The sequence below is a fragment of the Capra hircus genome, chromosome 23 (genome assembly GCF_001704415.2).
Source record: "Capra hircus breed San Clemente chromosome 23, ASM170441v1, whole genome shotgun sequence".
NCBI lineage: Eukaryota > Metazoa > Chordata > Mammalia > Artiodactyla > Bovidae > Capra > Capra hircus.
In genome coordinates this window covers 789,328-1,359,772 of record NC_030830.1, presented here as the reverse complement: position 1 = coordinate 1,359,772, position 570,445 = coordinate 789,328, and the positions used below count along the sequence as shown (strand labels likewise).

Below are 570,445 nucleotides of genomic sequence, written 5' to 3'. Positions count from 1 at the left end.
CGCCTTAAATCACATCGACGGTGCGATTATCTCTCGGCAAAGATCCTCGGAGCTGGAGTTCAAGCTGGGGGTCAGGAGGATGGCTGGGGGAAACAGGGTCCCCCTTGTTAAAATAAAGCAATTAGTTTAATATATGCTATCGGGGAAGGAGAGCAGGGAGGGAAATTCCCCTTGTCAAATGCTGAACAGTCAGAGCATCGCTTAGAGCAGAAGTAATAAGGCGCTCTTCATGAAAAAATTGGCCCTATACCATGCCTAAATGCAAACATGTGCGCTCTTTCTTGCTTTAATTCATTTAAACTTCTTTAACTGGGAGTATTTTTATGTGCATTCTGTCGTTCCCTTGCTCACTTGAACAAAAATGTGTCAGGGGACAGGAATGGTGCCCAGGGTTGCAAACGCATTCAGACACCATAAAATATTTAACAGCTCTTTCTGGTACGGTTAAGCCCCACCGACTGGCTAAACAAACTTTAATTTACAGTTCAAGGGCTGAAGCATTCAAAGGGCCATAAGATCTTGCTGCTGCTAATTTATATCTCTCAGAGACAAGAAATCTAAAATGAGTCATTTCAGAGTTCCCAAACCCACATTCCTTCTTATGAAATAAAGATCTTTATTTCCAAGAGATTGCATTCTTTGCCACAGAGAAGGGTAGCATTGCTCTGATAGCTCTAAAGTTCTGTGCTGTCTATAGAGATTCCAGAAAAAGGATTCTTGTTTCTTCTTCATCAGATAGTGACCTCTAAGCAAGCTGACTTCTCCCCTGGCATACTCCAACCTGATTGGACAAAGGAAACCCTGTGGCCTGGAAGAGGGACTTTTCTAAAACTATTCTTTAAAACAAAAATGATTTTTTCCCCATAAATATTATTTTTTAATTTAGAGGACTAGAACCAGTTTGTTTTTGGCCTTTCTGCTGAAAATTTGTCTCATTTAAGAGGCAGTTAGGATCTTTACCATATGTATGAATTTGTGTAATTTCATTTTGGATAGGGATAAGCTTCTGCTTCTGATAAAAGCCCAGAGTTTCATCTGGCTCCTCAGGAAGAAAAAAAAAAAAAAAGAAGAATAAATAACCCTCAAAAATATGATAGGTTATTTGAACCCAACTGGGATCCAGAGTTTGTTTTGGTCTCATACAATGAGTGAAATAAATTAGCTTTTGCAATGATACACCTGGGTGATTCTCAAAAATATCATCCTGAGTTTTCATTTACCCAAAAGAAGATCTACGGTGTGACTCCACTTATCTGAAGCCCTTGAACAGGCCAAGTCAAAAGCTGGAAGAGAAGCTGTCTGCCTGTGAAGGGGGAAATCAGGGACTTTCCTGTTTTACGTCTTGATGGGGTTTTGACGGGTGGAGAGATGAGAAGACACCTGCAGGAGTCTGTTAATAGTAGGCTCAAGGTCCCGGCTAGGCAGGTGTTCTGGTTAAACCCTTCTGACTCGTTCATAGTGACGATTTGGGGGAACAAGAGACACTACAGCGTCAGGCCAGGGACACAGTTTAGGCTGCCGCTGTCCCGGCTCAGAGCAGCTCACACGGGGTCACCGTGCTCACACGAGATCCCAACTCTCAACTTACCACTTACATGCTGGAATCAAGGTATGTGTTTCCTATGGATCATCTTGAACAGCGTGAAAGTCCTCACAAAGCTACTCAGAAGTCTTCCTGGTCCCCTTCCTCTAACACAGAAGCTACAGAGTTTATGCGGCGAAGGGTAGATACAAGAGCCGGTTCTGGGCGGTGAGATGTCAGTAGGCCTCTAAGGACAGAGTGCCCCGCAAAGCTTTTTAAAGAGGAAAGATCCGGCAGGTCTGGCTGTTTCAGGGTTCCGCCCTTTCCCCTTCACTCACCTTTCTTCCTGCCTGGAATGCAGGGCCTGGAGGTGCAGCAGCTATCTCGCCACCGTGAGGACGAAGCGCACCTGCAGAGAAGGCACCAGAGCAGGAAGGCAGATGGAGCCTGGGGAGTAGCCTGGATTCGGCCACACTGAGATTCCTCATTAACTGACACAGCTGATGCCCTTAGTTTTTAAACATCTTCAGGTTTTGTATTGCACTGAGTCAAACACATGCCTAACTAATACTCATGGCATCTTAGATCTTAATTTCCGCCGACTTCAGCAAGGAGCACAGCAAGTTGAACACAACTAGGTTGGAGGAAGGGCCAAACACCCCCAGCCAGCACACAGAGAGACGCAGACTGCGAGGGTCAGGAAGGCCTGGGGAGGGGGGTGGGGCGGGGTGGGGCCTGCACGCAGCCACCTCGTCTCCCTCCTCCTCTACCTCCTGCCATTATTGTACTTAAGCTGGTTAAAAAAAGCACACGTGCAGGCTTGAGTGAAGAGGGGCTGCCAGAGAGCTTGAGGCCACGGCCCTGGAGACATCCCAGAACGGACAGGGGACTCTGTTGCCAAACAGAGAGGCCTGAAGCTCTGGAGACATCGCAGGACGGAGAGGGGACTCTGTTGCCAAACAGAAAGGTCTGAAGCTCTGCGGACCATGTCTGATTGTGTCTAGGGACCCCAGGGGTCTCCACGTCCGTGTGTCTGCGGCCAACCCTCCACTCCCAGCAGAGCCTCCTCCTCATAGCCAAGGTCTTGGGGCCTCCAGATGCCAGGGGCCCGGGGGCAGCTTCCGGGAAGGGCAGCCCGGCACGTCTTGGTGATGGCGGTTGGGTGTGAGCGGCAGCCGCTTTGGGGCTGGGGGTCACCAGGCTGCAGGAAACTGGAGTGACTGAGTCTTTCTACAGACCTGGCTGCTCCTTGCCAACCCGGGTTCCCGGACCAACTTCAAACAGAATAATCTGAGCAGGGTGAATTCACACTCCATGAAAACAGACAGGAGATATAGGTCTATAGCTTTTCCTCATATTTCCAGAAACGGTGGGCTTCCTGCCCACGGCGCATGCACACGTTTAACCTGCTAGAGCTTGAGAAAGGATGGGTTCTCAGCATAGGGATGCAGACCCTCCAGACGACGGCTGTCCACAGCTTCTAGCTCAGCACTGCCACGCCCCTTGGATACTCTCTCTCGGGCTGGCAGGGCAGCCCCCGACGCCAGGAACACAGAGTAAGACTGCCAGGCTGCCCCCTTCCTGCTGTCCACATGGTGAGGTTCACTGGACACTCGCTTATTACAAAACTTGAAAAATATTGTAAACATCTCTGAAAGCCAAACCTCGTCCCGGCTCAACAGCCAACGCGATGTGAGTGGCCTTGGAGCTTATAAACCTGGAAGGCGCGTTCAGTCGCTGGCAGGAAGCAGAGTTTACTTCCGTGGCCAAATCTGTTTTCTGCTTATGACAGGATTTTTAAAATTGCTGGTGAAAATCGTTGTGGCACAGATGGAAGATTACCAGGCAGACGCTGACCGTTTCACTTCTAGCTGACAGCTTTGCTCTCTCTTGTTTTTGAAAATAGTGGTATTAAAAAAAAGAAAGAAAGAAAGAAAAAGGAAAATTGTCTTTTCTACTGTTAAAGTCCTTGTCCTGTCCTGATTACACGAAAGTTTTGAAACAAGCCTTCTTACTCGAAACAGTGCACCGGTCAGGCACGAGGGACCGTGGTGATGTTCAGAGCCCCTGGTTTGAGGCAGTGTTGCTGGAGCGCTGACCCACGTTCTTGGTCCAATGGGCGTTGCAGCTGGACCCTGGGTGTCTCCACGGCTGACGCATCAGACTTGCGGATTCGCTCAGCATAGCCGGACACAGACCCCGGGGTGTTTGGGTCTCCATGCAGGTGCCCCTGAGCGCTGATGCCCAGCACCCTGTGGGCAGGGCTTTTGTTTTGTCCTGCATCACCCACGCAAGCCCGACATTCCGCCAGCCATTCTTGGCAAGATGCTAAATGCAAAGGAACACCGTCTGACATCCCAGGTTCCTTCATTATAAAAGCAATTTAAATAGATTTTCCTGGGGTCTCTGTGAAACGCAAGAGGGGACTCTATTAATTAAAAAGAAGCAAACAGAAATAAAAGCAAAGGACTCCAGAAAGTCTTCTTCCCAATCGCTCTTTCTCTCTCTTTCATGTCTTTTCACGGCTCCATGTCAGCTTTTCCAAAAACTCTCTCCAAGCTCATCAAAAAGACCCCTTCAGTCAGTCTCCCTGTCCACCCACCCCTTTCCCCCCAGAAACTCTGGAAGGCAGCCCAGCCCAGCCTCTCTGGATCCTCTGCCTCTGCCATGGGCTCACTGCTGTCACCCTGCCCAGCAGAGCTTTGGAAGTTAAGACGACATTTTCCTCGCTGTGTAGGGCAGTGCGGGGCAGGTACTGGTGCAGAGACAGAAGTTCCAACAGTTTTGGAGAAAATGAAAATGCTCAAATTGCTGCCTTGGCCAAATGCCAACCTCTTTTTTAGGTGATCAGAACTTATAGGAAGTCCCAGGATGGATGGACTGAAGTCCATTCCTTCATCCAGCACCACAGGGGTGTGTCTGCAGGAAGGTCCAGGGGAAACGTCCCCACCCTTCTAGATCCGACTCAGAGCTTCACACAACTGCCCTTGACAGCCAGGAAGAACCCAGAACCGCCACCACCAAGGCCTGTCATCCGGACCATTCACACGTCTTAACTGCCCATTTTCTCAGCTAGACTGAAATAGCTTATTTATAGCCCTGTATAGAACTCAGCAAAGATGGAACTTTTCTGGGAGGTAATCCATAGCCTGCAGAAAACCCACAGCAGGCTGAATCTGTGTGTGTGTGTGTGTGTGTGTGTGTGTGTGTGTGTTTGCCCCTGGAATATAGCAGACCCCCGCCCCCTGCCCAAGAAGGTTCGTCCAGCAAATGACCTGGGCAGTTGCTTGCTTGTTTTATGTCTCAGTTTTCTCCAAAGTCTGACACAGTTTAGAGGCACGATAAGCAAAAAAACAGAGTTAGAAACACACCCGGAGCTTGTGATTTCAGCTTCTTAAGGAAGAGACAAGTCGCCGCTCGTCACGTGGGAGGCGGACGCCGGGTCCCAGGTCCTCCCCGTGAGGATCCCTGGGGGTTAACTGCCCTCCGCTGACCCCGCCTTCTGCCTCATTCTGTGCATTTGTGCGCCCGGCAGATCTGTGCTCTCCTAATCTTTCTGTCATCAGTGATCGGCCTTCCTTCTGGCAGCTTTTTGGCTTGAAACTGAACACTTTTGACAAGTTCTACAAAGACAAGCATTTAGCCAAGGGGCTCTTTTGTCAATTAAGACCTTTCATCCCTCAATTGCCATCAGGGGCTCACGGGGTCCCCGTGCTGTCTGGCTTTCAGGAATGAAGAGGAAAAATGTCAGACCTTCTAAAGTCACTCCCTCAACACAGGAAAGGCAAGTTCTTAGCAGCGCAGATTTAAACACCTGCCCACAGAGGAGGCGTACGTGCACGACGGGCCTTTCCCCCGTCCTCCACCGGCGATCGTCCACTGCCTTGGAAATACGCAGAAAGCCAAAGCGGACGCACCAGACCCGAGACACCACCCTGGGGCCCAGATTGTCCAAACTGGCCGTCTCACCAAGCTGCTGGTTCAGAATGATTCTAATACACAAGAAAATTGCCAGAGCTTATGCTTCAGCTGTTGAAAGCTGGCCTCAAGTTTCTAATACTGCATTGTGTGGACATCGTACAGACGTGTTCCTTATTATTCATACTCATAGTATACATATAAGTACACGGCCATTAGAATGTGACTCAACCCCACAGAAGCTTGAAACAGTTCTCTGGGCTTCTTGCAGCCAAAATCACCATTAATTGTACAGTTTAAAACACCAGGCTTTGTTCTGATGGCCATTTTTTTAAAAAACTTACTTGTTTTACTCGGGTCATATTTCCCCTTTTGAGATGATTTAAGAACTTTAATAAACTGTGATCCGAAAACTCTCAGGATGCCTTTCCTGGTCTTCTGGGAAGAAGACACGTAGATGAACCCGAGCTGAGACTGAATTATGTTCCGAAAATCCAAAGGCCAAGAGGTCCGGTTGGCCCTGAGAGCTAGAACGGCTGATTTATAGTATCACCGAAGTCCCCACGGAGGGCGAGCACGTCTTGTCTCCACTGTCTTTGTAAATTTTGTGTAATTTAAGAATGTTAATGCAGATAGGGTTGGAAGCGCCAACAAATACTCGCAAAGCAAGCAGATTTACCCCAAGCTCAAACTTCCACTTGCTGAATGCCTCTCAATGGAGATTAACTTTCATCTCTAGCAAACTGGGAAAATGAAAGGTTCACCAACCCGTTGTTCAACTTACTGCTTCTTCACTAGCCTTCCGCTGTGTAACTTGAAATACTTTGGTGAAAACCAACACAAACCGTGAAGAACTGTGAGATGGGTGTGGCATTGTCCAGTTGCCTTGGATCCCAAGATATTTCAAAGTTTTCCTCCAACCCGGGTCCTCCAAACTTGTGAGGATGTTTCATCTTGGAGCGGAGCCAAGGAAAACTCAGTCGTGCAGAGATAGCCACCACCAACGGGATAGTAGAAAAAGTAAGAAAGGAGACGGGTCACTAGAAGATCAGGAAATTAATGTATGCACCAGGCACTAGGTCTGTCCTCTCCTAAAACTGATGGAAAGGGGGAAAGTAAGAGGTCTGATGAAACAGTTTCTAAGTTAATTTCTGCAGAATCAAATTTGATTAATGATATTACAGATTCATTTGCCAGAAACTTTGGAGCATAATCTTTAAGGTTTGCGATCTTCAGGAAGTTCTTGGCACAGCCCTCTCCCTATGTATTCTCTTATTTTAAGGAGAGCCAACAGCAGAGAGTGGGCAGTGGTGACCTGGTTCCACCCTGGCCTAAGCCATCGGGCCTCTTATAGAAGTGGTGGCCATTTCTTGCTCAATTAGGATTCACTTCAAATCAAAAGAGTAAAACCAGCAGCGGTCCCTGCCTGTTCTGGGTGGAGACAGACAAGCAGCGATCACACGACCATCTGTTCAATTGCACTTTGCAGGAACCTTCAGACAGAGCTCGGCGGTCCTCCTGCGGAGCTGGGGCCCAGTGGGGATGGGAGGAAAGGGCTCCTGAAGAAGCCTGGGCCTGGCAAGGTGTGAAGGATGTAGGGGGCGGTCACCAGGCAGAGCAGGGAGGAAAGAGCACACAGGCAGAGACGAAGGGGCTTCCCTGGTAGCACAGCCGAGAATGAATCCGCCTGCAATCCAGGAGACTGGCGTTCAGTCCCTGGGTTGGGACGACCCCCTGGAGAAGGGAGCGGCTGCCCACTCCAGTGTTCTTGCCTGGAGAATTTCATGGACAGAGGAGGCTGGCCGGCTACCATCCACGGGGTCAAGAGTTGGACACGACTGAGTGGCTTTCACTTTCACAGAGAGACTGAGGCAGAACAGGAGCCCGGTCAGGGTGCGGCAGCTGGGTCTGTCATGGCGGGCACGGGCACCTGTTGGGGGGCCAGAGCACAAGGCTTGGGCAGAAGACTGGCGTGCTGAGGACGTCTGGCTCAGCCATGCTGGGGTCTGGGAGATCACATGGCCCGCACGCTCCCCTAAGGCAGAGGGAAGCCAGTGATGTGGTTTTCACCTCATTTTGAACAAGGCTGTTTCAGCTACAGGTGGGAACTCACCCCAAACAGACAGCAGGGATGCAGGCAGAACAGTGATTGCATTGGCCCGAGGGGGGATCTCGGGGGCCTGGATGCGGGTGCAGAGGGTGTAGGGGGAAGGCAGGGGAGGACTGGAGGTGACCCCAGGCTGCTCACATGCACCCCAGTGTCTGGCTGGTGGTACCTGTCATCGGGATAATGAGCCAAGCAAGCACCAGGCTTTCAAGGGAAAAATCGACTTTGGTTTCGGACCCGTCAGAAATGAGCTGCTCTGGAACATCTCAGAGGAAATGTCAAGCGGGCAGTGGGATACACGGGCCTGGGTCTCAGAGGGAGGTCCAGGCCAGAGGTAGGCACGATGAGTTATACAGCGGGTTAAAGGTTAAGCACGAGCATAACTGGCATTACTAATCTGTTTGCAAACACGATGCTGGAAGCAAAATTTAAAGTAATAAAAACATCTGGACCCCTCTAACTGTTATCCGTCACTCCTAACGTGGCCCTCCCCCCATCACTCCTAACGTGGCCCTCCCCCCCATCACTCCTAACGTGGCCCTCCCCGCCTGCCCTCCCCTGCAGCCTTGGCACTCCACTGCTGTCCCTCGGGCCCTCCGTCTGACACCGGGGCCTCCTGGGAAGCCTGTCTGGCGCTGGCTGTCACACACTAGAGTCATTGTCCTGGCACTCAGCTCGGAGGACTGGGGCTCCTGTTCAGCAAAGTTCCCGGATGCCCACCCCTCCCACCGCCGATCACCAAGTTCCCCCAGGCACGTAAGCAGCACTCCACCCAGAGAAGCGCTCCATCCAGAGAGTTCCTCCTGCCCCTCAGGGGACTGCAGGCTCGCTGAACGAAGATACACAGCATCCCTCAGACAGTATGAAGCCGAGTCATACTCTTTGTCCAATAAAATGACAGTTTTCTAGTCTCTTGCCTCACTTTTTCAAACTTCTCAACCATTTTCCCCCTCCTTGGCAGTCCACAGCTAAAATCCATGTTAGGCATTATATGCTTGAGATTGCAAAAATTATTCAGAGCATCTGAGGCTCACACAGACTTTATTCTGGAAAGAGTTTGACATTTTAAAATCTAAGTACACCAAGCAATGCATTTCCCTGGTGGCTCAGATGGTAAAGAATCTGCCTGCAATGCAGGAGACCTGGGTTTGAATCCTGGGTTGGGAAGATACCTTGGAGAAGAGAATGGCAACTCACTCCAGGATTCTTTAGCCTGGAGAATCCCATGGACAGAGGAGCCCGGCAGGCTATATAGTCCACGGGGTCTCAAAGAGTCAGACACAACTGAGCGGCTAACACTTTCACTTTCACACCAAGTAGCAACTTAAAAAAATTTTGATTTAAAATTTTTTCAAGGTTTTTAGACTAACAGAACGTTGATTTAGCTACTGATGGTTACCTTCTGGATCCATCTGAATTTAAAATGCATCAGCCGAGTCTTCTCAGAAGCAGTCGTTATTACAGAAAGGACTGAACTGTCAGATGACGGGGTGTTCTGGGGCTACTTCTTCCTCGCCCTTCATTTATGACCTTACGGAAGCCACTCATTCTCTTTGGACCTCAGCATCTCCATCTGCTAAATGGGAATTTAGTGCTTGACCTCGAAACTACGTATCTACGTAAAGTCTCTCAGGATTGCATATAAAGTTTATCATTTTATTTTTATGCAGATGTAAAATATCATTGCTAAAACTTTCAAACTGCATTTTCCTGTAACTTTCTCCATGTCTGTGTCTTCTTGAGGTGACAGAGGACGAGATGGTGGGATGGCAGCATCTACTCAAGGGGCATGAGTTTGAGCGAGCTCTGGGAGATGGTGAAGGACAGGGAAGCCTGGGGTGCTGCAGTCCGTGGGGTCACAAAGAGTCGGACACGACTGAGCGACTGAACACGTTTCTCCTGGAAATGATTTATCTAAAATTCTTTTACAATCAGTACTCTGATTTTTGTATTAACTTGTCTGGGCCACCAAGTGTCCAGATATTTGGTCATATGTGATTCTGGGTGTGTCTGCTAGAGTGTTTGAGGATGAGATCGATATTTGATTCAGTAGGCTGAGTAAAGGAGATTGCCCCACCCCCCAGTGTGGGTGGGCCTCATAAAATCAGTCTGGATTAATCCATACAGAAAGTCTGGATTAGAGAGAATTCACTCTCTGCCTGTGGCCCTGGTCTTTTCCTGTCTTCAGCTTTGCCTTGGGTGAGAATTTACTCCGCCAGCTTTCCTGGCTCTCATGCTTTCTGACTTGGACCTGCGGCCTCACCATCAGCTCTCCTGGGTCTCCCCTCATCCACTGGGGTCCTGGCTGCCAGCCTCCAAGATTGTGTGAGCCAGTTCCTTATAGTAAACCCCTCTCTCGTGGACATAGATGGACGATGAATGCATGATCAGTGAGTAGATAGATGGTGAACAGATGGCTGATAGACAGGTAACAGATGCATGACAGATATAGACGGATAACAGATGGATGATAGATGCATGAAGACCGATAGGTAACATGCATGACAGATATAGACGGATAACAGATGGATGATAGACAGTTAGTAGGTCATGACAGAGGACAGATGATGAGAGACGACGGAGAGATGCATGTCCGTCCTTCCGGTTCGGATCCTTTGGAGAACTCTGACTATCGCAGCATCCTTCTTCCAGAAGGAAGCAGTCAGAGGGCCTGGACTGTCTTAGCAGCTGCAGGAGGTTTGAGACTGTGGTCTGCGGAGTCTGGAGGAAGGGCCTTGACAGACTCAGCCGTGTGTCCTTGCACGAGTCATCTCAGCTCCAGGAACCTGACCTCTTGAGGCCTCAGCAAGAGAGCGAGGTGGCCGCCCCCCGCAGACCTCCCTGTCGCTCTCTGCCCCTCTTCCCCTGCACCGCGCCTGCCCCTTGGGGACAGCTGTTCCCAGCGCCAGGGCCGTGGGCACGCTGCTGCGCCAGCGCTCTGGCTGCCAACCGCAATGTCTGCACGTGGTCCTCGCGCCTCCCCAGGGGTTCACTGACCCTAAAGGCTCCCGAGGCAATTCTAGATCATAAAAACAGGAAACACTGGAGTTATGCTTCAGAAAATAATTTCTAAATGTTTTCCTCCCCAGACATAACCCGCCCTCGCTGCATGCTGCCTCCTTCCCTGAGAAGCAGGGCCTGTGGCATCCGGGCTGCCAGCAAGCCCACCCAGTCCAGGCCCAGACCACCGGCCGGCCCCTCCCCTCGTGCCAGCCTCGGTCCGGACAGGTGTCCCCTCTCAACTCCAGAGGCTCCATCCTTCCTCCTGGAGGCTTTTCCAGAGGGCACACAGGAAAGGCCCTCTGCGGGCACAGTCGGCATGGCTCCTGGCTCTTCACAGCTCTGGCTGAGTGTAAATACCTCTGACCCAGTGCAAAGAGGGGCTATTTTTGGAAGGATGCTGCTGTTTACTCTGGAGAAATGTCAGCACACCAGGAGTGACAAATACTTTTCCCTTTGCTCAGAGATAATTTCTCCGGGCAATTTGGCAATAGCCACACTTGTAGATGAGTTTTTCAAGTACCAACCGTGGGCCATGAGTGACAATGTGTCCCCACCCAAGAGAGGTGGGGAAGTGGGTCTGCTTGGAGGACCAGAAAGGAAGACACGAGTGACACGCAGGGTCCTCCTCCTCCATGTGGTCCCTGCAGGATGTGCCGAGACCCAGCGATGAGCCGGCGCAGCTCCCGGTGCGGGAGGTCGGTCTGCGAGCCCGTCCTCTCGGCCTGAAGCCCGCCTGCCTGCCCTGAGGGCTGACCTCCCACGAGGCACGGCTCCAGATGTTTCCATGTGTCACCATGATGTCATCTCAGTGTTCTACCAGCTTTTCAAAACCACGAAGATGCTTCATGAGGACAGAGTTACAGTTTAGGAAAAGGAAAGTTCTGGAGGCTGTTGGGGTTGGTGGCTCGGCAGCGTAAATGCAGGGAACGCTCCTGCCCCGCGCGCTGGAAGACAGTGGAAATGGCACATCTTGTTGTATGTGTTGTGATGAGGAATGGAGGAAGGAAGGAAGAGAGAAAAGAAGGAAGGAGGAGGAGGAGGAAGCTCCATGATCAGAGTTGCCAGATTATAGCTCATCTTTGTGCCTTTGATTCAGCTCAGTTCAGTTGCTCAGTCGAGTACAACTCTGCCACCCCAGGCCTCCCAGACTGCAGGACCCCAGGCCTCCCTGTCCATTACCAGCTCCCAGATCTTGCTCACACTCACATCCATCGAGTCGGTGATGCCATCCAATCATCTCATCCCCTGTCGTCCCCTTCTCCTCCCACCTTTAATCTTTCCCAGCATCAGGGTCTTTTCAAATGAGTCAGCTCTTCACATCAGGTGGCCAAAGGATTGGAGTTTCAGCTTCAACATCAGTCCTTCCAAAGAACACTCAGTACTGATTTCCTTTAGGATGGACTGGTTTGATTTCCTTGCAGTCTAAGGGACGACTCTGAAGAGTCATCTCCAACACCACAGTTCAAGAGCATCAATTCATCAGCGCTCAGCTTTCTTAATAGTCCAACTCTTATATCCATACATGACCACTAGAAATGTCAAACTGAAAATACTTTAGCATAAGAACATAACTTTAGTTAACAACCTTGTGTATCCACACTGACACATCTCTGACACGTTTCCCTGCACTCCACCCTCATCTGATGGAAAGAGTTTTCTCTACCAAATCTCCATCCATGAAGTCAGTCTGTGGATTTAGCTTATCTTGTTCCTACGTGTGGAGGTGCCTTCACAACTCAGTGCACGTTGGAAATAAACACAAGACTCAGCCACGCAGATGAGAGAAGTGAGGGGCTGACCACACACGCGGAGGCCTGGGGCCAGCATGTGTCCCAGCAAATCCGTGAGTCCTAGGTTCCTGTGGATAGGGATGTGGCGCTCAGGTGCTCTGGAGCGCGTGTGTCATTCAACCTTTTCAGGAGGCTGCTGAAACTTAGTATCTGCTGCTCAAAATCCTCCAGAATCCATTAGCTTATATTAAATGTGAGGCCATGAAATTCTTTCCTAATGACTGTCATTCCACGTGGCAAGTTTGAAAGATATAACTCCCCACCAGGGAGGTGTTACAGAAAAACTAGCCCTGGGCAGTGCCTTCCCGAAGGCTCCCCTCGACTGGCCCGACAGGAGTCGTCTCAGCCACCGGGAAAGACCATGACGCCAGTAGAAGCCGGCCTTTGTGTCTGTCCTCGGCTCCAGGGCTCTCAATAGCCTCCCGGGGCTGGCTGTCCTGCTTGCGAGTTGTGGCTGCTTAAGTCTGCCAATCACCAGAGAGGACAGTGGTCATACATTTATATTTATAACCCACGTTCATCCCTGAATGCTGGGTGGTCACTGGGAAACTCTGTCAGCCACTTTTCCTGCACGCGGCTCGGGACGTCCTTGGAGAAACCACCACTTCTCACAGGACAGGACCAGGCGGGGAATGAAGGCAGGAGTCGTTTTCCCCTGTGGCCCGGGTGGCGCTTGTGCCGGGAATTTCGATTAGGTGTAGCCATCTGACCTGCGCAGAGCAAATCTTACCAATCGGAGAGGTGAGGATCCGTGAACGACGGGATGACGACCGGAGTTGCCCGCTCTTAACTCCGTGTCTCTATTTCTTTGCATTGATCGCTAAAGAAGGCTTTCTTGTCTCTTCCTGCTATTCTCTGGAACTCTGCATTCAGATGCTTATATCTTTCCTTTTCTCCTTTGCTTTTCGCCTCTCTTCTTTTCACAGCTATTTGTAAGGCCTCTTCAGACAGCCATTTTGCTTTTTTGCATTTCTTTTCCATGGGGATGGTCTTGATCCCTGTCTCCTGTACAGTGTCACGAACCTCATTCCATAGTTCATCAGGCAGTCTATCTATCAGATCAAGACCCTTAAATCTGTTTCTCACTTCCACTGTATAATCATAAGGGATTTGATTTAGGTCATACCTGAATGGTCTAGCGGTTTTCCCTACTTTCTTCAATTTGAGTCTGACTTTGGTAATAAGGAGTTCATGATCTGAGCCACAGTCAGCTCCTGGTCTTGTTTTTGCTGACTGTATAGAGCTTCTCCATCTTTGGCTGCAAAGAATATAATCAATCTGATTTCGGTGTTGACCATCTGGTGATGTCCATGTGTAGAGTCTTCTCTTGTGTTGTTGGAAGAGGGTGTTTGCTATGACCAGTGCATTTTCTTGGCAAAATTCTATTAGCCTTTGCCCTGCTTTGTTCTGCATTCCAAGGCCAAATTTGCCTGTTACTGCAGGTGTTTCTTGACTTCCTACTTTTGCATTCCAGTCCCCTGTAATGAAAAGGACATCTTTTTTGGGTGTTAGTTCTAAAAGGTCTTGTAGGTCTTCATGAAACGGTTCAACTTCAGTTTCTTCAGCGTTACTGGTTGGGACATAGACTAGGATAACTGTGATATTGAATGGTTTGCCTTGGAAACGAACAGTGATCATTCTGTCGTTTTTGAGTTTGCATCCAAGTACTGCATTTTGGACTCTCTTGTTGACCATGATGGCTACTCCATTTCTTCTGAGGGATTCCTGCCCGCAGTAGTAGAGGTACTGGTCATCTGAGTTAAATTCACCCATTCCAGTCCATTTTAGTTCGCTGATTCCTAGAATGTCGACGTTCACCCTTGCCATCTCTTGTTTGACCACTTCCAATTTGCCTTGATTCATGGACCTGACATTCCAGGTTCCTATGCAATATTGCTCTTTACAGCATCAGATCTTGCTTCTATCACCAGTCACATCCACAGCTGGGTACTGTTTTTGCTTTGGCTCCATCCCTTCATTCTTTCTGAAGTTATTTCTCCACTGATCTCCAGTAGCATATTGGGCACCTAATGACCTGGGGAGTTCCTCTTTCAGTATCCTATCATTTTGCCTTTTCATACTATTCATGGGGTTCTCAAGGCAAGAATACTGAAGTGGCTTGCCATTCCCTTCTCCAGTGGACCACGCTCTGTCAGACTTCTCCACCATGACCCGCCCGTCTTGGGTTGCCCCGCAGGCATGGCTTGGTTTCACTGAGTTAGACAAGGCTGTGGTCCTAGTGTGATTAGATTGCCTAGTTTTCTGTGAGTATAGTTTCAGTGTGTCTGTCCTCTGATTCCCTCTTGCAACACCTACCATCTTTCTTGGGTTTCTCTTATCTTGGGCATGGGGTATCTCTTTACGGCTGCTCCAGCAAAGCACAGCTGCTGCGCCTTACCTTGGACAAGGGGTATCTCCTTACTGCCACCGTTCCTGACTTTCAGTGTGGGATAGCTCCCACAGAATGGGAAAGACTAGAGATCTCTTCAAGAAAATTAGAGATACCAAGGGACCATTTCATGCAAAGATGGGCTCAATAAAGGACAGAAATGGTATGGACCTAACAAAAACAGAAGATATTAAGAAGAGGTGGCAAGAATACACAGAAGAACTGTACAAAAAAGATCTTCATGACCAAGATAATCATGATGATGTGATCACTAATCTAGAGCCAGACATCTTGGAATCTGAAGTCAAGTGGGCCTTAGGAAGCATCACTGCGAACAAAGCTAGTGGAGGTGATGGAATTCCAGTGGAGCTGTTTCAAATCCTGAAGGATGATGCTGTGAAAGTGCTGCACTCAATATGCCAGCAAATTTGGAAAACTCAGCAGTGGCCACAGGACTGCAAAAGGTCAGTTTTCATTCCAATTCCAAAGAAAGGCAATGCCAAAGAATGCTCAAACTACCGCACAATTGCACTCATCTCACATGCTAGTAAAGTAATGCTCAAAATTCTCCAAGCCAGGCTTCAGCAATGCTTGAACCATGAATTCCCTGATGTTCAAGCTGGGTTTAGAAAAGGCAGAGGAACCAGAGATCAAATTGCCGACATCCACTGGATCATGGAAAAAGCAAGAGAGTTCCAGAAAAACATCTATTTCTGCTTTATTGACTATGCCAAAGCCTTTGACTGTGTGGATCACAATAAAATGTGGAAAATTCTGAAAGAGATGGGAATACCAGACCACCTGACCTGCCTCTTGAGAAATCTGTATGCAGGTCAGGAAGCAACAGTTAGAACTGGACATGGAACAACAGACTGGTTCCAAATACGAAAAGGAGTACGTCAAGGCTGTATATTGTCACCCTGCTTATTTAACTTCTATGCAGAGGACATCATGAGAAACGCTGGGCTGGAAGAAACACAAGCTGGAATCAAGATTGCCGGGAGAAATATCAGTAACCTCAGATATGCAGATGACACCACCCTTATGGCAGAAAGTGAAGAGGAGCTAAAAAGCCTCTTGATGAAAGTGAAAGAGGAGAGTGAAAAAGTTGGCTTAAAGCTCAACATTCAGAAAACAAAGATCATGGCATCTGGTCCCATCACTTCATGGGAAATAGATGGGGAAACAGTGGAAACAGTGTCAGACTTTATTTTTGGGCTCCAAAATCACTGCAGATGGTGACTGCAGCCATGAAATTAAAAGACGCTTACTCCTTGGAAGAAAAGTTATGACCAACCTAGATAGCATATTCAAAAGCAGAGACATTACTTTGCCAACTAAGGTCTGTCTAGTCAAGGCTATGGTTTTTCCTGTGGTCATGTATGGATGTGAGAGTTGGACTGTGAAGAAGGCTGAGTGCCAAAGAATTGATGCTTTTAAATTGCGGTGTTGGAGAAGACTCTTGAGAGTCCCTTGGACTGCAAGGAGATCCAACTAGTCCATTCTGAAGGAGATCAGCCCTGGGATTTCTTTGGAAGGAACTGATGCTGAAACTCCAGTACTTTGGCCACCTCATGTGAAGAGCTGACTCATTGGAAAAGACTCAGATGCTGGGAGGGATTGGGGGCAGGAGGAGAAGGGGACGACAGAGGATGAGATGGCTGGAGGGCAACACTGACTCAGTGGACGCGAGTCTGAGTGAACTCCGGGAGATGGTGATGGACAGGGAGGCCTGGCGTGCTGCGATTCATGGGGTGCTGCAAAGAGTTGGACACGACTGAGCGACTGAACTGAACTGAGCTGTCCAGACGGCTGCTCCCGACACCATCAAGACCCCTTCGTGGAGCTGGTGGAGCACCTCCTATTCATGGCCTACCCTGGCCTCACTCTCTGTGAGCAAGGAGATGAAATACACGCACACACACACACGTGTACACACACCCGGCGTCTGGGAGGATGAAGAAAGGGTGCTTTGTGTTTGCATGTGTGTGCCTGCGCGCATGCGGGTCTCTCCATGTGCCAGCAGGGCACACACCTGTATCCCTGTCACTCTACAGGTTATTTTACTTTCTGGGATGTCTATGCTGTGGTCAGCAGAGTTGAGGGGACCCTCAGGGGCTGTGACTCGTCAGCCCGGCATCCACCGCTGTCCCCTCCTGACCTGGCGAGCACCAGCCTTTCCTCTGGGGCCCACCCCAACACACACACAAGTCGGCATGTTGGCAGAGAATTCACAGCAAAGAGAGAGTCCCAGACGAGCAGGCAGTTGGTCTAATGTGAGAAGTCAGTCCCGGGGGAGGCCACGCCCATTGTCCTCCTGCCCCTGACGCCTCGGGCCTTCAGTGTCAGCAGTGCGAGGAGGGACAGACGCGTGGCGGACGTGGCTGTGCTGCCAGGCGGCATCACACATCTGCAGTGCTGTGTCTCCAGGGACATTAAGACCCCGGGTTTCTTCGTCCTTTGTGCCGAGTTTTGGCCAGAGGAGTGCAGGGTGGATGTTGTGTAACTCAGGGGTCAGCGGGGCACACCAGGTCCTCTAGGACTCACCAGAACTGGCTGAGCCTCCTGCCCACATCCTGTGGGACGGCTGGACCTCCCCAGCATTCCTGTAAGCGCTGGGGGATGACTGTCCCTCGGTCACTTCAGGTCCAGTTTCCTGTCCCCTGACCTCGAGACGCCCTTCCCAGCTCACCTCCAGGGGCAGCCTCTGTCCCACACCTGGCAGCAGCCTTCCCCCTGATTCCCCAGCTGCCATCCTCAAGCACTGGGGGCCTGCTCTCAGAAGGAGTTGGGGGCCTGGGCCGGGGCATCCACAGCACAGCAGGGGGTTCAGGCGGGAGGCCAGCGCCCTGCCTACCTGCCCCGGGGACAGCTCAACTGCAGACCTCCCCCTCTCAACTGCCCAGACACCATTGTTTGCCAAACCCACATCTCAAGTCCCCCTTGAACTTCCGATTTTCATTTAGCATCAGCTTGTCTCACAGTGAGTTGCGCTCCTGCCCCAGCTGCTGCTGCTGCTAAGTCGCTTCAGCCGTGTCTGACTCTGTGCGACCCCATAGACGGCAGTCCACCAGGCTCCCCCATCCCAGGGATTCTCCAGGCCGGTAGACCCTGATTTATCTTGGGTGATCGCAATACCCATTCTCCCAGAGAGGGAAACCAGCAGAGGGGCCATCTCTGTGTCTCTCTCAGCAGCCCCCATGTCTGGACAAGAGCCCAGACCATTGCCCTGTGTCAGCCACACGGTGTCAGGACGGGCAGCAGGAAGGGAAGGGGCGATTTACCTCTGAACGCACAATTGAGTACAATCGTGCACACCTGTACACACGTGTCCATACCCATACACACTTACAGTGTGTGTGTGTACATGTGTGTACAAGTATTTACATGAGTTCACAGGTGTTCAAAAGTGCACAATTGTGCACACATGTGTACATATGTGTACAAGCATGCACGTATGTGTAGACGTGTTCGCAAGTCTGTACATATGTGTACAATTCTGTGCACCTATGTGTGAGTGTGTACTTGTGTGCACGAGCTTGATATCATGTGTGCACACGTGTGCCTGGGGGTGCATTTGTGCTTACACGCGTGTGCATGTCTGCGTGTATGTGTGCATATGTACATGCATGCGCCTGACTGTCTGAGAGCTGGCTGGAAATCAACGCTGATAAGCCTCAGCTCCTGCCCACGGGCCTCATGGGAAGGGTATGATGCTGACGTCCGTTCGCGTCTCTGGCTGGTGAGGCTGCCTTTCGATTGGCACTGGGAGCGCCGGGAGAAATGGCCGAGGAGCTCCCAGCCGAGCAGACTGCAGTGAGCATGCTCCGCCTAGACGCCTTCCGGGCCATTTCGGTGGACACCGGCAGTGTCCAGGGCTCAGTGGGAAGCGGGTGGGCGAGTCAGGGCTGGCGGCCACGCTGCAGCTGGGCTGGACTCCACAGCCTCGAGCTGCAGCCCTGGATGCAATGCCAGCGCACTGTCCCAGGGCTGGGCCCTCCCAGGGCCCCGTCACGGCCAGACACTGCGTGTCCTTCGTGTCCTGCAGTCCAGGGGCAGGTGCGGGAGCCTTCCAGACCTGCAGGCTGTCCCGGGTCCAGGGACAGCCGCCCTCACGCACCAGGGCCCCTACTCTCCTCTGCCCTCACCCCACAGGCAGAGGCTTCCTGCCAAACCCAGGACAACGCGATCTTAAAAAAGGGCTGAATCTCAGCTGTTTCTTCCCCCCGCCTCGCTGGGTCGTGTCCATTCAGAGGAGATGCCCCTCCAGTCTCCACTGAGCTATGAGGATCCCGACTCTGCAAGTCACCTCCTGGGAGCGTCCGACCTCCGGGACCCCAGCCGGGTTGAGCTCTGCTTCCTCTGCCTGGCAGTGGGGTTGACACTGTGAGGAATTTTCTGGTAAATTTGTGGATACAGTCATTCGGCTCCAGACAAAACCGACCACCGTCTGCATTTGATTTCAGTCCATCATGAGCTTGTCTTTTTCTGAGTGGTTAGGGTTGGCTGTGGGTGGGTGGGGGGATGGCTACTGGGGGGTGTGTTTCATGAGAAAGATTCTGGGGGCATTAAGAGAGAAAACAGAAAAATTCATGACTAGTTGGAAGTTAGAAAGAGCAGTCACACTCTTCACGCAGCGTGCTTGAGGGGTCAGTGACTCGGGGAGCCGTGGGCGGATCAGCTGAAAATGCCACCTGTGCCCCTGGGGACACACATTCATTCGCACAGCCCTTGAGACGGGAGTTGTTTCATCCTGATTTTAAGAAAATATCTGGAGAAGCACATGTTGGTGTTTGCCTTGCATCTTACAGATCACTGCCACGTCATGATGGAAAAATCGTGGCCCCTGAGCTGGCCATTTACTGAGCAAAAATGAAATCCCCATAAATTCCCCACACAGAAATCACACAGGTAAGGTTTTTCTCTAATGAAAAATTGTTTTTTCATTATTATTTTAATGTTTAAAAGGTAAAAATCGTCATTACTAGAGGGAAAATACAAAGTGAGCACATCGGAGATTTCACGTCCACCATCAGCCAGTGAGGAGACCAGTAAGACGTTAATGCCCATGAGCTCAAAAGAGAGTCACACACAAATACACACATACAGAAGTGACTAGAAATGTTGACTTTACAGATGGATCAAAATCGGTCAATACCCACAAGGCAGTAGTTATCTGAATCTCCAATAATTCAGACATAACATATTCATATTCCTGTGGTCAAGAGTCATTCGCACTATCACACAGCTTCTTCAGTTTACAGGTGGTAAAATAGCTCCAGCCAGAGATGGCGTGGGACAGTGTGTTCCTGTTATAAGGGGCGCCTAATAGTCTCTGCCCATTTCAAGCTTTCCCCAAGTTTTCGTGTGAGTGTGTGTGTGTATAATTTTTAATTGAATTTGTGGGGTACTTATTGTTAGAATAAGAAATGAGTTGGCAATAATTATTTTTACTGATTTTTTTATAAAGAAGTCCTGTTCATAAGTAATAAGTAAACGATTTGTCAAGGTGATGTCACTCAGTTCTTTTAACTTGTTCTGAGTTATATGCCAAAAATCACACAATGATCAATCACCAAAATTATTTTTAATGATCCACCAGCTGATAATTAGGTTTTGCTTCAACTGTACTGAAAGTGAGGAATTTGGGACAGCCTGACTTGCTACCAGCGCTACAGCCCTTTGGTCTCTCAGCGCAAATCGTGACCTGCTCCTTGGTGGCCTCCGAGGCCGTTACAGGCTAGACCAGCGCCCCGGGACAGCTGAGTGTGAGCGTGCCCTTTGCAGGGTGGGCAGGGTTCGGGGGCTGCAGACGACAAGCCAGCATCACTTCTGCCCCTCGTGGAGCTCTCGATGTGTTTGGCACAGAGCAGACCCTTTTAAAATTAACAGCAACAAAATCCGGAATGAATAAATAGATGTCTAAGACAGATTTGCCATGAAACAACAGAGCTCAAGCTTCAGGACCTTCATTACTGGGGCTCCTGCCGGGGGCCAGGAGGAAGCCTCAGGAAATGGGCCACAGGAACGCGCGTTTCTTGAGTGACCTTCACGATGTGCAATGAAGAGTTGCAAACATAAGACCATCTGAGGAAGATGGACTAACGGCTTCTCCCGTTTTTATTTCCTGTCAATCACACCTTCCCTTGGGAGGGTGAGCTGGAGTGGCTGCAGGGAAGGGAACAATGGGATAAAGGGATGTGACTCCCAGGCCCTCTCCTCTGCCGACTTACTGCTGCACACCCTGAGGGAGCTGGCTTCCAGGAGTGTCTCTACCACACGCTGTGTCTACTGGCCCAGCCCCAAGACTGCAAGACGCAGGGCCAGAGATAACAGTCAATCCCAGGGTACCCGCTGTGGGTAGGGAGGAGAAGTAGGTCTCACGTGCACAGGTTCAGAAGCTAGTCTGCAGGAGGCTCCTCCAGCCGTCACTGTGTAAAACTGTGCACAGAGGATCATCAATATTGGTCAAACGTTCATTCTGCTTTCTTCTTTCTTTCTGGATGGGGTTGGAATATCTGATAAAAAAGGAAGCTTTTTTTTTTTTTTTACTGGATTTAGAAAGACGAAACATTTTAATAAAGCAAATGAGAAATCGTAGAGACTTGATTTGGATGTATGTAAATGTACATCTTTTGAATGCATATGAACGTATCTCTGTGAATGTGTTTGGGTGTGTATCTTCTTTTGGCAAGCCTAAATTCTTTAAAGAATGAAGAGATAATTAATATTAAATTTAAGAGAGTACAAACAAAAGTGAAAAGTTGTGCAATGGAATCCATAAGAAATATTCTGATATAGAGTACTAAATTTTGACCAAAAGAATGTTCAGATTGCTTCAAAGCCAGTAATTCATCAACAGGAAGAGATAAATTCTGACTAGAAATTATGAATAGGATTGAATTATTGGAAAATCTAATCAGTGAGGATGCCAGAACTGTCTGAACACTTTGGGGAAAAGATTTCAAGCGAGTTAATCAACCCTGCAAGTGACTGTGTGCCCATGAGAAACGGCTCCCACGTGATGGGAAAATGAGGCTCCCCGGTAGAAGGAAGCCCCCAGACAGGGTCAAATGGGGACCACAGGCAGGTCCCAGTACATCATCACTTCTGTGTGGCCTTCATTTACGAAGAGACATTTCCTCATTAGGACACGCTTTCCAGAACAGCCCATCCTCACGGTCCTGCTCGCATGGGAAGGAGCTGGGAGGCTTTTTCTCCCCTGGAGATGACTGCCTGGGTGAAGCCTCCATGCGTCCTTGAGCGCTGAGCCTGGGCAGTCCTTCCTGCCGGTCCCAAGCGGTCGGCTCCCAGCTGGCCCGGGTTCCCACGCACCCCCAAGGCCAGCCCTGTCCCTGTGGTCACTCTGGTTGATTGCGACTTCCTCTTAGGCTGAGACCAAGCTCAGCTCAGGACACGGCAGAGATGAGGGTGGTCCCGGCAGCGGAGTCCCTGGACCGTCATCTCGGTTAGATTGCTCTCACATCACCAAAAGACTCCCTCACCCTGGAGAACTTTTAGATGAACACATGGCCAAATATGGGGGCCTCTGTATTGGAGCTGATGAGCAGGCCACACTGGGATCCTCGGCCAGTGTCCCCTGAAGTGCAGTGTCCGACACGGAGACCTGACTGGACAGGGACCCCAAGTGACGCAGGCTCACGCCCTCTGCTCCCTGGCAGTGGGGCAGCGGGTCTCGATTTAGCTGCACCGGTCACCGCTGCACAACCATCCTCTCCACCCTGCCTTCTGTCTTTCAAGCTCGATAATCCGACGCTCCATCCATCCCGCCTCGAGGAGGAGTCTGCGTTCAGGCTTCGCCTCCCTGGCTGATGCTCCCCTTTGGCGTCAGTGTGGGTCCTTGCTCTGAAACGACGGAGACTGGTGCTCCCGACTGGAGTGGAGGCGCCCCCCACCCGCCGCAGCAGTGTCTGTCCTGCCGTGAAGAGTTGGGGGGAAGCACCTGGGGCGGGGTCGTGCAGCTCAGCCCCTAGCCCGGCCGCCCCGCACCATCCTGCCGACTCAACCCTGCCAGCCCTGCTCTGCTCACAGACGTCTTCCGGTTCTTCGTCCAGAGTCAAATCTCTGCCTCAGCATTTTCCTCCGGCTCAGGAGGGAGAAGCAGAGGGTGGAGAGCGCTGCCCGCCTGGCCCCGCCGACCTCCGGGGGCGTCCTGCTGGCTGGCAGGGGGGTGATGGACGGCGCCCCTTCTCGAGGGGGCGGGTGGGACAGGGCGCCTTGGTCTGAATCTGTCCAGTTAGCAAAACAGGGGGAGCTGCCAAGACAAACAGCTGAGGTATGAGGGCTCGCAGCTCACAGTCGCTGCAGGGTGACAGGCCCCGGGGAGCGGGACGTCAAGGATGCCGCTTGGAATAGCTGGGATGGCGAGCATTCTTTCCCAGAGGAGTGCTGGACCTGGCGCGGGGGGCAGGCACGCACGACCCCGGCACCCAGGAGCAGGGGGCTCACTGCTGCTGCACCACCTCCAGGGGTCGGGGGCTGGGCAGCACCCACTGCTCAGCGTCTCCCACGCAGGGGCCCCGCCCCCCCACCTCCTGGCCGCGTCCAACGCCAGCCTGGCCCTGAATCGGTTATATCAAAACAGCCCTTGTAGCGCATAATCATTTTCATCTGGTTTGGGGGAAAAGCGGCCGTAAAATGTCTGCTGGGCCGTGGCTTGGGCCAGCCGGGCAGGCCTGCAGAGCTGGTGCTCGGCCGGGGGAGCAGCTGACAGGCCAGCCAGGCCTGCTTTACGGCCTCCAAAGCCTGTGCTGACACGGAGGATCGGGGTAGGATTTATGGTCAGCTCAGGCCATCACCCAGCACCGAGAGTTGGTCATTACAAGCTGCATGACAGCTGGAATGCAGTCGTCACTTGGAGGAATATTTATTTGGTTTTTAAGTTTTTGGATGAATCTGGTTTTCAGAAAGCAAGGGCCCCCTAGGAAGTCAGACCATGCCATTATTGCATCCAAGCCGTTATGCAGTTGCTGGCCAATTATGTAATCCTATATGGAAAACACAGCCGAAGGCAGGGCAGGCCCCGGGACACAAGGACTTGTGTCACCAGCCTCGCCCCGCGGCTCCGCAGCGTTGCCCGCACCTCGGTGTCACTAAGGCACCCGAGAAGCCAGCGCTTGTACCGTCTGCCCAGCCCTCCACCTCCCCAGACTGTGGTGACAGTGACCTTGATGGAGCAGTGACATCCATTAGCACGGTTCCCTCTGACTCCCTGCTGAATTCCAGGTGATAAACAGGGCAGTGCGGACAGAGCTGGACACTCTTAGTAAGCCCCCGTCAGCCTGAAGCTTTCCGTTAAGCTTCTATCACATCCCCTTTTCACCACTGAATCATCCCAAATGTTAACATTTCTGCTCTCAAGCAAGTCACAGCTTGGAATTAACGATGCTCGCGCGTGACTTCTTTGGACTGTCCTCGCGTTGTCCAGATAAGAACCCTGACGTGCATCGATGGACACACCGCCGCTTCCTTAAAACACTGCCCACCACTTCTGGTATCTTCTTCAGCTCATCCCGCCCCACTTAACCATCCTAATTTTCTTTCCAGAATTCGAGTCTTGCCCTGACAGCGCTTCTCCTCAGGAAGACCCATCCTTTTCCGAGGACCCAGGCAAGAAGGCGGGTCGCCCTTGAGGCCGTGTCCAGCCTCTCGCTGTCAAGCAGTCTCACGGGTCAGCCGAGGGTCCCCAAGCCCGACCCCTGCCCCCTGGCAGGCAGTGCCTGGTGTGGAAATCCTCCGAGCTGTTCGCTTCTGCGGGCAGCTTCTGCGTGACCATCACGCTCCCCGGCGTATTTCACGGTTTGCCATGGACACCCCTTGAAAATTCTTGAACGCCAGGGGCTGCGCAGAGGTTCCTGTGCGAGTCGCGTGTGTGACAGAACTGATTCGTTTTCTGTGCCGGGAGCAGCACACGCCTGGCTGCTGCCCTGACCGCGCGGAGGCTGGTCGGCCCGTGGACTCTGCTCTGAGTGTTCACACGGCAGCGTCTTCACCCTGGGATTCCTCCGAGTGAGATGGGCACGTGCTTGGTGCAGGTCAAAGTTCAGAAGAGAGGCAGAAACATCGCAGAAGCAGTCTTCAGGAGGAGCCCAACCAGGAGCTCAGATTGCGCTGAAAACACCCCAGGCCCTGGTCGTGCCGGTGCGGTGTCTCCCCGGCCGCGAGCTCCTGAGGTCGGCACGGAGGAGAGAAGCAGGCGTCCCCCGGAAGCCCCTCAGAAGGGCCTGCGTTGCAGAAGGGCTGATTGCTTCTTCAGGCACCGTGAAGCATTCACACAGGTGTGCAGGGACCTCCCTTCCAGACCTAGAGTTGTGCTCAGCTCACAGGCTCCTTACACCAGGGGCACCTCTGGCGGTCTGACGTGACCCAGGGCACTGGGCATCCAGGACCAGCCACCTTGGTTCACCCCAGGGTCTCATACGGCCATGACTGGGTGTTGCCGACCAGGGTTTAATATCTGTTTATTTTTGCTGAGCTCACAGAGTCAAACTCATAAACGTGAAATGTAATTTTCACACAATTCTGGCCTATTTCAGACCAACATTCTCTTCTGAGGGCTGCCTGCACACAGGAGCGCCGGGTCTGTGGATTTCATCAAAAATGAACGAACAGATCCATTGACGGTTACTGGTTTAATAACCCATTTTAGTGCCACAAAAGTCTAGAATTAAAACTAATGAACTTAAACAAATCATTGGTTTTGTGAGGCTTTAAATCTATGGGCTGTAAACTATAAACTTAAAGGTATGTTTTACTAAAGGTTATGTCACAGCAAGTTGGAGGGAAGGAAGAGCTAAATAAATGTGTCATCGATCTGAAATAATAGAACTAATCAAGTGTTGGACAGAGAGGGATAAATAGGCAGGTAGGTAGCTAGGTAGACACAGAGAAATGATGGACACACACACATATACACGTAACAGTAGATAGATAAACACGTGCATAATAGACGGAAACTGATTTTTGTTAGTGGATACCAGGCTATAAAATAAACTGGAATATAATTTATTTTTAGCAAGAATTATTTTCACCCACCAAGTAAAGAATAATAAATTATGATCACTGGAGAAATCCAGCAATGTTTTCTAGCAAATATGAATTTAAATTATGTTGATAACTACATGGTGCCTTATTTTAACACATTTGTTAACACACTTTTTAACACATCTTGAAGCAAGGTATTACTGAATTATGTATGATTTTGAATAAATTCTCGTGGAAACAGGTAGAGCGCATTGGCAAGCCTCATGATGTCTATGGAATTCTGTGCCCCCGAAGGGCCGTGGGAGAACCAAACGCCCACGTGGACATCTCACTGGATCTAACAATCCTCACTTCCTGCTTGCCAGAGTCGGCGAGCACATCAGTTTCACAGGAATCCCAAGAGCTGGTCAGGAAGACCTGTGAGAGCCAGTGGCTCCAGGTGGAGAGAAAAAAACAAAAGATTGAAAGGGCTTCCTCGAATGTACAGAATCGGACTTCAGTTCTGGAGGAAGAGAAACAAGCGAGCTTCACGTTGTAGGACAATAGCAAGTATGTGGGCCGCGTCCTCCCCAACCCAGGGCAGGCCCCAGGGAACCAGCCACCTCGTCCCAGGCCTGAGCCAACACGGCCCGAGCAGGAGCCGAGTCTGGGCACCTGGGCTGTGGACACAAAGGGCCGTGTCTACTGGGTCATTTGTTTAGGGACAAGGAAAGGAAACGCACTTCCCCAGGAATAGAGCGTCCGGGAGCAAACTCAGTCTCAGAAAGACAGCTGTCAGATACACAGGAGCAGCTGTGACCCCGTCACGGAGCCCGCGGCCCCCACAGGACCACCCCCCCAGGCCCATCACATGTGCGTGCGTGCACACACACACACACACTCACACCCATGTTCCCCAGGCTCCCTGGCACGTGAACCGCAGGGCATGGGTGAGACGCACTGGACCACAGCTCCCGTGTGCCCGGCCATGCTAATGCCCACGTGCACGGCCTGCCTGGGTGTGACTCGGGGCCCGACACCAGTGCCCACCGGATGCACGGGATTTGCTGCAGGCTGAAGGCTCCTCCAGCACCCCCCAGGCAGCACTTCCTCCCACTGCCCTGGGACCCCCTGGAAGCGGCCGTCAGCCCCCCAGAGTGCTGTGTGTCAGTCACGTGGACAGAGGTCATAGGGTCACAGCCACAGCCTTCTCCCTCTGAGCTAAACTGGGATTTGAATCCGGGTCCCCAGGGGCAGAGCTGGCCTGGCCTCCCCTGTAATAACAAGTGCTGCACCCACGGGGGCCAGGGGTTCCGGGAACAGGGAAAAGCCAGGAGCAGAGAGCTGGCCTCCGCTGTCCCTGCAGCCCGGCCGGCTGGCCTGACGCTCCGGCGGGTCCCTGGATGGACACTGGTCTCCTCATTTGTTTGTGTCCCTTCTTCCCTGTGTTTACCCCAAGCCAGAGAGAGGGACAAAGAGACTGGAAGTAATGCTACATTCCTGCCATTTTTCTCATCCATTCAGATCTGGGAAGCACCAGAAATCTGTGGGAAAGCCACTCCTCAGGAGGTTTCTAACCCGATTTCTCAACAGCAGTGGTCTGGAGTTTTTGCCTAAATTCTAGATAAGGTCCTAATTCCTGGTTACTTGGCTGCTCAAATTTCAAATCTTAGGTTCACATCAATCATTCCAAAAGACAAGCAAAACATTTCACAGAACGAAATTTGTTGGTTGTTTTTTTGTTTTTTTTTTAACATGTCTCTGGTCTGAGTTTATAAGACTTCTACGTCTTTGAGGAAACACACACAGCTCCTGACAAAAGTCTCTCTCTCTGTCTCTGCTTCTCTGTCTCGCTAGTAACCCGAAGCCTGCTCTCTCCACCACCGCAGACTCCAATACTGAGCTGCTAAACTGTGTGCTCTAAACAAAACGTATCAGGAAACCACAGAAATGAAGACAATTAGGGTAAATAAGATCCAGTGATCAAATATAGCTAATTTGTATCCATAATATTTGGGAGTTACACAGTCTGCTTCAATTTGAAAGATACCTTCCAGACCACACTGCTTCCTTCCCAAGGGGACTGCCTTTTGCTTTTAATTATTGAACCTTAAGAATTCTTGCTACAATTTGGGGTTAGCTTGTAATTCTTTGAGAAGAAAAAGAAATCCAGCCCATAAATCCTGCTGTATCCCATCACTTCCAATAACAGGCTTCTGTGGCCCAATCCACCGTCAATTAACTGCATTTTTGAGAAGGGGGGTGCGGCGGTGGGCCAGCTCACAGCGAGCACGGCCTCAAATAGCAGAGGGTAAGTGGACACCCCTTGGCACAGAGCCTTGGCTAAATCGGATGTGCAAGAATGTCTCCAAAGCAGAGCATGTCGTGAGAAGGAAGGGAGCTGTAGAGAAGGAGCCGTGGCCCTCCTGCTCTAAGGGATCTTGAGCACCCTTCCGGCAAACAGGTGGGCCTTCCAGGTGGTGCTAGCGGTAAAGAACCCGCCTGCCGACACAGGAGACGTAAGGGACGCAGGCTCAGTCCCTGGGTCGGCAGGATCCCCTGGAGGAGGGCATGGTGACCTCGCCAGTGATCTTGCCTGCAGAATCCCATGGACGGGGGAGGCTGGCGGGGTCTGTAGGGTCACACAGAGTCAGACGACTGGAGTGCCTGAGCACAGCGCGGTGACAGGGTCTGAGCACCATCCACACTCTGAGAGATGCATTCCGAGGCGCCATCTTATTGTGGCTGCGGTCCTTGTGGCAGGAGGGGTCTTGCCCTCGGTCCCACCCTGGGGTGCAGCCGTGCTCAGGGGTGCCCCACGGGGAGCTGCCATTCACTCCGCAGCCTGGGCCTCACTCTCCCGGATGGTAAGAAGGGGGCTCACAGCCACCCCACTGGTCTCCAAGCGGTCCTCACACCACGCTCTCTCAGCACACATCCTCCGTGAGCTGGTGACGGGGTGTCAACCTCACCTTTCAAAGTCTGGACCTGATTGGTCACCATCTTGGGGCCTGGCTGACCCTGCGGGGACTGCCCCTCCCAGGACCGGCCAGTTCCCAGGCGTGGTGAAGGACGCGCCTGCAGGAGAGGCTTTTATGCACAAACGAACCGTCCAGAGTCCACACCCCCCTGCTTCCTTCACGAGGTTCTGGGCACTGCCCGCCTGCCCTCCTCACCGAGTACCGGCCGACCAGGACAGCCCCTGCATCCACTGCGGTGTCTCCGTCCCGCCAATCCTGAGCCCACGCCTCCTGCCTCACCTGCTCCTTCCCGGGAACTGCAATCGAGGCTCTAGCCACGTCTCCCGCCTCAACACGCCACATCCTCGCTGCGTACCTTAGAGTTAGTTGTCAGCAACAGGCCCGGGGTGCCTGGCAGAGGCAGACAGAGGTCCCCACAGACCTCCCAGATCTCCTCGGGGCTGCGCCTGTGGTGCTTCCATGGAGCAGGGCTGCCTGAGCCGGCAGCTGGAGCAGGGCCATCCCAGCCGTGGAGCTGGAGCCTGTGGGTGCCTACTCCAGAGGCTCGCCACTCTCGAGGGCTCGCACGGAGCGCCCCTGAGCCCCATGAGACCTAGTATCACTTTCCCACAGCGCTCCACCCTTTCCAACACCCGCCCTTGTGTTTTCCTCAGCTAAATTCAGCAGCTGCCAGTGGTGGGTGGACGCAGGGTCTGCCCTGAGTGGGTCTGGCTGGGCACAGAGGCCTCCACAGCCATCCAGGAGGGGAGAAAGGCCAGGAGGAGAGAGGTCAAAAGGAGCAAATAGACAAGGCAAGGCCGGAGTCTTCAGGGTGCAGCAGAATTAACATTGGGTCTGCTGACGGACACCAAAGGGAAACGGGGGTCCACGGGGCAGACAGAGAGGTAGGGAGGGCCTGAGAAGCCGGAGGTGCAGCTTGGCAGCTGGAGCGAGCCTGCATCCCCGCTAAGGGTGTGGCGTGGAGACCTGGAGGGTCTTTGCCTGAGTGCAAGCTTCCCAGAATCCCGCACAGAGATGGCCTAGCCCCAGGCTCCGGGGGACCCATGCAGGGACCTGGCCACCTCATGGTCCTCCCTCCTCATGGGGCCAAAGGGCAGAGCGTCCCTGTCGGTGGGGGATGGACAGGCTGTTCGGCCCCAGACGGCCTGTGCTTGGGGTGTCGGCCATTCACAGGATTGAACACAGTCCCCGAATGTCAGCCGCCTGACCTGGGCCAGGAGGGGCCGTGAAAGATGCAGTGTCCATGAACAGGGAGGACTCAGCCCCGGCTCCAAGGGAAGCAGGCCTGGGGTGGTCTCCCCTGCTAGAACAACCAGGGTCCCTGGTACCAGAGCGCTCATCCCTCAGGCCACAGAGCCAGCCCCCACGAGACCCTTGAGACACCAGCTCAACGCTGCACAGAGAAGCCAAAAGAACCGAACAACACTCGTGACAAGGGGCCCTGGGGTAGGTGCAGGACGGAGGTCAGGGCGGTTCAGATGGCGGAGAGAGGCCCTCAGCGAGGGAGCTTGCGAGGCCACGCTCCGTGGAAGGCCGTGAGCCTGACCACGGCCTGCAGGGGTGGGTGTGGCTTGGTGGTGGACGCAGGCGCCGAGGCGTGATGACTCACAGAGAGCAGCGCGGAGAGCCGGGCACATCCGCCAGGCCCCGGGGGCTGTCCACGCTCACCCACCCCACACTAGCATCTCACGTAACCAAAGTGCCGGAACCGCTTCCCCTTAGAACTTCAGGACGGAACCGAGACACACCCTCAGAGCAGGTGGCTGTGGGCCCTGGATTTAGGCGCGGCGAGTGCTCGCTGCTGTCCGCTTTGCTTTCTCAAACTTGGTCTTTTGTTCCATTGGAAGCCAACATAATTTTTTGGCTTTTCCTTATTCTACTCGAATGTTGCTACTTAGCATAGAAATCCCACAATGGAATTCTTTCTTCTTTCCAAATGCTCTTTTCCCTTCAGCTCAATTCAGATGTTTTAATTTGGAACGTGTCTTGCTGTTTTGGGGGCAGGCCTGGTTTGAGATATCTCAGGATAAAGAACTTTTGGAACAAAACCTCGCTTTCTAAATCCTGGCAAGGAGCATCTAACGAGAGCGCTTTCTGCATCGGGAGGGGGCGTTGGGGGCGCGGAGGCCTGAGCCACCCGCCCCCTCCACATCCCAGTGCTCGGCTGTCCCATGGCCATCGGAGCTGTGACGTCAGTCCTTCCAAGTGACCATAAGATGTTTTCTTTATATTGTTTGTCCTGAGGTAGATGAGGGTTAAAGATAAGCCAGGTTTGGGACCAGGTTGGAACCAAAAGTGGCTGATCACTGGCCACGGGTGCAGGGAACACCTCCCCCCAAACTCTCACCCCCCACTCGTGCAAGGAGCACCTCCCCCAGGCTCTCACCCCCCACTCGTGCAAGGAGCACCTCCGCTCACACTCTCACAGCTCAGGTTGGGTCACGTCCTGCTCTCCCTCCCCCATCCACCTCCAAGAAAGGGCCTCCGGTGGACAGGAAGCTCAGCAGGAGCCAAACACCCTCTCTGAGAACAGGATGGACGTTGCACGGCCGGGCCACCTGTGTGCCTCGCCGCCTGCCCCTGTCCACAGGTGAACACACGGTCCTGCTCCAAGCTCTGCAGGCAGCTCACGGGACTTCCTGTAAGTCTGTGGATTCTGGGTGGATGAGTCCTCATCCTCAGAGAAAGGAGGTCGGCTAGAAAGAGGCACTGCCTCCCCCTGCAACATCTGTGTCCGCAGCAGACATGTGCTAATTCGCTTCAGTTGTGTCTGCCGGTGTGACCCCATGGACTGTGGCCCACAAGGCTCCTCTGTCCACAGCATCTCCAGGCGAGAGTACTGGAGTGGGTTGCCATTTCCTCCTCCAGGGGATCTTCCCGACCCAGGGATCACACTCTTGTCCCTTATATCTCCTGCGTTGGCAAGCAGGTTCTTTACCACTGAGCCGCCTGGAAAGCCAGTAGTACAGCTCAGAGCACTGATTCCCAGTTGGATCTGCCAAGCCACTTTCTTCTTCCCAGGTGTGCGTTTTGCAAGACTTGGAGCAATCAGATACGGACAAATAACTAGTGACAAGTCTTTCTTTAGTGAACTCACACATAAGACAGGAGAACACAATCCCAGGTGTCAGAAACCATCAGGTCTAAGTGTAGGAACTTGAGCCTGAGCTCTCGGAGCCTGAGGGCGGGAGCACCCTGGTTTCCCGGCTCTCATGCTCCTCCCTCTGTAGCCTGTAAGCTCCCCAAGGACGCGGACGCTGCTTTATCCGTCTCTAAATCCCAGGAGGCTGGGACATCAACCCGCCAGCTGTGGAGAGACAGTCATGGGTGAATCTCCCCATGACTCAGGCCTTCAAGGAGCAGATTTGAAGACGCGTGGCGATTTAGAAGGCAGTCTGTGCATAGACGTGTCCCTCGCAGGCAGGGTCCCAAGAATCCTTTCTTTCTCAGAACACTTCTTGGAAGAGGGAGCAGGAATATTGCTTCCAGGCTCGACCAGGCTTTCGATCACACTGATCCAATTTGCGGCTGCTCCAGTGGGCACTCACTATCCAGGGGTGAGGAGGGGGCGTCTTTGAAGAATCAGTGGCAGATGCTGGGAACGTCCCAGTCTTTGGCCCCTGGGGCGAATCACATGAGCTTGAAATGACAAAACCCCCGAGAAAGTTCATGAGAACATCTGGGCACCTTATCAGGGATTTATCGAGCTGATCCCAGAGTTGATCCCAGCCCTGTTTTAATGAAAATCGCCTGCCCATGAGCAACGGATGCCAAAGGTCTTCCTTTTCTCCTCCTCCTGTTCCTTCAGCTCCTCTTTCTTCTTCTCTCCCCTCTCCTCCGGCTCTTATTGCTGTAAAGTGAATCCTGAGACGGTGAACAAGCCTCACGTCTCCAGGCCTGCTACGTACTCTGTGGTTATCAAACACTTGAACTTGGGTTAACCACTCTGTGTCAAAATAAAACGAGTGCAGTTGACATCCAGCATCGCAGCTTGAGGGGGGATTGTGTGAGGCTGAATCACCCTCCACTCGTGCAGCTGGGTCCTTGGCCAAGACAACGTAGCCTTTCAGTCCTGATCTGTGTGAATGAGAGAGATCTTCAAATGTTTTACTGATTTTTAAACTGGTAATTTTATACCAGGCACATATTTCAATTAACTAATTGTTATTCCTCTGTACTTGTGCCTTGAGATGACTAAACTTAAGAAGTGAAATTAAAATAAATAACTATATCCCACTAGAGCCCTGCCCATCTACCCAAATCAACAAGCTTTGTTCCCAGCCATGGGGAAAACAGCATTCTTTGAACTGAGTCAAAATGTTAAACTGTGAACTCCTCCTTTATTTCTGGGCTCTGCCCTGATTTAGCTGGTGTGTTTTCTCTCCTGACTCCTTCATTTACGTGAATAAATTAACTGAGTGGCAGGCAATGAGACAAGGGAAGAGAGCAGCTGAAGGCCCAGCGAGGGCCACAGCGGACCCAGGACCCAGAGGGTCTCCAGGATCTGAAGATGGAACATGAGGGGCAGACCCAGGACCCAGAGGGTCTCCAGGATCTGAAGATGGAACAGGAGGGGTTCCAGGGCTGGGCAGAGAGTCAACACCCAGGGGCCTGAGAAATCAGCTGGCTAGGAAATAAGAACATCCTCTGAGTTGGGAAGATGAGAACTGAGGCTCAGCGGACAAACAGATCTTAGGAAAGCCGTGGGGTGACCGAGGAGCCCCAACTGAAAAAGGGGGTGAGCTTTGTGCTAACCCCTCTTCCAGCCTGTGATGGATTCAGAGTTCAAGGACAAGGTGGGATCAACAGACAGACATGGATATATTCTGGTTTTGTTTCCAACTGTATTTGCAAAATCATGAAGTGTGGTTTTAATGCTTTGAAACAATGCTAGCCATCACGGTATGGGATTTTTCCATTTTTGATTTTTCAGCGCTGCTCACACTTGGTTTAAAGAAAGACTTGGGAAGCCCCTCTAACTATGACCATGTGACCAGACTTCCTTCATTTAAAACAGGAGTGCCTGGTGTCCCGAGAGGTGACTGACAGGGCAGCGGGGCCCCTGGGCGCCCCGACGTCCTCAGGTGGGACAGCCCTGCCCCCGGCCTCCAGGCGCTCCGCCTCGGGGACTGCTGACGGAGTGTGCGCGGGGCCACGTCCACAGCGCGGTAGACGGAGCCGACCGCAGGAGGCCAGGCCCCCAGCCTCCTGTCTGTGGGGACGGCCTGGGAGAGGCGGCAGCTGACCGGGTCAGGACCCCACGCCGGGCTTTCCAGGAGCTTCCTGGTTGCTCTGCCCACAGTCCTCATGCTGCTGCGCGAGCCTCCGGGCTCCCTCTGAGGCCCTTCCTGTTCGTCCCGCTGGACCCCAGGCACAGGCTGTGCGGGTCTCGTTGCCATTGTTTAGTCGCTTAGTCGTGTCCGACTCTTTGCAACCCCGTGGACTGTAGCCCACCAGGTTCCTCTGTCCATGGGATTCTCCAGGCAAGAATACTGGAGTGGGTTGCCATGTCCTCCTCCAGGGGATCTTCCCAACCCAGGGGTCGAACCCGCGTCTCCCGCATTGGCAGGTGGGTTCTTTGCCACTAGCGCCTCCAAGAAGCCTTATATAACCAGGTGGGCATTAGTGCGGGGTGAGGCCAGGCAGGCATTTAGAAGACCTGGTTTCTCCACTGAGGCCTTGGGCAGGGGAGGGGTTCCTGCTCAGCCAAGTGATGTGTGAGTAGAGAAGCTCCTTAGAGGCACATTTACTCCTGGCTCCACAGGTTTTCCTGGAGGGGATGGAATTTCCACTTTGTTCCTCTAGAGGTTGAAAGGTGGGAAGACTTTCTTAGCTTCTCTTCGCCCGTCTCCTCTCCCCGCAGAAGGGGGACGTTTGTGTGAATTGACTTCTTCAGGCGAAGGAGACACGGCTGCTGCTCCTGCCCCTCCTGGGCTCCTGCCTTTGTGTCGGGTTGGTGGGGTCCTGCTCCTGTCTCTCCCTGCAGGGAGCTGGGGGGGAAGCTTAGGCATTTCCAGGGTTGTTTTTTGAAGTACTGTCGCTAAAGCTCAAGCTGCAGGTTCCAACAGAGCTGATGTATCTCACGCCCTCCAGACCCCCGTGTCCTGGGTCGTCTCTGCTTCCTCTCATGGGTGAGATCCGGGGACCGCCTCCCAGGACAGCGCGGGGGAGGCGAGAATTGAAGCTCTATGGGTCTGGCAGGTGGGGCTTCGTGCCCGAGGTGCCCCTGACCGCAGGATCTCTGGCTGGAGGGAGCAGTGGAGGCTCCTGGGGAGCTGCTGGGGTCCCGTCCCCAGTCGGGCCCCCAGTTCCTCTCATGCATCTTCTGCTCAGACCTCAGCCTCCAGCCCGAGTGTTGAGCATGAGCCAAACGGGCTCCCTGTCTTCATTTCCCCCTTCTTTGTAGCAGGTCACTTCACAAATCAGGTTTAAGTACATCCTTTTAAACATATCAAACGCTACAGCATGAATGTCCTTTTGAATTTCCCCTATTCCCGCAAGCCCAAACTTCTTCCCTGAGAACCAGCCCACACCCTTCCTGGGACCAGCATTAAGGCCTCAGACACAGTGAGGACCACCCCCGCCCCCGGAACCTGCTCCCTGCCGCCCTCCTCTGAGCCAGACTTGGTTTCCTGAAAACCCAGTGAAGCTGCACCTCAGGGTTCATACGGGCTGTGTACTTAACACAAATGAAGAATCCAGCACCAGTTTAGCAGAGAAATAACTTACCCACCTCGATGCAGTTAAGACTGAGGTTATGGGAACCTCCACAGGACCAACAACCCGGTTTCTCTAACAAACCCATTTGTAGGGAAAAGAGAGGTGGGGGCGAGGATCTACAGATTAAAAGGGACACCCTGAGCAAATGCTGCGTGCGAACCTTCTCTGGATCCATGATTCAAACAAACCAGTCTTGCAGTAATTAGAAAGACGTTGATGAGACAACTAGAATTGTGAGTGAGGCAGTTGTCAGACAATAAGGAGCCACTGTTAACAACACTGATGGATGATCATGGGTTTATAGCTTTACACTCACAGATCCAGGCTTCCCTGGTGGCTCAGTGGTAAAGAATCTGCCTGCGATGCTGGAGGTGCAGGTTTGATCCCTGGGTTGGGAAGGTCCCTGGAGGAGGAAATGGCACCCCACTCCAGTATTCTTGCCTGGAGAATCCCATGGACAGAGAAGCCTGTTGGGATACAGCCCATGGGGTCGCAAAGAGTCGGACACGACTTAGTGATTAAATGACAACGCACAAGTTTATATCTTTTAGAGATATAACCTGAAACCTTTGTGAATGAAGTCATATGAGGCTTGAGATCTGCTTTAAAATAATACTGGGCCAGAGAGAGTGGGTGGGTGGGTGAACCTGAAACAAGACTGGCCTGGCTTTGGGAATTGTTGGAGCTGGGCAATGAGTACCTAGAGGTTTCCTTTTGCACATGCTTAAAATTTTTCATAATGAAAGTTTAGAAAAGCACACAGCTCTGGCTAAGCTTCCCTGGCACCGTCCAGAGGAAGGGATCTCTCTTTGCTCCCCTCCAGACCTCCGAGCTGGGTGCAGCTGGGAGAGCGGCTGGCGGTAGGTGTGGGCGCAGATCAAGCTGAGAAGGGGCCTGGGAGTAAGGGTGGCCCCGACCCTGTTAATGAAACCTGACTCTTCTCTGCAGAAGGCCAAGTCCAGCCTGGGACTCAGATGGAAAACATGACGGCCTGCGTTGCAATGACCCCAGCTTGGAGGTGCCTGTCATTTTACTGCAGGATGAGGTTCCCACACCCTGGCTTAATTGGAAACACTCACGCGCATCTCCCCCACAGCCCATCCCGAGGACGGAGAGACAGTTTTGAGAGCCCCGATGGCCGGGGCGGTTGCCACAGCAGGACACGTGAGTGCTGGATGCAGACACGGCTGAGCAGCGCCAGGACTCTGCTCAGCAGTGAGGAGGTAGCCGGGATATTTACTTTGAAGAGCAGCCTCAAACGTGGGAAATGATTAATCCACCACGAGGAATGTTCTCTTCTGCCAGGTGATGCCCTCAGGAAATGGAACCCCGGTTTGAGAAGGTCGCAGTCTGTCCCTCCAGCTCCACACTTGCCAGACCACCTGCCGTCCTGGGGCAGAGGGACAGCGTGAAACCCAGGGCTGGGATGAAGAGGAACAAAACCCCTTTCACCAGCTTTGAGAAAGCTGTAAGTCATCAGAGGGTTCTATCCGGAAAGTGAAGACAACCTAGAGAATACGTTTTGAAATGTTTATATATTTATATATATACTAAATATATACTAAATATTGTTGCTGCCACTTCAGTCATGTCCGACTCTGTGTGACCCCATAGACAGCAGCCCGCCAGGCTCCCCCGTCCCTGGGATTCTCCAGGCAAGGACGCTGGAGTGGGTTGCCATTTCCTTCTCCAGTGCATGAAAGTGAAAAGTGAAAGTGAAGTTGCTTAGTCATGTCCCACTCTTAGCGACCCCATGGACTGCAGCCTACCAGGCTCCTCCATCCATGGGATTTTCCAGGCAAGAGTACTGGAGTGGGTTGCCATTGTCTTCCCCAATATAAATATATAATAATATATATGTAAGTGAAAGGGTTTCTATATATAATAAACCCTTATATATCTGATAAGGGTTTATCCATACACCTGACAAAGGTTTAATATCCGGAATGTATAAGGAGAGTGGGTGGGATAAAGTTGAAATATGCTTGGCCATGCTTTGGTAACTGCTGAAGCTGAGCCTGTTGCTCAGCTGTATAGGTAACATAACAACTTAACCAAAAGACAAACACTTCAACTTAAAAATGGGCAAAAGACTCGAACAGACATTTCTCCAAAGAATCTTTACAAATGGCACATGCGAAGCACATGCGAAGATGCTTGACATCGCTGGGCACAAGAGTAGTGCAAATCAAAACCATGGTGTGAAAGGCTTCGACACCCACTAGGACGGCTATCACAATGCTGTTTAATCGAAAACAAGTATCAAGCACGTCAAGCAACTGGAACGCTTACATTGCTGGCGGGAGTGAAAGTGAAAGTGAAGTCGCTCAGTCATGTCCGACTCTTTGCGACCCCATGGACTGCAGCCTACCAGGCTCCTCTCTCCATGGGATTCTCCAGGCAAGAGTACTGGAGTGGGGTGCCATTTAGAAAGCTGTTATGGAAATCAGTTTGGTGTTTTCCCCACAACCATGAGCACCGTATGACTCGGCAGTTCCACCCAGAAGAACTGAAAGCAGGGACTAGGACAGACGCTTAGACGCACACGTTCACAGCAGGCAAAACCCGCATGACTGTCCCTCAGCAGGTGAAGGGTAAACAGTGTGTTCATCCACACCACGGAGCCCAAAACGGGAGGGAATTCTCACGCAGGCTGTAACACGGATGAGCCTTAAAGGCATTTGTGCTCAGTGAAATAAGCCAGTCACGAACGGACAAACACTGCATGGTCAGTGTACGTGGAATATCTGCAACAGCCAAATGCGTGGATGCAGAAAGGTTAGAGGTTACCGAGGCTGGAGGAGCGGAGTGTGAAGCAACTGCTTAGGAACTGCAGCCAAAGTTTCTGGTTTTAGGCACAGCTTCTGTTTGGGGGAAGAGCAAGCTTTGGCAGCAGAGAGGTGATGTGCACACAATACTGCGCGTGTGATTGTTATTGTTCAGTCGCTCAGGCAGCTCCAACGCTTTGCAACCCGCAGACGGCGGCACACTAGGCTTCCCTGTCCTTCACCATCTCCAGAAGTTTGCTCAGATTCATGTCCATTAAGTCAATGACGGGCTTCCCTGGAGGCACAGACCGTGAAGGATCTGCCCGCAATGCAGATTACAAGCAGTCAGTCAGTGATGGTAACTAACCATCTCATCCCGAACATAATTAATGCTATTAAATCATACATTCGAATTCTTGAAATGACAAAAAATTATGTTGTGTTGGCTTTACCACAGTTTTTTAAAGTTGATAATGTAATATACCAAAAGCCACTGCACACTGTAAATGGGTGAATTGTTTGGTGTGTGAATTCTGTCTCAATGAAACCGCAAAAAATACAGGCACACCTCAGCAATGTCGTGGGTTTGGTTCCAGACAACTGCAATAAAGTAAGTTACACAAATTTTTTGCTTTTGGTTCATATTAGTTATGTTTATACCACAGCTTATTGTGTCTAAACACAATGTACTTACCTTAGGAAATACTTCATCGCTAAAAAACGCTATCCACCACGTGAACCTTCAGCAAGCGGCTGTAGTCACGTCAGTGACCGCTGATCACAGACACCATCACGGACAGAGCGACCCAGAAAGAGGCTGGGGCAGCGCAAGAGCTGCCGCCCGCACAGCCACGCCGTGAGCCCGCTGCGGGGAGCACGGGGCAAAGGGCCTGCGGTGGCTGCAGGCCTGCAGCTGCTAAAACACTCAGCATCTGCAAAGGCCCCAAAGCTCAGCGGAACAAAACCTGCCTGGGTATAGATCACACACATACAGACACAGACACAGACACACAGACACACAGACACACAGACACACACAGACAGATACACACACACACACACAGACATGCAGACACACACAGACACAGACACAGACACACACAGACGCATGGACACACAGACACACACACAGACACACACAGACATGCAGACACACACACAGACATGCAGACACACACAGACACAGACACACACACACAGACACAGACACACAGACACAGACACACAGACACACACACACAGACACACACACACAGACACAGACACACACACACAGATACAGACACACACACACACAGACGCATGGACACACAGACACACACACAGACACACACAGACATGCAGACACACACACACAGACACAGACACACAGACACAGACACACAGACACACACAGACGCACACACACATACAAACACAGACACACACACACAGAGACACAGACACACACACACATACAAACACAGACACACAAATACACACAGACACAGACACACAGATACAAACACACACATACACACATAAACACAGACACATATACACAGACACACACACACAGACACACACACACATATACACACACAGACACGCAGACACACAAACACACACAGATACACAGACACACAGACACACACAGAGACATAAAGGCACACAACCCCCCCAGACACACACACACATACAAACATAGACCCACACACACACAGACACACAGATACACAGAACCCCCCCAGACAGACACACACACACAAACACAGACCCACACACACACAGACACACAGATACACAGAACCCCCCCAAACAGACCCACATATACAAACACAGGCACACAGGACCCAGTCCCAGACACAAACACACACATGGACACACATACACAGACACACACACAGACACCCCCAGACAGACACATACATGCACACATACACACACACACACACGCCCCTCAAAAGATTCAAAACTCTCCAGCCAGGCTGATGTCCCCCCAAGATGTGGCCACGGCGGGGACAAAGCCCCTCGCCCAGCGCGGTGGTCTCCACCCAGGACAGCTGCCCACTGGCTGCGCGGCCTGGCCGGCCTGGCCTTCCCACTGGAACCCGGGGGCCGTGCGCCCAGCGCCTTTCCAGCACCCAGGGCGTGAGGGGACGGGCTCGCGAGCTGCACGCGGCCTCTGTGCGGGCCAGCACAAGCTCGGCTTGCGGCCCCCTGGAGAACCGGGACACCTAGTCCTTAAACAGGACTCAGCAACGAGGGGTGGCCGACACTTCCAGGAAACGGTGGTTCTGGAGAAGGGTGAGGCCCCCTCCTCATCAGACAGCCAGGCCGAGTGGGGACGAGCCAGAAGCCCCTGGCCAGATTCCTGGGCCAGGCGGGACCACGCCTAGCCCTCCAGCGCAGCCTTCTGCGCAGCGGCTCTCAGGACTCCCCGGGCCGTCCTCCGGCTCCAGCTCCCGTCCGCTCTCCACTGCTGCCTCATCTCTGACCTCCAAGCCCCTGGGCAGTCGGCCTTCCCCTGCTCACACCTGTGTGAGGACCCCCTTGTCCTCGGCCTCCCTTTGAAGGGCCCGCAGTGGAGGACAGGCGGCCACTCCCCGTCCCCACGCGGGGGCCCTGACTATGCACACAAGCTCCCCTGGGGTTGTTGAAGGAGCAAGTGAATGAATGAGAGTGAATGAGTGGCCCGGGCTCGGGCAAGCCCCCACTGGGAGGCTGAGAGGACCCCTCCTCCTCGGGTGTGTGTCGGGGCCTGGGTCGGGGAAGGAGCCTGGGAGGGCGGTTTCAGCTTCTCTCTCCTCCTTTATCACACCAGCCTGTTCGGATCAACTCTTCTGGGATTTCAGTCAAAACCCACAAGAATAAACTGCATTTTCTAATTTTCTGAATCCTACATTTTTCTGTGGAAAGCAGCATAAACTGGCGTGTTCCCTGAAATATCTGGATGTCATTTTACCAGCATATGGGCTGAGCATCCAGGATCCCCCAAATCAAAGACGCACGCCCACCGTGGGTTGCCGCGTGGGTTCCTACCGCACATTCCCATTCAAACCCACATTTCCCCCCAGTTCTCAGGTGCACCCCAGCGCCATTGGCTGATTCCAATCTGTGCCGCTTGGTGAGAATATGGAGACTTCGACCCACTGAGCATGTACTGTTCTCTCTTCTGTGAATGAGTGTGTGTTGGAGACTTTTTACTGCTTAAAAAAGAAACACCAACGTGAAGTGCATTTGTGCCGGGCCTCCTCAGGCACTAAGACTTCGGAGCCTCTCCAGCACCACTCTCGCTGGCGTCCTGCCTGGGCCCTAACTGGGCTGTCGGCCGGGCGGCGGCAGGCAGCCCCAGCCTCGGAGCCCTGGCCGAGCCCAAGGGCCCTGCCATCTGCCCGCTCGGGCCCCCAGTCCAGGTGAGGCTGCGCCCAGCCTGCGCACCCGGGGCTTTGCGCACAGTGGGCGCTGCTTTTATAGACTCTGGTTGTTCCTGGCCCTGCGTTTTTATTACATTCCTTTGCAATTCTAGCAGCTGTTTTTGTCAAGAGTCTTAATAAAGTTTGAACTGCTAAACGAACTTTATGGAAATTGGTCACAGAAAACCAGAGGCCCACAGCTGCCTTTCACAGAAACAGTAGTGACCAAATAAACCCAAAAGCCGGGGTAAAGGAGGATGGTCTGCAAGCAGTTCCGGACAAGGCTTCCAGACAAGATTTCCGAGAACGCCCTCCGCACGCGGCTCTCTTCTCTGGCCCCGTTTGCCGCAGTTTGCTTTACCAGTCGGGCAGTCTGGCCCAGACATGAAGGTGCCTTAAGGACGCTCCCTTTGAGGACAGTCAGCTCAAGTCTGAGTTGTTTTGGGGGCCTGTTTTCAGGTTCTCATTGTTATAAACCCAAGACTCAGAAGAATTGAACATACTCAGAGTTCTTTGATTTATGAAAGAAAATTGAAAAATCTGAGACGCTGCGAGTTGATCTATTTTGTTTAATTTTACTAAAATATTGCTCCATTTTCGAAAACATTTAAGTTCAGTTGTGAACTTAAGTTGGTCTGCCTGAGCTCGGGAAGGACTCCAGGCAGGCTCCAGAACCACCCTGAGCGTAAAGGTTTACCCTCGACTCTGCATACCAGGGTCATGGAAGAATAGCTCGCCAGCAGACCAAGACTAACCCTTCATCTGTTTGGGGTGTGACTTCATACATTTCTATGAACCAAACAGACTCCAAAAGCAATAAAACCAAGTGTCTGAGGAGGCTTGGCCAGGTACCTGGGCACCCACCTCCCAAGTCCCTCTGTGACCATCTGTCACCTGTCATATCTTTGAAACTTCCTTTTGCCACCAAACTGAGAAGTTACCCATGCTACTGGGTCATGAGCCACGCTGCAGCGGGTGGAAATAAAGCATCTGTACAGAGATGTCACTGGGACTTTAGACCAGTCACCCGAGGCTTGTAGAGTGAGGGGAGGGCCCAGACCAGGTGGTCCTGACTGGCCGCACGCCTCTGACACCGGACATCCACGGGGAGAGGAGAGACTGGCCACAGTGCCGTCGGGTGGGTGGGAGGCCTGCCGACTTCACGGGAGGGAGAAGGGGATGCTCCTACCACTCGGGGGGCTGCAGCCTCAGATCTGACCCCAAGGAGCCCGCAGCTCCCGAGCAAGCTGAGACCCGCCTGTGGCTGCAGCATCCAGCTGGGTCCAGCTCGTTTCACTCTTTGACAGCTGTGCCTGATTTCAGTTCCTTTTGTCTGCGAGCTTCTGTTCCAGCGCAACGTAGAGGGACTCCTGAGCCCCACCTGCTCTGCCAAGGTATCGCGCAGATACTCCCTATGGACGATTTGGCGCTTTGCTCCTGTTCCCCATCTGGAGTCAGCGGATGCTTTTCTAGCTCATCCTCCTGGGTTTTACGTTCCGTACCCTAGCACCTCGGACTCAAACAGCAAAGGCATCCGAGCTCTGTATGGTCAGCAGAAACAAGACCTGGAGCTGACTGTGAGTCAGATCATTGGTGCCTTACGGCAAAATTCAGGCTTAAAATGGAAGAAAGTAGGGAAAACCGCTAGACCATTTAGGTATGACCTAAATAGAATCCCTTTTGATTCTATACTGGAGGTGACAGATAGATTCAGGAGATTAGATCTGGTATACAGAGTGCCTGGAGAACTGTGGGTGGAGGTTAGTAATATTGTCCGGGAGGCGGTGACCAAAACCTTCTCAAAGGAAAAGAAATGCAAGAAGGCAAAGTGGTTTTATGAGGAGGTTTTACTAACAGCGGAGAAAAGAAGAGAAGCGAAAGGCAAGGGAGAAAGGGAAAGAAATGCCCAACTGGATGCAGAGTTTCAGAGATAGCAAGAAGTAAGGACGCCTTCTTAGAGTGAATATGCAAAGCAACAGAGGAAAACAGCAGAACAGGAAAGACTCTTCCCTAGCTCGAGAAAATTAGAAGTACCAAGGGAACATTTCATGCAAGGATGGGCACAATAAAGGGCAGAAACGGCAAGGACCTAACAGAAGCAGAAGAGATTAAGAAGAGGTGGCGAGCATGCCCAGAAGAACTGCACCACGGGTCTGGTGAGCGGCCTCTCGTAGCCGCCCAGCCTGGGCGGCGTGCACTGCCTCTAAAGGACAGCGGGGGGCGCTGTGGGACTTGCTGCGCCTCCCCAGGCAGCTCAGGGCCGCCTGCCTTTGGAAGGGAAAGGGCTCTTTCCCATGGTAATGTGAACATGATGTCCAGTAATGAGAGTAACTGCATCAACATCCTTTCCCCAGAAGTCGGGGATTTTCTTTCAGAGTGCGAATGCAGGGCTCTTGGTTACACGTGAGTGGATTTTAGAAAAGGGAGGAAGGTACTGAAAACAATTTTCGAGATGAGTACAGGCTTCCCAGACCTGGCAACTTGACGATTTGGACTGCCGTGTATTGCGGCCTTCGTTCCGGGCCATTGTTCTGCGACATGGGGATGACACGGCGGCAGCAGAAGAGGCGGCAGGGCTCACAGCTGGCCGCACTCAGCCCCGGGCCACGGAGCGCCCTCCCCGCCCGAGAGTCACGGGGCGTGAGCCTGGCAAGAGTGATAGCCACAGCTCCGAGAGTCACGGGGCGTGAGCCTGGCAAGAGTGATAGCCACAGCTTCAGACCTGGGGGTGACAGCTGCATGCTGCTCCCCACACTGCACGTCAGATCTCGGGAGGACCCTCCCCCCCGAAGCCTGAACCCCAGAGACCCGGTTCCGAACTTGCCTTTGTCTTTCCCACAGCAGATTTCTGCGTCTGCGTGGCAGCGCCTTCTGTGTGGCTCCTCGCTGCCAGGCCTCTGCGTGTCACAGAGACAACCAGTAAGTCGGCGTGGGAGGCGCAGGCCTGCCGCGGCGCGCCCAGGAGCCTCCGGAGCTGCAGGCAGGCGTAGCAGTAACTCAGGCCCGTTTCATAAGCCCCACGGAGGGTTACCCGATGCAGCACAGGACACACAGCTAAACCTGGATCTCAGATAAACAGCTCGCGTTTCGGTGTACGTCCCATGCAACACTGAGGGTGTGCTTATGGCCGCATGCCTGTTCAGTCGCTTCAGTCGTGGCCGACTCTTTGCAGCCCTACAGACTGTAGCCCGCCAGGTCTTTTGTTCTGGGGCTTCTCCAGGCAAGAATACTGCAGTGGGTTGCCATTCCCTTCTCCAGGGAGTTTTCCCGACCCAGGGATCTAACATATGTCTCTTGAATTGGCAGGAAGATTCTTTACTGCTAAGCCATGTGGGAAGCCAGTGATATAAAGAATCGTTTGTTGTTTATCTGAAATTCTGATTTAACTGTACTTACTGTGATTCTGTTTGCTAAACCCGACACCCCTTCTCCCTAGACACAGGGGTACCTACCCTGAGAAAGAGAGGGCTGCGCTCTCTCTGTCAAACTTGAGACCTTAAATCCCATTTGGCTACGTTGCAAGAAAGTATAATGAGAAGCCTGCGGATTTACAAACATTGACAAACTTGTCAGCTCCTCAGCTTCTGGAGAAGACAGAAGGTGGGTTTTCCTTCCTCTCCCGACTTCTTCTCCTGCCAGGAGCCAGATGGAGATATTAATAACTCGGGTTATTCAAAGCTCTGTTTAAGGAAAGCTCAGCTTAAGGAGTAATGTTTTGTGAAGCCAGGCTGACAGCTGACCACAGAATTTAGCTCAGGACGCACAGAAGGAGCCTCTTCTGCTGAAGCCAGGTGTACACCTGGGGTCCTCACGGCCGGCCGCCTGGTGAGTCCCCTGACTGCGCACCTGTTACTCTTTAACTCTGCTCTCTAGCCCTGGTCATCTGAGCAGAAACCCAGCTCTAGCTGCTTCCTGGTTTTTCCCAGGATCAAAGCTGAGCAGGTGATGCGGGACACTCAGAAAATAGGGGTCCCCGCCGCCCTGGAAAGAGACAGAGCCCGCTGGCACGGAGGCCACAGGGGCGAGGCCTGGAGACACTCCACCAGGCTTCCAACATCGCGGAGCAGACGACCCCTGAGAGGCTCCGCACTCCCGAGCTGCCAGAGTCGCCCTGGCGCAGAAGCTAAATCTGGTGCAGCTTCACCCAGCGAGCCACAAGAAGCTCCTGCAGCCACAGCGGTTAGCAGTCGGCGGGGGCGTGAACTGTGGAGACCAGAGCCACCTCGTCACGATGACCGCCAAGTCCCCTGAAGCACCACCCGTCTGGTGCTGCGCTTAGCCGCTTAGTCGTGTCCGACTCTTTGAGACCCCATGGACTGTAGCCCGCCAGGCTCCTCTGTCCATGGGGCTCTCCAGACAGGAGGACTGGGGTGGGCTGCCACTGCAGACTCCAGGGGGTCTCGACCCAGGGGTGGAACCTGTGTCTCTTGCGTCTCCTACACTGGCAAGCGGAGTTTTTAACCAGTAGCGTCCCCTGGGAGGTCATCACCCGTCTAGTCACTGTTAATTAAGCCAAAGTAACCTCACTTGAGCTCCCTGCAGTAGGAGGGTGCCACCACGACTGGTCTTGGCCGGGTCTCCCAGGGCGACAGCAGGGGACCCTTTAGAAGCTTCTAGGCCTAGACTCTATTCCTCGAGAGAGGCTGGTCCTCAGAAGAGGGGACTGAAGGGAACATGTGGGACTCTGGGACACGGTCGAAAAATGCGAGCTTTGATTCTGCCTAGAGCCGCGCCTTCCTTGCGACACCCCTCCGTCCCCGCCCAGAGAAGGGCACGTCGACTCTCTCAGGCGGACACTCTGACGCCATGTCCACCTGTCGGGTGGGCCCTGGGCCCAGCCTTATGCTCAGTCTGAAGAGGGGCCCCTTCTTCAGCATGGGCTTCACGGGAGCCTGAGAACCAGGGTGTTGCTTTCCCAAGGAATGAAACAGGCCGTGCACTGTGGCGACTCTTCTTCCCAGGATAATTTGTCAAAACACGGCCTAAGTCCAGATAACACTGATCCCAGATTTTCAAAGTAGGACATGAAATTATATCTCAGTGACTTCCTCGACCCAAAAGAAGAATGCATAGCGGGCCTCCCTCAGTTTATCTTTGGGTTAATCATGGTGGAGGGTGTGTTTCAAATACCACACAGAATAAGGCCCTTTTCAACCTTTTCCTCACCATGTTAGACGGTTCTTGAGCCACAGTATTTGTTTAAGGCATCAACTCCATGACCTTCCTCTCTGTATTTATTATGCTTTGGGTGAAATAATACCATAGCAGTTTCGACTTTTTAAATTCCATGCTACTAAAAGATACACACTGAATCGGTCACTATTTTATCAACCCATCTATGACTTTGAAATCATAAATGGATTCGCTTTCAAATCTTCCTTTCTGAGAAAAATAGGATAAACTCTTTCATTTATCTTGGAAAGTGCTGGCTTCTTTGTTCTAAGTACACAGCTCATATTTGTGTTTCCTTTCTAGCAGAAATTTTTGTTTTCCTTTTGCCTCACCTGGACCATCCTCTCTGGAAAACAGAACTGCTTTTGGACAAATGCTGACACCACGGATGAAAGGGAGGCCTGTGACTCTCAACATGAAAGGGAAGATTTTCCTTAGCTCTTAGCAGTAACGGCAGCAACACCACCATCTGCATAATGACTTCATTTTTAACCCATCATAAGGTGTAGGTCTAGTATTGTCTGCGACAAGTGGGGTGAGATTTGCCATTCTTTCTGTTTGCAAAAGATTGCTTTATTCTTTTTCATGAAGGAAAACTTGACTTTGCCGTAGTTCAGTCGCTAAGCGGTGTCCAGCTCTCTGCGACCCAATGAACTACAGCACACCAAGCTTCCCTGTCCTTCACTGTCTCCAGGAGTTTGCTCGAATTCATGTCCATGGAGTCAGTGATGCTGTTGCCCCATCTCATCCTCTGTCATTCCCTATTTCTCCTGCCCTCAATCTTTCCCAGCACCAGGGTCTTTTCCAGTGAGTCGGCTCTTCTCATCAGGTGGCCGAAGAATTGGATTTGCTTTCAAATCTTCCTTTTTCAGAAAAACAAGATAAACTCTTTCATTTGGCTTGGAAAGTGCTGGTTTCCCGAACACGTTCCCACACTTCCCTGAACAGTAGCTTCACCCTTGAACTTCTTTTTTCAATTTCAGCATCAGTCCTTCCAATGAATATTCAGGACTGATTTCCTTTAGGATTGACTGGTTTGATCTCCTTGCAGTCCAAGGGATTCTCAAGAGTCTTCTCTAGCACCACAGTTCAAAAGAATCAGTTCTTTGGTGCTCAGCATTCTTTATGGTCTAACTCTCATATCCCTACATGCTACCGGAAAAACCATAGCTTTGATTATATGGACCTTTGTCGGCAAAGTGATAGCTCTGCTTTTTAACATGCTGTCTAGGTTTGTCATAGCTTTCCTTCCAAGGAGCAAGTATCTTTTAATTTCACCATCTGCAATGATTTTGGAGCCGAAGAACATAAAATCTCTCACTGTTTCCACTTTGCCCCCATCTGTTTGTAGCTGATATACCAGTGTGAATGACTGGCTCATATTCCCCCACAAGATGAAGGTGTGCACGTATTATAAACCATTAGCAACACTGAAGCTAGTCTAGTTTAATTGTAATTAAAAATAGTTCTATTTTGCCCGTTAAGACTGACCAACAATTATCACACCTGATACATCTATTTCCACCCTATGCAGCCTGGAGGACCTCTTTATGACTGAATGGAGTCCTAGGTCTTGAAACTATGATTAGTGTTACAAATAGAAGTGTCATGAAAATGGGACCTCTGAGAACAGTGTTTCTGCTGTCTGACTGGACAAGGCTGCCAGACAAGCTCTATCTTATGAGGTGAAGATGCAAAGGAGGAAAAACACTGGAACTTGGTCGTCCCTCTGAGGAGACTGCAAATATTAGAAGTGCTTAAAAGAATAAGTAATTCTACGTCTTCCAAAATGCCCAGGGTGTCTAAAGGAAGACAGTGTGCGCTCTTCATGGAAGAGAGGCCCGGGGTTGCTGGCCAATGGTGAGGAGCCCCACTGTGCTGCCGACATCCTCTTGGGCAGGCGAGCAGAAAGCAAACCAACAACCTGATTTCGGTAATCCGCAAGTGTGTGAACACATCTGCCTGGAAACCAATTTGCCAACGTCTAAATTATGACGCTGAAGCGCTCGTGAAGGCGGTGGAGAGACGTGTCCCGCGGCGGGCGGCTTCTGCTCTGAATCTGGTCATCCCACCCGTGTTAGCGTAAACTCTGGTTCCCCGAGAGAGAGGCAGGCTCTCAGGGCTTCACCCCCCCAACCCCCCCAGGCACCCCCTGCTTTCAGAGGGAGCCCCCCGCCCCCTGCCCCGCACAGCGGCTTCACCCTCGCACGTCATTTGTTTCTGAAACTCCGGCAACGCTGAAAGAGGCTCCCGCTCCACCAGGGGCAACATTTTTCTTCAGGGAAATTGTCAACACGGGCGAAACAGCTGCGCGCAAATGAAGAGGAATTAGCTATCAAGCCGTCTTCCTGTAGTTCAGGATGATGTCCATGGACTTAAACATTCCAGAGTAATAATAAGTAGCGTTTCCCGAGCGAGATCCGGGGCCGCCGCCGATAGCCTACCTGTGACGGATGGTCCATCTGAGGCCCGCAGGGGAAGCCACATCATCTCTGACTTCCTGGCTCCTTCCACTCTCACTAACGAGGGCTTCAGGCGCTAACAATTAAACGGTGGGAGGAAGGTCAACACAGATGGAGATCTGAGGACAAAGCATCTGGCCCCCAGAAAGTGGACTGCTGCCCAGCGTCCTCACAAAGGCTCGCCTCGCCGAGTTTGTGAGACAGTCTCCATCTTCCCTGTGATTTAAGAGCTGCAAAGCATATGGATATTGCGAGAGACAATTTTGAGGGTGTAATTATTAAGTCTGGGGAAAGAGCAGTGGAAGAAAATGAGTATGGCCTTTCCAAAACTGTGACTGGTAAGTCCAGATTCTAAACTTGGCTGCTGTCTGTGAAGAAAGAGTGACAAGCGATTGCTTTGTGCCAAGAGATGAGTGGCAGAGGAGGGTGTAGAAAGAAGACAAGAGGAAAGTTAAAGGCCTGGGGCTGGAGGGGATGTAAGGGTTTCAAGTGGCTGCAGAGCCGGAGAGAGACGAGCACAGTGAGGGAGTAAGAGCGTCGTGGGGGCAAGCTGTTTGTTTGGGTTATGCTTACGCTCAGTTCCTCAGTCGTGTCCAACTCTGCGACGCCATGCACCTTAGCCCGCCAGGTTCCTCTGTCCATGGGATTTTCCTGGTAAGAATACTGGAGTGGGTTGCCGTTTCCTTCTCCAGGGGATCTTCCCAACCCAGGGATCGAACCCATGTCTCCCACCTGTCCTGCACTGCAGGCAGATTCTATACCACTGAGCCACAGAGCAAGCCTGGTTGTCTGGGTCAGCATTTCCCAGAGTGTACCTATTCCCTAGACCATGAGCTAGCTCTGTTTAGAAACGCACATTTGGCTACCACTTGGAGTTTCGCAGTGTTGGTCTCTGCATTAAATCCTCTAACAAGTCCTACCGTGCGGGACATTTCACTGCACATCGAAACAGAATGTTCAGAGTAGACGCCTGTGTTGTGACCTGGCCGTTTATTTTTTAGGAATTTGCAAACAGGTTTTTAGAAAGGGTCGTTGTTTTGAGGAATAAACTATATGCACATGATTAAACACATCATTGTAGAAACACTTGCAGTATCTTAATAAGCCCATCCACTGAGGTTTTCTTATTACATTTTCCAGTTCTTCCTTTCCGTTTGTTTGAAGTGTTTTCTCAACTGTTTTGTGGAACATTTTATTAATAGTTTCTTCCAATATCTTTCTCATATAATTCCAACATCTGTGTCACCTTACTGGTGTCTGTTGACTGCCTTTTGCCGTGCCAGTTGGGACTTTTCTAATTCTTTCTCTACCAGGTAATTTCGGGTCACATCCTGGATGCTTTGGCTGCTCTGTAATGAGGCTCTGGGCGAGCGGCATAGGAAACATTGGTGCTTGCGTTGCAGTAGACAATCGGCCCAAGGAGGTCCAGGCTGCAAGCTCCCACCACCGTCTCTGCGGCTTTGGGGCCGGCTCACTTTCAGAGCCTTTGCTGCGGGGTTTGGATCTGCCCCTCGCCCTTGCTGCCCAGTGGCTGGGCTGGGACCTGCGTGGTCGCTGTGTTAACTCAGTCCTTTGGTTCTTTATGTGCAGCCTGGCACGCGATTCTCCCACGTGCAGCTCGGGGCGAGCCCAGGGTTTCGTCGACGCCACCAGGTTGCTCCCCACACTGCTCTCTTCTCTTGTGCATTTGTGAGAGCTTCCCCGTGTCCTGGGCGCCCCTTTCGTCCTCCTAGAAACCCGGGGCTCCAGTCGCTCCCATTTCCAGACTCCTCTCCAGCCCACTCACTTGCCTCTGGATTTTCCCAAGCGTGTCAGTCCTTCTTACAATGACCATGGCACGGAACTGCCGCCTCCCTTGACGTGGATGCTGGAAACGCATTTCCTTCAGGCTCAGGCCAGATTCTCTGTGATCTCATGCCTTTCACACATGCCTGGTCTCCGGGCTCTGCTACGCAACGGACCTTGGTGCTTCTCACCGAAACGCGGGCTGCAGAGCCGTTAATGCTGCGCCTGACCTTGTCAGCTCTACATCCTGATTCTTGCCTATTGAAGTAATTTGGAATTCTGATACTATCATCTGCCTGTGATTTTTTTAGTTATCCATCCTACCCGTATACAGAGAGAATGCAAGGAAGTTTTGTTGTGTTCTGAGGACCCTGGCAAAGCGGAAAGGCTTCCAGAGGTCCAATTCCAGCTCTCTCTCCTGATTCCAGATGGTAACATCCTCACCCAGACTTCCCATTAGCTTTTTTCTGAGCATATCTAAACCTCCATTGTGGACAGTTTGAATTCATCCCTTTGGAGACTGCCCAGTGTCAGACAGGGGCTATATGGCAACACCTATTCCAGTCTGCTACGGGTTTAAGTAGGTGCCTTAGATGAACGCCCGATGGTGGCTGAGCACTCGCCCACCAGCTCTGGAGGGGTCTGGGTTTGAGGACAGTGGTGGGCAGACCTCCCCTCACGTCTAGGCAAGAGGGTTGAGTCGGAACTGAGAGGAAGGAAGAGCAGAACAGCGATGGGAAGAGACACGGTGGAGGGAGGCAGAGAGAAGGGGAGGACACAGAGCTGGACCCGAATGGGGGGAAGCCCCGCGTCCAAGTTCAGCCTGGGCTCCTGAGGGTGGGGACCCACTCTCTCCGACAGAATTAAAATAACACTCACTCAGACACAGCGAGTGAGAAACACTGTCTTATCAGGCTGGGATATCTTCAGGAAGACCTCCAAAAATCTCATTGTTGGAGCCGGTCAGCTGGGCAAAGTGGCACCCTTTCCAGAGAAAACGTTCACGGACTCCGGGAGGGAACCCAGAGTCCAGTGAAAGAGAAAAGTGAAGACTGGAGAGAACTGAGGAAAGTGTTTCTGTGGAAAATTTCAGACCATCCTAAAGCGAATAACGTCACAGGCTCTGAGTGCCCCACGTGCAGCTTCAAAGATGCTCAGCTCACAGCCAGCTGGTCGACCTCCACCCTCACCCACACCCCCTCCACCGCTCAGCCCCCTGCCCTGCTTGGAAGCAAATCCCAGGCTCCAGAGCATTACCTTCCTGATCCTTGGATATGTAGGGGGAAGGCACTTAAACTGAGATGAATTCTTCGCAGAGGAGGTGCCTGTAAACTCCAAGAGAAAGAGAAACTTGAACAAATACAAAAGTACAGCAGCCAGGAAAGATCTGCCGGACGGAGAAGGGGGAACAGGAATTCATTCCCAGGAATTACTCTCAGATTTTGACGACGTTTATTCTTTAAATAAGATGTAATATTCCATCACCGATCCATTCTTCCCCCTTATCAACCACAGCAGAAATCAGACAATTAAGAAACAAGACTGACATCAGGAGTGAGTCTGCCCAGCCCTGTACAGTGAAACAGGGAAGAAACGTATTCGGGCTGCATTGGTCCGTGGTGACAACACTTTTTAAAATATATGGGCCATGACCATACTTTTAAAGTTTATATTTATTTTGCTTCGTTCCATGAGATGTAAACTGGAATATTCAGTTGTAAAATAGCATTTTATTGCTTCTGGGTAATTCCCCAAGAGAGGAAAATAAAGTTTATTTCCCCCCCCAAAAAAGTGATAAATGTTTAATGAAACAGCTAGCCCTTTCCCCTTAAAGGTTAGGCATGACTTTTTAGAATATTTTTATAAGCGTCTGATTTTTTTCCACCTGAATTTGGCTGATGCATCAGAATCCAGGTGTGAGTGTGGAAAAGGGGGGAGAAACACCCAAGGCTCTAAAATCAGGATTTATTCTTCAGTGCACAGAGTCATCCAGAAAAGTGAGGGTTCTGTCCTCAGGAAGGGACAGGAATCGCCGGGGAAAGCACCCACTCGGAAACCATGGGAAAATGTTCAGGCATCAGCTTTCGCTCAGCTGCTAGCTGCTGGAAAGACGAAGTATGAGTGTCTTGTGTTTCACGCTCAGAGACACCTTTACCCACACCCTCCATAAGGGGCTTTTCAGGCATCAAGTCGTTTTTACCCCAACAAGTTTTGGGAAAGTATAAAGCGAGCCAGAAATAAGCGTGTGAAATGTTTCTTAGAATAAGGAAAGATTTCCAAGCGAAGGAGGAAAAGTCTTGACAAGGCTTGTCTGGGATTTCCCCACAGGGAAATCTCGGGATTTCCAGTGACCCCAGGGCACACCCTGCACCCCATCAGGGCACCCGCGGCCGCTTCTCCTGCCCCTTCTCTCCCTGCGCCCTTGACCTCCTGCCACGCAGTCACTTGCTGCCTCGGTCCCATTAAACAAAAGTCAGGAGCAGAAGGCTGCAGATTGCTCACGGCTGGCGTGCTGCAGGGCACCAGGCCTCATCCCCTACCTGAGGACCTGCCCCGCCAAAGCCTGCACCCCCTCCCGCCTGGGCCCTGCCCGAACCGAGGCCACTTTCTCCTTCCCGGGTTTGTTTGCTCAGCTAGTGGCCTGGTGGAAGGCGGCTTCCTCTAGAACCTAAGGGGCCGTCTTGAAGCGGTGGTTTGGAGCCGAGAGGATGGAGCCCCGTGGAGCCCCGGCCCACGGCGTGTGGCGGTAGCTGTGTGGACAGTCGGTGTTGCATACTCCACCTGCGGCGTGGCCCGAGCCAGGCTCCTCAGGCCTCCCCTCCCCAGCTGTCCGTCTTCCTACCCCCCGACTGCACACACGGCCACTGTGGCCCGCGGCCCTGGGGAAGCCTGTTTTGTAGAGTTCAGCAGAGCCGCGGGGAGGGGGCCAGTTAGAACGCTGTAACTACCCTGAATATTTAAAACTCAAACTCTTTACACGGCCAAGTTGATATGAAAACATTCCTCTATGATGAATACGAAAATAAACACAATATTCTGGAAGGGGTATAATCCTCTTTACCCAATGGCGTAATAATCGGGTAAAGAATGTGTTTGAAGTCAGGAACAGGTAGATTTTTTTTTTAGTACCTACAAGCTTGTGCATAGAGCCGTCAGCACTGATGCCCGTCTTTTTCTGTTTCGTCATGTAGCGCATGGAAAGCTTACAATACCTCCTCCATCAGCACGCCTATCCTCCCAGCCGACACCGACTCAGGACCGCCCACCCCCCGGCGCTCAGAGCCCCTTCTCCCCTCTGACCGCGCCCTGGTGACGCCAGCCTTCCCCAGCCTCATGGCAGCTCCCGGGGCAGCAGAGAGGTCACAGCTCTCAGGGGCAATCAGTTCTCCCCTGGCTGCCCCAGGCTGGGCCCCGTTCCTCCTCCGTCTGGAGCTGGTCCCTGGGCCTGGTCCCCAGACCCCTGCCCATCACATCCGGCACGGCTAGCGGACGTCCAGGGGCGACGTGTGCAGCGCTCACTGCGGCCAGAACACGCCAGTCCCCTGCCGTCGTGGCCCCAACCACCCCCGCTCAGAGGGGTGAGTGCGGCGGCCAGGAGGGGAGTCCAGGCCGAGGCCAGGCCCGCCCGCTGACCTGCACCCTGTGCCTGAGGCCACGCTCTGGGGAGGGCAGAGGGCACCAGCCCCCACCGGCAGAGGGCATCAGCCGCCACAGCCCTGACCCAGCCCCAGAGTCGGGGGGCGGCGGGGAGGACCATGCCTCTGGGCCTCGTGTTCTCGGGGGTCAGGGAAACACCGCAGGGAAGATGGGAGAAGGAGACCACCGGGGGGGCAGGGACGGGCTGGCCGCCCGGGGCCTTTAAACTGGCCTCCCGCGGGGCCTGCACACCAGTCCTTCCAATTTCCCGTCGTCAAGCCTCGTCTCCCAGAAAGTCAGAGCCGAGGAGAACTCATCACCTTCCTGAAAGGGACCCCACGGCTTCTACAGGTGGTTCAGTTTAACCTGCAGGGAGGGGACAGGCCTGGGTCGGGAGAAGCGGACCTGTCCGTTCCCTGGGAGGAGGAAGGTCAGCGAGTGGGAACAGTTTATTCGCCTCTGGAAGGATCGTGTTTCAGAGGAGGGAGCCAGGAACAAGACAGTGTTTGTTAGCTCTGCTAATCCAGTAAGTGTACGTTGGACGGCAGAGCTGTTATTCCGGACTCTGCTACGTGCCCCGTGACGAGGAAGCGGTGGCCCGCTGAGCTCAGGTGCGGGCTGTGCTAAGCCCACGAGGAGCTCTCAGCAGCTTCGGGCCGCGCTGGCCCTCGTTCCGGGAGCAGCACATGGTGGCCCTGCCCCGGGGCTGCGGGGCTCGTCGGTTTCTGGAAGCGCCCGTGGTTTACAGCGATTTTCATCAAACCGACTCCAGAATAGAGGATTTGTGTTGCTGCGTGGGGTGGCTTTTCTCCCCAGGTGAAATATCCCAGCGTCAGAGAAACGTGCTGAGATCAATTAACAGAAGTGTTTGTGTTCCTCTCCTCAGGCCCAGGGTGGGGTCAGGGCCGGCGTGAGCACCAGGTGACCCTGGGGATGGAGCCGCGGGGACAGGACCCTGGGCGATGCCCCAGCAGACCCGGAGCCCTCAGAGGAACTGGGGCAGGATGGTCGCCCCCCGCCCTGGCCCTTGGGGGCTACACCCCCTGTCGGCCTCCTTGTGGCCGGGCTGCGGGCCCGCAGCTCTGTCTTTTCTCCAAACGCCTGGTCCGTTCCTCGTCTGGGGGGCAGGGGGTGGAGTCAGGGCCCAGGCGGGCGTGAGGAGAGGCCAGGGGTGAGGCCCTGGGCCTGGCCCTCAGGAGCATCGTTCTGGGAACTGACCCGCGGTGCCGGCTGGCCGGCCTGGACCAGCGAGTGCAGGTTCCTTCCTTGTCCTCACCGCAAGGGACCCGGCAGGGCAGGTGAGGACAGGCTGAAAGGGATCCTTTCTTTGACTGCCGTTCCCCTGACAATGACCCGTCCTAGGAAGTGCGTGGCCGGCAGCAGAGACAGTGACGGGCGGGGTGACTCAGAGGCTGAACCGCAGCCCAGAGGGAAGGCTGCCCGGGGCTTGGCTCTGGGTGCTGCTGCCAACTTAGGGCGTCGCCAGCGCCTCCCTTGGGGGCTCAGCGGGGTGGCAGTGGGGCAGCCTCGGCTTAGCGCCAGCTCCCGAGGGGGGGTTGGGGACAGGCCAGCACCCCAGAGCCTCCACCCCCTAGTCACTGGTCAGTCCAGGGAGGGCCCGTGGGTCCAGTCAGGACAGAGACTCTCTGGGGAGGTTTGGTGGAGAGACACAGAGAAACCTGCCAACCACACGGTCATGGGGTGTCGGCGGCTTCCGGGATCCACCTGAGAGCAAGGCCCGCAGGTGGAAGGGCAGAGCCAGGACTCAGCTGCACCCAAGGTCAAGGCCAGCTCTTTTGTGTTGCCTCCTTTTGCTCAAGTCAGTGATTGCTGTTCTGAAACCAGGGCGAGAGAGAGAGACGGACAGATCCATCAGGGCCAGACCCGGGCACAGAACCGGAGACCAGGGCAGGAGAGAGACGGACAGACCCGTCAGGGCCAGACCCGTGGAGGAAACTGGAAAGAGACAGACCCAGATGGGCCAAGGGGAGGAGGGGATCCACTGCGAGCCACGAGGCCACATGAGCAGAGAGCGCTTCTGACCATGAAGCGGCTGGCAAAGCCAAAGGCTGCAGGGAGGTCAGAAGCAGAGCCGGGACGCGTCCTCTGGACTCGGGAGCTGGAGAGCAGGGTCGTGGATCCCACGGCTCCTCCCCGCAAACCACTCTTCTGGGGCAGCTCCAGGCCCCAGGCAGGGACACGGTCCCTTCCATGTGTCTCTCTTGCTCCCGGAGGTCAGGGGCTCCATATTGTTCATCTTTTCTTTTCAAGCTATTTCATCGCGGTATAACATACCTGTAGAAAATGCACGCATCTCACCGCACGGCTCAGCTGTGTTTCCATGTGCTCCCACAGCGTGGCTCCGGCCAGATCCGGCCAGATCAGGATGGACACATTTCTAGGGCCCCAGACGCCCACCCCTGCCTTCCCAGTCAACACCCCAGCAGTCAGCTGGCTTCTGACCTTGTCACCGTCGTTGAGTCGTGCCTGCTCTGACCTTAATATAAGTGGAACCATAGAGGGTGTGGTCTCGTGTGCCCACGTTTGCTTCCTCACGGGTCACTAGGTGGGGACGTCCAGTGTGACCTGTCCGTCCACAGTGCTGCAGGTTGCGTGGGTCCCCCAGGGCTGCACCCACCCTCCTGTCACCAGATGTTCAACAGCTGGAGCCCGGGTCGCAGCTGAAGAGTGATGCTGCCGTGGACGCTCCCGCACACACCTCCGGGGGGCACAGCACTCATTTGGGGGTGACAGGTCCAGGAGCGGAGGCCCCGGCCTGGCATTTGACCTTCCATTCTCAGCAATCCCTCCTGTGTATAAGGGCAACAGGGTAGGAATCTAGTAAGTGAAAATTGCCCCTGAAATCGTAAATAAAGTTTCAACAAATCCCTTGAAAGAAGTTAAATTGAATGCCATTTACTAGGGTCTTTATGGCCTTATCAATAAATTTTTCAGATCGACTTCCAAGTAAGTGAATCAAAATTGGAAGAACAGGCCAAAATCTCAATTAGCAGAAGACATAAGCACCTCTCCTTAAAGAATTCATATAGACGCTCAAATTGATGTTGTTGTTGTTTTAACTATGTTATTTCAGGAAAATAAGCTAAACAGCCTTAGAAATGAGTGAGAAGAACACGGAGAACTGCTCACAGAAGGCTCAGGGAGAAGACTGGGCTCCCGCTGAGAGGAGTGATGAGGCCGTTCTGGAAGGCATCTCAGTCAGGGAAGAACCACATTTCAGCAGGAATAGGGCGGCAGCAGGCACGTCAACAAGCGCCCCGGGAATTTCACGAAAGAACCTCACCGCCCAGGTACCAGATCTGTGCTTTTCTTTTGAATACCTGCTTCAGTTTCCACCGGTTAGAAGAAGAAGCCACTGGGGCCACACCAAGGGGGAGTGAGAAGCAAGCTCTCCTGGTGGAGCTGGCCCTGCCTGGCACCCCTTCCTCATCCCAGCTCTCTTGATGGGCAGAGTCTGACCACAGATTTGGCCTGAGTTTGCATGAAAGAAAGTGCAGTCTCGCCTCAAAGAAAAGATGAAAGGAACTGCCAGATACGTGCGTTTGGGTTTGGACCCAAGCCCTGGTCTTTGTTCCGTCTCCTCGCTTCCCTGGGCCCTCTCCCCAAACCACCACCCTGAGGCAGGACTCAAGTCCAAGCCTGAAGTCAAAGAATTTGGGGTGTTTTTCTAGGCCTCCTCCCATCCCCTTGGAAATCCTTACAAGAGGAAGGGAATAGCCCCTTGCCTGCCCAGCGTAAACCTTCAACACAAGAGGGTTAAATAAATAGTTGAGGCAGAGGGGAAGATGAGGGTGAACTCCGGGCCACTGCACATTGTGGCTGGCAGACACTGACGCGAAACAGGGGCTGGAAAAGCAGTGAACACACAGACAGCGGGGGCGCCTCCGGCGAGCGGGCCCAGGGGACTCGCGGGCGTGTCTCCCCCGCGGGCCGGCTCTCCCGGTCAAACACAAGGGCGAGGTCCCGCGCGCTGTGGTCTCACACGGTAACAACAAGCAGGGCTGAGAGAAGACAGCCTGGAAAAGCACAGTGTGGGGAGACAGAGCCTGTGCCCTCACCGGGGGCGCAGGGGTTGAGGAGCCGGGAGCGGGGGTCTGCTCACCCGCCGGGGGCCGCGCGCTTCCTGTAACGCCCGCCGGCCGTTCAGAAGTACTGACCAGGGTGTCTCGGGAGGCACAGAGCCACTGTGGTTACAACTCCAAGACACTGTTTACCGGGTGTCCCTGGGGGAACAGAACTGGAATAAATGCTGTCATGGACTGAAGTCCCATGTTGAGTGTTGGTCACACGCCCTGAAATACCCAGAATAACCCTTGAAACCCTTGATTCAAATACCCACTTGAATCTTAAAGGAGACACCTCGTTGTCTCAGTGAACTTAGCCAAAATGTCGGGGTCACAAGTCCTGTGTTTTGGGGGAGATGAAAACACAAAAAGACATGTACACAGTCACAAAAGGCGAGCGTCGTGGATGGAGCGGGGAGGAGGCTGAAGAAGCTGTGAGAGACGGTCCACAGAAGCATCACTGCTCATTCCTGAGCCAGCGTTGTCTAAGGGAGCAATAAGCGACATTGCAAAATCACAGCAGGGTAACATAAAGACAGACGCACTGACCAATGGAATACAGCAGAGCCCAGAAATAAGCCCGCACACACACACGGCCAACTGACCTTCTGCAAGGCACCATGGCCATTCAGCTGGGGAGGGCACAGAGTTCCCAACAAATGGTGCTCGGAAAACTGGGCATCCACGTGCAAAACTTGGGCCTTCACACTATGTGTGTATACACAAAAATTAAGTCAAAATCCATCAAAAACCTAAATGTAGGACCTAAAACTATAAAAGCCTTAGAAGAAACCATAGGGGGAAAGTGTCATGACATTGGTTTGGCAGGAACCTCGTGAACACAATACCCAAACCACAGGCAACAAAAGTAAAAATAGACTAATTGGACATATCAAAGTTAAAAACTTCTGTGCATCGAAAGGCACCATCAACAGAGTGAAAAGGAGAGCAATGAAATGAAAGAAAATACTTGCAAGTCATACAAATGAGAAGAGGTTAACAAGAAGATAAAAACTCCTGCAACTCAACAACAAAAATGAAACAACTCGATTGAAAAAATGGGCCAAGAGGAAGATATAGAAATAGTTAAAAGCACATGAAAAAAGGTTCAACATTATTAATCATTACAGCAACAAAAATTAAAACCACAGTGAGGTATTACCTCACACACGTTAAGATGGTTACTATTTAAAAGAGAAATAAAAGGGGGGAGGGGAAGAGTTGGCAAGGATGCAGAGAAATTGGAGCCCTTGTGTCCTGTTGGTGGTGGACTGTAAAATGGTGCAGCCACTGTGGGAAATAGTGAGGCGTTAAATGAGAAACAGAATTAGCATATGTTCCAATAATTCCACTTCTGGGTATCTCTCCAAAAGAACTGAGGCAGAGTCTCCAACAGATATTTGCACACCTACATGCACTGGGCCAATGTTCTCAATCGCCAAGGGACAGAAGCAACCAAAGCGTCCACTGATGGATGAACACAATGGGGTCCATCCACACAAGGCAAATGGCCAGCCTCAGAAAGGGAGGGAGGCGTGAGCACATCTACCTGATAAGAGGTTAGTCTCCAGAACACACAAAACTCCCACAACTCAACAACAAGCGACAGATGACCTGAGTTTAAAATAAGGAAAGGCTTTGAATAGACGTTTCTTCAAAGAAGGTAAACAGCGGGCCGATAAGCACGTGAGAAGACGGCCCGCTGGTCCTGCGGGAGCTATCGCCTCATACCGGCTGGGTGGCTGCTGTGATGGGTAGCCTCAAGTGTCAGCTTGAGGGGCCCAGACGTTTGGTCAAACACTGTTCTGCGTGTGTCTGTGAGCGTGTTTCTGGGTGAGATGAACATCTGAATAGGAGACTGAGTCTAAAGAGTTGTGTTCTCTGATGTGAGTGAGCCTCATCCAACGAGCTGATGGCCCAGCTAGACCAGAACAGTGAGCGAGAGCGACCCCGCCTGCCTGACGGCCTCCCCCTGAGAGAGTCTCTTCCTGGCCTCTCACTCAGACTTGAGCCTCGGCTTTTTCTGGTCTAGCTCCTGCTAGCCTTGGGTGACTGTTCAGTCACTCAGTCATGTCTGACTCTTTGAGACCCCATGGATTCCCCTCTGTCCATGGGATTCTCCAGGCAAGAATACTGGAGTGGGTTGTCATTTCCTCCTCCAGGGGATCCTCCCAACCCACAGATCAAACCCCGGACTCATGCATGGCAGGCAGACTCTTTGCCAGCTGAGCCACTATGAAGCCTGATAGCCTTAGGACTGGGGCTAAACCACCTGTTCCCCTGGGTTTCAGTTTTGGTGATGGAAGATCGGGACATTTGGTAAAACTGCCAATTCTAAGGCCAATTCCTTAGAATAAACAGATATAAGCATGTATAAACATAAACATAGATAAACATTATGTGTGTGCACACACAGATACACACACATCCTATCGGTTGTCCTTCTCTGGAGAATGGAGACCCTGGACTAATAAGTTTTCAAAAACAAAAGCTAACAAGCGTTGGTAAGATGCAGAGAAACTGGAACCCTTGTACATGCTCGGTAAGAATGTAAGATGATAGGATTGCTCTGGAAAACAGTTCCTCAAAAAATTAAAAATAGAATCACCAAACAATCCAGCAATTTCGCTTTTGATTATATAACCAAAAGAACTGAAATAAGGGTCTCAAAAAGATATTGGTCTACTCATGTTCATAGTAGCATTATTCACAGTAACCAAAAAGTGCAAGCAACCCAAGTTCATCGAAAGAGGACAGATAAGCAAAAGGCGGTCAGTTCATTCAGTGGACTATTATTCAGTCATGAAAAGGAAGGTGATGCAGACACCCGCTACTATGACATGGGCGGTCCTGGAGGACACGATGCTCAGTGAACCGAGCCGGTCACAGAAGGACACACGCAGCTTGGCTTCACTTACAGAAGGCGCCTGACGCAATCAAATGGGTGCAAACAGAAAGCAGAGTGGTGACTGTCCTCGGCGGAGGCGGGGGGTGGGCGGTGGTGTGAGGGGGCGGGGCAGGGGAGGGGCAGGGGAGGCGGGGCAGGGGAGGCGGGGCAGGGGAGGCGGGGCAGGGGAGGCGGGGCAGGGGAGGCGGGGCAGGGGAGGCGGGGCAGGGGAGGCGGGGCAGGGGAGGCGGGGCAGGGGAGGCGGGGCAGGGGAGGCGGGGCAGGGGAGGCGGGGCAGGGGAGGCGGGGCAGGGGAGGCATCCTTAAAGGAGGCAGACGCCCAGGTTTGCGCCATGAGGAGTCCTAGAGACGAGGCTGTGATGACTGCACAGCATGGGAACGGACTTAAGCCACTGAACTGCGCACTTTAAATCGCTTATGGTGGTAAATTTTATGTCATGTATATTTTACCACAGTTTAAAATAAGCAAACAAAAACCATTTATGGGTGAAAAAGATCCATTTAAAGTACAAAATTTACTAAAAGATTTTGTTAACCTGGATCCAAAAGTTGATTTTTTTTCAAAGTCTACATTACAACTAACTTTTACATATTGCAATTTAATTTCTGGAAAAACTCAAAGAAGAATAATCATACTTATCCAAAAGTCTACTAAAATTTTCTTCCTTATGCAACTACATCTTTGTGAGTCCAGGGTTTTCTCCTTGGACTTTTCCCCTTTATACATTCAAATCAAAACAAGGTATTGCAATAGATTAAATGCAAAGCAAATAAGAGAAGCCAGCAGTTTCCTCCTGAGCCAAAAACAAAGGAAATTTGCAAAAATGAAAACAATGCCACTCTACTCACTAGCTTTTATGTCTTGGAAAATACAGCCATTTTCACAAAATCATGGTTTTTATGTCGAGATGTAACAGGTTAACCATTTTTATTTTTATATGAATTAATAAGCATTTTTCAATTTGCTCAGTATTAATTTCTAATATGATGAATGCACGTGTGTGTGTATAATCTCTGTCGTGTCTGACTCTGCACCCCCGTGGACTGTATCCCACCAGGATACAGTGGGATTTCCTCTGTCCGTGGGATTTCCCAGGCATGATTACTGGAGTGGGTTTGCCATGCCCTTCTCCAGGGGGTCTTCCCAACCCAGGGGTTGAACCCATGTCTCCTGTGTCTCTTGCGTAGTAGGTGGATTCTTATCTGTAGGTGAATATCTGTAGATAGACTGTACATAAAGACAAGCTCTTTAAGGTGCTCAGTAATTTTTGAGTGGAAAGGGCCCTGCGGCCATGGCGCTCACACCCCAGGACACGCGCACACCTCTGGGAGCAGCTCTCAACAGCATCCCATGGGCGGGGAGGCCGTTCCTCTGCAGGTTGAGGCATGGCCTGTTTCTGAACATGAGCAGTATGTATTTACGGAGGATAAATGACAGTGTGCTCTCTGTGAATAGCTGCATCACTTGCACTCCACTTCCTGTTTCCACCATTTGGAGTATTTATAACGTTTTCCATTTGATCCTTTTTGGGGACAAATGGCTTGTTTCGGAAAATTGGACAGACACAACTAAGCAACGTGGAGCCCGGGCAGCTTCCCTGCAGACAGCACCCTCAGGGGCCCCCGCTCACGGGTGGGGAGGCCCTCCCAGGTAGGACCAGGAGCTGGGCCCTGAGGATGGGATGCGGGGCCTGCTGGGCCAGGTCTCACCTGCACCACGCATTCAGTCTTGATGTGTGAAACGCAGAGGTGGTTCCCAGGAGACAGGACAGGGAGCCAGGCTTGGCGCAGACTAGGGAGGGCAGCTCAGTGGTTTCTCTCCCCTAGGAATCCAGTAAAAGGCTTCAGGGCTGTCTCCAGGGCATCCCTGAAGAGAACCAGTGAGCAGAAATCAAGACCCGAGTGTGAGGGGTGGAGGAGAGACTGCAGAGTGGACACCTGGATGGGGGGAGACCGGGGCCACAGGGCGGCGCCCCTGGGGGCCCTGACCCAAGGCTCCACATCTAGCCGGCCTCTTGGGGCACCCAGGGTCCAAGAACAGATGAGTCTTGCATTTCCCAGAATGGTTTTTCACGCTGGCTTCTTCTCTGGCTTGGAGGCCCAGCCTGTCTGTCTGTCACATGCTGGCTTCAGGGCAGAGTGCAAGCCACCCAACCGTGAGCCTGGCCCAGAGCAGAGCCACAGCCCCAGGGCCGTGGCGAGCATCCTCCTTGGAGCCCTGACCCACAGAGAGGCCTCCCAGGTTTGCCAACGTGTCCGCGTGTCCCAGCACAGACACACGTCACTGTCAGGCATCACAGACATGGTGCGATGCCTTTCTTTGTTTTCACTTTAATCTGTCTGACCTTTAAGGAGACAAATGCCTCTAGACTTGGCTCCCAACCCTGTCGCCACAGAAGCCAGTGAGGGGAGCTCGTGGCCACGAGTTCTCCTCCTGGTCTGCCGGCCCAAGGCGCCACCTCTCCAGCCAGCTGGGCGAAGGGGGCAAGTCCTGGCTCAGGCTGGGCTCATGCGGGGCCAGATCGGAACCGGAGGGACGGGGCGGGTCCGCGCTGCCCAGCTCTCCACGAGGACCAGGGAATGTCCGGGAACCCCCACCAGGATGGATGCAGGGCTGGCCAGAGCGGCAGGTGCTTCGCCTGTGCTCACGTGACCCTCCGGGAAGCACCTTCAAAGCACTCGGGTGCTCCTCTTTGTAGGATTCTACTCAAAATCGAATGGCTATTATAAAAGTCATAGCGAAACATTTAGCCCTATTAAGTAACTGGGCCATTTTTCACAGTAAAGGGAAGGGAATTGGGGGCTAACGCACTTGTAAGCATTTCATTCAAGGGAGAAAGATGAGGGAAAACACGTAATATATCTTAGGCAAGGCAACGTCCTGTTATCGTTAGAAACTGCTGGGACCTCATTACAGCCTATGAAAACATCATCTGTGAGCACTGAAAGGCAATAAATCTTCCACAGCCTGAAGAGAAGGTGGGCAAGGAGGGACGAGAAAGAGAGAGAAAGAGGGGAAGGGGAGAATTACCTCCCGCTGCTGGATTTTCTCACCGAGCCCCGGGCCAGGCTGCTCTGCAGACTGGTTCCCGGAAGGGCTCAGCTTCCTGGTGCAGGCTGACGTGTAGGAGGCTCTGTTAACTACTCTGAAGTCATTATTGACAGTTAATAAAGTCAGTTTACGATAGATTCCCCCCACCCTCTTTGCAGTTTTCATACTATATATATATAAAACCTCTCAGCAGTCTTGGTTCTTCCTTGGACATGTAAATTCCTTTTCATAAACTTCATCCCAGGACTAAAATTGAGCCAACTCCGAAGAATTGAGCCGAAATGAAGCACTAATAATTAAAGTTGCTCACGTTGGACTCACTAAACATCGTCCCCGGGGCCTCTGTTATCGGCACACAGCCGAGGAGCATCCTCCAGGCCAAATGGCTTCACAAGATTGCAGGGACTTCATCTGTTCTCTTGTGGAATTGAAAAATGGTCACAGATAATAAGTAACGGGAAAAAGTGCAAGAACGAGAGCTTCAGCCGTGAGCTATGTGGGAAACAGCAGCAGAATCTGCAGACTAGCAACATCAACAAAAATGTGTCCATTGAGAAAGGAGCCTCCTGATAAATAGAAACCACAGTGTATCCCATATCCCATAAATAAGGCTCTTTTACCTATGAAGGGATTAGTTGGCTATTCAGCTGACCAATCTGCTTTATGATAAAAATTCTTCGGTGTCTGAGCCGTATTTGTATGTGAAGAGGAAAGGACACTCACCATAGCTGGTATTTTCTTGTCCATTGACCATTTCTAGACACAACACTTCTCTAGATATTTTTGCACACTCTTGTCATAGACTTAACTACTGCATCAGAAGCTAAATTATTAATAACTATTAAATATAAAATTATGAAGTTAACTAATTTGATTCAACATTTAAACAAATGGCTGATAGCAAAAGTTAATCAGACTTTTCCAAAGATTTGATGGATATAAGTTAAAGCACATTAAGAGGACACATTTTTACAATGAAAATGAAATGGGTCGGTGCGCTTACAGCCAAGCTGGTTCACTGAAGATGTCATTCTATGGATTTAATTTGCTTCTCTAGTTTCATTCACACATGCACACACACACGTGGTTGCAAACACACACAGTGACATGCTCACACGTTTGCACATGTGCACGCACACTGACACAGATGCACACACGCACACACTGACACTCAGTACCAGCAAACGCTGCTGACTGGGCTTTTTGAAAGCAGTCGCCAAGCCAGATGTGGGGTTCAGAGGCTTGTAGGATCAGCAACCCTGAAGCAGAGGGAAAGAAAGCAAGACTGAGCAGAAGGGGTTGAACCTGCTGTGGCTCTGACGCAACCCACCCTGCAAACCAACAGACAGCACCGAGAGCCGCAGTCCCCGGGAGCCGCGCTGCTCCAGCCTGACACCCTCTCGCGGCCTCCGGGTCCACAGGTGAGGCGTCAGCTCCTCCCTTGAAGAGGAATATGGGGGACATCTCGGTGTCATAGAGACAATAGACAGATAAGCGGCAGTGATAGAGAGATAACAGAGAGATAACATGATAGATGACAGAGATACAGATAATCAATAGTGATGGATAATAAAGATAAGAGGCAGCAGATAGATATAGAGGCAGATAATAGGCTGATAATGATTGATTAATGGATAGACAGACAGGTAGACTGGTAAATAATAAACAGATGATAGATACCCACAGAATAAAGATTTTAAATATACGAAGTGTTAAACAATATAAAATAAGTATCTTAATCTTTTAATAACTATCTTAATCATTTAAACTTTTCAAAATGATCAAGCATGTTTTTAAAGAGAATCAAATTTGTAGGACTTCTAGAAATAAAAATAATAATAATTAAGTTTAAAAAGGCATTAGATATCTTAAACACCAGATTAAACACAATCAACAAAAAATTACTAAACTGGAATATAAATATGAAAAAATTATTTAAAATGCAACCAAGAGACAAGAACAAATGGAAGAGAGAATGAAAGATGTCGTTCATGTAATTAGAGACCAGCAGGGGATGAGAGAGACGACGGAGAGAGGCGACATTCAAAGGAGAATGGATGAGAAATCCCCAGACTCGCCAGAAGGCTCAAGATCCCGGAGTAAGGAAGCCCAGTTAATTCCCTGTGGGACAGACAAAGAAAGCCAAAGGTAGCTATATCGTCATAAACTGAAGGATATAACAGACAAAGATTTTTAAATGCAAGTCAGGAAGAAAAGATAGAAACCTTTAAAAGAAAGGATTTATGTTAAACGCTGACTTCTTATCAGCAGTAATGAAATCCAAGAAAGAGTGACATTTTTTTCCAATATACTAAAGGAGGAATCCTCCTTAAAGTCTATACATAATCAAATTAATTTTTCAAGAATCAAGAGAAAATAATTTTTTTGGAGAGTTTGGCTCAAAGGCCCCTATAAACAGAAAATTCTAAAGAATACAAATAGTACTAGAAGTTAAAAGAAAAGAAATACCTGATAAACTTAAATTTAAAAATTTTTGTCAGATGACATCTTTAAAGGAGCAAGAAAACAAGCCAGAGAACAGCAGAAGGCGTGTGCAGGGTGTGTCGCTCACAAGCCCTGGCGCCTGTTGCGTGTAAAGTGCCCCACTAATAGCTAATAAGACAGCCAAATCGAAAAGTGGGCAACCAACTTAAGCAGCCGTTGCACACAGCAGAGACCCTAAATTGGCAATAAACATTTCAGACGCCCCAAACGGATCAGTAACCCAAGAGACGCAAACTCAGTCACAATGGGCTGCCCCCATACTGGGTTGTCAAGAACCCTGAAGTCTGATAACACCGCGGGTCAGCTTGGATGTGAGGCAACCAGCTTTCCTACTCTGCTGATGGGCCTGCAAACCAAGAGCAGGACGTATGAAGACAAAAATGAAGACCGGTCTGAGACGACCTTTCTAAAGAGCTTCAGCTGAGATTGAAGAATGAGGAGTTGGTCAGACCAAGTAACTCAAGGAGGAAAGAGCTCTTTGTGCAAAGGTCTGAATCTGAAAAGAACTCAGGGCATTTGAGGTCCCCGAAGGACAGGCAGTAGCAAGGACCCGGGGCCAGAGCAGCCCGGAACTACGCCTGAAGGTGCAGCGGGAGGCCCAGGAGCCCTCAGGCCATGCTAAGGACTCTGTTTATTATCCTGAGCTTCAGAGGTCGGAGAAGGGCTAAAGCCAAGAAATGATGTTCTCAGACCTGCATTTTTCAGAGATCTCTCTGGTCAGTACAAGGAAATGGGCTGAGTGTGTGCGTGGGCAGAAGTGGAAAACCACTGGCCGTTTACCGCCATGCAGGAGACTAGCAGTGGTGACGCAGTCTGGGGAGAAGCAATCAGGCTGTGGATGTGCAGGAAGTGAGATGAGCAGCCTTGGCGTGGGCTGGGCGTGGTGCCGAGGAGGACGTGGACGTGCAGGCTGACCGGGGGGCTGGGGGCTGACTTGCGCTTGGGGCCGTGCACGCAGAGGGGGCCCTGGCAGAGGCGGGCTGGGTGTGAGACACGACCGCTGATGCAGTCTGCACGTGCTGGGCTTGAGGTGCTTGGTCCGCCTCCAGGTACAGCTGCAAAGGATGCATCTGATGCGTAAATATAGGCCCAGCGGAGCCCAGGAGCGGGCTCACACACGCTCCGCCTCTCTTTCCAGCTACGCAACGTGATAACGTGTCGGCGCCTTGATCCTGGCCGTGAACACTTACACCATGGAAACCGGCAAACGCTCACAGGTCAATGCTGTTCCCCTCCCCCCCGCACACACGCTTTGGACCGGAGCAGAAGCTGGTCCAAGACGCAACACCTGGGGCCTCGGGGCTCTCAGCTGGACATCATTAGCAGCAGGTCATTTTCTGCCCAGAGTCCAAGCGGGAAGTTTGCTCCCCCTGTCCCCATAATACTGCCTGCTGTTGACACACGGATGGCTTCCAGACAGTTAGGACAGGTTGGGGATAGTTTTATACGAAAAGGAGTGAAAAAGAGGTGTTTGTTGATGGAACACAATTCTCCTCCTGGCTTTGGCCAGCTAGCGTGGCAAGGGCGGGAGAACAGCGTGATGGGTTTACGTGAACGCTCCCTTTCCTGCCTGGGGCCCTCTGGACCTGCTTCCTTGGGAGCCTCTGTGTCCTGGTGCTGGCCCGGTGGATGCCAGCTGCAGGTGCCGGGCCTCTGGCACACCCAGCCCACCTGAGCTCCCATCCGGGCACGAGAGCCCAGCCCATGCCTCCCGCAGAGCCTGCCCTGCTGGACGGCCCAGGGGGAAACACGGGGACCTGGGGGCTGCCAGCGGGAGCGAGGTGTGTGGCTCCAAGCAGGGCCCCCGGGCTGCAGAGCAGCGTCGGGCATGGGCCTGGGGCACCTCCGCGATGCTGCCTGAGACGCGGCCACAGCCAGCACCTGCATCTGGGCCAGGACACACCGGCTCCCCAGCCTGTTCACTTACAGTCTCTCATCTTTGTTTCCTCCAACGGCTCTGTGGAGTTGAAAGCATGGTGTCACAGCCTTCCTCTGTCTTGCAAATGAGGTAACTAAGGTTCAGAAAGTGTGGCTTTCCAGCCCCTTTAAACTGTCGAGGACCACCCAGCGACTCAGTGCTAAGACCCCGTAAAATTCGCTGCAAGCCTTCCCCACTTCTCTGCCATCCAGCGTCTTGTGGTTGTCATCCTGGCTTTCTCCACCTCCTATCTTCCTCTGATTTGAATTCCAGGTAATGGCACACATTTGTACTTACAATGGAGTGTGTAATTCTACATATAATTGTGTCAGTAACAGCACACAGTTTGCCTTCTGAAACGTCTAGACAGACTGCTTCCTATGAGGTCCGAAGAATTCCAACTAGGAGTCATCATACAGGCTTTGATATGTATACATTAAAGATGGCTTTAACAATAACCTTCTTCTAATTATGACAATAGGGCATGGGTTCATATTATAAAATTTTTAAAAATCAGGCAAGATCATCCATAATTAATGTTCTAAATAAAAATATTGATGTAATGGAAACATTAAGATAAACATCAAGATAACATACAGCCCACCAGGAGGGTGATTATCTTAAAAGTCCCCTCATTTGAGTATCCGAACAGTGGCATTTACAGTATAGCGGATCCTCGTGAGTGTGCACGCTCGCGTGTGTGCGTGTTTCGCATCTTGTCCTGCAGCCTCCCTTCAAAGGTGCACCCGGGGTGGAGGCTCCGGCAGCTCTGGACAGTGAGACATGCGGTGTGTCCAAGGGGCCAGTTGGCACCCAGGGCCGCCTGCCCGTCCTCCAGCTGTGTTCACCCGCATGGTCCCTGCCTCTCAGAGAAGCAGGGCTGACGGAACAGCCAACAGGATGCTCCAGAAATACCAGGCTGTGATTCCTAAGGCTGGATATCACACCCATCGCGGCTTCCTCTCTGCTCTTCAGGGACCACTCCCCATGGCGAGGTCCTGGAGCAGACCTGGACTGAAGCCCCTGCCAGTGGCCGTGCGAGGCACCATCTGGAAGCGGGTCCTCCATCCTCCCAATACCCCAGGCCAGTATCAGGATGATGCCGCCCCAGGGACACCTGGCCCATGACCCCATTAGAGACCCTGAGCCAGAACCACCTGCTGAGATGCTCCTGAATTCCTGACTTGCAGCGCATGTGAGTCAATCACCCTCTATTGTTGGCTTAAGCTGGCAAGTTTGCAGCAATAGATAACTAACAGGCTGGATTTAAACCAGGCAACCCGACTGAAAGGCCGACTCTGTCACTTCCCTAGATAAGAGGCCTTGGGAAACGCATTTCATCGCTTATTTACGATTTCTCTGAAACTGAAACAATCATATTTACCTCAAAGCACTGTTTTGAAAAGTAATTGTGAGCCTACGACACAGAAGTCTTGGCACAGCGTCAACATTCTTGGGGTGACTGGTCCACACAGTTCACCCCGAGCTCTCGCGGTGTGTCGCTGATAAGCTGGCGTTAGGCTCCCTCACCCCACGCTAACTGACCGCCCGTCCCTCTGGCATGGCTGGAACCTGGCTGGGGGTGAAAGGTGCCTGTGGTGAGAGCCAAGAAAGGAAGTCCAGAAGCTTCAGGTAGCCGGGCCCACACCCCCCTCGCCCACACGTAGAGAGAGATCCCGGGTGCGGGATTTCCTCACCGCATCTGTGAGACCTGGGTTCCAGGCGGCGTCTCTCAGAAGCTCGCGGTGGCCCCAGCGGCATCTGGTTGGCTGGGAGCTCTCTGCGGTCCCCGTCACTCTGGTCTCCCAGGGAGGCCCTGGGCCTGCCCTGGGCCATCTCTCTGAAGGATGGGATAGGACCTGCTCCACACCTTCAGTGAGGCCATCGAGGAAGCCTCAGGCCTCACATGCGGCTGGAGATGGCGGTTGCTGAGGAAAAGGCCACTCCTTGGATGCTAGAGGCCGCCGCTCCAGAGCCCAGGACTCAGGCCTGACATCAGAGGCCCTCAGCAGGCCAGGGCCCTGGCCAGACCTGAGTCGCCCTCCTCCGAGGCCTCGGGCATCCCCCAGGTTCCCTGGAGTTCTCTGCCTGCCTGCAGTTCTCACCGGTCATCTCCGCCGCTCGCCATTCCTGCCCACCCACCCGATGAAGGCCGGCTCCCTTCCCCTTCAGCTCTGCACTGAGGCCCCTCTCCCTCTTGGAAGGGTCCTCCGCCTCCCTGGGAGCATCTAGGGGGCCCCGCGCTCACCCCAATAAATGAGACCATTCACGTCACAGCTGTGGCTCCGCCGGCCTCTCCCTGCCTGCCCTCCGACCCCGTCTCAACACGCCAGTGCCCATCACACAACAGATGCTCAACCAAAAATTGTCGATTAAATGCACAAACACACCGATAAATGCCTTTCATTCCCCTTGGCTCCATTTTCCAAAGAGCAACATCTGGGGAGCAGAGTAGAATGCTCCTTCCTTCCCAGGAGCATCGTTGGCTGCAGCGGAGGAGCTAAGGAGGGGAGGAGGCAGAGACGGGGGGCTGGCCGCAGGCCCGACGCCCAGGTGGGCGCCCACTGATGGCCCCTCAGCTGGAGGAGCACCCCCCACCCCCGCCCAGGCTAGGCCAGGTCTGCGGGGACTGCTGCAAGCAGCCCGCTTCCTGTCCGCAGGGATCACTGCAGAAGTCAAGAAGAAAGGGAAGGCGTCTTGAGTGAACTTGCTTTCTTTTCTAAACAAAATGACACCTACCTGGGCTGGACCACTTGACAAACTCCAGCACTTTGTGGGTTCCCTGTAATGAGGAGCCCTCAGCTACCGAATGACCCACAGCAGACACCCCAGGGGAGCCGGGGAGCCCGGGGAAGCGCAGGGGTGATGAGCAGGCGCCCCGGCACAGGGCACAGCCGGCGCTGCAGACCGAGGCGGGGCGCGAGGGGCCAGGCGGGAGTGAGCCCGTGTGCGCGGCAGGGCTGGCTTCCTGCCAGGGGCGCCCCTTCACACGTCAGACGTCTCATCGGAGAGAAGCGGAATGGCTTCCAGAAACCCAGGCCCCCGACATCTGGTTTAGCGCTCTTTCCTGCAGCCTGAATAAAGGCTCTTGCAGCTTGCAAAGTCAGACCGGAGTGAACGAGGGGAAGGAAGTTTCGACAATAGGCTTCATTTACCTGGTAAATGAGAGAGAGAGAAAGGAAGTCCAGGGCAGGCCTTGAGAAGAGCAGTGATGAGCGGGCAGCCCGCAGAAGGCAGGGCAAGCAAAGACACTGGACTCCAGGCCGCAGGGCAGCACATCTGCTTGGGGGCAGCGCTGTCTCACAAGTTTGTTTTCTGAAGTTTGCTCTTGCGGGGCTGGTATTTTGGAGCCAAGCATGGCACTGTCTGTGGTTCCCCAAGACAGCGTGAAGCATCAGGGCCCGCAGGTCAGGCTGACTATAGCAGCTGTCCTGGGCAAGGGAGGGACAGGGAGCCGACACTGACTGAATGTCCTTGAAATCCCGCGTGTGTTCTTTGATGTCAGCCTTGAAGCACAGGGCAGTGTTATGACCCCAACTTTATGGGTCACATCAAGAGACTCAAGTGCTCGCAGCTAAGAAGAGGCAGCTTCCAGTCTGTCTGCGGCTGTTGTTCTGGAGTGAGCCGCCTCCTCCAGGCAGTGACTGCAGTGCTGACTGTCTGAGGGCACCTTCCGTGCCAGGGACAGAGTCCCTGGACCTACCGCCTGTTGAACCAGGGCAGGCCTCAGCCCTGTCAGGCTCCACTCTGCTCCACTCTCACAGTCCGCCTTCTGCGATATTGGAACTTAGTACATTTTCCATGAGATGGAAGAAGTATCAACGTAACTGCATAAAACTCACACTCACTTAGGCTTTTTTTTTTTTTTTTTCAAATTCGAAAATCCAAATTCCCCATCTGCTCACAGAACCTTGTCTGGAATTAACCAGACAGAGTGATACCCTTACATTACAGAGTGGGTGCAGAGTCAAGGAAATGAATTGCATTTACAGCAGTTACCCCTTTTATGCCAAGAAACTCATCTAACTGGGGTTGGAAAACCAACCCTCAAATGTGGGGTATTAATTGGCCCCTTGGCTGAAGCAGTCACTCTATCAGCCAATTAAGGTCCTTGGAGTGAGGGTGCACTGTCTCCGAAGCCAACACACGGGGCTCAGCCTGGTCACACGCCATTTCCCCGCTCCCTGGCCCCTTTATCCCCAGTCTGCCGGCGAAACCAGGGCCTTTGAAAGCTCTCCAGGCCCCAGCTACCCATGAGTATTAAACAAGAAGCCCCAGCCGGTTCCTGAGACCTGCGGAACGTCTGTGAATGTTCACGGAGGCTCCTGGAGGAGCGTGTGTTCTCCTGGAGAGAGAAGCAGCAAATCAGGAGAAGTGGGAATTCCAGGGGCAGGTGAGCGGGTCGAGACAGCACGGAGACAGTCTCCACCACGCTTCTGTCCAACGTGAAGAGGAGCGCGAGTTTGGGACCCACCCGCCTTCGGTTGTGGTGATTTTCAGATCAATGTGAACTAGCGACAAACGTGGCCAGCGCTTATGCGTGAGACGCAGAGACCTGAAGCCCAGCGTCACTGGACTCCCGCTGGGACCCACAGTCACTCTCCCGTCCGGAACCCTGGGAAGAGAACTGGAACGCTCAACTGTCTGAGCCGTCGACCTCGATGGCCCAGTGATTGCAGCGGAAACCGTCCCACACTTAACACATAGCTCGTGCTCAACACGTATTAGTCACCACTGCTCTTGTTCTCTGACGATTGTTTCCCCAAACCCTCCTGAACTCAGTCAGCCACGCTTTCCCATTAAAAACAAGTCTAAGATCGGACATGAATTGAGGCCTCAAATCTGGATGGCTGTCCCCTAAGTGGGCCAGGCCGCTCTGGTGTGCAAGTGCACATGTGTAAACCTGGTCAAGCCCTGGAGACTTTCTGGTGAGTCTCAGAGAACAGGTGTGCAGCCCCAAGGACAAGAAGCAATAAGTCAGAGGAACAGAGACCCAAAGCAACTGCGGTACAGTTTTGGACAAAGACACGGACCCACTGGAAATACTCCGATCGTTGAGGAAGAAGAGGAGGATTTTCATGGATGGGATTGTGTGGGAAATGGCCTCAGGCTCCCAGCGCCCCAATCTCCAGGGACACACAGCTCCCTGCAGCCGTCTGTGGGGCCACCCACACACGCAGGAGTGACAGGCATGGCGGGCCGAGCTGGAGAGGAGAGGGGACAATCCTGGCTGACCGTCCTCGGCTCACGGGTCTTGACGGCAAAAGAAGTTGTCACTTGGCTGAAGGGTGGCTCCTCAGGGAGCAGTGTCAGCAAGGTCTATGTCTGGAAGAAGGTCAACCTGATGCTGAAAAGTACAGAGAGATTTCTTTTTGACCTTTCTGGTGTTGTTCCTGATAGTTATTCAGGACTTGGCCCAATGGATTTTGTCCAAGAAAAATTTAGTGGCCACCACAATAACTCATGGGCCAGCCTTAGAATTCTTTGCTTCCAAGCCAAGCAAGAAGAGAGTTACTGAAAAGAACCTCCTGTGCATTCACCTGGCACCTGGACTCCCTCCTCCTCTGCCTTTGGCAGAAACAGCCCAGCGGTCCTTGGATGGACTGACGTGGGTGGTAACTAAGGAGAGACCTTGGAGCCATTCCGCCGCCCGTCCTTCTTTTGAACTGTCTCCAAGGGCAGAGGAACCTGGCAAGTTACAGTCCACGTGTTTGCAAAAGAGTCAGACACGCCTGAGCAACTAAGCACCAAGTCCTCCGTGATGCTGCCTCGGTCAGTCCTACGCAGTGTTTCGAGCACACGCGTCAATCCCTCTTGAGTGCACTGAGGTCCCTTGAGGCCTCGGAGGTCACATGTCTGCACAGACTTCACATCTTTTTCATTTCAGTTACGCTTTGCCCTCTTCCCTCACCTCTCCTACAATACGAGCCCCATGGAGGCAGCAGCTTGTGCCTGTTGGTTTGAGCCTAAGTCTCCAGGGCACAGGAAACAGGTGCTCAGTATTTCTGGCGACTGGATAAACCGGGGAGGCCTGAGGGTAGAACACCCTTTTGCTCCAGGAGCCCCCGAGAACTGAGTGAAACCGCCTGCAGGGGACGGGAGGCTGCAGGTGAGGCTGGGGTCAGAGACGGGGAAACCAGCGTGAAGGGCGGGGACCTGCCAAGGAGCGTGGGGACCAGAGGAAGGATGTCCATCAGGCCCGCGGCCAGATTCGTGCAGACAGCTTCGACTGGAAAGGATGAGATTCTCGCTCAAAGCAGCTGAAGCTGAGGGGGGCTGCAGTGGAGGGGCACGCAGCCCCGCGAGGGGCCGGCTCCACCGCAGGACCTCTGGGTCGGGGGGGGGGGATCTTCCTGCCTCCCTTTGCCTTTGGCCTGCGTCAGGGTCCAGTGGCAAAGGAGGTGCCCGGCCTTTCTCACCTTTCAGACGCGGCTCCGGGAGAAGAGTGGCTACTGCTCCCTCCCCACGGCCACCGCTTCTTCCAGAAGGTCCTTCAGGAGTCCCCCTGGGTTCGAGGCTCCTTTCAGGGGATGGCTGGTCTCTGTAACCAGGGGCCCCAGATTCACCTGAAAATATGTGCGTCCGTGTGTGCTCATGAGTGGGGCGGGTGTGCACATGTGTGATGGTGGAGGAGAGGCCAGGGAGTTGGGGGGCGCTGGGGAAGCTGGACTGAAGAAGCTGGCGCCATGAAGGCGAAGAGAGACAGGTGGGGGCATCAGAGGGGCGGGAAGAGCCCCCTGAAGGGGAACAGGGGCCTGCCGGGCGCTGATGCGGGGAGCTAGGTGGGACCCTGTGTCACTGACTGAAATAAGGGAAAATGGAAGAGAATTAGGTTTACTAGGGTAGCTTTAGTTTCCTGGTTTTGTTACTCTCTTAACACATGCTCAAAGATTTTCAATTTAAGTCAAAAGAATATACCTGAAAATTGTGATCAGTAAGAGGCAAAGGCTTGAGATCTAACACAGACAACATTAAAAATACCCAGAGGTGGCACAGATGAAAAATGAAGATTTTTACCATATATGTATAAGTTTAATATATGCATATGTGTGATAAAATGGAGTAGAGAGATAGAATACTGCCTCAAATTGAGAAGGATTAGAATTTATGAGTTTTTCAGTAAATAGGTAAACTAATTTTAGTGCTCGTGGAATAATTAAATACCGGTAATTAGGGAAACGGGGATGAGTGGACAAAAAATGAGACTATGGTGCAAGGGTGAGTGTCGATATTTAGACAGGCGTTAGGTGATACAGGTAAGTAGGTGGACAGACGGATGAATAAACTGATTCCCAGTCGCTGCCATAATAAATCATCAAACCCTGGTGGCTTAAACAATAGAAATACGCCCTCTGTCAGTTCTGGAGGCCCCGGGTCTGAGATCAGGGTGGCAGCGGCACTGTGCTCGCCCCAGGGGTCCCGGGGAGAATCTGCCCTTTGTCTCTTCTGGCTTCCGGCAGCTCTGATGTCCTTGGCTTTGGCCATAATGCTGCAGCCTCTGACCCCCGTCCCAGGGCCTCTCCTCTCCTCCTGGGTCTCCCCTTGTGTATTTCCTACGAGGACGTCCAGGAGGACCTCATATGCAGACCATTTACTTGGGCACATCTGCAAACAGCCTTTTCCCAATTAAGGTCACAATCACAGGTCTGGGAACAAAGACATGGACACATCTTTTGGAGGGGTGGCCACTTCAGCCCCTACTATGCAGATAGATAGCATCTAGGGTTTCTATGAATAAGCTCTCTTTCATCCACCCCTCCAGTGTCCACCCCTCCTGCGTCCACCACCCCTCCAGCGTCCACCCCTCCTGCGTCCACCCCTCCAGTGTCCACCCCTCCAGTGTCCACCCCTCCAGTGTCCACCCCTCCAGTGTCCACCCCTCCAGTGTCCACCTCTCCAGTGTCCATCCCTCCAGTGTCCACCCCTCCAGTGTCCACCCCTCCAGTGTCCACCTCTCCAGTGTCCACCCCTCCAGTGTCCATCCCTCCAGTGTCCACCCCTCCAGTGTCCATCCCTCCAGTGTCCATCCCTCCAGTGTCCACCCCTCCTGTGTCCACCCCTCCAGTGTCCACCCCTCCAGTGTCCCACCTCTCCAGTGTCCATCCCTCCAGTGTCCACCCCTCCAGTGTCCACCCCTCCAGTGTCCACCTCTCCAGTGTCCACCCCTCCAGTGTCCATCCCTCCAGTGTCCATCCCTCCAGTGTCCACCCCTCCTGCGTCCACCCCTCCAGTGTCCACCCCTTCTGCGTCCACCTCTCCAGTGTCCATCCCTCCTGCGTCCACCCCTCCAGTGTCCACCCCTCCTGCGTCCACCCCTCCTGCGTCCACCCCTCCAGTGTCCACCCCTCCAGTGTCCATCCCTCCAGTGTCCACCCCTCCAGTGTCCACCCCTCTAGTGTTCAATCTGATTTATTCTCTGCTCCTGGTTGCCTAACTCGAGTCTCCAGCATCAATTTTGCTGTATCATTTTGGGCCACAAGCTCACAAAAGACTACATTTTTAAAAAGATGATTGTCAAACCAGCCACCAGGAACTCTCGTGAGACACTCTGCCACTCACACCACGGGCTCCCAGGCGCTGTTTTAAGAAGGACAGTCCTGTAATAAAAATTCTGTGTGCACTCCCCTCGGCCTCCACAGGCTGACTCACACGCAAGTAAGTCACCTGCGGGCAGGCGAGCTTCTGGAGCGTGATGGGTGGGGGTACAGCAAGCGCTTGCCTGAAATCTGTCTTTTGGCCCAAACAGTCACCACGCCCACAGTCCCAGGACCAGGGTTCCAGGGACCAGCTGTCATATATAGCATATCTATGGGGGATAAAAAATTTAAAGAGTATCCCATTTCTTTAATCTTCCATTCCTTATTGCTAAACTAACTTTTCTTTAAAAAAGGAATTTGCTTGGGCCAGTGAAAGAGAAAGACTAGGGTTTGTTTCTGCTCAATTTCCAAGCTGCAAACAACCTAAAGAAAACAAGGTTTTCTCTGCATCCCAGATGGATCAGGGTGAGAGCTTCCCTCACGGCTGTCAATGAAGGCAGATTGGAGAGTGGCGGGGTGGCTGCAAGGCGGTGTGCCTGGGAGAAGGGAGGAATGAAAACAGACTGGAAACACTAAAGGAAATAAAGATAAATAAGGCTTTGTTACGGAAAGATCTAAATACACAGCAGCTGGGTAGAGCAAATGTATTTGTTCACTTTAATTGATCAAACTTCTCTCTTAATCTAGAACTCACTTTTTCTTTGTATCAGTGAAAATTCTCTGACTCACAGTATAAAATAGCTAACTGAGTTGTTTTAAATAACCTAGCCATATTTCCATCGATGTGCCAAAATGAAAGAGAGAAACTTGGTTGTTGTTTTTCAAAGAGTTAATTCTGATCACCATATAACGTCTCTGGCAACAGGAGCCCATCAGCCCCGTTACGAACACAAGCCCTCAGCGGCAGCTCCGCTTCTAAACACTGTCTCGGGTCTGGCTCATTTCTGTTCCATTCTGTCTTTCACTTTATGCAAGGGTTTCTGCTTTTTCCAACGTGCTCTTGGGTGCATATAAATATAAATAAAAAAATACCATGCGCACACATCGAATTATAGGAAGAGGTAAGGAAACGCTCTAAGTGAGAGTCACCTTTATGTCTCTGCTTTTTTCTGAATATTTCAGGCAACGAAAATTAAATTCATATAAATATTCATGAGTTTCTCCAACAATCCACATATACATCTCAACATGTATCTTCCTTTTCTCTGTGTGTTTCTGTTGAAAGCTTCTTTACTTAAAAAAAAATCTTGTAATACAGCATTCCTTTGAATAGAACCTCCATTAATAGGCCAGAATTATGTAGGAAATAAAGTGAACTAGGACTAGTATTATTCACTTATACTTACAGTTTAATACCATATTATTAAATTTTCAGTTCCTATTATTAAAATGACATTTATATCCTGTTCAACTGCCAGGATTTAAAAAAAAAAAAAATCAGCTCCTGAGAAGCATGGTGTCCAAATGTAGAATAAACTATAATGCCTCGAATTAGCTGCTTCTATTTCTCCACAAAAATAAAAGGCGTAATGCAAACGGTAAAGGTTGCAGAGAACAGCTGGAAAATATTGCCCTCCTGATGGAAGTTACCTTAATTGTGAAAGAATTCCCGAGCCAGGATATCATTATTGAAATTTGCTTTTCTGTCCCCTGGGCCACTTTTCATTATTCTGTGTCTAAGTAAGGACGTCTCCCTCTGTTGTTTACTCACAGTGACTGCTGTCAGCTGCGTGGCCAATAAAACCCACAAGCTATTATTTATCACAAGAACTACATGTGCTTTAGAGACATCTATGGAGAATTTTCAGTACTTTTTACAAGTTCTGTAACCAAGACCAAGTCTCTAAACAGCCAAGACACCTTCTGCCCTGAGGGCGGCATTTCCCAGCTGCGACGTTAAACGTCAGTCACCAGCTATTTTGTGAAATTTATAAATTAATCCATATTACGACGCCAATCTAATTAGCACTCCATTCATTCTCTTGAGCACCTACTGGATGCAGGCGCTGTGTTGGGATAAATAAGGTCTCACCAGTGAGAGAGGGCTGGGCGCCTCCTCACCGCACAGGCAGTGCAGACCTTGAGGTCTGCCAGTTCTAACCTGAGCTCCATTTTAAACAGAACTTCTTTACTGGGCAAGTAACAAGCCAACTACTAAAACTAAAATAGAATAATAATTATGACGATGATGATTATAATGATCACAATAATCACAATCAGAAGAGCACCTGAAGAATGTCAAGGACGACATTTAATAGTGAAAATGTCGGTCGCGCCATCGTGTCTGACTCTTTGAAACCCCATGGTAACCGCCAGGCTCCTCTGTCCATGGGATTTCCCAGGCAAGAATACTGGAGTGTGTTGTCATTCCCTTCTCCAAGGGATCTTCCCCACCCAGAAATCAAACCCAGGTCTCATGCATTGGAGGCAGATTCTTCACCATCTGAGCCACCAGGGAAGCGCTTTTTAAGTAAACAATGCAAAGAAATAGAGGAAAGACTAGCGATATCTTCAAGAAAATTGGGAGTTATCAAGGGAACATTTCATGTAAGGATGGGCTCAGTAAAGGACAGAACAGGTAAAGATCTAACAGAAACAGGAGAGACTAAGAAAAGGAGGCAAGAATACACAGAAGAATTATACAAAAAGGCCTCAAAGATGTGGACAACCTTGATGGTGAGGTCACTCACCTAGAGCCAGACATCCTGGAGTGTAAAGTCAAATGGGCCTTAGGAAGCATCACTTATAAACAAAGCTAGCGGAGGTGATGGAATTCCAGCTGAGCTACTTCAAATCCTAAAAGATGATGCTGTTAAAGTACTGCACTCAATATGCCAGCAAATTTGGAAAACTCAGCAGAGGCCCCAGGTCAGTTTTCATTCCAATCCCAAAGAAGTGAAAGGCTAAACAATGTTCAAACCCCATGCACAATTGCACTCATTTCACATGGTAGGAAGGTAATGCTCAAAATCCTTCAAGCTAGGCTTCAACTGTATGTGCACCAAGAGCTTCCAGATGTACAAGCTGGATTTAGTAAAGGCAGAGGAACCAGAGAGCAAATCGCCAACATTCTTTGGATCACAGAAAAAGCAAGGGGATTCCAGAGAAAACATCTGCTTCATTAACTATGCAAAACTCTTTGACTGTGTGCATCACAACAAACTATGTAAAATTCTTAAGAGATGGGGATACCAGAGCACCTTATGTGCCTCCTGAGAAGCCTGTTTGCAGATTAAGAAGCAACAATTAGAAACAGACATGGAACAACTGTTTCAAAATTGGGGAAGGAGTATGGCAAGGCTGTATGTCACCCTGCTTATTTAACTTATACACAGAGTACATCATGTGAAATGCCTGGCTGGATGAATCACAAGCTGGAATCAAGGTTGCTGAGAGAAATATCAATAACCTCAGATATGCAGAAGGCATCCACCCTAACGGCAGAAAGCAAAGAGGAACTGAAGAGCCTCTTGATGAACGTGAAAGAGGAGAGTGAAAAAGCTGGCTTAAAACTGAACATTCAGAAAACTAAGATCATGGCATCTGGTCCCATCACTTCATGGCAAATAGATGGGGAATTAATAGAAACCGTGACAAATTTTATTTTCCTGGCACTGTGGCCAGTGACTGCAGCCATGAAATTAAGATGCTTGCTCCTGGAAGAAAACCTATGACAAATCTAGACGGCGTGTTAAAAACCTGAGATGTCACTTTGCCAGCAAAGGTCTGCATAGTCAAAGCTATGGATTTTCCAGTACAGATGTGAGAGTTGGACCATGAAGAAGGCTGAGTGCCAAAGAACTGATGCTTTAGAACTGTGGTGCTGGAGAAGACTCTTGAGAGTCCCTTGGACAGCAAGGAGATCCAACCAGTCAATCTTAAAGGAAATCAACCCTGAATATTCATTGGAAGGACTGATGCTGAAGCTGAAGCTCCAATACTTTGGCCACCTGATGCAAAGAGTCGACTCATTGGAAAAGACCCTGATGCTAGGAAAGATTGAGGGCAGAAAGAGAAGGGAACAACAGAGGATGAGATGGTTGGATGTCATCACCAACTCAATGGACAAGAGTTTGCGCAAGCTGCGGGAGCTGGTGCAGGGAGACGGACACCTGGCGTGCTGCAGCCCGTGGGTCACAAAGAGCCAGCAACAAGTGAGCGACGGAACAACGTCGACAGTAACGACCGCAAACCATGCTGAATCTGCCATAACCAACAAATGGGGATGATACACATGTGTAAGAAAAGCTTCTTATTGAAAAACAAAGACATGGATTAATGGGTGAAAAGAGCATATTCGTTGAGAATGTTAACGCACGCTTCCTGTCTGTTAGTCCCGCATGCATACATGCATGCTAAGTTGTGTCTGACTCTCTGCGACCCCATGGACTGTAGCCCACTAGGCTCCTCTGTCCTTGGGATTCTCCAGGCAAGAAGACTGGCGTGGTTGCCATGCCCTCCTCCAGGGGATCTTCCTGACCCGGGGATCGAACTGGGGTCTCTTGCGTCTCCTGCATTGGCAGGCGGGCTCTTCACCGCCAGCGCCAGCTGGGAAGCCCCAGCTAGAGTCCTGCAGGAGACTAACGTTGGCAGAAGCCAGCGGCCAGGGATGAGGCCGCAGTTACCCACATTTGCACAGCATTTTGGTGTTTTCTAAACAACCTAATGCGCTAAAGAAAGCTGACCCCCAAAAGCCCGTCCAAGTAAGTGTCCTGGTTGGAAAAATCAGATGCAAACCCACATGTGGGCTATGTGTGTGTGAAATTACCGTTCTGAGGAATCTTTTAATTTTAAACAGAAACCTCTTTACCCAGAGTTTGCAATGCCAACTGCCAATGCTGAAAGAAAATTACAATAATGACGATAAAAACCAAATCGGTTAGAAAGAAGGGAAAAGAAAGCCTTCTTGTTGGACAAAGAAGTTAAGGATTCCTTTTCTCTAAGTTTCACATTCGTCTTTTTAAAAACTTTCTTCCCATAAAATGTCACAACATAGTGAGGACTCGTACCGTAAAATCTCAAGGATAATTTTTAAGCAGTTTTGTTTTCACTAACATTCCTGAAATGAATACAGAAATCGAACCGTCTGCCCCTTGCCTGTGGATTTCAGACCCTACACACGTACCTTAGCAGACTGTCAGAGACTCACTCACTGTTAACCAGACCGTTTAGACTACCTTCCCGCCCTGTTCATGCCATTCTCCGGAGCAGGAAAACGTATCGTGTATCATATCATTTGCCCAAAACCAATTTTTCCAAGTTTCATGGCCATCATCTCCGTCTTCCTGGAACAGAGCGTCTTACACGCGTTGCCAACAGTCATTCAGACTTGAACGCTGGTCACTTCCTAGACAAGGCGGCCTTGACAACCAGTACCTGGTCTCCCGACTACCAGTCTCTGTAATGAGATGTTGCTGTCCTGCCGTGTGGCTGCGTGTCTGAGTGGGATGTCAGGGAGAAAGGCTCACCCTCAGCCTCAATTACCTACCCCAGGCTGGTCAGGAAAGTCAGAAATAATTGGCATAATCCTTCTGTGGGGGGAGGGGCACAACATTTAGGAAGCCAGAAACCAAATAGGATACTGGCTACATGTTAAAAAATGTCTCTGTTAGGCCCTGGACGGGGGAGGGCAGGGAGGAGTTTCGGGAGAAGTGAGCCAGCATCAGATCAGGGTGACCGGCTCTGTCCTTCATCAGCCCAGCGCGGGCTCACTGCCTGGACCAGTCAATCTGTCTTCATTTTGCTGGCAGCTGACATTTGCCTGCAACACGGCATTCCTAAAAACGATACGATCCAAGAATGTCTTTTATTTACATTATGATATTCAGCGCAGCCCTCATTTCTTAATTCATATAAGTAAAGACATCTTAAACTTCTCATTTCAGCATAAAGCAATAGTCTGTACTCTGATCAAAGACAGTAACCCTTGGGTTCTTTCCCTCTGGTTAATTTCAATACAATATAGTCCTTCACAGAAAAAGCAGTTTTATTTCTAAAAGAAAGAATAACAGGAAAGAGCAGGCCGTGAGCCTACCACTTCAGCAAGGAGTCAAATTTAGAATAATCATTTAGAGATTAAATGTCGCTTCTGAAAGGATCAGTAATAATTGGAGAATGAGCCCTTACCCACCCAACTGGGTTATTTTCTTTAGCAACATTTTCATCTCGGTTTTGGACATTGTAGAGTGTTTGAAGAATTAATTCCTAATTAAAAAATTTTCAGTATCAACTTCTGCTTCAATTTGGGGAAATTTTTTTTCTACCAAAATTAAATAGACGTAGCTACTTATATAATTATTTGGTATTGTTGATGGTGAAAATTTAATGTAATCAGAATTTTTCTTTATCAAAGAGAAATATCATCACGACACTCCTCTGGTGACTCATCTCCTTCATGTCGCCTGGTCGTTACTTCATGAATCAAAGACAATGTGAACATCATACATTAACTGCACACCTGGGAGACCCAGCTACCACTGTTTTGGTGTGTGTGTGTGTGTATGTGTGTGTGAGAGAGGGATAGAACTTCATTTATTCCATCAGCCTTATCCTTACTGATGCCTTAGCACAACTTGGCCATTCATAGCTAGAGACATACATATGTATATTTATCATGCAGATGAAATCTGGGCTTTATCTATCTGATTTTCATGGGTCGAGGGTTCACTGGCCACAAACTAGGTTCTGTTGTTCCGTCTTCCCACTGACTGAAGCCACTGGGAAAACCACCCATACTGGCTGTGTTTGCAGAGGGGAACAAGATACTATAATTTGAGTTTAACAGAGCATGGCCAGAACGTATGTACATTACCCAGAGTGCACGGAGGGCGTTTGGCCAGGAGAGCAGATGCGTGGAGACAGGGGCTCTTTCTGCTCGCCTGGCGCTTGTCTGGACCTCCCCTCCCGCCCGCTGGCTGCAGTTAGCGCTTCCCTGGTGGAACCTGCCTGCCAGACTCCAGCTCAGCTAACGAAGAAGATGAGAGACCACTTCAAGATGCGGAGAAGGAAGTGCCTGCGCTCACCTCCTCCCCTAACACAACAGTCTGCAACCACGTATAAAGGAATTCCCTCGGACAGGGACCTAAAAGCCAGGTAAAGAGTCTCCACACGAAGGGTAAAGGAAGCTCCGGGGTGGGTAGGAGAGCTAGAGAGAGGGCCTCACGGAGGAAAAGCCCACACCCCTGCCCTGGCGATCCACCGCTGGGAGGGGTCACAGAGGGGCGAACCTTTTCCCCGAGAAGCAGGGGATTGAAACTCCGTACCAGGCACCCCAGCTCCTGGATCCTGCACACAGGAGACAGACCCACAAACGCCTGGCTTTGGAAAACAGGAGGAGAACCGTAAGACTGCAGGGAACAGGAAGCCCACTCCTAAAAGGCACACATGTGGGCTCATTCAGCCCAGAAACCACCACAGAAACTCCAGGTCAGAGAGCACGTGGGCCGTAAGTGAGGGAACCCACTTGCTAATCTTGAACCACCCCCCAAGAGAAGCAGGAACCAGCTGGGATGCTCCCCAGGGACGGAGTCGCTGCTGGAGCCATTCCTGCCGTTTCTCGCTGCCTTGTCAGCGCTGGGGCCACGGGTGCCGATTTGAGGATCCCCCTCTGATCTGTTAGCTCCGGTGGGTGCACCCTGCTGAGGACCCTCCCACCCCAGACCCCTCAGTGCTTGACTGGGGCCAACTGGCTGTTTGCTCTGCTGGCTATGACAAAATTTAACATCCCTATATGATAAAAACTCTCAACAAAGTGGGTATAAAAGGAATGTGCCAGAGCGTAATAAAGGCCATATACGACCACCCACAGCCTACGTCCTCACTGATGCAAAGCTGAAAGCTCTTCCTCTGAGATCACGAACAAGACAACAAGGTCCCCTCTAGCCACTTTTATTCAACACAGTGCTGGAAGACGCAGCCACAACAATTAGGCAATAAAAAGAAGAGAAGGCATTCTTGTTGGGAAGGAAGAAGTAAAATCGTCACTCTGTAGATGACACGATACCATACTTAGGAAAACCTAAAGACGCCACCGAAAACCATTAGAACCGACAAATGGATCCAGGCGAAGTCAGCAGGGGTTTCCCCACCGTGCTGGTCTCGTCTCTACTGCCTTGGCACATTGGGTTTTAATGGAGTGACTCATTTTCGCTCAAGTTAACCATCTTCTTCTTTTGTTTTTAATGAGACTGAGCAAGAAAAGACTGCGAAATAAACATGAAGTTGCAAACATTTAAGCACAATTTTACTTTATTTCACATCAGCTCACCTGAGAGAAGGGGCGGGGAGAAGACACTTCGCTCACGGCACGGACACCGAACACACCTCTCAGGTGCAAGCGAGTTCACATCCAACCATTTGCCCCGCTACTACTACTCCTGCTAAGTCGCTTCAGTCGCGTCCGACTCTGTGCGAGCCCACAGACAGCAGCCCATCAGGCTCCCCTGTCCTTGGGATTCTCCAGGCAAGAACACTGGGGTGGATTGCCATTTCCTTCTCCAATGCATGAAAGTGAAAAGTGAAAGGGAAGTCACTCAGTTGTGTCCGACTCTTAGCGACCCCATGGACTGTAGCCCACCAGACTCCTCCGCCCATGGGATTTTCCAGGCAAGAGTACTGGAGAGGGGTGCCATTGCCTTCTCCTATTTGCCCAACAACTCATAATAATTGAGACTCAGTTCCTGCAGCAGCTTTCTGTTTCGTCACAGCAGCCGTGGGGACGTGTGTGTGAGCCTCGTGGCACCTTCCGGCCCTGACTCCTAACTTCCATCCCCAGCGCATGTCCTGGGGCAGAAAGTCAGGTTGAGATGAAGCATGATTACCCCACGGAACATGGTCAAATTAATGTGAGTGCTGTGAGGCATGTCTGCAGAGAAATCATGTGGTTCTGGACACCTTGTACCCACGAGGTTTCATTTAGCCGCACGTCATACGTCAACAGACAGGGTTTGGCGTTGAGAACGTGTAGCTGGGAAAGCCGTCAGTCTCCTGCACACGCAGACTGTGTTTCTGATCCTCCAGCTCATCGTTCACGTCCCACAGGTTCTGTCCTGAGTGGTTCTCACTATAAACAATTCTGTGTCAGGTCACGCGTCACACGAGCGCACCTCTGGCCCACCACAAAGGGCAGCTGTGGCAGTGGAATTCTGTGTTTATATTCACCATTTCTTTTCAGTCATCAGTCCAGTTCAGTCGCTCAGTCGTGTCCAGCTCTTCGTGACCCCACGGACTGCAGCACGCCAGGCCTCCCTGTCCATCACCAACTCCTGGAGTTTGCTCAGACTTGTCCATTGAATCAGTGATGTCATCTGACCATCTCATCCTCTGCCGTCCCCTTCTCCTCCTGCCTTCAATCTTTCCCAGCATCAAGGTCTTTTCCAATGAGTCAGTTCTTGGCGTCAGTTGGCCAAAGGACTGGAGCTTCAGCTTCAGCATCAGTCCTTTCAATGAATATTCAGGGTTGATTTCCTTTAGGATGGACTGGTTTGATCTCCTTGCAGTCCAAGGGACTCTGAAGAGTCTTCTCCAACACCACAGTTCAAAAGCATCAATTCTTTGGCGCTCAGCTTTCTTTATGATCCAACTCTGAAAAACTTTTTCCAGTAGTTATCATCACCACCAGCTTATTATAACAGGCAATGATGCTTTCAGCACTGATCATTTAAAATGTTTTATAGGAGACCTTGCATGTCTTAATGATACCAACCTGTTTCAGGTTGACAAAGACTTCTAGTTTATTAAATTGCTGGTTAGTTCTCAAGTGTCTACAAAATTCCACCAAGATCTAGGGATGCCCTTGTATTTTTTTTTTTTATAACTTTGCCCACTCTGCAGGACCTACACACACGCCGTACTTTTATTAAGGTATATCTTTCCCAAATCTGCTAGCACACAGTAGACGCTCAATAAAGCCTGCAGGAAAGAATAGGCAGTCTCACACGAATCTCTCATGCACCTACTGCTGTGAAAGAAAGTATGTAAGGAACCGGCTACCTCAAAGGTGATAAGAATCCCTCGGACTAGATGCACTTGGAAAGGAGGCCTGCCTCATGAGGATGTTGTCGAAAACCCCCGCGGACGGCTCCAGTACAGACGAGACAGAGCCGGCTCTGCCAACAGCGGGCGTGAGGTCAGGTCTGGAAATGGGCCATGCTGGCCTCCTCAGAGAAACAGCTCCAGCCTTGAAAAGTCCCGCCGCGGAGCCCTGCTCAGCGGTCCTTGAACCGCCTCTTTCCACCCCCGACTCCTCCGTGTTCCTTCCTTCCCTCCCTCCCTGCCGCCCTCTCCCTTCTCTTCTTTCCTCACTCTCCTTCTGGTCTCAGAGTCCCTTGTGAGGCTCGTCCAGGGGCACTCTTTATAGAAGGCCTTTGGTCTCCCAGCATGGCTTGTGCGCAGAGAACAGAGCCCCCATCCCGGGGACAAAGTCTCCGCCTCTTCAGGGAGGGGAGAGCGCGAGGCTCCCCGGGAGGAGCTGTCCCCGAGTCAGCACCCCGGGATGCTTGCTTAGGGCAGCTGCTCGCAAGCATAAATGACCCACACATGGGCCTGCTGTTCTATTATGCCTGTTATCATGAATTGCCAAGGTTAACCATCGGGCCAGGCCAGAGTGAACCTTCTCTGAAAGGTTAACCAGCTTTTCGTTTAGAACACCCTTCTCGGTGGCAAACATTTTTGAACCAACAAATGAACTGACTGCTCCAGGACTTGCTATTTTTAACATCTTCTAAATGACCGCTTTACTGGTCCGCGGTGGGTGGGCAGCTGTTTGTAATTACGGCCATCCATGCGGCCCACAGGTAAGCCAGGCTGCGGAACCGGGCTTTTGGTGAAATGTTTTCAAGTAACCTGCTGCCACGTCGCACTTGGCAGCCAAACGACACCCAGTGGAAACGCGCTAAAAGAGATGGGCCGGGCGAGGGCTCCTGAAACCAGAGGAGTGACTCACGCTCGTAAACCGTCATCGCCATGGCGATTCTGGAAACACACAGCCGGGTCCGGGGCCGAGGGAGGCAGGGCGGGGCCTCGGGCACCCCGGGAACTGCTCACGGGCCGCTTGTTCAGAACGTCGTCCTCCGGCTTGGGCTCCTGCCGTCCTCACTGGTGTGGCCAGGAGTCAAGTTGCTGCTGGAAAGAAAGGCCTCCTCGGCCAGGTGGAGAGGAAGTCTCCCTCTGGAATGGCTGCAAACCCTGAAATACACGTGTCCATCTGCACCCCAGCCACATCGAGAGGGTGTGTGGCCTGGGGCGGGCAGTGCTTGGCTTTAAAATCAGCAGCTACTGAAACCAAGCAAAGAGCCAAATAGAAGACCTCCAGAAAATCTGCGCTCTTTCCGTCCCTGCCACGGCCACCAAGCCTGCGAACATGGAAGAGGCAGTTTGCGAGCAGCCTGCACTCCTAGACGCACCTCCGCTCGCTCTGCCCGGGTCCTGGCTGGGTCTCTCTGGACCTGCCTGATTTCTGGGCCAGCTGAGGGTGTGCGCGCCAGCACGTAGACCATGCATGTGGCGTGTGCTGGGTGGCGGGGGTTTATGCTGTGGTGTGTTGAGCCATATGGGTGTGTTAGGGACGCGGATGTGATCACGTGTGTGTATAGCAAAGTGCGGATGGTCCTAGCGTAAACAGGGAATTCTGACTCCAGACAAGAAGCCAGTGGCCAGCACCGCACGCATCTCTCAACCAGGGAGAAGGCGGCCCCGCCTGGCACCCCCAGGGGAGGGGAAGCGCAGGCGGACTGAGCGCGGCCGCCTGGTGCCTGCAGCCCCCGGGGCTGCCTCCGCCGGGGACCGTCACAACGTCAGCAGGACGTCATTGTGACCATCGATCCTTCTCTCTGGTTTGCCCATGCTTTCTGCCCTGGAACAGAGGGGAGGCCTTCGAGAAGAAAGGGTAGGGAGAGAGAAGTGGAGATGGGAGGGGAAAGAGCGGCACTTTGGACACAAGGCCGGGAGCCAGCCGAGGAGGGGACGCACTCCCTCGCCCTGCCCCTCGGAACGACGGCCTTCGCGTGTCCCCGGCCGGGGGCACTCGCGGCTCCACTCTGTGGCCGCCCTGAGCGCGTCCTTGCCTGTGTGGTGTCCCCCGGCCCGGGCGTGCAGGTTCAAAGCTGGCTTTATGCGTCCATTCCTGCAGGGAAGGTGCTGAATTTCCCCCAGTGCACACTTCCATATAATCTTTCCTGTTCTTGTTCTTGACGAGAAGAACACGATCCTGCTATGGGGAAACCAGGTGTCCTGAAACAGTCGTCTTTCAGATGAAAGCTTGGGCAGGGGGGTGACGATTGCAGGATGTTATCTGTCATCCCCCCAATTTACAGCCATCCCGCACCCCCATTTTCCTGGCAATAAAGCCAAATCAGAGCACGACCCTCACCAACAGCTGATGGGCAGAAATGACAGCAGCGAGTCACGCAGGGCTCTGTGATCAGGGTGGACGCCCCCGTAACACGTCAACTGAACAAACACCGACCTCTGTGTCCATCCGTCCAGGGGTTTCCAACATGTTCAACAGACTCACTCGCAGAACTTTACAGCCAGAAGGGGCTTCGGAAATCATCTGTGTGAACACCTCATATTGGGATGAGAGTCCAAGGCCCAGATGCATAGAAGGACCTGCCTGTGGGGCCCGGGCTGGTTGCAGAGAGCCAGACCAGGCCCTGAAGACATGCTTTCTGCCAGGGACACGGGCCTCCGTGCAGGGCAGGCAGCTCAGGGCGGCTTTACTGGCTTCATTTGAAGAGGTGTCTGCAAGGGAGCCTGGTTGCAAACACCTCTCCAGAGACGAGCACATGGTTGGTGGTGAGTGAGGCCGCACCCCGACCTCCGGGAGGGTCGCAGGGAACACGCGTCCTCTCATCCGTCTTCTGAAGAACAAGATCCCTTTGCACGCCCTCCGCGGGCATCTGTGTGTGATCGGCCTGGGTGAGGGGGGAGGAGAAAACAAGGAGCATTCTTGGACTTGAAACCAGGCACTCAGCTCCCGTGAAATATGTGTCTGCGCATTTGTCTTGCTCAGAAAGAAATATGAGAACAAAGTTTCCTTCTTCAGGGGGAGGAGAGACAGGCCAGTATATTACAAGCTCAGAGCATAAGAGACTTTGGCAAATACAAACTGGTCTGTCTGTTTTATTACTTCTGAGATGATGTGGAACCTAGGTGGGTGGCAAATATAACTTCCTCCTGGAAAGGGGGCAGGCTTGACTGCCGATCCACCGCAAGCTGCGAGCCGTCTCAGGGGCTCAGGGGCTCCTGACCGGGACCCCAGGCCGAGCAAGGGGAGACTGAGAGGCAGGGTCCGCCATGCCCCGGGGATACACGATCCGCGTGTCTGCACATGTCTTCATTTCTTCATTCCTCAGATTTTCCACGAGCATACCTGGGCTCGGGCTCCGTGCTGCAAGAGTCTTGCAGTTCTCCCGGCCTTTCTAACCCGCGCTTAGTCAAGGCCTCAGCTGAAGTCTGATGCCCCTGCCGCAGGGTCCCATGGTGTTCGGGCGTCCCTTCCACGCTCTTGTGAACCGCCAGCCCTGCCAGGCGGGGAGTCACCGGGGAGAAGCACACCTGTCCACACACACAGTGCCACACTTAGCACACGCTCGGCAAGGACTGGTTGGCTGGCAGCGGGACACGCACCCTCTCTGCCTTCGGAGGCTGCGATTCAGGTGCCTCTACAGACTGCAAAAGGAGAAGCCCTGTCTCCCCCAAGTCCCGTTTTCTTGACCCTTTTCTCCATGAATGTGCTTTTATGTGGAGCACAGACTGTGGCCCTGCCGCCGGCACTGGCCGGGAATCTAACTTGAAATTCCAACGAAACGGTTGAGAGTGGGGAATTAGGGACCCCTTGAATTCAAATCCCAAGTCTTGAAATAAAGCAGACCCCTAAACTCCATCTCCACACAGTCTTGAGTCAAGAACCTTATCTGATTCTTTTTGGGGTTCTGAGTGGGCTTTTCAGAAAAATTCTGTTGACTAATGTCCATTTTCCTCCTACACCAAGAGAACACTGTAATGTAACGTGCATGTGCAGATTAGATAAATCACCAGTGAGTCTGCCTCAGCCAATAAACGCCCCCCCTACCTGAGCACCAGCGCTGCAGACCTAGCATCTGGCAGCGTGAAGCAGTCCAGAGACGGCAAGCTGAAATGTTCTGAATGGGAAAGCAACCCTAAATATTCATTGGAAGGACTGACACTGAAGCTCAGCTCCAATAATTTGGCCGCCTGATGCAAAAAGCTAACTCACTGGAAAAGACCCTGATGCTGGGAAAGACAGAGCAGGAGGGGAGGCTGGGGACAAAGGATGAGATGGTTGGATGGCATCACCGACTCAATGGAAATGACTTTGAACAAGCTCCAGGAGACAGTGAAGGACAGGAAAGCCTGGTGTGCTGCAATCCACGGGGTCGAAAAGTCAGACTCAACTGAAGGACAGAACAGCCGCAGCCGGCCTGGCTGCCTATAGCTGGGAGCTGCCTCAATACAATGTCCACTTACACACTGGGCTTCACAAGAATGGGTGCCTTAATTCCAATGTGCTAATATAATAACCAGTTTATCTTAAAAGTCAGGGGTGGACACTTTTTCTGAAAAGGGCCAGAGAGTAAACCCCTCAGGCTCCCCAGGCCCTTTGGCTCCGCCGCAGCTGCTCAGCATGGACAGTGCGTGGAGCAGCCTGAGACAATGCCTCAGTGAGCCGCCTGGCTGGGTCCTGACGCAGTGCCACCTGCAAAATCAGGTGTGGGTCGGTTTTGCCCTGCCCCGTCCCCGACCTGAATGAGACTCTGAGGCAGGCAACACAGCGGAGAGTTCCAGGAAACCGCATAGTGGTGTGAGCAGACAGAAATCGTGGGAGAAAAGAATCATTTTGCAGAAGAGGATGAACGATGATACCAAGTTAAAAATGGAAAAAGATTTAAACCTTAATTGTCAATATCGTGTTCACCTTGCAAGCCGTGACTTGTTACAGAGTCCCTAGAGCGCTGACAAAGAGATGAATCGGCACAAAGATAAACGTCATTCAGATTGCAGAGCCCTGCAATGCACCTTCAGAATGTGTAAGTAAAGTGAGTTTAGATACGGCTTTATGACTGTACATACATACATATTAAAGCAGAGATAATTTAAACTCTGAGGGATTCTGTGATAGATTTTTTTCTCTAAAGGAGGTTCATCTGAACATCCCTAGAGGCTGAGGACCACTGGCCTGGACAGAGCTGTGTCTCCCTCTTCGACAACCAGGAACTGAGCGGGACTGAGGGGTCAAAGGCCAGACTCCAGGCCAGACTCATGTGAAGGCCTTGTGCACGCCACTCAGGGTCACAGCAGCTTCTCAGTAGGAAGGAGGTCCTGGTGGTGTGTCGGGATTCATTCTGGCCTGTTTGGTTTTGTTTCCTTAGTTGAAACATTTCAGATAGTGTTTCAATCAACACTGAACTGAGAAAACACCCAAGTGTGGGTCTTTTTGGAGAGGCAGTGTGACAAAGTCTATGAAGCTGAAACACGTGTGTGTGCACACACATGCACACACATGCATGTGTCAGGCAAACGAGATTTTGTAGGGGCTTGGCAGAAGGCAATGGCACCCCACTCCAGTACTCTTGCCTGGAAAATCCCATGGACAGAGGAGCCTAGTGGGCTGCAGTCCATGGGGTCTCTGGGAGTCGGACACGACTGAGCGACGTCACTTTCACTTTTCACTTTCATGCATTGGAGAAGGAAACGGCAACCCACTCCAGTGTTCTTGCCTGGAGAGTCCCAGGGGCGGCGGAGCCTGGTGGGCTGCTGTCTATGGGGTTGCACAGAGTCGGACACGACTGTAGTGACTTAGCAGGCATGTCCAAATTCTGCTCGGTTAAGGCTTCAACTTCCCTCCAGTTGTCAGCTCCACTGCTGAGCATGGTTTTTTTGTGTGAATATTTTTATACAATAAGGGAGGTTTCTCTTGATTTCTGATTTACTGGGAGTTTTTTTATCCTGAAGGAGTGTTGAATTTTGTCCAGGTTTTCTGCAGCACCTATCAGCATGGCCATATAATCTCCCCTTTTATTCTCTGATAATCTGATGAATTAGATTGATTGAGTTCCAAATGTTAAACCACCCTAAATTCCTGGAATAAACCACACTCAGCACAATGTATTATCCTTTTTATATATCACTGGATTCTGTTTGCTAATAATTTTGTTAGGAAATTCAGCATCTTGTAATTTTCCTTTTTTGTAATGTCTTTTTCAGGTTTTGATATTCAGGGTAGACTGGCTTCATAAAAAGAGAAAGTATTCTCTTTTTCCTACGTTCTGGAAAAGTTTGTGTAACATTATTACCATTTCATCCTTAAATGTTTGGAAGAAATGACCAGTGAAACCATCTGGACCTAATTTTATCTCATATAAAGGATCCTGGAAACCCGACTTCGTTTTTTTCACAACAGGACAAAAGTGAACGCAGACATCAGGTCAGAGGCTGGAGCCCCCGCCTACCCTGAGCCCCTCCCGGGCCCTGTCGCCCACCTCCCACTCTTACCTCGTCCCCAGGACGTGCCGGAGCGGGGCCCCAAACCACAGCCTCATCACAGAAGCCCTCCAGCACGTCTCAGCCACACAGTGCGTTACCGTAGGCCACGGGAATGGTTACTAAGATAGCCCACTTGTCATGCTTGTCTTGCTCTCTAGGGATCTGAATCTTGTCAAACTCGAAGTTCCAAGGGCCCTGAACAGCCCAGCATGAGCCACCGTCTGCTGGGGGAGCGAACAGGCCGGGACCTCTGGAGCTGTCAAGGCCTCTTCCTCGGGGACACCTTGTGTTGGCGGTGTGCGTCTGCTCCCGCTGCGCCCGAGGCTCTCTGCGCCCCCCGGATGGAGCAGCACCGGCCTGGAGCGCCCACGTCATGGACACAGTGTCCCAAAGGGCAGGGGTCACGGCACTCACATCCCCCCAACCCCAGCAGGACAGCCCGAAGGAGCCCCGAGGGGATGGACACACAGACCCATGCACACACACACAGACACACACAGACACAGACCCATGCACACACACAGAGATGCACACAGACACATGCACACAGACACACACACACAGATACACACAGACACAGACACATCACACACACACACAGATGCACAGAGACCCATGCACACACACACATAGATACACACAGACACACACACACATGCACAGATACACACACACAGACCCATGCACACAGACACGCACACACACTCAGATACACACAGACACACACACATCACACAAACACACACACACACACAGACACGCACACAGATACACACACACAGATGCACAGAGATACGCACACACACAGAGATACACACAGATACATGCACACAGACACACACACAGATACACACACACACAGATACACACACAACACACACCAGATACACACAACACACAGATAGACACAGAACAACACACACACAACACACATACCACATACACACACAGATGCACAGAGACACACACACACAACACACAGACACAAAGATACACACAGACACACACACAGATGCACAGAGACACACATGCACAGATACACACACAGACCCATGCACACAGACACACATACACACTCAGATACACACAGACACACACACATCACACAAACACACACACACACAGAGACACGCACACAGATACACACACACAGATGCACAGAGACACATAGAGACCCATGCACACACACAGAGATACACACAGATACATGCACACAGACACACACACAGATACACACACACACAGATACACACACACACACCACACACACACAGATACAGACACATGCACACACACCACATACACACACAGATGCACAGAGACACACACACACAACACACAGACACACACAGATACACACAGACACACACACATCACACACACAAGATACACACACACAGAGACATGCACACAGACACACGTGCACACAGATACACACAGACACACAATCACACACACACAGATGCACAGAGACACACACACACACACAGATACACACAGCTGCACACACACAACACACAGACACAAAGATACACACAGACACACACACAGATACACACAGACACAGACCCACGCACACACACAGATACACATACACAGATACAGACACACACAGAGACACACACACACAGACCCATGCACACACACAGAGATGCACACAGACACATGCACACAGACACACAGACACACACACAGATGCACAGAGACACATGCACACACATACACAGATACACACAGACGCATACACACAACACACAGACACAAAGATACACACAGACACACACACAGATACACACAGACACACGTGCACACACACTCCCAGATACACACAGACACATGCACACGGATACACAGACACACGTGCACACACAGAGATACACACACACATGCACACAGATGCACAGATACACAGACACGTGCACACACCACACACACACAGTTACACATGGACACACACAGACATGTATACACACAGAGATACACACAGACACGGACACACACAGTTACACATAGACACATGCACACACACACACAGACACACACAGATCCATACAAACACCACAGACATAGACACATGTACACCCACACAGAGCTACACACAGACACACAGAGAGGTGCACAGAGACACACACAGAGATACACACACACACACACAATCACACACACACACAATCACACACACACACACAGACGCTGGCCTCCACTTCTCAGTGAGGAGCCCCAGGCCTGCCTGCACGGGTTTGGGCTCTGTGAAGACGTGTCAGCCCCCCACACAGCAGCAGGCAGGGGCCGACTCCCAGGGGCCGCCACGCTGAGACAGGACATCCATTGCAGGGACACCCCGGGTGTCTTCTGGGTCGGCTAGAGGATGTTTTGCACCCCTCAGCCGTGCCGAGTCGTCCCCTCTGACGCATGTTCTGAGGGCTGGCAGTTGGAGGCCCCTTTGAAGCCCACTGTAAGGGGCACAAGGTCCAGCTGGCGCCAGGCGGCTCTTCCAGGCGAGCTGGGGAGTGGCCGGGCCACAGCCCCCAGGTGCCCGGGGCGCTTCTGTTGGGGAGCCGCTGGCGGCTGGCCTTCCTCCTCGGAGGCTGGAAGAGCGTCGTCTCTAGGAAGACGGCTCCCACTCCGAGGTTGCTCTGAATCTTTTCCGCGCTCCTTGCGCCTGCGTTGTTTCAGTCGCTTTACATTAACGCTTGTTAGACTGGAATCTACATGGAGATGACAGTCGAGACGGACTCGATCTCATTTAGATGCTTGTCCTGTTGTTCTGACTTCATTTATTATATGATCCACTCATTCCCACAGGTTCTTCATGGAATCCTTTTATCAAATACTGAGTCTCTGGAGGTGTCAGGGCCAGTGGCCCCTGCCATTTGTCTGATAAGCTTAAACCCGTGATTTATTCCTCTGGCCTACCTGCACTGACCAGTGCCCCCAGGACGAAGCTAAATACTGACGGTAACTGGGGAACCCTTGATTGTTCTCACTGTAGTGAGAATGTCTGTGTTTCTTCATGAAGCATGGCGTTGGTTTGAAGTCGAAATATTTTATTTTAAGGACGTAACCACCGATTGCTAACTACGGCAAAATCTCAGTGACTTAAATACAAGTGTTTTGCTTTGTTTTTTTTTTATCACTCAAATCACAGCCCACCCTGGATCATGGGGCAGTGGGGGTTCTGCTCTCGCAGCCTCTCGGGCCCATCCACCTACAGGTGCCTGCGGCCTCCAGCGGCCTCCTGGAGTCTCTGCCTCTGGACGGCAGGAAAGAGAAAACAGAGAGGCGATTGTTTGGGAGACGCTGCGTGGGCCGGGCCTAGAAATGGCTGACATCACCTCTTCCTACATGTCACTGGAAAGAACTCTAGCAAACCAGAGCGGCTGACCAGTGGAGCCCGCCTCTAGTCCAGGAAGGAAAGGAGACAGGTTTGCTGAGCACGCTGCTGCGCCCATTACGCCTGTTACTGTCCACCCGTCCGCGTGGCTGTCTGTACACACACTCTCAGGGTCTGAATGTATCCGTCAGAACTGGCTCCGCTGCGCTGCAGTAACAGACAACCTGACTGTCTCAGTGCATTTCACACTGAAGATCCACCTACCCAGTGCAGGTCAGAGGAGGGACTCTGCTCACCCCAGCTACTCAGGGACCAGCCCAATGATGCTTCCATGACAGCCGTAGCGTGAGAAGAACAGGCTGGAAAACCAGGCCCAGAGGATGCTGGCTGTAGCCGCGGCTGGCTGCGAGGGTAGGGGAGTGCCGGCCCCCCCGAGCCTCCTCGCAGAGGTGCGAGAGGCGGGGTGAGCTGTGGGAGGAGCTTCCCCACTTCCTGCACATAAAACTATGAACGCGTGTTCCAAAGCCCAGCTGGTGTCTGATCTAGAAATGTTTTCAAGCCCACAGACGTGTATCTCTATGGTTGGAAACGATCACCCCCTCCACGGACAGGACTGTGCTCTCAGACAGCGGAGACTGGTCAGCTTGCGCCAGGGCAACACCACTAACCCCCAAGCTCAGCAGAGCCCGTCTAGGAAGCGTGTCTGCATTTGTTTGTTGTAAAGCAGATAAACCAAATGTAACAGGTTGGACTAGGCCACTCCACAAGCCTCCGTGCCAGGGACTAACATTTATTGTGGCTAAAGCCTGTAGTTCAGCTGGAATCTGTCAAATACCACAGGGAAGCCAAAAACTGAACTCTCTGTTAGCAAAGGTCAAGAATTGTGGAAATTAAATACAAAAATAAAATCTCTTTGGCATTTCCATTTCCAATAGTCTTCTCCTTCAATTTTAGAAGCAGATGACCCCTCTTTCCTTTGTGGACGGTCAGGTACAAAGCATTACAATAAAGAATTATCTATTCCAGGGAAGTATGTCATCAACAATGTGAATTAAATTCTTATTAGGTGTAGCAGCTCTTGGAAGGTGGATTATTCATTTTTCCACGTTCAGCCATTATTCAGGTTTCTAACATGAACCTTCTTGGTGGTTGGATAGGCCAGAATAGGTCAACGTGAAACCTGAGTTTAAAATGCAGTTTGGAAGAGATGGCCTTTCCAGGTCTGTCCAAAGTAAGCACGTGGCCTTGCAGGAGGGCATCGCCCGTCCACCCCCACGTGTGGTCCCTCAGGTGGGTTTAGGAGCAGTGACTGCCCTCACCCGGGGGTTGGAGCGGAAGGTCTGGGTAAGCTGGGAACTCTTCCTGTTAAACAGAAAGAGGACGGGGGTCTTCGGGGAGCCCCCGGCATCTGGACTCAGCCTGAGCCCTTGCTTTTCTCTGCCCTGCCGGGCCCACCTGATTCTGCAGCCCCAGTTGGCCCCGAACTCCCCCTGCTGCTCACAGGACTGAGACCCGCCACGCCCTGGGTTCTGCGCCAAATCCCAGAGCCACAAAGCAGAGCAAGCCTTGGGCCCGACTCTTGCGGACGTCACATCGAGGAAGAGAACAGGTTTGGGAGCAGGGCGGGGGGCGGGGGGGCGGCCGCGCTGACGGCCCTGAGTGCCCGTGTGCAGCTGCACTCACTGCACGAGCTTGGGGTCATCAGAGCCGGGAGCCCCTCCTCCAGGCTGGCAGGACTTCTGGGAGCAGGAGGGGACTCCTCTGGGTCCTCTGGGGACCCTGGAAGCCCCCTCCACAACCTCCTTCAGAGGAAGGGGAGGCCCTCCATCAGTAGGATCCCGCTGCCCCCCGAGGTCACTCCATGCTGGCCCCTCGCTCGCCACCTTTGCTGACCGTGCTGAGTCAGGGGGTCCTCGAGACCCTTCAGGCTCGGCTTGCGATCTGTGCAGACCCCCTGGTCAGGGCTGCGGATCCCGGGCTCTGTCCTCCCGGAGCCCTTCTGCGCTCTCTCCCTGGGTCCCCCTCCCCGGGACACTGAGCCTCACCCCTCCAGGGGCCCACGACGCCCTGGGGCTCCCTGGTGTCCTGCCTGCTTTGCTTCAGCCCTGCACACCTGCTGTCTCGATCTCTCCATTTCCAGCCCCACGGCCGGGACAAGCCTGGGTCTCTGGATACTTGGCAGGCGGAAGGCCCTCCTCCCAGCTGGTCCAGCCGCCCATTCTGTGGTCTGGGGTTGGCCATGGCCCATAGTTGTGCAAGCAGCACGTTGCATGACTTCTGCTGGGTCAGAGGACAGACGCACACTCAGCCCCACGTGGAAACACACGGCTTCGCAGAATGCCGGCACGGCGTGCGCGCCCGCGACAACGCCCTGTCTCCCCACGTTCCGGCAGCGCCTGAGTCATCGGCTCTCTGACCTCGGCCGTCCTACGGGTCTGAGGTGGTTTCCTTCACTGCTGCGTCTAGAGAGGGACCATCGGGGCCCTAGGCTTGCCGTTTACATTCTGTCTTGCTCACAAACCCACATCTGAGAGGGCCATCTGGAGCAGGCTTCCTCCATGGTGTGCTTCACAGATGACACCTGATGGCCAGCCCTCCAAAATATTGACTCTGCATGACTTCCTTGGGTCCTCAGAGCCGCACGGGTGCAGTGAGGCTAACCCAGCTCCTGGCCAAACCAGGACAGGACTGGACATCCCGCGGTGGAGGGTCAGGGCCCTGGGGACACACACACAAGCCTTGTCATTGAGTTCTCAAAGCTGACGTGGTGATGGCTGTGCAGTAACGTGAATGTACTCAGCCTCACTGAACTCTCCACTTAGCCTTGATGAAATCATGAATCCTAGGTATGTTTTACAACAGCTTCTAAACCAACTTCTTTCTTCGTGGAGCAGTGTCTGGGAAGTTCGAGAGGAAGCCAGGAACACCAGCTGGAAGTGACTACGGTAGAGGGGGCAGGAGCTGGGTTCAGACGGGAGCGGAGGAGGTACAGGGGTGGATGGGGAGACTTGGGAATCCCTGCGTTTCCTTCTTAACATCACTAATTGGTTCCTGAATATCACAGATTTATGCACAAAAGCACAAAGAGCATGTTTTCTCTTGTGTGTGAATGGAAAAAAGTCACACTACACTGCAGGATGACAGATTTCCCAAAACAGAACTGGGTCACGAAACTTACACCGACTATCTAAGGGTAGGATGCGCAAAGCTTAAATAATCATTTCCTGATCTTCAAATAAGCGATGTGACTGCTACAGGTACCACATTCGCTTGGTGTGTAAACAGTAACACGCACGGGGGCCATGCTGTAACACACACACCACGATCCCTCGGTGTGCAGGCAGTAACACTCACAGGTGGTCTTGCTGTAACACACACACCATGATCCCTCGGTGTGCATGCAGTAACACTCACAGGTGGTCTTGCTGTAACACACACACCACATTCTCTCGGTGTGTAAACAGTAACACGCACAGGTGGTCATGCTGTAACACACACACCACAATCCCTCGGTGTGCAGGCAGTAACACACACAGGTGGACTTGCTGTAACACACACACCACGATCCCTCGGTGTGCAAACAGTAACACGCACGGGGGCCATGCTGTAACACACACACCACAATCCCTTGGTGTGCAGGCAGTAACACACACAGGTGGACTTGCTGTAACACACACACCACGATCCCTCGGTGTGTAAACCGTAACACGCACAGGTGGTCTTGCTGTAACACACACACCACGATCCCTTGGTGTGCAGGAAGTAACACGCACACGTGGCCTTGCTGTAACACACACACCACATTCGCTCGGTGTGCAGGCAGTTACACACATGGGTGCCATGCTGTAACACACACACCACATTCGCTCGGTGTGTAAACAGTAACACGCACGGGGGCCATGCTGTAACACACACACCACGATCCCTCGGTGTGCAGGCAGTAACACACACAGGTGGTCTCGCTGTAACACACGCATACCACGATCCCTCGGTGTGCAGGCAGTAACACGCACAGGTGGCCTTGCTGTAACATACACACCACACTACAGAAGGTGGCACATGATATGTGAACTCATTTGTTTACAAAATGCAAACATTTTAACAATCTTTTTAAGGCCTTTCCTGTGATGATCGGTCGCACACGCTGTGCACAGGTTCTCGGGTGGGGGTGGGAGTGTGCTGTTCCGTCATACCAGCTGGAGACCCCAGCGGGGGAGGACAGAACCAACCTGAGTTCTTCATGGCGATGCTGACCTGCCGACACTGAGTCTCCCACCTCTGATTCTCACTCTGTAAAAGAACAGGTTTCTGAATTGTTCAAGGGGTAAAGAGCATTTCTGTTCTTTCACTTTGGATTTTCCAACTGATATTGATGGTGATTGCAGCCACCAAATTAAAAGACACTTGGAAGAAAACCTATGACAAACCTATACAGCACATTAAAGAGCAGAGACATGACTTTGCCAACAAAGGTCCTTATAGTCATAGCTGTGGTTTTTCTAGTAATCACGTACAGATGTGAGAGATGGTTCATGAAGAAGGCTGAGTGCCGAAGAATTGATGCTTTCAAGTTGCGGTGCTAGAGAAGACTCTTGAGAGTCCCTTGGATGGCAAGGAGACCCAACCAGTTCATCCTAAAGGAAATCAACCCTAAATATTTATTGGAAGGACTGATGCTGAAGCTCTAATACTCTAGTCACCTGACACAAAGAATTGACTCATTGTAAAAGATCCTGATGCTGGGAAACATTGAGGGCAGGAGGAGAAGGGGACGACAGAGGATGAGATGGTTGGATGGCATCACCGACTCAATGGACATGAGTTTGAGCAAGCTCTGGGAGACGGTGGAGGCCAGGGAAGACCGGCGTGCTGCAGTCCACGGGATCACAGAGCCGGACACGATGGAACAACAGAAACAGATACGAGCACCATCTCAGCACCGCATGACTCTGCCTGCTGACTCTTTTCATACTAAATGTACACTCGTGAACACCAAAGTGCCAGACTAGAAGTGCAGGTGAGTTACAGGAACAAGGGGAAAGCTTGTCTTTAGGTAACCTGCCATGCTATGATTCCTACTTGTCGGATTTAAAACTAATCTTCATTATTAAAGTATTTTTTGAGAAACAAGAAAGATTTGCTATTTTATCCTTAAAGGGTTGAGGTAAAAATATAGCCAGTCCTACAGGGGCTAACCCATATTAATTTAGTATGAAAATAAAGGATGCCAGCTTTTTTCTAAATTTGCTTTTCCAAGTATGTATCTGAACTAGAGGTCTCGGAAACCCTTATTAATAAAACATGAAGGAGCCCTGGAGAACAGTGCTCAGAAGAAGGAAAATGCAAAGAAATTTCAGAGTCTGGTCTGCTTGGAGGAGGACTGAAAATACACACGAGAAGAAAACCGAGAATTAGAAAAAAATTAGCAGCACTTTTTTAAATCTCTCCTCTTTTCTCCTTCCATATATGATTCAGCAGAGGTGTAGGCTCTCAATAAACACAGCAGATACTGGATGAGTGAATAACTGAATGGTGAGTGACTGCGAGGCTCACCACCTGGGATCCTGCCTGTGGAGGGTGGAGAAGGGAGCCGGAGGGGCCGTCCTGGAGCATAAGAGTTTGCGGGAGTTTCCCGCTCCTTCCCTGCCCCCGAGAGTGTGCACCCACCCCTCTGCAAGCAAGTCTGTCTCCTGGAGCCTAGTTGTGGCCTCGTTCTCCTGATGTAAGACCCTAACTGTGAAATCACACGGACCCTCCTGGGCGTTTGTGTTGGGTATTTTATGCGTCACACACAATATAGATTAAAAAAATAAAGAACCCAAAGACTGTTTTAGAATACGGTGAAAACAAAGCGGGCCAGTGAATGTGGGAACCAGAGTCCGAGAGAATAGCTTGGTTCTGCTACACTGACCACCCTCATTCAAGTGGCAAGTCCAGTTCAAACACCCACTGCTCAGTTAAACCTACGTCGCAGTCCTGACTCAGAAACACGTTTTGACAGTGTAGACGACCTGATCTGGCCCCCAGGCCCTCTGTTTCCCAACAACACAGGGCTGGACCAGGGGGTTGCCAGGGGGCCTCTCAGTCCTTGCCGTGAGCATAGTATGAACTAACGTCTGAAGAAGCACACACGCCAAGAACTCCGACGAGACTCTGACTGCGGAGTAAGAAACCTGGGCTCTTCTCCAAGAATCTTAAAACTCACTTGAATTTTAAGTTGCCTCGTGGATACAAAACAAAATCTGTTTTTAACTGGAATATTTCATTGGTGTATTCATACATACATGCTTTTAGGCATCTACCTCAACTCCCAATATTTCAAAAGTTATTTTAAAGTCTGAATCTGTAATTAATAGGTCTTGTGGTGGGGAAGGGTACTGTTGTTCCTTAGCTCACAGTTCTAAAATCCTGCCTAGGAAAAGACTTTCCCGTCTTCAAGTTACACATGTTGGAAAATGCATCATTTTGTGTAGGTCTAGGTATTTTAGCTGATCTAAAATCATAAAATATGCAAACATTTATGCATTTATGGAGATTTCCCTAAATCAGTCCTCCTCCCCTCCACCCCCACTTGGTCTATTATAGCTGCATAAGTTTGGCTTGTATGTCTTTCTTTTACGCAGCTTCAGTGTTTCAGTGTTTGCAAAGATCCTGTTACAAAGCTAATACAAATTAAAGTCAAATACAGCCATGTAACAAAGGTAGAAGCAAGAATGATTGGTTAAATTAATTTCTGAAATCAAATGTGCACTTTCCAGCACATTTGCTGAGGAGTGACTGTTTGCAGCAGAAGGGTATATACAGATACAGACTCCAGGGACATGATGATTGAATCAGAACAACTCCATTGAAGTTATAGTGTTCTTTGTCAATGAAGAATGGATTTAAAAGACGGCGAGTCAGTAGCTGTAGACGCTCACGTGACTGGTGATTTTAAACATTCTTCCCAAACAACAGTTAATGAATGAGATGGCAACAGCTAACAATGGCACCCCACCCCAGTACTCTTGCCTGGAAAATTCCATGGATGGAGGAGCCTGGTGGACTGCAGTCCATGGGGTCGCTAAGAGTCCAACACGACTGAGCGACTTCACTTTCACTTTTCCTTTCATGCATTGGAGAAGGAAATGGCAACCCACTCCAGTGTTCTTGCCTGGAGAATCCCAGGGACGGGGGAGCCTGGTGGGCTGCCGTCTCTGGGGTCACACAGAGTTGGACACGACTGAAGCGACTTAGCAGTAACATAGTTTCAGCCTCATTTTCTTAGTTCCTCTTCACTCTGGATACATTTTCTTAATGAAAAGACAAAGACAAAAATAACAACCTGGAACTAGAACTCTGTACAAAAGGAATTGTTAGCTCCACAAAGATTTATAACCACCATCACTTCCGTAAGAATATGGAAATGTTTTGGGGGAGAATGGATACATGGGTATGTGTGGCTGAGTCCCCTTGCTGTTCACCTGAAACTACCAAGCATCGTTAATCAGCTGTACACCAATACAAAATATTTCCGGTGTTAAAAAAATTTTAAAAAAAGAATGTGAAATGGTTTGTAGCTATATATGATCCCAATACCTATCAACTCACTTAGAAAAAAAATCACACATAAAAGCACATTTCTGTGAAATCCACTGGCAAGCAGAAGGAAAGACAGACCCTTTGCTTTGTAAATAATATTTATATAAATAAACAGAGCTTTGCATTTTCGTGTCTATAAATGCGGATGTCCTTGATTGGGCCAGCAGGTGGCGGTATGGACTGTTTGCCAGAACAGCCGGAACCTGGCTGGAATTTCTCATTGTTTCAAAAGTAATTCCCAAGAAATACAAATGAGTTAATCTTATCTGTGTTTTGAAACTTTCAAAGATATTATTCCATCCTATCAGAGGCTACCGTGAACTCCCTTTGTGAAGCCTGATGATCCATCTATTTCTCTTGGCTCGGTGTGGCGCATTCAAGAGGCGGGCGTCTTTCATTTCCAAGTCTTAGCGGTGGGATACGCTTTATCTATTTCACAGCCAGACGAGCACCACTGTTTACCTTGCCGAGGACAGAGCTTTGGAACGACGGGGGAATTTTCCTATCAACACGCAGAGCAACATACCCGTGAAACGAAAACAAGCGTGTGTTTGGAGACACAAACAAGGCGAGAGTGCCGCCGGCTGATTAGCGTCTCAGCCCACTATCCAGCAGGATCTTCTGACAAGCCTCTCTTCCCTGTGTTTGTATTTGATATCACTTATCTGTGGGTGGAACCGCCTCTGACAGGAGGCCTTTGGATCCTATCAACAAGATACGAGACGCATTTATACACAGGCCGACCGGTGCATCTTCTGAACAAAATTTTCTCACTCTTTTTTTATTACCAAAGTTTCCAGGCTTGCTCTACACATTCCTTCCAGGAGGCATTGCTACAACCGCAGATGAGTTATTTACCCCTTTCAAGCAGGACGTGGGGGATGGGGGTGGTGGCCAATTCCTCTTAAAGGGCCAGATAGAAAATGTTCCAGGCTTTGAGAACCAAGAGGTAAAACTGAGGATTCGATGTAGGTGTCGCGGTAAAGAATCGCCTACCAATGCAGGAGACGCAAGGGACACAGGTTCAGTTCCTGAGTCGGGAACATCCCGTGGAGGAGGAAATGGGGACCCACTGCAGGATTCGTACAACTCCATGGACGGAGGGGCCCAGGGGGCTACAGTCCATGGGGTCCAAAGAGCCGGACACAGCTGACCACAACAAAATCACAACTCCTACAACTATTTAAAAATGCGAGCACCATTCTCAGCTCATGAGCAATACAATACCCAGCCGCAGGCCAGGCTGGACCTACCAGCTTAGTCTGACAACAGGTTTCTAGAGAATAAACTCTGTGGTGGGTTTTTCTAGCCAAGCACATAAATGCTCTCAGAAACACAGACTGTAGCCTCGTACACTGTTTAAAATGTTTTCCTGTTTAGAGCTAGATGGTAGAGTTTCATACTAATCTTATATTTTAAAATATATATTGTATTATTATCACTAAAAAATAAAAATCGCATGCCTGAGATCAGAAGATTTGCTCCAAAAGACATCTGTGATGCTGTCCAGTGGGCTGGACTTGGTGAGGGGGCACGGCGTGGTGGGGGTGAGGGAGGGGAACGCAGCCCAAACGAAGCCACCAAGCCGCGTTTACAGCGTGCGCTTTGCAGTAAAGGCTTTAGTTAGAAAGCTTCTAGGGGCTCTGTGTGCATGAGCTTTAATTTCAGTTTAAGACTGATACTTTTAAAGAGTGATCGGCACCGCAGGCCTTTAAAGAAAAGATCCCTGCTCCGGCCGGCCCTGCACAGCCAGTTCTCCTGAGCCTGCTGTCCTGGTCTGTCCCCGTGGAGATTTCAGCGGCTAATGAGCTAATCTGCAGAGCTAACGTAGAAAGAAATGTGAGTTTGGGGTTCACAGTTTCTTTCTTCCTTTTCACGAGGTCATAGACTATTTCACAAAGTAGATTAGCTGGTAGGAAAGGAACGGCATAAAATAACAGACTTGCTCAATAATTATTTTATCTTTGACTTTGCAGTTTAGTCAGAAATATTCTTGGAAGCTTGCTTTTTAGCAATGAGGAAAAGAAACCTAACCCACTCAGCCTGCATGTTCAGTCCTGGCCCCTGGGAGGGGCCTTCCAGGAAGCCCAGCGCGGCCCCTTTGTCCTGCAGGCGAGGAAGCTGGGACCCAGGGCCTGGGCGCCCTGCCCCGGAGTCACTCTGCAGGGGCGGGCTGAACACACGCCGTCTGCCTGCTGCTCAGCTGCTCAGGCCGTCTGACTCTTTTGACCCCATGGACCATAGCCCACCAGGCTCCTCTGTCCATGGGGCTTCCCAGGCAAGAATGCTAGAGTGGGTTTCCATTTCCATCTCCAGGGGGCCTTCCCAACCCAAGGAATCAAACCTGCTTCTCCTGCTTGGCAGGTGGATTCTTTACCACTGAACCACCTGGGTTGTTGAGCCGCTAAGTCCTACCCTACCCCGCGTGACCCCGCGGACTGTTGCCCACCGTTCACGGCTCCAAGGGTGGTGCTAACAGCAAGTTATCTGTCTTTCAATGAACAGTCTTTACTTAGACTCACAAGATAAGCACAAAATACACGCCACTTCGAATGCCTCCCAGCATTGCCCAGAGAGCCAGTATGAATGGGAATTCGGGGCACACATCTCTCTGCTCCAAGCTCGTTCTGTGCCCACCTTAGAGAGAGTGTCCTGGGCAGTGAATTTGCTCCCCAGCCTGTAGACACCCAGGGACCTGAGTCCTGACTGCTCTGGGTGGGGACCAGCCACCCCGCGTCTGTGGGCTGCCTGTCTGGCTCAGGGCAGCCCACATCTGCCTTAGGCCAGAGGGACCACAGTCAGGGCACCCCAAACCTGGGCCTTGCCCACAAACAACAGGCCAACCCCTTCAATGGACAAAGTCAACACAGTCACTCACACCTCTCCGTACAAACACATCAAACTGCCTGCTTATGACCAAGTCACATCAGCAAGGTTTGGTTTTAGAGTTAAGGCTTGTACTTTATGGGACATACTGTGACCCTTTAAATACATCTTTATCCAAGAGTGCTGTTTGCTCAAGGAGCTCCTGGCCATCCAGGGGGCTCGGCCAGGGGCCCCCTCGAGACAGCCTGTGCATCTGAATTCCAGACTTGGTGTTGCCGACTCAGACCTCCTCCAACCCAGCACCTCACCGCCAGCACAGCCACTCTGCTCGTCTGCCCACCCACTCCAGAGAGGAAGTGGGCTTCATCTCACTCTCTGGCTCCTTCCAGCATGACAGCGGACAAATGCCAACACAGTGCCACGCGCAACGTGCCACCCCCAGGGGAGACGACCCTGCCGGCGCTGCCCTGCCCTGCGTGCCCCCACCCAGCTCCCGCTTCTCAGAGACGTTCTTTCCAAGCTCAGGGCCCAGAGGAGCTGTTATCACGTCGCCCCCGTAGGGCCAGACCTTGTCTGGGCCAATCAAAGCCCAGCACAGGACTGGCTTTAGTTGGAGCGGTCGCCAAGAGCTTTTTCTTCTCTGGTTCTAAGGTCTTTAAAATGTGACCCTGAATCCCCACCTGGATCTGTGATGGAGCCTGTCGGGAGCAGGAGAGATGGGAGAGAGAGAGACAGAGGGAGACAGAGACAGGGGGAGACAGTGACAGGCGGAGGCCAAGGAGCAAGCCTGCAGGGCGGGCCGCCCATGGACCCAGCGCTAACTCACTGGATACAACGTGAGCTCAGAGGCGCCCCACCTGCCCCAGGGCAGGAGGAGGAGCGCCTGGCAGGGCCCCATGGCCTGCAAGAGCCTCAGAGCAAGCTGGGAAGCGCCGTGGCCCATGCGGCTGACGCACGGCCCTGGGCTGGCTTCCGCTCGCCTATGTTTCACACTATCGGCATAGTCGTGGGTTTCTCAGGCGATCAGTTGTCAGCATTTACCGAGCAACCTTTTCTGTGTAAACCTGAGTCCCGATGTCTCAGGGACAGTGTGTGGAGGACCCAGCCCTGGGCTGGTCCTCTCCCCAAGCAAGGCTGAGTGGGCTCTAACAGGTACCAGGCCCCCAGACCAGGCAGGCCAAGCGCGTGACCCAAGTGTCTGCAAGTCCTGGACCTGACCTCATGCCAACAGCCCTAAGGCCAGGAGCACAGCAGACCTGCCGGAAGCCACCCTGGCGAGGTTGCCCCGTAGCTGTCATCTGATGGGAACGTGTGTCTCTCAAAGTGTGCGATTAGGACGCATTCTCAGCTGACCGCTAGGTGCCCAGCCCAACACTTTCCTTTTAAATCACACGTCAGGATGTCAAACATTCAGGAGTATTGTTACTGAGATGCCGTACATAGCCTGTACTAGCTACTATGGAAAATAATGTTGTATCACTTTTTACCAGACTTCAAAGTGTTCTATTGAATCCTAGAGCAAATTTCCCCCAAGCTGATTCATCTTAAAAATATCATATTTATTTATTTGGCTGCTCTAGGCCTTAGTTGGGGCATGTGGGATCTTTAGTTGCAGCGTATGGGATCTGGTTCCCCGGCCAGGAATCAAACCCAAACCCCCTGCATTGAGAGCACAGTCTTAGCCCCTGGACCACCAGGGAAGTCCCGTCGCAGAGCTGATAGGACCTGTGATCTCGTCCGCTTCAGACACGCTAGAGGGAGCGCACGGCCTGGTTAAAGTAGGAAACTCCTCTGGGGCCTCGGGAAAGAGCCCCCCTGGGCTGCGTTCACCATCGCAGCTCAACTCGCAGAGGGCGTCTCTCCTTCCGTCGGCAAGCTCGGGGTCACAGGGCAGATGGGACTGCTGTTCAGCCCCGGGCCCAGGGTTGTATTTAAGGACTGGGTGACTGGCGAAATAGTGGGTTGTATGACACTCTTGCCCTCCGTGTGGTCTGTTTACTCCCAGGAAGAGGCTGAGCAGAGGCGACGTGGTGTAGACGGGGCACCGCCAGCAGCTGCCCAGCGCGGCTGTCTGCTCACGTCCGCAGGGCGCAGGGCGCGGGGCGCAGGGGGGGCTCCTTCTGCACAGCACCCTCGCTGGGGCGGGCCCCTTTGTCTTCACGTGTTGCCTCTGTGCTGGTGTGTGTGAGACGGGGTGGCCTTTCTGTATCTGCAAGCATCCCTGTCTGCAGGTGTTTGGCTGGGACCCACTGGCTGTGCTCTGCCAGCCGCAACTTTGCTCTGGGCTCTGTCTCATTTCTGTTCTAAAGCTCTTTGCAAAATCTTCTGCCAGACTTACAGTCCAGCTGAGGGGCTAGTTCCCCTTCTTGTTCTCTTTTCAAATTAGGTCTCCAGTGTGAGGCTCAGCTCCACGGACAAAATGAGACGAGAGCACTGCCTTAACTCCCAAACGTCATCCAAGGGGATGTTCTAATCTAGCCTGAAAACCTCCTATAGCTTCGTCATCTTCGATGTTTGTTGCTGTTGTTATTGAGAGATAATTAACATATAACATTATATATGTCAATATTATATTATATGTCAATATTACAATATTATAAAACATAGTTATTATAATAACGTAATGGTTGATAAGTGTGTATATTGCAAACTGATCACCAGAATAAGTGTTATTAACGTCTGTCATAATACATTGTTATCAGAAAGATTCTCTTTTGGTAAGAACTTTTACCACCGGCTCTGTTAGCGATCTTCAAACGTGCAATCCAGTATCATTAGCTATGATCCCACCATACTGCGTACCACTTGCCCGTGACTCACTTACTTCACAGCTGGAATTTGTCATTTTGGCCCCTCCCATTCATGCCACCCCACCTCTGGCAACTACCAGTCTGTTCTCTGTGTCTATAAACTCGGTTTGGGTTTTTGGTTTGTTTGTTTTAGATTCCACGAACAGGTGAAATTATGCAGCAATTCTTTTCTGTCTGCCTTATCTCACTTAGCATAAGATCGTCACCGTCCGTCTATGCTGTTTCAAACGGCCAGATTTCATTCTTTGTTACGGCGGGATGATATTCTGGTGTGTCTATATGAGGGGGTGGGGCGTGGCGTGTAGACAGAAAGGAATAGACCGATAGGCAGGTAAAGCAATTTCTTTAGCCAGTCATCCTTCAGTGAGCACTTAGGTCGTGTCCACGTCTTGGCTATCGTAGAAAAGGCTGCAATACACGCAGTGTCTTTTTCAGTCAGTGTTTCGTTCTCTTCAGGTATGTGCGCAGGAGCAGGAGTGCTGATCATATGGTAGTTCCCTTTTCAATTTCCTGAGGAGCCTCCCTGCCATTTTCCACAGTGGTTGCACAAATGTGCGTTCCCGCTAACAGTGCTCAAGAGTTCTGTTTCTGCACCTTCTCCGCAACACTCGCTATTTCTCACGTTTGTGATAGCTGCCAGTCAGGCAGGTGTGAGGTTACTTCTTGCATGACTGACTTGCATTTCCCTGATAATTAGGAACAAGGATTAAGGCTGAAGACTGTGCAGAGAAGAGGACTCAGACTCAGACAATCCCGTGAGAGCGGGCGACCGTCAGTGGAACATAGTGCTTGTGCACCCCAAGACTCGGGCCCCCCGACAGTCAGCCACCTTCAAACGGAGACCCAGAACCTGTGCTGCTGGTGGGCAGGACAGCAGCGAGAAGACTCTCTCTTGAAGCTCAGCTCTCAGGACAAAAAATTAGGACAGTGGGGAGGCTTGTGAGTTTTACTGATGACCCACAGCAACGTGTGCCCACGTGGACACGGGTCTGATAAGAGCAGCAAGTGCATGGATCTGTGAGGTCAGCTCGACACCAGGCTTCTGGAGTCTGGTCCTATCCTGCTGGCCTCCTTCTTAGAGCCTGAAGCAAAACAGTGAAGCGAAAGGCAGCAGACGGGGATGAAAGGGAGCGGCCTGACTCCACCCAGGACGCCAGGAAAATGGGGAACAACCGCAAAATCTGGGTTTCAAACTGAGAGTCAGCAGGCGAGCACCTTGGTGCAGAGCCACCAGGCCAGCACCATGAGCGGGCAGGGGTGAGGGCTCCGGTGGCCCCTGCCTGCAGGCTGGAGTCCAGGACAACAGCAGACGCAGCCCACTGCCTGGCAGGACCATCACACCAACTGGGAAGACAAAGGCCAGGCAGGAGAGCAGAGCCACTTGTTCAGAGCTTGCTCCAGCAGGGAGAGAGTGGGAAGGCTCCCCGGTGGACAAGGGGAGCTTCGGGGCGCACCCTTGCAGCCTGTGTGTGTGGGGAAGCTGTGGACAGGCCAGGCAGGGGGTGTCTGTGGGGCTCATCAGGGCTGCGTTCTCAGATCTCTCTGGTTGGTCTTGTGTTGGAAACAGCAAAAGTTAGGGAAGCCGTCCGCTAGGTCCGTCGAGTCCCAGCCACTGTGGGGCCAACTGTCCCAGAGGCTTGGCTTCCTGGGATGGGGCCGCAGAGGCTGACTGTTGGCAGCGGTGTTTGCTGGGCAGCGCAGCAGGCCGAGGTGCCCAGTCTATCAGCCTACAGCCTTCAACCCAGCAGGGTCCCTCCCTGAAATCTGTCTTTAGATGAAAAGGGCTGCATATGAGGCTACACATGGCAGGGTTCTTTCAAGAGAAGAAAGCAAAGACTGAAAGCAACCCAAACGTCTCTCCCCAGGCACAGGATGGTGAGCGGGGGTGCAGCCCGGCCTCGAATACTCACCCAAATGTCTCCCCTCCAGGCACAGGATGCATGAGCGGGGGTGCAGCCCGGCCCCAAAGACTGAGTCTACGACCCCTCCTCTGCTCCCAAGCGCCCACACAGCGTCCAACGGCACCCCTTTACCTGTCAGGCTTCTCCAATGCGTTTTTAAGGACGTGAAGCAAAATTCGGTATTATTTACCATTGTGTCCTCTCAGTAAACACTTGTCAGTTGGCAGTGAAATGCAGGGCAGCTGTTTCTCCCCAACCAGAGGCCGGGCAGTCATGAAAAGCAACAGAAAACAGACACAGTCCCACAGACCAGAGCATGGTTTCTGAGGAGCAAGTCTGCTTCGCCGCGAGCATGGCTGTTAGAGCACGTTACGGAGACAATGAGGCGTCTTAATTCCAGTCAAACAAGGTTCTGCGGACATTATCTAAGAGAGACGGCCAATGGGTGTCTTCAAGGTCCAGACAGTGAGTGTTTTAGGCTTTGAGGGCCATTCTCTATCTGTCACCTAACTTCGGTTTTGCTTATTTGTTTTTAACAACGTTCAAAACTGTGGACCTTCCTCATTTCTAGGGCTATATAGAAACATCACAGACTGGATTTAGGGCTCACAGTTCAGTTCAGTTCAGTTGCTCAGTCGTGTCCGACTCTTTGTGACCCCATGAATCGCAACACGCCAGGCCTCCCATCACCAACTCACAGAGTTCACTCAGACTCATGTCCATCGAGTCGGTGATGCCATCCAGCCATCTCATCCTCGGTGGTCCCCTTCTCCTCCTGCCCCCAATCCCTCCCAGCATCAGAGTCTTTTCCAATGAGTCAACTCTTTGCATGAGGTGGCCCAAGTATTGGAGTTTCAGCTTCAGCATCAGTCCTTCAATGAACACCCAGGACTGATCTCCTTTAGGACAGACTGGTTGGATCTCCTTGCAGTCCAAGGGACTCTCAAGAGTCTTCTCCAACACCACAGTTCAAAAGCATCAATTCTTTGGCGCTCAGCTTTCTTCACAGTCCAACTCTCACATCCATACATGACCACAGGAAAAACCATAGCCTTGACTAGACGGACCTTTGTTGGCAAAGTAATATCTCTGCTTTTCAATATGCTATCTAGGTTGGTCATAACTTTCCTCCCAAGGAGTAAGCGTCTTTTAATTTCATGGCTGCAGTCACCATCTGCAGTGATTTTGGAGCCCCCAAAAATAAAGTCTGACACTGTTTCCACTGTTTCCCCATCTATTTCCCATGAAGTGATGGGACCGGATGCCATGATCTTCATTTTCTGAATGTTGAGCTTTAAGCCAACTTTTTCACTCTCCGCTTTCACTTTCATCAAGAGGCTTTATTGTTCCTCTTCATTTTCTGCCATAAGGGTGGTGTCATCTGCATATCTGAGGTTATTGATATTTCTCCCGGCAATCTTGATTCCAGCTTGTCCTTCTTCCAGTCCAGCGATTCTCATGACGTACTCTGCATATAAGTTAAATAAGCAGGGTGACAATATACAGCCTTGATGTACTCCTTTTCCTATTTAGAACCAGTCTGTTGTTCCATGTCCAGTTCTAACTGTTGCTTCCTGACCTGCATACAGATTTCTCAAGAGACAGGTGAGGTGGTCTGGTATTCCCATCTCTTTCAGAATTTTCCACAGTTTATTGTGATCCACACAGTCAAAGGTTTTGGCATAGTCAATAAAGCAGAAATAGATGTTTTTCTGGAACTCTCTGGCTTTTTCTATGATCCAGTGGATGTTGGCAATTTGATCTCTGGTTCCTCTGCCTTTTCTAAAACCAGCTTGAACATCTGGAAGTTCACTGTTCACATATTGCTGAAGCCTGGCTTGGAGAATTTTGAGCATTACTTTACTAGCGTGTGAGATGAGTGCAATTGTGTGGTAGTTTGAACATTCTTTGGCATTGCCTTTCTTTGGGATCAGAATCAAAACTGACCTTTTGCAGTCCTATGGCCGCTGCTGAGTTTTCCAAATTTGCTGGCATATTGAGTGCAGCACTTTCACAGCATCATCTTCCAGGATTTGAAATAGCTCTACTGGAATTCTATCACCTCCACTAGCTTTGTTCATAGTGATGCTTTCTAAGGCCCACTTGACTTCACATTCCAGGATGTCTGGCTCTAGGTGAGTGATCACACCATTGTGATTATCCAGGTCGTGAAGCTCTTTTTGTACATTTCTTCTGTGTATTCTTGCCACCTCTTCTTAATATCTCCTGCTTCTGTTAGGTCCATACCATTTCTGTATGTATTTCTTTATCGAGCCCATCTTTGCATGAAATGTTCCCTTGTTATCTCTAATTTTCTTGAAGAGATCTCTAGTCTTTCCCATTCTGTTGTTTTCCTCTATTTCTTTGCAGTGATCACTGAGGAAGGCTTTCTTCTCTCTCCTTGCTATTCTTTGGAACTCTGCATTCAGATGCTTATATCTTTCCTTCTCTCCTTTGCTTTTCGCTTCTCTTCTTTTCACAGCTATTTGTAAGGCCTCCCCAGACAGCCATTTTGCTTTTTTGCATTTCTTTTCCATGGGGATGGTCTTGATCCCTGTCTCCTGTACAATGTCACGAACCTCATTCCATAGTTCATCAGGCACTCTATCTATCAGATCTAGGCCCTTAAATCTATTTCTCACTTCCACTGTATAATCATAAGGGATTTGATTTAGGTAATACCTGAATGGTCTAGTGGTTTTCCCCACTTTCTTCAATTTAAGTCTGAATTTGGCATTAAGGAGTTCATGATCTGAGCCACAGTCAGCTCCCAGTCTTGTATTTGCTGACTGTATAGAGCTCCTCCATCTTTGGCTCCAAAGAATATAATCAACCTGATTTTGGTGTTGACCATCTGGTGATGTCCATGTGTAGAGTCTTCTCTTGTGTTGTTTTTGGTATGACCAGTGTGTTCTCTTGGCAAAACTCTGTTAGCTTTGACCTGCTTCATTCCATACTCGAAGGCCAAATTTGCCTGTTACTGCAGGTGTTTCTTGACTTCCTACTTTTGCATTCCAGTCCCCTATAATGAAAAGGTCATCTTTTTTTGGGTGTTAGTTCTAAAAGGTCTTGTAGGTCTTCATAGAACCATTCAACTTCAGCTTCTTCAGCATTACTGGTTGGGGCATAGACTTGGATAACTGTGATATTGAATGGTTTGCCTTGGAAATGAACAGAGATCATTCTGTTGTTTTTGAGATTGCATCCAAGTACTGCATTTTGGACCCTTTTGTTGACCATGATGGCTACTCCATTTCTTCTGAGCGATTCCTACCCGCAGTAGTAGATATAATGGTCATCTGAGTTAAATTCACCCATTCCAGTCCATCTTAGTTCGCTGATTCCTAGAATGTCGACGTTCACTCTTGCCATCTCTTGTTTGACCACTTCCAATTTGCCTTGATTCATGGACCTAACATTCCAGGTTCCTATGCAATATTGCTCTTTATAGCATTGGATCTTGCTTCTATCACCAGTCACATCCACAACTGGGTATTGTTTTTGCTTTGGTCCATCCCTTCATTCTTTCTGGAGTTATTTCTCCACTGATCTCCAGTAGCATATTGGGCACCTACCGACCTGGAGAGTTTCCCTTTCAGCCCTGCCTAAAAGCCAAAGTTTGTGACTTCTTTTTTAAGAGAAGAAGGGAACATATTGGAGAAATGTCTGAGTCTGAATATTCAAATATGTGGGCAGGTTTCAAATGGACTCTTTGGGCAAAGAAACTCTACGACAAAAGGGACTGAGGTGGTGGCTGAAACATCAGAAGTTCCTGGAAGACTGGCTGAACCCAGCTTGCAAGGGGCCGCGGTCCCCAAAGTCGCCGCGTCTGGTGCACCGTCTGAGAACCGTGCTGCAGGGACTGAATGCCACACGCAGGTCTCCGGCTCCTCGCCTTGCGTGCTCCTGCCTTTGCTGCATCGTTGAAACTCGTCTCCCGACTGAAACGAGGCTGTGACGCATGGATTCCTCCCTCAGTGGCCAGCAAATCAGGCCCTCTGCAGGTGTCACTGAAACCCCAGTCTCAACGCACTCTGGGGACAAGGGGCAGGGGCCCAGTTCACCCAGTCTCCACGGGCCCGAGGCTCTGAGATGGGCGGGGCTTGATCCTTTTCTCCCATTTTCCGTGCATTCATTTTATCCTACTCACATCGTGCGATCGCTACGCAGCCTGTGAAAAGTGCCAACGCCGAGTCCGCTTTCCAGCGCTGGGTCACAGCTAAGGGTGAGAAGGGAAAACGGTGAGGGAAGCCCAGGTGGAGCTGAGGGTGTGCCGGAGGCTGGCTGCCTGGCGCCTGACGCGTGGCACCATCGCTGTGGCCCCGATTCCTGCCAGGAGGCCTCCTGAGGTCCCTGCGTCTTTTCTCTGGGGCACAGGACCAGGACAGCAGACAGGCCTGACCCAGATGGCTTCCACTCCTTCCGGGTAAAGTCCACTGGGCATTTGCAACAGAGCTGTTTGAAAGAAACCTGATTTTTTCTAGAAACACTCCATACAGAAGCTCTGGGCCACCTGCTCTTATAATATTTACAGTGAAAACAGCCCTATTTTTGGATCCAAAACTGGCAGTTGGGCTTCCTGAGCCGACCTGTGGCCTGTCTTTTCCCCAAGACGCTTGGGGTTTATCAATAAACATCTTGCCTGTCACCTTTCACCTTGACCTTGGTTATAGTGTGCATGGACTGTGAGAACTAGGCAAATAAGCCCTTCACAGAAGCACACATGCCTTGCAGTTTCACTGAAATGCGGGATCTGGGGCTGTCGGACTCACGAGCGCAGGCAGTAGAAGCGTGCTGGCTGCCCGGGGCTGGGACAGGGGGCAGCGGGCGTGGCTGCTCGGGGCCCCGGAGCCTCAGTTCTGAAAGGAGGCAGAGTTCCGGGGTCTGCTCCAGAGCAACGCGCACATGTGATGTTCTCAATGCCCAGTCTACGCGTGTAAGAATTTGTTAACTACATCTCACTGTATGCGTTTTTTACCACAATAAAAAATAATTTAGCTATTCCAATGGCGACCACCCAAAAGGTGGACAAGAAACCACTGACAAGGTTGTGTGTGGGGTCACAGGCCCCTCACTCCAGCTGACAGGAGGGCGAAGCCATACAACCTTTAAGGAGGGAGGGCGTTGCTTGATGATATCGCAGGTGCGGGCCTGCCACACGTCCTTTGACCCGGCAGTCACGCTTCTAGGAGTCTGTCCCACAGACGCACCAGCAAGGGTGCAGGAAAACAGCTGCGCAAAGCCAGGGCCAAAGTGCGACGGAGCAACTCCACAGTGTGGAAAAGGAGTGAAGGGGAGCATCTCAGCTGTTGTGAACCAAACATTTGTGTTCCCCCCAAAATTCTTACAGTGATGAGCCGACCCTCACTGTGATGGTGGGGCCTCTGGGAGGTGATTTGATTCGGAGGAAGTCCTGTGATGGGGTTAGTGGACATAGAAGAAGAGGAGGGGTGTGTATGTTGTTCAGTTCAGTTCAGTTCAGTCGCTCAGTCGTGTCCGGCTCTTTGTGACCCCATGAACCGCAGCACGCCAGGCCTCCCTGTCCATCATCAGCTCCCAGAGTTCACTCAAACTCATGTCCATTGAGTCAGTGATGCCATCCAACCACCTCATCCTCTGTCGTCCCCTTCTCCTCCTGCCTTCAATCTTTCCCAGCATCAGGGTCTTTTCAAATGAATCAGCTCTTCACATCAGGTGGCCAAAAAGTATTGGAGTTTCAGCTTCAGCATCAGTCCTTCCAATGAACATTCAGGACTGATCTCCTTTAGGCTGGACTGGTTGGGTGTCCTTGAAGTCCAAGGGGCTCTCAAGAGTCTTCTCCAACACTGTTCAAAAGTCTCAATTCTTCAGCGCTCAGCTTTCTTTATAGTCCAACTCTCACATCCATAGATGACCACTGGAAAAACCATAGCCTTGACCAGACAGACATTTGTCGGCATACAACTAAAATGTTTATGAATGCAATGATAGAATTTCTTGAGTTTTCTCCAAAAAGAACAGAGGGGAGGGAATAAGTGAGGGTCCAGAGGAAATGAGAGTAGTCCTGGGTGATGTGCTGAGCCTGAGTGCTGGGCCCACAGCGGTTCGCTGGGGTCATCCCACCATTCTACTTGTCTTTGCATGTAGTGGAAGCCTGGCCAACTCATCCTTCCAAAAAGCACGTCAGTCCTGTATTTCAGCTCCCTTGGTGTTGTAGGCACAAAAAGGAAGCACCCTTTTCCTCTTCCCTCTCAGCTCCAGTGATCTGTGAATCAAACTTGTAAAAGGCATATTAATAGGAGAAAAATGTTCACTCTATGTGCAGAGTGGAGGAGCTCACAGAAGGGTGCAAATCCCGAAGTGGTGATCAGACCCAGAGGCGGACACTCTGCTTTCACACAGGGTGATAAGTCCGTGCAGAAACGGCAAGACCAAGGGAAGGAGCTGGGCTTCGGGGGCTGTGTATTTGAGAAGGTACATGTTTGGGAGAAGCCGATGGAAGATAAGGGTATTCACAGGGTTTGTCTGTGCCTCTCGGTGGGGCCTCCATCCCCTGTGATAAAGGCCGTTTTCCCCTCCTGGTATTGGGAGGCAGGCGGGGGCACCACACAGGGTAAATGCGCACCCTGCTTTTAGGCAGACGGGACGGGCAGGAAGCTCTGCTGCTGGCCGCTCTTCCTCAGCTGCTCTCAGTTCAAAATAACCCTTGTGCCCAAGTGGCATATTTGGGAGCGGCCTACTCTAATCCCCTTCAGTGTCTCCCTCAAGACGAGAGCCAGGCTGGGCCGCTGGGAGCCAGACTCCTCCCGCCTCGTCGCTCTGCTGCCTTCGGGCGGGGCCTCCTCCAGGCTCTCTCGCTGGCTCCTCACCCTCTAGCTGCAGCGTCTGCATTCTGGCTGGCCGGGAGAGGGAGGGCAAGGGGCAGCGTGTCCTTCTCTTGGGACGGTAACTAGGTGCGGAGCTCTAAGACTCCGTCTCCTGTCTCAGTGGAGCCAAGAGGCGTGATACACTGGACTCCTCTTGCAAAGTGGGAGGTTTCCCACACTTCCACCTTATGGCTACTATTTTCTGGTCGCAATAAAATAAGATTTCACACCCTTTTCTCCCCCCAATCACCTTTGCCAGCGTCTGAACTGAAACACACCCTGGTATTCAAATAGAGTAACTTCTGGTATGAGCTTATGCCATAAAACTTCAAAACCAATCTAAAATTGGTAGAAGAACTCCTAAAGAGCCCTAACATCATTAAAAACAGAGTGAAGATATTAAAATTGAATTTTCAAAGGCCAAAGATATGCGATAGTTTTGCACAGATGTCAGTGAGATGTTCCGTTGATACCACCTTGAGACGGATAAAACTGGGCTGATGTTGGTATGTACACTCATGTGTGCTTTTTTCCTGGATTCTCACCATCTTTAATTTTCTTATTCCTGGAAAAGGCTTACTCAACCCTGAGGCTTTTTTCGTAATAAGACCTTTCCAAAGGCCTCTGGTTCAGTGGCACTCAATAAATCTTTCAAAGTAGTAAAATTGAAAGCAACATTTTTTAAATGCCCCAGGACAATATCCTGTCTCACAAACATGAGGGTCAGTTCTCAAGGAAGAGAGTTTTTGTGAAACTCTGATAGAGCTCAGCACGGCACCCTTCCCAGCCGCTGGGAGGAGAGCTCTAAGAGCTCGCTGTCTAGTGAGAAAAGCCGAAATCTTCCGAACAGGACGGTGATGAGATTATTAAGGATAATCTGGTCCCTGAGCCAGCAGTGACTCTCCACCATCAACAAGCGGGTGATGAATCGGCTACAAGGGGCCGTAAAGAGAGCAGAAGGGCCTGCCAACCCCTCCTGTGATACAGACCCCGGCATTCCGGGCAGAGACGAGATCTCCAGCTGTTAAACAGTTTTTTCTGAGTTTCAGAAAAGCAATAAAATGTATGGTTATGAAGAATGGAGTATCATAGCTATTTGAGGAAAATATATCCTAGAGAGACATTAAAGGAAATACTCTTATTTCCCTAAAACCTTGATGTTGTAGGTCCTGAGGTGTGACTAAGCCACACACTTTGCTATGGTGGGGACCCACTGGGCCCCATAGTTTGTGTAGACAGAAAGTAGTTGCTCAGTCCTGTCGGACTCTTTGCGACCCCATGGACTGTGGTCCCCAGGCTCTTCTGTCCACAGGATTCTACAGTCAAGAACACTGGAGTGGGTAGCTGTTCTCTCCTCCAGGGGACCTTCCTGCCCCAGGGATTGAACCTGGGTCTCCTGCACTGCAGGCGGGTTCCTTACCATCTGAGCCACCAGGGAAGTCCAGGAACACTGGGATGGGTAGCCGTTCCCTCCTCCAGGGGACCTTCCTGATCAGGGATTGAACCTGGGTCTCCAGCACTGCAGCTGGGTTCTTCACCATCTGAGATTATTTTAAAGTGAAAACATTTGGTCTCGACAGGGCTCAGGACAGGCCACCCCAAAATATGCCATGTTGGTTGGTATACTGATTACTTTTGATTTAAGTTACTCTAGAAACAGCCAATGTGTGAAGGACAACCTCATCTTCCTTGGTCCCCATGAAAGTGCAATAAATCTTCCCTAGGAAGTGCCCTTCCTGCACCAGGAGGCAGAGAGACAGCTCATCAGCAGAGACGGAGAATTTAAGGCAGAGAAGTCTGTGTAGACGGCCTGGTTACTCTTCACTAGTTCACGGCCGCCGAGCCCAGGCCTCTTTGTCTTGTCAAATTTTCACAGATTTGTTGCTTCTTTGTCTGGAAAGTATAAACGCTGTCTGCTTTGCTCAGTTGTTTGAGTCTCACTTCTATGAGTTCCTGAATACAGGACTCATGTTTGGTTTCCTCCTATTAGTCCGTCTTACATCAGTCTAAAGAGTGCTGGTGTGACAGCAGACAATTGCTTCTTAGTTTCCAGTAGAAATAAGGGTTTCTATGGGTCAACGTTTCTAATATGTAATTAAAACTCCTAGAAATACTAAGGGAAACGTATGCAGCAAACGCAGGATATGTGTTTCTGGTGAGAAAAAGCATGAGCAATGGGCCTCTAATAATTCCCTTCTCATTAGAGAACTTGTTTTAAGACAGTTTGTACACAAGATGTAAAAATGGCCAACAAGTGCATGAAAAGATACTCAGTCTCACTAATCAGCGGGGAAATGAAAATCAAAACCATGGTGAGACGTCACCTCACACTTGTTACACGGGCGTGAACAGAGCTGCAGGAAATCACAAGCGTTGCTGAGGATGTGGAGAGAGGGGACACGTGAGCACAATCGGTGAGGACTGTAAGTCGGTGCAGTCGCTGTGGAAAACATTACAGAAGCTCCTCAAAAAATTAAAAGTAGGCCACTCTGTGACCCAGCAGTTCCACTTCTGGGTATTTGTCCAACAGAAAGAAGATCGTCACCTTGAGAAGATGTCTGCACCCTCGTGCTGACTGCAACATGCTTCACAACACACGGAGACAACCTGTGCTCACCAGCAGATGAGTGGATCACACACACGCACACACACACACACACACACACACACGTGATGTGCCATGGAGTATTATTTAGCCGTAGAAAAAGGGCATCCGTGGGAATCCTCTGGTGGTCCAGTGCCTCGGGTTCAGCGCTTTCACTCCTGGGGCCTGGCTCAATTCCTGGTTGGAGAACTAAGATCCTGCCAGCCATGTGGTATGGCCAAAATAAAGAAAGGGAAAAAGGAAATCCTGTCATTTGTGACAACAGGGATAAACCTCTGAGGGCATTATGCTGAGACAAATCACACAAAGATAGACAAATACTGAATAATCTCACTTGTATGCGAAATATTTTTAAAATATTGAGCTGGAGAGGGTGGCGGGCAGCTCCACCTCCTTACAGAATGTAAGCTGATGTAAGGTGACATGAGGTTGAAACTGAGCTCTTTCTAAATTAGTTGTTGTCAAGGAAAGGCTGTGTCTCTAGTCTCAGATGTGAAGCGAAGAGGATCTCAACCTTGCCTGCAAACCAGAAGCACCAGTGGGGCTGTCAGAATCTCCGAGGCCGACTCCCCCCTCTGCGACTCCGAGCCCATCTGTCTGGGTTCGGCCCAGGCATCGCTCTGTTTTTAAGGCTCTCCAGGTGATCTGATTGTGCCCTCATCCTGCCGGACGCATGGGTTCTTATGCAGAGCTCAGTCTCGCAGCCGGTGATACACAGGCAAAGCCACTGCAGTGTCCTCCCTACAGAGGAACGAAGGAGAAAGCCTGGAGCCAGGGAGAATGAGGGGCCTTAGCTTCTCACCACTCCTGGCATAGGAGGGGCACGTGCGCACCGCGGAAGAGAGGACTGGCTTTTCCCACCTGCTGCAGGTTCTCGGACACCTGGGCCCTTGCCCTCAGGGCTGGGCGAAGCGCAGGTCAGCTGCTGCCAGGCAGGATCGCATCCCCCGTGAGGCTCCCACAAGCCCCACGCTTCAGGCTGTCCCAGCGAGAGGCCCCAGGTGGGACGGCCCGGGAGGGCAGGGCCCAGGGTCTGCAGGAAAACAGTCATCCGACCTTGAAAACCACACGGTGGGAAGACAGCCATGTGTTGCATGTCCAAAGCAGAGCTGTGTGTTAGTCGCTCAGTCGTGTCCAACTCTGTGCCACCCCGTGAACTGCCAGGCTTTTTGCCCATGGGATCTCCCAGGCAAGATGACCAGAGTGGGTTGCCATTTTGTTCTCCAGGGGATCTTTCCAACCCAGGGATCGAACCCGCCTCTGTGTCTCTTGCATTGGCAGGCGGATTCTTTACTGCTGAGCCGCCAGAGGGGAGGAGGCGTTGAATGGATGTGGTGAAACCACCACCACATTTTCTCAGCACCGTGTGATGAAAAGAAAGAAAAATGGTAAAAGCATTCAGAGAAGTGCTGAATACTGGATCTGCCTAAAATGTCCAAGCAAAATCCGGTCAAACATTTTAAAAGGAAAATTGAACTTGGTTTGACACCAGGCAGGGCTCTGAGGGGCCTTCCCGGGTACAACGGCCCTTTGTGTCCCCCGATTCTGTCTCTTTCTCTCTTTCTCTGTCTTTCTAAGTTAACTTGTTTGGCTGCACCAGGACGTTTAGCTGCAGCGTGCGGGTTTTGTGCTGCGGCAGGCGGCATCTGTGAGGCGTGGCAGGCCGGCCCTTAGCTGAGGCGTGTGGGATCTAGCTCCCTGAGCACGGACTGAGCCCAGGCCCCTGCGCTGGGAGCACTGAGCCTTATCTTATTTGTGGGAGAAAGGCTTCATCTCCTAGGTATTCCCCGTTTCCGAAGAGCAGACTCAAGAGTAACAGGACAGCAGAGTCACAGGATCCCTAGTCCCTCCTGAAGGGACACAGATAATCTGGCGCATAGCCTTGAGCCATTTTGCAGAAACTAAGACCCCCCCACCCCCCATCTGAGGAGGATGGTGACCACATGCCGCCCACAGGCACACAGACCCCAGACTGGCTGAAGCCTGAAGGTCGATGACTGAGATTCTTGACACGTGCACCCTGTTCCCTCTCCACCAACCAGTCAGAAGCAGGTCCATGCGCTGATCAGGCCCCTGCGACCTTCATTCCTAACGTTGTTGCTAAAACCCTAAGCTGAATGCCCCAGGGATGAACAGTCTTTCGCAAAATGTCAGAAGCTATCTGGCTCCTTGTAAATAAGACCCATCACCTGGGACTTCCCTGGAGGTTCAGTGCTTGAGCCTCCAGGTTCCCAGTGCAGGGGGCCTGGATTTGATTCCTGGTCAGGGAAGTAGGTCCCACATGTTGGAACCAGGACCTGGCACAGCCAAAATAAAAATAATAGTGAAAAAAAAAAGGCCCACCGCTGCCTGTTCTCAGCCTCGCAGCTTCGCTCCAGCCTGCCACGCGAGGGCCCTCCCTTGCTTTACCTCTGGATGCCATTTTGCTTGCTTGCTTTTAGATCCTAATTCTGTCATTCCAGACTGAATTCAGAGTAGCAGCAAGGATGAATAACCCTTTACTTACCTCCTCTAACTCCAAGATCCGCTCCTGAGAATGGTCCTCCAGGAGCCCTGGGGGTCCCCGGGCGGTCTGAGAGGGTACAAACATCTGGAGGTCCTTAAGGAAGCCAGTGGGTCTAGAAATGTCTTTCAGCCAGACTCCCCTAGCTCCTCAAGAGTGGAATGCTCTCCATCTAGTTCTGAACATCACAGGTTTCAAGTGGCAGAAACATGTCACCGTTTGGTTCCTATGGTTGTGGAGTGGCAGTCACAGCGGATTCCCCGAGCCAAATCACGCTCTTCACTAACAGTTTCATCTCCCTGCACCTCATTCCTGGAAGTTGAGGTGACAGCGTGGCGCCCGTGCTTTCTTCTGCCCTATCGAACTTGGTGACCTGCTAACACCTGCTGAGTCAGAACGTCTGAGATTTTCCCCTTTGTTCATGATAAGCAGAGAGTGAGAGTTAGAGTAACAAAGACACCTGACACCGTGTCTTATTTCCTGTAACTGCCCCCCCCTCCCCACCAAGAGCAAGAAGTATCTCGCTGCTATCGGTCAAAGACCTGCAGTGATTCACATCACCCCTTTCCAGATAACCCAGTGTGAACAGCTAGCATCACATTGCCTGGCAAGCAATCGGCACTGAGAACAGCAGAACATTCAGCCTCAGTCTAGGTCCCTTTTGTCTCTCTCAGGACTGAGCAAAGAGAAAACTGCTCAGCGGTTTCCTCAAAGCCCTTTATTGGACTTGAACAGAACACTGAAGTCTTCTCTCTGGACGAAATGATTTTTTTTTAACTTTTAATAGGAACACATGTTTTTATTTGTAATTTTGTGTGGTAATTCTGGTGACCAGTCTCTGTATTTTAGGGGAAAGCAGTGGATACAATAAGCTGAGACAGCTTTACCAGGCTGGTGAGGAAGAGGAAGGAGGGCATTCCTGACCTTGAAGGTCATCATCTCCTTGGATTGATTTGTAAGCCACTCCGATAAAGTGCAGCCGATAGAGGAAAAGCACTATTTCTCATCGGGACTCAATTCAGTCAGCATTCACTGAACATCTTTCCAATGTGCGCTGGGAGGTTGAGAGAAATAAAATGCACAGTCCTGCTTTTGAGGAGCTGGTGAGTCCAGAGGTGCTGGGCCATCCTGATAGTTTCTTGATTCATTAAGAACTCTGTTTCGATTTTATACACTCTGAGAAGGCTTTTGCAAGAAACACTAATTTCTAGTCCTGACATAACTGAGATTTTTGAATCAGAAGGCAGAGAAAGAATGAGGGAGCTGAGAGATTTTTTGGCCAACCAGAAGTTTCCATCCGCTTTGAATTAATTCTCTCTTTTCTTCTAGCTATGTCATGTCTTGTTTGCTTGCTTGTTTTTATTTTTTTCTAAACACGATCAAAGCTTCATATTGGATTCCAAAGATGCTCATATAGATTTTGCATGTATCGTGCTTAATTGCTCAGTCATGTCCAACTCTTTGTGACCCACTGGACTGTAGCCCTCCAGGCTTCTCTGTCCATGGGATTCTCCAGGCAAGAATACTGGAGTGGGTAGCCTATCCCTTCTCCAGGGGATCTTGCCAGACCAGAACCGGGCCAGGGTTTTCTGCATTGCAGGTGAATGCTTTACCAGCTGAGCCACCAGGGAAGCCCCCAACTCTACGTATATGAATGGAGTTCCCAGCAGAGCAGAGTGGGAAGCGTGCTGTTGTGACTAAGCGCTTTATGACTTGTCCTTTGGTTTATTTTCAATGCCTTTTACAACTCCATCAATTAGCCCTTTATGTGAAATTTTTTCTGGAGATTTTTTAAAACACAGGCAACAGCTTTTCACAGGTTGTATGAACCGTTCACTATAAGGTTTTGGACCCAACTTCAAAGTGTGTTTTTGGGGAGTGTACCCACACCACCAACAACAAAGGTCCGTCTAGTCAAGGCTATGGTTTTCCCTGTGGTCCTGTATGGATGTGAGAGTTGGACTGTGAAGAAGGCTGAGCGCCGAAGAATTAATGCTTTTGAATTGCGATGTTGGAGAAGACTCTTGAGAGTCCCTTGGACTGCAAGGAGATCCAACCAGTCCGTCCTGAAGGAGATCAACCCTGGGATTTCTTTGGAAGGAATGATGCTAAAGCTGAAACTCCAGTACTTTGGCCACCTCATGCAAAGAGTTGACTCATTGGAAAAGACTCTGATGCTGGGAGGGATTGGGGGCAGGAGGAGAAGGGGGCGACCGAGGATGAGATGGCTGGATGGCATCACTGATTCGATGGACATGAGTCTGAGTGAACTCCGGGAGCTGGTGATAGACAGGGAGGCCTGGCGTGCTGCGATTCATGGGGTCACAAAGAGTCAGACTCGACTGAGCGACTGGACTGAACTGAACTGAACTGAACTGAACGGAACCACCAAGGGGCAATCGTGTGCTCGCGCTGTCGCTGCAGTCGTGCCCAACTCTTTCGACCCCATGGACTGTAGCCCGCCAGGCTCCTCTGTCCATGGAATTACCCATGGAGTTGGGTAGAGTGGGTTGCCCTTTCCTTCTCCAGGGGATGGATATTCCTGACCCAGGCTTCAAACTCGGGTCTTCTGCGTCTCCTGCACTGCCAGGCGGGTTCTTTATCACCAGAGCCACCGCAGCTGGGTGTCCTGCAGTCAGCTCAGCTCTGACTCCGTGGGTCCGGGGACAGCATCGGATCCTATGGTTAGGGGCTCAGTCCCATGAGCTGCCTTCCACCAGAGACACCAAACACACCAAACACAAGCCTGGGTCGTTACCTGTGCTTCTGACCAACCGGCAATAAATCAGTGGCTCCCAGGATCCCCTCCTCGGGTTCAATCAAGTTGCTAGAGCAGCTCGTGGGACTCAGACTTTGCTTACTGGATTACTGGTCTGTCCTGAAAGATTACAGCTCAGGAATAGCTGGTGTAAGACAGACACCGGGCAGGTGTGGGGACGGGGTGGGGATTCCACGCCCCCCGCCGGTGCCACCTACTCCCCAGATGACACGTGTTCAACACGGAAGCTCTCAGAACCCTTATCTTCCAGGTTTTATGGGTCTCCATGACGAAATCATGAGTGATTAAATAACTGACCATTGGTGACTCATGGAACATTCAGCCTCCCCTGCCTGGAAATCAGGAGGTAGCCCTAAAGTTCCATCCTGTTTTCATGGCTGGGTCCCTGGCAACCAGCCCTGCGTGCACCTCCCCCTCCAGCCCACCCCCACACCCTCAGATGCTTCCAAAGTCATCTCATTAACAAAATCTCAGTTAATGTGGGGGTATAGGCATGTTATGAACACCAAGACACCCAGTTCACCTTTATGACTTTGAAGCAATTTCAGGACTGAGGATAAGAGAGCAAATACATTGATAAAAGGTATTCCTGTTCTCGAGTGGCCCATGGAATTCCAAAGGTTTGGGGGGAACTGTGAGCTGGGATCTGTGGACAAAAGCCAAATATATATGAGAAATATATGGTGGTCACCTGAGTGATCAGATAAATATTTATTATAGGTCATAATGTTGCAGGAAGGGGGACCCCTTCCAGGCCTGAAACTGGGCTCTTGTCTAACACTCGGAAATGAATTTTCTGAGGAGACACATGTGCTGGCAAAGCAAGAGATTTTATTGGGAAAGGGCACCCGGGTGGAAAGCAGTAGGGGAAGGGAACCCAGGAGAACTGCTCTGCCGCGTGGCTCGCAGTCTCGGGTTTATGGTGATGGGATTAGTTTCTGGGTGGCCTTTGGCCAATCACTCTAACTCAGAGTCTTTCCTGGTGGAGCAGCATTGCTCAGCCAAGATGGATGCTAGCGGGAGGGATTCTGGGAAGTGGACGGACACTCGGTGTCTCCTTTCAACCTTTCCCGAACTCTTCCGGTTGGTGGTGGCTTATTCCGCATTCCTTACTAGGACCTCCTGTCGTAAAACAACTCACGCAAATGGTTAAAGGGTCTGGCCAGGGTGGGCGGGTTCAGTCAGAGTGCTTCCCCTAGCAAGAATATTGCACACATCAAACCAGAAACTCAAAATAAAAACATTTAAAAAGTATCTGTTTTTAAAACTTTACCAGATTTATCATTATCTAATGTTATTTATTCAACAATATTGTTTATTTCGGCTTTCCCAGTGGCCCAGGAGAAAGGAGCAGTGACCCCACAAGAGACTGAGGCAGACATGCCCATGAGTGTCCAGGAGTCTCCGGAGGAGGCGAGGGTCGGTGTTGGCCCGCTGCAGGGTGGGGGCACTGAGCCCGGCAGTGCACATGGGACCTTTGGAAGGAGGTCGCCAGTATCCTCATGACCTCCACCTTAGGTGGCTTCAGGCCAAGCAACAGGGAGGGAACACAGCCCCACCCATCAACAGAAAACTGGATTAAAGATTTACTGAGCATGGCCCCGCCCATCACAGTAAGACCCAGTTTCCCCCTCAGTCAGTCTCTCCCATCAGGAAGCTTCTATAAGCCTCTTATCCTTCTCCATAGTAGGGCAGAGTAACTGAAAACCACAATCACAGAAAACTAACCAATCTGATCACCTGGACCATAGCCTTGTCTAACTCAATGAAAGTAAGCCATGCCATGCAGGGCCACCCAAGACAGACGGGTCATGGTGGAGAGTTCTGACAAAACATGGTCCACTGGAGAAGGGAATGGCAAACCACTTCAGTATTCTTGCCTTGAGAGCCCCATAAACAGCATGAAAAGGTAAAAAGATAGGACACTGAAAGATGAACTCCCCAGGTCGGTAGGTGCCCCAATACACTACTGGAGATCAGTGGAGAAATAACTCCAGCAAGAACAAAGAGACGGAGCCAAAGCAAAAACAACACCCAGCTGTGGATGTGACTGGTGATGGAAGCAAGGTCCGATGCTGTAAAGAGCAGTATTGCATAGGAACCTGGAATGTTAGGTCCATGAATCAAGGCAAATTAGAAGTGGTCAAACAGGAGATGGCAAGAGTGAACGTCAACATTTTAGGAATCAGCAAACTAAAATGGACTGGAATGGGTGAATTTAACTCAGATGACCATTATATCTACTACTGTGGGCAGGAATCCCTCAGAAGAAGTGGAGTAGAGATCATGGTCAACAAAAGAGTCCAAAAACCAGTACTTGGATGCAATTTCAAAAACGACAGAATGACCTCTGTTCATTTCCAAGGCTAACCATTCAATATCACAGTAATTGAAGGCTATGCCCTGACCAGGAATGCTCAAGAAGCTGACGTTGAACGGTTTTCTGAAGACCTACAAGACCTTCTAAACTAACACCTGAAAAAGATGTCCTTTTCATTATAGGGAACTGGAAAGCAAAAGTAGGAAGTCAAGAGCTACCTGGAGTAACAGGCAAATTTGGCCTTGGAGTACAAAATGAAGCAGGTCAAAGGCTAACAGAGTTTTGCCAAGAGAACGCACTGGTCATAACAAACACCCTCTTCCAACTACACAAGAGAAGACTCTACACATGGACATCACTAGATGGTCAATACAGAAATCAAATTGATTATATTCTTTGCAGCCAGAGATGGAGAAGGTCTATGCTGCTGCTGCTGCTGCTGCAGCTAAGTTGCTTCAGTCGTGTCCGACTCTGTGCGACCCCAGAGATGGCACCCACCAGGCTCCCCCATCCCTGGGATTCTCCAGGCAAGAACGCTGGAGTGGGTTGCCATTTCCTTCTCCAATGCATGAAAGCGAAAAGTGAAAGTGAAGTCGTTCAGTCGTGTCCGACTCCTAGCGACCCCATGGACTGCAGCCTACCAGGCTCCTCCGTCCATGGGATTTTCCAGGCAAGAGTACTGGAGTGGGGTGCCATTGCCTTCTCCGGGAGAAGCTCTATACAGTCAGCAAAAATAAGACTGAGAGCTGACTGTGGCTCAGATCATGAACTCCTTATTACCAAGTTCAGACTTAAATTGAAGAGGTAGGGAAAACCACTAGACCATTCAGGTATGTTCAGTTCAGTTAAGTTCAGTTCAGTCGCTCAGTTGTGTCTGACTCTTTGCGACCCCATGAATCCCAGCACACCAGGCCTCCCTGTCCATCACCATCTCCCGGACTTCACTCAGACTCACGACCATCGAGTCAGTGATGCCATCCAGCCATCTCATCCTCTGTCGTCCCCTTCTCCTCCTGCCCCCAATCCCTCCTAGCATCAGAGTCTTTTCCAATGAGTCAACTCTTCGCATGAGGTGGCCAAAGTACTGGAGCTTCAGCTTTAGCATCATTCCTTCCAAAGAAATCCTTGGGCTGATCTCCTTCAGAATGACCTATACCAAATCCCTTAGGGTTATACAGAAAGTGAAATTGAAGTCACTCAGTCGTGTCCGACTTTTTGTGACCCCATGGACTGTAGTCTACCAGGCTTCTCCATCCATGGGATTTTCGAGGCAAGAGTACTGGAGTGGGTTGCCATTTCCTTCTCTAGGGGATCTTCCCGATCCAGGGATTGAACCCGGGTCTCCCGTATTATAGGCAGATGCTTTTACCATCTGAGCCACCAGGGAAGTCCAGGGTTATACAGTGGAAGTGACAAATAGATTCAAGAGATGAGATCTGATAGACAGAGCGCTTGAAGAACTATGGATGGAGGTTCATGACATTGTACAGGGGGCAGTGATCAAGACCATCCCCACGAAAAAGAAATGCAAAAAGGCAAATTGGTTGTCTGACGAGGCCTTACAAGTAGCTGAGAAACGAAGAGAAGCTAAAGGCAAAGGAGAAAAGGAAAGATGTACCCATCTGAATGCAGAGTTCCAAAGAATAGCAAGGAGACATAAGAAAGCCTTCCTCAGCAATCAGTGCAAAGAAATAGAGGAAAACACAGAATAGTAAAGACTAGAGATCTCTTCAAGAAAATTAGAGACACCAAGGGGACACTTCATGCAAAGATGAGCACAGTGAAGGACAGAAATGATATGGACCTAATAGAAGCAGAAGATATTAAGAAGAGGTGGCAAGAATACATGGAAGAACTGTACCAAAAAGATCTTCATGACCCAGATAATCAGGATGGTGTGATCCCTCACCTAGAGCCAGACATCCTGAATGTGAAGTCAAGTGGGCCTCAGGAAGCATCACTACGATGGAATTCCAGTTGAGCTATTCCAAATCCTAAAAGACGATGCTGTGAAAGTGCTGCATTCAGGATGGCAGCAAATCTGGAAAACTCAGCAGTGGCCACAGGACTGGAAAAGGTCAGTTTTCATTCTGATCCCAAAGAAAGGCAATGCCAAAGAATGCTCAAACTACCGCACAATTGCACTCATCTCACATGCTAGTAAAGTAATGCTCAAAATTCTCCAAGCCAGGCTTCAAGCAGTACTTGAACCATGAACTTCCAGATGTTCAAGCTGGATTTAGGAAAGGCAGAGGAACCAGAGATCAAATTGCCAACATCCGCTGGATCATCGACAAAGCAGGAGAGTTCCAGAAAAAAACATCTACTTTTGCTTTATTGACTATGCCAAAGCCTTTGACTGTGTGGATCATAATAAACTGTGGAAAATTCTGAAAGAGATGGGAATACCAGACCACCTGACCTGCCTTCTGAGAAATCTGTATGCAGATCAAGAAGCAACAGTTAGAATTGGACATAGAATAATAGACTGGTTCCAAGTAGGGAAAGCAGTACATCAAGGCTGTGTATTGTCACCTTGCTTATTTAACTGCTATGCAGAGTACATCATGTGAAATGCCGAGCTGGATGAAGCACAATCTGGAATCAAGATTGCTGGGAGAAATATCAATAATCTCAGATATGTAGGTAATATAACCCTTACGGCAGAAAGTGAAGAAGAACTAAAGAGCCTATTGATGAAAGTGAAAGAGGAGAGTGAAAAAGTTGGCTTAAAGCTCAACATTCAGAAAATGAAGATCATGGCATCCGGTCCCATCACTTCATGGGAAATAGATGGGTAAACAGTGGAAAGAGTGTCAGACTTTATTTTTTTGTGCTCCAGAATCACTGCAGATGGTGATCTCAGACATGAAATTAAAAGATGCTTGCTCCTTGAAAGAAAAGTTATGACCAACCTAGACAGCATATTAAAAAGGCAGAAACATTAGTTTGCCAACAAAGGTCTATCTAGTCAAAGCTATGGTTTTTCCAGTAGTCATGTATGGATATGAGAGTTGGACTATAAAGAGAGCTGAGTGCCAAAGAATTGATGCTTTTGAACTGTGGTGTTGGAGAAGACTCTTGAGAGTCCCTTGGACTGCAAAGAGATCCAACCAGTCCATCCTAAAGGAAATCAGTCCTGAATATTCATTGGAAGAACTGATGCTGAAGCTGAAACTCCAATACTTTGGCCACCTGATGGAAAGAACTGACTCACTGGAAAAGATCCTGATGCTGGGAATGATTGAAGGCAGGAGGAGAAGGGGACGACAGAGGATGAGATGGCTTGATGGCATCACCGACTCAATGGACATGACTTTGAGTAAGTTCCAGAAGTTGGTGATGGACAGGGCAGCCTGGAATCTGAAGTCCATGGGGTCAAAAAGAGTTGGACATCACTGAGCAACTGAATTGAACTGAACTGAGTGCCTCAAATGGTAAAGAATTTGACTGCAGTGCGGGAGACCTGGGCTCTATCTTGTTGCTAAGTACTCGAGCCTTCCCCCATGGATGAGTTTATGGACTTTTCAGTGCTGACTGAAAAGAAGCATAGCAAGCATCAAGGGGAAGTTTTGGTTTGGAGGGTCACCGAACGACGCCTGTATGTGTAGCAGGGCGCTTTTTCAGAAACAGAGGTGTTGAAACAAATAAGATGCTAGCATAAAATTCATACGTGAATTGGAATTTAAGATACTATGAAGGAAAACCAGAGCAATCAAGAGTTGGCTTTGAGGTAATTGGCTATCATTTGAGAAAAACACATTTTATTGCATTTTAAATAAAAACGCAAACACAGGAAAAAACAGGGAACAGTTGTGTAATACTGTTGTGGGAATATCTTTCTAAGTAAGTCCTCGAAAGGGAAATGAAAAGCAACCTGAAGGGAGTGAGTATCTGTAACACAAAAAATAATGGCGTGGTTCTAGCCACCACACACAGAAAGCTCAGCAAATCTGTAAGAAGACAAGCAAAGCAGCAGAAAAGGGACAGAGCCCGTGATGTAGTGGTTTAGAGAAAAATAAACAAAAACGATAAAATGAATTTGACGAGACGCTCAACATTACTCATAATCAAGAACAGATAAATTAAAGCAAGATACACGTGCGCCATCAGATTTTGAAGAGTTCTAGATTGAATACACAGTTTGGTGAATAGGCTGGAGAACTGAGTACTTTTAAGCACCGTTAGTGGAATTACCTTGAGGAAGACAGTGTAGTCTGGTACGTGGCATAAGGTAGGCATAAGATAATGATTTGTTGGCCTAACACAAGATTACTTTCCTGAAGGAGCATGGACTTTGCTATCAGACAAAGCAGAATTTTTTTCCTGGCCCTGCCATTTATTTACTAAGCAAACTTTAAGCAATTTACTTAACTTCTTTATGCTCCAACTTCCCTTTCTAGAAAATGGAGCTACGTCCGATCTTTTATAATTGTGACATACAATGAGATAATATAGGCCGGGCTTCATCTAGCAGCTGCCCAGTTTATTTGCTTGGTAAATGGAAGAATTTATTTCCTTTTAATTTCCCTGGCCACGCAAGAGAATTCCATACCCTCAGAAAATTTTACCCAGGCTCTCTTCACAGTCTCCTTCCTGGCCATCTGAGCACCTCTCTATTTTTTTTAAAAATCCAGCCTCCCCAGCTCTGCCTTTTATGCTGCCCATGGTTCAGTCACATCTTCCACTTATGATGACTTATCAGCAGCACTTCAGTTTTTCAGTGGACTCATAAACACTGCGTTTTGTGGGTTGTATTGTGTCCCCAAAAAGACATGTTCGAGTCCTACCAGGCTCTTGGGAATGTCACCTTATTTAGAAATAAGGTCTTTGCAGATGTCATCAAGTTGAGATGAGGTCAGACTGGTCAGACTTCACTGGGGTGAAGAGGGCCCTGAACCCACTGTAACTGGGTGTCCTTATAAAAGGAGGAGTTTGGATCTGAGACCACACTGGGGGAACGCCAAGTGCTGGCGGAGGCAGAGGTCACAGGGAAGCATCTCCAACCCAAGGAATCCCAGCGTTGGCTGGTAACTCAGGAGCCATGGGCAGGCTCCTCTCAGAGCCCCGAGGGAGCACAGCCCCACGGACGCCTCTCCTCCCGACTTCCAGCTTCCAGAGCTGGGAGCAGCTGCGTCTGCTCCGCGGAGTCCCTGGTACCTTGGTGAGAAGCCCGAGGAGCCTGACGCGCTGCCCCCAGAGGTCACTGGGCTCCCAGGTTTGACTCCGTCATCATCTGTGGCTCAGATGGAGGCGGTACCTGGTTTTGACAGTTCTGGATAAATCCCGGAATATATAGTCTTGATGTTCCAACAGGAAGCCAGGCTTAGAAAAGGGGAGGATATTTAAGGACTGCTACTGCTAAGTCACTTCTGTCATGTCTGACTCTGTGTGACCCCATAGATGGCAGCCCACCAGGCTCCCCCATCCCTGGGATTCTCCAGGCAAGAACACTGGAGTGGGTTGCCATTTCCTTCTCCAACGCATGAAAGTGAAAAGTGAAAGTGAATTCGCTCAGTTGTATCCGACTCTTAGCGACCCCTTGGACTGCAGCCTACCAGGCTCCTCTGGCCATGGGATTTTCCAGGCAAGAGTACTGGAGTGGGGTGCCATTGCCTTCTCCGATTTAAGGACTAGATGAGCTAAAAAAAAAAAAAAAAAAAAATTCTAAGGAGACAAAGCAACAGGTGCGGTTAGCCTCAGGAGAGAGGGCTCCGGGCAGGTTCCCGGCAGGGACCCTGAAGGCCCCCACTTCCCTGGCCGTGTGCCGGGGGAAGGGCGCACCGTGGCCGTCCAGCGCTTCTGGGGCTGCCAGGCTCCTTTCTGCCGCCGCCGGGGCGCACAGCGTCGCCCTGGGTGCACAGCGAGGGTACCGCGGGCACAGCAGCAGAGGCATGCCACCAGCACATCTCACGGGGCAGGGCTGAGCTGGAGGGCATCGGTCCTTCCTGGGAGGGGGCGCGATCACCGTGGTGAACTCTGATTGGCGCTCCCAGAGGCCCCGCTCCCCACACTTGCGGCTCGGTCCTCGTGCTAGAAGCCCAGCCCCGTGTCTGCCGGAGGGTCTGTCTGTCTGTCTGTCTGTGGCCTCAGTGCTCGTGCTGACCCTCTCTTCCCCCTGCCCCACCTCTCCACTGAGGTTCCCAGAGGGGCAGTTTGCGTCCTCGGGGATGACGTTTGCTGTAGGAACTTGGGACGGGATTCGGCAGAGCTGCCCTGAGGATCACTGGGCATCTCCATCAGCTGTGACGTCACAAGTGAATATTTGTAGGGATGATTAGGACACAACCAAGGACAGAGCCCGGTACGCCTCAGCCCTCCTGCAATGACCAACCCGGGTGCTTGGTCCTCCCCAATCCACAGAAACGGGTCGGAGGCCAGATGAGAAACTTAGGCCAGGCTTTACTGGGGCCCCTGCTGCAGCAGGAGGCAGCAAGAACAAACAGGGTCCCTTGCTCACTCTCCGAGGGGTGAGCTGGTCCCTCACGTGGGTCTGGGGGTCAGCTGGAGGGGAGCTGAGGGGTGTGCCCACCCCTGCGGTGGTGTGGGTGCGGGGGGGGCACGCGCCATACCCTGCTTTGGCTCCCAGCACCGCTCGTGACCGAGGGCTTTTCGCCCTTCTGATGGCTTTCTGTTCATAATGTGCCCCCACTGCGCGCAGTTGTTTTGAGTCCGTTATCGTTTCTTTGTATTATATTTTGTTGCTCGAGGAGACGTTAGTCCAGGTGCAGGCCCTGGGGCAAGGATCCCAGGTCCTGGCCTGTCTCACTTCTCGTCCTGGAGAAGATTCCTTCAGATGTGTCTCCCAGAGGTTGAAGGAAGCTCTCTCTTGGTGGGGAGGAGGGGGCCAGTAAGAAAATTTACTACGATCCTAATTTTTCTTACTATCTCTCCCAGCTGGTCTAGTAGATTCTCTAATGCACAAGATTCCTGGTGTGAGCCTTATAATCCTAAAGTTCCTCTGTTACCTGCACACACGGGGCCCTGAACCAAGAACTTTCTAGGCACACAGGTACTGGAGGCAAGATCAGAAACAGAGGTGGACTCAGCCTGGAGGAGCTGGAGATTTATGACAGCGTCTCGAATGTGCTCAACACGTCAGCATAACGTTTTCTGGAATCAGAATCCTTAAAAGTGAGACCTACATCATAACCTTGAGGCAATTTCGACATTTTATAGGCATCAGACTAGTAGCCAGGAACTGGAAGGGTCTTCTAGGTGGTCCAGGGTGTTTTATTACCTTATCTAATTTAAAGAATAATATATTACTTCAGTTCCAGTGTTTCAAGTTATTGGAGAGTCACTTTTTGTTGGGCACGGCTTTGGGAAACATCAGGAGGAGAGGAGTGAGCCTGTGTCCATCCTCACGTCCAGAGGAAAGGCTGAAAATCAGGGCCCAGGGAGGCTGAAAGAGTCAGGCGCTTCCCCCTGGGTTTGCCGCCAGTAACTATGGGAAGGCCACGCCATGTGCCTCGAGTGGAGATTCTAGTTAGACAGTCCGGGAGGGACCCACGGCCCTGCTCCCTGGGACTTCTGTGAATTAAGAAACTAAGATTACCAGAGGGTAAACCTTTCCCAACGAATAGCTCTTCTAGTGTGAAAGCCATTAGTGCAACTAAAAACTTTGGAAATTTAAAAACAAGGGAGGCAGGGGTGAGGTGGCCGTCAGCCCACGTGCTCCACTAGAGACAGAGCGTGTCCAGCAGGGCCCAGAAAGCACCCTTCTCTGCTCATCTGCCTGGAGCCAGAGTGGGGTCTGAGGCAACTGCGCGTGTGAGAAGGTGGGAAATACAGGTCTTCAACTATTTCGGTTACATCTTCCCTTTTCCAAAAACATGATCTGAACAACTCGCTGCAGTGAGATCTCATTTGTCAAAGGAGAAACCCAAAGCAGAGGTGACATTTCAGGAAGTCCTCACGAAGGCCAGCGATGTCTCACCATTTTCCAGTTCTATTTCTAAAACTCTGCTGCTCCTGCCACAAAGCCCAGGACAGGAAACCTGCCCAAGTTAATTTTATTCTGAAGAGAAACGCAGTGAAAGACAGGGGTCTGAGCTGCCTCTTCTTCAGTGGAACTTACAAGATTTGACTTAAAAATCCACTACTTCTGTCCTGCTTTATTTTCTGGAAAACTGGTGTAAATTCTGAAATGGAGGGAAAATAAAAAGAAAATGGTCTCTTCTTTCCCCCTGTAGGTTTGCCGTGCTCCAGTCCGTCTCACTCAGTCACACACACAGACACACACACACACAGACACACACGCACAGACACACACACGCACGAACCGTTTCACTGGCCTTTCAGTGGAGATTCAAGGCCCAGGTTTGGAGTTTCTATCTCGTCCGCATTGCTTTGCTCGTCAGAGTTCAGAGTGGGACACAGGAACCATCAAAGGCAATTCAAGTGGAAAGGGGTTTTAGAGCAAGATGTTCTGTTTACAAACTCTTTGCAAGACCACAGTTTGGAAGTTTAAAAAAACAAAACAAATAAGGATGTAATTACCACGTGGCCTGGCAATTACACTCTTGGGCTAAATGAAACCTATGGCCACACAAAAACATACATGAATCGTGTACACGAAACGTTTACATGTTCCTACCCACAGACTAGAAACAATCCAAATACCCTGCAGCCGGTTAGGGTTGGGGCTGCATGAACTGTGGGGCACCCACACCATGGATGGGTTGATATTCGGCATTGGGAACGGATCGCTGGGGAAACTCAGGCTCTGTGAACAAAGCTGGTCCACAGACTGAGAGCTGGAGGAGTTCAGTCACAACACTTTGTGAAGGGACAGCTGCAGGAGCCTCGGACGGAGTAGCAGTTCCCAGGGACGAGGGACGGGCGGGGACAGGGCAGCAGGAGGGGACTGGTGCTGCCAGAACCGTTCCGTACTTCGAGCTGGCAGATAAACAGACCCACACGTGCAATAAAACGGGGTGGAACTAAAGGCAAGCGCGTACACGTGAGTGCAAGCAGAAATGGGGAACCTGCACAGTGTCAGCGTCTGGCCTCAGTGCCAGAATCCTGCTTCTGATGTTGCACTGCAGCTTCTGAGTGACCACGGGGGAGATCGGGTAAAGGGTACATGGCGTGTCCCTGCATTATTTCCTACAAATACATTTTAATATACAATCATTTCCATAAAAACATTGGTTGAAAAAGAAATCTTTGTATGGAGTGGAGGAACGGAAGTTGGAGGGCTATCACTGGACTGCTGATGTCAAGGGTATACCGTCACCTTGCTCCAAACCAGAATTCAGGAAGCCACTGCGGATGCCACTCCTCCTGGCTCCTGGTGAAACTGGAGCTTAAACTTGGAGTCCAGTTGCCAAAATCTTTCCACTGTGTGACCAGGACGGAGAAAGACAGCGCCCGTTTCCCTTCCACCTGTCACAGTCTGACTGGCGGAACTCAATTTCTAAAACTCTAGATGCAAAATAATCTGGGAAATGTGGTTTCTGCTGTTGTTGTTCAGTTGCTAAGTCATGTCTGACTCTGTGTGACCCCATGCCAGATTCCTCTGTCCTCCACTATCTTCCAGAGTCTCAAACTCATGTCCATTGAGTCAGTGATGCTATCTAATCATCTCATCCTCTGTCCTCCCCTTCTCCTCCTGCCTTCAATCTTTCCCAGCATCGGGAGTTGGCTCTTTCCATCAGATGGCTAAAGTACTGGAGCTTCAGCTTCAGCATCAGTCTTTCCAGTGAATATTCAGGAGTAATTTCCTTTAGAATGGACTGGTTGGATCTCTTTGCAGTCCAAGGGACTCTCAAGAGTCTTCTCCAACACCACAGTTCAAAAGCATCAATTCTTTGGCACCCAGTCATCTTCTTCTTTTTTTTTTCTTCCAGATATAATATGGAATGGGGTTGGAAGAACCAAGAATGATTTTTACCATTACCAGCTTCTAGCTGTGTGACCTCGGCAACAGCTTGTTACAAATTGCAGTCCCCATTCTTAGGTGACATGTTACAAGGTTCTGGACACAGTTCCAATCAATGTGTGTTTTGGGGGTGGGTTTCCCATAGCACCAAGGAGCAACTCTCTCACATCAGCTGGGTGTCCTCCAGTACAACTCAGTTCTGACACTTCTCACCCAGAGGTGAGCCAAGAAGAGAGGCCGCAGAAGGAACCAGCCCTGCAGACACCTGATCTCGGACTCCAGCCTCCAGAACTGTGAGGAAACGGATTTCTGTTGTGCAAGCCCTCCATCTGCGGCAGTCTGTGCAAACCAGTGTGCTAGCCTGCCACTGTCCCTGGGCTCCTCCAGATCTGGGGACAGCAAGGCCACAGAAATGTGTATTGCTCCTGCAAGGCTCTTTGGTAGCCAAAATTTTATACTGGAAGGAGAGCTTGTGCACAAGGGAGAAGGCAGAGACAAATGCCAGCTGCCTGAGACGTTCAGGGAAGGGTTTTAAGGGCCATGTGAGGGTGAGGACCACAGAAACCTGAACTACCTTGTGCTCAGTTGTCTGACTGGTTGGTGTCAAGGTGACGTTTCAAGCATCATCAACCACCTGATTTCAACAGGGCTGGCGTCCACGTGCTTGTCCTTGGCAGTTTTCAGCGTTTTCATCGGATGGGGGTCTGCTTCCTGCAGAATAGCCTGGGAATACCTGTCAGGTCTTTATCTGTATCTTTCAGGGCACTGGCAGTGTTGTTGGGTGGGGCTTTACAATCCCGCTTTTGTTCTTTGGAAACTATGTACAGACATCAGGGAACAGAGAGAATCTTCCAGAAGCCCACCCTGTAGGTGCCCTGTTTTACTGAGCCTGTTACTCAAGGCGGTTCTTCCGTCCTTTTCCAAAGTGGCTGTACTCTTGTCTTGCTTTCATCACCTTTCTCCAGAGACATTTTCCAGGGAAATATCCTTCCTTTTAAACCTCCCACTGTATCTCGGAACTACCATTTCCCTCAATATTTTTTTTTTTTTTTTTTACTGTTTACAGGCCCTAAAATATAGTCGATCTTCTGTCTGGGGGTCTTTCACTGTCAGGCTTCTTAGCAGGACAGGTCAGAGATATGACGAGAGTCTTAGCTGCAAATAAACTTGGCACATCCTCCCTAAGTATCTGGTTTTTTTTTTCCAGCAATTTTGGGGAAATGTTAAATAATTTATCTGCAAATTAATTCAAAGCATATTTATTTCCAGACAAACTTAAGTTTTCAGTCAACTCTAGTAGATTTCACAGACATTTCCTGCTCATAGCAAGTTCCTCCCACGACAGTGCTTCCTCTCTGCTTCAGGGCCTCTGTGTTCACCAAGGAGGTGAGTCACAGACCTTTCTTCAGTCACTCTCAGTGTAGAGCGGACAGGAGAGAGGCAAGCGAATCCAGAGACGAGTCTATCCACAAAACTCAGGACTATTCCTGACGAGTTTAGGGGATGGAGAGATTTTTCATTAAATCCTGAGCTTTTCTACTTGGGGATTTGAGGTCTGCAAGGGTCTGGCAGGTTAGGCAGGCACCTCCGAGTCACCCGGCACGAGATGCGAAGCTGGTCTGTGCGGGTCGGTTGGGGAGAGGAATTTTATGCACAATGCTGGGAGGCAGAGCAGGGGGCTGGGAAGTTCCATTTCCTCCCTGGATTCCCGCCAGCGCTCAGGTACACACACCTGCTGCCCCACCAGGGTCTGAGTCACCTCCACTCCTTTCCCTGCCCTACCTGCCGCTGCCAGGTGGAAGCCACATTCAGCCTCAAGCTAGGACCCCACCTGGCATCAGAATTATTTTTTGAAATTGGACATGTCCAGGGTTACTGACCTGTGCAGTCTTTTCAAGAATTCATTACACTGCACATGGGTGAGGCCAGAGACTCTTGCCCTGCTCTGCCAGTCCCCTGACTAGAGCATTTTAAATCGAGTTACTTGGAACATCCTGCCTGGTTCCAAGCCCCAGAGAAACATGAGAAGAGCCCGAAAGCAGGGTAGAAGTGAGGCTATTCATTGCCCACATGTGTGACCCCATTCAGGGGGCTTACAACACAGTGCCCTTCAGGAAGCAGAGAACCAGACTCCTCAAAAGGTATTACAGCGCGTTTCCAGGAATTACACATCGCTTCCCGCGTGGCTTAGTCTGTAAAGCATGTGCCTGCAATGCGGGAGACCTGGGTTCAGTTTCTGCGTTGGAGAATGAAATGGCAACCCACTCCAGTATTCTTGCCTGGAAAATTCCATGGACAGAGGAGCCTGGCAGGCTAGAGGCCATGGGATCTTAAGAGTCGGACACGACTTAGCTCTGTCTTTCTTTCTCCAGGAATTACTTGTCAAAGCCGATGATCCAGGGCCGTGACCCCTGGATTCAGAATTAAGGGCCTTCTCCCAAGGTAAAGGTCAGCCCGTAGTTCGACACAGCATCCTCGGTACAATGATTCTGGGAGATTCGGGAGGGTGGAGGGGAGGACGAGCAGCATGAGATGGGCAAGTCCAGGTGGCTGACAGCCCGCCCGGTCCACTGCCGGCCCTTACGAGGGCGCGAAGACCCAGCACCCTACGTCTGCCAGCATTCTGGACCAGCCCGCGCGGGCCCGCCCGACGCCCCGCCCCCGGCGCAGACCCCGCCCCAAGCCCCGCCCCTCCCGGCGAGCGCGGCCCCGGTGGGGTGGGAGGGGCGCCGGCGGGGTGGGGCGGGGCTTTGGGCTGGGGGCGGAGCCCCGACGGGGTGGGCGGGTCCCGGCGGGCAGAGCGCCTCGGCGCGCGCTGACGCGGCCCCGTCGGGGAGGGCGGGGCTTGTGGGCGGGGAGGGCGGAGCCCGGCGGGCTGCGCGGAGCGTCGCGCGGTGACGCGGCCACGCGGCGCCCGCCGAGCCGCATCCCGGCCGCCCCGCCCCCGGCCCGCCCCGCCGGCCTCCGGGCGGCCTGTCAGTGTGGCGGCCGGCCGCGCGGTGCTGGTCCCTGCAGCCGGCTCCGCGGCACACCCCCGGCGGTCGGCATCTCCGGTCAGCGCGCGGATATGGCCCAGGCGGCGGCGCACTGCCCCGGCGCCGGGGACGCCGAGACGGGCAAGCCCAGGAAGGTGGCGCTCATCACGGGCATCACGGGCCAGGTGAGCGGGCCGGGGGTCCGCGCCGGGGGCCGGGGTCTCTGGGGCCAGGGGCTGGGGGCGCCCCGTGCGCGCTCGGGGCCGGGGGCCGGGGGGTGGGCGCCGGGTCGCCCCGGCGGGGTCCGCGTGCGGGGGCTTCCCTGCCGCCGCGGCCCCTCGTCGGTCCCCCGGTCGCGGAGGAAACGAGAGAGAGCCGGGCTGTGCAGCTGCGGACCAGGAAATGTGCGCCTGTTTTGTGCTTTTTAAACAGAAAGCCCGCCTCGCAGGAGCTGCTGTGAGCGCCGGCAGTTCCGTGTCCGCGGCCGCACATGCACGTGGGGCAGCCGGTGCCCTTCCCGCCGGGCCCGGGGGAGTGTCCCAGCCCGGCCCGGGTGGCGGCGGGCGGGGCCCGGCCTCTCGGGTACCCCCACCCCGGGGACCCCGGTGCTCAGGAAGCGATGGGCGGCGGAGTAAAGGTGGTGACCCCAAGGCTCCTGCTGCCTGCCCACTGCGGCCGGTCACCTGCTGATGCGTCTCGTTTGGTTTCCCAGCTGCTTTTCCAGGGGGTGCTGTTAGGACCCCCACTTTACAGACGGGGCAACTGAGGCAGCGACCGTGCACTAGGAGGTGTCCAGCGGGATTCACCCTGCGCTCAGACTCTCTGGGGCTGAAAGCAGAAACCGTCTAGAGCCTTAGGCAATGCCGACTGCTGACCTGATAACTTCCTGGTTAATGGTACCTCTCTTACTGTGTTTACCTTAATTACAGTCAATGCGGGTTTGAAAACTGGTGGCAGAGGTGGGCGGGCTGGAGCTGTGAGGTTGAGGAAGAGAACTCTCGAATTCAGTCAAAAGACTGCATGCTGTCAGTATCTGGGGAGAAGTCAGTGAAGCTGTTCTTGTAACTGTTTGTATGGCTGATGGCAAGCTGAGTGCCAGCAGTGTGAATACACCTGGGTTAGAAAGGAACCCTCGCTCACAGCCCTGAGCGCAGTGGGCTGGTTGGTTGGTGCTGATGGGCCAGCACCTCCCCCCACGAGGAGCACCACCTTTAGGCTTCATCTCTTCACCAGCCTTTCCCGCTTGCCCCCAGCACCTGCCCTCTGCGTTGTCCCCTCACTTGTTGGCTTCCGCAGCCCTGGACCGTGCTGAACTCTGGGGGCCATGAAACCCCTCCTGGTGGAGGTGACTGGTCTGCTCTGCACTTACTGTCCAGGACGGTGGCTCCTGCCCTGGGTATCCCGGGTCTGGGAGAGCCGTGAGGTCAATGGGAAGGGTCTGGAGACACACATTGCGGTCCGTTTTCTTCATCACTTTGGGTGAGAGCTTACTGAACGGCTCACTTTGCTAAACATTTGCTATGTCTCTGTGTAAGAGGCAGGTATGTTTTCTGTCCCCATTTTACACCTGGCTTAGTAAGGTTATGTTCCCTGGGGGTGCATACCTCCTGAGTGTCAGGGCTGAGATCTGAGCCCAAGAATTGCTCTAAGGCATCTTGTTATACTGCCTCTGTGGTGAGCCACCCACGTGAAATTACAGCTGTGTGTGTGTGTGTGAGGGCGAGCGAGAGATGGGGTGGGCAAAGGGATCGGTTTTACTCTGAGAAGGAGAGGTGGAAGCTGCTGGCCTGGCCCTTAGGGCTGCTGCGGCCCTGGGCCGGCATGGGCTCTTGGCGGGTTGCCCCAGGCGTGCCCTGCAGGTGCCATCTGCACTGTCAGCAGCCGCCCCAGCTTTCTCCCTCCCGTCTCTCCTGACAGGAGCCGAGAATGGTTTCCCGGGGACTTTTCTTACTGACTGGCCGGGGGCAGCGGAGGCCCTGCTCTGCGTCGCCGCCTCTAAACCCTCTGTCCCCACCCCCGGGCTCACCCTGTGGTCTGACTGCACCTGCCCTTCTTTACTGCGCCAGGGAATGTTCCCGCTGGTCTCCGAATATTGCTGCCTGTACCTCTTCAGGGTCATTATTTGTGGCTGAATGCCCTCCCAGATCTGCCTCCTCTTAACTAAAAGCCTCCGTGCCTGCACGCATCCAGCCAGGTGCAGCCATTCCAGGGTTTGTATTTTCATTTCTCTGTATTTACAGAAGTGCAGTCTCTGATGGTTACATAGGTAGTGTACATACCTTAGTGTGTTTTTTTTTCTTTGGTTTGTAAACACCTTTAAGATAGAAGCCCCTTTGTGACCTGTTACACCCCGCATGGCTTGTCTGAGCAGGCTTCCAGAATGTTGATCTACTCTTCCGTTGATGGAGCATGTCTTTACTGTGTGTCTGCAGGATGTACAGCTTGCTTTGATGCCTCTGGGAGCATGAGGATACATAGGGTATACTCTGCCCTCCAGAACTGCACAGTTTTGGAGGGACTTAATGCACATGACAAACTTTGTGTTGTCCAAGTATTAGAGGCCCCATGACTGGTTCACCAGCCTCAGGGCTCTGGGAGAAGTCACTGACTGCTGGAAATAGCACGGACTGTGTTCTGGGTGGACAGTGGGTACAAGAGTGCCGGGGGAGAGGGGAGGGTGGTGGGGGACAGTGAGGATCAAATGTAGTAATAATGGGAGGATATTTAATAAGTTATCGCAGAGAAGGAAATGAAAACCCACTCCAGTATTCTTGCCTAGAGAATTCCATGGACGAAGGAGCCTGGTTGGCTACCGTCCAGGGAGTCGCAGAATCAGACACGACTGAGTGACTAATACATATGTAAGAATTTATGAAATTCCATTCTCCTTGCTCCTTTCCACAATGATTCTGAGGTGGCTTCAACAAAAATCACCTCATTGGACCATCCTAAGGAGAATGAAGAAGGCAGGAGTCTGCAGTGAGGGAGGGCCGTAGAAAGATGGAGATTGTGCCCCCAGTGTCAAGGACGGCTGTCCGGCGGGCGTGAGACTCGGCTTTGGGCTCCCTGACAGTCGAGACAGAGTGGGTGGGCGGGTGAGGCTTCGTTAGCCCTGAGCTCTCGGGGACATAGAGCAGAATGACACATGAGGAGCTTAGTAGAGTCGTCCCCCCGATGGGCCGTGGGAGCACATCGGGTGGGTGGGGACTTGGGAGAAGTGAACGGTCAGCGTTTGTGGACGCGTCTTGGTCTTCCCGCTGACGGTTATGTCAGGCTGGTCTCTGCCAGGAGCGTAGGCAGGTTGGAACTTAGGTTGCTTCGTTGAGTCGGCTTGGTAGGACGGTGTTTTGAGTAGGGAGCAGTTGCACCGGTGAGTCCTTCGTGCCCACAGGTACCCTGGGTCTGCCTTACGAAGTAGTTTCGACATGCTTGGACATCTCCGCAGGCCCGAGTTCCAGAGCTCTGCGCCACGACGCACGGAAGACAAAGTGCTCCTCTGCACGTGGTTGGAGAGGCCATCCTGGTCAAGAGGAGCTACCTTGCTGGAGACCGCACGTTCGTGCCGAGTCTTGTGTAGAGTGAAGGGATGAGCTGTTCGGGCTGGCAAGGTCTGATCATTCACGCTGTAATATTCTGTCTTGGAATTGCATCTTCATGGCCGTGTTTCTTGTTTTCACTGGTCTGATTGTGTTCTAGCTGCCGAAGGTCCCCCGTAGCTTTAAAGGGAACGTACGTGAAGCAGGTGCCCAGGCTCCCTGGACTCGGGAGGCTCTCGCAGGCCTCAGCTGCTTCTGAGGTGGACGGAAGAGGCCAGGAGGCGGCGGCCGAGGACTGGCAGCGAGCGCCCTTCTTCCTGGGCTTCTCTGCTCCCTGCAGGTTGGGGGTCTGTCGCCGCTGACAGGCCCGCGTTTCCAAGGAGACTGGAAGTCCCCCATTCCAGTCTCCTGTACCCCGACACGTAAGCTGGGAAACCTCCTGGCCTGCTCTTGACACGCACGGCTGACTTGCCTTTTCCCTGATGGGGGTCGACTCTGCACAGATGCTTCCCTCACTTATGAGAGGCCTCCCGCTTCTCTCCTCCAAGAAGCCTTGTGTTCAGGCTGAGAGTGTTTCTCTATTTCATATCTCCTAAATTTCCAGGAGCAATTTTTTTTCATGCTTAATTAGTCTCCTCCTGGAGGCAGTTACGTTTGGGGGCAGACCATCCTCTATTTAGTCACAGACGTGCTAGTGACTGTGGTTTGGTCAGCGTCAGCAGGCATTTGAGCGCCAGCCACGTGTCCCGCCCTGGGGCTGCGATGGAAGAGGCATCCCAGGGGGAGCCTGCTTGTGGCCCCGATGTTCCTGATGGTGACGTGGCAGTGGCGAGGGGCGATGACGGTGACTGAGGCACGCGGGCGTCCACTGTGTGCCGAGCATTGCCCAGTGGGCTCTGCATCTGTTTCCCTTTCGGAGCAGGGAGCCCTCCTATGAGGCAGTTTTCTTGTCACCCCTGGGAAAGGCAGAGGTTAAACACTTTGCCCAGAGGAAACTCCCATCCTTGTTTACAAAGTCAGATGTGAAATATAAATCCCAGTAATTTTATTTCTTATCAAGTTTTTAACTAGTGTTAACTGATTCTAAGGACAGGTAAATAACTTTTAAGGAGAGGTGGATAGATTGTCACATTTGAAATAAAGCGTATTCAAGAGTGTTTTTCTTTCTGCACTTGTTAAAGAATGCAGATCACAGCAGTAAGCAGATCTGTGTCGATCACCAGGTTCTGTGCTGCTCACCTTTGCTGTCATTTGGGTCATACTTTCTTGGCAATTTATCTTGAGAACTCTCTGGAGGCTGGACTCTGTCTTGGGGCGGTGGAGGAAGACTTGGGTTTCGTGGCCAGTGTGGGTTTGAGCTACTGCTTGACCCCTTAGTCAGTTTGGGCATGGAATTCACCATTGCTGCCCTGTTGGAAGAGTGATTCCTACCGGATTGAAAAGAGGTCTTAGCAATGACAAACCTAGATAACACATTAAACAGCAGAGCGATTATGTTGCCTACAAAGATTTGTAGAGTCAAAGCTATGGTTTTCCCAGTAGTCATGTAAGGATGTGAGAGCTGGATGATAAAAAAGGCAGAGCCCTGAATAATTGATGCCTTCAAACTGTGGTGCTGGAGAAGACTCTTGAGAGTCCCTTGGGCAGCAAGCAGATCAAATCAGTCAGTCCCAAAGGAAATCAACCCTGAAGATTCACTGGAAGGACGGATGCTGAAGCTAAAGCTCCAATACTTTGGCCACCTCATGCAAAGAGCCGACTCATTGGAAAAGACCCTGATGCTGGGAAAGATTGAAGGCGGGAGGAGAAGGGGATGACAGAGGATGGGATGGCTGGATGGCATCACCAACTTAATGGACATGAGTTTGAGCAAGTTCTGAGAGATGGTGAGGGACAGATCTTGCATGCTGCAATCTGTGGGGTCGCAGAGAGTCAGACACGACTTAGCAACTGAACAACAAGAAATCTGGTGTGAAATAGAGAGCTGACTAGGATGGGCCTTCTCGTCATAGAGCAGCCAGATAGTAAGCGTTCTTGCATATGAGGAGAGGGCATTGCACGTGGAGGGTACAATAGTCAGCCTTGCTTTGTGCAGGCAGAAAGTTCCACAGGATTTGGATCAGCTGCAGGCTGTAAACCTCTTTGCCGTCCAGTGGGTCTTACAGGCAAGCAGATCTGGGAGCCGGGCTTATCCTCCCGGGCGAGAGGATTGCTGGCCGTGGTTGGACGCTAATCCTGTGTAGTGTGAGTGCTCCAGGATGGCAGGTCCTGCTTTGGTCGGAGACTGTTACCTGGTGGGGAGTTTTTTTGTCTTTACATTACACGTAGTTAGTTGATTAGCTGAGTAAAGACAGTGGACTTGAGTGAGAATCAGAGGCTGGGTTTTGACTCCGGTTAATTGTACAGCTGTGATTTTCTTCTGAATCTGTCATGTGAAGGGGTCACCTGGCAACCTCTAAAGTCTGTTCAGAGTGAAATGTGCTGTAACAGCAGGATTGAATGCTAATTGTAGTCTGTTGAGGGCAAAAAATCTTGTATTTAAGCAGCACAGTCATTTAAAATATAAGTTTTAAAGATAAGTCCAATAGGAGAATTTTAAAAAGTGACTATTAACTGTAGTTGTTCAGTGGCTAAGTCATATCCAACTCTTTTTGACCCCATGGAAGTAGCACCCTAGGCTCCTCTGTCCTTCACTATCTCTTGGAGTTTGCTCAAAATTAACCGTAGTGAATTTATAATTAAATATATACACTGGAAAGAGATGAGTTGGTATTTTGCTAGAAATTATAGGGTTAAAAGCAGAAAATCTGAGCTGTCTGCCATGGTAGGTTTTACCAAATGAAGTGATTTTTTGGTGAAGAAGGCTTTTAAATTCCTGTTGCTTGTGTTTTTGGATTAAAATGTTAAAAGCTATAAGAATCTGTATTTTGTGCTTAGTATTTAATAGTGGAGGTTTTTTCACGCAGTAAATATCTGCCAGCCCCCTTCATGATCACAGCCTTGTCATGGCAGAAGGGCTTGCATAACTCAGTGAGGTCTGAGCCATGCCGTGCAGGGCCACCTGAGATGAACGGGCTGTAGTGGAGGGTCCTGGCGAAACGTCCACTGGAGAAGGGAATGGCAAACCACTCCAATATTCTTGCCGCAAGAACCCCATGAACAATATGATAAGGCAAAAAGATATAACACCAGAAAACAAGCCCCCCTAGGTCGGAACGTGTCCAGTATGCTGCCGGGGAAGGTCGGAGGGCAGTTAGTGACAGCTCCAGCAAGGATGAAGCATCTGCGCCAAAGTGGAAGCGGCGCTCAGCTGTGGAAGTGTCAGTGTCCATGGGAACCAGAGATCACATTGCCAACATTCGTTGGATCATAGAGAAAGCAAGGGAATTCCAGAAGAACATCTACTTCTGCTTTGTTGACTATGTGGAAGCCTTAGACTGTGTGGATGACAACAATCTGGAAAATTCTTAAAGAGATGGGAATACCAGACCACCTTAACCTGCCTCCTGAGAAACCTGTATGCAGGTCAGGAAGCAAATGGACGTGGAACAACTGACTGGTTTGAATATGAGAAAGGAGTATGTTGAGGCTGTATATTGTCACCCTACTTATTTAACTTATATGCAGAGTACATCATCGGAGAAGGCAGTGGCACCCCACTCCAGTACTCTGGCCTGGAAAATGCCATGGACAGAGGAGCCTGGTGGGCTCCAGTCCATGGGATCGCTAAGAGTCAGATACGACTGAGCGACTTCACTTTCACTTTTCACTTTCATGCGTTGGAGAAGGAAATGGCAACCCACTCCGGTGTTCTTGCCTGGAGAATCCCAGGGACGGGGGAGCCTGGTGGGCTGCCACCTATGGGGTCGCACAGAGTCGGACACGACTGAAGCGACTTAGCAGCAGCAGAGTACATCATGCGAAATGCTGGGCTGGAAGACTCACAAGCTGGAATCAAGATTGCCGGGAGAAATATCAACAACCTCAGATATGCAGATAATACCACTCTAATGGCAGAAAGTGAAGAGGAACTAAATAGACTCTTGATGAGGGTTAAAAAGGAGAGTGAAAAAGCTGGCTTAAAACTCAACTTTCAGGAAACTAAGATCGTGGTGTCTGGTGCCATCACTTCATGGCAAATAGACGGGGGAAAAAGTGCTTCCACTTTATTTTGGGAGACTTTATTTTGGGGGGCTTCAAAATCACTGCAGATGGTGACTGCAGCCATGAAATTAAAAGACACTTGCTCCTTGGAAGAAAAGCGATGACTAACCTAGACAGCATATTAAAAAGCAGAGACATTACTTTGCTGACAAAGGTCGTTTTAGTCAAAGCTATGGTTTTTCCAGTAGTCATATACGGATGTGAGAGTTAGACCATAAAGAAGGCTGAGCACTGAAGAATTGATGCCTTTGAACTGTGGTGCTGGAGAAGACTCTTGAGAGTCCCTTGACCTGCAAGGAAATCCAGCCAGTCAACCCTAAAGGAGATCAGCCCTGAGTATCCCTTAGAGAGACTGACGCTGAAGTTGATGCTCTGGTACTTTGGCCACTGATGTGAAGAGCCGACTCATGGACAAAGACTCTGATGCTGGGAGAGATTGAGGTCAAAAGGAGAAGGGAGCTGCAGAGGACGAGATGGTTAGATAGCATCTCTGACTCAATGGAAATGAGTTTGAACAAAGTCTGGGAGATAGTGGAAAAACAGGGAAGCCCGATGTGCTGCAGTCCCTGGGGTCACAAAGGGTCAGACACGACTTAGCGACTGAACAACAGCAAGTACCTGCTGAGGTTTATCCTGTGCTGAGTTAGGTGCTGGGGACTCGGCCGCCAGCACGGTGGCTGGGATGTTTCTCCAGGGCCCGATCGTCTGGGGGTGCACGTCATTTGACAGGTAACTTCACAGCATGTTAATTTCTGTGATCAGAATAAGTGGGTCACTGCGGCACGCGTGTAACATGCTGTGGTTGTTCGCATGCGAGGACTCCTGGGTGGGCCTGCGGCGGGGCCGCTGTGGTCTAGTTCTCGTTGCGTGAGCACACTGAGAAGCGGGTGTCCTGGCTTGCTGTCTCAGAAATGACGCGGGAAATAAGGAGAAGGTGCTCCTGCCATGCCCTGTGTTGGGTCTGGGGGATGAGCTAGGGGGAGTCCTGAGTCTCAGCCCATCTCAGATTTCATAGACTGAGAAAACCTTGGGAATGATATGCAGTGGCCAAGTTTTTATCCTGAATGTGGGGACTTTAAGCAGAGTCCTCCGTGGCACCAGCCAGCTTGCACACCGAAGTGTAACAAGGATGTGTTGTCAGAGTAAAGAACAGTCACAGATTACGTCCTCTGGGCTGTGGGGCCTCCTTTTGTATTAATATTTCTCGTCTCATTTTGTAAAAGAGTGGGTTGTGACTGTGTCATGGATTGGCATTGGTCTATCGGTAACATCTGGTGCCCTCCACGGAATACTGCGCCAAGAGAAAAGAGTTACTTGTCTGACTCTTAGGGCTCAAGTATAAGTCTCCGGGCCTGCGATGACCGTGTTTTCCGGACGGCAGGGTAGGACACGTCCCATGACTCATGCCCTGGAGCAGGCCGAGTCCTGGACATCAGGGCCGTCGGGAAGGGCGAGCAGGGCCTGCCCAGTGTGCCCACCATGTCCTGCTGGTGCCCGCTGACTGCTGGGCACCGTGCACGGTGCTTGTGAGCATGAGGAGCTGCCTGCTGGAGAGTTCGTGTGTCGCCACGTTCCTTGGCACGCTGGGCAGAGCCCACTTCTCAGAGAGCACCGCAGCAGCCTTGGGGCCAGGACCCCTGCCCCTCTGACAGCTGTGGACCTGGGCTGCCTCCGAGGGCGCTGGAGGGAAGGTGCAGATTCTTGCTGTTTCAGGTCTAACTTGGGAGCCTGAAACTGAAATCAGGTTTGGGGCGGTTCTGACTGGTTTTGACTTGGCTTTATGACATTGGTCAAACCTGGGTACGCCCTGCAGGGTGGGTATTGAGTGAATTGCTCAAGGGTGAATAGGAAGATTTTGGGAGGGGTTGTTTTTCAGGGGAGGTGATAATACATGGTGGGTTTTTCAGAAAGTTTTGCTTTTTAATGTGAACCTTGGGAAGGAAACATAGAAGTTAGAACAAATGCTGAGCCATTTCTGTTGTTTCCTTTCAGCTTTTTTGGGGACTGTAGTGGTTTCTCATTTCACCACCTCCCCCCGCCCCCCATCCATTTTGACTGTTTTGACTGTTTAGGAACTTTTGAATTATTTCAATTTATGTAGTGTTTATTTTCCATTGAGCTGTGTTTTAGTCTTTAGTAATGTTTGAGCATATAGATTTTAAGTTTATTCTATTACCAGACTGTTATTTTGGAGATTTTGGTTTTAATTCCTAGAACAAGGGGGTGTCTTAGAAGGAACCCTTTATGGCAAGCAGGCCAGTGGCTGGGGCCCGGCTGGAGGCCAGAAGCCCCTGTGGGGCCCCATGCTCGGTGGCGGCTTGGCTTGTGTCGAGGAAGCCTGGGGTTCCCGCTGGGCCACTTCTCCCACCTGGGCTGATTTTCTTCTCTTTGGATACACTTTCTGGAAGAGGCAGATGCGCGCAGGGCGTGAAGGCCTGGATGCCTCCCTGCGTTTCCTGGCTGGAGTTCCCAGCGTGTGTAATGGAGACTGGACTTGAGGAGGGCGGGTCAATCTGGTGTCATCCGGTGTGGCTTGGGCTCGGGGAGGACTTGGGGAGCAGCCTCCAGCCGGGCTCTTTAGGGGGTCTCTGGGTGGCCGGGGCCCTTCGCTGGGGAAGGGGGGCCTGGGGACTGATGCCTGGGTTTCACTGAAGGATGGGCTCGTGTCCCTCCATGCCCAGAGCTGAGCCTCTGGGGACAGGTGTGGGAGCCTGTGCTCAAGGGGCTCAGGGGAGCTCTGGGCAGCCTGCACGTGGCCGGGGCCAGGGGAGCGGGCCTGGCCGCTGAGACCACCGCCCCTGCAGCCCGGGGTGCACCTGTGCAGACACACCCTTGTTCCAGAACCCGGAGGAGGCAGTCCTTGCCTCTCCACCCTGTCCTCCAGCCCACCCCGCCTCACCCCCTGCTCCCGTCTCCACGGCTCCGGCTCACTCTCTAGGAATTACTGACATTCTGCCAGCATCAGCGGTTCTCTAGATTTGGCGCTCATTCCAAAAGAAGGCTTTGTTTTTCTCCTTGGTGTTTGACCTTCGCTTCCAGTCCTCCTCAGAGATGCCCAGGTTCTGCAGCTGCAGTAGGAACCAGCTGGGCAGTGTGGACAGCTCTCAGCTTGGACGGTCTCGGGTCCTCCCACTTCAGTCTGCTGGCCTCGGGGTGGGACTCAACCTTGGCTGCTTGGGGGGCAATCCCAGTGACTCAGGAGTGAGCTGGAGCCGAGTGGATGGTGGCGGCAGCTTGATGATGCAGCTTGTCTTTTCCCGAACACTTTACCCAGTTTTAAAAATAGTGATATGTGCATACTGTAGAGAAACTGTGACGCGTAAGAGGGTATAAAGCCTCAGGGGAAAGTGCGCCACCACAGTGACGCCAGCCAGAGCCAGCCGCTGGCAGCGGCGAAGTCGCTGCTTTCTTCCGTTGTTTCCTCTGTTTCTGAATCACTTCCCTGCCTTCCAGCAAACCGTTCTGCCTAGACTGGGACAGGCCCTCCTGGCCGCCCTGGACTCCCGCTAATCTTCCGTAGGAGTCCGTGAGGGTGGGCAGGGCCGTCCAGGGGTGAGGGCCCCACCTTAAGGCTCCTCACCGCACGGCCCATGCGGCACCTCGTTGCCTGTGCCACAGCCGTCACGGACTCTGCTTGTAGATTTTGGCTTATGTGTTAAGTCATTTTGTGTTTTCAGTGAGATTATGTAATTTAGGGGAATACATGCGAGTAGGATCAGAGTTTGTTAATTTTGACATGTTAAAGGCAAAACCTTCAAAGAAAACTCCCTGTTATGTCTTGAAGATTGCTGTTTCAGAGCCTCGGATCCCATCACTGCTCATCCTGCCGGGACGTCTCCATGCCTTCGGTGTGGGGACAGTTGCTCTTGGCATGCGTTTCAGCTCACTTTTGTTATTGCTGTGTTCCATGAGAGCACTGTATTAACTTGATTCATCGACATTTAAATTTAACTCTAACACATAGCAATGCCAGGAGTTGGCTTCATTTTCATTCCTACACGCAGTTTCCGTCTATAAATCTGACTCTTAGGCCCACGGTGGTCTCCTTCAGCTCGGATGAATCCTGTCAGAGTTTGGAGCCTGCATCCTGGCCCCTCTGTAGAGGAGACTCTCGCTTCCCAGGTTTTCTATTTTCCTGCCCAGGAGCCCGGGTTCTGCACCCAAGGCCAGTCCTAAGGAAAGACAAGCTTGTGCACAGCAGGGCGCGTACCAGGATGGTTCCTCACACTAGGAGGGTGGTGGAGGGCCCACCTGGCCTAGGGCCCGCCTGGGTGAGGGCCACCAGGCACTGTCAGGATTTCTCCTGGATTTTCTCCTCTTGAGACTGGTTGTGTGCAGACGTGGTGAACTGTTGGAACGTCTTGGCTGCCAACTTGGCCAGATGTCACCTTTTAGAAAAGGTCCTGGCTTGGTCATCTGCTTTTTCCCTCCCTCCTGTAGTTTTCTCCCTCCCCCATTTCTTCTCCTTACAGTCGTCTCCCTCACCCCCCTACACACACACACACACACACACACACACGCACACGCACACGCACACACTCACGCACACACGCACACACGCGCGCGCGGACGCGTGCACGCACGCACTCACACACACGCACACACACTCACACGCGCGCACACACACACACACGCACACACACGCGCGCGCGCACACACACGCACACGCACGCACACACGCACACACACCGCGCGCGCACGTGTGCACGCACGCACTCACACACGCACACACGCACACACGCGCACACACACACTCACACACACACGCACACACGCGCACACACACACTCACACACTCACACGCACGCGCACATACACTCACGCACACACGCGCGCGCGCGCGCGCACACACACACACACACACACACACACACACACTGTCTCTCTGTCTTTCTTCTTCAGCGGAGACCTTAAGGTCTGCAGTGAGAGCAGCTTATCTTGAGGGACAGAGGTCACCTGCCCGAGAACGCAGTGCTGTAGGGGCAGGACTCTGGCCCCCTGATTGCCTTGTGGGTGGTGACTGTGCCCGGAGAGCTGAGAAAGCAAACAGTGGGTTCTTGTTTAAGCAGCCCTGGAAGGGGCAGTCAGGATGTGTGCAGGTCTTGGTTCGGGTGGAAAGGGGCGCCGGCCTCCATCCCCCCTCTCCTCTCAGCTCTACGCGTTCCCTGATTCTGCCCTCCTGACGTTTTGCAGCCACTCCCTCTGGTCTCCAGCTTAGTGTGTGATTACAGGTGCTTTGCTACTTCTTTCTGCTGTGATATTGATCTTTAGTATGGGTATGTAGCAAACACAGGGGTCCAGATGCAGACAGGGAAGTTGGAGGGCTGCTGGTGAGTCAGCATTGCCAGGAGTGGCCCAGAGGGGCCGCGCGCATGCGTGTGGGCCTGGGGCAAGGCGGTTTAGAGGGAGCCCCTGGGATGGGAGAGCAAAGGCTCCGGTCCAGTTTTGGGACTTTGCGACTCAGGCTTTACCCTCTGGGAACCTTGGAGTCTTAATCTATTGAATGAAGGTAATTCACCCTTAATTGCAGGGCTGTTGGTCCGTAGGCTAGTTTACGGTAAGTGGTATGGCTTTTGTAATCTGAAACACTTCAAAATACACACACATTAAAGTATATGAAGTATCCAAAATTAAAACCACACACACCTCAGGTTATTGAAGCGTTGTCGGGGGGGGGAGGACAGAAGCTAAGGCATGTCAGCGTGCTGTGGTCTCGGAGGGGAGTCGAGCCGGCACCTGCTTTCCACTGCAGGATGTGGAAGCAAGCTGCAGAAGTGAATCCCTCAACTTCTGGCGAGACAGACTCCCGGTCCAGGCAGCGGCTGTAAACGCAAGTGCTCAGTGACCCCTGAGCGCCGATCTGACTGCCTGGCCTCCATCCTGCCTTTCCTGGGGGACAGGGTTTCCGTACCATCGCTTTCCTCTGTCCCTGGGGGAGAGGGGACTGGAGGTGATTTGGGCACAGAAGGCTGGGGTTTGTTTTGTCCTTTATCACTTTCCTTTGACCTCCCGGCTTCCCGAGGGGTTTCTGGGCATCTTGGTTTTCAGATGAGTTCTTCGTGACCCTCCAGCGTTGTTTTCCTCTTGTCTCCTGAGATTTCGTTACGACTCCCAGATCTGCTTCAGAAAGGGGCGAGCGGGCAAGTGCCTTGCCAGGCTCGGGACGGAGTGCCTGCCTGGCCCGCGGGAGGGTGTGCGGGCCCGCAGGCCCTACGGCTGTGCCCGCGCCAGCCTTTCCTCAGCTCCTCTGCAGCTGAGAGCGCCTGTTCTCCGTCAGCGCTTCCTTCAGACGCAGCTGGAATACTCCCAGAGCCTAAATGAATTTGGTTAAAACACGCCTGGCGTTTTGCTCTCTGAAGCATAGCCCGTCTTGTCTTCCTTTTGGAGGACTGTTGTTTCCTGACGGCCCACCCCCAAGAAGGGCTGCCCCCGTGGGGCTGGGAAGGTCAGAGAGGGGTGAGAAAGAACCGCCTTGCCCGCGAGGAGCTCACTTAGTTGTATTAAGATGCCCGGAGCTCAGTCACTCACATCAGAGCCATTATACGCATAGTTGAGGCAGTGCTTGGATTATCTTTAATAACAGCGGCTAAAACACACCCAGTGCTTGCAAGTGTCAAGCCCTGTGTGTGCTAGGATCCTTGCACGTTTAATCCTCACAAGGGTACCATCACTTTAAAAGCCATTTACAAAATTATTATGAGCACAGTTGGGTATTTACTATTTAAAACGGTTGGGGGACCTTTTTATCCACCTTATACCTCAGTAAAAGACTTGAGTTCAAAAGCAAGTTGGTGAAATTATATATATCTCCTTTAAAATTAAACAGCAAACCACAAATATAAACCTTCACCTAATATTAAAATATTTTGTCTGATATGCTATTATATTTTATTACATAAATGTCATATTGTATTATAACGACATTAGAGTATATTAAAAGTATCCCGCAATCCTGTATCCCAGGAAGGCCCGGGCTCTCCTGCCTTGGGGAGGGATGGGGAGCGAAGACCCCAAAGAGGAGAGCAGGCTGGGGGTGGGCAGTGCAGGGTTCTCGCGATGGGAAGGGAAGAGAGGAGAGCAGGCCGGTGGGGGTCAGGGCTCCTGGAGGTGGAGTTGGGGTGGTTGGTGGGGAAGGAAGAGAGGAGGGCAGGCGGCGGGACGTCCAGGGGCTCGGGAGGCTTAAGCAGATTCCAGGACATCATGGCCCGGGCTGCAGGGAGACTGGCCTGAGGCCTGCCCCCGCCCCCACCCCTGGTGAGGACAGAGGGCAGCCCCAGGCCCCTCCCACTGCGGGACACGGACCTCCCTCTGGAGGGACCACTGCCACATGGCCCCGTCACAGTGGCCGGGGCTGAACCACGGGCTCCAGCCCCAGGGGCACGGTGGGTGGCAGGAGGGCTCCCCCACCCAGTGGTGATGGCTGAGTTCAGGTCCTTTAAAGTGGGTGCAGTGGGTGGGGGTCCTGGCAGGTGGGCGGCTGCTGGAGGACAGTCAGGTGTGCAGTGTCAGTGTGTGTGATGTGTGGTGGGAAGGGGTCGCCTGATCCCCGGCGGTTCTGTTTGTCTGTAGAGATCACACTTCGTTGTGTGAGGATTGACAGCAGCAGGTCTCAGGGAGGCAGGGTTTTTTCATTTTTGTAACTGTCCTTGGATGGTAGACCCTTCTAACTAAATCCTCGATCTTTCTCTATAGAAAAGTGCAATAAGTGTGTGCACACGTGTATCTACACGCTCAAACACACTCGCTTACACAGAGCCCTCCGTGTGTCACAGAGGCCTGAGGGTCTCCGGAAACACATGCGTGTTCCTCTGATTAAGTTATAGTCAGTTTCAGGCAAACCGTTCAGCACCATAGTAATCCAGGTCGTGTCCCAGCCACTCATGCCAAAGAAGCTGAAGTTGACCGGTTCTATGAAGACCTACAAGACCTTCCAGAACTAACACCAAAAAAAGATCCTTTCCATCACAGGGGCTTCGGTGCAAAAGCAGACAGTGAAGAGATACCTGGAGTAACAGGCAAGTTTGGCTTCATTACAAACTGAAGCAGGGCAAAGGCCGAGAACGCAGTGGCCATAGCAAGCACCCTCTTCCAATAACACAGGAGCCAGCTGTACACATGGGCATCACCAGATGGTCAATACTGGAATTAGATTGATTATATTCTTTGTAGCCAAAGATGGAGAAGCTATATGGTCAGCAAAAGCGAGTTCTGGAGCGGACTGTGCCTCAGATTGTGAGCTTCTTATTGTAAAATTCAGGCTTAAATTGAAGAAAGCAGAGAAAACCACTAGGCCATTCAGGTATGATCTAAATCAAGTCCCTTATGATTATACAGTGGAGATGGCAAATAGATCCAAGGGATCAGAGCTGGTAGAGAGCTTGGGGAACTATGGACAGAAGTCCTTAACATTGTACAGGACTGACCAGAACTGTCTCCACGGAGAAGAAACGTGGAAGGCAAGTGGCTGTCGAGGGACTTTACGAACCGCAGCTACTAGTTCGCAGCAAAATTCATTTCATGTGTAGCGCTGTATTTTTCCATGACCCCCCACCCCATCCCAGATTTTTAACAGTAAACTCTGTGCACAGTATCATAGCTGTATTCAGCATCGTATTTACCTGTAAATGATTCTCTTACAAAATACTGTGCTATCAATACTGTATTTACCAACTTAATAATAATTAATACAGTCAGACATCTGTCAGTATTCCGATTGCCCCGGTTGTCTCCTCGCTGTTTTTAATAATTCATTCATTTGCACCAACTGCCTATGGCCGGTCCCCCCGTGGTGCCCTTTCTATCATTCCTGCATGGTCCATGGTCGCACGTTCAGGTTTACGGACTTGATCAAGCTCATTCTTGGTCTGAGGGTGGGTGAGGGCCGGAGTCGCTGCCGTCTGCTCCTGGAGCTCCCGTCAGGAGGAGCGCACGGCCTCGTTTTCGTTCTTCCAGCCTCGGTAGACACTGAGGGTCGTTGTCAAGGTGCACTGTTTTATTGGAGGCTGCGAAGTGGTGATAATTGAATTCTGTAGCTCCTTCTTCGCTGATTAGCTGAAATGCTTCCTGAAAGAGAAGCTTGTGAGTCCTTGAGGAGTAGGAGATTCAAGGTAGGTCATCCGTTCTTTTCCTTCGTCAGTTCTTACTGAGCTGGTCTGTGGCATCCTCTAAGGGCCAGCTGGTTTCGGATCTTTATGAACTTACGGAATTAGATCTTCTCCACGTGTCCAGTCCTCGGTCTGTTGACACTCCCCTGGCCTTGTCTGTGACCTGGAGAACCTTCCGTCCGGCCTCCGAGTCCCTCGGGGCCGGCCTTGGTGGTCCCGGCTTCCTTTGCTCTCCAGGGGGATGGGGCGGCCCGTGTGTGTTTCTGCTCCAAATCTGGGATCAGTTATTTTTCCAAGGAGCTCAGGGGCAGGTTTATTTTAATTTTGAAAGTCTTAAACTAAGAAATGAGCAGCTTTTCTGTGTTTCTGCTGCTGCAGCTGAGGCAGTGGTTTTGGTGGAAGGTCCGCAGCATCGGGAGCTTCCTGCCCCGCCTCGGTCTGCAGTCATGCGGTGTGTCACGCGTGATGGGGCCGTGTCCGCGTTTGCCAGATTGTCATGCGGAACGCTGTATTCAACTCGCCCCGTGAGTGGTGACAGTCCGGTCCTTCTCCACCTTGAGGGGCCCTGGCCTCCCTCATCTGTGTGCCTGGCGCCTCCCACCTCCAGCGGCCCCTCCTCATCCCCGCAGTCCCACGCTCACCGTCTACCGCCTCGGGCGGGCCGGGCCTGCGCCTTGGGGTATGCCTGCAGCCGCTCCACGGGGAGGCCCCGGGCTCCCCTGGCCGCCTCAGTGGCTCTCGGAGCAGCTGGCCCCAGGCCTGCCCTTCCAGACCTGGGGGGGTTCACGGTGCTGTTTACCTGTGACCCCAGCCCCTCCCCCCACGATAATAGAGTCGCCTTCTGCACTTTTGTGACAAAGTTGATTTGTATTTTATTTGCTCTGTTTTCAAAGTGAGTTCAGGTGAGAATCTCATTTAATTCTCACAGCTGCTCTTTGGAGCCTGGCGGGCCTGCATTGTTCTCATTTTAGGAATGAGGGGAGTGGAAGGCAGACGGCCTCCTGGCCTCGGTCCCTGTGTGAGTGGCGGGTGGCAGACTCAGAGCCCGGCTGCAGAGGCGTCCGTGGGGCCCCCTGCGCACGTCCGGGACCCCTGTGCACAAGTCAGGTGTCCCCAGGTTAGCATGTCTCTGGGCCTTTCCTGAGAGCTGTTTGCTCCCTGAGGTCGAGCTTTTCCTTTGCCTCAGGGTTTTATAATTTCCAGTACATAACTGCAGACAGGAATTTACACGGAGAGCCTGTGTTCCCTTCAGTGAGTTAGAAAGTACGGGAACTAAGGTTCAGTGGGGAGTATTTTTTGTCTTCCTGGCCCTGAGGTTCTTAAGTCACCTGGAGAGGGACTGGCCTTGGAGAACACCCAGAAGGAATGAGAGGAAAAGGTGATGTTTTTCTGTTAAAACGTAAGGAGTGTTTTTTTTTTTTTTTTTTAAAACCAAGATAGCTATTTAGAAAATAACTTCTGTTTTTACTTTCTAGGAAGATAACAGTTTGCCCCTTTGAGGTCAGAGTCCTTGTCAGGCTACACAAGTGTTGGAGTTTTCTCGAGGTCATTGTCAACTAGTAAACTCAGTGTTTTGAGTTCTGTAAGAAGTTAGCGTAACTTTGGTACACCAACGGGGGCGCCAGCCAAGAGGAGGAGTGTTCTCGGGCCCTTTCTAATGCAGGCGCTTCCAAGGGAGTTTTTTTCCCAGCAGCGACACTCTTCATATCAGTTCTATAGGAACATGAGTTCCGGGCTGTGCAGTTTTCAGGGAATTTGGATGTTTAAGGTTTCCTGTGTGAGGAGTGTCCTGCAGCCACGGGATCGTGTATTATGTTCTAACAGTTGTGATATCCGTGAGATTTTGTCCCTGAGATTTCCCCTCTCTCTTCCGGTCATACACGTCCTTAGAAATCACCGTCCTGCAAATGCTCCTGCTGCTGCAGTGTTCCGGCCAAGTCTGGGGAAAATTCTAAGCCATTAGTGTGTTCTTGTGCTTGTCTCTTTAAGTCATTGAGGAAGAGCTGCTTGCACCTAACTTTTCCAAGTAGAAAATAACACCCAAGTCACTCAAGGAGTGAGTTAGTTGAGGTATTGCTGTTTTATAATTGAATCCAGATGTTTAAAAAAGTTCATGTCAGAGGTAGTATAACTTTTCTTTATCACATCACAAAATATCACATCTAGTTGACTTTTTAATCAATTGAATTACAGTGAAATTTAACACAGGTTCTAAATGAAAAACAAGTAAGTACTATAAAATTCTCCACACAATTCTGCCATATTTATTTAATTGAATGAACTATAATTCAGAAGGGATGGGTTAAATTGTCAATCGTTGAAAGTTTAATGAAATTTTTGGTGATTGAACTGGGCTAAGTGATAGAAAAGTTGCCTATGTATTATGGCTTACAAAAGCTTACCTGACAGATTAGAAGTCTCACTTCCAAATGGAATACGTATTTATGGGGATTTAAAATTCTGCAGTAATTTTATAGATTCATTATCATTAATGGTTTCTGATCCTGTAGTATAGGAGATTTTAAGAATACTAACACACACAAAAAATTATTTTGCCTATAGGGCCTTTGAGAGTTTAAAAAAATTGCCTACTGCTTTCTAAAAAAAATTAATTTATTTTTTTACTTTACAATATTGTATTGGTTTTGCGATACATTGTCATGAATCCACCACGGGTGTATATGTTTTCCCCATCCTGAACCCCCCTCCCACCTCCCTCCCCACACCATCTCTCTGGGTCATCCCAGTGCACCAGCCCCGAGCATCCTGTATCATGCATCGAACTTGGACTGGCAATTCGTTTCACATATGATATTATACATGTTTCAATGCCATTCTCCCAAATCATCCCACCCTCGCCCTCTCTCACAGAGTCCAAAAGACTGTTCTATACATCTGTGTCTCTTTTGCTGTCTTGCATACAGGGTTATCGTTACCATCTTTCTAAATTCCATATATATGTGTTAGTATACTGTATTGGTGTTTTTCTTTCTGGCTTACTTCACTCTGTATAACAGGCTCCAGTTTCATCCACCTCATTAGAACTGATTCAAATGTATTCTTTTTAATAGGTGAGTAATATTCCATTGTGTATATGTACCACAGCTTTCTTACCCATTCATCTGCTGATGGACATCTAGGTTGCTTCCATGTCCTGGCTATTATAAACAGTGCTGCGATGAACATTGGGGTACACGTGTCTCTTTCAATTCTGGTTTCCTCAGTGTGTATGCCCAGCAGTGGGATTGCTAGGTCGTATGGCAGTTCTATTTCCAGTTTTTTAAGGAATCTCCATGCTGTTCTGCGTAGTGGCTGTACTAGTTTACATTCCCACCAATAGTGTAAGAGGGTTCCCTTTTCTCTGCACCTTCTCCAGCATTTATTGCTTGTAGACTTTTGGATCGCAGCCATTCTGACGGGCCTGAAATGGTACCTCGTTGTGGTTTTGGTTTGCATTTCTCTGATAATGAGTGATGTTGAGCATCTTTTCATCTGTTTGTTAGCCATCCGTAGGTCTTTGGAGAAATGTCTGTTTAGTTCCTTGGCCCACTTTTTGATTGGGTCATTTATTTTTCTGGAAATGAGCTGTAGGAGTTGCTTGTATATTTTTGAGATTAATTCTTTGTCAATTACTTCATTTGCTATTATTTTCTCCTATTCTGAAGGCTGTCTTTTCACCTTGCTTATAGTTTCCTTTGTTGTGCAGAAACTTTTAATTTTAATTAGGTCCCGTTTGTTTATTTTTGCTTTTATTTCTGATATTCTGGGAGGTGGGTCATAGAGGATCCTGCTGTGGTTTATGTTGGAGAGTGTTTTGCCTATGTTCTCCTCTAGGAGTTTTATAGTTTCTGGTCTTACATTTAGATCTTTAATCCATTGTGAGTTTATTTTTGTGTGCGGTGTTAGAAAGTGATCTAGTTTCATTCTTTTACAAGTGGTTGACCAGTTTTCCCAGCACCACTTGTTAAAGAGACTGTCTTTAATCCATTGTATATTCGTGCCTCCTTTGTCGAAGATAAGGTGTCCATAGGTGTGTGGATTTATCTCTGGGCTTTCTATTTTGTTCCATTGATCTATATTTCTGTCTTTGTGCCAGTACCATACTGTCTTGATGACTGTGGCTTTGTAGTAGAGCCTGAAGTCAGGCAGGTTGATTCCTCCAGTTCCGTTCTTCTTTCTCAAGATCGCTTTGGCTATTTTAGGTTTTTTGTATTCCCATACAAATTGTGAAATTATTTGTTCTAGCTCTGTGAAAAATACCATTGGTAGCTTGATAGGGATTGCATTGAATCTATAGATTGCTTTGGGTAGTATACTCATTTTCACTATATTGATACTTCTGACCCATGAACACGGTATATTTCTCCATCTATCTGTGTGCTCTTTGAATTGTTTCACCAGTGTTTTATAGTTTTCTATATATAGGTCTTTCTTTAGGTAGATATATTCCTAAGTATTTTATTCTTTTCATTGCAATGGTGATTGGAGTTGTTTCCTTAATTTCTCTTTCTGTTTTCTCATTGTTAGTGTATAGGAATGCAAGGGATTTCTGTGTGTTATTTTATATCCTGCCACTTTACTATAGTCATTGATTAGCTCTAGTAATTTTCTGGTAGAGTCTTTAGGGTTTTCTATGTAGAGGATCATGTCATCGGCAAACAGTGAGAGTTTTACTTCTTCTTTTCCAATTTGGATTCCTTTTATTTCTTTTTCTGCTCTGATTGCTGTGGCCAAAACTTCCAAAACTATGTTGAATAGTAGTGGTGAGAGTGGGCACCCTTGTCTTGTTCCTGACTTTAGGGGAAATGCTTTCAATTTTTCACCATTGAGGATAATGTTTGCTGTGGGTTTGTCATAGATAGCTTTCATTATGTTGAGGTATGTTCCTTCTATTCCTCCTTTCTGGAGGGTTTTTTTTTTTTTTTATCATAAATGGATGTTGGATTTTGTCAAAGGCTTTCTGTGCATCTACTGAGATAATCATATGCAAAAATCCTTAACAAAATTCTAGCAAACAGCATCCAATAACAACATATTAAAAAGATCATACATCATGACCAAGTGGGCGTCATCCCAGGGATTCAAGGACTCTTCAATACCCACAGATCAACCGATGCCTGCTGCCTTTTTGAGGGAGGAGCTTCAGAAAGGAGCATTGTTGGAGAGGAGCAGAGATGGCACTGTCTTCCCTGAAGTTTAAGACGCAAGTTAGGGGATTACAGGAGAAAGAGCCATCGAGCCGCCACCAGAACACACTCAGAGTGCTCAGAGGCCCTTTGAAAAGCAGATACCTGCGGGCAGGAATAAGATTACTCTAATTACTTCTTCGACAAACGTTTGGTGGGCGTCCTGCTCAGACCCAGGGCTGAGACAGGCTGGCAGGCAGAGGAGGCCAGGCCCTGGGGTTCAGCGCCCGCGTGGGGCCTGATGTGGCACCCACGGCTGTCCCCCGGCCCCGGTGTCATGCGGGGCAGGCGGACATGACCTCGAGGAGACGGCGAGGCCACTATGGGAGGGCGGCTGGGTGGGAGGAAGTCCCCATGCATTCGGAAGAGATGAGCCTTGCGCTGAGAGAGGGTACGCGGCTGGAGAGGAGCTTTCTGCCTGACTTTGCCTCTTCAGAGTAACAAACCCTTGCCTAGAAGGAAGCCCCCAGCGACCTCGTCTATGTCTCGGGGTCATTGCTGACCCTCGAGTGCTCCCCTGACCCGCCCGGGGCCCGCATGCACTGTGAGGGCTGGGGAAACCCACCTGGGACCGCGTGAGCCCCACTGGAGAGTGCACTGCAGGCCAGGTGCCCTCGGGCCCGGGTGTGCCAGCCCCGGCCCGTCAGCTCCCCGGGTGCGCCAGCCCCGTCCCGTCAGCTCCCCGAGGTGGGCCAGCCCCGGCCCGTCAGCTCCCCGAGGTGGGCCAGCCCCGGCCCGTCAGCTCCCCGAGGTGGGCCAGCCCCGGCCTCGCCTTCCCACAGTGCCACCGAGGAAGAATGTGTTTCTGAACCATCCTAGGCACATTTATTACTTAGAATAGAAACTCTAAATTGATCAACATTCAGTAGCTAGAAAATTCCATTTATATGATGCCCGTTGCTTCTCTACCGTGTGGGACAGGGAGTGTCTTTCCACTCTTCTGCACACAGCACTGTGTACCCCCGTGTGTGCTCAGGTGGTCTTGTATAGATGGAATCAGCTCAGTTCTCGGTCGTGGGGGTGAGAAGTGCTCACCGCCCACGGCGCTTGTTTTCAGCCGGCTAGCCACTCGGGAGCCCTCGTTTCACCAAAGCGGCTTGAGATCAGTCTTCAGCCTCCTGTTAGCCGTTGTGATAAATCATGAGCTAAGATTCCCAAGATAGGTTTCCCCTTAATGTAAGGCTTAGTCTGTCTGTCTTTGTTTCTAGGACCACTTACCTGATTTTCAGGGTGTTTTTTGGTAAATGCTCGTGTTTGGTGATGCTGAACGTAAGGACGGTAGGCAGCAGGCACCCTTCTCCAGTTCAGTTCTTCGGTTGGAAGTGAAAGTCGCTCAGTCCTGTCCGACCCTTTGCAGTGCTGTGGACTATACAGTGCATGGAATTTTCCAGGCCAGAAGGGTGGGTAGCCTATGCCTTCTCCAGGGGATCTTCCTGACCCAGGAATCGAACCTGGGTCTCCTGCATTGTAGGCGGATTCTTTACCAACTGAGCTATCAGGGAAGCCCGTGTGTGTGTGTGTGTGTGTGTGTGTTAAAGCTCTATCACACTTCAGGATGTGAGCGTGGATTTTGTTTTCTCACTTGGCACCTGCGAAGTCCCAGAGGGCAGGTGTGGGCCTGCGTGTTGGGGAGGAGGTTCTGGACGGGGCAGCGCTGTGCAGGACCATGTCCCCCAGCGGGGAGGGCGCTGGGGAGTCAGCCCTGAGCTGAGGGACCCTCTAGAAGGGAGCGTTGGCAGCACCTACCCCCAGAGGTGTTAATTCTGGGTTGTGTGTGGGGCCCCCAGAGCTCTTACCTTGTCTTCTAGGTTTTGACTGAAGAAAAACCCTGTCACACACGAACACTGAATTTTGCCATCGTCTAAAGTAAAGGACAGTCCGCAGCGGGGTACTCAGGAGGTCACCTTGAGAGCAGAGGTCCCAGGAGAGGTGTTAAGCGGGGCTTCTCTGACCTTATCCCAAACCCTTCTTTCTGTGCAGCGGCCCGGGGAACACTCACTCAGGGACCCTCCGTAACAGGGATGGCAGCCTCGGAGTGGTGGTGGGGTGTGTGGAGCCGAGTGTGGGGTCTTTTCAGCCGTGTCCCCGCTGTGCCCACACGGGCCTGCAGGCCATGCGTGTGCCTGTGCCTGCTGAGGTTAGGGCCTGTGAACCTGGGGTGCTCCCATCTTCCCTTCCATCAGGGATGGGGATGGAGAGCGGTGTCCAGACGGCGGTTTCAGAGCTTTCCCAACGCAGTCCACTCTGCAGGCCTTAGGATTCAGTGATTTAACAAAATCGTGCCAGTTTTACTTGAAGAAAATGGTTAAAAAAAAAAAAAAAGAAAAAGATCTTTCTAAAATTCTGCGCTCTCAAATTACGTCTCGGGCATGCTATTTTCTAGAGTGCTTTCCCTTCCCCTGGGAGTTTCAGCAGCACCGAGCCCGTCTACTGTCTGAGTGTTTTGAGTAATCACGTGGCCAGTTCCCTGGGAGCATTTAAGATGCGTGGACTAAGCAGTTGTTTGAGGCCCCGTGAGTGGAGAGGGACGTGTGTGCACATCCCGTGTTAAGGACACATGTATACACACACGTGCTTTACTTCTTGGTTCCCAGGATGCTGTTTTGGAGAAATGATCTCAGTTTTTCTGACCCAGAGGAATTCACGTGAGTAACCCCACAGTCCTTCAGAAAACTGCTCTGGCAGGCTCCTATCGCAGTCTTCCCAGGATAACCTTCACATGGGAAGCCTTCCAGGGCAGAAGAGGAGGGGTCTACTGTGAGAACCCTGTTTGTTTTTATTTAATGGTGGGGTACAAGTTGCTATTGTGGGTGGTATCCATTCCTTCAGCAAATATTTGTTGACCATCTTCTATGAACAAAACGCTTCTAGGAACAATGTAGATAAGTGAGCTAATGGACAATTTGGATCTGATACAGACTTTCTAAATTTTATTACAGTTCCAAGCTCTGTGATTATAGTGTTTTGTTTTCACTGTGACATAGACAGCCAGCTAGCTGATCGCCATTCTTCTCTTCCTTATGAACACAATTCCTGTGTTATCTGGATCAACTGTGTGCTTAGTGAAAAGGTGGCATTTTCCAGCCTGCACAGCAGACACTCTGACTCTACTGAATTCCGGCCAACGAGTGTGAGTGGAAATGCTGTGTTGGCCAGCAGGAAGGGATGTGTAAGAGGCACTGGGAAAAGTGCCCCCTTGGCCTTTACCTTCCTCTTTTCTACACCTGGTATGTGGATGTGATGTCTGGAGCTCCAGCAACAGTTCTGGATGATGAGGTAGTTTTGAAGACAGAAGCCAGAAGGACAGAAGGCACCTGCGTCCCGGATTATAGTCGAGCTAGTGATCAACAGCCACACCATCCCTGGACTGACTACCGCCAGACTCTCTTTACGTGACATGTGTTAGGGTTTAACTTACATGCAGCTGCAGTGAATTATTTTGAGCACCTTGGGTTTCCGTGCTCATCGTCAGCTTCAGTGGCATGACTGTGAGCCCCATACTGAGCGGACCTCGGGCTCCAGCAGGGCGCTCGTCCTGCCCTGTGGCGCCTGGAAGCAATCATTCCAGATGCAAGTAAGGAAATCCTCAGATTAAGGAATATTAATTGCACTGGTCCTGAACAAGTATGCCTGGAAAACTTTCCATGGAGGTTCTCAGAGCGCTCCCCAGATCAGCAGGTCTGGCATCAAGTGGGTGTTTGTGGTCGCCGGGCCATGCCTCGGCGCTCTGAATGAAGCTCTGGAGGGAGGTCCGGCCATCTGAGATTCGACGTGTGGCTCAGATGCAGACGGTGGTCTGAGATCGCGGCTTTGTGACCTGCACCTTGTCACTCAGACAGACAGACGGGCACACGCAGCTGAGGCTGGGGGCGGCTGGGTCTGGAGTTGCTGATGCGGCCGTTTGGGTCCTGCTCGCACTGTGTTCCCTTGCTTACCGAGGAGCTGGCAGAGGAGCCCATAAGGAGACGTGGAGATCAGTGCAGCCGGGCTTCTGATGTCTGCTGGAGCTGCCCCAGGGCACGCCTGGCCCGGCCAGCTGCGGTGAGAACCCAGAGCCATCTGGTAGCGGAGGAAACAGCAGTTTGTTTGAATGGGGACATCTGATTTCACATCTGGATATCTGTGCTTTTTATTACGTTCTCTGTTCTATTATCAAACTACTTCAGTGGAAAATGGACAGATCGCTCGGAAGAAACTGTGAAAACTGACGCGTGACGAAACAGAGCGCACGCGCGGCAGGAAGCCCTCCTCTCTCTACCCGCGCAGAAGCCTGCAGAGCAAGCAAAGGCCCTGGCACTGTGCACACGACAGGGAAAAGGAGGCGGCCGGGCAGGATCTGGGGGCCTGGGGTGCAGGTGTCGAGGCCTCGACTCTGGAGCCCTTCTCCTACCTTTAGCCTCCTCATTTGCAGGGTGGAGATTACTGGGAAAAGCAAGCGAGGAAAAGTATGTTTACGTGTTGAGGGCAATACATGTCAGATAGTAAATAGCCAATACATATCAGTCACTACTATCTTCCTTTGTAAAACTTGTCACATAAAAACAGTCAGTGTTGGAAAGCGAAAGCCGCTCTCCGCAACCCCGTGGGCTGTGCAGTCAGTCCGTGGGACTCTCCAGGCCAGAACTCTGGAGTGGGTGGCTATCCCTTCTCCAGCAGGTCCTCCTGACCCAGGCATTGAACTGGGGTCTCTGCCTTGCAGGCATTCTCTACCAGTCGAGCTGAGCTGCCAGGAAAGCCTTTGTAAAACTTTTCACACAAAAAAATCAGTGTTAGGTAAAGCTTTGTCAAAACACACGGGCTATACATGGCCTTTTGCTTTGGAAACTGGCCGTCTTAGCTTTCGGCCTTGCGGTAGCTGTAGGAGAGGGCAGACGAGAGCACCGGGCGCACAGCTGGGCCTGGGGGAGGGCTGCGGCCACGCTGTGGACCCAAGGGCCCCGCCACCACGGACAGCGGAGTAGCGGCAGACGGCGAGGCGGTCCCTGGCCTTCGGCCCCGGTCCCAGACCGTCAGCACGGGCACCCCCCGCCTGCCGACAGCCAGGCTGGCCGTGGCCCCGCAGCAGGAGCCCCACACCAGGCACACTGGGCGCCCCTGGAGCGAAGGCGGCCCAGGCCCCAACCTCAGCACTGCCTGAAGCAGCTTCCTTTCTGGACGTGCGTCCCCTGACTTTCTGGACGTTTGAAAGTCAGGCTGTTCAGAGGCACCTCAGCCTCACCTCAACCCCTGCCCACCGCCCCCTTCAAGAAAAGTGTTAAATACTGGTGCATTTTGGTCTGTTGTAATTTCATCTTACTGATTATTTGTTCAAAATGGATTAGTTTTCCTAACAAGTTGCGCAGCCGTTTAAGGTGGTTCATTTCTTGTCGTGTCGTGAAGGTGTCTGCTCAGCCCCCAGCCTTCCATCCTCGGCCCAAAAGGGCTCCAGAGGCCTTCTGTCAAAGGGTACCGCCGCGGAAGCAAACACGGGGCCCAGTGTCGCCGTGTGATGTGTGTGCCAGCTAGTTGTTTAGTCACCAAGTTGTGTCCAACTCTTTGTGACCTCATGGCCTGCAGCACACCAGGCTCCTCTGTCCTCCACTATCTCCTGGACTTGGCTCAAACTCATGTCCACTGAGTCGGTGATGCCATCCAACCATCTCATCCTCTGTCATCCCCTTCTCCTCCCGCCTTCAATCTTTCCCAGCATCAGGGCCTTTTCCAATGAGTCGGCTCTCCGCATGAGGTGGCCAAAGCATTGGAGCTTCGGCTTCAGCATCAGTCCTTCCAATGTATATTCAGGACTGATTTCCTTTACGATTGACTGGTTTGATCTCCTTGCAGTCCAAGGGACTCTCAAGAGTCTTCTCCAATACTACAGTTCAAAAGCATCAATTCTTTGGTGCTCAGCATTCTTCATGGTCCAACTCTCACACCCATATGACTTCTGGAAAAACCATAGCTTGGAATATGCAGACCTTTGCTAGCAAAGTGATGTCGCTGCTTTTTAATATGCTGTCTAGGTTTGGAATAGGTTTCCTTCCAAGGAGCAAGCGTCTTTTAGTTTCATGGCTGCCGTCACCATCCACAGTGATTTCGGAGCCCAAGAAAATAAAGCCTGTCTCTGCTTTCACTGTTTCCCTGTCTATTTGCTATGAAGTGATGGGACCGGATGCCATGCTATTAGTTTTCTGAATGTTGAGTTTTAAGCCAGCTTTTTCACTCTCGTCAAGAAGCTCTTTAGTTCTTCTTCACTTTCTGCCTTTAGAGTGGTGTCATCTGCATATCTAAGGTTGTTAATATTTCTCCCAGCAATCTTGATTCCAGCTTGTGTTTCATCTGGCCCGGTATTTCCCGTGATGTACTCGGCATGTCAGTGAACAAACACAAAACGTTCATTTTAAAGTCAACGACTTTCCCTAAACCACTACAGAAAACATGGGAGGGACGTTTTAAAAGTCGTCTTAAAAAAATCCTGATACGTGAAACAAAAATTGCAGCCTAAATGTCACAGCACACAGGGTGTGCACAGAGGGACTGCTGCGCTATGTCTGAAGAAACTTGGCGTTTTGTCTGCGAGTAAGTCAATAACAGGAATTCAGTCATAAATGCCCTGGTTTCCTGCCCGTGTGGCCCCCGGAGGCCCCTCGGGCTGGCAGGAGCACGCGCTTAGGTAGCAGCTGGCAGCACGGCCTGGCGGGGAGGCCTGCATTAGTTCTAAATCGGGGAATTGTTCCTCAGAAACTTCTTTCGTTACGTATTCTTTTCCAATTTTACCATCATTTTTCATTTCAAAATTGAATAAATGTCTTCAAAGTGACAGGAGAGCCTACACTGAATCAGTAGCCGCTGCTCCCTCCAGCCCTGCCCCCCTCCCCGCCCCCCCGTGGCCTCAAATAACTTGAGCACATAAGCACCAGCCTTTTATTAATTGGACAGGCCTTCAAAAATGAGGAGAAGTAATTCGTGTTGGCAACTTGATTAACAGGCTTCCCACGAACACGCATTCCTATAAAACTAACAAGTATGAACCATTCAAGACACACCGAGCGCAGTTCTGAGGAGCCTTTCAGATGGAGAGGCGGCAGGGCGCCCCCGCCCCCGGGCCGTAGCTGGTGTCCTGGGCTGGATTTCCGCAGAGCCTGGCAAGTGGAAAAGGACTCTGCTCTGGGCCTGGGCCTGGGGCCTGGGGCCCTCCTTGCTCTGCCCCTCGCTGCAGACACTGTCCGCTGTGGTCAGAGTGAGGGGTGTCGGGTCAGGGGCAGCGTGCCCTGTGGAGACAACCTAGCAGCCGCGGCGCCGCGTTGGATCGGATCCTGCCCCTGGGCCTCCCTTCCTTTGCCGGCACGCGGGTCACGGCCCAGCCTCGGGCGCAGCCCGTGGGCCGTCTGGATGGCTCCCCTCACCTGGTCTCATCGGTCGGCTCCATCCCCATGCGCAGCCAACCCCTCCTCCGGGTCCCAGGGCGCAGAGAGAAGTGCAGCGTTGGGAAAGGCGACACCCGACCTTCAGGCTTTTATCTGTCGAGGAGAGTTAAAAACACAGTAAATCAGACCAAACGTGTATACCACTGTGACAAAAGCGAGCAGTAGTGGGTGATGCATGAACCAGGGCTCGGCGCCGTCTCGGGTGCGGTGGCCGCGCTCGCCTCCGCTGACCGTCGGCTTCCCTCTTCCCGTCCCGCTGAGGACTGGGTGCAAGGGTGCGACCTCCCGGGTCAGGCTCCCTGGACTCTGCCGCCTGTGCTCCAGACGACGGGACGTACCCGTGGCTTCCTTTTGCTCCAGCTTGGTAGAAGTCTGATGTGGTGCAGAAGTTACTGATGCTTCTCACCTTTCCCAGTTTCCCAGTCCTAACTTTCTGATGCTGTAAAATCTCTGGGAAAGATAAATCCCCTTGCTCGGTTCTGTCTGCAGCTCATGTTTCTTGATCGCTAAGTTCCCTCCTTCTTTGTTTCTGATCAGGGGTGTCCGGGGCATGATTAGAAATTATTGATGTAACCTCTGGCCTCGCAGTCATCGGGAGTCCCTGCTTTCACATGGTGGAGAAGGGAAGCAAACAGATTGAAAGCTGTGTCACCGAAGGGGAAGCAAAGTGCAGTGGTTTAGCAGGACCCACAGAGCCTCTCAGCATTTTGGACGCATCTCGTTTCCTAACAGACTGCTTTTCCTGCTGTGAGACGGCAGTGACGGGATAGCAGCTGACAGGAAGGCCTCTTCCCGAGGAGACAGTGGTCTTAGAGCCCCGTGTATTTGTGCGTGTGGGTGCTCCCGTGTCCATGGCCCTGGTCGTCACGGGAGGTGCCCCCTGCCTTCCAACCCCACCAGCCCTTGGGGGTCTGGCCCAGGGACCGCGGGGCTGGGAACGGCGTCCTCGTCAGAGCTGGGACTTGAGTGACCCAGCTGGGATCTGAGCCCTGACCTGCTCCTCAGGCTCACGTCCCGCTAACGCCCTTGCTGCTTCTTGGTAGTGATTTCTTCCAGAAGTGGCTGAAGGGCTGCACTTGAATCTGCCTTTGGCCCCACAGCCCGAGCCGTTTGGGAGGGCCGGCTTCCCGAGGGCGCCTCCCTCTGTCAGCTGCCCCCGCCGCGGCAGCCGGGCCCCAGGGAGCTCTGAACCCGGAGCTGTTACCCGGCCGGGGAGCGAGGCCCTCGGACTGCGCTGAGGCAGGCGGCGTCTGAGCCCCCCGAAGGGGTTCATGCAGAGCAGACTCTGCAGCCTGGGCTCCCCATGCAGGCGCACGGAGCCGAGCGAGGCAGCCTCTGATGAGGAGCGTGGCCACTTTTACAGGCCTGGCCATCAACGTGGTCGGGGTGAGCTGCTTTCTCAGGACCACACAAGGAGGGGAGAAACGGCTGGCCAAGCGGCCCCGCCTTCCCGCCGAATTCTTTCCCTAAAAGCTGTCTACCTTCCTCAGGAAACAAGTCTTTTAATAGCAGCCTCGCCTCCACCGAGAAACTAGCCTGGAGGATGGGCAGAGCCACCCTTGCAGAGCTTCTGTCCGTCTCTGCAGGGCGAGCCATGTGGCCTTCCCTCCTGGGACGGGCCAGGAGCGCAGGGTGTCCTCGTGGGGGTCTGGGGCCCCTCCCGGGGAGCTGGCCGTGGCCGCAGCGCTGTGGAGCGGGCAGGTCCCGGCACTGAGCTTTGTGCGTCTCCGTTCATGAGACTGCTGGAGCTCCTGGGCACTGCTGCTGCTGGACGCGGGTCCACCTCCCCACCCGCTTACTGGGTGAAGGGCTTGATTGTCCCTGGCTCCGTGGCAGGCATCCATGTTGAGCCGACTTCTGTATAATCCTCTCCTCCACCACCGTCAGGATTGTCTAATGCCCTCTGCTTCCCAGGCCTTTCTATTTTAAGGTATAGGTGTTGCTTTTATAAAAGTTTGAGCACCCGAGGCATCTCTTTGGGACCTCTTTTGGCATGAAGCAGAGTTGTAAAGACTGCCTTCTGTAACTTTCCTCTTGTTGGCAGATTGTACCTCATCGCTTTTTTTCTGTTTTTTTTTTTTTTTTTTTTTTTTACCCACGTCTCTGACCACCTGTTGCCGCCTTTCTAGAGGTGAAGGCGGTGTCCTGTTAGGAGTTACGTTGGCTCTGTTCTGAGCTGCCCAGACCCAGGCAAGAGGGCAGCAGAGCCTGGGCAGACCTCCGCGTGAGCGGCAGTGTCTTTGAATTTGTTTTGAATTAGGCACCTAGTGTAGGCGTCGAGCACTGTTGAAAAGACCTGGGAACCATGAGCGGCCGCGGTGGTGAGCCGTCAGCAGTGGGCCCTGCGCTGGCGACAGCTGCGTTTATTGGGTGCTTCTCTGTGGGGCTGCACCTCGTGGCCGCACCGCGTGGCTGACACTCCGGGCACTGGGCGTGCGGGCTCCCTGTGGTCTCGGCACCAGCAGGAGAACCCAGACGAGTCCAGTGCGGGCCTGTGCCGGCCCCGGCGTTTCCCAGTGCAGTGAGGGCGGCAGGCCACCAGGTGGCTCACGTCCCTGGCACTCTGGTCCTTGAGGTCTCCCCTGCATCTTCCAGTTGCTTTCACTCCAGAGACCAGTTCAGAGAAACCACTCCGAGAGTTAATTCAGCACCATCTTAGATGCTTCCCTGGTGGCTCAGCCGGTAAAGCGTCTGTCTACAATGTGGGAGACCCGGGTTTGAGCCCTGGGTTGGGAAGATCCCCTGGAGAAGGAAATGGCAACCCACTCCAGGACTATTGCCTGGAAAATCCCCTGGACAGAGGAGCCTGGTAGGCTACAGTCCATGGGGTCTCGAAGAGTCGGACACGACTGAGCGACTTCACGCTCACTTAGACTCTTGCAGCGGAAGATTACCTTCTTGAATTGTGTTACTCATTAGTATTTACAAGATTTTGGACCCATATACTGTGTTTTGCTTAGATTTATAAAAAGCTTGAACATTTTTTTACGTTCTTGGCTGAAGTGAGACCCCCCCCATTGTTGATTTAGAATGTTGTAATGTTAAGCAGAGTTGGACATGACTGAGCCACTGAACTGAATAATTTATGTCTATTTTGACATATACATTCCATAGTTACAAGTAAAATGAATAGATACAGAAATTTAGACCATCATACATGGTTTATATGGTTTTAGTTTATGCTTCTGTTCTTTGAGAAATGAAGAGACACACAGTACCTAAAAAATGAGCACATAATTTTTGTGGACTTATTATTTCTCATGAAGAATTAAAAAAACCTACCTTATTCCATGAGAAGGAGGTTACTGTGTAGCTTCCCACCAACATTAGACAAGAAGGACTAAAATGCCAAAGCATGTCCTTTGTTTTAGGAATACGTGCAGCAAAGCAGTGGCGTTCGAATTAACCCTTGGGAGCCTTATTTTTTTTTAGCAGATCACGACATAGCGTCTTAATTTTGGTTTATTTTTCAACCAGAGATTTTCTGGAATTAGGGTTTTTTTCTGATACAGTTAAGGCGTATTAGAAAACAAAACAATTATTCAAAAATTTAATGTTCAGTTTCCTATTTATGTGGGTCTTTTTGCTTCAGTGCTTTTGGGCTGAGTCCTTAGGTATTGTCACTTCTCTTACTTAGTCGGAAAAGAGAAAAGAAGGTGAAAGTCAAATCAGGGCCCCCCTCCCCCTTTGTACTAATTTCAGTTAAACCTTTTCCGGAGAAAAGATGAAATAAAATTTAAAAAGCATGTTTTAAACTTACCATGGGCTTATATCCCCTTGTTAATAACTTCATGTAAGTATAATTACTCAGAAAGGAAACCAAAGTCTTTACTGCTATTATTAAAGGTTAAGTTCTCTTGTCCTTTTTCGTGAAGCCGAGGCTGATAGCTGCAGCCAGCGCCTGGCCTCGCGCAACGAGCTGGCAGAGCGGCCCTCCCACCGGCCGCGCCGACTCGCCCCTCTGCACGCAGGTAGCCGTGTCCAGGAGCCTTCAACAGCCAGCCTTTGTTAAGGTGCTCATCTCTGTTAAGGAAATTGATGAGATTTAAAGAAATGCTGTTCCTGCGTGTGGACAGCGTGGACAGCGGGGTGTGAGTGCTGCCCCCGCCCATGATTGAGAAAATAAAGCAGCAAAAGAGAGAGTGTGTGTGTGTGCGCGCGCGTGTGTGTGCGCGCGTGTGTGTGTAGCACGTTTTAATTCTACTTGTCTTTCATTTAACTTGGTGGTTTGCTATAAAATGGAATCATTTGTTGTGACGATAAAGCAAGTTGATTAAGTAAGGAAGTAACGTTGCTAGAAAGCGGCTGAAGACATAATTGAGTTTTATAATACTTTTACGTGTAGAGCTTTCCAGGTGGCTCAGCGGGTGTTCGATCCCTGGGTCGGGAAGATCCCCGGGTCGGGAAGACCCCCGAGAAGGGAAGGGCTAACCACTCCAGTGTTCCGGCCTGGAGAATCCCGTGGACAGAGGAGCCTGGCGGGCTACAGTCCGTGGGGTCGCAGAGTTGGGCACAGCTGGAGATGTAACGTGTGTCTGTTGGGTTCGAACAGTTTTCTGTGTGTGTGTGTCTTTAAAAAATGCTGCATAACGAATTGACCTTATGAGTCAAGAAGCGCGTTTCCCAAACTTTATTTTTCATGTTTCTTTAAAGTTTTTTTTTTCCACTGTGAATATTTTAATCCCATTTTCTCCTACTTTAAAATTGTTTTAAATTAGTTTTATTTTGTATGTTGCTTCAAAAATCACAGTGAATTTAAAAACTGAGCTCTGGCATGTGCAGAGGACAAAAGTGCATTGATGTGCGGGTGCCTCCCCTCACGCACATTGTCCAGACTGATGGCAGCGCTGAGATTAAGCCAGGATTTCCTGAGGCATGGGAAACTACCTGCTTGACTTGCGTTCTGCTGAATTGAGAAAGACAGGTAATATTTATATGCTTTTTTAAAAAATAGCCCTTTCACTAAGCTTCCACTCTTTCAGGGGTCCATGCGGCCATTTCATGTAGAGTTGACGCCTTTACAATCTTAAAATGAAATTCATGGATAACATATCTTCACGGCACACATTATGTTTTTTTAAGTCCATATAATGTTTTCATTATAACCAAGAAAAGGAAGGGGAAGTAGCTTGTCAGGAGAAATCTGTTCCGTATGTACGCGTGAGGCACTGCTGCACGGGACACAGCATGAGGCCCCTGCACACCTGCCTCGGCGTGCCTCCCGGGTGCGCGCCGTGACGGCCCGGGCCTGCGTCTTGACGTGACGGGCCCGGCGTGCGTCCTGACGTGTCGGCTGCGGTGTGCAACGGCATGCGTCCTGACGTAACGGCATGCGTCCTGACGTGACGGCCCCGGCGGCCTGACGTGACGGGGGGCGCCCTGACGTGACGGCCCCGGCGTGCGCCCTGACGTGACGGCCCCGGCGTGCGCCCTGACGTGACGGGCCCGGCGTGCGCCCAGACGTGACGGCTCCGGCGTGCGTCCTGACGTGACGGCCCCGGCGTGCGCCCTGACGTGACGGCCCCGGCGTGCGTCCTGACGTGACGGGCCCGGCGTGCGCCCAGACGTGACGGCTCCGGCGTGCGTCCTGACGTGACGGCCAGGGGTGGCCGCGGCAACCCAGCAAGCGCTGCCACCATGCTGTCGGTGTCACCGTTTTTGAAATGGTCTGATTTGGTTAAATTTGCCATAGAGTAGTAGTTTTCCTCAACATACTTTGTAGTGCAGGCTTGGCGCCTGTGCAGAAACCAGGTAGGTTCTGCACTGAGATAGTCATGAGCATTTCCCCCTGTTCTTCTCTGCGCAGGAATACCCAGCAGGACCTCGACGTTTCGAGGGTCGCAGGACAGGCTGTGGCGTGCGGGCTGTCCTGGCGCTCCCGCTCTCCACCCCGAGGCCGGCCGCATGCCCCGGTGGCCGGCGTTTCCAGGCCCCTCCGGGCTCTGGGACGCCGGCCGCGAGAGCCCGTGGGAAGCCCCGCAGGTCCCGCGGCCGCGGTCCTCCGCGGCTCCGGCAGCGGCCGCCTTTGCGGCGGGCAGGCGCGGGTGCTGGGGCCCCGGGGGTGAGGGCCCCCGTCTCCCCGCTGAGGCCCACGTAGGGAAGCGAGGGGGCCGGTCACGGGCGGGGTCCAGGAAGCACGTGCGGGGCGGTCCGGCGAGCGGTCCCGCCGGCGCCGCCCCCCGCCCGCCCCCCACTGTGGCCGCGCTCGGCGAGCCCCACGCAGGAAGTGCGCCTGCAACCAGAGGCGGCCTGTCCCGGGGCAGCTTCCTCCTCTGCAGAAGCCGGGACAGTGGGATTAGCTGCGCCGTAAGATAACGGGAGAATGAAGAGAGAACTGGGAGAGCAGTGTGTAAAAGCGTGTCTCTTACTATTTTTTAACGAAAGAGAAAACTGGCAGTAGACGGGGTTAAGGCTAACTATGTTTGCTCTTTTACTACAAACACTAATAAATAAATTTCCCGACGTGAATGCACTTAGTGCCCCTCAACTGCACAGTTAAATATGGTTAAAATAGTTTTATATTATGTGACTTTTACCACAGTAAAAAACATTAAAAAAACAAAAACTAATTTAGTAAAAGTTACATTGAGAAATAAATAAACAAAACCCCCATGGTTTGTCCTGTCAGGGTTTCTTCCACACTTGCTCTTTTTCCCTTCCTGACCATTTTCTTTAGATAAATACAGTATAACTCGATACAGTGTAAATACAATATAACCTGTCTGTGAGCGACTGAAAGTCCTGCATTCCTGGCCTCGGGGCCGGGGCAGGACGGCTCCTGGTCTTCCGGCGGCTGGGCTGAGTCCTCACAGGGCGGTTGTCTCGATGGGGAGCTCTTTTAACCGCTTCCGCAACCTTCCTACGAACGTCCTTGATGAGGCCCTTTGCGGCAGCATCCGAGCACGATAACCATCCATAAAAGAAGACTTAAGAAGGCAGCTTAAACACCTGAATCCGATGTTTCTTACAAAGGAACTTGACCGAGTTGCTACATAAATTTTATGATCAGAGCTAGAACTGCAGCATTGCACCAGGACACGGCCAAATTTCAGAATCTATGTAACTTTAAATGTCTACATTAACAGCATTCATCCATAGAGTGCATTCTAAGTAGGTTTGCCACTTAGGCAAATAATGCTCTCCAGGTAATTTAACATTCCAGATAATACTAGTTAAATATTTCTCTCTCAGATGCCTCGGGGGCCCTGTAAAGCATCCCAAAGGCTGCTGAAAGTCAAGAGTATTTTAACATTTGTATTTGGAAGTTTGTCAAAAAGTTTCAAAACACTTAGTCAGATGAGATCGTAAGTCACAGTGAGACAATACTTATTCCTTAACCAAGTTACAAGAGAGCTCACCTTCAATACCAGACGTTGGTTTAATACCTGACCCTGACCCTATCCCTATCACATGAACCCAGATCACATGAACCTGAAATTTGCTCAGACTGGCTTCTTCTATATTTCTTAATGTTTATATAAGTGCTTAATTTCCTTTAAGCCAGTTAAATAGAGCTCTTTTATTTACAAAGTGCTTTTGGCAATACCATGCCCCTACAACAGACATATAGATGGATTCACACACAGAGACCTCGTAGCTCCCACTGCAGAATTTCTGCCAGGAATCGGCTACAACAATGTAAAACCCACCAGTTACAAAGGAGGTTGGTTCACGTTGGGTTTGCAGTAGATGGAACAAATCAAGGTCACCTGTCTAGATGGCTAAACCCTTTTTAGGGAAAAAGACAGGATTTCTGTTTGTCCTCGACAAGTCAATTTCTAGATCGCTTACCTTGTTTTCAGAATTTGCATTTTAAAAAGATGGTGGGTTCCTGGAGAAGACCAGGTGGAATATTTGCATCTCAAAACACAGAAAGGCAAGTTAAGGCCAAAATTCGTTTTTCCCCCTCAAAGAATTGAGTGACCACCCCAAGGATGCTGCATGCCTGATAGACCTGTGCTGAATGGTAACATAGTAACAAACTTCCCTTCACTTATGTTAGGAAGCCCCTCCCCACCGCCCCAAATTCCTGTCAGCCATGGTTGGTTAGTCAGAGCAGTGGCCTCCCATTGGCCTCCCATTTTGGTTAGTCATAAACACTCTTGAGGATCCTCCCTGGGTTTAAGAAATAGGTGCCTTAGATTTGGACACTGTGGCCCTTCTGAACTTGATAATCACCAGCTGGGTATCTTTGGCCGCGTCTGGGACCTCTGCAGTCCACACTCCTGGGTCTGTGGTGTCTTCTGTTTTAGCTCCAGGTTTCATCTGCTTCTTCCCACTTTCTGTTAGAAGCCGTGGTGATGAGGGTAGTTTCCTTGCCCCTAGAGAAACAGTGGCCCTCATTAGTTGCTACGCCTCTTCCCATTAAAGGGATGGGACGGTCAGACACAAAAAGGAATGTGGAAACAGCTGGCCATTGACGTTGCACAAAAGGGGCTGCAAGGCAGTGTGCCCCTGCCTCTCCCCTGCCACCCCATCACATACTCCTTACGGTTGCTAAGACTTCCAGTTGTTGGGGTTAAGGCCGGGAAGGTTGCACCAGTGTCTTAAGAAATTCTGTCAGCTGGCTGCCCCACCAGTGACCGTGTGTGGCTCGACGCCAGTTACGCAGAGGGTGTCTCTAGGCAGAGCCGCTGTCGGCCTCAGGCCCTGTCCGTCTTCTGATGGCAAAACTGTCAATGGCTGAGGGGCCCCCATCGCTCTGCATCTGGGCATCCCCTCCGCCAGTGCCCTGGGTCTTTGCAAAGGACTCATGGATCGCAATCCTCCCCCCAGCGCCCCCTTTGTCCACCCCGGAACCCGGGCCCAATCTGGGCAGCCATGAGCCTAGGGGTCCAACAGGGTCACATTGGTCTAGAGAAGTGGGCTTCCCCCTTGGCTGTCTCTGAGTGGACAGAGCCGTGCCATCATCTGGGCCTTTGCAGAGCTCTCTGGGTGCCTCCAGCCCTCTTGCCAAATCCCTATGACTGGAGACTGAATAAACCAATTGAAGCAAACAGTTGTTGGCAGCTGAGGACCAGCTGTCGCTTTCTGAGTATTGCGCCTGATATCAGCGTGGGGACCAGCAGACGGCTGGAAAACACACAGCCTAAAGGACCTGTCCCTCGAGGTTGGGGGCTGGGCTCTGCGCTGTCCTGCTTCCCAAGAGCGTCCTCTGGGCCCCAGGAAGGCTGCAGGGTCGTCGCCCTGTCCCTGCTGGACCTCTTTCACCTCTTCACAGCCGACGGTTTCACTGTGAGTGTCTTCACGCCCTCTGTTAGGTGATCTGGTCCCGTCTGGTGACACGGTTCCATGTCAGTACACTTCCCCTGGTGATTCCACTGTGGGCCTGTCTGCCTCAGGAGCCCAGGGTGCTGGTGACCCCCTAGGGGCCCAGTCAGCGTGTCCTCTGTGTCCTTCCTGGAGTCACCTCTCTGGGCTCCTCAGGCCCTGCCTTCCTTTTGGGTCTTGCTGCCTGGATGCATGGCCACGGAAAGTTGAGCATACGGTGCCCCAGTCCGTTTTTAACTTCCTTCTGTAATATAAATCTAACTGCAACCTGGGATCATAACTCAGGGGCCCGTTTAGTGGCCACTTTTCTTGGCTTCCTAACTCATATTGTCGCCAAAGCTGATTCAGTTCAGTTCAGTCGCTCAGTCGTGTCCGACTCTTTGCGACCCCATGAATCGCAGCACGCCAGTCCTCCCTGTCCATCACCAACTCCCGGAGTTCACTCAGACCCACGTCCATCGAGTCTGTGATGCCATCCAGCCATCTCATCCTCTGTCGTCCCCTTCTCCTGCCCCCAATCCCTCCCAGCATCAGAGTCTTTTCCAATGAGTCAACTCTTTGCATCAGGTGGCCAAAGTACTGGAGCTTCAGCTTTAGCATCATTCCTTCCAAAGAAATCCCAGGGTTGATCTCCTTCTCCAAAGCTGATTACATAACCTAATAAGATTTTTTCCTTTTTTAATTCCTGTTGGCCAGACTTTTCCTAGTCCCAGAGTGTATGGCCCGAGGGGTATTAGTTGGGATGGAGGCGGCCTGGCCCATTTCAGACCCAAGCCTGGAGTGATGTCTCTAACTCCCGTGGTACCCAAAAGTTCCGCTCTCCTGTCAAATCCACCGGACAGTTTGGTGAGGGTTTGCCTTTGGGATTTGGGGTGCTGTCCCTTCCAAGATGGTCTCCCAGCCAGGTGTCAGTGCCTGAACAGGTGCCGCAGACAAACGAACAGACGGTACGAAGGTGTCCCCAGCGGTGCTAGCAGTGAGCAGGCGCTGCTCCAGCGGCAAGTCGGGAATAAAGGGTCAGCGCTTGTCAATAAAAAGTATCTCTTGTTGGCCACACAGGCCTCCTGGGGTGAAGAAAAGAAAGAGAGAAAAAGGGGACGGGAATGAAGGTAGAAGGTAGCAACAGGCCTCTGAGCCAGGAGCAGAGTGTAGAGGCTCAGAGCCTGCGGCGTGCACGGGCCGCGTCTGCCGGGCCTCCGGTCCAGCAGGGATGTGGGCGCAGCCTCCACCCCACCGGTCGCAGAAGTACAGGGTCTGTTTTCTTTGAGGGTCGTCACTCACGGGTGAGTTAATGCCTGGCGTGCGGGCCCTGCCGCAAGCCCCGCCGCCCGTCCCTGTCGCGGGTACCATGGGTGTGGTCGCGGGGCGCAGCGGGCGCTGTCGCTTCCCGGGGGCGTCTGCCCGTTGCCCTGCGTCGTGCGTCCTGACGGAGCTCCCGTGTCGGTCCTGGAGGCCGGCTTCCCGGCCCCTCCTTGCGGGACGGCCCGCGTCTGTCTACGAGCCTCTGCGGTGTGTGAGGTCACTGGTTGTCGCCTTGCCCTGACGACCGCATGGCAAGCTCCTTGGGAACTGAGACTGGCTCCTGGTGACACCCCGCGGCAGCTGGTGGAGAATGCAGACGCCGTGTGTGAGGCGGTAGCTGCGTGTTGGACCCTTTAGAGCTGGACGTGCCTGCGACACGTCCCACTGCGGCACAGAAGGAGCATGGAAGTCTCTTTCTGCCTTTCCTGCTTCAGTGATGAACCTGGTGCACGTCAGAGGAGGGCAGTCGGCGAGCTGCAGCACTGATTCTGTGACTGTTCCGTTTGAGACGTTTCAGTGAAGCAGCTGGAGAGACTGAGTCTTTATTTTTTTTTTTTACAAAGCATTAGATTTGTTTGCGTCTGCTGGGCTGGGTCCTCACCGCTGCCCGCAGGCTTTCTCTGGTGGCCGTGAGTGGGCGCTGCTCCCGGCGCCAGAGCCCAGGCGCAGTGGGTGTGGCCCAGGGGATTAGCTGCTCTGAGGCATGTGGGATCTTCCTGGACCAGGGGTCGAGCCCGCATCTCCTGCATTGGCAGGTGGATTCTTTACCCATTGAGCCACCAGTAAAGCTCTTAAGAGAGGACCTGTGCTCCCCTCCAGCCCTGATGCTAAACCCCCTTCCTCTGTGGGGATGGGCACCTTGCTTCTGAGGGCGGGGGGTGCCTGAGGTGAGGGCTGTCAGTTTCTCCCTGTTGGGGGCCTGGCGGGGGGCTGGTCATGTCCTCAAGGAGCTGACAGCTCTGCAGGAGCCTGGAGACCCCACCTCTCCCCTTCTGCGGAGCTGACCCCTGGGTGCCGTGCTAGTGTCTCAGCGGGAGAAACTGAATTCTCTGATTCTCAGGCGAGAGTGCTGGTTTAAATTTGTTATTTTCTGCCCTTCAGTAATTGACTGTGTTGAAAACATGTAAAAGTAACTCTGCCTTTGAATAAAGCAGTTCCAGCTTGAAAACCGTCACTGTTTGCTCATAATGTGGGTCCTGTTTTAAATGATCTCTTACCGTGAAAGAATGGCAGGTCACGGCGCAGCCAGGCTGTTATTCTCTGCTGTTTTACCTGGGGTGTCTCTTGGGCAAAGCTGCTTTGTTTCCTTTATACCTCAGTGTTCTCTTCTGAAAAGCAAGACTAGTGTGCGTGCGCCCCCGCAGGCAGGCGGGTGAGATGGGGAGCGGGCGGCCGGCACTCACGCCGCGTCTCCCCGCGGGACAGTGGGACACCGTGAGGCACTCTGCTGCTCCCATTTCGTATTTTGTCTCAGAGCTTGGTCCTTTTCCAAGGAGGAGCTTAGGTCTCCTGGGATGAGAGGCAAGCTTGTGACTGTGACTAATGGGGCCACAGGTGAATCACATCCAGAGAACCGAGAAGGCTTGTTGGTGAGGAGCAAAGGAATGGAGCGTCTTTCCCAAGCGTGGTGTGGATCCTGCTGGTCACTGACCTCTGCCCCGACTGACAGAGCAGAGCTGAAGCAGAATCTGAAGGTGGGGAAAGGCCCTACTTGGCCTGAGTCAGCTGACCGGAGAGGCGCACGTCCTCTCTGCCCCAGCACAGGAAGGACCAGGGAACCTGGGCCTTTCGTCTGTTTATGTTATGAACTTGACTTTCAACGAAGACTGTCTCGGGCCCAAAGTGATCCCATTGTGAAATCAGTAGAGCAGAGCTGATATCTAAGGAGTGGTTGCCCAAAGACAAGGGATTGTTGCGGCTATTTCAATGATTTGGCAAAGCTTTTAAAGCATTTATTGTTTTTAAATATAGAGGAACAGTTAACAGTAGACTTCACTTCAGTTGAAAGTATCAAATTTATCACATATGTGATGTTATGTATAAATATATATCCTTGTGTGCATTTATTTCTGAAAGGTGGCAAATACTCAAGTAGAGACCTCTCGTTGCTGCCCGTTTGGGTCAGAACCTGAGCAGCTGGAGGGCCTTAGTATGTATCCACCAGTAATTGCAGTCCTTCCCCTTGGTTACTCAGATCTTGGTAAGTGAATCTGTGTAGGCGATTGTGTGGTTTTCAGTCCTTGCTTGATAGAATAGATTTTTTTTTTCTTGAAATTAGTAAACACAGCTAAACAATGGTCTTCAGTGTGTACTGGAGCAAATGCTTGAAGGTACCTGCAGGGGACAGCAGGCACAGGGCTGAAGTCCTCCCAGCAGGGCTAACTTGTTGCAGGAGAGCCAGCTGACACACTGTTTCTGTGCAGTAACCGCAGGGGCTTGTTACCCATCACCCAGGTTGTCTCCCACATTCTGATGCTTCAGTGGAAATCTTTGAAACAGTGCCCTCGGCCTTATTTTAGGAATCAGCTAAGCTAAATAGGTAGACTTATTTCAGGTTTCATTAATTGGTGCCTTTGCTATCTTTAAGGGATAGGCCCAGGCCTCCACTGCAGTAACATAAACCAGTGACTTTTGCATTGCCGCACATTTAGCACTTTAGTGACATTGTGCAGTGAAACACCACGGCAGCCCCAGCAAAGCCTTGACAGTGAGCAGCTGGCCTGTTCCTGCTCCCCCTGCGTGTGCTTGTCCACACGCACCCTTGGACTTCACGTGGTGAAGATCACTTATTTCCGGGGCCAGTGTGGCTGTGTGAGAACCAGCTGGTGGCTTCGATCACGGCGGCTTTGGTGACCTGAAGCCTAGCCAAATTTGAGAATCATTGCCAAGAAGGAAATGCTGTATTTAACGGAATAAAATTTCAGCAAATGTGTGTTCCTTGATTCATCCTTTGACAGGCATTTACTAAACGTCCCTAGTTCGCCGTTTTCTCATCGGTGAAACGGAATGATAACGGTGTGGGGAGCTTGAGGGAGAGGGCGTGATGGGCAGGCGTGGAGAGAAAGAGCGCCTGTGATGCCCCCGCCCTCAGGATGCAGGTCCAGACCTGCTGGTGGAGCTTGTGGGCCCGGGTGCCCGCACCTGAGTGGGGCTTCATTTTTTATCGCAAGCTGATGAGATCTTAGGAAGCTGAGTTCTGTTTTTAATAGGTATCAGCATCATCTTGGCCCCATTTCTTTAAGATGGCCTGAGGGTGGCAGCTGGGGTTTCCTGCTGAGAAATCAGTGAATCAGTGGACTCTGTCTTGGGGGAAATTCTGAGTGTCTCTATCACTGACCTGGGGAGTGGGTGAAGGAACTCGCGTGTCGGTTGGACTGCTGCTTGTAGGACAGACAGGGCAAGTGTTGGCAGTTCAGCTGAGGAGTGGATGGCTGTTAGGGACCGTTGCTGATGGCTCCAGACACCAGTTAAGGCTATGGTTGAGTTCTTCCGCGTGGCCGGACCCTCCGAGTTGACATCTAAATGGACACACATTTAGAAGTGGTGACTTTGATCAAAATATTCGACTACTGTGTAATATAAGGAGCATGCGGTCACACGAGGTGGGTGTTTTCAGGAGCAGACGGTGCCGTGCGTGGACCGGGCCACCCTGGTCCAGATTTGCTGGTCCGCCGTGCCGGCAGGCAGCGTGTTCTGCAGGAGGGTACCGTTACTCTTGACCCACGTGGAATGTTAAGGCTGTTCTGGAACGTTTCTTCCCCTGCTGGGATGTGTCCTTTCCCACAGCGCTGAGGAGAAGCGATGAGTGCTGCTGGGTACCCAGGAAACGCCGCGGAGTTACCCTGGAGTTCAGATCCTGGTTCCGCCTGTGCTGGTGACGAGGACGCGGCCTCCCGGGCCTCCCTGGGGCACGGGGAGGGCAGGGCCCTGCGCCCGCCCGTCGCTGCGTTCCAGAGCCCAGCTCAGCATCTGGCAGCAGTGGCTGGGGGCCGCCCGGTGGCAGCGCAGGCTGCCGGCTCAGCGGGAGGCGCGCGGGGCTCAGGCTCAGGGCTGTGATGGAGCGGGATTTAGACCATCACCGCTGTTAACTAAAATCTCAAGCGCATGTTCTCTGTGTCTTTGTCTATCTTTAAAGAAAATAATTTTACTGTATTTTAGATCAGTTCTGTGATAGATTGAACATGAAAAAAAGGCGGGGGGCTCCTTTCATCAGAGGTAGTTTGAGAAGCCCTGTGCTCCAGGCCAGCAGGTGAAGATAGGGTGTAGGTTCCGGTCAGGGAAGGCTGCTCTGAAGGTGAGGTTTGTGCTGCAATCTGAGGATGCTGGGGCTCAGCTTGATAGGCCTCAAGGCGACAACAGCTGAGTTCGAATGTCCTAGGAGCAGAGAGAGGCTGGGGCACAGTGAGAAGGAGGGGGCGACAGCAGGCGGCTGACGGGCGGGCAGGGGCTTCTTGACTCTGATAGCAAGGCTGCATTTTGTCCAGAGTGCTGATTTCATCCAGTGACTTCTCTGAAGTCTTCATAGTTGAAGAAGATCACTTTTGTAGCATGGATATTAGCGTTCAAGAAGGGGGGAAGGTACGAGTTAGGAGATCACCCTAAAGGAGACCAGTCCTGGGTGTTCACTGGGGGCGCTGATGCTGAGGCTGAAACTCCAATCCTTTGGCCACCTGATGCAGAGAGCTGACTCATTTGAGAAGACTCTGATGCTGGGAAAGATTGAGGGCAGGAGGAGAAGGAGATGACAGAGGATGAGATGGTTGGATGGCATCACCCACTCAGTGGACATGGGTTTCGATGGACTCTGGGAGTTGGTGATGGACAGGGAGGCCTGGCGTGCTGTGGTTCATGGGGTCGCAAAGAGTCAGACACGACTGAGCTACTGAACTGAGTTGAACAAGTTAGGAGGCTGGTGGAGTGGTCCAGGCAGGAGGTGGTGGTGGGGGGTGATGGTGGGGTGGTCCGGCCCGGAGGCGGTGGTGGGGCGGTCCAGCCCGGAGGCGGTGGTGGGGCGGTCCAGCCCGGAGGTGGTGGTGGGTGATGGTGGGGTGGTCCGGCCCGGAGGCGGTGGTGGGGTGGTCCGGCCCGGAGGCGGTGGGGGGGTGATGGTGGGGCGGTCCAGCCCGGAGGTGGTGGTTGGGGGAGGCGGTGGGGGGGCGGTCCGGCCCGGAGGCGGTGGTGGTGTAGGTGGGAGTATTGCGGGACAGTAGAGAGTGTAGGCTGGTCTGTGGGATGTTTTGAACGTGCACGGGTAGGACTTGCTGAGAGATGAAATTTGGGGGGTGGGAAGGGCAGCAGGGCTGGCTTCTGAGTGTGTGTCTTGATCGATCGGGTAAATAGAGATCCCGGTTATCGACAGGAAGGTGTAGTTTGAAGAGGGGGCGGGTGGGGGTTGAGATGTGCGAAGTGCTGCCTGCCTTGTTCCTGTGAGCCTCTTTGTCAAGCCTTTTGAAAGTGGCACTTCACAGCTGTGGCTTCTGTGCTGTTGTCACAGAGGACCTGGAGAGGACGTGCCTCGTGCAGGAGGCGGCTGGCAGTCTCCAGCTGGTTTCATGCCTTCGAAACATCAGAGAAAGAGATCTTTTCGTTGCTCAAATATTTTGGAAACTCTCAGAAAGACTCTTTGGGATGACTGGGAGGACTTGTCCGCGTTAGCTGGTACTGATTCCTGAGTGGCGTCCTGCTCCGTGTGTGCTCAACTGGCCCGTGCTTCTGGCTCAACTCGTCCCACAGAGGAACACGCTCCCCACAGGGCAGGCAGAGCTGTGGGCGGCCCTCCAGCTGGATCTCACACAGTGTCCTGTTCTTAAGACAATGAGAAAAGAGGAAAGGAAAGATGCAACCTTCATGTTAGCTTTTAGCTCCTGAAGTCTGTTTTGCAAACCATTTGTGTGTTTGGTAATACCCCTCCCCACCCCCTCCACCCCCTTTCTTTTCCTTTGGTAAGTTCAGTGACAAAAAAGGTCCAGACTCAGATCACACTTGTGGCTATCACACCAGAGCTGCCCTCCGCCCAGGGGACGACTGAGAACACAGAGTGGCTCTGGAGCGGGCCTTTCCTGTGGCCCTAGGGTCTTTCCGGAAAGCTCCGGGGGTCTTGGATTTGGTCTGGGCTCTGGAAGGTGAGACCCTGACGCTCCTAGTCTTTTTCCCCGAGAGAGGGCTTTTGCTGTTTTGGAATGTGCTGTGACGTTGCCCAGCCTCTGGCGTTTCTGCCAATGCAGGTGGGCATCTTCACCTGTTCTCAGGCTGCCTTTGGTTCAGTCCTGTATCCCTGAGCGGTCCTCACATGCCCAGGTGGTGCTGCTCAGACCGCAGACTGGGAATTACTTAGTCTCCCTGGAGACTGGAGGTAGGACCTGCGCTTTGTGGCTGGCCCTCGCCAAGAAACTGCCTCTCCCCATTCTGTATCTTCTTCATCCGATCGGTGTCTGTGAGCTATGTGTCTATGGTCTGACTGGTGTAGCATCTGAAGTCTCATTTCTGATTTCAAGTGAGAATTCTATTGATCTTACTGACTTCGGCAGTCAATCCAAATTTCAAAGTAGAGAAAGTTAAAATGATTTTTTTTGGGGGGCATAACCCTTTCAAACACCTGTGGATTGATATGCATCTTCTTCAATCAAGCTTTAAAGCCACTTTAGAGTTTTTTATTGTGAATACCGACTGCCTTTTGTTAAAGAGAGGAGTTGCCTCAGACTTACCTTGGAATTGTTCTCCGGCCTCTCTGCCGTGTCCCCTCGGCCTGACGCTCCCCTGTGTGTCCCGTGGCGATTTGCATTAGCTCTCATCTCTTGGACCAAACGGTGGTGTTCTTGAAGGCAGGTAGCACTTTTACTCATTGTTACGTTCCACACAGAGACTAGAGTTGTTTCTTGCACGAAGTAGCTACTTGGTGAAAGGATGCTGAGGGATTTCACACTGCTGTGCTCTGCCCACGGGGACCCCGTTTCTGTGCGCCGTGGAGGTAACCTTGCACACTTGGATTGTGTTTCCAGTGACGCGCTTTGGCATCAGAGCACCCTTGTTGGAACATCGGCAGATGCGTGTTCAGAAGCTGCCTCTGTCTCCGCATCTGTAAGGTTGCTGTAGAAGCAGTGCTCCCTTATCAGCTGGGCATGGTACACGCTGTGTACATAGCCTCTCAGTGAATGAGTGTACAGGGTTATACCGTGCTTCAGGGGCCATGTAAGTGTTGGATATAAGCTAACCCGCACTGCTCTTACTAACAGAGACTCAGTGGATGTTCTATCTGTGGCAGTTTGAAGGGCGTGTGCCTGCCCTTGTGTGTGTTGAAACGCAGCAGATTCACTCCTGGAGGTTTGAGTGTCTGGGTGGGCGTGTGCTAGGAGGGTTGCACCGAGGCAGTGATGGAACTGCTGGCTCAGAACCTCGTGGGCCCGAGGGTGCTGGGCCGCCCTCTGCTTCTACCCGTGCTGATTCCCTTGGGAGGGTCCGCGGGGCCATGGAGTGGACAGATGGTCCGCCAGGCCAAGGTGGCAAGTCTCTTTGAGTTCTACGATACTTTGATTTAGTTCTGGCCAGCCCAGGAAACACAATTGTTTTTAATTCTCAAGCTCCTTAAATTGGCTGAGTCTTTTTAAGGGCTGGTGGTGTTTCAATCACCTTAAACTTGCCCCTCCTTTACTGGCTCTCTGGCGCGATACCATCTTCGTTTGTATATACATTTTTTTCATCCAGTTTATCGTCCATTTCTGTTTCATCAAGTGACATACAACACAGACTGTGCCCGTTTTGATCCCTAGCTTGCACGCACTCAGTTGAGCCATTTCTTTTGTTGCGAAATTCATTTTAACTTTTTTTTTTTTACTCAGAGAAGAAGTTCAGTTCAGTCACTTAGTTGCGTCTGACGCTTTGCGACCCCATGGACTGCAGCACGCCAGGCCTCCCTGTCCGTCACCAACTCCTGGAGCTCGCTCGAACTCATGTCTATTGAGTCGGTGATGCCATCCAACTGTCTCATCCTCTGTCATCCCCTTCTCTTCCCACCTTCAATCTTTCCCAGGATCAGGGTCTTTTCTAATGGGTCGGTCCTTCGCATCAGGTGGCCAAAGGATTGGAGTTTCACCTTCAGCATCAGTCCTTCCAGTGAACATTCAGGATGGGCTAGTTTGATCTGCTTGCTGTCCAAGGGACTCTCAAGAGTCTTCTCCAACACCACAAAGCATCAATTCTTCAGTGCTCAGCTTTCTTTATAGTCCAACTCTCACATGCATACACGACTACTGGAAAAACCATAGCCTTGACTAGACGGACCTTTGTTGACAAAGTAATACATTTTCTTTGGAGTGTTATCTGCTTTTATTTCCTAAGTATTTATAAGTAGTAGTTTTTTCAATAACCAATAATTGCAAATTTGGCTTTCTTTTTGTCTATGTATTTAAAAGTGTAGTATTTAAAAGGTTCTAACATTTAAAATGTAAGATTGGTTATGAATTTTACTGCTTTGGGAATTGAGACAGTGACTTTGTGCTGTTTGTATTTTTTAGGAACTTTTGTGTTCTGATATAGCCTCAATTTTTATAAATGTCTCATCAGTGCTTAAAAGGAAGATGTATGTGACCACAGTCTGGTGCAAGCCCGCTGCCCGCATCAAGCATATAATCCCATCCTCTGCGTTTCGTGCTGGCTTTCCCACAGAGGATGTCAGACGAGAGGGTTGCTTTAAGGTTTTGTGGGACTATTTTCCGTGCACGTTACAACTTTCGCCCCTTATTCTTTCTGGTCTTCTTTCTCTGTGAGTTCAGTGATACCTGATGCGTGGAGATTCAGGACTGTTACCTCGTAATCGTTGTTCTGCTTAATCCTCCTGCCTGAGCCTACTTTGTCTTGTATTAACATTGCTACCCCCTCTGTTGTTTGTTTTTATCTGCTGGGTATATACCAGATCGGGTTATTTTGAGAGGTGGTACCTTATTTTTTTTCCCTTAATGTGAGAGACTTTATCTTTAATAGAGGGGGTTAAATTAATTTATAATGACCAGCATCGCAAGTGAGTTTGGATATAATTCCGCCGTCTTATTATTTTGTTTCTAACGTATTCCTGCCTCACGTGGGGCCTGGGAGCTTTGTGTCTTGCCGTGTATGCCGTCTGTTATGGTGTCTGTACCTCACTGGGAAGGTGTCTGTTTCAAGTCCACAGTCCGAGACAGCGTCTTGCGTCTGTCTGCCTCTTGAGTTGTTCCTCCGCCCTGTCGGCTGTGGTCTTGCCCTTTGCTGCCCGTCTCCCAGTTCCTGAGGCGAGAAGTCTGAGCTCGAGGCCGCCGAGCTGGTCCCATGCCCAGGGCTCCCCTGTCCCCTCGTCTCATGGGCGGCTGGGACTTCGACACGTGGACACGGTGGAGTTGTCAGCAGTGTCGTGGTGGACGCCGCGCCCTGTGCCTCCGTTCGCGGCAGCGATCATCAGCGACGCCCGTCCGTCCTCTCGGGGGCTGTAGGTTGCTCAGAGTCCCTCAGAGCCGACCCGGTACTCCCGCATGCCCGCTCGCTTCTTCTGTCCTGCTGCAGCCATCGCGCTGCCCAGACCCGCGGTCAGGGGTTTCTTGCTGACAGTCCTGTCTGTCCAGTGGGGTGTCGGGCCAGGCGATTCTGAGCACACTGCTGAGGAAGCCGGGAGGCTGGGCCCTCTTCCACCACAGTGCGGGGTCAGCGGTGCAGCGGGCCCTGCCACCCAGGCAGCCTCTCTCCTCCCCTTACGGGCACTGCTCAATCGAGGCAGGCCAGGATCCGTGGTTCTCTGTGTTTAATTTCGTTGTCACTAGTGGACTGAGTGCTGTGGAGTGAAGGACGTCCTCGGTGTTTTCACAGCTCTGTTCAGGGCATCTAGAACAGGGCCTGACACATACCTGGCACTTGATAACTGTTCAGTGACTGTATATGTGAAGTGAAACTAACGGGGTGTTCTCCTACAGGGCAATGGGATACTTAGGGGGTCATGTTTATGAAATGCGTATTGCTGTCAAGAGCTGGGAGGGGTCTGAGATTTTAGCTCCTTACAAGCTGACAAGTTAGTTGGTGGGTTTCCTGGGAGCCGGTGGAAGACTTCAGAGTCTCGGGTCAGAGACAGGAGGCCTCGTGACCTACAGCTGTAGCAGCAGCCAGGGTGTCCCATGTCCCTGCTGTCCTTCCGGACCCCCTGTTTTCAGAGGGAGACGTGGAGCCAGAGGGAGGCGTCCGTGCGTGCAGGAAGGGAACCCCGAGCTTGGGGAACCTGAGTCTTTTGTGATGGGCGATAAGCAGGCTTTTTGTGGAGGGAAATGGTTTATCTTCGACATAGTCACTGTCCAGACCTCCTTGAAAAGGCAGCTCAGGACGCAGGACAGTCGGTCCTCCTGCTTTAAGGTGTGCAGAAGCAGGGAGGCCTGTGAGCCTTGTTTCCCAGCAAAGAGCCCTGACTGGTGCTGTCGGGAAAGACTGGTCATGTGGGGTTGGTGACGGTCACCTTCGGTCCCGTCCCAGCCTGAGCGTGAGAGGCTTCTTCCTGCCTTCATCTAATCCTTATTCAATCCTGTCTTCCCAGCTTTTGTTGCAAGACTCCTGGGTATGTATTTTGTGGTTTCTGGCACTTTCATCATGATTTGACTTGTCAATTTCGGTTACTTATTAATTTTAGGCTGTGTGTGTGTGTGTTGTGTGTGTGTGTGTGCACGCACGCGTGCATAAGCTAAATCATGGCCCTTACTCTGCAGCGATCCTTTCTGTGATGTATTTTTTTGGGGTGGGGTGTGGCTGAGCACATCTGCTTCTCTCTCTCTCTCCCCCTCCCTCCTGATGTTCCTGTCTCTCCCCTCCCCGGCCTTCCCCTTTTCTTTCACATTTTTGTAAATGTGGCTGGCAGGTCATGTGACACAGGCCGCTCTGCCTTGCCGAAGGGGCTCCATGTTGAACAGGCTCAATTTCCTCTCTGTTCCCTGTTCGTCTTCTCTTGTTTCTCGTATTTTCGTTTGAGTCTGGCTAAGGGCTCACTGCTCTATTTTATTAAGCTCATGAGAGCCTGGAAGCTTGTGCAACAGTCTCACACTTCACTCCTCGGGGTAAGAGCGCAGACTCCTGAGCTCGGGCTCACGAGCGCCTGAGCTCCCGTCGCATCCTGGTTAGTCGCTTGTAATGCTGTCCTTCAGGTTGATAGACACTCACTGGCAGTGATCTTTTCAAACCATTTATTTACTCATTTAATTTGTCTGTGCTGGGTCTTCGCTCACGTGAGGGCTTTGCTGCTGCTGCGAGCGGGTCTGTTCTCGCGCTGCGGTGCGCAGCTTCTCGCAGCGCTCTTGCTGCGAGGCGCGGGCTCCCGGTGTCTGGGCTTCAGTAGCTGTGGTGCTCAGGTTTTGTGGCCCCGTGGCCTGTGGGGTCTTCCTGGACCAGGGGCGGAACCCCTGTCATCTGCATCGGCAGGCGGATTCTTATCCACTGCACCACCAGGGAAGCCCACTGGTAGTAATGTTTGTAAGTCTGATGTGTATTGGTTTTTAGAGTTTTAAGTCTTCCAGAAAAGACAAATGGGTGAGTCTCTACTGTAACTGTGCTTTTTTTTTTTAAACACTTAGTTTAGACTATGCAGTGACAAGGATAAAGGACTCAAGCAAGCTGGAAGTAATAAGGCCTTCTTAAAGTCACACCAAGCACATGGGATCCACCACCTCCGGCGACTCTGCGGCGTGGCGCGTTCTGTCCAGACAGCGAGAACTGCTGTCCTTGACCTGCCTGCATTCTCTCTGTGTCTGTCCCCATCTGGGTCTGTATCTGGGCATGCTGTTTTGCTGGAGGAGAGTGTGAGTTAAAGATCCCAGGTCCTGGCAACTATTTTACGAAAGTAAAGGGGAAAGTAAACTACTCTCAACGGCCTCATCGAATTATAATTGTGATCATTAAGTTCTTGGTGCCTCTGTTTTCCCAGCAGATATAAAACGGGGTCCCCTTTTCTGGTGGGAGCATGGGGGCCTGCCTGGTTGCTTCACACTGTTCCGGGGCCTGTTGTTGAGTGAGCTGTTATTCCCTCTGAGGAATTTTCAGCTGTTTTTTTAAAACACCTGGACTTCAGTTAGAACCACCTTGATAGAAACGTGCCTCAACTCTTCCGTTTCTCTGAGGACCTTGCAGGTCCTGGGTTGTCCCCAGCTTAGGTCTGGTGACCGTAGTGCTGTCTGTGTTTGACGATATCCTAGATACTGAGAAAGGAAATGACCTTTGGCGTTTCCTGTAGGAAGTTGATGATGAATCTAAAGTGAAATCCACAAATCCTCTTTGAACCTCAGTGTCTTTCTCAAGCACTCTGTCTACTGCTGAAACTCTCTTAAGTATTCACAAAATGTGGCTCCTACTCTCTTCACTGTGTTTGGTCAATATAATATATCCAGATGGGATCTAAAATGTCAGGCATTGTTTGCGTTCTCTTGTTGGCTACAAAGACTTGGAAGTCCATTAAAATCACACTTTCTTCCTCTGAATACTCAGCAGTCAGGTTTCCTCGCCTGCAGTGGTTGTATGAAGTTTATATTTAGAAGCAGAGTCCTTATTTGGCATCGACTTTGCCCCATTTTGGAGTTTCTTTTAAAAGAAGCAGTTGATGTGTTCTGGCTAGTATTTGAAAAATGTAACCGATTCATTCAGCTTCCAAAACAGCAAAGAGAAGAGAAAGAGCATCGTAGAGTCTCAGCTTGTGGCCCATGAGCTAAAGCGTAGTTAGGGGTTTTCCCACCCAGCCTTCTCGCTCTGAACAGTGCGCAAGCCCAGGGCGTCAGCTGTCTGGGAGTGGACGAGGCCTTAAGCCATGCCGTGCCGCTGGCCCTGCATGTTGGGGCTCAACTTTGTCAGCAGCTAGTGACTCTGCTTCCCTCTGCTTCCCTTCTTCTGCTTGAAGTGGAGCAGGACGCTGTGGTCCTGCCCCCCGCACGTCCTCCACCTGCCTTTTGTCCGTGGAAAAACTTTAGCCAAAGCATAAGTTTAATCAGAGAAATGAGGGACTATAGCAACAAAGGGAAACAGTCCAACAAGACTAAACAGGAATAGTTTAGTCACTAAGCAAAGGGAAGGCCTCTAGTTCCGCCTCAAGAGCCGCAGGTGGTACTCCGAGCTGTGTCCTGTGAGCTGTCTCATAGATGCTGAGCCCCTCCAGGTGGGGAGGTCAGCTGCATGGTGCCCAGACGGTAGCCAGGACAAGAGCTGCCACAGTTCTGAGGACGGGCCTCAAGGACATGGGAACAAACTGACCCTGGAACTGAAGATTAACTGCCCACAACAACCAAGATGGCGCTGGCCAGACCAGCTCCGTGTGGGGAGTCTCTGCTCACGCTCACTCTGCGCAGTGTCCAGCTGGCCCTGCTTCCCCAGGGCACCCTGGCTGGGACAGGGCATCCAGCGCTGAAGCTCTCCTGACACGGGAGCCCAGCCGCAGGCGGCTGGTCTGGGCGTCCGACTCCTCATTGGTGACCCCTCTCTTCCTGAGATGTCGGATGTCTGTGCTTTTTCAGGTTTCATCTGAGATGCAGATGACTTGGCTTTCCACTCCCGCCCTGGAGGTTTCTCTCGTGCCTGCTCCCTGCTGGGGCGGTTTCTCCCTGTCCTCTGAGCCACACACGCGCCATCGTTCAGTGTCACCAGCTGCGGCTCCGGGCCGCGATATCCGTCCAGAGCAGACGTCCTGGGCTCTCCCTGAGCGTCACATCGGCGCTGTCGTGCCAGTGGAGGGCCAGAAAATCAGCTTTTTCTCAGCCGACGGGCTGTTGCTTCCCAATGTTTATCCTTAGATGGTCACAGAGCAGGTGGGGTGGTGGAGAAGGGTGACTGCGGGCACGCAGAGGGGTCGGGTTGGAGGGAGACTGTGGGGGCCCAGCACCCGGGGGCCAGGTGGGGCTCTGTGTCCTGGGGAAGCCATGTGAGGCAGGGGGGGCGGTGTGCACACTGTCTCCTCAGCCCAGGGCCCCACTTTAGACACAACTGACCCAGTAGGTCTCAAATCTGGCCATGCCACAGAGCTCCAGGAAGGGCTTGTGTGTGTGCGTGTGTGTGTCTGTGTGTGTCTGTGTGTGTCTGTGTGTGTGAGAGAGAGAGAGAGAGAGAGAGAGAAACCTAGTAACTTTGATTCTGTCAGTTGCACCAGGAATAATTTTACTAGCAAGAAGTGTAACTATTTTAAAAGTATGAAGTTTACCATTCCAACCTGGAAGCACAAAAACACATCTTCTCTTTTCTGTTGGGTAGTCTATTTCTGCTTGCTCATTCAGACACGTGGTTCCCAGCCCCAGAGGCCTATGGAAAGCTTGATGGGAAAGAACTGTGCACACAGATGTCCATTATTTGATGTTAGCTGCAGAAAACCACAGTCTTAATTTGCGGAGCACTGGTGTTCCATGGGAGGAGAACTTGAGAACCGCTGAACTTGTCTGATCAGTTCACCGGAGCAAAACCTGGCCCCCGTGCCCTGCGCCTTACTCAAGATTTCGAGGTCACGTAGCTGCAGGCAGAACCAGGACTGGAGCTCAGACGCCCACGCTGTCAGCTCTGCTTCCCAGTTTTGGAAGATGGGCTGCTTTTCTTTTCTTTAATAGGCACTAGAATACGTATCCGTGTGGCTCTGGGGCCAGTTTAGTCTCGAGAGGTTTTTCCTCTGAGAGCAGTGACCTTATCAGGCACAGACAGTTTCCTGTGTCATTACGACGCTCCTTGGCAGAATGTCATTTTTCTTGGTGACTGTCGCGGTGCAGGACGTGCCCGCAGTGAGTTCACTGTACCGCCACTTATCTGTGGCAGGCCTCGCTTCTGACTTTGTCGACAGGGCCTCCTGTCATTAGTGACCTGCTTGGTTGAGGACTTGGCTTTCTTTTTATTCCTCCCCCCCCTTTTTTTTTCTAATAGCCTGAGTCACAACCAGGAAGTCCTTTGAAACCAAACCCTTATTTGTGTTTCTGGGAGAGTTCGGGAAATGGTAACTCTGCTTAAAAAGGTGCTTTGGTTTGGTTTCCTCTTTGCTCCGTTTCTTCCCTCGCCTGGTGTGAGAGTGTGAGAGTTCGCTCTGCCCCAGAGAAGCCATCCAGAGGGTCTCCCCGGCCGCCTCTGGGTCAGCGCTTCGTGGTACCACTCTGTTATGAGGTTGAAAATGAATCTCCAGTTACCCCCAGATGGAAACCAAGTCCTCAGAGAAGCGCGTGGAAGCCCCTGGGGTCTTGCTGGGTCCTGTCCTCGACTCTGACTGGAAGCCCTGTCCCCGAGACATTCAGCCCGTGGCCCCAGGAGGTGCTCTCTGGATACCTGCTGCCTCTCACGCTGCTCAGCGCTGAGTGAATAGCTTGCTTCAGCCGACGAGTGAATCCCACGCGTAGGTTTAGAGGTCAGACCCCAAAACAGTCCTAGCAGAGTGCTTTTGGCAGCGGTTGTTATCACTGCAAACGTCCTGGCGAGCTGCACAGTGTGTGTGGCGAGAATCACAGCAGAGATTGACGAGCACGATGTTAGTGAGCATGTTTGCCATCTGTGTGGGCTGAGGAAACTGTTTCAGTTGCTTTCAGAACTAATTTAAAAATACCTATCTAAATTAGTTGTTTGGAGTTGGGCATCAGACCCTGGTTGAGTGCTTTCTGTCTGAGGTGGTTTCCAAATCAAGCAGGGTCATCAAAGCCTCACCCTCCTCCAGGTTCGTGATGGGCCTGGAGGGAGGCTGAGTCTGTGACACCCAGGGTAGGATTCTCTCCCGGGGAAGGACCACTGTCCAGAACCTGCCCTTCTCTCAGTTCAGATGTCGGGTGTGGCATAAGCTGCAATTCATAAATGAATGGTCTGTAAACTAGTTTGTAAATTGCAGTTTATGAACTGCAATTAAAAAAACTATTGTAATAATCTATTGGGAAAAATAGCACTACTTATTTTTATAGGGAGCAAAATTTACATTTAAATTTTAAAATTTATTTTAAAATACATTAGTTTTAGGCTTAAATAGATCCAGGTTGCCTCCATTGACTGTAAAAGATTTATATTATATATGTAGGTAAGTGATTTTTCATTGGCTTCCTTGTTCATTTATACTCCAATGCATGGTGCTAATCTGTTGTGACTACCAGATGGCATATTTGTGCATAATATTTACAAAGGCTCTTAAAAGATCATTTTTGGCTTACATTTAGTGTGTGTGTGTATATATACATACATACATACATACATATATATATATCAGTTCAGTTCAGTCGCTCAGTCATGTCCGACTCTTTGCGACCCCATGAATTGCAGCACGCCAGACCTCCCTGTCCATCACCAACTCCCAAAGTTCACGCAAACTCATGTCCATTGAGTCGGTGATGCCATCCAGCCATCTCATCCTCTGTTGTCCCCTTCTCCTCCTGCCCCCAATCCCTCCCAGCATCAGAGTCTTTTCCAATGAGTCAACTCTTTGCATGAGGTGGCCCAAGTATTGGAGTTTCAGCTTTAGCATCAGTCCTTCCAAAGAACACCCAGGGCTGATCTCCTTTAGAATGGACTGGTTGGATCTCCCTGCAGTCCAGGGGACTCTCAAGAGTCTTCTCCAACACCACAGTTCAAAAGCATCAATTCTTTGGTGCTCAGCTTTCTTCACAGTCCAACTCTCACATCCATACATGACCACAGGAAAAACCATAGCCTTGACTAGATGGACCTTTGTTGGCAAACTAATGTCTCTGCTTTTGAATATGCTATCTAGGTTGGTCATAACTTTTCTTCCAAGGAGTAAGCGTCTTTTAATTTCATGGCTGCAGTCACCATCTGCAGTGATTTTGGAGCCCCCAAAAATAAAGTCTGACACTGTTGCCACTGTTTCCCCATCTATTTGCCATGAAGTGATGGGACCAGATGCCATGATCTTAGTTTTCTGAATGTTGAGCTTTAAGCCAGCTTTTTCACTCTCCACTTTCACTTTCATCAAGAGGCTTTTTAGCTCCTCTTCAGTTTCTGCCATAAGGGTGGTGTCATTTGCATATCTGAGGTTGTTGATATTTCTCCCGGCAATCTTGATTCCAGCTTGTGCTTCTGCCAGCCCAGCATTTCTCATGATGTACTCTGGAGAAGGAAATGGCAACCCACTCCAGTATTCTTGCCTGGAGAATCCCAGGGACGGGGGAGCCTGGTGGGCTGCCGTCTATGGGGTCGCACGGAGTTGGACACGACTGAAGTGACTTGGCAGCACTCTGCATATAAGTTAAATAAGCAGGGTGACAATATACAGCCTTGACGTACTCCTTTTCCTATTTGGAACCAGTCTGTTGTTCTATGTCCAGTTCTAACTGTTGCTTCCTGACCCGCATACAGATTTTTCAAGAGGCAGGTTAGGTGGTCTGGTATTCCTATCTCTTTCAGAATTTTCCACAGTTTATTGTGATCCACACAGTCAAAGGCTTCGGCGTAGTCAATAAAGCAGAAATAGATGTTTTTCTGGAACTCTCTTGCTTTTTCCATGATCCAGCGGATGTTGGCAATTTGATCTCTGGTTCCTCTGCCTTTTCTAAAACCAGCTTGAACATCAGGAAGTTCACAGTTCATGTATTGCTGAAGCCTGGCTTGGAGAATTTTGAGCATTACTTTACTAGCGTGTGAGATTAGTGCAATTGTGCGGTAGTTTGAGCAGTCTTTGGCATTGCCTTTCTTTGGAATTGGAATGAAAACTGACCTTTTCCAGTCCTGTGGCCACTGCTGAGTTTTCCAAATTTGCTGGCATATTGAGTGCGGCACTTTCACAGCATCATCTTCCAGGATTTGAAATAGCTCTACTGGAATTCCATCACCTCCACTAGCTTTGTTCGTAGTGATGCTTTCTAAGGCCCACTTGACTTCACATTCCAGGATGTCTGGCTCTAGGTGAGTGATCACACCATTGGGATTGTCTTGGTCCTGAAGATCTTTTTTGTACAGTTCTTCTGTGTATTCTTGCCATCTCTTCTTAATATCTTCTGCTTCTGTTAGGTCCATACCATTTCTGTCCTTTATTGAGCCCATCTTTGCATGAAATGTTCCCTTGTTATCTCTAATTTTCTTGAAGAGATCTCTAGTCTTTCCCATTCTGTTGTTTTCCTCTATTTCTTTGCATTGATCGCTGAGGAAGGCTTTCTTCTCTCTCCTTGCTATTCTTTGGAACTCTGCATTCAGATGCTTATATCTTTCCTTTTCTCCTTTGTTTTTCGCTTCTCTTCTTTTCACAGCTATTTGTAAGGCCTCCCCAGCCAGCCATTTTGGTTTTTTGCATTTCTTTTCCATGGGGATGGTGTTGATCCCTGTCTCCTGTACAGTGTCACGAACCTCCGTCCATAGTTCATTAGGCACTCTGTCTATCAGATCTAGTCCTTTAAATCTATTTCTCACTTCCACTGTATAATCATAAGGAAAATACAACCAAAATCTCTCCACCACCTGTTATGTTAAAGCAAGCCTGCTTTTCTATCCTTAAAATTGGGCTTGATTAAACATAACAGGTGGTGGAGAGATTTTGGTTGCATTATGTAAAGTGTCAAAGTTCCCGAGTGCTGAGGGGAAGCGCGCTGAGTCCTCCTTTCATCTGGCTGAGCCCCTTGGTCTGTGATGGCTCGCCCGGCATGTCAGTACCGGCTTCCATCTGCCCCTGCAGAGTTAGCCTTGCGGAGTCTCGCTGTGCATGGCTGCGTTTGTCACGAGCATCCGAGGACTGGGAAGGGCCCTGCCGCTCCGCCGGCGGGACAGGGGGTTGGTAGGACGGACACCGAGAGGGAGCTTGCAGCCGTCTGTGGCGGCTGGAAAAGGAAAAGCCTCGGTGCCCATTTCCGGGTGTCCTGGCCGGAGGACGGCTCGAGAGGGGAGCTGCCTGGCCCAGCCCACGTGCCCCACGTGAAGGAAGGGCAGGCAGGTGGCAGCTGTGTGCAGTCACACAATCAGCAGGTGTCCGGGGGCATGTCTGCTGAAGAGTGCCCAGCTCTGACCTGTGACGCTCACCAAAGCTGCAAGTTCCCACGTCTAGGTCCTGTGAGGCCGTGTCATGCGGGAAGCAGCATTTTATTTTGAAATCAAGATGGTGTGTATTTGAGGTGGATTGGAAATCTTGCTTCATCTTTCTTCAGTTTTTAGGGGAAACAAACCCGAACAGTTGTCCCGGGACACCTGTGTTCCAGTCTTTCCGGACAGTGGAGGCGTTTCCTTCCTGTAAGTCAGGCCCCCTCTCGGGGAGGTGCTTGAGTGTGGCCTGAGGCAGGCTTGGCTTCTGCCTCACTTGCGTCCCGCGTGTGTCCCTTTGTGTGTGCTCCGTAACGTTCCTGGTCTCAGTGCTGCGGAGAGGCGTGTGTGTGTGTTTTCTCTTTGGGTTTGTCCGTAACCTTCCTGGTATCGATGCTGTGAAGGGAAACAAGGCTGGGGACCAGCGCGGTGAGAGGCGGCGCCTTCGGGGAGGCGCTGTGGACGCGGTTCCAGGCTGGGCTTTGCCTTCCCTTCCCCTCGGAGGCGACGACGCGTCTGAGCCATGTCAGGTGGGCTGCTCCCCGCAGGGGCGGCTCCCGGGCCAGGCCTGCCCGGACGGGTGTGTGTTCTGCTCCTCACCTCACCCTCACCAAGCAAAGGAATCCCGCGGACGGGAGCCAGCATCGGTGTAGGCTGAAACACATACTTGCATTGGGTAATAGAGGCATTCACAAATTCCGTGTTTTTTTTCCTTACACAAAGCAGGCCAGCGGTGAAACCCTTTTGCAAGCGCTCCCCTTCATCTCCGACTGACGCAAGATGCGTCGTGGCCTGCGGTTTGCTAATTACCGAGGCCCCGAGTTCCTTGGCAAGTCTGTCCTCTGTCTGCAGGCTTCCTCTTGGCAGCAGAAGTATTTACTCACACGATAAGACGAGCTCTGGCCTCCTCGGTGCTGAGATGCACCGTGCGCCGGGCCAGCGCGGGTCCCGGGCGCCCGGTCAGCCGTCCTGGGTCGGCGGGCGGAGGCGCGCAGCTTGACTGCGAGAAACGGGCCGAGACCGCCAGTGCCTTCCCCAGCCTGGAAACCACCGAGCGGGGGGTCCTCGCTCAGAAAGAGGCGCGCTTGTGCCCCTGGGCGTGCATCCTGAAGCCCGGTCCATAGACAGGCAGTCTTGGCCCTGCCCAGCTCCGCGGGCTCAGGACTGGCTCTGGAACACGTCGTGCTGTTTGGATGCACAGTAACGTCTGAGCAGCTCTGTTCTGGGCCGTCCTGAGGCTGTGAGGCAGCCTGGGCTCTGCTGCTGTTCCAGACAGGGCCGTCAGCGGTGCACTCACCTCTGCACTGGACTCGGAGGCAGAACTCCCCTGAAATACAAGGAAATAAAATTTACCGTGTGCAGGGAGAAGCCCTCGGACAGAGGAGCGTGCTGGGGCGCAGCCCACACGGATGTGAAAAGGCAGACTGGAGCAGCCGAGCGCACAGGCACGCGCGTGTGCGCAGGGGGGAAAGAGTTCTGAGCGAGCTCTGCGCGCCTCTTGAACAATCGCAGCTCGGTGATGACAGTTCTCTTTGCAAGGTTAGCGACGTGGGCATAGCTACGGTGCCTGGCTCTTCTTTAAAGTTCAGTGCCTCTGGCTTTCTCCTCGTTTTAGTAGGACCTGGGAGAAACTGCGGGCTGCCGTTTGGTGGAAGGAAAGTAAACAGGAGCATCTTCAGCGTGGAAATGCGAAAGGCCCCTGCTGGGAGACGGGGTGACGTGTACTCTCAAATACGCTTTCACCCTCATTTTCGAATCATATTCTCTGCTCCCTACCTGACTTTCGGAAAAGAAGGAGGCCACTCCTTTTGTTTGTCGCATTGTGAAATTTAAATTTTTTTATTATGAAAAAAATAAATTATCAATACAGTCTTATTTTACTAGTTATGAGAGACGTGTTTTAAGAACACATTTTTAAAAACCAAAGACTTTTTAGTTTACTGTGAAAATCAGCTTCGGTTGCGTGCCCAGTTCTTATTAGCTCACTAGTTTTTTTCACGGTTTATTCGATGAGCATTTGCCGTGGGATAATACTTCCAGGCATGGCCTGCTCCCTTCTAGGACTTAGAATTTCTTAATAAAAAAGAATCAATGCTATTTTATGAGTAAGAACTTTTTTTTCAGAATACAGTAATAGGCATGTACATATAAATAAATTACCTCTGAATTCATTTCAGGTGATTGAAAAATTCTCTGCCTCTAGTATTTATCCTTCACAGTTTGCCTTGAAAGTCAGTTGTAACACAGCTTACAATTATGGGGGGACCAGTTTTTAAAGTACTGAATAATATATTTGATTTTCTAAAGCCAGGGGCAAAAAGTGGTAGAGGGTGAAAAGATTTAAAGAGGAACACTACAGCATCCATTTAGATTGACCTTAACGTGTAGCAATAACTTGTAAGTATCCTCCCTTCCTTGAGTCTTTAGAAAAAGTGATCCTAATACTTTAGATAAATGCCAAACAGTCTCAGTTTTCTTTTGTGACTGGTCACTCTTTATACCTGTTTGACTCTGTAAGCAGATTGGTCCAAAGTGCCTTTTCTGACTTTTTCACCTTATGGCCGTTGCTTTTGGTTTCACATACGTTTGTAAAATCTTCACAAAAACGCCCGTTAGCAGCCATCCCGCTCCTCACCCTCCGCTGCGGCTGAGGACCGTTGGATGGAGCTCTTGCTCGGGAGGAAGCTGGCATCACAGCTCTTCCTCGCACTTCATTTTTCTCAAGGGTCTGGTTTTCGCAAGTGCTCGGTGAGAGGAACGCCTGTGCACACGGTGCCCGCACTGGAAACTTTTAGGGTAGTCGTGTTCTTCTTGCCTTCTGCCTGGGACACCGTAGTCTTCTGTCCGTCAGGAGACGTTAGGCTGAAACACCGAGCTGTCATCCGTGGGCGGCGGGAAGTCAAGCGCTTCCTTTCACGAGAGACACCCAGAATCAATCTGGGCCATTTGGTCACAAGGCTTGGCCACAAAAGATACACACCCAAGTGATAATTGCCTTTCGAGTCTGTTTGTGAATTGACTGAGTTTTTGGAAACTGTCCACTTTTCTGATTTCTTTGTTAATTGTCAAATCAGGAGGCAAAACATCATTGTCTTTTTTCTGCTTTCTCATCTCCGTTTGTATTTTGCCTTTAAATATAATTACTGAGCAACAGTAGAGGGTAGCCTGGTTATACGTAACCTCTCAGTGGGTGGTGACATATCCCCCGTGGTTTGAATCATCCGGGTTGTATCACACCGGGCACGTGAAGTCTCACTTAAAGAAGTTAGTCCGTTTCTCTCAGTTGCCCGTGTCGTGGGAGGACCTGGGGATGAGCATCCTTTCAGGAAGAGCCTCCCCTCTGGTTTGGGAAAATACTTAAAAAATAAAGCGTGGTTACATGCGTTGTGCCTTGAAATAAATAAAGAGCTGCTATGAGAATTCATTAGTCGCTCTAAGTTTTGCTATCAGGTCGAGCGTGTGAAACAGGTAAAAAGCTCTAGGTGAGCCATGGGCTGCATCTCGTTTGGCTCAGCCTATTGCAGGGTTCTTTGGACTCGCCGGTTTGGTCTAAGCGAAACTTCTAAAAGAGTTAAAAAAAATTTGTTTTCTTTTCGTGTCTTCTCAATAGGAAGCTTTTATCTAACTTGCCTTTAGCCAGATAAAGTTCAGCACAAGATTAGGTTTGGCCAGGAGCTCAGGTCCTTAGTGATAAATAGTTTGAAAAATTCTGTTTTCACTCTGATCATTCGTGTAATTATGTCTCAATGCGTGCTCTCATCGACATGTTGTTACTCAAATACTATAAACTTAGAATTAGTTGTGAGAGCGAGTTTTGAGTGGCACCAGACGGAGTATCTGCATGTTGAGTGGCCTAAGTTTAGGTGGAAAGAATTCTTTACTGAATTTGAGTTGGAAGTGGAGTGGGTGCATACTTGTGGTCATTGACTTTCTTTCCTATCCTGCGTGCCAAAATCAGAATTATAGATCCCAACCACTTCCCGGTACCTTAATTTAATTTTGAGGATAAGAGTGCTTTTCAAACATTGTTTTTGTGTGTTAGTTAATGAAAGTCATTAACAGAAATCTGAACAGAACGTTTATTTAAAGTGCCACTCTGATATTGAATAGAATTTCTGAAATAGACATGAAAGATTTCTCAAATAGGATCATTGTATGTATTCACAGCCATTTTCCTTTTAAGTCCAGAAAAACTGTGCAGTGGGCCAACGTCTTAAGAGGAAAGACTGAATATTCTGTACGATTCATATCCACTTTGTCTCTAAAATCTACCATAAATATCAAATCTCTTTCTCTGAATTTCTAGTAAACGTGATTGTGACTTGGAGTTGTAGGTGTCATCGGGAAGAGCAGAGAATACTCACAGAAGAGGACCTGAAAGCAGCCTTACTAAATGCTTTCTTAATTTTCATACGAAAGTGTCGGTGGACGAGGCAGCAAGTCTCTGCCATCACGTTCTTCCCCAGCCCTCTCTTCTTGCCTCAGAATGCAGGCTTCATCGCATCTTTTAAGGATATTCTAATGCGTAAGCCTATGCATAGCCTTTAGAACTTGCATGAACGTTGCATTCTGCGTAGACGTCTGCCACGGGCAGGAGTAGACGTTCTTGTTTAAGTGCGAGCGTGCAGCTGGTGAGAAGCATGCTGGCGGCATCTCCTCTTGATCCGTGTCTGTTTCATTTTGCGCAGGGGTCAGTGTCATTGTGTATGTGCTTATTGTCTGTTCGTATGTATGTTCTCTGTTAGCCACCTGCTCACAGCCGTGCCTGTGTTTCACACTGAACGATCTTGCTTCTCAGACGTGTTCTTTCTGTGTGGGGACTGTAGCTCTTTTTGTCATGTTGAAGATAGCTGCCCCTCCACTTTCTCATTTGCCTTTTGACTATCTGGTATTTTTTGGCCCTAAAGATACCTTTAATTTTTCTCTAGTCAGTCATCAGCCCTTTCCTCTGTGATCTGGATATTGTGTCTTGTTAAATATGGTCCTTGCTCTAAAGTTATAAATACCTTTATCCATTCTAGTGTATTTAAGATTGTGTTTGTCAGCTTTGTTGGGCTTGGAATATAGTTCAGTATCAGGACCGAGGCAAGGCTGTAACTTTTTTTCCTAAAGCACTGATTTTTCAGCGTCATTTATTCAAGCTCCATCTTCTCCGCATTGGTTGAAACTTGCCCCCGGGTCTTGCCTGCCTCTGGGGCTGCATCGAGGTTCTGAGTGCGTCGAGATGCCTCTCACCTTTATCATGCTCTCATGGTGTATAGCTTTGTGGCTAACATGGGTCAGTCCCTGCTGATCTTGTTCAGGATTCCCGTTCATTCTTCATGTTTGTTTGACTCTAGCATATAATTTTGTCACTTTCTGTCCCAAACCCGATAATCTGGCATTGAGTCAAGTTCAAGGTTAATTAGGGTGTAGTGGATATCTTCATAATGTTGAATCTTCTAATCCAAGAATAAAGATCATCCTTGACTATTTTAAAATACCTCTTTTTATATATCTTTGATGTGTTTAAAGTTTTCTTTATATGATTTCTGTTATTAGTAATGTCTTACTAACTATTTCTAGGTGTTCAACTTTCCTTGCTAGTATAAATAGGATATTTTCCCTCAGTATAATTTTATTGTGTATTAATTAGAAAGCTCTTGATTTTGATTAACAATTTTGTAACCAGGTAATTTAATAGATGCTTGTTTTTAAGTATACAGTTGCATCATCTGCAAAATGACCATTTTTAGGTTCTTTCTCATCTAATTTCATTCACTAGTAGCAGGAGGAAATTCTTATTAATTTAAATCCTTTCACATTGACCAATAAAATATTTGGAGTGAATTTAGCTTGAGTATAAATAGCCTTTTAAGGATGTTAAAAGGCTTGAATTTAGTTTTCTGTCTAATAAAGGGTATTTGCATGCTGTTTATAAAAATGTGAAGCCGGAGTCTAAGGGGATAACAACATGGACCTAGCTGTCTCTCCGCAGCACTGACGTTCCGTATCAGAGGAAGGCCTGTGCTTCTGGTGGGGGCCTCTCAGCTTGTGTGTGGCCCATCAGCATGGTGGGCTTTCACTGTAACCTGCAGACTTTGATTCGGAAACTAGTGGAGATTAGCAAACGCCGGTGTGGAGCAGTGTCTCTGAAAACCGCTGGGGAGGCAGCAAGAAGCATTCTGAGTCCGCTTCAAACGGATAGCCGTGAGCTTGTTTACCTGGGAAAAAGAATTGGCTCCATCGCAGCCTGTGCTTTCGTGGCTCACATTCGTAAGGACAGCGCAGTGATCTAGAGAAGGAAGCGAAAGCGGTGCAGAGACGTCGTGGAACTCTCCTAGAGAGAGATCGAACTGGGGAAATAGAATGTTCTGTGTTAGAACTTGTACATGTCTGTTTTGAGATCAGGAGCAGTTTTCCATGCATTTCGTTAGTGCTCATTAAATAATACTGGTAAGAGCAACACTCCCGAAGGTCGCTGGGCAGATACTGCGGAGACATCCAGTCTGTCGAACGTCATTTTGTTTTAATTACTGTCGTTATTAATCTGAAACAATCGCTTCTTTTAGGTGAAAAACAATTTCAGAGATTATTTTCGAGTTCAATTTCTAATTTTGTAGATGAGAAAGCTAAAACCAAGCCAGTGGTTTCCCCAGGACAGTGTGATAAATGGCAAAGCCTGTTGGGTGGGGTCCCTGCCCTAGAATCCCAGGGGGGTGGTCTTGTGTTGGTGAGAGGAGCAGTCTTTCAGCGGCCGGGTCCCCTCGGAGAGGCGCGGGCTTACTTCTTGCCTGTTTGGATCATGTTGTCTGGGTCAGTTCCTAGTTCGGTTCGCCTCTGTGCACCGACTCCTCAAGGGAACGGCATGGACCAGTGCTGATCCTTCCCCAGTGCTGTGTCCTAGGTGGAATGAGCATTTTCTGGTAGAAGTAATAGAATGCACACCTTGACCAAGAATTCTGAATCATGGCAGTTTTAGCCATAAGACCATCTTGTTATTAATTAAAGAAATAATAAATTTCAGGGCTAAAGCTACATAACAAACCAACATGGAGGGGCTTCTAAGTATTTTTTTTCTTGTTTCCAAAATGTATGAGGTACTTTTAAGACACTTAGGAAAAAAAAAACAAGAAAGAAAAGAAGAAAACTCCCAACCCGAAAGGCCTGGGCTCAGTGAGCGCACCCGGCCTGGGCCGGGCTGTGCTTGCGCCCGTCTGCCCACAGCTTGTAAAGTGGGTTAAATATAGCCACAGCTGGTTCTGGGGAACAGCAAATAGGAAGAGAAGGGAAGCTGGAGGCGTGCTGGTGAAAATCACTTCAAAGGAATCTATTTTGACGCTTCTTAAAGGCGTCTTTGTCGGCGCGCTTTTAAGCAGCGCTCTGCGTCCTTGAGTCCAGGCAGGGCGGCAGAGCCGGCTGGGTCCGCGGGCTGGCCTGGAAGCGCGGGGCCGCCGCCTCTGCTTTGCTGCGTTTCGTCCCGCCCTTCTCTTTTGAGGGACCTGCACTCGGTGCGACACCCCCCTTGCTTAGCCTGCACCTGCACGCTTGCTGCCCGCCAGTCCGCCCGAGCTCTGTGCTGTCCACCTGGTGGGCTTGCAAAGAGCAGGAGGCGTGCAGATGGCCCCGAGCTCGGTAGCAGGTCGATACGTGAGAAGGGGACCCATCTCGTCCTTATTCCCCTTTTAATGGTGCCCACTAAACGGATGGCTTCTTCCAACCGCACTCCTGGCACTCCAGTGACCCTTCCCGGCTAACAGGAAAGTCATCGTCCCCCTCTCCCCTCTTCCTCTCTCCCGGGTAGAGCCTGTCCTTCCTAAGCTGTCGGAGGCAGCCTTGGACAAGCAGGAAAGCAGTTTCCATTTGTTTTCGTCTCTGTGTTCCATTGTCAAGGTCTCGGTCTCCTCCCTGCTGGGGTGATTGAAGTACTTGACCTCTGAGGCTGTCTCCACCTCTGATTAGTGACTCGTGACCACGTCGACGGTGCTCTGGGAGCCCGGCCAGGCGGCGGTACCTCCGCGGGTGCACCTGAGGGCTTCCAGAGGAGTCCGCAGGAGCTGTCTCTCCCTTCTCTCCTGCGGGTTCCTGGACCTGCTCTGCCCCCTGGGTGCCATCTCTCCCCCAGAACTGGTGGGACCTGGGTCCCCGAGAACCCCTGCCGCCCCTGCCTCAGGTGTGGGCAGGCGCCCAGGCTGGCGTTGATGCCCGGCTGCCCGACTTATGACTCCCAAGTGCGTGCCGAGTCCCTGAATAGATCCATTAACTGGAGGTTTTCACACACTCGCTGAGTCACACCAGCCTTTCATTTACTTTGGATCAGCCCCGTTAGCTGGGAACTGAAGGTTTTACTGCTCGAGAAATGCTTTTGAAACGTTATTTACCCTGTTGCTCACTCAACATCTGACAGAAATGTGAAAGTGCTTCCAGGGATAGTAAGAATGTGTTTCCAAGCACTGGACTGGAGCAGGGGGCTTGGCTGCACCGTGTGGGGGCCCCGCTTGGAGAACATCTAACATGCCACCTTTCCAGAGGCTTCACACAGGCGTCTTTTAAAAAAGGGATACTCCTAACATATTTTAAATGTGAGTCAATATATAAATATTTTGTTAAGACATCTTGTCAGCAACACATCTATTTCATTATGCATAACATCTAAGGACTTTTAGTTTCTAAGTTGCTAAATTATCTAGAATGCTCAGGGGGGTTTTTGTGCAGCATTCTACGAGGCTTGGAGATACCTCTGTCTTCTCTTGAGGACCTGAAGAAAAGCCCCATTTTGTAGCGTGATCTGCACTGTAGGCAAGAGCTGAGCCTCTGCGGGAAGTCTCAGCCCGGTGCTGCTGTCCCATGGTGGGTGGTGGTGGCCGCGGAGACGTGGCTGGGGCGGAGCCGCGCTGATGACGCGGGGGCTTCAGGGTGAGGGCTGGGCACCGTGCAAGGATCTCCACTGTCTGAACGCCAGACGAGAGAGTATTAACTCCAGGGCTTCAGAGTTACAGCAGTCTGAATCTAGGTCTTTCCTCCCTGCTTTGGAATATTATCAAAATATCCTAACCTGTTGGACCGAGTCACTGGAAAGTGTAGGTTCAGAATCGCCTGCCTCCATCTCAGCTGTAGCCCACGTCACGTGGCTGTGAAAGGAAGGGCTTTGAACGTGTGTGTGGGCCGGCCCCATGTCTCGTGGAGCCCGTGGGCTGGACCGTGTCTGTGGGCTGGCCCCGTGTCTTGATATAGTCCGCTGGGCCGAGCGTATGTGCGGGCTGGCCCCGTGTCTGGTGGAGCCCGTGAGCCGGCCCCCTGTCTCGTGGAGCCCACTGGGCTGGTGCATGTCCGTGGGCCGCCCCGTGTCTGGTGGAGCCTGTGGGCCAGAGCATGTCCGTGGGCTGGCCCCGTGTCTGGTTGAGCCTGTGGGTCGGCCCCCTATCTCGTGGAGCCCGCTGGGCTGGAGCATGTCCGCGGGCCGCCCCCCATCTCGTGGAGCCCGTGGGTCGCCCCGCGTCTCGTGGGGCCCGTGGGCCGCCCCCTGTCTCGTGGGGCCCGTGGGCCGCCCCCCGTCTCGTGGGGCCCGTGGGCTGCCCCCTGTCTTGGTGGAGCCCATGGGCCGGAGCGTGTGTGCGGGCCGGCCCCGTGTCTGGTGGAGCCCGCTGGGCTGGAGCATGTCCGTGGGCCGCCCCCCCATCTCGTGGAGCCCGTGGGCCGCCCCGTGTCTCGTGGGGCCCGTGGGCCGGCCCCCGTCTTGTGGGGCCCGTGGGCTGCCCCCTGTCTTGGTGGAGCCCATGGGCCTCCCCGCGTCTGGTGGAGCCCGTGGGCCGGAGCGTGTGTGTGGGCCGGCCCCGTGTCTGGTGGAGCCCGTGAGCCGGAGCGTGTGTGCGGACCGGCCCCCTGTCTTGTGGAGCCCATGAGCCGGCCCCCTGTCTCGTGGAGCCCGCTGGGCTAGAGCATATCCGTGGGCTGCCACCCATCTCGTGGAGCCCGTGGGCCGCCCCGTGTCTCGTGGGACCTGTGGGCCAGCCCCCTGTCTTGGTGGAGCCCGGGGGCCGCCCCGTGTCTCGTGGGGCCCGTGGGCCGCCCCGTGTCTCGTGGTGCCCGTGGGCCGCCCCGTGTCTCGTGGAGCCCGCTGGGCTGGAGCATGTCCGTGGGCCGCCCCCCGTCTTGGTGGAGCCCGTGGGCCGCCCCGCGTCTGGTGGAGCCCATGGGCCGGAGCGTGTGTGCGGGCTGGCCCCGTGTCTTGGTGGAGCCCGTGAGCTGGAGCGTGTGTGCGGGCCGGCCCCGTGTCTCGTGGGGCCCGTGAGCTGGAGCGTGTGTGCGGGCCGGCCCCGTGTCTGGTGGAGCCCGTGGGCCGGAGCGTGTGTGCGGGCCGGCCCCGTGTCTCGTGGGGCCCGTGAGCTGGAGCGTGTGTGTGGGCTGGCCCCGTGTCTTGTGGGGCCCATGGGCTGGAGCGTGTGTGCGGGCCGCCCCCTGTCTTGGTGGGGCCCGTGGACCGGCCCCCGTGTCTCGTGGTGGGCCGGCCCGTGTCTCGTGGGGCCCGTGGGCCGGCCCGTGTCTCGTGGGGCCCGTGGGCCGGCCCGTGTCTCGTGGGGCCCGTGGCCGGAGCTCAGGGAGCTTTGTGTTGACTGTCGTCACGGTTCGTGTCAGAGCGTCACTGGTTCAGCTTTTTGGCCAAACTGGTAACGTTTTTTAGGTTTTGTCAAAACTGAATAGTTTTCGGAGTGTTTTATTTTTCTTTTTTGCTCCAAAATACTACTTTTGGCGGACAGATCAGAAGACTAGAGGCTTCCCCGGTGGTCTGGTGGGTGAGAACTCGCCTTCTGCTGCAGGGGACATGGGTCCAATCCCTGGTCTGGAAACTAAGATCCCACGTGCTGCGGGGCGTGTGTGCAACCAGGAAGTCCGAGCATCTTGACAAAAGATCCTTCATATTGCAGCGAGGACCCAACACAGCCAAGTAAATATTTTAAAAAAGTAGTCTATCCATTTTTAAAAAATTAAAAGACCTTAGACATTCTGAATTTAAGACTGAACAGAATAAGCTTCAGTCAGAATGGGCTCCTGCTTGCCCCTGCCTTGTGATCCTGCAGCCCCGGCCCCTGGTGCAGGGTCAGCAGTGCTTCCGTCCTTCACGTCTCCATACCCGCCACCCAGGGGTCTTCTTCTTCATCTCACTTTGTTAAGTTCCTTGACATCTTGCAGAGGCTGGCCCCGAACTCATCGTCACGAGTTCGCCTGTCTGCTTCTGCCTGACAAGGTCCCCTTCCTGGATTTAGACGTTTAGAAGGCAGGTCACACGCTCTGTGTGAACAGCGCTGCCGTAGAAGGTTCTCTGAGGAGGAGGATGGCCGGTTGCTCAGCCCTTCTAGGACCTGCTGTCCAGTTGAAGAGGAAAATCACACATCTGTGTTGTAAAGATAGCTATTCCCCCCTTGCTCGGGAGGTGGTTGAGAAGCAGGTCTCTGCTTCTCAAAGTTGGGGAAGAAGTCGCTCCCAGAAGAACACCCGAAGGAGCCGTGAAGCCTGGCTTCGTCTGACATTATTTTGGAACCTTTGCTCTTCAAGGGCCACAAGGACCATTCGTGATAATATAAGTTGATCAAGTCCCGTCTTCGCCCGCTGTGGATCTCCTGCTGGATGCGTCCGTCCGCTGTCACTGCCTGGAGCTGAGGATGCCTGAAGCGGAGCATCACCTGACCCCCTCAGCCAGCCCACCCAGCATGCACCCTTCCTCTGGGCAGCTGAAAACTCTTCCTCTCTTCAGCCCTCTAACTGCCTGCTCTGCCCATCTCTTACGTGGTCATCATCACCACCCATGTCTGGGACTCAGCCCCTTTCCTGGACTTGGGTGGTTTTCTATTCATCTCCCTCCTTAGCTGCTCTTCCAGCTTCCGGTCGGCCCTGCTCACCCCTGCGGACCCTGAAGCGCTGCTTCCGCAGGTGCAGTTTGCTGACGTGAGTTGTATGGGGGCTGCCCAGGTGGCTCCCACCCGCCAGTGCAGGAGGCGCAGGAGACGTGGGCTCGACCCCTGGGGCGGGAAGATCCCCTGGCAGAGGAAATGGCAACCCTCTCCAGTAGTCTTGCCTGAGAACCCCATGGACAGAGGAGCCTGGTGTGCTACAGTCCATGGGGTCACAAAGAGTCAGTCATGACTGAGCAGCTGAGCGCACGCACGCACACGCAATGTACGGACCACGGCTGGGTCTTGGGTTGAAAAAAACAAACCATTATTAAAACATTTTGAGGGCATTCGGGAAAGTTGCCCTAGGATGAGATGGTTGGATGGCATCACCGACTCGATGGACATGAGTTTGAGCAGACTCCAGGAGTTGGTGATGGACAGGGAGGCCTGTGGTCCATGGGGTCGCAAAGAGTCGGACGTGACTGAGCGACTGAACTGATTAACTGGGAAAGTTAGGAATTGACTACGTTAGCGGTGCTGAGGTCAGAGGAGAGCTTCCAGGCCCCTGGGAACCGTGTGCCGAGGAAGCTCGCGAAGGGCGGAGTGTCGCTCTGTCGCTGTGTGGCCGCAGTGTGCTCCCACATGGGTCTCCCGCCAACAGCAAAGTGAGCGCACGCACGTGTGAGACGGAGGTGAGACAGGTGTGAAAACCCGCCAACAGGTGAGCCGCATGCAAGGTAATGGGTGTTTCGTCACTTTTCTGTAGATCTGAAACTTTTCGGGATCACAAGTTGGGGAACTCCTGGTGATCCCTGCTAGGCTGGAGGCAAGGGCCAGGCCGGGTGAGAGCGCCGGGTGGGTGGTGCCCTGCGAGCCGGTCTCGGCAGCCCCACCCCTCGTCCTGCGCCTGCTGCCAGGGCCCCTTCACACGGCATCACAGGCCGGGGTTCCTTTTCTCCCTGCTCCTGATGTCCGGGATCAGGTCGTCCACACGGTGGTCCCTCCTTCAGGCCTGGAGGGTGGGCCGGTCCCGGCGCCCCTGTGGGCTGGTGTGCTGACAAGTTTGGCATTTTGGTTTCTGAAGTATCACCTTGGTCTTTGCCTCCGTCTTCACAGGGTGTCTCCCTGTGTGTCTGCGTCCAAACTCCCCTCTTTCTCAGGACCCTGGTCACGTCAGAACCTATTGTTGCTTACGTTGCTAAGTGGCATCCGACTCTGTGACCCCAGGGACTCTAGCCCGCCAGGCTCCCCTGTCCATGGGATTTCCCAGGAAGTAGCACTGGGGTGGGCTGCTGTTTCCTCCTCCGGTAGAGCTTCCTGACCCAGGGGCTGAACCCGTGTCTCTTGCATTGTGGGCACATTCTTTCACCACGGAGCCACCTGGGAAGCCCTCATATCAGAAGGAAGTGAAGTGAAGTGAGACCACTCAGTCGTGTCCAACTTTTTGCGACCCCATGGACTGTAGCCTACCGGCCTCCTCCGTCCATGGGATTTTCCAGGCAAGAATGCTGGAGTAGGTTGCCATTTCCTTCTCCAGGGTAACTTCCCGACCCAGGGATCAGACTCGGGTCTCCCGCATTGTAGGCAGACACTTTACCGTCTGAGCCACAACTGTCTCATATCAGAATAGGGTCCACCTAGTCTAATATGATGACATCTTAACTAATTTCATCCACAATGACCCTATTTCAAATAAGGTCATAAATAACTCAGTTATTCAAATTCAAATAATTTCTGAGGCCCTGGGAATTAGGGCTTCAACAGATGAATTTTCAGGGGACAGTGTTCAACTCATAACAGGTCCTATTTTTAGACTGATGTTTCGCTTTCAGTAAATAGCCCCTTCAGCGTTGTGCATGAACTTTCTCTCCCCTTTGCCTCAAGGCCTAGAGGCAGACACGTGTAGTTGGAACTGGCTCGTGGTGAACATGCTATGAAGGCCCCATGGCAAGGTCTTTGTCCAGGTGCCATAGTTTACCTCCGCCTTGTAGCAGAACACGCGCACCCGTTGTTGGGCACTGACCTGTTTGACTCTGCTGCCAAAGGGTGCCTGAGCCTGAGACCAGCGGGACCTGCATCTGTGCTCTGGGAGTGCAGGGGGAGAAGGGGAGAGGGGGTCGGAGACAGAGAGCTGGGGGCAGAGACAGACAGAGACAGACAGACACACGGAGATGGAGACAGAGAACGCAACCAGAGCTACGCCCAAACGCCCCAGCCTGTAATTAGCTTTCACAGAAGGTGCCAAGCGGACACTTGGAGCCGCAGTGCCCGGTGTGTGGCCGCTGGGCCCTGTGGTCAGCTGGCCGGCGAGTGGAAGGCGGCCCCTGCCTACCTGGCCGTCCTCCCCTCCGTCCCGTGGCCTCCTCGGCCTGGGGACCTTTGTCGCTCACAGGAGGGTGTCGAGCGGCGCTCGTTTTCCCCTCCTCCCTCCCTTCCTGCCTTTTCTGAGCTTGTTTTCAGCTGCAGGTCAGCCGTTCTCCGAAGGCGGGTGCACAGTGGGTTCCCGCCTGTGGGCACGGGACCTGGTGGGCTCTGGTGGGCTAGTGCCGAGCTACGGCTTGCTGAAGATTTGGAATCTGACCCTCGCTTGGCAGTGTTTTCCTCGCAGTGGTTATCCCAGGTGCACACGCGGCTGTGCCAGAGGCCTGGGACCAGCTCGGGGCCTGAGCGTCCGGGAGGCTGTGGCTCTTCTGCGCCCACTGCCTCCCGGTGTGGGCCTTCTCCTCCCCCGAGGGCTGCCAGTCCCCGAGAGAGTCTCTGAAGGGCCGGGGGCCTCCTGTGGGGCCTGCCCTCCCCGGGGCTCTTCAGTGCTGGCTTGCACGGAGCCCTCGCGTGCCTCCCTTTCTGTTTCGCGTTAGTCTTTGAGTTACTTGCAGGCACTGCTCTTTTGTTCCCCGTGGGATGTTTTCTTGGAAGCCACGCTCCTTTGCTCCTTCCGTGCCGTGTCTCACTTGTCACCTTCCGGAGCCCCCTCAGCTGCCTGGTGTCCCTCCCGAGACCCGGGCCACTGCCTGGAGGTGGTGGGATCACCGGGATGGCTGAGGGGAGCCTGCAGTGCCATCACACGGGGCGTTTCTGAAGCCGCGTTTTCTGCCACCGTGACACCACCAGAATCCAGGCTTGGGTCGTCCCTGGGTAAACTCCAGCGCTTCTCAGAGCCCTGCAGTGGTTCTGTGTGGTTTGTTCCTGCAAGGTCCAGACTTAGCTGCCTGCATTATGTGCCTTCCAGGATTCGTCTTGGGCCGGGATTTTCCCAGGCTTTGTCAGGGACCCCCAGTGTATCCTTATACCGGACACACGTTGAAAAATGTAACCGAGAAGCTCCTTAAAAACCGAAGTGCGTGGTTGCGTACAGGCTGAGCCCCGTTGCTGTTGGCGAGAGAGGGCACAGCGGCGAGATGAAAATGGCCAACAGCGGGTGCCTGCAGAAGCTGCCCCGTCGGAGTCCGGGAGCCTGTCCTCTCCTTGTGTCTGGGAGGGGCTGGGCGGGGACAGAGGCCCCCGCCTGCAGGGCCTCGGAGGCAGTGACCGCAGAGACGGCCGCCGGCTGGGTGGAGGTGCACGCTTTTCAATGTGCAATTTCCCCTCAAAATGCTTTTTGGCCCCTCCTCTGAGTGACAGGACCTTCCCGCATAAAAGCACCACCCAGCAAGTACGCAAGGGATGACCACCCGCAGGCCGCGTGCCCGCTGAGATTAGCCAGAGGTGCGCCGCTCTTGCCCATCCTCGCCTCGCCAGGACGCTCTTGCCCCCCGAGCGTCATCTTGGGTCACTTGATGACAGGCGGCTTTCTGGGTGGACGCTGACACACTTCTCACTGACGCCTGTGCGTGGGCTTGACTTGCGCCATCTTCCAGTGGCTCTAGGTCCCACGAGCCACAGCTCTCGCCCCATGCGGCTCTTCTGTTACCTGCTGGGTCCCCGGCTTCCTGGGAGCTCCACGCTTGCAGAGCGGACTGCAGGGCCCCAGGGCTCCCCAGGTGGTGTGTCTGTCATGGCTGTACCTGTGACAGGAAGTCTCACCTGACTGTGCCAGGTGCGTTCATCCCTGAAAGAAATCAGGTTAAAAAGAGCAAGAATGTTTGCAAATAGCTCAGCTCTACTTATCACCAACGGTGACACTGAAGTGACACCCTCATAATTGGACGTGTAGCGAAGTGGGAACAGATGCGGCCATCAGTATATGTGTGTCCTTTTGTTATTCTCATGACCCTCTTAAAGCTGGTAAGAGGACACTTGTTTTTCTTCCTCCATTAGGCAGGGCACAGATTATAAAAAGAAATGCACGAGGAAATGTTAATAAATCAGGTAAATACTGGAATTTAATAATTCTTCTCTTTTCAGTACTGCCTTTTTTTTTCTTCCAAATTCGAAGTTTTCATTAAGCATGGCCTTGAACACTGGACAAAGTGCGGCTCTGTTTTGGTTAGAGTACCTGCAAAAAGTCATTTCCTCCATAAATCACTTGGGTGATTGGAGCTGTGCAAGCATGTGCTTTGCAAAGAAACAGCCCTTAATTGTGTGGACCGTCACTCTGAGCGATAACAAGAAAAGGAAGAGGAAAGAGAAACTCTGTTTTCCATTTTTGTACAGTTTTAATGTATGTGCCTATTTATTACAAAGAGATTATTTTAAGCATGAAGTTTACCTGTAATTTATTATTCACCTTTCTACAGATCTGAACCAACCTTTATCGATGTATCTGGAGCCCTGAGTTATGAAGACTTTCAGTTAGAATATTGTTCTAAACTTGAAAGAGGCTATTCACAGCAGCACTGAACTGGCCAGTTAGGCAGACCTTTCAGGGGATTTTGACGGGGATATGCTTCTTATATTTCCTCGGTTTTCTCCCACCTTGATTTTGTGCTGGAGGGTGGTGATGGATTTCCGCAGAGCACCATGCTGTCCAGCACAGGTGACGTCCTGGGGAAGCGCATCTTGTTCAGTCGCTAAGTCGTGTCCAACTCTTTGCAACAGCATGGACTGCAGCACCCCAGGCTTCTCGGTGCTTCACTATCCAGAGTTTTCTCAGACTCATGTCCGTCGAGTCGGTGATGCCATCCAACCATCTCATCGTCTGTCGTCCCCTTCTCTTCCTGCCTTCAATCTTTCTCAGCATTGGGGTCTTTTTCAGTGAGTCAGTTCTTCCCGTCAGGTGGTCAAAGTACTGGAGCTTCAGCTTCAGCAGCAGTCCTTCCAGTCAGGATTCAGGGCTGATTTCCTTTAGGATGGGCCGGTTTGAGTGTTTCTTAGCCTGCCTTTTATCCCGCCCTGCCTCTGCCCGGGACTCCTGTGTCTCCTGGTACGCCAACAGTGGACACTGTGACAGCCGCACAGATTGCCTGGCTCATCCGTCCACGTGTGGGCCTGCTGACCCGTGTGAAGCTGGGGATCCAAGCCAGCGTGGACGTCTAGTCCTATCTCGGTCAGGAAGTGCCTGGCTTCCCAGATACTCTGAGGACTGGAGCGAGGGACTGAGGCCCTGGATTCCTCTCTGTCCTCTGTTCCCTGACACCCATGGCCTGGTGAGGGTTTGAGGTTCACTAGTCTGTGACACTTTGCTTTGTTAACAAGTTCTGTAGAGACTGGATTTTATGTCCCAGCATCCGTGGGCCCGTCCTTACGGAGCGATTGACCCTATTTAGTGAAGCAGGTGCCATATACATCGTTACAAGTCTCTGCAGTGTGATCCTTTCTGCTTTGCAGCTGGGGTCTCCTGCGTGTGGCGTGGTCTCAGTTTGCTCACCTGTAAAACGGATATAATGGTGGTGCCAACTGCAGAGGCGGCTGTGAAGGCGTGACAGTGGCTGTGGGGCACTGGGAGCGGGGCTGCGAAGCCCGCGTGCTGAGTCCGCGCTCCCGCCTGGTGCTGGTGCTGGTGTCGCCGCCACCTGCAGTCACAGCAGGGCGCACGGGGAAGCGCGGGAGCTTCAGCGCGCCCGTACGGTGGGAGACAGAAACGGCACAGGGTTCAGACCGAAGGGGCTTGTGTTTTAAACGGGAGGGGAGGCGGGTGGGAGGTGGGCAGCTAGCCCCACAGGACGCCTCCACGCGCCACGTGCGTGGCGCACCCCCCCAGGCATGTGTGTGCTCAGCCCCTCTGGACGTGCCTCTGGGGCTTTCTGCGCTGTCTGAACTGTCCTCCTCCTGCCGACCGCGTGGCTAGAGACGATCTTTCTGCGCCTCACTGGCAGCTCTTCCCTCTAAGCCCGCTTTTCTCACGCCAGTTTCCTGAAGCACAGAGGAGCATCTGCTGTGCTGGAGTCAGAGGTGCTGCTGAGTGCCGCGCTGTGTCGACGCCCCTGGAGTTCAGGGCTCTGTGTTTTCATCCTTCTTTGCTCATTAAACCAAGAGTTTACAACGATCATTTGCAGTTTGAAAGGAATGAATTTTAAACCAGTTACCACTAAAAATCTCTGCTCACCTAGTTCCAAATATTTTTCGAGTGTCTTTTGTTGGAGACAGAAAGTAGCCGGTTTTGTGTATTTTCTAGACGCTGAGAGGAACAGACTAATGGAGGAAACACAGCCTGCTAGAAAAGTGTGTGAGAAATGCTAAGGATAAGAGGAAACGATTTCCGGAAGAAATAGGGCACACAGTCATAAACACAAAAACGTCGTCAGTCTTAATAATATCCTAATCAAAAAATGGAAAGAAAAACATCATTTTTTAACCTATCAAGGTGAAAATATAATATTTTCTAAAATTAACTTTCTAGATAATTTCTTTCCTCTACGATAGTTTATATTAAGTTTACCGTTAGACACAGGACTTAATATTACAATCTTTTGAAATTGAATGTTAATTTGAAATTAGCATTACAAAATTTTGAGAGTGCTTATGGAAAAGAACTGAAGATGGAGTGATGTTTAGGCTGATAGTGGTGGCGGGTGTCCAGCCTCTTTCTGAAAGGCTGCGCTTAACCTTCCAGCTCATCACGGTTTCCTGGGAGGCCCTGGGCCAGCAGCAGAGGCAGGGTCACCGCTGGATGCATGATGCCATGTGAGGCGTGTGGCGTGCGTGTGTGTATGCGGTGTGCGTGTGTGCGGTGTGCACGTGTGAACTGTGCCTGTGTGTGGTGTATGAGGCGTGTGGCATGCGTGCGTGTGTGCGGTGTGCCGTGTGTGTGTGCGGCGTGCACGTGTGAACTGTGCCTGTGTGTGGTGTGTGAGGTGTGTGGCGTGCGTGTGTGTATGAGGTGTGCAGTGTGTGTGTGAGGCGTGCACGTGTGAACTGTGCCTGTGTGTGGTGTGTGAGGTGTGTGGCGTGCGTGTGTGTATGAGGTGTGCAGTGTGTGTGTGAGGCGTGCACGTGTGAACTGTGCCTGTGTGTGGTGTGTGAGGTGTGTGGTGTGCGTGTGTGTATGCGGTGTGCAGTGTGCATGTGAGGTGTGCACCTGTGAACTGTGCTTGTGTGAGGTGTGTGAGGCGTGTGGCGTGCGTGCGTGTATGAGGTGTGCAGTGTGCATGTGAGGCGTGCACCTGTGAACTGTGCTTGTGTGAGGTGTGTGAGGCGTGTGGTGTGCGTGTGTATGCGGTGTGCCGTGTGTGTGTGAGGCGTGCACGTGTGAACTGTGCCTGTGTGAGGTGTGTGTGCAGGTCACTGCTGGATGCATGATGTGTGTGTGTATGCGGTGTGGCGTGCGTGTGTGTGTGCGGTGTGTGCGTGTGGACTGAGATGTGTGAGGTGTGTGTGCAGTGGCTCTTGCCCAGCAGGGGGTCCGTGTCAGAGAGGAGTGTCCCTTGTTCTTGGTTGTGCAGCAACCGCTGGTCACTGGTCTCTGAAAATGAATGCTGCTCAGTCGTGTCTGACCCTTTGTGACCCCAGGGACTGCAGCCCGCCAGGCTCCTCTGTCCACGGGATTCTCTGGACAAGAATATTGCAGAGGGTGGCCATTCCCTTCTCCAGGGAGTCTTCTTGACCCAGGCATCGAACCCGGGTCTCCTGCATGGCAGGTAGATTCTTTACCATCTGAGCCACCAGGGATACCACTTCTCTCTACAAGGAGGTGAATCATGGAGTGAGAATCTGCCCTTTGGCGACCTCAACTTTTGTGGGGAAATAAATAGTTTCCAACTCTAAAGACTGCAGGAGTGGGACCATTTGTATGTCTTATGTACTGGCGGGGTCCTGAGTCCTGCTGACCCGTCTGTCAGTCTGTGTTTGCCCTCCTAGCCCTTGGGGGCTGTGTCTCGGTCCTCCGCCTGCTGCTCAGCTGTAGGCGCCAGTCCAGCCTCTCCGGTCGAGTTCTTTTCACAGTGCCTTGTAGTGGAGAATCCTGAGACCTGAGAGTCTGGATAGCTGTTTTTTCTTTTCTCCCTTTCTTTCCTTTTTGTAACATTCTGCTCCTTCCTGACTGTGTGACTGGACACTGAACATTCAGTGTTTCCAGTCTCCATCTCCTGACCTGTAAAATGAGACAGTGGGATTTATTAATCCCTTTGGCTTTTTGAAATCTGTGTTTTTGACGGAGATTTTGTCCAGTGATTTGTGTTGCAGCCATGCGCCTGGTGAAAATGCTTTCCCTGGGCATCCTGCCTCTGGGTTTCTCACGCTGCCAGAGCTCGTCTTCCCAGGGGCAGTCTCATTCCAGTTCACAGCAGTGTCTTCTGTTCACCTGTGAGGAGTCTGTGCTTCTCTCGCTGGAGGTACAGATGACTTTGCTATTGTAACTGCAGTTAGCTGAAAATGCTTGGTGTACAGCGACTGGCACACTAGACGTGCTGTAGAGCGACCAGGACACCAAGACTCGCTGTAGAGAGACCGGCGCACTCGACGCGCTGTAGAGAGGTCGGCACACCTAGACGCGCTGTAGAGAGACCGGCACACTAGACTTACAGTAGAGTTATTGGCCCACCTAGAGTTAAAGCACATGGCAGGCAGTGTTGGCGAGGCTCTCTTCTTGCAGAAGGGGTGTTTTACTTCCTGGTGTTCCAGGTGATGTAAACAAGGAAGTTCATTTTATCAGTGGTCTGTTCTTCACCCAATTCCGCTTGCGCTTGTCTTCCTCTGTGAGAAGAAGCTTCCTGCAGTGCTTTGGCAGAAATGTACGGTCTGATTCAGGTGCATTTCGGAGGGGCCAGGTGCTCATGTTGCATCTGAAACAGCATTCTTCTCATTCGTCCTCTGGGCTGGAAGAGGGTCCATGTTTGAAAAGAGAGGAGAAATGGTCCCTCCTCTCTCCGGGAAGGGGGGTGTCCAGGCACATCCGTGTGTGGTCATGGGTGGGCATGAGGGTCTTCAGGGCTATTTCAGCCTTCTCTGGACATCAGGAGAACAGGGGACTTCCTCCACTTCTTTCAGCTTTTCATAGATGTGAAATTTTAGATAATTTTTATCTTACAATCAAAATACGATTCAGTTAACTTCTAGAGTTGCTGTGAATTTTATGGGTTTATATCTGGAACATTTCACGGAGGTGAAGGATGCAACTACTCAGGGACACAGCTGCAGCCCCAGGCACTGAAATCTGCCTGTTTTGGATTCTAGACCGTGGCGCTGGCCCCTGGGCTTTACAGCCCAGAACGAACATCCACCACCAAGCCAAGTGCGCCTCCAAACAGCACTGTGGCACTTCCCCAGGGGCGCTGGTGCCCACCTGAGGCCCTGTGGCCTGCCTAGCCCTCTGAGCTCCAGGTGGTCCTGAAGCTATGGGACCTCTGCGTTTGGGTCACTTGGGTAAAACAAGAGGCACCGTTGCCCTGTCATGACGGCAGAGCAACAAAAGCAGTTTGATTTGCCAATGAGTCCGTTTTGGAGTTTTTATTACTGTGTTGGGTTTTGACATGGGCTGGTGGGTCCCGGAGGTGGGGTGTGTTTTCTGGGTGACAGTGGTGGGAGCCCCGGTCTCTAGTCCTGCCTCCCCTCTCACGGTGGGGACCAGGTGGGCAGCTGACCTCCACCTGCCTCCGTAGCTCACAGGCCAAGTGGCTGCTTGCCTTCCAGGGGTGTTCCTGTGAGAATAAGATAGAAAATACTTCTGTGTTTTGAAAATGTCAAAGCCACAGTGCTTGCTTCAAGCTGTACGGCCTTTAATATGGAAAGGAGATTCTTTTAATAGCTGTGTGCAAAGTCAGATGGAAAGAGTCACAGTTAGAGTGTCAGCTCTCCAGTGAAAACGTTTCTGTGATGAGGACTGAGCCCAGGCTGGAACCTGTCCCAGAGTCAGTGTGCTCATGGTGAGTGAGCGGGGCTCTTAGTCCCTTAGCCCCTCGGATTTGCAGAGTCGGGTGTCTGGTTGCGGCGCTGGCTGCAGCCTCGGGGGTGACGGGTCAGTCTTCCACCTGTCTTGCTGGAGGGGCTTTGGCGCAGGGTTGGGGGCCAGGGGAGGCTGGGGCCCGGGACCCTGCAGCTCCGTTCCCACACTGTGTTGCCGGCCCTATCGCTTGGGAGGCCTGGCAAGGAAGTGGGGAGGAAGCGGGTGCCACCGCTGGTGCAGAATGTTCCAGGCGGCTGGAAAGTTTGAGGAGGGCCCGGTGAGAAGAACAGGACCTATTGGCGGCGTCCAGCCCCGGCAGGCCTGCTTCGCATCAGTGTCTGGATAATCACAGCACACCCCTCCCCCAGGGTCTCACCGCTGCCTTTTTTTTCTTTTTTAAAACATTCTGGGCAACTGTGGTGAAGTACAGTGCATTTTAACTTTTTATTCCAAGAGAAACAAAAAATATGCAAAGCATATAAGGCTTTTGGGTCCTGTCGATTGACCTGGCTTGTCTGAGTGTGCATTGTACAGCAGTCTTGTCTGATTTGCTTTGCATGTTGGGTGTGTGAAGCCGAGCAGCTGTGTGCATATCACGAGAGGGGAGGAAAAGGACTATGCTTCTCTTCTTCTCTGCATGAGTCTACATGCCGGAGCATTTATATCAGGGAGTCAGAAGAAAACCTGCTGCATGTTTCAATGAACCACAAAATGTGTCCCTGATACCCTTGCCGAGTGGTCCTGCCTGAGTTCGTTCTGACTTCTGCGCTAAAGTGTGAACCCCCTTGAGGCAACCGCGCCATTTCCAGGAGCGGCAGGGTGTCTCCAGTCCCAGCTTTGAGTCCAGCAATGATAGGAATAAAGCCCACTTCATTCTTCTTATTCCTGAAGTATCTGATAGACACCTTTGAACCTCAAAAGGATAAGTTTTCAAACTTAGGAAACCAAAGAAAACCCAAGTGCTCCCAACCAGATTTGCGCACAGAGCCCCAGCAGTTGTGAAGCCTGGATGGGTGAGGGGCCTGCCTGGGCCGGGAGCAAAAACACAGCTACGGGCTGGTTGTGAAGCTCCTGGTCACCTGGGCAGGGCTGGGGCGTTCTGCACCGCCACTGTCTCTGGAACCGTGATTCTGTGCCGTGCGGCCTCTTAGTGGTTCGGTTAGATGACTCTCATGCTTTCTTTCCCTGGAAGTGGCACATAAAATGCACAGACCCCCTCTCCTTACTTAGGCATTTATAAAAGAATTTCAGAAAATAAGTTGGGGGGGGCTTCCCTGGTGGCTCAGTGGTGAAGAATCTGCCTGCCCGCGCAGGAGACATGGGTTCGATCCTGATCTGGGAAGAGCCCACATGCCCTGGAGCCGCTGAGCCCGTGCAGCACAGCCACTGAGCCTGAGCTCTGGAGCTCAGGAGCCTCCATGAGAGAAGATGCCACAAGGAGAAGGCCCACGCTGCAACTGCAGAAGGGCCCCTGCCTGTCACAGCTAGAGAAGGGCCTGGCTGCAGCAGAGGCTCCACACAGCCTAAGTAAATAAAATAAAACAAAAAGCAAGTTGCAAATCTCTGTGTTTAGTCTGACACCTTGATCTTAGAGAATGCGCGACTTAAGATGCATCCAAACGAAGCTCTTACTAGTCTGCATAAAATAAGTGAGCTCCTTCTATTGAGCTCCATCCATGCGTGCCTGCACACGGGCAGGGATGACACAGATCTGATCACGTCTACTGCCCCCCCCAAACCCCTGAACCCTTTCTCGTCACTTTGCAGGCCCTTGGGTTCGAAGCCTGGAGGGCCTCTTCTCCACGTGCTGGCTTTTCCCAGGGATGTCAGCACCCTGCATTGTCGGCCCCTCCCCGTCCACACCCTGCCCTCTCCCCAGCCCCCACAGCTCCTGTCTCATCCCTCCCCCAGGGACCCCCACCCCCGATTCTGTCAGAGTCCTATTTTATGTCCCAGCAGCACCAAGGCCTTCTGCAAGGCCCACACGCTCTGTGTGTTTCACACGGCTTACAAGTGGCCAGACCTGAACCAGATCCACCAGCCTCTGAAGCCTCACGTCCTGCCCGTTGCCCCAGTGTCCCTGCCCCCAGTATCTCTCCCTGTGGGGGTGACGATGCCAGCGGCCCCCCGCCTCGTCCCCCCGCGGGCTCAGATGAGCTCCCGCCTGTGGAAAGGCCTGGAGGACAGCAGAGCAGCGCGCTGTGTTCACATCGGATGTCGTCTGAGCCGTCTTTCGCGTCGGTTGCTGTGGGCCGTGTTTACGTCCACAGAGCCCCTGAGGGCTGCTCTCAAGCCTTGGTCGTGGCTGCGGCGGGTCTGACGTTGTCTCTCCTCCTTGTCTTCCAGGACGGCTCCTACCTGGCCGAGTTCCTGCTGGAGAAGGGCTACGAGGTGAGTCCCTGAGCGGGTGGAATCCCGCGGCCTCCTGCTTCCTCTGCTTCCTCTGTGCGTGTTTTCCACGGAAACTCTGATAAGGAGGCAGGACCGGAATGAGCCCCCAGGCCTGTCCCCGCGCCAGCCCATTGTGCAGTTTATCTGCTGGCAAACGCGGGCGGCCCCCCCTCCCCGCTCCCGGCTCTGCACGCTCCCCACATTCTCAGATAAACCAGCAGCCAGGCCCGCCAGGCCCTTCTCGGGTGACTTTATGAGGTCGTGGCTACACAAAAAAGTCCCGCTCCCAGTGAAGTCCCTTGATTTGCATCAAGCAGTAACAGCTCGCTGCCCTCCAGCCTGAGCGGCAGAGTTGACCTCAGGACGCTGGCTTTCCAGCTCTTGGCCCGTGGGCTGGGGCGGCCAGTGCAGCGGCTGCGTTTGCTGCCCTTGCCCTCATCCTCCTTTCCTGCCTCTTCTCCTCCTTCCAAGTTTCCTGCTTTCCCCAAAACAAACAAGAGTTTTATGTATGAAATGGGTGTAGCTCCGTGTGTGCACCTTACCCTTTTTAAGAACGGTGTTTGGATACGTGCCTTTCTAGAGATTTGTGCTCTGCAGTCAGCAGAATCCTGAGCAGCGGCCCACATGTTCCCCCCGATTCGGGGGTGTTTGCATGAGTAACTTGGGAGGCCACATTTTTCCAATGGCAGGTGCGTTGTTCAAAAAATGTGCACCATGGACCAATGGAAAAGCAACAGCGAGGAATCTGGCAGCTGAGCACCAGCAGGGTTTGAGGAAAAGGAGTGTAGTTGTGTGTTTTTTTTTTTTTTTTACTGTAACTCATAATTTTTGAGAACTTTGACTGTTAGACTTTAATTAGGAGCAGATATGATTAAACCTTCTGTGCCTTTATCAAATAATAACTAGTTCTACATCTTGTAATGCCATCAAGATAGGTAAGATGTAATTATAGAAATATACATGTACACACATGTTCATATACGTGGATTCCTGTAATAACTGGGTGATCAATATGTATTCTGCAAAGCAGAGCATTTTAGAGTTATGTTATATATGGTATCATTAGAGAAGGAAATGGCAACCCACTTGGAACAGGCCAACTCCAGTATTCTTGCCTGGAGAATCCCATGGACAGAGAAGCCTGGCAGGCTACAGTCCATGGGGTCACAAAGAGTCAGACACGAGTGAGCGACTGAGTGCACACACACACACACACACACACACACACACATTGAGTGGTCATAAAGAGAGCAGATCTAGCCTGTGTTCATTATTTACAGGATGTCTGCAGGTGTCATCTTGTGATGAGAAAAGCCAATAATTCTCAGGTTTTGTAGAAAATCTCCCTTTAACCGTTACGGATTTAATTCTACACATTGTTAAAAGTGCAGAGGGCAATTTGCCCCTTTGTAGTGCCAGCCAACTTGGAGCAGGGGGTGAGCAGGCAGGGTGCTTCCGAGGCAGCCCTTGGCCATCGCCACGCAGGACTGTGTCCTTATCCTTTGCCAGCTCCACGGCCTCTCGGAGACTTAGGAACTGAGTACCCGTGCCCCCCAGATCGTGGTGAAGAGCCGGTGAGATGCATGTGGGCAATGGTGCAGAGGAGCCCAGGGCCCGGGGGCTGACCCCAGAGGCAGGGGTGCAGCTCGGTGCTGACCAGCCGAGGGACGCAGACTCTGCAGGAGGCCCTTGGCCCGCCTGTCAGTAGCACCAGGGAAGGGCGGGTGTGTGACATTGCCCAGGTCCCAGCCCTGCGCCCACTTCTCATCGTGAGGGAAAGGAAACCAGAGGAGCGAAGCTTCCCGGGAAGGTGTCTGTGGTTTCAGGTGCCCTCCTGGCATCGTCGTTAGCAGATAAGCCAACAATATGCTTTTGTACCTATTTGTGCAAAAATACAGAGAGAAACCAGAAAAATGAAGGACACGGTCAAACCCTTGAAAAGCTGTATCTGGGAGCATGTGGACAACCTGTGTTGCTCCACTCGGTGACAGGGGCACAGGGACTCAGAATGTGAAGAGGACAGGTGAGCGAGGGGTCCCTGCCTGGGAGGAGCCGTCCCCAGGGAGCCTCAGGAGTGAAGAGCTGGCGGGGGCTGTGCAGGCCCCAGGCGCTGTCTGCTAGGACCAGCTCCCGAGCGTCAGTTCCTCAGCTGTGGGTCCTTCCTTCTGAGTTGCTGGAAATCTCGAGGCCTCGGTGCAGAGAGGCCAAGCTTTCCGTGGCCTTCCCTCTGCAACGTGCTGGCTGTTGGCCTGACGGCCATGTCTGCCCTCCATAGGCCGAGGTGCTGGCCGCGTGGTCTCGGCAACACCCTGGCCTGTGGATGGGAATCACGATCGGAGGGGCAGTGAGGGCGCTGTGCTTTCGCTCTGCAGAGGACACTCTGTGCGCGGGCATGGCCCGAGCGAGCGCGGTTACTGCCCGTAAATTTGCTGGCCGCCGCCCATGCGTGTGCGGTCACAGCCTCTGCGTGCAGGCCGCCGCCCGTGCGTGCGCGGTCACAGCCCGTGCAAGCGTGGTCACTGCCAGAATGTATGCCGGCCTCTGCCCGTGCGTGCACGGCCACGGCCCGTCTGTGCAGGCCGCCGCTCGTGTGTGCGCGGGCACCGCCAGTGTATGTGCCAGCTTTTGTCCGTGCATGTGCGGCCATGGCCCGTGCGTGCAGGCTGCCGCCCGTGCGTCCGCGGGCACTGCCCATGTGAGCGTGGTCACTGCCAGTATATGTGCTGGCCTCTGCCCGTGCGTGCTGGCCGTTGACGGAACCGCGTCATCCGTCTTCTCGGCAGCAGGTGCCTCAAGCAGCCTCTGGAGGACTCTTGACTCCAGGAGAAACCGCGACGGGGAGAATTTAAAAATCCAGTGGTGATGGCTTTCTGTTTTCTTCGCTGTGGTCAGTCAATCGACTGTGCTCAGTTAATCAGCATTTCTATGTTATACAGCCTAATCTGACTCTTGGTTTTGAAGTCAAATCAGCTTTTTTCTCACATTATGAGAACTTGAAATTGTCTTTTTCATCACTTTATTTTTCAGAAATGCTCACTTCCATTTAACACCCTCAGATTTTTCAGAAATTTTGTTTTTCAGCTTCTGTAATTTAATGATAATTTTGGTTAAATTTAGTCGAAGTTAGCTCATTCATCTTTTCACTTTGGTTTCCTCGCTCATTTCTTTTTCTCCAAAAATCCTTATGAAAACAAACAGAAAATCCTACGTTTTAAATACATCCCTTCTGTACGAAAAAGCCACTAATCTCCAATTCTTAACTAGATCATCCAACGTGCACACATTTCGGCTTGTCTTGAAGTTTGCATTTCACCTGCCTCAGAAGTAGACAGACTCAGCTTTCATTAGCTCTTAGAATAATACCTGCTGTCATGGATTAAACATTTGGCAGTCTTTCTTCCCCTGTATACACATACCAAGAGTTGGGAGTGAAGGGAAATTAAAACACAATTTTTTTTTCTTTTAAAAAAGGCCCCAAACTAGTGCTTAATGCTTTCGGTTCTAAGTGTGGCAGTGAAGTCCTAAGTTCTTTACTTGCTGTGACTTCATGTAATTGTCTGATTTCCATACTGGGTCCATCAATGTCATTGAATATTTTTAACAGTCCTTTATGTTGATATAAAGGGGTTCCCTGGTGGCTCAGCTGGTGAAGAATCTGCCTGCAATGCAGGAGACCCCAGTTCAATTCCTAGGTCAGGAGAATCTGCTGGAGAAGGGTCAGGCTACCCACGCCAGTATTCTGGCCTGGAGAATTCCATGCACTGTGTAGTCCCTGGGGTCACAAAGAGTCAGACACGACTGAGTGACTTTCACTTTGTGTTGATATAAAATGTGTATGGATATAGCATTTCTCTTTGCTTTGGGCTGTTGGGATATGTGATTTATCCAGAGACCAGCCTTCAAGAGAAAAAGACTAAATCATATCATTTATAGTTTTTCATTGTCAAAACTAAGTTATCTGTTTTTAGAACTTAAAAATTTCCCTCTATCCTATTAAATAAAGCTCAAATTACATCTGAGATGTTTGTATTTCAGAAGTAACTGGTAGTAAATACCAGTTTTGATATGTATAAGTATACATGTGAACTTGGTTTTTATTAAACAAAGTTTATTAAGTTTATTGAGTAGCTGAACTTTGTCATTAACAACTTGAAAAATTGGAGACTATCAGGTTGAATTAATTCAAAGTTTAGGTAGAATTTTCTCTTCTTTTAAATGAAGTAATGGGTGTGTGTGTGTGTGTCTGTGTGTGTGTGTATGTACTAGGTCGCTTCAGTCATGTCTGATTCTTTGCAGCCCCATGGACGGTAGCCCACCAGGCTCCTCTGTCCATGGGCTCCCTTAGGGAAGAATACTGGCGTGGGCTGCCGTGCCCTCCGCCAGGGGATCTTCCCGACCCGGGAATCGAACCTGCATGTCTTGCGTCTTCTGCATTGGCAGGCGGGCTCTTTACCACCAGCCCCGCCTGGGAAGCCCTCAAGTAGGGGTTTGTGCACCCAAATCTCAGTGTAATGTTTCCTAGGTTTTACTGTTGGCTTCCTGAAATGTCAACCAAGTTTGTGATGTTCCTGTCTTAAAGTATTCTCACGTTTGCACGCTTGCTTTGGTTTCGGCTCTCTTGGGCAGTACTGTGGTTCTGGCTCTCCACATGAAGCATCCGGCCAGCGGCAGGATCACTGAGTATGGATGTGTCGGCCCCTCTGCAGAAGCCGGTTTCTCGCGTCTGCCGCGTAAAATGACGATGACATTTCTCTCTCTTTGAAAGAAGGTCTTATGTGCTTATAACTCCCCCCCCCCACACACACACACTAGGAATATCTGAGTCATGCCAAGGATTAATTTTTGTTTGAAATAGACAGAAAACGATTGAGTTAAAATATAGAAGTGTATTCAGCTGCAAATGAAACTACCCAACGTAGGAGGAACTCTTCTAAAATAAGAGAAGGGTTAAAGCGGCCGCCAGGAGAGCTGGAGCGTGGGCAGCCGGCGACAGAAGCTGGTATCGGCATTGGCAGCGTGGAGGAGGAAGTGAGAGCAGGTCTTGAACAGTTTCTCTAATGTGTCTGACACAAATAGCCTTTTCTTCAGTGTCGGACAGGTATGCGTTCTGGTTCCAACTACTTTTTTTCCCCCTCACACTTGTCATGGTTAAGTCAAAGATAAAGATTAAAAGAAAAAATCTCCCTCCCTTTGAGTTCCCTCCATGTCCTAAATCTCAGAGGACCTCAGTCTTGCGCCTGCCCTGAACTGCTTCACCTTCTTAGCTTTCCCACATGCCTGCATGATAGCAGCTGCTCCCCAGTTCTCTTCTGGATGGAGGTATGTGTTTGTTTAGACACCCAGTGCCTGCTGCAGAGCTCGGGGGTGCCGGGCCGGGCAGGAGGCAGAGAGCCCTGACCTCACGTTCAGTCAGAGAGACGGGCCAGGCCTGCGGTGGATGCGGCCTCACAGGGTCTGTCTTCAGTTCCAAATGGAAGAGAGATTTTTATCAGCGGTAGGACTAAGTGTGTGCGTTTGGAAAAGGAGACACTTGAGTGTCTACAACTGAGCGCTCACTGTGAAGCCGTGTCGTCATCTAGATACTTTGGTTGAGATTGGCAGTGAAAACACTGGAAAGGGTTGGAGGGAGGTGCCTGCAGGTGGTGGCCAGGGGCTGGGGGAAGGGCAAGTGGTGGAATTATTTCTACTAATTCAAAATAACGTCTATATATCACACTGACATGTTGTTTTCAAAAAGCAATGACCTCTGAGTTTCTGATCAGTCTTCATTAATGAGTTATAACTTATCCTTTTCCTTCCACATGATAAAAATGCAGGTCCACGGCATTGTACGGCGATCCAGTTCATTCAATACTGGCCGAATCGAGCATCTGTATAAGAACCCCCAGGCTCACATCGAAGGAAGTAAGCCATTTTCTGTCTCTAAACTCTCTTTCTGTGTAACTTCCTGTATTATGATAAGGTATTTTCAAGTGTCGTTCTCCTCAAAGCCCATCACACCCCAGTTATTTACCCCTGAGTTACCTGCCCTCACTGCCCTCTGCACACTCCGAAGCCCTTCGCTGCCTGCCTGTGGCCCTGGGCTGTGGGGTCATTGTGCTGAGGCTGTGCCCAGGGGCCTGGCAGGTGATGCTGCCTGAGAGCCCGCCGCAGGCCAGCCTTTGATCCCCTTCTCCAGGTATCCCTGTGCCCTGGAGCCTGATCAGCTCCACACAGAGCCCACCTCTGCTTTGCACGTTTGGTCTAATTTAATCAAGTCAAGCAGTCTTTGTACATTAATTTCAAACATAATCAGGGAGTACAGGTCCAAAAGCAGATGCAGTCAAAACTCTCTGTAAATCTCTTCACAGGCGGTTGCCAGTCTCTGCAGTTGTGTGTTGTTTTTGGTGGCATACTTGCAAGCTGACATCCCAGTTTTCTCATCTGACCTTGGCAGCAGGTCCTGAGGTCATGAATGAGTCTGTTTTGCCGGTGGAGGCAGAGAGAGGGTGACGCTATCATGGCCCGCACGTGGCAGACGTAGGCGGGATGAGGACATGGGTACCGCCCGCCAGCAGAGACCCTCCAGGAGCCTGTACTCACTTCAAGGCCCTGAATATTGAAAGGTTTGGGTTCATTGCACAGCAGCGATGTCATCAGGAAGATGACCTGCTAGTTGTCTTTCCACCTTAATACTTAGGGTTTTCAGTGAAGCCTTTCTGAAAATTACCATCATTTTGTGCAAAATGCAGAAAGGTACTGCCATTGTCTTTAGCTGTAGACCAGAATGTAAAAGTGATGAACAGATCAAGTGAGCAGGCTGCCCCTGGCCTGTGCCACCTGCTTACAGCAGGGAAGTCCCTGCGGGGATCGGCTGAGATTTGGGGTCAGAGCACTTTGGGTGCCTCTCAGTCAGCCATGGCCCGTGTCAGCGTTCCACAACGGCTTCAGGACTGTTTATGAAGGACTGGATGGAAGCTTCTGAATAGAGCCATCCTCACCACCACAGATTTCTTTGGAGAGTGTAGACTTTATTTCCAGATTTTCTTTGAATCCCATACTTTTGTGGTATGTCTTACAGTCATCTGGGCGCCATAAGCTACATTAGTTGTGTAACATCTGTGATGATTTTGTTTGTACGGAAAGCGCATCAGAGTTTTCACAGGTCCTCTATAGACGTGGCGGCAAGTGTGAGCCTCTGCGGTTTCGTGTCTTTCCAGATGACAGTCACGGGCTGCCACCCAGAACCAATCTAGGCTTCAGGTTTTCGGAAGGCACGGTGCGGTTCCCTTCCTGCTCACGGTGTGTGTTTCAATTCTGCAGACATGAAGCTGCACTACGGTGACCTCACCGACAGCACCTGCCTCGTGAAGATCATCAACGAGGTGAAGCCGACCGAGATCTACAACCTCGGAGCCCAGAGCCACGTCAAGGTGAGCCGCCCGCCAGAGCGCGCTTTCTCTGCTCTGTCCTGAGGTTCGCATTTTCCTTTTTTCTGTTGCTGCTGCTGCCTTTTTTTTTTTTTTTCCATTTTGTGTCTTTTAATTTATTTTTAAAATTATTGTTTAAAATTTACTTTTAATTGCGGGAAAATTGCTGTACAATGTTGTGTTGGTTTCTGCAGTACAATAAGGCAAATTAGCGCTCCTTAATCCAGCCCTAAAACCACTAGTTCCAGTCCTCAAGTTTAATTCTTCGCACTGGTTTGGGTGTTAAGAATCCTAACAGAAATGCTAATACAGTTTTGAAAAGTATATTCTCTGTTAGTGAACAGTGTATTAAATCTTACTAATGACATTAGAGTAAAAGTATTTGTTTCTTTGGGGTTGATCTTACAGTCACAAACCCCACTTGGATGTGTTTTCTGCTACCTTAACTCACATTGTGCATGAAGTCTTTTGTTCAAATGTTGGAAAATTAAGTCAATAAAACTTCTATTTTAATATTAATTTTTGGTAGTGATGATATTGCTGGCTGAGAAAATAGTATTTTTGAGTGCTAATATGTCAGAATTAATGGAATTAACATTTTCTTGTGAGTAGTGAAAATTATTGGGAGAAAAACTCTGTCTGGACTCTTGTTCCTTCAGTTTTGTGGCACACGTAGCTCATGTTGACGTCTTTTCGTTGATTTAGGCAGATTCTCCGGGGGTCTGTCTGCTTCTCCTTAGAGGAGGGTCTTTCTGGAATCTCAGGAACTGCCCCCAGCGTTCTGGCAGTCTGCTTGACTCCATTTCTGCTGCTGTGTCTGAGTGAGAGCTGCAGCCAGGGATGGTATGAGTCCTTTTAGATACGTGTTTAATTAGGGTAGTTAATGGAGCTTAGAAATACAAGTAACTAACTACAAGTTAAAACAGCCCCCACCCCCAAACTAAAGGGAGCAGAAACTCTATCAGCATTTTTGGCTGTTTCATCAGTAAACCTGGCATTCTGGCTTCAGAAACAATTTGAGGTGGTTGCTGTTTCTCCACACCCCCAGCTCGGAGTGAAATGGAAACTAGATGCCTATTTTACAGTCTTGCCAGTTTAAGGAAGAAATTACAGACAAGATCAATGAAACCAAGGGTAGCACATAGTAAGAGAAGCAAGTAGAAGGCCTGATCTCATTATTGATGCCAAAATTAGACCCTCACAGCACATTTTTCTCCAAGATGTCAACTTTGGAGGACGGCAGCCGATCCATCAATAGTGATACTTCTTTACCAGTCTGTGCTGTGGCGGAAGGTGCTTGTTCCCTTCCCTAGTTTCTGATGATTCTGTTCTGTATCCATGCTTAAGCTCTGGGCTGTGGAAGGTGTCAGGGTCTTGTCTTTCGGTGAGCACAGAGTTATTTTTCTAAGTGATTCTGAGTGTATTTTCCATCTGAAAAGCTGTCTCTGGCATGCTGTGCCTTGAGGGCCTGTCCCCTCTCCTCTGGAGAAGCAGTAACTGCCACTCCAGGAGTGAAGACTTTATCCTGGATTGAGGCAGCCTGTCCATCTTCACGTTGTAATTTATCTCTAGGCTTCTTGCTGTCTCCAGACAAAACAGAGGGTTTTGGAATGAATACTCTGTTACCCAGCTTCCTTTAGATGAGGACCTTTCCTTTGTGATGGTGTTTAATAGATGGTTTATCACCTCTGGAAGTCATCAGGTGGAATGGTGGGAAAATGCAGGGTATTTTATAGACTTATGTGTATAAGGACTTCCCCTGTCATTTCTAGCATTAAATGAGTCAGTCTTCTCTTTCTCCAAAATGTCTTTGCAGTTAGTTCAGAACGTCCAGTACGCTTTCCGTACATGCAGTGTCCTGGTATGTCTGGTTAGCACCCCAGAGTGGCCGGGCTGTGCACACAGAGGCCACAGGGGCTTAGCTGATTTCCTCTAAGTGGCTCCACGCGAAGTTTATCTGTTTTTATTGGGTTTTGTCTGCTTCGCCTAAAGGCCAGCTAATGGGCAAAAATGGTGCTTAATCGGAGATGAATTTTGGCTTGTAAAATAGGTTCGCCCTTCAGTGGCATTTGCATGCATGGCAGAGTGGAGCACCCACCTCCGCCACAGGGGGTCTTGGCTTTCTCACGGATGGCAGAGGCGGGTGCTGACATCCTTGGGTCTTTAGAGATAGGTGATCTCAGTCTCGGGAAAGCGTGCATGGTGTCAGGGAGGTTCAGGGAGGAGTTTACAGACACTGTTAATGGGAGCGGGTAGTTGAAATTGAGGTAAAAATACAAGGCTGAGAGTCAGAAGCGAGGAGACGTGGAACATGTTTGTGACATGATGCGCGCCTGACGTAAGCTGAGTGAGAAGTGTGCTGGGAGGAATGGGGGGTGGGCAGGTGGGGCACTGGACTGGGTTTGAGCGGTCTCTATGTGTGTGTTTTTTTTTAATTAGCCACTTTTTAAATTGAAGTAGTTAATTTACAACGGAATGTGGTTCCCTGTGCTGTACAGCAGATTTTTGTTGTTTATCTATTTTATATGTAGTGTGTGTTTATGTTAATTCCATAATTATTAATTAATCCATAATTAATTCCCTAAACTCCTAATGTATCGCTCACCTTGCTGCCCGCTGTCCCTGGTGGCAGCCATAAATCTGCCATCTCTGTCTGTGAGTCCATTTTCTGGTAAAGAAGTTCATCTGTATCATCGTTTTAGATTCCACACACAAGTGATACTGTGTGACTTTTGCCTTTCTCTGGCCATCCTCACTTAATATGACACTCTGTAGGGTCATCCAGCCAGTCCATTCTGAAGGAGACCAGCCCTGGGATTTCTTTGGAAGGAATGATGCTAAAGCTGAAACTCCAGTACTTTGGCCACCTGATGCGAAGAGTTGACTCATTGGAAAAGACTCTGATGCTGGGAGGGATTGGGGGCAGGAGGAGAAGGGGACGACAGAGGATGAGATGGCTGGATGGAATCACTGACTCAATGGACATGAGCTTGGGTGAACTCTGGGAGTTGGTGATGGACGGGGAGGCCTGGTGTGCTGCGATTCATGGGGTCGCAAAGAGTCGGACACGACTGAGCGACTGAACTGAACGGAACTGAGGACCATCCATGTTTCTGCCAATGGCATTATCTCACTTGTTTCTGTCTAATGTTCCATTGTATATGCGTACCGCATCTTCTTTATCCAGCTGTCTGTCGATGGACACAGGTGGCTTCCAAGTCTTGGCTGTTGTAAACAGTGCTTCAGTGAACACTGGGGTGCATGTATCTTTTTGGCATAGAGTTTTCATCTTTCCTGAATACATGCCCAGGTGTGGGATTGTGGGATCACTTACTCTTGACTTTAGTTTCTGGAACCCCCATGCTAGTTTCTGTAGTGGCTGCACTAACTCTCGTTCCTGCCAGCAGTGTCCCAGGCTCTCTTTTCTCCGCAGCTTCTCCAGCATTTGCTGTTTGTAGGCTTTTCGATGGTGGCTGTTGTGGCTGCTGTGAGCTGATAGCTCGCTGTGGCTTTGATTTGCGTTTCCCTGGTGTTTACTGATGCTGAGTGTCTTTTGCTCAATGTGATTCCTTCAGCTCTGTTCTTTTGCATGATTGCTTTGGCTGTTCAGAGTCTTTTGTGTTTCAAACACCATTGGTAATCTGATAGGGATTGCACTGACTGTGTAGATTGCCTTGGGGGCCTATAGTTACTTTGACAGTATTGTTTCTTCCAGTCCAAGAGCATATCTTTCCATCTGTTTGTGTTGCCTTTGCTTTCTTTGGTAAGTGTCTTACAGTTTTCAGAGGACAGGCCCTTTGCCTCCTCAGGTAGGTTTATTCTAGGTATTGTATTCTTTTTGATGTGATGGTGAATGGGCTTGTTTCCTTAATTTCTCTTCAGGATATTCCATTGTCAGTGTGTAGGAATGTGACAGACTTGTTTCCTGCCGCTTCACGCAACTCCTTAATGAGCTTTAGGAGTTTCCTGTAGCATCTTTAGGATTTTCTGGGTATAGCATCATGTCCTCTGCAGACAGTGACGGTTTTACTTTTTCCTTTCCCGCCTAGATTCCTTCTATTTCTTTTTCTTCTCTGATTGCCGTGGCTAGGACTTCTAGAATTATGTTGAATAAAAGCAGCACGGATGAGCTCCTTGTCTTGTTTCTGAACAGGAGATGGATTCAGAGGTGAGTGGAGGTGGGGCTTCGAAAGTGCAGGAAGCTGGTGGTTGAAGGCGGCGGCAGCCGACCTGGGCGTGAGGTGGATGAAGCCGGAGGCCTGGTGAGGCGGCCTGCTGCCGTCACGATGGGGGGCCTATGGTCCCAGTGCCGGAAGCAGGTGTTGGAGGAGGGACTGCTGAGCTGGCTGGGGGTGCGAGGGGGCCCCCTGGACACGTTCTCCCAACAGGACTTGAGGGACACTCAGGTAATGCAGGTCAAAGGTAACTTAAAGTATGTTGTGAGGTTGGAGAAGGATTTGGAGTTCAGTCCTAAGGATTCTCGAGAGGCTGAAGCCGAGGCAGCAGGTGGAGACAGAGGATGAAGACTGATCCTCAGGGAGGGGAGCGCCTGGACTGGGGAGGGTGGGAGTCAGGGATGACCAGGGGACGGGAAGGGGAGACAGGAGGGTGGAGCCGTGGGAGCCGGCCAGCAGATCAGGCCCCCTGAGGCAGCAGCGGCGTCTGCAGGCTGGGTGAGGGCCAGGCACGAGGCCTGGGCCATTAGGTTACGAGCGGTTCGTGACGTAGGGATGGCTCAGTGATGCGAAGACAGAGGGTCAGGAGGGAACCCACAATGAGTGGCTTCCTCTCTAGAAGTTTCCTGCCCGAGGAGGGCCCACCGCAGCATCAGCCATAGGGTCTGACCTGCAGGGTCCTCCTCTTCCAGGATGTGTCCTGGCGATGCTGACCTGGTCGGGGGCTTCCCTTTGAGAACCGCTGCCCTTGGTTTCTCTCTGTGTGATGTGCACCTTAAATGCATTCTTCCTTTGGCGGCTCATAGTTTTTGTATATATAAATTCTCTGTCAGATAATGACGGTGCCAGCTTGTAAAGCTGGAAACGGTACCTTCCCTCTGAAATGGGGAGGGTGGAGGGAGTCTAAGGAGAATCGGATATATGTTCACAGCAGAATCCTCGACACTCAGACGTGTTCTGCCGAGCAGTGTGTGGCCGGTGACAGCGCTTACGTCCTGGCTCCCCAGGTGCTCTGAGGGAGTAGGTGAGCGCAGACGGTGATCACAGTGTCCTTGGAAAGCCCATGTTCCATGTGCTCTTCCTTCTGTGATCTCACATCAGGTGGATTCTTAATGATGGACAGGGTCGGTGTGGGGAGGGCCCGCCTGTTGGCAGCTGGTGATGGCAGGCTGTGGTGGGGGCTTCTGCCCCTCCCGCCCCCTCTCCAAGACTCTGTGGGTCGGTCTCAGCTGCCTCCCTGCTCTCCCAGCAGCTTGTTACTGGGCTGGAATGGAAAACACGTATTTTGTTCCTTATAATCAATTTCTCTGTATGAACCAAATTTGTAGAATTTATTGTATTCATGAATAATAGTTTTTAAACAAAAATTCTTTCTGGGAGTTAAATGTTCGTAAGAAGTTGATTAGAATACTTCTCTTACTTGGGTTGGAGTTCCACAGAAAGAAAGCTCTGATATCAGCACGCGCTGTTTCATTCTGAATCCGTGACCTCTGGACGGGGCGCTGTTTCATTCTGAATCCGTGACCTCTGGACGGGGCATTGTTTGCGGCGGCCTCTCTTTGTGCAGGGCAGAGCCTGCTCTCGCTCTCACTTCCAGTTAATTTGATGTGGGCTATGGTATGCTAAAAGTAAGGAAAATAAAATAATGGGAAGTTGGTCTGGTTTCCTGTAGGAAACCAATGAGGATGAAATTGGTTCTTGGAAGAAACCCACAGTAGGCTGGGAAATACTGACTGAAGACATTTTTCTGAATCATAAACAGAAAAATTATGACTCATGTAGTGTAGGTCATCGAGAGGCTGATTTGATCTCATGTAGGAGAAAGTGAGAGACGACCAAAATGTACTAGTTATTAAAAGTAGTTAAACCCAGTGTGGTGACATCACCCCAGTAGGAACAAATGACCCAGCACGGGCCTGCCCATCGTGGGGGTGGGGGGGATGTTTAAGAGCCTGCTTTATTAGTCTTAAGTTTTTGCCATGTAAATAATACGTTTCAGTAACTTCTGTCTTGAATTTCTCATCTACTCAACATCCGTTACTGCTGTGACTTGGGGTTTTTCCGCCGTTCCTTGCAGCTTTTTTGATACTCTCAGTTCATTCCTGAAGCCTCTCTGTTGGATGGGATCTCTCCACAGGGCGTCTAGCCCGGTGTGGCCCTGAGCTCTCACAATGTCGTGTTGGAGTTGCCTTTATTATTGTTTAAAAATGAAGATTATGCAATTATGGAAAGTTAGAGTTGAAAGGAGCTTTAGAAATAATTTAATGAGGTTTTCATTGTATAACTGAAGCTACCTGCTGCTCTGCTTGGTGGCTGACAGATCCAAAACTCAGATCTTCATATTTGGCAATTTACTTTAAAGACCATCAAAGATGGTGACGATCTCCATTAGTGATAATTCTGATGTAAAATAGTCCTCGCCTTAAAGACTTTCTTTCCCCACGTACAGAAGTTTCTTCTTAAACTTTTTTTTTCTTGTGTGTTTGTGGACACAGAAAGTCATTTGACTCTTCTCTTTTTAGTTTTGGGAAGTATTTTCAAATCCCTTCTCAGTGTTCACGACCATTATGAAGTCTTTCTTTGACTTTCTCTTATTCACATTGAATAGCTCCATCCGTTTTGCTTGTTTTCTAACTCCTGAATTATCTTTATTATTTCCTTTTTGACTCTGTGGGTCATTTGTTTGATTCTGTCTCCTGACAGCCAGGAGGCCTACGTGCCGAAGGTGCCTGGGGCCCCGGGGTCTGGGGGGCAGGATTTCCTCATCCAGCTGTGCGGGCCTGGTAGCAGAGCTGAACATGGGAGCAAAAGGCCGAGTCTGATTGTCCTCCTGGTGGACGTCCAGCCCAGGAAGCGGGCAGGAAGCAGGGCTGATTGTGAGCCAAGGGGCTGGCGGAGCAGCCAGGCAGCCAGTCAGGGTCCAGGAGACGGAGCGGCCAGTGCAGGGGTGAGGCCAGTGCAGGGCTGAGGCTGGGGGTGAGGAGGGGCGCGGCGGGGGGGCCGGGCGACAGGCTGTCGCAGCCCTGCCCTCTCCCAGGGCTTCTTCCCGATGCTCCTGTTTTGTCGGCGTCGTTCAGTCGCTAGGCTGCGTCTGACTCGCTGTGACCCCGTCGACTGCAGCACACCTGGCTTCCCAGCCCTTCACCATCTCCTGGAGCTGGCTCAGACTCATGTCCGTTGAGTCGGGGATGCCATCCAGTCTCATCCTCTGTTGTCCCCTTCTCCTGCCCTCAGTCTTTCCCAACATCAGGGTCTTTTCCAGGGAGTTGGCTCTTCGCGTCAGGTGGCCAAAGTATTGGAGCTTCAGCTTCAGCATCAGTCCTTCCAGTGAATACTCAGGGTTGATTTCCTTTAGGATTGGCTGATTTGATCTCCTTGCCGTCCAAGGGACTCTCAAGAGTCTTCTCCAGCACCGCAGTTTGAAAGCATCATTCTCTGGTGCTCAGCCTTCTTTATGGGCCATCTCTGAAATCACTGAAAGTGAGAAGTGAAAGTGAAAGGCTCTCAGTCATGGCCTTACATGACTACTAGAAAAAAACTATGGCTCTGACTGTACAGAGCGCTGTCAACAAAGCTCTGTCCCTGCTCTTCACTGCCCTGCCTAGGGTTGCCATAGCTCCCCTTCCAAGGAGAAGCTTCTGACTTCATGGCTGCTGTCATCGTCCACAGTGATTCTGGAGCCCATGGAAATACAGTCTGTTACTCCTTCCACCTTTCCCCCTTCTGTTTGCCATGAAGTGATGGACTTGATGCCATGGTCTTATTTTTTTTAATGTTGAGTTTTAAGCCAGGTCAGTAGTATCAGACTGTTTTGCAACCCAATGGACTGTAGTCAGCTAGGCCCCTCTCTCCATGGGATTTCCCAGGCAAGAATATGGGAGTGGGTTGCCATTTCCTTCTCCGGGGATCTTCCCGACCCAGGGATCGAACCTGCGTCTCCTGCATTGTAGGTGGCTTTCTTACCACTGAGCCAGCAGGGAAGCCCACTGTTTTAGCGTATGCAACCATAATTCCATGTGGGGTCTCTGAAGATAACTAATTTTGATTGTTAGATGTACACATTGATATAGGCTTGTATATTTTATAAGGTTTAAAATTAATTTTCACATTTTCATGTCTAACTCTCATATGTGCTTAGTGTGCCATAAGATCACTCTGGTATGCCAGCCAGTTAGCCCTGTCATTGAGAAGGTGTCTGTTGGTGGGGGCTTTCCTTCATGCGGCCGTGAGACCCTAAGAACGGGTGAGGTGCCTTGTACATTGACCTGACATCCACACGGAGATAACGTGTGTGTTTCTGGAGAAATGGGAGGAGGGAGGAGATGGGCGGAGAGGGCCAGGCGCACAGAGCCGCGGCCGGGGCGACACTGGGCCCCCGCGGCCGGGGCGACGCTGGGCCCCCGCGACCCGGGCGACGCTGGGCCCCCGAGGCCTGGGCGACGCTGAGCCCCCGCGACCCGAGCGATGCTGAGCCCCCCACGACCTGGGCGATGCTGAGCCCCCGTGACCCGAGCGATGCTGAGCCCCCGTGACCTACGCAGGCTGCGCTTCTCTCTTTTGTTCTCGTCTTCACTTCTTGCTGACGGATCCTGTGCAACTCAGTCCCTGTGATGTTTAGCCTCTGTAGTTTGGTACGAGGTGAAGTTGCGGCACAAAAGCCCTTTTCACTTAATGGAGCAGTGCTTGTGCTGAGGCGCTCGACCCCCTCATGGGAGTGAGGCTGGCCGGTGCCCGCAGCCCTCAGGGGCTTGCTGAGGCGCTCGACCCCCTCATGTGCGTGAGGCTGAGGGTCTTGTCCTCTGTAGACAGTGTGCTGTGTTTGGGTCCCTAGGTGTCCTTACGGCTCAGACTCCCCTTGGAAGCCTGTTACAGACCTGACAATTGAATTCAAATCTAAAACCACTTAAAAGTCCTTTCCATTATGAATTTAAGAATTTATATGAGAAAGTACTCCATGAAAGCTCTCCTCCCTGTATTCAGACAGATTGTCCTGTTTTGCTAGCCCGAGTTGGTATTGTAATTTTGATAACAGTTAATAATGCTTGGATTTTTTCTGGTGATTGGGGGACCACACAAAGGTATGTTTGTTGAGTTTGGCACTCTTAATTCACTCATAAGTGACTTGCTAAATTAAATCCAAAGTATTATTTTATCTTTGCACAGTTAAGCCAAAATTAGTTCAGATAACTAACTGCACATCTTTATCGTCATACTGATTTCTAGATGGATCTATACACACAAGCAGTAAAAGGAAGTAAGTCAGTGACGGTGCTGTGAGTGAGACACTTTGTTTTAGACGTCTGACGACGAATGAAGAATTTTCTCTGGATTCTCGATTAGATTGGAGTACGTAATCTGCATAGACTAAGATGTGCACAAAAATAATGCCTCATTTAATCCCATAGACCTGGTGTCTGGATCTGTGTTTAGTAAACGTGCAGGTGAGAGGCACACGTGAGTAATACCTCTGTTTGGTGGTGGGTTAGTCTCTAAGTTGTGTCCAACTCTTGAGACCCCAAGGACTGTAGCCCACCAGTCTCCTCTGTCCATGGGATTCTCCAAGCAAGAATACTGGAATGGGTTGCCATGTCCTCCTCCAAGGGATCTTCCTGACTCAGGGATCAAACCCAGTTCTCCTACATTGCAGGCAGATTCTTTACTAATTGAGCCACCAGTAAATTTATGTTTAATACCATAGATCCTGGAAATTTAAGAATTTAAACTTAACTTTTCCTTTGAAGCACAAAATAGAGTTTGGTATCTGTCAAACAAGATTTCTACTTTATCCTTTTAGTACAAATAGAATTTAATACAAATTCTCTTTGTTAAAGTTGGATCCTTGAAGTTGGTATGTATAGTAAGATAAAATGAAATCTTTTCTACTTCAAAGAAATTTAACATGTGATATCTTTTTAATGTATTTCTTTTGTAAATCATTAATTGCATACTTTACCAGTGCAAGTAATAAATTGTATCAAGACTTATTTAATTTAGATTTCCACTTTATTAGTAGGTTTCATCATTTTATCCTTCTTCTAACATTCACATGAAGTGTATGTTGTTTAGGAATGTCAATTAAAAAATCATTCATGATGAGTTTAAATGTGCTCTATTTACAAAGAAATACACGTATAGGCTTGGTTTGGCTCGCTAACCTATGTTTAGCTCGAAATTGCTTTGATAGTTCTTAGGGAACGTTGATTTCAATGATGAGCTCAACCGATATGCAGTCTGAATCCTCCAGGCCAGGAGACTGGAGTGGGCAACCGTTCCCCTCTCCAGGGGCTCTTTCTGACCCAGGGGTCCCACCCAGGTCACCTGCATTGCAGGTGGATTCTTTACCATCTAGCCACCAGGGAGCCCAGGAGCACTGGAGTGGGTAGCCTGTCCCTTCTCTAGGGGATCTTCCTGACCCGAGAATCCACCTGGGGTCTCCTGCGCTGCAGGCGAGTTCTTTACCAGCTGAGCCAGCAGGGAGCCCTGTGCACGGTCAGCGTGTTGGTGATTAAGGGGGGCGCTTGCTGGACGACGTGTTTGCTGACAGCAGTTGTGCAGCCGCCGTGAATGGAAGGTCACTGTGGGGGCGGCCGGGGTGCGCTCCTGGTGGTGTTGGGTGAATCAGGGCTCACCTTCTCTCCGAGTCTCCTTTCCCTCCCTCCCCTGTGCATGTCACTGGCGCCAGTTGTTGTATCAGTAAAAAGTCTTTCAGAAATCAGTAGTGTTGACAAGCTAAACCTCTGAGGCTTGTTCTCTAGGACTATTGACAACCTCGCTAGTCCTGATCGGAAACACCAGTGTCTGCCTTTACTGAGTAGATTAATTATTGTTTAAAAGCTCAGTAGAGGAAAGGTTTTGTGTGTTTTTTTGTTTGTTTTGCTTGAGGATCTTGAATGACTCACCCTGGAGTGGTTTTCTTGTTTGTTTGCTTTTTTGATGTTGACATCTACTGGGACACTTCAGAGCCTGTGTAGTCCACACCTTAGGAAAGGCTGAGGGCTGTCTAGGATTCTGACATGTTTCTCTGTCTTCCCTAGAAAGAAAGCATTTGGGCATTTGATAAAGACTAGGTGATTATATCTGTGCTGTTGCTAGTTGAAATAATGTGAGTAGATACTTTTAAAATCTGGTTTGTTTACATTTCCTTTATATTAAATATTAATATTACAAAAGTGACCATATCATTTGGCAGTTTTGCAAAATTATTTTTATTGCAATTGTTTGTGACTTAAAGCTTCAACTTCCTGTCACCTCTTCTTTTTCTGTCATGATGCTGTGGAAGTGGCCATTTTTGCTAAAATTTGTCAACAGCAGTAATGGAAAAGACTGTGGTTTTGGTTTGGGTTAAATAACGCATTTTAGTCCTCTTCTAGTTTAAGAAGGTTGCTTCACAGAGAAGTAAGTAGAGGTTCCTGGGAAGCTGCTACATTTTTTTTTTGTGGGAAAGCGGATTATTCCTGAAGCTTCCCTTCTCATCTGTCCGGATCAGAAACAGGGTTGTTTCTGGAGCAAGGGGAGCTGAGGGGGTGGGCGGTGCTGTGCCCGTCTCTGCACATAGATGGCGGCAGAGTGTCGCAGACTGCGGAAGTCAGCCTGGCAGTTAGGACAGATGGGAATGACAGTGAGAACCGGCTCCCATCAGCCCGGGCGCCTGTGTCCTGTAGTTAGACGCAAAATAGGAAAGAAAGCCACCGCTGATAACGCCAGGGTGTAGGAGGGTGCAGAAGGCCGTGAGAAGCGGCGATACACTGGCTGTCTGGACAGATCCCACGTGGGAAGGCTTAATCTTTGAAGGTAGGGCACGCAGTCCTGGAAGACGACAGGACTCGGCTAAGACAACAGGCACGTCACGGCCCAGAGCCGGCCGAGGGCTTGGGGTGGCAGGCGGGGACAGCCAAGGAGAGACCAGACCCAGCAGCGCGGCCAGGGACAGCCCGCCGCCTGCTCAGTCGAGCCGGTTCCCAGGAGGAAGTGTCAGCCCAGAAATCAGGCAAACAGTCCATGGGAACGTTCACTCAAAGGCAGCGTTTCAGAAACGGGAACTGCAGTCTCTTACGGCTCCGTCCCCTCGCTGGATCTGCTGTTCAGCAGACGAGGACAAATAGATTCCTTCAGAATGCGTCTGCAATCAGCAAGTCATCTAATGTCTTAATTAGCATTCCTCAATAATGACATCATCGCCATAATAGGTGACACTCATCCTTACAATTAACATGTAATATGTGTCTGCTTCTCCGGGGCCTTTCTGTGGCTGCCCACAAATTTCCAAGGTAGTTTTCAAGTTTCAGATTTGAGTTTGGTTAGAGCACGGGCAGGAGGGTCTGCAGAAGTGAAGCTGTGCTCATTAGAAATGTGAGACGTGGAAGCAGGTTATAAAAGAGCAGTCTGGGGCGCGTCCTGAGCTGCTGAATCAGGCCGGCGGCTTGCTCCTCGTGGGCATCGGAAGGGCTCCTCGGAGCACCGACGGTCGGCTGTCCAGGAAGCCGCCTGCGTGCCTCCCTGTTCTCCCCTCTGCCCCAGGCGCACTAGCCCCCCAGCCTCATCTCCGTGTCACAACACTGATCCCAAAGGTGTGTGTGACCACCCGCTCCGACACCATGAGCCTGGCAAGTCTCTCTGTGACAGCAACTTATTTCTCACATAATTATTTTTTTAGTAAATTTGATATCTTAACAGCCCCTTCCCTCATTTCTAGGTTCAAAATGCAGCACTTAATATAATTTATTTCTCAGCCTTCACGAAGGCTCACTTGAGCGTAGCTGCTGCACTGGGGACGGCTGTGGCCGACAGGCCAGGCCCACGCTGGGCACCGCCACGGCCTCGGAGCTGCTCTAACAAAGCTGCCGCTTGTTACTTGCTAGTGATGAAGGGGTTCTACCCTGTCACACGTCGGTAGGGCAAGAGGATCCACGCTGACACCTGGGCTCTGGTTTTTCGAGTTCAGCAAGCCATTGTGTTAACTCCACTTTGCACAGCTCGGTCTGCGTTATTCTCACTGTTTTCACAGTGTGAGCTCCGTAAATGTAAGAACTAAGAAACATTTGAACTAATCCAGATTTGAGTTTGATCCTAAACATGTAATTATTTTAGTATTTTGTGAGCTTTCAATTTAATTAAATGGAATTTTATAAGATGAAACTTTCACCACCTTACAGTCCTTAACATCAAAGTCTATGTTGTTTGAATTAGTTACAACTGTATATAAATTTCTTTATAAATCATTATCAGTGTATCAAATGCATTTGTTTTAGATTTAGCTAGGAGTGTATACGATTTGTTTCAGATCGACGTGTACTGTTTGCAGACAGCTTTTGGCCGGAATATAATATGATTTGCAGGTGCCTGTACAGTTTATCTTACACGTTTGTCCCTCTGCGGCCATCACTAGATTTAAAGCATGTGCTTTTTCTTGGTGGGAGAGTACCTGGCAGATTATCTATGTGACCTTTTTCAAAAAAAAGGACACTATTGCAAACTCCACTTCCTCTGACTACTTGATTTCTAAGAATCGTGTCTAGAGTAGGCAAATTGCACAGAATAACACTGTTTTAAAACTTTTTAAACCTGTATATATATATTTTTAGGTTAGCATCAGCACATTAGTTTTCCTTGATAAAATATTGTGAATATTTTGTGCAAATAATTAAATGTAGAACAATTAAAAATTTCCAGTTTGCTTACAGTTTTTCAGATGGATTTTAGAAAAGAGGCTCTCTATAAATAATTTTTGATGTACTTTCAAAATAGAGAAACAGATTTTATATGAGTGATAGAGGTTTTTTAAAATTTTATTGAAATCATAACTAATTATAATTCATAATGGTTTTACATTTGTAAAATGACTCTTACAAAACCTTAGATATTTGAAAGTTTGTACTATAATATAATGATAGCTTTTGTACTGCTTCTCTTGAGTATTTGTTTTTAATTGTGTTATCTTCTGTATAATTAACTAGGTGGCATTTCAGTTGATCAGTAAAATGGCGTACACTGTTTAGGATTATACTGTAAAAATATTTGTTCTTTTAATGCTTAGCTTTTCATTCTGACTATGCCTAAACTGTGCTTTTAAAAAATCTGATATATTTTAAAATATGTAAGCATTTTAAAATTGTTTATATTGATAGACAAGAGAGACTTTAATCCTAAAGCATACTTTCTCACGTAACTATTGTTCTTCGTGAAGTACTCATTATCTGTGGATAATTTAGTAAATTTAAATGCCCAAAGTCCAGTTTTGGCTGCAAATTTATCCTTTTAAAAACTCCTTCTTCTTTTTTACAGGTTGCACCTTATTTTTGGATTGAACGCTTGCGTTCCTAACTGTGTTCTTTGAGGATTTGATGTGGGGGCTCTTTCATGTCTCCAGTTTGTTTCTCTGCCTGCTTCCTTCTCTCTCGGTTTCCTCTCAAGGGTTCCACTTCTCCAGTTGAACACCTTTTATTATGATGAGTCTTGCACAGGACCCAGAGACTAATCCATAATACCGTTTGAGAAGTCTCTAAGGTGTAAACTATTAGCTTGCCAGTTTTTTCTCCCGCTTTCTCTTTTGACAGGCTTTGTTGAATTTTCTTTCTCTGTTTTCAAACGTACTCTGCCGTCCTGATTCTGAAAGAGTGTGCACAGATACGTCATTTAGGAAAATGTGCGTTTCAACAACATGAGCATCGTGGTCATGCAGTTTTCTGGTCAGAGATTTTATTGATAAATTTCAAACCATGAAAATTCATTATTTATAATATAGCATAAATTGCATTTACTGCTTTTAGTAAAAGCATTTCACTAGAATTTTGACACACTTAAAAAGAAAAGAAATCTCAAAGTCAGCTCATATGCTCATGAAATATTTAATAGAAGCATTGCAAGTTAATTTTATATTTTTTCATAATAAAATGGAAGTTTACAAAGCGTTTTGACTCAGCTTACTCATTGTTTTGCAATTGCTGATGCAGTTGAGAGCTTTCACAGGGATGACAATCACAGTTCTCTGTGTAAGACCACGGCAGCGAAGGGCAGGGGTACAGGCCCACCTGTGCTTCCGGGCGCCTCCTCACCCCCACGGCCTCGCGGCCTCCTCCCAGGCGCTGGCGTGGCGCTCACGGGCTGTCTGTCTGCCTGGTGTCTGTCCTGGGACCCGGCGCTGTGTGTAGAGCCGTGATTTCTCAGTTTTGCAGATCCTATTGCTGTCACTGTTATTTGCAGTCTCCATCTGTGTTAAACGGAAGACATGATTGTTGCAGCCGTCAGACCCGTCATGAAGACTCTGTACTTCATACAAGTTGTATGGAGAGTTCAGGCCTTCATCAGTGGATCTTCACAGAATTAGACAGGATAGTTTATTGCATGTGCAGACATGCTCATGAAATAGCGCTGCAATGAGGGCAGTACTGATTGTCGGGACAATTAAAACAGTAAGAAAACATAGTTATTGGCTGAAAATTTGTTGTTTATCTCTTAGAAATTTGTGATGAATCTGAAAGATAACAGGATTTCACTATATTGAAAATTTATAGATGCGTATTTATTTAGCCCAGCTTTAACTATATAATTATTTTACGATTTAAGCCTCATTGATCTTATGTTTGTGATCAATCTATTGAAATGTAAAACATCCTAAATACTAGCACAGGGTTTTTTTTTTTTTTTTCCATGATGAGAAACAGAAGGACTTAGGCTGGATGGAGTGTTTTTAGTCATGAAAAGCAGAATTCAGAAACCAAACCTGTAACTTCTCTGGGCCTCAGTTTGCACATCTGTGAAATGGGGTATGAGGCTTTGGAGACTGAGGGTTAGCTTAGGTGCTCTCTGAAATCTTTTCCACCCTAAAATTCTACGATGATATGACAGGTCTTTGCCATGCTGCTATGCCTGTCGGCATTAGCCACGCCTTGTCTAAAATAAACGTTAGGTGTAAGAAAAGCTGAGGATGAAAACGTCAGTCTTTTTTCAAAACCATATTTTTGGGAAGAATCAGCTGATAGATTTCCGTATATAACAGTTTTCTTAGGAAATATTTGAAATCCTGATCTAGAGTAGATGCCTGTCTTTTTAAAAATGTGACGCTGGAGAGTGGGAACTAGGTGTTTGATTGTGGAGTAACGAGTTTGTCACACTCGGCTAAGTTATGCTGAACGGGAGGGTGAGAGATGTGGTCGCTGAGCGTAGACAGTGACTTTGGAAAACAAACTGAAATTTTCAAATATTATCTTCAAAAGGCAACAGAGGGAGCGTCACAGCTTTGCTGTTGCTCAGACGCTAAGCGGTGTCCGCCTCTTTGAGTCCCCATGACCTGCAGCACACCAGGCGTCCCTGCCCTTCACCACCTCCCTGAGTTCTCACTAGCACAGACCAAATTCATCACCTGGCAGGGAAAAAAAAATTTAAAGTTTTAATTTCCACAATATTTTTATAGTTCATTTTTTATTTGGAAAGGAATTATTATTTATTCCGAGAGCTTATAAATATCAGAGAAAGATACCTCATGCTAATAAAAATATGTCTTTTCCTCTTAGCTATTATTGTATTTAAATACTATATTCCCAAGGGAAAGATTTCAACATTATAACTAGCAGAGGTTCAATTATTTTTAAGTCATCCTGATTATTTTTCCATTTAGTGGCGTTTCACAAGTTCAAGGTAGCAAACTTTTTTTTAAGGTTGTTTTCTGAAGCTTATTATCATCTTATTTTAACCCCAATCAGGACATTCCTAAAAATAATTACTCTGAGCTTTTTATAGTTTCCTTGTACAACTTGTGGAAATCTTTAAAGTTTTCTGCAGAGATTGCTGTAACCCAAATAATCATGTAAAAACCTTCCCACCTTTCTCTTTTGCAATTACTTTAAGTATTTAAGAATTTGTTTGCAGCTGGTTATAAAATTGCATACAAACTCTTACATTGTTCTTTGTTTTTTGCTAACTACAATAAAAGCTTTACAATTTTTAAATAGATTGCTTTCTTTGTGACTAAATTTTCCCTATTTGAAGAACAATTATAAAAATAACTTGTGTGTGATTTAAAAAATAGCACCTAGCTTACTTGGTTTTAGTGGCATAAGGAGAGCAGGGAAGCCCTAACGTGAGGAGATATTCAGTCAGCTTTTTGTGCCGTGTCTCCTCATCTTTTCTTTTTCCTTTTGAAGCTGTGGCCCTAATTGGAAGGTGCTTGGCGGTTGATTCTGGAGTGCAGTCACTGGCCACAGGGTCGGCGCTTGGCACCTCCTTCTTGTCTCCACCCTAGCCGTCTGCGCTGTGACTACCTTCTTACACCTGGAGGATCCCTTCTGCTCATGTACCAGATCACTAAAGCTCAAAGAGCGACTGCTCCTTGCCTTGGGGCCCCCAGGCCCACCAGCTGGATGCTGAGCAGCAGAGCCAGGGCTGTGTTAAGGCTTCCTTGCTGGTTCTCCAGACTCTTCTCTGCTCTGTCAGAGCGTGACGTGGACAGATTGCTCGGAATTCTTGCAGAGCCTGTCCTGTGTAATCATGATGGCAGAGGGTGCAGGCATTTGTCAGGGGCCACTGATACATGTTGTGACAGCAGTTTAAGGGGCGGGGGGAGGTGGATTTATTACCAATGAAACATTAAAACTATTATATTTAAAGCCAAACATAATTTACGTCCAGCCCCGCCCCTTGCTGCTCTACCTGTCAGCTCTGATTTAAACCGCCCCCCTCCCCGCGGCATCCATCTTCCTCCCGCCGCCCCCACGCCGCCGCCCTCCGCAGATAGCGGGCGAGGAGCTGGGAAGGGCGCTGACCAGAGCCATCTGCGCGCTGGCCCCCAGACAGGCGCGCAGGCGGTGCTCTGGGGGGCTGGTGTGCGCGTGTGCCCTGCGAGAGGGAGGAAGTGCTTCTCGTTCAAAGGCTTCTCTGCGACCACCCTGTGCTTTTCCAGTCTAACTTCACCAAGGCTCTCAGTAGCTAAGTCAAAGAGCTGTCTTGGTAAATGTTGCATTGCGCTTGAAAATATGTGGGCGATTTTCAAATATCTTATGGTGTTGATTTCTAACATAATTCCACGGGGGTAAGAGAACAGAATCTGCATGACTTCAAGACCTTCAGACATGACAATTCTGCACCTTATTTTATGTCCCTGGACACGTTCCAGTGTCTCCTAGTTTACAGTCTGTGGAAACTTGAATAGAATTTGCATCCTGCTGTTGAGTGAAAATTGTTTAAACCTTAATTACGTTGGACTGGTCATAGTGCTCTTCAGGACTACTGTATCCTTCTGTTTCTCTGTATATTCATTCTGTTCATTTTTAAGAGTTTGATATTAAAACTCCAAGTAAAAATCTTAATTTGGTTAAAAATAATTGTAATATATGGTGGAATTATAATTAACTTTGTTCTGTATTTTGCAAGTCTCCTGTAAATGTGTTATCATACTTTCATAATTTAAAGAATAGAAATGAAAAAATAATTTGATAAAATAAAATACAAAATTTCCAGATTCTGAAAATCTCATGGTCTGGAACAGTCTCTCTTGGACTTCTGGGTGTTCTTGTGATTCTTCCATTCATTTATTCCGCAACTTGGAGCCTTGTCTGGTTTATTTTTCCTTTTCCTTGCAAATAGCATTATTTTGTTTGTATTGTGCACAGCGTGATAACTTTAAGATAAAACCTGTCGAATAGATTCACGTTGGCCATCAATATACGCACAGTATATATCTGTGTTTGAAAACTATCTTTTAAGAAAAGACAAAAACTTATTCTTGGTCTCTTAAATATATGGACACTTAAAAATATGAAACCTGCACTCCTCCATTAAAGCGGCCTCTTAGATGTGTGTACACACACCCGAAGGACGCACTGAAGTCGGCCTCTCTGGCAGGACCACGGTCGCTTGCTTAGGACTCTGCTGAGCTCCCTGTAACTCAGGGCTGACACCCTGATGTTTGAGTGGGGGACCTCCTTGCTGACAGGTTGAGGAGGCTTTTATTGTTCCCAGGCTGGTGAGAATTGTTTTCCCTTTGCTTTTGATAAGTCCTGGAAGCTTTGAGCAATACTTGACCTTCTCAGCCTGAGAGACTATTGAAATGGTCTCTAGAACTAACCTTACCTTGTCCTTAATAATTTGAATTGCGCTTGACCTAGTAACAGCTGTCACACAACTTGTCATTTTTCAAACGGCAAATCATCGGTGTAGTGATTTCCACTGCATCAGTTAACATCGGTTAACATGAAGACTTTATTTCTGAAATAGACACTGAATATTTTCCCTACTGGGTTGCACTTAAACTGTGCTCACGTTTACAAATCTATTGTGTTTTCTTAAAACATAAGCACATCCTAGTAATAAAAGAAAAACAAATATATATATATATATATGTATGTATATATACTTGGAAATCATAAAATATACCTTATTTCTCTGCAAACGGATTATGCTGCTTTAAAACAACCTGATGTGTATAAATCTTAATTTAGAAAACGAATAGGATTACCATTGTAAATTATAGTGTGACCATTTACTTTATAAATTATTTTATCTGGGGGTTCTTTTTAATAAGCTTTCTGTGTCACTTTACTAAATATTAAAATCTCTGTATATTTACCCAGTAAAATTGAGGACAGTTATGTCATAGCTTTATCTCTGATTGATAGTAGGGTTGAACTCTTTTTATGTGGTCATTTAGATTTTCTGGTATTTCCTTCTGTGAAATGCCTTTTCCTAGTCTTTGTCCATTCGGTTCTTCTACCGTTTTTATTGCTGATTTATAGGAATTCCTATAAATCTTTTATCAGTTAAATATGTTGCAAATACATTATTCCAGTTTGTCAGTTCTGTGCTAACTTTGTGGTGTCCTCTGAACATAAATCTTCATTTTCTGAGGTCAGACCTTTTTGGTGGGGGCGTTGCGGGGTTTGCTGGAGAAACCCTGTTGTGAATTGCACACTTTCTCTGATAGGCTCCACAGCTGACTGGGCGCTGTCAGCTGCTTTGGAAGTTGTCACCTGGGATATATTGTTGAAAGGGTTCACACACTAGCCTATGTTCAGCCAAATGACTGCCGAGCTTCCTCCCACCTCCACGATGCTAGAATTCCATTCTGTTACGGACAGAGTCAAAATGGAGGGCTCTGAAGCCTGAAATACATACCAGGTTTATGTGAAGTCTGAAATATATACCAGATTTGCAAGAGACACATTCTATTTCATTGACCCCAAGACACCACTGGTTTTCAGAGGCATTGCTATTTTATGCACCATTAGGAAAGAGGAGCCGCTTGTCTTATCTGTGAGAAGAAGATCCGTACAGACCACGTCTTTGGCGTCGGCGTAGCTGTGCCTGCACTGTCCCTTAGCTGGCTTAGCGAACCCTAGGCCTTCGCGGGACGTCCTCCTCCGTGGGCACGCGTGCGGTGTCCTTGCTGTCTCGCATCTGTGTCCTCCTGACACTCAGCCTTGTGCTGACGCCCCCCCAGTGCTGCCTCTGCCTTTGGGCTTGTCAGAAGGTTGTGGTCTAAACCCAGACCAGCTTCTTTCCAGTCTCTGTGCCATTTGTTCCAGCTGTCCCCAAACCACCACACTTTACCAAAGCATCCACCTCTCTCCTTGTACATCCATAACTTACACTTAAAATGTTCACCAGAGCCTTAAATCTGCTGTGCTCTTCCTGAGCGCTTATCTCACTGAGGTTCCTGTAAAATGTGGGCTTGGTTAGGCGGGTGGCATCCAGGGCCCCCCCGGCTCCTCTGTGCAGAGTGGCTCTCGCTTGCTTCACTGGAGTCATGCTGCGCTCTTGAGTGACAGCTGAAATGCCCCAGTTTTCACAGACGCTCAGCCCTCAATTTGTTTATCTGTTACGGTTGTTTAGTCGCTAAGTCATGTCCTGCTCTTTGTGACCCTGTGGACTGTAGCCCGCCAGGCTCTTCTGTCCATGAGATTTCCCAGGCCAGAGTGCTGGAGTGGGCTGCCGTTCCCTTCTCCAGGGTCTCCCCAGCCCAGGGATGGAACCCGTGTCTGCTGCGTTGGCGGGCAGGGTCTGTACCGCCGAGCCACCGGGGAGGCCCCTTTATCTATTTATTTGGCTGCACGTGGTCTTAGTTGTGGCATGCGTGGTCTAATTCCCTGACCGGGGATTGAACCCAGATCCCCTGCATTGGGGATGCGGAGCCTGAGCCGCTGGACCACCAGGGAAGCCCCTGCCTTGCTTTTATAGCTCCGTATTTGGACTTGAGACTCCTGGGAGACTTCAGATTTAAGTTTCCATCTTACAGATCTCAGTTGAATATTTTGTCTGCCGTGATTCAACAACTTGAAAGTTTTCTTCTGTGATGCTGCCGGAATCTCCGGCATTACCACCGTAAATACACTCTGCATGTTTCCAAGCCTGTGTCCACTCCCCGAGCGGAGTGGAGCGGAGCTTTGATGCGTCCAGCAGGAGGGTCCCCGTAGCTGAGCATCTGTGTTGGCCTGTAGCCCCTGGGAGGGCCAGGCCGTTTAGAATCTCCCTGTTTTCTCACAGGACCTGCCTTTCATCATCCTATTGACAAGAGTATCGTGAAGACTTTATTTAGGCCAGAAGACTTGGGGATCCGCACAAAACTGTTTCTTGAGAAGTGCCTTCTCCCTTAAGCACTATTTTCCCATTATATCAGGTCTTCGAAAAATTTTTTAATGAAATTCTGTTTTTAAATTACAAAAGCAGCAATATCAGAGCAAATTTGGAAAATAAAAAAAAAATTCTTTAAAATCTTAACACTGGAACCTATATTTTACCTTTTTTTTTTTTTTTAGGGTTTTCCTTTCTAGCTTGTTGAATTCTATGGACTTGTAATATGCATTCAACTTTGTCTCATTTTTAGAAATAAAATTTTATAAAATGATTCTTTTTAAAATAATAAGCATCACTTCAGTAGCTGTGTAATCTTGCATGTCTTTCAGTTTGAGTGCTCAAGAATGATTTTAACTTTACATTTAACTGAACATTATAATTAAAGTGCGTGCTCATGCATTTTTCTCATTTGCTTGGGTCTGTTCCCTGATGTCGCTAATAATGTGCTATTAGAGTTGTTAACCACTCTCCTCTCTGAGGGATGAGTTGAATCTGTGCTGACCGTGTGAAATGCTTCGGACATTACGTTTTAAGACAAAGCTATGATTTTGTCTTCTTATCATTTTCTTCCTTATTTTGTAAAAAGCAGAGTACGTAATGCAAAAAACAGGTTTTTGGTCTGTTTATTTGCATTTTTTTCAAGTGGATTTTTTTCTTTTTTGTCTTCTTTTAAATATGAAAAAATGTTGACCTATCTTCCGTTCAAAATAGAGATTTCAAAATGCCCGACAGGACTGGCAGAGGCGAAATGTGCTTGAACTTGACCCTCAGTTCATTTAGTTACATCTGGAAAGCCTGGTAACCCTGTAAGCCGAGTTGGTGGTGAGACTACAGATTTCTTGTTTCGTCATACTTTTATAGTTTTGCCATGTTCTGATGGGCAAGTACAGCCCAGAAAATGGAATAATGAATAATTTTTGTTCTGTAAATTGATATAACCATTATGATTGGCTTAATGCACACAGCTCTGTATATTTCCTGACAGCCTCCGGGATCTTTGCTTATCTGTCAGGCCTTCTGCTGCATTTAGACCATAATTTATATTGCCAGTAAGTTAACAGTTCTTTTTCCTGGAGTGTCTAACATGCCCAGCTTCTCCCTGTGGAGTTCTGGGTGAGCTGTTTGGTTTTGCTCTCCAGAGGAGTGCTCCAGGCCCTGAGCCCCTCTGCATTTCATGGGCACGTTTGCAGAATCTCTTTCGTTGCTGCTCTCTGATTGTGGGTACCTGTGGGCGAGCATCTTCTCCGTTCGTTGGGAAGAGGCTGTGAGCTTGTCTCCAAGTTTCCTACAACCCTAGACGCAGGGCCGAAAAGGTCACCTCGCCTGACTCTGTGTGTGGTACTTGACTCTTCTCTGCATTTCAAAACACACATGTTGCCAACAACACGATGGTGCTGAGCCCGGGCCGGGTCCTGCCCGGGTGCCTGGAGAATAAAGAGAGTCGCGCGGCGCCCGTCTCCTGCCGCACAGCTCTGTGTCGGTGGTCACTGCGGCGGGAGGACCAGCCGCGTGCGTACTCTCTGAGGGCGAGGGCTGTCTGGAGGACAGGGCGGTGTCGGGGAAGTCGCAGAAAGGGGGCTGCATCTGAGCGAGGAAGACTGACGCCGGATTCTGCCAGGCGGTCAGAGAAGGGCGCGGGTTCAGAGCTGGAGTGCCGGCCGAGGTGTGACCGCGGCGGGGGCGCGGGCAGGTGGGCGACCGGGAACCTGGTTTAGGCGCTCGCGGTGACGCTGGCGGCAGCCCGCTTCGCCCTCAGGCAGCTCTGTCTGAGGAGCTTATCTTCCTCCCTGTGGCAGGTTTGACATTGCTGTTTCTGCTTTCTCCCTTGGGAACCAGGCACAAATCCAGTGGTTTCCTTACGTGTCTCCTCTCTTAGCTGGGAAAGGGCGTTTATTCCCCGCAGAGCCCCAACCCCAAACCAGGCTCAGCCTTTCCGCCGCCCCCGGGCCCACAGCCCGCCTCCTGGAGCCACGCTTCCTGCTGCAGTCAAGGCCCCAGGTCCTGACTCTCGACTGCCCAGCCTCTCCCACCTGCCTTGGTCCTTCCTCAGATAAATGCTTGGAACTGACTTTTTCATGCTAGGCCGTGGCCCCAGCGGTGTGGAAAGAGCTGAGTCTGCAGTTGTCTTTGATCTAGTGACTACATTTCTGTCTGTCCAGCCAAGGTTGTGGAGACTGGTTGCTCGTATGTCCAGCCGGCCGTTACAGGCATGCTGAACGTGCTTAGACCGCACTCATCATTCAGGATGACCCGACAGTGATGGGAATCCCAAGAAGGGGGAGGGGGAACGGAAAATGAAAGCTTGAATAGAATTTAAATACCTAGCCATGGAAAAAAGAGCCAAGTTCAGTTCCCCTGAAAACATCTTAATGTGTTCTGATCACTTGAACTTATTTAATGTATGGGGACATACCATGCAGTTAATGGTATTTGTGGGTCATCTTTTGAGATGTGTTGTTTCCTCATCCATCCAAACATCTGGTGAGGCCATTTCAGACCACGTTGGGCTCCCTATCAGCGTACTTTAAAAGTAAGCAATTCTGGCTAAATACGATGAAGCCTCCTGTACTGTAAACCGAGAAGCAATTTAGCTGGCAACTCAGAAGTGCAGGCAGCGCGAGAATGAAATGAGATAAGTCCCCCCGGCGGTTCACAGTGCACACCCCGAAGGGATCGCTGCCGGGGCTGTGCATAGACTGTGCTTTTATGAAGGCTTGGAATTTCCAAATATTTATCATGGCAGTGCTTTATTCTTAAATCACATAATGAACTTAGTGTCATTTTTCCTTTCAATTCTGTTAGGCTGATAGTCCGAACTAACAAGTGATGAGACCTTGAAACTTCAGCTAAATCCTTCTTTGATACTCTAAAGTACATATTCCATTTTGGTTGTAGAGGACTTGTTCAAATTATTTTATGCCATTATAAGCATAGTAAGAGTTCAAACATTTTAAAATATGTGTTTTAATTTGAACCAGTATCAGTATAAATCAAAATGCTATTCCACAAAGTTTGGGGTTTTATGCCATTATAATTAAAATAGAGAAACAAGGTTTTTTTGGTTTCTTTGTTCTAGCTTGTGACTGAAATCCTGGAAAGCCATGCACAACAGGCCATTTTATAAACTTAGGACTTTAAAAAAATCTATTCTTTTTATCTGGGCTGAATGCTGCTTTGAAATTTTAAGAGATGTGTTGATCTTGGGGATGTATATCATTAGGAATATTTTCTGTGTATTTGCTGGTGCCTGGCCTAATAAAATAATTTGTTTTTTGGTGGTAAATAACTTTGTTTATAACTATCAAGTGAATGCATTAATCTCAGTTTTGTAAATACTTCTTTTTTTCCTCTAAGTATAGGAACTTTTTATACTTACTGCCAGGAGATTTGGGGCCAGATAATTTCCTAGTTTACTACAATACTTCCTGTGTATGGAGATTTGAATTTATTGTTTTGTTCTATATCCAGGGATATTGTAGGCTAGATTACTTGGACCAAATCTTCTATTGAAAACAACTAAAAATGCAGGGTAAAGAATATCTTAAATCTCCTTAAAATAGCTTGAGTGAATAAGATCATAAGCGGTTATCGGGAAAGCAGGGGTGTAACCACACACTCAGGCCGCTTTAATCCTGGACGTGTTGGCCTGTTTGGCCAGTTGGAGCGTCGTTCTGACAGTCTCGTCTGATGAGAAAGATGGGGACCTAACGGCTGCAGGCTTGGGATGAATCAGATGGAAACCCTGGCTCCACCTCCAGCGGCTTCCCCAGGAAGGTTGCTTTGGTCTGAACAGAGGCGAGTGGAGGGAAATTCCTGAGAAGCTGTCACCCCAGGGGGCCCCTCGAGCGAGCTGTCACCCAAAGTCGCATCACATCTAGAAAGCTGTATGCCCGGGGTCTGGCCTTAGGAATACACGCACGTGTGCAGAACCCTTAGGCTCCTCACAGAGGCTGATAAAATTCCTCTGTGGGGGAGCTAACACAAATGGCTTTACGAAGGCAATGAGCAGCACGCACTGCGAAATGACCAGGCCCTGGAAGGAGCGCTTCCCCTGGGACCGTCCTCCGGCTTCTGCTCCTCTCTCTGCCCCGCGCACGCTTCTCCCCTCGCTTTCCATTCTCTGCGCCCTCCCTCGCCCCCTTCCTTGCCCGCTCCCCTCCCAGCCTCACCCCACTCCTGGCTCAGAGCCCCCCAGAACCCACTGTGACCCACTTTTGCTCCTGTTGCTCCAGGCAAGCTTGTCCTCACCATCTCACCCACAGTCTGTGGTTAGAGTCTTATCGTTGGCTTCAGTTTTGTTTTTTTCTTCCCAAATTCAAGGGTAAACGGAGTTCGGGCTAATTAGGCCCCTTTCTGAAATCCTTAGGTGTGTCTGAGTGGACCTTCCATCTGATCTCCTCCTGGTCTGGCCTCAGCTAGACCGTCCGTCACTGTCTGGAGGGCCTGGGCCCTGGCTGCGAGTGCGCTCTGCTCCCAGGGTGCCTCGCGTGCTGGGGGCTCAGGCTGACCCGGGTGCTCTCTGAAGGGGGAGAGGCCTCTTGTTCTGCTGTTGGCAGTGGCTCTTCATAGAGAGGTTTATGCACGTGGTTGTCTAGTGAACGTTCACCAGGTGAATCTGTGGCTATGAGAAAGCAGGTAACAGCTTTGCTGAAAGAAGTCCTGAACTGTTAGGCGGCAGGAGAGGGGGGCAGGTTGCGGGGGGAGGCTGCCCACCCTGGAGCTCCTTGGTGTGCAGGAAATTCCCATGGATTTTCCACCCCCTTTATGCTGACCTTGCGATGCAGGCAGTGCAGAGCCTTGTCACTGCCGTTTGTACAGAAAGGCTCACTTGCAGCCAGACTTCATTTTTGCGGATGAGTTAGTTGGTTCACTTCTAGAAGCTTCTACTAAACGCCGCACTCCCGCCTTCTGCCCTTGACTGCAGGTTTGTTTCTTTTTAAACTGTGACCCCGCTGCAATCACTAATTTCGCCTTGTAACCATGGCAGGACATTTGGCCTTTTTCTCCCGCAGCATTTTCATCTGTGAAATTAATACTCCATGTCACAATGTTTTATTATATTGAATAGCTTCTGCTTCGCCTTTGACCTTTTTAACCACCTCTCTTTCCTCCACCATTCCAGTGTATGAATGTATTATATTACTTTGCAGACAAGTAAAGTAGATAAACACTGCATTAATTGTTACATCCAAAGTTCCTTTTTCAGCTCTTGTTGGGTGAGGAAAAACAAAGATCTTACTTGTATAAACAAAATATGTCAACAGATTATATACAGAAATGCCAACGAGAATCTTAAGACACAACACTTGGGCAACGTAGATAACCTACCTGATTATAGAGACTTCACTCAGTCTAAAATGTTGGCAAAAACAGCAGCTTCTTTGATGCTGATAATATTTTAGAACAAAGAGTCAGACTGTGATAGCTCTTGGGATCATTAAAAGTTCAAGACACTGAGCTTGTTTTCCGTTTCAGAGGAGAGGCAGCGGTGGTGGGAACCCAGGGACGCTGCGGTGGTTGAGTGCTGGCGCAGTGTTTACTGAGTGCCTACAGACTCCAGGTAGCGAGGAGCCAATATCTGTCCTTAAATCTGAAAAGCGAAGAGGAAATGATGGGCCCGAAGGCAAGGTCTTAGTGAGAAGATTTCCACTGGGGCTAAGTTTGAGAGGCGGTTACCAAAGGATGATCTATTTCACCAGTGCTGGACGGACTGCCTCTCCTGTGGCAATTATTACTTCCGGTCACTTGCTGTAGTGGCAAGGCCAAGTCCTTCAACTGGAGGAAGTCCATCTATAACGAGGATCATATAAAGAGGGGAGAAGTGTCTATGTTTTTCATGCGGAAGGAAGAAGGAATTTAAATGTCTGTAGATACAATTGTGATGACTGGCTATTGGTTATTAAATGCACCCCTGTTCAGGATGGCGTGACAGAGCGCCCTTCCATCTTGGCCCCGACCCGTGCTGCCCGAGTGTCCAGGCACCCTGTGCCCGCGGGGCTGTGTCCTGTGCCCGCGGGGCTGTGTCCTGTGGGAACCGTCCCAGACATGGGCTTGCAGGGGCTGGGGCCCTTGGATCCTCATAAATCACATCTTAGTATTTTAGCTCAACATTTCAACAGGGTTTTTATGTTAATATTTTATTTGGAGCAATATTGTAATTTTCCAAGTGATTTCTCTCATGGAAACTCCCGAGTCCACGAAGGATGGAGACAGACATTTCAGGGCTTTTTTGTTGCTCCAGGCAGCCGTGAGCGCTGGCAACATGAGGTGCTGCTCAGATAACTAGGACCGTTAGCTGAGGGCTGCTGTTGAAGCCTGCCCTTCACAGTCTCAACCAGAGGGCCCGGGAAGCCCCGTGCTGTGCCGCCCTGTGGCTCTCGGCCAGCCCGCGGCCCGGAGGGCAGTGAGGCCACGGAGCTGATGCACTGGCCATCAGCAGCTCTCTGCGAAACGCCTGTGGTAGTGACAGAGAAGTGTGTCGGCGCTGGGCGGTAGCCCCACCCGCTCCTGGCTGGAGCCCCACGGGGCTGCAGGCCGGGGCTTTGAGGGGCACCCCTGCTTCTCTGGCTGGCTGTTTCTGGAGACCTCGGTGGAGATGCTGCCTGCCCCGAGAGTGAGGGGTGCCTGTTGTGTCAGGATGGCATGAACCGAGGGGTGTGGAGCGTGACTGTCTTTGTGCTTCTTTGAACTGTGTCTTAGAACCAAAGAAGTGTGGCTTCTCCTAGAGGGATGGGAAGGGTTTCATAGATTCTGCGACTCGGAGGGAAGGCCGGTGCTCAGATGGACAGAGCGGTCGCCTCAAGACCCAGAACTGCTGGCGAAGCAGCTGGCACAGGTGGTTCTAGATTCCATCAGTGGGGTGACCCCAGTGGTCAACGCTGCAAGAAGAGAAAGCTGGCCGGTTCTCACCCACATGGATCCACCACACCCAGCTAGGTAGAGCAGGTCCTGGATTCGACTGTTTCCTTAGATGGCTAAATTTCACGGTAGATATTCTTTCCTCTGATGAGACTGGCATGCCAAACACCAAGAGAAGTTGGGAGTAAGAGGATGCGGCTGCTGAAGACACAGGTGCATAGGCGCCGTCCTTTCATCCTGGACTTGGAACATCGTCCTGCGCTTGTTTACTTGCGTTGGTGAAGAAGAAGCTTGATTGATTCAGGACACTGAAGAGCTATAGTGAAAGAAAAAAAGTAAGCGAGAAATGAGCATGGTGTGAACCCTTGACAGACGTCTGGGGCGACAAGTAGAGGGAAAGATGGGACGTGGGGTGGGACTGGGCTTGTTGAAGGCCAGAGAAAGGTGTTTTGGTTTTTCCAAGGAGGAGAGAGTGCTTTCATGAAGGCTCTCCTGGCAGTGGTTATCATGGTTGTAGAAGAAGCAAACGTTTCTGGGTGTGAATGTGCCAGTTCAGGGTGTTTCCCAGGCTTCTGTGGCTTACCTGGAAAAACGGGTAAAATCGTGAGAAATGACCAAGGCTGCTAGACTTTGTACTGACTCCTGAATTTGATTATGCTCTCACAGGACTAATTACCCCGCTGGTTCTCTCACTTTAGCCCCTTTAGACAGTTTTGATGAAGGGGATAGCCACTGAAGCTGTTCTCCATGTAACAGGTACAATCTACATGTAAGCCCACACTCTTAATTTCTGGAAAGTTGAGTTCAGGAATTTTATTTGGATTATTTTCTTATAGCCACTTGCTATGAAATGAAGGGTCGTTGACTAAGCTCTGGTAACGATTTCGGATGTCGGGTCTTCATCTGCCACTTGAACAAGTGAGCAGCTTCTCCAGCGTCCGGCCCCCGGCTCACTCTCAGCGGGCGTTGGCAGAGCTGCCCCGGACCGCTGGTGTGTCACGGTCAGTGTGATTTGGAAGGCGCCTCCCTTCCCTCGGCCCTGCAAGACCCGCAGACGCAGGGCCCTCGCCACTCAGGGGGAGCTGCTTCTGCGGAGAGAGCCCACAAGGAAGGAGGGGGAGGCTGAGGTGGCCGAGAGTGAGAGGGTGCGCCTTGCACCCTCCAGAGACTTAAACCGGAAGCGTAAGGAACCTGCATTCGCCTGAAACACACAGCCTAGCACTGTGTTTCACATATAGTGGGTGTTTGGTAAAATATTTTTAGCTTGTTTCTCTCTACCCAGAGCTGTCCTTGAGACATACAGTTTTGACCAGCTGACTTATGATTCATAGTATCTTGAATACTGTTTATTTTAGCATTAGTTGTTACTTTCTCTTCAAGTGGAAATAATTTCTGTTAATGTGGACACTGGAAGGCCTGCCCCCCAATTAACTGGGATGTTTTGGTGAAAACAGACCTCCAAGTGGTGTATCTGTCAGGAACCACTGGCAGATGATAAATACACCATAATTTTAAAATTACTTGATGAGGGGCTTGCCTGATAGATGGCAGCTACATTTGAGAGCCCTGAGAGCCTGAAGATGGGTGCGAAAGGGGGATCTTGCCGTCCGTTCAGGCAAGCCTGCTTTCTGAGCACCCATGCGACCTTCGACCCCTGACCTCTCAGAGTCACTGCCATGTCAGAGGGGTAGCAGGTGCCCTCTGAACTGGCATTTCGGACTGAGTGTTTCTGATTCAATTGTTACTTCCTAAACAGTTGTTACACCTCTTGTCTTTTTGCCCATTTCATTTAACACGTCTCCAGAAAATTAAGATTTTTTTTTTTTTTAGACATAAAGAGCAGTTCAGGTTGAGTGCTCGCCAGCAATGGGCTGTGACTGTGGGCAAGTCCTTTCATCTTGCGGGGCTCAGCCGTAGTATCTGTCAACTGAGGCTATTATGCTAGACCAGTGTTTTTAGACTTTTTTGCCCACTCAGGGGCACAGTGAGAAATATTCTTGTGAAAAATCCTGGTGCACACATGTGTGCGTGTACGTGTGTGTGTGTTGGGCACAAGTGACGCAGAGTGACGTGTGTCCCACGGGGCTCAGTGTGCTCCTCACGTGTGTTGCGAACTGACTCCAGGGCCCTGCGTCCTCACCCCTGTTTGGAAAAGACTGGATGGGATGCCCTCTGCCCCACTGATGTTAGGACTTTAAATTGAACACGCAGAATCAATTTTATGATTTTTTGACTAGAAACGTGAGTGAATTTTTGGCAGTGACATGCTGCGGTCCCAGCAGAATGAGGGGTCGCTGTGCAGGGCTTGGGGCCTGGGGCCGGGTGAGTGGCGCTGGACCTCGTCAGCCTGTGCACAGAGCTTCAGCGAGGACACCGAGGCGGCACCTCGAGGCTGCGGGGCTGCTCCCACACAGCCCAGGAGTCAGCTGTTTTCTTGAAAATGGAGGCTGCTGTGCTTTAGTCTCGTTGTGTGTGAAGTTGCCGTATTGTAGCCTCCAAACAGTTGAAGAGTTAGCCTGATGAGATTGTTCAACCCAGTAACTTACCAAAGGTTATGTGCCCAGCCAGTGGCATTCTAATTGGCCTCTGATGACCCAAAGCCCATCTCCTTTTCCCTACTATTCTATGTGGAATTTACCGCATTGTAAAGCTCACTAAACAAACTGCGGAGAAGCCTGAGATGTCCCATCGTGTTGCACAAGCCTGAAACACCTTCTTGGTCAGGACCAGACAGTGGGGCCGGGAGGTCAGGGGGTGTCCCGACCACCTTTGTCCTGAAAGAGGCACTATTTAGGGGTCGGGAGTGAAGGGTGATTGCAGGGTCCCCAGTGTAGTCACTTCTGCGTTCTTCACTTCCCGAAGGTGGGCGTGTCTTGCCGTTGGCTGGGGGTCCGTGGCCGACGCAGTCTCTGCGGGGCTGACCGTGCTCCTCCCTCGCGTGCCTTGTGGCTGCTGGTGCCTTCTCCGTACCCTGAGCCAGCACCCCCTCCCCGGGATGCCGGATGGTGGAGAGCAACCAGATACGTTTAGAAAGGTGCTTCCCCACCGGCCCAGCGCTGCCCCCTGGATGCTCTGTGGTCAGCACAGGGGTGGCCCCTGCAGAGCCCCCAGGAGTCGAGGCAGGTGGGAGCTGTGTTCGCTTCCCCTCTGGACAGACTGTCTAATGTAAACATTCCAATGCTGAACACAACACCGAGAGCTGATGTTTCCAGGGAAGGGTCACTGAGCTTAGATGGACACAAAAAATACGTGCAGAAAGAAAGCAGCATGTTAATGCAGAGTATGTGAACCTGAGACAGAGGAAGGCCCCTCGCTCATCTGGTTCAGGGGGATAGAAATTCACAGATGTGTTTGTGATTTTACCAGCTGTGGAGATTTCAAATATTGAAACGGCATTCGAAACAGGAAGATGGGGTTCAGATTAGGGCCCCGTGAATAACAAAGTGAAATGGTGCTATTCTAGCAGCTCACAGATCCCTTATTGTGTTTGCCTCCACGGACTCTTGACGAGATGATCTCGAAAGAGTGTGCCTGTTGTTCTTGGCTTTTATTGATTTTGTTCCGTGCGGTGTGAAGGCTCCGCTGCTTGTCCTGAAATAATGAAATTGAGAGAAGATTGATTTTGGATGACTTCCAGTATCTTTCCTTAAACTTGAGTTTGCAAGAATTGGTCACTCAGAATCAAAGCCCCAACTCCCACAGTCCGCGCCCTGCTGCTGCGAGTCAAGAGTCTACAGTTTATGCGTCTAGTGGATTTGGGAGAGGGCCTCCCAGGCAGCTCAGTGGTCAGGAACCCGCCTGTCGGCGCGGGAGGCACAGCCTCAGCCCCTGGGTCGGGAAGACCCCCTGGAGAACAGAGTGCAGCCCACTGCAGTGTTCTTGGCGGGAGAACCCCACGGACAGAGGAGCCTGGTGGGCTGCAGCCCATGGGGGTGCAGAGAGCCGGACGCAGCTGAGTGACCGAAAGCAGTAGCAGCAGCTTTGAGAGAGCTGGGAGACCGCAGCCCACTTTGTAGCAGAAGCGCTACCTCATTCAGTCTGTCCTACGAACAATAGAAAATGAAAGGGGAGAACATTCCAGGGCCTCTCGACGCCCTGCCTTTCCTCAGCTCAGTTCAGTCTCAGTCGTCTCCGACTCTTTGCGACCCCATGAACCTCAGCACACCAGGCCTCCCTGTCCATCACCAACTGCCGGAGTCCACCCAAACCCATGTCCATTGAGCCAGTGATGCCATCCAGCCATCTCATCCTCTGTCGTCCCCTTCTCCTCCTGCCCTCAATCTTTCCCAGCATCAGGGTCTTTTCAGATGAGTCAGGTCTTTGCGTCAGGTGGCCAAAGTATTGGAGTTTCAGCTTCAACATCAGTCCTTCCAGTGAACACCCAGGACTGATCTTCTTTAGGATAGACTGGTTGGATCTCCTCGCCTTTTCTCAGCTGTGTCCTAAAGAGCAGCTCTTGGAACCTGGGCAGTGTGTTGATTTGGAGAAAGGGGGCCTCCCCTGTCCTTTCAGATCTTAGACGTTTCAGGGCATCTAAATTGTAGAAACAGGGTAACTTGTTTTTTAAGTGAATTAATACCAGCTTTGTCCTGTGGCATGCGTTTCCTGCTGTGTAAAGGGTAAATGAAAGCTGTGAAGTATGTTCCTGGCCAAGCACACCCTGCTCGTGCCCCAGCCCCCTGGCACACCTGCTCTGGCCCAAGGGTGGACTGTGCATCAGTGAAGAGGTGGCCCACGCGCCGACAGAAGGCTTTCCCATCGTTTTTGCTCCTTCTTCCTTGGAAGGACTTAACGGTAGTGTTCGCAGTTAGAGGCTAGGAACCCCAGTTGTGCGGTGTGACCTGTCCGGGGTCACATTCAAAGTCAAAACTTGGCGTAGACAGCGCAGGGGGACCGTGTGAGGGCTGGCGTCCAGTCTTCCTGTGTCGTCTGCCCTCCCGCTGTCTTGGAAGTTGTAACGTGGCAGCGTAGGCGGCTGGATGGGGCTTAGGGTTTGAGGGTTCAGAGCTTTAGTGCCTTCTCTCTCTTTTTACGTGAAGTAGCCTGTCTTTCGCAGCTTTTTCAGCCTCCAGTCTTGCCCTAAAGGAGCACCCAGCCTCTGGCCCTCCTTCCGTGTCCACATCTCCTCCCGTGCGCGTCTGCCCTTCTAGCCGTTAGTGAGCTCCTTCCGTGTGTGCGGCAGCTGGGAGGGGTGTACCGGAGCACAGCCTGCTTTTGTGCTCAGGGCAGATGAGCTGATAGAAGGACACTCAGGCCTGCTTCTCCTGCGCTTGTGCTGAAGGAATAAGGGCGCCTTGAGATTTCCGAGTTAAGGTCGGCTTGCTGGGGCCGGAAAGGACGCAAGAACAGAGGAGCCCCAGGCCCCCGGGGGCTGCTTCAGCAGTCTCTGTTGCAGGTGGTCGAGGGAGGGTGTGGTCCCAGCTGGCTCCTGGGAGTGGGCTTGCTTGGCTGCACTTGCTGGAAAGACAGGCGCTGAAGGGCAGCTGTGTGCGTGGACAGGATGCAGGAAGGTGCTGGAGAAGGCAGGGAGCTTGGTCCCCGCTTGGCAGGCGTCTGTTGTCTGCGGCCGAGGGAGCTGTCTAGAGGAAGCTGATGTGTGATCCTGGGCGATGTGAATGAGAGGGTCGGTTCTGAGGCTGCCACGCCGTGTCCATGAGGTTTGGATCTGCCATGCCTGCTTTGCATGTGGTGTCAGACATGGGAACGGGAGTCAGTGGAGGGAGCAGAGGAGGAGGGGTGAGGGAGAAGGACGGGGGGGCCCAGGCATGCCTCGGATGGGGGGCTCAGGGAGCCCTCTGATGGGGGCCCACAGACGCCTCTGATGGGATCACGGGGACACCTCGGAGCAGCCTCTGAGGTGTTTGACTTTAGTCCTGGCCTGTCCTTCCCTCCGTTAGCCTCTTTAGAGGGGGCCACAGCGTTAACGATATCTACAAGCATATATAAAAATATGATTCGGGCTATTTTATTTTATTTATTTTATGATTAATTTATGATTGTTATATCAAATCATTATATCAAAATTATTCTGTGATTTTAGTTTATTTTATTATCTTTCAGCCTCGGCACTAGTGTCTCCCTTCATCACAATGCTAGGTCCTAAACAAAGGACACGTGTTGCCTTATCATATAGAGCTTGTTTCCTTTGTAATTTCACTTTTGTAATTGTGTTTTTCTTTGTATCTTTAAATGCGTTGTTCTGAGAAAGTGCCCCTCAGCTTCACACACAGCACAAACACGGTCCAAGGTTCGGGCTGGGCCACGCGTCCTGTGCTCCTGGGTCCCCAGCAGAAGCTCCACGTGGGCCCTGGGCAGGCGTCTGGACATGAGGCCTGGGCCGTGGACCAGCCTGCTCCCCTGGGGTCTCAGTCTCCGCCTTGCCCCGTCCCAGGACTTGGCGGGCAGGCAGTCTGTGCGGCTGGCTCCTCTCATGCCCGCAGCCAGTGTGGGGCGTGGAGTGCCGGGGCCTCCCCGTGCGAGTGCCCAGATGTGATCTTGAATCTGCAGCCTCAAGTTTCCTGTAACACAAGACGATGATGGGAAAGGATGAAGCGCTTGAGACGCCCCGTGATGATGCAGGCGCTCGTGCCAAGAGGACTGGAAGTCAGCAAAGACGCTTGCAGGGATGGGTGCTTTTCCTTTACTTTCCATTTCTCTATAGAATCTCTTAGTTTTATGGCAGGAAAATCAATGTCCGGTATAAAGACTGCCTCTGGTTGGATTGTGGGTAACGGCGCCAGAGCCATGCCTTTCCAGATGGACTTGCTGAGCCTCGAGCCTGTTCTGGAGCAGCACGGGGTGGTGGCCGGGGACACTGCCTGCCGCCTGGTGAGGGCGAACGGGCTGTCACTCACACAACGACTGCCTCTTTGGAGACGACGTGGCAGGAGAGGGCCCCCCGCGCCATCGTGGCCCTGTGCAGGTCTGGCTTGAGTGCCTGCAGCACGCTGTTCATGCCGTGTGTACAGTGATTAGTGTCACACTGTGAATGCTGTAAATCACGTGCTTAGAAAGATGGAACCTGAGCTTCCTGTCACAGGTGAATGGAGTGGATGCGTTTCTCATCAAACATGCTCGAGGGCCTAGACTGTGGGGGCCGTTGGTGCTTCGAGGGGGAGTTCAGTGTGCAATGTGTGGACTTTTCTAGCGACCGGCTCTCGACTCTGCGTGCAGCCTCTGATATCGTGGAAGTGAAGTCGCTCAGTTGTGTCTGATTCTTTGCAACCCCATGGACTAGTCCATGGAATTCTCCAGGCCAGAATACTGGACTGGGGAGCCTTTCCCTTCTCCGGGGGATCTTCCCGATCCAGGAATCAAACCAGGGTCTCCTGCATTGCAGGCGGATTCTTTACCAGCTGAGCTACAAGGGAAGCCCTTTTTATTTTGGAGAATTTTTGTGTGTGTTAAATTGAGACGTGCACGGGACACTTACAAGTCTTAATTCTGGAGAAGCAGAGAAGAACTTTTCTCTTTTTAACTTGAGTCTTTCTTCCTCCCTCGCCCAGTGTGCACCAGGTCCTAGGGCCTCCTTACCTGCCCACTCCTTGTCCTTCTCCAGGTGCCCGCCCTCCTCTGGGCACCCTGTCCTTCCGTTCAGGCGGGCTGGCCGCTGAGCGCCCCGAGTGCAGACACCGCCCTGATCCGGCAAGCATTCCTCGCCTTGGGTGGCCTGACCTCTCTTTAGCTCTTTAGATTTTTTACACCACCCTGAAGAGACCCAGCTTCTCTGGTCTTGAACCCATTAACAGCTTAACTGCTCTCAATCATTTCTCTGCTTTCCTGGAAGTGGAAATTTATATCACCGTGTATGTCAGATGTTACATTTTCTCTTCCTTATTTTGATCCAGAAGCTATTTGGATTGTTTGATTGCTTGGTTTCCTGGCCCACTCAGAAACCCAGAGATGAGAGAGCCCCGCAGCCGTCTTCTCTTCAAGGGCCTGGATTCTTCATGAATTTAGAGTTTTGCTGTTTTGATTTGGTTTGCTTTCCTGTCATCCATTTATTATGAGATTTGCACTGTAGGGAAGGCAGGACTCCACCCCCTCAGGGTGGGAGCTGGGCCTGAGAGTTAAGCTGGCACAAACAGACGAGCAGGAGGACAACGTGCAGATGGGGGCCTGTCCTGGGGGCTCCGCAGGCCATGCAGACCCAGAGACGTGCGAGGCCCCGGGTTCACCCACAGGGTGAGCAGAGACACCGTCGTGGAGACGCAGCCAGAGCACGTGGGGAGCGGCAGCCACTGGGCTGTGTCCCCAGCCCTCAGTCCCCACCGTGTCGTCTGCGGGCCAGAGTGTGTCCTTGGGCATCGTGAGGGCATCTTTCACGTGGGGGATTCCTTCCCGCTCCCAGGATGGAAGGTGGAGGTCAGGGTACCCTCCCTTCTGCTGCTGCTCTTCCAGCACCTTTGGCTCAAAATGATCCCTGACCCACAGCGGCATATTTGGGGTGGCATGTCGAACCGCCTCGCTGTCCTTCAGCAATTCAGTGGATATCAGAAGACTTCTCACAAATGGCTTACACCACAGCATTTGTGATTTTTTAACAAGTCCCTGACCTCTGCGTGCCTGTCTCCTAATCTGTACACAGAAGTAACAGCGGTATGGCCTCCCTAGGGTTGTTGTGAGGTTTATAGGAACGTGAGAGCAGCGCTTCGAAGGCCTGCACCTCCAGCGAGGGGCGCCCCGCAAGTGGCGTGCCCTGGGGCTCCTGAAGGCCAGCCCGCCGTGGAGTTGCCTGCCCTTCCTGGAAGCTGGGGAGGCCGGAGCCCCTGCTTTCATGCCAGCTGCACCGCCCAGCGTGGAGCCTCCGCCCCCGGCGCGCCGGCCACGGGGCCGGACCCCTAGGACCCCCCGGCGAGAAGAGGGGGAGTGGGGCCAGAGAGGTGCTGGCGGCGGCATGGGAGCAGGTGGCCCGGGCCCAGGAGAGAGGAAGCCAGGCTGAACCTGGAGGAGCATCAGCTTCTCCTCTCCCGGCCTCCTTTCATCTCCAGCCTTGCTGCTTTCTATCCTCCTTCCGAAATACTTCGACTCAATTTTGATGGACTGAAAAATACAATAATTACAGGTTTGTTAACTGATAACTTTTAAAGATGTGGAATACTCAAGAAGTTCCCTGAGCTTGAGTTACCTTTTAGCATCTGTTTGATGTGCAAAAACATAATTTATGGCCAGATCTAATTTTCAGGTGATGGAAAACATGAGATCTCCTCTTTGTGTTTTGAAAACCGTTTCATTAGGTGCCATTTGTTGATGTTCTGAATTCGTGAGATCGCTTTTCCACGTGGTCTGCTGTTAATTATTCGCTCTCCGTGTCTTTATTTGTAGGTCCCCTATTTGTCTCACTCAGTCTGTCCATCATCTGGGTATGTAGCTCAGCTGGTAACATCTGTTAATTCATGGCTATTTCTGAGCAGTAATGTGAGGGGCAGAAACAAGGTTTATTTATTGCGGCTCTTTTCTAACCACTCAGAGTACTTCTAACCTTCAAACAGCTTCCCCGACTGCAACAAAAGTGTCTCTTGTTCCTTTATGGAAGTGGGCCAAATCGTTTGACCTAACGACAGGTGGGGTATTATTCAGGGCCGCTGGAGCGCGGGCTCCACACGCTTTGTTCCCTGGGGACGGTGTTCCGCTCGCCTGTTCCTGGCTGCCCTCGTGGCAGGAGGCGCCTTTGCTGAGCTTGAAGCATGCCTGCAGAGCCAGCCTTGTGGAGGCTCCAGCTGCAGGGCCGGCGTCCCGTGTGCTCGCGGCCGCTGTAGTTCGGCTCTGTTTGCGCTAGAGTCGCGAGCGGTGCTCGTTCTCATTTGTTTGTGTTTGCTTTTGCATAGTTTCCCGTTACGAGAAACACAGCTGTGGTGTTTATGTCTGTGAGTACTTGTGCATTTTGGGTTTGGGGTCTTTTGAATTTCAAGGATGGATATGTGTTTACTTGTGAATTGAAAAAAGCCTTGCAAGGAACGTCCAGCATTTCAGACGAGTGATTTCTTTAAGAAGTTAAAGATCTGCCTTGTTGATGATGTTCTTAGCGCAGGAGCTGACGCCGCAGTTGAGGCTGATGCCGACTGTGAGGACTATTGCGGCACTCTTCCTCCCTCCCTCCCCGTCAGAGAAGGTGCGCGCCGGTGCTCTGAGCTCGCTGCACTGCTCTGCCTGGGGGTGAGCAGAGACCACACAGAGCCTCTGTCCCCTGTCACCTGGTCCTGGGCGCGTGTCCGGGGTCATGGGATAAACACACACTCCTAGGATCTGACCTGAAGCAGACCCTGAAGCAGACCCAAAGGGACAGGCTTTGTGTGTGACATCTCTGCCTTTACGGGAACGAGTTCTGTCTTCATTTTGTAGGTGAGAAAACGGAGTCTCGGAAACTTGTTGCTTCACTCGAGGACGCTGATGTTGGGAATTTAAACTGCACTCTTTTGGTTCCCGCTGATCACTTCTCTCGGGTCTCTCAGCACAGGTTTCAGACACATGCTCCTCGCCGGTCCTGGAGATGACTCTAACGCCTTGCCACCTGAAACTCGGCAACTGGGTCATGGGCACGGTTGGGTGTGGCCCGTGGTAGCTGCTCAGTTCATGCTCTTTCAGTAAAGTGGTGGAGACGCTTTCAGCAGCCGCAGAGCTTAGAAACCGGCTTCACTTTGCTTGCCTGTCAGTGTTTCACCAGAGTTTAACAAAACCTGAAAGTAAGATGCGAGTAATTAAGATGCGCTTCCTGTTGGAAGCTTAAGGAGGGATGGTCCTCGTGGAGGCCTCTCACCAGCCCGAGGAGGGCCATTCGGGCGGGGTTGAGACGACCACAGCGGGGCAGGGAGCCTTGGGGTCTGGAAGGCAGGACGCGCAGGCAGGCGCCACTCGTGCTCGCGGCAGTGGCTGTGTGGCCTCTGTGGATTTTCCATCTGTGAAATGGGGGTGTTTACGTCACGGGGTCCCTCTGTAGTTTATTGACCAGAGAGCAGTTCAGAAAATCGGAAACTGACAGAGTCTAATACCAGTGCTGAAAATGGACCAATTCTATTTCCATTTTTAATGGAATTCATATTTTTTACTCTATGAGATTTTCAGGTCCTTGCCTCTAACCTTTGTTCTGTTGGAATGATTCATCATGTATCTGGGGCTGATGAACTTAAAAGCTACCCAGGGGTGAAGTACAGTCTCCTCCCACCGTAGGGTTTGAGCAGCAGTGCACTCTCAAGCTTTCCCGAAGAAATGATTTTCCCTCTCTGGAAACGATTTTCTAGGAAGGGAGTGATAATGAAATTACAAACAAAACCACGACATATTTGACAATATTTATCGTATTAATGACCAGCTTTTCCACCTGTCTGAAATCCAGAGAAAACGGTAGTTCTGTGTAGTTCTGTGCTCTCACCTGGCGCTCTCTGTTGGCTTCGTCCAGACACCGGGCAGGAGGGCTTGTGTGACAGGCCACCGCCAGAAAGGGGACGCGGAGCCTCTACAGCCGCTCTTCTCGTGCCGGGAGCAGGCCAGGGGTTCGAATGCCCGGGGGCACAGTGGGCCCACACGACCGCGTCAGGGAAGCGCCAGCCCTCCAGAGGGCGTCGGTCTCTCCCTGGACGTGTGTGCTGGGACTCAGCTCCCCCCCCCAGCGCCCGGACTCCCTTCTGGTGACCCCGGGAGGCCTTGCGAGGCCCCGAGACGCTGCCTCCAGGCGACCGTGTTTGAACCTCATCCCGTGCTTGTGATGCTCTGCCCGCCTTTACCGCCACCTCAGAAGTTAGAGAACATTGAATTTCTCTTCTACTTCTGCCTCAGAATGCTTTCTCACCTGGGTGCGGGGGGCTGGTGTGAGAGTCGTGGGGTGTGCAAGGGCAGCTGGGCGGCCCTCGTGGCGCGGTGCAGCCTCAGCAGCAGCGTGGGGGGCGGACTCGAGCCCTGGGCAGTGCAGGTGCCAGGCTGTATCCGGATATGCGAGCAGCAGGGTTGCCAGCTGCCAGCAGTGAGCCAGGGGACGGCTGGGCAGGTCTCCGTCATCCGCTTTCTGTAGTTGGACCAACTGTCTCTGCGTGCTTGTCTTTGTATGTGCCTGCTTGGTGTTGGCGACCTTTCTGAATCTGCGGCATACTGACTTTTGCCCTGATGGGGAAATTGATTTGTCCTGTACTCCTCTTCTTTCTCTCGGGAGCTCAGTCACACGGGTGTTTTAAAACCATCCTGTCGATCCTGCGTTCTTATCATTCTGTTCAGGAACTTCATCCTCAGGGTCCGTAGTCTCCAGCTCTACTCAGCCTTCTCCGTCATCACCTGTCTGCTGGTAGCCCGTTTCATTTCAGTGAGATGCTCTTCAGTTCTAGGAGTTTCATTTGGCTCTTTTCCCCTTCTTTTTTAAAGCTCTGTTTCTCTGATGAGCTGCTTTTTATCCATCCCGAGCGCGCCTTTTCAAGCGTCGTGATGCGGGCGGCAGTCGCAGCTCATGCTGGCATCCAGGACCATCTCAGTATCAGCCTTCCTTGCTGGCTTCCCTTTCGAGACGGCTCAGGTGCTTGTTTCTGAGGCACGTTCCCTCCCTCCTCACGGCGTTGACTCTTTTCTTTCCGCACAGCTTGGATGGCTCAGGCTGCCAGCAGTGGTTTCAGTGTGGGCAGCAGCTCCAGTCACGGTCGCTCCCTTCAGTTCTGTCCTGGCGTCCGGGTCAGCTAGAGGTTTGGGCACAGCTCACCCAGACGGGCATGCTGTCTTCTTGTCTGTCTTCGCTGAGTCACCCATCCCTGCCACCCTAATCCCCAGTTGCTGCTGCTGCCCCAGACTGGCCTTTGTTTCTTCACGCCGGTAAAACAGTGGGCTTTCTATAGGTGTTGCTGCCTCTGCTTGGTCCACGTGGGAGCCTGCCCTCAGGTTAAGGTTCGCAGAAAGCAGGAGAGTCACTTGAGTGTCATCTCCTCTCCAGACTCTTCACGGGGATGCTCTTAAGTATCTCGGCAGTTGTGTTGTGTTGTCCAAGATTTGTAGTTATTATCTGCAGGCAGTTCAGAAAAACAGGCATTTTTCTTCCTTCGTCAGAGGCTTCTTCTGGACTACTCACAGTTTAATAATCACAAGTGTTTCCTGTGATGAAGATGCGTGAAGGTTAGATTTTGCTTGGGAAGAACGATGACATTTCTGTTTTTAACACGTTAGAATGGAGGTTTAGAGCTATTGCTTCACTTTCCGTGATAACTGAATGTACTCTTTTTGCATTTTGGTTTCTTTTGTGAGTGTAATTTATTCTGAATTCTGAATGAGCACATTTGGTATGTTTCTTGGAGAAACTGAAAATTTTTTACTATATGGAAACTTTTGCTTTGCTGATAAATAAGAAGATGATATTTTTCACAAGTCAAGTATAAGCGCTTTGATTAGCGAAGTGATTTATGGATGGAGGGCATAAATATAAGTAATTAACTCTAGTGTAAATTCTGTGTTTAATTATAGAAGAAAGGAACTCTGATGATTTTGCTTTGATGATTGGAGGGCAACGTGCTGGTGGTGAAGAGCCCCCCTGCCCGTGCAGGAAGTGTCAGAGATGTGGGCTCCGTCCCTGGGGCTACTGCCCTACTGGTCTGGACTCTCCTGGTGGCTCAGATGGTAAAGAATCCACCAGCGATGTGGAAGGCCTGAGTTCAGTCCCTGGGTCGGGAAGATCCCCTGGAGGAGGGCTTGGCAACCCACTCCAGTGTTCAGGCCTGGAGAATCCCCATTGGACAGAGGAGCCTGGTGGGCTACAGTCCACGGGGTCACAGAGAGTCAGACACGACTGAGCGACCAAGCACAGCACAGCACATTCATCAATGGAAGTATTTTAATTTGAGTGATTCTGTGGTTCTAATATGAACTAAGTTAGTGGGGTTTTTTTTTTTTTTTTGGCTTGGTCATGTTAAACCTGGAAATTAATTTTCTCAGTGTGTTTAACCTCTTATTTCTTAAAATTATGTGCAATTTTAGTCTGCTGATATATTATTGAGTTAGAAATGTACACCCCTTTCTTCTATACTTTTCTCAAATTTGAACTACTTTGATACAAGTATTTAATCTGGCAGCTATAAAAGGATATGAAAAATTAAGAAATTTAAATTTGTTTTTGTATTTCCTAATTTGTTGAAAATCACAGAAAAGTCCAGTAGAGCCCAAACGCTTATGAAATGCCTAATGCTATCCTACATCTATATGTAAATGTGTGTGTTTGTAGAACTAAATTTTATTCATTTTTATGTGTTATTTCTTAATTCTTTGTATTTTTACCTTATCATGACCAGACCTGGGAACTTTATTTTCAAAAAGAATCCCTGTAATACCATTAGTTTTTAAGGATTATGCAATGGTAATGTTTTAAAAATTAAATTTATCAGTATTTTAGACTGTCATGAAATATATATGTTATATCAATGTTTGGGGGAAAAATAAAAAATATATTCTCTTACTAAGATCATTCCATTCTGAAATTAGCCATTTTTCAACAATCTGTTGTCATTTAAAACCGGAGATAAAAATATCAAGAGGTGGTATAACAGGATGCCTCAGCTGCAAAGAGCAGAAAGCCCAACCGAAAGCCCTGAACAATGAAGAGTTTTTACACTTGCATAACAGGAAGTCTGGGCACAGGGCCAGGTCACTGGGGTCAACGTGGACAGATGCTCCTTCCATCTTTTTGGTCCAACAGCTTTATCATACTAGCTTGGTCCTAGGGTGAGTCCCCTCATTGTCACAAAAGGGTTGCTATAGCTCCAGACATCCAGGTTTCCTTCCATGAATGTGTTATTAGAGGGAAAACCTTTTCCTGGTGCTTCCTCATATCTCCTTGATCACAGAAACGGAATTATCATAACTGGTAAGCAGCAACCACGATTCACCTTCCCAGACGAGACCATGTGCTTCCTGACCGCACAGCACAGTGGATACTGGAGCAAGGCCGGGGCTCGGGTGGCAGCAAGGAAGGGGTGTAGGAGAGAGGCTGCACCCTTACAAGCAGGTTTAGATAGCCAGAGATTTCCCAGTTTCTTAAAAGAGCTGTGTTTCCTCCTGCTTTTAGGACCTTCTTTTTGCTGTCTGGAATCTACTCCTAATAGATTCTTTCTCATCTTTTAACTCCGAACTTACATATAGCTTCTTTGGGGAAGTTTCTCTAAATACGACTTAAAAAAGAGACTTTGAGGCAAAGCACTGTTACAGATAAATTACCTTTATGATGATAAAGGTTGTGTCCCCAAGAAGTGATAACAATTCTGTATATGTCCACACTTAGCAACCGAAGTCAAGCTATAGTATAAAATTGTATAGCATGAAACAGTATAATGATTGCAGAGCTTGACTAAGTAAATGGGGAAGTAGACAAACTGTAACCATAGCAGGAGATTTTAGCCTACTTTTGTTATAATTACTAGAAGCGCACAATATATGTGTGTGTATATATAAGTATAAATATAGAAGAGCTGAAGAACAGGATTAACTCACTTGAGCCAAGCAAGCAGTATATCACGTGGCTCATATGCACTTAGGTCAGCTTGCATGGCAGCAGTGTCTTCCGGGGAACAAGGAGCAGCGCCCTCCACCTCACTGTAGGAACCAGTAGAAGCTGACAGCAGTGGCGTAAGCAGGGCCTCCCCGGTGGCGCTGGTGGCCGGGAGCCTGCCTGCCAGTGCTGGAGATGCGAGACACGTGGGTTCCATCCCCGGGGGGCAATCCCCTGGGGGCGGGCACGGCCGCCCACTGCAGTGTTCTTGCCTGGACCATCCCATGGGCAGAGGCCAGGACAATCCCCTGGGGGCGGGCACGGGCCGCCCACTGCAGTGTTCTTGCCTGGACCATCCCATGGGCAGAGGCCAGGACAATCCCCTGGGGGCGGGCACGGCCGCCCACTGCAGTGTTCTTGCCTGGACCATCCCATGGGCAGAGGCCAGGACAATCCCCTGGGGGCGGGCACGGCCGCCCACTGCAGTGTTCTTGCCTGGACCATCCCATGGGCAGAGGCCAGGACAATCCCCTGGGGGCGGGCACGGCCGGCCCACTGGCCAGTGTTCTTGCCTGGACCATCCCATGGGCAGAGGGGCCAGGACAATCCCCTGGGGGCGGGCACGGCCGCCCACTGCAGTGTTCTTGCCTGGACCATCCCATGGGCAGAGGCCAGGACAATCCCCTGGGGGCGGGCACGGCCGCCCACTGCAGTGTTCTTGCCTGGACCATCCCATGGGCAGAGGCCAGGACAATCCCCTGGGGGCGGGCACGGCCGCCCACTGCAGTGTTCTTGCCTGGACCATCCCATGGGCAGAGGCCAGGACAATCCCCTGGGGGCGGGCACGGCCGCCCACTGCAGTGTTCTTGCCTGGACCATCCCATGGGCAGAGGCCAGGACAATCCCCTGGGGGCGGGCACGGCCGCCCACTCCAGTGTTCTTGCCTGGACCATCCCATGGGCAGAGGCCAGGACAATCCCCTGGGGGCGGGCACGGCCGCCCACTCCAGTGTTCTTGCCTGGACCATCCCATGGGCAGAGGCCAGGACAATCCCCTGGGGGCGGGCACGGCCGCCCACTCCAGTGTTCTTGCCTGGACCATCCCATGGGCAGAGGCCAGATCCCTGGGGGGGCACGGCGCCACTGCAGTGTTCTTGCCTGGACCATCCCATGGGCAGAGGCCAGGACAATCCCCTGGGGGCGGGCACGGCCGCCCACTGCAGTGTTCTTGCCTGGACCATCCCATGGGCAGAGGCCAGGACAATCCCCTGGGGGCGGGCACGGCCGCCCACTGCAGTGTTCTTGCCTGGACCTTCCCATGGGCAGAGGCCAGGACAATCCCCTGGGGGCGGGCACGGCCGCCCACGCCAGTGTTCTTGCCTGGACCATCCCATGGGCAGAGGCCAGGACAATCCCTGGGGGCGGGCACGGCCGCCCACTGCAGTGTTCTTGCCTGGACCATCCCATGGGCAGAGGCCAGGACAATCCCCTGGGGGCGGGCACGGCCGCCCACTGCAGTGTTCTTGCCTGGACCATCCCATGGGCAGAGGCCAGGACAATCCCCTGGGGGCGGGCACGGCCGCCCACTGCAGTGTTCTTGCCTGGACCGATCCCATGGGCAGAGGGCCAGGACAATCCCCTGGGGGCGGGCACGGCCGCCCACTGCAGTGTTCTTGCCTGGACCGTCCCATGGGCAGAGGGGCCAGGACAATCCCCTGGGGGCGGGCACGGCCGCCCACTGCAGTGTTCTTGCCTGGACCGTCCCATGGGCAGAGGGGCCAGGTGGGGGTGGGGGCGTTAGTGTGCCCAGCACTGTGTGGTTTATAAAGTGTACAAAAACAGTTGTGCTTAATCATGAAGATACTTCTGATGTGGGGGATGAGAAGCCTGCCTTCAGCACGTGTCCATTTGCCCTTCTGATGGGGGACAGATCTGATGCGATTAGGCAAATACGTAAATGAAAAGAAAAACTTAAAACAGAACTTTGGAAACGAGGAGCTATCCCTTATTATTTACAGGTGGAGAAGATGGAGAAACTCTGTAGAATCAACAAAAACAAGACCTGGAGCTGACTGTGGCTCAGATCATCAGTTCCTTATTGAAAAACTCAAGCTTAAATTGAAGAAAGTAGGGAAAACTAGTAGGCCATGCAGGTATGACCTAAATCAAATCCCTTGTGATTATACAGTGAAAGTGACCAATAGATTCAAGGGATTCGATCTGCTAGGCAGAGTGCCTGAAGACCTGTGGGTAGAGGTTTGTAACCTTGTACAGGAGGTAGTGACAAAAACCATCCCAAAGAAAAAGAAATGCCTGATGGCAAAGTGGTTGTCTGAAGAGGCTTTACACACAGCTGAGGAAAGAAGACAAGCAAAAAGCAAGGGAGAAAGGGAAAGATACACCCAGCTGAACGCAGAGTTCCAGAGAATAACAAGGAGAAATCAGGTCTTCTTAAATGAATACTGCAAAGAAGTAGAGGAAAACAGTAGAATGGGAAAGACTAGAGATCTCGTCAAGAAAATTGGAGATAGCAAGGGAACATTTCATGCAAGGATGGGCTCGATAAAGGACAGAAATGGTAAGGACCAAGCAGAAGCAGAAGAGCTTAAGGAGAGGTGGTAAGAATACACAGAAGAAATGTACAAAAAAGGTCTTAATGACCTGGGTCACTCATCTAGAGTCAGACATCCTGGAATGTGAAGTCAAATGCGCCCTAGGAAGCATCACTGTGAGCAAAGCTAGTGGAGGTGAGGGAATTCCAGCTGAGCTACTTCAAATCCTAAAAGATGATGCTGTTAAAGTGCTACACTCAGTATGTCAGCAAATTTGGGAACCTCAGCAGTGGCCACGGGACTGGAAAAGGTCAGTGTTTATCACAGTCCCAAAGAAGGGCAGTGCCAGAGAACGCTCAGACTGCCGCACAGTTGTGCTCATTCTGCATGCTGGGAAGGTCGTGCTCAAAGTCCGTAAAGCCAGGCTTCAGCAGTATGTGAACCAAGAACTTCCAGATGTACAAGCTGGGTTTAGAAAAGGCAGAGGAACCAGAAATCAAATTGCCAACATTTGTTGGATCATAGAAAAAGCAAGGGAATTCCAGAAAAACATCTACTTCTGCTTCATTGACTATACAAAAATCTTTGACTATGTGGATCACAATAAACTGTGGAAAATTCTTAAAGAGATGGGAACACCAGACCACCTTACCTATCTCCTGAGAAACCTGTATACAGATCAAGAATCAACAGTTAGAACAACAGACTGGTTCAAAATTGGGAAAGCAATGTGTTAAAACTGGGTACTGTCACTCTGTTTATTTACCTTATGAGCAGAGTGCATCGTGTGAAATGCTGGGCTGGATGAATCACAGACTGGAGCCAAGACCGAAGTATCAACAGCCTCAGATACGATATCACTCTAATGGCAGAGAGTGAAGAGAAACTAAAGGGCCTCTTGATAAAAGTGAAAGAGGAGAGTGAAAAAGTTTGCTTAAAACTCAACATTCCAAAAACTGTGGCATCTGGTCCCATCACTTCATAGCAAATAGATGGGGAAAAAGTGGAAACAATGACGTATTTTCTTTTCTTAAGTCCATCCAAAATCACTGAGATGGTGACTGCAGTCATGAAATTAAAAGACACTTGCTCTTTGGAAGGGGAGCTATGACAAACCTAGATGGCATATGAGAAAACAAAGACATCACTTTGCCAACAAAAGTCCATGTAGTCAAAGCTTTGGTTTTTCCCGTGGTCATGCATGGATGTGAGAGTGTGACCACAGAGAGTCGAAGAAATGGTGCTTTCGAACCGGGGTCCTGGAGAAGACTCTTGAGGGTCCCTTGGACAGCAAGGAGATCAGACTAGTCCATCCAAAAGGAAATCAACCCTGAATATTCATTGGAAGGACTGATGCTGAAGCTCCAATACTTTGATCACCGTGATCACCGGAGGAGAAGAGCCAACTCGTTGGAAAAGACCCTGATGCTGGGAAAGACTGAGGGCAGGAGGAGAAGGGGGCGACAGAGGATGAGATGGTTGGATGGCATCACCGACTCGATGGGCAGGAGTTTGAGCAGGCTCCGGGAGACGGTGAAGGACCGGGAAGCCTGGCGTGCTGCAGTCCACGGGGTTGTCAAGAGTGGGATACCCCTTACTGACTGAGCAACGAAATGACTGTGGACAAAGGAAAACCCCCAAAGTTGATAGAGAAATTGTTCAAGTTAATGACTAATTTCAGGAGCTGGCTTAGCCTGGCCCCTCATAACCAAATAGCATCATCTGGGTGGCTTAAACAATAGAAATTTATTTCCTCAAAGTTCTGAAGGTTAGAAATCCAAGGTCAAGGTGCCAGTGTGGTTGGGTTTGGTGAGAGCTCTCTTTCTGCCTTGCAGGTGGCTGGCTTTCCACCTTGTCCTAAGGTGGTAACACGGGCAGGGTGTGGGTGGGGCGAGGTTTGCTCTCTGAGGGCACTCGTCTGCCACGAGGACCAGGTGGAGTGTTCTTTACAGGGAGAGAGTGCACGTAAAGACGTTTACTCTGCACCATATTACTCTATGTGACTTTATTCTTAAAAATTCTGTGAATGACTTGGGAACAAAAACAAAATCCTGCCAGGCGGCTTGCTACTTGCGAGGACTTCCGAGCTGAATTTGCTCTCCAAAGGCCGAGCACCCTCTGGGACCCTGTCATCATGCCCTTGCTACCGCTCCTCCGAGTCACTGTTTCATGAATTTAGGCGGTTTACGTTTGTGAGGAACTCTGTGCTCAAATTTTAATCCAAGTCAAACTGTGCAAGATTCTCTAAAGAGAATTGCCAGAAGATTTGTGTTCTCATGGATTATATCAGATGTCCATTACAATGAGACTCTAATCTAGTGTGTGAATTGGGTATTGGTTTTAGTATATATTCAGCCTGCTTCTGACTTTTTAGTGTCTGGAGTTTATCCAAGCATAACTGAAGAGTGAAATTTGTACTCAGTGTAGTCCGCGTTTCTAGTAATTGCTGCATGTGTGTGAGCACACTTCTGTGCCGCACGCAGCCCTGAGTAGACACAGTAGAAACATAGCTTTGCGTGTGTGGAAACCGACTCCTCAAACCACCACTTAGTTTAGGGATATGGTGGATTTGGGGGCCACTTTAGTGCTGCAGTCGCTGCTGGTGGGTCTTTATCAGTGCCAGCCGGCGAGTGGGGGCTCAGCAGAGCTGGCGGCTGCTGCTTCACTCAGTGCTGTTATTTCACGTGATACGCTGGGCAGTGGGAAAATCCATGACGTGGTGTCAGCCCTCTGTCTGCATACTGGCAGGTGGAGCGTGCTTTCTGCCTGCATGATCATGGGGTCAGTCCTCTCTGCATGCTGGCGGGTGGAGTGTGCTTTCTGCCTGCACGCCTGAAACTTTGCTGTGCTGTGCCCAGTTGCTCAGTTGTGTCCAACTCTTTGCGACACCAAAAGTAGCCCACCAGACTCCTCTGTCCATGGGGATTCTCCAGGCCAGAACACTGGAGTGGGTTGCCATGCCCTCCTCCAGGGGATCTTCCCGACCCAGGGATCGAACTCAGGCCTTCCACATTGCTGGTGGATTCTTTACCATCTGAGCCACCAGGGAAGCCCAAGAATACTAGAGTGGGTAGCCTGTCCCTACTCCAGGGGACCTTCCCAACCCAGGAATCAAACTGGGTCTCCTGTATTGCAGGCGGACTCTTTACCAGCTGAGCTAGCAGGGAAGCCTGGACCTTTTCTAGTAGCTTCCAAATCTATATATTTTTGCAAAGTCATATTTTGATGTAAAGTTGTGTTTGTTTTCTTGTAAATATTTGTTTGTTTGTTTGGTGGGTTGGTTGGGTGGGTGGTTGGTTGCGTGTTTGGTCAGTTGGTTGTTAATTGGTTGGTTGGTTGGTTGGTTGATTGGTTGGTTGGTTGGTTGGTTGGTTGGTTGTTTGGTTGGTTGGTTTGTTGTTTGTTTAGTTGCTTGGTGGTTTGGTTATTTGTTTGGTTAGTTTGTTTATTTAGTTGCTTGTTTGTTTGGTTGTTTAGGTGATTGGTTGGTTGGTTGGTTGGTTGTTTAGATGCTTGGTTGGTTGGTTGGTCAGTCGGTTAGTTGTTTGTTTAGTGGCTTGGTGGTTTGGTTGTTTGGTTGGTTGACTAGTTGTTTGTTTGTTTAGTGGCTTGGTGGTTTGGTTGGTTGGTTGGTTGCATCCAGTCTAAGTTGCAGTCTCTCTAGTTGTGGCTCACAGCTTAGTTGCACGTGGGATCTTAGTTCTCTGACCAGGGATCAAACCCATGTTTCCTGCATTGCCAGGCAGATTCTTGGCCACTGCAGCAGCAGGGAAGCCCGAAAGCTGTGGCTGGAAGCATGTGTTAAGGACTTCCCTGGAGCCCAGTGGTCTGAAACCCACCCGCCAGTGCAGGGAGCACAGGCTCAGCTCGTGGTTCGGGAAGGTTCCGCATGCTGCGCAGCGGCCAAGCCCGTGCACCTCTACCGAGTCTTTGCTCCAGAGCTCGTGCTCTGCAGCGAGAGAGGCCCCGCAGAGAGAGCTGTGGCTCCGCAGCGAGAGAGGCCCCGCAGAGAGAACCCAGCCACTGCCGCTGGAGAAAACCCGGAAACAAAGGCCCTGTGCCGCCGGAATTCAGCAACACGTATTGAGCGCTGTGTCCAGCAGACACCTGGAGCCCCAGCGGCCCTGCAGACCCCCGTCTGCTCACCCCTCTCCCAGGCCCAGGATGGGAGGGTGTGGATCAGGGGTGGGACCAACTGTCCGCAGCTTCTGCTCGTGGGCAACAATAGCGCTCTAAACGCTGGACGCCCGGTAGCGTGCTCTCTGAGGCCAGGTCCGAGGTGGCGCCGTGGTGCTGCACCGCCGGCTGCTCTCCGCTGAGCCCGCTGGGCTCGCCAGGCAGCTGAGCCGGTCCCAGTCTCGGGGTCTGTGTCTCGCTTATCCTGTTGTTCTCTTTCAGGGATTGTCTCTCTGCTCTTTTCCACCTTTTCTAGAAGGCATGACTGAGCGACTTAACTTTCACTTCCATGCACTGGAGAAGGAAATGGCAACCCACTCCGGTGTTCTTGCCTGGAGAACCCCAGGGACGGGGCAGCCTGGTGGGCTACCGTCTATGGGGTCGCACAGAGCTGGACACGACTGAAGTGACTTAGCAGCAGCAGCAGAAGGCTTTGCCGCCAGGAGTTCTGTCTGTATATACACGCATGTGCACATCTCTGTGTTTGAGCCTGTGTCCTTGTACACAGCGCGAGGCCCTCCCGCACGCTTGTCGCCCTAGAGCCTGGGCCCTGCCGGTTAGCATGCTCCTGTCCGCTTCCGTCCTGCCGCGGTGGCCTCAGCAGCCACCAGTGCCGACCCTCACGCGGTTTACCTCACACAAGAGCAGCGAGCGGGGCCGCGCTGTGCTGCTAGCTCGGTCGCTGTGAAGTCAGTCCTTTCCGACGGAGGTGAGTCCAGCAGGTCGCACGACTGTTTCCTGTCACATAAGCTCTGGGCGTCCCCGGTCTCTGCCTTCACACGCTTGCAGACTCTGTCTCTGAACACTGAGCTTATATAGTGCTTCTTACTTCAGAAGGGCTTCAGCCAAATGCACGGTACCCCACGACTCATGCTGATGCTGGTGAGTGTCCTGGCTGGGCCAGCGGCCCCGCTGAGCCCTGATTTGGCCCCTCCTGTCAGCAGGCCATGGGGTCTGCCCTCCTCTGCATCGTGTCTCCTTCTGTGGAGAGACGGTGCCAAGAGCCCTCTGCTTGGGTGGGAGGGTGCGCGCACGGGACTGCACCCTGCACACTCAGGTGTGGCCTTGCTCTCTTCTCAGAGGAGTGTCCCCTGGGGTGAGCCTGAGATACAGGCTCCCCGGCACTCTGTTTAGGTAACACCGAGGGCTTCCCTGGTGGCCCAGACGATAAAGAATCCACCTGCCAATTCAGGAGACTTGGGTTCAATCCCTGGGTCAGGAAGATCCTCTGGAGAGGGCATGGCAACCCACTCCAGTGTTCTTGCCTGGAGAATCCCACAGACAGAGGAGCCTGGCAGGCTGTAGTCCGCGGGGTCACAAAGAGTCAGACATGCGTGAGCAAATAACACTTTCACTTCTTTCACTTCCTGAGACCAGAGGTACTTAGGTGGTGAGACTCTAAATTAATCACGTTAATTACCTTCACATTTTATTTTGTGAGTAAGAGTTGGAGAAAGCGCTGGGTGCGCATGTTTCTGAGCAGCCACTGAGGGACGGCGTTTCTGGGGGGTGTTTGCTTTGGTGCTGGGCTCCCTTCTGGGAGGGCTTTGAGTTGGCAGAGCCCTGAGGAGAGGCATTCTCTCGCAGGACTTTCATTTGGTGTGTCTGCGTTCCCCATGTGAATGGGACGTTGCTCTGCCCTTTCAAACCTGAGGCCCCGCTGCCCGCGGGAGGACGCCAGGGCCGGCCTGCTGGAGGCCAGGCCGGAGAAGCACTGGGGTCCAGCAGACAGGCCTGCGTTCTTGCCGCGTCTGCCCTTGGAGTTCGCTTATCAAAGCACTTTATCGCCGGGAGGGGATGTGGGTTAAGCACTGCACTGGGCTCTGGCCCCCTGGCTCCCTGTCTGGCTGTCAGCAAACAGCTGCTTCTCAGCAAGCACGCTGTGCCGCCCGCCCGCACAGAGCTGGGGACAAAACCTGCTTTGTGTCCCGTGTGGAGGGTGGGGGGGTGGGCTTTGGGGAGAGGGGCGAGTTCCCGCTTTGGGAGGGCGTCTTGGGTGAGCAGGTCTTTCCCTCTTCATTTCAGGGTTCAAGGTTAACTTTAAAAGCGTGGCTTCCCCGAGCAGGCCAACTGCAGGTACACCGTGGCAGAGAGAGCGTGGGACGCGAGTCCCTGTGGACGTCCGCGCGGCGTGCGGCAGCACCTTCTCGGCCACTGTCCCTGCTCCGTCCCCCCACCGTCTCCATTCACTCCTCATCCTCCGGTGGCCATCGCGGGCGACTGGAGGAATGATGGCCGTGCAGCAGTGGGCAGATGCGCCAGGGAGCCCAGCCCGGTGTTTGTGGGCCCCAGGGAGCAGCAGGAGCAAATCCCAGGACGGTCGGAGTCTCTGTTCAGGACGCGGGGGCTCCCAGCCCGGCCTCATCTGTGGAAGCTGCTCTGTGCGTCGCTGGGCAGGGAGGACAGTCACTCAGGTTCCTCCTCCCGGACGCAGGGCCGGGTCCAGTGCTCCTGCCCCCGGGGTCTCTGCCCTCCCCGGCAGCTCCCTTCACTGCCCCGTCACTGCCTCCTCGTGGAAGCTGCCAGGACACAGCCCCCGTCCCGGGGCCCAGGGTGAGTGCAGCGCTGTGGCGTGTCACGAGAGCTCGCTCCAGGGGGCGCTCACTTGAGGCTCTTGGCACTGCAGGAAAACACAGCTGACGGTTCACAGGCTGGGAGCAAGGCTGCCGTGCCTTCCTCATGGACCCTTTGTGAGGCTCCGCCAGGACTTCCGTCTCTCCCCCGGCGCGTCCCCCACATGGACGAGTTCGTTCTCAGAGCGCATCCGCAAGTCCAGCTCAGGGAGCCTAGGAACCCCCGCGCCGCTGGCTGTGTAGGACTGCAGTAGCTTTAGAGGACTGCTCACAGAAACGCTGCGTAACGAACAAACGTGAAAAAGGAAGGGAGCACGGGGCCTCGAGAGCTCGGGTGGCGCAGTGCTGGCAGCCAGGGCTGCCCTGAGTGACCAGGCAGGACGAGCTCCTGACTGAGGGCAGGGGCGCGGGAACGGTGGAGCTGGAGGGGCGTCCGCCGCAGGGGCAGGGAGGCGGGCTGCAGCGTCACCCCTGACGCAGATGGGACGCACGTTCGCTTCTTTGAAAGTTGGGGCTTGCAGGCTCGTGTGCTGGGACGCAGTGTGCTTCCTTGTCCCCTCTCTTCGCAGCACAGCACGCCCGAGGGGTGCCGCCCGGCGCGGGTGCTGTGAGCTCCGGGCCAGCGCAGTGCAGGCGCTCGGTCTCCCCGGCCGGCGGCGGGTGGAGGCGCCTCTGGTGGAGCGCGCCGTCCCCGCTCCTGGGGCCGCTCTTGCCCTGTATCCCCCACGTTTAAGTTCTTACCCCCTTCCTGCCTCTGTAAAACAGTTCCAAGTAGAGTGTAGGTAGAGTTTATTCTAAACATTACTTCTGAGAGTGCCTTTTGGACACATGAGATCATGCGTCCACACTCAGCTGGGGAGCTCTGCTTCCCGGGCTTCGCAGGGATGTCCACAGCGCCGGAGGCGCTCAGGTCTCCCCACAGCAGCTTTCTCCATGGTGTGTTTTTCCTTCAGAACACTAGTTGTGGGTAAATTGCTTACCCTCGGTATATACTGTATTTACTTCCTGACATTTATGGGAAGAAAATTATCATGAATCAGCATATATGATTCTACTGTTTAAAACTCTCTGGCGTTTTGCCTGGAGCCCCGCTTGTTTGGAACGGACGCGTACGCTCCTAAGTAGCCGGGAAATATCTGTGTGCTCAGGTTTTGTGGACAGCAAAGCCTGGGACAGTGGGAGCCCTGAGGGTCCCTGAGACAGACCTGCCCACATGGACGTCACATGGATTTCTCGGCACCAACCACTGACCAGCCTGACGCTGTCCCTGGAGCAGTGAAGAGCAATGGTTTGTTTCCAGTTAGCAAACATGTTAAGGGATCAATAAGCTGATCTATTCATGCCACGTGTGTTTGTAAAAGACAGCTTGGTAATCTGTGAAGCCGGTGTGTTTAGATCTTTATCCAGTCAGATCCTAATTTATCAACACCTTGATGTCTTACATACTTTATACAGAAGGGTCATAAATCCTCCTTAAGAGGGCTTTTTTTCACCCTTTAATTAAACCGCCCTGATTTCCTTCATTGACTCTAAAAGGGAATGGAGGGATTGCTGATTTTCATTAGGCAAAAAGTTTAATTTAGTTTAATACAAATACTAAACTAAAGCTGGTGGCAGGAAAGCACTGTTTTTTCCCTGTAGCAGCAGGACAGACGAAGGCTGAGGCCCCCTCGACCACACTGGCTGCAGATGTGAGCTTTCTTGCGGGGAGGGGGTTTGGGAAGCTTGTTCCACCCGCTGGCGCTCTCTGTTTCCGTAAGAACTTGACTGTGGTGCTAGGGCTGAGAGCACTGAGGAATCTGAGCTTTTAGTCGGCGGGGGAAGGGCAGTGGCGATTCCTGGGGAGAGGAGGGAGACACAGGTGGAGGGCTGACTCGCTGGGCTAGCCCTGAAGGACGGAGGGCTTCAGGCTTTGGGAGATGAGGAGGAGGGATGCTCTGATCAGCAGCACCAGCCGAGGCGAGCCAGCAGCAGAGGGCAGACAGCCGACCTGCCTGCCGCTGTCCCACAGCCGGGCCCGCCCTCCGCGGGATGACCCGGCGGGCCAGCGGAACCAGACCCTGTGCTGGGTGTGGATTCGGGGCGATGCGACGCTGTGCACGTAAGGAATTTTGCGGCTGCAAGTTGTGGGGCTCTGGAAAACCGCTTACTTACGCGTGCTTTTCTCACGAGGTGGGAGGGTTGCAAGGGCCAGGCCAGCGAAGTCTCTGCCCGTTCCAGGCGCTGCCAGGGGTGGGCGGCTCCTCCTGCTCTCCGCAGCGCCTCCGCACCTCTCCTCTCTCGGTCTCAGGGTGTCTCCTTGCTTGGGCAGGAGTTCCCACATGGCTCTTGGAGAGCTGCAGCTCTAGGTACCTGGTTGCAGGCTGTGGCCTGAGGTAGGAGAGGCCGTCTTGCTCTCCCTGACAGCTTCAGGGAGAGAGCCCAGCTGAGCACGCCGGCTGGCGGGTGCCATCCCCTCGCCGGCCGTGCGGCCGTCAGCGCGGCTGGCTCCAGGACGGTCACCCCAGTAGGAGCCCCCACACCTGTTAGGGTCACTCTGTTCGCGTCAGGCCCCTCAAGCCCCTGGCTCCTCTCCACGTCGCTTCGCTCTGGACTTGCCTGCTCTGGACATTGCAAATAGATGGATCCTATAATACGTGCCCTTTTGTAACTGGCAGTCACTGCGTTGTTTAAAGGTTGTGAAGGAAAAGCACAGAGAACAGACGCCGGAGACCGCCTGTGGCCTGAAGCTCAGACTGCTGGCGTCTGACCTCTAACAGAGGCGCCTGCTGACCCCTGTTCAGATCAGTGTGCATTTTTGACCAGAAAGAAGTTTTTGAGCATGAATCTCCTGTATACACACCACATGCATTTACGCAAGGACGTGTATTTATGGATTATATATCCTTAATCCTGTACCACATATCTGTATGTGATAAATCATTCAACTCAAAAATGAAAGATAAATATAAAAGCTAAAATGTTTTTGCATATCTATGAGCCATTATATATTCCTCTCAAGGGGCACATAGTATGTTCAGGATTGGTGATGCCAAAATATTTATTTATAAATAGACTGCATTAGAAGCATGCTGGCATTTATCAAAAATACACTATCCAGACCTCCCTCCACCTCAGAGCTACTGAAACAGACTCTTTAGCAGTTGAACCCTGGGATTTCCCTGGTGGTCCAGTGGTTAAGAATCTGCCTTGCAATGCAGGGGACGTGGGTTCAATCCCTGGTCAGGGAACTAAGATCCTACATGCTGTGGAGCTTAAACTAAGCCCTGCACCATGAAGAAAGAGCCTGCATGATGCTCCTAAGACCCAGTGCAGCCAGATAGTTTTTGTTTTTTGTTTTTTGTTTTTTAAGAAATTGAACCCAGGACCCTGCGTTTTGATAGGAAGCCCCGGTGACGCTGATGGGGAACCTGGGTCAGGCACCACGGCTCTGCGCCTTTAGGCCCCTGGTGCAAGGTGCGGGGAGATGGTGCAGCGGAGCCCGTGGCACGGAGCCTCAGACGCTGAACTCCTTTAGAACGTGAGTTTCCAGAAACTCTTCTGTCATGAGAGCAGCCTTTTAAGTTTCCTCTCCGGGAGTTGGTGATGGACAGGGAGGCCTGGCGTGCTGCGATTCATGGGGTCGCAAAGAGTCAGATACGACTGAGCGACTGAACTGAAGGGAACTGAACTGAACTTAGGAATCAAACGTTGCCACTTGCCCCTCGGGATGTGCTGTGAGAGACTTCAGGAGAGGGACAGAAGAGAGAGCAGCCTCGGGCCAGCGATGCAGTGAAGAGTCTGTCCACACCTGACGGTTCCAACGTGCGTGTTTCCAGAAGGTCCGTGATGGTTTCCTCGGACAGAAATAGTGAGACTGTCCCCCCCGCCTCCCAGCGAACAGCCTGGTGACTTCTGAGGGAAGTAGATATTGCCTAGTTCATTGATTCAGGAGCAGAATAAAGAGATGCTGTGGGACCTTCTCGCGGAGCCCTTGACTCTCAGTTGCACGACGGCGCTTACGGCTTCTGTCAGCAGTGGTTCTCAACTGATGAATGAGTCAGCGATTCAGTGATTGTGCAGTTATTACTCCTCTGATCTTGTGGTCTGGCTCAAGTGACAAGTGAAGAAAATAATCAATTTAAAATAATCCAGGAAAGGAAACGGCCAGAATTCTGAGGCCCTCAGTCTATCATTTCCTGTGTGATTCAACTGATTACGAGAGTTTATATGCTCTTCCTGTTGAGTAAATGCCAGTAATAGTTTACCCACATGTAAGATGAATTTTAATTTTACTTTCATTTTTGTGGCTTTTAATTTTAAAATGTTAAAAATGAGATTTGAAAAACCCCAAGTTGTTAAAATTTTTTCTTAGCACCTTCTTCTTCTTGGTAGAGTGAGTATATAGCAGATCACTGAGAGGAACTGCTCCGCATCTGTCAGGGTGAGTTATGTTCCAGATGCTGACCGTGTTTCTACTGTGACCTTGTGGAAGACGCCGCAACTAGCAGTGGGTCAGCAGCTTTACAAGAATGAGCGGAGATCTTACTACTAATGATGCTGATGATTACATCAGGCTCCTTGTGAACAAGTCATTGCTTTTCTTGTTTGTACATGTGTGTATGTGTGTGTATATGTGTGTATATGTGTGTATGTGTATATGTGTATATGTGTGTGTGCATGTGTGTATGTGTGTATATCTGTGTGTATGTGTGTGTGTGTGTGTATAAAATACATAGACGTATATATACATTTACTTTTGTATGCTCCCTAAGGGCAAGGATCGTTGTTCTCTGGTATGTATGTGTATGTGTGTGTATGTGTGTGTATGTGTGTATGTGTGTGTGTGTGCGTGTGTATATGTGTGTATGTGTGTGTATGTGTGTGTGTGTGTGTGTATAAAATACATAGACGTATATATACATTTACTTTTGTATGCTCCCTAAGGGCAAGGGTCGTTGTTCTCTGGTGTGTATGTGTATATGTGTGTATGTGTGTGTATATGTGTGTGTGCGTGTGTGTATGTGTGTATATGTGTGTATCTGTGTATCTGTGTGTATGTGTGTGTATATGTGTATCTGTGTGTATATGTGTGTATGTGTGTATATACGTATGTGTATATGTGTATGTGCATGTGTGTATGTGTGAATATGTGTGTATGTGTGTATGTGTGTGTATGTGTGTGTGTGTATAAAATAGACGTATATATACATTTACTTTTGTATGCTCCCTAAGGGCAAGGATCGTTGTTCCCTGGTGTGTATGTGTATGTGTGTATGTGTGTATGTGTGTGTGTGCATGTGTGTGCATGTGTGTATGTGTGTGTGCATGTGTGTGTGTATGTGTGTGTGTGTCTGTGTGTGTGTGTGTGTATAAAATACATAGACGTATATATACATTTACTTTTGTATGCTCCCTAAGGGCAAGGGTCGTTGTTCTCTGGTGTACGCCTAGAACCTAATAATGTGTACCTTCAGTAAAAATTTAATGAATGAATGGACTCCAGAAATTTTTTGAAAAGGACTTTCAGAAATACAGACAAGTGTGGTGACCCGTCCAGTATGCCAAGAGAAAATGAGTTCGGTCTCGCTCAGGAAGAAACTGAGACGGTGGGAAAGAAGTGAAGGACGACAGGCCCGAGGATGAGGTCAGAGTGCAGCTTGCAGATGCGGCCTTGTGCGGATGCCCGGCGGAGGCTGTGCATTCGACACTGGGATGCCCAGCTGCACAGGACTGTGTATCAGGAGGATAAAAGGGTGTGTAGATTTACTGCCTCTGTGGGCATCCTTGACTTGGCTGCTCGCCTGTCAGAGGCTTGACGTTGATCACAGAGCAACCGAGGGATAGATGTGTGTGTGTGCAGGGCTGGCCCGGCCCCGCCCCCAGAGACGCGGCTCACAGCGTGTGTGTGTCTTCCAGATGATGGACGGGGGCAGCGGATCCACAGACGGAGGACGGCAGAGTGTCCGCTTTTGCTGGGATTTTATTCCACCCTTTGGTCACTGAGAGATTCCCACGCCTGTCCTGGCTCCTTGGGGATCTTTGTGTGTGCGCCTTCAGTAGTAAGTTCTGATTAAAGATTGCACGCTTTCAGTGTGCTTGAGGAAGGAGGAAGGAGGCCATGAGATTGCACGCTTTCAGCGTGCTTGAGTTCAGGAGGAAGGAGGCCATGAGATTGCACACTTTCAGCATGCTTGAGTTCAGGAGGAAGGAGGCCATGAGATTGCACGCTTTCAGTGTGCTTGAGTTCAGGAGGAAGGAGGCCATGAGAAAAGTGGCTGTTTATTTTTTTTTCATAAAGCATATTACTAAAATAGTACTTGTATTTGCAAACTCTCACAACTATCTCTTGATAGCTCCCAAATACATAACTAGGTTTCTCTACTTTTAAGTCAGAAGAGGAGCTTTAGTGTTTAAGGCCCGTCTTTTCCGGGACTCTCTTCCTCAGCCCCCCGGCCCCCAGGCTGGCTCAGTTTAACAGACCCTGGACACGCCGGCCCGGTTTTCACAGCTGGCCTTTGCTCTCTCCCCAGAGGTCCTCAAGAGTCTTCTTCATCTGCGTCGTCTTCATCTTCTGCGTCTTCTTCAAGAGTCTCACCTGCCTTGTCCTCAGTGAGAGTGTCCCTGATCACACACGTATGCATACATGCACACACAGGTCAGATGCTCGTGTGCACATGTGTACATACATGTACACACATGCACAGACTCGTGTACATGCATTGCGTGTTTACACCCATACACACGCGCCTGCACCCGTGCACACACATGCACACACACTCTCCCCATCTTTCCCTCTCTTTCCCGCAGCACTGACCACAGACTTGCACGCTATCTGTGTGTATCTTGCCGGGTGTCTCTCCGGCGCACCCTGGTCTGTCCGCTCACTGCTGGACCTTCTGAGCCTACAGTGCATGAACACAGACCAGGTTGTATTTGTTGGATGGATGAATTTCCGGCTTCTTCAGAGAAATGGGTCAGCACTGGGCCTGGTTATATTTCTTCATGGAGGCTGTCGTCTGAGGCAGAGTAGCAGGAAGAGAGAATAGGTCTCCAGGCCATTGCTTCTCAAGGAGCTTGTGAGAAATAGGGGTCTTGGATGCTCCTACAACCCCTAAACTTGACCCATGGCAGTCTGAGAAGGCCCACGTGGGGTGACTGCAGCCGCACCTGACCCAACTGAGTTACTATGGGACAGGCCCACCCCGTGGGCATTTGTGATCTGGTGGAGAATAAGGTGATCATTTTTACGTGTGAGAGAATTGACACGGTAATAGCTGGTTTTGTTTGTAGTAAAGGACTTGGTGAGCAGGCTTGCTGTTGTGTCTGTATTGAATCCTGGGGATAGGCCCCATGTGCCCGCTGGTAGCGTTTCGGGGACCTGCAGGCTGCAGCGCCCCATTTCCAGGCCGTTGGGGTTACCCTGCCGTGTGCCCAAGCTAAGTGAGGTGCTTTTCAGCCGCTTCACTGTGCTGGTCCAGCGCATATGGCCTTGTTTGGAACCAACATGTATTTTGGCAAATGGGCTACTTTTAAAAAATATCTATTACTTTCTTCACCAGAAAGTAATAGTTCCCAGGGAATTGTTACAATGAGTCTCTCTTCTCTGCACACATGCCCTCTATCCCTGGAGAGCATGGGAGCCTCTGAGACCCACTGCGGTCCAGTCTGCCGCACAAACTCTGCTTGCCTCAGATCTTCGGGGGGATCTTAGATAAGAAAACACTTTGTATGCATTTTATGTATGGAACGGGGTCCGTGTAAAATAAAAATCGGGATAACATTTGAAATTGTGCTTCCTCTCTCTGCAAATTCTCAGATGCTGAAATAAAAAACACCAAATTAAAGTTTGCCTTACTCATCTTTTTACTGACTTTCCAACCTCACAAATTTGATGCAGGTGTTCAAATGTACCACCCCTCAAAATATTTCAAGAAAATGTGGATATATGGGTATTCTTGTTCACCCTCTACTTTGAAATAATCTTTTAAAATAGTCCAGACCAAAGGAACAGGCCCTTGTGGAGGAGGCGGACAGTACCCATGGGGACCGGGAGCTGGGGCCGGCAGTGCAGGAGGTGCTGTGGGCGGGGGGGCTCTTGAGTGAGCACTCTTTCCTCCTCCACAGCCTGTCCACCGTGCATACTGACCCGAAACACTCATTGCCTCATGGGGAGAAGCAGCCCAGCAGGTAAAATGCATGTCGTCTGTTTTACAGCAGAGGTTTGTTCAGGGCCAGATCAACATCCTGAAAGACCTCAGAGCTGGAAACAATACTTCACGACGCCTCTTCTACACTCTGATGTGTGACACAGGATTAAATTCATGTGGGCTCTTTCAAGTATTTTGATATCAAGATTCTAGGTAACTTCATTGAGGATAAGCTTTTTCTCCTTTGGGGTGACATGTGGAACTCGAAGCATGTTCTCAGGCAACCTGCTATGTGAGCCTACGGTGGGTCGGCCGTGCCCCCAGCGGAGGGTGCTCAGGAACGGTCATGGTGGGAGTGGTGCCCACACAGGCCCGAGAGGGCGCACGTGCTTCCTGCCACTGACGTCCTCCACTGCCCTCGCGTGCTAATGCTGGGCTGGGCCAGCGGTGCGGTTTTTAACCTGGTCCTCCTTCGTCTTCAGGACAATTCTTGGAAGCCCCAGTACCCTGGACCAGTTGTAATGGGTTTCTGCTGGGTGGGTAATTTCTCTGCTTTCGCACGCCCAATAGTGAGAAAGAAGATGAGGGGTCAGAGGCAGGGCAAGCTGACAATTGGATCGTCATCAGCTGAGTCATTAAGGAGGATTGTAAATTTTTTTAATTGTAGTTGGAAAATACCTGATATGGGTGTGTGAGAGACAGAAAGGGTGGAGGGGAGACAGAGGCAGAGAATGGAAGAAGCCCAGAAGTGATGTCCAAACTTAAATTTAAATCGGTATTTGTTATGATATTGTTTGGATTTATTTTGTCTTGAGGGCAGTCAAACTTTAACATAATGCGTTACAATCGTTAAAAATATACAACTCAACATATATTTTTAAAGTTATGGTAAAGGTCTTAAGACATCTCTACCTCCTCATGCCCCCAATTAAAAAAAAAAAAGTCACACAGCAAAGCCATCTATCTTGTATAATTATCCTCATAAACTTCCAAGGAACGCCTCTCTCCCAAAATGTTACTGGCGTTGATCCTGGCATACAGTCATCACACCAGTAATTACAGGTCTTCAAAGGAATACAGTCGTCAGTATTTACTAGCCTTCATTATGGACACATAAATCACTTAATAAAATGGCGAGGGGACACTTGACTTGTCATTCTGTTTACATTAGGCATTCTCGGCAGGCGATCCACATGAAAGCTGAGGCAGGCTGAGCGCTTTTTGTAGACAGTCCTTATCGTTAATAGAAAGCAGCCTTGTGCATCCTGCAGACCCATTTCCTTATTTAAAGTGGGCATCCTTCCTTCACTGAGAGGCACTTCCTCTTTATTACAGGACTGAGGACCGGGCCTTTGTCAACCCTTAAAGGCACATCCCTTCCAAATGACCTTTTGTCCTGAGCAGCTAAGATGTATTGTTTAGTCCACTCAGAATTACACGGGGTGTCCTAGGAGTATTTGTTTTGGTTAATTAAATTTGGAAATGTGTCATTTTTTCCTATTATAAAGCAGAAATGAAAGTCCAGCCAATTGATTTTGGAGTTCTGGGAGGTGAGATAATTGCAGAGGGTTTAAAAATATGTGCACCTTCTCTCCAGTGAGGGAAACATGAAACACACTTAACTTCAATTAAATTATCTGTTTCTTCCCACCTGTAGGGATGTTCATATGCATGTATGCTGAGCGCACACATCCTTACTAGTTACACTAAACAGAATGAGGCACTGCTTGAATGGAAGTGTTCTTTTTACTCTTAAATGTTAAGGGATGCTGAACTAACGATCCACATGAGAGCTTATCAGACGGGTCAGAAGCCATTTTATACGTGAGACCTCATCACACCCTTTCATAGTTGCTCTCTTCAAGGCTGTTCTTCTGCCAAGAATTTTTTGTTTTTCTTTAACTAGTCAAAGTTATTTTAAACCTTTGTTCAATGAACTATAAACGCTAGAATTTTTTTTTAAGTCTTAACACCAGAAGAGGACTGTTCCATGGTAATAGGCTTATTAATTGTAACAGCATAGAAAGCTGATTTGATTATGCAGATAACTTCCTAAAGTTTTCACTTTTCATTTATGATTTATTTGTAATAAAAGGACTTTCCCGAAACTATGAAACACAGATCTATGACCTCTTGTCTTATTCTGTGTTGTGACATGCCATTTACCTTTTCTTCCAGTAACTATGATGTCATCGGCTGTCCTCTGATACTATGTATTTGTTTCTGGAAGAATCCTGTCTCTTGTTTGGTATTCCACCTCTATTTCTGCATATCTGGTATATCCGAGTAAAAATCATCTTTCTGAATCTCACACTCTAAGGAAAATCACCTAAGCCCCTTTCTGAGCAAACCAGAAGGCAAAGGAAAGGGAACAGGGGTCGCCCTGGGTGTCAGAGTCTGCCTGCCCCTGTCCCCCTGGGGTCGCCTCTGTGTCCCCCCACGTGACCTGGGAGGTCACGCACAGCTGCCACCCACCTCAGCTGTGCTGTGTCAGGTCAGACCCTCCCGCTTTACAAGGACCAAAGGGCCTGCCTCTTCCTGGAGCCATGGGAGGCCGAGTGCCCGTTCCACAGCGCCAGTCCCTGGTCCCAGCTCCCGCTTTACCGTGGTGTCTCTGCTTGTATGCGTACCAGTGCGTATTTCATAGTTTCGGGGGGTTTGCTGTAGTTTCTAGTCTGCTTTTCTTTGACCTTAGTGTTCTCATTTCTTATATGATCCGTACCCTTCTTTGGAAGATATTTTTGACTCATTTCCTGTTTCTTGATAACATCTCAGAGTTAGTGCAGAGCTCTTCCATAGGCAACACGCGGTGAACTGACGGAGCTGTAACGCTGATTTTGTAAGGTAGTGACCTTAGACCTGGTTCCCGTGTGCCAGGATTCCAGTGAGCCTTGCAGCTGTGTCATCCATGGCCTCATCCCCCCTCCGTGGGGCTCTGTGAGCTCCCCCTGCAGAGTCCCCATGGGCACCACCAAAACCAGTGCTGGTGAAGAATTCCTGGAGACGCTGAGAGTCATCGAGTGGTTTAGGAAGTGTTACCACTGAGATTAAACTGCTGAGAATGTGCACGTATCATACGAAGGGCAGCACCAACTCTTTCACAACAAGGTTGCACCTGAGGCGGTTATGATGGTGATTTCGAACAGCAGCTTCTCGTTTGCCAAGAAAAATGATGATCTCTTACTATTAAATCTAATTTTTATGTTTTATGTACAAATTGCAGAGATCTTTCCAATACGACTGTGTTTGTAAAGTCCTACCTGCTTATGGTCCTATTTGCCACACCCTTAAACCCAGTGTGTTTGCATCAGGGCTGGACAGGCCATGCCTGGGGCCGGCGGGGTGACAAACCGAGCTCACGGCTGTGGAGCGGAGGTGTGTGCGTGGGAGCCCTGATGGGGCCTCCTGACGTTGAGTTCAGAGAAGCTGGGCAGCTTTCTGCATCCTGACATGAAGAGAGCCACGTGGCCAGAGAGCCCAGGGGGCCTGTGGCCCGGGACCAGGTGGTCGCCCTTTGACCCCATCTGCCTGTGGAGCAGTTTTTACTTAGCAGGCAAGTGCAGCTTCTTTGAACTACAGTGATTGTTCTGAGGGTTGAACTGCTGAGTTAAAGGTACAGTAGAAACCTTGAGCATTTGAGCAAAAGGTGCTAACAACCTTAAAATTAATTTTAAAAGTTATTTTGTTGTGTTGAAAAAACTCTAAAGGGCCATCTAGCAGTTTAAAACCTTTCCTTTTTTTTTCTTAACCTAACACCACGAGTGAGGGAGACTGATTTCTTCCCATGTGACCTGTGAATCTTCTTCACAGAGCTGGTTAACCAACTGTTCAGTCAACGTGAATCTTCTTCACAGAGCTGGTTAACCAGCTGTTCAATCAACTGTGAATTTTCTTCACAGAGCTGGTTAACCAACTGTTCAGTCAGCTGTGAATCTTCTTCACAGAGCTGGTTAACCAACTGTTCAGTCAGCTGTGAATCTTCTTCACAGAGCTGGTTAACCAGCTGTTCAATCAACTGTGAATTTTCTTCACAGAGCTGGTTAACCAACTGTTCAGTCAGCTGTGAATCTTCTTCACAGAGCTGGTTAACCAGCTGTTCAATCAACTGTGAATCTTCCTCACAGAGCTGGTTAACGAACTGTTCGGTCAACGTGAATCTTCTTCACAGAGCTGGATAACCAACTGTTTAGTCAGCTATGAATCTTCTTCACAGAGCTGGTTAACCAGCTGTTCAATCAACTGTGAATCTTCCTCACAGAGCTGGTTAACGAACTGTTCGGTCAACGTGAATCTTATTCACAGAGCTGGCTAACCAGCTGTTCAATCAACTGTGAATCTTCTTCACAGAGCTGGTTAACCAACTGTTCAGTCAGCTGTGAATCTTCACAGAGCTGGTTAACCAGCTGTTCAATCAACTGTGAATCTTCCTCACAGAGCTGGTTAACGAACTGTTTGGTCAACGTGAATCTTCTTCACAGAGCTGGCTAACCAACTGTTCAGTCAGCTATGAATCTTCTTCACAGAGCTGGTTAACCAACTGTTCAGTCAGCTGTGAATCTTCTTCACAGAGCTGGTTAACCAACTGTTCAGTCAGCTGTGAATCTTCTTCACAGAGCTGGTTAACCAGCTGTTCAATCAACTGTGAATTTTCTTCACAGAGCTGGTTAACCAACTGTTCAGTCAGCTGTGAATCTTCTTCACAGAGCTGGTTAACCAGCTGTTCAATCAACTGTGAATCTTCCTCACAGAGCTGGTTAACCAACTGTTCAGTCAGCTGTGAATCTTCTTCACAGAGCTGGTTAACCAGCTGTTCAATCAACTGTGAATCTTCCTCACAGAGCTGGTTAACGAACTGTTCGGTCAACGTGAATCTTCTTCACAGAGCTGGATAACCAACTGTTTAGTCAGCTATGAATCTTCTTCACAGAGCTGGTTAACCAGCTGTTCAATCAACTGTGAATCTTCCTCACAGAGCTGGTTAACGAACTGTTTGGTCAACGTGAATCTTATTCACAGAGCTGGCTAACCAGCTGTTCAATCAACTGTGAATCTTCTTCACAGAGCTGGTTAACCAACTGTTCAGTCAGCTGTGAATCTTCACAGAGCTGGTTAACCAGCTGTTCAATCAACTGAATCTTCCTCACAGAGCTGGTTAATGAACTGTTCGGTCAACGTGAATCTTCTTCACAGAGCTGGCTAACCAACTGTTCAGTCAGCTATGAATCTTCTTCACAGAGCTGGTTAACCAACTGTTCAGTCAGCTGTGAATCTTCACAGAGCTGGTTAACCAACTGTTCAGTCAGCTGTGAATCTTCTTCACAGAGCTGGTTAACCAGCTGTTCAGTCAGCTGTGAATCTTCACAGAGCTGGTTTACCAGCTGTTCAGTCAGCTGTGAATTTTCCTCACAGAGCTGGTTAACCAACTCTTCGGTCAGCTGTGAATCTTCACAGAGCTGGTTAACCAACTGTTCAGTTAGTTGTGAATCTTCCTCACAGACCTAGCTAACTAATTTCTCAGTTAAGCCCGTTTGCTGCACAGGTCCCTTAGGATTCAGAAAGAACTCGAACTTTTTTTTCCCCCAAATCTGACTTCAGCTTGAAACGTGTTCAGATCGCCAGAGCTGCTGGCTATGTGGGAACATCCTTATTCATTCACTTATAGACCGAGAGATATGAGGTGGAAAGTATGGTTTTTTGAGCTGGTATAGTCTTTATTCATACAGTATATGGGTTGAATTTACTTGGCTGATTCTTATTATCCATGTATAAAGTTAATAAATTCTTGATTTGAAACTTTTTAAGTTCAAAAAGAAAGAAATTGTCGTGTGTGTGTGTGTGTGGTCCTGTGCACAGGCACACACTGAGTTCTAAATACTCATTTCAGTGGGCTCAAAGCTCATTTTATCCTGGCCACTTAGTAAGTACTCGTTAAATATGTGTCAGTCACACAGACACACTCACACACGTCCTCATTAGGTTGAGAGAACTAATTGTGTAAGTTTTTAATTCTTTCAGTATCTTTTATGTTAGACCTTAATTTATGGATTTCCCAACATGTGGATAGATGTTCAATAAATGAGAAACAAGTTAGATTTCTTGTCAAAGTCAAAATTTTAAAAATCAGCTTTAGTGTCATCTACTTTCTTTGGCTACGTTGTTCTGTTTCTTCTTCTATATAATCTCAAGTTCATTTATTTTAGTTTTTTTTTTTTCCTGAATGAGCGCATTGAATTTGATAGTATCCCCACAAAGTATTAAAATCCCTATCATTGTGGATTCATTTGTCTTTCCTTGTTTATGGTTATCATATCCTTTGGGGTGTGTGGTTTTAGCAATAGGTAGTATGCTCATTAGTGTTAATATTTTAAACTAAAAAAATAGAGTTCCTGCTACTGAGCCCCCTGTCTGTTTGTAAGCGCTCGCCCGGGCTCCCTCTCTCCAGCGCCCGTCGTTGCGGCTGATGTGCGGCTGCGCCTTTCTGTCGCAGTGCGCGTTTTCTGCTTTTCTCTTTGCCTCTCTTTCTTCTTCTTTGTTGCCTTCGGTGACTTTGATTTTTTTTTTTTAATTTATTTTTCCTCAGCTACCAGTTCAGAAGTTAAACTTTTAATTTGTATACTTTCAACTTGTATTGTTTTTGCTACTGTGCTTCATTTCAACACGCATACTCTATAAACTCTAAACCCGATCTATAGTTCTCACTGCCTCAGAGCACTCGTCCATCTGCTGCTCCCCAGGGCCGTGGACGGCTCTCCAGACACTTTAACTCTATCCTGTCTGCATGTCTTTGCAGCAGTCGTTGCCGCTCTTCTGCTGTTTTCCGTACAGCTCGTAATTTTTAGGTTTATCTGAGTGTTTCACAGTTACTTTGCTCCCTCCTGCTTCTTTCATCCTGCTCCTGGTTTTTCGTTTAAATTTCTTCTTGTTTCAGCGGATCCCTCAGTGGTGTTTCAGTGCAGGTGTGGGTTGCAGACACTCTGCCTTCGCCTGGAAAGGTCTTCACTCGGCCTGCGCTCCTGCGCAGCGCCTGCCCGCGTTGTGTGCTGGTGTCCGCTGCTCCTCGGCCCGCCGCTGCCTCCTGCTGCTCTCTCGCCGGCTCGGCAGCCTGCCCAGTGCTCTCTTCAGGCCCACCTGTTCTTGCTCTGGGTCTTTATTTCTTTCATCGGTTTGACTGTTTCAGATATGCTTCGTTTAGAGTCTTTCACATTCCCTTATTTTTCGTTCTGGGAGTGAGGACTCTCCTGGGTGTGCACCCCTGCTTTCTGCGGGGTGTCTGTGGGCCCCAGGCTTGGGATGCTCCCCGCGGAGGGGCATCACATCTGTGCGGTCCCATCTCAGGTTTCCCAGTGCCAGCCAAGTTCTTATGTTTTGAATTCTGAAAACTGTGGCACAGAACAGTTTGTCCATATAGCAGATAGTACAAGGAAGGGTCAGACATCCTGTCCTTTTGCAGCTTGTCCCCACCCTAACTGATGACACATTTATGAGTTTCAAGTCTATGTGAATAGGACAGGAGAAGCTTTATGCTAAAGTCTAGGTGAAAATGAGTTTCACTTGATAGCATAAGTACATATGGATGTGGTTGCCACTATTTTGAATGTTAGTGTGATTTACATGTAAGTTTGAGTATAGTTTTCAATATAATTTAAAATGAAATTCAAGTTGGCTATTTGAAAAATGCCTGGAACACCTCTGGGAATACAGTTTGCCTGTCAGTCACCTAGATTCTAGTACCTGCCTCAATATTAACTGACATGGTTTGCTAAGTAGGCCCAGGATCTGCATATTTAAGGAAATCAACTATAGAAGTCAACTAATGAATACTTTCAAAAATCTTAATTATGTCTTGAGAACACCTAGTTTCTTAAAAGACAAGTATATGAATATTTTTATTATTCTTCAGAAGGAAAGCTGATCAGACTTTTGGGGGGGTTCTTAGTGTGTTCTTAAGCTTCACAATTATTTGCCTGGAATGCTCTAATTGACTGATTTCCAAATTACTCACACATATATGAAGCAAAGCCTTTTCTTTTTTAGGAATGTTGTTCTCCTGTATAGTTAGATATACAGTGAAATTCAGAAATACACATTTCAGTCTAGAGTGCCTTGTGCACCTGTGGTGTGTACATAATAACACATGTTGTGTTCCAAGAAGCTCAGTGCTGTCCTGTGTTAAATGTGGTGGTGACTTTCATTTTTGTAATCTGCATAATTACTAGCAGATTTAACAGGACATTTCGCTTGTGATTTCTTCCCTCCTTTTAAAGTTTGAATTTTTAGAATGATGGAATCTCTGTGAGATTTTGACTCATGTATAGCATCACCATGTTATCTTTACCTTATGGATCTCACAGTTGTAAAGAGAAACCAGGAAACAGCTACAGAATCACCCGCTGGTTTTCAGAATATGAGTTGCTGCTGTCCGGAGGCCGGGGGCCTCTCCCCTGAGCGCGTGTGCAGCGCGCTCTCACTCACCCTTCGCACCGCGAGGCTCTGCCTCCTGACTCTGCCCATCTCTCTGCTCTGCTCTGGAGGCCGGGGGCCTCTCCCCGGAGCGCGTGTGCAGCGCGCTCTCACTCACCCTTCGCACCGCGAGGCTCTGCCTCCTGACTCTGCCCGTCTCTCTGCCCTGCTCTTCTCCAGTGCCCCCGTGAAATTAAAAATATTTTTTGCTCCACTCTGGTTTCTTTAGACCCTGTGTGTGCTCAGTCACTTGAGTTGTGTCCAACTCTTTGCGACCCCATGGACTGTAGCCTGCCAGGCTCCTCTGTCCACGGGAGAAGACTGGAGTGGGTTGCCATGTCCTCCTCCAGGGGGTCTTCCCCACCCAGGGATGGAACCTGTGTCTTTTATGTCACCTGCTTCTGCAGGCAGGTTCCTTACCACTCAGGCCACCTAGGAAGACCCTTTAGACTGTGTTTTCTGTGTTTATATCTTTGGCGCTGTCCCTTCCGGTTCTGGCGTGACTCACATGTCTGCCCTTCTCTGTACTCTGCTGCCTTGCTCGCGGTAGGGAGTCTGTCAATCCCAAAACAGAGAAGAAATTCAGGTTACAGTGGAGAGCATTCCCTCATCAAGTCCGGCTCCCCATCACCCTTGGCTTCATAGGGTTATAGCAAGGTCATCTGATGTCCAGGGCTGCCTCGCTCGCATTTTGAAGATGTTGAGAGACTGGCTGTGTGTTAGTGCGACTCTGCCATTTCACAGCCTGGGGGTCAAGGCAGTACAGCTGAGGAAGCCGCCCTCCCAGCCAGGGGGCGTGTGCCCCTCCCCACATGGGCTGTGTGGGGTGGGAGCCTGTTTGGAATGTGGTCGCCAGTGTGGGTGACGGCCAGGTTCTGCCGCCCCAAGACGCTGGCGCGCGCCGCCTCACAGCCAGGACCAGGGCTTTAGGAGTCAGAGTGGAGACGAGACCTGGTGACGTCACTGTTCTGCTCGTTATAGTTTTGGCTCTTTTTCTCTGTTTATATCTTTAAGTCTGTATGTACTGTTTCTAGAGACTGAATCCTTGAGTTTTGCGCTCAGCCTTTCTTTCTCTCTTGGTTGTTAAGGAGAAGGCACCATGGTCTCTTTGTCAGCAAACTTAGTATTTTAATGGTCCTAAGACCTCTGTAGCCAGCACCTCAACTTTGATCACGACTGGTATTTAAGATGAGGCAGTATGTCCATTCTTTCCCCTAAATTTTAGGTCTTGTAGTTGAAGAGGGTCAGCATTTGGGTTCTTGGAGTGTCTGGCTATAAATAAACTGGAAAATAGCAACAAGGGGGCTACTGCTTTGGTAATGACCCCTTTCAAATACTTAAAAGCAAATGATTCATCAAATAAAATCGCTAGAAGCAGAAACCTGCCAGTCTGTAGAATGTGACCCTCCTAATCAGAGCGCGCCAGCAGGATGTGGGGTTCCTGCTCTGCACCTGATTAAAGGCGGGCGCGCAGCACAGCTGTGGGAGGAAGCTCGGGACACTAGGAGGAAGGGGGCTTTTACGAAACCTTCTCCATTTGTTTAATTTTTCCAGATATGCATAGCAGATAGGCACAGTTTCAAGCTTTGCATTTTTTAGTAACATTCCATCTCTGACTTAAGGAAAACGAATCTATGTGTGCTTTAAGCAAAATGTCTTCCTACAAGTTAGCTGTGTTATTTTCAGGCGATTCTATTACCCTAAGTTTGCATCATTCTCTTTAGGCGTTTGTTGCAGCTATTAGAACAGTCACTCTTTACTCACAGTCGATATTAATGATCCCGGCCCCACTGAATTTCAGTTTTTATTGTTTCCCATTAAGGGGTTCTCTGATGGTTTTGATTTTTTAAAAAAATATATACATCTGAGTTCATTGTAGTATTTTCTCATGATTATTAAGGCTTTGCAAAGTGTTGTCTGTAGTTAATATTTTTATGAAGTTAAGCTAAAACTCTCGCTTCTCTAAAAATAAATTTTTAGAAAATTGGAAACATTCCACCAACCCTAATTTGAACTGTAGAACTGAGAAGCCATTAGCAGTTAAGATTTCCGTGCCGTTCAGAGTCTGAGCCTCGCTGCTGAGTGCTCTGCAGCTCACCTCTGGCGCCCCTGCCCACCAGCAGTGGGTGGGCCCAGCCCCTTTGCCTCCCCACCGGCACTTGGTGGCGTCGGCGCAGACTTGGTCGTCCGATGCACCTGCAGTGCTGGCCCCGCGTTGCCGTTTGCATCTCTTTGATAGCCCATGGTGTGGAGCGCCTCTTCACGAGCTTACTTGCTGTCTGTATTTCTCTATGGTGACGGGTGAGTGCTATAGTTTAACCCTTTTGTTTTTACTTGTCGCGTGTGTTATCTTTCTTGCTTTATTTGTGTTGAATCGGGTATTGTAAAGTTTCGGAAAACCGAGTCTCCGTTGTCTCTGTCTGCGCGCCCTTGTTTAAGCTCCGCAGTGAGTGCTTAGTGCGCGCGTTCCTCGTCACGCTGCCCGCGCCCGTGCGGGGGGTGGTGGTGGTCCGCTTCACTGCGTCGCGTCCAGCTCCCGAGGTCCAGCCCGTGGACTGTAGCCTGCCCGGCTCTTCTGCCCGTGGGATTTCCCAGGCAAGAGTACTGGAGCGTCTCCTGTTCGGCGGGCGGACTCTTCTCCGCCGAGCCCCTGGGGAAGCGCCGCCGGTGCTTGTGCGTGGTGTCCGGCTGCGCCCCGCAGAGTGTGAGACGCTGACAGCAGTGCGCTTCCGCTTTCTCATCCTGGTCTTTGTGCTGCAGTTATTTTCATAGACTTTCTTTTCACGCATCTTTTAAATCTTATAATCTATTGTTATTTTTTGTTTAAACAACTTGAAAGGAATTTTTTAAAGAGTATTTTTGGCAGGTTCCTGGGAAGAGCAGGAAGCACTCCTTGGTCTAAGATTCATTCAAAATTGAACATATTTTGGCTGTTTTTCTAATATCATGGCCTATAGATGTGGCTTGAGGAAGTGGCAAGCTGAGTCTCTTAGCTCCTACCCTGGTGTCCGTAAGACGCGCTTCTGTTTCTGTCCGGCAGTGGAGAATGCTCGCATTCGAGCCGCGTGTCCACGTCTCGGGTGAGCTGTCAGCTACTGAGCTCTTGTCAGCAGGAGGGGAGCTGTGTGGGGCTGGCAGAGGCGGCCGGGCGGGGCGAGTTCAAGCCCACCCTGCGACGTATGGACCCCACAGGCATTGAAGAAGGACCCTGTCATAAACAAGAAGTATGGATGTAAATAGTTAGAAATTAAGCTGTACTTTTAATTTTTTTAATCAAGAATGAATAGGAGAAATAAGAAGAATCTTCTGTATTCAGTAAAAATGATGTTGAAAATAGTTTTCTTCTGAGATTTGGTGCCAGGAAAATGCTTCTGGGTGATGAAAACCGTGTGCACTCTGTTCATCAAACAGTGAGGAAAGGTGGCATGGCTTCCCGCAGAGTCGGGGCCTCTTATTTCCAGGGCAGCTTTAGATGTAAATAGGGTTAGAACCACAAATGTTGGGGGAGTGTGTATTTCGGAAGTAATGGGTAGAAATTATAATTTTTAAAATATTCTGAAATTAAACAATTATAAAATGAAGCCATAGTACACAGTCGTCATAAAACATGCTGCTACGATTTAAGTGTTGATGTTTCATTTACAGATGAACCAGAAAAGATTTGTGTAACCAAATACACAAGACATGAGAATATACCCATTGGCATAGCCGGATTAACTGCTTTCCTGAGAATCCTACAGTTATTGGAACATATTTTTCTCCTAAAATGTCATCAACTTAACTTTGAAGAGCTAGAGGATGTTTTCAATGGTGCAGATGGCTTTAAACTCCCAAAACCAAGAAATGAAAAGCTTAGACCCTTTTTTGGGAAAACCTAGTAAATCTGAGAACGTAGTGGGTAAACAGAGCACTGAGCTATATAATCGCACATTCAAGAGAATGTGAGTGAGGAAGGGAGAGGTGGCAGGAGGACATTCATTAACCTGGAAGGCGCATTTCTCATAGAACTGTTCATTATAGATAACCAGGAAGACAACATTCCCCACAGGTTCATGTGCTTAGAATTGTCTCATTTTTTTTTTTTTCAATTGGAGGGAAGTTCCTGGTGCATTATAAAGGCATCATTTGCTTTTACCTCAGTTTTCCTTAGGTGAGCTTTTTATTCCCCACAAACAAATAAAAAGAAATCTCCCTCAAGGATGATTTGAGGGGCCCTGAGGCCCCAAATTTCATTCCTTGAAGCTGTCAAAGGATGAGTGACTCACCAGTCACAAATTGCTCAGATCAATCTGGGTGTTTTTAAGCCTCTTGTTATTTTCTATTCTGTTTTAAAGAGTACAAAGACTGCTCTGTGTGAAACTCTCTTTTCTGTCACTTTTTCTCAACCTCAAGGAAGAATTATAAGACAGGAAATTATATCACAGCAGATCGGTGTTCCCCTTTTAGGAAGAGCTTACACTCGGGGTATTACTCAAACCATTTCTACGCTCAAGGGCAAAATATTCGCGGTGCACCCTGGGAGTTGCGCCCCTCACTGCTTTGAACACTGATTGAAAACTTTATGCACTTTGGATACATGTAAATGAATTTAAAGGTCAAATTGATGTAAAGTAATTTTGTGATGATTGATTTATTTGGGGGGAAAGTTAAGTACTTCGCTAGCTTTTTAGTTACAGAATGGAAAAGGCGGTGAAAAATTACTGGTGGGCAGACAGGGTAGAATGATGTTGAAAAGTGTGTTTTTAGTTAATGCAGAAAATACATATGACAGGATGAAAACAACATGTACAATATTCCTTTTTAGGGTTAGTTATTGACAATTAAGAATCTGTTTAGAGTTGTTTAAAATGCATGGCTGTGAACGATTCGGAACCCAGTTGTCCTTTACCTCTGAATCCAAAGCATTGGATGACTTCTGCTTTTCCGTCCCGAGGGTGGGAGGGCGTTGGGGCGGGGGCAGGGGGCGGGGCGTGGAGAAGTGGGCGGAGTGTGGAGGGGTGGGGGCAGGGCATGGGGACAGTGGGCGGGGCGTTGAGGGGCAGGGGGCGGGGCGTGGAGAAGTGGGCGGAGTGTGGAGGGGTGGGGGCAGGGCATGGGGACAGTGGGCGGGGCGTGAAGTGGGCGGAGTGTGGAGGGGTGGGGGCAGGGCGTGGGGCAGGGGGCGGGGCGTGGAGAAGTGGGCGGAGTGTGGAGGGGCGGGGGCAGGGCGTGAGGACAGTGGGCGGGGCGTTGAGGGGCAGGGGGCGGGGCGTGGGGCAATAGGGCAGGGCCGTCTGGGCAGAGCTGTTCTGGTGCAGCCGGGCGGCCTTCCGGACTCAGGTGGTCGCGTTGGAGAGGAAGGCAGGGGTGATGAGTGTGAGTGAGAGTCTGCCGTGGGGGAGGGATGAAAGGGGCCCTTGGGAGCGCGAGGTGCCTCGGGTAGAGGCAGCGGTGGCCCCGACAGGTGAGCCGAGCCCCGTGCGGCGGGGTCCAGGCTTCCCCCGGCATCACCAGTTTCCCTCGGCCCGAGCTGACGGAAAGGAAAGCGGGGACGCTCGAGTTCAGACGCCGAGACCCTGGCTGCGTAGAGGCGAGCCACGTGTCTGCCCGCTCGAGGCCTCTGCTTTTCCAGAGCTGGCGTCAGGGGCCCCGCAGGACTGCTGACCGAGCCTTCTGGCCCGAGGTCGGGCCCCGCGCTGGACGCCCTGAGCCCCAGTGATCCCTCACATATTGCACAAAGCCCTGTGTTTTGAGGTAATTTAAAACCTTATTAATCCGGGCCCCATTGAGTCAGGATTTGAGCAATTCCAGACGCAGGCTTGTTAAAACTCACCGTAACGGTCGCCTAGAAAAGGTTCCACTAAGCAAACTCATAGCGCAAACACGATTGTAGCAGGAATGTTCCGACTACTTAGAGCAGGGCTTTGTTTATAAGTGGTCGTAAGTACTTCTTAAGTCCTTCAGAGGCCCTCACTCACTTATAAACTATCTGCTCGCTCACTGCAAACCACTCTTATCTAGTTATTACATCTATGGATTGATACTGGGTAAGATTTTATTAGTTTAATTCCAGTTGCTGTATTTTATAGGCAGTTTTCAGCAGCTGATGTCAAACATCAGCTCAAATAATTGTCTAAAGAGCAGCATTAAATCCAGATAGCAGAAATCCACTTAGGACTTGCTGAAAGCCAGGCTCTTTGTGTCCCTGGATCTTCTACGCACAGTCCTTATTTCCGTCAGCCCCGCCCTCTCCCTGCAGGACTGTGAGGAATGCCCGCCTCAGGGGATCTTTTCCTGCTTCCTGACTCACCAAGCCGGAGTCTGGAGCTTCCCTGTCAGCCTTGAGGCAGTGATGGTTGGGAAAGCCTCATTCAGTGACATTATCGGACCAGCCCCAGAGGAGGGGGTCCTTCCGTCAAGTCGAGTTCCCGGGGGAAATATCTTCTATCATTTGGAAGGACTTAAAATGAGAGAAATGTTAATCTTTTTTTTTTGTTGTTGTTGTTAAACCACACTGCTGCACATCATGGAGGATCTTAGTTCCTCAACCAGGGATCGAACCCACACCCGCTGCTTTGGAAGCTTCGAGTCTTTTTTTTTTTTTCCAACATTAAAAACTTACTTATTTGCGACCACGCTGGGTCTCTGTCGCTGCGCCTGGGCTTTCCCTCGTTTTGGGAGCTTCTCTCTCGTGGACTCACAGCCGTGGCTTCTGCTGTCACAGAGCCCAGGCTCCAGGCCTCGGGCTTCAGTCTCTGTGGGGCGCAGGCTGAGATGCCCGTTGGCATGTGGGATTTTGCTGGACCAGGGATCAAACCTGTGTCCCCTGCATTGGCAGGCAGAGTCTTAACCACTGATCCACCAGGGAAATCGCAAGAAAAACGTCAACTTAAAAACTGGCTCATGTTTCTGTCTCTGGGGCTTTCTGACCAAAGAAGCGTGTCAGCCTCAGCTCAGCCTGTCCTCTGCTGCCGCCCTGGGGTTCTGGTGCCGCAGAAGCACATGCTGGGGCGGGGCGGGGGGGCGGGGCGGGGCGCGATTGGCTTGAATCCTGGGACATCAGCTCATCAGTGCTACGACCTTGGGTGAGTCCTTGGGCTCTCTGACCCACAGGAGCCCCCTGGATGAAAGGTGCTGTGGGGTCGACCTCGGTGCAGCGTCAGTGAGAGGGAGGTGTGTGCGGTCAACCAGGCGTCAGTAGCCGACTGCGATGCGGGGTGGGGCGGGGCTGTGCGCAGCGATTCTGTGTCCAGCAGTTCACACAATGGGAGTGACGGTAAATACGGACTGGAGAGGAGGCGAGGAGACACAGCTTCAGGGTGGAAAAGGCTCCGCGGTCTTGGGGTTTGTGGGTGATGAAAGGGGCCTGTGGTGACGCTCATGGGAATCCGCGGGTCTGTGGCGGGAAACAGGTGGAAAAGTCAAGTTGGAGCCCGCTGGCGGAAGGCTGTGCAAAGCTGCCTGAAGTGCACCCGCGTCTGGGAGCCTCTGGGGGTCTTGAGTGAAGGAAGCCGGCCAGGCAGAGACGAGGGGCAAGTGGACCACTGGTTAGACTGGAGGATTCAGAGCTGGCTTAAACGCTTGCAAATAAATTGTCCTCATAAAATATCGAGACCAAAATGTTAAGCTACTGATGTGTATCTGACAGCCTCTCATTTCTGTGTGTGGGCACAAAGAGCCGCTGGGTTCCCTCCTGACCTGTCGTGTCCGTGGCTAGAACCGTGTGACCTTGCGCTGGCCCGGCCGGGCTGCAAGTCCAGCGACGCGCGTGCGTGTTCCTCGCGCTGCGGGTTCGGCAGGTGTCTCCGCTGGCGCCCCGCGGCCGCGGTTCCTGGAGGCCTGGAGGCCTGGAGCATGCGCGGTGGCTCTGCTGGCAGGGGTGGGGCCGGGCTGCGCTCCTTCCTCTGCCGCCCCTGGACCCCGGGCGCCCCTGCTCCTTCGCCAGGTCCCCTCTGCACCGAGGGAGTCAGGTGCATCCGGGAGAGCTCTGCCCCCCCACCCCCCCCATCCTGTCCCCCGCTGTTTGGTCTGGTCCCAGCAGCCTTCCAAGCCCTTGCCTCTCTCCACTCCAGCCAGAGAGCCTGTGCCCTCCGTCTGCCAGAGACACCCCAAGTTCTGGCTTCCCACACCCCACCTCTCCCGTTTCTCTCCCTCTCTCTCCCTCCTCATTCCTTTCATCGATGTGTTTCTGAGGACCTTATCTTTCAGCTTCTGAGACATATAGACGCCCCCAGGACAGTTGCACTGTCTAATTCTGTTGCATTCCCCTTTCGCTTTATACATTTGGGAGCTGGAATGTTGCTTTGTGTTGACATTTTCTCTTTTCCTAGCCTACTTTAAAAAAACTATACAAAGTATCTTTTCATGATATTTTCTGGACTTACTCTTTATTTGATGTTAGTATTTCCACTTTTACTTTATTAGCGTTATGCCTCTTTTCAATCATTTTTGTTCATGTTTTGCATTTAGATGTCTTGAAAATAACTTATAATTAAGCTTTTAAAAATACTTTTAAGGAACTTTTGAGTCTTGATAGGAAGGTTCAAGGCATTCGCATCTGTTTTAATTATTGATCCGTTTGTCCTAATTTTTCCTAATCCCTGCCATTGTATTTTATGTTTTTTTAAAAAAATTATCACTTTTTCCCTTTATTTCTTTCCTTCTGTTTCCGACATCTCTTATTTATCTAATTCTCTTTAAGCTGTAGTCCACCCCCAAGCTATTTAGAAGTTCTGCATTCCAACTATACTTTGCTGGTTGTTTCTCATAAGAATATTTGAAACTATGAATTCCAAGAATTTAATAGTATCTACATGTTACTGCGTCTTTGCCAAGGATGAAAGGAAATCTTGTGCATGCTTTTTGCTTAACTCCTCTTTCCTACTTGAATCCTAGGGTTTGTTTTTTTTTTAAAGAAATAGTCTATATTGTAAATACTGGGTCAGATTTTTTCATTATGTCTTTTTTACTCCACTGTCTTTCTGAGCAATTGAAGTTAATTCCACAGCTGCGTTATTGGACAAGGGTTGGGCTAATTAAGATTTTTATTCTCTTCCTAGTTTGCTGCTCGTTGCTTGCATTTTTCATCACCATTATTTTCTCGGAAGCACATCCTCAGGTGACATTCCTCCTGAGAAGAGTGCATTGGCATGCTTTCCAAGTCTTTTCATTAAGAAAAATGGTTTTCTTTCATCTTCACGGTTTCTGTGACATCCTGTTCCAGCTCTGGGGTCATGGTGCTGCCCCTCATCTGTGTTTAGCGTTCAGGCTCGTCTCCGCTCCCCCTGGGTTTCCTCCTTCCCTGCCCTCCTCTGCTCCTGCTGGGGGCTCATGGCAACTTTCTCCTTGTTTCGGCACTGAGAACTCCCCCGGTCTGGGGTCTGTAGTCGGCACTTGGGGGCCTGATGCTCAGAGGGTCCCCCTGACCCAGCGATGGCTCCAGCTCCCACCCCTCAGGTCACAGCGGTGGGCACCCCCGACCATCACGGTTACATTTCTCCTGTGTGTGCACCACTATTCCTGTATGTTCGGGGAGATTGTCTGTTGGAATTCAAACCAAGACTTTGGTTTTCTTAAGTGTTTTATTAAGTCGCATGTCTCCACGGGGCATCTCAGCTGAGTGGCCGTGTTTTCACTTTCCTCACGCTTTCTGGGTCCTCCATTTCTGTGTGTAATTTCGCGTGGCTCTTGTCCTGCTTGGAGGTGACGCGTCTTCAGAGCTTCCTGAACCTGCTGCTTTGGGGCTTGCCTTCTGATTTGGATGCTCTGCCCCCCACAGGGTGCCACATGCTCCTTATGGAGCGAGGTGTGAACCCCCAGCACTGCTGGTTGAAGGGGCCCCACAGCGCCGTGGGTCTCTTTGCTCTCCCAGGGGGCCTCCGCCCACCAAATGGCCAGTGGGGACAAACTCCGCAGGGGCCCACAGGCCAAAAGGGGGGCCCTCCCCTCCAGGTGCGTTGCCTGGGAATGAAGCAGAGAGTCAGCCTCTTCTAGGGAGACCGCAGGAGTGGGTGCCGAAGGGCCTGTGACTTGTGCCCGAGATGGAGGCCCCAGGGTGATGCCGCCTCATGTGCTCAGGCAGTTGGCAGCCTCTCGCTGCCCTTCCTCGGGCGCAGGAGCAGCCTCTGGACTAGCTTTGTCCTCTCTGGGCACTTCCCCCTCTACCACGTAGTGGCCTCTCCCCAGCCATCAGAGCAGACGGGCAGGAAGAGGGGAGGCATCGTCAGGTGTGAGCACCAGCCTCCTGGGGTGCTGTGGGTGCCTCTTCCCAAGCTCAGGGTTGGGGACATTGCAGGAATTACTGGGGAATTGGTGCAGCTTCCAGAAAGGCTGGCATCTCGCTCCTTGACTGGAGGTCTGCTTAGCAAGTGTGGCAGAAGTGCTTGGTTTGTCCCTCAGCTTCCGTTTTCTCCTTCTCAGGGATACAGTTCTGAATTTTTATCTGAGTATGTTGTCTTCTGTAATAATTACATTCCCAACTCCCTTTATAATTTGTTTGGGCATGTGACTGCATTCTATGAAATTACTTTCAAATAGACATGACATCTGCTACAGTCTATAAATGTGTGTGCGTGTATGTGTGGTGTGTGTACACAGATGGGAAGGGGAAGAATCTTCTTGGTGGGAGGGTGGATATGATGGCAGGAATCTTGGCAGCCATTTTGGACCAGGGCTTGGAAGCTTTATGATGTGGATACCAGAGCCATGGAGAGAATTGGCATCCTTAGTAATCGTGGAGCTACCAGGCCTTTCTCTCTACAGGCAGACTTATACAAGGGGAAGGGGAACTTTCAACTTGTGTCAGCTTCTGTTTTTAAGCTTTTCTTTCACTTTGATGTGAGCCCAGTCCCAGCTGATGGAAGCAGTCTCTTGGAGCAGGGAGGAGGAGAACGGGAGAAATGGCAGCAAGGGCAGCTGCGAGTATCCTCCTCTTGCTGGTCTGCAAGGCTGGGCCCCAGCGGGGACCCCGGCAGTGAGACCCCACAGGGAGGAAGCCTGTCACAGAGTGGTCAGCCCAGAGCCCGATTTCTCCCGCTGGGAGCTGGGCAGAGGTACTGCTGCCCCCCGCCCAGGCCCCCTGAAGAATTCCCCCCCCACAAATTATGCCAGAACCAGCTTCTGTTCATCAGCTACCCTGTGACCCAGCTGGTTGTTGGGTGCAAGAGTGGAGATGAGGAAGAAGCTGGAAGCTGTGGCCCCCAGGCAGTTAAATAGCGAATGACATAGAGTGATTTCGAGGTGATTGCTTCTTCACAGGGGAAGTCTCCATGCCTCTGAGCTCATGGGCTCCCCCTGCGCCTTCCATGTCTGTCCAGCGAGGGGGACGTCCTCCCCGCCTGTCAGCGAGGGCCGGCCGTCGGCCCTGGCTCACCTTAGTGCCGCGGCTCCTTGACGGCCTGGCTCCTCGGGCCTGTTTATTCACTCCCTCCCTCATGAGTGTTGTCATCACTTGCCGAAGCTCTGACTGTTTTTAAAGAGGTTTCAGTGTTTCTGCTTCAGTGTGTGTGTGTGTGGGGGGGGTGTCCTGATATATCACGGGCTTCTGGATAGCAGAGGCAGAGCCCCATTCACCTTTCTGTCCCCAAACTCCGCTCGGTGCCCAGGCTTGGAAGCGCGCCCTCCGCGTTTGCTGAGGAGCACGGGGCAGGTGCCCAGCCGGCCCCGGAGCCTCGCACGCTGAGCCGTGGGGCTCCGCGCGGCTGTCCCTGCACTCGCCCCTTTGCTCAGGGAGCCTCGCTGGCGGCCGTGTCACCATGCCCTGCTTTCCCCTGCACGCCTCTCATCTCCTGGGACTTGCTGTGGGTCTCCCTTCTTCGTGTTGGCTCTCCTCTTCTCCCGTCACTGGCGAGTGAGCCCTGCAAGGGCAGAGACCTTTGCCTGTTTCGTTTGAGTCTGGACAGGGCCTCGGAGTTGCTCTGTGATGCTTAACTGAATAAACAGCAAGAGGACTTAACGTGGATGGGAGGCTGGTTTTGCACATAGCGTGACTCAGTGTATCCGAAGCGAAAAGAGACAGTGAGATAGACTATGAGAGACCTGCCTGTCAGAGAGACGCTGCGACTTCCAGTGGGCTTTGCGTTCTGAGGGTTTTTATCTGGACGCATTAGCATGCAGGAAAGAATGAAGACCAGATGAAAGCAGGTTTCACCCTCCTTTCCCACAGCCTCTACCCTCCTCCCTCCTGACACAGTAGGGGGATGAAGGGCTCTCCTTGCACATCTTCGTACCCAACTCCCTGGCAGTTTCCCGAGTCCCTGCTCCGCGTCTCCGCGTGCACGCCGCGGTGACGATGCTGGCCTGGCCGGGCCCGGCCTGTGCTGGGTGAGCGGGCGCCCACGGCGTCGCGCGTCCCTCTCCGTGGAGGGCCGTGTTGGTTCAGACAGCAGCACAGCCTCCGGCTCAGCCCTTGGTTTCCTGTGCTCTCATGGAAGAGGCTCAGCGCCGCCTCCGTGAAGCGGGCCTGGGGCTTCTTCACTGTTCCCTCCTTCGGTCCCCACCCCGCCCCTCACTCTCAAGCCCTGTGTGGTCTGAACGTGGCACTTTGGCAGCGTGGTTTGGAGACGACCCTGGAAGATGAATTGCTCTTACCAAGTCTCCCTGACAGCTGCCCGGGTTGTTAAGGTAACAGCAGTGAGGGGTGTGACAAGTAAGACTCGGGCCAGACTCAAGTTTCCCGTCGGGGTCAGAACCCTGGTGCTTCTCAGCGTCTCGGGGGCCCGTCCTTCGCCCTGGGGGCATCTTCGCATGGCCATGTCTTTCTCTGAATTCTGACCCTTTGTGTAGATGCTTGAAGATAAGCTGCTGTTCACCGTTGGGGTCCTGCTGCGCTGCACCCTTATGAACTCAATTCAGCTGGCTTTGCTGTTTAATTAGTCATGTGTACTCTGCTCTCCTCAAGGCAGTGAAAGACTGGCTTCGCAGGGGAGACCACTGGCACTGCCTGCAGATGGAAGGCCAGGGTCGTTGAGGGTGGCGAGTTTAGCAGCGCCCAGGCTGCAGTGTCTGGCATCGCGGGAGGTACCCCTGCACCTCACTGCACCTCCCAGACCACACTGGCACTGCCCGGGCAGTTAATCTCCAGGGCACCTGTAATATTTCAGGGAGGCAGAGCAGGTACCAACGTCTCATCTTACTCAGAGAACTCCCAGGGAAGGTCATTTTCTCAGACGTTTTTAAGAACACAAAGAACATCATTTGCAGATTACATGTGATTTAAGACCTTGTCTTACTGTAATAAATCTTAGAGGAAAGAGATGTTCTTTTGAATAACAGAAATGCTGAAACTTGAAATTGTTGGCACTCACTAGTTTTCTAGGTCATCCACTTTTCAAGCCGTCATAAGTATGCCTAAGCTTTCTGCATCCAGACACAAAGTAGTTCTGCTCGGAATAAAGCCCTGCGTGCACCCCAGGCCACCTGCACACGCTGACTCACCCTGCTTCCGCCAGGGCAGGCTCACGGCGGCAAACTCAGGCCGCCTCTGACTCTGGGGGACCTGGCTTGTATCCATCGCTCCTTCCCTTGCCCATCACCCTGCCCCACCTCTCTCCCTCCCTTCACTGCATCTGTGTGTTTTGGGGCAACATTCCCGGCTCTGTGCTATCTATTGAAGATTGAAGAAACCCAAGTCTCACAAAGTGAGCCCATTCTTCCGGCGTGTGCTTTTGCTGTGGTGCTTCTAGGCATCTTTTCTAAAAACTTTGTCTTCAGTCGCCACAGTTTGGATTTCACTGACTGCTTGTTTCCAGTATTTTCAGTCTTTTTCACTCTGTTGTTTCATTTTGCCTGTTTTCAAAAACTATTTCCTGTTTTTAGCTGATGTTATTTTTTGGTCTCTTTGGGATTAAAGAGATATTAAGGGAAATTATTTAAGGTCATTTTCAGAATGTGCTATTATTTTCATTTCCTTTGGTGTCAATTCTCTCTTGAATTGTAGGTCTTGTTGGTTCTCTCTTTAGCAGGAGTAAATAATTGTTTTTTAATTATTTAAACTAAGGTGTTTAAATATGGAGTTCAACTCCATCTGAACGCTGTGAGGAGCCATTCTACTTCAAGAAGAATGTGGCCTGATTAGATTTTACATTTTGGGAAGATCATTCTGGTAGCGTGGAAGATGGAGTTCAGAAAGGCCAGACCACAGGCTGGGAGATGTGTTTGGAATGTTCAGTTCAGTTCAGTCGCTCAGTCGTGTCTGACTCTTTGCGACCCCATGAATCGCAGCACGCCAGGCCTCCCTGTCCATCACCATCTCCTGGAGTTCATGCAGACTCACGTCCATCGAGTCCGTGATGCCATCCAGCCATCTCATCTTCGGGCGTCCCTTTCTCCTCCTGCCCCCAATCCCTCCCAGCATCAGAGTCTTTTCCAATGAGTCAACTCTTTGCATCAGGTGGCCAAAGTACTGGAGCTTTAGCTTTAGCATCATTCCTTCCAAAGAAATCCCAGGGCTGATCTCCTTCAGAATGGACTGGTTGGATCTCCTTGCAGTCCAAGGGACCCTCAAGTGTCTTCTCCAACACCACAGTTCAAAAGCATCGATTCTTCAGTGCTCAGCCTTCTTTACAGTCCAACTCTCACATCCATACATGACCACAGGAAAAACCATAGCCTTGACTAGACGGACCTTAGTTGGCAAAGTAATGTCTCTGCTTTTGAATGTACTGTCTAGGGTGGTCATAACTTTTCTTCCAAGGAGTAAGCGTCTTTTAATTTCATGGCTGCAGTCACCATCTGCAGTGATTTTGGAGCCCCCCAAAATAAAGTCTGACACTGTTTCCACTGGTTCCCCATCTATTTCTCATGAAGTGATGGGACTGGATGCCATGATCTTCGTTTTCTGAATGTTGAGCTTTAAACCAACTTTTTCACTCTCCTCTTTCCCTTTCATCAAGAGGCTTTTTAGTTCCTCTTCACTGTCTGCCATAAGGGTGGTGTCATCTGCATATCTGAGGTTATTGATATTTCTCCCGTCAGTCTTGATTCCAGCTTGTGTTTCTTCCAGTCCAGCGTTTCTCATGATGTCCTCTGCATAGAAGTTAAATAAGCAGGGTGACAATATACAGCCTTGACGTACTCCTTTTCCTGTTTGGAACCAGTCTGTTGTTCCATGTCCAGTTCTAACTGTTGCTTCCTGACCTGCATACAGATTTCTCAAGAGGCAGGTCAGGTGGTCTGGTATTCCCATCTCTTTCAGAATTTTCCACAGTTTATTGTGATCCACACAGTCAAAGGCTTTGGCATAGTCAATAAAGCAGAAATAGATCTTTTTCTGGAACTCTCTTGCTTTATCCATGATCCAGCGGATGTTGGCAATTTGATCTCTGGTTCCTCTGCCTTTTCTAAAACCAGCTTGAACATCAGGGAGTTCATGGTTCACGTATTGCTGAAGCCTGGCTTGGAGAATTTTGAGCATTACTTTACTAGCATGTGAGATGAGTGCAATTGTGTGGTAGTCTGAGCATTCTTTGGCATTGCCTTTCTTTGAGATTGGAATGAAAACGGACCTTTTCCAGTCCTGTGGCCACTGCTGAGTTTTCCAAATCTGCTGGCATATTGAGTGCAGCACTTTCACAGCATCATCTTTCAGGATTTGAAACAGCTCCACTGGAATTCCATCACCTCCACTAGCTTTGTTCGTAGTGATGCTTTCTAAGGCTCACTTGACTTCACATTCCAAGATGTCTGGTTCTAGATTAGTGATCACATCCTCATGATTATCTGGGTCGTGAAGATCTTTTTTGTACAGTTCTTCCGTGTATTATTGCCACCTCTTCTTAATATCTTCTGTGCAAAGGTCGTAGTGAGAGGCCTGGGGTGTTCGGGGGTGGACTCAGCATGGACTTTGGGGTCACGAGGAGCAGCTGCGTTGTGCAGGGCGGGGGCCCAGGCTGCCCGGACGCCCTTCTCCTTCAAGGCCAGCCCTCTTTCCTGCTGCACCTCTGGCCACGTTACTCACTGGCTGCTTGGAATAGAACGTGGAGCCTTTGTTTCCCTTCCTTCCACTGACCATCATGTCAGTCAAGAGGATGGTTGCTGGACACGTGTGTGGTGTCCTCAGATATACAGAGGAATGAGCCTGGAAAGGACTGTATGTGGGAGAAAGGGACCGAGGCTTAGGTTGCTGACAAAACAAGGAGGAAAGCCGAGAGTTCTCATCAGCTGTCGTCCGCAGCTTCTGTGTCACCCTCTGCTCAGTCGTCGTCACCCGTCACACCCCCAGGGGCAGCTCTGCCTTTTACCCCAGAGGCTGCTGTTGCAGCAAGTTACATTTCCTTCTTCTGAGAACTCAGGGCCCTTCTAGTCTTTCTTTCCCTGCCCAGCTCTGACTTGGATGCTGTTGTTTTCCCCATTTGCCCTGAAATCAGTTTCCTCCTGGTCTCATGCGTCTGTTGGCCTGGTGTGCAGTGTGTGCGGCCCTCTGCCCCCCACCCCGGCCTCCTGTCTCTGCTCAGTCACATCAGCTCCCAGACCCCAGGGGACCGATGTCGGCAAGCATCACACTGGACGGTGTTCAAAACAGAGTAAGACATATATCCTGTCCAGCGTGACCTTCGTTTTCCTGTAAAATCTAAATTTTGTGCCACACAGCAGTTTCAATGTGGAAAAAAAACAAAAAAACGCAGCATTTTTTTTTCACATTTTGAAAGTGTATGGCTAATACCTACTTGTGCACTTATTTGTTATAGAAAATACTACTTTTAAAATGCCATTCAATAGCACTAAGCACCTACTCAAAGCATTAATAGCAGCAACGCTGTTGCTAATGGTGTTTCCCTCCTAGAGACTGCACGCCGCTGGACTCCCTTAGTCTTAGGGCCGCGCCAGGTTTCCACATCGTTTTGTTCCTGTGGGAATGACTCCTGTCTAGAACAGACACTGGGATTAAGAGAAAGGTGTTCCAAGAGGAAGGAGCGATTTCAATGTCCCTGTCCTTTCTGAGGAGATCTGTGGTGTTTGGAGGTATCGGAATACTTGGCTCCTTTTTATTCATGTCCTCAACGGAATATCACCCTGCACTGGGCGTGATGGAGAGCAGGATGGAGGCGTGTCCCTGCCCTGAAGACTGACAGCCTGCTTCTCAAGAGTGTGGGTTGCTCCAGAGGGAGCTTATTAAGCAGATTGTTTTTCAAAACACCGCTCAGTTGAAGACGGACTTCTGTTTTGTTAATTTAGTGCCTAATCAGACTCCAGTGAAGGGTGTGCCCCGTTCAGGTCTTCTCGATGCTAATGAGTGAGTTTATCATCTTTCTATTCATGTCCTCTATTATTTAACGGAGCCTGAGTCACTGCACCCACTTCCTGTCTCAGAGCTCACAATGGAAAGAAATCTCACCTCCCGAGCCCTCTGCCGCGTGACGGCTGCTCTGTCCTCTGGGCCCTCGGACTCTGTGCATGCAGAAGGCCCTCCTGGAGGACGGTGACCGGAGGCCTCCCCACGCACGGGCGGGGGCACTGCCTTCTGTTCTGCATCTCTGCTCTTCGCAGTGAGACTGCTCCTTCCTGATTCTCAGCCCCAAACTGAAGTCTGAGCTCTGTGGGGGACCCGGGGTCTGAGGGTGTGGCTGCCGTCATCTCTCTCTCTCATCTTAAATGCCCAGCCTCCTCGGCCCGGTTTTCAGTGTCCTGACATGTTTTGTGCATTTCCCCCAATGGCTTAGTGTATTTTTTCTTCTAAAATTGATACACTATATGCTTATGTGCTATTTTTGGAAGAAAAAGCACCTCGAGAGAAATGGAGGCAAACAGGACAGGAAGCCCCTTGTGCCACGCGCTGCGATGCCACTGTGGCCTGCCGTGAGCCGGGACGCTCGGACACGCCGCTCGCCGTGAGGCTGAATCTCCCTGATCCGTTAGTTTCCTGCCAGGAGCTCTGGCTCCTCTTCATCGTAATGAAATTCTTCTCCCTCACAGAATGGGACCCACGTTCCTGCAGCGGGGCACTTTGTAGCTTCTCGGGCCCACCCAGCATTCCCAGCAGCCCTCGTTCTGTGGTTGCTGTCCTGATGGTCTGTGGACTAAAGAACAATCAGCTGTTTGGATGCAAAGGGAAGTGCTGAATCCCTACTTCAGTGTATAGCACTGGCCACTCCAGCCGTCGTGACAGTGGTTGGAAGAGAAAGGGATGCTTTATGCTAAGTGTGGACGCCGTTTTGGTCCTCCCACGCACGACCAAGGAGCTGCTCAGACCCGGTTTGTCCCGAGGACTCCCCGAATCCCCACTGCCTGCGTGGTGACAGGCGACAGGAGTCAAATCCTGTGGTCACCTCTGGACTATCTTCAACAGACAGTTTAATCCCTTAAGTGTTTAAGGCTCTTGGCTGAGTCCCCCTGAAGCAGATAATCCCTCCAGACACTCCCAGGCTTCAGGGCAGTTAGAGCCTCCCCGTGTGTGTGAGCAGAGCCATGCGGAAGACTGGAGTTGTGAACTTTGTCAGCGAGGGCGCAGAGCTAGACTGGCCATTCACTTTTTGATTATCTGTCCAAAACCAGTGTCACATCAACGCCTTCGTACACCTGTGTGGTTTTGGGACGGAGTTACCGAGGTCAGGAGTCCGCCGTGATTCAGACCCTAGGATAATCGAAGATCCAGCGGTGTGCCGTGAGGTTGTGTGCGTCAGACCCCAACGTGGGTGGGGGGAGCTTGTTCATGGAGGGGGTGTGGGTTCTGAGAGACTGGGCCAAGATTCTGATTAGTCAGCGTTTCTGTTCATCTTTATGGATGGAAGGTGGAATCGGGAGAGAAGTCAAAACTCCTTCATCTGTTCCACAAACGGTTTTGTGTCCTGCCGTGTGCTGAGCAGGTGGGTGCGAGACGGGGACCCCCACGCCGGCAGTGGGCAGACGGCTCTGGTGAGATTGGAGTTGTCGGGAGCACGATGCCTGGGGCGGTTATCTTGTCCAGATCCCACGAATGTTCTGATTGCCTGTGGGAATCTTTAGTCGACTTGGAATATTTTTTAAAAAACCCAAACGGAAAGGGTCCCCACTCCAGTATTCTCGCCTGGAGAATTCCATGGATGTGTAGTCCATGGGGTCGCCAAGAGTCAGACACGACTGAGCAATTTTCACCTCCAGTGGAAACTGCATTGGGTGTGCAGCGTTGCAGGGAGACGTCCCCTTCATTTAGTCCGGGTAGAATTCAACACACCAATGGACTGATGACTTATGACTGTTAAATGCTTCAAATTATCATTGTAGATGTTTTTGAATAAAAATATAATTACAGCGAAATAAGGAAAAGATCTTATAAATCTGGGCTTGTGAGTGTCAGGAGGTTCTGGTCCAGAGGCACAGAGAGCCAAGGCTGGGGGCGAGTCCATAGTGCAAAGGCCCGGCTGAAGCGCCGCCCCTCCTCTGTTCTGCCCCCGTCACTGGCTCCCTAGTGGCCACTGAGCAAGACTGCACCCCCGCCTCCTCCAGCCTGGCCCGCCTCTGTCCTTGGCTTTTCCTGTCTGAGCTGGAGCCTCCTGGTTCCCAGCACAGCCAGGGTGACCCCCCCATCAGGGGGCCTCCCACCCCGTCTCCACTCGCTTGCGTGGGCATCTGCTCCCCGAGCCTTCTCTCCTCTGTCCATGCCCTCTCTGCTCCTCTGAGTTTCTGGGCCCCTACCCACCGTGGTCCCCAGACCCTGCAGCCGTCTCAGCCCCACCCCCTCAGTTCCCGTGGCCTCAGCCTTGAGGGCCCCTTCACTCCCCTCGCTGTTCTGCACCCGGAGGCAGGCAGGGGGACCCCTTCACCTTTGCATGTCCTGCACTTAGGACGGGCGCCCTGCTGCTCGGGGTGGACAGCCCCATGAACAGCACTGCCCCTCACCCCAGATCGGCCAGGAAGCCCCTCTGCCAGGCTGCAGCCCCCCGGGCCGGCCCCCTGCCGCCTGCCCGCCCTGCTCTGATCTCCTCTTGTCCCAGCTGTGAGGAGGTGCCTGCCTACCGAGCGCCGTGTCCGGGGAGACGGGTGTCTTATTGTTGCTCTCCTTGATTAATAATCTCACTTGCAGATTCCAGCTCCGAGGAGGCACGGCAGCGGCGCTGCCTGTGTGGTCCTTCTCCCGGAGGCAGAGGCGGCGCCCGGGCCCGGCTGCCTCTTCCCACACGGAGCTCTCCTGCAGCAGCAGCAGCAGCCTCGGCGCGTCTGAGGCGACATCTGTGCTCAGGAAATGCTAGCTCCTTCCTTGAGATTTCAGAAATCAAGTTTGCTTCCCGTGTAAAGTCCACTCCCTTCTTGGCTATACACTCAGGTCACTGAGAAGGTACCTGCCTGCACTTCGGACTCCCCGCCATCCTCTGTGTTCAGGTTCTCACTGGTGGGAAAACAGGCAGAACAAGCGTGCGCGCACACACGCTCCTGTCCCCGGGGCTCCGGGCCACTAGACAGTGGGTGACTTGGGCTCTGAGGTCGGAGGTGACGCCAGGAGGAGACGCCGCCCGGGAGGGCCGTGAGGGTGGCGGGACTGCCGACCTTGCTGGCCCTGTGTGGTGTGAGCCCCTTGCCGAGAGCCGGGCCCGGTCCAGTGAGCACGCTTCCAGAGTCTGCGCTCACGTGTTGCTCAGTAGTGCGGGGTGCAGGGCAGGCCTCCAGCTCCTCCATCTGGGTCCCCACAGCGCTCTGGGCGGGAGGCTCAGATTTCCACTTCTCTCTGAATGAGGATAACTCTGGGATACGTGTTTATATCTTTGAATGTTGATCAGAGCAATCTGCTCTATATTTGAACTTAAGTTTCCTATTTTCCTTTGACTTTAAGCACCCTGGGTCCCGGCGGCCCTGCCACTGTCCTGATGGGCCTGGCGGTGAGCGTGTCAGGGGCGGTGAGCGTGTCGGGGGCGGCGAGGTCTTCCTTGGCTCTCCCGCTCCTCCTGCACCTGCTTCCTGACTGCAGGCTCAGGCGGTCCTCTGCCCCGAGTTCCGCATCTTTGTGCAGCCTTTCGGGCGGTCCTCTGCCCAGAGTTCCGCATCTTTGTGCAGCCTTTCGGCGGTCCTCTGCCCCGAGTTCCGCATCTTTGTGCAGCCTTTCGGGCGGTCCTCTGCCCCGAGTTCCGCATCTTTGTGCAGCCTTTCGGGCGGTCCTCTGCCCCGAGTTCCGCATCTTTGTGCAGCCTTTCGGGCGGTCCTCTGCCCCGAGTTCTGCATCTTTGTGCAGCCTTTCGGGCGGTCCTCTGCCCTGAGTTCTGCATCTTTGTGCAGCCTTTGTCGTAACTGTTACTCTGAAGTTTTGAAATTGACAGAGTTTCGTGTTAATTGTACCTGTTTCCGTAAGATTAGGTTACCAACCTTCTTCCGTCTTCTGGTAGCCCATGTTTTTTCGTCGTCTTTGTAGTTTTATTTGATATTTCTGTGTTCGACATTTAAATCTCAATGGTTCACATGCTGTCTTCCTTCATCCACCAAACACTGGCCCAGGCCATGTTTCAGGCCCAGGGCTCCTGCTTAACACAAGGAAACTCTGCCCTCAGGAGCCTCGTTTTAATGGAGAAGCTGGACAGTGAGTGAAGGCTGGGTGGATGGAGGTGCAGGCCTCTGGGCTTTGTGGGCGGAGAGGAGGGCAGGGCAGGCCCCCGGGCCGGGGCAGCCGTGTGTAGCGCGAGGCTGACCGCGTGCACGCCTGCCTGGATGTGTGTGCCTGTGAGTATGCCAGGACAGTGATTTTCGGACGATGGTTTTTACTAGTTTAGGAGATTTTGATATTAGGTTAATTTATTTATTATACTTACAGTTAATTGAAGAAAAAAGCACGTCGGTCACATTTATGTTTAAATGAAACAGGGGAGAGCTGCAGAGCACTGAGTGACCCCTGACCCCTGCTTCAAAGCCCGTCCGCTCGGCGTGCGTGGCCTCTTGCTGTATTCGTGTCCTTATAATTGAAAGATATGTGTGTTCTTGTTTCGTCATTAAATCTGACTGACTCTGCGACCCCGTGGACTGTAGCCCACCAGGCTCCTCTGTCCATGGGATCCTCCAGGCAAGAACACTGGAGTGGGCTGCCATTTCCTTCTCCAGGGGATCTTCCTGACCCGGGGACTGAACCCTCATCTCCTGCATTGGCAAGAAGGTTCTTTACCACTGAGCCGCGTGGGACGCCTGTATCATTATGTATATAAGGTGCTAAAAAGTCGTGCTTGTAGCTTAATTAAAAATAGAAGATAAGAGTTCTTTTAACAATCAACTGTGTTCTAATAACATGTTCCCAAACTTAATCTGTGCATAAAAATTGTGTCATTGAAAATGTGAGTTCCTAGCCACCCCCCACCCATAGATTGGTTCCAGCTGAATTTTGGGGGGACACCCAGGCACCCTGATGATTCTGTGGGGCAGAGGCTTTCGTTTTGAGAAGCCCAGCCCCAGGGACCTGAGCCTGGAGTCAGCAGGTGGTGCGTGTGGCTGAGGCGTTCCCTGTGTTTCCACCTGTAATTGATGCCGCTTTCTTAAGGTATTTTTTCATCCACCTGACGTTAGAAACAGATGACATCCACACTCTTACTCTGCTGCTGGAAAATAATATTTTCCCACAAATAGAACCCTTCCAAGTAGCAGTTGCAGCCCATCGCCTCTGAGGGTCTTCGCTGCTGGTCTGCGCTAACGTGGCCGCGTTGGCGCCTGCTGTTTCCAGATCTCATTCGACCTGGCGGAGTACACGGCCGACGTGGATGGCGTGGGCACCTTGCGGCTCCTGGACGCGGTGAAGACCTGTGGCCTTATCAACTCGGTGCGGTTCTACCAAGCCTCGACGAGCGAGCTCTACGGGAAGGTGCAGGAGATACCTCAGAAGGAGACCACGCCTTTCTACCCGCGCTCCCCTTACGGTGAGAAGGCACGGCCCTGTCCTGCCCGGGGGCTGGCGACACCCCGGGGGTGGCCGGGCGGAGGGGCCGAGGGGCGTGGCTTGCCGGCCAGACGCCTGTGCGCAGGCGGGGACTCCTGCCACCTCTGCCTCTGGGTGGAATCGCCGTCTCACCGCACCCTCCGCACAGAGCGCTGTGAGAGGGAAGTGGCTTCCTGCAAGATTCTTGGTGCTGGAGAGTTGTGGGTTGTGCTGAAGTGATATGTCTGGTGTTTATTCTATGTCCCAGTTTAAATTCTCCCTGAGCTCAAACCTTTAAGTGAAAGTGTTACTTGCTCAGTCTTGTCTGACTCTTGGAGACCCCATGGACTGTAGCCTGCCAGGCTCCTCTGTCCATGGGATTCTCCAGGCAAGGATACTGGAGTGGGTTACCATTCCCTTCTCTAGGGGGGTGTCTTCCCAACCCAGGGATCGAACCGATCTCCTGCTTTGCAGGCAAATTCTTTGCCATCTGAGCCAGCAGGGAAACCCTAAAAGAGACAAATCTTTCGTGCCTAATATATTTATAAAAAGAGTGTTCACAGAAGACTTTAGTGATGAAATTTAAAGCAGCTAGAATATCAAGATTCAGGTTTTTCACTTACTACTTCCTTAAAGAAAAAGGGGATGAGGCCTAGGAAAGGTCAGTTTGCTGTGCTGCGCACGCTACAGTTGAGTTAGGTTGTGAAGGCATGGGCTGTGGCTGTTACAGAAGGAAGGATCTCTGAAGTATTTCCTGTTTCGTGGCAAAGGAGCCTTTATTTCGTCCTTGGCTTTTGATGCGTTTTTTCCCTATCTTGATTCATTGTGAACTATAAATTTTGCAAGTTGTTACTTGTCTGAGTGAAAATCTGTTTTACAGTAAGACACTGTCTTTGATTTGCTTTTAAAAATTTATTCCAACAGGGGCAGCAAAGCTCTACGCCTACTGGATTGTGGTGAACTTCCGGGAGGCGTACAACCTGTTCGCAGTGAACGGCATCCTCTTCAACCACGAGAGCCCCCGGAGAGGTCAGTACAGGTGCTGATGGGAGGAGAGCACCTGGCTCCAGGCAGGGACATGCGTGCGTGCGTGCGTGCGTGTGTGTGTGTGCATGGGTTCTACACATGTGCTGTGCAGACTGGGGCCGCTTCACATCTGTTTTTAATGATGCGAGTGTCAGAAGCAGTTGATGGAGACATGGGAATCCAGCCTTGACTGCCTACTAGCTTTGATAGGGGTTTTGTTCAGCATGGAGCTGAGCAGTGTCCCAGGCTTACCATTCCCATCGGAAGCGCTCACCACGCGTGTTTGAACCCAGGAGTCAGGAGGTGTCCTTGGAGTACGAGGGGCCAGGCGGGAGCCGGGGCTTCTTCCCTGTGTCGCTGTCGCTCTGGAGCCTCCACCTGTGGAGTCTCCCCTTTCTCACTCGGAACCGGTTCTGTACTCGATATGCCTTCTTTGCATTCCGTTTAACAAACACCCAGACATTTCTGTGCTTCTAGAGTGTGTCTTAAGGTGCATTTGAAACCACTGCTTGTATTTAGAATCTTTATTTTCTTTTTCAGAAAATCATATTTGTTTGTATTGGCTTGTTGCCTTTTTGTGGTTGTCTTTGACACTGTGAGCAACATGCCAACTCTCCTCTTCCAAATATTAGGTTTTAAATAAGAAAGTGTGTACTCCCTTCATTATTTCTGGTTTGCTAAAGCGTGAGAAACCTTTAACAAAACCTGTGCACCGGCAAAGTGAAAGCCATCTGTTTAATCTAGTTCTAAGAAGTTTTATTAAATTTCACTGTCATTCAGGCTTTTAGCTTGAAAACGAATGAGAAACCAGTGTTGCAGGTCGTTTCGTGCCCAACAATTAGTAATGCTTATAACCTGGTCAGTGAATTTTTATGTGACTGTATAGCCACGTAATTAAACCAGCAAGTCATGGGGAAAGATTAAAGTGACATTTGTACTGGTGTGTTTAGTGGCAATACATTTTAATTTTCTAATTGCTTCAGTTAAAACGTCCCACAGTGGACTGCTGGAGCATCAGAGCCTGGCGGCCGCGTCTGACGCTCACAGGAGAGCCGGTGAGCAGGCTCAGCGCCGCACTGCGGGGCACCCCGAGCAGCTGGGAGAGGGGGTGCCCGGCCGTCCCCGCCTCTGACTGGGTTGGGGTGCTGGGGGGACTGACCGTCCGGCCTCCCAGGCACAAACGCGTCAGTGCGTCTTGTCTTCTGTGGCTCCCCCCTCAACTTTTCCACTGGCAAAGAAAGGAAACTCAGTTGTTTGGGGATAGGTTAGGGTGAATGCCAGGGACGGGGGAGCCTGGTGGGCTGCCGTCTCTGGGGTCACACAGAGTCGGACACGACTGCAGTGACCTAGCAGTGGCAGCAGCAGGTTAGGATAGGGAAAAACATTCTCAGCTGTAGAGTAAGCCGATTTACATTTTTAAATGGGAACCCCCCTCAGTCCTCTGTGCTCTTCCTAGTGAGAGCCGTTTGTCTTCATTGATGTCAGCAACCGTTAAAAACTTTTCTTTTTAAAAGGAATGTTTATTTAAAAAAAATTTTTTTTTTATTCAGGTATGGTTGGTTCATAACGCTGTTAGTTTCAGGTGTACAGTTAAGTGATTTATATATAATGTAACTGAATATGTATATGTGTATACACACAGATTCACACACACACACAGATTCTTTTCCCAAATAAGTCATTGCAAAGCGGGCAGTCCCCTGTGCTGTGTAGGAGGCCCTTCTTGTCTGTCCGTTCTTGGTGTAATGGGGCATATGCGCTACTCCCAGATTCACAACTCACCCCTCCCGCAGCCTTTCTCCGTTGGTAACCTCAGTCTGTGTCCTGCGTCTGCGGGTCTGTTTCCGTCCTGCGGGTGAGCTCCTGTGTGGCATCCGCAGACTGCATGTGAGCGGTGTCGTCTGGCGTTGTCCTCGCCTTCGCTCAGTGTGCTCATCTCCGGGTGCATCCGTGGTGCTGCAGAGGGCACCGCTCCGTCTTCCTCTCAGCTGAGCAGCGCTCGTCGCATCCACCTGCCGCATGGCCTTTATCCTGTCTTCCGTTGGTGGCGTTTATGCTCCTTCCGTGCCCTGGCTGCTGTGCGTAGTGCTGCAGTGAGCGCTGGGGTGCGTGTGTCTTTTCTAACCTTGGTTTTCCTCCAGGTGTGTGTCTACGAGTAGGATTGCTAACTAATATGGTAGCTCTGCTGGTAGTGTTTTAATGCAGGGGTGTCTAGCCTCAGGGATGTAATGATGCCTGATGATCTGAGGTGGAGCTGATGCAATAATGGGAATAAAGAGCACAATACATGTCACGCACGTGAGTCATCCTGAAGCCGTCTCTCCCACCCCCAGTCCATGGAAACATTGTCTTCATGAAACTGGTCCCTGGCGGCCAAAGGGTTGGAGCTGCTGTGTTAAGGAACTTCCGTACTATTCTCCACAATGACTGCACCAGTTCACATCCCCACCAGCAGTATGGGGGGGTCCCTTTCCTTCATACCTGTGCAGCATTTATTGTTTGCAGACTTTTTGGTGATGGCCATTCTGACTGGTGCGGTGATACCGAACAAAACCTAATGAAACTTAAAACATTTTGCGCAGCAAAGGAAGCCGTAAACAAAATGAAAAGACAGCGTGCAGGGGGGAGGAAATGTTTCAGACGATGCAACAGACAGGGGATGAATCTCCAAAATATGCAGGGAACTCACACGGCTCAGTATGAACCAAACAAACAGTCTCCAGTCAAAAAAGGGGACGTGATCTAAACAGACATTTCTCCAGAGAAGACATACAGATAGTTAATGGGCTCATGCGAAGATGTTCACCATCACCAATTATTAGAGAAATGCCAATCAAAGCGGAAAATAATACTGCTCTTTTGTTTAAAGAAAAGTGAACTGTAGCGGGAGGTTATGGGGAGAGAAGCCCCCTTTCTCCCCGGGCTCCAGCCCCACCCTCAGGCCTCGGCTGACTCTCCTGCAGAAGCGGCCCAGAGGCCCCCACCTCCGCGCAGGTGTCGCGCTGCGTGCACAATGGTCTGCTCGTCACGGGCAGAGGTGGGCCTGTGGCGCGCACCACCTTGCTTTGTTCTGAAAGCCTGTGACATCTCACTTTTTGTTTCATCCATATAATCGAACAATGGAAAATGATTAAAGTAGTGGTATGTGTGAAAATGATGTGATACTTGCTTGATAAGATATCTAATAGTTAATACCCACAGCCTTTCCTGAAACTTGGAAATCAATCTTCACCTTAAATTAAGCTGATAATACTGTTGCTGTTTTGTCGCAGTTAACTGTTAATTTTTTGAGATTCTCTAGCAGACTGAGAATTCCTTCCTGGTAGGGAGTGTGTTACAGTCTTTCGTCTTCAGCGTCTGAAACAGCGCCTACCTGCTGTCACACATTTACTAAATGTTACTTTAGTTTCGGGTGTGCGAGACAGTGACGCACTTTCTGAAGGCTGTGCTCCGCTTGTAGTTATGGAAAAGCCTTGGCTCCGTTCCTGTGCTGGACAGTACCTCCTTCTGGCTTATTTATTTTGTGCGTAGTCATTGGTAGGAAATGGTTTAGAGGGTTCTCTCCGATGCCCCTTAGTGAGCACACAGAGCTCCTCTTTCAGTGCCGGGAGTTTGTTCGCCTGCGATGCGCTGGTGCTTCGAGTTTATTTTCTTAAGCAGGCCGAGCGCGTGTGTGTCCCTCAGTCCTTCTGCCCTGTCACCTCTGGGCCACTTTCGTTTCGTCGCTGAAGTGGTGAAGCTAAGTGTCAGGCCCTGTTATGTGGAGCTGACACGAAGGCTGCTTTTTGCTTGTTCTCTAACAGAAGTTAATTGACAAGGCCCTTTTTGAGTGCTTGCATGCATTCCACGAGAATCTCTGGCTTTTAAGGAGTATGGAAGAGGCGTCTTCATATAGAGATGTTCTGGGCCAGAGGTCGGCCAGCTCTGGCGGGTGCGCCCAGTCCTGCCCACCTGCTCGTGTTTGGAAGCGAAGGGTCACGGGAGCCCGGCCGTGCCCAGGACCCGCACATTGTCAGCGGCTGTGCCCACAGTGGAGGCCTGGGGCCTGCAGAGCCCCGAGAGTCGACTGACCCTTGAAGAAGACATCTGCTGTTCCGCCACCTTCCACCCTCGGGAACAGCTGAGGCCTCAACAGTAAGACACATCCAACTGTGTGTGGTGTGGGCTTCTCCCGAGGCCGCAAGGCAGCTTTATAGAAGGGCTTCCAACAAACATGAATCGCGTTGAGTCGGTGGTTAACCCGCCTGCAGCGGGATGCCTGCAGCATGCTGTCAGCCGGGCGCCGAGAGGCCCGCAGGCGACCCGGCGGCCGGGCTGCTCCCAGCTGGTCCTGCTGGGCACGCGGCTGCTGGCCTCGCCTGCGCCGTGTGTCCTCTCCCCCTCGCGGTCCCCTGATGGTTCCCTGGATGCTCCCCTGATGGTTCCCTGGAAGCTCGACGCGTATGTACTTGGTCACGTGGTGAGCTCACAGTAGCTCTGGAGGTGGGTGGGGTTGTAGCTCGGAGGTGGAGACGCCCGTGATCAGAGGCGGGCCTGTTTGCCCGCCAGCCCCCTGCTCGCTCTTCAGAAGTGCCGCGTGGCTCATCCTTCAGGTTTGCTTTTAAGAAAGCGGAGGCCCTTGAGCAACGCTTGCAGCACATCAACAGCGAGCGACAGTCTAGAGTCCAGCGCTGTCTGCCGGAAGGGGGGGCGCGCATCCTGCGTGCTCGCATCACGCAGCGACGTTCAGACACCAGCACACTGCTCCCACTCATCGCACTCAGCCTGTGAAGTACACACAGACTGTCCTGTTTAAGTTAAAACGAGAGCTGCTTCACTTCGTGGAGAAACGCCACAACACTGGACTTGCACCTGAAACCCTTTCACTTCTCCTTTCGTTTCTCGAAACGAGCGCGTCGTCTTTTTACTTACGTATTTCTACGTGTGCGTGAATGCACGTGGGGTTCTGTTTGCCACGCCCGTGGCAGGGGTGCCACCTTACTTCTGAAGATACGGGCTTGTATGTTCCCTCTTTAGGAAACGAAGGCTGTGCTTATTGTCTGGAACTATTACATTTCTGTGAGGAAAATGTCACGTGCAAAGAATCTTTTTGTTTTTGTTGCTCTTTCTTTGGAAAGCGAATCAGACACTGATGTCACGGAGCTGTTAACTATAGAAATTAGACTATGTAAAAAATGCTGAGAAATTTTAAAATTACTTTAAAGTAGCTTGTGAAAAGAAAGTAGCTTCTTTTCAAATATATTGGTTATCATGATAAAATATGAGACTATTCTATAGATTAGAACATTGAAAACAAGCCCACTAGAAAGGTCATTGTACTCACGAGCTGTTTTTGCTGCAGCTGACATGTTCATTTAATACTCTAAAGATACTTGTAGAGATATTTTGACAGACTTGTTAAACTTACACATTTCTTTCTGTGTATGTGGTCATTCATATGCACTTCGGTTTTTTAAGATTTCTTAATTTAAAAGTACATAGTGGCCCATGAGGCAGTACTGTTTCTCTGAAAGAGCTTTTAGGGGGTGAGCAGTGGCCACCCACCTGTGTGTGCTCTCCCCAGAGACACTCGGAGTCCAGGAGGAGGAGGAGTGCAGGCTTTTCTTCCCATTTGTCTCATCGCTGAAGAAGCTGAAGTGGCATGAGGGTGAGATGCTCACGGTCTTGGCACTGACTGATGTCAACGCAAGGCTGGCACAGCCCTGGGGATGGAGGGTCAACCTACACGTTGCTTGTATCTGTAGAAATCGCATGTGGTGACGCTTTGGGGTTGGCATTGGAGCAGGTCTCCCCCAGAAGCAGAGCTGGGCTTCAAAATGGAATGAAGCAATGGCTCATATCTCTGGTGAAAGATGTGAATTCTTCTGGTTAAATGCAGTGTGCCTTTCCGATGTTTAGCAGAAATGATCATGATGAAACATTAGTTTTATGACAGTAATATACAAATGCGATTCAAAGTAAAAATCTGACCTTGAGTATCACCAAGAGCTGGCCAGGAGGAAAAGCAGAGCTCATGCAAAATGCGTTACAACCCCATGCGACCGTGTGCAGTGGTAAAGCGCCGTAAATACACCCATGATTAGCAGGTCGACTCCGCAAATGCATGGTGTCCAGCGACTGCTTAGGAGTGGAGGCTTTTTTAGATGCTATAGCACATTCCTCTAAACACGGGCTTCGTAAGAAATCATATATATCAGTCTAAACACAGTATTCACCTGACTGGGAGACTCTGGAAGGTTCATGAACTTGTGGTTTTAAGGTTTAGACTTGAGCTTTTTTTTTTTTTTTTTTGCCAAGTATTTTGCTTCTTAAAATGTCTAACTATATTAACATAAGTTAATCTTCAGATTTTTAAAAACTATAATTGCGAGAAGTAACTACTCAAATCATAGTAAAATTTTGGACAGTTTTCCCCTTTAGTTTTCCAAACATTGTTCTTTATTCATTGCTGTAAATGTAAGATTAACCCTCCAGACTAGAGGTTTCTCCACTGGGATGGGGAGCGAGGTGGGGAGAATGTGACCTGCCCCCAGAGGACATGTGATTCACCTGAAGACGTTTTTGGTTCTCACCCCTGGAGGGAGGGGTGCTGGGTGCTTGCTGCCAGCACCTTGGCTGTGGGCAGGGAAGCTCCTAAACAGCCCACAAGCACAGGTGCCCCACGGGCGTGGGTCCCCCAGGCGAGTGTCAGCCATGCTGAGAGTGACGGCCCCAGAGGCTGTCACCAGATCTGCACGAGCGCCGTCTCTAAGACCAGCATCTTCTTTCCTTAATGGAGCACTTTTGCTTTGTCATAAATCCTTCCCAGAGTTTAGCAAATGTTCACCTGAACGCAGGAGAAAAGAAATCTGATTTAAATAGTTCCCTGTGAAACTGTTTAGGCCTTAGGTCTCCTGGAGGTCAGGCCTGAGTTGGGGAAGCCTGAGACCAGAGGAGTTTCTTCACGGCCCTTCTGATCAGCTGGGGATGAGCTCTCACTTCCTAGGGGCCCACTGTCCGCAGCCCACGTCCCGGGTGGGTCCAGTGCCCTCCCTCTGCCTCCGAAGTACGTGAGCATTTTTTATCGGTCATTGTGGATCAGAGCAAGAGCACAGCTTTCCTTTGGGAGTGAACTGTGGATCCATGCCCTGGGCCATCCCTCAGGGCGCAGGACCATAGGAACGTTTCTGTAGAGGCTCCCCAAGTATGAGAGCTTTCCTCTGAAATGATTCAAACTCACAGCTGTTTGATACTCTAGGGGATAAGAGGATGCATGGTATACATCAAATAGTTGGAACTGGCTTGTATTTAATCCTGATGGGCAGAAAGCACTCCCCTTTCTGTATGTGGATGTCTATTTGTAAATAAGGTAATTTTAAAAAAAATGACGTGTTAGTATTTTGTCAATCTGGCTGGTAAATTTAAATTGCAGTGCTATAGACCTACTGAGAAACATGGAAACCAGTATCACATCGGCCAACTATGTATTTGTATTGCTGTATATTAAGAGTGCTCTGTGGTTTTGGGTGAGCATCACAGCCTGAATTACTGAAAACAGTGCAGCCACCTGTTGTGAAATCCAGGTGTGAGTAAGCCCACACGAGGGCCCAGCCCAGTCCTGCAGGCTCAAAACAGACCCATTCTGCCTGCCTTCACGATGAGGTCGCTGGCTGCTCACCGTGGCCCCACCAGGCTCCTGGTGGCCTCTGCCTGGGCAGGAAGTGACGTCCTCCGGGCCCCTGTCACCCCTGCGGACTGGGACACCTGGACGCCACAGAGCTATCTGCCTGTCCTTTTCTGCAGAAGACGAGGTGTAACTGGTCGGACGCTGGACTGAGTTTTCTTTTTCAGACTGTAGAAAGTTATCCGTTCCTTTCTTTACTTCCGGCTGTGCGGGCTCGGGGCCGCGCGCGCGCTTCTGTAGCTGCGGTGCGCGCGCCTCTCCCTGCGGGGCTGCTCCTGGGCCCGGTGCGGGTCTGCCGCGGGGCTCCAGGGTGCGCGGGGTCTCTCCCTGCGGGGCTGCTCTGGCCGTGGTGCGCGGCTCCAGGGTGCGCGGGTCTCTCCGCTGGCCGGGGCGGCTGCCTCTGGCCGTGGTGCGCGGGCTCCAGGGTGCGCGGGTCTCTCCCTGCGGGGCTGCTCTGGCCGTGGTGCGCGGGCTCCAGGGTGCGCGGGTCTCTCCCTGCGGGGCTGCTCTGGCCCGTGTCGGTGCGCGGGCCTCCAGGGTGCGCGGGTCTCTCCCTGCGGGGCTGCTCTGGCCGTGGGTGCCGCCGCGCGGGCTCCAGGGTGCGCGGGTCTCTCCCTGCGGGGCTGCTCTGGCCGTGGCGCGCGGGCTCCAGGGTGCGCGGGTCTCGGCAGCTGCAGCCCGCAGGCTCCGGAGCACGAGCCCCGACTCCGTGGCGCACGGGCCCAGCTGCCCCGCGGCGCGTGGGATCTTCAGGGCCAGGGGCTGAACCCGTGTCTCCTGCGCTGGCAGGCGTCGCCGAGCCGCGAGCGAAGCGCCCGAAGGACTCCTGAAGTGAGGCTTGGTCTTAGCGACTGGCTCTTACCACTCAAGAAAGTCAAGTCCCTTCTCACCCCCTGAGGGGACACTTCTGGGATTAACGCTGATTTTTTTTTGTTTTTTTTTTTTTGTGATTTCTGTGGCATTGACATGTGAAAGCAAACTGACGACCGTTGGGTCTCACATAGCGCGGCTCCACCTGTCAGCTGGCAGCGTCCGCGGGGCTGCCGGCCACACAGAGCCAGGCACGGGCCGGGGCCGCGTGGCGGGGCCGCAGGCAGCCCTCGGCCCTCTTCCGTGTCGGGACCACGTCCAGCTCAGGCTGTCCTGCGCTGGCGCGGTGCTGCGTTCCTGTGGGGGCCGCGCAGGGGAGCGGCGGGGCGCGGGTGTGGCACGGAGGGGCGCAGCTGGGGCGCCGGGAGCCTGTGTGCGCCTCCCTTCCCCTCTCCTCTCTTCCCTCCCGCTGTGCTTCGCTTGCTGAGTCCTGGAGGCTGGACTCTGGACACCCCCCTCCCCCCGACCCCGTCTGAGGGAGCGGCTCTCGGAGCGAGGCCCTGGCGGCCGCAGCCTGAACAGTGCACATCCCACGGGGCTGCCAGCCAGAGGTGTGTTAGAGCCGAACCCAGAAGGGATCGTGATGTTTACAGATGGCTTAGAGTGGCCGCCGAGGCGTCCGTGCGTTGCAGAAAGAAGAGATGGAGGCGCTCCTGGAGAATCGCTGGAACCACAGGAAAAGCCATTTGCAAGTGAGATTCTGGAAGTTAAGCCAGCGAGTGTTTGAATTAGGGAAGCCAAGAACAGATGATGGTGGATATGGAAGGCTTATGGATAAACACCAAAGGCCTGTGTGAGACCCTTGGGAAGATTAATGAAACCTTTAAGTATTTTTAAAAACGGTTCACATACTTTCATTAATGATCCTGTGAAGTGCAAAATGTTTTGTCAAAGAAATTACAAACCAGAAAAAAAAAAAAAAGCCTGCTATACATTTTGGTGATACTAAGGGAAAAAAAGTACAATTATTGTTTAAATTTTATTATACATTGCAAACTTTTTTTCAAATGGCATTTCCCCCAAAATTTAGTTTGAGCCAAAGCGTCCTTCTTCCGTTTACTGTAGGGCTTGGCTCCCCTTTTCATTGGCTTGGATTCAGGTGAGGACGCAGGGGCCATCAGCTGCTTAGACCCAAGCCAGCCTCCTCCACTTACGGCAGGAGCAACTTTGGCAAGTCCTGGCATCTCTCTGAGCCTCAGTTTCCTCATCTGTGAAATGGGATGATGACTGTCTTCCCTTAAGGGACTGTGACCTTGGCAGGAAGTCCTGTAAGTAGGGTCATTAGCGCAGGGTTCCATCACCCCTGCTGACGGTGCTCTGGAGAAGTGACGGCCCTCTGTGGCCAGCTCACATTCAAATACAGTAATCACGAGGGAATGGGGGAGACTCACGAAGGGAGAGGTGGCTTGTCTTTCCTGAGTAAGTTAGAGGAGCTCGGCTCTCAGACCTTGTTCAGGGGTGATTCGGGTAGGCGAGATGTAGTGAAGTGTCAGTAATTTCCGGAACACACGACACCACGTCGCGGTGGGGAGTGTGCTGCACTTCCTGTTTGCTTTCGATTCCCAGAGCTCAGTTAGGGACCGAACTCTGAGCAGAAACGACTCTTCTAGAGAAAGGCTCTAAAGCCATGCCGCTCTCCTAAGCTCGTCCTTTGCGGAGGAAAACTCTTTCTGTAGAAAATGCTGGTGGTAAGGAAAGAAAAGGAAGGTGGGGAAGGAGCCGCAGTAAGCAGCCGGAGGAAGCGGAGCCTTCCGTGCAGCTAGCCGAGGACGGCTCGGGGCTCGACGGCAGCCTCTGGCCCGGGCGTCTGCAGTCCCGAAGCATCGTGGCAGCTGGCGCCTACCCGCCTGTGAGGGGCGCGGCAGGGAGCCCGGGGCACAGCTCGGCTCGGGAGGCTGCGGCCCAGGCGTGAGGGCGAGGCGCGCTGGGGGCTTTGCCTGAGCCGCTGACGTCCTTTCCGGTTGGTCAGACTCTCGCCCACGCGCGGCACGCGGTGCAGGCTTAGCCCACGCGCAGACGCGGAGCAGGGCTGGCGTCGCTCCTCGCTGGGAGCCGAGACAATGCATGAAAGTGACAGCCGGTCTGACCCAGGAGGAGTGACGGTGGCAACGGCTTCGGGCTTTTAAAACAGGAAGGAACCTGTGAGTCTGGGGCCTGAGGACCTGAGAGCACTCCCGTGGGGCTCCATTCTGATGCCAGGAACTGGGGAGGGGCCTCTCCCCGACATGCGTGGCGGCACCATCCTCGGGGAGGACGTGCTGCCGCTGGAGCTTTGGGGCCAGCTGAGCTCTGGGCCAGGGTGTGGTGCCCGTGGTTCCTCCCTCAAGCTGGTTAATGCCAGGACGAGGAGAACTCCAGACAGGAGGCTTTGAGAATATTCAGCATTTCCCACTGGGTCAGTGGAAGTCGGCCCAGCTGCTTCTCTGATCTTGGTAGTAATCGGTTGATGGACCCCTGGGCTTCCGGTCCTGGGTCCATTCAGGAAGTTAGAGCTTAGGCTCAACCTCTCAGAAGACCCTTTGCCATCTTCCTACAGCCCTGGCTGAATGAACACTTCCAGGTGTTACACAGACATTCGTGGTCTGCATGGACCCGAACGATGGGTCACATCAAAACTCCCAGAGTGGGCCAAAGTTGATGTTGAAGAAGGCTTATTTCTGCCAGAATAGGCTGCTGCTGCTGCTAAGTCGCTTCGGTCGTGTTGGACTCTGTGTGACCCCATAGACGGCAGCCCACTAGGCTCCCCCATCCCTGGGATTCTCCAGGCAAGAAGAGTGGAGTGGGTTGCCATTTCCTTCTCCAATGCATGGAAGTGAAAAGTGAAAGTGAAGTCGCTCAGTTGTGCCGACTGTTAGCGACCCCACAGACTGCAGCCTACCAGGCTCCTCTGCCCATGGGATATTCCAGGCAAGAGTACTGGAGTGGGTTGCCACTGCCTTCTCCGGCCAGAATAGGCGTATCATTGCAGTAACAATTGCTGAATGTCTAGTAAGTTCGGGGTGTCTGAAAAGGCACCAAAGAGGATGTGCGGAAGGATAAGTAGCCCATAGCGGCCGCAATCGAGGAAGTGCGACCACAGTCCGACCGCAGAGAGCACTTCCTGGCCGTGAGGAAGGTGGGTGTTCAACATCATCTTACCAGTGGGAAAGGGGAAGCTCCTGTGCCCACAAGATGTTGAGGAGGCTGCGGTAAAGGCCACAGGAAACGTCTCAGCCTGGCCCCAGGTCCCTCTTAAAACCCTAACAATGGATTTGTGCAAAAGAAGCAAACCTCGTAAAGGAGAGAGAGGCAGTCCTCAGAGGAGACGTGAGGCTTCTGTGGAGGAAGATGGGCTAAACGTGGCTGCGAACCTCAGCGTGGGTGTGAGGCCGCACGCACAGCCTTGGGACGGTGCTCGCAGGAGGGCCCGGTGGACGATGCAGCTGAAGTGCTTCCTAAGCCTGCAGACACGGCGTCGTCTTGTAAGAAAGAAAATCAGGCAGTGACTGAAAGTATCCTTGGTAACAAGTATCATCTACTCTCCTGGGCCCACCGACTCAGTGGACTTGAATCTGAGCAAACTGTGGGAGATAGTGAAGGACAGAGGAGCCTGGCGGGCTGCTGTCCATAGGGTCACAGGATCGGGTGTGACTTAGTGACTGAACAACAAGCTTCTGGGCCCAGCACAGTCATGAGCTGTTAATAGTGCACCATCTGTGAAAAAGTGACCCAAAGTGCCCCTCTAGCGAACGACGCAGGCACATACTGCTGGTTAATGAAGCTCGATGGTCGTGAACGTGAACTTGGTTCCTGGAATGGGCGCTGAGCAGTGGTGGGGCCATGCCCGTGGGAGTGGACAGCACCTGCCCTGCGGCTTGTGCCCAGCCTGCAGTGCAGAGATGTCACTTCCACTGTGCTGCTTGCTGGGGCCCACGTTTGCTCGCTGTTCTGTACAGGAACTGGATCCCAAGCATGGAGGGAGATGACCCTGCAAGGGGACGCGTGGCCTCCACGTGTGGACCTTTGTCTTGTTTCTGTTGCCCATCAGATGAAGGGCTTGAAGCAAAGCCTTTGGGAGGTTTTCTCACTTTGCATTCTCTTCACCAGAATGCCTATAAGCAGATGCTGGCTTTTTAAAGTTACCTTGAACGTGAAATTTCCATGAAGTGGCCGTGCTCTGCTTCTCAGCGGTCAGGACGGCTCTGAGCCAAGACGGAAGATGAAGGACCTGAGTCTCCGCGGTTGTGAGCGAGCCTGGCCAGGGAGAGGCACCGCCTTCCTGACGCACCACGTGCCCTGTCCTGGGTGCAGCCGGGACGTGACCCAGGTCTATAGGAGAGGAGTCGTCTTTTAATGTTAACAAATCATTTCAGTACAAAGAGCGGGTTTCAAAGCACGGCGTGCAAGTCCCTGTGTGGCTCGCAGGCGGGCTTCCTCCTGAGAATACTGCGTGTCCGGGGCAGCCGCCCCGAGGGTTGAGTGCCCAGGACAGCCCAGGGCAGGAGGGTGAGCACGCAGGCACGTGAGGAGCTGGCTACCCGGGAAGGGCAGCGAGCGCTGGAACAAACAGCAGAGCAGCCTGCGCCTCTCTCTTCAGCCCCCGTTTATGACTAGCTGCCCGGAGGTGGTGGCTCATGCCGTGAATGGGCCTCTTGTCCGCCGGGTCCCCGCAGTCCGACGCTGTTGCTCTTGGCCGGGCTCACGGCACAGGAGGTACGGGGCCCTCTGATCTCCGCGGTCTGCGCCGCTGGCCGTGACCTTCCCGCGTCTCCTCTTTCTCCACCCCGTCTGCACCGCGCCCGGCCCGGGCCCTGCCCGGTGGGGCGGCCGGGATCCCTGCGGGGTGGGACGTGGGCTCTGCAGAGGTCGCCAGGGGTTCAGGGAACATTGGAGCGATTTCTGTTTGCTGAAGGACGTCATCCAAGCTGCCTCTGTGCTTTATCTAATTCCAAAAAGCCTCTCAATCAAGAGCGTGTGGATGCAGTGCCGGGCAGCGGGGTGGAACTTTATTGGAGGCACCGTGGTTGCTTCTCCTGTTGCCTGGTGCCGACAGGGGCGGCTCACACGGGTTTGTGTGTGTGCGCTCACGGCCCCAGGCGTGGGCAGGCGGCCCGCTCCCGTCCCCCACGCTCAGAGCTGCAGGGCCCTCGGCGAGTGCCCGGCCGGAGAAGAGGTGACCTTGTCCCGTGAGCGGGGGCGCCCCCGGCGCTCCTCCCTTAGAGCTGCGCAGCCTCCCTGTGCTGTCCGCTGGGCATTTTAAAAAGGTTTGCTGGCGGGATGCACCGTGGGAGAGAATGTACTTCAACAGCTAATCTAGCTCTTTGGTCTCCACTGAGTGTGCTGTCTTCATGTCTCGCAGTTTAACGCTGGCAATTCAAGGTGTGCGCTTTGCGGATTTTGCCAGCTCTCCTTTTCCTTCAAGTCTTGTCTTGAAGGTGTTTGACTTGGGGGTGTCATGGGGGTGCTTTGTGAGATGAGATTAGAAAGTTTAATAGAACAAGGGCTTGGAAGCCCACACACACGTACGCGAGGGTCAAGCACGGGCACAGGCCAGGGATTTGGGATCTGGCTCGGGCTCCCCTCCGAGCCTGCGTGTCCTGCTCCCCAGCTTCTCAGTGGGTCCTGGTTATCCGGCCTCACGGGAGGTGAGGCCTGGCAGGAGGGGAAGGCCCAGAAAAACAGAGTCCTCTTGAATTTCATGAGTTTGCTTGTGCGTGAAAAAATCATTACAGATAAGTGTATTTGAGCCAGAAAAATAGCGTGAGCAAGATAGACCCATTTCAGGTTTTTACATATTTTTATGTACATGTGGTCAATGTACAGACAGACTCCATACAGAATAAAACAGTAAAATCAAAGTTTTCTGAATGTGTAGAGTGAAGCTATGTGTGTCCAGCATGGCGCAGTTGCTCGCGTTCGCCCAGGTGTGCAGAGCAGCAGCTTTCTCCCTTCAGGTCTGTCTGGCCTTTCCAACAGCAGGCGGGGCGCCGTGAGGGACAGCAAACTGCCCGCTGGTTCCGCCCATCCATGGGGATGTGGTGACCCAGGAGGCCTCTCACCACCCAACCTCTGGGGGGCCTCAGTCTGGGCCTTCCCGTGGCAGTGGGGACGGAATCCTGTGCCCCTGGGGCTGGGGAAGGTGAGGGGAGGTGGCAAGGCGGTGCCTCTGTGCGCCCTCAACCAGAAGCAAGCAGACCCTCCCTGGAGGCGACTGTGCTTGTCAGACGTGTTCCCCGGCTTCCAGCGGATCTTCACTCACCGAGAACTGGGGGTGCCACCACGCGAGCCAGGAAGCAAGCAAGTCAGAGTCTGCAGAGGAGACGAGATCAGTCACTGGCGAACTCTAAGTATGAGGACTGTTAAATGAGAATATAGAACTCCAGGGTGTGTTTAAATGAAAAACCGTAAATTGAAACATCATAAAATGAAAATTCATAAAAAAAGAAAGAAACAAAATCAGAATATGAAAAATACCCAGGTAGATCTGCAAAAGCAGCAGAGAGAACTTCAGATATAAAAGATTATGTAAACAGAATTAAACGCTTGGCTTAAATACCAGACACTGAGCAGAATGACACGGCTCTACGGAAGTCAGCTGCATATTGCAGGGAAGGGCAGGAGGAGGGAAATTATTTTAAAAGAGGTGAAGAGGTTGCAAGGTGACCTGGGAAGGTCTAGCGTTCTCTCCCAGAAGGGAACAGAAGAAAATAGAGTCAAGAGGGGGCCGTGCACGCGGAGGCCCACTGGTCGCACAGACACGGGACGGCTCTGCATGCACAGAGCAGAAGCTGCGTCTGGACGCCTGGACTCCAGGGGCTGAAGAGGGAGAGGGCTTCGTTAGTCTCCCCAGAGGAGAAAGGGGAAGGGCGCTCACGCTGGCCACACCCTCATCCAGGACAAACCAGAGCCGGAGGCTGTGTGTTAGTGTCCTGCTGCTGAGAGGAGCAACCTTCAACTTGGGGTCGTGAGGAGTCTCAGAATCAAGCCAGACAGCTCTCCACTTCAAAGGAGATTCTAAAGAGTGCATTTTAAGAAGAAAGGAAAGTATGCCAGAAGAAAGATTCAAGAAGGTCGGATGAGAAGGAAGATTGGTACAGATGGGAGTGTGCCCAGCCTTTCTAGTCCAAAATTATAAACAGACCTACCTTCTCTGGAAAGAGACCCTGGGAGCTATTCGAAGCAGTCGAGCAAACTGGCGGAGTTGAAGCTGAGAGGAGACTGACTTTATGACCTCCAGCCTGTTGCAGCTGGGGACTCTGTTGGCACTTTTGCTCGTGAAAGATGCATGATTACCCTCACCAGTGGCTCAGCAGTGAAGAATGTGCCTGCAGTGTGGAAGACACTGGTTCAGTCCCTGGGTCGGGAAGATGCCCTGGAGGAGGAAATGGTACCACGCCAGTGTTCTTGCCTGGAGACTCCCAGGGACAGAGGAGCCTGGCCAGCTGTGGTCCACAGTGTTGCACAGAGTCGGATATGACTGATAAAAGTGACGGAATTAAGAGTGACTCCCAGGCCGTGTGGCCCGGCTCCCGGGGCCTCTCTGGAAGCCTCACCCTTTGCCTCCAGTTGGAGATCAGAGCTGAAGCTCTTTCCAGAGCCTCAGGTGGTGTCCCACCCAATCCCAGCTTGACCCCTCGGGGCCCACCTGTAACCCAGGCGGTGTGTGCAGACTAAGCTTTGAAATTCAGTGAATTGTCATATTTTATCCAGCATAGTTTGGTATTTTTTAATGGGGTGAAATGGGGTTTTGATGCTGTTTTTTGTCTGCTATTTGCCAAAATAAAAGTTCTGAACTTTTCATTCCGTCAATGCTAGAGACACTCCTGATCTCAGTCTCAGCTAATGTTTGGACTAAAACCCATTTTGATTGGTTTCCTTCTTACTAGTTTACATTTTTGTGTGTATTCTGTTTTTCCGTGGCTAATGAATTTACCTTGAAAAAGTAACCTACAGCGTACAATATGAGAGACGTGCTCTTGGTGTGTGAGTCCACCCGCCTGCCTCTGGCTGTTTATTTAGATTTGTTCTCATTCTCAGACTTCCCAAATCAGAGAATTAAAGGGCTTAGTCATGAACAGACTAAGAAATCTGGGCTTCTCACTGAGGTTTAATTACAGGTCCCATTAACTTTGCAATGTAATAATTGTGATAACAGGTGACACATTGTGAATTCCTTAATCACATTCACCTAGAATTTCTGAAACATCAGCCTGCGTGGGAAGTACTGTTATCATCCCTGTTTTACAGACCAGGACGTGACGATCCTGACTCCGTCTGTGAAGGCTCACGGTCTGCAGCACCATGTGCCCCGGGTGGGTGCCCGAGGCGTGGCCTGGCAGCTGTGCCTGTCCAGAGGTGTTCAGAGTGCCACGTGGTCTGGGTGGCAGAGCCAGCGGCCAGTGGCCTTCGGTCGGTCGGTTCACTGGGCCGACTTTCTGTTTCTTGGTCTTCATCCTGGCTGAGGTCTTGTAGTTAAGGCTGTTGGAAATTAAGCATGTCTGTGAACACTTACAGGAGTTCCATTCTCTGCGTGCTGTACCAGCACAGCCACGCTGGCGACCCAGTCCCACAGGGCACCTCCTGCCCTGGGGGCAGGCTGGTGCTGGCAGCACTGGCAGGAGCCCGGGGGGGGGGTGGGTGGTGGCTGGGGGGTGGCTCAGGCTGGGCCCTGGGCCTCTCCTCCTCCATCTGCACGGTGGGCCTGGCTGGACATAGTGCCCTCCATGCCTCAGCCCTGAGGTGAGTGGTTTCGTGTCGTTCTCTCCAGAACACAAGAAGCTTGTGTAATGAGTGAAAATGAAGTGCAGGCGTGCACGCTCAGCCGCTCAGACGTGTCCCACTCTCTGTGACCACATGGACTGTAGCCCACCAGGCTCTTCTGTCCATGGGATTTCCCAGGCAAGAAGTCTGGAGTGGGTTGCCATCTCCTCCTCCAGGGGGTCTTCCCGACCCAGGGATCGAACCTGTGTCTCCTGCATTGCAGGCAGATTCTTTACCACTGAGACCCGGGCACTCAGGTCTACGGAAAGAACAAATTGAAAAAAGCAAACAATTACTTTAAGCCTCTCCCAAGAATTGACTCGTGAAACACGGTGGCAATAAAAATGTTGAAAATGAATCTGAAAATGAAATCATGAGAAGTTACCCTTATAACAACATTACAAAGACTAAACTACTTAGGAACAAATTTAACAAAAAGCGGAAAGTGTGTTCTCTGGAAACTACTCAACATTGCTGAAAGCAACTGGACAAGACCCAGATCAGTGGAAGCCCCTCCTACCATCTGATGAGCAGGAAGATAAGGAGCTGTCAGAATGGACAGCGCCCCCCCCCCCCCCCCCGCCCCGCCCCACCGCCCCGCCCCACCGCCCTGATGGGCACATTCAACACCATTCCTGCAAAGCCCGGCCCCTTTTGTGCAGCATCAACAGACTGGTCCTAAAATTTGCACGGAAATTCAAGGGACTGAGAAAAGGTGAACAGTGGGAAGACTCGCACTTCCTGGCTGTGACTGTCCCTGCAGACCTGTACTGATCATGTGTGTGGTTCTCGCAGGCCAGCAGGTGTTAGATCCGTGGAACAGGACTGAAGGTCAGTGAGAAGCCCGTGTGTCCATGGGTAACTGATTTTTGGCAGAAGGTGAAAGGCCATTCAGATGGGAGAAAGCATAGCCTTTCCAGCACATACGCTGTACCAGAGCAGCCCTATAGCCACACTCAGGGGGCTGAAGCAGGGCCCTTTTCTCCTCACCATACATAGATGAACTGGAACCAGGTCAGATACCTACATTTAAGAACCAAATCAACGAAAGGCGTAAAACATCCAGGAGAAAATCTTCAAGACTCTCCTTGGGTAGGCAACGCCCTTTTGGATGTAACACCAAAAGCTCATACAGTCAAAAAAACAAAATAGACAAATTGAACTTCACAAAAATGAAAAAAATAATTGTGTGTGAGTGGATGCCATCAAGGAAATTAAAATATGACTTATACAGTGAGAGAAAATGTTTGTAAATCATGTCTGATAAAGGATTTGGATCCATAATATATAAAGAACTCTTACAACTCAAGATTAAAAAGACCAGTGACATTGTCCTTTGAAAGTTGGACAAAAACCCTGATTAGACATATCTCCAAAGAAGATACACCAGTGGCTGATAAGTACATGGAAATGTGGGTGCTTAGTGCCATTAGCTGTCAGAGAAATGCAAATCAAAACCGCAAGGAGATAACACTTAAGTACCCACGAGGACGACTATCATTAGAAAGATAAAACCATACAGTTGTTGGGGAGGACGTGGAGGAATGAGAACCCAGTCGCTGCTGGTGAGCACGCAGCTGGCGAACGGCTGTGGAGGCACCTGGCGGCCGATCGATGGGTTCGCTGCGGAGCTGCCGTGCGCTCAAGCGCTACGTTGTGTCTGACTCTTTACAGCCCCATGGAGTGTAGCCCAGCAGGCTCACTCTGTCCATGGGATTTCCCAGGCAAGAGTACTGGGTTGCCATTTCCTTCTCTAGGAGATCTTCCCAACCCAGGGAGTGAACCTGCCTCTCATGCATTGCAGGCAGATTCTTTAGTGCTGAGCCACCAGGGAAGCTCCATGGAGCTGCCCTCAGTTCAGTTCAGTTCAGTCGCTCAGTCGTGTCCGACTCTTTGCAACCCCATGAATCATAGCACGCCAGGCTTCCCTGTCTATCACCAACTCCTGGAGTTCACTCAAACTCACATCCATCGAGTTGGTGATGCCATCCAGCCATCTCATCCTCGGTCGTCCCCTTCTCCTCCTACTCTCAGTCTTTCCCAGCATCAGGGTCTTTTCCAATGAGTCAGTTCTTTCCATCAGCTGGCCAAAGGATTGGTGCTTCAGCTTCAGCATCAGTCCTTCCAATGAGTATTCAGGGCTGATCTCCTTTAGGATGGACTGGTTGGATCTCCTTGCAGTCCAAGGGACTCTCAAGAGTCTTCTCCAACACCACAGTTCAAAAGCATCAATTCTTTGGCACTCAGCGTTCTTCACAGTCCAACTCTCACATCCATACATGACCACAGGAAAAACCATAGCCTTGACTAGACAGACCTTTGTTGGCAAAGTAATGTCTCTTCTTTTGAATATGCTATCTAGGTTGGTCATAACTTTCCTTCCAAAGAGTAAGCCTCTTTTAATTTCATGGCTGCGGTCACCATCTGCAGTGATTCCAGGGGAAATGAACACTTGATCCCCACACAGAAAAGGGTGCACCCACGTTCACTGAAGCACTCTTCACAACTCTTCCGAGAGGTGGGAACAGCCCAATGTCCGTGTGCTATTAACAGATACAGAGACGCAGTGTGTCCATGTCCATTGGGCCACAAAGAAGGAAGTACTAACTCATGTAACATAGGTGAGTTGACATCACAAATTTATCCACGGAGCTGCAGGATGATGGCAGAGTGCTGACACCAAAATACAAAGATAGACACCAAGCCTGAGTTTAATTGTCACTTTAAATCAGCAGTAAATTAGAAGTTGCCAATTGAGAGCAGATTGAACAGTACTGTGCCTGTTAAACGCTTTGTATGCAGAGGCTCTGTTCCGAAGGAGCTCTGGTGTGCACTACGCAGTGCCCTGCGGAGCTGCAGCTGGACCTCCCAAAGTCCACTGTTAACACCCACGAGAGACTGAAGCTTCAGACCCTCACCGTCACTCGCGGTCGGGCCTCGCGTACATGAGCCCGCCAAGGTTGCGCAGCGAGTCTGCTGTGCTTCTGAACTTGTGCTGGGCTCTTCTTGCCAAAGTTGAGAAAACCTACATATAAGAATCCCCCTTATCTCTGTCTCAGTTTGTCTAGAAGGCCACGCTTTTGTCGTAACACTCACCTCCCTGTTTCTTCTGCAGAAGAACAAAGCTGAAGTTACTGAAATGTGATAAATTATGATGGCAATCTGTCTAATCTGTGTGACGCCACCATTGACCAGCTCACGTGCCTGTTAATTACCTTGAGATTTTGGTAGCTTTGTGATAACCTTACTTAGATGCGGGGACATAGATAAAGCTGCCTCAGAAGTGCCTTTTAATTTTCTCCTTCTTTGTGATCTTTTAATAGTGGATAGAGGCTTTCATTAAAGACCAGAGAACATTAAAACTGTTTCATTCCTTTCGGGTAAGATACGTTTCATCTGATCATTTCAAAATATTTATAGAGAATTCAGAAATGCTGTCCTGCAGATAACACTTGGGTGAATTTAGAAGTTGACATTGTACTAAGTACAGAGAGTCTTGAAGCTTCAGACTTGGCCCTGGTAGCCACCATTGCTGGCGTTCATTCACTGACTCGTGTCTGACTCTGTGGCCCCAGGGACTGCAGCATGCCAGGCCTCCCTGTCCTTCCCTGTCTGCCGGAGTTTGCCCAAGTTCACGGCCATCGAGTCAGTGACGCCATCCAACCGCCGCCTCCTCTGTCGCCCCCTTCTCGTGCCCTCAGTCTTTCCCACCATCAGGGTCTTTTTCCGATGAGCTGACTCTTTCCATCAGGTGGCTTAAGTATTGGAGCTTCAGCTTCATCATCAGTCCTTCCAATGAATATTCAGGGTTGATTTCCTTTAGGATGGACTAGTTTGATCTCCTTGCTGTCCAAGGGACTCTCAAGGGTCTTCTCCAGCACCACAGTTGAAAAGCATCAATTCTTTGGCGTTCCGCCTTCTTCAGATAAAGAAGGATGGACCACCCCTCTTCCAGCAGCCACATGCATTTCTTGTTTGTTTCCTGTGGTCACACCTGGGAGGAAGATTAGTCTCCTCTCTCTCTCTACACATGAACCCCGAAATAGTCTTATTAATAGGAATACATGATGTTTATGTTCTTAAAAAGTCAGGGTGGTCTTATTACAGATTCTGGCCTTTCCTTTCGTCCAACCCTGTTGGCTCTTGTGTAAAGACTGGCCTTCCGAGAGCTGTTCCCTGGCCTGGGGCCTGCTCACGTGTTGCAGCAGCACACGGGGCCTGCCAAGACGGCCCCACAGTGCCCACCGCAGCTGCGGAGCCGACGTGATGCTCGAGTGGGGCTCCTGATCTTGCCTAAGTGACGGCCAGTGGTTTCTGTCGTTTACTTTTGTTATTGTTTTAGAGGGGGGAGGGGATGAAAGAAATGCCCAGAGGCTCGGATTGTGTTTGGTTCACCAAACTTAAATGTCAAAGTCACTAGACTGATAATACATCTTTTGTCTCTTTTAGGAGCTAATTTTGTTACTCGAAAAATTAGCCGCTCAGTAGCTAAGATTCACCTTGGACAACTGGAATGTTTCAGTTTGGGGAATCTGGATGCCAAACGAGATTGGGGCCACGCCAAGGACTATGTGGAGGTAGGAACCGACGCATTCTGGTTTCTAAGCATCTGCGTCTGCATGTCCGAGTGCCAGGCCTCCTAGGGGGCTGCCTGGAGGGGGCAGCGTGTTGGCCGTGCTCATGCAGCTGTGTCTCAGCTCACACTGTGTCCCTTGCTGGCCCATGGCCAGCGGTGCGTGAGGCCGTTCCGCACAGTCTGGAAGGGGGAGTCTCTCACGGGCGTTGTTTTAATTATTGAAAACAAGGATGCTGGCCAGTGGGCTGGACGGTGGACAGAAAACACATGGTGTTGTTTCCTTTCTGGAGTGTCTTCCGCGTGCCTCCTCCCTCACCCCACCCAGGACGTGAGTGGCGGCGTGCGAGAGGACCTGCTGGCGAGCAGGACTAGCGTCCAGGCCTCCCAGGAACACCGCTGGCCCTGGTGTCACCGCCGGTGTCTGCGAGCGCGCCCTTCACTGGCGTGAGCACGCCCTTCACTGGCGTGGCCACGCCCGCTCGCTCCTGAGTGCTGTCCTCAGAGAGCCTGGTGTCTGCTGCTTCAGACCCTGCTTACCCCCAGCCCTGGGCAGCCCGTGACTCCCACCTGTGAGTTCTGCCCACTAAAGGAGGAACGCGAGAGAGACGTGAGCAGGGATGCTGTTGCAGAGCAGCGGGTGTTGTCAGAGGGGATCCAGGCGTCAGTCTCGGGATTTACGTGCACGTTAAGGTCCGGTTTGGGTTACGTACGTTATTTAATGTACACGTAAATAGCGTGGTTTTCCTGTGAACAGTTTGTTGCCTTTTGCCTTGCCGGGATGAGCATGCTTGCTGATGTCTGGAGTTTCCGTGGCAAGACGTGAAGGAGCTTGTTGGTGACGGGGTGTTTGCCCCGGAGCCCGCGGTGCCTGTTTAGGTGCTCACTGATTTCCTGTGCACAGGACTGTTTCTGCCCCCAGTGATGCCTCTGGGGAACCGGATCTGGCTTCCTTGTTCATTGATGTGGTTCAAAAAGAAACTTGACCATTTCGAAAAGAAAGCAAACAGGAGTTCACTTGCCAACACAGAGGTCAGCTCCGCTGTGTTACCGCTTTTGTGTGTGACTGAAATGTTGCGTGCTTGAACGCCTAAATTGTGATTTGTATTATGGCCCCAAAATTCCGACTCAATGCTTTGCTCAGCAGTGAAACATTTAGGTCGTTTGCATGTGCTCTTCCAACCTGTAAACACAGTGAAGCTTTTTGTGATGGTGGCCCTTGGATATGTTCTAAGAACATTGCATTAAAAAGTACAGACGTCCACACTTTGAAAAACTATGAGACAGTGGGCGAAAGGTGATGTAAAAGAACCTGAAATTTTGTTTCGTCTACGTATATGGCCTCACCTTCTTAAGACTACGAGGCAAGTTTTGTAAAAATAATAATTTTTTCAATACTGTCATTTTGGCATATAACCCTCTAGCTTTCTGCAAATACCTACAGCTACTTAGAAGGCTGTGAAGGTATCCATCTTTATCCAAAGTCTTGTTCTGCAGTTTTGGAACCAGATCGATCAAATTTCGTTCCACTCTACATTTTTGCACTGGGATGCAACAGGAGTGTGTGTTGGACTCAGAAATAGATCTTGATAGTGCAGTAAGCAGTGTATCAAGATGTTAGTGATGATTATTTCTGGTTACGTTTATTTTCTTCTCTAGACTTCTGTGTTTTCCATGTATTGAAACAAGTACATATAAACTTTTTCAGTCAGGGGAAAAAATAAATGGCATTTGGAAAACACGCCAGAAAAATCCAACAAAAATGCATGAGACCATTTGGTAAATACAGAAGTAATGAAAACCCCTCTGGGAGCTCAGTGGGTCTGCGTGGGGACCATGGGGTCGTTTCAGCCCAAAATGCCAAGCGCACCTCGGCTCTGGGGGTCACGCAGATCTTGGCGCAAAGGACCCCTGTCTGTGTTTGTGTAACAGGGAAGTATTTCAGAAACATCTAGGCTCAAAGACTTCAAAGGTCTTCCCAAATGATGTCATTTTTAAGATTCCTTGATGAGACGTGTCAGTCCAGCAACCCCAGGTGCTAAACTGCCCGGGAGAGTAAGGTGTGAGAGCAGGAGGGCCTGGCTCCTCAGGACAGTGTGATGTTTTTGGATTCCAGAGATGCACGCTCAGAGCCAGTCATCCCTGGGTGTCCACGGCCTAGTCTGTGCCCCGACACGGATGGGCTTTGCGTGTTTTGGGTTCCTTGGGCCCTGACAGTAACACATAGTGCTGCTCTAAAAATGATTTTCTCATTTACAGGTTCTGAAAGAGATTGACATTTCATGATTTCCAAAAAAGTGTCATCGCTAAATAAAAATTCATCACTTTTATCCCCATTTTAAGAAATAGGACCATCCTTTGCAATTCTATTTTAAAATGAGGCTACTTCACAGACTTATGAGTCAAAGTAGGTGTGGCCAAAATTAAAATCAACAAGCCTAAGAATGAAAAAACAGAAGCCTCATTTGATTAACTCATATCTAGATCCTGGTACTCTAATCAGTCTTAGAGTTGAGAAGCCTCAGCCAGCACAGATCAAACGAGTCACAATAGCATCTCCTTTACACATGCTTTAATTGTAGAATCCCTCTCATTTGTACATAAATATATCGGTAAGTCTCTAGGTTAAGCAGCTTATACTTTTATCTGTGGACGGATTTCCGAGAAGAGGAGCAGAGAGCGTTTGCCAGACTGGGTGTGATGATCGCGACTGGGTCAGTGGGTTTTGCCTCAGTCTCAGCAAGGTTCGTGCATCAATTACTGGTCTTTGAGAAGGACGCAATAGCAGTCGCCTTCACACGCTGTACATCCATGATGGGAATCTCTTTGTCTTGCAAACGTTTTCCCGACAGTTAATACAAAGCCATTTCCTGTTGCTGATTCAGATCCGTTAACTTCTGTTTCGTAGTCTCGTCTCTGAGATCAAGATGATTAAACGTTAGTTGAGTGGGTAAGAGGTATTTCAACTTGAAATGGAGAATATGAATTCTATATTTAACTATGTTGTACTTTAGAGTAAACAAGTCGTGTGCAGTTACACCTTTTTTCATTATTTTATTGGAAACATTGTTAAAGATGCAGAATTGTTGAATGGCGTTTACTAGGAATGGCCACATATATCCATCACCCAGGTTCTGTAAACGTGTGTTTCTTTTGGGATGAGGTCAGCTGACAGTTCAAACTGTAAAATACTTTCATCTTCTTAGCTGTGTAGATGCCCTCAGCACAGCCTGTTCTCAGGCCTGGCTCCCCGTGTGCGCGCCAGAGCTGCACCTCGAGTTCATGAAAGCACGAGGGCTGTGCTCCCAGGTGACGGAGACCCAGCAGAGCGGAGGCCTCCAGCAGGACGGGAGCCCGGCGGCCACCCTGGGGGAGCTGCCCACTCTCCCCGGGCCCCTCGCCCCGCGTGCAGGCTGCTGCAGGCGTTTCCACCCTGCGCTCATTCACACAGATCTGGGAGGGGTTGCCGTGTGGGCGCCCTGAGACTGCTTAAGGGGAACTGGCTCATTGCAGCATCTCTTCTTCGTGTTCAGGAGAGGAGTTGATTCCTTGCCAGGGTTGAGTCTCTGAGAGTCGGTGGTCTCTGAACCGGGTCGCTAGCCAGGCCATACCGGGCAGAGATGCTGAAGGTCACCATAGCCAGATTTCCTTGGCCAGGTCTTGATTGGTTGGGGGTGACACCCCAGGAGTGGCCATGGTCCCCACACCCCATAAACTGTAGGTCCTGTTTACGTCATCATGTTGACAGATGAAGCTTCTAGGATGGGTTGGGTTACTCCTTAAGTTTTCATCCACAGGGAAGTCCCAGCATGGAGATCAGAGGCATTGCAAGATCGGATTTTCGGCTGTGCCGTACAGAGGTAGACTGGGATATCTGACCTTGCGTCGGAAGAGCAGTTCTTGGCAAAGGGGTACGTGTGTGTGCGTGTGCGCGTGTGCGTGTGTGCACGTGTGCGTGGAGAGGAGGAACGCGCAGGCTCAGCAGATGCCACACTGGGCAGACGCCCCGCACCTACTCAGGGGCAGAATTACCCGCCCTCAGCAGCGGCCTGGGCCCCGCCCTCCACCCCACCCCGACGCAGCGTCGGCACAGCTTGGGTTACCAGGTGACCCGCGTCCCCAAGAGAGTCATGGGTCTGTTCCTGAAGATGACCATACGAATGGTGAGGCTCACTCGCTCTTATTTCAAGGGTCTGATGAGGGTCCCTGGGTGGCTGTCCCACCTGTCTTGCCCTCTGGCTGCAGACTCTGTCCCGTGTCTGCTCCTTCCCTTCCCGTCTGTCCCTGCTGGCACCCGCTTTCTGTCTGCTTCCGCCCATGATGAGAACTGGCTATTTAATCGCAATGACGAGACTCTCCTGCGATACGGGTGTGATTGCCGCTCGTAAAGGCTGACATCACCTGCACTTAGAGATGACTGTATAGGAGGCGGCAGTGCTGGGCACTCTTGTTGTGCAGAAATAAAATGGCTGACGCTTTGACTTGCTGGTTAAATAGTTTCAGGATAATGTATTGCCTTTTTTCCGAGTTCTTGAACCCTTATTGTGGTTCAAGTGTCTGCAGAAGCCATCATCCTCTTCAAACCAAATTTCCAAAAGGTTTTACATGTGGCCTTCCAAGTGGCTCCAGAGGCCGTGGTTGTATCCTACTCACAAGTTCACGGTGCCCAGAGGGATGAGCCGGGGGGACTAAGTCAAGACCCCCTCTCATTTTAGCAAAGAAAATCATGGATGGGGCTTCCATGAAGCCCGGATAATTCACAAGCAAAGTTTTACAGAAGCAGAATTACCTGAAGGCAAGATCGAGAAACCGTTTGTGGGACGGTCGGTGTCGCTGGCAAAGCCTCACGCAGGTGTCACTAGTGAAGACCCTAAAGAAAGACGCAGAACTGCTGTGTGGTATCGCTTCCCCCACTGCCTCTGAGTCGTGAAAGTGTTTCAGGCCACTTTTGCTGCACTTTCTCAAAGAAAATGGTGAGCCTACCTCACTGTCCATCACTTCATGCAGAATCTGAGACCTGAAGTCTCGGAGAATGAAATCCCTCCTCCACAAACATAGGAAGGATGAGGTTGGCCACCTGGGCCCGCCCCCCACGCTCTGGGGTCTGTCCCTCTTACTTGTAATCGCGCATCACGGAACGCCTGTTGCAGGACAGGTGCCCTGTGAATACGCGGAAGGAATGGACCCTCCCTGTCAATTATTTTTTCATAACGTGTATAAAAATGGATTTATAAAAATATGGGATGTGTTTGCTTTCTCTTACTTCTAAAGCACTGTTTCCTGTACTTCGCATCAGACATTTTCCACAGAACACACTCTTAGCCCATTTAGGTTCAGTTGTGATGGATTTTCCTGACCCCAGCCAAACGTGCTCAAGCAGGTTTCTCTCTTACTGCACGCTGGCCACGAAGGATCGCCGAGCAGTGCTCACGCGTTCTCGTTTTGGGTGAGTCTCCCGAGGACCTCTGGTTTCTGTCAGTACTATCACTAGACGGGATCCCTATTTTTAACAGAAGGGTATCTGAGCAATGGAGAACATAGAATGGCACGTTGGCCCTGATTTATAAGACAGACTTTGAAAATCGCAGACTTAGTGTGTAAGATCAGCGGCCCGCAGCGTGACTGTAACACCAGCACTCGCTCCTTAGAGGCCTCTGGGTCTGTGGGGCCCTCAGCGTGTGCTCCCAGTTTCCAAGTGCGCCGCTGATGCAGGATTCTTTGATAGAGCAAGATTTCTGTCGCAGATTCTGTTGGAAACTTTCTCTCCATTCCAACCCCCCCCCCCGCCCGCCCTGCCACACACACACAGGTGAGTGCTCACTCTCTGACGATTTGTCTTTGTTTCTCGATTTGTGTAAAAGTTGACTTCGTGACTCGTAGGCAGCTCTTTGGCAGAAGTGGCGATAGGAATCTCTGAAGTGCGGTGACAAGGGAGGTCGTCCTGCAGGACCTTGGGTTCTCCGAGCGTTCCTTCCCCTCCTCCTGTGATCAGAACTCGGGCGCTGGAGCGAGGGCCTGTCCCGCTGCTGGCTCCCCTGTGGGCGGGCTGGGGGCCGCCAGGCAGAGCCTGGGAGGTGGGCGCATCCCTGGCCGTGGCCGTGGCCTGGCCAGCCTGAGCCTGCGTCCGTGGGCCCCATGCCCCTCCCGGGCGGCAGAGGCGCCACCGTGCTGCCGTGGCGGCACAGAGGCCAGGGGCTGGGCCTCGCTGTGGCTCCACGTGGTGTTTCTTATGGTGTTTCCTATGGCTTAAGAATTACTTGCTGACTTTCACTGAATCTTAAATTTCAAGTTTGGAAACAAAAAGTGCTTTCATCATATTGAAAACAAAATAAAAAGTGCTTTCACTGGACTTTTTTTTTTTTTTTTAAGCCCCGAAGGTTATCCTCTTGTGTTTGTGTGGTGCTTTATCAGTTCCATCTTTGGATCTGATTCTCCTGACAAATGTCAGACCATGAGGAGAGCAGGAATTATTATGTGCATTTTTCACAGGGCAACGCTGGCTTTGAATGGAGATGTCCTGGCCCGCAGGCCTGGCCTGACTGTGACGCCGCGTGGCCTTTTAGGGTGGGTTCTTGGTGCCTTTAGACCTTCTTATGAGATGTAGAGGCTGTGTTTTGCACTGACCCCCGGCATTGACCCTCCCCAGGAATCAGGGATGTTTGTGCTGCTGGCTTGGGCCACCCCCGCCCCGCCCCGCCCCGCCCCGCCCCGCCCCGAGAGACCGAGCCCAGGCCTGAAGACCCGGGTCAGAAAGAAGCCGCAGCAGCTGGGCAGAGAGGGGAGGAGGCCTGCCGTGCCGAGCAGGGACTCCCACTGCGGCACGTGTTAGTTCAGTACTTGTACCGTCCTGCCATCTGGGGAAGGTATCAGCTCCGTACAGGAAATACAGGTTTAACAGAAATCACTTCATTTGATCCTTATCTTCAGAAACTCTGAAGGGAGAAGTTGGAAGAAAGGGCCGAGGTGGCTTGAATTCCATTGCTTGTTGTCAGCGGCAGCTGAAGGCCTCATTGTAGTGAACCGTCCGCAGGCGGCTCCGGAACCGGCGTCAGCGGGCGGCGGGGCGTGGGTCACCCGTAACCTGAGCCCTGCAAGCCCGGCTCCAGCGCAGCTGCCCACAGCTTACAGCCTCGGCAGTCTCCAAGTGGCTGTGTGGCTCAGGGGGTGCTTCCGGGGGTCTCCTCTTCCCGGCACACTGACCCCCTCCTCCCCCCTCCCTCCCCTCTCTCCCTTCCCTCTCTCTTTCCAGTGAAGCGGCAGCTCCTGAACCCTCACCCGAGTGCATCTCTGATGGGGTCTCAGTGTCTGGAGGGTGAGGCCCTGGCCTTGTGCCCCTCAGGGCTCCGCGCCGCAAGAGCCCCTGGGGCCCCAGCCCTGGACCGCCTGGGGGCCTGTGACCCGCAGGCCCCCACCTTCCATGGGAACCATGCCAGCCACGCGGTCTCATGTTAGACATGAAGGGAGGGGTTTGCAGCTCCTTTCCCCTCTCAGTCCAGCCACTCCTCTCGGCTGGAAGTCCACACTTCTCAGATCCTTGCCCCTCCAGTGACCCCAGGGTGGCTGTGGCCCCTCCCGCCCCCTGAGTACCCCCATCCCCCGGCCTGTGCCCTTGCCCGGAAGAGAAGGCCGCAGACTTTCAGGTGAGCCCTGGCCTGTGGCCACCCTGCCCTGCTCTGCTCTGCTGGGGCTCGTGGGGGCAGGTCTTCCCCTCCCAAGACTCTCTCCCCGGAGGGCCTGCCTGGGCCACATGCCTGCTCGCGGGAGGCCTGGCTCTGACCAGCCTGGGCGGCTCCGAGCTCTCGGCCCGCACCCTGCCATCCCCGCCGTGCCTCCCCCACCCCGCCCAGACCCGTGTCCAGTGCCTTCCCGGGAGGGCTTCCTGGGGTCCTGACAGTGGGGTGAGATGGACAGGCCAGCAACCCGTGTGCGGACTGTGTCTCCTTCAGGCTTGGGACGTCGGTCCTTCTTTGCTGTTTTTGTGATCCTTCGTAAGTGCCCAGTCTAACGCCCTCGCGTGTGGTCGGCATCCAGGCCTTGGCGGCCCCGCCGGACCACTCCGGTCTCTGGTCTGGACCGACGGGGCTGCTTCTCCTTCCTTTGTCCCCCTGCCTCCACTGACTGCTGCCGACGGGAACACCACACAGAGCTGTGCTTGTCTTATTGACATCAGTCTCCCCGCTAGCTTTCAGTTTTACCGTATCTGCATTTTTGTGTTTGACCTATTACTGCCTTTTTGGTTTTATAAAGAAAAGTGCCTCCCTCAGCAGAACCATCTGGCTGCGTTTCCGGTCCCCGGCGGCCGTGTGTGTACTCCAGCCAGGCCGGCCCTGCGGTTTCTGAGCGCGCTGTTACTCTGGTGGTCTCAGGACTCAGCTGGAACACTGGAAAAGTTACACTATGGGCGGCTTTCAAGTCTTAAGTTTCCAAGGTGGAAAAAAATGCATATTGTTGTCATTTTTGACATAGTATTATTATTTTTTTTCTGTAACTGAAATATAGTCTTTTAAAAAGAATTACAGCATTCTGTTCTTTGAGGAAGAAACCTTGCTTCTAAGATTTCTTTTAGATACGGAGCTACCAAGTTTGCCTGTCAGCCACCTGAGGTGACTGTGGATGGACTGGACATGTCTACAGCAGTACAAGCTCTCTTAAACTAGGGTCAGGTAACAGTAGTTTTTGTTTTTGCTTTTTTTTTATAAATTGCGAGCTAGCTGGCATATAGCACTGTGTTTCGAATGCGCAGCGTCATGATCTGATGTTTGTATATGCCGCAGAATGGCCACCATGCTAAGCCCAGGTAGCCTCTGCCACCTTACACAGCTACAGCTTTCTTATCTTATGATGAGAGCGTCTGAGATCTACTCTGAACATCTTTCAAGGGTGCAGCACGGCGTGTTGACCGGCCTCACCTGCCGTCCGCCACAGCCCTGGCCTCACCTGTCTCACCCCCAGGAAGGGGTGGCTCTTGACCACCCTCGCCCATTGCTGTTGCCTTTATCCTCACTCCTCCTCCGACCTGGCAACCACCAACCCGCGCTCTGTATCTGTTGGTCCCTTTTTTTTTGCTTGCCGTATCTTTTAGCGTTTGAGTGAGGGTAGACGCTATTTGTCTTTCTCTGTCTGACTTGTCTGAAAAATATTCTGGTTTTTGTTTGCACACGCACACACACACACACACACACACACACACACGAGAGCTCCTGTGTGGCTCGGTGGTAAAGAATCCGCCTGCAATGCAGGAGACACGGGCTCAACCCCTGGGTTGGGAAGATCCCTTGGAGAAAGGAATGGAGCCCACACCCGTATTCTCGCCTGCAGAGTCCCATGGACAGAGGAAGCTGGCAGGCTACATTCCTCGGGGTCACAGAGAGTCGGGCACGACTTAGCAACTAAACAAGGATCAATATATTCATGAACTATAATATATATGTTAGCCGGTTTTCTAAAAGGATCATATAGCAACAGGACAGACTCCAGGTAGCAATAAATAGTGACAGTAAGTGTCAGACTGGAGGAGACTCGCTACTCGGTTCCTGTTTCCTGTGACCGTGGAGAGGGTGAATCTGCTTTCAAAGGCTGGTCTCTTCCAGTGCAGGCAGCGGCCACTGGGCCGCGAGCGTGCTTCCTCAGATGCCTGCGTAGTGGATGCAGTACCGCATCTTTGTGTTGTAACAGTCCTGCTTCAAAAACTGCTTTGAGCACATGTGCCCTTGGTTTTCAGTTTCTAAAATGCTGCTTTTAATAGAAAATCATTGTTTTTAGAAGCAAATTAAACTTTTTTTTTTTTTTTTACAAAATAACGGTTTTGTTCATCTGCCCCACCCCCATATCACCTGGCAGCTCAGATCCACAGGCTATGGAGAGAAGGCAGCCTGGGCGTCTTTTTCTTTCTTTTTGTAGTTCTTGTCACAGATTTCAGTGCATAAGAGCAGTGTGTAAAGTAATGCCTGGCATGTGGGCAGGACCCGGATTTAATTAGAGTCTTCTCCAGGATTCTTCAAGTGACTTTAGTGCTTCAGAACGACCAACACTGGAGGAACAGGGCTGTGACACCCCGATCCTTCCCCCCAGTCTAGGACTTCTCAGATAGTGAAGACAGGGAGGCCTGGCGTGCTGCAGTCCACGGGATCACAAAGAGCTGGGCACGCCTGAGCAACTGAACAACAACAAGGAGGGGTTTGGAGAGGTGGAAAGAAAGCCCGCACCGAGAGCTGGCTGTTCATGGTGTTTTCCCAGCCTCGCTGAGCCTGGATGCCACGGCTCGAAGGTGCACAGATGTGACTGGATGCTCATCTTTATTTCAAGAGAAGGCGAAAGCTAAGAATGGAGACCAATGCAAGTTAACAAGGAGCAGTGACACCCTTTAGCGGGTGGGTTATGCTGCTAACGTGCGCGTGTGGTACCTTCCTTCATCAGTGGTAACTCTATCCCCTGGAAGAGGAGCTGGTGAGACACGAGGCCGTGTCGCCCCCCTGCCTGTGGCTCACTTTCTGGCCAGCTCCATCGTCGTTTTAAATGGTGGAAAGAACAGGCACACAGAAATGACAATATAAGGGTTGGGTTTGTTTTTTTCCCCTGCCGTTTTTCCTAATTTGACAGAGGGTGGTGAAACAGTTATCAGCAGAGTGATCGTTTCTGTCTCTGTGCTTAGAAGCTTATTTTGGGATGGGAAACGTTCTCCAAACCCAGCGGGCGCAGTTAATACTCCAGTTTTCATTTGAGGAAGTTACTTTCCATGGTAGGCATGTGGGGCATTGCCCGACTGTGCACTTGGTGTTGACGGTCCAGAGACAGCACAGCTGGGCTTTCTGACGGGCAGCGCAAGAGACACTGGCGGGTCCCTGGAGATGGTGTCCGGCTCTGGCTACCCGAATCCGCACACAGGGAAAGCTGTGACTCTTAGAAACGTTGCTCTCGGACGGCCCTGTCTGCCACCTAGATCAAATCTGTGGTGTGCACCACCGTCGTCCTGGTGTCAGAGATGAACGTGACCTTCTCTGTGTCCCTGCCTGCAGGGTCTGGGCTCTGGGAACCCGTCCCATGCTGGACCACCTTGAAGGATGGGGCTTCTGCCACGGGGATGAACGGATAAGCCAGGCCGTGCTCTCTCAGCAGCCTGCCACTGCGATAGGCAGGAACCATGTGGAGCAGTTCTAGGTGATGGCTGATGCTGTGAGCTTGCTTGTGGTAAAGTTAATCACTTGCCCTTTCTCCAGAGTTATTATGATTTTTCTTAAAAGCAGGATACCATTTTTCCCATAGCAATTTTTTTAAAGCTAATAATTATTCAGAGAAATACTTGTATCATATTTCCTAGAGGGCCTTCACCTCATGAGCTGTTTTTGCTAAAATAAAATATGTGCTCCTGGAATTTATCTCCAAATGGAGCGTGAAATCCTGAGTGTTTGTACCTGCTGTTTCTCGGCCCGTGTGGCCTGACGCATGTGCCCCTCAGCCCCGAGCTGCTGACTCTGACCCAGGAGCTGCAAACACTCCCAGTCTTGGTTTTCTCATCTTCAGTGTGAGGGGCTGGAGTCGCGTGTACTAGAAGGTTCAGAATCTGAGGATGTGATTCCAGCCTGATAGACACTTTTCCTTGAAAGCCTAAAGACCATCCAGTATACGGTTTATGCTGGTTTTCGTGCTGCAGACCACGCCTTCCTGTTTTGACGCCGCGAGATCCCTGAATGAAACAACTTACACAGCCCAATGCCATTTTATTCAACTTTCATGGTTAATTTAGACACATTGAAGCTAACATTTATTTCTCTTTCCATGCCAAGGTAAGAGATGTTATAGAACATGGCTATCCAATAGAAATAATTGGATAGTAATAGTAATTCAAGCCACACATGTGAGCCATTTAATTTTAAGTAGTTTAAAATTTTCTAGTAGCTGCATTTGAGAAAATTAAAAAATGAGATTAATTTTAATATTTTATCTAACCCATTGCATCCAAAATACCATTTAGATGTGTTTAAAATACACAGTCATCGAGACGTGTCACCTCTTTGTGTTCTGTGCTAAGGCTTCACGGCCCAGTGTGTGGTGTGTAGGCGGTCCACTTTCTGGGTTGCCCACATTTAGGTCACTCCTTGAGCCCACAGCGGTCACTGCACGGGGGCTTGGGAGGTTTGTAGAATCATGGTCTGCCCTCTCGCTCCAAGCTGCATGTTTTAAAGCCAGCTCTTACACACACACAGTCCTGAAGAAGGGCATCTCTGGGAGAGAAAGCCTGGGTGCTTATGTGCTGAACACGTGGCCCTTCTTCTCTGTAGTGACCGGGTGACTCGGCGGTCGGTGGCCTGTCCTGTCCCCCTGGGGAGCTGATGGGGCCCCCGCCCAGCGACCTGTGCTGCTGAGCCCCTGCCTCAGTCTTCCCCCAGAGTGGCTGCAGCCAGCACCGGCGAGGTTACAGCACACACCGCCGGCCTTCCTGGGGACAGAAGCCGCACCAGGCCACCCGTGAAAAGCCTCAGAGCAGATCCTTTTGCAATCCAGAGAATCCCAGAATTTTTTAAGTAAAGGACCTTAGAAAGAATGTAGTTGTTGACACAGGATTAACCATAAGAACAGAGTATATACCTTTGGGGCTTTGATTCAGACCAGACAGATTCGCTGTGACTCTGTTCCGTCAGGCAGTTCAGCAGTGGGCGGAATCCCAGTTGTCAGGTGGAATTCGGGGCTGACTTAATTTACTCTACTTAAGTGCTTTAACTTCAGACCAAGAATCCATTTAACTCTGGAGAACATTTTAGCTGCACCTTTCTGTATGGTTTTGAAGACTGCCAAACTTGCCTGGTTACAAACTCAAAACGTCTGTTTAGAGGGAACATCACAAGCTCCTAGGGTGCTCTTTTTTCGTAGGAGCAGCTTTCCTTGTGTGACTAATATCCTAGATTTTCGGTGAATCCGTATCATTCTTTCCATTTACACCACATCTCTGTTGGTAAGCCTCTCAAACCATGTTTGGGGAGAAGTTGGTATAGTTTTGCTAATTACAGAGATGTGGATATTTTAACCCCCCCGGGGGTGAAAATGGCTTGCTTTTAGGGTCAGCCAGGAGTCTGAGGGCAAACCTGGGATTTTAACCCAGGACTCCTGATTCTTGAATTTCTGCTCAAAGTTTGAGCTATTTAAAAATATGAAGAGACAGGACCCTGCTGCTCTCTGGGACACATGTCCAGCTGTGTGCGAGCCCACAGCCCTGCCCAGCCCGCCTGCCGCACCCCGCCCCTGCAGCCTCAGAGCCCGGGGGCACACGCAGCTTGACCGGGCGCTTGTTGGAGGGTCAGAGTGATGAGCAGGAAGAGGAGGTGAGGGAGGGGAGACGCGGCTGAGCAGCTGAGGGCCCGCCTCCAGGACCCCAGCTGCTGGCCGGGTGGCTCCCACCCTGGGGGTGTCGTGACTGAAGTCTGTATCGTAGCTCCCATCGCATGCATCTCACAGAAAGCTTTTCATTCCAGTAGATATTTTTACCAAAGGAAGTTCCACACAAAACTGGTCAACTTATCAATGACTTGGCGAAGAGAACCCTTACATGAAACACGTAAGTGAAAATATAAATGATGTATTTTGGTGGGGTTCAGTTGCTAAGTCGTGTCTGTCTCTTTGCAGCCCCATGGACTGCAGCACGCCAGGCTTCCCTGTCCTTCACCGTCTCCCAGAGCTTGCTCAAACTCATGTCCGTTGAGTCGGTGGTGCCATCCAACCCTCTCATCCTGTCGCCCCCTTCCCCTCCCGCCTTCAGTCTTTTCCCAGCATCAGGGTCTTTTCCAGTGAGTCAGCTTTTCACACAGGTGCCCAAAGTATTCAGCATCAGCTTCAGCTTCAGCATCAGTCCTTCCAATGAATATTCGGGGTTGATTAACTTTAGGATGGACTGGTTTGATCTCCATGCAGTCCAAGGGACTCTCAGGAGTCTTCTCCAGCACAGTTTGAAAGCATCAATTCTTTGGCACTCAGCCTTTTTTATGGTCCAGCTCACATCCCTACATGACTACTGGAAAAACCATAGCTTTGACTATAGAGACCTTTGTCAGCAAAGTGATGACTTTGCTTTTTTAATACACTGTCTAGAAATATATACAAGAAATACATACAAAGTTGTGCTGTTTTCTTATTGATGGGAAGTGTGTCTAACGTGGGCGCGTGACACACTGTTGATGGCGCTGACGGATCTCGGATTGTTTGTGGTCTTGTGTGTGTGGGTCCCCCGAGGCCGCAGTGGCCCTGGGGGGAGGGACTTTGACACTGGTCCTGGGCCGGCCTGCCTGCACCAGCTGGAGCAGGTCACGGGCACGAGCTCTGCGGGCTTTCTGGCCTGCTCGCTGGGGAAAGCTCCATAAGGAAGCGCTCTCCTGGTCCAGTCAGAAGGCCCCTTTAAGGCAGACCGTCCCCAGGAGAGTTTGTTTGACTCCCTTGTGTCCTTGCCGTATGGCCCGAGGTAGGCACCCGGCCTTCGGCTTCTTTCTGCTACGTCTGTCTTACTGAAGTGCAGCTGGTTCGCAGTGTTGGCTCGGTCTCTGCTGCGCCGCAGAGCGCCTCAGCTGTGCGTGCACACGCGTTCTTTCTCAGGTTCTTTTCCATTGGGATTCATCACAGGACAGTGGCTAAAGCTGTATTGACTATAATTCCCTGTGATGAACAGAAAGACCTTTTTTATTTCCAGTTATTGGTTTTTCACCCTGGAGGAGGAAATGGCAACACACTCCAGTATTTTTGCCTGCAGAATCCCATGGACAGAGGAGCCTGGTCGGGCTGCAGTCCATGGGGTCGCAAAACGTTGGACACGACTGAGCAACTAATACTTTACTACTGTTTTTTTATTGGCTTCTTAAAACTTAAATTATTTCAGAGAGCTCTCTCTATTCGTAGGTCACAATATATTGCCTTGTGCCACCTTTGTCTGTCAAATCCAGCTTTGGAAACTGGGTTGTGGGACTCTGGCGCTAGGCTTGCCACCCATCCCCAAGCATATGGAGCTCTAAGCCACCCGGGGCCGGGGGAGCAGAGTTAAGTCAGTGCAGAGGCAAGGGGCATCTTCCCCTAGAAGCCTGGGATCCCGGGGTAGAGAACCCACGAGCGCAGAAGGAAGCGCTCCTGCACCGGCGCGGCCCCAGCATGTGGACCCAGCACCCCAGTGCCGGTGCCAAGAGCCACTCCGCACCGTCCAGGGTCAGGGGTCGGGCCAAGGGTCGCTCTCCCCCGCCAGCTGCAGGCTCGCCCCGCCTGGCCCCCCTTCCCGGGTGCAGCTGGACACGTGTTTGCCGAGTAGTAAGGGCCCTGTGGCCATGCCTCAGGAAGCCCCAGACCTGAAGGCTGGACCTGCCGGCCTGCTGTGACCAAGAGGGGCTCCTGGAGGCCCGAGGCCCCTGTTCCCCAGCACAGCCGGGGGGTGAGGGGTGGGGTGGGGGAGGGAGGAGGGGAATCCCAGGATACGCACTTTTGGGTCATACACACCCGGGACTCTCACCCCACGGCGGTCAGACCTCAAGGGTCTGGAGGATCGGCAGCATCACCCGGCCCAGCTCTGCAACCCCCAGCCTCCTCAGAACCTCCGAGAAACCAGCATGTCCTTGAGATGCGGAGACTCCCAGCATCGGTGAACAGACGTGTTCAGGTAAAACTTTAACTGTAGAGTTTTTAAGGAGTCGTAAAAATTGGAATAGGCTTCAGTGACAAAATGCATGTCTGGCTGTTTGACTTACAGCACTTAGGGTTCTGGTTTGGCCTAAATCATCCCTGAGAAGCTGGGGGTTCTTGGGTTATCCCAGCCCAGTGGAACCCCTAGCGGGAGGGGGACCTGCACCCACACGGCCCCTCCCCGCGAGCCCCTGGGAAGCCACTCGGGCCGGAGGTTCCACTGTGCTGCTCACGGCACGGCACCGCCCGTCGCCGTCACCGGCCTGCAGGCCCAGCGCTGTCCCTCAGCGGCCCCGGGTGAAGAGCACTGTCTCCAGGTGCCCCTGGGTGCTGGCAGTGGGCGCACTCGCAGCCCCCTCCTCCCTGCAGGCGGTCCCCATCGGCTCTGGAGGGTCGACCCACCCCCCGCTCCAGAGCGGAGTGCGCCGCTGAGGGCAGGGGCGCTGGCAGCCCCACGCCTGTCATCGGCACCCGGAGTGCCCCACGTCCAGCGTGGGGGAGTTGGACAAAGCCCAGCCCTGCAGAGCAAGTGTTTTTATCCCCGTTTTGGTGAAGAAGAAGAGGAGGTGCAGTGTGGCCAGATACCTTCCCCAGAGCGCGTGGCAGCATAGCCCAGACTCCGCAGGCAGGCGCCACTCGCAGGCCGGCACGCAGGCAGGCCCCGACACCTCTCGGGGACTCCCCTCTGCTCCCAGCCCAGTTCCCTTTGGCGCCTCCCCTCGAGGGGCACAGTAACTCTGCCTCTGATGGGTCTCTGACGCTCTTGCTTCGTCAGCCGTGTCTTCCCTGCAACGCTGGGCCAGGACCCTGCATGCTCGGGGCTGTCTCCCTCCAGCTGGGGAGCAGGGGCCTCGGGGCAGAGCCCCTGTGGTGAGGCTCCCACCGAGGAATGGGTGCTGTTCCGGGCCAGGCTGGCATCTCGCTGGCACTTGGGTCACCGTGGCTAAGCTCAAGCAGGTACTGGCACCCAGAGCACAGGGTCCAGACCTCAGCCAGGGGAGCGGTCTTCCCACAAGAGATGCAAATTCATTCGTTAAACCTGGTGACTCCTTGGTTTCATCACACAGCTACGCCTTTTCTTGACTTACTGTGTGTCTGCCTGAGACTGTCAGTGCGGGAGACCTTCCCTACCTCCATCCAGGAGGAGGCTTTGCTGCAAAGGGGTGAGGGGAGGGCCGAGTGGTCCTGCTCCCAGAGATGAGGCCCAGCGCCACCCCAGCTCGGTCAGCCACTTTTTCAGGAGCCCGTCTCTCTCATCCACGGTGGCGTTTGCTCTGTTTCATACAACCGCGCGTTACTGAATCTTAGATTTTTTGGAAATGGCTTTCCCTGAGGCCATTCCCCTCTGCTCCTTTGTCCCGAAGCCTGGAGGGCCTGTCCCTGCGTCACGTGTTCCGTGCTGAACAGCGCGGCTCTGTTCCGAGCTCACCCTCGCCCCAGAGCTGGAATAAATCACAGTCGGTGGAGACTCCGTCGCCATAAATCAAGGCCTGTCCAGAGCTGGAGCCTGCCCAGTCGAAATGTCATAGCTCGGCTCTCACTGAGGATTAATTAAAGGCCTGATAGAAAGCCCAGATGTGCTGCCTGGTGGCTGCGTCTCCCGGGTCTCTGCCCACCCAGGAGCACGGGGGGAGCGCGGGCGTGCGCGCGTCCTAGCGGACTTCACCTGGGCCTGCAATCACGCAGAGGCTGCGCTTTAACCGAGGAACACGGAAGAAAAGGGACAAAGTCAAGGCGCCCTCAACACAGAAAAAGCTGTCCTGAAACCAGTGTCTGCTGACACCGCACTTGTCCATGTCAGGCCAGGGAACCCAGGAGAGCCGGGTCTGCCGCGCCTGTGCTCGGGAAAGCTGGGCTCCTCGGGAGAGCTGGGCTCCTCCGGAGCAGCTCTCGCCTCAGCAGTTGCTCAGTCCTTCCTTCAGTCCTAAACGAGCGCGTGGAACCATTCAAAAAAGGGTGCTTGGTTGAACTTACATTAAAGGGAATGTGCAGCGTGAACCAGTTCTCGACGTATCCTAGCAAAACACCGCATTAGAAACAGAAAACAAGAAATAGCTTGTAACGTAAACCAGGCACCGCGACCACGCTTTTGCACAACTTTAACCTCAATATTAGCCACTGTAGAAATTTGATTATGAAGTTGGAAAAAAAAGACACCATGGAAGACCAAAAATAACCAAACATCTTTTTCCTGTGGTAATATGTTTACTTCCCTTACTGAGGATCTGAAATTGGCTATTTAGAAACTTTGTAAACAAAACGGTGACTCCCGATTACTGTGCTATCCATGCAAACATAATCAGATGTCAGTTGGAAAACTGTGATAGTGGAAAACGAGGCTCTCTGTGCCGAGCAGAGCTTGCTGTTTTGTATAGCACATCTTTGTGTTTACCTGAGGCTTCTGTCAGCAGAAAGCTTGGCTTTCCCCAGCACACAGGGCTATATTGCTGCTTACTCTCTGGGCACGAACACTTTGCTTTTTATGAACTTAAGTAATGAAATGGCATGTACCTTAAACAAATTCCAGAGAAAAGCATGGTGATTTCAGTGGAAGTGATCTGAATGTTTTTATACCTGTTATGTGACCCAGGTATTTAAATATACAACCATATCCAATTTTAAGGATTTTTTAAAAATCTAATAAACTATTAATAGCCACATTATATCTGTTCATATATGACTTTTTATTATTTTCATTCTATAATCTGATGATTGTGACTGAAGTAATAATCTGAATAGACTTTTTAGCATACCTGTGCAATTTCTCAGAAGCAATTTCAGCTATCTTCCAAATGATCAAATTCTGTATTTCTGTTGAGATTACTGAGGACTGGTCTTGAGGAGTTATCATGGGTCTCACAGCATGTTTGTTGGCTTTCCAAGGCTTTCCTCAAGAACCCTCGGCTTACAGTAGTCAATTACCTGGCGGAAAAATAGTTTCTTGCAAAGTTCCATGTATGATAGCCTAGATATTTGGCGTTTCTAGGAGGATTGCCACTGCGTGCTTTCTTGCTTAGCCCACGAGTAGCTTCACGTTTATCATTGCTTCTGGTCCTGCATTTAAATTCCACCAGCTCTGCACAGGCTGAAAGGCCCAGGTCAGTGGCTCCAGAGCAGAAACTGACCTGAAGAAATTGTTGCATTTCCCCAAACCAGGCAGCCTGGCTCCTGGAACAATCTTTAAAAATACTGCTTGTGTGTTTTCCCTTCTGTGCTTCTAATCGCATGGAGGCGACGGCTAATGTAACAGACCCGGTGTGGTTCGCTAAGTGTGAGTGTGTGCACACCACCAGCACCAGCGAGGAGGTCTCATTCCCAAGCCCAAGGATTAACACGATCAGAAAAAGACTAAGCCCTTGCTGTAGTCAGAAATCAGAATCCCATCCCGCAGTGGAGAGGGGAAATGTCCTCACTTAATGCAGGCTGTCTGCTGCCCGGGGTGCTGGGCAGTGGGTGGACACCAGGCCCGCCTGCCCTCTGGGCTGGGCTGGGCGCAGAGCGTGCAGACCCCTCAGCTCAGCCGGGCATCTCCCTGCCGGGACGTGGCCTGGGAGGGAGGCGAGCCCACGCCTGGCCTCCCCTCACACGGAATCTTAGTGCAGCAGAGCGACACTCCCTGATGACGGCGTCCAGGTGCGCTGCTCTGAAGTCAGGCAGCCTCCGTTTCCGCGTATGACATTTTAGATGGGAAGGTTCACGCGGAAGTTGCCTGCTTTGATTAGATGTAGAGGTGAGGACCAGCAGAAGTCAGTGGCGCGTCCCGTGCTGTCAGTCAGAGCTGTGAGCGCCTTGGCCACTGTTTCTTCTTCCCAACTTTGTCTCGTATTTTCTCATCATTTTAAAGATTGGTTGATGTTGGCCATCAACTGTTAGGATGAGTTTGTGAAAACGCATTTATCCATTCGCGTATATGTGCTTTTCTTTTACCTTGTATATTATATACTTAATGAAATTAAAAGACACTGCTCCTTGTAAGAAAAGCTATGACCAACCTGGACAGAGTATTAAAAAGCAGGGACATCACTTTGCTGACAAAGGTCTGCATAGTCAAAGCTACGGTTTTTCTGTAGTCATGTGCAGATGTGAAAGTTGGACCATTAAGAAAGCTGAGCGCCAAAGAATTGATGCTTTCACATTGTGGCACTGGAGAAGACTCTTGAGAGTCCCTTGGACTGCAAGGAAATCAAACCAGTCAATCCTAAATTTAATCAACCCTGAATATTCATTGGAAGGACTGATGCTGAAGCTGAAGCTACAATACTTTGGCCACCTGATGCGGAGAGCTGACTCATTGGAAAAGACCCTGATGCTGGGAAAGATTGAGGGCAGGAGGAGAAGAGGGTGACAGAGGATGAGATGGTTGGAGGGCATCACCAAGTCAGTGGACATGAGTCTGAGCAAACTCTAGAAGATAGTGAGGGACAGGGAAGCCTGGCGTGCTGCAGTCCATGGGGTTGCAGAGAGTCTGACACGGCTGAACAACAACGTTAGGCTTCAATGTAAATCATCTTTAAAACATCACGATTTATGGAATTTGACATCATGCTTACCAGCGTGGGTTCTTTCTGAGGGTATTTTTGATGGCAGTAAATCCTTAGCTCTTCAAATCAAGGGCGTAAGTGTCTGGAGGTGGGGTGGGGGCTGCTCTGTACTTGGTGGAGGTGGGGGCGGGGGCTGCTCTGCACTTGGTGGAGGTGGGGGGCGGGGGGGGGGCCTGCTCTGCACTTGGTGGAGGGGGGGCGGGGGCTGCTCTGCACTTGGTGGAGGTGGGGGCGGGGGCTGCTCTGCACTTGGTGGAGGTGGGGCGGGGGCTGCTCTGCACTTGGTGGAGGTGGGGCGGGGGCTGCTCTGTACTTGGTGAGGTGCCAGGTGGCTCCTTCCTGTGTTGCTGGCAGTGTCCTGTGGGCTGCACATGATGGAGGCCTTGGAGAGTTTAAGGTGAGCAGGTGCCACTGTGTCTGCTTGGGAACCGCCTCCTCTAGGGTGGGCGTCCCCCCATATCAGCCCCTCAGGGGGTCCCTCTCCCAGCAGCGCCTCCTGTGGGGTCTTCTGCTGCTCACTGGCCCCCTTCCTGGCAAAGGGCCAATTTGTGTGGCAGACGAGTGGCCCACACCGTACGCGCTGGCTCACAGGGTGGGTGGCTTCCTCCTGGGCCAGCATCCACGCCGCCAGACCCCAGCCAATGCCCCTTCAGGTAAGACTCAGCCATGCTCACCGAACAGCCTGAGCTGCGGTTCTGCTGAAGCGTCAGGAGATCGTTCTTTGGCTTTGATGTTTGACATCTTTTATAGGAAATTTACTGGACCGTCTGCTCTCTTCCTCCATTTCCTGGAACGGTCCACGGGGTCTTCTCTCCCCGTCCTTTGCAGCATCTGCCATGCGCTTCCTCAGTGCGGTCTTGTCTGTCCCCTGAGGCGGCTCCTGCCCCCTCGCGGCCTCTTCGGTCGCGTGTGCCCGCTGTGCCACACGGAGAATCGCTCACTGCCTCTCCAGGTACCCTGGTGCACGGAAACCGTGCTCTCAGATGTCCTCCTGGAAATGGAGTTAGATATTTTCAATATGCCAGTTCCCAAGTTTTAGGTCCCAGCCCTCAGAAACACAGTGGCACTGGTGACATTTAAACCCGACACTTATTTTCAGTGGACGTCTCCACAGGCAGGGGGGCTGGGCAGAGAGAGGCGGGCAGGCGGAGAGGAAGCCTCCTTCCTGCCGCTGCTCAGGCCTTCCCCGCGAGCCGAGCGTGGATGACGGATGTGGCGGCTGATGAGGCGTCTCGGTGGCCTCGCCTCCGTTCTCTTCTCTGGTGGCGGCTGTCACAGCTGGGACCGCCTCGCTGTGACCTGGGCTCACCTGCCCCCCGCACTCCGCTGTGCCGCCCGCTCGCCCCTGACCCCCGCCCACCCCGGCCCCTCCCGGGGGCGCCGATGCTTGTTCAGAGGCCAGGTGATGAGGCCGGGCGCTCCCGCGCCGCAAGTCCACAGGGCCCCCGGGAAGCACCGTCTGCAGGGCTCCCGACGCTGCCGCGGGCCCCTTGCCCTGCCCTTCACTCACCCTTGGTGGTGGTGTCCTTCTCCCCGGCGGGGCGTCACTGTTGCCACGCCCTCAGGCCACGCTGACCTGGCCTGTGTTTACTGAAGGGACAGTGGAGCAAACGCCGAGCGGAGGCGGGCGCTGCCGTCTTGCCCAACTGGCCGGGCCAGCGTGGACGGCGCGCAGTGCGCAGCAGCGGTGGCCTCTTGTCCTGTGTGCCTCCCTCCAGCCTGGCCCCGCCTCGCTCCGGAGGGATGTGTAGTGAGAAGAGAGAATGGAGCCCACAGGTGACTCGGACCTGCTGGGGTGCCCACGCCCGTCCCGCTCACGTGCGTGTCTGTAGACTCCCCAGCCTCACGGCCCGCACCCGGAATCAGGTGGGCTCAGGCGTGAGGAGCCGCTGCTCTTTGGAGAAAGACTGGGCGTCCCTGAATGTTAGGTGCAGAGCATCCGTCCCGAGGACAGGACGTCTTGCTGGTTAGTTTTGTAGAAACAGCAATGGAGGTAACACCGTTCCAAGAGAAGAAAGATTTGGGTGACAATGAGAAATGTGTTTTCACTTCGAAAATGTAAAGAAAGCACTAAGTGGTATTTAAGAAATTTAATCTATTCTCTTGCCTGGAGGGTTCCACGGACGGAGGAGCCTGGTAGGCTGCAGCCCACGGGGTCGCTAACAGCAGGCACGACTGAGCGACTTCCCTTTCACTTTTCACTCTCATGCATTGGAGAAGGAAATGGCAACCCACTCCAGTGTTCTTGCCTGGAGAATCCCAGGGACGGGGGAGCCTGGTGGGCTGCCGTCTGTGGGGTCGCACAGAGTCGGACACGACTGAGTGACTTAGCAGCAACAGCAATCTATTCTCTTCTATTAATGTTTTAAGATTATTAGATGTTTTGATATTCAAGATAGATGATTATTTAAGGAAGGGCCGTTTTTCCACAGCAGGCGTTTCACGGGACAGGAGCACACGTCTTTAAAACCCTTGGCTGGGAACTGAGTTGGTTCTTCCCGGGGAGCTCCCAGGGCAGGAAGGTCAAATTAGAAGTGCGAGTGAAATATTGTCACAGTCAGGTGGAGCATTAGGCTCGTAAACTGATCGACACTTTTTCAGGAACATGACAAGTCTTGGCTTCTTCCTGTCACGGAGGAGCCCGTGAGAGCTGAGAGGATGCAGTGTTTGTTTCCATGTCAGGTATTCGGTGATGAGTTAACTGAAGATTTTCATCGCTGTGCTGACCCTGGTCTCCAGCTTTCGGGACCGGCCTCCACCCTCTGCCTCCCCGCAGCCCCCGCCCAGCTTCCTCGCTGGACCCCGAGGGCCTCGGGTTTGCACAAGGTTCAGAGCAGGGCAGATGTTCACTGTTGTTTTGTAAAGGCGGCCTGAGCTCACGTAGTTGCTTATCTTCATTAATTCCTCTCGTCCGCCCCCACCCCCACCGCATGCCCGGCCCTTCACGTGAATCCAATTTACCCTCAATGCACCTTATTCAGTGGCTTCAGGCTGCCCTTCCCGCCAGCTGTCCGGCCGCCCGGCGGCCTCAGGCTTCCCGATTTAGCTCTGGAAATGATTTCAGCATGGCAAAAACGTTTCTCCGGCCAATTTGGAAAACAGGGTTCAATTTGTGAGGAAGGCCCGAAATGGCAACTGAACTTGGCAGGGAGGTGGAGGAGGCGGGGAGAGACTGTCGGGGTGGGGGTGGGGGTGACGAGGGACCCTTACCCGGGGCAGCCCCCCCAGGAGCACCTCCAGGGTGGCGCCCCCTTCTCACCTGGAGGTGCGGGCAGGGTCAGGCTCGGGCTCTGCTGCTGTCTCTGCTAGTCCCCCGCTGGCCTCGTGTCGAAGGGCGGCTCTGCGGGCACTGGGGGCGGCGGGTGGGGAGCCCCAGCACGGCCACCGTCACCCGTGGTGCATGGGTGGCCGGGACCCGGGAGGCGCTGCGGCTGAGTGGGGACAGGTCTCAGCGCGGCGGCCGAGGCTGGAGCGATGCCGCGCGACACGTGGGGCTGAAAGAGTGGCACGCCTATCACACACGCCCATCGCACACTCCGTTGCACCTGAGCCACCTGCTAAGTGTGGCTCTGCCTGTTAGGTCCAAAATTACTTGTGAGTAATTCATACAGGGTGTAAAAGGCTGCTCAACAGTGGATTCACTGTGGGCTTCGGTGAGGGGTGTGCTACTGAGATGCGTGCAGGCAGGCTCTAGGCTCCGAAGGCTGGCTGATGTCAGAGGCTGGTGGGCAGGGACTGTGGATGCGTGCGTGATTGCTTCTCTCTTTGTACACAAACCTCAGTCTCTCGCAAGAGAGAAGTGTGTGTGAGCGTGTGTGGCTCAGTAGTAGCTGCCGCTTGAACTCCACCACGTTCCTTCTGTCCCACGGAATCTGTGATGGCAGACTAAGCGAGGTTCTTACAGCTTCTCCTGCAGAGGACACTGGATTTTGAATAATTTCAAAAGCCTAATGCCTTCAGAGGGCTTCCCTGGTGGCTCATCAGTGACGCGCCCATCGCCAATGCAGGGGATTCCGGTTCAGTCCATGCGTCGGGAAGATCCCGTGGAGGAGGGCATGCAACCCACTCCAGCATTATTGCCTGCAGAATCTCAGGGACAGAGGAGCCTGGCGGGCTAAGGTCCATGAAGTTGCAAAGAGTCAGACACGACTGAGAGACTTACCACCACCACCGTCTTCAGAAGTTACGGTCGCCCATCACGAGCTGTGTGTTTAGCTGTATCGTTTATCCGTAACCGCTGCTGCTGGTGGTCAGTTGACAGGCCAAGGATGGCGGGACACAGCCACCCTCTCTGCTCTGCCCCCCACGTTAGAGGCCTCTCTTTGACCTTCAGAGGGGTGGTGCTTGGACTTGGAGGTCAAGCAGCCTGGGGAAAGGTGACTTTCTGCCAGGGTGGGGAGCATTCGTTTTGGGTCGGTGTCACTGAAGGGAGTGGAGGGAAGGACGGGTGAAAAGGACTCGCAAAACTGCCGCAAAAAGGATGCGGTCCCCAAGGATGCGGTCCCCAGGGATGCGGCCCCCAAGGATGTGGTCCCCAGGGAGGCGGTCCCCAGGGATGCGGTCCCCAGGGATGCGGCCCCCAAGGATGAGGTCCCCAAGGAGGCGGTCCCCAGGGATGCGGTCCCCAAGGGTGCGGTCCCCAAGGGTGCGGTCCCCAAGGATGTTGTCCCCAAGGATGCGGTCCCCAAGGATGCGGTCCCCAAGGGTGCGGTCCCCAAGGATGCGGTCCCCAAGGGTGCGGTCCCTAAGGAAGTGGTCCCCAGGGATGTGGCCCCCAAGGAGGCGGTCCCCAGGGATGCGGTCCCCAAGGGTGCGGTCCCAGGGATGCGGTCCCCAAGGGTGCTGTCCCCAAGATGCGGTCCCCAAGGATGTGGTCCCCAAGGATGTTGTCCCCAAGGATGCGGTCCCCAAGGATGCGCTCCCCAGGGATGCGGTCCCCAGGGATGCGCTCCCCAGGGATGCGGTCCCCAGGGATGCGGTCCCCAAGGGTGCGGTCCCCAAGGGTGCGGTCCCCAGGGATGCGGTCCCCAAGGGTGCGGTCCCCAAGGGTGTTGTCCCCAAGGATGCGGTCCCCAAGGATGCGATCCCCAAGGATGTGGTCCCTGCTCCAAAATGGTAATAACACTGCCCACTCGCAACGTTTCTGATAGGATTATTTTAGATGTGTTGTTGAAAATGTAGGTGCTAAATAATTGGCAAAGAATAAAGCCCCAGAATAGCCTGCCACCCACTGCAGTTCAGGGCCAGTCCCTCACCCTCTCTGTGACTCCGTTCGTTCATCTGTGCCACGGGTAATCTCCTGCGACTGTCGTGATGGATAAAAGAGAACGCGCGTGTCTGCGCAGAGCCCGGCACGTCGGAAAGGCTCAGCAATTTACAGTGGCAGCAGCAGCCACTGCTGACACCGCGTCTTCAGAACAAACAGAAGAAAGAGCCGTTTTCTGCGGTCGTCAGTGGGAGCTCATCAATAAGAAGGACCTCTGCTGGCTTAACCGTTTATGCCAATCACAGATCTGATCTCTTCTGACCAAACAGTGCTATTCCCTTCAGTCGTCTTCACCAGCCCCTAGTGTAGATGAATGTAAAGAGATAAATGTTGGTTTTTGGAAAGTACAATTAATTGAAACGAGGCAGATAAAATGCATGATGTTGGGTGGCCCCCGCTGGCTGCACTGCAGAGCTCTGGGGTCAGAGGGTCCTCTCCCTCCCAGGCCACACTCAAGTGCATCCTCATCACGGAGACTGATAACCAAGTCGCCGCTGGGGCTGCAGGCGCAGCAGGCGCAGCGTCCTGGTAATGGGGAGCCCACTCGAGCCCACACAGCAGGGCCTGGAATCATGTCTCTCTGTCTGTCTCTGGGATGTGATGGAGTTGTTTGGTTTATCACAGAGTAAAGTCTGTGCCATTTCTGGTCGATATCCTTTTCCCATTGATATTTTAGGGCTTGTTACAGTAAAATTCCAGCAGAATTACACAGCCGAGAAAGAATGATCCAGCAGGTCCTGAAAGTGTAGCCCTGATGGATTTCTGGTGGAGACTCAGCGCAATGGCAGTATGTTAAGTTCTTGAGTCAGAAATTCGTGTTATATTTTTAGGGGACATTCTTGGCATTGCTTTTCCCATTTGGGAGGAGGCAAGGAGAAACATCATGACTTTTCTTCTTTTCTCAGACAAACCACCAAGCAGGAGATGTTTTTATATGTTACGGTCACACTCACTCTGCAGAGCCTGCTGTGAGTCCCGGCTTAATCGCTGGGGTTCTGCGCCCCCGGCCGTTCTGCGGACAACAGCCCCGAAGGCAGCCGGAGGACCATGCGCCCTGATTTCTCAGCGCGGCCAGGGAGCTCAGCAGGCTCTGTTTCGGGGTGTAGAGCAGGAGGGAAGGGTACAGCTGGCCTCTGCCTGAGGCCGCACCGTGCCGCACCCCAGGCTGGCCCGAGGGCTGGGTTCATTCAGCCTCCAGACCCAAGAGCCGTGTCCTGCGAGGAAGGCAGGTGGGCGGAAGTGCAGGCGACGGGAGGGCGGGAGCCCTGGAAGGAAGCGGCGGCCTGTGGAGACGGGCCGTGTCTGCCCCTCGACCCCGAGGACGCCGCTGCGGCCGAGGATCAGCCATGGTGTCTCCTCGTCCCTTCCATGATGATGTTTATAACCAAAGCTCCAGAGTGTTTTTGGCACCGAGCGGTCCCTACCCTGTCGCTGTGCCTTCATGCTCTCCAGCCAGCGTCAGCTCAGACGCATTCCCCGCGTCTCCTGCTCGGCCTTGCTCCGAGAAAGTGACGTGAAGTTCAGGTTAAACACTCGACTTCTTTGCCTGGATCTGCAGACGCATTCGTTTGATATATGACGAAGATAAGCAGGCAGAGAGAGGACGAGTGGGAGGACCCACTTATTCTGAGATAGCTTCTCTTTTTCAACTTCGAAATGAGAAATAATTGTGTTTATCTCTGCAGCACGGAGATAACGAGGCTGTAAATTAATTTCCATGCAGACTCTTCTAGTAAATTACAGTTTCACTCTTTTCCAGAATCAGAAGTCTAATAGGATGTTTCTGGGTCAAGTGCTCTGAGCCTCCTGCCCCTGTTTCTTTATAACAAGGGTGTTATCCCCTTCAATCCATAAATTATTTGAAACACCCTTTTAACTTGTTGGAAGAGAGGTGCCAGAGCGCTTAAATATTTCCTGTTTTGTCCAAGTTCTGTGTTCCTTTTCACTTATTTCAGCATGGTCTCCTCCTATAATTAAACCAGCGTTTCAGAACTTAACGTGAAGAAGGGAGCTCACAGACGGATGATGGAACTCTGTGGCTCAAAGAGATAAATCTTGGGGCCCTGCCAGTAGGTGAATAACGAACTTGTACTCAAGCCACTTAGGAGCGATCAGCTGCGAGGTCGGCCGCTCAGGGCACTGGGGCTTAATGCACTTTTTAATGAGTAAATCATGGTTAACTGGTGCTCTCATAATTTAACTCCCTTTTTAATATACTGCCCATGAGTTATGCCCCTAAAAAGCAAGTGTGGTGCCCTGAGGGCCAGAGGGGACTGGGAACATTTACAGACGAGCGTGACACCGATGTGAACCAATGGATTATTTGAATTCCACTGCCTCACTTATCACTTAGTGGCTGCAGGCTCCGGTGGCGAGCCTGAGGACTGCGTTATGTTAGCCTCAGAAATAAATGCTAATATCTGCAGTGTTTCCACATTCCCCACCATATTTGGTAAATTGTGCTCGCTGAGCCCCCTGAGGGCTGCCAAGAGCCTGGCTAGCAAACACTGCCACTTTGCCGAAGACGTACTGACCACTGGTCCTGCTTGCTGGCTTTCCGCAGTGGGACCTGCCTCCTTTCCTCCCTTGGACTCAGGGGTCTGAGCTTTTTATTACAGCGATGATTTGAGTTGTGTGTAAATCGCACTCCTAGATCGCATTTTCCTTCGTTGGCAGAGTTTTGATCTTTGAATAATAATGGAAACCCTTGAATGTATGAGCTTAATGAATGGTTGTATTGATCTGTTTTTCGCAAGGATGTTTAGTTGGGCACTTAGGACCTGTGGGTAAAAAAGTAGATACCCGGGTCGAAGGACAGTGGCAAACTCAGGTCCCCATGTAGAGGTCGATTCTTGCCCTTTCCCACTGAGGCTCTTACTCTAACCGTAGTTCCATGTATCAAAGTCTTGGCCAGTTGAAGATTATATGCTAAATACTGCCTAGATGCATGCGCTCCACTCATCAAGTCTAAATGAACCGGAAGGAAAACTATGTAATACATTTTGTAATGATTACAGAACACTTAGATTTGATTACAAAAATATGTAACAATGTATTTGTATGTATTCTTACAATAAGGAAACATAAAACATATCTTCCTTTCTGATATATTTTGTATTTAATTTGTTGTTCAGTCGCTCAGTCCAGTCCGACTCTGCCGCCCCATGGACTGCAGCAAGCCAGGCTTCCCTGTCCGTCACCAACTCCCAGAGCTTGCTCAGACTCATGTCCACTGAGTCGGTGATGCCATCCAACCATCTCATCCTCTGTCGTCCCCTTCTCCTGCCTTCAGTTTTTCCCAGCATCAGGGTCTTTCCCAGTGAGTTGGCTCTTCAAATCAAGTGGACAAAATACTGGAGCTTCAGCTTCAGCATCAGTCCTTACAGTGAATATTCAGGATTGATTTCCTTTAGGATTGACTGGTTGGACCTCCTTGCAGTCCAAGGGACTCTCAAGAGTCTTCTCCAACACCACAGTTGAAAAGCATCAATTCTGCAGCGCTCTGCTTTCTTTATAGTCCACCTTTCACGTCCGTACCTGACCACTGGAAAAACTATAGCCTTGAGTAGATGGACCTTTGATGGCAAAGTAATGTCTCTGCTTTTTACTATGCTGTCTAGGTTGGTCATAGCTTTTCTTTGAAGGAGCAAGCATCTTTTAATTTCATGGCTGCCGTCACCATCTGAAGTGATTTTGGAGCCCAAGAAAATAAAGTCTCTCACTGTTCCCATTGTTTCCCCGTCTGTTTGCCATGAAGTGATGGGCTGTGGTGGTGCCATTCACTGTGAAGCGATGATGCCCTGGTCTTCGTTTCCTGAATGCTGAGTTTTGAGCCGGTTTTTTCACTCTCCTGTTTCACCTTCATCAAGAGGTTCTTTAGTTTCTCTTCACTTGGTGCCGTAAGGATAGTATTATCTGCATATCTGAGGTTATTGGTATTTAAGTTAACATTGAAATTTAAATGTTACTATTTTATTGGTGAAGCTTTTAGTCACTTGGCTTAGTGTCCAGGGTAATGAGTAGGTGCTCAGCGGTAGCTGGAGTGGCAGCTAGGCAGCAGGGGTGCTGGCTGGCGTTAGACTCACGTCTGCTCTGTACGCTGTGTCTCTGTGCGAGTCACATGCAGAGGTGTTCTCGGTAACTCGGAGTTTTAGGATAGACAGATGGTATATCTGAGGGCTCCTTCAAATTTCAAAACCTGTTTTGTAATACATGTGGAAAGATGTTTTCTAAAATAGTCTTTAACATATTTACTTTGCATTTCATTTTCATTGCCAACTTCTAAAAGCCATTGATCTGTATGTAAAAAGTAGGTCAACAGACAGCTGATTAATTCTACAAAGCGATTTTTGAGGCAGGAGGCCTAACCTCTCTGTGATTTCGAAAGCCACACGTGAGGGCCTTTGCTCCCGGCAGAGGCATGTGCTGTTTCCTGACCTGCTCTGACCAGGATACAGGACACGACCGTTTTCCTCCAATCCTCAACCGATACGTGGACTTGGCTCAGTAATTGTTCCACAGGTGGAAAAACTGGAGCTCAGCCTGAGATGTGCAACTAGAGAAATGGGAATTCTGAATGGGATAGCCAGCGCTCTCTTCTGTTACGTCCTGTGGCCACGTCCGTGTAAGTCCACATGTGGACATCATTGTGCAGTGGGTGCAAGAGCCGGGGGCTCGGGAGGTCCCATCTAGTGCTCGTAGTAGTCCACAGCAGGCGTTGTTGGGAGTCTCGTGGTCAGTGACTTCCTGTGACTCTGGGTCGCGTGCTGGATGTTGCTAATGGTGTCAGGATTAACTTCAGAGTTTCCCTCCTGAGCCTGCACGCCGAGTTTCTTCATTACTTCTCTCATGGTCCTGAAAGTTGTGGTCATTGTGAGTACAGAATAGGGGGTTTGGGGTCAACTTGCCCTCCTACCCTAGGAGCACTTGAAATCACAGCTGGCTCATCTCCTTCCAGCCATGTGTGTGTGTGTGTGTGTGTGTGTGTGTGTGTGTGCGCGCGCGCACGCACGCGGACGTGTGCACACACATGCACTTATGCTCACATGCACATACATGCTTACATATGCTCAAGTAAATGGTGATTTAACTACAACCATTATTTCTATTTCTAAGTAATATTTATCTTCACTAGAAAGGCCGATTAGGGGCTTCAGTTTTCTCTGCCTCCAGTTCTGAGGGACCAAGGGCTGCAGAGAGTTGTCCCCCCAACTGCCTGGTAAAAATGCCTAATTTAGCAGCTAAACTGGGCGCCTCGGTTTGGAAATGCTGCACCGTGCTTGTAAGCCTGTGCCTTCCTTGGCTGATTCAGAAAGGAGGTTCTAAAAGCAAAATGGTGGCGCACATAACCCTTCTGACGTGTGCATTGGAGAAGAATCCCTTCGACAGTGTTTGGCAGAGGTCCCTTGGCGTCGGGCCTCACCCGGGAGGAGGCGTTGAGCCTCTCTGGCCTCATGGATGGGGCTCCCCGCTCCTGGTGCTTCTCCCAGCCTCCCTGCATTTGGCCCGGCTCCTCTGAGGGCAGTGGGCGCGCAGGGCTGGAGGGGTGTCTCCTCTTCGTCCCGCTGTGCGTCCTGCGGGAAAGCAGAGGCCCTCCACTCCGGAGTAACCGGAGCCCGCTTACTTCCAGTGCGCTCAGTGGGATTTCTGGGCTGAGAGCTGGAGCAGGCAGTCCTGCGGCATCCCTGAGATGAGAGATGGGACGGTTTGGTGGAAAGCAGAGCGGACGTCTGGGGACAGACAGATCTGTCTCGTGCACCTGGCTCTTGTTTCCATCATGTCTTTGCCCTGTGAGGGCTGTGCTCTTTCTTCAGATCTACTTCCTGTGACCTGATCGATGCTGCCCTGATGAGGATGCCTGGCAGAGCTCAACAGTGGTGTGCTTCAGGGGTTTATTCGGACCCACTGTCCTTGAACCTGTACTCAGCCTTCTCTTTTCCTAGAAAGTAAACGATCAATTTCTCATCTGTTACTTTTTTCTTCTTTTTAATTGCTTAATGATACTTTTTAAAATTTGGTCTGATGTTCAAGGCTTGATACCCAAGCCCAAGGACGTGGCTGCAGGTCGGCTCCAGAGCTGTCTCACTGCTGCTGTTCGTTTTTGCCTTATCCGTTCCCTGCGTGTCCTGGACGTCTGTGCAGGTTGATCCCTTGTGTCACTAGTTCCACTTCTGCAGGAAAAACCTTCTTTTCCAGCTTCTTTGGTTTCTCTGTGACTCCTTTTCATCCTGCCCATCTTTGTTTTTTAATAGATGGATGTCTTCTTTACAAAAATAGTCTTTCCTAAAATGTCTTGTTTTTCCCCCTAGAGTTTATACCTCAGCATTATTTTAACTTTGGTTCGTCTAAAAGTTACACAATTAACAAGGTGTTCTTTTCTTTCTTTATCCTTGATTTCTTCTCTCATATCTCATCAACACATGTCCTTATTTCCAGTTTGATTTTTCTACTAGTACCTAGTGCTGTAATGGGGTGGCAGTTTTCCTGCTGGTCTCACCGTCACCAGAAGACAGGCCCAGCCCGCGTGGTGGGTGGGCGGCGGTTGAGATCCCCAGTGCATGAAGGGTACCCTTTCTGCTGCCAGAAGTTATCTTTGTTTCTGATAATTGTCTAACTAGTAACATAGTAATGGAATTTGGTTGGAATTGGGAAAACCCTGAACCAACTGTCTTGCTTTGTGCTGAGAGGTGCCTTGTAAGTGATCACCCTGCAGAGATGACGCCTCTAGCAGCTGTTTGCATGTTACCTGGATGGCTTGGGTCCGAACAGCACATTCATAGCCGCAAGCATGGGTGCTCACTCGCTCACTTGTGTCTGACTCTGTGCGACCCCATAGACTGCAGGCCACCAGGCTCCTCCGTCCATGGGATTCTCCAGGCAAGGACACTGGAGTGGGTTGCCATCTCCTTCTCCAGGGATTGAACCTGTGTTTCCGACATCTGTACTGGCAGGTGGGTTCTTTAACCCTGCACCACCTGGGAAGCCATTTACGGTTATAGTACTGGGTAAAACCAGGAAAGTGAGACGCGTGTCAGCCCGGTAACGCTCTGAAGGTTTTCATCTAACAGTGGGGTCCTTGTGTGAGTCTTCCTTCCCTGCCTTCTCGTTGTCTTGCTCCGACCTCTGCCCCCATGACCAGCTCCACTCGGAACACACAAGGCCCCTCTCTGTTGTTCACGCACCAGCACACCACACACCGGCTATCCGTGGGAGAATAAGACCTGTCCAGGGTCTCCTCCTGCTCACGACAGAGCTCTGCACGGCCCTGATGTGGCATGAGGTCCTGTGCTCCCGAAGCAGGAAGAGCGGCCCCCCACCCCCTGAGCCCGTCCATCCAGACCCTCGGCCTTGTCGCCAAGGGCCGTGCTGCCCAGGCTGGGGGACCAGCTGCCCTCGGGGACCCTCTCCGGTCTCCTTGCTGTGCTCAGATCAGAGCTCAGTGCCAGAAGGCAGTTCCTAAGAGATGCCTGAGGAACACAGTGCATCCCCAGGCCGACCCTTGGAGGCCTGCGTCATGTGTGTGGCCTGGCAGGTAGTGGGTCGCCTGTCAGGACGCTTACCTTCAAGTCCTAGGTTTTCTGCTGCTGAAACACAGAGGAGTGAAGGAGAGAGAGTCGTGAAAGAGAACTTGCCTGTTAGCATCTGAGTGTGACAATTGGGGTAATGTGTGAGAAATCAGGATAAATCTCTCTCTTCAAGGAACAGTCTTTTATTTAGCACAAAGGGCCCTAATCCGGCGGTCACCGGGGGTTGGCTCGCCGCCGGCCGCCTTCCTAAGCAAGTCAGCAGCGCAGCGTCCCGGCCGAGGCTTGGCCTCCGAGGACTCCGAACGTTCTGCCTCCCGCCTTGGCAGCTGAGGTTGTTCCTCTTGCAGCCAAGTTGTCCTTCTCACCTGAACCTAAATATATTTTGTGACCCCATGGACTGTAGCCTGCCAGGCTAAGTATATTTTAGAAGTGTATTTTTAAAATGTATTTTGTGCCCACTACCTGTTTAAATAGAAAATCACCAGTTAATTATTGTCTTTGCCATGCTTATAACTAAATTTTAGAAATAAACTTTGAATTCTTTTGTCCCCCTCTTTCTATAACAACTTATTTAGGGAGTATTTACTGAATACCCAACATCTGTTCCGCTGTATGTATTTTGCACTGGGATTAACTGTGTGGTGAATTCGATGCAGCCTCTGACCTCAGGGAACCCCGCACCCCATCCAGAGCCACACGGTCCTGGAAATGAGTCCTGGTACCTGGCGGGTGTGGCGGGGGCTCTGGGCCCAGGAAGGAATGTGGAGAGAAGTGAGGGCCGTTCCCAACCCCACTCCTTGCATTCACTCTGGAGTGCCTTTCTATTGGGGAAAAGCCACCCCTTTTTTAGTCTCCCGAACTTTACTTTTAAGTGCTGTTTTTGCAGATTCTAATCGTTGGATTCGCAGAAAGGGCACTGGGTTCACTGGCACTTCAGTTCCCTCTTCTTGGATTAAATAGATAAAACCTGTCCCCGGCAGCCGCGTGTACATCAGTGGGTGTTTCTCACCCCTCACTTGTCACACTTCTATGAAAGGGGCCCGTGGCAGCACCATGGGGCTGGGCATCGCATTCTAGCGGAGGCGCTGGGCTCACTGGTGACGCTACATCACCCCAGCGTTGTAAAGTGGAAGCCTGTTCCCGAGGAGCTAAGTAACGCGATTGGTCTGCATCACTGACTGGAGGGCTTTTGGGGAGATGGGAGGCTGTCGGCTTCTGTTGCCCGTCACAGCTGAACCAGGTGAGCTGGAGGACGTCGACAGGTGTGGCTGACCTCTGAATCCTGGTGTTTGCCTCAGAGAGCATTTCACTCTTGATCTTTTAAGCTGCATGAACTTGCTCCGCAGAGACCTCCCCCAGTCCGCCTCCTCGTTGCACGTGGTGAGGGTGTGCGGGCCGGCGGCTGAGGGAATGTCAGTGCTCCCGCCGGGCTGGCCTTTGCGTCTCTCCCAGGGCCTGTGACCACAGGGCTTGGAGGTGACAGTTCCAGCAGCGCGGCCTCACCAAGGTGACCCCTGGGGATTGTGTCCGTCATCCCGAGACCCTCCTCTCCTCCCCGGAAGCACCAGGGCTTGGACACTGAGCTGCAGCTGGCAATGGGTTTACTTGGGCAAAAAGAAACAAAACAAAACTCCAGTATTTCTAAACATCCTCAGTTCAGTTGCTCAGTCATGTCCGAATCTTTGCGACCTCATGGACACAGCACGCCAGGCTTCCCTGTCCAGCGCCAACTCCTGAACATCTAAGCATCCTAATGTAAGAAGGGGCGGGGCTGGAGAAGGGGCGGGCAAGCAGGAGGAGGGGCCTCGCAGGGCAATCTACCTCGGGGCCCAGCCAAGGCTTGCCCGCCGCCAGAGAGGGAGAGATGGCCAGAGAACGCTGTCCATAGGGAATCAGCCATCTTCTCTTTCTCTGTGAGTCAGGACAGAAGGGAAGACTTCCCACTTCACGGTATGTTCCCGGTAGGCGTTCACTGAGGAGACGGGAGCGCCAAGTGCCAGTGCCTGGCGTTTACCCGGCGTCAGCTTTCAGGAAGCGTCGCCTTGTGTCATCAGTGTTCCTGACGGCCCTGGGTGGGCTGCTTGTCCCAGAAGGTGGGATGGAGTGCGTCCCAGAAGCTCAGAAATTGTCCAGAAGCCCCTGTGAACCTGGGTCTCTGCTCCCAGCCCCGCCCCTCTCCAGCCCCGCCCCTTCCCCAGCCCCGCCCCTTCCCCAGCCCCGCCCCCGGTCTCGCCATAACCTGTGCACAGCTGAGCTTCGTTCAGAAGCTTCACATTTGGTTTCAGTCTGTTCATTACATCATTTGTGTTCTTTAATGAGGATGCGGTGGAAGACGGCATTAGATCATTTTGCTTGCATGCTTTAGAACATGAGATTAGCAGTCTTCCTTCTTCTTCTGGGCAATTTCTACTTTGTCAAGTGTACTTTGGGATAATATTTGGCAAATAGAAGTTGTGAATGTATTTGGCAATACTTCAAGATAAGAAGGCTCAGTGAGGACTTCAAGACTCTGTAGAGAATCTCCTGAGATGTCCAATCTACCTGTGTAGTTGTGGTGGTTAATGGTTTGGAGACGGTAGCAGAGCGCCGTAGGTGAAACATCGGAAATATTGTTACAGTGTGTCTCTCTTGTACTGACATACTTTCAAAAGTCTTTTCAGTCCTAATAGAGATTGTGTTGGCACAAACTCTTCCAGTCTCTGTGTGTGTTATGTGTATATGTAGTTATGTAACTTTTGAATAGAAAAAAAAGATTGAAAATGAATTTGCCTAATAAAAGGTATTCAGATATTATTTATAAAATTTGAATCATAAGCATCAAAAATGATGTTCTTTACATTTGTTCAAATTCATTCATTTGAAAGAGTTTTCTTTTGGAGTAGAACATTTTTGGATATTTTTACAGTATTTTACAGTTTTGTATTCTTTTTATTTTGAATTATATGTGCCCCAAAATAGGTAACCTCAAATATGAGGCCATCCCATATTTTCCACAGGGAAGAAACAGAAAATGTGCTAAGCCAACTGAATATTTTAACCTTTAGAAATGTGGACAGAACGGTTAAGTGACTATAAATATTTAATTTGCTAAATTAAGTACATATTCATATTTTAAATAACATTAGGATGTTTAGATGTTTAGGAGTTGGCATTGGACAGGGAAGCCTGGCGTGCTGTGTCCATAGGGTCGCAAAGATTCGGACATGACTGAGCAACTGAACTGAGGATGTTTAGAAATATTGGAGTTTTTTCTTCTTGCACTTTATAAACTATTTTATCCAATCCTCTCAAATGCGTCTTTGGCATCTATCAACCAGCCGTTTCCCCAGAGCCCCTCCTCCACTGCTGGCCCCATGTTGGGGCCCCAGTCTGAGGCCTCGGGGCCTGGCGGGGACAGGCCGTTGCTCCTCGACCCAAACATCCTGCTTTGTAGAGGATTCCAGTGTCTTCGTTGACCTCAGACTCTTCGGTGATGAGACCATGCTTGCAACGATTATAGCTCCTTCGGTGCCGTGTCTTTAAACAGATTCTTTCACATGGGCCCTTGAATCGTGGAAACTAGGGTCGATTGATGTTATTTCCAGTGAATGTCTTCCCTCTTGCCCTGCCGCCCCCCAACGTGGCGCTTCGTTGTTTGAAACGGTATAACTGAGAGGCCACCCAGGGTCCCTGGGACCCTATCAGGACTTGGACAGAAGGTGCACTGGGGGGAGGTATCCCCACACTGTGGAAGAAACATCCTTGTCTTTCTGTATCAAATTTCACATTTCTTCTATGAGATTTTCTGTATAAACAAAATCTCCAACTTGAAATTGCATCAGGCCAAAGTGGAACTCTGGAGTCGGGAACAGAGGGACTGCTTTCCCGGGGGTCCCCCACCCCTGGGTCGCCGCCTCCCACGGGCCGCGCTGCAGCTCAGCCCTGCGTTGGCGTGGCCCCGGGGGCCCGGCGCTCAGCGGTGGGGGCTTCCTGCAGGAGGCGGCTGCGGCCGGGCGCCTGGTGCTCGCCTCCAGCTCCCGGCAGCACGGGGGTGTGCTTGGCGCTGCCCCCAGCTCCCCCACCCATCCGGCAGCCTCACCGAGTCCCCGGAACCCTGCTGAGGAGCCAGCGCGGCTGCCGCTTAAAGCCAGGGCCCTGGGCCCAGGCGCTGCCCCCAGGCTGCTTGTCTGGAGCCTGGTCTCCCCATCCTCTGCCCAGAGCCAGCGGCGCCCATCTCCAGGGACACAGGGGCGCCCTGGCCTCGTTCTCGACATGCCCCCCGGGGTGGGCGGGGCAGGGGTGCTACGGGGGAGCCCAGGATGGGGGTGTGGACCCCCCCTGAGCGACCGCCTCTGAAGGGCGAGTGCAGGGAGGAGGGCGAAGTGCAGGCCGCTGACGCTGCTCACTCTCGTGTGGCGTTTCCGAGGCTCCCCCAGGCCCCCCAGAACACCTCCACCCCTCCCGGCCTGGAGGAGGGGCTCTCGCTGTCCCTCTGCCTCTGAAGGCCTGGGACAGGTCCGCCTCCTGGGCCACCCCGGCTGTGAGCCCTCCGCCTCTGCTCACCTGTGAACGGAGTCGCCGAGCCCCAGAGCGGTGTGGGGTGTCAGTGGGCTCCAGGCCCCCGAGTCTGCAGCCCCCGTGGGGAGCCGGTCCCTCGCTGGGGGCAGGGCATGGCGAGGCGGGGGGCGAGGCGGGGGGGAGCCCAGCCGGTGGCCGGCTCTGGGCTGCCATGTGTGCTGTGTAATGCTTGTCATCTCCAGTGAGTCATTAAAAGGTTCCCCTTAATGGGGCTTTGAAGTGCAGGGCAGCTTGAGCGCATCCATAAATTCCACAAACAGCCCTCTGACTGCGCCGGCTAATTGCTTGCTCTTTGACTTATTAGGATCAACTGAGTTAAATAATTTGTCACATGTGTGGCTCGTAATAAATAATGTGACCGGCCGGTTTGTGGGCTGCCTGGGTGATATATTGCACCCCTTTTGGGTGTTGTCACACATAGCCAGCAAATGGGGCTCTTTTATCCCCAGGACCATCTTTTCCTGCAAAAAGAGTAGCTCCTGACGGCGCAACTGGGGGAAGAATTCAGAAGAGTCTAGTTACAAACAGATGCGCTCACTCCTGCTTCAGCCTTTCCACAAGGCATCAATCATTTTCCTCGGCTATTAGGCATCTGTATCACATGCCATGCAGCTCATAGGCTGGGCTGCCGTTGGTGTGGGTCCAGTGACTGCAGCTAAACTGGGGAGGAGCTGTCCTGCTCGCAGCCCCGGGCGTCCTGTGTCCCCTCTTGCTGCATGCAGGGAGCCCCACTGCCGCTGCAGGTGTGGAGCTCCGTCCGCAGGGAACAACGGGGGACCGCAAGGGCAGGAGACAGGACATGGCCAGGGAGGGGTCATCTGGGAGAGGGCAGGAGCAGGCCCAGTGTGGACAGACCCGCTCTCGTGCACTTGGGGTTAGTCCCTCACTCGGGGCCCAGAGTCCTTTCACCTCCGGAGACGTGACGTCCCAGCAGCTCTGGGCCGCCTGGCTCTCAGCTCAGCATCGTGTGTTTTTTCACATTCAGGGAGAAAAGGGGGCGGAGGGCAAATTTCTTGCCATGCTGTTAATCTTAGTCTTGACTGTGTTCTTGCAGAAAGTGTTATGTGACTAATAAGAAAAGAATTGAGCTTATTTGTAACTATTTTTTAAAAATCTTTGCAAGAGCAAGTCATGCTTGAGCCGCGCTTTTATTGTGCTCGGGGTGGAGCAGGCGCCTCCGAAGGGAAGGCGGCCGCGCTTTTCTCTGGCAGATGAGTCTTTTCACAGTTCCACAAAGTGATTCTGCAGCAGAACAAGACAGGAAAAGTCCAGCTCACCCAGGCTTCCTTTCAGCTTTTTCAGTTCATGGACTACCATTTACAACTTATTTATTTGTCTGTGCTCCCCAAAGCACTCAATTGAAATAATAACTGCCTTAACTAACACTTTTATGGCAATTTTAAAAATTAAAAATAACTCCTTCTCTGTGCATGCTGCTTCAGAATTAATGTTCTTGAGCCGTTTTCTCTAATGACCTATTCTTTCTCCCTCTTTGAATATGTTTACTTAGGGTTTTAATATATCTCTATGCTTGCATATTATCACTGAGACAACAGGCAATAAAAATGCCAGAACGTCTCAAACAGTGAGGCCAAGAAGTCAGGAGCAGGCTGCAGCTGGAGGAGGCCCCGCCCTCCATCAGCCTCTGGCACTCAGGCCTCTGGGCTGGGCGTTCAGAGCACAGTTAGATAACAGGGTGAGTGTGGGGTGGGCGAGGGTGCGTGTGCTCCGCATGGGGACACGAGTAGGAGTCCCCGCGTCTGGGGTGTCATCTCCGGGCAGTGGGCCTCCTCTGCCGGGCACCGGCCAGTCATCCCCTTGTGCGGCAGGTGGCTCTCGGCTCTGGGCCATCGAGTTTGTTTGCAGAAACCAGTGGCTTGGTCCAGTTCACCATGTCTGCTTCTGTGTGAGGTGATATCAAGTGAAATAAAGCTATTCACCTGGTTCACTGAGCTCATACCTTCTGAATACTCTTCCCCAGTGACTCTTTAAACGTGGGTGTGTCTCGGGTGTGACAAAGATAATGGTTCTATTAAGAAGAGTGTGTGAATGGAAGACGGCGTTTAGGATGTTTATCTCGTGGTGTACTCTCCTCCCCTTGAAGGCAGAACATGCTGGGATGGGGCTTCTCGCTCGGGGGCGGGCGCCATGGTTTGGCCTGGTCCTCATGGGCAGGCTCAGGACGTGTGGTGGGGGGCCGCAGAGGAGATGAGGAGGCAGAGGAGAGGTGGGGGGTTGGTCGGTGAGTGCTCTGCAGACTCTCCTCGTGTGCGCGTGTTGCTTCCTGGTGTCCGGGCTGGTGGACACACCTTTCTTTCCGCCCTCTTGTCAGGGGCAGGGGCAGTGGGCGCAGGCACAGGGCGGCGACCGCGGAGCGTGTTTCTCCCACACACGCTGGCTCAGGACGGCCGCCTCAGGTGGGGTCTGGGCAGCATGGGGAGCAGCGCCTCCAGGCCTCCCCAGAGGAGCAGGGGCGAGCCCAGCCCAGTGCCCCAGGAGGCAGTCCCCCCTTTCCTGGCTCAGGAAGGTGCGTGCAAATTATGAGGGAATGTCTTAAACCTAAAATAGGCATGGGGAACCTACCCTTGATTTCTGTCTGGTCCAGTCTCATCGAGACGGTCTGTCACAGCCGTGCGTAAGTGTGCAGTGTGCAGGCCTGACACACCCATCACGAGGTGCCTACCACCGAGGTGAGCATCCCGCCTTTCACATGGCTACCCAAGGAAGGCTTCTTTGCTCGTGAAGCCCTTGGGCCTGCTCCTTCAGCTGTGCACAGGTGCGGGACCCAGCCCGTCACCTGCAGGCCCTGTGCGGAGCTTTTCGTCCTGGCCCCGAGGCTTGGCCCTCTGTGCTCCCGATCGGCAGGCGCACACCTGCGCTTGCTGCTTCCTGGGGTCCTGTTAGGGAGCTGGGCCTCCAAAAGCACGTCTGTGTGTCATGCATTGCTTTCCTTTCTGCCCCTGTAACCCTCGTAGCAGAGTTCGGGAACCCTCCACTGAAGCCCCTCAGCTCCGCTGAGCCACGCCTCTGAGATAAATTCCATCGTCCGTAAACGTCTTGAACTCAAAGAGCCTTCCGAGCTGCTGAATGAAGGAAGGAATGTAAGGACGCTCACGTCGGTGCCTGTGGGGCCGGGCTGTCTGTCCCCTTCCGGGGGCCGAGGCCACCCCACGGTGAGGTGGGCTTAGGGCCGTCAGGCCGAGTCCCCAGAGCCCCTGTGGCCCTTGGTCGGCACAGGGTGGTGCTTCCCAGGCAGCCTGGGCAGCGGCCGGGATGGGCGGCCTGGGCAGCGTTTGCAGGTGGACACTGCTGGCTGCAGAGCTGCTGTCAGGAGCTGAGGCGAGCACTCGGGACCCCGTGTTCCTGGAGCGGCCGCACCAGGCAGGGACTCTGCCGAGTGGGCTCCTTTCCTCCCGCCTCCTGCCCGCTGTTGTCGAGGCTCCTGGGGGCAGGTGTTCTTGTAGTTCCACCTCTCAGCCAATGTTAACTTTTATTCTGGCTTGTTTTCTCAGAGTTTCCTTTTGATTTACTGACTTATTTTTCTTAAGCATCTTTGTGTCAGTTTTTAATAGTTCACAGTTACTCAAGCAACAGAGGGCGGTCTCCTGTTGTGTCTTTATCTGAGACCCGTGTCCACTCGTGTCTGGAGATCTCGGCTGTGGAGACCTTCTTGTGTGATATTTAGGCTGAGTGGGCCTCGTGCTGTAATGTGCCCTGGGGGTCAGAGTGCACAATGGTGTCAAGTCCAGATGGGTGGAGTCTGGATCTGTCAGGATTATTTCTGCATTTGTGCACAAACGCTGTCGAATCTGTCAGATGTCACCTTGCTGTTACCTGTCAGGACTCCTACCTAATCGGTTGTCTTACTTGCTGCTGCTGCTGCTAAGCCACTTCAGTCGTGTCCAACTCTGTGCGACCCCAGAGACGGCAGCCCACCAGCCTCCCCCGTCCCTGGGATTCTCTAGGCAAGAACACTGGAGTGGGTTGCCATTCCCTTCTCCAATGCATGAAAGTGAAAAGTGAAAGTGAAGTCGCTCAGTCATGTCTGACTCTTAGCGACCCCATGGACTGCACCCCACCAGGTTCCTCCGTCCATGGGATTTTCCAGGCAAGAGTACTGGAGTGGGTTGCCATTGCCTTCTCCTATCTTACCCTATAATAGTATAAATAAAATACGTCTTCATTAATATTTCAGAGAGAAAAAACCTTTTCTTTCTTAAAAAACACATAAGGATAATTTTATGATCCTGAAATAACCCCTGTTATAAAGTTTCCCTTTGACTCTGTTAGCCTGCCCTTTAAAATGCAGTGTCTCAACTTTAAATATTGTCACAATTTATGCTTTTGAGTTGCAAGTAATTTTTCCATATATTAAAGAAGTCGCTAGAACTAAAGTCATCAGAAGGAAACGCAGAATTTCTGTCAAATTATTGTACATAAACTGATAAGCATGGCTAAATATATCTATGCAGTTTGTCCAAAGAATGTTTTTGCATAAACTGAAGGACAGCACTGGAGTCTCTGTTAATTTTTCTTTTTTTTTTTTTGAGGAGGGGTGCTAATTCAAAAGTTACCAAAACTATTAATGTATTATAAATTAAAAAAAAAAATGCCTTTCTCTTGTCATCCTGGGAGTTTGCCACGCTGGGTTGTTTCCCTTCCTGGAGAGGACCCTAGCCGACCATCCCACCCCGGGAGGCCAGCAGAGGGGGCGGTGGTGTGTGCGGCCCCAGCACCCGACCGGACACCTCAAACCTCTGCTTCTTCCGAAGTTGGGAGGACTGTGCTGGGCAGGGAACGGTGGGGAGCACTCCAGTGGGGCAGGAAGGCTGGGGAGCACTCGGGTGGGGCAGGAACGGTGGGGGGCACTCGGGTGTGCCCCTCGCTGCACTCCGGCAGGTCCTACTGCTGAACTTCAGGGCGCTCGTCGAGGTGCCTGAGCCCTGCCGGTCCGTGAGGACTGGGCCCCTTGTGGCCGCGGTAGCTCCAAGCACTTGACGTTTCTAAGCCCTTTTCCCGTCTGTAATGTAAACTCTGTGAAGCTCCGGCTTCTTTAAAGCATGTCCCCTGCACCGAGGCAGCTCCCACAATGAAACCTTTGTTCCCGGCCGCGTTGCATATTTGTATCTGTGTCCACGCTCGCGCTGTCTGATGTTTGTCTGGTCTGGAATGAGCGTTCATCTTTAATTACTGGATAAACATTTTAAACAGGTGTGGAAGGACTGCGCCCAGCCCAGCCCAGTTCGGTGTTTATCTCCTGGCTGCCGGGCAGCCCGACCCCTCGGCCGGGGCTGAAGGTACGGGCGGAGGGGCAGAGGGCAGAGAAATGCCCAGGTCCCACATGAATCGGGACTTTGCAGTTATAAATTACGCACCACCAGAACGCCCCTTACCGCAGTCTGCACGCCAGGAGCGGCCTGGGGACGGCGTCTCCTGAGCAGCATGCTTCTCTGTGTGGGAGCGCTGCCACGAGGGGCTGTGGGCACCGCGTCTTCCTCCTTCCTGGGGACTGCGCGGCCCCGGCTGCCTTCTGCGGGGCCGTGGTGTGAGCAGATATAAAGCAGCCTTTTTCTCGCTGCCTCTGGGACAATGAGGCCTCTGTTCACAGGAACCCGGCCGCGCAGACGGCCTCGTGGGCCACGGGGCTGCTGGAGCCCAGGTTCAAAGCCGTCGGCCTCCAAGTGCTCTTAATTCAGCGTTATTTTTGCTGCTCTAACCTTTTTTTTCTCTCTTTCTGCATAAACCTTCTGAGGCCTCCTTGTTTGGTTGGGAACCCAGCAGTGACTTTTTCTAATTAGATTAAAGTTAATCAAATGAAGACTTGGATATTTTTAACCGTCATTTAATCTCCTTCTCCTCCTCTTCCCCATGGATTTTATCACCTTAGCCCAGTTTGTTGTAAAGTCTACCCTCACTTCTGCCTAGCTTCAGGTTTTCAAGTTTGGGAAAGCAGAGGCCAGCAGGCATTTCCAGGCATCTCGTTTGTGCTGGAAGGAAACACGCAGCGGTGCCTGAGCTGCTTCTGACCGGATGGCTCTGCTGCCCCGCCATCCTCCACTGCAGGTCTTCCCTGCTGGGGCCCTGGGAGCGGAGGCCTGCAGTAAAGGGTTTCTGTAGTTAAGGATGGAACAGGGAAGGACGGCCACAGAGAACCTGGAGAACGCTGATGTCTGAGGAGGGGGCTGATGAGATTAGGGTGCTCTGGTCGATTTAAGACAGTAAGGCCGAAGAGGGAACCTGTGAGCATGCTTGATGCGGCTTCTCTACTCTAGCAATGAGAGTGTGAGCGCCCCTTCTTGCTGAGTCCAGATTCAAGCCCCAAATGACATGCTCTGGGAGGAGGCAGTGGGGGAGGGGAGGGGAGGCAGGGGGGAGGAGAGGAGAGGAAGAGGGGAGGGGAGGGGGGAGAGGAGGGAAGGGAGGCAGTAGGGGAGGGGAGGCAGGGGGAGGGGAGGCAGGGGGGAGGGGAGGGAGTGGGGGGAGGGGAGGGAGTGGGGGAGGGGCAGCAATCGGGGGGAGGGCAATAGAGTTGGGGGCAGCAGCGCTGCCCTTGCCGCTTGGCTGGACTTTGACAAGCATCCTTTCTACTCCATGGACGAGGAGTCAGGTTTCGAGTTTCGAGCTGAAGGCCGTGGGGTGGTGCGCGGAGGGCCTGGTTCTGATTTTAAGTGGTGCTAAGAAGGTCAGGGTTCACATTTTTCCCATTTTATCCTGAGCTCATCACCAGCGGGTCTGCCTTTGCACACGTAGTAAAAACACTCCCGAGCGGATGAGACCAGGACGGGGTTCCCAGCCCCGGCCCAGCGCCGACACCCCCAGTGTGAGGAGAAGAGTCCATGCCGCTGGCGGTGGAGCCGCTGCCCCATCGTTCGCACCGGCTCTCTGACGGTCGCGTGTTCTCTCTGACGGTCGCGTGTTCTCTCTGACGGTCGATCGCGTGTTCTCGTCTACAGTGAACAGTGATAACTCATTTCCGACCTGAGTGAAGGGCTGCTTCATTCGCACCTTTGTTCCTGTGTCTTGGCCGCTTAAACGTATGCTTCTGGTTTTAAGCCGCTGTTAGGACCTGCGTTGCATGAAGACACACGCTCTTGAAATCCTCTTTTTTCCTAGTCCAGAAGTTAATTATACTTCCTAAGGCCTTGGTCTGAAAGGTTAGTCAAAGTGCTATTCCTGTGTTAAAACCCATGAGTAATAAAAGTTCTCTAAATAACTCTCTAATATCTATATATTTTATCCTCTTAGAATTCTTTTTGAACCAATAATAAAAGTAGGGAACATATTTCTTATATTTGTAAAAAGTGACTTAAATTTCTTTTTTATAAATAAAATGTTCTGACTTCCCTCTCTTCTTAGACAGTTTAATCTTATCAATCAACAATGACCACTTTCTTCCTGTTAGTTTATTGGCTGATTTGTTTGAAATTGGCCAATGTCTTTTTAAGGCTATACACTAGAAAAAAATTTTTTTTCTATCTTGTCATAGCTGTAAAAGTTGATTCGTGATGTTGGTGCAAGACGCAGACGCGAAGGGAGGGCCGCGTATGCGCTGCGTTTGCATTTATTGATGAGCGGACATTGTACAATACCAGACAATGCCAGCGATCCCCAAGGTGGAGGGGTCCATAGACTAGCAGACTCCTGCCCTGTTGAGACCACATATTCAGCAGCTGAAGCAAATGTGAGCATGTCTAAGTCTCTAAGAGTGATTTCAATCTATAAGATTTTTTTTTAAAGCTTTTAGGAGGTGTCAGAATCTTTAAATCACCAATAATAAAATAGCCCATTCTCATGCTAAGTAAAAGTTAAAAAAAAAAAAAAAAAAAGGCTACCCAGATGCTTCAAGTAAATTTAGAGGCATTGAATAAAATCAACAGGAGGCTTCCCCTCCCTCCCCTGTTTACCCTGGAAAACACTCACACACACTCACACATAAACACACACACACACACAGTCACACACTTTCCTGTGAGGGGCTGCTGTGTGCACACATCACGTAACGCGTCAGGGTTTGCAGCCAAGCGTTTGTGGGCGCTGTTTCCAGTCCACTTGCCCTGCTCCCAAAAACGTACCAAAACAAACAGGAAAAATGTACTCTCTAAGGTAAAGTCCTAAAACATCTTCTCTTTGACTTGCTAGAGGCTTTCCTATGGCGAGATCGCCTCTGTGTGTTCAGAAAGCCCAGCGGTTGTGCATGTGAGCCCCGGGCGGAGTTCATGGATAAGTCCTCCCGCCCCGGCCCCCATCGACGGCTTGGCCCCCACGTCGAATCACAGGTGACAGAGCCGACTGAGGCAGCAGAGGACAGGCAGATGCTTTCGAATTTAATGTCTAAAATCACATTCCCTAATAAATTTCTTTTCCTGTTCCGAAGAGTGAAAATACAAGCATTGTTCCTTACGTGTTCAAAAGTAGAACAACGTACTTAGTTTAGCTTCTGAACATTCAAAAATGATCTATAACTTCAGTATTTGATTTCTTTAGTTTAGGGATGCTCACTCGGGGTTTGGTGTAAGTCGACACGCATTTTATGTTTGGAAGAGACAGTGCTGCTTGGAGAGATTGGTCTCAACAAGGTCACAGTTCTTGTGTGCATAGAAATTATTCCTCCTCCTCATTAGCTTTTCACATATACCATTGTTTTAGCCTAAAGAAGAATATCTCAATAGTACCAAATAATAAATCCACAGCTTTTTTTAATTTAACCAAGGAAAATGTTACATGAATAAGGCATTAGATGTTTTCCATGAGGCTTGCTGGGCACAGCTGGGCAAGCGTCCTCGGTGGAGACAGACTGCCATGAGCTTTGCCAAGCTGTGGGAATGCATAAATTGTAGACTTCTCTTATAAACGGTCTTAATGCTGTCGACCTTGTTCTGGCTGAGGCAGAGAACTTTTCCGAGGTGCACACTCGGAACGCTCAGCCGGGCCTCCTCCCCGGCTGGCTGCGCCGTGGGCCGCACCAGACGCAGCCTAGGTGCGGGGACCGGCTCGCCGGCGCTGCTCCTGGCCGCCGATGCCGTGCCAGTGGGAGCCCTTGCCTTCCTGCCCTTTCCGTTGTCTCCTGTCCAAGGCCTGTTTATGTAAAGGAAGAACCACTGTTTCTGTTGGAAACATTAAACAAAATAATTTTATTCCTTTTTCAATACTGCTGGATCACCCACAGCCTCTAAAATAAATAAATGAGCTTAGCTCATCAAACAAAACATTATTTTTATTGGTCTGGTTTGTGAAGAATGAGGAATTCTAGTGCAGAAAGTATCTGTTCTTTCATCATCATCTCCCTTCCTGTTGGAGTTATTTTCTGTAAATCCTACTCAGATAGTCCAGGGTTTAAAGTAACTCAGACGTAGAAGCTGGGAGAGTGGTTGATGTACGTGTCCTCCCGGAGCCTCTTTCTTTAAGGTTTGTGCAATGACTCTGTGCTTAAACACAGTCCATTACAGCTGCTTTTCAGTTGGAATTTTAGCAAAATTAAACGTCAGTCTAGTGATAGGAAGTATTTTGACTTTGTCATCTGGATGAACTTTCTCAGAAGAAAAGCTGGGTGGGACCAGGCATGTTTGTGAGCACCTGGACCCTCTGCGGTGGGAAGGGAGTGCGTTTGCTAGGACGGGGCTGCAACAGCTTCCCCCGTGGCCTTGCGTGCCTCCTGGTCTCTCACTTTTCGAGCAGAGAGATTACAGAGATGACCTTCAGCCACAGACGTTTCTGCTCTGTGCCCTGAAATCAGAGGCTGTGGATCAGCCGGGCAGCGCTGGCGTCCAGCCCCGGAGGCTGCCCTTCTCACGGGGTGGACTCCGCCGATCCCCTGGAAGGCAGCACCAAGATGCTTACTCCACTGGCTCTGGGGAAACTGAAGGCCACCCCCATATCAATGCCCGGGCAGCGATCAGAGCCTGCTGACATCTGTCTTTTGGGATTATCCACCCTTTCAGCTCCCAGGGCTTCTGGTGACCCAAGGCCGACTCGTTGCCACCAGAGAGGGACAGACAGAGCGATGCTCTTGGTGACTGAGGTCAAGGAGTTAATGTCATTTAGTCGGCAGTTTTAAACGTTTCTTGGAAACTGCTTCAGTAGTTTGGTCTCTGCTCTAGTTTGCTTTTCCGTATGCTTTGGTCTAATGGGGAAACTTGAAAGCTACAGCTTCACGTTTGAAAGGCTGCTGTTCAGTAGAGGAAGTCGAAATCAGCTATATTGCTCCAAAGATCAAAACAGCATTTTCTAACAAAGTCTGACTTCACTGTTTACCTGAGTTGGGAACAGTGGCAGCAGCTAGCTCAGGTGTGGGATAGACAGCAGCCCCGGGTTCACCTCCAGCTCTGGGAGCCCTGGATCCCCGTGCTCTTATTCATCACGCAGACTCTGTTGTCCTAAGTACGTCCGGCCCCTTCCCGGACACTGGGCTCACACACACGCTCCTCCTGGAATGCATGTTGTCAGCCCTGAGCTTGGGAGCTGTCAGCCCAACCCTGTCCTTCACGGCCTGAGAGTCCCTCCATCCTGTGGGCATCGTGCCTGCCAAGGTGACTCGCCAAGCTTTTCTCTAGGGACCTGGCCCAAAGCAGCCCCGTAGCAGCCCCTTACACAGCTCCACAGGGCGCTCACTGGGAGGCAGAGCTTGTTTCTGTAAATTACACTCTTGAGCGGGCAGGCCTGATGTTTCCTGCCCCTGCGGTGGGCTCTGGCTGAGATGCTGCCCGCTGTCCGGCAGCTGGTGGAGCAGAGGCGGAGGCACCAGATGAGAAGCGCGGGGAGCCCAGGCAAGGCTGCGGTGCAGCAGAGCTGCTCGGGTCCTCACCTCCTTCCCAGCAGCGTCTGCTCGTGTGCGAGTCAGCAAGCTGGGGGACTTGACATGTTGAAGCTTCTAAACAACGTAGGGTTTTACCTTCTGAACTAAGTTCCTAAAATCCAAAACCTGTGGGCCACACCCTGTTTCACGTGTGACAACTTGTGACCTTAAACTCTTTTCATCTGTTTTGGGGGTGCTGTCCATATATTAGTAAAAATATCCGCTCCTCGGTTTTGAGTCAGGTTCACTGTGTGTAGCTCACACACAGTGATGCTCACGCTTTGCGGTGTGTACATCTGTGGGGTTTGTAACTGCAGCAGTCCTGTGACCGCCACACTGTCAGGATTTAGAATAACCTGCATCCCAGGTGGCTCGGATGGTAAAGAACCTGCCTGCAATGCTGGAGACCCAGGTTCGACCCCTGGGTGGGGAAGATCCGCTGGAGGAGGGCATGGCAACCCGCTCCAGTGTTCTTGCCTGGAGAATCCCATGGACAGAGGAGCCTGGCGGGCCACAGTCTATGGGGTCGCGCAGAGTCAGACACGACTGAGCAACTAACACTTTCACACCCCAGAAGGCCTCCCCCTTCCTCTGTAGTCAGTTGCCTCCTCTCCTCTCCTTTCTGACCCACGGAATCAGTGACTTCTCTGCCCCAAAGTTTCCCCTTTTACAGAAATACATGTGACTGTAATTTCTAGCCTTTGGAGCCTGGCTGCTTTCGCTTCTCGTTTGCATTTGAGAGTCAGCCCTGGCGTTGCCCATGTTTTCTTCATTGTTGAGCAGTAGCCCCGCCCATTATATGGATCGACTGTTTTTTTTTAACTGAAAAAAAGGTACAGAATTTCATTGTAATTTTTTTATTTTGCAGTGATATTGTTTGATTGCAATCATCTTTTTATTTTTAATTGGAAGATAATTGCCTTACACTGTTGTGTTGGTTTCTGCTGTGCAACAATGCGAATCATCTGTTGATATAAAATTTATACGCATATAAATCACATACGTGTCGGTATACACATGAACCCCTCCCCCATCCCAGGCCCCTAGGCCCTCGAAGCGTGCCGGGCTGGGCTCCGCACCCTGCACAGCAGGCCGCCGATGGCGTGTCACGCGGCGTCACGTGCACGCCAGTGCTCCCTTCTCCCATGTTTGAACTCAGTATCAGTCATGTGTCTTCCCAGGAGTTTAAAATACGTATAATTAAAGTCAGGTCAGTGGTTTATTTTTAATTTCTCGCTTCCTTTTTTCCCCCCTTCATTGATTATCCTTATTTATTGAAAAATAGTCAACTTACAATGTTGTGCTTCAGGTTTGTAGCAAACCGATTCAGTTATACATTCATACACACATGTATATCTAATATATCCTTTTTTGGATTCTTTTCCATCGTAGGTTATTACGATGTATTCTCTCTCCCTTTTTTAAACACATTATCATGTAGGTGTCTTCTGGCGTTTCTAGCTGCTATTCGCTTGGTTAGTCTCTCGTCCTCACTAGACGTGAGGTCTGGAAGGCCAGTGGGGAGCAGGAAGTCGGTGCGTATCCACCTGTCGTGTAGGATTCTACCCCAATCGTCACCCAGGATTTCCAGTTTGTGAAATTTGGACTTAGTACTATTTTCTTAAAATGAGGATGGCCGTATTTGAAGGCATTCACTAAGTGTGTCCCGATGCTCTCCCGTGGATGCAGTCAGGTGTCGTGGCTCACTGTTCGCACGTGACTGTCACGAGGGCTGAGACGTCATCTCCGCAATGCCCAACTGTGAGCAGAGAAGCTCAGGTCCGGGCGGGCCTGCGGGGCCCTAGACACTCCAGCCCGTGGTCTCTGGGCACATCGATCAGAAGCAAGGGCTTGGGTGCCGTTTTTCTGACTTACAAACCGAAACCAAAAGTCAGACGGGACCTCCAGCCCCAGGACAAGGGACAGAGGTTGGAGTCCCATCTCCAACTGGAGGCGGGGGCTTATTAATCAGTCACACTCATTTCACTCTCAGTGGACGCTAGCCCTGGAATGTTTATGCCAAACAGAGTTGTTTTTTTTTTTTTTTTTTTTCCCCTAATTGAAATTTTTCATCCAGTAAACTGCAGTTTAGCCTAGTTTGAACTGCTGCCTGGAGAAGTGTTTGTTCGAGTCTCTCGCACGAGACATCTCAGAGGCCGCTTTGTCAACGGCCTTCCCGTGAGCAGGGCCGTTCGGGGGGCGTGCTCCCGGGGGCAGAGCAGAGGCAGCACCGGCTCGCGGGGGCTTCCACGCCTGGGGAGGCCTCACTGCCCGCCGCTCGCCTCCTGTCTGGGCAGTGCTGTGCTTGGTTGGTTGTCAGAGAAAAATCACAGACGATACGCTAGTCGGGTCACGGCTGAATCTCCAGTCTGTGCGGGTCTGAGCGCCGAGAGTCAACAGTAGGACAGGGAGTGTCCCCCGGAACTGAGACGCCAACCTCAGGGCCTCTGCTTCCTCTGAGTCCCGTTGGGGGGCGGGGGGCCAGAATGAGGGGGCCCTGAGATGCGACGGACGTTTCTCCTTTAATGGAGCCTGCCAACACTTGTGAATGACCGAAAACCATTAAAATTCTCTTTTAAAAGCTAAATCTATTTCAACCTCCCATGTAGACAGGGAGGGAAAAGAATAAAAATTATCATCTTTGTTGAATTCTCCTGAGATCAATCAACAATCCTTAATATGACTGATGCCAGGGAAGGCCACGAAAATGTTAAAGACGCCTCTGTAAACTGGCCAGTGAATTCTCCTGTGAAAGTTCAGAAAGCATTCACTCTGGCCGTCGGAAATAAATGTCTGAATTTATTCTCTCTTTGTGACGTTTTTTTGCCTGTGTTTATCCCTTTACGAACAATATACATCGCACTCCTCAGTGACAAGTAATTGGAATAAGTAAAATCTGAACCAAACTGTAGTGTGAAGTAGTAGCAAAAAAGAGAGAAAGAGGCGGAAGCCTAGTGACAAGCAGAGCATTGTTACCGAAAGTTTCTGGAAAAAAGCCGCTTTCCCGCTGCTGGCCCCGTTAGGAAGCTTGGCCGCTGGTACAAAGCCACACAGCTGCACACAATATAAACGAAGGTTAACAGCATATTTGGTGCGTTTATAACTTCCCTGGGGCATTTTAACAGTAAAAATAGTGATTGTTAACCCAGTCCATCTGAACTTAAATATGAGCTTACTTTGCAAGAAATGAGGGGTAACGTGTAAGCAGTTTTCTCCAGGTTTCACTCGTTTGAAGATTTCACGTTATGGATCCTTTTTGTCTGATTTCATGTTAATATGTTTTATCCGACATGCTGGCTTATTTGGACTCTCAGCCTGGTGGCTTTTCTCCTACGTAGGGAGTGTAGGTCTTCATGAACGCGATACACCCAGTGTTCTGACGGACGAGACGCGTATCGATACGTGTGACACAGGCTGGGGCGGTGGAGCTGCTCCTGCAGCCGTCCCGGCGGATTTTCTAGGGTGCACACCACGGCGTCCTCTGCTTATAATCACAGGAACGAAGCTTCCAGCGGCCGAGACCTCTAGACTGTCAGAATATTTCTGACTTAATTCACAAACAAAGCCAAGTCTGCGCATGGACCACGGTCAGTCCTGCTGGGCAATGCAAAAAATACTACAAATGCGTTTCATTATGTTCCCTCAGCCTCAGCATCTGCACTCCGCCGCTGGCTCCCAGCAGACGGGCGGCCAGCGTGCTCCGCGGTGAGAGGCCGCTCCTGGCACGAGGACGCCGAGGAGCACTCGTCAGATGAGGCCCGCGTGCGTGTGCGCTCAGCTGCTCAGGCGCGTCCGACTCTTTGTGACCCTGTGGGCTCCTCCGTCCGTGGGATGCTCTGGGCAAGCATACTGGACTGGGTTGCCATGCCCTCCTCCAGGGGATCCTCCTGACTCAGGGATGGAACCCACGTCTCTTCCTGTGACCCTAAACCAACCATCAGCTGGAGCCAGACAGCAGTGTCTGAAGCGTGAGGCGCCGAGATTGTGGCTGGACACCCCCCCAGCCCAGGCCCAGCGTGAGCTCCCCCAGGCCTGCAGCCCCCCGTGTCCACACAGGGTCCCCGCGTGTCCATAGGCCTCATCTGACTCCAGGAAGCGGCGCTGCTGACCGCTCGGCATCTCCTGAGAGCGGAGGACGGCGCGGCCCAGCCGGCCAGTGAGTGTCCCGGTGTGGTTCCGTGCCTCCGCCTGAGGCCTGGTCCTTCTGCTCCGCAGCCCAGCAGCAGAGTCTGGTTTCTCAGCAGCCGCCGCGCTGTGTCTGCAGAGGACAGTCTGCCGAGGGGCGCGGGCGCTGCGAGTGGCCGCACCTGGTCGCTCCCTCGGGAAGCGCGGCGTCCGCGTCCCTGGCGGCCCCCAGCTCTCCCACCCCTTAGACTCTGAGAGGAATTAGGCCTTGTGAATGGTCTGCACTGGTTTTGCTCTGTCTCTCCATCACTTTGAGGAATCGCCTTCAGCTCGAGGTAGACTCGGGGCGTGAGCGGCCCCTTCCTGCGCCCTGCTGCGGGGAAGCACTGGGCCCCGGGCGGAGGCCTCGCCCTTCCTCGCTCTCAGTCCGCTCCTCGAGGCTGCCCGGGACTGAGGCCCGTCGGGAGCGCCAGCCCTTCTGCTCCGCCGGAGCTGTCCCACAGGCCGCGGCCGTCTCCGTCGGGCGGCTGCCAGCGTCGGCCGTCCGGAGCCCGGGCGTGGCGGGGGGCAGGGGAGAGGTCCTTGCGGCTGCAGACCCTGAAAGGCGACACTGCCGACCGCGAGCTCCGGGGGGCTCGGGGGTGCTCCGGTCCGGCCTGGCCTGGGGTGGAGTCTGCCACGTGTGGCCGCCGAGGGGACGGCCCTGATGCAGCAGTGCGGGCAGAGGCGCAGAGGCCGCGTGGACGTGGGCACTAGCAGGCCCCGCGGGCGCAGGCTGCGGCCCAGGGTGGGGGGTTGCCGCAGCTGTCTCTAGCGGGCGCCCGGCCGGGCAATTACGCATACGGCTCTCACGTTCAGCCCCTGTGTGCACTAGCGTCAGGAGATGCTGGGTTGTCCCTGTGGCCCCCGACAGCTGACACGCGTCCCCACTGGCCGCACTCCGAGTCGCGGGCTCGCCCCGAGGTAGCTGGGTGCCCGCGGTTTACCCCGCAGCTGCAGTGGGTGTGCCTCGTGCCGCCCTCCAGATCCCCAGCGGCGGGGGGCTCTCGTGGGCGGTTTTGGAGTCGAGAGGTGGACGCAGGGACGCACAGTGTAGGCAGGTGTCTGTCTGCACCGAGAGACGCCGCGGCCCCGAGAAGCCCGCCCGCCCGGCCCGCCGCCGGCAGGGGCCCGCCCGCCCGGCCCGCCGCGGCTAGAGGAAGCCCGCAGCGGCAGCCAAGAGCCCGCACCACACAAGAAGGACATCTGGCCCCGCAGGGTCGCCCTGATGACCCCGGCGACCCCGATGACAGACGCGCGCGGCCGCGCCCACCCCAGGCAGGGGCGCTTCGGGGTGCTGCCCACACCGCCAGGGCTCAGGCCCTCCTCTGGACGGGACCCCCGCCACCTCTGCCCACCCCCGGTCTCTCCCTTGTCCTCTTTCTCCGTAAGCAGGTCTTCCTCTCAGTGGGGAGGTGAGGAGCTCGAGGCCTGGGCGTTCGTCCCCGGAACACGGGACTGACGGTTCTAGCCAGGGGTAGCCCTGGGGCAGACGCTGACGCCACGGCTGTGGCTGGGCCCCCCGCTTTCTCGGAGCCTCAGCACTGCTCCCTCGCCCGTGCCCCTCCTGGGTCCTCAGGGCACACGGGGTCCCCACGCCTTCCCTGCCACAGGGCGCGGAGATCTCTGATCGATCAATAGGTGAACAGTAGGGTGTGGTCTCCGTCCCTCAGGGATGAGCAAAGCAAGTGGAAGATTTTCACACCCGTGAGCCCGGGCCCCGCAGAGCGTCGGCCCCCCTCCAGTGAGAACGAAGCAGGTGTCGGGCAGCACAGGGCCACCTCTCCTCACCTCCCTTTCTTCCTTTTCGCCGATTGTCTCCGTGGTCTTACAAAGCCACTGTTAGCAAGAAAGTATGACCAGGGAGGAGGATGAGTGAGTGATCCGGGATGGCGAAGAGTCTCCCCCCAGTCCCTGCAGACAGAAAACACAGTGTCACTTCAGGACCCGAAGAGACGTTTGTGCAGATGCCCCGGGTCCAGGACATGGAGCCGTGGCCCCAGCGAGGACAGCCCCCGGGGTTCGGGGGTAACTGCCCAGCAGGGCCCACCTCGACCCCCGCCCCACAGTCCTGGGCCCTGGGTCCAGCCCGTCCCGTCCAGCGGCACCCCAGCTTCAGCCGCAGTGGTGCACCCCACCCAGGGCGTCAGCCACAGACGTCCCCAGACGTTGCTCCAGCCCCCTGGGAGAGAAGCCCCCCGGCCTCGTCTCGGGAACTGTTGTTGTTCAAGGATGGATGGTGCTGGAGGGGGGAACGACATGAGGCAGGGTCTTCTGGTTTTTCCAACAAAAAGCTGAATTTCAGAAACTGAAATCCCAATTTGGTGTGTGGTCTCTTTGCACTTGGACAGCAAGGAGACCAAACCAGTCCATCCTAAAGGAAATAAACCCTGAATATTCACTGGAAGGACTAATGTTGAAGCTGAAGCTCCAATACTCTGGCCACCTGATGCGAACAACTGACTCATTGGAAAAGACCCTAATGCTTGGAAAGATTGAAGGCAGGATGAGAAGGGGACGATGAGGATGAGGTGGTCGGATGGCATCGCCGACTCGATGGGCCTGAGTTTGAGCCAGCTCCAGGACATGGTGTAGGACAGGGAGGCCTGGCGTGCTGCAGTCCATGGGGTCGCAGAGTCGGACACAGGGGCCTTGGCCCCTGTGCAGATGAGGACCCCCTTTCCCACTTGCCCACGTCCTGTAGAGGTTAGTACTCAAAGTATGACTTTTGGGTACATTTTCCTGTTTTATAGAATGGAATTGTTTCTGCTACCAACGTTTACCTGGGTGTGAATTTTTACAACTGGGATATTAATCCTTTAAAAAGAGACTTTTTAGTGGAAATGCTGACACAGCCTCAGCGCCCCCCTCTCCCGTGGCATCTCGGCGTCACTGCACTCTGGACGTGTCTGTGCCCCGAGAACAGTGGTGGCATTGTCTGCCTTGGAACGGGGCTGGGGCCGGGGGGGGGGTGCTTTGGCACTGATATCAGAGCCGGGGAAGTGAAGTACAGACTGCACCTCCGTGCATGAGCCGCCTATTCAGCTCAGGCACCGTCTCCAGCGCACACACGGGTCTGACCCATGCAGGATTTGCGTGTTTTGCCCCCCGCGGTAAATCAGACCGATGGCACTGCCGCTGGTTGCCTCTCCCAGCCTCCCCTCTCTGGGTGTGAACTGCTGGAATGACGGCCCAGGGAGGGGTGTTCTCTTTAGTAAACGAGTCGCCTCCCACCCCCCAGCTCCGACACAGCCGCTGTGGACAGCTTTCCCAACCCCTCGCACAGGGCCGGCTGCGCTTGTACACGCACGCACGCACACACACACGCAAGCACACGCGCACGCAGTTGTCTTGAAATGACCTCCTATGCACTGAGCAGCTCTTTGGGCTCGGCCTGGAAGCACCGCACGTCTCGGGCACTCGCTATTCAGAAGCTGGCTGTGCACACGGTGGTCAGCTCAGACTTGCTCTGGTGGGGACTGCACGCAGGCGCGGCAGTGGCCTGCCATTTTTTCTGGTCTGACAGCATTCATTTCTGCAAATAAAAAGCACTTCTGAATAAGAAGCGGAAGAGGGGCTGAGGTTGGGAGAGGCTGGCGTCACAGAGATGACGGTCCGGCCACCTTGGATTGGCCATCTTGGTCTGTGGGCAGCTCTCCGGTCCAAGTCTTCTTGTGTCTCATGATGGTCTTTTGAGTGTGTTTGGTGGGGACGCCGGGTAGGGGAGGCCCCTGGGGCTTAGTGTTGGGGAACCCTCCCTTCCTGGTTTGCTAGATCACTTTCCTTGTTCTACGCCTGTGTTGAGCGCCTGTGTCCTGGCGTTCAGTGTGGGGTCTTCCCACAGCTGTGTGTCTGCAAACAGTTGTGCTCACACAGGCAGGAGCGAATTCCTGCCCTGAAGCTCCTAACCTCAGTAAAGTCTGTTGTTTCCAGTAAACCCTTCACCACGAGCATAATATTACGTTATTGTTCACCAAATGCACTTAAATATTTAAGTGACATCAGCAAACACCTACAGCTTATTTCCTTTTGCAATAAAATACATATATACATATATTCTCAGTCTTATAAGTCTCCACATTAACAATAATTTACAGGTTAGAAGACAGTCTTGGTTACAGCTAATCCCTCAGCCCTCTACTCTTGTTGGGAACACACACATGTTTTCTGAGCATCTTAGCTCAGTGTCTTGGGTCCATCCTTCCCTCCTCCTTCAATCTGACGTGTAAGAAAGAGCTTCATCTGAAGGGTCATCTCCTCCCGCAGCCCCTCCGGGAAATCTCAGAGCCCTCAGCCTCGCACGGCTGCCCCACCGAGCGCTGCTGCTGTTTACAGTCTGTCACCCCTGAGGCTGGCTTCCCGTGTAATAAAGTACTAAAAATCCCGTCGAGTAGGATCAACTTGGGTGTTCTGCGGTTTGCATGGTGGTTGTCCTGCCCGACTCCCACAGCAGAGCCGGGAATTGGAGCGGCGAAAGGAGAGACGTGGGGGGCTGCCAGCTGAGAGACCCCCGGCCCCGGACACAGGCTGGGCTGGGGGCGGCGTTCCTGGAGGGCGGGCGGGGGCCGGGGAGAGCTGGTCTTGGGAAGCAGCCGCAGGTCTGGATCCAATAATCCCTAGCTGCTGCGTCTGGAATAGATCTCGGGGTGAGCGGGGCGGACTCGTACCCTGCTCTGTGCTCTGCGCTTATTAGCCTCCGAGCCCCTGCTTTGACCTTGCTCCCTTTCTAAATTAATGCATCTCCAATTCCCTAATCTAGACATTTTTTAAAATCTCATGTTTCTTTGTTTCCACCCAATTGGAGGAAATAGCTGAGGAGTTTTCAACTGTTTACCCAGAGGCAAAATTAACAGGTGCAATCGGGTGACTGGGGGCCTCACCCACCGCGCCAGGCCGGCCCGGGTGCAGTTCCAAGAAACAGCCCGGTGTCGTCAGTTAATTGAAAACCGACAGTGCAACGGCGTAGCCCGGAATCTGGGTAAGGCTTTGCCATGTCCTGTGCAGCGGCCTCCGTACCCGTGTCTACGGGACGGACTTTCTCAGGAGAGAGCTTGAAAGCAGCTAAGGTGGGACCAGAAAGGGTCGCCTCCCTGCCACAGTCCAGGGCGCATTTCCCTTGGGGGCGGTCTGGCGCGGGGAGAGGCTGTTGGGTGCTCTGCTGTCTGTTGCCTGGTGACGCCTCTGTTTGGAGCAGCCGGTCCGGGAGCCCGCGTGTGTGAACAGGAGCATTAGGAAGAAGTAGGGTGTGTCCGGGGTCCTCTGTGGGGGCACAAGGGCTGTTTACAGGGAAGCACGTGGAATTTCCCATACACACGTCTTCAGGCACAGAAGCTCTGCAAAGCCTTATTGCGAAGAACGAACTTCACAGCTTGCAGAGAGCACCCACTGTTTCTGAGCTGTTCTGGTTCCATGAAAAGGGTTTTGAAGAGTTCTTTGTTCGAGAGAAGGGACCGCAGAACTGTGCCATTGTGGTCCAGACAGCGTTGCTGTTCCACGTGCCAAAGGCGAAGAACAGCTGTCTGAAGGCCTTGAGAGGCACCTTTCCCGCCCAGGGACCTCCGAGGCTGGCCAAGGACAGCCTCCCAGATGAATCCCCCGTCTCTCCTCCAGGCCTTTGCTGACACTGTTCTGCTGGGCACATGCTGGCGGAAAAAACACACCGAGCAACCCAAGGCAGGAAGTGGCTACTGTCAGGACAAGTGGTGCCAGGAGCTCCGAGCGCCCACACGGAACTTCTGCGCCGAGGGCAGGGGACCCGGACTGGGGTGAGGGCTCAGGGCCCTGGGGTTCATTAGAAGGGGACAGGGATGCCGGGCACCGAGAGCTTCGCCACATCTGGACCCCGGGCTTCTGGGTGGAGGGAGGTGGGCGCTGGCCCAGGTGGTGGGGTGCCTGCTTGGGAAACGGGCTGGTGCTGGATCTGGGAGGAATCCGAGGCAAAGCTGAGGAGTGTGGTCTGTAGGCGTGGGGAGCTGGTGAGCGGGAGGTGGGATTTGGGTGGATTCAGGAAGCAGTAGCGGGTTTTCCTGGTGGCTCAGCGGTAGAGAACCTGCCTGCCATGCAGGACATGGGGGTTCCATCCCTGGGTCAGAAGATCCCCTGGAGAAGGAAATGGCAGCCCACCCCAGTGTTCTTGCCTGGGGCATCCCAGGGACAGAGGAGGCTGGCAGGCCACAGTCCACGGGGTCACACAGTCCATGGGGTCACGCAGTCCACGGGGTCACAGAGACAGGATGTGGCGGCTAAGCAACAGAACCAGTGTCCGCCCCGCGGCCTCCTGCCCCCGGCACCGTCAGCCCTTCGAGCGTGCGCCTCCCCAGGTCCTCCCCGGCGCCCAGCCTCGTGCCCTGGCCTGGACACCCCTGGTGTCCCGACCCTTTGCTCCCGTCAATCTCGTGCACGCCCCTGCTCCTCCAGAGCCTGTCTCCCCTTCAGCTGTGGTCTGTCAAGTCAGGCCCACGTCTGTCTCAGCCTCCATGAAGGCTCAGACCGGCACAGGTCCGAGCTCAGCCCCGGGGACAGAGATGCTGCTGGGCAGATGTGCACGGGTTACCAGCCGGCTCAGCTCGGGGCGAGGGGAGGCGGGCCCACACCGTCCTCTGCCATGACCCGTGTGCCTTCTCCAGAAGAGCCGTGCTTCCACGTGTACACACGCCACAGGCGTGTGTCTGTGTGTCTGTGTCCATCACTGAGAAAGGTTTCCGCGAATCCCAATGAGGCATAAACACAGTCTCGCATGAGGGATAGTAAACTGAATGGGAAGCATCGTGCTTTCCCCCGCTCAGGCTGTCTGCCACCTTCTCTAAGCCACTTATTATATTTGTCATAGAGGCCCACCTCAGAGATACTGCAGGCTCGATTCCAGACCTCTGCAATTAAGCAAGCACCTCAATAAAACGAATCGAGACTGTTTGGTTTCCCGGGGCGTGTAGCGTTCACACTGTACTGAGGTTATTAAGCTTGCGTTAGCATTACATCCAAAAAAAGTGCCTTCGTTAAAACCTACCTTATTGCTGAAACATGCTAACCGTCATCTGACAGCGTAGAGCTGCCACGGACCTTCTGTTTGTAAAAGACACAGTATCGGCAAGCTCTGGGAAAGAGTGAGGACAAACAGAGAGGAGCGGGGTCTGCCTGCAAGTCAGAGAGAAATCGAGGCCGGTGGCGGCGTTGACACGTTACCTCCATCTCAGCCAGAAAATGCCCTGTGCCGTGAAAACAGTTTGCCTGACTTACTTTCAACTGTTTCTACTTTCCATCCGTAACCAGAGTCATGTTTCATACTCAGATGGAACATGAGAAAACTTCTGGGAAGACACGATGTAGACATGTTGAGGTTTAGCAGCATTTACTGAGCAGAATGACGTGGCCCAGAGGTATCTTCTGAGGCCCCCTTTCCATTTTGTATAAAGAGGCCACTTAATGTAATCATCATCAATTCATATGAAGAAATGTTACTTTAAGATTATAGATGCAATTCTGTTATTAATTTCTTCTACTTACACAAAATGATCCAAGAGAGAAGTTAGCCTACTTATAAAAAGAAGTATGTGTTTGGATTCGTGCTGAAAGTTATTTTGAAATGTACTTCCGTGTGGCAACGCTGCTGAAATTTGCTGCGTAGATACAGTTGGGCCAGCTTGTACATTCATTACCTTTCCCAAAATTGCCAACCAAAATATTCTAAGCAACAACAACGACAACACTGCTGTAATCTTAGGTTTTTTTTCTGCTCCCTCCGGGGGAGGGGGTGGGAAAAAGGTGTGCTTTGTTGTATTTCTTGCTGCAAAGTTTTGAAAGCTTTCTTCTGATAATGAAGATTATCTGTCAGTGATTTGGGGAAATTTCAAACTAAACAAACAACAACAACAAAAATATGCCAGGCGTTTATGAGTTTAAGCTTCAGGGTAAGTGAAAAATTATGGTGTGGTGAGAACTTTACATTGAATCCTGAGATAGACGCACCCCGTGTAAGGCCGTCCCACAAGTCTTGAGGCCCCCCATGGAGAGTTCGCGTCCCCACCAGCCCCCTGCCTCTAGGCCGCCCGGGCCCGCCTCCGGTTGTGACAGTTCCTTCTGCATGGGGTGGGCGGTGGGCCCTTGGGGGACAGTTGTTACTTCCTTGTGTGTTGGCCACACATCACACTTGGAGAAACCGCAGGTTTAGAGATGAACTTGCACGCAGACCGCGGGGCGCCTGCCCAGCCTGGTGGCCGGTGGGGGTCGCGTCACCTCTGTGGGGAGGGTGAGGTGGCGAGCCAGTCTGGACCGGGCGCTGGCACCGCCCCCGCGCCCCGTCCTGCCCGAGGCCCTGGGGGCCCCATGGTCCTGGGCTCTCCAGCCTCACAGCTGGTGCTGGTCGCCGTGGTCTGAATGGATGTTGACTTGGGTGCTTTCCTTCCAGCCCCGGAGTCGGGAGACCCGGGAGGGTGGTGTCCGTCTCCTCCGCCCACGTGGCAGCAGCCTGCCCGGGGCGTGAAGGGGCCTGCCCGCCCGAGGCCACACCCCGCTGCCCGAGGGCTGCCCACCTGGGTGTGGGCAGGAGCTGTCACCCTGGCATGTGGCTCATCACCGGCACCTCCCCCGCCACTGCGGGCAGCACCCGGCCATGTGGGATTGGGGCTCTGCTTACCACACATCCGCAGGCAGCCGGGGGACACGGACCTGCCCCCGCCCCCAAGTCAGGATGTGTCTGCCTTCAAGTGACAGAAAATGTGAGTCAGACTGGCTGTAGCTGTAAGGAAGTCTGTGCGCCCAGAGGTGTCCGGGGCCTGGTTGCCCCCTCTGCCATCCCACCACCCCCCCAGGCTGGTCCCTGGGGTGCGTCAGGCCGTATCGCCTCCACTGAGAGCAAACCGAGAGCAAAGCAGTGATGCCCGTCTTGTTGCCAGAGTCCGGCCCTGCCGTGGGCTCTGGCGGTCTGCTGAGAGCACAGCTCTGACTGCCCAGACACGGCCACCACGCAGTCTGTGCCAGACTTCGCCCAGCAGGCAAGGGGGGAGGCAGGAGATCACACCACAGAAGCCTTCCTGGAGGAGGCGGCGTTTGCCCTGGGCTCTGAAGAATAGGTTATGGACGAGATTTGAAGCAGAGGAACGGTCTGGACAGCAAGTCCTGAAGGGCCTTGCGGTGGGAGCCCAAAGTGGTGACCGCAGAGGATGAGGGTGACAGGCTGACCGGGAGGGCGTGAGGTCACGGCCGTCCAGGACCTCAGGGTGTCCTGGCCGGATGTGGGCAGGCCTCTGAGCAGGTCCAGGGCGGGACAGGGAGGGCTGCCTGAGAGGAAGCCCCCCCCGGGGGCGCAGGGGAGAAGCCGGCGTGTCCTGGGCCCCCAGCCACCATGGCCCCTGAGCCGGGCCATCCTCACGCTGCGGTGGTGGCACTGTGTCCCGAGCAGGGCCGTGCGTGCAAAGCACCCGGGCGCGCAGGGGAGAAGCCGGCGTGTCCTGGGCCCCCGGCCACCATGGCCCCTGAGCCGGGCCATCCTCACGCTGCGGTGGTGGCACTGTGTCCCGGGCAGGGCCGTGCGTGCAAAGCACCCGGGCGCGCAGGGGAGAAGCCGGCGTGTCCTGGGCCCCCGGCCACCATGGCCCCTGAGCCGGGCCATCCTCACGCTGCGGTGGTGGCACTGTGTCCCGGCAGGGGGGGGGGGGGGGGGGGGGGGGGGGGGGGGGGGGGGGGGGGCAGGGCCGTGCGTGCAAAGCACGCGTCATCAGTGCTCGTCCCCATGCTGCCGCCAGCAGCCGCCCCGTCCCAATTTTCCTAAACATCTTAGATGAACAGTTTTACTTGTTTGAGGATGCAAGAAAAACAGCGACCCTTAAAGAAAAAAAAATTCCCTCCATGGAAGCAACCCAGACGTTGGTTTCGTAAAGTGGGGAGAACCCAGCATCCGGCTGCAATTTAGACTCAGCTTGTGGGATCCCAGTCTTCCCAGGTGGCTCAGTGGTGAAGAATCTGCCCGCCAGTGCAGAAGACCCAGGTTTGATCCCTGGGTCAGGAAGATCCCCTGGAGGAGGGCATGGCAGCCCTCTCCAGTGTTCTTGCCTGGAGAGTCCCACGGACAGAGGAGCCTGGCAGGCTACGGTGCACGGGTCGCAAGAGTGGGTCGCACGCGACTGAGCTTCCCACACACACACGGTCCCCGCCAGCAGCACCCTCTCCTCCTGCTCGGGTGGGCGTGGTGGGTGGGCGGTTGCCCCTGTGTTTCTGGCTCTGACTCTGTACCCGGAATGTTCTGTTCGCACAAACCTGGTCGACATCCGCGGTCGGTGCGCCTGCCTGTGTGGAGCTGCGGCTGTGTGTTCAGTGCCCACTTGGAGCATAGTGGGAACCGACTGTGTGCCGAGTGTGTGTCCATCCAGGCATCTGCTGCCTGGAAACTCAGGAGGGATTAAAACTGGCTGCCGCGTCGTTCCCGATGCTGTTGACCTCAGAGGAACGAACAGAAGTGCTTCCTGGAGGGTTTCTTTCCTGGTTGTGAGCTGAAGACGAGCGGTTCTCAGCCGTCCCCACACGCGTCGGGCCCAGGGCTCCCTGGCTGCTCAGCCCTGCTGTCTGCTGGTCCCAGGTGTAGGAGACGGGGGCCAGAGCCCCCAGCTCCTCCGGGAAGCATCTATGCAAGCACACCACAGCTCGAGGTGCAGCAGCCCGGCTCTGCCTCCGGCTTCAGGGAGAGAGTGCAGGGTGAGCTGGAATAGCACATCTGACGTGGTCGACGCGGCGGCCAGGATGATGGATCTAAGATGTACGTGAAGGGATAATTGTACACAACCAGTTTAAAAGCTGGTAAATATTTAAGGGTCAGGGGTTAAATGTCAGAGCCATGGCACTTGGGCTCAGCTCCATAAAGCATCCAGAATGACTGCTAATTAAACCCAGGGTATATTTCAGCAAAGGGAAATAAATTTGACAGCTAACAACCGATACTGGATTACCACCTTGCAGAGGTTAGGGATCATGCTAGGAGTTGTAGACGGTTTTCAGTGGTTAACCCGAAGTCATCAGAGGGTGAGTGCTCCCCGTGACAGATCACTGCGCTGAACCGAGCTCGCTCTTGGGACTCAACCATGAGTGTCGCCGAGAGGCACTGTGTGTTCAGGCCCCCTGGCTCACCTGGTGCTTAACAACAAATGCCGTGTGGCTGCCGCAGAGCACACCCTTAAAATGAATGCAGTCAGAAGGCACGCTGACCTTTCTTCCTGAGCTGGATTTCTTTTCTGTGATTAATAATCACCAATGAGTGTCACAGCCAATTAGGAAGCAAGATGAGTTTGATTTCCAAACGGGACAGCAAATTGAAAGCAGAAAACTATCAGCTCGGTGTCATCGTCCAGGAGCGAGGCACGCCCTGGTGGCGCTCAGGTGGTCCCGCCTTCGACCAAGCTCAGCATTCTTCAATGGGCAGGTCATCCGGACGCCACCCTGTGTGCCCTGCCTCGGGAAAAGGCTGCTTACCTTGAGATGAGATATGCCGTATGAGCGCTAAGCAAACAGAGTGATTGTAATATTTTAATAGCTGTGTTTACATGCAGATCTTGAGATTATTTCTGCATTAGGTGATTTATGAGGCTATATTAAGTAAATCACACTTGGAATGCTGCTCCAGAGGATGAGTCACGGGGTATGGCCATTTCCCTTTCTCCTCACCGGAGGAGCTCAGAGGGAAAGAAAGGGAATCGCTCGGCTCTCAACCCGTGCGGATGGAGAACGCGGCCCATTCAAGCTGCCGTTTCCGCTGCTTTGGATACTGACTGACATCTGTTTAAAGTAAAATTGTCTAACCTGAAATTTCGCAGAGATAAATTTATGTAGTAAAAAAAAATAAATAAAAATAACCGAAGCCATAAAAGCTCGCCACTGCTGCTCCTGCAGCTTCTGGAGGCTGAGCTGACTGCTGCCTGATCTTTACGTGAGGTATTGGTTAAATCAATTAAGTCGTTAGGAGTAATTTCAATAATGCTAGTGTTTGAGAGAACGACCACATCGCAAACAGTATTGGCCTTAATTAGACTTTTAAACTCAGAGCCCTATCTCAGTCTGGAGCCGAGTTCTCTAATCTCGACTCTCCCTCCCTTCACTTAGTTGTAAGGGGGAATTTTTAATATGTCTGGCTCGAAGTAATTAGTTTGCAAATGTGTAATGTGAGACCTGGTCAGAGGGAGCTGGAAGGAAAGCACAGCCCCTCCCTTTTCACTTTATGAGCTTTTCCTGTATCTGGAGGCTTCCTGCGAGGAGGGAGTGTTCCCAGGGGCGCAGCTCTGGGAGGTTTGCACCAATCTCATTGAATGCCTGCACACAGGTACCTGCGGCTGACCTCGGGCCCTCTGCCCTTTAACAGAAAGGCAGTGCTTTTCTTTGTCAGGTCTCTGCCCCCTCCCGCCGGCCCCAGGCGCCCTCCATACTGGCTTCCTCTCGGGCTGGACCCGGGCAGGAGATCCTGTCCAGACCTGTGGGAAAGTGCCCAGGGCCCCCCATTCCCACCGTCCCGCCCACCCGCTGGGGAAGGAACTCTGGGCAGGAAGGTCTCATTAGCCTGAAAGAACACCCCGCCTTCCTGCCCAGCTAGCTCCCGGCTCCTGCCGCAGTAAATGCAGGAGGGCAGCGCTCACGCTGCTCAGATGGGGCTCTGTCTTTGGAGAGTCATAGCGCTCTGCTCACACAGAGAACTCCCTGCTAACTTCCTTCCCCAGGCGAAGGTTGGTCCCGATGCGTTCCTGCCCTCGGAAAGTTCAGCCTTGAGGAGCCGGGTGGCCAGCACACCAGTCACGAGGCCAGGAAGCCAGAGCTTCACGAATTCGGGGGAATCTGAATCCTCAGCACCACGCAGTTTGCTTCAGTTCTAACAGTCTTCAGAGACTCAGGTTCTGCTTTTGTGGAAACTTGCTCTATGTTAGGAGGAAATGGCTTCCCCCCCGACCCCCCAGCACACACCCATTTTGTAAGCGCAGGAGGATCAATCAGTCCAGCTGCAGCCGACGACCAGAGCGAACACTGACTCACCACCCCGTGCCTTCCTGCTGCTCTGCATCTGAGCGTGCGGCGAGCCCGGCAGGTGGAGGGGCTTTTCCCCAAGGTGCAGTGGCTCCACACTTTTGGATGCAATTTAATTTTTAGTTTTAAAGTCTTAAGTGGCACAGCTGAGCATGCTGGAAATTAAAGCTGGTATGAGCACAACTGCGGGAGTGAGCGAAAGCTGAGCGAGAGAAACATGGAGACTTGCACTTCCCGCCCGTGAAGCTTAGCTTTCTCCCGAACGTTCTCTCTTGTGAACTTAAAACAAAGTCTTATCAGCAAGCAACACAGCGTAGCAGCTGGATGCCATTAGACCCTCCATCCTCGCGATTCTTCCTCATTACCTTTCTCCTGACAAGCCTCTCTCTGCACAGAAATGTAACTTTGTGATGAGATTTATGTAATTCAGGTGTCCTCTCTGCTGAATGAGCCCTTGGCCACAGAAGAAAGGGATTTGCAAGCATCCAAGGAGTTTTATAAGAGGAGGAGGCAGGACCTGACAGAATTTGCAAAGAAGCACGGGCTAACCTGACCACTTTCACCAACCCCCCTTTTATAAGTTTTTTCATATTGAAATATTTTTCTGCAGACTGAAATAGTCGGTAGGTTTTATTTTACTAAAGCAAGACCTTTAGCTATCTTACCATAAAATTCCCAGCAGCGCTCTTCCAATGCCTTCTGACTAAGGGGCTGTGAACTGACTTTCTCAGCAGCGTCATAGACATCCAGCCGTCAGTGCAGGCTGCAGCCGGCCACGCATATGCCCCTGAGTTTAGTGAGGCGGCGTTCCGGTTGTTAAGGTGGTGGCCGGTATGCTGGCTCATTCTCACCCATCTGGGAGCCTTCCGCCTGAGGTCTGCCGCAGTAGGTGTCAGTATCTGAGCCCAGAGTCAGACGTGTTTCTTTCAGTGGCACCACAGGACCAGCGGGGAGAGAGACTTATCCCTGTTAGAGGTGATGGGGCACCAGGGAATCGAAAGCATGTTTTAAACAACAGAGGGAGCGAGAGGAATTCCCTAAGGGCCCTCTGGGACGTCAAGTCAGTAGCCTCTTCTTTCCTTGATGGGATAGTTATTTTCTACTGTATTACCAAATTAATGTCTTTAAGAATTGTTGTAATCAAAAAGCACCTGCTACACGTAATTTTATCAGCAACAGTTCAGTTGCTACTTATGTCCACCCTCCTGTACTTCCGGTTTGAATTAGAAATACAGAAAGCCTAAGAACCTGTGAAATAGTCGATTCATCAGAATTAAAATGTCATAGGCATAATCTGGTGATTTAAAGGTGAAGGTCACTCAGGGGGTGGTGGTGTCATAAGTTAAGCCTCCTTTGATTTCACATCATTTTCTGTAAACACAGGATAAAGATCCCCAGCGTTTGACATCAGAGCCCCCCTCAGAGGCACAAGTGTAGCTGCCTCAGGCGTCTCACTCTTCTGCTGCAGGGACGGGGGGCGGGGAGGAGGGAAGGGCTGCCCTGGACTCGGCTCTCGCATCCCCCGGCTGTCACCGAGGGGCCTCTCAGGTGTCCTGCCCCCAGGAGACCTCCCTGGCAGTCTCCGACTGGCACCGGTTCTGGGCCCTACCCCTCCCACCCCGATCACCCCCTTCTGCTCTGTGGTGGGGCCGTCCGCTCCCAGAGGCCAGGATGGGCTGTGTCCCCATTCACCCCTCTTAGTGGCCCCATGAAGCAGGAAGAGAAACAGGCGCAGAGAAGCTGCAGAGAAGTTGCCCAAGATTGTGTGGACAGTAAATGATAGAGTCTGCACGTGAACATAAATAATTCTGGCCAAGACAGCAGCAGTCTTACTTTAAAAAAATTTTTCTTTACTGACTTACCTAGAAACATCTAAACTCATGTAGCTGCTCTTTGGACATCGGGTCGGCTCCGTCCTGCACCCTTTCTGCGTTGTCTAGTCAATGACTGTCTAAGCCCCTGAGGCGCTCTGGCGATGTTTTAAAAATCTTCCCCTGCCACCTCCACTTGACACCTAGTGGGTGCCGAGAGAAAGACAGACAACAGATGCTTAGCAAACACTTGCTGAAAATATAGAAATTAAAAATAGGACATAGTATTGTTTACATTAGATAGATGACAGGCTTTGATTTTGGGTCAAACTCAAGGACCAAATAATTATGCTCAAATGATCAGCTGTGCCTAGTTTGAGCCATGGAACAGAATCAAGACAAGGTTTAAAAATCCAAAATAACTGTTATTTTTTTCTTGGAAGTTGGGGTGGAGGCAAGCCTATTCCCGTCCAATAGCGAACCAATTTGTATCTAACATAAAGCACAGTTAAATGGGTTGTGATAAGGCTACCAGGTGGCTGGCTTGCAGCTGGAGCAAGCATGTTCTCCAGGAAGTGGAAGCACCTCTGAGAGACGTCCGAACAGAAAGCAGGGTCAGAGCGGCGTGTTCTGTGTCGCTGACCGGGTGGCGAGCACAAGAGAAGGAACCCCTGGCTGCCCGCTGGGGTTCTGGACTGGGGGGAGGTGGCTCGGGAATCGTCCAGTTAGCTCGAGATCTTCAGCTCGGGAATGCCGGGTCTACAGAGAGAGGGGAGTCACCTGGGGTTCCTGGGGTGGTGCAGCTCCACAGGCCCCACCTTTCAGTCCATCCTCCCTGGGGCGGTGGGATCTCAGATTCAGATTAGAAGTGTGTCAGAAGCCGAAGGCAGTGAAAGTGTCAGTCGCTCAGTCGTGTCCGACTCTTTGCAACCCCGTGGACTGTAGCCCGCCAGGCTCCTCTGTCCAGGGAATTCTCCAGGCACAAATACTAGAGTGGGTAGCCATTCCCTTCTCCAGGGGATCTTCCTGACCCAGGGATCAAACCTGGGTCTCCTGAATTGGCACCTGGAACCTTTACCACCTGAGCCACCAGGGAAGCCGTAATCTTGTATTCAAATTAGAAGTGTGTCAGAAACTAAGTGCAGGCTGATGCTTAGACCTCGTCTCACGACGGCCGTGTGAATAAGTGCCTTGTTGCGTGTTCCTGGTTGGTGAAAGAGGGAGTTGCTGTGTGTCCACACGGATGTCGCACACTCCAGGAAAAGATAGGTCCCCGCTGGGCGGTGGCAGAAGGTGGCGGCGCCCCTGACCCCGCCCCTGTCCGGCCCAGGCCATGTGGTGTCCTGGGCCCAGCCCTTCTCCTGATGGGAATTAGCATTTTGAAATCACCCAGCTTTTTTCCATGACCATAAATGTTTTACATGGAATCTCTTTTAAGTTTTTAAACCTTTTAAACCATAGGTTTAAATGTTTTAAGCCTTCGATGGACCCCTAACAAAACCTTGTGCAGTGTCCTTCATTTTCCTGCTACTGGATGAAATTAAGTATCAGCTGGCTTCATTTCAAAGCATGCCAAACATTTTAACCTGCAAATCAGTAACTTTCTTCTTTTCAACTTTAACTACTAGATTTTAAAATATTAACCCTTAATAATGTCTTTAAATTTGCAGTCCCTTTTAGCTGGAGTCCCAGCCCTGCCTTGATGAGTCCGTCGTGTGTGTGCACAGAACTTGCTTTTCTGATGGGCAGGGCGGGGATCCTACAGGAGTGCACACCAAGTGGTTTAAGGAGGGTGCGTTTCCCAAGTAGATGTTGGCCAGAAATGCAGAAAAGCTAACCAACTACCTCTTAATTCTCCTTGTTTATTTAATGAGCACCTTGGGTTTCTGTTAATTTCTGCCTCCGTAAATTACCTTACTCCTGAATAATGAAGAGTCTTCAGCCCACTGCCCTTCCATCTGAACACTGTGTTTTGAGCAAGCTGGGTTGTAGTTTCCCCCTTCTGCCGCTGGAACCAGGTCAGCAGAACATGCGTGGGGCACGAAGGTTGTCTTTGGCACAGATTTGTCATGAGCCTCAGCATCTGTCTCTTTTGAGTAATTTACCGTTTAATTACCTTGTGTTACGTTCTCTCAGGAAGGGGAGGAGAGGAGAGGAGAAGAGGAAGACTCAGGAAAACAAGTGGTCCCGCCTCATAGGGTCCTTCTGGTCACGGAGTGAGGTCCAGGGTGTGCCTCACGCTTCACACTGAGGCCCCGAGATGAGCCTTCCCTCCGAAGGGAAAGACGAGCTCCCAGACCCCGGGCTGGCCTCCTCCGACCCCAGGGCTGCTGACCACGCAGTTTGGGCAGGAAGCCCCATGGGAGGGCCGGCTCCCCCGCTGATGACCTTGCTGAGGGTCCGGGGGTCCAGGCCTCCCTGCCCTGGGGGCTCCGCTGCAGAGCAGGCTGTCCGTGGCTGTGGGCGGCAGGGGGCGGGCAGAGGGCCGCGGCGCCAGCTGCTTCCCGTCCTCTGGGTGGGTGATTCACAGGCCCAGGGCGGCAGAGCTCTCTGGAGCCCAGGACCTCCTTCCTGCAGCGGCCGAACACCCTGAGGGCTGACCATGGTGCTCGGAATCGGCCCCCGAGCCCCAGCCCGGTGAAGGTCACCGCGGTTTCACGTGGCCACTCCGCACATCTAGCAGGCCCTGCGTGTGAGGAAATCAGCTTCGAGGAGGCAATGGAGAGTGAGCGCGGCCCCAGCGGGCCTGTAAGTGCCCTTTCACATGAGAAGCCCCCGTCAGTCTGCTTCCGGGTCGTTCACAGTCAGGCTGCCGTCCCAGTCGCCCACCGGCTGTGCGGGCAGAGGGTCTCCATCTCCTCCCACCCTCTGGGACTCTTGAGGGTGGTTCTGGGAGGTGATTCTTGGTCTTCTGTGCAGACTGGCCTGGTAGCATTTGCAGGCCCTTCAAGACCAAAATGTCAGTTCAGTGCCTAGGGCTAAATGTTGCAAAAGAAAGCGCCCTCTCAGGGATTTCCCGGGTCTGCACCCAGTGTTCGCGCGGTTCCAGCGAAAGCGTGCAGCGTGGTAGTTTTCGCCGATCTGTTGTGTTTCTGAAAGTGGAATGGACATGGGGGCGTGTTTCTGCCGCTGCCTTGAGTGTGCGAGCGTTAGTCACTCGGTTGTATCTGACTCTTTGTGACCTTGTGGAGTGTAGCCTGCCAGGCTCTGCTGTCCAGGGAATTCTGTAGGCAAGATTAGTGGAGTGGGTTGCCATTCCCTTCTCCAGGGACCACCACTTTATGCCCCATTAGAAGGATGGTAAAAGGAAAAAAGGTTCACACACTCAGAACATCAAAGGGGAAAGCAGTAGTTTTGCCTGATTACTGAGCACAGAGGAGGCTGAGCGCCAAGGGGAAGGGAAGAGACTGTGGTTCAAATAGCGCCTTCTGGACCCAGGTATGTGTGAGCATCCTCTGAGAGCGGCCCCAGGTTTCGAGGGCGGGGGGCGCTGAGACAGGAGCCTTGGCAGGGTTTCCTTAAAATTAAGCCAGGCTGAGAGAAGTGGGTCAAAGCACAGATTAAACAAGATGGAACCCAAGTTGCTAACAGTGGGGGCCCGCTGATAGTTACTTCCATTGCCTAATGTCATGTGTTTAAAATTATCTCAAATGTAAATTTTTTTTAGTCTGGACATATGTGAGGTCCTATGTAGCTTTCTAAATGAACCTCACGAAGGGCACCCCTGTGGGCAAGGTGAGGGAATGCCTCCCTCCTCCTGGACTCAGGGGGCCACATCCAGGTGAGCAGGCAGCCCTGAATACACTCAGGTTTTGGGTTTGTGGTTTTTATTGCTCATTTGCTAAGTTGTGTCTGACTCTTTGGGACCCCATGGACTGCAGCAAGCCAGGCTTCCCTGTCCTTCACCATCTCCTGGAGCTTGCTCAAAGTCATGTCCATTGAGTTGGTGATGCCATCCAACCCTCTCATCCTCTGTCGCCCCCTTCTCCTCCAGCTCTAAATCTTTCCCAGCATCAGGATCTTTTCCAGTGAAAAGACTCCAGTGACTCTTTGCATCAGGTTACCAAAGTATTGGAGCTTCAGCTTCAGCATCAGTCCCTCCAATGAATATCCAGGGTTGATTTCCTTTAGGATGGACTGGTTGGATCTCCTTGCTGTCCAAGGGACTCTCAAGAGTCTTCTCCAGCACCACAGTTCAAAAGCATCAGTTCTTCAGTATTCAGCCTTCTTTGTGGTCAAACTCTCACATTCATACATGACTATTGGAGAAACCACAGCTTTGACTAGACGGAACTTTGTTGGCAAAGGTTTTTTACTCATCTGCAAGCTTTAGCAGCATTGATGAGAACAGGTTTCTTGTGAGTCGTCTAAGAACTACCACACCCGCTGGAGGTGTGTAACTCCTTGGCTGAAAGTGGGCCCTCTGAGGAGCACCCCCTTATCACGTGGCTGTGCCCGAGGCCGGAACATGGAAGTGAAGGAATACTTCATCTTCTTTTAAGATATATATTCAAATGACGTGTGAAGGTTTCTGAGCTCCTACCATGATGTCCACGTAACTAAAAATTAACCTGTCATTAACAACTTAGAACATGAGAATGTCTTCTATTCATGAAATATTAATATTGCTGTTTGTAGATGGAGCAGAAAAGGTCAGGCATCCCCATCATCCCTTTTAATATATAAACACACTGAGGGGCATGACCATGGGTGTATTACAGATGCGTGAAATGTAAGTTCACACAGAACAGTCATTTCCAGAAAGTGAATGTTCTTATCAGTCATCTGAATCCTCTATGGAGAGCTAGTTTGCTGAGTGTTTTATTCATATGAGATCATTTTTCCTCTGACTCTGAAGTGGTCAGGGCATGTGGTATTGTCCCTGATTATAAATAAAGAAGCTAAGATTCCAAAGGGCTTTCCTGGTGGCTCAGCACTAAAGAATCTGCCTGCCACAGCAGGAGATGCAGGTTTGATCCCTGGGTTGGGAAGATCCTCTGGAGAAGGGGATGGCAACCGACTCCAGTGTTCCTGCCTGGGAAATCCCATGGACCGAGGAGCCTGACGGGCTACTGTTGGTGGGGCCGTAAAGAGCCGGGCACAACTTAGTGGCTGAAGAGCAGCAGCGAACAAGAGGCGCCGGGAGGCTGAGTGGCCAGCCTGGGGCTACACGCTGAGCAGGCGGGGAGCCGGAAGCAGACCCCTGCCTCCCCCTCTCGCCACCTTGTCGGCACACCCGCAGTTCTGTTGCCGTGCGGACCGCGCTGCTCCTAGAGGCGCCGTGAGCTGATTGAGTTCATCCCAGCTCCACTCCCGCGCAGCCCCTGCTGCCTTTGACGTCACGGATTGCGCCTCTCTACCTCGTGCGCCCGGTGACTTAGATCCGCAGGTGGCCTCGCGTACACTTGCCTGTTAGATGATGTAGGAAATGGAAGGCAGAGCTACCAGCCAAAACTGCCGCGCGCTGACCTTACAGTGTCTCTGCGGCCGCTGACCTCCCCCTACCACGTGTCTCTGCGGCCCTGTACTCCTCGCCGGCGCTACCTTACAGTTCTCGCCCCCCCCCCCCCCCGTCTCCCCCCCCCCCGCCGCTGACCTTACAGTGTCTCTGCGGCCGCCCCCCCCCCCCCCCCCCCCCCCCCCCCCCCCCCCCCGCTGTACTGGGGATCCTCGCCGCGCGCTGACCTTACAGTGTCTCTGCGGCCGCTGTACTGGGGATCCTCGCCGCGCGCTGACCTTACAGTGTCTCTGCGGCCGCTGTACTGGGGATCCTCGCCCGCCCCCCCCCCCCCCGCGCGCTGACCTTACAGTGTCTCTGCCGGCCCCGGCCGCCACTGTACTGGGGATCCTCGCCGCGCGCTGACCTTACAGTGTCTCTGCGGCCACTGTACTGGGGATCCTCGCGTCTCCATACGGCTTTGACTTACACTGTGGCTTCCTTCAAGTTCCTTAGCCTCTGCTGATCCGGGGAGGCTTGCTTTCTTCCTCATGTTTGAAGGACAGTTTTACTGGATATAGAATTCTCATTTGACAGTGTTTTCCTTTCTTCACTTTAGATATTTCAACCAGAGGCTCTTTGGCTTCTGACCTCTAAGGTTTCTGCTGAGAAATTGGCTAACGGTCTTTTGTGAGGCCCCTCGTGTCTGAAGAGGTTCTTCTCTCTGCTGCTTCAAGATTCCCTCTCTCTTTTTAATGATTTGAAAGTTGAAAGATTTTAATAATCTGCACTTTCATTGTTCTTTTCATCTGTTTTTTTTAATGGAGTAGAGTTAATTTGCAATGTTGTATTAGTTTCAAGTGTCCGTCCAAGTTACACATGTGTCTATACACACACACTCCTTTTCAGGCTCTTTTCCATCGCGGGTTAGTCCGAGGTATTGAGCACAGCTCCCTGCGCTATGCAGCAGGTCCTGCTGTTCCCGTTTTATAGACAGAGGTGTGTATATGTTCCTCCTAAACTCCTAATTCATCTCTTAGAGATTCTGTCTTAATTTTTCTTTAATTTGATGGCGTGTCTTAGTGCAGCTCTCTCTGAGTTGACCCCACCTGTTTGTCCAGCTTCTTCGATTTGTAGGGTCCTCCTTCCATCAGGTTGGGATGCTGCCAGCCGCCGTTTCTCTGAGTCCTCTTTCCAGGACACCCGCAGCGGGGATGGTGGCCTGTTTCGTGGGGTTCACGAGTCACTGAGGCTCTGCTCACCGTTCTTCATTGTTTGTCTTTCTGTTGCTCTGACTCAGTAATCTCACATTTCTAATCTTCAAGCTTGCTGCTGCTTCTAGTTACTCAGCTCTGCTTTTGAACCCTTCCGCCATATCTTTTATTATTCATTTATTCGTTCTGTCATTTACCTCGCATTGCATTTGCTTTCCAGCTCCAGGGTTTCCTTGTCGCTCCTTCTTCCAAGTCCTGTCTCTTCTCTTGGTCTCTGTCCCTCTCTCACTCTCTTGACTTTGTTGCGTAGCCTTGGAGCATCTTTTGCTTAGTGAGCCCAGAGTCTGAGCCTCCTCAGGTATTTGTTCTCTGGATTTATTTTGTCCCTTTGAGCAGCTCGTACTTTCTTGTTTCTTTTTTGTTGTTGAAAACTAGACATTTGAATTGGGTAAAAGTTAACTCTGGAAATGAAATTCTCCTTCCCAGGGTTTGTTTTTCTTTTTGTTTTGTTTTTATTACTGTTGGGTGTGTCTGTGCCAGGGATCAGCCTAAGGTGAAAAGGATTAAGGTCTTCTCAGGCCTTTTCCTGCTGAGCACAGTGGCTTTCTGAATTCCTGAACGTGTGGGTGTCTTTGAGTATCTGAAGACACACGGCTGTTCCTTTGGCTTTGTGGAAGCCATGTCAGCCAGTAGGGGTTGAAGCAATAGAATAAATCCTTATCTTTTAATAAAGCTGATTTACAGCATTTTTAAAGTCAGAGATTCTGCCTTAGGACTCTTTCCCAAACATATAATGTAGTGCCTTGAAGTTAGTATATATTCAGTAGATGTTTGTTGAATTATAATAAATGATCACTGCATGAATTCTCCATTTTATACAGGCAGTAGACACTCTGGAAAAACATGGATTTGAACTGTTCAGGTCCACTTGTTATGAGGATTTTTTTTCACAGTGAACACTTCACTGCTGTGAGCTTTGCCGGTGGCGTGGTGGTAAAGAACCCTCCTGCTCATGCAGAGAGGCAGGGGACTCAGGCTCGGCCCCTGGGTCAGGAGGGTCCCCTGGCGGAGGGCACGGCCCCCCACTCCAGTGTTCCTGCCTGCAGAGTCCCACGGACAGAGGAGCCTAGCGGGCTACAGTCCACGGGGTCCCAAGTGGACATGACTGAGTGTGCACACACACACACACACACACACACGCCCAGTACTACAGCATCCAAGGGTGGTTGACTGTGGATGAGGAAGCCCCTGTACAAAGTACTGGGGGTACACGGGGCCAACTGCAAAGTTATACGTGAATTTCCGACTACACACGACATCAGTGCCCCTGACTCCAGCGTTGTTGGAGGGTCAACCATATTCAGTTACTGGCGTAAATTAATTTCGGATAGCAATTGGAAGTTTATAAGCAGCCTTAGGTCATTCGTGATGAGATTTCAGAATTGCAAAGTAACCCAGTATATATAATTAAAGTCAGGCTATTTTAATTTGCCTCATTAATTTGGATTCATAACTGTATCGTTACAATATCTGTAGAAAGCATTTGTTTAGCATATTAACAGATTAAGCAAAGTGAAAATGATGCCTACATATACCAAACTTTTAAGCATTAACATAATTTTAGGAGCCTCTATTTGTACAAAAATAGCTTGCTGACGCAAAAGCTGCATCTGTAGGCTCAGGTATGTGTAAGCGTCTCAGGCTTGCTCCTGAGAACTGCCCCAAGTCCTGACTACAGGCATTTTACCTAGTTCTCCAGACCAGATGGGCCGGCCTTACTCAGCTTCCTCAGCTTGAGCCAACTTCTAATTTATTTGTCTGCCTTTTCGCAAATTTTAAGTTTTGTTGTAAGTTTGTTCTAGTACATTTTTTAAAGTTAAGAGAATGTATGTTTTGTGGTTTTTTTAGGGTTTTCTTTGTGTGTGTGTCTCCTACAGATATGTTCTCACAAGAGTCAGGTATTTTGAAGGACACTCTAATGTGAAACTTTACCAGGAATATTCTCAGCTTTGATTTATGTAAAACCTCAGGCACTCTGTTGCAGGGCAGCTTTGAATGACAACTGACTCCCACAGGGAATTGCTTTCTTTGCAAGTAAAGGATTTAGATTGTTTTTTTAAAAAATGACCCTGTGTGCTCCCCTCCCTCCTTCTGCCTGCACCTCTGTAGTTTCTGGCCGAAGGAAAAGTGGCTTCAGGAAGACAATAAAGTGTTTCGTAGGCACCTGCAACGTGTAAGGCACTGAGCTGGCTGCTGGGGGTGACCTAACGCCCGCCCCCACCTGCTAAAATCCCATTAGGAGGCGAGAAGGCAGCCCCGGAGCCCGAGGCAGAGGGTGCAGGAGGACAGTCGCTGTTTTGGCGCGGGGATGTTCACAGCACAGCTGCAGAGAGTGAGCACTAAACTGTCGCAGGCGTGCAACGTGCATTATCCCGGCCCGGCTGTGACCCTCAGCCCCACTGGAGAGCGCGGCTGTCAGGTCAGACGTTCAGGCGGTGGACGCGAGGCGCCATGGAGCCCCACGGGGCCGGGGCTGGGCCTGACGGGACTCGGGGGGACCTGGGGAGAGGCTGGGGCGCCGTGGAGGCGGGTATCTGGCTCTCCTGGCTGCGGGCACATCCGGGCCTCCTGCAAGTTGCTGCCTGAGTCTGAGCGTGGAGGAGGCTGGGCCGCGCGGCCCAGGCTAGTGGGACAGGCCGCTGTGGACGGGCAGCTAATCAGTGCTGCTAGGGAGGCAGGAAGAGGGGAGGCGGGGGGAGTCTGGTGACAGCGCCCCGAGCGCGTGGGAGAAGCGCTTTCAGGGAGGTGGCAGGCGGCGCCATGGGCTGGCGTCGGCGGTGCTGGTGACGCTGCCAGGGTGGAGACGGGTTTTGGGTTTGGGTTTGTCTCGTGCGGATCTCGGTATTCACGCCTCCCACCCTGGCTGTGGAGTCTAGCATACCCCCTGACATCCATCCGGGGACCCAGGTTCAGGAGCTCTGCAGTAGGACAGAGCTGTTTGAAACCGGGCTAGCGATGAATTTACTGAAAAACAGTGTGTGAAAGGAAAGGCCGAAGACCAGGTCACAGCTTTAGGGACGGCAGATCCGGGTATGGGGGGCGGCCATCAAGGTGGGGCAGACGGGGAGCCGGACTGCGAGGCGTCTTAAGGCCCCCAAGGACAGGCGGGTCAGCTGTGTGTAAGGGGACGCAGTTAGGAAGGTGTATCTGCAGACCCCGAGACTCGATGCGTACCCAGGGATGAAACCCGGGTCTCCTGCTGTGCGGGCCGACGCTCTACCATCTGAGCCCCCAGGGAGCCCGACAGACGACTCCTGTTGCTTAGTATTATGGTTCCCGTTTCTAAACAGAGCTGTGAGAAAGAGGACTGATTATAAACTGCAGAGGGGTGGCGGGGAAATGCAGATAACATGGAACTGTATTAATCGTCTATCAAAATATATAATTTCTGATTCAAAAAAATAGACTCAAGCGGGAGGTGGTGGCGGACAGGGAGGCCTGGCGTGCCGCAGTCCATGGGATCGCAGAGTCGGGCACGCCTGAGCGCTGAGCTGACTGGCTGGTACTGTAGGTGCCTACCATTCTATGGAGAGTTCTAGAGCATTCACAGATAGAAACTAGTTTTTTGTATATTTTAAAAATAAGTAAATTTTATATATGAGTGAGTTTTGCCAAATATTTCACATACTTCTGATACACAAGCCAAATCTTTTCAATGAGCTCTAAATTTAAAAAGTACAAAAAGTCACTGAAATTGAGAGGATGTTTAGAAAAAAGGAAATCCTGTGGTATAAAAGACCCAAACAGACAATATTTGCATGTTGGTTCAGGCATTTTTCACGGTGCTTTGTGTTTAGGGGAACAGCCGCTTCTGTCTTCTCTCAGGTGCCACTTTATCAGGGAAGCATTTAGCTGCAGTAAAACGCATGGACCCAAAAATACTTGCTGCGTTATGGATTTTTAAAATCATATTTTATTATTTATTTAAAAAATTAATAATATTTAAGCAGTTAAAATGTTAAAGAGGTATCTTGCTGAAGCAAAAATAGATCATTGTAATCTAATTTTTGGACCTCCCTGGTGGCTCAGACAGTAAAAAGAAAATCTGCCTGCAATGTGGGAGACTGGGTTTGATCCCCCGGTCAGGAAGATCCCTGGAGGAGGGCATGGCAACCCACTCCAGTATTCTTGCCTGGAGAACCCCATGGACAGAAGAGCCTGGTGGGCTGCAGCCCATGGGGTCGAAGAGTCTGACACGACTGCAGTAAACCACACACCCCCCAAACCACTTGCTATATCGTAGATCTTTTTAAAATCACATTTTATTTTATTACAGGTTTTTAAAATTGATAATGTTTAAGCATTTAAAATATTAAAGAGGTGTTTGCTGAAGCAAAGCTAGATCATTGTGATCTGGCTTTTCTGGTGTACTCTGGGAGGTGTAAATAAGTGTGATCTGTGAGGGTGTGAGTAAGTGTGATCTGTGAGGGTGTGAATAAGCCTCGGACGTTCTTCTGCTCCCATCACAAAGCCTGCAACACGACCAAGAGTTCTGCCTCTCTTTCTCCCTCTCTCCTGTGTATGTGAGCGTCATCAAGCCCAAAAGCGTATTGGTGCTTGTCTTGAACTGCCTCGTGGCTGAGCACTTTGTCTGCATGGCTCCTTCTGCTCCTCGAGTTGTCAGATGGCTACTGCCGTGGAGTTCCGATGGGGACGTTCCCTCTCTTTTCTGCCTGAAGGAACTCACTTCCTCTGAAAATAATCAGAGCACTGTCAAGCCTACCAGTAATCTGTGGCCTAGAACTCACCCCAATACTTCTCAGAATGATGTGTTTCCTAATGTGTTTGGGCTTTGCCAAACCATCACATACTTTAAAATATAGCTCTGGTTTTGAATTTCCAAATGCATTTGCTTTGAATAATTTCATAACGCTGATACTTTCAAACGGGAAGATGGGAATTGGGTCAGAAGGCTCGCGTTTGCAGGCGTCTCCAGCTCAGGTGGCCTGTCGCGGGGTCTCACAGCGCGGAAGGCAGCGAGTCCAGCTCAGGTGGCCTGTTGCGGGGTCTCACAGCGCGGAAGGCAGCGAGCAAGAAGTCACTTGTCAGAGCCGTCTGTTTCCTGGTAGCTTACACACCAGAAACTGAAATCCGAGAACGGCCCTTGAAGGAAAACAAAGAGCTTTACAGTATTTTTTTTTTTTCTTCTTTTCAGGAAAACACACAGAAGCTAATTTTAGCTTCTTGATCAGATTGACCCAGCCTTTAACCCTGGCAGACGTTACCCCACACACTTCCAATAGACAATAGTTTGCATACCAGCCCTGCGCTGGGAACAGATGTGCGCTCCGAGCAGGCCCCCAGCCGCCTCCGGGCCCCTGCGCCCTGGACCCCGAAACTGACGAGGTCCTTCCTAGCTGGCTAGAAATGGGAGCTTCTTCCAAATTTCAAGCTAAAAGCTTTCCTGACTTCTTAAAAATTTATTATGTCACAATTCTGTTTTGACCTGAGATACAAAATATCATTCACTAGAGAAACATCTCTTGGCTTCAGCATGAATTTTATCCTGGGGGAAAAAAGAGAAGAAATTGCTAGCAGCTGCTCTACTCATGAGTGATGGTCACACAGTTTATATATTAAAGCGTTTGGAATGCGAACAATTACCTCTTTTACTTTCTCACCACGTCTCCTATAGTTTATATAAATTGCATTTTTATTACCAAAGAAACGTCAGCCTCCCCCCTCCTGCCCACCCGCCCACCCCTGCCCACCCTGCCCACCCTGCCCTTGCCAGGCACTCTCCAGGAGTGTCCGCCCGCCCGAGGCTGGCGTGCTCCGGGCCCTGCCCCGTGCTTGTGCCCCAGCCCCCACAGGGACCCCTGGCAGCACCCCCAGGAAGGAACCCAGCTCAGCAGTTTCACTGTAGCCCCTTCCCTAAGCCCCAGGGAGATCCACTAACTTCTGACATGCTGGAGAGTTTTGCCATTTCTGCCAGGAGACAAGGAAAGGAGCAAACGTCTGTGCTCCCTTGAACGAGGAAAAGGAGTGTTTCCTGCCTCTCTGCTGTAGTAGCTGCCTCTCTTTGGACACCCTCTCGCCCTGGGATGCTGTAGCTGGCTGTGACGCGTGTGTCCACAAGTAGAGCCCACATGTGGCTGGCACGAGGGGACTGTCCTGTCAGGACTCCCCACAGCTGTTTTGGTCAATTCCTGTTTGGAACCTGTGGTTCTGGGACTTCACTGAAATCACAGAGCAAGTTGATGACCCTGGGTCTAAGCTAGGACCCCAGGACCAAGTTCCCAGCGGAGGCCCTGACCCACATGTGCAGAGCAGCTTAGTGACCAGCCAGGGTGTTCTTAAGGCTTACAGGCATGAAATCCTCATTGAGAACTTGAGCTATAAAAGAGGGATTTAGGGGCTTGCATGATATTTTTTAAAAGCTGAGACTTTATATTGTAGACATGTGTAAATTACAGTGTTTAACAGAATTTTAGAAATTAAATGAATGTATTCTTCAATGACTATGTGTTATCTCTGTCTTTAAAACATTCTTCGCTCTTAAAAATAATTATGAGCACCTCTTATTCCTCCTAAAATTTAAATACATAAAATTCTAGGAGGTTATAATACATCTGAATGGAATTACATAAAGGAAATAGATGTTGGACTGTTATCATGATAATTGCATATTAAATATATTTAATGCAAAAAAGTTCTAAAGTTTACAGGGTGCATAAGCAATTGCAGATCAAGTATCCACACGAAAATATTTTTCCTTATATTTGCATGTTATAGCTGCATTTGAACTCTGTGAAGGGAATTTAAAGTATTTTCCTGAAATTTTAGTTTGACTGCCAAAGGGGAAAACTTTTTTGTTAGATTTTGATTGTGAAATCCAATATTTTTTATGTGTATGTTTTTATTACCAAGGGATTCTTTATCCCCCTTTCTCTTTTTTTCATAATAAAGTTCATAGTCTTCTTTCAGTAACAACGTGAAGAGGCAGTGTCACCCTGAGCTCTTCCTCCCGCTTCAGATTTATGCTGAATCTGTTGTTAAGTGTGCAGGTCTCAGGAGTGCTGAGTCACAGATAGACAGTTTGTAAATGATAACAGATTAGGAAGCCCGATTCCACTGAATCACAGCCATATCGTCAGGGGCCTCTCGTATTGGCTCCAGACGGGAGTCCATGTGATGTGTGTGTTTACTGCTGTGCACGCTCCAAAGGAAACACTCAGAGCTGCTGCAGCAGCCCCTGCTCCGCTCGGAGGCGGTCGGTGTGCGCCACGTGCATCTGAGCTCGCGCGCCCGCAGCTCCTGCCTGTCCTCGTCTTGTCTCCATGGGGACACCTCACCCGACGTGCAAGGGTCTTTCAAGGACCAGGCCTCTCCCACGAAGCTTTCCTGCGGTCACAAGTCACAGGCAGCAGCTTGCCCTGCCGCGCAGGCCCCACTGGACTCAGCCCTCTCCCGGGCGTCCTGAGCCAGCAGCTGTCCAAGACGAGGTGGGACACCGGGCCCCCCTGCGCTGCCTGGTCACATCTCAGAGGCCCTGTGAGGGGGGTGTTGGCGCCACAGCCTGAGGCCAAGGAGGTGAGCCAGCTCGCCCAGGGCCGGGGGGCTCACAGGAGATCTGGAGTTTGAAGCGAATCCCAGGTGCAGAATGCAGTCACTTCTGTACCCTAGTGTGCGTGAGTGTGTGAGCTGCATACGCCATGTGGAAGTGTGTGTACATGTACCTGTGTAGTCTGTGTATATACCATACGTGTGTATGCATTAGTGTGTAATATTTGTGTATATGTGTGTGTACACCATGTGAAAGTGTGTATATATACCTGTGTAGTTTGTGTATATACCATATGTGTGTATGGATTAGTGTGTAATATTTGTGTATGTGTGTGTACACCATGGGAAAGTGTGTGTACATGTACCTGTGTAGTCTGTGTGTACACCATACGTGTGTATGGATTAGTGTGGATGTGTGTGTATATGTGTGTGTACACCATGTGAAAGTGTGTGTATATATACCTGTGTAGTCTGTGTATACACCATACGTGTGTATGGATTAGTGTGTAATATTTGTGTATGTGTGTGTACACCATGTGAAAGTGTGTGTATATATGCCTGTGTAGTCTGTGTATACACCATACGTGTGTATGGATTAGTGTGTAATATTTGTGTATGTGTGTGTACACCATGTGAAAGTGTGTGTATATATGCCTGTGTAGTCTGTGTATACACCATACGTGTGTATGGATTAGTGTGTAATATTTGTGTATGTGTGTGTACACCATGTGAAAGTGTGTGTATATATGCCTGTGTAGTCTGTGTATACACCACACGTGTGTGTGCATTAGTGTGTAATATTTGTGTATGTGTGTGTACACCATGGGAAAGTGTGTGTATATATGCCTGTGTAGTCTGTGTATACACCATACGTGTGTGTGCATTAGTGTGCAATATTTGTGTATATGTGTGTGTACACCATGGGAAAGTGTGTGTACATGTACCTGTGTAGTCTGTGTGTACACCATACGTGTGTGTGCATTAGTGTGCAATATTTGTGTATATGTGTGTGTACACCATGGGAAAGTGTGTGTACATGTACCTGTGTAGTCTGTGTGTACACCATACGTGTGTATGGATTAGTGTGGATGTGTGTGTATATGTACCGTATATGTGTGTTTGTGTATATTTTTTGCAAATGTGCGCATGTGTCCTGCACACACCGTGTGAGCGTCCGTGTGCATGTCTGTGTGAGGGCGTGTGTGCGTGTGCACCTGTGGTGTTTCCCTGTGTGCTGTACACCTGTGTAGTGTATGTGTGCCATGTGTGTCTATGTGCGTGACGTGTGTGTGTATATTTGGGAGTGCATGTGTGTCTATGTCGTGCATGTGTGTGTACCTGTGTGTCTATGCGCGTGTGTGTGTGTATGGATTCACATGTGTGTGTGCATATCTGTGCCCACACGTGGGCACGAGTGTGTCTGTGTGCACGTGTATGCTCCTACTAGGCCCTGTGCCATCACCACCCCTACAGGTAGTGTTTATTTTCTCACTTGGGAGAGACTTTCATGTAGAGAAACCCCAACTTCGAGTCATTTCAAAGTCGAGTCGTTACAACAGCCTGCCCTTGATGTTCTATTTTTTCAGTTCATTAGCTCTGCTTTCTCTTAGTTGTTCCATCTTAATATATTCAGTTAAGTTTCCAAGAAATGTAACAGATCCAGAAGTTTTTTGGTAGCATTGCTGTCCCTTGACATATTTATACCATGAATTTGCATCGACGTGCATCCAGATGGGGCTTTTACTTTCCCATCTTCTGTGATTTTCCAATGGGCTGGTGACTAGGAGGTGTATCTTAAGATCAACTATATATTTCAGGAAGATAGACAGCGTGATTTCACTTTTTTCCCCCTTTTTGTTATCTCTTTATTGCTGCTCCTGCTGCTAAGTCGCTTCAGTCGTGTCTGACTCTGTGCGACCCCATAGATGGCAGCCCACCAGGCTCCCCCGTCCCTGGGATTCTCCAGGCAGGAGCACCGGAGTGGGTTGCCATTTCCTTCTCCAATGCATGCAAGTGAAAAGGGAAAGTGAAGTCGCTCAGTCATGTCCAACTCTTAGCGACCCCATGGACTGCAGCCCACCAGGCTCCTCCACCCATGGGATTTTCCAGGCAAGAGTACTGGAGTGGGGTGCCATTGCCTTCTCCGTGTTAGCTCTTTACAGCATTATAATTTTTCTTTCTTTTGCATTCTCCTTTATAAAAAGGAAGAAACCCATGATTTCATTTTATTCTAACCTCCTTTAGGGTCCACCAGGCCTCTTCCTCCTCCAGGGTCCACCCCTCAAGTGGCCTGCTGGGTCTGTGCTCCTCAGAAAGTCAAGGGGTGCTTTCAAGCCAGCCTCGCCGGGATCTGTTTGCCCTTCCAAGGACCGAAGCAATTAATATGTTTGTTCTGCTACAAAGTACATGGCTTGCTGAGAACTTGTTTGTATTTTTATATGTTTTTATGGTTGATGTTTTCAGTGACCCTTGTCATAAAGTAAGCCGTAACTACTTCTGTAAACATGTTACAGTAGGAAAGCACAACTGTGTATTCCTAGATATTTATATCACTTCACTCAAAAGCTTGGAGTGAAACTTGAAAAAGGGAAAAAAAAAGATTTCTTCTCAAACATTTCAGCTAGAAACTCCATTTCAGGTCCTTGGCAGTGTCGTGTGTAGACTTTCTTACGTGATTGTTGAATAACATGTTATTATACGCGGGAAAGAATAGTTCTTTTGTTGGCTGCGTTACATTTTGTGGTGAAATTGGAGAAAACAAATCATTAAGGAAGTCTATTTTAGTTCAAGACATTACACACTTATGACGAGTCTGTTTTTAACCATTTGTGCTGGAACAGGGAGGCACGCTGCAGACCCCATGCAGCAACGTCGTGTGAGTGTGTGTGTGAGTGTGTGTGTGTGTGTGAGTGTGTGTGAGAATGTGTGTGTGAGTATGTGAATGTATTTGTGAGTGTGTGTATTTGTGTGAGTGTGTGTGTGAGAGTGAGTGTGTGTGTGTGAGAGAGTATGTGAGTGTGAGAATGTGTGTGTGAGTGTATTTGAGTGTGAGTGTGTGTGTATTTGTGTGTGTGAGTGTGTATTTGTGTGTGTGAGTGTGTATTTGTGTGTGAGTGTGTGTATTTGTGTATTTGTGTATTTGTGAGTGTGTGTGTGAGTGTGATTGAGAGAGTGAGTGTATTTGTGTGTGTATTTGTGTGTGTGTGAGTGTGTGTGTGAGTGTGTGTGAGTGAGTGTGTGTGAGTGAGTGTGTGTATTTGTATTTGTGTGAGTGTGTGTGAGAGTGTGTATTTGTGTGTGTGAGTGAGTGAGTGTGTGTGTGAGAGTGTGAGTGTGTGTGTGTGTGTGAGTGAGTGAGTGTGTGTGAGAGTGTGTGTATTTGTGAGTGTGTGTGTGTGAGAGTGAGAGTGTGTGTGAGTGTGTCTGTGTGTGTATTTGTGTGAGTGTGTGAGTGAGTGTGTGTGAGAGTGAGTGTGTGTGTGTGAGAGAGTGTGAGTGTGTGAGTGTGTGTGCAGGGCAGCGGTGGGTGACAGGTGTGTGTGGACCGCAGCCCTGCCGCTGTTCTTCGGTGAGGTCGCAGCCAGTCCGCCCGTGACCGGCTTTCAGACGCTGCTCAGGGGAGGAGGCGGCTCTCTGGGCGGCGCCGGCGCTGATAATCCTGCCAGACCTGCTCTCCTCGGGCCGTTGCCCTGGTCGCCCGAAACCGTGTGGCCGCTGCTCCATTGAAACTCCCATGGAGGCAGCATCCTGTGGTCAAAAGTGGAAAGAAAAGCTTTCACAGCTGAAAGAAAAACAGAGTGTCTGTGCGCCTCCTTGTCACAGCTAGCCTGAGTAGGGAAACGGTATAGAGAGAAAGGCCAGGTTCGGACTGGGTCAATGGGTTGGATTCAACTTTGTTTGAAAGACGTGGAGAAATTCTTTACACACTTCTGTGTTCTTTGATTTATTACAAATAAAATGGATTACCTTTAAAGGTGTAAAAAGGAGAAAACAAAGCCGCCGGTTTCACAGAGTACCAGCAGCGGTCTGACATCCGCCCTCTGGACGCCAGGACTTCAGGAGAGGGTGGACACACGCGGACAGACCCGAAGGCGGCCTTTTGTGGGATCCCCGAAATGTTGCCGTCAGGAGCTCCTGAGCTGGGAAAGGAGACAGCCTGGGGCAGTCCTGTCTGGGCCTTAGCTGGTGTGATTTAGCTCAGCTCATGAGCTCTTTGGACGCCCCTTCCTCGTCCAGAAGGACGTCATAAAAACACCGTGTCTGTTAAGATGGCAAAGATGAGGGGAGATAACTAAAGCTCCTAGCTCATGGCAGGATTCCCGTAAATACCACCCAGAACCCAGCCCAGTGCATAGTAGGTGCTCATAACTACGGGACCAGTGGGCCAGTGAATGAATGGTTACTTTTTCCGCTGGTCCTGGACCTGCCTGGCCACCTCATGGTCAGGGTCGAGGTCGGATGGGAGGCCAGGCCTCCCGCTCAGCTCGTGGGCATCCACACCTGTGGACGGTGGGCTCTCGGCTGGGCGCTTCTTTGCAAACGGCGGGGTTAACTTGCAGACCCCACATATCAGAGAAGGGAAATGTACTCCGCGTCATAAACAAAGTCCACTTGCAGCTCAAGTCTTTCTTGTTTCTCTACTTTGCAGTATTCTGCTCGTCTGGGTTTCCTTGTGAGTGAAACTTGCCAGGGTTAAAACAGCAGTAGACATCAGAATAAGGGCCATCCAAGCAGCTGAATAATTACATAGAAGTTATCTGCAGAGCTCACGTTGGCCTTTTTACTACTCCTGTTGTTTGTCATTGAGAAAGATTAATAGTAAAGAAGAAAGAGATAGAAGGAAAGAAGAAAAGAAAGTAGTTGAAAGGCTCATTGCTCACCTTGTATGAACGGAAATGGGTTTATTTTTTAAATCTCACTTGAACAGCTTACTCTTGTTTATAAAGGATGGTTCAAAGCATGTGAGTCATCACAAAGGAGAAAAACAAAAATTCCGGCGAACTTTCTCTTCATTTCCCAAGAAACGGATTATGCCGTGGTCTCATTCACCATGTGGAGTGCGTGTCCCCTTTTGAGCCCCTGGGCAGGGCGGCTGCCCTCCTCCAGGAATATTTACGCGGGTGATCAGTAAGTCCAGACCACGTGTAGCTGCTTCTTAGAATTTAATAGCAAAAACAAAGACACTGAGATATTCTACCGTAACTTTTATTTCCAAAAATAAAGTAGTCCCCTAAGGTTTATTTTGTTAAAATATCGGTTTTTCTGTGTGTGTGTATGCATATGATAACTTGGTGGGTTAAAAATATTATTTTGGGGATTGACTGAGACTCTAAACTTGCCTCAAACTTGAGGTAAAGTGCTGGAGTTTTTAATGAGATGAATTGCTTTTTTTTACTGACTGGGGAAAAAAATGGCTGCAGTGATCTAGAAACACTTCAAGATGCAGAAGGCCTCAGCATCTCACGCGGGGGGCTGTGCTGTGCGCTGAGGGGCAGGGCACGTTCGCCCAGCAGAGTCCGCTTCACCTTAAAGAGGGGCCTTCATGGCGCCATCACGCACGTTCCACCTCAGGGTCTGTGACGTCTTACTGCGTTCCTGCTGTGGTCCCCAAATGTGACATGTTTTCTTTCACATTTGATTTAGAATAAACACTTTTCTTCTTCTTAATACAAGTCAACTAAATACAGAACTGTTCATCTTATCACTTTTAATTAGAAACTGAAATGTCAAGAACTTTTACAAAATCATAAGATAAATACCAGTCATTGAATTGGTTTTGTATAACAAAATTTGGAGACTGAATTATAAAGCAGAATTGCTTCAATACATGAGCTTCAAATGCACACACATACACACACACCGCTTGAAAAAAGTTAAATGCCTTCAAATTAAATCTGCTTATCTCAAACCTGAAGTCCTTTAAAACTACAGACGGTAAGTGGCTTTCACATCATTAAGTCGCACGCCGTCTAAGTCTCCATAATGCCCCCATGCTCAGCCGCGTCCCTCCTCCGGGGGTACCGGACCGGCTTGGAGAGCGCAGCCTGGGTGGTCTTCGACTGTTTCGACTGCAGCCGCACTTTTCTCCCGGGTTCCCTTATCTTGAGTCTTAACGTTGGAAACATTGCTTGTCGTAAAGCTCCGATAGTCTTTCTAGTTCCAAAATGTACCCTTCTCTTATTAACACAAGGAAGAAAAAGCCTTCCAGCCACGGTCCTTGGGAAGTGGGTGCTTCTCCCTCATGCAGAAATTCCTGTCTCAGTGAGGAAGGAAATGTAACCTCCCGACCTGGAGAGCTGGAAGCCCTTGGCAGCCACAGTGGGTTCAGTCAGACTCACCCCGGACTGATGCTCCGACTGGGTTTAAGATCCCGTCGCCCACCTCGGTTCTTATCCACAGCTGAGTTCTGCTGACATGGAAATGGAAACACAAGGGGGACAGGCTTCCGGTTGCCCTGGAGCCTGGGGCTACCCCACTGCCTCATGTCCGTGATGCCGAATTTTCAAAACGTGCTTGCGAGAAGCGATTATGATTTATAAACCAGTCCTTATGTTTCTTTATATGAAATCAGAGGTTGCTCTCAATTGCTATTAAGTGGAATTAATCACTAGCTCCAATGCAAGGATTCGTTCTGTGCCTTCACCCCAATGTTTCCGTTCGCAGCTGGGGAACGACAGGGTGACGCTCCTGTGTTCAGTTAACTGCTGAGAAGCATTGTAAAGGGGTTTTGCTTTAGCTCCTGTTTGAAGAGCACAGTGAGGAGAACTCTGTTACTGAAGGAAGACTAGTCAGCTGCTCTCCTCTCACACTTGAAACTCTGAAGAGTCGCATGCTTGTCGCTCCCTCGCAAAGATGCTCTTATTAAAAGCGCTGGAGCGCTCTGTTTTCTCAACCATCCAGTGTTAGCTATCTAGAGCTGAGTACTCCCAAGGGCCCGTCTTTGGGATTTTATGATTCTGTGTCTCCTGGGACATCATGCAAAGTTTTCAGATAATAAAGGAAGCCCGTAAGAATTCCTTCTTTTTCTTAAGTCGGGAAAATAAGAATGGCTTCGGCATAAGTGTTCCTACGATAACTTCACTCTGGCCTTTGAAAGCTGGGTTTTCTGTCTGAACTTTCCTCTAAAGAACTTTTTTTTAAATGATTAGTTTATTGATCGGATTTTATTTTCCAAGATTGTTGAAAAACACTTGACTTTGGTCTTTTGTGTCCTATGGACTTAGCTGTGGCGCTGAAGGGATGATCTTGCAAAAAGCAGATCTAATCTTGGCCTTGCCCTGCTGGCCCACCAGGCGTGCCTAGCCCGCTGTGGGCAGGGAGGCCCCTGAAATAGCCCCTGTGAGCCCCCCGTCGCCTCCTGTCTGCTCCTTGGACAGACCAGGCTCTCCCGGCGCCTCTGTTCACTCTGGTCCATCCACCTGAAAACCCGTCCCCATCCTCCCTGCCCCGTCTCCTCCCCGTGTTCCTCCCCAGCACGGCTGCTCCTGAGCATGCCTTCCCGCCCGGCCCCCAGGTGAGTGGGGCTGGGAGCCTTCAGCCCGCACCTCCCAGGTTGGGGTCTTCCCCGTGTCTCCTCCTCCAAGACGGCAGGGCTGTGCCTGGTCGATGTCCACGCCCCTGGCCGTGGGGTGGGCAGACAGCGCCCGCTCCACGTCCTTCTGTGGAATAAATAGGAGAAGTATTCACCAATCTGGCCCAGCCTGAAAATTGATCTTAAGTAAAAAGCTAACCTTCCCAGGTGTATCTCCAAGGCACCTGCCAGGCCTGTGTCCCCCTAAGGCTGCGGTCTTGTGTTCCAGGGATCGCGGCGGCCTGCTCCCCATGGCCGCGGTCGGGCCCGGTTGCTGCGGCCGCGGCAGGCGCGGGGGCTCCGGGGGCGGTCTGCGCCTCTCTCCCCTCCACTCCTCTCCTCTCCTCTCCTCTCGTGGTTCATCCTGACCTAGTCTTAGGTTTCACGATCCGTTCACTAGCCCTCTTCTGTGTCACTCGCCCTTTAATTTACACGTTGGGCTGTCTGGTTCCTGTTACCCGGCCTACAAATCTGTCCTATGTCATCTCCTCTGAGTAATTTATAACCTCCATAAAATGCCACGGAGAGGCGCTTTTTTACATTTTTGAGTAATGGTGAGAAAGAATTGCCCTGGGAATCAAAAACCCAGTGAGTCATAGATTATTTTGTTATTTATGACCAGAGAGTGGTCATTGACAATATTTGGCAATTTTACAGCTATGAACCCGGGCTATTGTGCTTTAGAATGTAATTTATTAAGCAAATAAAACCGTTACTGGTAATGGTTTCTGTTAAATCTGGGGGACCACGTGGGCTCCAGGCTGGTGCAGCTGTGCACGGCCCTAGTAGCCACATGCATCCTGCGCGTCTGGACACTGATATTTTACACTTACTTCATGGTCTTACTTATTCAGTCGCCTTTATATTCTGATTGGATTCTGACCAACTGTTTTAAGAAGTCATCAGCTTTGAGCAGAGAAGGAGGAGCCTGGAGAAAATAAAATGAGTTTATGTTGAAAAAGCATAAATTCTTCCTTCATTAGATATGACATTTAGTAAATTCAGGCTTTAAAGAAACACCAGATGTGTTCACAGAAAATAACTGATGTAAAATCATCTTTGAAAAAGAAAAAGACAAGGACCTTAAATTTGGTTACACGCACCCGATGGGGAGAGAGACGTGCACACAGAGGCAGGAAGGGCTGTATACAAGGGCACACAGACACACACGGATGCACGCACACAGACACGCACACAGACACGCACACAGACACACACACAGACACGCGCACAGACACGCACACAGACACACACAGAGACACGCGCACAGACACGCGCACAGACACACACACAGACACGCGCACAGACACACACACAGACACGCACGAACACACGCACACAGACACGCACACGGACACGCACACAGACACACACACGGACACGCACACAGACACGCGCACAGACACGCGCACGGACACGCACACAGACACGCACACAGACACGCGCACGGACACGCGCACAGACACGCGCACAGACACGCACACAGACACGCGCACGGACACGCACACGGACACGCACACAGACACGCGCACAGACACGCGCACAGACACGCGCACGGACACGCACACAGACACGCACACAGACACACACGGACACGCGCAGCATACGCTGGTGCAAATGGTGTGAGTGGGCACTCAGGGCTTTTTCTCAAATCTTCATCACATATATATATATACTTATATATATATATATAAGTAGCATTTTGTAATGTTGATTCCAGTTTAGTTCTAACCATCCTTAGCTTTTCATATGTTTGGAAAAGAGAATAATCTTGAAATTCTCAACGAAGGAAGTTGATCTTTTTCAAAATTACCGCAGCAGGCAATAGAGTCCTTTTTTGCTGTTGTTTTCTTTTTAAGCTGGAAATGTGCTTCCTTTGGTGTGATGTTACATGTGTGTGTCTGACAAATTCCAGGGTGAGAGAAACTTGGGCACATACTTAACAGCGTGAGACACTCTGAAGACCTGGTTTCGAAACCCAAACTGCAAATACTGATCAAAAGGAACGTTCCAGGAGCGTTCCTTCCATTTGGAAGTTAGTTCTGGATGCTGCATCCACCCGTCCTTTCTGCAGGTAACGATCCCCCTTCTGTGGTCCTTGCCTCGTGTCTCTGCGCAGAAGAGAGACCGGCAGGCGAGACCTGCGGGGGGGGTGTGGGCGCGGCGCCAGGGATGGTAGGGCTGAAAATGAGGAGATGAGACCAGGCAGGTGGCCTTGAGGGCCGCCCTCGTGTTCAGCCAGGCCCCTGGAGGCACGCGTTGCCACCCAGGGCTCTGTTACTGTTCTGGTTAAACCGGCAGCTTCTGGCCATGCCCTTTGTCACGCACGTCTCCTGTGGGGACGCAGGCTGCAGTGATCCTGGCGTGAACCTCAGCGGGCTGCCTGCCCGCTGGCTGCCCTGCTTCTCGGGACGGGCGCTGGTGCTCCAGGCAGGAACCGTCGGGCCCCAGCTTCCCGTGTTCGTTCATCGGGGCCGTTTTCATGGTGCAGACTCAGGTCCCGTCGGCCACGCGCAGCGGGCCTGTGTTTCTCCAGGAACTTCATAGCGTTTGCTTTCACGTCAGGGTTTGTGGCCCGCCTCTGACTGCTGTTGTGTGTGGTGTGAGGCAGGGTGGAGAGTCATTCTTTCTGTATGATATCGAATTGCTCTAGAAGGGCCTAGATCTGATAGATAGAGTGCCTGATGAACTATGGAATGAGGTTCGTGACATTGTACAGGAGACCGGGATCAAGACCATCCCCATGGAAAAGAAATGCAAAAAACCAAAATGGCTGTCTGGGGAGGCCTTACAAATAGCTGTGAAAAGCAAAGGAGAAAAGGAAAGATATAAGCATCTGAATGCAGAGTTCCAAAGAATAGCAAGAAGAGATAAGAAAGCCTTCTTCAGGGATCAATGTAAAGAAATAGAGGAAAACAACAGAATGGGAAAGACTAGAGATCTCTTCAAGAAAATTAGAGATACCAAGGGAACATTTCATGCAAAGATGGGCTTGATAAAGGACAGAAATGGTATGGACCTAACAGAAGCAGAAGATATTAAGAAGAGGTGGCAAGAATACATGGAAGAACTGTACAAAAAAGATCTTCACGACCCAGATAATCACAATGATGTGATCACTCATCTAGAGCCAGACATCCTGGAATGTGAAGTCAAGTGAGCCTTAGAAAGCATCACTACGAACAAAGTTAGTGGAGGTGATGGAATTCCAGTTGAGCTGTTTCAAATCCTGAAAGATGATGCTGCGAAAGTGCTGCACTCAATATGCCAGCAAATGTGGAAAACTCAGCAGTGGCTGAAGGACTGGAAAAGGTCAGTTTTCATTCCAATCTCAAAGAAAGGCAGTGCCAAACAATGCTCAAACTACCACACAATTGCACTCATCTCACATGCTAGTAAAGTAATGCTCAAAATGCTCCAAGCCAGGCTTCAGCAATACGTGAACCGTGAACTCCCTGATGTTCAAGCTGGTTTTAGAAAAGGCAGAGGAACCAGAGATCAAATTGCCAACATCTGCTGGATCATGGAAAAAGCAAGAGAGTTCCAGAAAAACATCTATTTCTGCTTTATTGACTATGCCAAAGCCTTTGACTATGTAGATCACAATAAACTGTGGAAAATTCTGAAAGAGATGGGAATACCAGACCACCTGACCTGCCTCTTGAGAAATCTGTATGCAGGTCAGGAAGCAACAGTTAGAACTGGACATGGAACAACAGACTGGTTCCAAATAGGAAAAGGAGTATGTCAAGGCTATATATTGTCAACCTGCTTATTTAACTTGTATACAGAGTGCATCATGAGAAACACTGGAGTGGAAGAAAGACAAGCTGGAATCAAGATTGCCGGGAGAAATATGAATAACCTCAGATATGCAGATGACACCACCCTTATGGCAGAAAGTGAAGAGGAGCTAAAAAGCCTCTTGATGAAAGTGAAAGAGGAGAGTGCAAAAGTTGGCTTAAAGCTCCACATTCAGAAAACGAAGATCATGGCATCCGGTCCCATCACTCCATGGGAAATAGATGGGGAAACAGTAGAAACAGTGTCAGACTTTACTTTTGAGGGCTCCAAAATCACTGCAGATGGTGACTGCAGCCATGAAATTAAAAGACGCTTACTCCTGGGAAGAAAAGTTATGACCAACCTAGATAGCATATTCAAAAGCAGAGACATTACTTTGCCAACTAAGGTCCGTCTAGTCAAGGCTATGGTTTTTGCTGTGGTCATGTATGGATGTGAGAGTTGGACTGTGGAGAAGGCTGAGCGCCGAAGAATTGATGCTTTTGAACTGTGGTATTCGAGAAGACTCTTGAGAGTCCCTTGGACTGCAAGGAGATCCAACCAGTCCATTCTGAAGGAGATCAGCCCTGGGTGTTCATTGGAAGGAATGATGCTAAAGCTGAAACTCCAGTACTTTGGCCACCTCATGTGAAGAGTTGACTCATTGGAAAAGACTCTGATGCTGGGAGGGATTGGGGGCAGGAGGAGAAGGGGACGACCGAGGATGAGATGGCTGGATGGCGTCACGGACTCGATGGGCGTGAGTCTGAGTGAACTCCGGGAGTTGGTGATGGACAGGGAGGCCTGGCGTGCTGCGATTCTTGGGGTCGCAAAGAGTCGGACACGACTGAGTGAGTGAACTGAACTGAACTGAACTGAACTAGAACTTTATTGAAAACCCCTCGCTTTCCCCTCACTGAATTGCTTTGATGTCTTTGTTGAAAATTGTAACGATACCAAGGTTTTGAAATTATTCTTTCATCCATAATTCTTACAGTGAATTTTAAGTGGATTTGTGTTTTCGTCATTGTCAAAACAGCGTGAAACACAGACGTGTCCCTGCTCTCATGGGGTTTACAGTCCACAGTTCCACCCCTCGGTTTAGACTGAAGCAAGGAACAGATTTCACAGAAGAGTAAAGGTGTTTTGTCAGAAGCCAAAGACCCTGGTCTATGAGTCACATGCTCTCTCATCTGTTCTCTGAATTTCAAAAATGAATATTGTGACTAAACAAGAACAGCTGAAATACTGAACATGCTTTTCCAAAGCAAGCAAACGACCTCTGCCCCCGCCCCGACAGTGAGGCCTCAGGTCTGGGTGAGGACCCCCCGCCCCGACAGTGAGGCCTCAGGTCTGGGTGAGGACCCCCCGCCCCGACAGTGAGGCCTCGGGTCTGGGTGAGGACCCCCCGCCCCGACAGTGAGGCCTCGGGTCTGAGTGAGGACCCCCCGCCCCCGACAGTGAGGCCTTGGGTCTGGGTGAGGACCCCCGCCCCCGACAGTGAGACCCTCAGGTCTGGGTGAGGACCCCCCGCCCCGACAGTGAGGCCTCAGGTCTGGGTGAGGACCCCCCGCCCCGACAGTGAGGCCTCGGGTCTGGGTGAGGACCCCCCGCCCCGACAGTGAGGCCTCGGGTCTGAGTGAGGACCCCCCGCCCCCGACAGTGAGGCCTCGGGTCTGGGTGAGGACCCCCCGCCCCGACAGTGAGGCCTCGGGTCTGGGTGAGGACCCCCCGCCCCGACAGTGAGGCCTCGGGTCTGGGTGAGGACCCCCCACCCCCGACAGTGAGGCCCTCGGGTCTGGGTGAGGACCCCCCGCCCTGACAGTGAGGCCTCGGGTCTGGGTGAGGACCCCCCGCCCTGACAGTGAGGCCTCGGGTCTGGGTGAGGACCCCCGCCCTGACAGTGAGGCCTCGGGTCTGGGTGAGGACCCCCCACCCCTGACAGTGAGACCCTCGGGTCTGAGTGAGGACCCCCCACCCCCGACAGTGAGGCCTCGGGTCTGAGTGAGGACCCCCCACCCCCGACAGTGGGGCCTCGGGTCTGAGTGAGGACCCCCCACCCCCGACAGTGAGGCCCTCGGGTCTGGAGGGCGCGCGTGCGGGTGGCATCTATCATCAGGACCAAGTGTCTCAGCGCTGGAGGCTTGACAGGGGCGCAGGGCAGAGGTGCAAACTCTGTGGGAACCGTTCGCTGACTGGTGAACCTGAGTGGTGTCTATTACACTTCTGGTTTTGGAAGGAAAATGCTGCTTAAATAAAACCCTCGGCTTCGATGGCAGGCACCAGTGTGCAAAAGTTCCCGCAGGACCTTTGTCCTGGTTTGAAATGTAAGAATCCTAAATTCTAAGCTGGGCAAGTTCAAATCCATTCTCTGTCACTGACACGTAGTAATGGCTGTGAGAACAGGTGGCTTTCGTTCCAGTCCCAGGACGGATCAAGCCGCGGTGGTGTCCCCAGCCCTGTTCAAGTTGCAGGCGGCCCCGCAGGTCTGCACATCTGATGCCTGCGGGGCCTGCACGCTTTCCTCCGGCACTGACGGGCGCCTGCGCCCAAGCTCAGAGCCCTTAATGAGTTGAATTGCTGGGACAGGCTCTATTCCAAAGAAATCTGCCTTTTAAATCCAAAACTAAGAGCTCAATTTGTAAGGACAGAGTTCTAAACTTATAAGAACTTCTAGTGTGGTTTCCAGTATTCTAAGTGGCCCATTCTAACCGAGTGCTAGGACCTAGAGGGAGCAGCTCTTCAGAGCTCATAACGCTGACTCCTGAAGGGCTGGATACTCCTTCAGAAGCTCATTGTTGCTGTTCAGTCGCTCAGTCATGTCCGACTTTTGTGACCCCCTGGACTCGCACACCAGGCTCCCCTGTCCTTCATCATCTCTGGGAGTTTGCTTAGATTCACGTCCATCGAGTCGGTGATGCCATCCAGCCATCTCATTCTCTGTAGCCCTCCTCTTTTGCCTCCAGTATTTCCCAGCATCAGGGTCTTTTCCAGTGAGTCGGCTCTTCACATCAGGTGGCCAAAGTATTGGAGCTTCAGCTTCAGCATCAGTCCTTCAGTGAATAGTCAGGGTTGATTATCTTTAGGGTTACCAGTTTGGTCTCTTTACTGTCCGAGGGATGCTCAGAGTCTTCGTCAGCACTAGAGTTCAGAAGCAGGAGTTCTTGGGCACCCAGCCTTCTTTATGGCCCAACTGTCGCACCCATACAGGGCGACTGGGAGAAACATAGCTTTGGCTGTACAGACCTTTGCTGACAGGCTGATGCCTCTGCTTCTTAATATGCTGTCTAGGTTGGTCATAGCTTTTCTTCCAAGGAGCAGATGTCTTTTAATTTCATGGCTGCAGTCACTGTCCACTGTCCAAGGATGAATTTGGACTCAGAACAAAGCTCATTATCTAGGTACATTCTTACACACAGGCGCAGTTACAGATTTCCATATTCTCATGTGAATTGAAACTGTGTGATTGAAGAGCTCCAAACGAATCCAGCCAAGTGCCCTGAACCAGAGTTCTGCCAACTGCTCTCAGCCCAGAGCCCTGCTCCTCCCCTTTACACTCTCAAAAATGAGAATCCCAAACTACTCTTGCTTTTGTGGTCTGAATCTTCCGGTATTTACCATATCAGAAAATAAAGCTGATATTTAAGAGATATTTAGGACTTATTTGAAAATAACACGGTAACATAACTATTCTATGGAAAATACTTATTTTTGTAAACAAACAATATTAGTAGGAAGAGTACTCACCTCTGAGCAGGTTCCCTGCTGTCCGATGTGCTGAAGGCGGCTGGGTTCTCTCGCCCGCTGACCGTCTTGCAGTGCCGCAAGTGTGGCGGCCCCTGGAGGGCCCCACACACCCGTGAGAGGAAGCTGGCCAGGACCCACTGTCCTCATGTTATTAGAAAAATGATTTTGGCTGGGCCCGGGGCTCCAGGGTCTCAGGCTTGGGGGACCTTCAGGGCTGCCCGATCACACTTTGGGAACTGCGCTCTGGAACGCCGTGGGCCAATCAGAGCCATCCACCCGACCACACTGCCTTGCAAAGCGGCGTGGGTGTGCAGACTGCAGTACACAGGGCCATTTGCTGGATCCTGTGTGCTCCCCTACTTGGAAACAGGCATTGTTCCTTAGAATATCTAAGTGCATATAGAACACAACGAGAGACAGACAAAGCTCACATTCCAAGCCACTTCCATATCAGTGCTTCGTAAAGTCAAATAGCATGACGCGGAACCCTCTCAAAGGCTCGACCGGTGAGCTACCTGTGGAAACCTAAGAGTGTGAAGCCGGAGCTTTAAGTTCCGTGCGACAGGAAAGAGACGCTGCAGTTCTTAAAATGATAAAAGGAGGGAAGTTGATCCTCTGATACAGACAGTAAGATGTCTGTCTTCTCTTTGAAATAGAAAGCCGCTCAACTTCTTTAGAAGGTTGGTTACAGGAAACTTGGAGACCATTTTTTTTCCTCTCTCAAACAAACGCTTTAATTTTGTTGAAGCACATGGATCTGTGCCTTTGAGTTTGTGGAGACGACCAGAGCGGTGCATCCCTGCTACTGGTGGGAGGGAGCGTATGATAGTAAAGAAAGCACGAAATAGAAGACACACAGCTCTGCCGTGTGAAAATGTCTACTGACAAGGCTTGGAATGAATTTCCAGTGCATTTTATTTACGTGTGTTTGTTACTGGGCTGCGCCAGGTCTCCGCTGCGGCACATGGGATTGCGTTCTGTGGCCGGGACTGGGACCCTGGCCCCTGCTTTGGGAGTGTGGAATCTCAGCCACTGGACCACCAGGCACGTCCTTCTAATAAGTTTATAGAATTTTCTGTTTATGGGCTCTGTGTTATGCCTGAGTGCCTGATGAGTTTCTGTGATTTCTAGTGAACGTGTACACAGTTCATGATAAAAAAAAGTCAGAGTCTGTGTGTCCCCTGGTGGCCGGGGAGCTCGAGACTCAGGGTGCCGTGCCCAACCAAAAGGACTTGCGGATCCTGACGTTATGACCCACCGGCAGAGTTAGCGGAAAGCTGCTCTTCTGTCCCCAAGTCTCTGAAGTCATGGTGAGAAACGCGGAGTGGCCCCTGAAGTGGCGTGGCCGAGGCCCAGCTCCTGGTGGGGCATCAGCCTCCAGGATGGCAGGGGTCTGGGAGCAGCCGCTGGGTGTGCTTAAGAGTGGGGGGAAGCTCGTGGGCTTGGAAAGACTTCCATTTGAGCCAAGCTCATGTGCGAAAGCAAACCCTCCAGGTAGCCAGCTTGCTCCGCAAGCTGAGTAAAAGGCTCTCATTGTTCCCGCTTGCTCAGAAAAAATGAGCCGCTTAACCCACTGGCCGTAAAGCGGTTACAGAAAGAAGACAGGGAGGGACGCTGACCAAGCGCTGCTGGCCCGTCTCTCGACCTCGGGTCATGGCTCAGTCTGGTCATCAGCCCATTCTCCTGGTGGACGGTCAAGTCAGTGTCCCACCCCTCTCCGGGGAGCTCTGTCGTTGCAGACGCCCTTTAGAGAGAGGCCCCCACAGCCAGACACCTGCACGCGAGCTTCGGGCGGCAAAGCTCACCTCCCAACCGCGTGCACGCCTGGCCTTGCTGTTGGGGGGGGAGCTGGCCGCACTGCGGGCACCTCGGGGTGCAGGGCTGGCTCCCTCCTGTGAACCTGGCCCCCATCTCCCCCGCGTTTCCCCTCAGTGTAACCCAACACTTCGGCAACTGGAGGCCCAAATAGTCTTGTTAACTTAAAAGTTTTCCTTCAGATTTATTGACCCAGTGGAGTTGAACAGGGTGAGTGTTGATCCACACCTCGCAGGCATTTCTTTAATTATTGGGCTGGCATCTCGAGGGCCTCGTAAAAATGTGCAGCATGAGTCGTAATAAAGTCACTCTGTGTTTATTTATTTATTTGTGCATGTATTTATGTATGTATGTATTTATTTGGGGGGTAGGAGAATCTGGGGTTTTCTAAGGGGAGCCCCTACCTTCTGCCATAAATTGTAGCCATGGCCTTGATAATACTGTGGTTGAACAGTCAGGGCTCCAAGACTGCTCCCTGAAAGAGATTAAACTGTAATTAAACTCTGCTATGAGTAAGGAGGGACAGAAAAAAAGAAGAAAAAAAAATTGTGGTTTCATAAAGCAGAAAAGAAATACATTGACTGGTGTTTACAGCCCAGAGACTTTTTTTTTTGCCTTTTTTTTTTTCCGACTACAAAACAGTCTTATTTTTAGCCAGCCAAGGTTTTGCAAGAAGGCCGTATCAATCCCACAGTGCTGTTCTTTGAAATAATTGCACCAGGCTGGTCCCAAATCAGCAGTAACTAACGGAGAAGCAGGAGGGAGCCATTTCTCAAACATACAGTGCCGATGAAATTTGCCATAACCCTCTGAATTATGTCGGCTGCCTGCGTGAAGTTCCACCTAATGGGAAAAAAGAATTTAACTGGATCTTAATTGAACATAGAGCTACATAATATCCTTTTGTTTAGGCTCAAAAATGGATTTTTTTTAAACCTCCTTATCAGTGCAGCTATTAAATATTGTGGCTCTCGGGCTATCAGTCTCAGATCAGCTCAGTTAGTGCATTTTACCTTCCAAGGAAGTGCACTTGAGCCAGCTGGAGCGCGAGAGACGGAGGAGCTGGGGAAAGTCGTAATTGGAACAGGCGACTGCTTCAGAGCAGACAGGAAATAAGAGGAACACTGGCCCCTCCAACGGATTAAATTAGATGTTTCAGATGCAGACGGTATCAGGAAGAAGCAGCCTTACGGGAGGGGGGAAAGGTAACAGTAAGTTCATTCAGCCGACTCCCCTCCTCCCTGCGCACACGTGTTTCTGCTGGGCCCTCTCCGCGTCCCCCCGGGCCAGCCGCCCACCCCCTGCCCGCAGCAGTGGCAGGGCTGCCCTCTTGTCACACCCTCCCAGCCCCCCTGCCCACCCGCTCCCTTCCAGAGCCCTTTGGTATTCCATTTCCATAAATTAGGCGTGAAATTACGTTGGACTGAGGATACAGGATTTCAGCTGTTTTATAGTTGGAAAGGAAAGTCTTTCAGACCTAAAGCAAAAACATTTTTTTAAATATGCTTCCTGCCTATTAGTTTGAGATATGCCTATTATGGAAAATGCTTGCTTTGTAGAAACCTCTTTTCGATCTCAGAGAGTTCTGTCTCATCCTCACGGATTGAGAGCCGATTGTGCACACGGCCCCTGGGCTGACTGGAGTCTGGTGTGTGTACATCACTGCAACGACTTTCGTGTCTGTATCATTCAAATGCTCAGGGCGGACTCGTGCTACTTTGTTAAAATATTTTAGGAAGTAGGTTTTATTTTACTCTAGACGAATCAGCTGACACTTTTGGAGCACTTTCTCTTTTTCACTTTCCTTGCATGCTGTATCTCAGTTTTCCCATTTTGCAAATACAGGCCTTAGTTTAACACAGTTTGCTTAAATATCTACATTCAAAGTTTATGACTAGCAACGCCTGCAACATTGCTTTTTAAGGTCAGTGCCTCTTTCAGCCTGATGGCGTCCAGCGTCATTTATTTCTGGGGGCAGGCAGCATTGGGTGAGGCATTTTCTCCCAGATATATATAAATATACTGAAAACGTCAACAAGCTAAAAATATGATGGCTCTCCTCTGTCCTCTCTTGAAAGCTGGTGACGTTCAGCGTTACTGTCGCAAATGGGTGGAATCCCAACTTGAAAGGCTCCTCTGAGGCCCCCTGGGTTCCTGAGCCATCATCTTTGGGGAGCAGGAGGCCCTGTCTGCTCAGGTGGGCTCACTGCTCAGCTTCCTGAACTGAACCCTGGGAAAATCGCCGTGCAAACATCTGCTCCGTTCACTCCACCTCTGCCGGGGAGTGCGTCACGGGGGGGGGGCGGCTCGTATGGAAAATGTCGTGGGTTGCTTCCACTCCAGTTAGACAGCTTTATGCAGCTATAAACCTTTACGGCCATATTAAGGTTCTGTTCAAAGGGTATGGATCTCAGATACTCATGGTCCAGCAGAACTGTTACTAATTGCTTATCTACTGACTAGCTACCAGGGCTGGCAGCTTGAGCAACAGTAATCCAGGGATGTGGTATCCTCCAACGCTAGAACAGTCTCGCTCCTATGAATAGCACGGCTCGCGTTTTCCGAACGTGAAGGAGCAGATTAGCAGTGTCTGCTGTGGCCCCGTCACCGTGGACTGTGTCCCCCAGGCCTCGTGTCCTGACAGAGGTCTGTTGTTCCCTTCTGAAAGGTCATCCCAACACGGGTCTCCTCGAGCGGGGGCGTCTTACAGAGAATGGCCTCTGCGTCTCGGGCAGGCTGTGTTAGCGCCTGGGTCCCAGGTTCAGGGTCGAGCGTTAAAAAAGTGCCCGGAAGCAGACGGGCCTCGGAGCGGAGATGAAGCCGCTGCCCCGGGCCAGGACCCGCGGCGGCCACAGCCCTGAACGGGGCGTGCCTTTCAGGAGCTGCATCGCCGTCCTGCAGAGGCTCTCCCGGCAGCGCGCGTCTTCTGAGGGGCGGTCCCCGGAGGCCCGGCCCCGGCTGGGCGATCTGAGGCCCGGGCGAGGAGCTGCGGGATTCAGAAGCCTCCCTAGTCCCCTCCAGCACACCCGCGTGAGCTGGCCCTTCTTTAGCTTGGGAAGCGTGCTGTGTGCAGAAGAGGGACGTCTCCAGGAGGCAGCCCCTCTGGGGGCGCCGTCCCACGGCCTGGGCAGCTGGGGGCGGAGGCGGGCGGGCAGCCGCAGGGGCCGTCGAGGCTGGGGCCCCAGGCGGGAGATGCCCTCCGGCCTCCTGCTCTTTCCCCACAGACCAGCCCTGAACTGTCGTGATTTTAATTACTAAAGAAGCGTGGACCCCGCGGTGTGAATGGCCACGAGCTCTAACCCACGGGGAGGCCGCTAACTCCGTCTCTAACGGGTGTCAGCACGTGGGCAGTGTTTGCGGCGGTGGGTGCGTTTCCTGTGAGCTCGGTGAGGGCGTCCCCAGGGGCTGTCTCTGGTTTAGAGGGACGTGATGCGGGAATCAGCCGTCGCAGGTCAGCTGGGTGCAAACGGCGCGAGCAGCAGGAGCGGCCCCGAGTGGGCCCCGAGTGGAGAGCGGCACGTGGACCCCAGGCCCGCCTTCTCCAGCCCCACCCCGTTTCTCCTGGCCCCGCCCCATGCTCCTCCCGCTCCAGGCGCGGTTCCTGTGATGTGCGTCTGTCCTGCTCGTGGCGGAGGGCCGGAGGGCCGTGCTCTGGTTCTCCTGCCTGCTCCCCTCCCGGGACAGTAGAAGACTTGTGCTCCCAGGGCCGAGTTCAGCCCCTCTTCAGGAAACCACCAAAATGGAGAGTTCAGGTTCCGCAGCTGACAGCTGGTGTGGCCGCATAAATGTCCTTTAAAAATAAAGACGTAGAGAGGACCGTGCTCTGTGACCTGGACACTAAGGGCAAAGAAGGAGGGGACTTGGCTGCCAAGGAGACTTGGGGCCTGGACCCAGCGTGCCCCCCAACCCAACCCCACTCCCCACTCTGTCTCCCCTCTCCTCTTTGGGTGCTGGGAGTACAGGTTTGGAAAGTTCATATTTGGAAATAGCCACTGGTGACTGCGATGCCTCCTCCCTGGCTCGGGAGGCTCACAGAGCCTAGCCTGCCCTCCCCCGGCAGACATCAGCTCAGGAGGCTCGCTGAGACTAGCCCTCCCTGGGCCGGACGTCAGCTCCGGGCTTTCTGTCTGGGTCATTTGCATCCTGGCTGCGGCCTTGCTGGATTCTGAGGCTGCTCCCCACGTGTCAGGAGCCCATCTCCAAGCTCGCAGGCCTATGTCCAAGCCTGGAGCTCCCGCCCCATATGGGTGTCAGCAGGCCTGGCCTCCCTTTCCCAGGCTGTGCGGGGACCGGCGGGTAGGCGGGCGTGGGGAAGCCGGGCTTTGGAGGGCAGGCTCCATTTGGGGTCTCGGGGTGGGCACTTGGGAGGCTCAGGGCACGTGCCCGCTGAGAGGACGCTGGGAGAGGACCCTTGGCTGCGAGCAGGCCTAGAGCCCTCCTGCCCCCCACCACTTCTCCCCCACGGGCCACTTCCAGAAAGCTGAGGCTGTTCCAGAACCTCCCACATGGGCTTGCCCAAGGCCCAGTGGTTCTGCAGGTACTGTCTTACTGGGCCCAGGAAGTTGACAAGCATCCTTTAAAGTCTGGGTTCTTTCAGAACTGCCCGTTGCACTTACTTACTGAAAAATGATAACACGATGGTGTGGGGCTGCAATTTCAATAATTGATACTGAATCCTTGAATGCTTTCCTTAAGAGGTGTCTGTGTGCGTGTGTGTCTGGTGGCTGTGTATTCAGAAGTAAACTCAGATCAGAATTGGGCACAATTGGCCCCATCCTTATGCACCCACAATTGAAGTTCCTAGAATTATAGGATGAGTGTTTTTCTGAGGTTGGTACAAATGTATTGAAACCAAAACTGGGAAGGTGTGGAAGCTCTGTGTCCTTCGACTGCTGGTAAAAGAAGCACAGAAGGGCATTTTCCAGGAGTAGTTCCGAGTGTGCATGAAACCAGGAAATAACTCTGTGACAGCCGTAGTGTTAATCCCCCCAACTGAGTCAGAGACGTGGCTGGAACAGAGCCAGCGTGCCCTGCCTGTCTTCAGAGAGCAGGGGTCTGACCAGCCACACCTGTCCTGGTCACGCGGAGGCCTGGGCACACGTGGTGCAGCAGGGTGTCAGGGCAGGACACAGACCCCTGGGCTCAGACCCTGCCTCTGCCCCTTCCCGGGCCCGTCTCTCAGGTCCTCTGTGTTTCAGTATCTCTGTCTGTGAAGTGAGCGCAGTAACAGTGCCCACCTCGCAGGGCTCCAGCAGGGCATTAGTGAGGCCGTGCCCAGTTCTCTAGACTGTGGATGTGTCTAAACATGGGCAGCTGTGATGATACTGGTGGAGGTGGTGTTAACAGGTGCTTGCCTCATCACCCACCTCAGAGCGCCCCAGAACAACCCCGCAACAGGCCACGTGCACAGAGCGAGTCTGTGGTGACATCTGTCTCCTGCACTGAAGAGGGGCGGGCGGGGGTCTTACCAAGTCCTCCTGTGCTCTTGCCCTGCCGGCGCTAAGGTTCAAAACCTCCTCCAGCACAGCAGGACCACGAGCTAGTGGCCATTTCATGTGGGTTTAGTGACATATTCTTTCTGCTTTCTTGAGCCTTTGGAAGAAACATTTCTGGTCGGAAGCGAGATAACGTTTCCCCAGCTTCTTATTAGTGACTGGGAAACGGACCCTGCAAGCCTACCAAACAAGTAAAAGTCGCCGTGGTTTGAGGAGTGAGGGTCCCAGTAAGTGCCAAGGAAAGGAAGACCTTAGGCTCCGCTTTCTCAAGTTTTTTGCTACTAAAACAAAGTAAGCATTTGGGTGAAAAACTCAGCAAATGAATATTTTATGTTCATTATTTTTAATTGAAATGAAGAGACCCATCAGTGGGTTTTTATGGTGCTAAAAGAGCAAATATATATAGGAGTTCAGGAAACCAAATTTGCATGAAATTGGAAAGTCATGCTTTGAGAAGTTAGTACCCCAAGGAAACTTTCCAAAATAGCATCAAATTTGAAATCCTAAACATGACTTGATTGTTAGGAGCTCTGGGGGAGCTTTATAAACTTAGACGTTCCCAGGCCCCTTACCAGCTCAACAAATCATAATCTGCAGAAGTGAGGCTTGAGAATTTGTGTTTTTTAAAGCACTCCAAGTGATTCAAAATACACAGGGTAAAAAGAGAAAAAAGTGTAGTTTATAACCTGGACCAGCTTCATTTTTACATCCTCTTTTGCGGAGCACTATCTTAATGAAAAATAACAAATGTTATACTTGACACAGGATAACCAGGGACCCCAGTTCTCTGTGGGCCTCAGGGGAAGTTTTCAGGTCCCCGCGCGGCAGGGGTCCCCCGTGCCCAGCTGCTGAGGCCTTTCAGGGAGATGTGTGCACACAGCCTTCCTTGTAACTCGGAGGGGAACACCTCCCACCTGAGCTCTCGGCTCTGGCTACGCTTTCTGTTCACTGCACAGCTCTCGCTGGTTCAGGGAGGGCGGAAGGGCACTGGCCCAGCCCTGCCTTCCTCCTGCCCCGGCTCCACTGGTCACTGTAAATGCAGGTGATATATTTATCAGCATTCACGTCAGCGTTTCTTTGGGATCACATTGCTGGTGTTTCATGCATGTCTTTAGAGCAAATAGCTGTTTAAATTGGGTGTAATATTCGCAAGACGAAGGTGAAAAAGCTGGCTTGACACTCAACATAAGTTCATAGCATCTGGTCGCATCACTTCATGGCAAATAGATGGGAAAGTGGAAAGAGTAACAGATTTTATTTTCCTGGGCCCTGAAGTCGCCACAGATGGTGACTGCAGCCGTGAAACTGAAAGACACGTGTTCCTTGTGAGAAAGCGATGACAAACCTGGACCTAGTAAAAAGCAGAGACGTCACTTTGCTGACAAAAGTCTGTCTAGCCAAAGCCATCTCATCCTCTGTCGTCCCCTTCTCCCCCCGCCTTCAGTCTTTCCCAGCATCAAGGTCTTTTCCAGTGAGTCAGTTCTTCACTGGAAATTATGTGTAGATAATGGCCAAAGTATTGGACGACAGAGGATGAGATGGTTGGATGGCATCACCAGCTTGATGGACATGGGTTTGAGGAAGCTCTGGGAGTTGGTGATGGACAGGGGAGCCTGGATGCTGCAGCCCACGGGGTCACAAAGAGTCAGACACGACTGAGCGACTGAGCTGAGTCAAGCCATGGGTTTTCCAGCAGTCGTATCTGATGTGAGTCGGGCCATAAAGAAGGCTGAATGATAAAGAATTTATGCTTTTGAATTCTGTTTCTGGAGAAGACTCTTGAGAGTCCCTTGGACTGCAAGAAGATCCAACCAGTCCATCCTAAAGGAAATCAACCCTGAGGATTCACTGGAAGGACTGATGCTAAAGCTGAAGCTCCAGTACTTTGGCCACCTGATGTGAAGAGCTGACTCACTGGAAAAGACCCTGATTCTGAGAAAGATTGAGGGCAGGAAGAGAAGGGAGTGACAGAGGGTTAGGTGGCTAGATAGTATCACTGACTCACTGGACATGAATCTGAGCAAACTCTGGGAGATAGTGAAGGACAGGGGGGCCTGGATGCTGCAGCCCACGGGGTCACAAAGAGTCAGACACGACTTAGCAACTGAACAGAAATCCACAGTACAGTCTGAGTGACTGTTAACACAGGTGCACGGGTATTTACAGTATTTTTATGTGGCCAAGCATTTCACATGGACTTCATGTCCACACATAATTATCTTAACTTTTATCTGAATTCAAAGCTTGGTTCCTACTAACGTCCCAGTTTGTCACTTCATGGTTACTATCTCTAAGCCTGAAAGTTTTCTGCAGCTTTTAATTGTTCTCCAGTAGGAAATATAGCTCTTTCTAGTAGCTGATTTAAAAGATATAAATACAGAAAAAGAGATTGAGCCGTTTGGAAGGTCAGATTCCATACAGCCATGTGAGCAGTGAGGCCAGCGCTGTGTACCTCTGTGTAATTTTGTGCCCCGTGGGCTTTCGGTGTAACTGAGAGTTCCCTCAAAAACAAAAGATGTCACAGCCTCAGAGTCTTTGTTAGCATATAAAAATCTTTATATAAAAATGCATTCATACAGAAAATTTAAGATATTATTCAATACCTTTAGTCTGGAATAGGACAGTTTTAGCTTCTTTTCAAAGATTTCAGAAGGCTCCAAATGAATTTTGTGCCCTTAGGGAAAGCAGGACAAGTGTGTCCAGTATCGCCACATGCAGGGGTCTGCTCACTAAATGTTAATACATGTGGCTTTTAATCGGTCTATAAAATGATTTGGGCGCAACTGTTAGTAGCCAGGGTGGATAGGAGACTTGAGTCACTTCTCTTCCTCAGACAGCCTATCAACCCTGTTCTCTTATGAAGTCAGACTGAGGCCAGCCTCTGCCGAGGCTAGTGGACTTCCGGCAGCTGACCTCTGCTCTGTCCTTGGCGTCCAGCCACCACAGTTGGCCACACCCATGGCTTCAACCACTAAACCCTGAGGTCTCCATAAAGTGCCTCCACGAAACACCACAGTTTCCTTTCTGTGATTTTCACTGATACAGAGGTGTCTGTGTCCACCCTGATGTTTGCATGACCTCAGCAGTTTACACGGAGTTGTGGTTTCCCAAGGTTTTTTTTTTTTTTCCCCCCTCAATGAACTGATTCTTTAGAAGATATCTTAGACTGAGGAGTGCTCAAAGTGGAGTGAAATAAGTATGAAGAAATGAGGTCTGAAATGCAGTTGCTCAGCTGTGAGAGTCTCCGTGGGTTCATTGCAGGAGGAAGCTCAGCGGGCGTTGGCCCTGGGCTGGAGGGAGTGACTGCAGGCTCACCGCAAAGCTGGGGATGAATCCCCGTACAGGAGGGAATGCCTCCCCGTACAGGAGGGAATGCCGTGTTTTGTTGGTTTTGTTCGCTTCATGTTCCTTCCATTAAAATGTGTCCTCCTGGGAGAATCGTTCATCCCCACCCTTTATTTCCAGGAGTCCGTCTCCCTCTCCTGTACATTTGAGCCAAAGCCGCTCCCACACGCAGGCAGGCAGGCACTTCCCATCACTGCACTTCTCACTGTCCTTGGGGGTTCCTTGTCCTCTCAGACCCCAGCATGGCGTCCCTCCTGCTCAGTGCAGACATTTCTTCCTCTGTGGTCCCGCCCCGTCGCCCTTTCTGTGCTTTAAAGTCTGGAGTATCTGGGAGAAGCTCTGAGACCTGAGACAGAGAGTTTGCGTGCATTTAGGATCACGGAGCCGGATGAGAGACCCAGGGTTGCAGGGCAGCATGGGTAAGGACAGCAGCTGTCACCCAGGGCTTTGAACTCCCTCTGGCCCCTCCTTGGTGCGCTCCATCCCGCACCTGTGCAGGTGGGGCATCCCCAGGCTAGTGCAGAAGCATCTGGGTCTCGTGGACTTGGCTACATTCACTGAACACAAGGACGAACTCCAAATCCTTGGACATCTCAAGGGCATACATCAAGTTTTCATCTCATAAACTTCTGGAAAGAGGTCATTTATACATTTATAATTCTCCATGCCAATTCAGACCTACTTTAAAAGATCATAGGAATTTATATGTATCTGAATTTCTTTTAACTGTTCTGAAGGTAACTGGAACTCTTTACTCTCCTTAACCCGTATCTACACCCAGAACAGCCTCATAAGTTCCTAAAACCATTCTAGAGTAGAGAAGTGCCTGGCAGACGCAGAGTCATGTTCCAACACAGGTCCCAGGACTGCCATGAACCGCGGGATGACTGGGGAAAGTATGTGCCCAGAGGAAGCCTTAGGAAGCTGTTTGTTAAGTATGGAGAAGATCACTGTTGCGGTGAGTGTAGACACGGAAAGGGGTCAAGCACTGACCCTGGAGCCACAAGGAGACGCAGCACGCAGGAGCTAGACGAGGCCCTGGGAAGCGCAAGCGCCACGTGGGCTTCAGCGAGCGCACAGAAGGGGGCTGTCGAAGGACCACTGGAGGAAAATTTCCCAGAACTGAAGTATGTGAATGTTGAGATTGCAAAAGCTTTGTGAGTGTCCAGCCCAGTGAATGAATAAAGACCCACACCAAAGACCATTACTGTGAAATTTCAACATTGGGTTTAAAGAGAAGTTCCTAAAAGTTCTAACAGTGAAAACAAGTTTCTTTAAAATGACCCAGAGTGAAAAAGCAGGAGTGAAAATGCCGTTGTATGATGTTCCAGCACAAAAAATGAGACGCCAAAGAAGAAAAGCTTTCTCAATTTTGGAAATGATCCTCAACCTGAGATTCTAAACCTATATGAAATATTATAGGCATTTTCAAGCATGCATCATTTTAAAAGACATTGTCCTCCATGTACTTTTCTGAGAAAGATATGGGAGAGTAGCCTCCACCAAGACAGTGAGGTAAACCAACAAAGATGAAGGCAGAGGGTTCAGGAGGTAGGGATAGAGCACAGACATGGGGGGAGAGCGTTCTCCAGAGGAGCCGGGAAGGGAGCTGCGGGTTGAGAGCAAGGTCAGCGGCTGAAGGTGGAGGTTTCGGAAGGCATGTCACCCAGAGAAAAATGAAAAGCAGCCAGGGAGCAGACGGACAGGCGTGAGGGCATGGAGAGCCAGAGGCGTGAGAAAGCTCGGAAGCACAGCAAAGCCGATCAAACGCAAAAGCCCACCAGTCACTAAGGGTATTAGACTGGGGGAAGGGGCTGTCCAGAAACTGAAATCTTGACCCACTAGGTGACTGAGGAGTAGAACATTTCTTTAGAAATTAACACTGGCTACTATGACAATTGCCAGCAGAAATGTCAGCAATGCAGATGACATCATCACCATGCAGACAACATCATCACCATGCAGATGACATATTCATACATGCAGATGACATCATCATGCAGATGACATCACACATGCAGATGACATCATCACCATGCAGATGACATCATCATGCAGATGACATCACCATGCCGATGATATCATCATGCAGATGACATCACACATGCAGACATCATCACACATGCAGTTGACATCACACATGCAGATGACATCATCACCATGCAGATGACATCATCACACATGCAGATGACATCACACATGCAGACGACATCATCACACATGCAGACGACATCACACATGAAGATGACATCACACATGCAGATGACATCACCACGCCGATGATATCATCATGTAGATGACATCATCACCATGCAGATGACATCATGCGGATGACATCACCACACATGCGGATGACATCATCACCATGCAGATGACATCACCATGCAGACAACATCATCACACATGCAGTTGACATCACACATGCAGATGACACCATGCAGATGACATCATCACACATGCAGATGACATCATCACCATGCACATGACATCATCACCATGCCGATGACACCATCACACATGCAGATGACATGCAGATGACATGATCACACATGCAGACGACATCATCACACATCCAGATATCACACATGCAGATGACATCACCATGCAGATGACATCATTACCATGCAGATGACACCATGCAGATGACATCACACATGCAGATGACATCATCACCATGCAGATGACATCATCACACATGCAGACGACACTTCCCTAATGGCAGAAAGTGCAGAGGTGCTAAAGACCCTCTTGATGAGGGTGAAAGAGGAGAGTAAAGAAGCTGGCTTAAAACTCAGCATTCAGAAAGCTGAGATCATGGCATCCAGTCCCATCACTTCTTGACAAATAGATGGCGGAAAGTGGAAACAGTGGCAGATTTCATTCTCCTGGTGAGCTGCAGTCCATGGGATCTCAAAGAGTTGGACACGACTTAGCAACTCAGCAGCAACAACAACGATGATATAAATTTAACCAAAAATTGAGGAGTAATATAGGTAAAAAGTAGGATAAAAAGGTGTGCAATGCTAAAAACCCCCTATCGCTATACTAGACAATATTTTAAGGCCTAAAGTGGATTAATCAGGTGATAAAAGAATAAACACACATGATTTAGCAAATGGTTATAAGTATTGAAAGGGCCCTAAAGGGTCTCACAAGTTGGGAGGAGCAGGGAACAAGGGGATTGTTTTTATTATAAGTCTCTGAACACTTTAAAAGTTCTTATATTTTTGACATGTCACATTTTGGTTAGTTTGAAAATTAATTTTAAAATAAATATAACTTGATCATATGTTGTACAGAGCACTAAAGTTTAAAAATAAATTCAGTTTTCATCATTACTTAATAAGCCCGAATCCCCCCTACATTCTAGAAACTGGAAGGAGGACTGTTGTTGCTTTTACCTGTGATGTAATCCGCCTATAACATTGCGCCTGTTTCAGGTGCGCAGCATGATAACATTGCATTTGTGCAGCATGATGGGTGGATGCCTGCATATCTCGCAGAATGATGCACTGGTTCTGGCCGGCAGCCACCACAAGACGCAGTGACAGTTTGTTTCTTGTGATGAGGACTTTTTAAGATCTCTCTTAACAACTTTCAGATGCGCCATGCAGTATTGTGAACTGGAGTTAGTGTGTGCTGTGCTTATCAGCTCAGTCGTGTCTGACTCTTTGTGACCCCTTGGACTGTAACCTACCGGGCCCCTCTGTCCATGGGATTTCCCAGGCAAGAATCCTGGAGCTGGTTGCCATTTTCTTCTCTAGGGATCTTCCCGACCCAGCAGTGAAACCCGCGCCTCCTGCCTCTCCTCCTTCGGGGGATTCTTTTCTGTTATTGCCACCTGGGGAGCTCATAGTTAGTGTAGTTAGAATAGTAAGGTGTTAGCTTCACTTACGGGAAAAGAAGCATATAGTTTCTTGTTGCTGACACACGTCACCAGACTTGGTGGTCAAGAAGAGTTCCGTGTGGACTGGCTCATGTCCTCCTGCGTGTAGTGAGATTTGGACGTGGGCTGCTGGGAGGTAACTGGATTTGGAGAAGGTCGTGACGTGGGGCTCTTTCGATGGGGTCAGGAAAAGAAGACAGGGAGAAGGTGGCCATTTGCGAGCCAGGGGGAGAGCTGCTGACCACGCTGTGACCGCAGCCTCTGGAATGGAGAGCACCGTCTGTTGCTGAACTCTGAGCGGGGGATGCCCTGTTGTGCAGGCCAGGCAGATGGAGAAAACAGGAGCACATTTATCATCTGACGGTCCAGGTCGGAGTCTGGGCGGGTCACACAGGCTGCAGGCACGGAGCCAGCCTTCTGGAGGCCCCGGGGGCTCTGCGCCCGCCTCCCCGCTCCTAGACACGCCTGCGCCCCTCGGCCTGCGGCGCCGCGCACACGCACTCCTCGTCCCGTCCCCTCGGCCTCCTCAGGCCCCACTCCCGTGCTGGGCCCTTGCGCTCACACTGGCCACATGGGTTCCTCAGTAACCAGGACAGCCTCCCCGCGTCAGGGTCCTTACCTTCATCTGCGTCACCTGAGCTGACTCAGGACATATGCTCACTGGTTAGAGGACTGGGGCGTGGGCCTCTTTGGGGACCAGCGTTCAGCTACCACTAGGGTCAACGGGACTGGCAGGTGTGAGTAGACAGACCTCCTTATACTCAATCCCCAAGTAGCGGGGCTGTTGACAGCAAGATCACGTTTGTTTAAAACACGTGTTACTAGTTATATTCGGATATAGAGGAAAACTTAAATTTCAGTTTTAACTACAACTATAGAGAACCTTGATAATTTGTAAAATAAATAAATTTCATAGGTAAATCTTCCTCATCTCCATTAAAACAGATAAAGAACTCAGTGGCAGTTGCCTGTTGGATGCTTGTGCCAAACAGCTGACCTTAAAGTCTGTCTCTGCCTCCTTCCGCCTGAGTTGGGACCAGTCACTAAATCTCTAAATCTCAGCTTCCTCATCTGTGCAACAGAGAGACCCGGCCTCCATCCTACCGAGCTGTTGCCAGGCTGGGCCTGGCGCTCTGAGGATGCTCGGAGACCATGGGCTCTTACTGTGATTATTCATGGGCAGTTTAGGGGCTTGTCTCACATCCCCCAAACCCTTTGGGATTGTTCCTGAGCCGTCAGGCTGGAGTGATGCCGTTTCTGTCTGGATTTGTCGACAGGTATTAGGATTGGTAAGGCTGCTCATGGAAGGAGTGAGGGAGGAACATTTCATGACACGATAAGAACTTCAGCAGCAGTAAATGCAGCGTCATGTATTTAAGGACCAAAAAAAGTATCTTTATGGATACAAGCTGGGGAAAATAAGACATATCAGAGTGAGTAAGAATTGTTTTGATTATAGGAGCAGAAATACGGCGTTATTTAAATGGGAGTGAGGCCATGCGCCTCTTTTAAATGCGAGTGCAGTTTAGCCGTGCCACCACCAGCAAGGCGTGTTGAGGATGTTCTGCCATCCAGTTACGTTTACGTTGTATAGCAGAGGGTTTGATGTTCTTTCTCCCTCGTTCCTGAAACGAAGGCTGTAAATGTTTGGAATTTCCCAAGTGCGGGGGCATTTGGTCCGCGGTGGTGGGCCACGATGCAGCGTGAGCGCTGGGGCTGGCCATGCTGAAAGACCACCCGTGGGGCTCGGGGGCCGCGGCTCTGAGCCGTAGGAGGAGCCCACCCCCTGGCCTTCGCGGAGGAGGGCGCTGGAGGTCCAGCCCAGCCGTGTAGCCGAGAATTCTGTCCATCAGGCGCGCAGGGACCCCCGGTCCTGACTGAGTGCCCCGGCTCCCCAGCGCCGATGGCAGCTGCCTGTGCGCACGTGTGGGAGGGTCTGTGTCTGGGGACACCAGGGGCTCCGAGTGTGGGCCCCCTGGGGCCCCTTGTGTGTCCCTGCGCTTGCCTAGTCCGGGGGCGTCCCTGCAGGCACTTCAGCCTGCCCCTCCCTCCCCTGACTGTGGCCCTGGTGGCCACCGCGTCCCCACCCGTAGCTCATGGCTCCGCTGTTCCTGCCTTTGGCCACCGGCCCACCTTCTCCTGTAGCCTGCTCTGTTCAGTCACTGAGTCGTGTCCGACTCTTTGCGACCCCATGGACTGCAGCATGCCAGGCTTCCCTGTCCTTCACCATCTCCTAGAGTTTGTTCAAGCTCATGTCCATTGAGTCGGTGATGCCATCCAATCACCTCATCTTCTGTCATCTCCTCTCCTGCCTTCAATCTTTCCCAGCATCAGGGTCTTCTCCAGTGAGTCAGTTCTTTGCGTCAGGTTGCCAAAGTATTGGAGGTTCAGCTTCAGCATCAGTCCTTCAATAAATATTCAGGATTGATTTCCTCTAGGATTGCCTGTCCTAACCTCTGGGTATTAATATTCCAGTGTGATATATGGGTGGACTGAGTCTGGGAACATGTAAGGACCTGCCAAGGTCACAGGCTAGTGGTCAGGGCAGGGCTCCGGGGGTGCAAGGGGGTGTGTCTCAGTCCTGGGCACGCCCTGCTCTTACAGCCGAGCATCAGCACCGAAGCCTCAGTCACCAGGCCTGCAGAAGTGCGAGTCCTACAAGAAAAAGTCCTGACTTGTGAAGCTGACTTCACGCCTTATTTCCACCGTAGGGTCTAGATTCTCTCTGGTATCTCAGGAATATCTTTGCACCTCCTCCACATTTAAACTATTTCAGGCATCTGGGGCTTCTTCTCCTGCCTTTTTTAATATCTGGGTCTAGAGACTTTACATGTTAATTTTGATGCAAAAGATACAATTAAGCCAATTAGTGTTGATTAAAAAACAACAACATAAACCCACAAGAGCACCTCCAGGCCTGTCCTCCCTTACTGTGAGCGGCATTCCTTCCGAGGCAGCCAGGCCTGAGCGCGTACTGCGAGCAGGGCCCCTTGTGTGTGGAGATGGACTTATCACATGGTTAGCAGCTGGGTTACGTGGGGCCTCATTAAATAAAGCAGCGGAGGCAGCCACCTCCCGCCGACACGCACCTGGAGGTGCGGTACCTGTGTCTTTCCAACTCTAGCTCCTCTTTCTTACTTTGTTTTATGTCTCTCATTTTTCCGACTGTTTTTGACGTTTTCTGACCTCACAGTACTTTTATTATCATTTTTATTGCTACTATAACAATGAAAACTTAAAGGTCTGATTTATACGATGGCAACTTAGCCAAGGGGGAGATTAAGGCAGACCCGAAAAAGCCTGCCGTAAATGTTTGAATCCGTCAGCCTTTCATTTTTATTAAGTGGGAAGCTTTTGTTTTGACACGCGTGAGTTTGCAGGGTGCTGAGTGGCTGCAGGGCAGTGTCTGCTGGCGGGCGGCCCTGGGTCCCTGTGGTCACGCTGCACGACGCTCTTCACTCAGTCTCTCTTTTTCTTTCGGGGCGCTCCGTAGTCCTTGCCTTGTTTTCCTTCTTGCTGAAGTGAGTACGATTTTCAGAATGAGCAAAATGCCACAGATTGTGGACAGACTTCCTTCATCGTGGTGACTTTGACGTTTACCTGTCTTGTTTGGGAGGGGCCAGGCCTTGTGCACCCCCAGCAGAGCCAGCCCTCCCGAGGGGCGTGGGAAATGGCCGTGGGGGGGGCGCCTGGCCCCTGGTGTGCCCATCCCCTCCTCAGTGCGCCCATCCCCCCCGGTGTCCCCGCCCCGCCGGTGCACCCATCCCCCCTGGTGCCCCCACCCCCAGTGCCCCCATCCCCCCCGTGCGCCCATCCCCCCCGTTCCCCCACCCCCCCCAGTTCATCCATTCCCCCAGTGCACCCATCCCCCTAGAACAGGGCTGGTCTGACCTGAAATTGTTGTAAATGTAAATTGGACACAAAATTTCCAAGGGCAAAAAGCAGAACATAAAATATCTCAACGATTATTTATATGAATTGCAAGTCAAGACAATAATGCTCTGGATATATTAGATTAAGTAATATATTACTGTGTGTGAAAGTCACTCAGTCACGTCCGACTCTTTGCGTCCCCGTGGACTGTAGCCTACCAGCCTCCTCTGTATGGATGTGGCAGTTGGACCATAAAGAAGGCTGAGTGCGAAAGAACTGATGCTTTTGAGCTGTGGTGTTGGAGAAGACTCTTGAGAGTCCCTTGGACAGCAAGGAGATCTGACCAGTCCATCCTAAAGGAAATCAACCCTGAATACTCATTGGAAGGACTGATGCTGAAGCTGAAGCTCCAACCCTTTGGGCACCTGATGGAAAGAACTGACTCATTGGAAAAGACCCTGATGCTGGGAAAGATTGAGGGCGGGAGGAGAAGGGGACTGACTGAGGGTGAGATGGTTGGATGGCATCACTGACTCAATGCATGTGAGTTTGAGTGAACTCTGGGAGCTGGTGAAGGACAGGGAAGCCTGACTTGCTGCAGTTCATGGGATCTCAGAGACCTGGGCATGACTTACCTGAACAACAACTACAATGTGTCGTTAAAAATCATTTCACCCATTTCTCTCTTTTTACTGATGCGTCAAACGTTTAGAGAGCTCGGTGGGAACGCTGCATCGCTGTCACAGGGCCGTCCTGAGACCTGTGGTCACCCGTCTGCCAGCAGTGTGTGCCCTGGGCCCAGGCCTGGCGGCATCACAGGGCCCTGTGCCTGCGTCCCCTGTGGGCACCATCGTACAGTGACGGTGGGCTCTTCTCTGAGAATATGATATCTCCCGAATGAGGTGTTACCACACTTCGAACCTGAGACGAAGCGTCTCTGACTGTCCTTTTCCTGTGCTGCCCTTCAGGAGTAAGAGAGTTCCATCAAACACCGTCAGGGCGCCCTGTTGCCCCGGTCTTGGTTAAATGCCTCTCTTCAAGGAGTGAGGCCTAATGATGCAGCCTGTTACATCCCAGAAAAGATCAGGACTTCCATCAGATTAAACTCTCTTTCTTGTCACTTGTTAGAATTTCCCTTAACCAGCCACCTCTATAGATCTTTTTTATTCTTTTATATGCTTCATGCTGAAGATTTATTACAAGTACAAATAAAAACATATTTCTAATCCTGTTTTTCAACGATGAACCATCTGGATTTGCTATGGCTGAAGAACTTCATGAATTGCATTCCTAACCCTGTTTGGCTCATATCAGTCTCTGATGAAAAAGAATGTCAGCTTCTTAGGATTTGGGGATATTCTTGGGGCTTTGCAGCACTTTTTTATTTTGATCCTTACCTTGTTTATGCTTTATTAGAAGAAAACCTTATGCTGCAACACATATTATTTCTGTATCAAAGCTACTCTGGAAAGGTCTTTCTTTCTGCGTGTTTTCTGAGTGGTGATGCTTAAAGTCTTTAAACATCATTTTAAAGATCATCGCACCATTTTAGTCTGTGAGTTGCCACGATCCATTATTCAGATCTGAAAGCGTAACTGTGACAGGGCAGAGAAGGACATCGTGCAAGGCAGAGGAAACCAAGCTGCCCTGTGGTCGGTCACATCCTAAAGCAATAGGAGCCCGACCCCGCAGAGGCGCTTAAGAGCGCTTTTATTCTCTTCTGCCGCGGAGGTGGCGGAGGCTCCCCGTCCCGTGACGCAGAGCTGGCGCCCGGATCCAGAGGCGCCTCTCCATCCGCGCGCCGCCCTCTCGGGCCCAGAGTCTGCCCTGCACGTCGCCTCCTCTGAGCAGCCCTGCCCACCTCTCCCTTCTCTGGACCGACGCTGCTCCCTGGCCCAGGTGCTCCTGAGGTCACACAGACGCTGGGCACCCTTAGGCCAGGGAGGCCGGGGAGGCCTGGGGAAACCTGCAGAGGAGCTTTCCTAGTCTCTGTTTCGTATCGTTATGCTTAGATTTATTTCTTCATTGGTAAACATAAATCGCCCAGCGGTAACATGCAAGGCATAAATTCCATTACAGCAGATTGAACTTCTGAATATTTCGCTGATGGCAAGGCCCTGACTAATGTTGAGGGGTTTTTGTGGTTTCTGTTTTTTGAAGACTGGCCCATCTGGCCTGACCACCTGCCTAATTATCACAGATCCAGGCTGGCCAGGGACCCTGGGGAAGGGGCCTGACCGCGTGTCGCCGTCGTGCCTGTCACCGAGCCCCGGGGCCTGAGAGCCTCTAAGTGTGTGTGCGCAGCTCAGTGATGTGACCGAGCAAGCTGCCTTGTCACACCGCTTGTGCCAACGTTTTCACACTCCTCTTTTGCGTGTTTTCAGTAGTGACAGAATTGCTGCCTCTTAAGAGGCCAAACTGCATTTATTCCAGCAGGACCGCCACCACCGGTGAGACACCGTGGAGCTTCTTAAGGACGGACACGCTGGCTTCACACAGCGCCCCCTTCATCTCAGACCTGGTTGCAGACTTTGTATTCCAAAGGGTGTGGAGGCTGTGCCCTCCTTTTGGGTCATTTTGGACTCGGGGCTCCTGACCTCGGCATTTAGCTCTCACTGATGTCTGGCAGGTCAGGCGCAGGGGTGCAGTGGGGAGAGGGGCGCCCTGGGGACGCACACAGGCCCCCCTGAAACGTGAGGGTCCAGTGCGGCTGCCCCGTGTGGCCTCAGCGGCCGGCCTTCCAGCATGGGGGTGCTGCTGGGGAGGCTGGGTGAGCAGCCCCCGTCCTGCCCCAGCCGGGCCAGCATCCTCACCTCCCCACCCTCCGCTTTCCGATGGGGGCCGTAACCCCCCCTCTGCAGGGCTGTCCTGGAATGAGGTGAGCGGGGGCGTGTGCTTGGCAGCTGGCATGGCGTGGGCCTTGAGTAAGGTTGTTTTATAAATATTTCACTCCATTTTGATCCACATTGCAATTTTGCCTGCATTCATGGCCTCCTAGCCGTGCCTAATGTCTCTTTGCCAGACAGAGTTCACATCCGCGAGACGGGACTCAGACGTTCGGCCACAAGCCCATCTCTCTGTGGGTGGAACCGCCTGGCTTTCTGTGACAGTCCATTTGCTCTAGATTCAGGTTTTATTGGTCCTGACACAGACCTTGAAGGAGATTATTACAAGATTAAGGCTTGAAGCATTCTTCAGCCTCTGGTGAGGTAAAAACTGCCTCATTGTCCAACTCAGGATGACGAAGCTTGAACTGATTGTGATTACCCTTGGTGCTGTGCGTCTAGAAACCCTACCCCTTAGAACGCGCTTAGGTACGGGTGTTTCGTTTTTCCTTCTTGTTCTTAAATACATGTAACTAGGTCTTTTGCTAGAAATTTCTTTGGGGCTAAGTTGGAGCAAGAAAATAAGTGGAAGAGTTGGACCCAGTTCTGTGAGTCTGGACTCCACCAGGCCAGATTCCCCTTCCTTCCATGCAGTTTCAATAGAATTCCATTGAATTAATTTCACTCGTAATAAAATCGGCTGTATTTCAGGCCCGCAGCCCTGGGGCCTTCTGATCCAAGCACAACAGCCTGTGCTGTGCCGCCTGTTGACCTTGGCAGCGAGGGGTGGAGATGGGATTGTGTTTGAAGTTGGACCCTTCCACCCCGCTCATCAATATTTCAGGACAGCTGGGATTCTCTGAAAATCAACTATTGCCAAAAAAAAAAAAAAAAATTGCTGGTTTGAGAGGATTGTGCTACTTCTAAATTATTATTCCTACAATACTATAAAATTGTAAAAGGCTCCATAAACCATTAAGAGTATTGGAAGCTGGTGACTCGTTTTTCAGGGCTGAGTGTGGAGGAGAGGCCGCTGTGGCCAGCAGGTCCGTTCCGGGGACTTCCGCGGCAGGCTGTGTTCCCCGAGCTGGCGGGGTGGCCACATCTCACACGGTGGCCCCGGGCCAGGGACAACAGGGAACGGGGGATGGGACTGCTCGGACACCACGGAGGGACTGGGAAGGGCGACTCTTTCCTGGGGCCCCGGCGCCATGAGGGTACCCTGAACACAGCCAGGAGCCTCCTGCTGCAGCGGGGTGCCCTGCACCCCCCACAGAGCCGGGCCTCCCATCCAGGGCCAGGCTGCCAAGTCCCGGGGTCTGACCACACTGGCAGGCGTGTCTGAGAGAGAAGCCCTCTTCCCGCAGGTGGTTCCTTGGACTCAGGGTGTGGGTAGTGTGATCTGAAGGAAGGAAAGCTGGGTTAGTTTTTAAAACCTGAAATGTGGTCTCTCGATTGGATGGTTTTAAATTATATGCGAACACATGCCACTGCGCCATCACACGCACAGGACGTCTGGCCGCCACGTGGGCGCGGACAGGAGGGTCTCGGGGCGCATCCATGGACTGGTAAGTTTCAGGGTGCCATTCATGGACTGGTAAATCTCGGGGTGCCATTTGTGGACTGGTAAATCTCGGGGTGCCATTTGTGGACTGGTAAATCTCAGGGTGCCAGTCAGCACCGCAGTCAGAAAGGAGCGGGCCCTCAACATGGAGTCAGGCGGGACACCAGGGCGGGTCCTGCTGGTCCGCCCGTCACTCAGGTGCTGCAGCTGCTGTTTTGACTCGTGACCGGGAGCCCGGGCAAGTGACTGCCCGCCGCGCTGGCCCTCTCAGGAGGGGACGCGGGCAGAGAGATGGGAGGCTGCCCGCTGCTGCGTCTGGAATCCAGCAGGAGGGTGGAGAGCCGCCTCGGCCCCACAGGCTGTGGACAGGAGGCAGGCCGGGTGCTCTCAGGGCGACGGCTCAGCTCCTGGTTCCCTGGGGGCGGGTGCTGAGTGTTACTCGGGGTTGGGGGGCCACGGGCCTTTCTGCCCCACCCCAGTGCAGACGCCTCCAGGGAGCTTGGGACTGGAGGCAGGCATGGCCGCTGTGGGTCTCGTCCACGTGTTCCCCAGGCTGAGTGCTGACACCTGACCCTGTCTCTTCAGAGATCCCCCTGGGTCTCCTCCTCATGGACCCTGGACCCCCCCAAGGGGGAGGGGACTCTCCCAGGGTCACAGAACACAGCTCTTTCTCCTGTCCCCAGAGGCGGGCCCCAGAAAGTCCCTTTCCGCTCGTGTCAGCTGCCTGCAGGAACGTGCTCAGCCGCCCTCTCCTTCTTCTCTGGGTCTGTCAGGCTCTGCAGGGGTGGGCGGTGGGCGGCTCGGCCCTTCAGGGAGAAGGTCCTCAGGAGTGGACCTCAGAGCTGGAGTCAGCAGGGCAGAGGCTTCAGTCAGCCTGGCCCCCGTGACCCGGTGAAGCTTCTTCCCTCTGTCGCCTCGAGGGGCGCAGGACCAGCTGCCTTTGCTGGCGCCGATGGCGGCTCTTCCGTGAGGCAGGGGCATCTCTGGGACACCTGCCACCTCAGGACGCCGTCCCCACGGACCAGACAGCACTCCCAGGAGCGCCAAGTGCCCCGTCTCTCCTGGAAGTCATGGCCGGGTCCCAGGTTCCTTCCCAGTCCTGGGCTTCCCAGATAGCTCCTGGCTCGTCGGGCCCCCTCAGAATGGCTCGGGGAAAGAGGGTCCGGCCCACAGACAGGCGGACGCGCCTGGGGGCAGCTCCAGAGCAGGGCTTGGCCAGGGGGAGGGGGCCTGAGGGAAGGGGATCTGGGTGAGGAGAGGGCCTGGGTGGGGAGAGGGTGTGGGGCTGCAGTGTGGGGAGGGGGTTTGGGTGGGGAGGGCAGTGTGGAGGCTGCAGTGTGAGGAGGGGGTCTGGGAGGGATCCTGGGTCGGGAGGGGGCATGGGGGCTGCAGTGTGGGGGAGGAGGTCTGGGTGGGGAGGGGGTGTGGGGCCTGAGTGGGGAGGGGGTGGGGTCTGGGTGGGGAGGGGGGCATGGGGGCTGCAGTGTAGGGGAGGAGGTCTGGGTGGGGAGGGGGCATGGGGGCTGCAGGGTAGGGGAGGAGGTCTGGGTGGGGAGGGGGTGTGGGGCCTGGGTGGGGAGGGGGTGGGGTCTGGGTGGGGAGGGGGGCATGGGGGCTGCAGTGTAGGGGAGGAGGTCTGGGTGGGGAGGGGGCATGGGGGCTGCAGTGTGGGGGAGGAGGTCTGGGTGGGGAGGGGGTGTGGGGCCTGGGTGGGGAGGGGGTGGGATCTGGGTGCGGAGAGGGCCGCAGTGTGGGGAGGGGCCGCTGAGCAGGGGACACCTCGCCTGAGGTCTCCCGTCACTGGCATCAAGCGTCTGGACTGAAGGGCTCTGGGCCGAGGCTGCCAGGGACGCCAGGCGGAGAAGGGCTGCCTGGCCGTGAGCGGTGCCACCTGGTCAGGGAGCAGCCTGGGCGGCCGTGGCAGCCCCGCCAGGAGGGCCAGGCTGCAGAAAGAAACCTGTGAACTGGGAGGGCAGGGGGTGCTGGGATTGGAAAAATACTCTCAGGCGTTTTCTGCCTCAGAGGAAGAAAGAAACGAGAGCGTCTGAGAGGCCAGGCCCTGTGGCGGCGCGGGTGCAGGCCTGGCCCACACCGGTCCGGCCGCGGCCGTGCGCCCAGGGCTAAACTGCGGACGTCAGCAGGCTTTTTCCTGGCTGGCAGGAAGGGAAAGTTCCCTCCAGTGACAGACAGAAGTAATGGATCTGGGGCGCGCCGCGGCCTTGGGAGGTTACGGTGGAAACTAATGGAGGCCGCGTTTACTGATGTTGCTCTGATCCTGCAGTTTGGGGCACTGGACTGAGCTTCTGCTTCAGGCATGTTTTACAGACTAGCCTATTTGAGATGCTGGAACAGCCGGGCTTCAGTGAGTTCCAGGTCAGGAAGCGTGCCCCTCCCCTTGGAATCCAGCGCCCTGGCCACTGGGTGCTAGCCGCCCAGCTCTGCCCGCTGCCCTGGGGCCCGCGCGGCGGCCCATTCATCTTCCAGGTGTTACCGTCGCGGGCCGCGGCCACCTCCATCACGCTAAGCGGGCAATTATCTACCTTGTCACTTCTGCCTCTGCTCTTTTGACCCGGGGGTCACAGAGGCCCGGCTGTAACTGAATCCAGCAGAACTATTCCCTTACCTGTCATATAAACAGTCGTCCTGGCAGAATGAGGCCCACGGGGGCTTTTCGGGAGGTGTTGAGAAGGCCGGTCTAACTTGCGCCTTTATGCGCTCTGTAAGGAATGCAGCCCTGTTTTGGCACTCTATCAAAATAAAACAAAGTTCCATTTTTCAGCTTCTTTTTTTAAAGTGTGCACCCCTGAGCTCACAAATGCTTCTTTGTGGCTCTCTTTATTGAAATTTCCATTCAGCTCTTCCATCTGTTAGCTGTGTTCACCACTATTTCTAGGGAAAGAATTCAGCATTTCACCTTTATTTGGGGTGTAAGGTCATAAAACTGTCTGGATTATTTCAGCTATATTTATACCAAACTTAATATTGCTTCTTTAACAGGTTTAAAGCTTTTAATTCCCAGGTTCATTATTCACGGTGAGCTGCCTGAAGAGACCAGTTGGTGTTTTAAATGAGGAAGGTGTTCTGTACCTTCTTGCTGTCTGTGCTCCCTGCTCCCCGAGAACGTGCTCCCTGTGACCTCCACTCGGGGAACCTCTAGCTCAGCTCCAGCGCCCCCTCCACACAGGGTTGCCAACAACGCACGGTGTTCCAGGAGCACACACTTGCAACATGAGTCCCCTTTTTGTAGAAATAGTCACGTTACTGTGATCTTAGAAAAGGCCTAAGACTGCGGGCGTGACGTCCACTGGGGAGGTGAGATCTCCCAGGCAGAGCTGATCCGCGCGCGTATCGGTGGGTGTGCGTGTGGATGTCTGCACACATATGCATATGTGTGTATGTGTAGATGTGCGTATATGCGTATGTAAATTTCCCAAAACTTGGCAACTTCAGCTTCAGTTTTCAGCAGTAAGTTTGGAGCTGTGTCAGAAAGACATACAGAAATAATATGAAATGCACACAGGTGATTTTTCCATCTAGAATTGCCACATCGATATTTTTGATGTCTCCCCATTTCCCCTGCAGCCCGGGCTGCAGAAAGCAGGTGGAGAGGCGGGCAGACCGCAGGCCATTAGAGGTCCTGCATTGTCAGCCCAGGATGTTCTGGTCTCACTTCTGCCTTCATGTAGGAGCGGAGCGGGCAGTGCAGATGCGCCGTGAGGGACGGGGGTGTGGGCAGACACGGGCCCGGTGGGCGCTCACGGGGGTGTGGGCAGACACAGGCCTGGTGGGCGCTCACGGGGGTGTGGGCAGACACGGGCTCTGGTGGGCGCTCACGGGCCTGGTGGGGCGGGGGGGGGGGGGGGGGGGGGGGGGGGGGGGACGGGGGGGGCGCTGGGGGGGGGGCAGGGGGGTGGGCGCTCACGGGGGGTGTGGGCAGACACGGGCCTGGTGGGCGCTCACGGGGGTGTGGGCAGACACGGGCCCTGGTGGGCGCTCACGGGGGTGTGGGCAGACACGGGCTGGTGGGGGGGGTGGGCAGACACGGGCTGGTGGGCGCTCACGGGGGTGGGGTGTGGGCAGACACAGGGCCTGGTGGGCACTCACAGGCCCTGATGGGCACTCATGGGGGTTTGGGCAGACATGAGCCCTGGTGGGCACTCACGGGGGTGGGGTGTGGGCAGACACGGGCCTGGTGGGCGCTCACGGGGGTGTGGGCAGACATGGGCCCTGGTGGGCGCTCACAGGCCCTGGTGGGCGCCGATGGGGGTGTGGGCAGACACGGGCCCTAGTGGGCCCTCACAGGGGGTGTGGGCAGTCATGGTCCCTGGTGGGCACTCACAGGGGATGTGGGCAGACACGGGCCCTGGTGGGCGCTCACAGGGGTGTGGGCAGACACGGGCCTGGTGGGCGCTCACAGGCCCTAGTGGGCGCTCACGGGGGTTTGGGCAGACATGGGCCCTGGTGGGCGCTCACGGGGTTGTGGGCAGACATGAGCCCTGGTGGGCGCTCACAGGCCCTGGTGGGCGCTCACGGGGGGTGTGGGCAGACACAAGGCCTGGTGGGCACTCACAGGGGGTGTGAGCAGACACGGGCCCTGGTGGACGCTCACAGGCCCTGGTGGGCGCTCACGGGGGTTTGGGCAGACACGGGCCCTGGTGGGCCCTCACAGTGGGTGTGAGCAGACACGGGGCCTGGTGGGCACTCATGGGGGTGGGGTGTGGGCAGACACAGGGCCTCGTGGGCACTCATGGGGGTGTGGGCAGACACGGGCCCTGGTAGGCGCTCACAGGGGTGGTGTGGGCAGACACAGGGCCTGGTGGGCACTCACAGGCCCTGATGGGCACTCATGGGGGTGTGGGCAGACACGGGCCCTGGTGGGCCCTCACAGGGAGTGTGGGCCGACACGGGGCCTGGTGCGTGCTCACGGGGGCTGTGGGCAGACATGGGCCCTGGTAGGTGCTCACAGAGAGGGGGTGTGGGCAGACACAGGGCCTGGTGGGCACTCACAGGCCCTGGTGGGCGCCCATGGGGGTGTGGGCAGACACGGGCCCTGGTGGGCACTCATGGGGGGTGTGGGCAGACACGGGCCCTGGTGGGCACCCACGTGGGTTGTGGGCAGACACATGGCCTGGTGGGGAGCCCGCCCCCGCGTCTCCGCGCTGCTTCACAGGGTGGTTGTCTGACACCTGCCCGGGGACCGCGGGCTCAGCTGTGTGGCTGCTTCCCCTAGTCCCAGACCTGCGAGCCCTTGCTGAAGAAGAGCATCTGTCTTCACCCTTTCCTGGATCATTTCCTGTGATAATAGGCTCTCGGGTGAGGGGAGGGGAGGGGACGTGGAAGTTGCGTCTCCAGGTAGAGAAGAACCAGAATGATGCTCAGGGCAGTTAGGTCAGCGCAGCCTGCGACCCGTCCGTCAGAGCTGGAGCCCGAGACGTAGCTGACTCCTGTGACAGCACGGCCCCAGGCTGCTCCCGAGAGCTGGGACTGAGACCGCTTGGCACCCCGCGGGCCGAGAGGCCCCATGCCTGCAGCGGCACCTCAGACCTCAGTGGGCATCCACCTGTTTTAACGAAAGGGGCGTAAAGAAGGGCCGCCACTGCCCTTGACTTGGAGACTCAGGAGAAAGAGCAATGGTGGTTCTTCGTGACCTCCCATGACCGTGTCTTTCTGGTCCTAACTCGTTGCTGAGTCCAGGTCGTGCCCAGTGGTCAGTGCACAGCTGGACGGAGCTTCTGGGCCCCAGCCGCCTGCCTCCCCAGCTGTCTCTGCTCTCCCAGGACCGAGGCAGCACAGAGACCCGTACACGTCTGCTGAGGGAGGTGGGCAAGCACACGCTGAGCCCCAGAGCAGGGCCGCCGTGGTCCCCCAGCCTCCAGCACTTCACGACAAAGACAGAAGGGCTTTCCTGGCGGCGCTGGTGGAGAGGAGCCTGCCTGCTGGTGCAGGGGACAGAAGAGCCGCAGGTCCAGTCCCTGAGTCGGAAGACCCCCTGGAGGAAGGAACGGCGGCCCACTCCAGTGTTCTTGTCTGGAGGGTCCCAGGGACAGAGGAGTCTGTCCATAACAGGCGGGCTGCAGTCCATGGGGTTGCAAACAGTTGGACACTACTGAAGTGACTTAGCACGTACGCATAGACAGAAAAGAGTAAAATTCACTTTAGAAAGTTGAAAAAATTTGAAGAAAAAAATGCCAACCCTTAGAAACCACCATCTACCTTTGAAAACTCTATCAGAGCATCTCTGTCTCCTGGAGACACCTTGACTCGTCAGCAATATGAGTTTCTAGAGGAAGCAATAATGGGCTGTTTGGTCCTCTCGTCCCAGGCCGCAGGCCGCTGCCTCCCCATCCCTGGTTCCTGGGCCGGCAGGGTGTCTGGCCGGTCCTGGGGACCCCGTGTGCGCCGGCGTCACGTGGCCGGTCCTGGGCGCCCCGTGTGCGCCGGCGTCACGTGGCCGGTCCTGGGGACCCCGTGTGCGCCGGCGTCACGTGGCCGGTCCTGGGCGCCCCGTGTGCGCCGGCGTCACGTGGCCGGTCCTGGGGACCCCGTGTGCGCCGGCGTCACGTGGCCGGTCCTGGGGACCCCGTGTGCGCCGGCGTCACGTGGCCAGTCCTGGCTCCATGTGCGCCGGCGTCACGTGGCCGGTCCTGGGGGCTCCGTGTGCGCCGGCATCTCCCCGGCGGGGTTGGGGGCGGTGCCTGTGCACGTCAGCAGAATTCACCTCCTCTCTTGACGGCTTGGGTCCCTGAGCTACTTTATTTATTTCCATAATCACATTAGGTGTTACAGACATTAATGAGGTAGTTGTCTCCAGAAGACCTGTCCTTCGGAAGAAGCCAGAGACGGATGGCCTCCAAATGGACATCCCCAGGACGGGCAGCCACCTGTCCGCTTCCTGAAACTCCGTGCCCCTGACCCAGGCCCTGCCTTCAGCTCTGACGCCAGGGTCCCCGCCCGCGGTGAGGGACACAGAGGGCCTCCCTCGGCTCTAGAACTCTGCACATGTGTGATCCATCTCAGCGACTGGTGAAGATATCTGTGGTGAATGCGCGGGAGCACCCGCTTCTTCATAAGCACAGAGGCAGGTTTTGGAAGAAGCACTTCCCTTTTCAGCGTGGGTCAAGTGCTTTCTGCCCTGACAGGAGTCGCTGGGCTCCCTGCACTAGCTCGCGGCACGTGTGCTTTCAGTGTGGGCCACCAGCTGAAACACCTTTGCTAGGCTTCCGGGGAGGCAGCCAGACAGCATGTGCTCCCGCCGTGTGCGTCCATGTCTGCACGCTTGCACGCAGTCAGCACGGGACCTGCTGATGGGCCCTAACCCGCTCTAACAGCCTCGTGAGAGATGGCATCGCGCCTGGCGTGGCAGCGGCTGAACATGCTCTGCAGCAGCGGAGGGACCGCCCTCGCGACTCACCGCACGCCTGCCCCTCCGGCTCGTGGGATCCAGCCTGTTACCTCATGTCGGCTCGTCACCCGGCGTCATCCTTGTCGGCAGAAAGCCTTGTGACAGTTTGTGGATTTGATACTTCATAAGAACCACCTGCACCCTTTTATGTTAAAATCTAAATCCATTACAAGGAGGCTAAAATCTTGACACTTTTGGAATAAGATGGAACTACCCCAGTGAAATTTGTCTCCTGTACTCTCTCAAGAGGAACTGCCCATTTAGAATTCACACATCAGGGACTTTCCTAGTGGTCCAGTGACTAGGACTGCACACTCCCAAAGAAAGGGCCCAAGGTTCAGTCCCTGGCCAGGGAATTAGATCCTGTGTTCCACAACTGAAAAAAAAACAAACAAAAACAAAACACCACCATGCTGCCACTGAGACCTGGAGCAGCCAAATAGATAAGTATTAAAAAACCTCACACGTCAGACATTGTGAGCTGAGACCTGGGCCAGCCCCAGCAGCATGCGCTGCGGACCACAGGTTCAGTCCACATCTGACTGCCCCCGAGTGCAAGGCCACTGTCCTGCCGTGAAGCTGTGACGTTGCCACCCAGCCAGCCGAGCGGTAGGCTCGGCCTTCATCTGCGTGACTGTGCTTGTTGTGGTCTGGAGGCCCCCAGAAGCCTTCTGTGAGATGGCTTTAGTGCACATAGGGAGGAGGGGACACAGAAGCTGAGACGGTCGGATGGCATCATACATAAGTTTGAGTGAACTCCGGGAGATGGTGAAGGACAGGGAGGCCTGGCGTGCTGCAGTCCATGGGGCTGCAGAGAGTCAGACAGGACTGAGCAGCTGAACTATAGCAGCAACAGAGCGGCGCCCAAGCCCAGCTCTGTGCAGCCCTGAGCGCTCTGAGCCCCAGCAGGCCTTCAGCCATCATCTCCTCAGAAGCATGGACTTCCAGCTGAGGAGGTATTACTTCATTAGATGCTGATACTGACCAAGGGCCACCATCGCTGTTGAGAGAGCCCTTCACTAACCCAAGTAGCTTCTGTCTTCTCTCAAAGGTGCACTTACCTTGAACCTGAAATAGCGGATCCTCAGTGTTTTCTGTGTAAAGTGTCGAGTCTTTGCTCTCTGTTCCTCCCTGAGCTGCCGTCTCCAGAAGGCAGCTGAGCCCCGCCCTTGGGCTTCATGCTCACAGGTAGGGGGCCGTGGGTCTGCCGTTTGCCGAGAAGGCCCAGCTAGTGATGGTCAGAGTGTTCTCCCCGGGTCTCTTTACCTTACATTTTGCTCTGGAATGTGCATCCTGGCTTAAACAGGATGAATATCAAACAGAAACATAGAAGCCGTTTTTTTCAATAAATCGCCCCCCTTCTAGAAACCAATTGCTGACAAGCTGCACCTGCAGAGAAGTCGGGATGAAATAGAGAATATTTGCATCTTTTTATTTTCAGTTTTCTCTCCGGGATCACAGTAATCTTCGGCTGGTTCTCCCCTCATCAGTCTTTCCCCACAGTCACCAGCCTGTTTTCAAAGTTCTTACAGATGAGCTTGGTGCCGGACAGCCCTTCAGGACGTCAGCCTGGGCGACCTTGCCCATGGGGGCGCGTCCTGGGACCCCCTGCGAGGCCGCTGTCCTGGGTGTCTTGTAGAGCTGCTGCATTTTGAGAGCTAAACATAATCTGAAAAGTGTTTATTAACTACCTCTGAGGACACAGTCCCAGTGCTCACACACTGAGATCCTTCGAAGGCCTCTTCAGCGTTGGAAAGGCGTCTCCTCTTATGCCCCGCAGATGCGGAAGCTTCTTTTCTCTCTGGTGGAGAAATGAAAGAATTGGGGGAATTTGTCTCCCAGACCTGCTCTGCATACACTCAGATGCCCCCCACGTGTGAGGACGAGATTCCACTCTTTCCTCCACTTATCCCTCCCCGCCCTACCCTCAGGGATTGAAGAGAGAGAGAGCGTGTTGGCTTTGGCCATGAACAAGTTGGTGTCCTCGTCCGCTTTATTTGCTTTGGAGCAGTGACTGACAGCCGCTGAGACTGAGACTCTGGAGCAGAGCTCGCCACCTGCCACGCCCACCCTCTCCTGTCCGATGGCCCACCCTCGGGGGACCGCAGGCTGTGCCGGGGCCTCTCCTGGTCCGGCGGCCTGCCCTCGGAGGACCGCAGGCTGTGCCAGGGGTCGGGGGGCCGCTCTTCGCCGATCGCCCGCTTCTTTCCATTGCTCCCCATTTTCTCAAAACTGGTTGCCTCCTGGTCATGTGTTCGCGCCCCCAGATGGGGCTTCTCCTTTTCCTTCTCTTGAACACCTGCAGTGCTAAGGGAGCCTGCTGGGCCCATGGGTGCTGGTGGTGCAGGGTGCGTTGCTGGCGGGGTGACTGACAGGCCCCTGCAGGCCGTCTCTGTGTCTTGCTGTGTGGCTTCAGCCCGTCCACTAACACCTTCCACGCGTTGTTTCCTCTAGGATGAAGGAGAGACCACGGTGCTGCCGATTGACTCCAGTTTACTGTGCGGCTCAGACGGCAGAGCGTGCGGGTGTTTACAGAGCCTGTCTCACTGTAGCTGGGGGCCTTTGGGCCTCAGACACTGGGGAGTGGCCTCCTTAGTGCAGGTTTACGGCAGCTGCCCCTGTTGACCTGCTTCTGTGGCTGGCCATTGTTACGGGCACTTTACACTCGTTTTCTCATGTGTTTGTTGAAAGCCTGCAGAAGAGGCTTTGTTGCCTTCACATCACAGCTGAAGGGCTTGCCCGGCACGCTGAACATGAGACAGCAGAGCTGGAGTCCTGCCCAGTCTGCCTGTGCCAGGGCCCCTTACTGTGCCCGCTCTCCGCAGGTGTGGGGACTGACTCTCTGGCAGCTGAGGGGCCTAGTGTAGCCCTGTTTTCAGGCTTAGATGTTTGAGCTCCAAAAGAAGCAAGTGCTTGACCGCGGCGGGCAGGCGTCTCAGTGCAGAAGGCATAAGCCGCCAGTGAGTTTCAGAAGCAAGCTGTGCCTCATAAGCCTCTTGTTACATGGGTCTCCCTGGTGGTTCAAACAGTTAAGAATCCGCCCGCAACTCGGGAGACCTGGGTTCGATCCCTGGGTTGGGAAGATCCCCTGGAGAAGGGAGCAGCTACCCACTCCAGTATTCTTGCCTGGGGAATTCCATGAACGGGGGGGCCTGGCTACAGTCCGTGGGTTCACAAGAGTTGGACGTGACTAAGCAAGTAACACTTTCGCTGATTTGATTTCAGTGTTTTGCTTACGTCTCTCCTGACCCAGTGAAGAATGTAGGTCAAAGTCCACTGCTGCAAGCTCCGTTTCCTCTATTGCTGTGGCAGCTTTATTTCTTAAAGGATCATCATGTAAAAGTTTTTTTCAGAACAGTTCCTTGGGTGCTTCTGGTGAAGAGGTCTTCTCCCCTCAGTAAGAAGACATCCTGGACGCTTCTGATCAGTCGACTCCTCCTTGCTTTCCCTTTCTGGGTGAAAGTTCCGCTTCCCTGATCCGTGGCTGGCTCTCAAGGCGGGAAGGCAAGTTTGACTTCATAAACCGACAGCTAACGTTTGTTCAGCGTCCGCCGTTTACAAAGCAGGCACTGTTCACTGCACTGTCCCAGCCGCAGAGCTGGTCGCCGTCCGAGGGCTCAGGCCTGGACACAGGGGCTGCCGTCTGGAGCGCCCCTGGCTGAGCTGATGCGGGCAGAGGCACCGCTCACCCCCGGCTGAGCTGACGCGGGCCGTGGCACGGGTCAGCGCCTCCCCGGCTCCCTGGCATCCCACTCAGCTTCCCGACCCCACCTCACTGTGGTCGTCAGTGAGCCTGTGAGTGTGAGATGAGTGGAAGCTGCAGTGTGTCCTCTGTGACTCAGAGGTGTCTAAGCCAGTGTCCGCAGACAGCCTTTCCGGGACATCTGTGAGTCTCCGAAAACCTTGGGCAGAAGCGTGCCCATGCAGACTCTCACACGCGTGCTTTTCGAAGAAGAACGCATCTTCCTCATTCTTAATCACATCCTCAGAGGGTTTCATGACCCCAATAAAGGCAATAATCACTGCTTTAAAAAATAGAACAGCCCTAAATCTTAAGGTTTTATTTACCATCCGTAACAAGAGACAGAAATCATCAGAACCTCTGTGTTACCTAAGGGTATCAACATTTCATGTCTGAGCTAATTGAATTTGGTTTGTTAGAGCTTAAAACTAATGAGGTTGACACTTGGGTTTCAACCTTCCAATGGGCGAATTCTCAGCTTGGTCCTGGGGCCGTGGATTTCACTGAGTCCTACCAGGCATCTTGAAAATGCCTGTGATGGGTGTAAATGTACAGTGCCCCATCGGCAATTGGCTGAAGCAGAAGGTTCCAAGATGAGCACCCACGTTTGAGTTCTGTAATATTTTATTGGTCGTATGTTATCAACAGGCCACACTGTACCTTTTCTAGAGTGATCCTTCCAATTAAATTTTTTAGAAGCAAATGATGAAATGTCATCCTCGCCCTCTTGCACGTCTTATTAATTACACCATCATCTTAAATATTTACAATGTGCTCTTTCAAATATTTGTAGATATAATAGAAAGTACGTCTGTGACAGTATATGCCTTGCTAAATTGACATTAGACATTCCCATGTTTACACACTTACATATGGTTAATGGCTCACGTTACCTAGTAAAGCTTTCTGTTTCCCGATTTAAAAGATAGTGAAAGGATGAAGTCCTGAAGTGTTTATTTTTTACCCCAGGGTCTTACTGCTTCATGGAGTCACACACAAACAGGCTGAATACTTATTTTAACACCCCCAAACCCACGGTGAAGCTTCACTGGGAAACTAAGGTCTGGTCAGCTGATGTCGCGCTGGACACTTGGCGTGGCCGTTGTGGCCGCCGGTGACCTCTGTCCCAGGGAGGCGCGCGGAACGTAAACACGGTTTCTGCAGCAGCTCAGAGCCGGGATTAACTTGGATCAGCTCGTCTTCTGCTTTTAATGAAATTCCGTCCCTTGTATTTTCGTGTTTGGAGGAAAGTCCAAGCTGCCTCATGCTCACTTAGTCCGGCCGTGCCCTCGGGCCGTCGCAGGCTTCCCTGACCTCTGGGGGGCAGGGGGGGCACGAAACATTCCTGAGAAACTGGAGCGCGGCGGCCCCCAGAGAGTTCGCAGAGAAACTCGCTCCAGACTCGCTGCCAGACACTCGAGTCCCCTTTCAGCACTTGCCTGACGTCTCTGTCAGCCCGTCTGGCTCCTCGGGGAGGTCAGTCTGGGGGCTGGGTGAGGTGGCCGCCCCCGAGGCCAGGGGCCCGGACGGGCCTTCGGTCTCCGTCGTCTGCCGTCTGACTCCGTCCATGGAGGCGGGAAAAGCGTGGGGCAGCGGGGCTGCAGTTTGCAAGTCATTTTCTTTTCTCTTAACCCTCAATTTAAATTAGATGAATTGGTGTTTTTATTCCTCAGATAATGAATTCACTGATTTGGGGTGGATGAAATTGAAGGGTTGTTGGCCATGGGTTTTTTTATAGGACCTCTGCGACTAATTATTTTGTAATGATATTAGCTATTGTACAAAGGATGTCTTCTCTTGTACATTTAATGAAATTTGGGGCAAGGGGGTTTGGGAAACATGTTTCTGGTTTTAAAATTATATTCTCTTTGTGGTTTACGTTTCCTATATGATGGATTTCAGAAAAAGTGGGGAACAAGGGTACTCTATACTGTAAACAAACCGAGAAGCCACATTTCTTGGCTCGTCCATTGTCCTCCGTGAACTGACTGCAGCTGAGTGTGCACGGCAGTGGCCATGTGGGGAGAGTCTGCAGGTCCTGGCTGGACAGGACACCCACGTCGGATCCTTGGGAAAAATACTCCTGTTGGGGTCCTTCCCGACCGCACCAGAGCTGGGCTGTGGCTATGCCTGGTTTGGTTCAGGCAACATTTAATTTTTTTTTTTTAACTAGCATTTAAAATTAGTGTTTTGTTTTTTTTTTTAACAAAAGTGTCAGTTTTTCATTTCAGATGTACAGCTTCTCTTATATGCCCAGAAGGCCTGGCTAGACTGGTTCCCCATCCCATGTGGGAAACACCTTCATCCCGGCAGTTTCCCGGCTCTTCCCCAAGGGAATATGCCCTGCAGGTCACCAGGGTGCCTCCCTGGCCAACCAGTGCCCCTGAAGTCACTGGAGGTGTGAACCTCTGGACTCTTGATCCAGTGCTGTGTTAAAAGAGAGATCACTCTGCGAAGTAAAGTGCTCTGTTCACTGGAAAGCCCTTCCTAGCTTTTGTATAAAAGCAGATGCTTGAATATTACAGTCACGGCTTCACTGACCTGCCTCATGCTTCTCAGGGTGCCTGGACAGACGCCCTCCCATAGACGGACTGGGGCCCCGCATCAAGGCCGTCTCTCATCGTCTGAAATGTCTCTTTGGACAGTTTCCTTATCACCAAAACCCAAAACAAATGTCCCAGCTCTTGAAAGTTCTGTGATCCTTATTGCGTTTCAGTTTCCAGTGATTCAAGACACAGTAGCCTGGGCTTCCCAAATTACCTGCCTTCTCTGCCAAAAAATTAATCACGGAATGAAGCACGTTGCTGTGCTCAGAGTTGGGCGGGGGAGTGCTGTGTCTAGCAAACGTTCAGGTTCTGTGTGGAAAGCCCCTTCGTAGAGACAGGATCCTTCAGATTAACACCCACCCCCATCCCCGTCGTCTTCATAAAGTGAAGCAAGTCTGGCCAGTCTGACCCCTGAGACAGAGGACGTGTGCCCGTGACGTCTGAAGAGCATCAATAATGAGGGGACCCAGCAGAGTCTGGAAGGACCCCTCATGTCCAGGCTGGAGAGCGGGGAAGGAGGAGGGTCCCACATTGATCCTGGGATGGGCCTCTCCGAGCCCCTCACGTCCTGGCTAAGTCCCGGGCCGGCCTGTGCCTGGAGCTGCAGGGCCCAGGCCTCCCCCAGGCCAGGGACTGTGGTGGGTGCTGGGGGCTGGCTCGGGGTATTTTCAGGGAGCTGCTGATCAACCCTCAGCCCCTGCGGGCTCACCGGGACGGGGTGGCCTGGGTGGACGGTGGCCCCGGACCGGGAAGCCTGCCCCTCCCTCCTTCCGCCCCCGTGACCTTCGCAAGGCCACTCCCAGCCCTGTTTGTTTTCCCCATCAGTAAAATAAGACAGTGAAGTTAATGTTCTTTCTGAGAAGCTGCAGGGAGATTCTGCTGATATCTTCATGGAAACGACGGCAGATGGACATTTCTTGGGGCTCCACCGTGGTCCCCGTCTGGGCCTGCCTCTCCGGTTGGGGGGCTTCTCAGACCCGCCTTCCTACTCCGTGCCCGCCAGTCCTGCCCCAGCCTCCCCTGCTGCCCCAGGAAGAGAGGTGGAGGGGGTGGGAGCTCCTACGCCGAAAGAAACGGTGAAGTTTGGAGATGTTTAGACTGAGATACTTAGGACGATGCGACTGAGCAATGATGGCGTCAGATTTGTTGTTACACTTACAGTAGCACTCAGCACCCCAGGGCTCGCTCTCCAGTTAACTGTTCCGTCTTAAAAGGTTTGTTTTGTTTGTTTTAAGGCTTCATTTTGTTGAAACCTTCTCATCGTGCCTCAGTTCAGGCTCTATTTATAGGCTTTTCTACTTCACTGAGAAATGTTGGGAAAACATCTATTTTTCTATCAACAACTGTTGACAACTTGAGGATAGTATTAGACCAAGAAGCACACAGCAGTGCATGAAGCTGACGCTATAGAAGGCATGAGTCAGGCGCCCCCCGCCCCCCGGCCGAGCATCTGCTTGCTTAGCACAGATTCATTTTCCTAAAATAGCAGAAAGCACATATAAGGCGAACACACAAATTACCAGGATTTTTATACTCTTTCTAAACTTAAATAGCCAATCTGCCTTAGTCAAGGACTCAGAACTTCTTAAGGATGTTGAAACCACAGATTCCATTGTGAAACACATCTTTAAAAAGAATTAGTGCTCTGAAGAATGCTGTGTTTTCATGTTAGGACTGATAACAGGCCGTGGAGTTATCACATCATATCTGGGAGATCGTTACGGGTCACTGATCTCCTAGGCGTTAGCCCAGGAAATTTTCTCCAGGAAAATCAGCATTTGCAGTAGCGGGAACAGCTTGTGGATCACAAAGTGCTTTCAAGAGACCCTCTGATGGGAGCTCTAGGCCCTGGAAAGCGTGGGGAACCTGAGCAGGAAGTCGGTGGCGTGTCTGGCATGATGAGCCCGGAGTCTAGGACTGCTGTCCGCGTTCTTCCCACCGCATAACCTTGGCCCAGGCCTGCATGGCCCATTTCCCTGTGACACTCTCCTGGGGGAACGCGTGGTGGTTCCAGGCCTTCACATCCCACCGTCTGTGGGAGGCGGGAGGGTCTCTCCAGGCGGTGTTCGCAGCACAGGCTCGGCTTGTGGAACTGACCCCCCTCCCATGACAAGGTCACGGCCGATCGCGGGAGGGATCCTCGGCCACCACGCCCGGCACTGCTGGAGCCGGGGCGCCGTTCTCACTCTTCCCTTTGTCCTTGCCCTCCACCTCCAGCAGCAGGAGGAGTTGGTATCATCGGGGGCTGGCCCTGCTCTCTCCCGACCCCCTGCGGGCAGCGGGCCCACCAAGAGACGGGGTCTCTGCTGAAGCAGGTGGCAGCCCCCACGGGTGACGCGTTCCCAGCCAGGGGACACCATTCACGCCTGGGAGCAAAGGCCCCAAACTGCGCCTCTTCTCAGCGTCCTAACCTAACACGGAGCAGGAGATGAAGGTGACTGGCACTGCAAGACGCTGCTCCTGGCCCCTGGTGGGGGGATCTGTGCCAGCCTGGCTGGGACATCACGCTGCCCCCCAGTACAGAGCCCTGCCCGTCCACGCCCCCATGAGAGCACGTGCTCACGCCCCTTCCCGTCCCATGTGGCCTGGCGTTGGGCACTCAGAGGCGCGGGACAGGGGTGGAGCAGCGGGCATTGCAGCCCACCCCGCGTCTCCGCCCACCCCAGGCTGGGGGCTCCCCACGGGGGGATGCGGATTCCTCTCCCTGCCGGGGAGACGGGCTTCCTTGGGGGCAGTTCACTGAGGCTTCGTCTGACTTGCGTGGTCTGTGAACGGAATTTCTTTTTTAACCACGGTGCCACCTGGGAAGCCCTGTTTCCCTTCGTTTTCGCCCGCAAGGCTTCACTGTGGCCGATGGGGGCGGGCAGGGCGGGAAGGAGTCCCTGCCCACTGCTAGCCGGATGGCCCTGGTCAGGCAGCGCCCCGCATGTCCCAAAGCTCTGACCTCCGATCCCCTCGCCACGTTGTCTTTCCCTGTGACTTTAGGAGGAGTTTAGTAGAAATGGGAGCTGGAGAATCCGTGTGGATTGAGCAGAAAGTGTGACTGTCACGCGGGCCCCTGTGCCAGAGCCTTGACAGGTGACTTCATGTTCTGCTCACACACACGCTCCTGCTCGAAAGTTAGCAGCCTCTTAACTTGTGATCTGGCCTCTTACATTAATTTATGATTTTTGGAGCAAATATTCAATAACTGCTCTTGAGTCGACAACATTGATTTGAAAAACAAAACTATCAGCATTACCTAGGGTGTCACAGGGAAGAAAAACGTCTAAGGGATCATTTCAGATTGAGTTTTGAGGTGTTACCAGAGACCAGCTCTCTAACCAGGCTCCGTCTGCGGTAAGGGCCGGACAGTGAAGATGCCACGCATCTGTGCACGACCAGCAGCCTCAGGGTCCCGAGGACCCAGCACGTCGCACGTCTTCCCAGGAAGGCGCTCATCCTGGGGTAACGTCTGCCTTCCGTAAGCACCACCCCAAGGGCCTCCTTCTCGGAAAGTTGGGCCGAGAGAGCCAGGACAGATTTCCACATGCCCCCCGCCCCCCGTCCCCCCAGAGCCTTGCGTCACAAGCCTTTCTGATCAATAAGAACATTGTGGAGGTTGTTGCAGGCTGATGAGCTTGCTCGTCTGCAAGCCAGCACCTGACTTGAAAGGCTGGTCTAGTCTCTGCGGCGGAGCGCGGCCTCGCTGCCTGTCCTGGCTCCTGCCCCGGGCCGGCTCTCCCGACGCAGCGGCCCAGCCCGCAGTTTCGTGGTGAGTAAGCTGTGGCTGGACCCGCGCTCCTGTGAGAGGCATTGCGCCTTTCCCGTCAGAACCGCCGTGCCCAGATCCTGAGTGGGAAGGAGGAGAGAGCGGAATCGAAACCCGTCAGATCGCTGACCGGGGCCTGCAGGTCTGAAGAGACTGATAGCCCAGTGGCCCTGCTCTCCTTAGAACTGGGACACGTGCACGCGGCCACAGGCCGTGGGCATCTGCGAGGAGATAACGCGCAAGCACACGGCCCAGGGCGAGCCGCCCACGTGGTCCTCAGCTCACGGTTACAGCGCACTGTGCTTCTCGGCTTTTTTGTAATTGGTGAATATGGTTTGTATTTTAATTCATGTCAGGCTCTTAGAATTTCCTCTTGAAATTTTTGTCTTCCTCCTTGAAAACTTTCCGTTTCATTTTCAGGGAAATGGAATCCTTAGGTCTTACTGTTGAAATGTAGTTTTGCTCTTTCTGACAATGCTTTTAATTTCACCAGTCGCAGGGTAAATAAGCCATTGTGCAGCTGGGGAAAAAAAATTGGCAGAAAGGCAGAATATGTTAAAGAGTCTTGCCTCTCATTGCTGGGGAGATTTCCCAACTGGAGTGTCTCTGTTTCATTTTGCCTCTGGCTAACATCCGAAGATCAGTCATAAAGCTCCATGCAAATACTTTCATGTATTAGAAGAACAATATTTTGACACTCATTGACACAGCAAAAAAAACCAACCCTAAATTAGTGTTCAGGAAGACAGTGCGGACATTGACCATTCATATGAAATGACTGTGAAAGTGCTGTGTTGGCAGCGAAGGTGGCCCCACGGCCCCTGCCGACAGCGTTTGCCGGGAGAGCCACCTCTGGTGTTTCACAGGCTCCCACAACTTTTTCTTCTTAATCCTCGGTCTTGAACAGTCATTGGTGCTTGTCAAACAACTGAAAATTTTAGTCACCAAGAAATAAAGGTTTGTTCTCCAGAATCTGGTAATTTGAGTTAAGCTTCTCTAAGAGGTTTATGTTGATTTGATACTAGGGGGTAGGGGGAGAATTTTAGAATTTTTAACTATTCGATATGTTAACTGTCTTGAGAATATTAATTCAATTTATGAAAGACCTGATTTTCCAGATTTTATTTAAAGTTATAAAGACTCAAAAAAAAAAAAAAATCTCCTGTCCTATGTGTTCTTAAAGTGATCAGACCTTTAGGAATTCTCTTGATTTTTTTTCTTTTTTAATTTGGAAAACATTAAGGAAGTTTTTGCTTAATTTTCAGCAGTGTTGTGGGAGCGTCTGTAGACTACTGGGGTTTTTTATCTGGTGGAATTCCTCTCCTCCCATGTCACTCAGCTCCAGTATTACTGTCACAGAAATGTTTTCTTAAATGTAACTGGCTTCCCTTCCCATCTCTTTCAATCAAGGACGTTGCTGAGTCAGCATCTAGGAAATAATTATAACAGAAACATTGTGGGCAGGACCGAGCTAATAAGAGTGACCTGACCTCCCAGAAGAGCAAAGCTTACACACTGTGTGTGCTGGGGTGTTCTTATATTTAGCAACCAAAAGTTAAGATGGGATGATTAAATCTGGATCTATCCATCATAGCTTCGGGAGTACTGAGGGGAGGGTGACTTTTAAGCTGAAATCCTGATTTTTGTGAATCGGAACATTGTGGGAAACACGTTTGAAGTGAGTTTCGATGAATGAGGTGGCCAGGCCACCGTCCTCAGTTAGGAGGATGCTGTGAGTGCTGGGTGGTCCCTGGGATGCTGGACAGGCAGGTGCTGAAGTCCTGGGGTGAAGGGGCAGACAGGTGCCAGTTCTGGGGGCCCATCCCAAGGTGCACCCCCCGCCCCCCACCCCTGCTGGCCGTTGCCCCTCCTGGCATCCTCCCCACAGGCCCTGCGCTGAGTGCCGCCCCCCGAGCGGCCACCCTCCACCCAGGGGCTGAGCCCTGTCTTCCACGCAGCCTGTGCGTGGGGGCCGGAAGCCAGCTCGGAGAGTCCAGGGGTGGGGCAGTCATCCGGAGCCCAGGCCTGTGGCTCCCCACCCCCCACGTATCACCTCTGGGTCTCCCACCCTAGGCCTCGGTGCTCCTGCCCCAGGCACCCCCAGCCTCAGCCAGCTGCTGCCCCCAGCACAGCTGGGCATCTGTGGTACCCAGGGCCGGCCACGCAGGCTCTGGGCCCCTGGGCACAGGTTTTTCTGAGACCCTGACTGACCCAGAATGAGTCCGTCTCCATCACAGAAAAGGGCTGGGAGGAGGGGAGACCCTGGGACAGCTCCCCGGCCGCATGCCCCTCCATCCTGAGCTGCGGGCCATGAGCTTGCTCAGGACAGAGGCTGAGGGAGCCCCCATGCCCGACAGCTCCTGGAGGCTCCCTGGAGTTTACACTCAGAAGCCCTTCCCCAAATCAAATATCGGCCTATTGAAGCTGTTTCCTGCACCAAGTGTGGACTTCCCTGAGCCTGGCAGGGCGTCCACCGTGTCTGCCCGCCCCCCTGCCCTGCGTCCTCCATGCCAGCACCTTGCGGGACCCTGTGAACGCTTCCCAACCGGCAGGTTGGGTCCCCGGGCAGGCGCACAGAGGCCCACGCGGGGTTCCTAGCAGCCATCTGCAGCACTCCCACAGGAAAGCGTGTGGGAGCGGAGTGCGCCTGGAGGAGGAATGGACGGGGGCGCAGCCTCTCGTCCCGCTACCAGCCGAACCGGCTGTGTGGCTTCAGACGGGTCACCCCGCCTCCCTGCTCTCAGCCGCTAGCCCACCTTCTAAATGAGTGGAATTGAATGGCGGTACCTCGAGGTCCCTTCCATCTGTGAAAGTCTGTGGCTCTGACTAACAGAACTGGGATTAAATTCTCTCCACCCTCCACTCTCCCCTCCTGGAGAGGAGCCCTCTCCAGCTATGTAGTCAGCGCCATCGTCACGGAAACCACAGTCCTCGAGCACTCACTCTGCCCCCGCCCGTTCCCGGCACTTTTCATAAAAGTGAAAAGTGAAAGTCTCCCAGTGGCGTCTGACTCTGTGCGACCCTGTGGACGGTACAGTCCGTGGAGTTCTCCAGACCAGAGGACTGCAGTGGGTAGCCTTTCCCTTCACCAGGGGACCTTCCCAACCCAGGGGTCAAACCCAGGTCTCCGCATTGCAGGCAGATTCCTTACCAGCTGAGCCAGCAGGGATATTAACTAGTTTAATCCCAGAAACAGCCCTCTGAGGCCAGCACCATTTATTCTCATTTTTCTGAAGCGCTGGAAGATTGGGCAACTTCTCAGAAGTTATCCAGTGACTCCTGGAATGGGGGTCTAACTCAGGCGATCTGACTCCACGTCTGAGCCCAGCAAGCCTGGGTTCTCCTTGTGGTTCCCACCCTGGTGCTGGCAGCCTCCCAGAAACCTGTTAAAGTTCGGGTGTTCAGGCTGTGGGGTCAGCCCCAAGGGGGCTGGTGGAGGCCCACAGGGTGCACGGGCCCCTTCCGGGTGACTCTGGGGCACCCAGATTTGCTTCAAGCAGCCAGCCTCCTCTCTGAGCGCCCAGTGCCACCGCGCCTATCAGGGTCGGCTGGGTCTTCACTCCCCGCCGTCCCCGCGGGGCGGGTGGGGAGGGCATTGCTGCCGCCGGACAGCCACCACGCAAGCTTTCGCGTGGCAGACGGTCGTCAGCCGGGAGCTACGGGGCGACTTCTCAAGGTCTGTCTTCGCCGGTGAGGTCACTCCAGGAAGAGGCAGGCAGCATGGAGGCCATGACGAGGGAGGACGAGAGGCCAGCCCTGCAGCTGTGCCGCCGGCGGGGCGGCCACCTCCCCGGCCCTGCAGGCGGAGCGGCAGGACGAGGCACTGCCCACTCAGCTCTCCTCCTCCGGGACGGCTCTGCCGCCCTGTGCCCAGTGGGCGCCCACCAGGCCCCTGGGTCACTGAGCATGTGAGGGGTGCCTGTCTGAACTCAGGGGTGCTGTGGCCACAGAAGGAGCGCCAGGGCTCCCTGCAGAGAAAAGCAGCGTGACGCACCTGGAGGGTATTCCGTGTTGCAGTGACGTGGTGCTGCGTTTGGCATTCTAAGACACTGAAGTCAGCTTCCCTTTTTCCGGCTCCTTTGCACTGTGGCTCATGGAAGGTGCTGAGCTGCATGTGTGGCCCACTGCTGTTGGGGCAGCGCTGTCTGAAGGAAACTGAGCTTGTGAAGCAAGTACGGCCCGCATTTCCCTGATGCCCGTGCCCTGTTGTGTCTGTGGGGTTTATCTGCCAGTGGCGACGGTTATCGGGGGGCTGAGGCTCATGCCTGCCGTCTGTGGGCGCCCACCACCAGCCCGGAAGCTGGATTCCAGAGGTTGGAGTCAGCCCAGCAGCAGGGCCAGGTGGTCAGGATGGGCTGGAGGGGTAGGTCACAGGGAAGTCAGGGCTGGCTTCTGCGAGGGAGCCACGGGCGGCTGGGGCGGCCGGCAGGTGGCCGTGGGTGTGGAGCCACTTCCTGCCCCGAGCCCACAGCTCGCGGCGGCCCCGCTGAGCCGGGAGCGGGTTTGGGTGGCTCGCAGGCCATGTGCGTGGGAGCAGGTAATTGGAAGCACCTGGTCCAGGTAGGCGGCGGGGCCCCAGGAAGCAGCACTTCAGGGAAGCATGTTGTGGCAGTCCCGGAGCTTGGGTCGGGCCGCCAAGCCTGAGTCCCGGGCTCCTGTCCCTCTCGGGGGCCTGACAGGGTGCTGAAGGCAAACAGTGCTGAGCAGAGACACAGCGGCAGAGGCAGCGATGCCGCTGTTAAAGGCAAGCACGGAACTCTACTGCGGTGCTGAAACCACCAGCTGAAGCTCCGGGCATCACAGGACCGCCCTCTCACCCCGGGTGCCTCCCACTGTGCGACTTGACTTCTCACCGCGGTGTTTCCCCTTTCTTGGGTTTGGGCTGAGCCTGTCCATAGAGTGGGGGGACGCTGGGTCACTCCAGGCTGAGGCCAGAGGAGGCCTGGCAGCTTCTATTTTCTGAGGAGGTGGGGGCAGGCTGGCCGGGAGGCCGTGGAGGCAGGGCAGGTGCAGGAGAGCAGGTGTGTCCAGTGCGAGGCCAGGCGGTCAGGCCACTTGGCCCGCAGCCCGGGAGCAGGGCGGAGCCACCGCCCCAGCGCTCCTGCTGCCGATCTCCGAGTCCTGAGCAGCTCGGCCCCAGGGTGATGCCGTTTGTTCGCGTCTTCCGTTCTGGTTCTTCCTTCACCGTGCACATGGCCACACAGCCTGATCCTTCACCGTGCACATGGCCACACAGCCTGATCCTTCACCGTGCACGTGGCCACACAGCCTGATCCTTCACCGTGCACATGGCCACACAGCCTGACGCACCCACTCCGAGTATGCTGTGCCGGGCATGCACGTCTGGCTCTAGAATTTGCTCAGCTTAGTCTTCAGTCCTAAAAGCCCCAAAGAATGATATTACGTATGGTTCAGTTCAGTTCAGTTCAATCACTCTGTCGAGTCCGACTCTTTGCGACCCCATGGACTGCAACACGCCAGGCCTCCCTGTCCATCACCAACTCCCGGGGTTTACTCAAACTCATGTCCATCGAGTCGGTGATGCCATCCAACCATCTCATCCTCTGTCGTCCCCTTCTTCTCCTACCTTCAATCTTTCCCAGCATCAGGGTCTTTTCCAGTGAGTCAGTTCTTTGAATCACATGGCCAAAGGACTGGAGCTTGAGCTTCAGCTTCAGCACCAGTCCTTTCAATGAATATTCAGGACTGATCTCCTTTAGGGTTGACTGCTTGGATCTCCTTGCAGTCCGAGGTCTTCTCAAGAGTCTTCTTCAACACCACAGTTCAAAAGCATCAGTTCTTCGGAGCTCAGCGTTCTTTATAACCCACCTGTCACATCTGTGCCCGACTACTGGAAAAACCATAGCTTTGACTAGACAGACCTTTGCTGGCAAAGTAATGTCTCTGCTTTTTAATATGTTGGCTAGGTTGGTCATACCTTTTCTTCCAAGGAACAAGTGTCTTTGAATTTCATGGCTGCAGTCACCGTCTGCAGTGATTTTGGAGACCAAAAACTAAAGTCTGCCACTGTTCCCATTGTCTCCCCATCTATCTGCCATGAAGTGATGGGACTGGAGCCATGATCTTCGTGTTCTGAAGGCTGAGTTTTAGGCCAGCTTCTTCGCTCCCTCTCCTCTTTCCATTTCGTCCAGAGGCTCCTTAGTTCTTCTTCGCTTCCTGCCATGAGGGTTATGGAGGGTTAGAGAACGTCCATACCGATGCCTACTGTTTCCTGCAGGACACACCAGCTTCCCTGTCAGGCCGGGCCTCTGGGCCAAGGGTGCAGACGGATCGCGGCCGGGCTGCCCAGTGGCCATGCTCCCCAGCCCGACACTGGGGAGAGAGGGCAAGTGCGCCCCGGCGGGGAGCGTGGTGGTTCTGGAGAGAGTGTCTGGGGAGAGCCTTGAGGGGCAGCAGGCCCACCCTGTGCTTTTGTGCTCTTCCTCCTGCAGTTCGGCAGCGAATAGTAATGGTGGGAAAGGGGAGTGGCCTGGGGATGGGGTTGCAGGGGAATACGAGGGCCCAGCAGGCAGGCAGGCATGCGTGCTGACCGTAAGCACCGTGTCAGAGGAGGATACCGGGGTCCCGAGGAACTGCAGGCAGCACGGTCCAGTTCCATCTGCGAGAAGCCTGGGTGGACAGACGAGCGTCCGTGGGCCAGTCAGGGTTCCGTAGCAGTGCAGCCCCGCAGGTCTGTCCCTGAGCTGCGGCGGCCATTCGGAGCTCCGGCCGCAGAGCTGAGTGCCTGTGGCTCAGCCTGTGGCTCAGAAACCTCAAGTGTTTACTCTCTGGCCCTTTAAGGAAATGTTTGCAGATTCCACACTTCAAGGAAATAAATGAAATAAAATAAATGAAAGAGCTAAGCTTGAAGTAGTCAGGAACAAGAGAGAGAATCATTCAAGACATTGAAGCCACGTCAGAAAGAAAATTTTAAATAAATGTTATTAGAAACAATCAAACGAGCAAGCAAAAGGAAATCAGAGAAACAATGTGGAAAAGAGCAGAAGCACTAGTGTGGCCAGGCAGCACGCAGCAGACTTGGGCACGGAGGAGGAGAGGGCGGCCGCTGCGCCCGGGAACCAGGCGGCGCGTCCTCGGAGAGCGGAGGAGAGACAGCTGGGCCACCTGGCTCTGCGTGTGCAGAGAGCAGACGGCGTTCCAAACACACTGGGTCACGGTGATTCCCGGAGGACTAGGGCAACCAGGCTGTGGTTCCCCCGCCTTGGACCTCGCAGGCCCGTGGGTAGGCCAGGGCAGGGCACGTGCTGGCCCAGTCCATTTCAGCGCATCAGTACCAGTGTTGAATGACCGTTCATAGCGAGAGCTTAGAGAGCCTTCTAAGTTTGTTCCATTATTTTGGGTTTTTTTTTTTTTAATTTATGGTCTAATGATTTTTTTCCTGACTAGTAAGTTTGTATCTTTAAAATGTCTAAAAGGCCCTTAATCAGAGGACTCCAGAAGCCTCAGTATTTTTGCCCATGAAGAAATGACTAGATTGAGGTTTTGATTTTATGCTGAAGGATTTTCTCAATATAGTTGTATTTGTTCCCCAACTATGTCAGAGTAAGCAGTGCTCCCCCGACCCTGGGGTAGCCCTTCAACCGCCCCCTGTGGGTCCCACAAACGTAAGACCCGGCCTCGCCCAGGACTCCTCGAGGTCCTGATTCAAGCTAAGAACACCAGGCTGTTGTCATGGAGACAGCTACTGAATGAGCTTAAAGAAAATGCCTGTAACTAGTTCCACACTTGGAACACTCTATGGGGAATTTTATCTCCATTTGTTCAAACGCCTCTGATTTTCAGGAGAAATAGTTTGTGGAGTTTCTGTGGACCCTATTTTCTATATCTGTGTGTGTGTATATGTCTACATGCGTGTGCATTTGTAAGTGTGTGTGTGTGTGTGTGTGTGTGTGTTGTGTGTTTAGACCATTTCCGTGACGGCGGCCCGTGGAGCACGCCGAATGAGCACAGGGCTGAGGCGGCAGCAGTCCCCTGGACACAGTTAATCATAACCTTGATTAACACGTCTCGTTATTCATGGATGATAGCTCGGTTAATAAGTGTCCCTGGTTTGGATACCAAGCCGGAGGTTAACGGCGAGGTGGAAGCAGTCGTCGAAGCCAGGTTTTGAAGACAGACACAGCCCGCGCTCTGAAGGGCGTGTGCGGAATCGGGCCGCTGGCCAGCTGTGCGGCGCACTCCGGCTGTTCCCCTCCACGGGCCCAGCTGGGGGCCGCCCGCGCCCCGCGCCCAGGGTGGTGGGGGCCCCTCCCTGGGACTTCCGCGGCCGTGACCCGAACGGCCAGCGAGCAGGTGGGCAGAGGAGGGCTTTAGGGTTCTTTTTTTTTTTTTTTGAAAATTTTTAAAATCAAAGTTTTATTTTGACTTCTCTAATCAGATTTGTAAAACAGCTAGGTTAATTGTACGGTTACAAGAAAGCACACCTCCGAATGGGGCGAGCATCTGTAACCATCTAGACTTGGCCTCTGAGGTCAGTGACGTGGGTCAGGTCTCCGCGACTGCCTGTGCTGCCACGAGACGTGGCTGGACAGCTGAAGGGCCCATCTGCCATCAAGGAGCAATTTCAAGCCTTGGTGCACCCCTGCCCCGGCTGCCTTTCCTCCCCCTGGAACAGGTGAGAAAGAAGCAGGCGAAGTTTTCATTTGCCCTGGTGATCAGGTCCGGGCGGCGGTGACGAGTGTGTGAGGACGTGGGTACATCCGTGGTATCCTCACGGGGCCCCTTGTACCTGGAGAGATGGGGCTGGACCCTGACATCTGAAGCCTGTCCCCTCTGGAGCGTTTCTGTGTCAGAAGCTGCAGGCCGATCACGGGTCACCCCTCCTGCCCACGATCAGGAAGGCGTGTGGAGGTGGACCCTGGTCAGCCGCTCTGTCCGTCCAGGGAGAAGTGGACCAGGTCAGTGCGCCCAGCTGTGTGCGGAGGCTGGGCCAACGCTTCCCACTCAGGGGACCTTGTGTCTGGCTGGGCGAGCGTCCCCGCAGGCCTGGGGGCAGAGCGCTGACCACAGCCACTCCAGACGCTAGCTCGCTCGCCTGCTGACCCGGGTGTCACCCGGCCCCCATCACCAGCCAAGGACCATCCTCTATACTCCGTGGAAATTCAGACAAAGCCCTTCCCTCTGTTAAGACCAGTAAACGGCTCAGGAATAACAAATAACTCTGGAGTTGTATGTCCTTTCTCTTCCCATTCCCAGGCTGCAGTCTGGGACTGTAGGAACTTTACAGGAAATGCCTAGAAGTTGGCAGGTCAGAGGCCGCGGACGGTCTGATGGAAAAGAGGGCAGATTCTCGGCGTTGGGTCCAGTGAAAGGAGAGGCTCCTGGTGGCCCTAGGTTCCCAGCGGGGACGAGCCCGCCCTGGGGCCGGCGCTGGTGCTTTGCGTGGCCCAGCCCCGGCCGGCCTCCTCCGTCTTGTCTCCTTTTGTTTTCAGCTGTCCTCACTTCCTTTCACATGATTCAAAATATGATTTTTTTCGAAACCATTTGAGCCCCAACATAGTGTTCAAAAGAAATAAAATAAGCGGAGCAGTCCTGAAAGACCCATTTGAAATGTTATTTTTAGAATGGAAATTTGAGTAAAACACACAAGTGTATACACTAATCCCTCACAAAAACGTTCAAATAGACATTCTAGCCAGAAGCATAATTTGATTTTTCCTAAAAACTTTGAAAGTATTTTGAAGAAAGCCAAAACGCATATGTGTGTGCGTGCGTGTGCTTACGTGCGTCTGTGCCCCAGCTTGTGTGTTTGGGAGGCGGGATGGTCCCTTCATCGGGGAAGTGGCTGCAGTAAAGTCAGCGTGGGGGCCATCGCCCCAGGGAGACCCAGGAGACTGCTGCATCAGGGTGCAGAGAGAGGGCTCCCAGGCCGCGGGAGGAGGGCAGGCAGGCCGGGAGGCTCCTGCAAGACAGACACCAGGAGGGCCCGGCCTCCACGGGTGCCCGCGAGCAGGGCGCCCCCGAGGAGCAGCCAGCCACCCGGGCCCACACTGTGGGGGCCGCCGAAGCACAGGCTTCCCAGGCCAGGCGCGCCGTCGCGACCAAGAGAAGAGCTTGCATCCTGTGCCTGTTTAAAGCCGGTCAGGCTCTACTATTAATGTGACTCGTGTGAGACTTTCGAGGTGTCACGGCTGGGACCCGGTGGTGAGACTCCAGCTCCTAACGCAGGGGCTCAGGTTCAACCCTCGGTTAGGGAAGGAGACCCCACGTGTCTCACATAAGACACAGTGCAGCCGAGTAAATAAAAATAAAATTTTAAAAAGGCTTGCAGCTGGGTTTACTAGCTATAATACGACATGTAACCGCCGGTCTTTCTGCAGTCTGTGGCCGTGAACAAAGTCCTCTCCTGCAGGACGACCTCATCCGGCTTCTCCCTGTGTCCCTGACGTGGGCTGTCTCCATCACCCCGCTTACAGACACATGAGCTGCAGCTCCACGGCGTGTGAAGTGGCCAGAAGTCCCCTCTTCTGTAGGACGAAAATATGATTGAAGACGGTCTGGAAGTGGACCCAAAATGCAAAATAGTCGCAAGAAGAAAGTTCGAGCACAAGAGATATAAGCTCGGTTGTATTTTTTTAGAAGGCTACCGTAGATTCAGATGGATAAAGAAGAATTGAGCTTTGTTGACTGCATTTTCTAAAAGAAAATGAGCTGCTCCATTGACCTCAGAAATGTATTTCTCAGCTTATCTAACAGCAGCCAGGGAGACACCAACCAACAGTTTCCTTTAAATGTGAAAGCAGAAGTTCAGTGTACCTGCTGGTGGGGTCTGTGTTCTAAGGGGGTGCCTACTGCTTTTACCTATTTTATTTAAAATGGGGGTCCCAGGTGCACTGGGACAACCCAGAGGGTTGGGATGGGGAGGGAGGCGGGAAGGGGGTTCGGGACAGGGGGACACATGTGCGCCCGTGGCTGATTCATGTCAGTGTGGCAAAACCCACAGTATTATAAAGTAATTAGCCTCCAATTAAAATAAATTAATAAATTAAAAACACGTGCGGGTGCGGGTGCAGGTGATGCAAAACTGTATTGAGGTTGATTTACCCTTTGTTGGTTTCAGGTGTGCAGCAAGGTGGTTCAGCTACGCGCTTGCGTGCGCGTGTGTGTGCATGCATGAATGTGTGCGTGCGTGCGTGTGTGTGTGTGTGTGTGTATCCCAGCTTCCTGGGGGCTCACTGTGAGGGCTGTCGGCGTGGCCCGTCGGGGGTGCGCGTGCTGCCCTGACCGCCCCGAGGGGAGCGCACGCCTCTCACCCGCTCTGCCTCTCTCCCCAGGCCATGTGGCTCATGCTCCAGAAGGACGAGCCCGAGGACTTCGTCATCGCCACGGGAGAGGTCCACAGTGTGCGGGAGTTCGTGGAGAAGTCGTTTCTGCACATCGGGAAGACCATTGTGTGAGTAGGCCCCGCGGGCGCCCCTCCGCCTGCCTGCAGTCGGTCTCGCCATCTGCCCTTCTAGAGCAGGCAGCAGACGCTCTGTCCCGCTGGCAGTCCCCGTCACGCGCGGGTCACCACCTACACTCAGTCCTTCAGAAGTTTATCTTTTTAATTTTTAAATATGTTTTTAAGCTCTTTAAATTTTTAACTTCAAATGTTGTATCATGGTTTATACACGCTTTACTGGGATTTCACTGTCACTAATTCCTCTAAACAGATCAATGTGAGAACGTTATACAATCTCTGTTTTTAATACGTTCACCATATATTTAAAATTTTGGAAACCACAAAAATTCGCAGGGCAGTTTCGGACGTATTACCAGCAAAACCCTTTTCTCCGAAGCGCTGAGAGCGGGCTGCTGGCCCGAGGCCGCGTCCCCGTGGAGTCCGTGTGCTTTCCCCAGGAGCAGTGACGCTGCCGAACGTGGGCACAGGGTGGCCAGGAGACCCCACTGGTGTGTGAGCAGCGTCCAGCCCGTGGTGTCACTGAGGGTCTCAGCCCGGCCAGCGCTGCCCCGCACACCAGAACGTCACATGCTCCACCCACTCATTGATCACACGAGTTTTGCAGTCGCATTTTTGTTGGAAGCTTTGGGGCCAGTCCATCACTGTGGATGGAGACTCTTTTCCGGTGATTGCTTTACTGAGGTGGGATACGTGTAAATGCTAAGTCACTTCAGTCACGTCTGACTCTTTGTGACCCCCGTGGACCGTGGCCCCCCAGGCTTCTCTGTCCATGCGATTCTCCAGGCAAGAACACTGGAGTGGGTAGCCATGCCCTTCTCCAGGGGATCTTCCAGACCCAGGGATCGAACCCATGTTCCTTACATCTCCTGCCTTGGCAGGCGGGTTCTTTGTCACCATCTGGGAAGCCCATGTGTAGCATAAAGTGTACCGTTTTCACATTTGGGGCATTAAGTGGGTCGGTGGCACTAAGGACATTCACAGCTAATGCAACCACCAGTGCCCTCCACAGAACCCTCTCATCTCCCCAGGCTGGAACACTGTCTCCGTTAAACGGTAGCTCTCCACCCCTCCCTCAGCCCCAGCAACGAAAACTTTGCTTGCAGTCTCTGAGTGGGAGGACCCCAGGGACCTCATGTAAGTGGAACGACACAGTTTCTGTCCTTCTGTGCCGGGCTCACCCCACTGAACCTGATGTCCTCAAGGCCCGTCCCTGCTGTAACTCGCGCCAGCACGTCGCTCCTTCAAGGCTGAGTAACGCTCTGTTGTGCGGTTGGACCACGTGTTGCTTATCTATCTGTTGTAACAGCTGGGTTGCTCCTCTTCGGCTATTGTGAGCTGTGCTGCTGTGAACACACAAGTTCCTGAGTCCCTGCTTTCAGTTCTTTGGGGGTAAAAGCCTAAAGAGTAGAATTTCTGGGTCTTATGGTAACTCTGTGTTTAACTTCTTGAGGATCTGCCAACTGTTTTCCCAAGGTTCAGTTTTAAAATATAAGAAGGGACTTCCACTTCTAACTATGATGGAATAACAGAAATTCGGTTTAACCTCTACCTTGAAAACCTAGGAGACTGTGTGAAATATATAGAACAGCTTTCGGACAATGGGCAGCGCAGGGCCACGGGCCCTGGCAGGAAAGGAGCGAGCGAGGCGAGCCCTGCAATGGCCTGGCTTCCTGGAGGCACGGCCTCCACCTGGGAGGGAGGAAGAGGCGCTGCTACAGAGAAGACAGAGGTCAGAGCGTAGAGTCCGGGGCTGTGGAGAGTGCGGATGAGTTCTAGAAAGGTGTGATCTACAAAGCAAAGGAGCTCCAGAAATGTGCGTCAGGATCCCCCTGTGTTCCTGCCAAATACGAGGAAACTCCATGGGCTTGGACAGGAAACGGCCCCGAGGTGGGACTGAAGGCTTCTCAGGGCGTTCCCGCGGCCGAGAGGCTCCTGAGCTGCAGCCGCCACCGAGCCACCTCGCTCGTCACTCAGAGGACGGAGCAAGTCCCCAGAAGGCCCGAGCTCGGAGGTGGGGTGACCCTGAGTGGAGGCTCCTCTAAGGCCAGGCCAGCAGAGCTGACGCACAGACTTCAAGGGCTTCCAAGTCACTGAGCCTCCAATCGTTCCAAAGCCCTGTGTTCTTCAAAGGAAGACAGTAGAATCTAGACTCAGAAGCATAATTTTCTTAACGCTCAGCATTCAACCAAAAATTAGTAGGAGTGTCGCGAAGTGGGAAACGACCTAAAGCCAAGAGGAAAATCCGTCCACAGAAACAGACTGAGGCCTCATAAAGACAGTGGTATGCGCTCATAGGGAAGGCAAAGTGGCCACTGTGACGGTCGACTGTGTCGAGGAAACATGAGTGGAGTGAGGAGAGAGAGGAGATATGTGTGCTTTTTATAAGAGCCGAATGCAACCTTCAGAGATGAAAAATGAAGTATCTGGAATGAAGCCTCCCTCTTGGCATTGAGAACAGATCAGACACTGCGGGAGAAAAGCTAGCAAACCTGCACACGTTGTGCTGGGAATGATCCAGAATGAAGCGCAGGAAGAAACAGACTGAGGGGAAACTGAGTTTGATTAGATTAACCTGTGAGACAAAATCAAACAACCTAACGTGCACAATCAGAGTCTTGGGGAAAAGGGGGAGAGAGGACACAGGAAAAGAATTAAATAACAGCCCCAAGTTTCCCAAACTACTGAAAATAAATGCTAAAGAGAAAACTTTAAAAATAGAGTTACGTAGAGGGGAACTAACATAAGAAAGCTTTGGTATCAGAAACTATGCGAGGCAAGAATTCCTTGTAGCAGCACTCTTAAATTGCAGGAGGAAACCTACGCCCCGAGGTCTGTGCCCATGGACAGCATCTCGGAAATGGAGGCGAGTTAAAGACTTTCCAGACTGGCGGAGATTGGGAGGGCTCGTCACCAGCAAACGCTTAGATGGAAGGAAAACAGCAGAATGAGGGGCAGGAGGAGCAGCCGGAATGTAGGAAAATATAAATTCTCCCCTCACTTTAGAAATTCTTTGAAAAGTAGCTGACTGTTGAAAGTACAAATAACAGCAGTACGTTTGTAGTTTTAATACACATATAATAGACGTAAATAAATAGAACGGACTGCACGCTAGCAGCAGCGCTGAGAGCGGGGACAGGATGGAAGCCTCGCATCACTGCGCTGTTGCAGGACTCTGACACCGGACGGGAACTGGCGTGGAGCTATTTGAAGACAGGCTGCAGTTAGTCAAAGAATGTGCTGCGCACTCTGGAGAAACCACTAAAACAGAACAAAATGAAAGGTGGCCACGAGCCGGCACTGGAGTCAGAATGCAGCCTGGAGGCTGCTCGTCTCAGAGCAGCTGGAGAAGAGGGGGTGGGAACAGCTCGCAGATGGGGCTGAAGGAGACAGATGCTGACCGCACTGACAGGCACACCCATGGTGAGCGCCCTGAAAGCCCAAAAGAGCGGTGAAGCCGGACTCGACGAAAAAGCGACACGCTACTGGCACGGGACACTTTTCAGGTATAAACACACAGAGAGTTTAAAAGTAAAAAGGTGAAAAATAAAGCATCCAGATACTACCCACAAGGAAACTGGAGTGGCTGCATGTATATGGGATGAAGAGACTCCATTTCCTCAGAAGGAATAAAGAGCCCTTTCGTAGTTTAAAGGGTTGATTCTTCATAAAGACATAATAATTTTAAATGTATATACACCGAGTTGTAGATGCTTCAGAATCCTGACAGAATGGATAGGAGAAAAGACAGACTTACTGTCTGTGTGCCGTGGCACGCCTTTCTCTGTGACTGCGGTACAGGTAGACAGTCTCTGCAGATACAGAAGCGAGCGTCCTTAACCCTAACTGGCACTTTAGAGCTCACCACCTGACACACTTCTCAACAACTCACAGGTCAAACAAAGAAATCACAAGGGAGATTGGAGTAAATTCTGCATTAAATGAAAGGGAAAGCAGCATTCCAAAATTTGCGGGGTGCTGGCAAAGCAGCGCTTAGAGAGAAACGTGTGGCTGTGAGCACTCGTGTTAGAACGCAAGAAAGAGCCCAAACCAGTTATCCCAGCTTCCATCTTAAGAAGCTTGACAAAGACGCCCAGCGCAAACAGAAAGAAGGAAGCGGCAAAGATGAAAATAGAGATGAATGAAGTAGAAACGGGAACATGACGGGGAAAATCATACACCAAAACGTGGATGAACCTCTATCCAGGAAAAAAGGAGACGGCAGAAATCATACGTAGTAGAAATAAAAGACTTATCATCCCAACAAGTCCTCCAGACGCTGACAGAATGGTAAGGAAATACTATGAACAGATTTTTGCCAGTGACCTTTTCAAATCAGAGAAAATGGGCAAATTGCATGAAAGACACAAACTGCCAAACCTGATTCAAAAAATCTATAAATTTTTGTAGTTCTATACGTATTTAAAAAAATGGATTTTTAATGTTTAATGAAGAAAACACTCCCTTCCTTTCACTAAGAAGAGAGAACACTTCCTAACTCATTTGATGAGGCCAATATTACCCTGATGCTAAAAATAAAAATATTACATGAAAAGATAGATACTGACTAGTATTTCCAGTGAGCATAGAAACAAAAAATAGCAACAGATTATTAGCAAATCGAAATTATCCATATATAAAGAGTTGGTGCACCGCGGCAGAGTGGGGTTTATTCTAGGAACGCAAGGTTGGTTTAACATTTGAAAATTAACGTGATTCAACATATTAAGAAAACAAAGAAGCCATATTTTTTTTCAATAGAGGCAGAACAGACATTTGATAAAATTTAGCAGCTATTACTTTTTTAAATTAATTTCAACACACTAGAAATTAAAGGAAATTTCCTCAAGCTGATAAATGGTCTTTGAGAAAAACCAACAGTTAGCATCATAGTTTAATGTGGAGGCTGAATGCTTTTCCTCTAAAAGTGGGGCTCAGGGCAAGGCTGTCCGCTTCTGCCGAACCATTTCCACATTATCCTGGATCTTAGCCACAAGGAAAGAAAGAAAAAGAACGGGAGATGTGTGTCTGTCTTATTCACAGGTAGCTTGATGGAGCACATAGGAAATGTAAGCGATCTACCCAGAAAGCCAGGACAACTAAGAGGTGCACTCAGCAGCATCACAGGATACAAGGTCTATATGCAGAAGCCAACTGCATTTCTGGTACTGCCACTCAACAACTGGGAATCAAACTTTTAAAAAAAAAAGCACAATACCATTTAGAGTAGAGTCAGAAAAATGAAACGGAGATGAACTTGATAAAGTGCCTGCAAGATGTGCACCCTGAAGTCTAAACGACATCGACGGGAGAAACCAGAACAGCGCTACGCAAGTGGGGAGGTGCGCCGCACGCACGCACGCAGGGCCTGGGAAGACGCAGTTCTCTGCGGTTCTCCCGCTTTGGAGACGGCGTCTTGTGTTCAGCCTTCTGTCCCTGGTCCCCCGGGCTAACGCCTTTTTAAAAATACCTAGCACAGACCTGTACACACTGAGACTTCTATAGAGAGGAAATGCCTTAGAAAAGCATGTGTCCAGTTCATCTGGAGAATATTGAATATTACAGCCCCTCCTGGAGAATCACCAGTAGAGTCTTGTGTGACGTTTAACCCAGCGCTTCTCAAGCTGACCTTGTATTGGAGTCCTACTGGAACAACAGAGCCACGTGGACTGCCAGCTGGGAGTGCCCTCTGTCCTTCGGAGCCCCGCTGCAGCCTGCGTCCCCATCCCCAGAGGCGGCAGGAAAGCCCGGCGTAGTCTCGCTAGAACCCACGGCAGATCTCAGGAGAGGCCTTCACGTCGTTCCAGATGACGGACCAAGCCACCAGCCAAGGCTTCACGGCATTCAATATCGCCTTTGAGTGTCACGTACAGTTTTGGCGAAACCAAAACATTTTCCCGAATCTCCCACGAAGAGAGCAGGTGCCGATGGTCCGTCCGAGACACCGGGGCACTGCCCTGTGCCCCCAGCCGAGCCTCCTGCCCGGCGGCCACCTGCACCCCGAGCCTGCATGGCCGGGCGTGGGAACAGAGCGCGGCGATGCACACTCTCACAGCACGGCTGAGACACGGAATTCCTTCTCAGGGCCAGATAATGAAATCACGATGGCTCTCTGAACGCTGTCTGGAAGTCGCATTCTATTGTTTGTTTTCTTTCCAATTTCCTTCCCTGGATCATCTCCGGGCCCCACGAGTAGCATTCCGATCTCAGCTGGAACAGGCTGGAGAGTTGGGAGAGTCGGGACCGCTCCGGGCCAGCCCCGCCGCAGCTGGCCTTCTGACGGGCCAGCCAGGCCTCCTTGGGAACGGCTTCCGCACAGTGAGACACCAGGCAGCGACGGGCAAGGAAAACATCGAGCCGGAGCCGGGCCTGGAGGGCCCCTTCCCCGTTACCACCGGCTTCCTATCCCAGAACTCAGCGTGTCGTCTCTGCACGCAGTGTGCTGTGGCGTCGGGCGAGGGGCTCCACTCCAGCGCCCCCACCCAACCCCTGGGCCTGGCCCCCCACTCCACCGCCCCCGCCCCACCCCTGGGCCTGGCCCCCCACTCCACCGCCCCCGCCCCACCCCTGGCATGGCCCCCCACTCCACCCCCGCCCCACCCCTGGGCCTGGCCCCCCACTCCACCGCCCCCGCCCCACCCCTGGGCCTGGCCCCCCACTCCAGCCCCCTGCCCCACCCCTGGGCCTGGCCCCCCACTCCACCGCCCCCTGGGCCTGGCCCCCGCTCCACTGTCCCCATCCCCCTGGGCCTAGCCCCCCACTCCACCGCCCCCGCCCCACTCCTGGGCCTGGCCCCCCACTCCACCGCCCCCGCCCCACCCCTGGGCCTGGCCCCCCACTCCACCGCCCCCGCCCCACCCCTGGGCCTGGCCCCCCACTCCAGCCCCCTGCCCCACCCCTGGGCCTGGCCCCCCACTCCACCGCCCCTGGGCCTGGCCCCCGCTCCACTGTCCCCATCCCCCTGGGCCTAGCCCCCCACTCCACCGCCATCTGCGCCGGGCCCTGCTCCACAGCGCCCCCATACCCCTCAGCCTGCCCCCGGCTCCACCTCCCCCCCGCCCCCCACCCAGGTCTGGCCTTGCTCCACTGCCCCCACCCCCAGGCAGCAGTTAGCTCTGGGCCTCACCCGAGAGGGGGTGAGGGCCTGCCTCTCAGGGATGGGAGCCGGTGAAACGCGTCAGCACGCGGGACGCGCCACGGCGGCTGGAGCGGCAGGCACCCTGCCCTGCTTGCTGTTCGTGAGGAAACGGTGTTGATGGAAAGTGACATTTGTCCACGTGAATGCTAGGGACAAGCAAAGCATGAAACCAATAAGACTGGGCAACTGATGCTATGTCTGGGGACTCTAAACAGTCGAGTCCCACCAATGCCTCACACTCATGTGACCAGGAGGAGCCTACGGGCGTGCTCAGCAGAGAGGCGGGCAGGGAGGGAGAGGACAGGCCCTCAGCTCGCGCCTGGGGGGCTGTGGCTGTGATGAGGACTCCCCTGCTCTCCAGGAGTAACTCACCTTCTGGCAGAGCTAGGGCGTCTTTTAGCTGGTCTGTCTCCTGTGGAGCACAAGTCCTCCGATGCTAACTGCTGAGAAGCGCTTGGGGATCTAGTTAAAATGCAGGTTTGGAATCGGTAGGTCTGGGCGGGGCCTGAGCATCTAACAGGACCCCCGCGATGCCAGATGTGGGGGCTGCTTGGCCCCTGGACCCCACTCTGAGCAGCAGAGCCTGGGAGATCACAGAACCTCAGGCCCAAGGTGGACCCGACAGTCACCGCATCTGAGCTCTCCCCCCTTCTGACCGCGATCTTAGGTCGCCTGGGACTTTACCCTCCCTGGCGGACGGGGCATTCTCTGCTTGAGGCCGAACCTGCTTTGGGTCCTTTCTGAACCTTGCATCCTGCCCCGCACAGTGGCAGACAGTTGGTAAATCAGCATTTTCATGAGTCGGTAATGGAAAACGAATATTTGGAAGTTGAGAGTTTGATTGTGTGTCTGTGTGTGTGGCATGCAGGGTGGGAATGAGGGCAGACTGCTGTAAAGTGAAAAGCCTAGACTTTCTAGGTTTTTCCATGAGGACTGTCATCCAGGGAGAGCCTGCAGCCGCCGTGGTGCCTTCTCTCCTCTTTCTTTCTGCCCTCACGCCTCCAGGGATCACGTAAACGCCAGTTGAATTGAACGAGATATTGGACTAGTTTATTATCTGATAAACTGAGATAGAAGAAATCCTCTGAACACCAGTTCCTGCCTTCAGTGACTTTGGATCGCTCTTGGTGAGACAGAGTTCTGAACAGCTGGAGGCATCCCTACCTGTTTTTTTTTTTTTTTTTCCCAAAGTAGAAAAGAGATTGACCAAGAACTGATGGGGGTCTCCAAGGTGCAAGAGCCAGGGGGTCCAGAACCCTGGTCTCTAAAGCGAGAGGAGAGCCAGGCACTGACGGAAGTCTCCTGGGAGCCCAAGAAACATGTCGGTCACCTCTGAACTGATGGGGACTCGGTTCCACAGTTGTGTAGGAGTCAAGTTCTTCCAGCAACTTAATTTATATAGTAGTTCCCTTACCTCAAAACTTTTAATGGCAATCTGTCAAAAACAGCCTTGGAAGTTGGAGAAAGTCCAGGAGCTCATCTTTTGGGAAACACTTCATGTGCTTGCCTGTAATACTTTGCCTTTAAAACATTTGGCCCTTGGATCCCAAGAGAAGGTGAAGGTTTGTAAACCCAGGGCCAGCATCCTTATTTGTAGCGGACTTTAGGTGATGACGCTTCCAGGCTATAGCAAGAGGATCAAACATTCCGTCTATAGAATCACTTTCCACGTCAAAAATGCCACAGAATCATCTTCTATGTCACTGTTTCTTAATTCACCTGCATTTTCTTTCTTAACTACCAGACTTATATATTTGTTTTGCATGAAAACATTGTGCAGGAGACTAATCACATTCATTAGAGGAGATAAGGAACAGAAAGGCAGATGTGTTGGCGTTTCCATTTTAAATACAATGCTGGGAGCTGCAACACAGGTGGAAAAAAGAAGAGGACAGAGAAGAATGTGCAGGCAGAGGAGCCGTCTGGACCGCCTCCATGCCCTCCTTCATTGTGGAAGAAGGCAGTGCGCGCTTCAAGAAAATCACCCATGTCCTTTTGTGATTTGCAAATGTATCATGGGTCTCTTGTGTCAGGACTGAGTTTTTAAATATCCTTTTAATTCAAAATCCATGTTGCTTTAAATAAACCTCCAAGGTTCTTATTAGAGTGAATAGTAGAGAAAAAGTGAACACCCTTCACTCTGCAGTGGAGGCAATTTCACGTCTTTTTTCCTAAAAACAAGTACACTTTTTGTTTATGTTTTCTTACAGCATAAAGTATGATGTTTTATTGACATTGTCTTAAACTCCAAAAGTTGTGAGGGATGAAAGACATAAATCCTTATTTATTTCAGTGTGTGTAGCACTCATGCTAATAAACCTGAGCCGTGCGCTGTGCAGGTAAGAGCGGTGCTCCGTGTGTGTGTGTGTGTGTGCGCGCGCGTGTGTGACTGTGAGTCTGTGAGTGTGTATGTGTGTCTGTGTGAATGCGTGAGAGTGTGTATATGTGTGTGTCTGTATACGTATCTATGTGCCTGTTTGTGTGTCTGTGTGAGTGTGCGTGTGTCTGTGTGTGGGGGTGTGTATATGTGTATCTGTGTGAGTGCGTATCTGTGTGAGTGTCTGTGTGTATGTGTCTATGTGCCTGTGTGCGTGTGTGTGTGTGCGTGCCTGTGTGTGTACACGTGTGCATTTGGAAGAGGCTGTGTGTGTACATGTGTATCTATGTGAATGCATGAGAGTGTGTATATGTGTGCGTCTATATACGCATCTATGTGCCTGTTTGTGTATCTGTGTGTCTGTGTGAGTGTACGTGTGTCTGTGTGTGTGGGTGTGTATAGATGTATCTGTGGGGGGGGTGTGTATATGTGTATCTGTGTGTCTGTGAGTGTGTGTGTGTATGTGTCTATGAGCATGTGTGCGTGCGTGTGTGAGAGTGTGTGTGTGCCTGTGTGTGTATCTGTGTGCGTTTGGCGGGGGCTGTGTTCTCGGGGTTGTTGTCAGCGTGAGGCTTTTCTTCCCGCTTCCCTGTCACCTTATCACTTATTAGGTAATAAGTAATGTGAAAAGGAAGCGCTTTTCTCTTGCACTCGAAGTGATGCATAAACCAAACAGGCCAATACTTGTCTTGACTAATTTTCTGTCATTAATCTTGTTAAATTTTGAGAAGAGAGTTGTAGGAACAGCCTGCAACCATGAGAAAACCACCGCATGCTGCTGGGGTGGGGGCGGCGTTCCGCCAGTGGAAATATTTATCATAGTTTGCGGTATCATAACTATATTTTCAGTCAAAACAACAAGGGCAAACCTTATTATACGTTTAAAAAGAAACTCATTTCTAAACGCCTCCTGGCTGAGATAACAAGCGTTTTGTGTTCATGCACATTCTTCCCCTAATTAGGGATTGTTTCTTGAGGCAGGGGTTGGGGCGGGGGGAGGTGGGGTGTGGGTTGGTGTGTGAGGCTTCTGGCTGGCCGCTGGGCTCGGAGGACGCAGAGGGGACTGCAGGGAGGTGGGGTTGGTGGGGGGGGGTCCCAGGAGTGAGCCCATGTCCCATGTCCGGGTGTCAGGGCCCCAGGAGTGACACCATGTCCCGTATCCGGGTGTCACGGCCCCAGGAGCGAGCCCGTGTCCTGTGTCCCGTGTCTGGGTGTCAGGGCCCAGGAGTGACACCATGTCCCGTATCCGGGTGTCAGGGCCCCAGGAGCGAGCCTGTGTCCCGTATCCGGGTGTCAGGGCCCCAGGAGCGGGCCTGTGTCCCGTGTCCGGGTGTCAGGGCCCCAGGAGTGAGCCTGTGTCCCGTGTCCGGGTGTCAGGGCCCCAGGAGTGAGCCTGTGTCCCGTGTCCGGGTGTCAGGGCCCCAGGAGTGAGCCTGTGTCCCATGTCCGGGTGTCAGGGCCCCAGGAGTGAGCCTGTGTCCCGTGTCCAGGTGTCAGGGCCCCAGGAGTGACACCATGTCCCATGTCTGGGTGTCAGGGCCCCAGGAGCGGGCCTGTGTCCCGTGTCTTGGTGTCCACTGTGAGCCCTCCTATTGTACATGCTGAACCTTGACTGTGTCCAGTTGCTCTGTGGGAAAACCCCACCCTTCCAGCGTGTCGCTTCTGATGAAGTTTCTCCAGCTGTATGTTCGGGCTCTACTTGAGCAGAGTCAGGCAAAGGAGCATCTGGGCTCTGCCTTCTTTCTCTGGAAGATTCCGCATGTTTGCTCACGTTTAGGGCCGCGCTGGCCCACGTCTCTGCTCAGCAGCCCCACCCCGGAGCTCCAGCTCCCCCGGTGGCCTGCAGCCGCCCTCTCTAACATGCACACCATCTAGCCAAGTTGAGTGGCCTCTCTGACGCTGAGGGGTGGAGAAAGCGTCACTCGGCATCTTCCGTGGAGCTGGGAGAGAAGCAGGCATGGGCTGGGCCCCTCGAGAACGTGGAGGAGACGCTCTGAGCAGACCCGAGCCTCCTCCCGAAGTGTCCGTGCGGAGACTGGCCCTGCTCACCAGCCTCCACTCACCGCTGAGGTGGAGCCTCCCCGCTTGAGAAAGCTAAGCCCTCGTTTTACGTTTATATGAACTTCTGAGATACTTAGGGTTTTAACCCATTAAAAAAAATTAAACAAAATATAACAGCTAAAGCAATAGGAGCTTCGGCTGAAGTGGCAGGCGTCTGGATGAGCAGTGTGCGCAGATCCGATGCTGTCTGCCTTGGAGGCTGGGGCAGCCCTCGCTACCTCTCACGGTCGGCTGATGCGGGCCTCTGCATAGCAGGTCAGTTACGGTCTTTAGCTAAGGGTCCATCAGATCTCAGAGTGCCTGCTGCCTCTGACGGTTACCTGAAGAAACGGGCTTTGACCCGAACACAGAGCAGGCGCTCCATCCACGGGCTCCCTGCCCGTTTTCTTCTTCCTTTTTACTCTCAGAGCCAAACTCACCCAAGACATCCAAGACCGGTGCTTGCGCTTGAGAAGCCAGGCTTTAATGCAGTGATAAGGAGAAGCCATCATTTACAAATCTATGCAAACAGCTGCGGATATTATGGAAGCCCGTTCTATCACCACTTCTGAAGGAACGGCCGCTCGACCGTGGCTGGAGTGATGTCGGCAGGGAGGTGGAGTCCCAGCTGGAGAAGAGGCTGGGAGCTCCGAGGAGGGCCCCCATGTGGGTGGCGAGGCCTGAGAACAAGCGCGGAGGCCGCTCCGTCACCCAGCTGTGGCCAGGACCAGCCTGGCCGCTCCAGGCAGGTGGGCGGTGGTGGGGAGGGGCGAGGAGCGGGGCTCCGCGCCCGCTCTGCCTCCGTCTCACTGCTGCCCGTCTGCGGGGTCTCGGCTGGGAGACCCTCCCGGGGCCCTGCCCCGCCGTGGCTGCTCCTGCCGGGTGCTGCCTGGTCCTCTGACCCCGCCGCTCCTCTGCTGTCCTGCGTGGCTGCCAGGCTAGAGGACCCTGGAGGACAGAGACCTGGGCGCTCAGCCCCGGCTCAGCTCAGTGCCCGACATGCAGGGCCCGCGGCGAGGACAAGGGGGTGGGGGGCAGACGAGCGAGCTTGGCCGGGAGTGGAGGAGCCCCTGGGGACGCCTGGGGGCTCCGGGCTCTCCCTTGCCCCTCCCCACCACTGCCCACCTGCCCGTCAGGCCGCTGCCCAGGTGCTTCCTCCTGTGAGGCTGGAGAAACCCCAGCCACAGTCTCTGCGTGAGGACAGGCCGCCCCAGCTGAGTTCGACACAAGGAACACAGATAGGTAAGAGCCGTGTGAAGACGGCGCAGGGGCCTGCGGCACACGGTGAGGCCGCCGGGGGTCTCTGAGTGTCCCTCTGCTCTCAGCTCACGCTGCGGGGGCCAGCCCTGGTCTCTCTCGCGTCATCTCTCGAGCCGCCTCATTCGGCCTTGTTAGGCTGGACCACCCGGGCCCTGTCCACGGAGCTGGTCACCCCCGTCAGAGGCCCTGCAGATGAAGCTGACAGAGGACAGTGAGAAAGGAGACAGTTTTCCCTTTAACAGTTGCCAGTGATGCTCATGGGAGTTCCCTCGACGCAAGGAGGTCCAACCAGTCCATCCCAAAGGAGAGCAGTCCTGGGTGTTCATTGGAAGGACTGATGCTGAAGCTGAAGCTCCAATACTTTGGCTACCTAATGTGAAGAGCTGACTCATTTGAAAAGACCCTGATGCTGGGAAAGATTGAAGGCGGGAGGAGAAGGGGACGACAGAACGAGATGGTTGGATGGCATCACCGACTCGATGGACATGAGTTTGAGTAAATTCCGGGAGTTGGTGATGGACAGGGAGGCCTGGCGTGCTGCGATTCATGGGGTCGCAGAGAGTCGGACACGACTGTGACTGAACTGAAGTGAGTGATGCTGGTGATGAAGGATGCAGAAAAGATGCTGATGGTGCCCCCAGCCCCCCAGGAAGCAGCATCCCCGCCGGAGGATGCCTGCAGTGGAGGGAGGGGAAGCCAGTTGCTCTCCTCTCCCCCCATGCAGGCCGCAGACCGTGCGCCTGGGTGGCACGCCCGGCCTGGTGTGGAAGCCCCGGGGATGAGTCCCACGGCAGCCCTCTTCCGGAACCCGGGCACGAGGGTTAAAGTTTAGCCTTTGTGTTTTAGTTGGTTATTTGTTCACACGGCGTGGCAGCGGGAGCTGGAGTCAGTGGCAGTGACTCTGGCTGAGGGGCGGAGGAGAGGCTCTGCAAGGGTCCTGAGAGCCCCCTTCGCACCCTGAAGCCCCCCGGCGCTGCCCTCCGGAGTCTCCCTTCCCCCGCCCGCATCTGGAACGATCGTTCCACGGGCCTGGGGCTCCAGTGCCGCCTCCGTGCGCACAGACCGCTGTCCCTGCCTCCTCTGCCTTCAGCTTCTTCCCCAGCGTTGTGGCCGTCCCAGTGCCCCCACCGAGAGGCCCCTCCTCCCGTGGCGGCTCGCAGAGGCGCAGGGGCCAGCTCTCCTCGCGGCGGCCTCCCCACCCAGCCCGCCCTCCGCTCGTCCAGCCGCTGGCTCTCCTCATCAGCCTGGGCCGTCCGGGGCCCACCTCCACCCTGCCCGTGCCTGCCGCCTCTTGCTGGGAGCCCGCCGCCGCGCCGCTGGCCTTTCCCTGCCACGACTCCAGGCCGCGCTCAGACCTCCGTCTGCGCTGCTCCCCTCGCGGCCGCTCTCCTGGCCTGTTGCTCAGGACGAGGCTCCGCCCCTTGCAGCCCGCATCCCGCCCTCTGCCCCCCCATCTCTCAGAGCCGTGACAGACACGTCGCAGCGTCGGGACGGACCCCGTGTGCGCTCCAGGGGCCGCAGCCCTGTCTCTCTGCGTTTGCCCCATTTCCCATGCGACCGCCCCTCGCCTGCCCCGTCAGCCCCGGGCTCTCCCCGGGCGTGTCGCCTGGAGCAGCCCCTCTGCCACCTTGTCACCTGACCCCGCCTGGACAGGTGGACGCTTGGCAGCCCCTGTTTCCCGACATCTTTCTAAAGCCTCGTGGTTTGGTTTCCTGAGACCAGTGCATCTGGAAACACCTCTCTTCCGCCCTCGGCGTGAATAAGGGGGCCGATGTGCGTCTCTTGGTTGGAAACAGCCTTCCTTCAGGACTTGGAAGGCACTGCTTGCAGGGGCCGCCCTGCCCATCCCCGAGCCCATCCCCAAGCCCACCCCCGACCCTGTCCCGCGTTCTGAAACCCCGTGCCGTGGGCCGCTAGTCCCACCTGGCATCTGGGTGCTCGGTGGGACCCTTTCTGTCTGGAAACATCTGTTCTTCTCCTCTGATCCGTTTTCTTCATTTATGTGAAGACAGTTATTTCCTTCACTCTCTTTCTGGAAACCCTGTTATACTGACCTCTCGAGGCCGTCTTTTGATTTTATCTTCCTTTTTCATATTGATATCTTTTTGCTCTACTTTCTGAGAAATTACCTCGACTTTGTCTTCAGAATCTTCTCTTGAGTTCTTCTGAATTCTTTCCAATTACTACATCTTTTGTTTTCAGATTGTCCCTTTTTTAGTGCAGCGTCTTGCCTTTGTCCCCTGGGGCCGTGTCGCCTCACAGCTCTTCGCGGTGGCGCCTGCGAGCCGTCCTGTTCGCTGTTCACTCACTCATCCCCCCCTCCCCGTCGGTTCTGTCTCCTCCGAGTTGCTATGTCTCAGCTTATCTCTTGTGACCCCTTGTCTTTGTAAGTGTGGTTTTCCTCACATGCGTCTGGTAAGCCTTAGTGTTGGGCTCGTATTTGAAAGTGGGGGCCTAAAAGCTGGTTGGGGTTTCTAGGACCTAGAGCTCGGGGGCTCCTGGTCACTCTGGGGGCTGTGAAGGGGTGTTTGCTTGGAGAATGGAGTCCAGAGGGCGTCCCTAGCCTCCCCCGCAGAAGGGGCCAGCCTGACCCCAGCCCCCACCACAGAAGGGGCCAGCCTGACCCCCACCTCGCTCCTAGAAAGGGGTACCCTGACCCCCGCAGCCCCTGGGGGCCGAGGGTGCCCAGCACTCACGTACAGCCCACCTGCGTGCTCTCCGCGTGGGGACCCCACCTCGGGGGCGCAGGACCGTCCCTCCTGCCACCGTCACAGGGACGCTGAGGCTGCCATCCGGTGATGTGGGCCGCGGCGGCCTGGGCCCCAGCCTGCTTCCAGGGGAACCGAGCCCCTCCACCCTGAGCCCCCGGGGCTGCCCTGCTCCGCCTGCCCACTGCCCGCTCGCGAGCCTGTTTTCGGGGCTCCTGCCCCGTCCTTCACGCTCGTCCGTCTGCTCGACAACACGGGTTGTCTCTTCTCTCCCGAGGTCCGGCCCTTGTAGACTGACCCATGTCTGCAGGTGGGTCGAGGGAGGAGGAGGAGGGTGCAGCCAGTCTCCCGTCCAGAGCCGCTGCCTCTCCCAAGCCGCCCGGGGCCTCGACCTCCCGGCCCCACCCGCCCCGCTCCAGCAGCAGGGCCTGCAGTGGCCCCGCCGGCTCTGGAGGCCCGGGCTCGCTTCACCCTGCTTGCTCCAGAGGGCCTCCTGGGTAGGGAGGCGTGAGCTGCCCCGCGTCTCGCCGTGGGGCGCTCAGTTCTGCTCTCAGTGCTGCCTCGGGCTCTTAGCGCTCCTTAGGAGCCAGCAGTTGAGCCCACAGTTTGAGTCTGCGGGACCCCACGCGGGGAGCGCCATCTCAGCGAGCAGGCTGCGCTCCTGCCCACCGGCGGGATCCTCACTCCCCGCCAGCTGCGCACAGGCCACTCTGCGTGGAGTCACCCGTTACCTGTTCGGGCAGGTCCGCCCTTGCCTCTCGCTGGTGAACACAGCACTCCGTGTCCTGTTGCAGCCCACGGCTTCCTGGGCCTTGGCCAAAGCATCTGCCTGCTGCCTGGTGCCGACCAGAAAGTGGCTCTGCGGCTCCGTCCCACTCTGAGCCCTTCGCTCAGAGCCGTGGCCATGGCAGCCGTGGCCGCAGACACCCCTGTAGGCCGGCCGGCAGCATGGGGCAGAGGAGACCTCTGTGTGGGCAGCTCACACTATAGGCGCCGGAAGTACCTGCTCGGTTCTGCCAGGCAGGCCCTTCCCCAGCTGCTCCCACCTCAGCTGCTGCAACAGGGGCTGGTGTTGGCCCAGGACTGCCGCGCAGCCCAGCGAGCCCGTGACGCTGGGGAAGGGCGCCCCGAGCCCGCTGTCGGCCCGCCGGTGTGGACGGCACCAGATGCCCCCCTGGGGCGGAGGCTGAGGATGTGCCCCTGACTCGTCCCCTGGACCCGGCGGACGACTGGTCTGCATGCCAGACCCCAGCGAGGCCTGTGTTCTCTTCTCCAAGGATGTGTCCACTGTTCAGGCTTCCCCAGCGGCTCAGACGGTAAAGCGTCCGCCTGCAGTGCAGGAGACCCGGGTTCTATCCCTGGGTTGGGAAGATCCCCTGGAGAAGGAAATGGCAACCCACTCCAGTAGTCTTGCCTGGAAAATTCCATGGACTAAGGAGCCTGGTAGGCTACGGTCCATGGGGTCCCAAAGAGTCAGACACGATTGAGTGACTTCACTTCAAACGGTAGTTTTTTTTAAAAAAAAAGATGGTATTGGGAAAGAGAAGGAGGAGGAATACGGAACAGAGCCTTAGGTTATGGCAAAGCCTGAGACCGTCCGTTTCTAGCTCTGTAGAAAAAGTCCTCCAGCCCCTGGTTCAGACACGCGGAGGGCGGTGTCCTGTGTATCCGTGTTCCCACATGAGTGTGGCCCGTCGCACGTTACATGTGGGTGAGCACGTGCTTCTGAAACCCCGGCTCCGTGGAGATGCGTCAGGAAGGCGTGTGAGCTTGCTTTTCTTTGTATGACACGTGAACAAAACTAGAGCTGAAACATGCTCGTGAGGAGCAGCTGTCCTTTCGTTGACTAGAAGCGCTCCCACAGAGAGCGCCCGCGGAAACGACCTTAGAGCTGCACAGGAGACCTCTGGGAGCCTTGACCTCACCGGATCCCCTCCCTTGCTGTGGATGCTGGCCGAGGCTTGGTCTTCATGCACCTGAAACCACAGGGCTTCCCGTCTCACAGCATCTCTAGTCTGCATATCTAAAGCGTGTCCAGGTGAGTGTTCCAAACGCTTGGCTGTGAGCCTGCCAAGTGAGTCTAGGCAAGGGTAAGAAAATAAACCAAATAAGTAAATCGCCAAACCCCCTTTCTTGAGTCAATTAATTAATAGAAAATTCATGGAAAATGCCAGTTGTGCCATGTTGCCGTCCAGCATAATCTGCTGTAACTCTCTGAGTGTTGTGGGATGTTTTTGCGTGTTTGCCTGTAGTCTGTGGGCAAGCCCAGTGTCCTCACAAACTGATTATTTCTCCAACGATGAAATGTGATCCCTGTGCTGTCAGAAGGGGATTTAGACACAGAACCTCCAGATGGTCGATCAGAAATAAAGCTTGTGATGCTGGTTTATGTCCCTGATACCCGACCTTTGTGCAGAATGCAGCCGCGATCAGCGTTTGATCATCTTCAGCGAGCCCTGTACGGCATGTGGTCCAGGGGCCAGTGTGATACTCTGCTCTTCCCCCCAAGCCCCTGCGGCTGGTCGGGGGCACAGGACTGCCCTGTAGTAGCGCTCTTCGCCCGCCGAGAGAGCACAGGTCTGAGATCAAGTCCTGGAGCCAAACATTATACCCTGCAACGTGTTTCCCTTCTTTGCCAAAAAGCTTCATTTGTGAAAATGATTAAAATTATATAGTATGTTTCTGTTTGAGTATTGGTTTGTGGAAACGCAGAGGTCAGCTCTAAGCCAGAGTCTTCGTTTCTATGAAAGTGAGAATGTAAAATCGAACTCCAGCGGGAAGCCAGTGTTGAAACGTGTGCGCTTGCCTCCTGGACTCACAGTGGAGGCTGTGCCTGGGCCCTGAAGGGCGGGCGGCTCTGGGTGTTTACAGGGGAAAACGAGTCCAGAGGGCCTCACGGCTGAGTAAGAGGAGGAGAGGCTGGCAGACCCTTTCTTAGCAGGAAGTAACCGAGTCGTTACATAGTTTTGGAGGTTTAGTCACCTGGGATTCGTCACTGGGGCCCATGGCTGCCTGGGTACAGCAAGGTAACTGGTGTGTAATACCAGGATGATGTTAACGGTTCATTAGGACATTAAACTTGCTCTAAACTGGAATGCGTTAAAATTACAATAAATACACCTAAAACTCAAAAAGAAAAAGGCGGGGGGAGAGACAGAAGCGATCACTTCATAGTAATTGACTTTATCAAGAATAGTCCAGAGAAGCACAAAGTCTTTGAGATCCCTGAAAATTGCGGAATTCCTTATTCTGGCTAATCTCTTCACTTCTGAGGTCTCGATTCTGACGACATCGTGATTTTCTTTAAAAAGGCAGGGGAGCCCCTGAAATGGACCTGGGAAGGCCCTAAGGCCGCGGGTTAGCCTGTGCTCCCGAGTTCGCACGCTTCCGTGCTGCACTGGCACCCTGGCCAGCTGCTCCCGAGCAACTCAGTGCTGATGACTAAGTCTTTATCTCCTTTCCAGGTGGGAAGGAGAGAATGAAAACGAAGTGGGCAGATGTAAAGAGACCGGCAAAATTCACGTGACTGTGGACCTCAAGTACTACCGGCCCACTGAAGTGGTAAGACTCTCGGCCGCGTCTCCACTGGCCACTCCTGGGAGACCGTCCCTGGACGCCGCGGCCAGGCTGCCCAGCCCCACACTGGGCGATCTGCGACCCTAGCGCCTTACCCAAGCCAGAGCCTTGGGAGGCGAATCCGGGGTGCTGTTCTTGGCACAAGACACACTGCCGTATAAAGGAGAGCAGGGGTAGCTCATACCCGGGGAAGGGTTGGTTTCAGAAATGGAGGCTCGGGCCAAAGGCAGGCCCGTCAAGGTTAGGCCTGCTTGATGGCTGAGCCCTAGAGCCTGCGGGCTGTCCGCCTTCCCAGGGCCCCGTGACCTGCAGGGTCTGGAGGTCCCAGTGCACACGCACCTGCACACATTCACACACACACTCATGTGCACTCTCAGACACACTCCTGCACACACATGCACACACACACGCATGCATTCACGTGCACTCACACACAGTCAAATGTACTGAGTCACGTACACATGCACTCACTTGCATACACGTGCTCAACACTCACATGAACCGATGCACACAACCACATGTATTCATACGGTCACACACACACATGCACTCACATACACACATATGTACACATGCACACACACACACACAAACCTGAGCCGTGTGAGCCTGTATACTTTTTGAGCCTCAGCTCGAGTGTGGTCCTGGGTGCGAAGCCTCTTCTGGCCCGTGGACTGGCCGCCACCGAGCTTCCAGCTTTCCCTCTTGGATCTACGTCGCACGCTCTGCAAACCGTGTCATAACGTGTGTGACAGCTTGTCAGACTCATCTCTTTCCATGTTTTTCTCCAAACTGTGAACTCTTTGAGGAAGACTCTTGTCCTGTCTCAGACGGCAACAGACGCGGCGTGAGTGCCGGTTGGCGGGTGGGTGGGTGGATGGTGCGTGGTCTCTGCGTGCGCGGGCCCCTATCTGGAGAAACAGCCTGGAGGCGTCAGGGCGCAGCGTCCCCCTTCCCTCACTGTCTAAGAATTCCTGGCTGGGTGTTGCCATTTAAACGTGGGCCACCTTCACTCCGGTGACGAAACCCAGAGGTTTAAAGGGACGGACCTGAGGTGATGGAAAGCAACGTCTTGAGAGAGGCATACAGATGTGGTGGTTCCCGAACGACATGCGTGTTGACTGTGAGCACGTTACCCTGGAACCTGTTCGGCCTGTGTTTTGAACTAAATTCCTGTCTGCCGCGCCACCTTTCGAGGTCAGGAAAGCCCCGCCAAGAAGGGTTGAAAGTGAACGTGTCTCTGGTGATCACCCGTCAGACAGTCTTGTTTCAGACAAAGGAGAGGCGTCGCTTCACGCGGCCGTCCACAAGGGCGGGACAGCGAGGAGAGGAAGTGTGCAGGGCTGTCCGGCCGGGCGGGGCGGCCTCTGCCGGGCGGCGAACAATGGCGCGCTGTGCCGGCGGAGTGGGTGTGCCGGCAGAGGATGTGCGGGCCGGGAGGGGGCCGAGGCAGCCTGCTGACGCAGCAGGGGGCCCTGCCCTGCAGCCCACGCCCGCCGCCCACCCGGCCGAGACGCCGCAGGCTTGTCGTATTTCTGGAACCTAAACGGGCAGCCTTGTGTCCCGGCTTGCGACGAGCGTTGTCATCTCAGAGTGGGAGTGGACGGGGCTCCTGCACCCCGTGACACCGTCACCCCGGGCCTTCTTTCCGAAGCCAGGAGCCCACTACCAGCGGCTCGTCTGCCACCCTCCCCTGGGGACGCTGGGGCGTGGTGGGGACATGGCACGAGAGAGCCGAAGCCCCCGTGGCCCGTCTTTCCGGCCGAAGCTCCGCGTCCGTCCGTCCTTCTGTTCCCGCGGACACGGTGGTGGCACCTGCTCTGCAGGTCTGTCCGCAGAGGGCGTCTGAGCCTGAGGGCGCCGCCTGGCTCCGTGGGTTCCTCTCGCCCATCTGTCGCCCCCGGGCCCCCGTTACTGCTGCGGGAGCCTGCCCTCCCCGCCCCGCTCAGGGCTCCGTGGGGCATGTGCAGTGAGGCTCAACTTTTCACCTCATTCCTCAGCACAGCGGCTTTCCCAGAACCGAGCAGTCTGACAGGCTGAGGCAGAGCTGCCTGAGGCGCTGTGTTCCTCCAGGTGAAAGGGGACCAGACCCAGAGCCGCCGCAGTGAGCTTGCACTTGGGTCTGGGCCCTGACCAGCAGCCAGGGGGGTTGCTGGGACGAGGCCTGAGAAGCGCTGGGCGTGGGGGCCGTGGAGCCCCCGGGGCCAGCGGTGGCCTGCCTTTGTCTGTGGTCAGGTCCATCTTCCGAGGCCACAGACTCCTCCCTCCTCGGATTCTAGAAAAGCTCCTTCCCCTGGCCATTTTTGTCCTGTGTCTTCAGCACCCAGCACACCCCAGAGCCAACCGCAGAACCAGATCACCTTAGGGTCCGGTGCGTCGAGAGACTGCCAGGGGGAGTGCCAGACAGGAAACCTGGGGCAGGCTGTAAGGACACGGCAGGCCCCAAAACACCAGCGTCCGCGAGCAAGACTAACGGGAGGCGCAGATTTGTGTCGTTTTGTGAATAAGATTCAGACCAAGGAAGGCTGTTTGCCCAGCAGAGCCTGACACAAGGAGCCCACCAGCGGCTCTATATGGAGCAGGACTCCCGGCCGGGACCTTCCCCTGTTGATCTCACCACGGCAGGCTCCTCGGTCCTGCTCCTGCTTCGTGCGGAAGGTCCTGCTCCTGAAAGTGTGTGTCTGAGCTCAGGATGCTGGTGTCCACTTAGAGCTGAGCAGAGTCCTGTTCTGGGTCTCTCGGTGGACACCTCTGGGCTTCCCCTGAATGTTTAGTTGTTTGACTCGGGTGGAGAACTTGACTCTGGAAACTGGGCTTCACATTTCCCAGCGTTGGTGACCACCCTGTGAAGACTGGGCCCCCCTTCTCTGGGTGCACGGTATGCGGAGCCCTGGTGATGCGCGTCCGTGCCCAGGAAGAAGCAGGGTTGGGTTGAAGGCCAGGCGGCCTGAGTTCACAAACTGTCCATCACAGACGGGTAACCTCGAACCTGTCACTCCTCGGTGCGTCTGTCTGCCTGTCTTTAAAAATGGGGTTAGCAGTCAAACTTCTTTCAAAGAATCGTAGAAGTGACAGTCAGTCCCACGAACTGCTCGTCAGAACGGTGGTGCACAGTGAAACACCCAGCCTTGACGCCGTCATTGTTAGTCATTTATTCTTTCAGCAAATATTCGCCAAACCCTGTGTTAGACCCTAAGAGTCGAGCATGGACGACACACACCCTGTCGCCACGGGGAGTGTAGGTGGGAAGAACAGGTCAGTTACTCAAGCCGACTGCCTTCCGAAAGACAGACTGACATCGCTGGTGGATTGTGCGTGTTAACTGCTAACAAGTCAGTGACGTGATACAGTCAAGGCTTCTAGCAGATGTTTTACTATGTACTTTGACTTCTTTATTCTTGTTTTATTTTGATTTTTATCCTTTCTGACCCTGTCTCTGAAAATTCAGTAGCAGTTCAGGGATATGGAATTATCATGTAAATATGAGAACATTAACATTAATTTATTACTTAATTTAAAATAATAACAAAGACATTTTCTTTTTGTCTGAAAATTTTTAACTTGGGAAATTCACAAAGATTGGATTAAGAAGTATTCATCCCAACGTGGCAATTGTTAATCACACCAAATGGTCAATTCACTTAAAGAAAGAGAAGCTAAGATTTTCTTTTTTTCAGTGAAACAAACAAACCAAAAAATGCCTTTTTTTTTTCTGCAGAGCACTTTAAGAAATATCATGGGAAATGCATTCACAGACCAAATTTGGAAGCACCTATTTTTCATGAAAAAATACATTTAAACTCTACTGATGATGGAGCTGAGTTTCCCTCCCTGTCCTGTTTGTCTCTAACATGGACTTTTCTTGATGTGATGTTTCCAGCATCCTCCTCTGTGACTGGCTTTTGCTTGCTTTACCTAGATACATTATGTTTATTCCCATTCTTTATAGATATTAGAAAAAAAGTCCCGAGTTAAAATCTGGATCTGGGAAAGCAGTAACTTCAAAGAAGGCAAAGCCAGTTAAAACAACACCTTCCTTCAGCAGAAACATGTGGCCTGTTTCTAATCAAATTACCACACGCTTGTCGAGTTGTCCCCTCTGCAAACTTTTCCTAATATTTTTCTGTAAATGATGTTAAGTTAAATGGCCCATAATTGCTTGTTCTATCTCGTAGCCCTGTTTAGAATAATGCAGGGTAACACTTTCCAGACCTCAGGAATCTGATCTGTCATCAGAGGACTTGTATAAATACCAGTTAGACCTTCGCCCAGCACCACCCCGAGCCTCCGCAGGGGTCTTGAAAAGGCCCCTCTTCCAGTGTCTGTGCTCCCGCCCCAGCAGGAAGCCGGACCTGCCTTCCCCGTGGCTCCGTCTTCCTCAGCGCCCCCGGAGGCCCCCTATCGCTCAGTCCTGGTCCTCTGACCCCCAGGGCCCTCAGCCCCCACCTCCGCCCTCCTGCCCTCTGTGGGACCGGGGAAGAGGAAGCTGGCCGGGCAGACGAAGGGCGAGCCCCCTCTCTGCCGGGACCAGGAGAGGAGCGGCTGGGCTCCCGGCTCAGCATCCGCCCTCTCGTAACCGGCAGGAGCAGTGGCGTGGATGCTGTCAGCGGTGCGTCGCTTCGGACGGAGCTTCCTCTCTGTAATTACTCCCTGACCATCTCACCACTCGTGTTTATAAGTTTCTGTCTCGCAACCACTGTTGACGCCCTCCCAGGCTCCGCCCTCCCAGGCTCCGCCCTCCCAGGCTCCGCCCCCCCAGGCTCCGCCCTCCCAGGCTCCGCCCTCCCAGGCTCCGCCCTCCCAGGCTCCGCCCTCCCAGGCTTTGTGTCCCTCCTTAACCGGACTGCCCCTCTCCTTCCGGGACAGACCCGCGAGGGCTCTGCCCCTCGCTGTCTGCAGCTGGACCACGGCCTGGCCTCCTCTGTGCAGGACCCCCGGGCAGGCAACACTCCTCCTAAAGCCTGAGCTCCTCCCTGGCTGCCCACCCCTCAAGACTGCTTGTATCTAATGAAATAGTACTTGTGTCCCGACTACAGTGCCCCCGACTTCCTCCTGTTGCTCCTTGCAGGGTTCACGATTATACTGGATCAGAATGGTGCCATCCAGCTGTAGGGGAAGAAGGTACAGATTTTAGACGAACCCCTCCTGGTGCAGCGAATGGTGCAGCCTGCGTTAGGAATGCTGGTCTGCGCGTTTCCTAACGCATGACAGGTTTCCCGGATAAGCCAGAAGTGTTCCGCCTCCTAAACCTGGTGTAAGAACGCCTAAACTAAGGAACAGGTCAGCACCCAGCCGCTGATAGGCTCTGCAGCTTTTAGGGTTCGTTACTTTGCCGACTAAGGGCCGTCTAGTCAAGGCTATGGTTTTTACTGTGGTCATGTATGGATGTGAGAGTTGGACTGTGAAGAAGGCTGAGCACCGAAGAATTGATGTTTTGGAACTGTGGTGTTGGAGAAGACTCTTGAGGGACCCTTGGACTGCAAGGAGACCCAACCAGTCCATTCTGAAGGAGATCGGCCCTGGGATTTCTTTGGAAGGAACGATGCTAAAGCTGAAGCTCCAGTACTTTGGCCACCTCATGTGAAGAGTTGACTCATTGGAAAAGATCCTGATGCTGGGAAGGATTGGGGGCAGGAGGAGAAGGGGACGACCAAGGATGAGATGGCTGGATGGCAACACCGACTCGATGGACGTGAGTCTGAGTGAACTCCGGGAGTTGGTGATGGACAGGGAGGCCTGGCAGCTGCGATTCATGGGGTCGCAAAGTCGGACACAAGTGAGCGACTGAACTGAACTGAACTGAACTGATAGGGATCCCTTAGTGCACTCACCACACCCACACCTGCAGCTTCTCAGAAGACGTAGCAGCGCGTATAGAGTAGACCGTCTCTATCTGACTGGGGCCTTAGAGGTTTAATCCTGAAGCAGCATTCACTGGATTCCTGCCATGGAAGCGAGTCCTCGCAGCCCGTGAGAAATGCACAGAGACATGAAGCAGGGTCCTCGGCCGTAGACGAGGGACAGCGTGGAAGCTGTGGGCTGGTCCGGGGCAGGCCAGTGAGGCACTCGCCAGACTGGGAGGTGGCGGCCGGACAGTGGCACGTGCCAGGACATTGCAAACGGAGATCGCGGGGCCAGGGCAGGTGGGACAGTGAGGGCCCGCGGTGCAGGAGGGGGGCTGTCACCCCATCGGGATCCCCTGAGGACCCCAGCAATCGTTCATGGGGCAGGTGCAGGGCACTGAGCTCTGGCATGATTTCGGAGCCTCAAGCTGGTGCTGCGCCTAGGGGCCTGCTGTGGAGGGGGGTTTGGGGCCTGATGTGCACGAGGATTATTGAGGGGCATTTAGGGGAGGGGGTCATGAGCAGGAGTTGGTCCCCTGCAGGCAGGCATCTGTGGGCGCAGGAGCTCAGTCTTAGAAACCCAGCTGAGGAAACATTTATGTCCAGGCCCAGGAGGCCAGACTCTTCAGAGGGGTGAAGGGCCGACGCCAAAGAGCTGATGTGAGCTGCAGGCGGTGCCCACCCCCAGTCCAGGCAGACTGAATTTCAGGGGTGAGCAGAGACCTGCTTTCAAACTGATGTGCCCGCAAGGCGGGATGCAGAGTGTTTAGCTCCTGAGGATGAAAGGCTCATCTAAGTATAAGGTGCTTTGCACTGCGCGTTATCGCTTTTATTGCTGTCATCATGGTTAATTATCACCGTCAGCATCGTCGTGTACGCCCGTGGAACCATTAGTTATCAGAGGCCATCTCAAAGGCTTCTTTGAGCCATCTGCTCCTGAGGTTTCCTGTAGTGTGTGCCTGGTTCTGTTGCCCGACGGCTTTGGGCAGGAACGGTCACACGCTCCTTCACTGCTGGCACTGCTTCTGAACCGATGGTCCTGGGGAAAGATAGGAGTTGAGTTTCTCCTCTGATTCTGCTCTTCTCTGTGCCAAGCCCTGGGGCCCAGCATGTTCCAGGGCCACCCCCGGAACTGCAGCCTTGCCAGCCAGCTGGAGATCAGCTACCACGAGAGATGCTGGGCGGCCGTCCACCACCTTCCCGTCAACCGCCCCGCCCGCTCCCGCAGAAACCGGTCTCTGCGCACATGCTCGAGCCCGACACCACTTCCCAGCCCGCAGTCCGCGTGGGTTCCGGTGCTACCGCGGCAGGTCAGCACTGCACACGCTCGCTCCCTTGTGGGTCCAGGCTCAGAGGCCTGACAAGTTTCGGGAACTAAGATCACTGCGTTGACAGAGCTGTGCTCCCCCCAGGGGCTCAAGGGTCTGGGTGTTCTACTGGAAGAAAATACTGAGTTGGTCATGTTGGAATGTTGCTGGGTCACAGCGTTTTCTGTTGTTTGGAAAACACATTGTTAATCACTTTGAGGAGAAAGAAGAAATGGAAGATTCTAGTTAGCTGCCAGTTGGAAGTTTAATAACGCACACCCTTGAAAACACTGTGAACACAGATGTGGGCCACCACGGGTGAGATCAGCCTGCACGTGCAGCGTTTCTGAGGGACAGCAGACGGGGGCCAGGAGCAGTGGGGTGACTGTGGCTTTAAATAGAGGCCCAGAGGGTGTCCCGGAGCAGGGACCACTTCCTCCCACGTGGAGATGCTAGTGCCCGGGGCCCTCCCAGACCCCGCAGCGAGTACTCTGCCCACGGACAGCGCTCAGCCCTCCTCCCCTCACACCTCGCCCTCTTCTCCCTGCACTTGGACTCCCTTCTGTCCTGTTCCTGCTGTCGTGAGCCTCAAAACCGTGTCACCCTTAAGCCCACTGAGTCCCACTTCCTCTGAGACCGCCAGCCTCCCCTTCGACAAGCGTCGCCTGGCCACTGGCCAGTCACTACGGGGTGACCCCTCGCAGTGTTTTCCTCTCCGTGACCAATTTTGACGGCAGTTTCAGTCCGATGCCTTGGGCTGGGCTTTGGATGGGCTCTCTGAAGCAGGTTCCCAAACCCACTTCATTAATGTCCTGCTTCCCAGGGGAAGGGGCGTGGCCTGACTGAAGCTGGCTCTCTTGCGAGAACTGCTAGCTTGCAATGGCAGAGTGAAGAAAAGAGAGTCCTGATGACTCGCAGATCAGATGGACAGAGAGGGAGGGAGGGAGGGAGGGTGTGGATTAGAAAGCAGCTCTGGTCTCCCGTGAGGTCCTCACGCTGGTGTCACCCACCGAGGTGAGAGAGGAGCCGTTTCACACGCCTGCTCATCTGTGGGTGTGGCGTGCTTGTCCACGGCCGTGGAGCCCGCCCTGGCTTGTCCACGGGCATGTGGTTTGTGGGTCTGTGGATGTGGAGCCCGCCCTGGCTTGTCCATGGGCATGTGGTTTGTGTGTCCGTGGCCATGGAGCCTGCCCTGGCTTGTCCGCGGCGTGTGGTTTGTGTGTCCGTGGCCGTGGAGCCTGCCCTGGGCGTGTGGTTTGTGTGTCTGTGGCCTTGGAGCCGGTCCTCAGGTTAGTGGCTGTGACTCGCTCTCTTTGTGAATCAGCCCCTCCCGGCTGCCCTGCAGGTGAAGTGGGTGGTGCCACTTTGGCCTCATGTCCGTCCCCGCTGCTCAGGGAGGCCTGGGGAAGAGACGTAAGCAGACAGCCCAGGGTGGGCAGTGAGAGCCTGGCCCCATCACCACGAGGGCCCGGCCGCCCCCCGCTGACCCCGAGGGAGTAAGGACGGCTCCCACTGGAATCTGTCTGTGAGACCAGGGCGCATCCCATCAGGACAGCAGGGGCCGAGGCCACGATTCTAATTGTGGATTTCTTTAATGTATTTATCAAAAGGCTGTCTCTTTCATGTCTGGCTAAACATGAAGCAGAGCTGCTGCCTGTCCACTGAGAGTGTCCACTGCGGTCACCTTTCTTCCCATCCAGCCATCTCACATCCAAGCCTGGGTCCTAAGAAGCCTCATGCTCACAGCCTTATTGCTCCGGCATAAACACAAGAAGCCTCATGCTCACAGCCTTATTGCTCCGGCATAAACACAAGAAGCCTCATGCTCACAGCCTTATTGCTCCGGCATAAACACAAGAAGCCTCATGCTCACAGCCTTATTGCTCCGGCATAAACACAAGAAGCCTCATGCTCACAGCCTTATTGCTCCGGCATAAACGCAGGTGCTGGGCTTCCCCGGTGGCCCCGTGGTGAAGAACCCGCCTGCCAGTACAGCAGATGCAGGAGGCTGGGGTGCGACCCCTGGGTCGGGAGGATCCCCTGGGGCAGGAAACGGCAGACCACCCCAGTATTCTTGCCTGGAGAGTCCCATGGACAGAGGAGCCTGGCTGGCTACAGTCCCTGGGGTCACAGAGTCGGACGCGACTGAGCGCACACACAGGCCTGTGGCGGTGGCTTTCAGCAGAAGCGCCTTTGCGCACCCGCTCAGGTTGGTGCCCGTCTTCTGACTCAGTGGCTCCTCTCCTCAGTTAAGTGATATTTAGGTGATTCTACCCCCAATCTCTGCTGAAATCCAAACAGAACCACCCACTGCCTCCTGGAAACACTCTCCTTTCTTTGTCTGCATTTTTCATGATATTGCTCTTTTTTTTTTTTTTTAAGTAATTCAACCTCTTTTCTGTCTTCCTTGTTCATCTTTATAATCTTTCCAGGCAGCTGGACTCTGTTTTTGATCCCCTTACACTTGGTGGTCTGTGTCACAGACCCTACAGTGATGGTCTGTTTTAAACCTGAGTTGACTGTCAGTCATTATTTCTGCTGCAACGTCTGTCTGTGTGGCATTTTTGTGCCCTGACCCTCACGTCGATAGCAGGTTAGGTTGTGGGTTTTGCAGGTATTGTTCACGTAAACCACCGGCAGAGGTTTTAGTTTGTTCATAGAAAGTAAACAACACAGGGAACCCCACGGGGGTCAGATACGCAGAAGTTGAGAGAGAAGGCTGCGGTTGAAATGGCACCTTGGGCTCCATCGTCATCTTCCCCTGACTCAGCGCCCGTTCCCCGTCCTAATTGAGGGATGATTATCCTAAACTGCACAAAAGTACCAGGAGGTGAAATTAACGTGCGAGAAGCGTGTTGCGATCTCACCATCAAGACGCAGCGTTAGTGTAAATTGCCGCGATTATCCTCCCGGGAACTCCTCAGACTGCCTCCGGAGCCCTGGGCCTGTGCCTGTCAGCACCCCAGCCTCCCCCTCAGGGGTGCCGGTCTCAGTCCTGGGGTCCATCAGGGCCTGGAAGTTGGGAGGAGGCCTGGTCACACACGCCCCTGGTGTCCCTCTTTCTCCGTCTTCCTCTGGCGGGCGCCTGGAAACTCTGCCTCCCAGAAGCTGTGTTTCCAGTGACACTGGGGCCCAGCCCTGCCCACCCAAAGCCGTTGTCCCAGTGACGTGCCTAAAACACAAGTCAGAAACCCTGAGCTGCGCCTCCGCACACGGGCGGGGCTGTTTCTCTGTGGAGTGGGCGCTTCCGAGTGGGCGGGGGAAAGAGCCTCGGTGCCAGCGGGCCCCCGTGAAGACCAGGTGAGGGCCTCCAGGAGGCCTGCGTGTCCCTGGGCACCTTCACCCCCGCCCAGGCCACCCCGAAGCCCGGAGGTCTCCGGGAGCGGACACGGGTGGGCCCGTGAGGTCACCGTCGGCTCCGCCCGAGTCTTGACCTCGAAACCCGCTGACTGGCTCCCTTTCCTCATCACCAGGAGTGTGGTTAGAGAGACGTGCTTCTGATGGCACGTGGGAATGTACTTTTAATTTCCCCTCTTCCCAACCAATAATAATATTGAAATTTTGGGTAAACAACATTTGAGAGGTACTGAAACTTGAGAACCACTTAACTGCTAAAGTACTACTCTCTCATCCACAAACCGCCCGCTGTGAGTGTTTCCGTGCCCATTGATGGCGAGAGACTTTGGAAAGTTGTGAGCCAGGAAGTTGTGAGAGATCCCACCTGCCTCTCGCCCTGAGACACGGCCGAGCGGTCTCCTCTAAGTTACGACACCCTGGGCACGTAGAGACAGTGGACCGCGGAGTCCAGCCATACATGACACGAAGAGCTGGTTCCCTGTGAATCAGAGCATATTTTGCTGCGAATAAGTGACTTTTCATGCCCATCGTTAGTGAGCAAACTGATTCACTTTAAGGAGCTTATGTAAGCTTATAGAAAGGAAGAGACACTTACAGAGTACTAAAGGAAGACACTCATTTATAAGTAAACTTATTAATTGCTTATAATTAATATTTACATGTAATTTTAAAATGAGAAGACTTCTGAGCCAGTGTCCTTGGGTTTGATGACATAATCTTAAAAAATAGAATGTAGTAAATTACTCTGCTTTTAATTTTGTCATCATGAAGAACCTGTGAGAAAATGGCGTATTGTTCATGTCTCCTAAATTTCAGCATTTCTCCTTAAATTGCACGGACCTGTCTTTAGGTTTGGAAATGGTCCTCTGTGCGGGGCGGGGGGCGGGGGGGGGGCGGGGAGGAGGGGTGACGATGCAGCCAGGGGCTGTTGGAGCAGGAGGCTTCATGGAAAGGAAATCTCATGAAGGCTTTTCCCTGAAGAAATATTCCTCTTCCTGCACTTCTAGGCATTGCATAGTCTCTGCCACAGCTGTCCAGTACAAAGTGTTTCGAGTTAAATGCTAGCTTCCCAAGGACAGACTTCGACTGGATGGGCAAACTAGGCGAGCTGGTGGCCCAGCGTTTGTGAAAGAACGCACGCCTGAGGGCCTCCCTGTGGGAGACGGTGGGGCAGCGTCTGGCCCGGTGGGGTGGGGGCGGCTCCAGCAGCAGAGGGCAGTGCTGAAGCTGTGTCGTCTGGACCGGGGGCCTGAGAGGCAGGCAGATGACGGGGTCGCCCTGACGTGCCCCTGTCCCAGTCCTGGGACCTGCGGCGCCTTAAAGGCCAGGTTCTTCCTGGGCCTCATCCCCGGAGCGCGACTCGGGATCTGCTGGTCCCAACGCTTACTTCTTTAACGTGCTCGTAGGTGCTGCTGGCCCGGGGACCACGTTCAGAGCCGCTGGCTGGGAACCCGTGATGCAGAGGCTCTGGTTGGCCGTCGTCTGTGTTTAGGGGCATCTTATGAGCAGCCAGCCCCAGGTTTTCTGTTTCGTTCCTAGTTCAGTCTCTGACTGACAGGGTGACCAGCCCTCCTGGTTTCTGCAGAACTGAGGGGTTCTGGGGCTTCCCAGTTGGGGCTAGTGGTAAAGAACCCGCCCGCCAGTGCAGGAGACGTCAGAGAAGCAACGGTGATCCCTGGGTCAGGAGGATCCCCTGGAGAGGCCACGGCAAACCCCTGCAGTGCTCCTGCCTAGAGAGTTCCACGGACAGAGGAGCCTGGCGGACTGCAGCCCATGGGGTCACACAGAGGCGGACACAGCCGAGCGAGTAAACAGCGACCAACTGGGGATCTACAAGCCCCGCAGACATGTTTCGTTTGAACAGTTGTATGTTCTAATGTGAAAACTGGCTATGGCCACAGTAAACGATCTTCAGGCTTTCTCTGAGTTTGTGTAAGGCCCGTGGACGGTTGTTCACTCGCTGGGCTGTGGGCAGAGGAGACATCCCATCCCACCAACATTCGCTGATGCTGTTTCCACTGGTCTCCATCAGCTGCACTTGACTCCCACGGGCCACCGGGATATATGTGCGTGCCGACACGCAGGTGCACACGCACAGGACTGGCGTGTCAGCAGGAAAACACAGAAGGTAGTAAGAGGGACTAATTTCAAACAAGCATATTAGAAGTAGCAAAACCAGGCACCGCTGTTTACCAGCTGTGTGACCCTGGCTGGGCCCCGGGCCTCTTTGTGCCTCCGTCCCTCTGAACTGCAGGCCAGGACGCCGCCCCTCAGTGTTGTCGCTCAGGGCAACAGTGGCAGGTGGTAGGTACCAGAAAATGTCACTCGTTAGGTAATTGATTTCAGTGTGTATTTTGTAAACTTCTAACGAGTCTAAAATTGAGATCAGGTGACTACTTATGATCCTAAAAACATTAAGTCTCAGTCCTTAGATTTCGTTTAATTTTTATTAAAATTTTAACAAATCCTGAAATTGATGTTTTGGCATTGAAAGTTTAGTTTTAGTGTGTAAAGCGCCGTGTCCTGTTTAACGGGCAGTGTCTTCCTTTCTCGGGGATAGGCAAAGTCACGATGCCCTCACACTCAGAGGCCCCTTGTGTGTGTGAGCCACTCGGTCCTGTCCAGCTCTGCGACCCCGTGGACTATGGCCCACTCCGCTGTCCATGGGATTCTCCAGGCAAGAATCCTGGAGCGGGTTGCCAAGCCCTCCTCCAGGGGCTCTTCCCAACCGGGGGATGGAACCCATGTTGCGTCTCCGCACTGGCAGGCGGGCGCTTCACCGCTGGCGCCCCTGAGGCCCCCTCGATGAATGAAGCAGAGCGCCGCTGCCGTTCCGCGTTTGCAGCCTCAGGAGGGGCCGTGCGCTCACGTGTTTCCGTGACCCCAAGCTCGCTCCCGCACGCTCACGCGTTTCCGTGACCCCAAGCTCGCCCCCGCACGCTCACGCGTTTCCGTGACCCCATGCTCGCCCCCGCACGCTCCCTGTGCCCGTGGCCGTCCCTTCAGTCTGTTCAGGAGAGCCGGGAGCAGAGCGCAGCCTTGTGAATCAGAGGAGCTAACGCCCCGCTCTCAGCCCGGACACGAACCAGCCCGTCACCCCTCCGTGCGTGAAGGGGGAACCGTGTGTTTACTGTAGAGTTGTTGCAAGGATGAAACGCAGAAGTGGAGGCGAGCACAGCCGCTTAGCATGGGCGCTCAGCTAATGAGGAGCCAGGAGCCGATGGGAAATCGTGCTTCCTGGTGAGAGAACGTTATGTTTGGCATTTTCTCTGAAGCAGACAAAAGCCACCCCCACACGTGTGAGGAAGTCATCGAGGCCGGGAATAACCACCCGAGGGTGGGAGCACAGACGTTCACTCGGGCTGGGGACAGGCTCCCCCCAGCCAGGCTGGGAGAGCTCAGCGTCCACAGGCGGCGGCTGAGAGTCTGGGGGTCCCGCCTCGGTAGTGGGGGATCCATTGGCCCCGCCTGGGGCGCAGCTCCAGACCTGCCTCACAGACCTGGAAAGGAAGACCCCAGGGACCACCCTGTTTTCAGGCGAGCTAAGGATATACCACAAAACGCAGTTCAGGAGTATTTGTAACAATACAGAAATACCACCTCACAGGGGGAGCTTCACCATGGATGACATCCACCTGAAAATCACCGGTTTGCAAAGAAGCAGGACAGCATGTCCACAGTGAAGAGAAGAATCCACCAAAACCAATGCAGACGTGACCCGGATATTGGCACTCGTGGCAGGGGCGTTAGATGCTGAGCTCGTGTGAAACCCTGCTCCACAGGCCAAGAACCTAGAGGGAGGACATGGAGAAGACAGCTGGGCTTGCAGAGATGAAACCCGCCACGGCCGATGCGAAAGGCACATCAGATGGAATTAAGGGGCGACTGCTCTACAAAGGAGCCCAGTGGCCCGGAGACCATCTGAGATGAAACACAGAAAGAATTTTCCAGGAAACAAACAGTGTCAGCTCTCCAGGACAGCTTTAAGTGCCCAGATGTGCTAGTAGCTGGGGTCGCAGCGAAGAGAGGAGAATTAAATAAACACATGAAGAAACAACACATTTTTTTTCAAATTTCATGAAAACGCTAAGCACACAGATGTAACAAGCTCCATAAACCTCAAGCATAAGAAATAGGGAGAGAACAGCCCAGAGGGTCTCACGGCCGTGGAGCACAAGCCAGGGACGGAGCACAAGCCAGGGACAGAGGACGCGCCACGGGGCCCGCGAGGGGCAGAGCTAAGGAGGAAGCCCTACGCCTGCGCCGTGAGCCGCAGAGCGCAGTTAAAGGGAGGCCCAGAGCGGGCTCCCCACCCCGCCCCGTAGACGCTCCAGGAGTATGTGCGCCAAGGCTGGGGGAGCGAGCTTCACGGCGACGCCTGTAGCAGAAACGCCTGTGTATGTGAGGGTGCCGCTGGAGCCACGCGCTCACGGGTCTCGTGTGGCCAGCTCCTTGCAGATAGAACGTCGGGTCTCATTCGGGCTTCCCTGGTGGCTCAGAGGGTAAAGCGTCTGCCTCCAGTGCAGGAGAGCCGGTTTCGAGCCCTGGGTCGGAAAGATCCCATGGAGAAGGAAATGGCAACCCACTCCAGTACTCTTGCCTGGAGACTCTCGTGGACAGAGGAGCCTGGTAGGCTACAGTCCACGGGGTCGCAGAGTCGGACGCAACTGAGCGACTTCACTTTCTTTCATTCATTAGGCCCGATCGAGTCCACCTGACGGAAGAAGATTTTGTCTCTAGTTTAAGTGTGTTAGTTTTCAGGGGGCAGTTAGGGAGTGCCCGCTGGCTGGACACTGGGGCGGACAGATGCCGTGCTCGGGCAGCTTGTGGGCAGTGGAGAGGCTCTGGGGACCGAAGAACGCCTGGAAAGGGATGGGGTTGCCTGGGTGCGGGACGTGCTGCTCACCCGCCTGGGCTGCCAGCAGCGCGTTCCCCTTCCCTCCCGACTTCCGGGTGGGTCGGTCACAGGACGCGGGTCTCTGATGCAGGCGGGACGGTAGTTGCTCAGTCCCTCCTCCACGCCACCTGCCATGACCCAGGGGACTCGTCCTGACTGCGCCGCTGCCGGGTGCCGAGTCGTGAGACGCCTCACTCAGAGAGAAGCCAGCATATAGTCGCCAGTGGAAGCTTTTAAGGGCTCATCGCAGGGTCGTGTCGGAGGCCTGCACTTCAGTGATTTTATGGGCTGGCTCGCTCAGGTGTGCGGCCTCTGGGCGCGGGGCACAGTCCAGGGAAGGGGAACAGGGTGGGGGCACCCCTCCGTGTGTGCAGCCCTCCCAGCCCCGGGGCCCGTGGGTGCCCGTCAGCCCGTCCTCTTGTCTCCCAGCGGCTCCAGACGGGGCCTGGGGTGGGCAGGGACCTGGGGTGGATGGGATCACAGCTGGACGGGGGTCTGGCTGGACAGCTCAAGCTGTACCGGCCCCTGGAGCTGATGAGGGCGCAGGAGGCCCACTGCAGAGCCTCGTGTCTCCATAACCCTCAGAGCTGTTAGAAGGAAGCCGTGCTCATAGACGCGGCCGCGGCAGCGCAGGGCCCCGGCGTCCCCCGCAGGTGGTCTCCAGCGCGGATGCCCGTGTGTCAGAGTCCTCTGGCGTCCCATCCTGCGTCCGCGTGGGGAGCTGATGGCCTTAGTAAGTTCACGTTCCTGGAGTGGATCCCTGAAGTTGGAGGAAGCACCGCCCCCAGGCCAGCATGCAGCTCCAAAGTGAGGCTCCTCACCTGGCATGCACAGGGTGGTTGTTTTCGCTAAAGCCCAGCCCCGGCTTGCGTCTGCATCTCCTCCCACCGGCCAAGGCCCTCTGTGCTCCTTTCTTTGGGAACTGAACCTGGATCCAGCTCGCCACCTCCTCCCCTCCCAGAGCCCGAGCCAACTGCTGGGCCCCGCAGCTTCCTCAGGGTGTGCACTCCCGCCCTCAGCTGCTTCTCCAGACAATGGTCAGAGCCACGCTGGACCGGAAGTGAGCGGACGGCTCTGTCCCCACCTCCCCACCTGCTCAGAGTGTCCCTCGAGGTGCCCGTGGCCTGCCCCTCCCTGAGTGAGGCTCCTGCCCCACACCCTCCGCCTTCTGACCCTTCAGGCCTCCCTGGGGTACACTGGCCAGGCCCCGGGGAGCCCAAGGGCAGGGCTGGCTCCTTCCTGCCCTGGGGCTCTGCATCTGTCCCTGGAGCCCCGGAGAAGCAGCAGCGCCCCCAGCGGCTCGCCTCCCGCTGCCTCTGCGGCCTGGGCGCCGGCCGGGTCCTGATGCTCTGGCCCGGCTGCCTGCGGGCCGGCCCTGCTCGCTGCGGAGAGGCAGGGCTGCGGGCAGCGCCGGGTCTGGGCTGGGATTCCAGTCATGGCCATGGTGCTTACCACCTCTCTGACCTGGGCCAGGTCCGGACCTGGAGGCCAGGCCGGCCCTCCTTGCGGTAGGGTGTTTCCCAGGCCTCCCAGCCCTGACTCCAGATGTCCAGAGACGCGGGAGACCACGTCTGCCTGTCCCTGCCCTCCCCACCAACCGCGGAGCCGCGGGCCGCGCGGAGACCCCCTGAGCGCTGTGGTTCTTCATCGCGGGAGGGACCACATCCTCCAGCAGGTGGGAGGGCGCTGGTGCCGGGAGGGCTTCACAGACAACCGTTTTCCTCTCATCTTGGAAATAATCACAGCCACGGCTTTGCCTGAAACTATGGCTGGACTGAAACCCACCAAGTTCCATTTCTACCCTGATTCCAAACACGTTTCTCTTCCTTAAAGTCAATATTATTTGGGTGGGAGGAAATGAAATTTTGTAGTATTTCAACAGGTGGCGCTGCTAGTAGCTATTATCTGACTATAAAAAATAAAATTCAGCTTTCCTACCTTAAAAAAATAATCTCACTAAAAAATTGCTCTTGTGTCCCAGGACGATAGATCAATTTGTTTAGTCCTTTATGTTGCTGAATGCCAGGGTAGTGACTGGTTTTACCCCTTCTGAGCAGTGAAGCCGGCCCTGGAATGTAGGGTCGTCCGGCCCCTGAGGTGCCTCTGTCCATCTCACACACGCTGAGCCGGTGCTGCCTTAGCAGCACGAGGCGCTTCTCAGGGGCAGAGAGAAGGCCGTGTGCACAGCAGAGCAGCCCAGCCTGGCTTTTGATGTAAACACAGACAAACTGGGGTCTGTCTGCCCGGGTGCTCCTTTGGGATGCAAATACCGCATCCTCTGCGACCACACTCTCGGGAGGAAGCCACTGGCTGGGCAGAGGGTGTGGAGAAATACGCGGGCCTGCTGGGGTCTCGGGAGAGGAGGCTCCCGGAGGACAAGGCCCAGCTCGCGGCTTCCTGCCCCTCTGGCCTCGGAACAGCCGTCTCCTCGCCCTGCAGCCGTGCCCTGGCCGCTGGGTGCGGCCTTCCTGATTGCACACTCCAGCGCAGATTGCAAATGTCTGGCAAGAGTTCTCCTTCTGTGGGAACCAGACAAGTCATAACACCCACTGGGCACTCCACACGGCCGTGCAGGAAAGAGCGGCGTCATCTCGGGCTTCAGAGTGCGGAGCCTGAGGTCGCGGGGCTCCGCTCCCCCTGGAGCCGAGGCCCCGGGGACGCTCTGTGAAGAGAGTGGCGGCCCCCGCCTGGCCCCCTCCGCCAGCCCAGGTGCCGGGGCACCGCCAGCGCTCTGTCCTGGGGCCCAGCTTGTGCCGTGCCTTGTGGCGCCATCACCCAGAGCGGGATGCGGGGTCGGGCCTCGGGCATGTTCAGGAGCAGGCAGCTGGGGGCAAGGCTGCAAAGCTGACCCTCAGGAAGCCCCACGTGGTGGGTGAAGCGGCCCCACGCCCCCTTGACTTCCGGGCCCTTGGCTCCTGTCCACCTGCTCCATCAGGTCTGCCTGTGCCCACCGCTTGCTCCGCAAGAAAGCGGGGAGACCCCCATGGAGAGGAGAGTGGCCAGGAGGGAGCCCGCCGCCCAGGGGCGACGCGAGCCAGTCCTCTGCGCACGAGGACAGGCGGGGGGCACGGCGTCAGTGGCCTTCTCACTGCTTTCTAGGGTTAAACAGTGTTTTTTAACCTTATTACTAGACTCACGTGGCAAACCAAGACCTGTTCTGTCTGCATCCAGCCGGCCCTGGAGCTGCGCAGGGCTAAGTGAGCAGGCAGAGTCCGCCCCAGCTTCGCAGCCCTGCGTCCATGGGCCCAGCCTGAGCCCCAGGAGCCGCAGGGCCGCGCGGTGCCGGAAAGCCAGAGGAACCGCGCTTGGCACCCCTATCTCACGTCATAGGGCCTCGCTGCCTTTGTTTGTGGGGCAGGGGGATGGATGTGAACAGTCAAAGATGAAGAATGGGAGGGTGGGCATGTGTCAGAAGGAAGTGGGGTATGCTGTGCTCAGGCCTGAGGTAAGCTCGGCAGGCCCGCGCTGGCAGCAGGAACTCGGCATGACGGGGCTGTGGTTCCAGGAGACCGGACTCGAGAGGGGGCGTCACAGCCTCCTCGGGGCCAGCTCCACGGTCGGCCGCCCCAGGTGTAGTGAAACGGATCACTCGCTCCCGTGAGTTTTGGCGACCCTCGGGTGTGTGGCCGCCACAAAGACGCGAAGCGCGTCTGCCGCCCGGGGTGGCTTCTGCGGCCCCTCTGCAGGGCCCCTCGCCCACTTTTTGGCCACACTCGCCGTTGTTCTGACCGTCACCGAAAGGGAGCCTTCCCCTGGAGCTTGCCTGTGGCCCCTCAGGAGACGGGAGCCAGGCCCCGTCTGCCTGGGGTCTGTCCCTGCGCCCGGCCCACCGGCCCAGCACAGCCCGCGGCTTCCTCTGGGGCGGGTGGGGTGCTGCCTGAGTGGACCTCACGCCGGGGTCTGCGTGTGCTCCAGTGCGTGTCTGTTGGGCAGACGCCGGGAGGGGCTCACGAGGGGCAGGCGGGCGCCCTTGGGGGGCTCACGAGGGGCAGATAGATGCCTGGGAGGGGCTCACGAGGGACAGATAGACCCGCAGGAGGGGCTCATGAGGGCAGTGCGTTTCTCAGGCCCCGCCAAGCTGTTGCCCCAGTTCGCCGTGTGTGCCCCGAGACACCTGCCCAGCGGGGCGTTCGAGAGTTCCCGTGGCCCCGCTTCCGGGCGGTCGTATGTTATTTCAGTCCCTCCTCAACGACACCGTAGATCGAGCGTCATGGGTCCAATTTTCATTTTACACACAAGGACACTGAGGCGTGGCAAGGCCGCGTGACTTGTGCAGGCCGCGCGCTGAGAGCTTGCGGCTCCACGTACGCTACCCCGGGTCTGGTGAGGCTTCTGTAAAGTGAGCTGATGTTGAAGCTGGAAGTGCTCGCGTGGATCATCTGAGGGTTCAGGACAAGTGGAAGACGACCAGTCGTGTCTGAGGAGCCCAGAGCCTCCGGCTTCTCCTCGTGGCCTGTGCATAGGAAGCGGGATCAGAAGGGCTACAGGAGCCTTTCACCTCAGTGAGAACATGTTCAGGGCAAGCCGGGTGAGGTGGGGACGGTGCTCGTGCTGAGGCCTCTATTCTGCAAATCCTGCTGACGGCGGCATCTTTATGTGCCCACCGCGCCTCCTCGGGGCAGGGGGCGCCCTCGCTGGACCCTGACTCAGCGCTGGTGTTCTCCTAAGTGGGTGACATTACAGAGCGCACAGAGATTATTCTGGACATGACTCCTTCTTCCCTTTTCTTTGTTCTGCCTTAGAATAAGTTAGAGAATAAATAAGTGAATCTCGTCACATTTCTCACAACTGCACGTCTTGGGAAGGTACATTGTCGGTCTTTAGACAGCACGGTGGTTTCAGAAGAGAACGTCTCCTAAGCCCAGAAGGTAGCAGTGGTGGAGGCTGGGTCCTTGCAGGTGAGCGTCCGGAATGCGAGCCGCGCTCTGAGCCCAAGTCCACTGCCCTCCTGTTCATGGCGGGAGAAGGCTCTTCCACGGGACTGTGCCCCATGGGTGTCTGAAAGTCAGGCTCATGTTCGCCACTCACCTTCCAGCCCATTATTGAGGCAGCCAGAGGCCCGGAAGGCAGGTGGGCCTGCGAGTCCGCAGCCCCTGGGGCCCTGCCCCGGCCCCCTCCCCACCCCACCCACAGAGCCACAGCCTCCATCCCAGGTGAGGACACCGAACATCCAGGCCGCATCTCCCGGCCCTGTCGGGCCCTGTGTGCTGCAGCTCAGCCAACAGCAGGCCGAGGGCTTGTCCAACAGCGTGACAGGCCCTGCGGTGCGCTGCCGCGTGCATCGTCAAGCAGAAGCCTTGTCACACGGTGGCAAGTGCCAGCCTGTCCCGGGGCAGCACACGGCCACAGGCCGGCGCACACACATTCCTGCCCGTGCTGACACACGCCCTGCGTCCATCATCTCCCCGGGCTGTGAGAGAGAGGGTGTCTGTGTGCGTCTGTGTGTGTGCCTGTGAGTATCAGTGTGTGAGAGAGAAGGTGTCTGTGTGTGTCTGTGTGTGGGTGAGTATCACTGTGTGTGAGAGAGGGTGTCTGTGTGCGCGTGTGTGTGCAGGTGAGTATCTGTGTGTGAGAGAGGGTGTCTGTGTGCGCGTGTGTGTGCAGGTGAGTATCTGTGTGTGAGAGAGGGTGTCTGTGTGCGCGTGTGTGTGCAGGTGAGTATCTGTGTGTGAGAGAGGGTGTCTCTGTGTATCTGTGTGTGTGCATGTGAGTATCAGTGTGTGTGAGAGAGGGTGTCTGTGTGTGCGTGTGTGTGCATGTATCAGTGTGTGTGAGAGGGTGTCTGTGTGCGCGTGTGTGTGCAGGTGAGTATCTGTGTGTGAGAGAGGGTGTCTGTATGTATCTGTGTGTGTGCAGGTGAGTATCTGTGTGTGAGAGAGGGTGTCTGTATGTATCTGTGTGTGTGCAGGTGAGTATCTGTGTGTGAGAGAGGGTGTCTGTGTGCGCGTGTGTGTGCATGTATCAGTGTGTGTGAGAGAGGGTGTCTGTGTGCGCGTGTGTGTGCAGGTGAGTATCTGTGTGTGAGAGAGGGTGTCTGTGCGTGTGTGTGCATGAATCTGTGTGTGTGAGAGAGGGTGTCTGTGTGCGCGCGTGTGTGCAGGTGAGTATCTGTGTGTGAGAGAGGGTGTCTGTGTGTGCGTGTGTGTGCATGAATCAGTGTGTGTGAGAGAGGGTGTCTGTGTGCGTGTGTGTGTGCAGGTGAGTATCTGTGTGAGAGAGAAGGTGTCTGTGTGTGTCTGTGTGTGGGTGAGTATCACTGTGTGTGAGAGAGGGTGTCTGTGTGCGCGTGTCTGTATATGCACTTGGATGTTTTTGCATGTGTGTCTGTGTGCATGTGACTGTGGGTGCATGTGTGTATGTGAGTGTGTGCATGTGTGTGCGTGTGTGTACATGTGAGTGTGCCTGTGTGTGCACGTGTCTTTTGCTTCTCTCCTTTCCGACCCCCGCCCCAAGGAGGCAGCCTTGAGTGTGAACCACCAGACAGAACAAGCCAAGTGTCGAATGGCCTCCCGTGCACTCGCGGAGCTTCTCTTCAGGAAGCCTCTCCCCAGCAACCGCACGAGGAGCAGCCTTCTGGGCGGCTTGTACAGGGCTGGCTCGTGTCGGTGTCAGAGTGAGGAGCGTGCCGGGCGCCCCCGGCAGGTGTCCGTTCAGCGGGGGAGGGTCAGGGCCAGAGCTCCCTGGGGGAGCCCAGCGTGGAGACTGTCCGCTGCTCCTCATGGCTCCACGTGGCCCCTGCAGTTCGCTTGCCTAGAACGTGACGACCTCAGTGGGCCTTACTGAGGTGATATCCTGTCCCGGCTTGGCTCCCAAGGAGGGACACAGAGCCACAGTCAGAATCAGAGCTAGAGTCTGACAACCTCGGGCTGTGTGCACTCGGAAGGCAGAGAGTCAAGAGGACAGGACTCGTGGCCTGTCGCTGACCTCAGGCCCTCAATACCTGCAACTGAGACCCCAGACATTTCTGTCCTGAGGGGCCAGGCCCCTGTGTGGCCGATACTGCCCACCTCCTGGTCCCGATGCAGCTGGCCTCCCAGAGCCACGCCGCTTCTCTCTGGGGGCTTCAGGAAGAAGTCAGGGCAGCAGAGGGCCCACAGTTCAGGAATTCACGCTGGCACAGCGAACTGCACCCCAAGCAGAGGCCACGTTGAGACCTGGCAACCGTGCCCACTGTCTGGGGAGCAGCCTGCTCTGAGGGCACTGGGGATCATAGGCGCGAGGACCTCTGCCCCGCAAGCAGCCACAGATGCCATCTGCAGAGAGAGTCTGGTTTCGTCCGCAGCACCAGCCTCTGCCTGCAGTCACAGGCGGGACGAAATCAGCGATCAACCCGGCAGGTGTCTGTGCGTCGCGATGGCCTGTCCACACCCCACACCCCAGAACAATGCATCCCATTGTCAGTCTCCCATTCTGTTTTCTCTCCTTTCTTTCCCCCCTCGTCTCCAGGAGACCAGTTAGTTGCTCAAAGGTGATGTGTAGAGGAGATTCTGAGAGCATTTTCTTTGGCACCGGCTCGGCCCCTTCGTGGTCTGGCTAACAATAAGGCTGAAATCTGTCTGTAGCGATGGTCCCAGTTGGACTGGAATCCCTTTGAAGTTCCTGCAGTTTGCTGTCGTGAGAGCTCAAGATATTATTTGGCTGCAATAAAACATTCTGTACATTATCAAAATAGGGGACACACTGAACATGGCAACAGGCAGTGGCCAGACCCACCCTCGGAGGCGCTCTGCCCGGGCCCCACAGCACGGGTACAGGAGGGTTCACCCACAGGGCCCGTCGTTACCGCAGGGGCCGGTCACGGGCCGGAAACTCACCCTGTTGAGCCCGCATCAGCCAGGATGGAGAGGACAGAGCAAAGCTGCGCAGGCCAGCCACCGCACCGCGGGCAGCCCCGCCTGGCTGGGTGACCGCTGGGACCCAGGGCAGTTGTCACGGTTCAGCCTCTCAGCTCTTGCATCAGCTGACCTAAATTATTCTGTGCTGTAGTCACCCCTAAGTAAATATAGTCCTTGTCCTGGGCTCTATTTATACTTTGAAGCTCTTTCCCAACCACCCCGGGACTGGGAACAGCTCACCGGCCTCAGTGAGGAGGGTGTCCCGGCCTCCCTCCCACCGGTGGGTTTGGGACCGTCGTGCACAGGAGCTTCGCTCAGGGGCTGCTCCTCCGGGACGCACGTGTCCCGGTATCAGGGCAGAGCCCGGCTGCTCCGAGAACAGGAGTGTCTGTGCACAGTGAGTGAGCACACGTGTGTGCACACACACCCTGAGGGCCGTGTGCCTCTACTGGAAAGCTGCTTTGTCTCAGGTGGTTTGGTAAACAGCTCCCGCTCAGGCGGCGTGTTACTTGGCCGCCATGTTCCAGGTGTTAGAAAATGCTGCGATGGATGCTTGTTTTAAACAAAGAAAGAAACCCTTGTAGTGTTCACTGACACCGCTCTCTGGGCTATGTTCCCTTGCTTGTGTGGGTGAAAATATTGTAAGTGATTTTTATGATAGTTTAAATAACCAAAAGGAATGCCTGAAAATGTATTTTGGCACAGGGGAATCCCTCCTTACAGGAATTTAAAAGTATGTCATGTGGGAAAATAATTATAAAATCTGTTTTAATCTTCTCGCCTCTGCCTGAGCCCTCAGTTAAATGTTCTACCTGCCCCTGCCTTTCCGTGTTTGCTCCGAGCTGTGTCCAGCTGGGGAGGAGAATAAATAAAAGTCTGCTTAACTCACTTCCAGTTTCCACGCCGACAAGTGTCCTCACAAGAAGGAAATAAGCTGAACCAGCTGAAAGCCCGTAGCTGTCCTTAGCTCCATCAGGACGCTGAGGTCACAGGACAAAATGGTGCCCCCACACTGGGGAGAGGCCTGAACACAGAGCTGACCAGGATGGACCCTTCTCACACGCGCAAAGGGTGACTGGCTGGGTGCTGGAGGCCGAGTGAGAGGTGGGGACTCTTAGGACGCAGCATTTGGGGCCCAGATGCCGGTGAGGGCCCTACTGCGCTCAGGATGGAAGAGGAGGGGCTGGCCTCATGCCTCTGGTGGGGCGGGGACAGAGGGGGAGAGCCACCAGTTTCCAAGGTGCCCAGAGCCCTCGGGCCCCTTCCCTCCAGGGAAGCTGACTGATGTGGGGGAAGGAAGCACCCGCCTCAGCCCCGAGAGCCCTCATCTCCTGCAGCTGGAGAGGAAAGCGAGGGCTGCTGGTGAAGGGCACAGCAAGGGACACAGAGTGGGCGCCAAGCCTCCGGCTGCACCAGGTCCTCCTGAACCACACCAGCAGGCCCTGAGTGACGCCACGGGGCCATAGCTGGAGAGACTGCGAGGCTCAGACCCTGCTTTCAGAGGAATCACTAGGGAAACCCAAAGACAACCTCCCGGACACCGGAGGGGCCGTGGCCTCGGATGCCGGCAGCTGCGCCAGACAAGAAGCACAGCCTGACTGCAAGCCAGGCCCGCCAGGCCTCACGCTGCAGGCCCAGGCACCTTAGTTCCTTCTGTCCAGCACGCCGTGTCCAGGTTCCAGCCATAGGGTGTGCTGAAATGTGAAAAGCACAGGCTGACGAGGCAAAGCAAGCATCAGAGCCACTCACACATGAATGAGACCTGGGGATCGTCAGACTTTAGATTAAAACAGCCATGATTGGCATTCTGAGGGCTGTAGTGGACAGCATGGGCACCACACGGAACAGATGAGCAACACAAGGAGACAGATGGGCAGCTAAGAAGGAAAGGCTAGCGATCAGAGACTCGGTAACAGCGTAAAGAACACCTCTGATGGGCTCATAGGTAGACCCTCAGGACCAAGGCAGGAATCGGCAAGCCTGAAGACACGTCAGCAGAAAGTTCCACAGCTGAAAAGGCCAAGAAGGAAGAAAGGAGAAACGAACCGAATGCCTAAGGTTGTGGGTCAGCTACAGAAGGCGCGGTGCACACGTCACGGGAATACCAGGTTGAGAAGGAAGAGAGAGAAGAACAGAAGAAACATTTGAAGTGAGAATGGCTGAGACGTTCCCACAGTTAATGAGAGGCACCAAACCACAGATCCAGGAAGGTCAGAGAACACCGAGCGAAGTAAATGCCAGAAGGTTGTGGCTGCGTGTGTCATATTCAAGGTGCAGAAAATAAGAGACGAAGGGAAACCTTGAAAGAAGTCAGAGGGGAAGAAGCACCTTGTTTGTTGAGGAGCAAGGGCCAGAATCACGTCAGACTCCTCCTCAGAAACCGCGCATGAAGTGACTGAAGTGGAATGTTTAAAGAGCTGAAAAAAAAAGCCCAGAATTCTGCATGTAGCGGAATTAGCATTCGAAAGCAGACGAGAAATAGAGACTTTTTCAAATAGGTAGACATTGGTGGAATTTGTCACCAGTAGGCATACCTTGCAAAAAATGGAGTTAAACCAATTTCTCCATAAAGAAGAAAAATGATATAAGATATGTATGGGTATTGACAGAGTGGTTCTAAAGATTACACAGAAAGGCTAAACCCTCAGAAACGCCACCACAACACTGAAGAAGAACTCAGTCAGAGAGCGGGCGCTGCTCCAGCGGCCACAGTGTGATGCTGGTCCCCGGGCGCAGAGCTCACGCAGGCGGCCCTCGTGCAGGCGGCCAGCTCGTCTCTGACGGGCCGGGCGTCCCTGTGGAGAAAGGACGGTCCTCTCAGCAGACGGCACAGAAACAGCCAGACAGCCACAGAGCAAGACAGCAGGTCTCGACAGACCTTCCGCCCGCCACAGAAGGCAGGCCGAGACGGGCCGCAGACCTCGACACAAAATGCAAAACCAGGGGACTTCCGGGCGATAATACAGGAGAAAGTCTAGATGATTTGGTGACCTTGAAGTTTTCAGTTAACACCAAACACACAGCCCAAGAAAGAAAAGCTCATCAGTGGGCTGTCATCAAGAGTGAAAACCGTGCTTTGTGAAAGACACTGTTGGTGGGGGGGAAATCTTTGCAAAACCCATCTCTGATAATAATAATAATTTTTAAAAAACTGATATCCAAAATATACAAAGAACTCTTAAAATTCAACAATAAGGAGATGAATAACCCAATTTAAAAACAGGCAAAATGTCCAAGCAGACACCTTACCAAAGGGGACACACAGATAGCAACTGAGCATGTGAAAAGATGCCCAACACCTGACGCCATTAAGGAAATGCAAATCAGAACCACCGAGCTGCACTCTGCACACCTCTGAGAGCACTGAGCATCCAGACCCACCTGCTGACAAGGGGGGGGGCGGCAGGGCCCTCAGTCCCTGCTGGTGGGAAAGCAGAGTGCTGCGGCCCGCTCGGGAAGGCGCGCACTTCCTTAAAGGCAGTCGCCCCTCTGAGTTGGAGCTTACGTCCCCATAAAAGCTGCACATCGCTGTTCATAGCGAATCCCCACAGATGGAAGCAGGACATCCTCCAGGAGGTGGATGGATAGATCACGGTCCATCCAGACAGCAGAGTGCCGACCAGCATGGGAAGGAAACCCTTGGGGAGGGAGCGACTGCATGTTACCGAGTGAAGGCAGCCGCTCTGAAAGGCTGCACACTGCCACTCCAGCTCCCTGCCACCCCAGAAAGGGGGCGCAGTGAGGAGGCCGGTGCCTCCCAGGATGGAGGGGGCTGCGTGGCAGACCGGCCTCCCAGGTGGCGCCCGTGGTGAAGCGTCTGCCCGCCACTGCAGGAGACGCTAGAGACGTGGGCTTGAGCCCTGGGTCGGGAAGACCCCCTGGAGGAGGAAAGGGCGGCCCACTCCAGTGTTCTTGCCTGGAGAATCCCGTGGACAGAGGAGCCTGGCCGGCCACAGCCCACGGGGTAGCAGAGAGTCGGGCACAGCCGAGCACACGTGCACGCATGGCACGCCAGGGGGAGCGCGGGGTTTTATTGTTTAAGGAAGTAGAATTACTCTGTACAAGCCTGTGTGTTGGCGAGGAGAGGTCGCACGTGTGTCAGAGCCCGGAGGACCACAGCCTCCAGCACAGCCTGGAGTCAGTGCACCCGGCTTGGTCCATCAGTGGTAACTAAGATGTTCACAGGGGAGGTCGTGCAGGGCGGGTGGAGGAGGGGCTCAGGGGCCCCGTCTACCTTCTGTGTCGTGTCTCTGCAAAACGAGACTGCTCTGACAAGGAGTCTACTTTGAAAAAGGCCCTTTGACAACATAGCTGAAGAGAAATCAAAGGAAGAAACATGGAGCCCTGTGAAACCAAGGAAGTGGTGGGGGGTGGGCGGGAGGGGGCCGGAGCAGTGGGGGCCCCAGTGCATCCAGGGGCACAGCCCCGACGCCTGGGACAGCCGAGGGGATGCTGTGGATGTCAGGATGCTAGCGGTGGCCCGAAGCCAGAGAGGCCCTCTCAAAGCCTGAACCTCATCTGTTTTCGCCAAAGTTCAAAACCAGGGTGAGCCCGCCTGATCCTTGGTCAGCTGCTGCAGGCTGATGGGCAGTGCATTTCGTGTGTAAGAACACGGGGTTGGGAATGGGCTGGTGCCTTCGAATCCCACCAAGCTGTCTGCCAGGCGTGGGGGCTGCAGAGGCAGCACCGACCCGTCCTCTCAACTTGCGGAGGGGGCCCTGGAGGAGGCGCCCTGTGCAGCCCCAGGTGCCCAAGGTGGGGAGAGAAGAGCCTGCAAGAGACGGGTCAGACCCGGGCCGGCGGGGGCGCCTGCTCCTCCTGGTCACTACACAGGCAGCCCTCGTGGCTGCTGTCTCCAGGGACCCTCGGGACCTGTCTCTGAATTCTCTCTCCACGTCTGATAACGGAGACCAGGCCCTGGGAAATGCCTCTCAGTTCAGTTCAGTCGCTCAGTTGTGTCTGACTCTGTGTGACCCCAGGGACTGCAGCATGCCGGCCTCCCTGTCTATCACCAACTCCGGGAACTTACTCAGAATCATGTCCATTATGTCAGTGATGCCATCCAACCATCTCACCCTCTGTCATCCCCCTCTCCTCCTGCCCTCAGTCTCACCCTCTGTCGTCCCCTTCTCCTCCTGCCCTCAGTCTCTCCCAGCATCAGGGTCTTTTCCAGTCAGTCAGTTCTTCGCATCAGGCAGCCAAAGTACTGGAGTTTCAACTTCAGCATCAGTCTTTCCAATGAATATTCAGCGCTGATTTCCTTTAGAATGGACTGGTTGGATCTCCTTGCAGTCCAAGGGACTCTCAAGTGTCTTCTCCAACACCACAGTTCAAAAGCATCAATTGTTTGGCGCTCAGCTTTCTTTATAGTCCAACTCTCACAGCCATACACGACCACTGGAAAAACCATAGCTTTGACTAGACGGATCTTTGTTGGCAAAGTAATGTCTCTGCTTTTTAATATGCTGTCTAGGTTGGTTATAACTTTTCTTCCAAGGAGTAAGTGTCTTTTAGTTTCATGGCTGCAGTCACCATCTGCAGTGATTTTGGAGCCCCCCCAAAAATAAAGTCTCTCACTGTTTCCACTGTTTCCCCATCTATTTGACATGAAGTGATAGGACTGGATGTCATGATCTTAGTTTTCTGAATGTTGAGTTTTAAACCAGCTTTTTCTCTCTCTCCTTTCACTTTCATCAAGAGGCTCTTTAGTCCTTCACTTTCTGCCATAAGGGTGGTGTCATCTGCATATCTGAGGTTACTGATACTTCTCCTGGCAATCTTGATTCCAGCTTGTGCTTCATCCAGCCCGGCGTATCTCATGATGTACTCTGCATATAAGTCAAATAAGCAGGGTGACAATATGCAGCCTCGGCGTACTCCTTTCCCAATTTGGAACATAACCTTAAAGGCTTAACAAGTGACAGAGAATGTCGGACCGGAAACTGGGAAGGCTGGAGTTTGGTTCCCGGGAATGGCCTCCCTGCAGCACGAATCTAGCAGAACTCTAGGTCTCTCCTGGCTGTGCGTGTGCATGCGTGTGGATGCACGAACGCACACACAGCCAGGCCCCATCGCTGCTCCGCGACCACTTCCTGTCCGGCGCCCCCCTCAGCCCGCCCCCCATCTGCTGTCGCCGCCCGGCGTGGTGTGGGCGCCGTGCCATCGTCATCACCTCGGGAGACAGCGCAGCGGTGACTTCAGAGGCCGACTCCTCCCTGGGCCCAGCTTGGGGGTGGTTGTCCTGGGTGGTGCTGCGTTGTTTTATTCAGTCGATAAGTCGTGTCCACCCCTCCATCACTGCGTGGACGGCAGCACGCCTGCAGTCCCCGCCCCTCACGGTCTCCGGAGCCTGCTCAGACGCATGTCCATCGCGTCGGCGATGCCATCCAGCCATCCTGTCCTCTGTCGCCCCCTCCTCCGGCCCTCAGCATCAGGATCTTCTCCTGATGGGCGGTACGCGGCATCGTCCGATCGGATGCTTCTGGGGAAGCAGAGCAGCAGCGTGTGCTGGCGTTGGAGCCGTGCTTCTCCCGTCTGTAACCTGTGCTCAGAACCGTGCGTGCTTCCTCCAGAGTCGCCAGAGCAGCAGAGCTGACGCCGCTTATCCCGGGACTCGCCCCTGCTCAGCGGCTCACACCCATGGCTGAGCCCCGGACCCGGGACCGCCTGCCGGGGTCTAGGGAGTCGGGGGCCCTCGGCCCGATCCCTCCTGGTCGCCCTGGGCTTCTCAGGAGAGCCGCCGGGCGCGAACGTGGCCTGGGGTTGTGGCTTCCTCTGAACAGGGCGTGGAGGGCGAGGCAGCCCATAGGCACCTCCTGGAGGAGGGCAGGGGGCACCCAGGGCCTGGCGCCTCCGCAGGTCTGGGGAGCGGTGGAGTCAGGGCGCTGGTGCAGTAGACCCTCCGCCTGCTGGCCTGGGGCGGGCAGGAGGCGGCCGTCAGACCTTTGTCCGACTGTGCAACCCTCCTGGAGGACCGCGTGGGTGGGATTGAGCCGCGGGCAGAGGCGCTCATTGTCCTGAGCTTGGAGAAGCCTGCCAGCCAGGCCCTGACAGCTGAACCGCGGGGAGCGGCCACCCCCGCCTGGGAGGGCAGAGCTGGGGGGCGGGGCTCCCGGCAGCCCGCCTCAGAGCAAGAGTTTTCAGGTTTCAGAGCAAAGACGTGTGAGGTACGCACCCCGGGCCATGGGCTGACCCGCCGGTGACTTCAGCTTTTGGAGCCGTGGAATGCAGAGCAAAGACTGAGAACACAGCTGAAGACAGGAAGCGCGGAGATGAGTATCTGCGGTTTCACTGAGCCGCTCTTACCTCCGGAGGCCCCTGCATCCAGCTTCTCTGTCCATGTAGCTTCCCTCGTTGTAAATGTCCTGGCAGTTATGAAGCCGACCTGCAGAACGCTCTAACTTCTCATATGGGTATGCGTTTTCTCTGTCTCGTCCAGTCTGGACAAACCAGTTCCATTTAGACATCCGACCTACTCATTCATGAAGAGAAACCGAGCGTCAGCTACCCCCCGTGATGCCTCAGGAGGGACAGACCGCCGCTGCAGCGTGTGTTCCCCTGGAAGGGGTCCTCCGACCGCCCGCGCGTCTCCCAAAGCCCCCGATCACGTGGGAGGAGCCCCAGAAGCCCTTGGTCTGTAACAGCGAGAGGAGCAGCCCACGTCTGCCCTGGTTCCCGGTCAGGGCAGCTCTGAACACCCTCCCGGCCCCCACCCGCGCGAGAGAGAACCTGTGGTCCTTCCAGGCTCGGGTGGGTCTGCGGGACACTGTAACGCTGGGGGCGCCCCTGAGGAGCCCTCCGGCTCTCGGGGCAAGGGTCCCTGTGGCCCCCTGCCATCGCCGGACAGGCTGGGACAGCCCCGGCCGCTGACCTCCCTTCTTTCCGAGGCTTCCTCACCTCCCTGGGGTCGTCGCAAACCCACCCCCCACACACACTCCATTTAGGCAGCAAAACACACACCACACACTGCTGCTGCTTATTTCAGTGGCAGAGGCCAGGCTCATGACAGAGCCGTCTCTCTCCAAGCAGACATTGATCCGAAAGCTGGGAAGAGCCTCGGAGGCTGCAGACCTTGACGCGGCTTCAGGGACGGCCCGTGCCCGGACGCGTCCCCGGAGCCCGGACGTCCCCGGAGCCCGGACGCGTCCCCGGAGCCTGGATGTGTCTCCCGGGGTGCCCAGCTGAGCGGGCTCCCCCTCCACGCTGGCCTCATAGAGTGCACCTCCAGTCAGTCCACTCCTTCTGAGAGAAGAAAAATATAATTCTTTTAATGCGGCTCACAAAGCTTCTGTGCTTCCGTGGGCCTCAGTGACCCCACCGATGTCGGGGTCAGCGTGAGGACCCCGTGGCCTCTCGGGATCTGCCCTCCTGGGCTGATTCCTGGTGCTCGGGCCTCGGCAAAACTCAGTGACGTGTTGCTAAGAGCATCACATGTTCCCAAACACTTATTTCTAAGTTAATAGTACTTGTTTTACCTTACTGGAAATGTTCTGTTTTAATGTTTGGGTTCCCTTTTCTTCCCCCCATGTCTCTGAAAATATTCACATTTTCTACCTATTTTTTTTAGAATTTAAAATGCAAAGATGTTTTTAAATCACCTTGATAACATATTTTTCAAAGCACTCTGTTAGGGTTTATAAATCTTATACATTTATTTGCTTACCTATGTGCTATTTTAGTATTTTAACAAAAAGCAACAGCATCCTCCTTATTTGGAAGCTAAGCCACAAAGTAACTAAATACTATTTTCATTCAAAGTGAAAAAAAAAAATGTAAACAGATGTTCCCAAGGTTGGTGTTCTCTTTTGAAATAACATTACATGGAAGGGTATTCATAAATACAGCCACATCATAACTGTACCCTCGCATCTTACAGGAACCGAAGTCCCATCCGTTTGTGATGTTAAGAAACAGGTGACAGGTGGCAGCCTCTCCTTGTTCGTCCTGGCCACGTGTAGGCCTGGCACCCGGAGCTTCAGCATCAAGCAGAGATGGGGGCCCCAGGGATGTTTCCTCAGGGTCTGCACACAGTCAGGAGAACATACCCGGGACGACGTGTGTCCCATCCTTTTGAAATGTCCAAGCCACTGATAAGTCTGCACCCAGGACGACGTGTGTCCCATCCTTTTGAAATGTCCAAGCCACTGATAAGTCTGCACCCAGGACGACGTGTGTCCCATCCTTTTGAAATGTCCAAGCCACTGATAAGTGGGACACGTTTTTTTTTTTTTTTGAATGGCCACCTTTAAGCACCCAAGGGTCTCCCCAGGTGGCGCGGAGGTAAAGAACCCTCCTGCCAAGGCAGGAGACGCCACAGACAGAGGGTCAATCCCCGGGTCAGGAAGATCCCCTGGAGGAGGGCATGGCAACCCACCCCAGTGTTCTTGCCTGGAGTATCCCCAAGGGCAGAGGAGCCTGAGGGGCTGCAGTCCGCGGGGGTCACAGAGAGCTGGACCTGGAGAAGAGCGATACAAGTGTGTCACCTGGGAAAGCAGAGACATGCAGCCCACCTCGCCCACCCTGCGCCGCCGTCATAGCCCCTGGGCTTCAGAAGGGACTGTCACCGTCCGTTTTTCATCTTTAAAGGCTTTTAATTCTTTCAGCATGTCCGTATGGTTTTATAAAGCCCCAGATACCGGGCAAATCCCCTTGGTGTTGTAGGACAAGGTTGCTGTTAAAAAATGTTTAGGCTGTTAGCCGCTCCTCAGCGCTGTCATGGCGAGGGGCCCTGGGAACGCTGTTTATGCTGACGCGGGATTGATGGGGCCGGGGTAATGCGGTCGGGTCAGAGGTGCAGCTGCTTAGCCGCGCTCATCAAGCTCTCGAGTTTCACCGCGGTTTATGAGGAGGGTCTGCGGCGATAGCCTCTGGCTGCCCAGCGTGACTGCGTTCGCCTCTGTGATTGAGCGGGATTTAATGGTGGGTGGAGAGGCCCAGGGCAACCCTTGGTCCTGAACGGTGGTCCAGGCAGATCAGGAGGGGCGGCCGCCTGCAGGCAGTGGACAGAGCAGCCCCGCTTCCTCCTGCTCTGCCCCCCACACGGCGGCCCCCCATACCAGCCTCCGGGTGGGGCTGAGGGCAGCCCTTCGTGGGCACTGCCTGTGTCCTCGTCCAGCTGCGCCCTGACCTGCTGGGGCCCCGCTGTGGGGGTGCCCCCAGGACGACTGTGGCCCAGCCAGGGGAGCACTGACCAGGGGCCAAGGTCCACACCGTCGAGGAGAGAAGAGGCTTGTTCACTCTGCTGTCCTCCAGGTCCAGGTTCCAGGGATGCTGCGACCCCGGGAGCGGGGGGCTTTGTGGGCTGATTCCCCTCCACTCCCTCGGTGGGGGTCCAGCCCAGAGGGGGCCCCAGCCCAGGGTCCGGCATCCTGGGACTGCTCGGCAGCTGCTCTCTGCGATCACAGTGGCGCGACGCGGAAAGCTGGCCGCATGTAATCTCCGCTGCCGGGGCCCCTCGAAGGGCTCGTCACTCAGCCCGCGCCTCGCTGCGTGTCCCTGCCCCTCCCCCTCCTCCAGGGGCCTCTGTTCATCGACAGGGGGTCCCGCTCGCAGGCCCACTGTGGCAGAGGGTCCCCCGCGCATCAGGCCAACCAGCTAGAGGAGGGGCGGGCACGGACAGTCACCTGTCGCCCTGCTTCTTGCTTCCCGGCCCCCCAGCCAGGCAGGAAGGCCCCGGTGAGGTGAGCCAGCTGACGGCACCCAGCGCCCTGAGCAACCAGGGTCAGGCACCCAGAGTTCACGTCCCCACCTGCTCCCGGCGTGGCGTGTGGCCTCGGGCAGCCCGCTCAGCTGGCCTGTTTCCTCCTGTGTCCAGTGGTGGTGGCCTTAGGCACGCCGCAGGGCGTCGTGAGGCTCAGTAATTACCACGCATGCAGCGCCCTGAGGACGCGAAGCTGGACGCGTGTTCAGGTGCCTGATGGCCGTCCCCGAGGACTGCTGGGCGCTCCCGGGTGCTGGCCTGTTGGTCACTGCTGACCCCCGGCTCTCACAGCCCCGGCCTGCAGTGCAGTCCACTGCGGGGGGTTCACGACCTGGAAGGATGCCGGTGGGGCCGCTGCCAAGCGCTGGCCGCCCACGGGCTCCTGCCGTTTCCTAGAAGCGGGCTGGGGGGCGCCGCGTCGTGTGCAGGGGGTCACCTTGCCCCCTCGGGTGGCGCTGCTCAGGGGCAGAGTGGAAACCCCCTGCTGGGGCCCTGCGGCTTCCTCAGGCCAAGTCTCAAGGTCAAGACGAGAGCAGAGGGCCGTGCACCATGGCTGATGCCGATCACACGGAGCCCTGGGCCCGGCAGGACAGACGGGAGCCCCCTCACCCGAGTGTCCACAGGAAGCCCTGGGCCCGGCAGGACAGACGGGAGCCCCCTCACACCTGAGTGTCCACACAGAGCCCTGGGCCCGGCTGGACAGACAGGAGCCCCCTCACCCGAGTGTCCACACGGAGCCCTGGGCCCGGCTGGACAGACGGGAGCCCCTCACACCCGAGTGTCCATGCAGCTTGCTGAGAGCTCCGGCACTGCGTGTGAGCGCGTCCGGGTGTCCTCTGTGGCTGTGTCTGTTGCACAAGGACTTCGTGGTGGGCCTGGGCTTTCGCTTTGCTGTCCTGTTGGTGACGTCATGTCACCTGCCTCTCACACTCCAGGGTGGACGCGGGGAGCGGGCAGCTGCGGATCAGACAGGCAGAGTCCGGCGTCTACCCAGCTTCCCTCCCAGACTCTCAGCACAGACACACCATCGTCCCCCGCGTCCTCTGCTTGTCTGGAGAAGCACCCGAAGCATCCGCGGGGTGTCCAGGGTCCCGTCGGCCCTGCGTCTTCTGGGCGGTGGGCGCTGCGAGCCTCGGGATCCACGAGCCCCGCTCCTTCCAGTTCCATGTGAAGACCTTCAGACTCCCCCCAGGCCCTGGAGCCAGCGGCAGGCAGGCTGGGGCTCTGCCATGCACCTCACCGCCGGGACCCTGAGCGGGGCCGCCGCTCGTGAGGCAGGAAGCGTGGGTGTGCGTCGCAGAGACGCATCCTCGAGGTGCTAATTAAGAACTGCATCAGGAACAGGACGGGTCGGGGTGGGGACTGCGCCACCCACCCAGTGGGGCCTGGCCCAGGGCTGGACGGCACCTCAGCTTCAGGGGATGCCCGCTGACAGAGCCGTGCTCACCCACGGCACCCCGCGCTTGTGGCCCCCAGGAGACTCAGCACAGAGTGCAGGCTGGACAGACCGCTCCCTCCCCAGGGGCCCTGGCCAGACACGGACATGTGACTCTGACCAGGCCCTGATACACGTGGGCAGACAGAACGCCCTCGGGCCACACGAGCAGGCATCAGCTTCCCCTTCATTCTAGCTTTGTGTTTAAAGTATTAAGGGCTTTCAACCTTAAAAGAAAGCTAATATAAATATTTTACTTAAATAGGGAAATTCTTCACTTAAAAGGATCCACACACATCTGTCAGCTGAACATGAAGTAGTGCGGTGAGCAGCCTCAGAGCCGGGAAAGGAGAACCAGGGTGTGTGTGCCGGTCCTGCGCCTTGTTAGCTCAGTGGCCAGGCTCTCGGTGCCCCCAGCCTTGAGCTGGACCCTGGGGACACAAGGCTCGGGGCTCAGGCACCACCCGGAGCCCTGGCTCAGGTGTGCCAGCTTCTGCAGGATAAAGGCAAGTTAGTGATTCTGGATAGCAGTGGTTTGTTCATTTCTAAACTGGGTACCGGTGGAGTTTTTGTGGTTAAGTATGTGTAGACTTTGCCATGGTGTAGCCTTTTTCAAGTGTGGAGTCCTGTGGCCTGAACTACCTTCCCAGCCATCACCTCTGTGCTTCTGGAACCCCTTCCTCGCCCAGGACTGACACCCAGTCCCCACTAAGTGATCACTTGCCACTGCCCGCCCCCGCCCCCGAAGCCCACGCCCCCAGCTTCTGTCCCCGTGAACGTGACTCCACGAGGGGCCGCACGTGCGTGGAGTCGGGTAGTGCTTGCCCTTCTGTGTCCGGCTCACTCCTCTGAGCACAGTGTCCCCAGAGTCTGTGCACGTTGTATCCCGGGCCAGGACTCCCGCGCTCTCAGACTCAGTGAAGTTCCGCCCTCCGCACCGACCACGTGTTGCTTATCCACCACCCTTCAGTGAACACTGGGGCTGCTCCCACCTTCTGCCTGTTCTGAGTGATGCTCCTGCGAACACGGGTGTGCAAGTGTCCGTTCAAGACACTTCTTTCAGTTCTTTTGGGTGGACACCAGGAGTGGCAGTAGAGTCGCTGGGTCCTGTATAGAATCTGTTATTTTTTAAGGCGTCTCCTTGCCGTTCTCCACAGCGCCCGCACCATTTCACACTCGCACCAGCAGGGCGCGGGGTCCGGTTTCCCCACATCCTTGCCAGCCCTTGTCATTCTCTGTTGTGTGTGTTTGCTTTTAATGTAACTGTCTGAATGGGAGTGAAGTAGCGTCCCGCGCGGTCTTGACTTGTGCTTCCAACCCTAGTGATGCTGAGCGTCTTTGCATTTGCTCGTTGCCTGTCTCTGTGTCTTCTTTGAAGAGTCGTCTCTGCAAGCCCTCTGCCCGCTTTTCAGTTGGGGAGTGTGGTCTGCTGTTGCTGCGTTGTGGGGGTTCTGAGTTCCTTCCGGGCGTGAGCCCTTTCTCAGACGCACGGTTTGCAAATGTCTTCTCCATTGCAGTAGCTTGTGTCTTCACCCTGTTCATTGTGTCCTTTGAGATCCGGAAGTTTTTACATTTTGACGTCGTCCAGTTTATCTGGTCTTGCCTCTGTTGCTTCTGCTTTTGGTGTCACGTCCGAGGAACTGTTGCCATATCCAGCGTCGCAAATCTTCCCCCTGATGGTTTCTTCCGGCCATCGTGACCACGTGTGCAGCGGGTTCTCTCTGAGGTCTGAGTTCCATTGCATTGGTTTATTCATCTATCTTTGTTCCAGAACCACACAGCTCAGGCTACCACAGCCTCAGTAATAAGTTTTGAAATCAGGAAGTGTGACACTCCCAACTTTGTTCTTCTCTTTAAAGAGTCCTTTGTCTTTTACCAGACCCTTGCGATTTCATATGAATTTTAGGACAGATTCTTATTTCTACAGGAAAAAACACTTCCTTGGGGTTCTAACAGGGGCTGCATTTAGCTGTGTAGACGTCTTTGGTGGTATTTTCCTCTAAACATATTAAATCTTCCAATCCGTGAACATGGGGTGTCTTTCCATATGTTTGTAGCTTTTGCACTTGTTTTTGAAGTCCCGTTATAAATACAGCACCATCTTTGATCATAGAGCAAAGGAAAAATTCATCTTTTTTCCTAGAGTGGGCTAGAGCCAAGTTTGAATGATAAGCAAATTTTCTGAATAAGTCAGAACTGAGATGGGAAGCAACACTGGCTGGCTGAGGGCGTCAGTCAAGGTGATACCTCAAGGGTCAGAGGCGGGAACCATGTCTAAGCAGCTCTTGGACCCCAGGAGACTGACCTGAGTGCGCAGGAGAGTCAGAGCAGCTGAAACCCGGTGGGTCTGTGCGCTGGAGGTGGACTAGATGGTTCGAGGGAGACGCACAAGCCTGCGAGAGCGAGGGGGACGCTTAGACCAGGCAGGTGACCCGGGCAACTGTGGGAGGCGGCCGGGGCAGTGTGTGTGTGTGTGTGTGTGTGTGTGTGTGTCTGTCTGTCTGTGCACCGTCAACACACAGGCAGGGACAGGCTGTGGGTGTGGACGGGAGGCCAGGCCGGCGATGGTGCAGCCCAGGGTCTCTGCTGACACGCGCTCGGGAGGAAGCGCGTGTGCAGCGCCGTGCACGTGACAGGGACAAGGGTGGACATGGGCTCACGGGGCAGCTGGTCTGCCGGCCTGCTGACACCTGGTTGCATCCAGCCCCCCACCTCTCTCCGCTGAAGGCTAACCAGCAGGCCCCAGAGGTCCCCCCGGAATCGTGGGTGCTGAGTCAGGCCTGTGGCCCTAACTGAAGGCCCGAGTGTGTGCCCTTGGCCGGCATGGGCAGAGGCGGAGGCCCCTGCGCCCAGGGGGAGTCACAGGGACCCAGGGCCCAGGGGTGGAGCCCCCGGAGCTCCTCAGAGTGGCCTTCAGGAGGCCATCTCTCTGCCTGTCGGGCCCTCGCCTGCTCGGACTGGAAATGCCGGCGGGGTCGCGTGGGCGGCAGGGGTGGCCGTGCTCAGGAGCCCCCATCAGCCTGGTGTCCTGGGCCTGTCACCAGGCGTCCTCCCCTACAGGACAGGGGTGAGTGCAGATGCAGCGGGAACAGGCCAGGGTGATGTGGGCCACTGGCGTGCGGGGACAGGCTTGGGGCAGCCACTCCCGCTGGACGGAGGAGCCCAGCACGGCCAGCGCCACTCAGACCCCCTCCCAGGGGAGCCCCAAGGGGCTGGGCCTGGATTTCACCCACAGAGGCCAGGCCAGCGGCTTTGGGCCCACCCTCCTGCCCACCCACCCACCCACCCCGGCCCGCCGACCTGGCCCTGCCCCGGAGGGCATGCTCTCCAGAGACCGCGCTCCCTGGAGGGCACGTCCCCCACTGGGTGTTTTCCTGTTCCTTTCACGCGTCCTGTCTTCCATCCTGACAAGACTGTGGTAGCTCTTTAAGGCATCTCTTTAAGAGACGGTGAGTCTGGTGAGCGTTTTCCTCCACTCGTGTGTTATCTGACTTGGTAGGTGAAATGCCAGGGCTGTGTTGGGGTCTCCAGAGCAGTCCTGGGTCTGCCTGGTCACGATGGCGGGGGCACAGCGCCCATGTCCTGGGGGCACCGGGAAGGGTCAGCGCTTCCAAGGGCCTCTTCTGTTTATAGGAAGAGACAGGAGTGTGTCACTGGGCGTGTCCTCGGCTCAGGAGGTGTCCTCGGAGAGACGCTGGGGAGCAGCTCGTCATGTGGGCGACCCCGGAGTCTGCAGCGTGGGCCGGGGCAGATCCCTCAGCCTCAGTCCTCTCCGCACCCCCAAGGACCCTGGGGCCTGGGGGGCCACTGAAGAGCCAGCACCAGATGGGGACCCTCCCCTTAAGGTGGGGCAGGGTCCCAGGCCAGGAGACTGGCCAGAATGCCGGTCCCTGCTTTAAGGCTTTTGAGGGCTCTCTGAAAGATGAGCTGGGAAAACTCTTAGAAAACCCGCGTAAAGAAACAAGACGGCTTAGAGCTATTTTCTTAAAAAGCCATCAGGACCGTGACATCTCAGGGCCATCTCTGAAGCAACATGAATGTCTTTATAGGAAGGATACGAGATACCTGCTTTCAGTCGAAGGAAGAGGTGGTTGGGAAGACTCCTGCGGGTCTGCGGCCCTGGCTGAGAGGGTCCCCGAGGCCTGCGGCCCTGGCTGAGAGGGTCCCCGAGGCCTGCGGCCCTGGCTGAGAGGGTCCCCGAGGCCTGCGGCCCTGGCTGAGAGGGTCCCCGAGGCCTGCGGCCCTGGCTGAGAGGGTCCCCGAGGCCTGTGGTCCTGGCTGGGAGGGTCCCCGAGGTCTGCGGCCCTGGCTGAGACGGTCCCTGGGTCTGGATCCCCGGCCTGACAGGGCAGGAGACACCCTCCGGCCTCTCGGGGAGGTGTGGAGAAGGGCAGGAGCCCCGGACAGCCGCACCTGCTCTGGGGCAGCCTGGCGTCGTGGTGCGGGTCAGGAGTCATTCCTCCAGGATCGTAGTTGGAGGGCCATCTTATTAGGAAGGCCGGAACGCGGTGTTAGCCGTGCTCCTGGAGTGTCTGATGCTGCTGGCCTAGCATGTTACATTTAGAGGCTGAGACATCATCAGATATTCTGACCCCTGAGCTGACCTCTGAAACTGAGTTCTCCCGTCTATTGGGAAGCGAATGGCGTGTCCTTGGGACCCGGGCTGAGCTGAGTCAGAGGACGAGGCTGCGAGCCCCGAGGAGCGCGCGCTTCTCTCCTGCACTTGCTCCTGAGGGGGTGTGGGGTCCTGACTCTGGGGCTGAGGGCGCACGCCTCCCGCGCCGGGGGGCCCAGCCCTGTAACCTGTGAGGAGAGGTGACCGGCCCCTGCACGTGTCATAGACAGGACTAAAAGCTGACACTCGAAGCAAGAATTGTAATTACATTTCGAGATTTTAAAAGGATGCCTCAAAGTTAGGGCACGATCTCTTTATTTCTGATTTTGTACAGTGTTGCCTTTATAGCCCTTAGCCGTGAATTTAGAGCAGTGAATTAGGAGAACTCTGAGAAGACGGTCCATGTCTTAGGTCCTCCCTCAGCAGGGAAATTCAGCGCAGAGGCAGCAGCCAGTGTGTTCTGCAGTCTGTCTACACATAGGCCTATAAAATGCAGCTGCTTTACGGAAACACTTTCATTTAAAATTGTTAATAGTTACGGTGCTTTATCGTTTGGGAGTGGTAATCAGCTCAGTGACCCATGAATTAAAGCATTACCAAGCTAAAGGTTCCAACGATTCTCTGTGCAGCAACTTTGCCTTTTCACTGAGGAGGCAATAAAGGGTCAAGGAAAATCCAACTGCATTTTCTTACCAGGCGTCCGAAACTTCACTGTAACAGCAAGGCGCGCGGGTTATCAGAGCTGACCCTTGCTGTGGATTTCTCCCGTATAAAGTCCGTATCGTGGTGCCGCTGGCTGCAAGGTTAGACTGTACCTCACGGAGCAGCTCTGCACAGAAAGACAAGACAACCCACAGCACCTCCCACAGTGCTGTGCGCTGCTCAGCAGTCAGCCTGAACACGTGAGCCGCTCAGAAGCCCCACGCCGCAGAGAGAGGTCTTCCCCGCTCAGGGTGGGCGCCGTGATGCTCGGGAGGGTAGAGACGTGAGGTTCCCCTCGGAACAAGCACCGCTTAGGTCGTCCCTTCTAAAGAACAATCCTGGGAAAACCTACCAGGAGAGGTGACTGGCCCCGAGCCGTCGCCCACATTTCAGCGCTCCAGGCCTGTTCTCATCAAGTCAGGGCCGAGTGGGGTCAGTCTTGCAGGCAGCTTCCCCTGGGCAGTCGCTGGGGGCAGCACTCATTCAAGGCTGTGGTCGGGGCTGGGACGGACAGACTGCCTTCCCCCGGGGGAGGCCAAAGGCGCTGCAGCCCCACGCTCCCAGGGTTCTGTGGGGGCGCGTCCTGGGGCTCAGGGTGGGTGGGCTGGGTCCGGATGGAGAGCTGTGCCCTCTAAGGGGGAGGGCTTGCCCTGCCCTCCGCGGCCTGAAGTGGGACACCTGATCTTCAGGACTCAGCGCTGACACCCCAGTTGCAGAGCCCTGCCTGTCCCCTGACCCCCCCACCCCTGATGGTCCCCACCAGCAACCCCATGAGTGACCCCAGGTGCTGGCTTGCGTGGTAGCGTCCTGGCCACTCCGTGCGCCCCGTGTCTACCGCTGAGCCTCAGCCGCAGGGGTGTTCCCAACCAGGCCCTTCACCCCCTGGGACGCCGGCTCGAAGCTGCCTGTGTTCCCGCCCACACAGACGGAGGGGCCCCAGTGCCGCTCTGACCCCCTGCGAGCAGCCCAAGCTCAGAGTTTCCTGCCCCAGCTCTGCAAGCAAGGCCGGCCCCGCGCCCACCCGGCCTTCCTCTGCCAGCCCTGGGGGGTCGAGCAGCACTTTTCTGTCAGGAACTCAAGCAGGGTAGGGGTAGGTCGCTGGTAGTGGTGAGTCAGGGCAGCTCCACTTGCCCAGAGGCCCCTCTGCAGGCTGACAGCTTGGAGCCAGGCTGAGCACCTCTGACCTCTCCTGTCCGGGGGCCGCACGGAGCCCCAGCCTGCCGGGAACCTCCTCATGGTCCCGCTCAGTCGCCCATGATCCTGAGAAGAGTCCGAGCTACACTCGGGGGGAAGCAGCAAAACCGGCGAGAGCAGAGGCCCCCTGTCTGTCCTCCCAAACCCCAGAGACCCAGGACCTTCAGAGGAGGCATCGCTGGGCCAAGGCGGGCCGCGGTCTGTGCCGACAGGTGGTGTGGGCTTGCTGTGGCCGGAGTCCTGGACCACCACCCCAGCCCCCGAGAGGCTCTCGCCCGCCTCGGCCCCCCTTTCCGGGGTCTGTTTGCAGACACGTCAGAGGAGATGCGGCTCCTGCCCGGAGATCTGACCCAGTTAGTGCACCGGAGCAACACTCGGAGGTCGGACGCTCGTGCAGGAGGAGGCCGGCCCCTGGCTTCCTGGACGCTTCTGAGCACCTCTTGGCCCCTTGGTTACTGAGGATGACGGCTCGTCTTAGACGGGGTGCACACTCTGGGAACATGACTCTTGCACAGCAGGGTCCCAGGAGGGGCCTGTGGGGTCACATGACCCAGATGATCCCGCCCTGTGACCCGCGATTCCTCCCGTGTGGGCACAGCTGGCATTTTCAGATGACTCTCACAGGCACTGAAGCACTCAGGCAAGCTGGCAGAGGGCAACACAGGCTCCTGTTTTCTCTCGGCCGCGGGTGGCACGCAGCTCGGACCCCAGCCTCAGCGGCGACAGCCACTCTGGCTGCAGACAGCCTCTGCCGGGATTGCAGGACAGCCAGCCACACTTGGAATTGCCACCAAAGAAAGCTTCCATCAAAGTCAGCCTGATTATTTTCCACTGCGTTTTCCTGAAAGGATGTTATGAGTTTCTAGATGTTTGGTAGCTGGCGATAAATCAGGCTTTTATGATGTCATGTGAAAGGTCCCCCCCTTCCTCCTGCTGTAGCTGCAGGCTGAGAGGACGTGTCGGCCGGATGCGTGGACACCGCTGGCTTAACCCTCTGTGCGCTTGGGCTGGGCACGGCGAGGCTGCCTGTTGGTGGGGCGTGGATGGTGCTGCGGGCCTGCCTCCCTGAATGCCCCACATGGCCACGCGGCTTTGCTTCCGAGGGCCTGGGCCCCACGGTGGGAGCTCCCCAGAGGCCAGGGTGTCGCCAGCTCCTCTGTGCTTTGCCCCCCAGACACGTGTGCAGACTCTGGGGCCGTCTCTCTGCCCCCAAGACCCAAGGGCTCTGCGTGCGCTTCTCTCTTCATCAAATCACTGAGAATATCACCACTCCAAGAAGGAGCCCCCACTGTTCTTCAAGCCCCCACTCCTCCTAGGCTTCTGCCCTGCGCCCCCCATGGCTTATTCACACATCCCGCCCCCTTGACTGGCCCTCCTGCTGACCCCGAAGCTCAGGACAAGGCTTCCTCATGACCACTGCTGCGCCCCCAGCGTCCGAGACAGTAAAGGTTTGGGAACAGCCAACAGCGGGTGAGATGGTTACAATAATTGGGGGGAATTAAATATTAAATCGGTTACCATGATTCACACATTGTGATCTAAAGACTGAAGTTTGGTTGGGATGCAAGTCAAAGTGGCAGGAGTATAGAAGCAAAGCCGTGAGACACGCTCGAGGGCGGCAGCGCCACCCCTGAAGCCACCGCGGGAGGCTGGGAGCACCGCCGTCCCCGCCGAGGTGCCGACCGGTGGCCGGCTGCCGCCGTGAGCTGTGGCCACCCAGGACCCTGACCCTTGCGCAGCCTTGCCTGGCGGGCGGTGTTCTCCCCGCTTCACAGACTGAAACCCTGAGTCTCAGGGATGTTGAGGGACTCCCCCAGGGCCACAGGGCTCCGAGGCTGAGCCGCAGAGGCAGCCGGGTCTCCCCAGGGGTTTGTGCGCAGTCAGGTCTGAGGAACTTTTGGTCTTGAGATACAAGGTGTGTGCGGCAAAACGCACAGATCCGGAGGGGGCAGACCCGCGCTTTGGCGAGCGCACACCTTCTGTGCCGCCGCCCTCCCTGCCCACCGCCGGCCCTCGGTGGCGTTCCCAGCACCTCCAGTTCCGTTGCTGGGACAGAACCTCCCACGTAGTGGACTGTGAGCGAGATTCTGGCCATCTGGTCACCTGGCGCCGCAGCACGCTGTTGGTCCCACTGCTCAGCTTCGTCAGTGTTGCTCAGAGCGCTCTGCCCCTCAGACGACACATTCTCGCCGTGTCTTCTGGACGGGCTCGTCCTGCGGGGGCCCTGCGTCTTCCGGTCCAGTGCCCGACCCCCAGGGGGCTTCATGACACTTGTCAAGTTGTCGGGTTTAAGCGTCTCTGTGGCCGTGTTTGGGGAGGGCTTCTATTTCTCTTACAAAGACAGAAAAGGAGAGACCGCAGGTAACCGGGCAGCGTGGCCGCCTCTCAACTGGTAAACCTGCCACTGCCGGGAAAGCGAAGGAACGGGCAGCCGGAGGCCCGACGTCCGTCCCCACGCGCGCCGTCCACCACGCCTCTCAGGAACCTTACTAACAAGCGTCGGGGCAGTTGTCCTAAGCTCGCCTCAACTCAGAGACTCCCCAGAGAAACAGCCGAAAAGCAGGAGTGTGGATGTGGTCTACGGCTGGGCGAGGCCCAGCATTTCTTTGGAAGCCATTGAGGGAACGCACGCTGGCCTGAGTGCCATGCCATTTCTGCTGGGGGTGAGAAGGAGGGGGCGGGAGGGTTACGTGATCGGGGTTCCTTGAAATCGGGTCGGTTGATGTGCTCTTCAGATTGAGAAAAACCCTAAGGAAGGGCCTCCTATCCGTGTTCTAGGTGCACCCCTGTGTCCACAATACTCATTAATGCCGTGCTGTGCTCAGGTGCTAAGTCGTGGCCGATTCTTTGCGACCCCATGGACTGTCGCCCACCAGGCAGGAATACTGGAGTGGGTTGCCACGCCCTCCTCCAGGGGACCTTCCAGGCCCAGGGATCGAACCCATCTCTCTCATGCCTCCTGCAACAGCGGGCGGCTTCTTTCCCCCTCGCGCCACCTGAGAAGCCCACATGCGTTAGTGCTGATCGGGGGCATGGAGGGGGCGGGTGTCTAGGGCCCAGTAGGTCCCCTCACAACAGGGAAGGAAACGGTCTTCCTCTGCGGGTGCGGGTCCCTGGTGGCCGGCCTCGGCCTGCTTGCTGAGGGGTGCCCCAACCTTGCGTCAGAACACAGAGCCGGCCTTCGACCCCCGGGTGCTTGTCAGGTGCTTCCGTGCCCAGGAAAGGGGCCTCCTGAAGCAGATCCAGGATCTCCTGAGTTGCGTTTTGATCGTCTCAAGGTTTAATCGGCTTGTGTACGTGCAGCACTCGGAGGGTAAAATGGCCTCAATGGTGGAGGCAGAGCCGCCCAGCCTCGTGCCCCAGGGGCCACCAGCCAACAGCGCCACAGCCCCTCTAATCGCCCACTTAAAGGCGCTTTATCTCCTTTCCGCGGGCTTTGTGTCACCTCCTACCAGCCTGGGTAATCTTCACACCCTCGACCCAGTTATTAACAGTAACCAGTCATTTCCGACAAAGATGCTGCTGGCTTTGAAGCCTGGGATGTGCTGAGCTCACCGACAATCTTATCTCCCTCTTGTGAACCAGCCCTATGTTGCCACCTCCAGCAGCCCCACCTCCGCCGCTCAGAGTGATCGTCAGGGAGGGCGTCAGGGTCCAGAGGCTCCCACGGCAGGACTGACCGAGCTCTGCTGGGGCTGTCAGCCCTGGTAGCACCTCGGATCCCGGAGGACAGCCGACAGAGAAGGGAGCGGGCCGGGGCGGGGAGGAGGCGCCTCGCCAGGGTGTGCGCGGCCATGCTCACCCCCAGCCTCACCAGCGCTTTCAGAGCATCCTGGGCGCAGTCAGCTTCTGGGCACAGCTTCGAGAAAGTGGGTTCAGGGGCTTCCCTGGGGGTGCGGTGGTAGAGGGGCCTCCTGCCGAAGCAGGAGGTGTGGGTTCAATCCCCGGGTCGGGGAGATCCCGCCACGTGTCGCAGAGCAGCTAAGCCTGCACGCCACAATGGAGCCCGTGCTCTGCACCAGGATGCCTCCACCACAGTCAGAGGGCAGGCCTGCACCCCAACGAGGACAGCGCAGCTGAAAACAAGAGAGACACCGGGCGCAGACTGAGCCCGGGTGAGCCAGGCCCGGAGGCGGGTGGGCTGGCCTCTCTGGGGCCCACTCCTCTGCCCTGGGAGGGCATGTGACTGTGAGGGGGCGCCCGGGGCTGGCATCGGGGACAGAAGCCAGCCTGGGTACTGGGCATGTGTCCACTCTGCGAGGAGAGGGCCCCCGTCCTCACCTCAGCCTGAAAGGACTTGCTCTACGTTTGCTCAAGCTCTGTTTCAAAGGAACTTGGTGTGCTTCATCCCGTATTCCCCTGTAACAATCGTCTGTCGGCCTCTCCCCTCCGTCCTACCCACGTTTCTCTTTCTGCTAACCGCATTTTCAAAATACAAACGAAAATAGACATCTCTACGTAGGCTGCACTATAAATGCTGTTAATTGGGTTCTCCATTTATAAAGCGAATTCTTTTTCTGTTTACCACCAAAGGCTTTATTTACAAATTTAGAAGTGGACCTGTCAGGAAGTCCCTGTTCTCATTCATTTTTCCAGAAATCTCTGCGTGCGGGGTAGATGTCTTCACCCATGTCTGGGGTGCACCTGGAGGTAGCCTTGCAGGCCTGGGTTTGGTAGCTCTCAGGAGCTCATTCCAAACGACAAATCCTGGTTCCCACCCCGGAAGCTTCCTGGGGACCCGCTCAGGCGCCGCCTCCCCCCCCAAGCCCTGGGGCTGGGACTGCCTGTCCCGAGGCCCCGCCCGCAGTCCCCAGCAGAGGTGCCGGTGTCTCTGGGCGGGCCGCTCTCTCTGCCCCACCGGCTGCCCCGTATCTCCAGGGTCAGAGGTGGCAGGGCGGCGCTGAGGACTGGATTTCCCCGCGGGAGAGCCCAGCATTGTTCAGGGCCCGACGGCAGCCCGCTGACGGACTGCCCCTCTGAGGCCGCTTCCTGAGCAGACCAGACGCCTCGCCTCGTCTCTTATCAGCCCTGACGTTAGAGGGGAGGCTGGGCTTCAGCTCCGTGGGTGCCGACGGCGGGGGTCCTGGGGGTGAGGAGCTCCCTGCGCTGCGCTCCCCGCCTCTCTGGGAAGGGTCACAGCTAAGGACTGGAGAGCAGGAGGCGCTGAACCTGCCCCCGGGAGGCAGGCTCTCCTGCGGGCTCCCTGAGGGAAGGTCCCGCTTGGCCCTTTTCCTCGTTCCCGCTGACTCTCAGCTGCACGTCTCCAGCCAGACTGGGCCAGCGCTGCCCATTGCTGTTGTCCTGAGCAGTTCCGTCTTTCTAAAAAGGAGCATTTCCCCGAGAGGAAGGCGTTAGCATCGAGTTACAGGAGGAGCCAGATTCAGTGGCATTCTTTTATTCCCTGGGAGCCGCAGCCATTCCTCGGTTCTGCTTTTTTAAGCAAAGTGGAAGGAAGCTGCTCAATGTGGAGCAGTCCCCACGCTCGGCTCTTAGGCCCTGGAAGGTGGCTCAGCCTCAGCGGTCCAAGTCGTCTGGGCCCCTTCTCAGTCGCAGGCTGGAGCCCAGCTCTTCCTCTCACGCTGTGGCGCCTAACAGCCTCCTGCCCAAAGAGCGCCCACCCTTAGCTGTCTCTCCACCTAAACGGATGCCCTTCGGAAAGCCTACAGACAGCCCTGTTAAGGAGACACACCACTTGACAATAAAATGATGTTAACTTTCATATGAAAAATCTTCCTAATGTAACTTCAGTGAAAGAGCGAGAGAAAAGAAATGGGAGTACGAACTTTAAAAAGAAATGTGATAGACTTTGCCTAACGGCTTCCCCGGGTGATTTTCAGGAAAGTGGGTGGGCAGCCAAGGGCTTAATGTGCTGAATAATGACCGGAGCACAGGGGAAAGGAGGGAGGCCACCCGTTGGAGGTGGGTCCTCATCCTGGCAGAGAAGAGACGCCCCCGGGTGCAGAGAGTGGCCTGGTGAGGTGGCGGCCGGCAGCGCAGGCCTGCTCTCCCAGCTCTGTGCTGACTGCTGGGGGCTCAGGAACTGGCCTAATGACTTTTCCAGGATCTGGCCTGGCCCTTTATCACTTCACTGTAACAAGGACAGAAACCAGGAAAGCCAGAAAAATCACTGCAGCAAAACGCGCTTCCTCCCTGCGTCGATTTGCCGCTCTGCCCACGGGCGCTCGGGCCCTAGGCCTCCAGGCTGGACCCGGCCGTCGGAGGACGAGCCCTGAAGGTGGCCCCGGAGTCTGCGGACCCGGAAGAGCGGGGCGTCTGCACAGGGGCGTCTGTGCCGCCCCGCCGCTGGGACCCGCTCAGCCAACCCTAATTGAATCCGACAAGAATAAATCACAGGCTGAAACTGCAGTGCTCACCTAAGGAGCAGCCGTGGAAACAGGAGGACACCCAGAGCGGAGCTCAGGAAACGTGGTCTTCACGTAGAAATGCCTCACATTCTTCCCAGAGCGGTCCTGTCTCCCTTCTAAAGGGAAGGCCAGACCACCCAGCGCACAGCGTGCATTTGGGAAACTGTGCATAAAATCATCACGTCCCTTCAACTCCAGCCGCTGCTGTCAGACTAAGGCTTCAAGCCTGTAAATAAAGGAGGAGCTGAACTGTCAGAAGAGAAGCAGAGAGCAGGACACACGGCTGGCTCCCCGCCTGTCCTCAGAGCCGCTCCCACGCAAGTGGGGAGCGTTAGGGCTGGGAAGGACGCTGAGCCGGCCCCCGGCCTGGGCCCCACACTCCCTCCCCGCGGGCCAGCCTCGTGTACCCCAGCCCGGGCCCCAAACCTTGGGGCCCAGCTGTTTACCTTTTCTGTAACGGACTCACTGGGGACAAGCAGGAAAGCCCCTCAAGAGGGGCTGAGTATAAAACAAGCCGGGTGTCCCTGTCTTCCCTAGAGGGGGCCGGTCTAGGTGTCGGCTCGGACACAGCAGCTGGCGTCCAGAGCCGACGTTTTGTTTTAATGGAACCTCATCCTTTTCCTTCACAAGATCTCTCGGTCTAATTAAATTTCAGGGAGACAGCGCCTTGGCAGAGGCGAAAGCTAGCTGCTGGGCTGGAATGTGGGAGCTGGGCTCAGAACTGCATTGGGAAGCTTTACTGGTGCGTCTCTGGTTTCAATGAGACCCTCGCACGGTAGCACGTCTGTTTCTGAGCTTTTGAAAGCCATTTTTCTTCTTCCTTAATTGTAGTTCCCTACGTGTTTTTAGATTAGGAGCTGCTTGTAGGAAAATACAGGAATCAGAGCTGCAATGCCGAGCGCCCTTCCCGAGCCTCCTGCAGCCAGGCGAAGTGGCACAGGGCTCGGGGCCCTGCACCCTCACAGAGCTGGCGGCGTGGCAGGTGCGGGACCGGCCGGCGGCGGCCCGCCCCCTCCCGCAGCCGAGCCTGACCGCCGTGGGGCCTGGGGCTCTGCTTCACAGCTCCCGCTGGGGACACAGACAGAATGCATGTCTTTGTGTGACTCTCTTCTCCAGCAGAAGTAGCCTCGAAGTCTAGACACGTTTACTCGGGGAGAGGAGAGAAAAATAAATTCACTCGTTTTCCCGCATTTATTTCCGGCTCCATGTAGCCCTGTGTTAAACTGCTGATCAGTAACACCTGCCCCTACTTTTCCTGAGGACCCTGCACATGGACTTTCAGGGCCAGCAGAAGTAACTTGCTTGACTGTTATTAATGCTGGAGGCCAGGGCAGCCCTTCAGTGGAGCCCTTTGGGAGCTTGCTTGAGCCCAGCCTGGATGTGGGGCTGGGTGTTGGAGAGGCACCAGAAGGGCCATGCTGGAACAGCCCCCGGCAGACGGTGCCGACGTGGGGCCAGGCCGCCCCTGCGTCTGCCTGTGTGGATCCACCTTCCAGAGCCTGAGTTGACTGACGTGGGGCAGAAACGTTTCAGCTGCAGCTTGAGCATCCGTTAGGCTCCTCGCTGTGGTGGTTTGAGGCTGTCCTTCAGTACTCAGTGTGGCTGGGAGAATGTCTTCCCTGGGGCGTGGGGTGCTCACGCAGCCTGGTCTATTTCAGAGCCCCTCTCTCTCCTTTTTCTTCCCTCTCTCTCTTCTCCCTCCTTCTGCCCTCACTTTCTTTTTGGAAGCATCTTGAAATTCTCATTTCTCATCCTCCCATCCATCAGTCGTGGGCAGGGGGCTCCGCTGGGCCGGGTGGGCGGGCCCTCTCCACTCTCCCCGGTTCCCTTCCCAGGCAGTCCAAGCAAGGCAACCCGGAGGGTCTCAGCCCCTCCCCGTCCAGGGAGGCCCAGCAGGGACCGGTTGAGTCATCGTGTCCTCTTTTATGTGTTTTTATATTTTGATAAGACCCTGTCAGCTGGGGAGAGAAACTCCCCACTGCGCAAATGAGCCGCGTGGGACCAGGGGCAGGGAAGGGGCAGAGGAGCCGGGGCCCTGGGTCGGGGGAGTTGGGGCTGGGGGCAGCGAGAAGCAGCCCTTAGATTAGCAGTTCCGAGGAAGGGAGGGACCCACAGAATACCCTGGACCTCAGCTCTGAGGGCGGCAGTGGGGGTCAGTAAAGAGGGGGCGGCTCAGAGGCCGGTTCCTGCAGGTCAGGTGTTGGGCGAGGGGCTGTGAGAGCAAGGAGAGGGAGCTGGGGCAAGCAGGGGAGGGGAGGGAGGGGGCAGGAGGGAGGGAGGGGAGGAGAAAGGGAGGAGAGGGGGAGGGGAGGGGAGAAGGAGGGCGGGGGGAGGGAGGGAAGGGGCTTGGAGGGGGAGGGGAAGGGGCTTGGCTGGGAGTGGGGAGGGGAGAGGAGCCGGGAAGCAAGCACCGTCCCCTCTCCTCCGAGAGGCCCACAAGGCCTTCAGAGTGCGTCCCTGGGGCGGGACTCGGGGCTGCAGCGGGGACCCGCCCAGCTGCGCCTGCAGGAGCCGTGGGGCCGCGGGTGACTGGGCCGAGGCCGCCACCGCCTGCCGACCGTGCGCCCGGTCCCGCCCGCAGGACTTTCTGCAGGGAGACTGCTCCAAAGCCAGGCAGAAGCTCAGCTGGAAGCCTCGGGTCGCCTTTGATGTGAGTCTCCGGGGCGGGAGGGGCCCCGGGGGTGAGGGGGTTCTGGGGGCCGGGGTGGGCGAGGGGGGCCGGGGTGGGCGAGGGGGGCCGGGGTGGGCGAGGAGGGCCCGGGGGCCGAAGGCCGGGGCTCCCCCTGACCCACGCCCTGCCCGCAGGAGCTGGTGCGAGAGATGGTGGAGGCCGACGTGGAGCTCATGAGGACCAACCCCAACGCCTGAGCGCCCGGCTGTGCCGTGCCGGGACCCAAGCTGGCCGAGGTTTGCGGCAGGCGGGAAGGGCCCGGCCGATTCCCTTTCCTCCTCCGATCAGTTTTGGAATCAGATGTTTTAATCACTTACTCACTTCACTTGAAATTATATCCCAGACAACTGAAATTGTGGGGCTTTCAAATGGTTTTTCTCTTTTCTTATTAAAATGAGCCTTTCTCTTAATCAGCATTAACACAGTCACTGTGGATACTGTCTCAAAGTTATAAAAGCATCAACTGTAAGGACCCCAAACAAAAAGTCACCCAAATCCATGCCTTGGAGTGGTCTCGGGCCTGAGCCTGCCGGGCCGCACGCCCTCCTGAGTCTGAGCGGCGACACTGCCGTCCCCTCCTGGTGACAATAAGCCGCTCTGTGCAGCCAGTCTGGAAACCCAGGTCCTGCAGAAAGGCGGCATTCACAGCAGCTCTGGTCTACAGCTATAATTAGAACCCACAGGGCTCCCACCATCTCAAAAGAAGGCTTGAGAAACAGGGAGGGTTAGAAGAAACTTGAAGGAAGGTAAATATTGCTGGAACATTCCAGGCCAGGCCCCTGGGTGACCCAGAGGTCTCTGAGCCCATGCCTTTGCTTGTGGTCTAGAGTCTTACACACACTACTTATTTCCAACCTCCTCTCAGTACTAGATCACTTTTTAAATCTAATTTTTACTTAGTCATTCAACCGGTTTATATTTAGTGCCTAATGTATGCCAGACACCGTGCACGTGAACCACACAAGGTTAATCAGAAATACGGTTTCGCTGAGAGCATCATTTAGCGGCCTGGCTTTCACCGCGTGTGCTCCTGAGACGTGAACAGCGCGTCTGTACAGCGTCAGGCAGGTGGACACGCGTGTGGATTCACCCGCACCAGCAAGCGTTCGCATACAGGTGGAGCCTCTGCCTGAGAGGCCGTGTTTTGCCGCAGAACAAATTGGGTCAGGACTCCTCTCCCCCTCACTCCCCCTCCAAGGAAAATAAAATAAAACTTCACAGCAAATGGAATTCCAGCCTTTGCACATGCTTGTGAGTGGGGCTGAACTACTGCTGAATGTCTTCGCGAGCAGGTTTATGATCTGGGGAGGACCTGGGCTCCAGGCTGGTGGCTGGAGAGAGGGCTCTTTGTGTGGCTGCTCCAGTTGTGAGAGCCTGCTGGCCTGGGGCAGCCTGGCTCCCATGGAGCAGAACCGGGGGCCCGAGCCGGCCCACCCGGGTCTTGGGCTCGGGAGCTGCCCCAGGACGGGCCTTCTCCCAATCGGGACGCTGCTAATTGGAAACAGATGGTCCCCGGAAAGCTGGGCCTCCAAGACTAGGCAGGCTGGTGGGCACACACACACACTCACACATACAAACACAAATACAAACACACACCAACAAACATGCCAGCTCTCACACACAATGCAAACCCACTGTCACAAACACACGCTTAAACGTCTCCCAAACACACACCTTCACACACATTGCCCTTGGCCTGGATGCAGTGGGCAGACCCCTCCTCCTCCTCCTCTGACCCCCTGAACCCTCCAGCCCTTCTCACACCGGCTCCCAGGGCTCCGTGCTGTTACCCAGCGGCTCCTCAGTGAGCACTGGAGGGGGTCCAGGCAGGGGGTTAGCAGGGCTTCGGTGGTGCCCTGGGGTTAAATTACTCACAAAATGGCCTGGAGCATCGGGCTTCAAGGACACAAGGAGTATTTGGGTTGCAGCCTTCTCTCTTTTCCCATATTTTGGATGGGGAGGGGGTAATCTGGCTTTCTGACCTCCCCGTGTGTGCTTAAGAGGGCGGAAAGAGAACAGGGCTGCTTGAGTATCTCTGCGCTCTCTTTCCGTGCTGTGAATTTCACTTAGACCTCCTTTAACACAATTCTCATTAAAGGGTTTCTTCTACCTTAAGTCTCGCTTCAATTTCAACAAATTTACTTTCCCCCTTTTCTCTCCTCTGCCAGCTTTGAGTATTCATTTTAGATGTGGTAAATTATCTTCCACCTTGATTTTTCAAGTGGAAACTAAGAAAGTTAAGCTTTACACTCCAATATGAGAGCAGAGCCCGTCAGGCCCACACTAGCGCCCCCATGAGCAGCGAGGCCCGCGGGTGGTACCGGACAGCCGTGGCCTCGCTTCCACCCCACCTGCCGAACGGTGGCAGACTGTGCGCTGTCCTTGCAGGAGGTCGGGAGGGAGGGCGGCCCGGAAAGCCTTCTGCCCCTCCAGCTGTCCAGGGGTGAGTGTGGACACACAGGCTGGGCCTGAGAGGGAAGGACTAGAGGGCTTGGGGGTTAGCGTCCCCATGAGGCGGCTCCTTCAGGAGCTGGACTCCAGTCTGGGACCGTGCTCGGACACACACCAGCCACCAAGATGACAGGCCCGGGGGTGGTTGGTGCGCCACTGGGGAGTGAGACCTTCGCCTGTCGTCAAAGCTCAGTGCTGTGCTTCATCGCCCAGGCGTGTCCGACTCTTTGCAGCCCCATGGGCTATAGCTGCCAGGCTCCTCTGTCCATGGGACTCTCCAGGCAAGAAGACTGGAGTGGGTGCCATGCCCTCCCAATCCAGGGATCGAACCCAGGCCTCCCACATCGCAGGCGGATTCTTTACCATCTGAGCCCCCAGGGAAGCAGAAGGCGAGATCTCCAACTTTTGTTTCAAAATAACCATAAATGCATTGTTTGCAAATCATTCTGAAGCCCCTCAAAAAAGCCTCGAAGCACTCCAGGTAGGTTTGCACCAGCAGTTCCAGGCGGGTATTCTCCGATTTAAGAAGTGTGCAAGTCCAAGTGCCCGAGCCATCTGTTTTCCCCAAGGAGCAGCCTTTCCGGTCGGTGGCGTCCGAGGTGGGGGAGGGTTACTGCAGGGTTGTCTGCCTGGACTGGACGGGGGTTTTCAAACACCTCCGCAGCCAAACACGCCACCCACACCTCTCCAAAAATGGCAGGTTTTGATTTTTCGTGAGGCAGTGACGGCTGGGACGAAGCATCCAGCGCCCCTTCCCTGGCGCCGGGCATCGCTGACCTGGGGTCCCCGGATCCAGGCGGTGCCACCACGATCAGCCCGCGACCGCCTCTCCAACCGTTCAGGGTCCTGG

At 52.4% G+C, this 570,445-nt stretch overlaps 1 protein-coding gene across 3 annotated transcripts; it reads left to right on the top strand.

Annotated features, from left to right (window-relative positions):
* On the top strand, positions 142,472-567,570 carry GMDS (GDP-mannose 4,6-dehydratase). 3 transcript variants are annotated; one of them, XM_018038954.1, is made up of 11 exons: positions 142,472-142,689; positions 225,826-225,870; positions 231,687-231,774; positions 233,173-233,282; positions 325,788-325,980; positions 326,904-327,008; positions 348,727-348,854; positions 497,001-497,119; positions 516,113-516,209; positions 567,055-567,123; positions 567,279-567,570. In XM_018038954.1, the coding sequence occupies exons 1-11, from the start codon at positions 142,597-142,599 to the stop codon at positions 567,339-567,341; spliced, it is 1,110 nt and encodes a 369-aa protein (XP_017894443.1). In that variant the 5' UTR covers positions 142,472-142,596; the 3' UTR covers positions 567,342-567,570. The 3 variants fall into 3 exon arrangements, with proteins under 3 accessions (XP_017894443.1, XP_017894444.1, XP_017894442.1); XM_018038955.1 differs by lacking the exon at positions 142,472-142,689 and adding an exon at positions 143,350-143,400; XM_018038953.1 differs by lacking the exon at positions 142,472-142,689 and adding an exon at positions 184,062-184,166.

Excerpts from the sequence above, each read along its gene's own strand:
- GMDS (XM_018038954.1), top strand. The coding sequence starts at position 142,597 with ATGGCCCAGGCGGCGGCGCACTGCCCCGGCGCCGGGGACGCCGAGACG. Across the intron at positions 225,871-231,686 it reads TGCTGGAGAAGGGCTACGAG|GTCCACGGCATTGTACGGCG; the intron begins GTGAGTCCCTGA and ends ATAAAAATGCAG. Across the intron at positions 325,981-326,903 it reads CTACCCGCGCTCCCCTTACG|GGGCAGCAAAGCTCTACGCC; the intron begins GTGAGAAGGCAC and ends TTATTCCAACAG.